The 454,847-nt window shown below is 42.3% G+C and overlaps 1 protein-coding gene and 2 pseudogenes across 7 annotated transcripts; 1 reads left to right on the top strand and 2 right to left on the bottom strand.

The window, feature by feature from the left end:
• The first annotated feature begins 35,686 nt into the window (after positions 1-35,686).
• On the top strand, positions 35,687-443,192 carry ARHGAP26 (Rho GTPase activating protein 26). Of its 5 annotated transcripts, XM_084884973.1 has the most exons (24): positions 35,698-36,341; positions 137,362-137,457; positions 139,050-139,111; positions 143,498-143,569; positions 148,990-149,091; positions 155,196-155,306; positions 162,643-162,747; positions 164,243-164,372; positions 167,919-168,019; positions 171,525-171,619; positions 186,607-186,685; positions 242,268-242,304; positions 263,364-263,429; positions 267,409-267,483; positions 283,254-283,341; positions 284,966-285,024; positions 286,500-286,605; positions 337,484-337,643; positions 352,546-352,684; positions 364,998-365,151; positions 423,095-423,205; positions 423,341-423,370; positions 429,803-429,894; positions 437,457-443,192. In XM_084884973.1, exons 1-24 carry the CDS (start codon positions 36,188-36,190, stop codon positions 437,543-437,545), a joined length of 2,313 nt encoding a protein of 770 aa, XP_084741099.1. In that variant the 5' UTR covers positions 35,698-36,187; the 3' UTR covers positions 437,546-443,192. The 5 variants fall into 5 exon arrangements, with proteins under 5 accessions (XP_084741098.1, XP_084741101.1, XP_084741099.1 ...); XM_084884972.1 differs by having other exon boundaries at positions 35,687-36,341; positions 423,095-423,370; XM_084884974.1 differs by lacking the exon at positions 423,341-423,370 and having other exon boundaries at positions 35,703-36,341.
• LOC311622549 (WW domain-binding protein 11-like) lies at positions 70,153-71,921 on the bottom strand (annotated as a pseudogene). Its single transcript has one exon. The product of its transcript is annotated as a WW domain-binding protein 11-like (transcript).
• LOC311623170 (large ribosomal subunit protein uL11-like) lies at positions 292,631-293,128 on the bottom strand (annotated as a pseudogene). Its single transcript has one exon. The product of its transcript is annotated as a large ribosomal subunit protein uL11-like (transcript).
• Positions 443,193-454,847: the final 11,655 nt, after the last annotated feature.

Here is a 454,847-nt window from a genome sequence, read left to right as displayed (position 1 = left end):
CCCCCAGGATGATGGTTTTGAAGACTTTCCAAGGGGTGCACCAAGGATTCGTTTTAGAGATCACTGTCCAGGTTCTCAATTTCTATAGGGACTCTTCCCTCCAACTGGCTTGTCTGCGGATGTGTCTGGGTTCACACCCTTCACAGATCTTGCCAAGTTGCCATTGCACCAAATGTATAAATCTCCAGGTACAGGCCCCCAAACTAGAAGCTTCCTTTAAATATCTTAATTCGGCTCCCCTTAGTAATTATTTAAGGATTTTTTTAAATTTAACAAACTTGTTTATTCCATCCCTTGAACTTGAGGAACATTTTGTGAAGGCAAACGGTAGAAAATATTGGAAAGGATAATAAATTAATAGGTACATATAGAGAATGATGTCACAGTTTAATTTTTAAATCCCGATATTACACTATGCTGGAAGTTATCTTAAATATATATGGACTTAATGATGAACGTTTAACATATCAACTTGAAAATGTTGGTATAGGTAACATTGTTTTTCAAAATTCTTTTAAAAGGGAGCAAAAGTGGGAAAATATTGCTATACCCTAGTGCTGATTAATTATAGGGTATCATCCATCCGTCCATTCATCCATCCAACACACACCTAATATGTGTCAGGCACTAGATATAAAGATGGTGAACAAAAAAAAATTATAGGTAGCATACCAAATTCTAGGAAGTTGAGTGGGGGGAACACAGAATAATTTAATAATTACTGCAATAAATGTAAGAATTCACTTTGATAAGTACTTCCAAGGAGGGGTGTTTGGCAATTAGAGAATGCATAATGGGGATTTAGAGTGTACAATAGGGTTGACCTAACTCATGGAGGACGTGCCAGGTTGCCCCAGAGAAGTGAAATCTGGACCAAGAATAAGATATCCAGAAATCTCCGTGAAAATCCATGAAGAGAGGTCGTTTTAATGTGGGAGGATTGGGTAGAAATGGGATCAAACTCTGTAGTCGGTTGTTTTTAGAAAGGGCCTTTGCCCTTAGACAAATAAAACCCATATTATAAATCAGTGGTTCTCAACCAGGAGCAATGTTTCCTCAGGGGACCCTTGGAAGTTTCTGGAGACATTCTTATTGCTGTAACTGGGATTGTACCAGTGGCGCCTACTGGGTCAGGGCCAGAATGCTGCTAAACATTCTACAGCATACAAGACAGCCCCACAGAGAAGAATAGTCCAGCCCTAAAAGTCAGTAGAGTTAGGTTGAGAAAGCCTTTTACAGATGAGGGCAGGGCAGGCCCAACAAGTATCTACAGTGGATATGGATTCATTTGTTCATTGATTCATTCATTCATTAATTCATTCAACAAATCCTTATTCAGTGCCCACTGTGTTTAAGATACTGTTCTAGGCATAATCCAGCCATATGAGGCACCTCCTAAAATCGTGGCTTCAAATGGCCTGTCTTAGTTGTGTTTCTGTCACCAGCCTAAAATTTACACCATTAGAATAGGAGCAAAACTGGTTTTATTGTCTGTAGAAAGAAGACATTAAAATGTATTAGTATCATTCACAAAATGGTCACTGAAATATTGCTTGTACTAGTGAAAACAGCCTAAATGTCTGTTAACAGGGAATGGTTACTTAATTATGGTTCAGCTACACAATGACATACTAAACAGCCAATAAAAAGGAAAGAGGCGAATCTTTTTGAGATGCTGATGAAAATAACCATGAAGTACTATTAACTGGGAAAATTTCAGAATAACATATATCATTTAATTGATCTGATCTATGTTTGTAAAATTGGCTTATGTGTGTGTTTGCATGTACATGCATGCAGTTTCTGGAGAAATTCTCACCAAATTCTTAAGAACAGCTTCCTCTAGGGGGCAGAAGAAAACCCTATAACATGTTCATTAAGAATAGCTTTCTACCCAACTTCTTCCTTTCGCCTGATTAGATTCTTCCCAGCTCATCCTCTCCATCACTACCAATATTCATCCATCACCACTTTTAGAAATCCTTGAACTTGCCAAAACCGGTTTGGCTCAGTGGATAGAGCGTCGGCCTGCGGACTGAAAGGTCCCAGGTTCAATTCCGGTCAAGGGCATGTACATTGGTTGCTGGCACATCCCCAGTAGGGGGTGTGCAAGAGGTAGCTGATTGATTATTCTCTCATAGATGTTTCTAACTCTCTGTCCCTCTCTCTTCCTCTCTGTAAAAAATCAATAAAATATATATATTAAAAAAAAAGAAAGAATTCCTTGAGCTTTCTGCACAATATTGATGTCCTATTATTAAGTCCAAACTTGCCTCTAGCCAGTCTTCAGAGGCTCTTCGTGGGAGCTGCTCTCACTGCCCCAGTCCTATTTCCACCTCACCTCCCTGAAGCATAAGCCACAGTGAACTCACCAGAACTCTTCACTCTTTCACAGGGTCACCTCTGTGGCTGGAAAAAAGCCCTTCTCCTTTTGTACCAATATAGACAGGGTTATACTGTGGTTATAAATAATCCCCAAATGACAGTGAGTTAAAATAACAAAGGTTATTTGTTATTTCCAAATATTTATCACTCCCCATAAAGTGGGGAGTGATAAATATTTGGAAGAAGGTGAATTCTGTGATTGTTGGGTGCAATATTCTATATATGTCCAGGAGGTCAAGTTTGCTAATCTTGTTCTCATAATCTACATCCTTACTCAGTTGAGTGGCCACATGGTTTTTGTAGATCTTAGCTTCAGATTTCTAAAGCAGCCTTATAAGGTATGTACAATTGAACTTTTTATCATTATGTATCTCTCGTTAACTATAGTAATGCTTTTTGCCTTAAAATCAACTTTGATATTAACATGTACTACTAATATATTTCCCTCTATTTATTTACTTCCAACATTTTTAAAATTGTAGATGTTTCTTATAAAGAGTATATAGATTCTTTTACTCAGTTCAACACTTTTTGACTTTTAATTGAAGTATTTTGTTAACTTACATTTAATGTAATTACTGATATATTTGGATTTAAATCTACCAACTTGTTAAATGTTTTCATTTATCTCCCATGCCCTGCGTTCTTTTTATTCTACTTTCCTGCCTACTTTTGGAATAGCTGGATATTCTATTTTCCCCTCTATAATCTTAGAAGTTGTATCCTTTTTTTTTTACTATTCTTTTAAAGGTTATCCTAGATATCAAAATATGTACCTTTGATTTATCAAAATTTAATGCCAATTGGTATATTTATCTTCTTTTGTAGTAATACAAGGACCTTAGAACATTTTAATTTCATGTATCCCCCCGTTCCTGACTTATATGTACTTGTGTATATTTATATATTTTTTAACCGTGGGTGGACATGGTTATGTTGCTTTTTTACAGGCTAATGCTTTTGGATTCCCTTAAAACAACTTTTGCATTGCTCTTCCTTTCTTCCTGCATCTATACCCTATCATCTTAAATAATTTTCCTTCTGCTTAAAGAACACCCTGTAGTATTTATTTCTGGTAAACAATCCTGAACAGCCCTAACCGGTTTGGCTCAGTGGCTAGAGCATCAGCCTGTGGACTGAAAGGTCCCAGGTTGGATTACAGTCAAGGGCATGTATCTTGGTTGGGGACTCATCCCCAGAAGGAGGTGTGCAGGAGGCAGCTGATCAATGTTTAGTTTCTTAGTGGTCCTTCCAGAACCAGTAAATGTACTAAAGGGAAAAGAATCCCCAGTTGTTGGACTCACCTTCCTGAATGCCCATCTTTTTCCAGGTCTTGGTTTGGCAAGTTTTTCATTATATTTTTAACTTCTTGAGGCCTTCAAGCTGATTTTAATTTTCCCCCCAGCTTTTCTTACTGTCCTCAGCAGGAGAGCAAGCCCTAATTATCTTACCTGCCATTACCAGATGGCAGGAAATACAAATGCAGGAAGGCCAGATGTATGCGCAAGTGGACACCGTATGTGGGTGGTGGGTACGGGGTTAACTAGAGAGCACAAGCCTATTTTTGCCTTAAAAGAATGAGAGTCTTACGTTGCCAGATTTTTCATATTTTTTTTAGGAGAAGTAGAAAATTCAGGCTTTTAAAATGTGAAATCCCAATTTTCAATGGTGCCTTTTGAAAAAAATTTTCTCTCAATAAACCAAATAAGACATATCTGCTGTCTAACCAGCGGTCACCAACCTTTCAGACCTCACGGACTGCTGCAAAACCCAGCCCTCAGATACCAGCTTGAAATATCTGGCTACAGTCTGTGTTGGTGGGAGAAGAGGGTGAAGGTTGGTTCGCCGTCATCATGAACTTTAGCCTTCAGTAGTTTGGATGAGAGAGTAAATCCAGTCCCTCAGACAAAAAATGGCACTGAAACCAATTTATGTTTTTACTGAAATTTCCAAGATGCCAAGGGGAAGGGTGGATTCCATTCATAGCACCAGCAGCATTTCTGGAAAATCTCCCATATCCTCCTCAGCGGCTACTCCTATCCCCTTTAATTTATCTCTTGAATTTCCTGAAGTTCAACCCATCCCTGGCTCTGTCACCTTCTGATCTATTTTGCTTTAGTAGATAACGTCCTGCTTTTTTTTTTTTTTTTTTTTTTTGTGCACCCACCAAGCCATCCCACCCACGGCACTGCACAATTCAGAATCCCTTCCCACGTTTTCCTACATTCTGCACAGGAAAAGCTTCAGAAGTTAGCTGGCCAAGACGAAATCCTCCTTCACAGGAAGTGGGGGTGGGAGGAACAATGCTATAAAGACTCTGAAATATGTATTTTTTCCTGTCTCCTCAGCTCTGCCATCTGGGATGGGGCAAAGCCAGGACCGGACAAGTCCTCATTTGCAAAGGAGGCAGAGCCCATTTCTGGATGCTTTGGCACCAACGTGAGCTCTCAGATGGCTGAGGCTTACACTCTGTTGAAAGGACAGGGACCCCTGCCTAAACCACCACCCCTCCCACAAATGGGGGGTTAGGAGCCAGAAAGAAGAGAAATCAAATGTGAACTTTTCCTGACTTGTCTAAAAAAAAAACAACAACCAAGTAAGCAAAGCATGTCACAGAATCGAAAGCCTTTGATAAAAATAGCATCTGTTATGCTTGGGACTCAAGCTGGATGTTCTTCCTTGAGTATTTCCACACTAGTATCACAGTTATGTCTCTCTCATTAATGACAGAGCTTTAAAATGCTGCGTTTCTCCGACCAAAATATATTTCTTTCCAAGGTCTGATGGAAGAAGTGTCAGCACAAGGCTGAGAGTGCCCTCCACCCCAGCCCTGCTGGTGGTGGGTGTGGCTTCACCATCCTCACCTGCCCTTGACTTTGAGACAAGGTTTGGGCCCCTCTTACACCAGCTTGTGAAAGGAGAAACTGGGAGAAGGTTTTCTAAACAAGCCAGTGTTGCTGAGTCATGGGGCCTAATTAGTAATAAGTTTGCAATCTTATTGCTCTGTGGAGATGGGGCTCTAGTCCAGCAACCCTTAGGCAAAGCGTAAAGCAGGCAGAGGCTGCTGTCTCCCCTCCTTCCTCAAGCAGCTTCCAAAGCAGCTGGGGGGAGGGGGGAAAATTTCCTTCCTTCACCTTCTCCTCCTGCTACTGAGAAGCCAGCAGGGGGTCCCCTTTAGGTTAAGATGGGAGTCTAGGACCTGGCCTTTCTCAAAGCACAGCCTAGAGCCCAGGGGATCACTGTCCTCAGGACTGTCGTCTCTATCGCCCACTCTTCCAGATCCCAGCTCCTCGATTCCCTGCTCTCAGTTGAGCTTCCTTTACAGAAAAGCAAAGCTGAGCCAAACTAATCCTAGATGAGAACAAGTGACCAAGTGGCCCCTTTTAAATGGCGTAGGTTCTTTTTTTTTTTTTTTAATTGTTTTTTCTTTAAATCGTGGTAAGATACACACGACATAAAATTACCATTGTAGCCATTTTAAGTATAGAGTTCAATGGCATTAGGTACATTCACACTGTGCAACCGTCATCACCCTCCATCCACAGAACTCTTTCATTTTGCAAAACTGAGACTCTGTGCCCATTAGACAATAACTCCTCCTCTCAGCCCACACCTCCCCTCAGCCCTTGGCAACCACCATTCTACTTTCTGTCTCTCAGTTTGACTGCTCCAGCTACCTCATGTGGGTAGAATCAGACACTATTTGTATTTTTGTGACTGGCTTATTTCACTTAGCACAATGTCCTCGAGGTCCGTCCATGTTGTAGGAGGTATCAGAACTCCCTTCCATTTTAAGGCTGAATAACATGCCATTGCATGGCCATGCTGCCTTCTGTGCTTCCGCTCATCCAGCAGTGCACACTGGGGTGCTTCACCTTTTGGCCATTGTGAATATGCTGCTACGAGCACAGCAGCTCTTTTCAACGGCTTTGACCTGTTTGTATTTAACAGGGTGTTTCAGGAAGGTAATCTATATGGTGTGTGATTCCAGGGGCCTGAAGCAGGCTGGTGGGAGCTGTTTTAGGTGGAAACAGACTTAGTGTCCCTCGTATCAAACCATGCCACAATGCATATAGGGCTGCCCCACGATATGTGTTCTGGAATCATGTGTTTTGTATTTCCTCAATGAAAAAGGGTACAAAGTTATGCTCAGTAGGGAGAAAATGTTTCTGACTATAAACACATGGCCGGGGGAACTCTGACAGCAGAAGGTGATAGAGTGAAGCAGGTATAAGGCATTGGCATTAAACCTGGAAAACATGTTCCCCCCACATGGGCTTCAAATGCCTTCCTGTCCTGACTCTTTAGGGCCCTTGCTGATTCCATCTAACCCTTCCCCAAGCTCTCCTGTGTCTTCCACTGTCTCAGCTTTCCCTCCATCAGAACAACATTGTGAAGCAAAAGCATAGCCCATCCCTGATCCCTGGCTGACTCTCACTCCCACCTTCTCTCCCTTTCCTCTCCTGGAGGCTTGTCTTTACTCTCCGATTCTACACCCCCCTCCCACTCTGGCTTCTGCCCTCAGTTGACCTGGTCTGGGTTCTACTGTGACCTTGCTGGTTTGCTGGTGGGGGCTCCTGGTGGACCTGAGTTCAGCCCCTATTCAAGGCAAGAGTCTGGCATCCTGAGAGTGGAGACAGCTTGCTTCAGAGGCAGCTCCTAGAATACCAAGGATACAGAAATATTTCTTCCTCATTAAAAGAAAGCATGTGGTATTATCCTGGGGAAGGTGTATAATTTATGAAACCACATCCTTGAAAACATGTGCAAATCATCTTTCAGATAGTGGAACAGAGAGATTAGGAGATCAACTCTATTACCAGACCTCGATGCCATTCCCAGCTCTGCCGGTTGCTAGCTGGGAGACCTTGGGCATCTTACGTAAACTCTCTGTTCCGCCTCACCTCACCTTGCCTTTAAAACGGGCAGGTATAACAGCACCTACCTTATAGGACTGTTCGAAGAAACGAGTAAGATAACCTGTGCCAAGTGCTGAGCATGTGAACAGCTAAGAAGCAGTTTATAAGGAGTAGCTCTCATTTCTACTTTTCATTGGTGTAAGTTGACCTTAGTATCTAAGTCTTCCTTGATTTCCATAGTAATAAAACTTTAATGAGCAAATGTGGTAAGATGAAGGGGTTTATTGAAAATTCTCTAGAGATCATTGGTTTCCTAATCAGAAACGCATCATAGGGGCAGCATGAGGAGCTACAAGGAGAAACATGGCATGGAGGTAAAGAAAAGGCAGAATCCTCGAACGAGGATGAGCACTTGTGCATGTTGGAGGTAAACCGAAAGACACAGAGAGGATTAGATGTTTGCCTCGGTGGTGAGCCTCAGATGGGATGAGTGATCTCTGCTGGGCGAGGACATACACAGACTCTGGGAAGATAGCCCCAGGGAAATCTCTCGGAACTAAAATGAAATGGTAGTCCACAGTCTGGCCACCAGAGGAGGTGTCTGCTGTTTGATGAATCTGATAAAACTGTCGACCTCATTTTAAAATAAGCAGAACTATCCCAAGAACAGGTTGCAAAGGAGACGAGTAGGTATGCGGGTCTGATCAAAGGGCTGACATGTGGGCAGAAAGGGGAGGACACTGCAGTAGAGTTGGCACCTGCTGTTCCCACTCTAAAGGCAGCTGGGCAGAGGCAAAGTCTTGGCCTGTGCTATCCAGAGGGGAGCCCAGAGCGTGTGTGGCTCTGGAGCACCTGAAACGTGGCTACTGGAGCCTGAGATATGCTGTAAGTGTAAAATACAGATTTCAAAGACTGAGCGCAAAAAAAAAAAAAAAAAAAAAAAAGTAAATTATATCAGCAATTTTTAAAAAACCTCTTTCTACAGGAGGATGCCAGGTGCTAGAGACATTCTGCATATTGAGCTGGGTGTTGGCAACAGATGTGTTTATATTGATAAAGAACCATAAAGCTTTACACTTCAGATCTGGGTACTTTACAAGAAGTAAACATCAATTAGAAATGCAAAATATTTTTTTCCCACAAAGCAACCTTCAGACCCAGGTGGTTTCCTCTGATTTCTACCAGATATTTCAAAACTCACGCCAGCCTCCCACACCGTCTTCCAGAGCACACCCCGCTGCTCTCCCTGGACGGGGAGAACCTTGATGCCACCCCACAGCAGATACAACAGGAAAGGGAAACCACAGGTCAACCCCGTAAATGTCACCATCTGAAACCAAACGCGAGCAGCCTACATCCAGAGGTTTTAGAAAGGAGAGAAGCTTGGGTTTCATGGCAGGATTTCTGTGGGTTGATGTGCCACCAGAAGAGGCAGGGGAAGGGATGGTGTCATCGGGTAGGTGGGATACTAGTACACATCTGGTGACAGAGGTTAGAGGGTCTGGGTGACAGCAAGGGTTCTGGGTGGGGGTCACAGGCTGTGGGTAAGGGGGACATGCATCTATGAGGACATGCATCTCTGTCCCCTGCCGCTACAAGGTCTGGGAGGGATGAGGAGTTTGTAGACACCGGCATGTAGTAAGGGAGGAAGGAGTAGGGAAGGTGCCCGTTTAGAAATAGTGCAGCTACCGCCTGCTCTCAGCCAGGCCTTCGCCCCATCTGCTCAGGCAGGTGCCGCAGACCGTGGAGCACACCAGCCTCATCCATCAAACACCAAAGCACCAGCCCAGCAGCTCACCTTCCACATGAATTAGCACTAACTGCTCACAGGGCTTGTCACTGAAGGTCAAGCTAATCCATTTAGAGGACTGCCATGTGGACAGTTGTTATGTCAGCAATTTTTTAAATACTGATTACTTATTAAAATGCTAACAGTCCGAATATAAATGTTGGGTAGAATATTAAAATGTAAGTCTTTTCTATTTTTGCTTTTTTTATAATATGACTGCTAGATAATGTAAAATTACACACATGGCTCATATTGGTGGCTTGCTTTATATTTTTGTTGGGCTGCACAGGTCCAGACAGTCCTGCATTCCTCTTTCCCCACCCAGATCCAACAGGTTTTAACCATGACTATGGACAAGTGATTTCACCTGTCAAAGTCTCTGTTTCCTCATCAGCAAAAGAGTGATTGTGAGAATGAAAGTAATTAAAAAGCATTAATAGGGTACCTGGCATGTAGTAGGTTTTGAACAAATCTAAATGAGTTTTCCTGTTATTATTTAAACCCAGTGAGCCAGGAGATTACCATATGGCAGTAGCATGATGTACTTAAGGCGATGCTCAAGGAAGCCTTCAGCCCACTCAACGTGAGAGGGAAGTCTGCCCGTCTTTAAGAGCAGCGGTTCTTGGCCATGGGCAGTTTTGCCTTCCAGGGCCGCCTGGTGATTTTTGAGACATGTTTGCTTGTCCAAACCTGGGGGGAGACATTTGCTACTGGCACCTAGTGGGTGGAGGCCAGAGATGCTGCTGAACATCCTATAGCGTACAGGTGCCTGCACGGGCCTACATGTGCTATTTGAAGTGGAGCACCTCAGTAGCAGCATCAGCATCACCCAGGACATTGTTAGAAAAGCATATTCTCAGGCCCCACCCCAGTCCTGCTGAATCAGAGCCTCTAAGGGTGGAGCTCAGAAATCTGTGGTTTATCAAGCCTCCAGATAATTCCGAGGCACTCAAGTTTGAGAGGCCTGCTTAGCTGGCTGTTTCCTAGCTATCGATACAAACTCCTGCACATTCCAAGTCCAAGCAGTAGGTGGCAGCAAACCGTATGACATTATTGCAACACCCGCCAGAAGCTGAGAAGTTGTATTATAGGTTTGCTCCAAATCTATGGGCAACAAAATTGGGTGTGAGGGTGCTTTTGTACTAGAGCGCAGTTAATGCCAGCTTTCTAATGTCAGGATGGGGCGAGGGTGGTGGTGGTGGGCGGGGGGGAGATATGGTTTGAGTCATTCAAGGTTTCTTCTTGTCACCTGAGGGTTTTGAAATTGCTCAGTTGTAGCTTGTTACAAAGGTGTAGTCTCCAACAGGGGATTTACTGAATAATTCAGCTTGGATTATTTTTCTAAAAGATGTCTCACCCTATAAAGTCCAGTTCCCCAACGCATGAGAATAAATCATGTCTGCTGTCCCTAGGCACCTTTGACCTGAATGGCCCCTTGGCCCCTTGCCTGCATGTGGACCAAACCTGGTGAATGATGACATCTCAAGTTTCCTTGGATCTTCTGTCAGGCGGATACAATTAAATTACTTCTGCAAACCTTGCTAACGGTAAGCAAGTGTATTACAGTTCAGGTAATTTTGCATTCTAACCACAAGGGGGCATTCTCCATTACATCTTGGGCATCTATGGTCCAGTAAAGGCACTGAAAGATGAGTGATAGCTAAGGGTGGCTTGGAGGGGATTGTTACTCTCTCCTCCCCCCATTTAAAGTGGCTGAGTGATGTGGCTTTGCAGTTAGACCTCAGCCTTGAACTCTAGAATGGGGGTTCTGAAAGTGTGACCCCCATTCATCACCCGCAGCAACTCCTGGGAAGTTGTTAGAAAAGCAGGTTCTTGGACCTATCCCAGACCAGCTGCATTAGGACCTCTGGGATGGATCCCAGTGACCCCTAGTTTAACATGTGTCACCTCTTTAGGTGACGGTGACACAGGCTCAAGCTTGAGAACCACTGCTGTTTGGTCTAGCAGTGTTTCCCAAAGTGTGGTACGCGTACCCCCAGGGGTACGGGAAGAGTTTGGTGGGGGTACGCGTTGCACCAGAGTTTGGTGGGGATATGCACTGCACCGTGCTTAGCTGTGCCTAATTCTACGTTCTCATGAGTATGAGGGGTACTCAGCGTTATGAAAATTGTAGAAGGGGTACACATATGTCAAAAGTTTGGGAAACACTGGTCTAGAGCATTTTCCTGGTCAATGGCCCAGGACCGTGTTTGGCAAACCGCGGCTCTTTGGCCCCTTGAGTGTGGCTCTTCCACAAAAATACCATGGCCTGGGTGAGTCTATTTTGAAGAAGTGGTGTTAGAAGAAGTTTAAGTATAAAAAAAATTTGGCTCTCAAAAAAATTTCAATCCTTGTACTGTTTGAAATAATGAGTTTGCCAACCACTGGCCCAGGACACAAAACCACACTGCTATCTAATCTCATCACACTTCTGCTAAGAGGTGAAATCTAAGAGCCCACATTCTTGATGCCCAACATCTTATTCAGGTCACTTACCTGAGAACACCTGAGGACACTGAGGTCAGTCACTCTGCATGACCCTGTGCAGTTCCTGAGCCCTGAGGGACAGAGAGGAGCGCTCAGTAAGATGTCAGCCCTCTTGAGTCTCCAATCTCCTGCAGAAGGAGGCATTGCCCCAGGGGAACAAAGACCAAGAGGCCTGAATGGTATGGTTCTGACTGCAGTGGAAGCACACAGGCTGCAACTTCCCCTTCCTGTCCTTGCTCTTCCCGTCTCTCACCCAACTGCTCCAGGCCCTCCCTGCCTCCCTTCCGCTCAGCAACCGACCCTAGTTGCCCCTAGTTTCCTCATCCTTTCCCCTAACCTCCCATCTCTTATCCCATCCCCCACTACCTCATTCACAAAAGTCTAGTGATAGATCCAGCAAAAGCAAGGATGACAAACAGCAGGGGGGAAAGGACAGAACTGAGTGGGAAAGGACTGATTTCTGTTCAGGGGAAAGACTGAGAACACTCCACCGCACTTGAGTAATTGTTGCTCCTGTCCCCGGTGCTGTGCTAGTCTGGGGAGGGAGCAGTCTGTTGGGGGTGGGAGGTGTAATGGGTAGTCATGGGACGGGAGGCTGGATGGATCCCCAGACTGAGGAGGTGACAATTAAAGTCTGAGTTTGATGCTAGAAATACTAGGGAGATACAGTAGGTTCTTGAGCAGAGAATATAAGAATACATTATACCAGTATTGTAAAGGCATTTTCTATGGCAGGGGTCACACACTCAAACTCCTACAAGTGAGAAGCAGACCAGTTAGGAAGCAGTCATGTGGAGTGGCTGCAGTGAGTTGGAGAGCGTGTGTCCCCTTTAAAGTGGGTAGTTACCTCGGAAATTCGGACAGTTGTTATCATGGAGAAATAGAAGCCCAGAGCTGCCAAATCTTCCAGTTTCTCGAGAGAAGTCGGAACTCTGGGGTTCTTTCTTTTTAATCTGAAGTTTCTTCATTTTTATTTATAGCAGCTAATTTAAAATTTTTAAACATGGGCCTCGGGTTGATCACTTCTGACCTGCATTTTTTACATGACCAGGGGGTTGGTACCACACTCTCGAAACACTATTACTATGGTTTCTTCTTAGTTTGTTTCTCACTCTTCTCTATCAAATCCATTTATTATGAGCAGAAAATAAATATAACATTTACTGAACATTAACACTGTTTTAAACACTTCACATGGAGGATGCCACTTAACCCTCACACTACCCTGTAAGGTTAGTTACTTGCATGCTGGAGATAACAGAACTAAGGCTCAAGATCACAGTTATTAATAAGGGGGAGCCAGGACTCAAGCCCAGGTGGGCAGATTCCTGAGCCATGCATTTAACCTACATGTTATTTCCATTCCTATGTAATTCAGTTACCACATTTCAGTCATGCTTTCCCTCTTCTAAGCATGAGTGATATTCATGAGGTTGCATTTACCTTCTTGTGTTAAAATAACAGATTTGCTTTTTTTAATTTTTTTAGATTTTTAAATTTTTTTTTACTGCCCATGCCTTGGTATATGAGACTTGTGAGTTTGTTCCAGTCAGTTTGGCAAACCTTTATTGAATACCCACAATATGCCGTGCACTGTGCTGGGCACCAGAGGCCCTGCTTCATGAGACTGTCTTAATAGGGGATGCTGACAAAGAGAAATGCAAAATGTCAACCTATGATGGGATATCATGTTGGGATGAAGGGCATCGTCAGTGCAGTGAGATCCTACAGTGAAGACGTGACTGTGGGAGCAAAGTCATGGGGGCTAAGTGTCAAAGGTCTGTGAGGAACCTCAAGCTTCAAGAGGCTGACCACTGAAGGAACCAGAGGGTATAAGGAAGAGCAGGAGAGTGGTGACCATACAGGAAGGGGAGCCAGGGGACAGCAGGGATGATTCTACCTTTGAGGATGAATACATAGGAAGAAGGGCCAGTGCCCGAGGAGGCAGGGTTGATAGGCTGAGGGGTGGACCCCATGGAGAGAATAAAGGTCTGTGTGTAGAGAGTGGATAAGATTAATCAATTGAAAGGCAGAAAGAGGGCAGTGCCTCCGCTCAGCCTGGCACATGGACAGGACGGACCACCTTGCAGGCTGTGCCACCGCTCATTGACTCTAGGCAGGCTGCTTTGCCTCTTTGATCCTCGGTTTCCTCATCTGGAAGACAGAGTCTGTCACTCATGCCATTTGGTGAGTATTGCGTAAGGAATCTGGCCCAGGGCAATCACTCAGACAATGTGAGTTAGTATTGCAGGCATTTGGTAAATGTTTGTTGAATGAATGAATGAATGAATGAATGAGAGCAATGGTGTAAGCCATTCCCAGTGATACCCACTGGAGGTGAGCGATCAGGGAAAGAGCTTAAGTTTGAGACTGGCCCATGATTCCACTTGTCTCTTGAGCAGTGTTTCCCAACCTTCTCTCATGATGAGAATCACCTGGTGGAGTTGTTAAAACACAGATTCCTGAATCCCAACTAAGAAGTGCTAAACTAGAATTTTTGAGAACATATAGGTAAAATTGCATACCTAACTTAGTGCTCTGTATATAAAATCTGTCTTAGAGCACTAGTTAAGTATACAATTTTACCTATATGTTCCCAAAAATTCTAGTTTAGCACTTCTTAGTTGGGATTCAGGAATCTGTGTTTTAACAACTCCATCAGGTGATTCTCATCATGAGAGAAGGTTGGGAAACACTGCTCTTGAGGACTGGGGAATAAGGGTCCCATTGGTTTGAATGGACTTCAGCTGTATCATAAATTCCAAACGAATCCATCCGGTCCTCCTGAGAAGCAGCCAGCCCGACAGGCAAGTCTGATCAAAGATCCTGCTGTTTAATCAGCCATAAGTTGGCGCTGAGGCCGCTGATTTTCCCCAGAGGATTTGTCTGCACTCAGGTGAATCTACATTCCTTAGGTTTCATCACTCCCTGCAGGTGCAGACAGCCCCGCCGCCACCAAAGCCCTCCCCCCTGGCCAGCTGCAGCAACCTGGCACCTGGCACGGAGGAGCCCATCTGGTGGTGCTATGCAGCCGCAGACATTCGGGGTGCTGGCCAGCCAGGCTGGCTATGAAGATTGGTGGATACAGCTGCCTGCTCTTGCTCCCAAATCACATGGAGCAGGACTGTCTCCCAGCCAGGTGGGCAGTTCCAGGTGACCTTGGGGATTTCCACGGGACCCAGGAGAAGAGAGAAAGGCTCTGTAAAATGATTGCAATCATGCTTTCCATGTCTGTCATCATTTTTATTGAAGGATCTCAGCTACTGGGGGTACTTGTGAGTTTTTCTTCAGGGTTTCTGTGCCGGCAGCTGTGTGCCTTGATTTTCAGGGAGTGATGAGAATAAACCTGAAGGGAGGGACCACAAAAAAGAACGTCTGGATAAATACTTTTTAAAATGAAATAATTGCTATGGCAGTGGGTCCCAACATTAGCTGTGTGCTGGATTCCTCTGTGGAGTAGGACACACTCAGGGCTGCATGTTCTGAATCGGCGGATGTGTGGCCAGACCCAGACACCTGTATGGTTCAACAGCTCCTTGGGCCTGCCTCCAATCACCTGGGGCACTGGTTTAAAATTCAGGTTCTTCAGCCCCACCCCGACTCGCTAAATAGACAGCCCTAGGGTGTGACCAGCTTTCTTTGTAACCGGTTCCTCCCCGGTTCTTGAACACATTTATGTTTGAGAACAGTTGCATAAATGACTCTGACCTACCACACCTCTGCCCAACAACAATTAAGCTTGAATTTTTGTTTCCTGACCCAACTAGACTTCCCTCAGCAACCAAGCAAAGTGTTGGGCAACAGAACACAAAGAAGCAAAGAAAGTAGAAAAGTGATGTAATCTGAGGCCCTGATGAGTCTGAGGCCAGTGAATGCGATGGAAAAACACCAGGGCTCCTCACCTTGACTGCAGCAAAGCTTTGGAGGGTCAAAGGAGGTGTGTGAAAACCTGAAGACTGTCGACTGCTACACAGGTCTTTGGTGGAGGGACATTGTAGTGCCCGACCTCCTTCCAGAGGAGGAGCTGGCTGCTAAATGTGCATGGGTCTTTATTCCCCTGGCCTGGGAAACTTTTTGACCCCAGAGGTCCGACGCCCAGCCCTGGCCTCAGCCTGCAGGATCAGACCTCAAGGGAGCAGGGGGCTCAGTCCATGTGCCTGGGCAGTGTTGCCAGGTAGGCTCTGCTGCCAGCCTCACAGAGCCTTTGCCGTCCTGTGTCCTATGTCCCCTCTCCTGGTGGCCATTGGCCAGCGTGAACCGTGTGAGTCCCTGTGGGGCCAGTACACAGCCAAGTCTCTAGGAACCCAGCTGGTCAGACAATGGTCATTCTGTATTCACTGGCCCCCAGGCAGCTAACCCAGAAACTGCCCTGTGCCCTTTGGGGGCAGGCTAGTTTAAAACTCTCCTTTCAACTTTGACCCCATAACTCAGAGACTGAGAAGGTACACTTTTTTCCCCAAAGCACAGTTTTACCATACTCTTTGACCATGGCCTTCAAGAAGGTCTTTTTCTTTTCTTCCTCTGCTGCAGCTGATGATCCCTGGGCTCACAAAACTCTATAACTTGGTGGATCTGACAATGCAGCTCATAATAGGCAGTTGCAGACACATGATCACTTTGTACCCAATGGTCCAGCATTTCGTCTCTACTAGGGCCCAGTAACATATCAAGAATTGTTTTTTCTAAGGGTGCGTGGCCTTGAGCTAGAATCACAGGACTATGTCATGATTCTCCCACTGGGTCTTCCCAAAATTTGTCTTTTACTTGATAGGGGGTTATTCTGGTATATCTCTGAGTATTGGGCCCCTAAAAACTTTACAGTGGGCATAGCTAGTCCCTGAATCTTCAGAGCATTTGCATCCTACCCTATGTAATGCATTTACCAAAGCTTTTAGTGTTTGACCACCCTTTGCTTATCCTGTCAGGTCAGCCTTATTCCATCAATATAATGGATCAGTGTGATGTTCTGTGGAATGTCCTGGTGATCCAGCTCTCTTTGGACTACGTATGACAGAAGGTGAGGGAGTTAAAAGAACATGGAAGCCAAACTGGATATAAGTATTGTCGGTTTCATGGTCATGTGAACTATTTCTGATTCTCTTTTCCATTAAAAATATAAAATACATTCACTGAATAAAGAGCCACATACCATCTACCTTAGGCCTTCTTAATCCCTGACAGCAAAAATACCACAGCCAGCATGACAGCTGCAACAGGGCTACTGCTGGGTTGGGTTGTAGTCATCTACAGTCATTCTCCAGATCCATCTCATCTGGTCTCTGCAGGGGTCTGGCAGGCAAATTAAATTAAGATACAAAAGGACCACCACCTCTGCATCATTTAGAGTTTTAATGGCGACACTAATCTTTTCCATCCCTCTAGGTCCTAGAGTCTAGGAGGTAGGGTGCAGCTTCAGCATTTCCATTAGACCTTCTCCACTATGATAGCTCTTAGGCCAAAGGCTTCTTTCTGTTAAGGATCTACCTACTGCTTCAGTTAACAGAGTTTGGATTTGAAAATTTACTTCATCCAGGAACTCGGCGGGAGGGGCGGGGGGGGGGGGGGCATGACTTCCGATTGGGACAATTGCCTCCAGTCTCTTGCTCCTCCACTCTTGCTTTCTTGTTTGTTTGTTTGTCTTTTGTTATAAACATCAAACGTCACCCGTGATATGCTCATCTTTTTTGCTCCTAGGAATGCCATGCTCTATCATAATCTCCTGCAGGTTAGCCTCCCGTAGCTGCTCCTCTAAACTTGCCAGCTGGCTTCTGATGATTGACATTTGGCCTCTTGACACTTGAGAATGGAGGGTCATCCCCATGGATATTAACAAGCCCAGCTCTGTGGCCACCTCTCTGGACTACAGAGAAGAGCCAGCACTGATCTTCTTAGTGATACTAAGTTAATAAGGTCCTGAGGCCTTAGTTAATGGTGTGTCCTCTAGGCCGCTTCATGGAACAGGATCCTCAGGTCTCCTGTCCTTATATAATGTATAAATATCCCAACCTTCTCACTTCTTTCACCCCTTTATTCTTCCCTCTACTGTCTTTCAGAGCAAAGCACTTTGTCCGGCGTGGGCCGTCACTTTCTCCAGGTTTCACAGAGCTGTTGGGTTTGCTGTCTATTGCTGTGGAACAAATTCCCTCAGAACCTGGTTGCTAAAACAGCATACATTATCTCACAGAAGTGACATCCCACCACGTCTGCCATATTCTACTTGATAGAGGTGAGTCCATGGCCCAGCCCATACTCAAGGGGAAGGATGACACAAGAGCATTAATGCCAGGAGGCAGGGGTTATTAGGGGCCATTTTGGAGGCTGCCTACCATAGCTAACCTAGCAACAAGTGTGCCTCTTGGGGTCCTTGACAGGGTTTTAAATCCCATGTCTCAAGGAAGTACATCCAAGTCAAAATTTTTGAGTCTTATGCTCTTGATCAAGAACCATCAAATCTAGACCCTGAGATCCTTCTCTGGCTCCTGCTGACATACTCTAGCTAATCCTTACAGCTGTCATTATACAGTCTCTTTCCTCCCTCATCAGGCCCAGCAGGTCCTGGAATTTAATCCTAGTTATCAGAAGGTGCGGGCAGTTTTTTAGAGACCTTGTTGCAACCTGTCATTACATTTATTTACTTACTTATTCAAGAACTGTGCTGTGTAGGGTGCCATTCTAGTCCCTGAGAGTCATTAGTGAATAGTCCCCTCTCTCCAGAGGCTCACGGCCTAGTGACAGGAGTCAGATGTTAACTGCATGAACAATCATGGGATATTTGGCCTCATGTTAAAGTGCTAGAAAGAGAATAAAGGAAAGCAGAGAAATAGAGACTGGGGAGGGAGAGTTCATAGTTGATGTATGAATTGAGACCCTGGCCATGAAAGACGTGGTCAGAAGTGGTTGAGGCGGAGGAAACAGCCTTGGTGCGGGGGACAGCTTGGCCTGCTCTGTAATCATGAGCGAGGTGGTGGTGCAGAGGACGGCCAGAGAAGTAATCAGGGACCAGATCCTGACCTTTCATGCTGTGGCCCAATCCCATTAAAAGGGTTTGAAGTAGAGCATTAACAATCTGACTTATATTTTTAAAATTTAACTTTGTCCGAAACCGGTTTGGCTCAGTGGATAGAGCATTGGCATGCAGAGCTCAGAGTCCCAGGTTTGATCCCTGTCAAGGGCATGTACCTTGGTTGCAGGCTCTTCCTTGGCATCTAGGGCAGTGTCTGCTTTTTTTATTAAATGTTAAAAAAATTTTAAATTACCATTGACATTCACTAGTATATTAGTTTCAGATGTACAGCATAACAGTTAGACATTTTTATAAATTACAAAGGTAGTGTTTTGATTTTGCCAGCAAAAGCACCAACACCTCCTTCCCCCTTCCAGTAGTCCTTTAAATTATACTCTTTCTTAGTTCCCTTTTTATTTGGGATTAAACATATTCAGTTCCCCACTAAGTTATTTTAAATGCTATGCTCCATCACAGTCAAATTACTTTGTGTTTATCAGTACAAGCATGTTCTTAAAATGAGTTCTTAGTCTTTTTCCATTTTCTGTTCCTGTTTGGCATTTCAGAACCTTAGTCATTCTTCCCCCTTCTCTCTTTTTTTATCTTCTTGTATGGCTTGGACTTGCTCAAATCATGTCGCCATTTTTATGTGAATTTCTTTTCATACTGTAAAAACATAAACTGGGGCATATTAAAATTTTAAGAATTTATCTAAGCAAAAATCAACTCAAGCCAGGTAGCACTAAACCAGAAATATTGAGGGGCAAGTATGGAAGCAAAGAAAGGGAGCTTTGTGTGTGTGTGTGTGTGTGTGTGGTTTTTTTTTTTTTTTTTTTTTTTAATATATTTTATCGATTTTTTTACAAAGAGAAAGGGAGAGGAATAGAGAGCTAGAAAAATCAATCAGCTGCCTCCTGCACACCTCCTACTGGGGATATGCCCACAACCAAGGTACATGCCCTTGACCGGAATGGAACCTGGGATCCTTCAGTCCGCAGGATGATGTACACTGAGCCAAACTAGTTTCAGTGAAAGGGGTTTTTTTTGTTTGTTTTTTTTTGATTGGCTATAGCTTAAAGCCTTGTTGGCAATTTGTGATTAGTTATCTGTAGGTTTCAACTTGGTATCCTTGAGGCATAGATTTTGGTTTGCATAAGTAGGTCTCCAGGACATTAAAGCCACCTCATTCTAACGGCCTCCTTGTTTAGTTAGTTTAACAATAAGTTTGCTTTGTTGTTCTGCAACAAGGAAGGGCATAAAGGCTGAGCAAAGTTTGCCACAATTGAAATCAGTCACACTTAGTCATGATCATGTACTTCTTACACATGTATCAGAATCAAGCTAATTTTGCCTCATTTAATTTTTATGACAATCCTAGGAAGTGGCCAGCGATTTCTGTTGCCCCTGTTTTAAAGAAGAAGAGAAGCTCTGTGAAGCTAGGCAAATTTCCCTAGGTGATATGCTTGAGTGAGTATTTTAAGGTTGGATAACCCAGTTTGAAGTCAGAAGGATGTGGAGCTATGTTCTATTCTCTGAACGTAAGTGAAGTAAACAGCATGCAAATTTAAGTTCTAATGCAAATAAGCACTTATTTTCTGAGGCAGCCATTTAGGCATTTTCTGTAGCAGGCTCTGAGGGTAAGCCTAGGCCTTGATTGAATGTGATGTTGCTGTCAGTCCAGATTTGTGCTTACAGATGTGTGATGGTCCCTGAAGGCTGCAGAACACTTAGATGTAGCCCAGCAATGGTTTCTGCCCATTGTACCTCCACTCCGAGGACACAGAGTGGTTTAGCTGCTAAGTCCTTCCTTGTCTAATGACCCTTCATTTACATGCCTGCCATTGTTAATGACAATCACACACACACACACACACACACACACACACACACACACACAATGGAATTAGGATGTACTGGGAAATCTTCCTTCTGTAAAGGAAGCTGAACATCCAAAAATTGCCACCTGGATATTTTATGTCTTTTTTATGTGTGTGTGTGGTTATTGTTACTGTTGTGTGTGTGTGTTTTTTACACAATAAGACAGCCTCTCAAGATGGCACATTTTGGGGCAGGTTGGCAGTGTCATCTGCAGCTAATTTCCTCTCCATCCTTCCTGCTCCCAGCTGCTGAGTCCAGCTCAGTTGCCTGAGTGGAGGGGGAAGTGGGTCAGTGGATGAAGTATCTAAGGCTGTGCCTGCCTTGTTCTCTGACTGTGGCCGCTGACAGGCCAGGCCCCTTCTCTCTGTCTTTGCTCATGCTACCATGAAGATTTCTTTTCCATAGTTTGAAACCATCATGCAACCTCTTCTAGTGCAGCCTGACCCTCACTCTCTGCATAAACAGAGAATGTACTTTATGAAGGTTGGAACAGCTTCCCAGAGGAAGGCAAATGAGGAGCTGGTCAGCATAAGATTTCACCAAATAGTACCATTACTCTTACTATTAGTACTACCACTACTGTTCCTGGCACCGTTGCTATTGCCACTGCTACTGCTAGCACTACTGGTAAAATCCTAATGCAAGGTTCACGCCTTCTTAGTCTCTTATGTTCATGAAGAGTGCTAAGAACACAATAGACACTTATTAAACACAAAATTTGAGTTTCACTACCTGTACAACACCTACCAATGTTTCCCAAACTTCAGTCATTTCCCCATTACTTTTGCTGTACCTCTGTATAATTATAGTATTTTTCATTATTTTTAAATGCACTAATCACCTTTGTTTTATTTGATTTCTTCTATAATTCTATCTATTAAAGAGGGAATATGCCAATTGACCCGCACACCATTGCAAAGATGGCGGTGCCTACAGCCAATAAGAAGGGAATATGCAAATTGACTGCCTCAGCCTCAAAGATGGCGGCACCCACAGCCAATAAAGAGGTAATATGCTAATTGATTGTTATGCCCTCAAATATGGCAGTGCCCACAGTCACAAGATAGCAGTGCCCCATCTCCTCAGCCCCGCTAGGGCAGCAAGCGTGTGGCACAGCCAAGGCCACCCCTGGGTGGGCCTGGCTGCTCCATGCACCTGCCTCTGGAGTCCCCCAGTCCCCTCAGCACCTCAGCCGCCCAGGGCTGGCCTGAGGCACAGGCAAGCATTGGATGGTGGCTTCCCAGCCACTCAGGGCCGCCTGAGGTTCAGGTAAGCAGGGCCGGCCAAAGCTTGTGCTGCCAGCAGTGGCAGCAGCAGAGATGTGATGGGGCATTGCCTTCCCCTGATCGCTGGGTCACCTCCTTCCCCTGAGGGTTCCCAGACTGTGAGAGGGGCAGGCCATGCTAAGGGACCCCACCTCCAGTGCATGAATTTTCATGCATCAGACCTCTAGTCTAGCTATAATAATAAAAGTATAATATGCTAATTAGAAAAGACAGCTGAACGATCTTCCGGATGCCATTCCGGACAAAACCACAGCAGTGGGGGCTGAGGTAGGGGAGGTTAGGGGCAATCAGGCAGGCAGGCGAGCAGTTAGGGGTGATCAGGCAGGTAGGCAGAGTGGTTAGGGGCTATAAGGCAGAGAGGAAGGCGAGCAGTTAGGAGCCAGCAGACACACAGTGCGATTGGGCCTAAACTGGCAGTCAGACATCCCCCAATGGGTCCCAAATTGTGAGAGGGTGCAGGCCAGGCTGAGGAATCTCTTCTGTCCGTGCAAGAATTTTGTGCACCAGGCCTCTAGTTTGTTATAACACTTACACAAATGGAAAACCAGTGCCTTATACATTAAGTATAGAAAACCAGCATCTTATACATTAAGTAGAAGAGAAATGTAAACCTCATTTTTAAGTAGTTTTTTAAAAGTTTGTCCATGTGCCATCTAAAGCGTTCTCCTATGTGACCTATAAAATAGAACATTAATGTCAGAGCTTTACTTGAAAGGCACTGGGGCAGAGGCTTTCCTACTAATGCTCTTGATCCTTCTCACTGCCAGGATCTGCACCTTTGTATCAGAGAACTTTTTTCAGAAGGCCCCTCTGCCTTGCTCTACAAGCTACCAGCGAATTCCCATCTTTGAGAGTAGCCTCAACCACTGACTGATGGGAATTGGTGTGAAAGTACCCAGCTGCCTCATCTGAGGTGTGACTTTTACATAATTTCCCAGTTCCTCTGTAGAGTTCAGTTCCAGTCACTTGCTCTAGTTGCTGGCTTACTAACACACCCCTGTAGGCTGACTTTTCTTCTGTTCACCTCCCAACCCTTTACCAGTGTCCCTGTACCTCCCACTTAAGCTGGCTGCTCTCAAATATTTGTTTCCAGGTCTGCTTCTGGGGAAGCCCAAACAAAGTCAGGGGCTGCCTGCAAATCAGGGGACGATGGTCATTTAGACACTTTCCATTTGAGATTTGCATGATATGTGCTCTATTCAACTGTACACTGACTATGCAGATTTATCAAATCATGAGCAGGAACAAGTTCAAACACACTCAGCAAATATTATTTTCTAGGTCATGTTTTTCTTCTGAAGTGAGAATTTGAAATATTTTTCAGAAAAAAAAGTTGAAGTAAATCTAAACAGTTTCCTATAGTAATGGCTCTTTCCAATGTACACAAATGAACATGAGACCAAGGTTTTATTTGGATATGACCTTCAGTGGAGGACAATCAACCTGCTTAATTTAGTCCTGGGAGTTATTAAGCAGGGAAATTGGTTATAAATGCAAATAATTACCTTGAGGCAATAGTTGAAGAAGATATTCACCACATAGTATTATTATTACAATAGTGATCATGGTTAAGAATTACAAAATCCTCACAATTTTATGACACATGCTCTCACTTAATTGAACCTTCTCTATAAAAGCTAGGTCATTGCCTCTGGCAAAAACCCAGTCCTGGGAATAAAAACAACAACAACAGAAACTACTTGGATTAAAAGGGCAAGTTTATTCTGCTTCTTGATCTAGATGTTTGATTTATTTTCTACTTTGTCTTTTCAGAAATTCCAACACAAGCGTAGTTCCTTTGAAAGACTCCTACTTGCTTACTTGACATTCAGACCGTTCTTTCAGCTCTTGGTGGGGCTGCTGCCCAGTGGAATTCATTGGTCACCACGGTAATTGTGCAGATTTGTAGGTGCTGGGAATATGGCAATGAGCAAAGGAGAACAAGACCTAGACTTTATGGAGCTTACTAGTATAAACTAGTAAGAAGTTTAAGCCATTAGTCAAACAAACAAATAATTATCTTACCTAAAAACAGACAAACATGTGCATTGACCATACCTCTGTTACACCCACACCCAATCAGGAGTGAGTATGCAAATTAACCCAACAAAGATGGTGGGTTAGTTTGCATATGTAGGTGCTGAGTGATCAGGCAGGGCGGGATGCCTACTATGAGGGGGAGTGAAGCCAGGGGAATATCATGCAACAGGCCTCTAGTAAAGTATAAGTGCTGTGAAAGAAGAGAGAAATCAAGGAAGTACTTATTTGTATGAGGATTATCAATTGGAGGTGATGTTTAGTTAGGAGTAACAGAAACTTGATGAGCTCAAATAACTTAGGGTTTGTTTCTTCTCCTAGGGCAGGGAGTGGCAAACGTATGGCCCGAGGACCATATAAGGCCCCAAAAATCATTTGGTCTGACTCTGCCAACGCATTAGTGGTGAGTTAATTAAATACTTGACCAAATATAGCAGGCTGATTTTTAGGTTGATAATTTTGTATGGCCCACGAATGATGTTACAAATATCCAAATGGCCCTTGGCAGAAAAAAGGTTCCCCATCCCTGCAGGGGGATGAGAAGACTAGAAGTAAGCAAGCCAGGGTTGGTATTACAGCTCCTCTTCAATAACATCAGAGCCTTAGGTTCCTTCTAACTTTCTGTTCTGTCATCATTAGAGTATGGTTCCTGATCTCATGCCCAGTAGAAGTCTGTGAGAGTACTAGGCCATTATGACTGAGGTCCAGACACAGGCAAGGAAGGAGGGCCAAATACAAACAGGTCTAGCTTGCCAGTTGAATTGGCCCCCCTTTAAGGGAAATTTTCTGGAAGTATAATCTAACAGTGTTTGCTCACACCTTATTGGCTTGAACAGTGTCACATGGCCACCCCAGTTGTGAGGGAAACTGGGAAATGTAGTGTTTTAAGGAGCACTTCATCATCAACACAATCAGAATACCATTGGTAAGACAAATAGAAAGAAAGAAAAAAGAAAAAAAGAAAAGAAAAGAAGGGAGAGTGGATCCTGAATAGGTATCTAGCAATCTCTACCACAGAATAAAGATGGGAAAAATCCTCTGTTATCAACCTTCTGGATCAGGGGTCCAAACCAAGGTCCTCCTGCCCAGTGCCTTTTGTGAAAATAGAAAGAGACTGAGTTTGGTAAAGCAGAGCAGAAACTTTATTCTTTGATCAAGGAATGGAGTAGGGTCAGCTCATACTCGGTACTTTCTTCCCACCTGGGGAGAAGCCTTCTGTATTTATAGGCTATGGTGTAAAGTGATTAAGTCCTTTTAGGCATGTAGAGTTGTTTTTCTGTTGCACTTGGCCCTTTTGCACACGTTCTTTTTTGCACACGGTGCTCCATCACCATCTTGGTTTTTGCACTTGGCACCTTGGCCTTTGCAGTCAGTACCTTGGTCTTGTGGTCAGGAATCTTTTTCAGTTCCTGTAGGCAAGCACAGCTTGTGACAGTTTAGGTCTTGAGAAATGTTAGGGTCCTTTGCATGACAATCCAGTGACACTCCTTTGGGGACGTGAGATCTAAGCTAAGACCTCAAAATGAAGAAGACTTACCTAGGCTGATAGCAATGGAGAGGCATTCTAGGAAGAGAGACCAGCAATATATGAAAGAGGGAAAGAAGGGGAAGTGGAAGAGCTTAACTTTCCAGGTGGAGCATCCCACGAGGAGCAAGGTAAGAGTATTCTAGCCCTTCTTGGTTTCCCATTGAAAGGCACGAGGTATACAGTTAAGTAATAAAAGAATTCTGAGCAGGACTATTAAATGACTGTTCTCAGAAAGAGAACATTCTATATCACCGTTTCTCTATGACTCATCCCTTCGCAAATACCTTCACTTTTGAGCACTTAGTACTTTTTCCACTGAAAGAATGAAATGGTGGTCCCTCTTCCTGCCAAACACCTGATTAGCTTTGTTCTGGATTTTGGAAAAAAAAGAAATCCTGTTTCCTGCCCTTGTTTCCTGGCTGCAGCCTCTGGTTCCGCCCACTTCTTGGTCTCACAGTGTCTATTTCCGCCTCAAACTCTCAACCAAGCCCATAGATCACTTTTCTCATCCACAGTTACTAGTGAGTCATTCAGATGTATCAGAGTGGAAAATAATTTCCTTTCTTTCTTGGGTCACTTTTTTCTTTTTTTTGCCTCTTGGATTACTTTGTTTGTTTTTTTCTTAAGTTAATTTTTCAGACTCTTCCTTGTAAGGACAGAAAGAACCTAAGCAGGTGTTGAGGGCTTGGTTCTCCTGGGGAATATACTGGAGTAATGTTGGTTCAAGACCAGAAATGATGTAATCAGGTCACTGGCAACAAAAGGAAGCCAAGGAAAATGCCAGGGTTTTCTATCTTGGGTGTGGAGATTGAGATATAACATAAATGGCCTGGAGGGGAAGTAAAAAGTGCCTCATCAAAGAAGACAGCTTCTGGGTTTGCATAAATTCTCCCGCTTCTAGGCTGGCTGATCTTAAGCCAGTTATTTGATTGCTTTACACTTTTTTTTTTAAGTTTATTTTTATTTTTTAATTTCTAGGAAAGGAAATAATAGTGCCTAGCTAATCAAGTTATGTGAGGATTAAATAAAATGATAACCATAAAATGCTTGTCATCGTGCTACAGAGCAAGCACTCAGCAAATGATCATCATTACTATTATCTGGATTTAGACAATGTGTGTTTTTTAATTAAAATATTCCAGCCTTGAGAAATATATATATATATATATATATATATATATATATATATATATATATATATGGAAGACCACTGATTTCTTCCTTGAGAGACCGCTTGGGGATAGATGACATGTGTAAGATTGGCATCCACCTTGGGATCTTCCTCCATGGAGATCTGAGGGACAGATTATAAGCTTTTTAGAGTGAGGCTATGTGGAATAATGATATATCTCCAAAGTGTTCTCAATTTTGAGGTCAGCCCTTGCTATCCCATTCACATGAGAAGTGCCTAAGAAACAGCCAGCTCTGGATTCTCCCCACGGTATCAGTGGGTTAGTCTCTCAGCAAATGAGGAGAATCCCAGCTGGGAATACAGATTTGGGAATGGTGTTCTCACTCTCTTGATGGCACAGAGGAATAGCTCTTTGAATCATTCTATTGGTCTATTAAAATGGTTCTGAGGTTGACTGTAATTCAGAGGTTCCTTCCTCTATTCCACTAAACCACTAGCTTTTAGAAATTATTGTTGGCACCATGAGTATGTCTGTTACACATGACAACTGCATTTATATCTTTGTTTTATCAAGTCAGGATAGGCTAATTTATGTTGTAGAAACCAACAGCCCTAAAATCTCAGTGGCTGAAAACAACAAAAGGTTATTTTCTTCACACTGCACATCCAGATCCATGTCAACTGTCCCTGGCAGGGAGAAGGAGGGCACATAAAATCATATTCTGATTCTTACAGGCTACTGCCTCATTCCAATTGCTCAAGCAGGTCCTGTAGCCATGCCTAACTTTAACAAAGTCATATTAGGATTTATCATGTTAGAATTTTTCCCATTCAATGGGCTTACCTGTAGTCAGTATGATCTGAGGGTGTCTTGAACCTTTGAAATCACCTGGCTTGAAATTGTAGAGGACTGACCAGTAATCCAATAAAAATGGGGCAAGATGGAGAGTCTGCTAAAATTCTCTTTTGGAAAAAAAAAAAAGTCATGTTTTATATAATTAAAATCCAATTTGTTCTATGTCTTACATTTGAACTTTAATATAGAAACAAAATTTGGGCCATAAAACAGTCAAGGTATGTGCAATAGCAATGGTGATTTTCCTTAACAAATTGTCTAAATAATCTTTGTAATAATAACAGATTTAGTTTATTGAATCTTTTCCAAGGAAGAGCTTAGGACAAATGTGTCATAATAAATAAGTCTTTATAGCTTCATTGCCTTATTCCCAATTAATTCTGCATATACTTTAGACTAGGGGTGTCGAACTCAATCAGAGAAGGGGCCAAAATCTAAAATCCAGCCTAAATTGCGGGCCGAATGGTTTACTGAACAGTCATAAACTGACAATGTCATAAACTGACAGCGGAGTGCAGTGATGACAGCGCGGTGCGGGCCACATTGCAAGGCCTGGCGGGCTGGATTTGGCCCGCGGGCCTTGTGTTTGACACATGTGCTTTAGACATTGAGAAAGTAATCTATGTGGTTGAGGATTACTTCAAATGATACTTGTTGCTTTAAAACACCAATAACGACCTGGATTTTTGACTGTTTTGAATAAAATGTGTAAGTAAAGCCAGTAGAGATATCTTTGTAACTATGCTACAGTTTACTGCCTGCCCCTCACCTGCCTGGCACTGGACTAAGCATTCTGTACACATTATCACATTCTTCAATTTTCCTAACAATAGGCTGAGGCTTTGAGGGGTCACAGTGTTCTGCCTATAGTCACTTGGCTGATACATGACACAGCCAAAGCCTGATTCTAGGTTTGCCTGAATCCGGAGGCCACCCCTTAAAAAGAAAAAATTATTCTTTTGAATAATTAAAGAACAGGTCTTTTCTTAAATTTAGAGTGGGATACAGCTGAAGAGGAGATGGTCTAAACTGAACTCAAAACTCTTTCCCATTTTCTCTTATCTTTTTCTTTTCTGGGGTCCAGAGCAATAAACATTTAGAGAAAGAATGTTTACCCAAAGGCTGTTTCTATTTAAAATGTTTCACCAAGACAGTGAGTAATCTCTTATCCTATTGAGGAATTTTCACTGTTACTACTGAAACCAAGATGTCATTATTAAAATAAACTATTGGTTTTCCATAAAGTGGTCATTTATAATGACTTTCCAAGAATGGAAGCTATGATATCTTTATCATATAGAGCACAATCAAAGATCACAATTCTAAGAATCGGAATTCTTTAAAAAAAAAAAAAATATTTTATTGATTTTTTACCAAGAGAAGGAGAGAGGGATAGAGAGCTAGAAATGTTGATGAGAGAGAAACATCCACCAGCTGCCTCCTGCACACCCCCCACCGGGGATGTGCCCGCAACCAATGTACATGCCCTTGACCGGAATTGAACCTGGGACCTTTCAGTCCACAGACTGACGCTCTATCCACTGAGCCAAACCGGTTTCGGCAGAATCAGAATTCTTTGATGGCAAGCAACAGACCCAACACTGTCTTAAGCAAAAGAAAAAATTTATGAGAAGGCTGTGGATTTTCTCACAATCCCAAGGAAAAACTGAACACTAGATTTCAGAAAACATGTGAATCGGGATCACTCAGGGAGCAGGAACTAACAGACAGGTGTTTGAGATCTACCTTACCAGATGAATCAACTTCATTTATTTGCCATCTCTGCTTCACTTGTTTCAAGATGTAATTTTCTGAGAGAGAAAATATTTTCCAAACTTGCATCTTGATCCATTGGTCAGCCAGGATGCATCAGAGCCAATGCCTTGTTCGTATTCCAACTAAGCCTATCTGCAATGGGAGAGGAGTAGTTAGTTTCTAGAGAAAACCAGGGTGCTGCCACCATAAAGGGAACTAGCAAATTGGAAGACAGCAAGAATTGTATACTACAGAGAGCTTCTAGGGTAGAGATATAATGGAAGAATCATCACCATGCTCCTTAATGGGGAAACTGAGGTACTGAATAAAAGTAGTTTGCCCGAGGGGTTACATTTACTGCCAGAAATAAAACTTTCTGACTTATACCCACCCATTGGAAATTCTTTTCTTTATTCTGCCCAGTTTGCTAAAGCAGTGATGCAGAGACCCAGCATGCATCAGAATTACCTGTGGAACTTGTTAAAAATAGAGGAGCTGGGTTTGGCATGGGGCTGGTGCATCTGTATTTTTAATAAGCTTCTCAACTGATTCTATTTACAACCTACTTGGAGGCTCACAACACCAAGTTTCCATATAGGAAAAGAACATTGTAAAACTAAAAATGGGATAAAGTGAATTTAGGGAAAAGATATAGGTTTGGTGATAAAAAAATGTTTTTGAGGCCCAATTAGTGTTAGCTGTCTTCATGGTTTGGGGGTTAAGGACAGGGAGAACTCTTTCCTGGTTATAACCAGCCTGGGCCAAGTGGATCAGGAGGGTTAGGCTGTTGACCTAGGAAACCCTTGGAGGTGCATGTTGCAGGAAACAGGATTGGGGCCTCTGAAGGGCTGCCCTGACCACCCAAGGTGCCGAAGGGGAGGGATCAGATTACGTGGATAGATTGCCCAAGCGTGAAGATCTGGAACACAGAAAAGGGTTAGGAAACAGGCCTGAGCTGGCACAGACAGGAAAGGAATCTGTTACCTTTATCTTTTTGCCTCATCACAACTGGTGACAGGCCACTGTAAGTGTCTTAAACAACTTGGAACATGGAGAAAGAAGACTGCTATTCTTCTGCTGGGGAGACACATTCCTCCACTTTTATCCATCATTTAGGTCTTTGCCTAGACATCACCTCTTTAGGGAGGCCTTCCTATCCCCCCAGCAAGGCCCCTGCTGTTCTCTTGTGGACACCTGTTCTTTCCCAGGGTCAGTTTCATGAGCTTGCAACCTGTGCAATTGCATAGGGTCCTGTGTTTGGACTCCATGCTTGGTTTACTGCTCTGCTGTTGACATCTTGAAAATTTTAATAATTTTTGAATAAGGGGCTCTCCATTTTCATTTTGCACTGAGTTCTGCAGATTATATATCTGGACCTGTTTTTTCCCTTCTTAAACTTCTTTTTTTATTTTTTTTATTGATTTTTTACAGAGAGGAAGAGAGGGAGAGCTAGAAACATCGATGAAAGAGAGACATCGATCAGCTGCCTCCTGCACACCCCCTACTGGGGATGTGCCCGCAACCAATGTACATGCCCTTGACCGGAATCGAACCTGGGACCTTTCAGTCTGCAGGCCGACACTCTATCCATTGAGCTAAACCGGTTTCAGTCCTTCTTAAACTTCATCACTTACTTGCAGTAGCCCTAACATCTAGCTGCAGAATGGCTTACTTTGCCTGTTTGGAGGCAGGAATGGGGGGAAACAACCTTATTTGGAGAGGGAGAGCTTCTTTGTGATAGCAGTGAAATTGTATTTGTAAGCTCTGGACCATTAAGATGTGATTTCCCAGAAATTCCCAATGTCTTTGAAGAGAAATGGCAAAGGTCCTGGATAGCATGGCAACGATAGAGATGACAGAGATAACATCAGGCTGAACTTGTCATCAGGAGGGAGGGAGGCAAAAGCAGCAGCAGGTACAACAGTTGGAACAAGGAGGCTTACGCTTGAACAGAGTGTACCGGTGGTGCTGGGTGGTGGCCAGAGTGTAACCATTTGGCATTGGGCTTTCCAAGCCCAGGGACAGAAGTGGCTTCCATCCAGTCCTGCTTCTAGTTATTAAAACAAACACGTCGGCAGGGAAGAAATAGCCCGCTGTAGGTGAATATAATAAACAGGAAGTGTCCATGGGAAGCAGTGAGGAACACAGCCTAGAGGACCTTGGAAGTTAGAAGTTTGTGAGTTCACTGAGTTCAGGTGAGGACTAGAGCTTGGGACAGAGAGAGCACCACATAGAAACAGAGTGAGGCTGATACGAAAGGTGAGCAGAGGCCGACCTGAAAATGCTGAGCACAGATGCTGAGCATAGTGTGGATTGTATTCATAGGCTAGCTTGGCTAAGTAGTGACTATGACTTTTGTCCACTGGTGTTGGCCAATTCAGTGCTAACAAGAACCCCCAATTTGGGGTGTGGTGAAGAAGGAAAGTTTATTTGATGTGAAACAGTTCAATTGTGATACAGCTGGCCGTGTGACAGCTGACCTGTAATTCAGAGTGGCTGTGAAAACAGCATGGCTGTGAGGCAACCCTGGAATCTGGTCCCTTTCTGGCTGGATAGCTCTGTTCTGTGGCAGTCTACTCTGCACTGCTCCGCTCTGTTCTGGTCAGATGTTCAGTCAGCCAAGGAGACACAGTCTTCCATCTTCAGTGGGAGGGAAAGTGTTCTCAGAGCTAGAGGGGAGCTGGTTTATATACACAGAAGTCCCCACCCCTAGTTCATGGTTGGTTGGTCCTCATGCAAATAAGGGTTCCAAATCCTCACAGTTTGATTTGTCCAAAAGGCACTGTCTTGACTGGTCAGAATAGCACTGCTGTGGTTGTTGGGAGCTGCACAGATCTATTTGGATAGGGAAAGCCTCAGTCCTATTGGTTGAAATAGGGTTCCAGGAACTCCTTTATAAGGGCTGGCTCAGATGGTAGAATTAGTGCAGAGGCAGGCAGTTCAGTGCAGGTCTCTCCCTGAAGTACAGTTTGTGTGAGAGATCCCTGTTTGTATGAGAGGCTGCTAGGCTCTGATTTTCTAATTCTCATCTGATAATGTTTTTGTTTTTAAATTTTAAATAGAGAATGAGAGAGAGAGAGAGAGAGAGAGAGAGAGAGAGAGAGAGAGAGAGAGAGAGAGACTCCTATAGTGGGATTGAACCTGCAACCTTTTGGTATATGAGACAATGCTCAAGTCTAGCTGAGCCACCCAGCCAGGGTGTAGGCTCTGGTTTTTGTTTTTTGTTTTTTTAAATTTGAGCCCAGTTAGTCACCAGGAACCTTTCTTAGTAGTGTCTTCTTTCTCAGGGTTCACACTTTAGACAATTGATTCTCTGTTGGTGGATGAAGCAGAAAGAATAGAGATGGAATTATGTCTCTTATCTGTGGAAAAGCTAACAAAATGTGCCCAAAACTTAAAAGGGGGAATTTATTGGCTCAAATAATTGAGAAGTATAATAATATGCTATTTTTAGGTATGGCTAGGTCTGATTCTCAAAAAATGTCTTTAATATTTGGTCTCTCTCCTTGTTTCTTAATTTCTCAGCTCTTGTTTCCTCTGCATTAGCTTCATTCTCAGATAGGCTCTCCCTGTTATATAATGGCTCCTGATATATATATATATCTCCATCCTGCTTTAAGTTTAACAAAGAGTACCTTTGGCCTAGTTGCTCTAATTACTGCCTCTTTCTTACTGCCTCTAATCGTGTGATGTGTCTGGTCCCTTTTGAAAGGTGAGATGCATATTTGGATATAAAGGTAGTATTCATCAGCCAAATGGGTATACCTACTTGGAGTTCAGAATAGAGGTCAAAGCTAGGATAGATATTCGTAGGTTGTTAGTGTACAGATGGCATTTGCAGACATGAGGCAGGTTGAAGTAATCTATGACATGTGTTTGAACAGAGGTGGGATAGTCTAGTGTTCAGAGATTGGGAAAGAGAGGAGGAATCAGCAAAGGAAACTGAGCAGGAGGGGCCAGTGAGAAAGGTAGTGTGTGGATGGTGACCCAGAAGCCAACCAGTTCCTAGAAAGATTATTGTACCTTATGTAAGAAACAACCTACCAATTTCTAACATTTACCCCAGGTCTCAGTGGATAGTGTATTTCCATGTGTATATTTATGCTGTGTGTGTGTGTAAAAATTTTTGACCTGAGCTATCATATATTCACTTTGTTCCTCCCTTAATAATGCTGAGTCCATGCAGTCTAGAACTTCAGTTCTGGGTTTGTGGTTACAAACTTTACTAGTTCTCTTTTCTTCTGCAAGATCACTTCACTTTCCTTTATATACTTCTAAGGAAAGCCTGAAGCATTGGCCATCTGCCAAGGCTGCCCATCCATCCATCCATCCATCCATCCATCCATCCATCCATCCATCCAAGGGATAGTTACTGGGAATTTACAATGTATAGGCACCATTCTAGGCACTGGGGATACAGCCATGGACCACATAGTACAAGCACTATCCTTGCCACCAGGGAGCTTGCACTCCAGTGGAGGTTTTTGTTTTTTGTTTTGGGGAGAAGGAGACAATGTAATTGCAGGGCCAACAAACTAAATTAACATTGTTATGCACACAGTGATATTATAAAAACAATCAGGGATCTAATATAGCGTTCGGCAAACTCATTAGTCAACAGAGCCAAATATCAACAGGACAACGATTGAAAATTTTTTTGAGAGCCAATTTTTTTTAAACTTAAATTTCTTCTAACGCCACTTCTTCAAAATAGATTCGCCCAGGATGTGGTATTTTGTGGCCACACTCAAGGGGCCAAAGAGCCGCATGTGGCTTGTGAGCCACAGTTTTCTGACCACTGGTCTAAAATGTAGAACAACAATGGAGACTAATAGTTGAAAGGGCAGGGAAGGAGTTAGATCCTGATGTCGCCAAAGTAACCAGCAAATCTCTTCCTTTTTGAATTGAATCTGTGTTCCAGTTCCTAGAAACCCCCAGGCTCTTGGTTTCCTCCTCACTTACCAGAACGATGGAGGAAACCTACCTCCAGTTCTATCTTCATGTGAGCACCTATTTCGACAATTTACAATATTAATTTAAATAATCAGTCTTTCAACAATTTCATCTAACATCTGCCAGAAAAAGCAAAAGATTATAAAAAGGGAATTTATCAAAGTTCATCTTCCAACAACATTTAATTTGACTAACATTTTATTTTTTGGAGGGAACGACTATTACAGTGCAGACAGTGGTTTAAATAAGCATTTATGTGCATCCTATTATTTAATCTTCTCAAATGCCCTGTGAGGTAGGTATTATTATCATCCCTATTTTCCACTTAAAAAAGCCCAAGGCTTGGACAGGTTAATGGTCCAAGGTCACACAGCTAGCTCGTGGCGGAGCTGAGGTTAATATCCATGCCTGAGCTATTAAGTCTATATGTGTAGATACAACCAGCAAATATATCACATCCATTCATTTATGCATTCAATCAATTACTTTCTCAACAAGATGCCTTCTCTGTCCTCCTGAGTTAGCAACCCCCTCATGTTCCCAAAGACCCTGGCCTTCTCCTATCCTAACTTATCATGCACTTTGCTATCGCTTGTTGCTTCTTTCTCTCCCACTGACCAGCAGCGGTCAAGTTTCTTGTTATTCATCATTGTATCCCTAGCATCTAGCCTAGTGCCTGAACGCAACAGACTTATTTAAAAAGCAAACACCAAACAAACAAACAAACAAAAACTGAAAGAGGGCAGCTAGATCCTGGACATACAAATAATTTATTCAAGTACCGCACCTATTCTCTCTAGGAGGCCACAATTCAGCACAAAACACTGGGATCCAGCCTGGCAAGTGCACTGAATGAGCTACCAGAATCGATTTCTATTGTGGAACACAGGGACGACAGGGCGAGGCAGTGGGTGTGGGAGGTGGAGAGGGACACCTGAGAGGATCCATTCATTTATTCCACAAATATTTCTCAATTACCGTAGCATACACAGCACATGGTAAGCACTCAGCATCTTATTAGATGCCAGCCACTGGTCTAGGTGTTGGGGATGCCACAGCGCAGCAGAAAACTGCGGCGGCCCTTCTTCCCTCGAGAAGCTCACCGTGTACCGAAGGACTACAGGCTGTGGGCGTAATTATGTAAAATTGTGTTAGAAGCCGAGCAAGAAAACAACAGGCGGCTGAAATTCTAAGGCTATTAGATCCTTCAGCTGGGGGCAGCCGTGGGCGGGTTTTGAGCTGGAGTAGCTGTGATGGGGACCAACTACAGGGGGCGGGAAGACTGCAGGCAAGAAGAGCTGGTAATTTTAAGATGCAAATATTTTCAGCCTGCCGGGAAGAAGGAGCGTGTGTCTAGGGTCGACAGGTCGCTCCGTGCTCTCGGGGTTCTCCCCGGGCAGATCGGGGCTGCATTTTGAATGCAAACTTGAATGCCTAGCAATGCAGGGCGGACAGAAAGGGAACTGCAGCCCTCATTCCCAGGATATTCGAACTAGGCACATCTAAGGCTCCTCCGTTTCCCAGACTTGCAGATGCACCATCTCAGACTAGGACCCGGACCGCAACAAGCGGGCAAGATTCTGGGTGGCGGGCCCCGGGCACTGAAGCAATTACCACCTAGGTTCGGGTCCGCAGCACGGCGAGGGCGGGAGGGGGCGGGGCTTGCGCTGCAGCCTCAGGCGGTACCGTGGCCCGCCCTCTGCCTCAGGCCCCGCCTTCAGATCCCGATGATTGGGCCAAGGCCGCGGAAGGGCGGGGCGTTCGCGGGAGGCCGGGGGGGTCAGGCTGAGGCGGGCTTTCTGATTGGTCCGGCTGGGATTAGGTCATCGCTAGCAGGTTCGAGCGGCCCGAAGCGGCGGCCGGGGCGGCTGAGGCTGCTGTGAGAGGGCGCTCGAGGCTGCTGGAGAGCGAACCAGCCGAGGAGGCGGGGAGGCGGCTCCCGCACTCACTCCGGCTCGCTTGCCTCCCGGCGCCGCCGCTGCTAGTCCGCCGCAGCGCTTCCTGCTCGCCTGCCGCTCCGTTACCCGCCGTACTAGCAGCCGGGTCCGGGCTGGGCTCGGGAGTCGTGCTCGCGGGCGGACATCGCGCGCGGAAGGCGAGCCGCGGCCACACCTGTGGAGCCGGCGGCCGCCCGGGTGCCTGTCCGGGGTCTCCCCGCGTGCGTGCTCGGGGCTGCGGGCCGCGAGGGCTCCCGGGGAGGCAGTCCCCCCACCCCCCGGCTGGGCGCCCCCCTGGCACCATGGGGCTCCCGGCGCTGGAATTCAGCGACTGCTGCCTGGACAGCCCGCACTTCCGAGAGACGCTCAAGTCGCACGAAGCGGAGCTGGACAAGACCAACAAATTCATCAAGGAGCTCATCAAGGACGGGAAGTCCCTCATCAGCGCGCTCAAGAGTGAGTGCCCCCGAGCCCGGCGGGGGACGCAGCCCGGGGCGGGAGGGGCCGGCGGGCTCGCTCACCCCTGGCTGGGTGTCTGGGCACCGGGCGCCCGGCTGGTTTTCTCTCCCCGGGGCGCTGAGGGGCAGGCGTAGATGCTTGTAAGGGCGGCGGGAAGGGGTTCCTAAAATGGGTGAGCCAGCGACTGACTATCCGGCGAGGAGAGAGACCCGGCGCCCAGTCCTTTGCGTTCTGGAACGGTCGGGAGGTGGCGGGTCGGGAGGTGGCCGGGTGGGAGGTGGCCGGTCGGGAGATGGCCGGTCGGGAGATGGCCGAGCGCTAGCGGTGCTCCCGGCTCCTGGTGGGTGTGCGCGGCTCACAGGTGTCCCGGAAGTGGGACGGGGTGCCCGGGGCGCCGCAGCCGGTGGGAACCCCCTCGCGCCTCTGGCTCAGACTCCCTTGGGGACGAGGTGCTCACCCTTGGGCGCCCAGCGTGGGAATGGAGCATCCCCTGTCCAGGGGGCGCTGCCTCCCCTCAGGAAGAGGCGGCTTGGGGCTGCTGGGCTCCCTGCACGCAGCTCCAGTCTGCGGGGGCCGCCGGCTTCTCCGAAAGGCATGCGAGAAGGTCTGGGTGGAACGGTTGCTCAGCCCAGGATTCTTTGGAGTATTGGCAGCCGATCAGCCCCAAATGTAGAATCGGGAACCTTAGGTACCAATGCAGGTCCTGATTCTTGTGTTTCACAGGAGGTGATAGGGGTGGGGCTCCAGAACCCCAGTGTTCCTTTACTCTAAACCGTGGGCGAGTGTTTAAAAATAGAAGGAACATATCCTGACTCTTCCCCCCTTCCGCTTCCTTGCTCTCCTTTTTACTTCTGTCTTTGAGAAGAAAAAAAAAAACCAAACCACTCAAAGGTCTGAGAAGGAATGTCCTCGGTTCTCGATCAGAAAAGAGAAGTTTAAACGTATTCCCCAAGATTCTGGAACCTTTTGTAAAATCATTTTTTCCCCCCATTTGGTGGGGGGAAGAAATGAAATTTGCGTTCTGCATATGATTTTCTCTTGACCTTTTTTTTTTTTTTTTCTTTTTTCTTTTCTTTTCTTTTTTTTTTTTTTGCAGAGCCTGAGAGTTAGTTGCTCCTTCCGGCGAACGAGAGTGGCCTGGGGATGAGCATCTCAGGTTGTGAGATCCTTATCCAGGCCCCATCCATTTAAATAGAGTTCAGTACATCTTTTAGTTTTGAGAATCAGGAATAACGTGAAGGCAGAGAGTGGAATTGCGTTTCGCTTCACTTTTCCTGTCTCTGGGATAGATTTCTTCGTAGGTGATAGATACCTTTCAGCTGAGAAAGGTTGCGTTGGCAGATTAAGGTCCTAACTGTGAGAATTTCCCCAGCCACACCAAAGGAGATTTACAGAAGACAGGTGTCTGAGGTGTCATTTTGCGAGCCGTTTATTTCTAAAAATGCAGGGCAGAAGGTGCCAATCTTTTGGGGTGAAATAAACGTAGAACTGTGCGGTGAGGAGGCTCCTCAGAGGCTGGAGACTGTGACCTGAAGCACCTTAAACGGACTTTTCCTTTAGACCATCCTGGGTTCAGGGAATACTTGACCCCTGGGTTGGAGTAAGTTAGGAGCCCAGGTATAGATTGGCCCCACCAATTTTGATTGAATGTCAGGCCTTCTTTAATCAGGCCTCTGCTTTATCCGGTGAACACGTCAATGCTGTGCCTGCTGCGTGCTGGGTACTGCCCTGGGCATGGAGGTGTAGCAGTGAATATTCTGCCCCTGGGGCTACAGGGACTCAGTAGAATTATCTCTTGTGCTGTTCTTTTTACAAATGAGAAAACAGGCTTGGGGGGATTCACTAGTCCAGGGCCACACTAGCAGCAGGGCTTAGTTTGGAAACCCCACTTGGTCTGAGCTGGAGATGAAGTTCTTGCTGGTGTAGAGCTCTTAATCCTGCCCCATCCCACTTGCCCAGAATGGACCCTATGGACCAAGCCTTCTGGAATTAGGACTTGGATTTTGTATCTGGCCTTGAATCTGAAGAGGGTGCAAGTGTGTGGCTGGTAGTTTATTTGGCTGCTATAATTGTGTGTGTGTGTGTGTGTGTGTGTGTGTGTGTGTGTGTATGTGCGTGTAAGAATTCTTTGGGTAGGAGGAAATAATGCAGTGATAGGGTTTAAGAGTTATTGAAGTTGTGTAATGGAATTGACCACCCGTGTAACTTGGAGGAAAGTCTTACATGGAACTAAGTGTTCTAATCTCTGAATATGTAGATCTACTACTATTACTGCTGCTGCTGCTACTATTACTACTACCTACCTACTACTACTACTACTACTACTACTACTACTACTTGGGCAGGTCATGTGACCTCTTAAATTAAAGAGGATAAAATCCCAGACTTCAGGCATTCCGTTATCATTAGGTGCTTGCTACATTGTATATACTACTATTGTATTAGTTTTTGTGTATTGTGTTCCTTTGGGTGATACCTATCACTACTGTAAATGTAAAGGCAGTATTTTAAAAAATAAGTACATAATTTATAAATAACAGTGATTTGGATGATTTACAGTCTCTTCCAGCTCTAAAATTTTATGGCTTTATTTTATAATTAGTATTTATAGGTCTTTAGATTTAATTTTTATTGGTGTGTTTATATGGGGCAATAAAACTGGCCTTTAGGGATTGCCAAGGTTCAGCTAGATCATTATTATTTCTGCTTCCACTTTATGAGTGAGGAAACTGAAGATCAGAGAGATCAGTAACCTGCCCTAGCCAACACAGCAAATAAGTATATTTAAACCAAGTTGTCTGATTCCAAAGCCTGTGCACTTAATCCTGAATCAAAACTGCCCACTAGGTCAGTTTTCTCTTGAGTCCCCTTGAAAATCTGATAAACAAACACATGGACTTCATAAAATGAACTTGAAGTCTTTCCCAGGAGTCCAAACTTCTGGTCAGGACACATAGAAGATAAGCAATAAGATGATTTGGGACCTACATTTTAAAAAATCCTGGTTTTGGAGATATGCAGAATGCCTTTGAGGCTCCCAGTCACCTTTTCTATGCTGATTTGTCTAGGCCTTTTCTGTGGGCACTTATTCATCTGCCCAGGTCCCTTTCCTTGACCTAATTAATCAGTGTCTCAGTGAAGAGGATTCTCTCCTCCTATAGAGACAGTAGAGGGTCAATATGAATTTGGGAGTTAAGAATTAAGAAATTTAGGATTTCCTGGGTTTGAATCTTGACCCAATCACAGCAGCCCTTGTTTATTGAGCACTTACCAGGTACCCAGCTCTATGCTAAGTGCACATTGTCTCATTAAGCCTATCACACATCCTGTGAGAGGAACACTCTTATTTTTCTGCATCTTATAGTTGGGGTAACTTGTTTAAGGTCACACAGCTAGGAAGTTGTACAACCAAGTTTTGAACCTAGCGACGGACCTACAGGACCTTCTCTTGAACATGACTCTTTGATGCTTCAGTAAACATGCTGGCAATGAAGATGCAAATTTTTTATAAATCTAGATCTTAGAAAGGAGAAACATACAGCAGGTGCTAGATTAAGTGAGAACATTGGCTCACCCCAGATTCTGAGCCCTAGGTATCAAAGAACAATTGATACTTAGACTTTGTATTGCGCTCTGAAGTTTTGTGTTTCTCTCTCCATTATTGGGTTGAAGACCCATTGTAGGAGGGGCAAATGAGGGTTTCTGACTATCTCTTGGCTTTATAAAACAATAATTTCTCTTTTATAGCATTAATGTCTTTTTAATTAAAAATTGTTTTGTGATATAATTAACATCATATTAGTTTTAGGTATACAACATAATGATTTGATATTTGTATATATTGATAAGTATGTTTCCAGTAACAATTTTTTTCTTTTGATGAGACTTTTAAGATTTACTCTTTTAGCAACTTTCAAATATTCACTACAGTATTATTATTAACTATGCTATAATTCTATCCCCATTACTAATTTATTTTATGACTGGAAGTCATTATATTTTAATTGGGTAAAAAAAAAGCATTGAACAGGGAAGCCAAAAATCCTATTCCTGATTTGGTAAGCAATGGTTCATCCTCTTTGTTTATTAAAACGAGTGAAAAATTGACACGAAGAGTTGTGTGCTTTAAAGCATATCATCTTTTTGTACTTTTTAAGGATTTGTTTTTGCAATAGTGAGATAAACCTTTATTGAGTGGCATAAACTCTCAAAGGATGTTCAGTGCCAACCAGCTTTGTTTAGGAGTAATTATATTACTCACAAAATCCTAAAGGAACAAATGGGTATTGAGTTAGAAAAACATTTTTCCCCAGTTCCTTTGCTTTGCTTTACCACCTTGCAAATAAAAGGGGGGAAAACGATTTTCTGATTATTTGTAAATGATAATATTTTGCAATACTGACATTTGGAGTGTTATGCATACAAATATAAACAATAGCAAATTAAATCCAAATAAGGTTTTGCAGTTTTTATATAATACTGGCTTAAAAAAAAAAAGTCCTCCCACTGCAATTCATTCTGCTCTCGATTGGATTGAATAAATTGCATCTAATCTGTAGTTCTCAACCCACTGACTTGAGACTTAAGCTCTCCTCCTTCCTGCTTTTAAAACTAATTAATAGACTTTATTTTTAGAGCAGTTTTAGGTTTCTAGAACAATTGAGTGGAAAGTATAGAGAGTTCCCATATAGTCTCTCACACCTATTCCTTCCTATCATTAACATCTTGAAGTAGTGAGGTACATTTGTTACTGTGGTGACATAATGTTATTAACTAAAGTCCATAGATTACATTAGGGTTCACTCTTTGTGTTATGCATTCTGTGGGTTGGGACAAATGTATAATAACAGGTATTGGCCATGATAGTATTATACAGAATAGTTTCATTGCCCTAAAATCCATGCTTCACTCCTGTGCCCCATCCTTGACAACCACTAAACTTTTTGTTTCCCCAGTGTTGCCTCTTCCAAAATGTCATATAGTTGGAATCATACAATATGTAGCCTTTTCACATTGGCTTCTTTCACTTAGCAATATGCACTTAAAGTTCCTCCATTTGTTTTGCGACATGATAGTTCATTTCTTTTTATCACTGACCAATTTGCCATTGTCCATATGTACCACGTGAATGTATCCATTCATCTATAGAAGGACATCTTGGTTGCTTCCAAGTTTTGGCAATTATGAATAAAGCAGTTTCAGGGTGCGGACATGAGTTTTCAACTCATTTGGGTAAATGCCAAGGAGTGCAATTGCTGGATCATGGTATGGTAAGAGAATATCTAGTTTTGTAAGAAATTGCCAAACTATCTTCCAAAATGGCTGCACCATTTTACATTCTCACCAACAGTGAATGAGAGTTCCTGTTGCTGCACATCCTCAGCCACATTTTGTGTTCTCTGTATTTTCGATTCAGGGTGTAACGAACAATCCTATATTTTTCCAGAACTTTTTTCATCATTCAGATCTGAAACTCTATATCCACTGAACAACAACTCCCCATTATTTCCTCCCCCTGTACCTGATACACCTCTATTCTACTTTCTCCATGAATTTGAGTATTCTAAGTACCTCATTTTAGTAGAATAATCCAGTATTTGTCCTTTTGTGTCAGGTTTATTTCACTTAGCCTAATGTTTACAAGGTACATCCATGTTGTAGCATGTTTCAGACTTTCATTCCTTTTTAGAGTTGAATATCTTATTTGTTGAGTTTTAATTGCCAACAACTATCATTAAGAAAGACTATTCTTCCCTGGATGGTGTGGCTCAGTTGTCGGCAAACTCATTAGTCAACAGAGCCAAATATCAACAGTACAACGATTAAAATTTCTTTTGAGAGCTAAATTTTTTTAAACTTAAACTTCTAACGCCACTTCTTCAAAATAGACTCACCCAGGCTGTGGTATTTTGCGGAAGAGCCACATTCAAGGTGCCAAAGAGCCGCATGTGGCTCACGAACCACAGTTTGCCGACCAAGGGGTTAGAGTTTTGTCCCATGCACCAAAGTGTTGTAGGTTCGATTTCCGGTCAGGGCAGTACCCAGATTGCAGGTTCCATCCCCAGTGGGTGTGACTACAGTAGGCAACTGATAGATGTTTCTCACATTGATATTTCTCTCTCCCTCTCTTTGCCTCTCACTCTCTTCCCCTCCCTCTCCCTTTCTCTAGAATTAATGAAAAACATGTCCTTGGATGAAAATTAAGAAAACAAAAGAAAAAAAAGACTATTCTTTCTCTTAAATTTATAAATAGGTATTTTCCCTCCTCTCCTCTTTTATCCCCCCCCCCCCCCTTCAGAATGACCATTAACACTCTGAATTAACGTATTGATTTATCAAGGGTATGTATCTTAAGAACAGTAAGTTTATGGTTATTCTTTTCAAAGTAGTCATTTGTTTTAGGTCTTCATATTTTTAGGGAGTTTTTTTTTCAATGCTTTATTGAATTATTTCACCAGTTTTTATTTTAAAAAAAAATATATTTTATTGATTTTTTACAGAGAGGAAGAGAGAGGGATAGAGAGTTAGAAACATCGATGAGAGAGAATCATTGATCAGCTGCCTCTTGCATACCCCCTACTGGGGATGTGCCCGCAACCAAGGTACATGCCCTTGCCCGGAATCGAACCCAGGACCTTTCAGTCCGCAGGCTGATGCTCTATCCACTTAGCCAAACCGGTTTCGGCTATTTCACCAGTTTTAATTGTACAATTCAGAGTTCTGCAACCAGCACCCCAACCCAATTTTAGAACATTTGCATCACCCCCCCAAAAAAGCTCTCTCCATTCTTACCTCAAGCCTCAGACAACCATTTATTTATTATTATTTTTATTTTTTGAAGCATGACACAACATGGATTTATTACTCCCGGTTTTACAGGTCAGAAATCCAGGCATGGAGGGATTGACTGAGTTTTCTGCGCTGGGTCTCAAGAAGCTGAAATCATGGTGTCAGCTTTTACCTGGAGGTTCTGGGGGAGAATCTTCCATCCACTTCATTTCAGGTGTCCAGGATTCATTTCCAGGTGGCTGTCTGCGGTCCCCATTCTCTTGCTGACTGTCAGCAGGAGCTACTCCCTATTCTTAAGAGACAGCCACACTCCTTCTCTGTGGCTCCTCCATCTTCAAAGCCAGCAAGAGCCTTCTTAGTCCTCAGAATGCCCGCTGAAACTCTGATTTTCTCTTTTGCCACGGGCCAGGGAACACTCCCAGATTTTAAAGGGTTTCTGTGATTAGATTAGGCCCACCTGGATAATCGCCTTTTTGATGACCCGAGAAGTCAATTGATGAATTCCTTGTGCTGTATAATGTAACAGAACCACAGGAGTGATAGCTCATCAAATTCACAGGCTCCCCCACAGCACGTCTGGCAATACTGTCACTTTTTTATTCCTTGGACAGGGCAAACTCTTTCTTACCCCTTGTGAGCCAAGTGCAGCTTTTTGGCCCCTTGATTGTGGCTCTTCCACAAAATACCATAGCCTGGGTGAGACTATTTTGAAGAAGTTGAAGTTTAAAAAATTTGGCTCTCAAAAGAAAGTTCGATCGTTGTACTGTTGACATTTGGCTCTGTGGACTAATGAATGAGTTTGCCGACCACTGCCCCAAGGCATTTGCACTTGCTCTTCTCTCCACTGGGAAGATTCAGCTCTAGACTTTTTGCACAGTTGGCAGCTTCTAGTCATTTCAGCTTCCATCAGAGGTGTCCTCAGGCAGGCTGAATCCCTACCCACTCAGCTGGTCAATGTCAACTATACCTTCCATTCGTATCGTATTTTCTTCATGTATATATCAACAGCTGAGGTTATTTTGCTGACTTATATTGTTGGCTTATTTTTGTCTGGCTCTCCTAGCTTGATGTAAACCCCCTGAGAGCCTTTCTCTAAGTATCTTATCTCCCCCTGGCCTGGCAGAGCCCCTAGCACTTGGCTGGTGCTCAATAAGTAATGTTTGAATAAATAAATGAATGAGTAGTACCGTGGATTAAGTCTAACCTCAGGGGATCCTGAGAGGGAATACTTCAAAGAGCTAGACAGCTAAATATCTCTGTAGGTTTGTCTTTTCCGAAAATTTAAGCTAAATTGAATTGTATGTGGTCTATTGCATCTTTATTTAGCATAGAATAATGTTTTTAGATTCGTCTATGATGTAGGATGTATCAGTGGTTTGTTTCTTTTTATTACCAAAGAGTATTCTATTTTGTAAGTCCTGTTTTGTTTATCCATTCACCAGCTAATTAACATTTGGGTTCTTTCTAGTTTTTGGCTCTTATGAATGTTACAATGAACATTTGTATATATGTCTTTGCGTAGACATATGTTTTCATTTCTTCACTTTTTACTAGGAGTATAACTGCTAGGTTGTATAATTAATGTATGTTTAATCTAAAACAAAAAAACAAACAAAAAACCCCAAACACCTGCCAAACTGTTTTCCATAGCAGAAGCATCATTTTAAATTCCCACCAGCAATGTACTAGGGTTGTAATTTCTCCAGGTCATCTCCAACACTTGTTAGACTGTCTTTTTGATTGCAGCAATCCTAATGGTTGTGAAGTACTATCTCATTGTGGTTTTAATTTGTGTTTTCCTGATGACTAACAATCTTGAGCATGTTTTCATCTGCTTATTGGCTATTGGTGCATTTTCTTTGCTGAAATGTCTTCAGATATTTTTGTTGGGCCGTATTTTATATCTTACAAACCCTCTCCCTTTTACTTTGTTTCATAAAACTTTTGATGGTTAAGTGAACAGCATTCAGTAGTGTTCTTCATTAGCCCTCATTTGGGGACTTTTTCATTCCCTTTACTTCAACCCTCAGATGCATTTGATGGGCCAGTTTCGGGATCCCAGGGCTTAGGAACTAAGGTGGTTCTGAGGAAGCTGACATTCAAGTGTTTGCTCTGGATAAGCCAGTCAGCATCTCTCTGGGCATAGGCTGCAGGCTGGCTGTCCTAATTCTGGCCAGTGTAAGCTAATGATCACAAACCCCATGACTTGACAAAGTGAGGATGGATCAGGGAGGAACCTATCACCACTGAGCTATTGGGGAAAGCGGCCCATGAAGGCCACTGCATTTCTAAAAGTTAACCTAAGGAGGAGTGCCCATATAAAGCTAACAGTTAAAGTGGTTTTCTAAGTTTACATATCTGACTGACCCTCTTTTTAACTTTATAATCCAGGATATTTCAAATTAGTATTTCTTGCCATCAAAAGAAGGCTTTCACTAACCCACATGGAGCCCTGCTCTGCTCTACCATGTCCTCGAAGCCCTAGACTACAGTAAGGGTTTTTAGGATGGCAGCAGTAGGTGCAGAAGTCACAAGGAGGGTCAGAGCATGGAGTGCTTAAGGACTGGCAGGGAGACCAGTGTGGTTGGAGCAGAGTGATGGCAAATGAACAGGGAGGGAGTCCAAGAGTCAGGTTATGGCGGTCATGGGACCCAGAAAGGACTATGGGTTTCATTCTAAGTGTGATAGGCAGCCATGGGAGGTAGTGACATGGTTCTCCTTGTGTTTTTAAGAGATCTTAGGATTACTCAGTGGAGAATAGGTATAGTGGGGGCAGGAACGGAGGCAAGGAGACCAGTTAGGAAGTTGTTCTAATAGGTCAGGTAAGAGGCAATGACACTGGGGCTAGAGTGGCAGCATCAGAGATAGTGATCAGATCCTGGGTGTTTTTGGAAGTAGAGTCCACAGGATTTTCTGTTTGATTAGATTTGGGTTATGAGAAAAAAGAGAGAAGTCAAGAATGATTTAAATGCTTTTGGCTGGAGCAATTATGTGAATGATGGTGCTATTTTATGAAATAAGACTTGGGAGTAGTATTAGGTTTGAGGGGAAAATGAACAGTTTGAATGAATGACCTAATCTTATCATGCAAAGAAAAGAAAATTATATGGTTTATGAGTACATTCTTATAAAGCAAAAGAGAATATGGAAATAATACAGAGTAAAGCCCCCTTCCTAGTTAACTATTGTCACCAGCTCAGCATACTTTTTTTCTTGTCTTCTTTTCTGTGCATATTTGTCTTTTTATAAATGGGATTATACTATATGAATTATTCTGTTTTGTTTTTCTAACTAATATTATGTAACCTTCCCTGTCAGTACATGTACGTAGTGCATTCTATTTAGTGACTGCAGAAAGTTCTGTCATGTGCAAATACAGCCTATGTACCTAGCCTCCTGTTGCAGGATGTTTGGATTGTCACAGTTTTCACTACAGAGGAAGTGCTGCAGGGATTACTCAGTGATTACTTGCACACCCACCTTTGTGTGCAAGTCCCAGTATTTCCATTAGCTACAAGAGTCTCAGAATCCTCGAAGATTCCTCCAAGTGGAATTGTTGCAAAACTCCAATTTTTACAAGCTTTTTGACATCTATTGTTTAGGTCCTTTGCATCACTATAGCCTGTTGATGTCTGCCTAGTGCTCTTTTGAGTGTGTTTAGATTATGTTTGTTTTTTTTTTAATATATTTTTATTAATTTTTTACAGAGAGGAAGAGAGAGGGATAGAGACTTAGAAGCATCGATGAGAGAGAAACATCGACCAGCTGCCTCCTGGGGATGTGCCGGCAACCAAGGTACATGCCCTTGACCGGAATCGAACCCGGGGACCCTTCAGTCCGCAGGTCGACTCCCTATCCACTGAGCCAAACCGGTTTCGGCCAGATTATGTTTTTAAAGCTTAATTAGCTTTTTGCTTAAATTGGAAGCATCCTTTCTGTTAGGCACTGATATGGATTCTAAACCAGGGGATAGAAAAAAAAAAAAGTGTAAGCGTGTGTGCCTGTGTGTGTGGGCATATGTGGACGTGTGTGTGTGTGTGTGTGTGTGTGTGTGTGTGTGTGTGAGAGAGAGAGAGGGGGGGGGGAAGAGGGAGAGGGGGGAGAGAGAGAGAGAGAGAGAGACAGAGAGGGAGATTACAATTAATTAGCTGTGTCCTTGGGCCTATCTGGTATCTTTTCTGAGCTGCAGGTGCTTACAGATAAAATGAGTGATGGAATGGGGCTTTGCCCAAATCTAATGGGATATTTCAACATTAAATTTCAGGGACTGAGAAGGAAATCTCATTTGTTAGGGTGAGAAAACATCATTAGTGGCCAGAGGAATGTTTACAAATTTGAGTCACTGGGGTTTACACATTTTTGTAGAAACCCAGTGTGGAGAAAGAGAGGAAATAGTAAGGAAAACAGCTCCTCAGTGTGTGCCAGAAGCTGTCATGGCATGTTTACATCTGGCTCATTTCACCTTGGTTGGAAGGCACAGAATGCTGCAGAGCGTGAGCTTGGAGGCTGGGCAGTGGCCTACTATATTTAGAAAGAGGAGATTCCTGGGTTAGAGTGGTCTGTGTGCGTGCCTGTGTTTTCTTTGCCAGAAGAACAAAGGTTTGAGGGGCTTGGGAGTTCTGGACCAAACCTCGTAAACCGGCTGGCTTCTCTGGGCCACTCCAGTAGCTACGCTTTGACTCCTGCTGCTGCCTCAAAGGAAATGCCAAAATCAACCCCATTTCACATGGTTTGTAAAGACACCACAGGTAGATTTCAAAGCTCATCTGATCTTGCTATCAGATGTGCTTTCAAAGCCACTGCGAACACTGAAAATATGAACTGGCTCCTCCTGTTCTTTAGGTAGACTTCAGATAGATTTCCAGGCAGATCGAGTGGAACCTTGGCAGTTTCTGTGCCCCTGAGACGTCAAGCAGATACAACTAAAACCTTAACAGATTCCTGACTGCGTATTTCATTATTACTCTTGCGGGTCAGCTGTCGGAAATAATGATCAGTTGAGCAAATAAAATTAAAAAGGCATTTTTTTAACTTAAATTCATACATACCTGTGTTTCCTTTAAAAAAGTTTAAGTAAGTAACATTTAAAAGGGACAAAAAAGAATGTATCCTTTCAATTCCTCCTGTCTCCTGATCCCTAGTTCTACTGGAGGCAAATTTTATGGGTTCTAATATATATTTCATACATAATTTATGCATATGCCAGAAAACATATTTATGTATTTGTTTAGTAGCACGCCATATGCAGTGCTTTGCATATATTTGCAGGGTTATACTATTTTGTTATATTTTAGATAATATTCTACATTGGTACATGCAGAGCTAACTTAGTTTTAGCATTGCATTGGCATTGTAGTCCACCATATGGATATAACACGGTTTATGTAACCAGCGCCCCTACTAATAGACATTTAGATAATTTCCAGTCTTTTACGATTACAAGCATTGCTGCTGTGAGCATCCTGGTGTTACCTGTCACAAGCACACAAGCGAGCAGATCTGTAGGACGACTTCCTAGAAATGGAACTTCTGTGTCAAAGAGTAGGCACTTTTTCCATTTTGATAAAAAACCTCATAGGAGTGCTTCTGAAAAGTTCCGCATGCACTGGATTCTATAAATTGTGATTTTTTTTAAAGTAGGAAGGAAGCTCATTATTTAGTTTATGACAAAGTGGCCTCTGTCGTAAAACAATGCTTAGCGTTTTCTCCATTTCCTACTCCCCAGTCTCTGTATGCATTGTTGATTCTGGAATTAAAAGCCACAACAAAATGATTCCCTAAAATGACACACAGTGTACCAGGAGTCTAACTTACAGCCCCAGGGAACTTGTTTGTGTTCCTAGTGAGGGTGCTGTGGAGTTTTATCTTGGTGTAGCATGTGCATTATTCAGGAAGTGTGGCTCTTGAAGGCAGGCAGGCTCTTGAAGGCAGGCACCCATACCTTTGGTGACTGGAGGTCATGACTTTGGGTCGGTAGGCACACCTTGTCTACCTGTGAAGCTTCTGGGGAGTGTTGAGGGAACAGAGAGTTTTGTCTGACATCTCTCTTCTGGCTGCCTCTTCTGCAGAGTTTAGCACTACTCCTGTGGAGGACAGGATATGTCACCTGTCCTCTGTGGTCTCTAGTCCGGTCCCTGTGACAGCTCACATTGGCGTGGAAGGCTCCTGGTGGTGGATTTCTGGAACCAGGCAGGCACAGTTCCTGTCTTCTAGGAGCTCAGTGCCTTGACAGGTAGGGTAGGCATAGACAGTCCACAGATAAGTACAACAGGATGATTATTAGCAGTTTGAAAGGGTCTGTGGGAGAGGGAGCAGAGAACTCTGGGAAAGGCAGGTGAAGGCTTATCAAGTCCAATGAGGCAGTGTTCCAAATCTCAGGCATTTAAAACCACCTCGGTCATTTTTGTCCACTTTACTACTGTTTATTTACTTTGAAAAACTGTACTTGTTAAAAAGGGAACTTTATGACATTCTGAAATCATAGGTTTGATGTGGTTAACAATATCCCCCCTCCCCCACATGTCTTGAAATAATCATTAAATTGACAATATGTTTCTCTAGGTGATTCTAATGTGTAGTGGTTCTCAGCCATAGCTGCCCATTGAAATCACCTAAGGAGCCTGGGACTTGTCTCTGGAGATTCTGATGTAATTTGTTTTGGTTGCAACGTCATCAATGTATTAAGTAAAATAATCCCATATCTTATCAGTGATTTGAGCTTTACTCAGCGTAACACTGTGCTAAGGCAGGAGCATGCAGGAGAATGGAACATCTGGCCGTCATGCTGGGGAGGGGAGGGAAGGGGTTGGCTGTACTTCTCAGACTAGGGTACAGGTGTTGGAGTAGGTGGCAGTGTGCCAAGAGTATACAAAGTGAGTGGTAGTAAGTATACTTTAAAATCTGTCTTAATGGGATTATTGTTTGGATATTCAGTCAAACGCTGATATATTATAGAGGAGAATGCAGGCTTCCATTGCGTTTTTGAGATGTGCTGGGTGAAGAGAACATGTAGTCTACCATGGACAGAGGAGGTAGGAGTCCTGGGGCGATGGCTGAACTGTGTTCCGCAGGAGAAGAACCGTGTGTCTGATGGGGAGATGGAGGTAAGTTCGCTTGTCCTTGCTGAGTTGTTCCTGGGAGACATGCAGGTGGAGACACCTGCAAGGTGGTGGGAACACAGGTCTGGAGAAGATGGGGTAGGTACTGGTGTAGGTTTGGGTCTCACCAGGTGCTGTTTGAGATCCAGGCGGTGATTCTCAGCCACAGCTGCCCATTGAAATCACCTAAGGAGCCTACTCATCTCTGGAGACTCTGATGTGGTTTGTCTTGGTTGCAACTTGGGCATGGGGACTTTTAAAAGTGTCCCAGGTGATTCTAATGGATAGCAAAAGTGAAGAACCACTGGGATGGAGTGAGAGAAGAATGGAGGCAGAAATCCTGGGGAATATGGACATGCAGCAGAATTGGAGAGACCTTTGCTCTATGACTGGGTGCTTCATCCTGGCCAGTTAGGGGAGGGCATGTCCAGAGGCCTTTGGATTTGACCTTTGGAGGTGAAACTGGAGAAGGCACCTTTGTACTTATACTGCCTTATAAGTACAAAGGTGATAAATATACACCTTATAATATTATTGTGAAGAATACATGAGATAACTGTAGGTGTTGCGCTTAGCAGGGTAAACAGATGCATAGTAAGTGCCCTATAATCGGAACATGCCGTTATTGTCATTTCTAGGTTATCCGTGTTGTAAGGTAGTGGATCTTAGATGTGAATGCGTGTAACTGTAGCTTCCCAGGCTCCCACAGGAAATTCTGATGGATGAGCTCTAGGATGAGGTCTGGAAATCTGCATTCCTTACAGGTGATTTGTCTGGAGGGGGTCCTTGGGCCATAGAGATCCTACATAAGCCTTGTCTGAAATTCTTTGCCTCTCCCCGCCACCCCTGCAACATGCATAGCTGTGCTGGCTAGCCTCATGTTAGGGCATCTCAGGTATTTGGAAGGAGCCCTGTGGCAGGTCAAGGAACCATAGGGGAATGGTTCAAAAGAGTACAGATCTACTCACGTCAGGATAATTGGCCCGTGGCTCCACACCTGCGATCCAGTTGTCCCAAGAGTTTGGCCTGTGAGCTGGGACCCTTCTGCGCAGCTCCTGAAGGGAATGTTCCTACCGTGTTTCTCTGAAAATAAGACATCCTCTGAAAATAAGACTTAGCGCATGGAAAGATAAGACATCTCCTGAAAATAAGACCTACCGCAACTTTGGGAAAAAAAATTAATATAAGACACTGTCTTATTTTCGGGGAAACAGGGTAGTATGCTCATGGGCTATCACAGGGCAAACGTTTTCCTACAGTAAACGTTTGGTGCCCTTGTCAAGTTTAAAGTCATTTGGGTTCAAAGCCTATGATTTTGTTGCACATTTGCACACATACCCCTCAACCCCCCTAACATTCAGGAAGCATAGTGAGCTGGCTGAACTGTTGCACAGCTAGAGGGTATGTGGTGTTTGGGGGAGAGTAGGAGAGAGACTGGCTGATGGCTCCAGAGGGTGAGATGCCCCAAACCCAAAGAGAGCTGATTTGATCTGGCCTAGAAAGTGCCCTCAGGCAACTAATTTCTGCTACAGCTCCTCCTTATCTCTGTTCTGATCTTAGCTGGTTCTTGGCCATCTGAGAAGGGCTGCATGAGAGGGTAGACACAGCTGGTAGGATCCCAGGGTGTGGGATCCCCCGGGTATGGCTACCAGGAGACCAGCGTTGCTTTCCCCCTATTGCTTGTTAAAAAATTCTGTGAGCTGCTCTTCCAAGGACCAGGGTTTCTGGTGTTTGTATCTGACTAGTGCATTGAGATGTTTGACACAAAGCCCGCCCTGGGCCGCTTAGCCAGGAGATCATCAGCCTCATGATTCCCACAGGGCAGTATGGAGGCCAGGCAGGCCCTGGGGATGTGGGCGCCTCTGCATCTGTAGCTCGCCCAGCTCTGGCCGCGCCTTGCCGCCTCTGGGCTGCTGGCCAGGCCTTGGAGACTTCAGACAACTTTGCTTCTCTGCCCTCCTGGCCCTCTGACCTATGCCTCCCTGAGCTCAGTGTGCAAGGTCAGCAAGCTACTATGTTGCCAGCTTCGTTTAGAGCAGCAAGATGGTTCTCTTTGTGGAAAGAAATCCTGTTTCCTTTTTACATAGCCAGCAGGTTTGTAATCAGTTCCCCAGCGGGGAAGCTCTGCTCCATTGCAGAGAAAATTGGAGTGGAACTGAGAGCTTTTGGCCTCGGTGTCTTTTGGGATATGACTTTGGCTTGCTTCTCATCTTCCCCACCTCTTCTGGCCAGCATAATTCCACACCGTCCGTACTGCAGTGAAAAGACAACACAACAGGGCTTGGGGTTTTGTGCTGGGATCAGCACAGAGTTCAAGCATGAAGATGATCACCACCTGAAGATAACTTAAAATTTACTTGTTTTCACAAGTCTGGGCTCTGAAGGCTCCGGTCTTATCTTCCCTCTTCCCTGCAATCTGGAGAACTGAGTCTTTTAAAGAAAGAAGATTGAACTTTTTTCTTTCTTTCTTATGGTAATCTTCAATGAGAAACCTGTGAAATGTTATGCAGGAAAAGGATGACTCACGTCTCTTAATTTAACACCTCTAGAAGTTATATCACCGAGCTCCCCAAATGTGCCAATATCGGATTAGGCAGTGGTTTGGTGGATACCTTGGAGGTCCTTCCTTAGGATTCTTCTAAAATAGCTTAATGAGATGTAATTCACATACCACACAATTTACTCATTGGTAATGTATACTTCACGACCTTTTGTATATTCACATAATTTTTCTTCCATCTCCTCAATTAATTTAAAACATTTTTTTATCGTTCTCCAAGGAGACTGATGCCTTAGCCATCATCCTGCATCCTTCCCATCCCCCAGCCCTAAGCAGCCACTTCCTCGGGATTTTTAACCCATGGCTCAACGTGTGGTGTACTCCAGTCTGCTTTGTTCCTTAATCTTGCCAAACTACATATCCTTTTCCTTCGCTGTTTTCAAACAGTTTGCAGCTCCCCAGATTTCAGTGCAAGGATGTGTGGATCTGGCACTCAATTTTTCTTTGTTCTGTTCACCTTTTGACAGATTTGCTAGTGCAACAGGACTTAGTCACACTCATTCCTGAGAGCATGTATGTCTCAGCTTAGGACTTCTTTACTCTTCTCTCTCCCTCTGGGTTCTGATCTGGGTTGGGAGAGAGTAACTTCCTGGTGACAGTGGGAGGAAGAACTCAACTTCCAGTAGGTAGACACATTATTTGGAGCAAAATAAAGGAACTTAAGTTTCTCCAGAGGAAAAAAAATTCCAATAATATTCTGATTTGGGTAGGTACATTTTGAGGGTTTCATCTTTAGCCATTTTTGGAATTATTGGTAAAGAATATACTTTTCTTATTTGGGAGTGCCTAAGGTTTTAACATGAAAGTTTTTTCTTACTGAAGGCCTGGTGCTGTTCTACAAAATTCCAGCCCAGTGTAGATAATATGTTCTCTACCATTTATGTTTTTTCTTCCTCTCTTTTCTTTTTAAAATATATATATATATATTTTAGAGAGGAAATAAGAGGGATAGAGAGTTAGAAACATCGATGAGAGAGAAACATGGATCAGTTGCCTCCTGCACATCCCCTATTGGGGATGTGCTCGCAACCAAGGTACATGCCCTTGACTGGATCAATCCTGGGACCCTTCAGTCCGCAGGCTGACACTCTGTCCACTGAGCCAAACCAGTCAGGGATCTTCCTCTCATTTTCTTCCCTCCTTTCTTTTCCCCCTCTCATTCCTTCACTGTGTCTGCCCTTCCCCCATCACCATCTTGCCTTGCCAAAAAGCCAAAGAAGTGACTGATCTCTGACCTCTTGATTATATGGGAAAAACAAAGCCTTTTAGTAATGGGAATGACCTGAAACTGATTTCCAGAGTTTTCGGATGATATCTAAAAAGACACCCAGATTTGAGGGGACTGTAAATCTGCAGAAGTCTGGGCTCTGAGTGGTCCCATCTTGTAAAACCTGCTATCTTGGGTCCCCTTTCCGGTTACACATCCTGTGCTATGTTTTTGAGGTGAAAGGATATGCTCAGAAGCAGGGTGGGTACAGAGTGTCCTGCTCCCTGGTTAGTGGCTTTGAGGGTGAACTCTAGGTGCTTATTTCCTTCTTCTCTAATGGGACCTGATGCAAGCCTCACGTTTCCATTTTTATTATTGGGGTAGGGGGTGCTATTAAAATTGTCTTTGACAAAGTAGGTCAGTGATCTATATTTCAAGAAGATAAATTTGGGATATGAATGAGAGCGTGTTATGTGGGTCACTTGAACAGTTCCAGGTGTATTTATAATGCCATTTAGGGACCTAGAAACCTATTTGGGATAGGCCAGGGAACTGGGTATGAAATCTGAATCTTTGCAGGTATTTCCTCTATACTCTGCAGAAATAATATATTTTGGACATATTTAAGTGAGACTGGGATAAAATGGCTTACATCTCCCTCCCTCAAGCTGCCAACCCTATGGTTCATAAATCCATTTACAGTAAAATAGCAGGATGTTCCTCTACCTCCTTCTGAGGCATATCTTACGCAGTGTTTCTTGTCACATAGGCTGGTCATTCAACAACAACAACAACAACAACAACAACAACAAAACAATCCCAAAACAAACTTGTGTTATTTTGATTATATAGGTCATACGTGTTCATTAGAGAAAATTTAGAAATTATAGATGAATAAAAGAAGAACACGCAAAATAATATTTCAGGTATGCTGTGCCAATACTTCTTTTGAACTAATGACCTACTTTTGGACAGGTAGGTTGTTTCTCCCTCTCTCTCTTTTCACGCTCAATAAGCAATCCATAATGATAGTCTTTATAGACATGCCCTTGTCTCTGTCAGCTAAATTTACAAAGGCTGCTCTTACAGTTCTTTCCATAGCTGTAAGGTTCAGCTCCTGCCTCTCTGCTTGTTCTCTTCTTTTTCTTGCTGGTTGAACAGAACCTTAGGGACAAAGAGTAGATGCCTTTTCAGAATGCCACAGAACAAAGAGTCCCATGTGTTGACAGCATTGTTTAATTTATTTGAACCAAAATAGTAATAGAATATCTACCGCCATTTAACCATTTTTGTGTCAGACTTTTGTTGTGTTTTACAAACTTTATTTCATTGAAACTTCACAATAATCTTAGGCAATAGATACTAGTCTCCCCAATTACTGATTAGGAAACTGAGGCACAGAAAGTGAAAGTAACTCATACAACTCAAAAGAGTTGCAGTCAGGATTTTAACCTTGGTCCCATGCTCGTAACCAGTGCTATGCTATTGAGTATATAATTTTTATACAATGGGAATAATAATGTTCACTTAAGAGCATTGTAAGGATTACATGACTTAGTGTGTGTAAAGCAGCTGGCACAAAATTACAGCATATAGTACTGCTCTAACGACTAATTATTTTCATCTTTTGGAAGATAGGAATACTATAAAGATTGTTTTTGTGCTATCTCTATATCTGAATGTCTGGCTTTCTCATTTGAGATGAATTCTTGTATTAGGAATTGTCTCTAGTAATTAGACTTCATTAGTCTGGTCAAAAATTATTTAGTAGACTCCATTAATGTTCTAGGCATTGTTCTGAGTACAAGTATTAGGTGCATAGCTCCAAACAAGACAAAGTTCTGACTTATATGGAGCTTATATTTTACTGGGCAAAGAAAGCAAGTGAACAGGACACTGTCAGATAGTGAGAAATACCACGATGACTGCGATGAAAATAAGATCAAGAGTGATGGGTGGTGGGGGCAACTTGAGATTATGTGGTCAGAGAGTGCTACTCTGAGAAACCAAATGACTTTATATTCTGGGCCTACGCTTGGTGACCTACACTTGTTGAAAATTGTAAGCTCTCATGTGATGGATAGATTGTGTTGGATCATATTTTCTTCCCTTTGTATTTCCTCTTCTGTTTTCATAGGCAGAACATTTTTTACTCATTGGAATCATGACCAGCCAGAACCATAGTGATCCTGGTAAGATAGAATTCATTTCTCACATGGTAGGCAGACAGATGATTTCAAAAACGTAGTCTCTCTTGCCCCAAATTTTCCATGTCACTCAGAAGACAATTTTAACTTCTTATTATGGCTTATGTGTGACAAGGCTTCTTAGTCTCCTCTTTGACTGTTCTCCCTCTGTGCTTAGGTTTCACTAATCTTAAAGTCCTCTACACACTGAGCACTTTCCAGCCACAGGGCTTTCCTTTGGGATGCCTTTGCTACAGATCTTCATGTGGTTGGCTACTTCTTCTCATCCTTCAGCTCTCAGTGAAAGGCCGTTCAGAGACTCCTCACCTGACCTAAAGTCTTAAGTAACATCCCTTCCCCCCTCTATACATTACTCTTTTTTTTTTTTTTTTTTTTTTTTAAACATGCTTTTATTGATTTCCAGAGAGAAAGGAAGGGAGAGGGATAGAGAGATAGAAACATTGATTTGCTGTCTCCCTCATGGCCTTCACTAGGAATCCAGCATGCAACCCTGGCATGTGCCCTGACCGGGAATCAAGCCTGTGCCCTTTTGGTTCATGGGTAGACAATCACTGAGCCACACCAACTGGGCATTACTCTGTTTTATAGTCTTTATAGTACTTCTCACCCTCTAACCTTCCCATTAACAGGTGAAATTTTGTCACATGTTCCTTCAAAGAGTCCTGCTTGACCACCTGACTGTGTTCTAAAAGCAACTCTCTCTGTTCCTGGCCTCAAGCATCCCTTGGTTTTCTTGAGATTTTATTTTGTTTTTGAGATTCCTCCTTGGACAGATCAGGTGTAACCTCTCTGATTGGAAGGTGATCCAGGCTGTGTTTGGGGTAGCAAAAGAAATGATGAGTTAAAAAAAAGCAAGAATCAGAGTAAGAGTTGATTAACGCTATCAGCAGCCTCTTCCTTGCTTCCCACCCCTTTGCCTTCGCTCACTCCTCTTCTTTCTTAGGTCTCTATTTCTTTATCTTTACTTTTATCAGGCAGAGAAAAGGAAAGAGAAATCTAACCAAGAGGAGGCCCAGGTCTCCTTGGTTGGGCCAGTTAACTGTGAATTGATTCCTTCAAGGTCTTCAAACCTAGAAGAAATGTACCTATAGCTGACTCTTAAATCAACAAGACTGTTAATGATTCTTAAAAAAGGGAGACTTTTGAATAGTAAAGTATATATTCTCCACCACACCCTCCTATTTAAAAGGTTTAGTTTTAATAGTCATTTTAGTTATTGTTCCACAGATGGGAAGGCACCCTTAATAAGCCTCACAATCAATTACAAAGGACGTTTTAATTTTCCTCTAAAAAGATTAAGAAAATACTCCTCCCTCTTTTGTTCACATCGCAGGCCTCTGTGTGCTGCTTGTTGATAGTGTTCCCAGGATGCTACCACATCTCTGCTCCTCCAGTGGATTCCCCCAAGTCATAGTTTCGGCACAAATTTTCTCTGAAACCCTGTACTAGTGACTTTTTATAAAATTTAATATCATTTTATTTGCATAGTTCCATGTGGACAAAGGGACTTAGCAGGAATTCTGCCAACAAACGACAGTGTTTCCCACACAGCCTCTAGCATTTAAGACTAGATTCTTGCTAAATAAGAATTTAAGCATGATGCTGAAACAGGTTTAGCCCAGTGGATAGAGCATCAGCCTGTGGACTGAAAGGTCCCAGGTTCGATTCTGGTCAAGGGCATGTACCTTGGTTGGGGGCACATCCCCAGTAGGGGGTGTGCAAGAGGCAGCTGATCAATGTTTCTCTCTCATTGATGTTTCTAACTCTTCATCCCTCTCTCTTCCTCTCTGTAAAAAAAAAAAAAAATCAATAAAATATATTAAAGAAAATAAAGAATTTAAGCATGAAAGCCAGTCTCTTGTCTCTCTCTGTCTCTTGGGCTGGGGTTTCTGTTATCTTTGGAAAACCAGTCATTTTTAGGTATTTAATTTAGGAGCAGGCAGGGAGAGAAAAGGAACAGGATCACGTCTCTGCCTTTCCGCACGCAGGTGTCCTATTTTGTGACATCTAAGCACTAGAGACTCGTTGACCCACATTTTTTCCTTCTGCTCCTGCAGTGTACTGACCACGCAGAGACCTGCTACCAGTTACTTTTGAAATGTGTTGCTAAATGCAGAGGTGTCTGTCTCTACTGACTTCTCAGATGCCTGAAATTAGTCCATGGCCTAGAGACAGAGCACCGTGGCTGTGCTTTCATTGCCGGAGTCCTTGGAGATGACTGTGGAGGGAGCAGGGTCATGAGTCTAAAATACGAGCTGGCCTGCTTTCCTGACCATGCATCATGCCTTTCACTCCCTACTGATTTCTACTCTCTTTAATACGTAATACAATTAAAGCTCGCTCTCTGTCAGAAATTTCCCTCTGTTTTTGAAGGTAATTTAAATCTGTTTTTGGGGGAACAGCCACCGTTTATCTTCATTGAAGGCAAAAGTTAGAGGCCTTTGGCCAGTGTGGGAGAGACAGAAACCCAAGGGGAGAGCCTCTGAGGACAGCAGGTTCCTTATGGCTGTTTTCTGCCAGCTTTGTAGAACAGCATGAACTCACCCCTGCCCTGAACAGGACATGTGGTGTGACCTGGAGGTCTGACATTCATTCCTCTGCTTGTCTATTAGAATAGCCAGGCTGAGGCTGGTTGCCAAGCAACCTGGACATAATAGAAGCAGGAGAACTTGCCCTATGACTGTTGTATTCCCTTTGCCTTTTTTTCTGTTTTCCCTTTGAAGATGGAGAGATACTAGCTTTGGGTGGGAGGAGGTAAAGTGGACTAATTTGAAATACTGATTGTGAGAATCTTACTATATAGTTTAGTCTCCCTGATCCCAGTTCTAATCTGATAACTCTGAGTTAAATTAGAAGGCTCTGACATCTTTCATAGAGCCCCTGTTCCTGCAGAGAGGTGAACTACCTTTGGTCTCAGCAGGGATGCAGGGTATCAGCCAGGAACTTGGCTGACAGTAGAAGCAGTTTGTACCACCACGTGTCGCTTGGTTTTAATAAGGCACAGTTGCAGACAGGCTGCTCTCTCTCATGAGGGAGGGAAGATCTAATCCAAGTTGCTTAAGCGGAAAGGGAACTTACTCTGGTCCATAGCTGGGAAGCCCAGGGATGTCCTGAGTTTGGTCTGTGGCTCACATGTCTGCAGGCCAGGTCTCCTGCATCTCTCAACCTTGTTTTCCTTTAGGCTGGCACCGTTCTCAGATGGCCTCTTCCTTCTCATTGGAAAGATGACTTGTGGCCAGGAGTTTGAACAGAAGCCCTGTGGTTCTCATTGGCTTTTTGTGAATCACGTGCTTATCCTTGAGATAATCCTTGAAGCTTGCTTAGCCAGAGCCCAGAGTAGAGTCAGCACCATATGAAATAAATATTCCAAGAGTCAGGGAGGGAGGGTTTCCCAGAGGAATATTAGGGTGCTATAAATACAGAAGAAGGGGGGATAGCTGCCAGGCGGCCAAGGCAACAAAATTCCTCCACACTGGCCCTAGTAAATTGAACGAGTGCCATCCAGGGAAGAGAAAGGGCTGTGCCTCCTAAATATCTCGTTTTTTTTCCACATATGGATAAGTTAGTTTGGGCTATCTGGCTGTTTTAGTAATGTAATCCTGGAAATTCAGATTTGGAGGGGGAGAAACAAAAGATAGATTTGAAGTATTGGGGACCTGGATTGGGCAGACTGGGCAGGCTGAAAATAGTGTTTAAGAGCCAAGTGCCTAGTGAGTAGGGGATGGGGTGTGAGGTGCATACGAGAGAGAGAGAGAGAGAGAGAGAGAGAGAGAGAGAGAGAGAGAGAGAGAGAGAGAGAGAGAGAGAGAGAGAAAGAGAGGACTGCTCCTGCTGGTAAATATTAAAAGAGATAAAAGCAAAACTATATAGTTCTCACACAACATTTTGCTTTTATCTCTTTTACAGGAGAGTTCCAAAACCCACAGCCAGTGAATGACTGCTTTATAGCCTCGCTTATGACCACTAGCTCTCCATCTTTATGGTTTGGGAAACAAAATATAATCAGTAGTACTTGTTTACTACCTGCTGTTGGCTAGTGCAGTGGATTTGACTACTAGGGTCAGCAAACTTTCTGTATTGGGCCAGATAGTAAATATTCTAGGTTCTGTGGGTCACATAGGGCCTCTGTTGTATATTCTTTTCTGTCTTTGCTTTTATAACCTTTTAATAATGTAAAAACCATTTGTAGCTCCTGGGTTAGACATACAAAAAACAGTCCAAGGGCCAAAGTTTGCTGAGGTCCAAGTATCGTGGGGTCTGATAGACCTGGGTTCTAGTCCTGTCTGTGTTCCTTATGAACTGTATGGGCATTTTAACCTCTCAGAGACTCAGTTGTTCCAGTTTTCTCATCTGTAAAGTGGGTTTGGTAAAAGCACCCATCTTGTGGGGTTGCAGTGAGGACTGTTCAGAAAGTGGAATTATGGTGTTGATCCTTTGCCACTGCACAGCTTGCTTGGTGGTGGTGGGGTGAGTGGGGGGCAGGAGGGAGATGGGGCCCAGCCCTTTGTAGTTTCCATTGTTCTTCCTCTTTTGATGCCCTCTTTTTCTCAGTTCTGAGCAACTCTTCATCAGGTTTTGGGAACTTGGTGCCAATCTGAGTTTCATTTCTGGTGTCTTCAGGAAGTGACCCACATTTTAATCCTTATTTGGCAATAACTGAAATAATTGGCTTGGTTCATTATCGAAACACAGAATATGTACTCGTTCTTCTTCCAGCCTGAAATTTCTTCCTTGTCCAATTTTTTACTACATTCCAATTCATCAGTCTATTAAGGCCTCTTATCAAAGCCAGAAAGAGAGTTGCCCCTCCCCTCCCCCCATTTTATAAGTGAGGATGTTAAAATTGTGGATTTGTGTTTGTTGAACTCGGTGGATTCATGTCAGCAGTTAGGAAAAGGGCAGAATTTCTCCCAGAGTTTCAGCCCTATTACTTACACCTTGTGCAGGTGAGCTGTGATGGAATGGATAGCGATCACATGAGCTTTCCAAGTCTCAGTGTCCTGCAAGCACTCATCTTCTTTAAGTCACTTTCTCAGCCTCTTCCATCACGCTTCTCCCTTCTACTTTTTTTTTTTGTGAGCCACTGTTCTCATTCTCACATATGGTATAATTTATTTATTAAGGCTTCTTCTTTTGTCTGCATCTCCCTACTAGACTGAAAACTCTGCAAGGGCAAGGGTATTTATTTGTCTTTGTTTATTTCTGAATTCCCAGTGCTTAAATTGGCATCCTTAAAGAAATATTTGTTGAATGAATGAATGCTTTGATTCCTATATCAGAATGTTTACTACATCCCAGTTTCTTTGGCCTAGAAGTTTGAATATCGACTCTGCCACAAATTGCCTCTGTCTTTGAGCAAATCACTTAATCCCTCAGGACTGTAGTTTTCTTATCTTTAAAATAAGGGGTTAGAGTAAATGATTGCTAAAGTTTCTAGTAGGTCTTTGGTTCTGTGATTATAATCTTTGGTTAAAAGAGATGATGTATGGTTATAAAAACTGCCACAGTTATTTCCTAAAAACAGTTTGAATTTCATTGGTGGGCCAAGTGGAGTGGATTGAAAGAATTTCAAAAAAAGTTTCTGGAGGCTGCCTTCACTGTTGGAAGCTGCCCAAGGAGTCCAGAAGGCTGGTCAACCTTGAAGGCTCTGGCAAGGACCAGAGCCATTGCACACACTGTCTAGTTGAGAGGAAGGGAGCTGAAGCAACTTCCACCTTTTAGCCTTATGTACATCCTTGCTGATGGGCTATCATTGGAATTGCCTGCCCAAGGGCTATGGGTGGGTCCCAAATCTGAATAAAAGGGATTGCCAGGTCAGAGCAAAGTGTAGTCCTCTCTTGGGCTTCCGCCTGGCCCCCAATTCCCAAATTAATATTTTCTTGTCTAGTCTCTTTCATTTGTGTGCGGCCTCCTCCAGAAACTGAGCCCTGAACCTGAACCACACGGGATGTGGGGGGGACACTTGCACTTCACTACAGCAGTTCTCCAGTATTATAGTACTAGAGGCCTGGTGCATGAAATTTGTGCACAGGTGTATCCCTAGGCCTGGCCAGCAATTGAAGCACGAGCATCTGGTGTGGAAGGTCAGGTCCCAGCTGACCTCTGGGTCCCTGTGTGCCCCTCTCTGCCTGAGTCCCTGTTGCCTGAAACCCCATGCAGAGATTTAGTGGGCGCAGCTGGACGCTGCGGGCTGGGGCACAGCGTGGGCCTCTGGGCTGTCCAGTGGCACTGCACAGAAGCTGGGCAGGCAGTGTGCTCTCTCCTGGCCAGCCTCGCAGACTGGCTCCTGTGCAAACCCATGGTGAGCTCAACCGATCCCTGCGGTCCAAAAGAGGCTGCGCGGGTGTGGGGTGGGCTCCTTGCGGGGACCTGGCACCTGAGCACAGGGGGTGCAGTGCGTGAGCCCTGGTGTCCCAGGGGAGGATAGCAGGGAGAGTGAGAGCGAGCTCAGTGGACAGCCCCCACTCTCACCCCACCTCTGTCCCAGTCACCTCTGCCCACAGGTAGCCAGTGAGAGGTCACAGCCCCATGCCTGGGCACTGTGGGAGGTTGTTGCCACCCCACCCCCAGTTCCCAGTCCCAGCCTGAGGCTGGAGCCTGGCCCTGATCAGGCGATCAGGGCCTGCCGGCTGCTGCTTGCCATCTACAGGGTGATTGGTCGGGGCCGGGCCCCCTGCCCAACTCCCTCAGAGCCGGGAGGGAGCTGTCACTGCTGGTTGCCATCTGCAGGGCAATCAGCGGGGTGATCAGGTCCTTGCTCACACTTGCCTTTGGCCTGGCGCCTTCTGCTCACCTGCTCCGCCAAAGTCCTACTCTTGTTGGTGCCCAACGGGCTGGCAGTGCCTCCACTGCAGCCCGCTGCCAGTGCCTCATTGCCGAAGCCCGCCATGTTCCTTGACGCCCCCTGTGGTCAGTGCACATCATAGCGAGCGGTTGGACTAGCAAATTTGCATATTAGGTTTTTATTATATAGAGTGGTTGCCTTCAAGAACATTCCCACTAGTCCTTTAAGGATAAAGTCCAGATGTCTGGTTATGGCTTTTGGAGCCCTGTGTATTCTGGCCCCTGGCCACTCCCTCAGCCAAACTCTGCCTACGTGTCTATGCTCTGTGCTCCTGTCCTTGTGATTTGTTTCGGTTTCTCCAGTGGATGATGGATTTCCCAGCTTCAGTCCATTGAGTATTTCTGTTCCTTCTACCTGGTGTCCCTGTGCCTTTCCTGACTCCCTTTGGTGAGCATCAATTAGTCAGTGCCTACTCTTACTTTAGGTTTCAACAAACAGGACATGTGAATATAGGGAGGGATTGGCTGGAGCATTTATTTATGCAAAAAGAATGCAAGTGTTTTGGGATTAGATTGTGGGAGGCTCAGGTGCCACATTGAAGAGTCCATATCTTCTTTCAGCTGCTACTGAGAAGCCACTGTAAGTTTTCTGAGTAGCATAGTGACATAATCAAAGCTTTATGAATTAAATGGCACAGATAAGCATCAAAGAGCAATGAAAACATTATTTCCCTAATCCCTAAAGCATTCCTGGGGGCATAAATGCTAGGGTTCCTGTTTTGTAGATGGGAAAAAACTGGGACACATAATGATTAAAGGTCTTAGTTTAGGCGTCACAGAAAAGCAGTGATTAAGGCAGCAAGTGTTTTTATGGCTTGATAGAACTGTGATCTGCAAGATTGATGAATGCTGCAAACAACTTTGCTCATTTTCCAGTGGGTGGCAAGGTGAATAGTGCTGAGTATTGAGGGGCTGACTCATGGATGCTTCTGAAAACTTTGCCAGCAACTTGGATTCTGCTTAGGATAGTTGGGAGGATGGATACAGCATGTTTCTTTGTTAGCAAGGACCTAGCCAACCTGTGTGGTTGTTATAGTCATGGTTTTAGCAGGATCAAGGAGCAAGTAGATGCTAGTTTCCCTCTTGGCGGGCAGAGGATGAGTTCTTTCACGGCAAGCCTTGTGTGTGATTCCATTTTACTTAAACTGTAGGGCAGGTATTTGGCTTTTGCAGCTTCATTGCAGACTGTGTTTAAAGCTGGGCTTGAAAATGAGGGACTTCAGTGGCATAATTGATGCTCACCAAAGGCTGGTACCCCCTCTGCCTAGGTGCCTCTCAAACTTTATTGTGCATTTGAATTGCCTGGGGACCTTGTTAAAACTCATGTTTCTGAGCTGGAGCTTGAGATTCTGCATGTCTTACAAGCTCCTAGTTGATGTTGGTGCTGCTTAGGATATTTTGGGGGATGGATACAGGGTGTTTCCGTCCACCTGAGCCTTCTCCCTTCTTCTCTGCCCTGTGTTTCTCTTGCTTGGTGTCTCAGACACTTGTTTCCATTGAGTGGATGCTAGTTTTCACCATTGGGACTCATTGGTCACTCTGTAACCACACTGGTCTTTTCAAAATGAAAGTCTGATTATGTTACCTTATCGCCTAAAACCCGTTAGTGGCCCCTGATTGCAACCATATCATGGTCTCGCCCACCTGTAGTTCTATCTTGCACCATCTTTGCATTTTCGAGCCACATGCCCCTGTTCTGCTCCCTTAGAAGCTCATGTGCCTACCATGACAGGGCATTGCCACACTGAGTTCCCCCTGTGTAGCACTCCTCTGCCTTCCTTCCTGTAACTGCTCGGCCATCACATCTCAGCTCAAGTGTTTCTTCCCCTGGAAGCCACCCTGGGCAGACCTACTTAATGACCTTCTGCTATTGCTGGGTCTCTGATCCAAAGCAGGGAAACGGGGGGTTGTTTGGGGCCCTGCTGGGTATTGTGCTTTAGTTTGCCTCCTTCAGTGGAGCATTATACATCGTTTTAGGAAGTTGTAGATTGCCCAAGAGCTGCCTTTCAAAAGATACTGTTCCTGGAATGGTGGTGATGGCGAAAGTGCACTTCATGGTGCATAGGAGGAAGAGGAAGAGCAAAGAATTTCCGGTGGGAGCTGAATCATATCACCTAAAGCTGGCTTTGGGAACTGCTGTTTGTTTATGTGTACACAATCCGTGATCGGGTCATCTACCCCCCTTTCTCTACCCCATGCTTCTCCTTTTTCTATTTTTCTTCCAGTTTTATGAAAGCAGAAACTATACCCCAAAAGGAAGGAATTGACTAGTGTGGGGCTGTAGCACATTTGGCTGAGCTGAGTAGATAATCCAGGTCTGATGGCAATGTGGGCCTCTTCACCCACTGCCGTGCTGTCTGCATGTGAGCGGGTCTCCCTGAAGCCCAGCAGCCTTGGAGCAGTTTCCTGAACTGGGAACAGCCCTATTTAGGTGACACTGTTCCTTCCCAAATTAGAATTCCTTGAAGAGATGCCCTGAATATATTCTGCAGCAGACCTAACAACCTCACAAATTCGGTCACCTTTCCTGCTGTGGTCACAGCTCTGGCAGCAGTGAATACTATCAGGAATGACAACTGTGAGTTTTTAGAGGAAGCTTTAATGCCCTCCTCCCCCTTAGAGATGTATCTTCTGAATTTTAGGTCCAACTCATAATGTATTACAATGTAGACTGTAGGGTCTGTTTAGATTCAAAGCTTCATGAGGACAGCGTCTGTGGCTGTATCCTCAGTCACCTGCAGTGACTGACACAAAACGGCTGCTTCACAAATGGTTGTCAGGACAAACTTCTTAATTTGCAATATGGTGGGAAGTGTCTCCCCTTTCTCCCAGGGCCCCCCTTTCCCCCTCCCCTCCAGCCCTGTCTTTCAGCAGTCCTGGCAGTGATGCTTTGAGGCTGAGGGTGTTTGTTCCTTGCCTTCACAGCTGCTTATTCACTTGCTTGTGATTCATTGGGCCTATGCAGCGAGATGCACATTGTTAAACAAAATGGCTTGATCCATCAGGACACATTTAAAAGTGGTACCTTGTTATCCTTCTATTATCCTTGAATGTGAGCTCCAAGAGGAGCCATGCTTATCTTCCCATTGTCTGGCATGGTTATCCAGGAAGTATTTACTGCAGAATAAATAACTGAAAAAACCCAGACTAAGCAGATGGATGACAAATACATTCACTCAATGTAAAGGTTGGGGTGCAGAACTGGGAGGACCATAGAGACATAGATTACTCGTTTCTGCTCTTTATGACTCACTGGAGTCCATTCCCTCCCTCCATCCCTTCTCCTTTATTTGGGCTTTTCTTACATTAAACTGCCGTCAGAATCCCAGGCTCTTTTTCTTGTCCCATTATTTGTGCTTCTTGTGATGTTCAGTAATTTCCGGACTTTCCATGGATCTTCTTGGAAATCAGCAGCGTGTTCTCATGTGCTCACATATGCTTGGAAACTCCTAGTTATATGTCTGCTATCTGTAAGCTGCAAGGTCTTAGCATGTGGGTGGGAGGAAAGCAAGGCTGTGGCAGCGAGAGATGGAAGCGATGCCTGATGCCAGGTTCATTCTTCGTTCCAGCCTGAAGCAAGTGTCCAGACCTTTATATCGAATGGGTCCTGATCTTCCCTGATGAGGATCATCAGGTCACTGATGGGCAGGGTGTGAGAGAAAGTGTGTGTCTTTGTGTAGGATTCAGTCATCAGCTCACTGCAGGTGCCATTTCCTGTTCTTAAGGCATCTTTTTTTTAAAAAAAAAAAAATTGATTTTAGAGAGAGAGAAGAAGGGGGAGAAGAAAGGAGAGAGGGAGGGGAGGAGGAACAAGGGGGGAAGGAGAAAGAGAGAGAGAGAGAGAGAGAGAGGAGAGAGAGGAGAGAGAGAGAGAGAGAGAGAGAGAGAGAGAGAGAGAGAGAGAGAGAGAGAACGAACAGCATTTTGTTGCTCCACTTATTTATGCATTCATAGGTTGATTCTGACACCAGGGATCAAACCCACAATCATGGTGCATCTGGATGAGGCTTTAATTTAGCTATCTGGCCAGGGCCTTAAGGCATCTTTAATCACATGGGCAATGGATGTGTGGGTTAGTTGGTTGGGGTACAGGGCTGACTGCTTTTTCTTTCTTTTAAAAATTGTTTTCTCGGCATAGCTTTGATTCTTTGATCTTGAGCTGTGGAATTAATTCTGTAGGAGCCTTTCGAATTGTGTTTTACAATCATCCAGTTCTCCCTCCTGTCATCCCCTAGTTAATATCCACAGTTCTAGTGCTGTACTGGGGAATAGTGACAGTCATAGCTACTATCTGTTGATGATGCCGAGTGTGCCAAGACCTTTTGTAAATCCCGTATACGCTCTCACTGAATCCGAAAAACAACCCTATAAGGCAGCGATTTTCAACCTGTTTGCCACAAGAATTTTTAAAACATTCAGTACCTGACTGTTTAGTCAGGGACACTGACCTCTTTTCCCTTAGATTGTCAAATAGAAAAGTGACAGTAGCCAACACAGCAATAGCCATCTGGGGTGAGTGAATCAAAATTATACCTATTTTTTTTCTGTAAAATTGGCAAAATATATAATGTGTTTTTTGGTGTCCTGCAGAATTTTAGTAATTAGCTTATCTGTGCCATGAGATGAAAAAGGTTGAAAATCACTGTTATAAGGTAGTGGTTCTATCGCTATTAGCACCATCTCCATTTTATAGATGAGGAAGCCACGGGATCAATTTGGAAAGACATTAAATGCCCATTTTTAATAAAGACAAACAAGACGAAAATCCTAAGCATCCCTTTGAGAAAAAGGAATGGTTCCTTGCATGAATAACAGCCTGCTAAGGTGTAAGATTTAGTAGAGGTTTGTTTTTTCTTTTCCCTTCCCCCCACTTTTCTTTTTTAGAACTGTTACCAAGGAGATATATTGCCTTCCAAAGGCAAATATGCTGAAGAATTCCTCCTGCTTTTGGCTACTCTTGTGTCTGAACCCAACCGTTTTCCTTATGAGAAATAAGGATGAGGAATAAGGATGAAAATGCCTTATTTTGAACTCTCATGGTTAGAGTAGCCCACCCTTTTGGGGAAACATTGCATTGTTTAAAAATGCATTAAATCAGTGCCATTCATGCTCATCTGTAATGCCAGCCATTGGTTAGAGCAGTGGTCGGCAAACTCATTAGTCAACAGAACCAAATATCAACAGTACAACGATTGAACTTTCTTTCGAGATCCAATTTTTTTAAACTTAAACTTCTTCTAACACCACTTCTTCAAGATAGACTCGCCCAGGCTGTGGTATTTTGTGGAAGAACCACACTCAAGGGGCCAAAGAGCCGCATGTGGCTCGTGAGCTGCAGCTTGCCGACCACGGGGTTAGAGTATCCATACAAACAGTTGCCATCTGTCTGGGGCAACTAGAGTGGGTGTAGGTCAGGTTCAGTAACCTTGTGGAAGGTGGATAAAAACTGAATGAAAAGAGCATCAAAGAGGATCTGTTCCCTCTTAAGTCCCTGGCAGCTCCAGAGGCTGTGAGCGTTGAGATGAGAACAACTGTTCTGTGGTACCTTCTATATGAATGAAGCATTTGTTTACAACTGATGCCTAGGAAATACTCTTTTTTTTTTTTTTTTTTTTTTTTTTTTTTTTTTTTTTTTTACAGCAATGGCTACAGTTTTCTCATTTGTAGCCCAGCTCCATTCTCATTGGTGATGAAGGCTATAAGTGGATGTGTTGAAATTGACATTTTTCAAATTTCATTTTGGTTTTAGTCTTATTTCTAAAGCATCGTTTAACAGAGTTGTACCCAGTCACCAAGATTTAACTCATTTAAAATTTGGTTGCCTTCATTTTTTTCTGTCCTTAATTTTAGTGGAAAGGCTCATGAAAGGTGAAGTTGCTGAGATCTGGCAGTAGAATGGCAGGGAGAAAAAGCAATTATAATCACCAACCAAAGTGGTTTTAGTGGTTTTGTGGATTGAAGTTTCTCAGTTTTATTGATAGAGAAGTGGGCATTGAAAAGCATTTTAAACAGCTTTATTGAAATATAATTAATATACTGCAGATTTAGAATTAGCTCAGGGACACCTGAGTCTGGCGAGTGGACCCTAGACTTAACATTTTGGTTTAGATTGGGAGGCCGAAACCTGAGTTTGATTCCACCCTCTCTAAGCCTGTTTGCTCCTCTGTGAAAGAGAGATAAAAGAACATGAGCCTACCTTATGGGGGCTACTTTGAGGATTCAGTGAGCTAATAGTACATATTAAATGCTTAGCACATTGCTGGCACACCCTCATAAATGGTGGCTAGTTTAGGTCCATTAATCCAGCTTTATATATAGACTCCCACTATATTAGAGAACCTTATCTTTCTATATATGTTAAAGAATAGTTAATTGAATTGAAAATGGATTTTCATATATTAGGGAAAGAAAATAGTTATCTGTGGTATTGATTTAATCCAGAGTTGACAGATAGAATAAAGGATGCCCACTTAAATATGAATTTCAGAGAAGCAATGAAAAGTTTGAAGTGTAAGTCAGACCTCAAATATTTGTTTGATTTTACCTGGCTGTTTTGTGTTTTTATTTTTTATTTTCAGGTCAGTAGGAAGTAATTTTAATCAAATAATTGTGCATTTTCTTTCCATACATCTCACTTTTGTATTAGGAAATGATGTTGTGATTCATTTCATTATAGTATTATAAAATATTTATAAGAAAATATTAAAAATAAACACTGAAGGCAAGATGGGGCAAAATAACCCTCTCCTTCCCCACCAAAATCTCTACTCCAGTGCCCACAGCACTTAAGAGAATCAAAACAAATAGGTAACAAAGATTCCCCTGATCACAGGTTCGCAATTGGAGAGGGATAGAGATGGGATGGAAATGGGGGTATGAAAGGGAATGGAAGTTAGTAAAACTGCTTCAATAACCAACTGATTGTGAATGAAATGCCCTCTCTTATTATATGCAAGGAATTCACAAACAAGGATAAGATATTACCTTAAATGAAATTAGAAAATATCATGACAGTGAAAGTAGTTCTTTTGCCTAAGTTTCCTAAGAACCTCTTTCTCCATGAACCAATGATGTGAACAAAAGTATGTTCAGGCATCAAAAGTTGTCACAGCAGTCTTTCCATCTGTTTCATAAGAGCTTCATACACATCATCCTTAGTTTGTACTGAGATGGGACCAGATGGGCCAGATCTGGGGGCTGCTTCTGCAAGAGGCACAGCAGGATCATGTTCTTACTTTCTTTGGGCAGCAGCAGTAGCCTCTCTCTTTTCCTGAGGGACCCTCAGTATGGTGGGCATGAGTCGAATAATCACTGCCTTGGGATTAATGATTTGTGGCTCGGCATTGACGGTGCTGTGGTTTTCTTCTCAATGGTGGTTGCACTCGTGTCACCCACCTTGGGTCGCTGATTGAAGTTGGGTGGAGCACTTAAAACTCCTGAGTTTGGCAAGGAAGCTGGTGGGAAAAGCACAGGTGGGGCAGGTCCAAGTGGAGGCACCAACGGTGGGCGCATCATGCCACAGGGAGGTTGCCTTGGTGGGGGTCCCTGAGAAGGAGGGTCAGGAGGCAGACCTGGAGGTAGACCTGGGGGAGGGCCAGGAGGTCGGCCTGGTGGTAGTCCTGGAGTTTAAAGTCAGGGTAAAGGTTCTTCCTTGGAGTCCTGGGATTCCAAGTGTTCCCCAAAATGGAAGAGCTTCTGGAGGTGGTCCAGGGGGTGTTCCTGGCATGGGAGGTGCTTGTATCTGAGAAGGCGGAGCCTGTTGCTGTGAAGAAGCAGATGTGCCATCAGAAATATTCTTCTTTATGTTGTTTTTGTATTGCTTTTCTGCTTCAGAGTCGCCTTCATCATCGTCCTCTGAAAATTCCTCTACTTCTCATCCCTCCTCAGGGATTTCCTGACCTGCCATTCAAAGCATCATGGCTTGAAAAAGAGTCCGCTCTTTAATGTTCTTCTTTTTCTTCCTTGATTTCCCAGGCATATCTTCAAATCGTACACTCAGACCTGATTTTTTTTTCTTCATTGTTGTCTCTCATTATCATCATGATGTACAAATTTACCCCCTTCACTTTCTCCATCTGATCTGTCCGTGTAGCTGACATCAGTTCTGTCATCATGCTTATCTTGATCCATGTTCTCAGGATAGCCATAATCTTAACTGGCGCTGGAAACATCATCATCATAACCCTGTTGAGCAAGTTCAGGACTATATAACATGTCTTCATCTCCTGATGAGGGGGAAGAGTCTCAGGCAAAGTCCTCTTTAAGGCCATATATTTGCAAGACTTGAGGAGGAGGTGGGCAAGGGAACAGACTTAGAGTTTTCTGCTAGGGGGCAAACATGGAACAAAACACCCTGCCCAAGAAGAGGAAGAATAGAAACTCCCTGAGTTGGAGGTCCATAGGCTGAAGTCTTAAGGATGGAGAATGGCTGGGCACCAGGAAGTAGAATGTCCTGGATCAAGATGTTGGAAGGAATGAACACGCCATGTATCTGGCAAAGGAATACTCTCCATTTCCACATGCTGAGCATTCTTGACAGCATTAAAACATTGGCTAAGTGGAGCCCTCCTCTGTTCATATTCTACTAGCTTTCTCTCTTCTCTGTAAATATCTGGATTCTCTTTTTCAGAGTTGTATAATACGTTCAAAGGTTTCACGCAGCTTTTTTATGCTTGTCTTCCAGCACCCTCATTTACCTGTGGCTGTTGTACTGGGTTAAAACTCCATTTCATGCACTTTATCTCCATTATCTGGGATAATTTGTTTGGGATTCTTCATCTTCAAAACCTCAGCTGATACCATCATGCACTGTTTTTCTTTCCTTTTAATTCTCTCTTCCGGCCTTCTTTTTTTGGTTTGGCCTGTGGGGTTCATAACTTTTCCACTTTTGGTAGATTGTAGATCTTCGTCCCTTGTTGACAATCTGTGTGGTTCACTTGTTCATTTAAAAAAACCACACGAGTATCAACAGAAGAATGTCCAAACACTTCTGCTGAACTCGGGCTTTGAGAAGCTGGGAGGGGCTGATTCTCAGCCTCTTTTACTTCATGGGGCCTTCATCTCTGCTCCTGGTCAGCTATCCTGCAACGCACATCTTGAAACCTCACCCATTGTTTTTGACTTTTATTTGTGAAATCTGTCAACTCTAATTTGATCTCATTGATTCTCCTGTTAGGAATCTTTGGCTGCCTTTATGATCACTACAAATGAGTTGAAGAATTTTGAACAGGATGCAGGGATGTGATGTTATTTGCAGCTCCTCTGTGGCCCCCAGACTTTGGTTGTTGCTAGTAGAAACTCAAGCCTTTCACAACTAGCCCTATCATCCATTTAACACTGGTTGCATAGCAGCCAAACATCTTTGCTGAGAAATGAGGCAGAAGGAAATCTCTCTGATGGCACTTCCTCCTCTTCATGGTATTGTTGAGCTTGTGGTAAAGAGGAGGTCAATAATGGAATCATCAGAGCTCTGCAACCATGTTCACAGTTCACGTTGGAGAAGTTGGGGGTCCATAGGCAGGGACTCTGGTGGCGTGTTGGCATCTGTGTTCTAAGGTTTCAGGGGCCATTTGGAAGCCTTACCTGTGCAGGACTCCAGCAATGCGCATCTCTTGTCTGCAGGTCTAGAGAACACAGGAATACAAAAGAAATAAAAATATTGGTTCTTGATAACTGAGGACTGTATAGTTTATAGAGACAGGACCAAGAGGTGTCACTAACTGCTGTACTTATTTAGCACTTCCTTTGTGACTTTGCCTCAACACTGGTAGGTGCTTTCTGTATATTGTTGTGGTAATCCTCACAGTAGCCCTATGAGCAAGATTCTGTGATTATCCCCATTTTCCACATGAGGCAATTGAAACTTAGATATGCTTTCATTTCTCTTAGGAAGGTAACTAGGAGTGAAATTGCTGGATCATATGTTACATTTATGTTTAAATTGAGCAGATTTTTGAGGACTGTAAAGGGGAGGGTAAAAAGATGTGTTAATAGGAAGTCTTAAATGTGGGAATGATGCTTGGATTAGCTAGTAAAGCAGCAGTAACCTGGAGTAAAGTACTGGGACCCAGCAAGGTGAGCTGGACAGATTTTAAATTGAAAAAGTTAAGAAGGGCAGCTGGGGTTAGCCAGAGAGATCCTGTTCCTGGAGGCTAATGCTGCTTCTTTTGTCATATTTGTCAGTGTAGGCAGAAGGCTTCTCTTTCCATTGCTGTTTCTGGTCATGTATTCTGGGATGTATTTTATCCTCTTCCAGCACTAATAGATGGTCCTTAATGGGAAAGGAGCAATACCTCCTCATGGAACATCAGTTCTTAAATGCTGAGTCCCACAGTTTTTGCTGAGAAAACATGGGCAATATAATATGAGCTGTTTATAAAACTGAATTTATATAAACCAGAGGTTTGTGTCCCATTCTGTGAGTGTGTCTTTCTTACTATTTTTGGAATAGCCAAGAATATTTAAATATATATATTTAAATGGTTATGCTTGCTTGACATAATAAAATATTGCAACAGTATGTGTCTGTGGGTCTGTGTCTCTGTATTTAGTTCAAGTTGGTTGTTGAAATTCTCAAATCTGGGAACCACTGCTTCAAAGTGTTTTGTCTCCTTTCTCATTTTTTATATAATTGTGCATATGGACAACTGGAGTGATACCTGGATGAGACCAAAATGAAAGGTTAGTGACACCAGGAAAGGACGATCCCAGCATGTAATTCCATTACTTGATACCTGACTCTGTGTAAATGCAGGCAGCTGATGGGCACATGCCATCTTTAGTCGCTTTGGTAGTGTAAGGAAGCCAGAACCAAGTGCAGGTTGGATTTCTTCTGCAGGTTTGGGGCAAGCTGACAGTTGGTTCTGTTCAGGGCATGCGCCTTTTGTTGTGTGTGTGTTGGGGGGCGGGGTGGGTTTTCTGTTGAGGCTGGAGGTCCTGCAGAAACAGGACACTGGTGAGATCTGTGGGACAGAACAGCAGCCCTTGCCCAAGGGTGAAGGTAGCACTAGAGTGCCTCTCAGGCTTGGAGTTAGGGAGTTTCTGTACCATAATCTTGAAGTACACACGGCCTCTTTTCTTAGTGAATAATAACAATAGTGATGATGCTCTGTGTGACGTTCATAAGAGTGAAATGCATTGAGCTGAACACTGCAACGTGCTTTCAGGCATGATGTAATTTGACCCTACCAACAGTTGTGCTGGAAAGATATCGTTACTTCATGTTTGTGTGAAGCAACTTAAGGTCAGGAATGTTTAGCAAGTTGTTCACTTAACCTGCCACTGGATGAGAGATGCAGAGCCACTAAGGAGCCTGCTAGAATTCACATGCAATCTGTTTTTTTTTTTTTTTTTCCAAATCTAAGCCTCTTAATTCAGCAATTTCTACTTCAGATCTCATTCCCAGAGGTGTAGCACATCAGTCCAGCTTTATTGTGGAAGACTTGTGCGTGGAAGGGGAATGGGGCAGGGAGTTCCTGGGCCATGCTTAGCAGAGACTCCCTGAGGCGGCCATACAGCCTGGTGTGGCTAATACACTTTATTATTTGCTGCCCCTCTGTCTACAGACAGCTCTATTGATTCAGTCTTGGGAAGTCTTTGACCTGGCTGTCCTCCTCACCTCCTTTTTTGTTGATACAAGGCCAGATGTTCAAGTTCACACCCACATTGCAACCCCAGCTTCCGGGGGGTGGCGTGGGAGGACTGAGGACAGGGTGGGGGCACCAGCCAGGACAGAGGGTTCTGTTGGACCATGTGCAGATGGCTTCCCCCTTGCTTGCCTTGGAAACTGGGGGTTTATTGTTTGCTATCTTCATGCAGTTCTCACCGGCCATACTTTAAAAGCTTTGCTATTTCCTAGTGAGGAAGGTGGATGGAAAATGAGAACTTGGAAGTTCTGTCCATCTCTTTTATTTTTAAGTTTAAGAATGTTGTGTTTTAGGAGAATGTCGGACTGTACAATAGTTGAATCTTGTCCTGCCTAAATTTCAGCCATAGTTAGAGGTGGTGAAATTCCATTCATCTAACTTAGGGGTGTCGAACTCAATCAGAGAAGGGGCCAAAATCTAAAATCCAGCCTAAATCGCGGGCCGAATGGTTTACTGAACAGTCATAAACTGACAATGTCATAAACTGACAGCGGAGTGCAGTGATGACAGCGCGGTGCGGGCCACATTGCAAGGCCTGGCGGGCTGGATTTGGCCCGCTGGCCTTGTGTTTGACACATGTGATCTAACTAGTATCAAACTTTATTTAGTGGTACTTAATTTTTACCCTCTCTCCCTTACACAGTTTAACATTTGATTTGTTTTTATCCTCAGAAAACCGGTGAGATATGGCTGCTGTTACTAATTTCTCATAAAATGGAGTCTTTAAGGCACGAAGTGGTTGAATTGTGCAGGATCTGGCTAGAATTGGATCTAGAGAAGTCAGGTCTTCCAATCACTAGCCCAGCTGCTTTCCTTGTTATTGCTTTGTGGAATGGGACTGGCCATTGATAATGAAATCCCAGGACTGGGCAGAAATGGAGGCCCTCTTAGCTGGTGGTTGAGCTACTTAGGGCTTGGTCCATCTGTTTGAGACTAGAGTTGGGCTCCAAGATGAACCAATCAACCCCACAAAAAAGAAAAGCTCTTCTCTTATTGCAGATGGTACTTGGCCCCTGTCAGCTGCTGTGGAAGCTTCTGCCACCGGAAGAGAGATGCAGAGCAGCTTTTCTTATCACGGGTGAACTCTGAACATATGTTTTACCCATATATGGTGTATTGCTTAGTAAGCTTGTGTTTTTTTACTTACTTAATTCTCTGGCACCTTGCCCATCAGTTAGTTGCCCCTTTTATAAGTGCCTATGTGGCTGGGTGTTCTGGTTTTAAGTCATGAGTTTTGACTTTTATCAGAAATTTACAGCTTGCTTTTCAAAGGACTTAGCTGAATCCAATTGCATGGAATGACAGTGTTAAATTTTGTAATTTGAAAATGTTAAAATGGAACATCAATGTGCGCTTTCAGGGTCTGTTTTGAATGGTCTTATTCGTGTGTCTTATCAGTCTATGTTAGACATCTTTATTGCTCAAGTAACCTATGTTCATGTAGAATGGTTAGAAAATTCAGATAAGCAAACAGAAAAAGAAGGAAAGAACAACAACAACATATGCACTCTATAAGAGTCCCTCAAGGGAAGCCAGGATGTGAAGGAATTCAAATGTCTTAGAAGGGATCTAGTCAGTCAGTGTAGCTCATTATCATTGCCTGAACGGCTCACCTCTTCCTTTTACTGATGATAGAGATCAAGATACAGGTTGGGATATCTGAGCATGATCTGGAGAGTCAAGGCATTTGGTTTGGTGCAATCTGCTATGAGCCTAGATGGCTCAGGGGTCAAAAAAGTTCTGCTGTTAATGCACCACCTGCTAGGAGTGGCTGTGAAAAGGGAAAATTAGTCCTTTGGGGTCTCCTTTTAAAACAGTTGCTAGTTCTCAAGCAAAAAGGGATAAAATAACCTTACAGTCATACCTCCTCTTCACTTACTCTTCCCAGCCCTGCTGGAGCCATTTACCCATCCATCCATTCACCCACCCACTCATTCATTCATTCATTCATTCATCACCTATTCATTCGTCTGTTCATTCTATAGGTGTTTACTATGTACCTACTTAGCATCAGACATTGTTTGCATATGGCTGTGAGAATACAGATGTTTAAGGCAAGTCCTTGCGCTCATGGGGCTTATGTTGGATTGGTGCAGGTTGTGGTACCATCGCTTCCTTTCAGCTTTTCCTTTTCTAGCCATGGAGGTGCTCTTATCTCCTCTGGAGCTGACCACACCCCTAGGTTCTGTCCTGGAGCTCAGCTCACTCTAGGCCCACAGCCTGCCTGAAATTTGATCATCCCCAATGGGGAAGGTAAGGAGGAGAAGGCAGCATTTGGCTGGCTGAACTCTTCTCAGAATGGGACTTTACTTTTGTCTGGGAGGAGTAGGGGAGCCGATCACAGAGGGAGGGGCGCCTGGCTTTATCAGAGAGAGAAGGCCTCATTGTGTGTTTTTGTTGGAACAGGTCCCAGAGACCTCAGCACAATGCTTTGGACAGGGCTGAGCTAAGCTACCATGTCATAAAATCATAGCCGAAAGAATCAGTGTGGAATTTAGCATCAAAGGGAGCTCTGTGTTACAGCTCTCCCCAGGCAGAGGGCAGGACTTCAGCCCAGGTCAATCCCTGTTGTTAACTTCATAATATCTTTATGAACATGCCTTTTGTGTCCGTGTGTTTGCTGTCTGTGTCTATCAGTCTCTCTGCCTCTATCAATCTCTATCAATCTGTCTCTCTCCCAGGTCTGGTCATTTATTAAGAGATTTTGATGGAAAATTTAAAATGTATTCTCTGTAAATTATCTCCCTTTTAATCTATGGCATATCTGGGTGGATGAGAGAATTGCAGGGATGGGAACATATGACACATAGACCTTAGAAAGTTCCAGGAAACCATATTTCCCAAACTGCAGTCACTCATGTGTTTCTATCATGATTTTCTGCCACATTGACGTAACATCTATTCTATTGTTCACCTAATATTTTTCTTCAAATGGGTGTACTTGTTCTTTTTGAAAGGACACTCTTTGTTTTACAAGATTGTTTTATAACTTGGCCATAAATAAAACACCAGTATGATTTGCCCCAAACCAAAGTAACCTTAGAAATCAATCTATCAACTCTAATGTTTATTTACATGCCACCTAAAATGATTTTGTACACTGCAAAGGTGGGCTTATTACCACACTTTGGGAAGTTCCTTTGTAGATTGAACCAGCTGTAGCCAACAGATTTCTGGCGAGTCAGATGAATAAATCTCCAATAACATTTCCTCCCTCTCCCCCCTCCCAAACTACAGTGACTCATTGGGTACAACACAAGTTGTGTGTGAAGCGTCAGGGAGTGTGACAGGTATATGGGAAGGGAGCATTCTTGGCTGTCCTTTTCCGTGATCATCTATGGGCACTGGTCCCTTGAATAATTGCTCAGTACTCTGGGTGCAGAGTAACGTTGCCAGTGCTGAAGAGCAGATGGCGTAGATACTGTGAAACGTGCCATGGACCAAACTGTCTTATGTGCTAGGAGTCCCTCCCCTCCCCAACCATCATCTCTTTAGCAATCTATTCCCCCCCCTCCCCCACTCCCGTGTCATAGAGCAAGAAGCTGAGAGTGTGGGCTCTGGAGGCTGACAGCTTGGGTTCTAATCTGGGGCCTGCTCCTTCTGTGACATTGTCAAGTAACCTCTTTCTTCATTTATTCCACAAATAAACATTGTGTGCCTGCTATAAGCCAGCCACTGCTGTATGCTCTAGGGGGTATATTAACCAACAAAATGGGGGGGAGGGGTGCTTTCATTGAGCTCATATTCTTCTAGCCTTATTTTAAGCTGTTAAATGGGAGTAATAGTAGCCTTCCCTGCCATGGTTATTGTGAACTGGCGTAACGGAAGAGTTTTTAGCACAGGGCCTGGCTCAGTGGTTGCTTAATAAATGCTAGCTGTTTAATTATGATAGTTAGGTGCCCAGTATTGTTCTAGACCCCCTCCTGCTGCTTTAGCTTCAGCAGCACCCAGCTGAAATATTCTTTCCTTGCTTCTTAGTCTGTAAGTAATTCTTGAAGCCCCATAACCTTTAGGAATCTTGCATGGCTTGAAGCCTCATACCCTAATCATAGGACTCTAAAAACTCCTGGTCACCCTTGAAATAAGCTTACACAACACCTAACTACATGATAAATTGACATTCTCATACTCTGGATGATGTTTTGCAGAAGAGATTTTTTTTGTCCTTTTGTTAACTGAGAAAGGCTCCCCTCTCTTCTGCTTTTCCTTCCCAGGATCCCCTCCTCTCTTCCTGTAGTATTGAGGGTGTTTGGGCAGAAACCCTGGCCTTGCAGAGTGCTGCTGTAATGATCTGTTTAGTACAGTTCTTTATTACTGCTACAGGAAAAGCTTAGTTGGTCCAGAACAGAGGTATTTGTGCTGAGCCTAGACATCTGTCTTTGGATGGGTTTGACTCAATTTTAATTCTATTCATTTCTAAAAAGAAAAATTCTATTTATCAATTCTGTAACTAACAAAACAGACATAAGGTTTTGTCCTGGGTCCGCCCGATCCCCCAGCAGTCCCTGAAAGACAGAAGTCTTTATTGTCTCAAGCACTCAGTGGACTGTCTAATCGTGACTTTTGTGCTCAGTGGCCATACTGTATATGCTGATTGCTTCAGAAAGGATACCAGCCTGCCTGTGCCCTGCACAGAGAGGCAGGGGAATTAAGAGTTTGGAACAACTTGAACAGGGTGCATTTCTGTTTGCTAGGGCTGCCATAATGAAGTACAGCATACTGGAAGGTTTAAACAACAAAAAATTATTTTCTCACAGTTTTAGTGCCTAGATGTCTGAGATCTAGGGATTGGCAAGTTGGTTTCTTCTGATGCCTCTTTCCTTGGCTTATAGATGGCTGCCTTCTCCCTGTGTTTTCATATGGTCTTCCCCCTGCTATTATCTGAATCCTAATCTCTTCTTTATATATATATTTTATTGATTTTTTACAGAGAGGAAGAGAGAGGGATAGAGAGTTAGAAACATTGATGAGAGGGAATCATTGATCAGCTGCCTCTTGCACACCCCCTACTGGGATGTGCCCGCAACCACTGTACATGCCCTTGACGGGGATCGAACCTGGGACCTTTCAGTCCGCAGGCCAACGCTCTATCCATTGAGCCAAACCGGCTTTGGCCCTAATCTCTTCTTATAAGGACACCAGTATTATTGAATTAGGGCCCACCAGTATGACCTCTTTTAACCTTAATTATCTCTTTGAAGGCCATATCTCCAAATACAGTCACATTCTCAGGTATTGGGGCCTAGGACTTCAACATATACATTTTAGGAGGACACGGTTCAGCTTGGTTCAGGAATACAGTTCCAAAACACACTTGTATTACCTATGCCTTGAGTTGCTCAGATGAGTTTTTGAGGGTAGTAGGAGTTCTAGAAAGTGAGCCAGCTTCAGGTTTGGGCACTGACTCTGTGGTGGCCACCATTACTATTGTAGTTTAATGAGTTCTTGGTGGTGACCTAGGCTGGTTGGCTGATCCTAGAAGGGCTACAAGTAGATGCACAATTTCACCTGCCCCGTGCCTTGGCTACTTACAGACAGGATTTGAGACAGAAGGATAGAGATAGTTTGGGGAAGGATTTGTTGAGAGGGAAAGTGTGATATTGTCCTTCCGACAAAACTCAGAACTTTGTGAAGAGTTAGGAAAACCACGGCTAGAGTTTTCCAGTAATCTGAAACCCCCCCTCTTCCGGTTACATGTTCTGTAAACAGCGACTGCCTATAAGAGGGGTTTGGAGTCTGTTGACTTTGGCTGAGATGTAGCCCGAGAAGATTCATCAGTTTCCAATTCCTGTTCTCTCAGGATATTAAGTAGTGCAATGAACTGGGAAACTTTTCTTTATTAAAATTGGAGGAAGAGTTGGGCGTTTTGAGGGAGACCTGGAACAGGAAGGGAGCTGACACCAGAAGTTTCATGGCATTCCTTCAGAGATCATGTTATCTTTTTTTGCTTTGTCAGTGGTTAGTAGCTTAAGTATGCAGTGCAACAAGGGGAGGTAAAAAATGAAAATGCTTCCAGAAGTGCTGACAGTATAGCTAGTTTGTGCAGCAGTGTGTATGGTGGTTAAAGGTACAGGCTCTGGAGTCCCATTGACCTGGTTCAGATCCTGGCCTTACTGTTCCTTCACCTGTGTGACATTGGGCTGGCTATTAATCTCTCAGCTTCAGTTGTCTTATCTGTAGAATGGGAATGATAATTTGTACCTGCATCATTTTGTGAAGATCAAATGAGATAATGCATGTAACAGCTTTAGTTAATGCTCAATCGTTGTGAGCCTCTGCTCTTAGTATGAGTGCAGGATCATTGACAGTTTGTTTCCCAGTTTGGTGTCCAGCTTCTAATTAAGAATAAAACAGCATTGCATTTTTTATCAGATTCTGATCTCATGTACTTATTCATTTCTAGTTAGGAGAAGTTACTTAATTTTTTTTTTTTGTGTGTGTGTGTTTGGTGGGGCGGATTGCACTTACATTTAAGGAGGAAATTCTTTCAAATGAAAAATAAATATTTTAAAATCATATTTGTTATTCTGTTAAAGATTTAAGGTTAGTTTTATTGGCTAAAAAAGGCATGTTAATCAGATGAAAGTCATCCTATCTAATAAAGAGGGATTATGCTAATTGACTGCCACACCTTCAAAGATGACAGCGCCCACAGCCACAAGATGGCGTGCCCAGTCCCCCACCTGCCTCCGGAGTCCTCCAGTCCCTCAACCCCCCAGACACCCAGGGCCAGCCTGAGGCGCAGGCAAACCTCGGATGGTGGCTGCCTATTCGCCCAGGGCTGGCCCAAGGAGCAGGCAAGCCTTGGGTGGCGGCTGCCCAGCTGCCCAGGGCTGCCCGAGGCTTGCACTGCTGGCAGTGGCAGTAGCAGCGGTGTGATGGGGACATCACCTTCCCCTCCTGATTGCTGGGTCAACTCCCACCCCTGAGGGCTCCTAAACTGTGAGAGGGGCAGGCCGGGCTGAGGGACTACCCCCTCCAGTGCATGAATTTTCATGCACTGGGCCTCTAGTGTATTTATATTTACTCTATACATTTATTGAGATGACCCTTTCACCTTCTTGCATCCTTCCCCCACATACTTTGTAGTCTTCGGTCATATTGGCCCCCACTCCTACCCACCACAGGACCTTTGCATGACTTTTTGCTGGACCTGGAATATTTTGGCCACTTCCTATTTTCACCACTCATCCCTCAGTCTCATTTCAGCTTCATTCTTCTGGTTGTCCTTGCTTGTCATTTGTGCTTCTTCTATAGGACCCTGGTTCTTTAATTCTGCAGCATAGAGTTGATGCTAACTATACTCATTTGAGTAAGATTTGACTAATAAAGCTTGTCACTTCAGTAGATGGGAAGTTTGTAAGGGTGGGAACATGTCCTTTTTGTTCATGACTGTATACCGAGCATTCTATAACACTTTTGGCATAGTAGACACTGAGTAAATGTGTTGAATGAGTGAATTGATATTGTTTTGCTAAAAAGAGCTATACTAGGTATTCTGGGAGCTGCAGAGATAAGCCTATCCAGTCCCTGCTCCAAAGGGGCATTCAGTCTCAGAGGAGAACACCATTGAATAGTGCCATAGGCAGAGTGAACCAGTGAAGCCAGACTTCACATGAGGGGGATGCTACATGGGAGGAATAAGCAAAGGCATCTTGTAGGAGATGCCATGTCCACACTGGGCCTTGGAGGAAGAGTTGGGCCTGAAGAAATGGGAGAAAAAGGCCTCTCTAGAAGGAGAGAGCTATGTAAGCACAGGCTTGGAAAGTATAGCCTGCCTCAGGGATGGGAGTCAGGTGGTTTGGCTGGAGCCCAGCAGGCTTGCAAGAAAGCATTGGACAGGTTTGTGAGTTGGAAGGTTTGTGAGAACCAGGCAAGGCACTTTTGGTTGGTGTGAAGGAAAAGGGATGTGCCTTAAAAGGTCCTGAGCAGAGGGGTGATGTGACCATCCATGGGCTCTAAGATGGTAGTTTCTAAGAAGGTGCACTTGGAGGAAAGACGGAGTGGGAGGCCAGGTAGGGAGAAACTCAGAGAGTGGGAAGAAGAGGGCTTAAGTGAAGGTCAAATAATGAGAAAGAATATTGATGGGGCCTTGCCACGCCACTGGTTAGAGGTGGGAGACAGACAATGATGGGATTGTACAATCTTGGGCACCCAAGACTAATGATTCTTTTAAATATAGAACATGGAAAGCACCCATCACAGTGCCTGGCAGGTGTTGGAAGTTCAGTAAATGTTAGTTCTCTTCCCTGTGCCAGAATGAGGAACTCAGGTGAAGAAACAAGTGGGAGGGAGGTGCCAGCACCAGTATTCAGGTGATGAAGCTTGGCAGGTGGAAAAGTAGGAGTGGAGTTGGCAAGGGAAAAGAGTTATTGTTAAAACTAAGGCAGTAACAGAGTGCCACAGCCTGGGTGGCTTTTAAACAACAGACATTTATTTCTCACAGTTCTGATGCCTGGAAGTCTTAGATACCAGTGCCACTATGGTCAGTTTTGGTGAGAACCCTCTTCTGGGTAGCAGACTTGTCATTGTATCCTTTTGTGGCAGAGAGCAGAGAGAGGAAGCAAGCTCTCTCCTGATTTATAAGGGCACTAATCTCATCCTGGGGGCTCCACCTTCATGACCTCATCTAATCCTAATTCCCTGCTAAAGGCCCTACATCCTAATATCAATAATTTGGGGAGTAGGGTTTCAATAGGTGAATTTTGGGGATACACAAATACTCAGATTATAGCAGGAGGTTTGGGTAGAACTTGGGGGACCATCTTCTTCTGAGTGTAAGGGGAGGGAGCAGGAAGCCAAGTGAATAAAGAGTAGGAGGTGCAGGCGGAGAAACCCCAAGAGGATTGTGCCTTGAAAGCTTTGGATCATAAGCTGTGTTTCCTTGCTGTAGACATGATGAAGGCTAAGTATACCTTAGGTGGCCTGTGGACGGGATTGGATCTTGGGTTGACTGCCTTTTCAGCCAGCCATCTTTGTCATTCCCATTCCCTAACCATAAACTGCATCCCCCACCCTGGGCAGCCATCTAGGAAGTACCCATCTCTCAGGAGCTGGTGTGGATAGATCCGCACAACTGCAGTGCTTGGCTCACTGCCTCTCCCAAACCAGTCATTCAGAGTTGTTGGATTACACTGTTCACCCCTCCTGCAGAGACGGTGGAAAGTGGATCCATCAGCATAGTGTTAAAAGGAAAATCAGCCACACGAACAGGGAAAAGTTAGGTGTCCTGTTCAAAATTCCTCACCAGACTTGGATCTACTACTAGTACTTGGAGTCTGGATAATCGTAGTTTTAGTTGTTGCCTGGTGAATGTTGACAGGTTAATTGCCTGCTCTGGGCTTTAGGTTTTAGGAATGAGATATGAATAATAGGGACATCAGAATGGGCTTTGGGGTTGTAATTAAGGTCCTGCTTTCTCTCCCTTAGCACGACACTCTCTCCCAAGCCTGCAAATGTGGTTTTTCTTCCAGTGTTTGTTAGGTGTACTGATGGCTCTTGGCAGGTTTCTTTAGATCTTCCTGGCCTGGTAGTGTATCTTCTCTGCCATCCCATGTGGGACCACAAAAGACAATGCCTCATACCAATTACTATTTAAAAATAAAATCACTCTACTTTAATCATCTCTGTCTGTGACCTGGACCAAAGCCAGGTCAGCCAAGCTGTGCTCCAGCCAGGTGGCACAGCTTCTCTCAGCTTCTTGCCTTTGTACATCCTATTTTCTTGGTGCTGTGCCCATAGGTGTGGTATTGCTGGCTGGGGTCAGAGACTGGCACAGGAGGCAGGGCTTCTGGAGGGAGGATCTTTTGTTGGCTGCACCTAATGCTATCACTTAGATACTAGCTGTATTTGGAGTCTCTGTACTGTCCTTTCATTTCATAAAGCAACACACAGCATGATGGGTAAGAGCTCAGACTCTGGGGTTTGGATCCTCTCTTTATTAGCTTATTACCTTGGCAATCACTTAATTTTTTCTGAGTCTTGGTTTCCATCTTCATTGGGCGTTCAGGAAGAATAAATGAGATCATCATTGTAAAAAGCCTAGCTCATATGCTAATACACTCAGTCAATGTGAGCTGTGTTTGTTATCATTCTTATTCTTTCCCCACAATCTGCAGGAAGGAAGAGCCACTTATAACCTTGTATCAGCTCCTCCTTGTGCCACCTGTCACCTGAAGTGATGTTAGGGACCCTCAATTACAACCCCCTTTTCCGTCCCTATGAGAAGGTTCCAGCCCCCTCTCTCTTGGGGTGTATCTGGAAGGATGCCCACCCTGACTCCTGGCTCCTGGCCTTCAGCTCCACCTGGCCATCTGAGTCAGGGCCGTGCAGCACAGGGAGTCTCTGTTTAGTGGTGATTGGATTGGGAGGAGCAGCTGCCTGCTCAAACCAGCTGAAGCCAAGAGGAGAAATTCGTTGCTGAGATACTGGGATATCCCATGGAACCTGAAGGCAGGAAGTATCGCTGGCCGGGAACCAGAAATTGGGAAGTCAGGAACCGGGCTGTGTGCACTTTCTCTCTGGGGCTGCTGGGTCCACTATCACTTGCCTCCACAGACCAGCATCTGGCTTCAGCGTGCACACAGAAGGAAGAGGCCTCCCTAACCCAATTATGAAAAATTCCTCAGTGTGAATATCTAGCATTCTGGCATCAGTGAGCAAGCTCTTCCGTGGACTAAGTATAAATTCCCCGGACAGAAGCAGGTTGGCCCACCTCTTGTCCATGCAGCAAGGAAGCAGGTCTGGGGTGGGGTGGGATGGCTCACCTCATTGATGGGATCAGGCAGGTCACAAAAGGGCATAGGGAGAGGTAAGTCACCTCCATACCTGTCATATCTCCTGATCTTCTAGAAGGAGGAAAAGCCCCCTTTTATTCTCCCATAGCCAGCATTGTCAGGTGTATGCAGACTGAGGCTGTTAGAATGTTCATACATTCTGGCCTGGGATTGCCAGAATAGGCACCTTCCACATCATAGTCCATTAATGCTTCATAAAATCCTCTGGTGATCCCAGATTCCTTGATTGTATGAACCAGTGTTTCTCAAATAGGAGTAATTCTTATGTATAGGTGACAAGAGAGATGGTTTTTGGTGATATAATAACAAAAAATTTTGTATTGATAATTATATATTTCACTTGGAAAACTTGTAACTAAGGCTCAAACCCACAATTTCACAACTGTTACATATAACATTTCCTTTTATATTACATGTCAATAAAAAAGTTTATGTAAAACTTTTAAATACAATGGATTTAGAAGGAAAAAAAAAGTGGAGGTGGTATGTGACTGAGTGAAGTTAGGAAACAGTGAGTGGTGGAGCAGGGTTTTTTTTTCTGAAAGCCCAGGAACATTTTTAGGAGGTCTGTGAATTCCTTAATATTGTAGGCAAATTTTTGAGTGTATTTACTTTTATTTATTTATTTATTTTCCTAGAGGGGTTTTAGCTTAGTTTAAAAATTTAGTGTGTATTGGAACTTTCTCAGTGGTTATTTCTTGAAAATGCAGTTTCCTTCTCCAGAAATTTTGATGTATCAGTTGCAATGGAAGCCATTCCATACTGGGAAATGTGTTATTTTCACCAGCATGTAGGTGACAAAAGCAGGTGATTCTTGGGCTTTGCATTGAGGAATACTGCTTAGAGAGGGTAGAGTGGTCCTTGGCTTCCATTGTATTTTATGGGCCATCTATCACCCCAAACAGATGCCTCACTGCAAGGGAGATGTTCATCTCTGGACTGTGACTGGTAGGTCCAGGTCCTTTTTTTTTTTTTTTTTTTTTTTTTTTTTTTTTTTTTCAAATTATGGTTCTTGGACCACAGCATCAGCCTTGTGTGGAAATTTGTTACACATGCAAGATCCTGGCCCTGCCTAGTATCTACAGAATTGGAATTAACATTTTAACAAGATATCCAGGTAATTGGTAATTGGTATGAACATTAACATTTGAGAAACACTGGGTAATGTTATTCATCTGTTAAGTCAATTTCCAGTGCTTGGAGGACTTTTTATGAAAAGACATATTTATGTATATAAAAGCCTAAACAACCATCATGACTGTATGACTGAAACTACCATTTGACCATTTGCTATGACACGTGCTGTCCATCAGAGGGCATACGCTCAACACAGGAGCTTCCCCTTGATGGTGAGTGTGCTCCCACAGTGGGAGCGCCACTGAGCCAGAAGCCAGGCTCATGGCTGGTGAGCACAACTGCGGGGGCGGAAGCCTCTACTGACTCTGCAGCAGTGCTACCACTACCGAATGGTGGCGGCAAGCACAGTGGGCCAGGATGAATGGGAGCAGTATGGCTCCTGGCCCTGGCTCGGGCTCCTCTCTAGTCGCCTGCCACTTGGTGCACTGCTACATCCCCTAAGGGATCCTGGGTTGCAAGAGGGCACAGACCAGGCTGAGGGACTCCACCTCCCCACCCCACACTCTTCATTCTATGCACGAATCTGTGCACAGGGCCTCTAGTTTTCTTATGACCTGTTTAGAAAATAGGTTGCCTCTCAGTGCAATATTTTTCATCTTTGCCCTTTACTTATTGGGTGCTCAGCTTGGTGTATATTGCCCTTTGATTATGAGTTGAGTCAAATGTAGATAAAGGATTTGTGATGTACATTTAGTAATTCACATGAGCTTTTAGGTTGGCCATAAAGTGGCATATGACCCAACCCTTTGAAGGAAATAAAGAGTTGGAGGAGATCAATGATTAATTTACTAACCAACTCCATTCCTCATAAGGACTTCCTCCAAAGAGTATCATCTTGGGCTTAAAGGAAAAGATTGCATTGACTTCGCAGCTTGTTTTGATTATCTTGCAGAGGCCTTTGGTAGTCCATTTTCTTCCCTTTCTTACCTTTTACCCAGAGTTGGCTCACTCTTCACCTTTATATTGAATTGTCAGCAATAGGCCAGTGTAGTCTTACATTTGTCCTGAGAGTTAGTTTGCCTGACGACTCACATTCACAGTTCATAAGTGTAGCCAGCTAGATGTCCATGCATCTTCAGTTTTGTCTGTGTGTGTTTTCTGGTGTTATCACACTGGAATCTGTTTATCTCTAAAGGCTGTCTTCATCCTAGTGTCTATTGATTGATCTGGCAGCAACTCCTGTCAGTGCTGAACTTTAGCCCACTGTTGAACATTAACTCTTTGGGTGTGTTGGCGAAAACAGTGCAGAGTTGAATCTTAATATAATTCCTTTATAGGGAACAGATATAATATGGTGCTTGCTATTATATAGTTTTTGACCCATGTCACAATTAAAATTCATCCTAAATTATAATAAGACATTTGGACTGTTTCATTATGTGCACTTTTTTTAATTTTTTAAAATTTTTTGGTCCTTTTTTGCGAGGGAGATGGGTTATTTATTGAAAATGCAGTTTCCAGAACCTTAACACTATTGGTTATGTGACTATCTTCCAGCCCACTGGAGTTGTTGAAGTTTGAGCCTCACATTAGTCACCACTGTACGTCTAACCTTTCTCATGGTGCCTGGCACATGGAGTGAGCAGTCAATCAATATTTGCTGAATGACTGGTGGATTAACCAGCTTTGCTGTTATGGTTCACAGCTGAACCCCCATTTATTGAAATGCTGCTGATGTTGATAATAGCAGCTGCCATTACTGAGTATTCTCCATGAGGCAGGAACTGTGCTAAGCTTTTAAATACATTCTGTCATTTAAGTCTCTTAACAACCTCACAAGACTGGGGATATTACTATTCCCACTTTACAGCTCAGGCAACTTATAAAGTAACTAGGTTAGCACCATTTAGCTGATGAAGGCAGAGCAGGGAATGGGCCCAGGCCATCTGTCTTGAAGCTTGTGCTGAACACATGAGCATTTAACTCTGTTCAGGTGAGGGCACTGACCAACAGGAAATGATGGGGTATAATGTGCCACGGCCTCTGTTTGTCTCCTTTAAAGTGATAAGCAGATGCAGATAGAACATGTTAGCTGCCCCAGTGCATGGTGAAAGTCAGCACTCCGAGCTCGGCTCCCCTTCCATGTGTTCCTCCTCTTTCTCCTGCAGAAGGAAAACCCCAGACTGCTGAGTGAGACCCAGTTCTCTCATTGTGCATCCTAAAGCCTGGCTATAGGGTCTCTGTGATCTTAGACACACACACTCTCTTAGATTTTAGAATAAATTGTCACCCTGCTGTGATCTAATGTTAGTGGCAAACCAATCTCAAAGCACTGGTGATAAGCAAGTATTGTTATTAAAAAAAATTTCTATTTTCCTTCTCAAGGCAGGACTTAGAGCAAGATTTGAAACACTTTTTTAGATTATCCTATAAATCCATGCTCTGCTGTTTTTAATGTGAATGGTAGACTATAGAGTGCCTATTAATCAGTATTTGACAACAGTAGTTGCTTGTGACAGCTTATAGCTTGCTGATGGTTATTTAACTGCTGATTACTGTGTCTCCTTAGGTTACTTCCCTCTTCCACTGCTTTTGGGCAAAATGATTTATTTTTTTGTAAGGTCCATCAGGGCAGAATTTTCAGTTTTTAAAAGTGGGCATCTTATTTGTAACCTTGAAAAGATCTTTCAATGATTTCCAGATAAGTAGCAAAAAGATGAATGAGTATTAGAAATAATTTGTGGACCATTTAACTTATTTTCCTGTGGTTCTAGGCTGAGTGTGACTCAGAAATTTTAGGACAAGCTCCACAGTTAGTTTCATACCAATATTTGGTTGTTACTTGTGTAGATTTCAAAGTGCTTTTGGTATACGTTCGCTGCAGTTTGCTCCTTGTGTTTTATAAGTACCTCGCGCTAATTGATTGTGCCACTGGAGCTCCGATGCTCCCTGTGTTTTACAGGTGTGTTTTGGGCTGTTCCTATGATCCAGGTTCCTGAGAGTATGTGTTGCTTCTTGAGCAGGGCTCTGTTTTATTTGTTTGTTTGTTTGTTTGTTTTGCATTTGGCAAAATAAGGATAGTTAAAAGTTCCCAAGAAAGTAGGCATGGCATAGGAGGCACAGTCTCTGAGGATGGCCTCATATCAAACACCTCACCTTGATTTTCTTTGGCAGGAGAGAGCTGGAAAGGAGGCCCTGGTACCTGCTGTTTAGCTGACACCCTGCAGGGCTGTAGCCTTAGCATCAGCAGCTATATAAGTGCCAGGGTGGGTGTCCTGGCAGGAGAGCCAGACAGCTGATTTGTTAAATTATTACCCAGGTGCAGCTTCTGGTCTCTGGTGCCAGGCAGTGTGGAGCTCGGCAGGATTAAAGGGAGGCTGATTACATAGCCAGCAAAGAAGGGAGTGAGACTGCTGGCTGCCACCATGCTTAACTGTCCAGACATCCACAGAAAGTGGTCCTCGCAGCTGTGTCTCTGCGAGACTTCAGAGCATGTAACAACAGAGAGAGGCAAGCACAATGCATTGACTATAGAGTTGTCTTTTGAACAAGGAAGAGGCTAAGGGTACTGAACCCTGTGCAGTCAAAAATCTGCATGTAACTTTTGACTCCTCCCAAATGTACTTGTCCCTCAGTATGTGAAGGGGGTTGGTTCCAAGATCCATGCATATAACAAAATCCATGAAAGCTCAAGTCCCTTGTATAAGATCAATGCATACAGTCAACCCTCCACATCTGCTGACTCAACCATGACTTGAAAACAATATGGGTATTTATTGAAAAAATATGTATGTAAGTGGATCCATATAGTTCAAACCTTATTGTTCAAGGGCTGCATGTGATAGGATTTCCCAGGAGGTCTTATTAATAGGATAAGACACCAAGAGAGCCATAGTAGGGGTAGGCTTCCAACAAAATACTTAGGAGAAGCGGGGTAAGCGTCTGGCATAATTTAGCCTGAAAATAAAGTGCTTATAAAAATATCTAGCACACAGTACATACTCTGTATTAGTAAGAACTCTGCTTTATTATTAATATTACTAGAGGCCTGGTGCACGAAATTCATGCACAGGTGGGATCTCTAGGCCTGGCCGATGATCAGGGCTTAATGGGTCTGTCTCACCCAGTTCTGATTGGGCTCTGCCAGATGGGGCCTGCCAGACGGGGCCTGCCTGACGGGGAGAGGGACGGTGAGAGGTTGGCTGGCCCTGGGAGTTGGCTGTGGGGGCACACTGATCACCAAGGGCAGCTCCTGCATTGAGTGCCTGCCCCCTGATGGTCAGTGTGCATTATAGCGACTTGTTGACTGGTTGTTCCAGTTGTTTGGTCATAACCGTCGCTTAGGCTTTTATCTATATAGATTACTATGACTACCATTGTCATTGAGTAAGGAGGGAGTAACCCAGGAGAAATATAGGTGATTGGGAGCTCTCTTCCATTCGTGGCTGGATGGGTGTGGGGTCTCAGTCAGTGCCCCTCCTGCTGGAGGTGGACATGGGGATAGGGATATGGAGACTTGGAGGGAGAACCCTGAAAGCTGGTCCCGCCAAATCGCTCAGCCTAGGAGGTGGCCTAGGTCAACAGCCTCTTCCTGGAGACTGGGCATCTCTGTCCAAACAGCATGGGCTCCTTTGATTGAATCTCTCCCCTGCCCACAGAACACCCAAAGTTCAAAGGGTTCTATTTTTCTATTTTAATTCCTTAGAGGGATGATAAATTCCTTCTGGGACATTCAGGACATTTTTTTCTTTTCCTTTCTTTTTTTTTTGTTTTTTTTTCTTGAGAAGCTAAATTGGCAACACTGACTGAAGGGTAAAGCAAGAAGTAGTTAGGAGCCAATATTCAAAAAAGGCCTTTCTGTCCTGCAGAGATTCCAGAGTAGACAGGAGGAAACCTCTTGAGCCAGAAAGTGTCAGTTGAAGGTGTCCTTGATGCAATCAGTACTCAGAACACAGTTTTAAAATCTGCTTGTGACAGTGTTGCTTTTTCTCCTGCAGTTGATTGGCTTGGAATTTGTGGAATTATATACAGGTTGCCTGGAGTATTCAGTTTCCAGTGACCACGCAGAGGTAATGACAAGGAAGCAGAGTCAGAAGACCTAGAGTTTGTTATTGATTTGTTAGTTAATCCAGGGGAATTTATGGTTTTGTTCCACGGTTTCATTTCTAAATTAGAATGGCTTTCTAGCTCCTAAAGTTATTAAGGACCAGTGAGACAGTGTTGGATTTGGGGATTATTCATAGAGGAAGGGGGTAGATATTGCTCAAATTGTAGTTCATGTATTTGACAGGTCTGTCCATTATTGTAGGGGGATGGGGGAATGCTTCCTAGATTTGATTTCCAGATAACTGAAGGTTAGCTGTACAGTTGATCACAGTAAGGCTTGTATCTAAGCCCTGAGTATTTCACTTAATTCTCACCACAATTCCATAATGTAGGGATTGTTATACTTGTTTTGCAGAGCAGGAAATTGGAGGGATGGAGGGAAGAAGAACTTACTCAAAGTTGCATGGTTTACTCATTCATTGAATAACCATTTATTGGATTTCCTGTGTGCCAGGCACAAGGACTATCACAGTGAGCACCAGACACAGGGACACAGGTTGTCAGAGGGATGGACACTCAGGGTTCACACCAGCATTGTCTGGCTGCAAGGCACATGTCTTGTTACCACACCACATTCCTTCTCACTGAATTCTAGTGGTGGAAGGGACAGAGAGCCTACTCCTTAGGGAGGCCCCTGAGGTGCCCTGATTTCCCTGGGTCCCTGGCCTCACAGCCTGGTATTCTGTAGCTCCCAGACACTGAAGCCCAGGGCCGTCCATTATTCTTTATGCCTGTTTCCAGCAAATCCCTTTGCCACTTACTATTTCAAATGCCAAGACTTGAAAAATTTTAAATACCTGATTAAAAACCTGGCTTACATGTTGGGCATTTCTCTGCTTTTAAGTACATAAGCAGATTTTTTTTTTTTCTTGATGACTCAGGCCTGTCATTATGCTCTTCATTGATGTACCATATAATTTTGAGTCTGCACTTTCAGTTTTTCATTTTCTTCCCCTCAGTGTCAGTTGTCATCTCACCTGTCTTCACTGAGATTGTGACTAACTGCCTTTTACTTCCTTTGGTTTGTTTTTTTCTAATCTGCTGAGCTTCTGGTTTTTTTTTTTTTTAAACTGTGTGTGTGTGTGTGTGTGTGTGTGTGTGTGTGTGTGTGTGATATGTAGAAAACAGGAAATTGCTGGGTAAGACCCAAAGAATAAGAGTCAGAGACTTTGTGACAGCCATGTCTGGAATTGGTCTGTGGTTGGTTGGAGTGTGGTCATGTGGTCATATGGTCATGGTTTTGCTAAACCCTGGCCTCTGATGTAGGGAGTGAGCTTTCAGACTCTGGAGTGCAACGGACTTAGCTCGAATCCTGGCTTCACTACGTTAGTTAGGGGTCTGAGTCACCTTAACATTTGTAAGCCAAAGTTTTCTTACCCTGGCACAGCAAGCCCTCCATAGATGATGCCCCTTATTATTAATGGCTATAGTGGGGTTTTTGATGTTGGTGGTGGAGATTGGGCCGCATGACCAGTGATAGTGTTCAGGTAACCTTGTAGATGTGTAGAGGATGAGTTAAGAGCATGAGTTTTAGGACCAGGAAGACCTGGGGTTCAGTCCTTCCCATTCACTAGCTGTATGATCAACATATATATATACTAGAGTCAGTAGCTTGGGCTCCTGAATTTATGTGGAGGGGTCCATTCTGGATCTGCCACTCAATTTTTGGGTGATCCAAGTCTACCACCTCCTTCAGGTTTCTCATCTCCAAAATGATAGTGGTAGTAGGACCTACTTTTCATACTTGTTGGGGAATTAGCTTAATGCATATTTAACTGCTTCAAACAGTGCCTGGCACATGTAAGTGCTCAATAAATGTCAGCTGTTACCAGCTGGCTTCCAAGAAGTGTTGATACTATGTTGATACTGCTTTTATTTCTTGAATGTTATGGTTTATATGATAGTCTCCTTCCCAGCACCATAATTAATTTCAAGATCACTCTTCCTGGTCTTTGTTCCCTTGGCTTTCCTCAAAGAAGTTTCTCAAGGGCTGAAATATGATTAATAGATGGTTTATTCTGGGAACAATTACACAAACCGTATTCTGGAGGAATAGGTGCTTTTGCTTGGTAATGTTCCTTCATGGGTAAGAATTGTCTCCTTGTAGGATCCTTGGCCTGGAACACCCTGGACGCACCTGACAGGCTGCATGAAATGTTGGAGGTGCTCAGCAGACAAGTACCTGTTAGAATGGAAAGTGTTGTCCTCTTTGACTTTGCCACCTTTTCTTAAGGAAACAATTTTGAGTGTATTTTAGTGGAGGAATTGTCCCTGCATTATGTACTATTTCAGTTTTACCCATTTACTTTTTCTTCTCTAGTTACACTTTTTTCTTGTTTTATTTTTGTTTTTTGTAGGATATGTACTATAAAATGAGTGGCTATGAATTAAGATTATTTTACTCTCTCTCTCTCTCTCTCTTTCTTTCTTTTAAACCTATATGTAAACTAGGGTGGTAAACTCTGATCCTTCCTGGCCAATTCTAAAAAGGCCGGGAAAATAAAACTATAAAGGAAAGGCATTGAGAAGGAAATGAACATCTATATATTATTCTTTTTTCCCCAACTGATGATTGGCAGCTACCATGAGACTGGGATGGTTTGATTTCACAATGACTTGTCATGTGGGGGATTATCTCTGTGTTTCTGTGGGTTGGCGATACCCTGGCACCCTCAGGGAGATCTGCCACCTGGCTCTAGTGTGCAGTTGCCCAAATCTGGTCTTTGCCTTGCCCCCCAAGACTCGGACTGGTGTGCTAGGTGACCATGACAGACAGCAGGTGCCTCTCATTCCTCCACCAGCCTTCCTCATCCGCAGCCCAGACCAGCTAGCATGACTGCACTTCTGCTTTACTTACCTAAGTGTTTCTGTGCGAATGATCCCCACTATTGGGGTGTTACTGGAAGTTGGCCAGTGTGTTCAAGAGAAGAACAAACTTTGATTATACAGGGTAGTAAGTGTTGGTTAGACATGTGCTTTTGTTGAGTCAGAGAAAGGCTGGTCATGATAAGGCGGGGAGGAGGCTTTGAGGTTACTCTAACCTTTCTGTCCTCTAGATTTCCTTGGTTGGAACCCAGTAAGAGGGAGAAAGAAGGCTGTAGTCCTGCCTGTGTCACACCTGCTGTCTCAACATGATTACTAATAACTAGAGGCCCGACGCACAGAATTCGTGCAAGGGCTTGGCCCTAGCAGCCCTGCTTTGTCTGGAAGTGGTTCATCTGTCTAGTCTAATTAGCATACTATGCTTTTTATTACTATAGATGCCCCCTTTCTCAAAACTGCCCCAGTGTGGATATGGTCACCCTATGTATAAATCACATCCGTTTTCTTTGACATTTTTGTCAGTAAGAATGAACATCAGCTTCCAGGGGTGTTTTTCTCCAGTAGTAAGTGTGGGGTTGCCTCCTTCTCCACCCACATCAGCAAGAAAGGATAGTTCTATACAGTTGTCACAAGTTCCACCCTTACTAACTTAAAAACACTACAGATCTGCAGAGGAGAGGACACTGTAGATCACCATTGTGGGAGTGAGGTGTGATATGATGTAATTGGTATGTGTCTTTGGCTTCTTGCCACAGCAATTAAAAAAGCAAAGCTTCAAGGCTAAAATCCAGAGTATATAATCTAAAGGAAATGAATGATGAACTTAACCAATGTCACCTAGCCAAGGAAGGACTTTAGAGTGGGTCCCAGGTGTGTCTGGCTCTCTCCACTGCCGCTTGCTGTCTGCCATATTGGCCTAGTGTTTGCATTCATGGCTCTTGTATGATTTTATTCCCACCACGCAGGGGATGAAACTGATTCAGAGTGTGAGCCACTCACTGTTTCCAATATCTGCAGGTAGAAAGTGGCAGAGGCGACATTCAAACTCTGGGCTTCATACCACTGTTTCCTTGTAGAGAGATGAGTGATGATGTTTTTGGCCCAGTGAGCAATTGATATTAGGATATATTGGTGCAGGGTGAGCCGTTAAAGCCTATCTGTGAGTTAAGTCATTTCCCTAGGATGTTGGCCAACCTTCAGGGTCACAGCATGTGGGGATGTTGTTCATGTTCAATAAATGTCAAACAGCATGCACAGATTTATGGGGTTGTTAATCCAAAGAAGCTGCTATTATTAGGGTTTCCTGCAAGCCCAAAATTGCTTGCAATTTTTTTATGAACAATTCTAATAAAACAGCTCATTACTATCAAGTATGGTTTAAATACCTGCCTGAGAAAAGCAAGAAGATTTTTTTGTGACTATGGCAATGATGAAAAATTATTTCATCATTAAATTATGGTAGAGGGCGGAAGGGAAGGTGAAGGATTTCTAAAACTCCAAATTTTCCCATTTGTGTTAATTTTCCACAGGTTTGAGATGTTTCTGAAAGTGTGTTAAAGCAGTCACTCTATTTTTTCATAATTGTGGTAACCTGTGAGTCAAGGCCTGATTTTTTTTTTTTCTATTTCTGTAATGATCTGGTGAACTCAGACTTTTAAATTAATATAGCTGTTCAGGTGGATAAAAATATTAGACTTCAGCCCTAGCTGTTTTGGCTTGGTGGATAGAACATTGGCCTGCGGACTGAAGGATCCCAGGTTTGATTCCAGTGAAAGGCACATGCCTGGGTTTCAGGCTCAATCTCCAGTGGGGGGCGTGCAAGAGGCAGCCAATCATTGATTTCCCTCTCATCATTGATGTTTCTATCTCCCCCTCTTTCTTCCTCTCTGAAATCAATAAAAATATATTTTTAAAAAATTAGCCTTCAAAAATGTTGTTAATAATACAAGTTGGCACTGGGGCTAATTGACTAGACCAGTGTGGTTTGTATGTTTTTTCTCCCCAGCAGTTTCTGTGGGAGCCAGAGATTGACACACACACACACACACACACACACACACACATCACTGAGCCACTCGGAATCAAATCCATTTGCCATCATAAACATTTTGACCATATGATTAGTCACCCAGCCAGACCACTCCATGCTTTACCCCTCCTAGTTTGTATCATTTTCCTTGATACCTGTTTCCATCTACATGCCTGTCCTCATATTTCCATAGCTACATCAAAATATGTATGAGAGGTTTGTTTTTTCAGACAGGCAAATGTGACCTTGTGGTTAGGTTCCTTTCATTATGAAGTTGTACGCAAATTGCTCTGACTACAAACTTAAAAGCACCTACCTTGAAGGGGGCTGATTGTGAAGATTGAAGATGATAATCCACATGACATTCTTGTCACTTTGCCTGGCCCACATATAGGTAGCCCTCTGGTTACTTCTCTTTCTTTCTGGCTTTCTGTGGCTCTGGCTTTCTGTGGCTCCTCTCTCTCATGGGAACTTCTGATCACATCGGATCCAGATCCAAATGCTCTGTCTCAGCCAGTTGATGTCTCTGTGCTCCTGCTGCTATTGAATACTCCATATGACCTGGAAACATTGCTTTTCTGGCTTTCTTGGCATTGTGTTACCCTGATTCTCCTCCTATCTCGCTGGCCTTTCCTCGTTTCTCTTATTTTGTTCCTTGGCCTCTTTCTGTTGTCCAAAGAAGATGGTTTCTGAGTTTCTGTGCTGTTTTTTTTAGCCATCTCATTTACTTCTGTGGTTGATGTTCATGTATCCACCTGACTTCTGTCCTAAGGTTCAATGCATCCAACTGCCTGACTAGCATCTCTGCCTGGGTATCTCCTGGCAATTGAGATTCAATGTAGACCCTCCCTTTAATGTGGACCCTCCCTTTCTTCCTGCAAGTCACAACCACTTTCTCCTCCTATCCTGAATCTTTGGATGGTATAGACCACCTCCCCCCTTTACCTTAACATGATCTTTGCTGCCTTTTTCTTCTCTGTGTCTCTCATTATCCATTCGATAACAATCTCTGGTGTATCTGACCCTGGTGATGCCCTTGTTTCTGCTCTTTTTCCCATCTCCCTACTACTAATGGCATAGTTGTTCCTACTATCAGCACTCAACTGACTCTTGCAATGACTTCTAATAGTAGTTCTCACCTCCTATGTTTGTACATCTGAATCCAGACTTGTTGCTTCTGATTAATTCCCCTAAAGCACATCTATGCCCAAATTCTTGTCTCCCTGTTGTGCAGCAAATTATGAAGATATACCAAAAGCTTACCCCTGTCCTTTGGTGTACCCTATCAGTTAACACAGGGATGAAGTTTATCAGGGTATTATTCTGATGGTCATAGATAATACCTAATCTATTTTGGGGGTCACCTCAGTGGTCCACTAGTGAGGTGAAATGTCAGTTTTTATTTAATAATGATTTGGTCCACATTGTGCCCTTTACCCCCAAATATACATGTTAAAGCTATATTTCCCAGTACAACTATATTTGAGTGGGTAGTTTAGGTTAAATGAGATCATAAAGGTGGGATTAGACGTGATTAATGTACTTATAAGAAGAGATTCCAGAGAGTTCCCTCTCTCTGCTCCTTTGTACATGCCCAAAGAAGAGGTCATATCTTGCGCACTTCTTGCATGTTGAGCATACAGAAAGAAGACAGCTGTCTGCAAGCCAGGAAGAGAGTCCTCCCCAGAACCCAACTCTGCTGGCTCACTGATTTCAGACCTCTAGTCAGCAGCACTGTAAGAAATAAGTATCTGTTGTTTAAGACACACAGTCTATGGTATTTTGTTATGGCAGCCTGAGCTCACAAACACAACAACAAATACTTATTTAGATCTTTTGTGTGCTATACATGGGGCATGTAGGGAAATATGGTCCTTGTTGCCATGTAGTTTAGGTAAATCCTCTTGTCCTTAACCTACATCCAACAACTTTTAGTCAAACTATATTGAGCACCTATTAAGAGCAAGACACTGTGCTGAACATTGGGTTTACAAAGATAATGAAGAGCCCAGAATCTAGAGGAAAAGAAAGATTAATGTGACTCAGTGGGAGTTGGGTCTGGTGACATGTTCAAGAGATGTATATAGCTGAAGTGATACTTCCAGTCAAAGAATGTAAGTAATGGATAAAGTCATGAACAGACACTAAAAGAGAAATCAATTATAATGTTAATCATTTCAGCAAATTATGTGCAGCAAATTATGAAGATATACCAAAAGCTTACCCCTGTCCTTTGGTGTACCCTATCAGTTAACACAGGGATGAAGTTTATCAGGGTATTATTCTGATGGTCATAGATAATACCTAATCTATTTTGGGGGTCACCTCAGTGGTCCACTAGTGAGGTGAAATGTCAGTTTTTATTTAATAATGATTTGGTCCACATTGTGCCCTTTACCCCCAAATATACTTGTTAAAGCTATATTTCCCAGTACAACTATATTTGTGGACCAAATCAACACATTTTTCTAGTTTTTTGTTTCTTCTGATTTTTATAAAAATCCAAAGTGATAAACACCCCTACTTTGTAGAAAATTTGGGAAGTACAGAAAATTACAAAGAAGTAGGAAGAAACGTACTCATAATCCTACCACAAAGAGAATATCTGTTATCTTCTTTAGTATAATTTTAAGTATCTGTACGATTTCTGCTTTATAGATATAATAGTTTCCTTATCTGATCTCCTAACTTTAAACCTTTGGAGTATTACCATTCTTCTTTGTTGTTGATGTTGTTATTTTAAAGAACTTGATGGTTAATTCCATGCATAAATCTTTGTCTCCATTTAAAATCATTAACTTTGAACAAACTCCTTGAAGAGGAATTGCTTAGTCAAATGATATAAACATTGTTCAGGGCTTTGGGGTCTTCCTACCAACCAGGCATTTGTGGAGTCTTTTCTGTGTGAACAGGTGACACTTTGTTTGGCTTTTGTATAGGCTGCTGGGGCTGGGAGACCCTGAGATGAGGATGAGATGTGGTCTTATGGAGTATGTGTGGTTGACCTGTGCCATGGAAGTGTCAAAGACCTGGTATTTTGTAGGTGGTTGACACTTTCTGAAATGACACGAAAATTTTAAACCAGCTCTTGAAAATATCTTGACCCAGGCATTACAAAGCTTTAGACTCATAAATAGCTCATTTTTTGGCAAGAAAGAAACAAACGAATAAGTAACAAGTGACATTCAGTTTTTAAAACTGAACTTGTGTGTGTTTTAAGTTTCTCTGAGGAAATTGATCAATGGACAAAAAATTGTGAGCATGATAATTTGTTTCCTTTAGCCACATACTCCTGTTTCTCAAAGAGATTTTTGCCAAGAAGGGTTTCTTTTAAACTATTTAAAATGCAAGTTTAGTATCTATGTATATAAAAGGCTATTATGCTAAGTGTCCATCCAGATGATAATGTCATGTAGCAATGGCCAGCTTCCTCTCCATAGTGACTAGACTTTTTGCAGTTTCTTCAGCCCAGGAACACAACTTGCTTTATAGCCAGGTGGAAACATTTTACAATTTAAACAGATGTCTGTGAAACATTTTTTCTGTGTCTCATCTCATTTTATCCTCACAGAAGGCCTGGAGTAGGTAGATAATAGACTTGGTGGAATCCTATTTTCTTTTTATTATCAGGAAAACAGAGATTTAGAAAGCTTAGAAACTTGACCTGACTGAAAAGAAGTAAGAAATGGTGGACCTTGAAAATGACTTAGGTTTTCTCACTGTTCAGAATATAGTCAAACACTGCAGCAGTTAAATATTTTACCCTTTGTTCTCTCTTCATGATCTATAATAATGATCTGCTTCATGTTGATATTTACTGCTGTGTTGCTGACAATTACCTGAAAGAGAAGTTGGGGTGCTTCACTGGGCTGGGAAAAATTTAGCTAAATCAGAAAACAAGTCTAATTAAACAAGTTTATTCTATATCTATAAAAGGCTAAGTTGACAATTGCATGCGTGTGTTTCGATCTGTCATTATTGTTAGTGAATTTGGTTGACACTTCTATTATAGAGAAAGGGTGAATAGTGATATTAAAATATTTCTTCTAATTAATTTCCTTTCAATGTGCATGAATTTATGCACTGGGCCATTAGTACATCCAGTTCAGAGTGCATAACTTGATAATTTTCACCAAGTGAACATATCCAAGTAATCACTACTCAGGGCAAGAAATAAAAGTTATCAGCATCCCATAAAACTCCCTTCTTATCTCTACCCATCCCTCCGGCTCCTAAGATAACTACTATTCAGCAATAGATTTTTAGCTGTTGTTGAGTTTGAGAAGTATTGGATTATTTTGGAAAACTATTTTTAAATAAAATAAAATAAGTTGCAGCTAAACTACCTGGCTGGGTGCTTCCTTTGGCCTTGTGGGCTCACAAATGCAGCTCATTCAGGCTGGGGTCCAGGGCCTCTGCCCATGTGGTCTTTCTTCCTGGGTTTCTTTATGGAGTGGCAGGTGCAGGACTCTGTATCCAAAGGGCAAAGGTGGAAGCCTCAGGCCCTCTTATGGCCCAGACTTTGGAATTCACACGGTTTCAGTGTGGGCACATTCTGCTGGCCAAAGCAAGTCACATGGCCAGCCCAGACTCAAGGGATTGAAGAATCAATGGCTAAAGAAATATACTCTGCCTCTGGATGGGAGAAATGGCAAAGTCACATTGTACAGGAGCTCACATGAAAGATTTGTGGCCGTTAAGCAATAGCATGGAAAGAGTGCCTCTTGTTATTTCTCCCAGGAATGGAATCTTCCCATTCTTTGAGGTGATGTCTGGATTATTAGAGAGCAAAGGCAGGATATCTGACCCTGTTCCATGGGCTCCTCCCTCCTCTATTATTTAAGTCCAGGGCCAGGCACCCTCCGTGGTGGTGAAGTCACAGGGCCTCTGGAACTGTTTGTGCCAAGTTGCTGCCTTATGCAGTTAATGATCTCTCTGGCATTTTGGCTCCTCACTGAATCTAGGGTTTATTCTCCCCCCTCTGAAGACGGGAGCTGGCTTCCTTAAAGCCTGACAGTTCTTTCCTCTGTTATGACCCAGTCCTATAAATCATTTACTACTTGAAAGAAAATTTCCTTTCATTCAGTGTTGGCATTTAATAAAATCTCTAAAGCTTTAGCTAAATGCCCTGACTTGAGTATGTTTATTAGGCCATCTTTTCTCTTTTCTCTGCTTTGGGCTTCAGATGATAATGAGCTTCTTAGCTATGAAACATATGCAATTGCTCTGGTTTTCCTTGGCCTTAGTGGGTATTTCTGATTAATTCTCCTGCCTCCCTCTTTGACTTATAAGGACTCCTCCCCGCCATGCACTTTCTCACTTTAAAGTTTTTGCATAACTTAATTATTAGTGGGTATTATGGACATATCTTGAAGGCAAGACTTTATGGCTATTTTTTTGTTCACCTCTTTCCTAATTTAGAAAGACTTCGGTCAGGTACCATATTAGGCATCTCTAATACATTATTTATTCTTTAAAAAGGTCTTTGATGTTAGTATCATTGTCCCCATTCTATAGATGTGGAAAATGGAGGGAAATTATGGAACTCGGTTCAGGTCAGGTAGTGGAGCTGGGGTTAGAGCTCAGGAATTTCTGACCCCATGTGACTTACTCCATGCAATTGTCCTTCAGACACCCTTTAAATCTCTTGTAGGTCAGATTTGGAAACCAAGACAGTGTTGTATGAAGTCTATTATCTGGAACTTGCTGTAGTCAGTGCTCTTACTCACCCTTCTCGTCATTTTCCCTTTGAGTTTCTGAGATGAAGTAATGAATTTTGGAGGCGAGAAGGCCGGGTTCTCTTTAAGTTATTTGGCAAGATAAAATAAAAGAATAGACCACCATGAGAAACTTTCCCATTTTATCTCTAAGCTCCTGGAAGATACTCTATTGGAAAGTTCAGTTCTTCCCATGAGAGGAATTAAGAAAGGGAGAAAAGGTCTTGGTGAAATTGTTTGTTTGCCTTTTCCTGCTGACCAACCTCAGTGCTTTGTGTTCATTTCTACCCTCTCTTCCTCTACCACCTATCTTGCCATTGCTCATACGGAAGGCATGACATCTTGTTCCTCTTAGTTGTCACTTGACCTTCACTTTGGGGATGATCAGAAGACCCATGTTTTAGGTTGCAGTGCCTGTCTGTGCTCACTTTTCTCCCCTTTTGCCCTGGTCTTGCTCTCTGGTACTGTGTGGGCTCAGGTACTTAGGAATGAGCTTTCATTATCTCTAACTCTCAATTTGACAAAAATAAAGAAATGTAAGGAAAATGAATTTTGTAGTGAAGTGGCTAAAGATATAATGGTGTGGGGACACAGGTTTTGGGCTAGGTAAATTTGGAATAAAATGAAGTCTCTGCCACTGACTGGCTAGGCCACTTCAGGCAAGTTATTGAACCTTTCTGAGTTGGTTTTCTGTCTTGTATACACTTTAAGATGGTTGGGAGCATTAGAAATAATTAAATGAATTAAGCATCCTGGACAGTGTCTCCCACATACTGGGGGTTTAATAGATGATGGTTGTTAATACAGTTGCTACAAAGCACAAAACAAAGTGATCTGAGGGACTAGCAACTGGCAGAGTTAGTATTCAAATTTAGTGTGAGCCTAATGTTGAAACCTATGTGAGATAGTAGACACATTCATGTTAAATATTTTTGCAGTAAATACTGAAATTTAAATGATTTTTCTCATTAGAAGAATATTCCTCCATGTTTGGTTGATGTAGTCTGCTGAGACAGACCTAAGAGAGACCTCACACAGGAAAATAATCCCTGTTTTGACTTATTCAAAACAAAAACATTCTGGAGTGAGGCATTCCTGTAGGTGAACAAACTGGTAAAAAGAATTTGTTCAAAAGGAAAGTGTTTTCACTTTCCTGTCTCTGTTTGTGCAAGTGTAATGGACAGCAAAGGGAGAAAGTGGCATGGAAGAAGAGCCAGACTCAGGTTCTTCAAGTCCAAAGAGCTTTAAGACTGGAGGACTTGGAAAAGCTTTGTGTGTTATGCAGTTTTGTATTTTTTCTGCTTTTTGCTTTATGACATTCCTTGACTCTGAAATTTTGGGGTTGTATATATAGAACCCCACCTGCTGCACATGGACTGATGCTACTCCCCATCTCCACCTACCCTTCTATAGGACATGGTACTGAGACCTATAGATGAGTGACTCTAATTACTGATGTTATACATTGTACCAGCTACTGTTGCTGGAAAACAAACTACCCTCAACCTTGGTGGTTTTAAAACAATATTTATTTCACTCTCTAATCTGCAATGTAGACGAGGCTCATCAGGGACAGCTTATTTCTGCTCCACTTGGTATTAGGTGGGATGATTTTAGGGTTGCAGGCTGGATTATCTGAATCCTCTGCTCACTCACATGTCTGGCATCTGAGCTCAGAGGACTAGAGCAGCTGGGGGTGGGAGCAACTGGTCATCTCTTTATGTTGTCTCACTGTGTGGTTACTCCAGCCTGGTGGCTTCACCTCTATAAGATAGCTATGGGCTCCAAAGTGAGTTGCCCATTGAGAGAAGAGAGAGGAGAGATGAGAGAGTGCAGAGGCAGTGCACACCTCTGAAGTCCTGCAGTTTCACGTCTGCCTTGTTTTTTTGGTTTAAGTCAGTGCAGTGGTCCACCGGGTTCAAGGGGAGGGAAATAGGCCCATGGCTTGATGGAGAAGTGTATGTCTTATTCATTGTAAGAATGGCATGTGGGTTGGGCTTTCCTGGTATGACCATCTATGGAAAATACAATCTGCCATATATGTGTTTATTTTGCCCCTGCTAAATAGGCTCATCCAAGGCCTGGGGAGTTTATTGAGTCCTTTTATCCTCATACTTAGTGTGATTTATGAATATGCAGATGTTAAACAGGCTAAATTTAAATAGTTTTCTGAAACCTGAACTGAATTTACTCAGATCCTGTGTATATATGATGCGGAATTTCTGGTAAAGCCTTAGCTCATCATGGAGGAAGAATCCATACATTATCTTTTTTATTTTAGGAGGAAACTGACCCTTAGTCTTTGTCCAGAAGCCTGGGAAATCTCACAGAGCACATATGGGTAGTTACTGTAAGTTCTTTTGACAGTTGTTTATTGGGGGCTAAAGTGTTCAAGGAGCTTATGGATAAGGCAGACATGGTTCTACTCTTATGAAACTTAGATTCAGGCAGAAAAGACAGACAGCAAACAAACAAGTAAGTGGATAAGAATTTCATATAGTTATAAGGTTCTTAAATAGACAGATGAGGAGAGCCCAGGATCAGTAGTAGTTGCCATGATGTTATTTGCGCCTCGTTAGTTGGCTATCAGAGTCATCAGAAAAGATATCCCAGGAGTTTCACTTAGTCATCTTATTGGGGTTCCCGTGTATATACTCCATTTGTAAGCTGAGACAAAATTGTCAAGGAATGGCTAAGTGAGCATGGGCTTGTTCATAAAATCTTGGAATAATAGTTGGTTGAGCCATACCTTCAGTATCTATTCTACAGTTTTATTTCTCCCTTTTCCCTCTTCAAAGCAAGGTTCAGTAGGGGAAATGGGAACATAAAAAAAGAAATACTACTTTTACACAGTAGGTCACAAACACATGTAATTCATTTATTTTCCCTGAGACCGAAAGTATAAAAAGACAAAAGAAGAGATTTGTATAAATTGATGAGAACTGGATCTGTAATGATTTATTTAGGAAAATTAGTAATGTTAGGGTGTGTCACTCATCACTTAAGGACCTACAAGAGCCTCTACGTGATGTCTCTTCCACTGCCTTATCCCATCCATGCAATAAATATTGATGTGTACCTTCTTTGTGTCAGTGTCTGGGGATTGAAGCTAAAACATTAATCAGGCTCCCTATGTTCATGAAGGTAGTCAGAAAAGAAAGCAACCAGACAAAGAAGTGTTAAGTCATAAAAATATCCAGGAAATAAACAAATCATGGGTGATAGGGAGAGAATGACTACAGTTGAGGTGTCAAGGAATGTCTCTCAGGAGATCACCACAGGTGTCAGTTATGATGCTAAGCCAGCTGCCTAAACTGGACCATGTAATTGGGCCAAATTCCGGGTTAACCATACTTACACTGTAATTGAAGAAAGATTGGATGAGACTTGAGGGATTGCTGTGGTTCCTGTATTCAGTCTTATAACCTTGGAGTTAAATAAGAACCCTTTACCCTGACTGGAGTGACCCAGAGTGACTACTCTGTGACACTGAGGGGGGCACCTCTACAGAGCTCCTCAAGCTTTGAAACCAGGTCTGATGGAAACTGTAGATTTCTTGGCTTTGCTTGAAGCTTGTCCTATGAATGCTAGGGAGCAAAAGATGTCAAAAGCCTGATGTCATCCTGGCTTTTATTTTTGTTGGAGAATAGTTGCTAAGTGACAGATCCCTCTGGCTGAAGATGGCCAATTGAAAAGGGTGGAGGCAAGTAGAGTAGTGTCTGAGTCCTATTGAAGGATGACTTCTAGGAATAAAAATCCTGAGTTTCATTTCCAGAGGGAGGTCTTGTTGAAAAATTTCCCACATTCATTATGTCTACCTCTCCCCACCTCTCTTGTGATCTCTGCTCTGGGTTTGGGGGTTCAGACGTTTGCTCACTTGGCCGTGCAAACTTTGGGGCCTGGTGGTAATCATTGGAGCAAGGTGGTCTGGTGTGTGAGAGTGCATTAATCCTTGTAGAACATTGTTCAACACTTCAAGGGGGAAAGGGCTATAAATGGGAACATTTGGTTTAGATTATTTTGATTTGTGTTAATGGGTTGGTTCCAAAGTTATGACTTGCTTTGGTAAATCCAAGGAGAACACTTGCAGGGTGTTATGTATTTGCTTTTTTAAGTGATATTTCCCTATATTCTTCTGTGGTCACCTTTCCTTATTCTACAGACACTCCTCTACCATTTCAAGAATTTTGTTGTCATTGAAAAGTGATCTTTTCTTGAAATTGTTCTTGAAAAGAGAGGATTGTGTAGTGTTTGGGTATGTCAGTATGTAGGACAGAAGGTTTGTGGTCACATCCCCTTTTCCTTTACCTGTTCATATCCTCACCTCGAACATACTTTGTGTCATTTATGCCATGTCTGTGTGCTTCTGAGCATAGCTGATTCTTGGGTTAGTGTAGTTTATTCAGTTCAATAGCCAACAAATCTTTTGGGTTAGGGTAGAGTGGAATAAATTAGCTCCTATGTTTCTGGAAGGACTGGGAGAAAATGAAGTCTAGAAGCCCATGGTTAGAAACCAGTGTTTTATCTGAAAACATAATAGTTGAGAGTATGGGATTTAGAATTCTGTCTTAGTTGCTTACCAGCCCTATCACCTTGGTACATGACACTGAGGCCAATTTTTCATCTATTCAATGGGGATTGCAATTTTCCTCAAAATTCCATTTTGAGTATTAAATTAGATAATATATGTAAAGGGCTTTAATACATAGTATAATTGTTTAATAAATGGCAGCTATTAACTGTTAATGATTATTTTTCCTTTGTGGAGAGTTTATAGATTATGTTGGAGATTATATATCCTGGCTGTGAATAGTGGGACAGACAAACGGATAAAAATGATTTTCCTTCAAGAATCACATCAGTTACATGAATTTCTTGAAGAGACAAAGGGGCTATGAGTCAAAGGTCCCCCAAAACCTTTGTTCTCCAAAAAACCTGGTCTACCAAATCCTGGCTTTTTCATCCATTGGCATATCTATGTCAGATGTGGATCTTCCCTATCTTTGATAACTTCTTATACTTATTTTCTGGGTTTCTTCCTGTGTCTGGAGAAGCTTGCCATGAATATTCCTTACCTCCTGTAATCACCCTGAAGGTTTCCAAGACCTCTCGGCACCTTGGATGATGTCGGATAGTTGGCTTTGGGGCCCAGGCTTGCTCCCAAGTTTTTCTGGCTGTTGCTGCTGGCTTCCCGAGCATGCAGCTGGGGGAGAGTGTGATGACTCCTGGGAGCCAAATTGAGGCCTCTCTCTCACTGGCACCTGAGTGAAGTTCAGGGATACAGGGAGATAGGCAGATGGCACCTTTGATCCATAGGACATGCTGTTTCACTAAATTATAATAATTCCAATTATGCCTACTGCTAATTGAATACTTATTACATGTCAGATATGTGTGGGGTAGTAATTTATAATCCCCACTTTCCAAGCAAAGTAATTGTGGTGTTTGGTACTTATCTATCTATCTATCTATCTATCTATCTATCTATCTATGTATCTATCTTTCCTAAGACTTATTTTTTCCCCCTGATATCTAGAAAATTTCTTAGTATTAAATTTAGTATAAAAATTTCTTAATGTGTGAAAACATGGGCAGGATGGTGTAGTGGAAAGAGCTCCCTGGAGCTTGGCCTGGAGAAGGTGACACTATAATGTAGTGATTAAGATCCTGGGCTTTCATCAGCAGGTGAGTGGATTAGAAAACTATGGTACATCTACACAATGGAACACTACACTGCTATAAAAAAGAAGGAATTCTTACCATTTGCAGCAGCATGGATGGAACTGGAGAGCATAATGCTAAGTGAAATAAGCCAGTCAGTGAAAGAAAAATACCACATGATCTCACTCATTTATGGATAATAAAGAACATTATAACCTGATGATAAAAAATATAGATACAGAGGCAGAGAAGCATTGAACAGACTGTCAAATTACAGCAGGAAGGCTGGAGAAGGGTGTGGGGGCGGGGTTAAGAAATCAATTGAAGGACTTGTATGCATGCATATAAGGATAACTAATGGATACACGATACTGGGGGTGGGGGGAGGGGGGTAAGGGCATGTGCGGGGTGGGGTGGGGGGGATGGGGGAGGCCAGGGGAAGGTCAATGGAGGAAAAAAAGGAGACATGTGTACTGCTATTTGTAATACCTTAAACAAAACAAAGCAAAACAAAACATCCTGGGTTGAGTCCTGGCTCTGCCACTTTCCACTAAGGTATCTTGGGAAGGGACAACCTTTTCTGAGTCTCAGTTTCCTTATCTGGGGTTGATAACTTCTTCTTTCATTATTGTGAGGACCAATTGAGGTCACACATGGTAATCCACTTGGTAAGTGGAGTTACATGTGCACTAAGAATTAGAGATAGTTTTATGTTATTCTTTCTTTCTCAGACATTGTTTTTTTTAAATTTTATTTTAAAAAATATTTTTATTGATTTCAGAGAGGAAGGAAGAGGGAGAGAGATAGCAACATCAATTATGAGAGAGAATTATTGATTGGCTGACTCCTGTATGTCCCCTACCAGGGATCGAGCTCACAACCTGGGCATGTGCCCTTGACTGAAACAAAACCAGGCCCCTTCAATCGCTCAAGCAAATGCTCTATCCAATGAGCCAAACCAGCTAGGGCTCCCTCAGACATTCTTGTTTGCCCTATATGAGTTGATGGTTTTAAAACATTTTTATTTTTTATTTTTGAGGGGAGCATCACAGACTTTGCTGAGAATTTAATGAATAGTTTGGATTCTTTCCTAAGAAAATGCACACTCATCCAAAATCATATTTAATTTCAGAGGGTTCAAGACCTTCTACAGCTCCAAAAGGAGACTCTTTTAGACCATTGTAGTTTCCTTTCCACAGGACCCTTTGTTATCTTCCCACAGATTCCTGCTGACCCCTGGCTGGGGCCAGATCAGGCAGAAGAGCCCTCCATGAGGACCCAAGCGCCGGTGTCTCCTTTATTTCCTCTGCTCCATTCATGAACTAGTAGCCTCCTAATTGCCACCCAGAACATGCACCAGGAATGTCCTTCAGGAGCTGCAGCTCTTGAGGGAGCTGCCAGGGAGCAGGGAAAATCAGTGCTTGTCTTCTTTGGCTGGGTTATTGCAGGGATGAGAGGGAGACAAATGGGGAGAGAGCAGCACAGATGCTGGGGTCCCAGGAATAAGAAAGCTACTGTGTATTGATGGCCTGCTCTGTGCCAGGAACTATCCTTGGTGCTTTAAGTCATCACTTCCGATCTTTTCAAGAATCCTACAAGGTGGATACTGTTATCACTCCTACTTTACAGATGAGGAAACTGAGGCTGAGAGAAGTTAAGTGATAGTATCAAGTGGCTGAGGAGTAGGTCAGGTCCCGTCTGTCTCAATCACGGAGCTCATCGATGCCATGCTGTTTCACAGGCAGAGTCAGCTTCCAGGTGAAGGGTAACTTCACGCCCTTTGCTGCTGATAAAGGAAATACTTTTCCTCCTGGTGGCCAGACATCCGAGAATGCTGGCTTTGTTACGTGCTCTAGATGGCCTTTTCAGTGCAGAAATGCAGACGTGTATTTTTAGAAAAGGAAGAGTCTTTTGTGCCTACTACTGTTTATTATAGTCAGTTGAAGCAGCAGAGTCTTAGCCCTGGTGGATGTTGCATGCTGGTCGCCTGGTCTTCTGGCTGGTTATTTGCTGGGGTGGCTTGAAGGACAGGACTGATCCTTGTGTCTCATTTCTTTTTTATTGTTTACAGTATACAGATGTCTCTCAGTTTCCCCCTCCCACTTTGCCTCCCTCCACCCGGCCCCCGGTCCCCCCAGGCCTTTACCACACCATTATATAGTCCATGAGCTATGCATGTATGCATATAAGTCCTTTGGTTAATCTCTTCCTGTCCTCCTATGACCCTCCCCTCTGAGATCTGTCACTCTGTTCCTTGCATCCATGCCCTCACTTATTTTGTTTATCAGTTTATTTTGTTCATTATGATTAATATTTAACAAAGGAGGCAAGAGCATACAATGGAGTAGAGAGAATCTCTTCAATAAATGATGCTGGGAAAATTGGACAGGTATATGCAAAAAATGTAACTAGATACCAATTACATACACAAAAATAATATCCAAATGCATAAAATACTTAAATGTAAGCTGCAAAACCATAAAAATCCTAGCAGAAAACATAGTAAAATCTCAGACATCCTTGATATATCTAGGGCAAGAGAAACAAAGGGAAAAAAATAAACAAATTGGGTCTCATTTCTATATAGACTTAGCGCTGAGTCCTCATAGGGAGGATCTTTTTATTTTCCCCGAGTCTGGGCTTGCCACCAGCACAGCTCTTGGCTTTTCTGCAGCTGGTCAGGGAACGTCCCTTTCTTTACTTTCATTTCCCTGCTTGCCTTTTTCCTTTTTTTTGTCTTCCTACCCCGAAACCTCCCCTCCTCCTCAAGACCAAGTGAATTTTGAGTTTTTGTTGTTATTGTCAAAGAGGTATAGCGCGTGTGCACACTAAAATTGCCTGCCTAAGGGGCTGATGTATAAAACCATGCACTGGTTGCTTGGAGTTTACAGGGCCAGGCAGCTGCACACGAAGGCAAGGGCAGGCAAAGCAGTGCACAGAAACAGATTCCCATTGCATGTCCACATTTTTAGCTGACACACACTGAGTGCTCATTACATGCCAGGCACTGGCTCTGTGGATTATCAGTCCACTCCTCCCACCAGCTCTGTGAGGGTAGCTCTGGTATTATCTGTATTGTCCAGATGGGAAGACTGAGGTTTGGATGGACCTGTGACCTGCCCAGGGTCACATGGCTAGGGTAGTGCTAGTGCTCAGGCTGAAGCTGGGGGTGTATGTATGCGGTAAGGACAAGTCAGCACAGACAGGAGGGAGAGGGGTGTGCCACCTTGATTCCCATCGGTTTGCTCCCCAGAGGCTGTCCTTTGGGGTGGCACAGGCAAGCCAGAATTTCAGGTCCTCTGGAGGATTAGTATCTCTGACCTTCTCCGCTCTGGCAAAGAGGATTTGGATGGGATTTCCTTGCAGTGGGGATTTTGTCTTAGTGAGGGTTGCAGAACTGGGCCTGCTGCTTCTGGGATGTGCTGTGTCGTTCCTGCTCATTCCACTGCTGTGACTTCCCCCTCACCCCTGCCTCTTTGTACCTGGAGTGAAGACTATCAGAAAGTCATTGGGGAGAAAATGATTATATTTTTTACTGTCTTGTGAGGATCTATATATAGGATGTTAAGTAACCACTTGTGAGATACTTTCTTGTCCTATTTTAGTAGTTTAGCAAATGTCCTTTATTCTTTTCATCTCATCTCATTCATTCATTCACTCATTCATTTATTCTCTGTTGATGAATATGATTAAACTATTGGTATACGTCAATAGCTCTCCCTTAAAGGACTTTACAATGGGACCCAGTGCCATCCAGTGTGCTAAGGATTTTTCATGTGTAATTTCAGAACAACCCTGTGAGGCAGGTAGGAAACTGAAGACAGGGGGCAGGAGAATAGTGATTAAGAGAGGGCCAGGGTATCGGACTGCTGCAGTGAGAGTCTCAGCTAGGTTGCTTGCTGACTGTGGCCCTTTGGCAAATTGCTCAGCCTCTCTGACCTTCTGTTTTCTCATCTGTGAAATGGGGACACCAGTGTCTTTCTCATAGGATTCTCAGGATTAAATGAGACAGTGTTTGTAAATTCCACAGTATTTCTCTGGTACATATAGTAAAACCTCATTAAAAGGTGGCTATGTTTCCTTTTATTATTAGGTATTATCTCCCTTGGGGAGGCTCTTCTGGTCCAGACCACACAGTGAATACAGCAAAGGAGAGAAGGGTAACACATTAAGGGCCATTAAATGGCACAGTGCCACGAAGAGGTTCGAGGGAGGGAAGTGGCACCTGTTTTCTGTGGGTGAAGGGAGATGCTGCAGGCAGGCTGGCATGGAATTTAAGGGAGGATTTCATAGAAGACATAGCATTTGAAGGACCAGCCCGTGTGGACGAGTGGAGATGGAGAAGCTGTACATTGCTGGTGGAGGGAAGAGCAAGGGCACAGGCTCACTGATGAGAATCGGGTGGCGTATGAGCTCAGGAACCCTTTGATTCAGAGCAGAATCAGGGCTAATTCCCAGGAGGGTGGGGCCTGGGCCGTGTTTGTTCTGACCTAGAATAATGCTGCCACCTGGGAAGCTCTATAAGTAGTTGTTCAGTCCAACTACATGGCAGTGTCTGGAGGTGGTAAAGCTTTAGTTGGTGAAGGGGAGTGACCTGGGAGAAAGGAATTTTGAACTTCATTTGGGGAAGTTGATTTCTGCCCACAGTGAGACCTGGGACTAGTTATTTCTGCTATAAAATGGCCAGCCCTCTCAGCTGCCTTACTTAAACTGTAAGTCACTCGAGACACCAGTGTTGTTTTTTCTTGGACTGTGAATCAGATACTCCCTGAGCTATTTTTCAGCATTCTGATGGTAATAGGAGATTATAGGACAGGGTGGCCACCTCTCTCCCTGGGGTTGTTTGACTTGGAGACCAGAGAACCTTGAATGAAGCAAAAGATTCTTTGAAGTAAATATTGTGTGTGGCCCTGTGATTTTCCCAATCATGTTTTCCTCCGTTACTCTGTTCCTATTTTTCCGTATTTCATGTGGTCAAATTCTCACGTATGGTGGTTCTCAAGCCTCTCACTTCATCTACTGTGTGTGTTCGGGAAAAAATTGTGTGCAAATCTCTGTTGAGTAGATAGATGGTGTGGATGCTGCCAAGCTGAGCACCATGTGAAGGAAACCTGCCTACAGCGAGTCCTTTGCAAGTCAAAGAATGACTTTAGTTTTGAACACCTGTGTCCTAATGTATACTTCTTTGTGAGGTTTTCATACACTGGACTTTCCTAGAGTAGCTTACAAGATTGGAAGCTTCTCATAATAGGGACCCACTGTCTCAGTGTTTACAATCAGCCAAGACTTGTGGCAATTAACCAATGGGTTTCTGATTTACAGGCCAGGCAGTCCTTCCCTCCCTCCTGTTTGGTTCCTTGGCCTGACAGAGTCACAGCTGTCAGAGGATGCATGGCAGAGAGTTGGGCATCCCAGGAGCAATTAGTTATCTGTGCACTGAATTGCTTTTACACTGGAGGTAATGATCTGGATCATCATTTACTGACAGTCTTTGCTGTGCTGTTGTTGGTTCCATGGCAAAACTCCAACTTGATCTGAAAAATGGATTTATTATTTTCTCTGAGCCACAGATACTTTAAAAGGGGGGAAAGGGGTGGGAATGAAGATATGTAGTTTTGAAAAGTGTTTTGAGAAATGGACAGGATAATTTTCATCTTAGCTAAGGCTAATTCAAGTAGGTTTTCATGGGGAAGTAGGTGTGGACTCTGTCGTCTGTCTAGTTTCCTCATCCTTGGGTGTGACACATTCCCACGTGACCCCTCCAAACACACACACACACACACACACACACACACACACACACACACGAAAAACCACAAGACTTCAGAGAAGGTGAAGCAATTCAACCACCTCTTTTGTCTGTCTCCTCCCAAAGCACTCATAGTTGTATTTGACTTATCTTTCAAAAAGATAAATGGCTTTTCGGGAAGTGTGTGTGTTTGTTTTCAAATATTACCTGCTGTGTGGTTTTTGAATAGCGTGTGCTGAATGGCTGGAGAGAAAAAGGAGCTCTCCCCTGACACAGTTCATCAGTTGCCCTCCTTTCCAGGGCTAACCTACCAATGCTCGCCCTCTTCCTTGCAAATCCTCCTGCCTGCCCCAGAGTGCCCTCACTCCCAGTGTGGCATTAGATTCTCCTTCCTTTTTAGTGGCAGGATTTTCTTTGTGAAGTCTTTATGATCTTTAAAATGAGGGGGGAATGTGCCAATCCCAACAAAACTTCCCTTTGTACTTCCCTTGCTATGTACCACCCTGTGCTGCTGCTGCGTTCACAGCTGGACTGCTTGAAAGAGTATTCCGTATTTGCTGCCTCTGTTGCTTTACCACCAAAAAGCCTTGAAGTCTGGTGCTTGCCCCTAGTTCTCTTATGAACCTGCCTTCTCAAAGGTCCAGGGACCAATCACTAATTAAACCAGTAATCGTTTTTTTGGTCTTCTTTCTTAGACTCTCCTCCTTTGCCCTCATTGACATTATGCTCTCCTGAGCATGCCTCATTGGCTCACCTTCCTGTCCTGCGGGGTCCCAGGAATCCTGGTCTTCTTTACTTCCTGGACCAGAGGGTCTGACTCTCTGTTGCTATCTATCCAGTCTCTGGCTATAGGCATCACCGATATAGACATGATTTCCAGCCTTCTCTCCAGCAGCCCCAGTCCCTCTCTTGGTCTTAGTCAGACTGAGGTCCAGAGAGGTGAGGAGACTTACTTGAGTCATAGCAGATTGTTCCTCTAGTCTGTATGTTTCTAAAGTCCATTCTATGTAGGCACACATTCCCTTTCCAGCCTTGGAAAGATGGTTCACTTTGGCCAGAAAGAAATGAAACTGTACTCTAGCAGTAGAATATGGTTGTACTCATTTTTCCAGAGCTTGATAACATAATGCTAAGCACTGAGCTAGAGAGTTCTGTAGGTTTTCTGTGAAGGGGCAGGTAACACCATGCAGACAATTGTTCCTGAGAAAAGAAAGGTTCTTGTGAGTGAGGTAAGCAGTAGTCAAACCTTCTAGGGCTGATTTACCAGGTAGGGGCTCTGAACAGTCTGAGGTAGTTTGGAGGAGGAAGGTCTCAGAGGAGAGTCATCTAGCCTTTGAAGCATTGTGGGGTGTTCACAGGTGCTATTAGTGAGTATTGAGGAGGAGACCTGCCAGGCTTCTCTTTATTAATGTGTCTGCCAGCCAAGGTAAAAGACTTTCTTGGGAAAGAAAGTCAGTGTGACAGGATTTGGATTCTTAAAGCCATCCTTGTCTTTCTTATGAAATTCAGAAACTTTGATTTCTTTATGGAAGCTGTTTTGGAGCAGATTTATGTATTTTCTTTTTTTCTAAATGAATCTAATTATAGGATTCATGTGATTAATACAGATGCTTATGGCTTGCAGCCACAGGATTTTTATCTGCTTCTCACATGCGTTCTTACCTGTTGATACATTCTGACTCCGTGCTGCCTGTGGTTTGACTGCCAGCAGTTGGACTGCTTTTACGTGATCTGGGGCAGGCAGTGGTGGAAAGGTTCTTTGATCCAGAGGAGGTCTCTGTGTTACCCTGGACTTGCTGTCATCATTACAACCATGATTTCACCCCCAATAAGTTGTGTCTTACTTGTGTCTCAAAAGAGCAACAAAACAAAAGCTTACCAGCCAGAAGCACTGGGTGCCACTCTGCCTGTAGCCAGGGAATCAAGCTGATGTCTTTACTTGTCCCACTGAAATATCATGACATTGAGCCCTTCCTTTGGCACACAGAGATGTCTGAGTCAGTCTCTCTGCTGCTTTGACACCTTTGACCTCCTTCACTCTTCAAACTTGCCTTTGTCAAGGTCCAGAGCTGGTGGAAGTACAAGGGGCGGGGTCAGAGAATCTGCTCAGCAAAGTTTGGAGGAATCAATTCAACTATGTAGTGACTTCCTGGGGATAATATATGGGCAACTTAGCCGTATGTTAGTGAAGTTTAGAATTTAACATTCTATAAGCCCAGGAGTCTGTAGCCAGGCTCTTGGGCTTATATGTTGGCTTTATCACTTATTGTTAATTTTTCCATTTGTACAGTGGATTTTTAAGTAATAGTACCTACTTCAGAGGGATTTTGGGAGAATTAAATGACATAACACAGGTGCCCCCCGATTTGTGAAAGTTTGCTTTATGCCACTTGGCTTTTCGGGAAGAACTATATTCGTACCTGTTTTCACTGACCCAAAGAAATCTGAAGGGGATTTTCACTTTTACAAAGGAAAAAAAAAAAAAGGCCAAAAGTAGAATAGTGTTCAGCATTTGTTTTGCAGCCGCTGTTACAGAGGCAGCGCTCACCTTGTGCAGCAAGAGTGGCTCCACTGAGCTCCTTACCGGGAACCACACTCAGCATCTCAGCATCAAGCTGCCAGAGCTTTGACCTGTGTCTGTGAGCATCTGTGCTTCATCTCAATTTAGTTTGTGTATCTGTTAGCAAAATGTATCCTAAGATAATTGCTTCTTTGCTTTACTCCATTATGGTTTATGAAAGGGTTCATAGGAACACTCTACTTTCAGACAGCAGGGGGAATCTGTATCTTTACAGCACTTGGGAGCTGGACACATAGATGGTAAGCTTTCAATCAATTGTTGTCCATCATGATGTTGAAACTCCTTGCGAGCAGCCCTCACTGTGTATTCTGTGAGTGCCACAAGTCTCTCTCACATGTGCACAGCGACATCTTTCCTACTTGGGTGTGCCTTGGTAGGAAGCGCCAAGCTCCAGAGTACCTGGCCTGTGGTAGGTATTTAATAAGTCTTTGTCGAGTGAATAAATAAAGCTGTGAGCAGACCAAGAACAAAACTGCGACTAGGGTGGTGTGTTTAGTGTAGCTGGGTCATTTTTGTAGGTTTGGGGATACAGAACCTTCATCATTTGGAGATCATGAGAATGGGTAGGTAGCAAATTATTGGGCATCTCTCTCTTTTTTTTTTTTTTTAAAAAAAAACACCCTAGCTTCGTTGGCATATAAAAGGCTGCACATGTTAAAATTGTACAATTTGATAAATTCTGACATCTCTATACACCTAAGAAGCCATCACCACAAATTAGGGGAATTCTTAATGACCGTCTCCAAGTCTTTTTATTTCTATGTGGTTGATAAAACCACTTCCCACTTGGCCTTGCGTGTGGCTGGCTCTCTCCCTCCTCAGGTAGGGAGAACAAGAGGGTTCACACTATTTCTTTCTAGACTTCATCTGCATTTCTATGTTCCTGTCTCTGAAACTGCAGATGGTTGTAGTGTGTTTGTTTTCACTAGGTTGCAGGTGGGGACCGTAAGGATCATATCGGTTTTGTTCAGGGCTTTATCCTCACTTCCCTCATCCTCACAGCCCCCAACACAAAGGAGGTGCTCAGTGGAGAGTTAAATAGTGAATGATTGATCCTATTGCTAGAATAGCTATATGGCACTGTTGGGACTGAATTGGGAGCAAAGAAAGCTGAGTTCTCAGACTCTCAAAGTTATTTCAGTAGGGGGAAGTCAAAGGGAAGAAAGAGCATCCTAGATCTGAATTTTTTTTAACTTGGTGACTGATTTGAGACTAAGGAGACCCTGGAAATGCAGGGAATCTAACATGGCACAAGCCAGATCCACAGATGAGGTGCGTGGAGCTACCTTGGGTCATTCTGAGACCCAGCTGTTCCGGGAAAGGTTAAACATCCATGTTGGGGCTCTGTGAGTTCGTGTTTTTATTGAAAACGGATTCTCTTCTATAAGCTGCCATAGAAAGGGTCTTTACCTGGCTGTGCTGTTAGCAGGATCCCCAGATTCCTTTGTTTCTCTGCAGCTTGTGGTATTCCCCCCACCCTCTGCCAGACATAAATGACAACAAAGTTTTTAGTCAGCTCTGTTTCCCTCCGAGAGAAGTCTCTCTTAGGCGCTAAAGAAAGAATCAAAAACAGTCATTAAAAATGACACAGCCAGGTAATGGTGTGTGGCATGCATTTTGGCAAGAGTCAACAGTTTAGAACAGTAAATACTCTCCATTGTGGGGAAAGAACAGGCCAAACAGGCTTTGAGAATTTCATTCTAGAAGGAAAGGGGAAGGATGGGAAATAAGAGAGACCATGTCAATCCTGTACTCCATCATAGCCTGAAGCTAATTTGTTGGTGAAGCTAATTTCCTACTGAATGTTTGCAGAAGAGGTGGATACCAGATTTATTTAGAATTACTGTTTCTTTCAGATTCTAGGAGTCAGCTGATTGGTCTGAGATGAAGTGAGGTGGTTCTAAAGGTACCACTTAAGAGGGCTTTGGCAGCTTTTGCACTTTTAAGCTGTATTTTGTGCATGCTTCATCTCAGCTGCTTTGCTCTTGATATCCATCTATCCTTCCTTCAGTCCATCATTATTGCCTGAAAAAAATAATACACACCCACAGTTTCCCCTCCTTCCTTCCTTTCCCTCCTTTCTTCTTCCCACCTTGCTTCCACCCATCCTCAATCTATTTGTTTTCCACCACCTACCATTATTGATTGCCTCTTATGTGCCACACAGTATTCTGCACCCTGGAAACCCAGAATGGGAAATAATTTAGCAGAGGAGACAGGCTCATGAACAAGATTGTCTTAATTGTTTTTTAGCTTTGATGTGAGGTTATTAATAACTGACTTATACCTCACCTAGCCAATTTCTAATGCTATAAAAACACAGGCAGTGTGTATCTTCTTTTTGCTTATCTCTTCAGTGACTAGTATAGTGGGCAGAGAGGTATTCAATACATAGTGTTTTGAATGAAAAGCAGAATAAATGAGTGATCTGTACAGTGTGGGACACACTTTGACAGGAACATAACCACAACTGTGAGAAGTTGCATGGAAGATAGAATTACTAACATGGCCCCCGTATCTGGGTCAAGTAATGAAGAATGAGGGTGTTTGTGCATGCCCTTTGCTCATGCACTCCATGACATTTCTGAGCTGCTCCCGTGTACGGAGCTATGGCGAACAGCAGGCTATGATGGAGTACAGGACTGACATGGTCTCTGCCCTCCCAGAGCTGCACATATTGAGCAAGTGTGGGAAGTGCTCAGAGGGGGAAATTCAAGTGCATGGGCACACAATGGGGTCAGCCTGGGCCAGCAGTGTGTGTGTTCGAAGCTTGCCTGGAGGGAGCCAGGTGCTGGTGGTGTGGGGAGTGGCAGAGGAGGGCCTGTGAGGGCACTGGTCTGGGAAGGAAGCTGGGGTGGTCAGAGTGTGGAGATCTGCTCTCACTGTGACCAGGGCCAGGCCATTTACAGTAACTGAGGAGCAGACATTCCTTTTTATATTGTTGCAAAATCCCTAGGTTTTGGTAGCAATGTGACTTAAAGGCTCATGCTTCCTAAAAAAGAGGCTGTATTAGCTTCCTGTGACTGCTTTAACAAATGACCACAAACTGGGTGGCTTAAAACAACAGAAGTTTGTTCTTTCAGTGTTCTGGAGGCCAGGAATCCGAAATCAAGGTTTTGACAGGGTTAGGCTCCCTCTGAAGGCTCCAGGGGAGGGATCTTTTCTTCTTTCTTCTCAGCTACTGTGGCACCTTGGCTTGTAGCTGCCATCTCTCTAATCTCTGCCTTCTCCTTCTCTCTCTGTTTTCTTCTCTTTTTATAAGTACACTAGTTCTTTGATTTAGAGCCATTTCTAATGCAGCATGGCATTATGTTAACTAATTCTATCTGCAAAGACTCTGTCTCTAAATAGAGTCCTATTCTGAGGTTCCAGGTGGGTATGCATTTTGGCTACAGGAGGGGATGTTGAAATTGGGGGAGCAGTGCTGGGAGCCTTTCTTTGTGTCTTCTCTATTCTTCAAGGTTTCTGGGTTGACAGGAGGCAGGGAGAATTGGTTGTGGGAAAGGCGGGCCAGTGGTGGTTGGATGAGAGTCTTGGTGAGAGTTCCTGGGTGCAGGATTCTTCTCAGATGCCTAAGGAGGCTGGGAGACTGCAAGAGGTGGCCCTGTTCATGCAGTTCCCAGGCTCACATTCACCCCGTTCTTCCTGGAACTGGGGGAGATGTCAGAGTTTCCTGCTGACCGTCCTTGGAGCACCTTGAGATAGGAGGAAGTGTTCATAAGTGTAAACTAGCCAGAATAATTAATGACCCTGGTCAACTACGGCCTTGGGTTTTTCCATGGTCCTTCTCTTCTCTGGGAATAGTTTCCTGCTGCTTTCTTGGCTGCGTGTTGCCAGGGACTTTCCGGGCCTACAGGACATTGCTTTCCTTTTCTTTCTGGTTTCTCTGCTTTCTCAGGTTCAGTGCTAGTAGCTTCTCCCAGTTCTCTGGTGCTTACAGAAATCACTCAACAGTGTCTTCTTATAACAGTGGTTCTTAAATACCCAGATTTGCTTTCCAGTTGGAAAATTTTATTCCCAAACCTGATTTCAGATTCAGTATGTTGGATGATTTGATTTAGGTGAACTTCAAAACCCAAATCAAGAAACCCTTCTCCAAAGGGTATGTGTTTCCTTAAGTGATACCTGATGTATTAGACAGATGGCTTCTGCATTTACATGATGCTAATGGAAACAATATATTTCAAACTCTGACCTAGATATGCTGTCTAGACACACAAATACAAATCCTATAATTTGCCTGTAGGCAAAGTGATAAAATAGAATTAGTGGTACCTTGAAAACATTAGAGGCCTACTGTTGAATGAGGAAGAGAGTGAGTGGGGAATGTGGGCTTTCTGACCTCAGTGCTAAGCCTAGGAAATGGGGTTCCCATTAGTTTGTTGTATGTGTGTGTAATGAGGTGAATAATGACATAGCTGTTTTGTCTTCATTTTTTGTGACTCAGCTTTCTCTTTCTGTAAAACGGTGTTTGCAGAGTACTTTCTATCCTGATTGAACTCTTAGAGAGTCTCATTCTTATTTGTGCATCCCTTTACTTACTTAAAAGCATTATTGGGACCTACTGTATGCTAGAACTGCAATGTCTGCCCTTTTCTGAATACAGCAGAGATGGGTACTCCTGCCTGGTGTTTATAATGTCATCAGGCTGGTACACATTAAACAGTTAACAAAATCAAAGGAAATGACCGATCATGTAAATGGATGGGAAGGGAATTCTAGGGAGCTTTGGGAGTGGGTGTGGGATGAGAGGATGCTACTTCTCTGAAGAAGTGACCTTTCAGGCAGAGTGTGAAGGGGAAAGGTGCAGTAACTACGTGGATGGGGCTGGGGAACACTGTGGGCAAAGGGAACACTACATGCCTAGCTTTGTGGCTAGAGCGGTCCCAGCACATTCCAGCATCTGAGTTGGCCAATGGGGCTGGAGCTCTGAGCGAGGGTGAGGCTGGCAAGGTGTGCAGATGAGGCAGGTTTTGTATACCTTGGTCAGACGTGTTATTTTGAGATGAAAGGGAAGAGTGATATAATTGGGGAGGATGTAGAAGGAGCAGTGACAAGATCAGCTCTGCTTTTCCAGCAGGTCATCCTGGGTAGCTGAGTGACAAATGGTCAGGAGGGGAGTTGGGAGGAAGGGAGGAGGTCAGAGGTGATGCTGGCCTGGTCTCAGTGATGCAGCAGGATTGAGGTCTTTCTTGAGACATTGGCTGCAGGAAAGGAGAAAGGAAACGGGGTGCACAAGCAATTTCAGGTGTTCCTGTGCCCAGACCTGGCTACCTAATCTGTGGGACCCTTGTTCACAAAGCAGAAATAAGTGCTGTTAAAGGTATTAAAGTGGAAAGCTTTTTCTTTCCTTTATTGATCTCTTTCTCGACTGTGGTGCTTTTCATTTGCTATTTAATGTTGTTCTAAATAAAGAAAAATTAAAATTTTAAAGTATTGTTGTGACTTTTACTGTTCCCCTTTATTTTGGGCAATGACAATTTTAAATGTAAGTATAAGATCAACTGACTTATCTTCAGAATCATTGAAATTACACAATTCACATTACAAAGCTTGTATGCATATTAATTTTGTTCTTATCAGAACCATTGAAGCACTGCACAGATTAACTCAACTGAATATATATATTCAGAGAGGAAGGGAGAGGGAGAGAGATAGAAGCATCAATGATGCAAGAGAATCATTGATTGTCTGCCTCCTGCCCCCCCCCCTTCCCCCCCCTTACTGATGATTGAGCCTGAAATCAGGTATGTGCCTTTGACCAGAATAGAACCCAGGACCCTTCAGTCCTCAGGCCAGTGTTCTGTCCATGAGCTAAACCAGCTAGGGCTCTACTGTTTTTATTTCACTTGGTTTGCGCACAATATACCAATGTTCTGTCTTTGACTTTCAGACCTTAATGGGGAAGGACTGAAAGGATGAGGGCTATGGATTGCTTGATCTTATCAATGATTCTGTGTCTTCATGGTCAGCATAAGATGTTGGCTTATCCAGAGAAATAACATGAGTAGAAAAGACAATGACAGGGTTTTTTGACCCTTTGTGTTTCTTAACACGAAATTGCCTTCTTTTTTGTGTGTGTTTGGCTAGTTCTGGTTGAAATGGAAAGCGTGGCCTCTCAGGACTGTCAGTGTTCGCCCTACTGTAGACATAACATGCTTACATTGCACTCACTTTGTCTTATTCAGTGCCCACACATTTTGGGTCCTCCAGAGTCCTGTGCTTACGAGACATTCAAACACCATATGTACATGGGCCCATAAGGCACCCTTTCAGGCATACATACACTCATGTTGGAGGTCTCCTCTGCTCACATCCACGTTCCCCTGTCCCATCAGATTTCACTTACAAAACACAAGTTCAAAGATAAAGTTTTAAAAGATTTCTAGATAATGACAGGTTAGCATTAAACCAAGCAGGCTCTTCTGAGCATGGGTCCCTGTGCAAATGCATAGGTTGCAGGCCCAGAAAGCTGCCTGCCTGTGCCTCAGTACTCTCTATCTCAGCAGCCCTGGGGGGCTGTCCTGTATTCACTTGAGTCTGTGGCAGGTTCACTATTTGTAGGCTCAGAGAAAAACTGGGCAGAACCTGGATTGGCAGCCCCTTACGCCTGCTTCCCCTATCCCCCCCCCCCCCCCCCCCACCACTGGCCTGTGGTTCAGGAGTGCTTGGCTCCCCAGGAGTGAAGGAGCTGCCACTGCTTTGGGAAGCCTGATGGTTTCTAGGCCGTCAGCCCCAGCACCATTCATCAGCTCCAGGTGCCTGAGCAGAGTCCGTACAAATCAGGCCCTAAACAGAGCTGCTCTCCAGTTGCTTGCGCGGGCTTCCGAATATGAGACGTGACTGGGAACATTTTTGGAAAAAGGCTCAGGGTTCTGAATTTGTGAGTTTTCAATTGAATTGTGGTGTTTCCTCCTCCCACCTACAATGTCACCTATATAGATTTCTTTCACTCTGAGCTTTCATGGCCTGCTTCAGGAGCATTTGTGACTCTATCAGGAATGAGAAGTTCCGGCTTGTTCCCGTAGAGGTTCCATTATTGGGACCTGGCACTGGATGTTCTGAGGATCCAGATGAGAGCGGTTCTCAGATTTCAGCTTGCATTCATCTGCTTCAGGTAGCTGGGGTGGGCTCCTTGGGAGAGTCTATCAAAGTAGTCTTCAACTGTATTTTGAGAAACACTAATCTTCAGCCTCTGAAATTTTGTAATGGTGTGGAGTGAGGGGGCGGGGGGGTACTCCGAGAACTAGTTGAAACATGATTTCTTATTTGATTGGCAGCCAGAACTGGGGAGGAGACAGTGTTGGGTAAGAGGCCTTACGGCTGGGAGTCTGTGGGGACGAAGGATTTTGTCCACCTGGACCTCTCTGCTTGGTCCCACTAGCACAGCCTCCCTTGAAGTGCAGGGAACTGGCTCATTACACAGGGGAGAAAAGAAAGTGACTAGCCCAGCCTTTGTGGCTTTGTTGAGTGTTGACCCATGCACCAAGAGGTCACTGGTTAGATACCTGGTCAAGGCACATGCCCGGGTTGCAGGCTCCATCCCCAGTAGAAAGTATGCAGGAGACAGCCGATCAATGTTTCTCTTTCATGGATGTTTCTCTCTCTTGCTCCCTCTTCCTCCATCTCTCTCTCAAATCAATAAAAACATATTAAAACAAAAAAGAAAGTGAACTGAATTTCTGAGAATGTATGAGGTGTGGCTATACTCAAAATTGCTAGGCACTTCCTCCCCCCCTCCCCCCCCTTTCCTTTAGGAGATGTTAATTTAATCCAGGATAGCCGGGAAGGTTTTCCTTTTTTAATTGAACTTAGTCTGGCGCTGAGGAGCAGCTTCCTTGCTTCCAGTACTTTTAGTGGGGAGGAGGGTCTGAGCGATGCCCAGGGACTAGGCCGATTCCATTTAGATCACAATGGTGGGAGGGCTGCAGGGTGGAGAGGCCTAAAGTGGGCGGGAGGAGGCCGAGTGGCTTGGCTGTCCTCATCTTTGCACAGAAATAAATGAGCATGATGTTCAATTTATTATGCTATTTGGTACAACTGTGTATTAGCACCCATTGTCTATTCAAGTAGGGGTGTCGAACTCAATCAGAGAAGGGGCCAAAATCTAAAATCCAGCCTAAATCGAGGGCCGAATGGTTTACTGAACAGTCATAAACTGACAATGTCATAAACTGACAGCAGAGTGCAGTGATGACAGCACGGTGCGGGCCACATTGCAAGGCCTGGCGGGCTGGATTTGGCCCGCAGGCCTTGTGTTTGACACATGTGGTATTGGGTGCTTGCTTGCAGCCAGGTCCTGGGCTAAGCACTTCAGGCGTCATTATCCCTGGAGGCAGGTGCCCTTTTTTCTCCATTTCATGCAGGTGAAAATGAGTACAGGGACCTTGTAGGTGCCTGAGGTGGGATTCTGAACCCTGTGCCTTCCCAAAGCCCCAGCACTTGCCCATGGTTCTAGGCTTATTTGCCTCTATTTTATTCCCCAGGCCTTGTCTTGCCTGACACCCTCAAATTTATCTTAGTTGTTGATAAAAACAACTACTGGAGTGTTACCTGATTTTGTGTATTATCTCTAGGTTCTGCTGTCTGTGACTTTCTGAGTTAGTAACAATTGAGTGCAAATTAAGCCCATTCTTTGGTTTGCTTTTTTCCCCTTTCTTTCTTTTTGTCCTCTGATAGGAAAGATTCAGGAGTAACACCCTTAAAAAGGGTGACAAGCCTTGTTTTCCCCTTTTTCTGCTTTTCAAGTGAGGGTCTTGTTTGTCCAAACTTGTTTAGAGCAAATATGATTGTGAGGTGGGAGGAGGCAGGCCTGAGGGTGTGCTATAGATGCCGAATTTTTCTTTCACAAATCCAACTCTAAACTCTTTCTTTCACAATTCACTACTGTGAAGACCTGGGCACAGAAAGTTCTGCACCTGGGGTGACCTGTTGAGATCAACCCTAACTTAATGTTCTGCAATTCTCCTCTGCTTCATTTAAAAGCTTTACAATTGTTTTGGTAAATCTCCCTGCACTCTTTTTCCGAAGTAGCATTATTTGCTTTTCTTCCACTGCATGGAGAAAGGCACAGAAAGAGGAAGAAATGGCAGTTGCTTGAACACTCTCTGGAAGAAGTGGTGACACTCAGATCTGTACCAATAAAAGCACGTTCTGGGTTTCTGTCTGGTGCAGGGCCCTGTCCTTGTGTACCTGGGACAGGCAGGGCTGCCCTGCTCCAGTTCTGCATCCACTCAGTGTTCCTGGCTTCCTGTCCCTTCTTCACTTTATTGGCCAGGCTTTTCTTTCACTTACAAACCTCTTCTAAGAATGTCTGGCTTTCGCTCTTCAGTTTACCACCGTAAATTCTGAGGTGGTACACGTCACCCTCTTAACCTAATTGAGCCAGCACATCCTTGTGAAGACATCATTTTATTTTGGGGGTATTAGTTGCTGTGGTTCTTTGCTGAGACTAACAGAGTCTGTGTTCTCTCAATTAGATTTTTGGAAACTGTTCTCTGAGAATGACAGAGGTGTGTCTCCCATAGGAGTATACAGTATATAGCCTCATCATTGCAGGGTTAAGAAAAAAAAAAAAAACAAACACAGAGAAGATACTTCGTGTGGAATTTTAGAGCTAGAAGGACCTTAAAGATGAAGTGGTTCAGCCTCCTGGTTTTCAGATGAGCCCCTAAGACTGAGCTTTCTGAAGTTCATTAAGAACTTGTTAAGAAAGTGTTAAGTAATTTTCCCCAGGTTCACATCCATAGTTGGTTGGTGAGCAAGGACATAGCCTGTTTCTGGTTCTTACTCTAGGTTCTATTCTATTCCTTCTGCAACAGAAGTCCTCTCAAGGAATCCATTCCTCCAGTAGACACTGAGGGCCTCTGTGCTCTGGGCACTGGCCTGGAAGGATAAAGACACCATGACCTCCTGTGCGTCAGGGTCTTGGGTGGGAATCTTAACCCTTGCCTGGGTGAGTGTGGGTGCCTGGACCAGCAGCATTGACCATCACCTGGAAACTTGTTAGAAATGCAGAAGCTCTGGCTTCTGGGCCTACTAATTAGAATATACATTTTGATAAGGTCCTTGGTTGTTAGGGTTCAGAGAAGCTCTGCTCTAAGAAGGTAGGACATTCCAGAAGCAAAAGCCATGTCTTAAGGCCCACTTGAGGCCCCAGCCAGGGCTAATCACCTATCCCCCCTGATCTGTTCCTCTGGTTGGTGTTGGGTTTGATAGTGATGCTGTGTGGTGTTCCCTCCTAAAATGTGCGTATTTTAGGGGCAAAGCACAAATACCACCTTCTCAGGAAAGTAGACACTTCAGGCCCCAAACCCTGTAAATCCCATTTATCTTGGATGTCACCTTAGCATGCTCATTCTTTTATCTGTTTCACCCGGGGCTGGCTGCCTTCCCCAGGAAATGGGCAAAAAGGATTTGATGATACCATTCTTTCCCCAGGCATTTAAAAGGCATATAAGTACAACCAATGGACACAAAACTCTGGGGAGGGAGCGCATGTATGGGGAGGGGGGGCAATGTTAAAATATGTACACAGATAATAATTTAATGAAAAAATATTTTTAAAAAAGTTACAATTATAGCTTCAAAAATAAAAAAATAAAAAAATAAATAAAAGGCACCACTTGAGCTGAGACCAGTTTGGCTCAGTGGATTGAGCGTCAGCCTGTGGACTGGAAAGGTCCCAGGTTCGATTCCGGTCAAGGGTATGTACCTTGGTTGCGGGCACATCCCCAGTAGGGGGTGTGCAAAGGCAGCTGATTGATGTTTCTCTCTCATTGATGTTTCTAACTCTCTATCCCTCTCTTCCCCTCTGTAAAAAATCAATAAAATATATTTAAAAAAATAAGAATAAAAATAAAAGGCACCACTTGAGTTTAATAAACTTCTCACGAGGAAACCCATACTTCTTTGCATTGTAGTTCAGTTAAAAATTAGTGTTTTCTGTTTTTCCTTTTATCTGCAAGGGGTGAAAGGAAGTTTAAAAATCTATAGATGAGTTAGGTTTTTCTAAGCATCTGAGGAAAACCCTTAAGGACACAAATATGTTTTTGGTAGTTCACTAGAATGAGGTTATTTGAGTAGTTTGGTGAAATCAAAGAGATAAAAATTTCTAATTTTTATGCTAATTAAGACTTTCCTTTTGTTGATTCTCTTCCACTCTGCCTGTGCTTGTGGGAAGGAAGAAAAATCAGTGCCCAAGGGCTACCCTATGCTCTGGTCTTTCATAACGGAGGTCCCCCATTTTTAATTCTCACCATAACCTTGTGGGGTGTATTGTTCTCAGTTACAGGAACACTTGGAAGGATTGAATATTTTGTCCAAAGCCTACAGCTAGTAATTGGCAGATCCACGGTTTGAAACTAGGTTTGCAGAGTTCATGAACTGCATACTCCTGAATTGCCCTTAACTGGCTCTGTGCGTGTGGACTTAACCAGCCTGGAAATACCCTTTCTTTTCACTTCTTCACTTGCCTAGACCCTCTCCAAATGGGTTTCTTTGTTTTAACCAAGGAACTCACCACTGTTTTTCCTGAGGGAGTTTTTCCTGCACTGACCTGCTGTCTTACAAGGTCCCAGTGCATCATGGGAATGTTGATGTTCTGAATGCAGTGCCTCAGTTCTCTGTGTCCCTGTTCTGCTTTGTGCCGGGGCTGAGTGATTCAGTTTTGGGGCTGGGCTCTTTAGGGTTTGCGTTTTGGTCATAGATCTGATACTGACTAAAGCACTTAACATAATTGTCATTGATTGGCAAATGTTTATTAAGCACCTACTGTGTGACAAACACTTAAGTTAGTCCTTATTTTCTTCATCAAGTGCTATCATGTAAACTCTCAATGTTGTTATGAGGAAAAGTTAAATAGCACTTTGGAAATACAAATATCTTTGTATACATCATTTATACATATTTATATATAGATAGTGATGATGCTACTGATCACTCTTAATTGGACGTGAACTTGGAGTTTTCAGTAGGGAACAGAGTTTCTTTGAATCCCTCATACTCTCCTTGTCTCCTGCTCAACTAGTGGACTGTGTACCCGTGTCCAGATTGAGAGGTGTCATTTGATCATTTCTCAGGGAGCAAGCCCTTGACACGTGGCTGCATGATCCTGCAGTGAAGTAGGATGGGAAGTCAGAGTAGAAGTCCCAAACCGAGTTCAGAGCCAGCTCTTTAGTGAAAAGTTAATCAGCATTCAAGTTGATCTAGTCTCTCCTCTATATAAAAACCCGGTTCCCATTTCCTTAGGGGTGAAATCCTTTTGTGTGGCACTTAAGTCCTACCATAGTTTGATTCTAACCTCTCTTCCCAGTCTTGCCTCCTGTCCATCAAACTTAACTTTCTGCCATTTCTAGGAGGTCCTCTGCTTTGGCATCTCTTTGCTTTCTATTCTTACTTCTAGAATACCTCCCCAGGCCCATCTCCCCTGCCTTGCACCTCCTCCCATTTCTACACATCCAACAAGTTCTGAACTTTTAAGGCTCAGGTCAAATTCCACTTTATTCTTTTTTTTTTTTTCCCCCTGGGAGGCCGCCTCCACTGGCTTCAGCTGGAATAATATCTAGCTTGCACTTCTGTAGTTATTATTATTTTTTTTTCTATTCTCTGATTGCCTTAGCATGCTCTACCTTAATTTATAAATTCACATACATAGATTAGGCCCTTCTAAATCGTATCCTTCTCAAGGATATGCAATATATGCATATTTTTAAAATTTCTTTGAATACATTGATACCAGATTCTCAAATATTTGAGTAAATTAGGCAATATAGTATAGTAGTTAAGACCTTTGGAGTCAGAGGGACCAGGTTTCTTATACTTCCACTCATTATCTATGTGACTGTGACAGGTTCTTTCACCTCTCTGAGTCTGTTTCCTCTTTGGCAAAATGGGAGTAGTAATACATACTCAGTAGATGGTGGTGGAGATGAAATAGTTTAAAATACTTAGTAGGGACATGTTACATAGTAAACACCTGATAAATTAATGCATAATATATTTTGGATATATATTCAGGTGGGTTTGTGTTCCTATATTGTTCTTGAAGGGGTTTTCTATGTAAAATAGAGGCCCAGTGCATGAAATTTGTGCACTGGGGAAGGGGGGGGCCCTCAGCCCAGCCTGTGCCCTCTTGCAGTCTGGGACCCCTCGCTTCTTTTTTCTTTACTTAAAACACACACACACACACACACACACACACACACACACATATATATATATATATATATATATATATATATATATATATATAATTGATTTTTTTACAGAGAGGAAGGGAGAGAGATAGAGAGCTAGAAACATCGATGAGAGACAAACATCGACCAGCCGCCTCCTGCATAGCCCCCACCAGGAATGTGCCCGCAACCAAGGTACATGCCCTTGACTGGAATCAAACCTGGGACCCTTCAGTCCCCAGGCCAATGCTCTATTCACTGAGCCAAACTGGTTTCGGCGATCCCTCGCTTCTTATTGCCTACCTACTCGCTGCTCCTTAGTGCTTGGCTCACTGCTCCTTAGCGCTGCTGCCGAGGCAGGAGAGTCTCCCTCTACTTCCGCTGCACTTGCCATCTGTGAGCTCAGCATCTGGTTGAACGACACTTCCCCTGTGAAAGTATATTGATGACCAGGGGGGCAGCTCCTGCATTGAGTGTCTGCCCCTGATGGTCAGTGCACATCATTGTGACTGGTCATTCAGGTTGTTCTGGTCAGTTAGGCTTTTATTATATAGACTAGAGACCCGGCACACAAAATTCATGTGTGTATGTGTGTGTGTGTGTGTGTGTGTGTGTGTGTGTGTGTCTCAGCCCAGTCTGTACCCTCTCCAATCTGGGACATCCCTCTCACAATCCAGGACTGCTGGCTCCCAACCGCTTGCTCTCCTGCCTGTCTGATTGCCCCCAATCGCTTCTGCCTGCCAGCCCGATCACCCCTAACCATTCCTCTGTCAGTCTGATTGATGCCTAACTGCTCCACTACCAGCCTGATTGCCCTTAACTGCTCTCCCCTGCCAGCCTGGTCTCTCCCAACTGCCCTCTCCTGCTGGCCTGGTCACCCCTAATTGCCCTCCCCTCCTGGCCTGGTTCCCCCAACTGTCCTCCCCTGTAGGCCTGGATACCCCCCAACTGTCCTCTCCTGTAGGCCTGGTCACCCCTAACTTACCCTCCCCTTCTGGCTCGGACACTCCTAACTGCCCTCTCCTGCTGGCTTGGTTCCCTCCAATTGTCCTCCCCTGTAGGCCTGGTTACCCCTAACTGCCCTCCCTTGCCAGCCTGGTCCCGCCCAATTGCCCTTCCCTACAGGCCTGGTTCCTCACAACTGCCCTCCCCTGATCGCCTGATCGCCCACAACTGCCCTGTTCTGCCAGCCATCTTGTGGCGGCCATCTTGTGTCCACATGGGGGTGGACATGTTGTGTGTTGGAGTGATATTACCTCTTTATTATATAGTATAGAATTGGAAACCACTCATCTGGAAAAAGGTGACACACCTTTCTTTGTTCTGTGTGATTTAGCTTTTAAAGTAAACTAAAAAAAATTCATTAGCTGTAGTGCTGTGGTTGAAAAACAATTTCTCTAGTCAGTGCTGGCTGTGGCCTCATTTAGGAAATAACAGTTTTAGGGAAATGGACTCAGAAAAAGCATGCAGATGTAGATTCAGAATGTACACTATATAGCATGCCCTGGTTGATAAGGGAGGTGGGCATAGCATCCTGTGCTGAGAGGAGAGGGTTTCTGAGTCTGCTCCAGCCAGATTTCAAATAATGTGAGACGTGGTGGTGATGACTTCATCCCTCTAGCCAGCCCTTCCTCTCTGTGTCTCAGGATTGAATAGATAAGATAAACAAAGGTCCTCTGAATGTATTTGGGCAATTCTTCCCTCAAGGGCCCCTCCCTGGGTTGTTGATTGAACACCCACTGGAAATTTATCCTCTCCAGTGGATGTCCTTACCAACTGGACAGGTTCTATCCCCAGCACTGCATTTTAGGCTGGCCCTATCATTTCTCCTTGAGTCTTAGTTCACCTCTCTGTCTGATACAGTTGATCACTACCTAGTGGCCACAGGTAAGACCGTGCATCACAGAAACTAAAACACACACACACACACACACACACACACACACACACACAAACACAAACAAACAAACAAACAAACAAACAAAAAAACCTATAGGGGCGTTTTGTTCTATTGTAAGATTTGAACGTGGTGTGTTTCTTGTTTGCTTATATAATGCAGGGGTTCATGCTATAGGGTGGCATTTAACAAAGGAATGTCACTTGCTTTTGTTACAGTTACGCAATGGGACTAGGTTTAAAATGCCATATGCAGACTTGGGAAATGGTGAGTAAGGGGAACGAATGCCTGTTCCCAGACACAGTTCCTGCTAGGATGTGTTCTCAGCTTGCCCAGATACAGGGAAAGAGAAAAGGAGGGTTCTCTGGGAACTCTCCCTTCATCTGGAGACATGCTGGGGCTGAAACGGGATATGTGGTTGTGGCATATAGTTGCCGTTTTTGTTGCTCATTTCTCCTGGTCCCTTGGTGTAGAGAAAGTTTTGCTTTCTGTGCTTGCTGGCAGCTCTCCCTGCATCTCTGTGGGAACCTTCCTCAATAGACAGAGCCAGGGGAGATGATTTTATGTTTAACAGCAAGCACATAACTACCTATACTAGCTCCCACCAGACCTACATAAATTGGAACGTTTCTCCTAATTTACCTAATCTGCTTTTTTTTTTCTTTTCACTTGTCAAGCATAAAATCACCTTTGAAGAGTGTAATGAATTAGTGGAATGCCACCTCCCCCCACTCCCTTTGTTCTTTCGGTGACACCTGTTCTCTGCAGGCCTTGTGCCTGGTTCTGAGAATACACTGGTGAGCATGAAGAGACGTGTTCCTCACTCTTATGGAACTTCCTAGTTGGGGAGATATTAATCAAAGAAATACCCAAACAATATGAAATTGCTGTGAAAAGGAGTTGCATAGGACTCAGGATGTGAAAATAGAATAGGGTTTGGACTGGTTAGAGAAATCAGGGAAGGCTTCTTGGAGAAAGGGACTTTTATGCTGAGGGCTGCAGGTAGGGATAGGGCACATTCCAGGAACTGGCAGAGCCAGGGTTTCTGGAGCTCAGAGAGGGAAGTGGGGGCCTAAACTCTGCAGGGCCTCTCTGGCCTGGGGAGGGACTTTGTTCATTGTTCTTAGAGCTCTGGGAAACCACACAGGGTTTGCTGCTGAGGCTGACATGACCAGGTGGAATCCTGACTGGAGGGACAAAGTGGATGTGGGGAGACCAGAGAGGAGGCAGTTGCGGTATCCAGGCAGGGCTGGGTATTTGGTTTAGGGGTTGCTGACAGGGTTGGAGATGAGTGAGCAGAACTGAGATGCATAGGAGGCAGACTTGGGAAGGACTGTTCTGTGAAGGGCGATAGGTGGGGGTCTGACTCTGACTTGTGTGGCAGGATGCATGATGATGCCCTCCACTGACTGGAGACACAGGAAGAGTCCTTAGTTGGCTACCTTGGGAGAGGGTAGGGGAAGAGAGATAATTTGTTTTTTTAGCATGTTGAGTTTTACCTGGGAATGGGGTTGTGGGGGAAAGCTGTAGTCTCCTGGCGGCTAGTGTCCATCTCTCAGCTCCCACCATGGGAATCTTCTTTCCTCTGGGGAATCTCAGACCCTCCACTTGTAAGTCAGCCTGTATTGCTGGGCCTGGTCAGATCAGTGCACCAGGTTTTGAGGGCCACTTTGTGCAGCCCTGTCCTAGGCACTCACACATTATGCCATGAGACTACTCATGAATCATTGATCACGCAAGATGATGGGGCATAGAGGCTCTGGTACGTGTAATTGGCCTTCAGAGAAGGGAGACATGAGCTTGGGGACTTGAGGATCCTTGTGCTGTAAGCAGCCAAGATGCCATTCTTGTTGCAAGTACTTACCTTGGCAGTTGGTCTTTATTAACTAATTAGTTTCTGAGACCAGGGAGATGTGACAGAATAGCAAATATTTTTAAGGGTAGTTGTAGACAATTTTGGTAACTTTGGAGGTCAGGGAAAGGTATTAGATACAATGAAAATAAATATAGTTGAAAGGCTACCTAGACTCCGTCATTATGTGGGTGTCCATATGCATGTATTATATGTTTGTGTGTATGTTAAGTTGTGCAAAAACAGGAAATGGCCCAACTTGTATTATTGGTAAAACTTGTGTAAATTAAGAACAAAAAGGGAATGGCTTGACTTGCAGTTCAATAGTACAACTTGTATAAAATTAAGGTAGATTCTAACTTTAAAAAAATTGTGATAAACCTTGTCTTTCTGTAAAAAAAGAAAAAAAGAAAAAAGAAAGATTATTCTTGGCTTAAATTCTCTTAAGCTCTGTGCAGATGAGTGTCTGCTGTGGGAGGGCATGGTGCCTCCAGGAAGGGAGGGGTGCTCTCCTCTGGTCCCCTGGGGAGCAGACAGCTTTGGGAGCAGCCTCCTAAGGCCAGGCTTTTAGCTGCTTCCATATCCTTACCCACCTGGTCTCCTCACTCAGAGGCAGAGACTACTTACTCTGTAAAGCAGATACTTGTCCTCCCCGGAGGCTGCCAGACGTGTCTTCTCTCACTCTGGCCAGCATTCTGCCTTCTAGCAACAGTAAATATTATCACTCTGCTTGGCTCTTAGCTATGTCCTGCACTGCCTGAACACCAAACAGTGGGGTTATATGAGCAGGGTGCCACGACACTTGGCATGCATCCAGCACCAGCACCAGCCTCCCCCTCTACCCTCCTCTTACTGGAATGAACATGCTGGATTCCCGTGTGCATCAGAGGGAAGGCTTCAGAAATAGGTCTCTGTGCAGCTGCATATCCAAGGTGATCACTCAATAGGATGCTGTTTGTGTTGAAGTAGACAAGAAGCACTGCCTTTTTAATTCCCTCTTCATTGTCCCAAGTAACAGAGAATTTATCTTTTAAATTCTAAAAAAAACACAGCAACTTGAACTTTTAAAATGATTTTAGAGTGAGAGAAAGAAAGGGGGAGAAGAAAGAGAGAGAGAGAGAGAGAGAGAGAGAGAGAGAGAGAGAGAGAGAGAGAGAGAGAGATGGAGCGATTTGTTATTCCACGTATTTATGCATTCATTGGTTGCTTCTTTTATGTGCCCTGACCAGGGATCAAACCTGCAACTTTGGTGTATAATTACAGGTAGTGATGATTACCTTCCCTGGATCCTGTTATTGTGGGATTTATATATCAGGGAAGAAAAGCCCAGCTTTGCCTAGAACTCAAGCTTACAGAACAGAGTGCTTATACTAGTACAATGTGTCTCACTGGATCTCCTGGCAGCCGGTGGGTAAGGTAGGGCTGACAACTGTCAGATGAAATGATTGAGACTTTATGAGTAATCCTGGGTTAGTTACATATCTGGTACATGATGTAGTTGAAACTTGAACTCAGGAGACAGTGGAGGTTGGGGTGAGGGCTAGGGGTTGGGGAAGGGATTGTTCGGCATATAATCAGAACCCCGTGATGTGCAAGTAGAGAAGGGAGGTCCTTCAAAGCAATGAGATGCTGTCCCAGAGTCAGGGGAGCAGATGCCAAACAAGCAAAACAACAGGTGCCCACTGCACCTTTAAAAAATATTTCTCTCCGAAGCGTGAGTCATTCAAGCCCATGGTGAGTTCCCTTTCAGTTTCCAATAATTGGGATTCTCATTCTACCCAGCTGTCCTCACTGGCCTACAGCCCAGTATTGACTCCATACTCATTACCTAATCTTCCATCAGGGGGACCGGCCTCGTTATCAGCTTTGTGGGGCCCACCTTGCTTCTCAGGTTTGTGCTGTGGCGCGGTGTGCTGTGTGCCCCGGACAATGAAATCAAGGTTACCTTCTGGTCATAAGCTAACAGGCCCTGCTCCTGGCCCTCCTGAGAAAGGCCCCACAAAGGCCCCGTTGTGCAGAACCAGCCACTCCTTGATCCTCATTGGCAGCTGCCCCTGGCAGCCCTGCTCTTCAGGTGCGTGCTGGGAGCTTTCCCCAGCGTGGCTTGCATTTCGCCTTTTTTCCACTTTGATGAGAAGATTGTCCAGCTTGAGTCTTTCTTGCCCTACTGGTGGGAGGCGCAGGAGGATTTTTAGTGTGTGTTCTGATCCGGAGGGCCTTGTCTTCCACTCTGAAAGGTTATAGTTCCCTTTTCTCATCTTGCCTGTCTGCGGCCCACTCTGTCCTTCTTCGCACAGGGTTCTGACTTTCAGCTAGTCTTCCTTGCCAGGGAGTGATTTATGTTCTCGGAGATCTCCTCAGCCTGGGTTGGCCAGTTTTAAGAGATGCCTGACTCTCCTGCCAGCATCTTTAGACTTTTTTGCCAAAGGACCATTCCATTAAAGTGACTGAACCAAGGAGAGATGGGAGACTGTTGGCTGTTATCTACCTGTTCTCCTTCTCCACTCCGAGTGCCTTCCTCGCTGTATAGAGCAGAGGACCTTGCACGAGCCACAGCGAGCTTGGGACCTGTGCCATCTGAGCCGCTGAGAGGGCACTCTCGGAGCAGGAGCTGCTGGTGTCCAATGTGGTACCCAAGCCGCACACCCGAGAGTGGGCTGGCCCAGCCTGGCTCTTCCACTGGTAGCCATTGCTTGGAATGAGCACTTAGATTGACGAACTGAATGTTGGGGGTTGGATTTGTATAGAGCCCCTCCATCCCCCCCCCCCCCCCCCATATTAAACAGCACAACCAGAGCACTGCCAGGTATGTTGGAGAGGAAACAAACAAGCAAAATCAAAAGATGGGAAAAAACCTAACCACCAACCTCAAGGGCCAAATCTGGGAACTAAAAAAGAGAAGTGCTGAGGAATATGGGTGCTTTTATTTCAGTGGGTTTTGTTGATCTGTGAAGCTAGAATTCCCCACCCCCAATCCCAATATCTTATTAAAGCCAGGCCTTGCCGCCAGTTATGCCTCATATTTCCCTCCTCTGGGAATTTGAACATAATGCCATTTCCCCTTCAATGAGGGGAACATGGACCAGGGTAATTTGAGTGATTAGCCTAATCTGCAGGAAGGCTGCACATGGAATTAAGTTAAGCACATTTGTACTGAGCAGCCGTGTCTGTCAGGCCACTGTAAGGTACCTTGGTGGTTTTATGCCATTAGCAGAAGTTGAGGGTTCATAGAAGGATCATTGGCTTTTATTACTGACTTAAATGAAAGCTTATTGTTTACATTTGACAAGGGCCTCTGAGAGCTTTCTTTATAGATACCACGTGTGGGGTTATACTATGTGTGGGGTTACTCCAACCCCAAACATTGCCAGGGCTTTGTTCTCATGGTAGTAGGCGGGGCGTGGTGACCCAGGGAAATGGTTCCGCAGATGTTTGTCAGGCTGGCCGTCCCCTCTGCTCCTCAAGCGGGCGGGCTCTGAGAACTCAGGCCTCACGTGTACTTGAATTGGAAGAGGAAGTCCAGGTCCTCCTGTGCCATGGAAACAGGGCAGTTCTCAGCACTCTGTCCCAGCAGTTTGTGGTATAAGCTGGACTGGGGCAGTGGTCAGCAAACTCATAAGTCAACAGAGCCAAATATCAACAGTACAATGATTGAAATTTCTTTTGCGAGCCAATTTTTTTTAAGCTTAAACTTCTTCTAACGCCACTTCTTCAAAATAGACTTGCCCAGGCCATGGTATTTTGTGTCTCATGTGGCTTGCGAGCCATAGTTTGCCAACCATGGGACGAGGCGAAGGTGTTGTTGCGTCTGGCATGGGGTAGCTTTACTGACCACGTGGAGGTTCAGTGACTGAGCTGACCTGCAGGGCTGTAGATGCTAAAGCCGCACCTCCTCCCAGACCTCCTAGGCAAGTGGATTTTCCCGTGTCAAATGGAGAAGGATGACTTGCTGTATAGCTGGAGGAATTAGGGATAGGGCCAGAATTGTTAAAGCAAATGCAGCAAACATACTAACTTCTAAAGCAAATCAGCATGTCATGTTATAAACAAATGTTTACTGTTTTGAATTTATGTTCTTTTGTGCTTTGAAACGGATTCGGGAAGATATCTGCTAGTTGCTACAGTACTGGAAGGACTAAAAAGTGCAGCAAATAAGAAAGCCAGTTCATGTCAGTAATTTACATTTCTTACTCTTTTTCTTACTAGATTTGTCTTCAGCGAAGAGGAAATTTGCAGATTCCTTAAATGAATTTAAGTTTCAGTGCATAGGAGATGCAGAAACAGATGATGAAATGTGTATAGGTAAGTCATAACTGTGCTGTTTATCACAACTTTCATTGTACTTGCTGAGCCTTTTTCCTGGGATAAGAATCTAAGTGTCATAAATTACAATTACAGTGGAGGGGGTAGAGTTGAGTGAACATCAGGAATTGGGGCTATTCTGGGCTTCTCGGAGCTCTGGGATTGCCTCTCTCACCCTCTGCCTGCAGGAGAAAGCTCGAAGGTTTGTAGTGGGGCTTTCCTCTCCCCTCCCTTTAGTGTTCAGCTCTGGCTGCTCTTGTGCCATTCTTCTCCACAGCCACAGTGCTAACAACTTTGAGCAAAAGCAGAACACAGGTGGATGAGGGAAGAATTAGATCAGAGGTTTCAAATGCTAGCTCATGGGTTGAGATCAGAATGCTGCCATATTTTCTTTGGCACTCATTTATTTAATTGAATTACCATATAGATTGAATTTATCCTGAAGTTTCCGTTCCCTAGCTTCTTTGAACATTGGAGAATCTGATCATCTGGCCCCACATTCTGCCTGGCTACAGTCGGCTGGAGCTATATAACTGCTGTTGTATTCAAATGGGGAGAGGCGCTCAGTGTGTAGTTCGCAATGCTCCCCACCTCTCTCTTATGTTTCTTTAACAAGAGGCTGATGGTGGGGTTACCATGTATCACCTCATTGTGCTGCTTCACTCTTCACCATCACCTGTCTGCCTTTTGTAGGCAACACCGGGCACTGAGGATTTGCAATGCTGGGACACCTTTCTTTGCCAGGGCCTAGTCATTGCACTTTATTATTCTTGCATTTGCATCTTGGTTGACTCCATGAAGTGAGCAAGAATTGAGAATGTTATATTGAATCAATTAAGTCATCAAATGCTGATTGAGTTCCTGTTGCCTTGCCATGCACCAGGATCTGGGGATGAGCACAGACAGTTGGGAAACATCTGAGAGCCGTGAAAATCTATCATTGTTGTAAATCCTGAATACTTGGATGCTTTCCCCAACATTATACAGATGTTCCACATATCCTCAGGGCTATTGCACTTCATGCCTGTTGCCTTTGGGAGTAATTGTAGCACAAGAGATTCTCCCCATCTGACCAGCATGTTGCAAGCTGTATTGCATTTATAAGTGGCTTGAGGATGCAGGAGGAACCCAAGGAGAAGCCAGGGATGTGGCTTCCAGTGGCAGCAGCACTGTTTGTTTAGTTCTAGTGCCAAAGAAAAGGTTGTGTTCTGACGCAGGCCCACAACAAAGGTTGAGGAGGTCGAATCCTGGGCAGGAAATCCTTGGACTTTTAAGCGGAACTCTGCCCCTTCTTGCCTGGGGTCTGGGATCCAGCCAGCATCTCATCAGTCCTGGGTATTCTCAGGAACTGGCCAGTCTTTTCCTTGAAGGAAATCCTTCCCTAGCTGAAGTGCCAGGTGGCATTAACATGCATTTCTGGGGCATCCTTAATGGTTAATGATTAAAAGATAAGGGGAGCCTTGGGAAACAATTGATTTTAGGCTTCTGCTTGTGCCAAGGGACTTCAGTCCATAACATGATAGGTGTATCTGGAAAGGCTCCCGAAGGTCCATTAGTCAACTTCCATCTCATGGCCCCTTTCTCTTTTCCAGCAAGGTCTTTGCAGGAGTTTGCCAGTGTTCTCAGGAATCTTGAAGATGAACGGATACGGATGGTGAGTATTGCTGGGCTACTCTTGGTTCTAGATAGTGTGGTGACATGTAGGAAGCATAGAATTTGTTATCAGAAGAACTGGGTTTGGGTTAAGGCTCTGCTACTTCTGTGCCTTGAGCTCTTGGGAAAGCCTTCTCATCTTTGCAGGATTTGAAGCCTTCTGTAAAAGATAGGATATATATACTTGGATAACTTGAGAATGACTTCCTTGCCCTTCTAAAAATTCACTGTAATGTGTATATATAAGGTATATGACTTCCAGGTATATCTTTACAATGACTTAACTCTTTGGGGACTTGGATTTTTCTAATGGCAGAATGGGAACCCACTCTCCAAATCCCCATACCCCCTTATTAAATTTATCCAAGAGGTCTTGGAGGGCAGGGTCACTCCTTTACTTCTAATTCTGGAGCTCCTAACACAGTGCCTGTCATGTAGAAGGCACCTAGTAAACGGGAACTTAGAAGTAATGGTAGCTCTAAAAAGTTCTTCAAAGAGAGGCACTGTGAAGTTCAAGGACCAAAGGCTGACCTTCAGGCTCTTAAGAGATCTCTTTAGCATTAGAATTTATTCTGATGTGGTTCAGCATTAATAGGTTGAGGGATTCCATATCCACAGGGTATCATATCCCTAAGATATCAGATCTGAGGCCTGGTTTGAAACCCTTGTGGGCTGCATGCTGATTTGTCCTCAGGAGGGCTTCTCTCTGGAAAGTAGTGCTCCAGAGGCCTGCGGAAGAGTCTACTAATGAACATTTTCCTTCTCTTCCCATGCTAATAACTGAAATAGTTTGACACTAAATTTCCTGTCTTGGTCAGCTTGGGCTGCCAAAATACCATAGACTGGGTTGCTTAAACAGCAAAGATTTATTTCTCACAGTTCTGGAGAATGGGAAATCCAAGATCAAGGGGCTGACTGATGTGGTTCTGGGTGAGGGCTCTCTTCCTGGCTTGCAGATGGCAGCCTTTCTATTGTTTCCTCACTGGGCAGAGAAAGGGTGGGGATGCTCTCTGGTCTCTTTTTATAAGGGCACTAATCCCATCAGAGGGACTCCACCCTCAAGACCTAGTTATCTTCCAAGAGGCCCCATATTCAAGTGCTATCACATAGTGGGTATTAAAAGATAAACTAAAGCATATTAAATTTTTAAGAGCTTATGTGAGCAAAAATCAATTCAAATTGGATAGCACCAGCCTGGAAGTAGTGGGAGTGCTCTAGCTACAGGAGCCTGGGGAAAGAGTTTATAAAGAAATGCAGAAACAAAGAAATTATTTAATTGGCTATCGCTTAAATGGTTGCCTTATTTAGGCAAGTCTGGTTATTTGTGATTACTTATTCTTAGGCTTTGATTTCTTAACCTTGAGGTATTCACAGGCTTAGGTTTTGGGTTGCTGATGTAGGCCACTAAGCATTAGAGCCACATTGGTCCAATGGCCACTTGTTTAATTAATTTGCCGGGGTAAGGGCTTCAATACATGAATTGGGGTGAGGATGGAACAGGAATGCAAGTTAGTCCTTAGCACCCACCAAGACATTATGTAGCCATATGTTTTCCATTTCAGTCCTCATGATGACTCTGGGAGGTGGTGCCTGTGTCCTTATTGTCTGGATGAAGGTGTTGAGGTTTACAGAGGTTATGCAACATGCCCAGGGTCACACAGTGGCGTGGTCCAGATTCAAACTCAAGCATGTGTTAGGCCAAAGAATGTGGGAGTTTCTTGAAAACTCCAAACAGAGCAGAAGCCTCTCTCACCTTCTGCCCTGCTGTTCTGACACTGTTTTCCTTGAGTGCTCATTGCTGGGCGCCTGAGCCAGAATCAGGTGGGGGTGGCAGCAGCAGCAGGGTTGCTGGTGGGTGGAGGCCAGGAAAGCTGTGTTTGTGCACGTGCTAGTGTCTGAGAAAGGGAAATGATTCTTTGGAGTCTGATTCTTGGCCGAGCCAGTATTTGGGAGTGGGTGGTGTGGTGAGCAAATCATGATAATACCCCACAGATTGCCATGGCCTGCAGCAAGGGAACAATGACTGGATTATTATATTTTTCAGCTTGCCTCTGCACTTTTATTATTTATGTCAGTGAGTTGAGTTTCTACTGTCTGCATCTGAGTCTTTGGCCATCGCAAGCCCCTTCCCTACCTACTCGCCCTATGACAATCTCATCACCAATTCAGCTCAGCTTAGCAAAGTTGCATCTTCTTTGGAAAGCCTTCCCTAATGTTCTGGGATATTTGTATTTTCTTAATATCTACTTCATGCCTCTAATTCTGCATTCAGCACATTTTTTCTGATGATTGCTTGTGTCCCATAGTAAATAGGAGTCCTTGAAGGGCAGAGAGTGGGCTACTGTGTTCCTGCTATTAATACAGTGCGTGGAACTGAGTGAAAATTACACAATCATAGAATCATAGACCCAGGTGAACCTTATTTTTCACCTCTGCAGTCCCTCATTGGACAGGTTAGAAAGTTGAGGTCTTACGAAGGCCCAGTGGAAGGACCAGGGCAAGGACTTGGGCATCCTGAGTCCCAGGTGATCAGCTACTGCTTTTCTATATTTAGCATTTACTTAGGGCTGGATTGTCAATCATGGATGCCCTTTCGAACAACTTGAGTTTAAGCCATACTGATGCCTGGGATGAAGTATAGAATTTTGATTTAATTGTTTTGGAGTGTGGCCTGGACGTAGAAATATTTAAAAGCTCCCCAGGTGAACCTAATATGCAATTGAAGCTGAGAACCCCTGACTTAGGGGCTCAGACACCATTGTGGGCTTTAGGGACTTATACTTGATTTGTGGAAAAGACTTAAACTGGTGAGCCAACTACAATAAATCACATCAAATAACAATAAAAATCAAACAAGTTAAATGACACAAAAATTCTAGCATTGCTCTCTACTAAAACAAGTGGCCTCAAAATTGAGAAAAAGGCAAATGGCAATAAATTTGGAGATCTGCCACCTTCTATCCTTCACTTTGTCCAGTTAGGTCTCTCTGTGTCCATGTGTGCTTCTGGTATGTGCTCTGTTGGTTTCATTGCAATGGATATGCATGTGATTTAGAAAAATAAAGCTTTGTTCCAATGAGATTCTTGAAATAATTAGTTGAGCAACGAATAAGCAGTGAATGACTTAAGAGGAAAAATTATGAAATATTGTACTGATTTAGAAAAGACCATGGAATCTTAGAGCTGGAACAATCAAGCCCAATTATTTGTAGGCGAGGAAATTGGAGCCCAAAGAGGTTAAATGTTTTGTCCATGGTCATGTAGTTGGCAGCCAACCAAGAAATCATTAATTCATTCATTGAGCCATTGAAACATATTTGAGTGTTCCTTTGTTTTAGGATTCTTCTGTGTTTTGGGGATGGTGGTGGATAAGTGAGCATTTACATGAGGGTGTGTATGTATATGCATACGTGCGTTTCTCTCTCTCTGTGTGTGTGTGTGTGTGTGTGTGTGTGTGTGTGTGTATGTGTGTTGTGTAGTGGTGAACAGAAAACTTTAGCTGGCTTTTGCCTTCTGAAGAAAACCGTTGGTGGGCAGTTTCTTTGGATTCTGTTGGTGGTCATGGAAAGTCTCCCTAATGAGGTGACCTTGGGACTGAAACTTGAATTGCAGTACTTGAAACTGACAGCATGTCAAGTCAAAGTCTAGTCATCAGTTCAAAACATGGAGTTATTCCCAGGCAGGATTAAAATTGATTGTCCTCATGGGGATTTAAGGATAGAGCATCTGAGTTAAGAGCAAAATGCAAAGAGCTAGAAGTGGGACAGGGGTTTGCTACATTTGAGGTACCTTCCGGTGATGGTATAGTTGGAGTGCAGGACCTGAGGAGGTGAGGCTGTGAGATGAAATTGAGAGGCAGCCAGGGGCCAGCAGACACTACAAGCATTCTGATCATAGTCCAGTGGTGGTATAGGTCTATGCAAAGTCCAGCTGGCAGGGTTTTATGCCACCAGATATCAGGTGCCCTATTTGTTTATAATCCAGACTCAATGTTGATCTGCTTTAAATATATCTGCTTAAATATAACTTGGGTGAATAAGCATTTCCAAGATGTCATTGGAAGCTTGAAATTTAGATCCTACCGTGTCACTAGTTTCCCTCCACCTTCAATTGGTTGCTTACATTTTTATAGGTCCTAATTTTTCTTTCTAAACAATCCATTTTAATCCTGCCTGGGAATAACACCATGTTTTGAACTGATGACTAGACTTTGACTTGACATTCTGTCAGTTTCAAGTATTGTGAACAGTTACCACGTGCATGGTGTTGCTCACCCAAATTTTAGGTGGAGACATGGGAGGCATTTTGTGCCAGAACTGCTCTGATTCTTTACTGATTATGCTCTTGTGTCCCCTCCCACACCCTCACTCCCCTCTGTCCTCATCAGATTGAGAATGCCAGTGACGTGCTCATTACACCCTTGGAGAAGTTTCGGAAGGAGCAGATTGGGGCTGCCAAGGTGAGAAATTTCCAATTCTCCTTGGATTTTAGGGCAGGAGGTCTGGGAAAACACACCTTCTTCAGAAAATCTTGGGCAGATAAGCCTGGAACCTAGTTCTTCACAAGCGTCTGAAGACAGCCTGTGTGCTCATCCCCAGAGCAGTCATTCTAGTATTTTATTATCTAATCACCCTGCACTAGTTCATAAATTGTCCAAAGGTAGAAACCATGCCTCCTCTGTGTTAGCAGCTTGATACCGAGTGCTTGGACAGCGGAGGATTGTATTTATTGTGAGGTCCAGGACTCAGAGCCTGGAACATGGGTGACAGATTGGGCCTTGTGGTTGTGGCACGCTGCTCTTCGCTTACTTTTGCTGTGTGTGCAAGTGAGTTCTCTCCCTAGACCTTAAAAAATTTCAAGAGAAACTGAAAAGTCAGAGTTTTATATGAAATAGCCTGGTTTCCAAAAAAAATGTTGGCAAATAATTAAAAATATATATTACACATTGTGCAGGTCAAAAAGTGGGATTGCTATAGCTCAGAGGCCACCATTTGTTGTCACTGGCTCGGTGGGACTGTAGCCCACACTTGGCTGACTCTGTTGCGTTACTGAAAGACTGCAAAGGGAGCCTTGTTCATTTTTAAGAGGTGGATTCTCCCAGGTTCCCCGCCCTGTGAGAAATCACTAGAAGCCATAGCTAGTTTGACCTTCAATAGAGTGGTAGAGACCACCTGCAGGGAAGATGTTTTCATTGGAATCAATGAAAGTAGGAAGATTTTCCGATTCTTGCTTTTCCAAACTGTGTCCTTTAGCCGCAGTCCCTTGCGCCACCTGCAGGGTGTTTTGGGCAGTGTCGCACTCTGACCTGTTTTATGGATGTGACTCAGTTGTCAAATGGTCTTGAGAGGTGCCTGTAGGTGGGAAATAGCTGAAATGTAAGAAGTGGGGTCTTCTCCCCTTTTCCCCAACCTCAAAGTGCATCTGCTTCCTAAAAATGAATATATCAAGGCCTGAGATGATGCTCAGTTCGGTCATTCCTTGAAGGAGGAACCATGGCAAATATTTTTCTCCCAATTCTACAGCAATTTTCTACCAACTTTACAGTTTACATTTATGAATAAATTGGAGGTTATTGGTTTTGTATCAGAGATTAAGGAATGTCTAACTTAAAGGGGATGTCTGTTTCATTAGGATTTTGTCCAAGACATTGAGCAAACCCAGTGTTCCTGGGGAGTGTTCCTCCTATGTCCTCGCTGACGCAGGCCCAGTGAGCAACTTCTCTTTAGTGTCTTTGGGGCCTGTGCCTCCCACTCCTGAAAACACGTGGCAGCGGCTCCGGAGGCTCTGAAGAGCTTTGCGGCGGAGGCAGAGCGGACCTGTGCACTGAGTCATCTTTCCAATAGTCACTTCTCGCTCTGAGCACAGAAGCCTCTCACTCTGGCCTCTCCCCCCTCGGCGCTGGTTTGCACGGGGGAGGAGCGGAAGCCTGTGTGGAGCTCCCCTTGGGTTAATGGCATTGCTCAGAATGACAGCATCAGGTACTTTTCCAGGTTGGGTGGTGAGGGCGGGGGCTTTAATGGTGAGAAATACGAGAATTAAAGATTTTAAGAAAAATGGGTGCTCACCAGAACACGTTTCTGTGCATACACATTCTATTCTCTCATTCCTGATGAAGAATAATGTGATGATGTTGAGGATGATTGCTCATCGCTCCTCCTGTGTCATTTCTTTCTTTCAGTATGCCTGTTCCTCTCAACCCCTCCATGCATTTCAGAGACAGCGAAGAAACAACAAACCCTGTACCAGGCGATCTAGGGAGCAGGTTTAAGAACAGTTAAGATCTAGCGAAGGCTGTTTAGTGGCTAAGTTCAAGTTTCTGAACTCTGCCTGTGTGATGTTAAAACTACCCCTCCTCCTCTTGTCCCCTCTGGTGCTGCTTCTGTTGCTGTAACAAGCTGTTGCTACTTGCAAGACATTGCAGTTAGAGTGTGGGGTGCGAAGGCTGCTAGGGAGGTGGGCTCCTGGGCTTTCTTGTGCCAGTGTGGCTTCTCAGGTAGGTGTCACCTTGCAGCTCGGTGTGACCATGGCCCTACGACATTTAGAGATCTGAGTTTGGGGGAGCTTATTTTCCCTGCAGCCCTAGCTTGCTCGCCAGTGAAAGTAGCATAGACATAGGTGAGCAGTGGTTAGGTGTGGACACTCGAGCTAGGTTGCTTGAGTCCAACTCTCATCCTGCCATTTGTATGTAAACTTGAGGAGGTTACTGCTCCATGCCCATGTCTTGAGCTATTACAATAGTACTTACCTCACAGAGTTATTACAAGGGAGAAAAGTGGGAACTCATATAAAGTGCTTAGAACAGGGTCTGTCACATAGTTATTGATGTTAGTTATTATATTTCATATACACAGTTGATTCATTAAAGAAATGAGAGAAAGCCTGCCCTGTGCCTGGCCCTGCGCTATACACTGGCGTCTGGTAGAGAAGAAGCACAGGCATGGTTCTGTGCTTGTGGTGTGCCTGGGGAGAAGGACACCAGGCACAGAGATATGAGTAAGCAGCCTCCAAGTGTGCTATGAAGGGTTACCATCCTGGGACATGGAAAGCAGATAGCGTTCCCCATAAGAAGGAGATAGGTTTAGATGCTGGACCTCACCATTGCCATCACCGCCCCTGCAGCATCTTTGTCAGCATCACTGACATTTAGTACTCACTTTGCATGTGCCTGGTACCCTGCTAAGCATTGTACAGGGTTTATCTCATTTAGTCCTAACAGTCCGATGAGGAGGTGGGTGTCCTTATCCATATTTTATTGGCCAGTTTTTGAACTGAACAAGGAACTTGAGGAATTAGCTCATGTAGTCACCCTCAGTGTACAGATAATATCTAGTATACTACGTCCTGCGGAGGGGCAGTGGTTTGTGGCAGTGGTTTGTTTAGAGTCCGTTCATACAGAGCTGGGACTGTAGGATCCTACTCTGTCCTTCATCCCCTTAGCCACTGCCGTGGATGCCCTGGAAGGTGAACGCCGTCTTGTCCCTGAGTAACTGAGTAATACCACTCTCCCATCTTAAGAGCATTACGTAAATCTTAGTGTTAATTTCCCCAGAGGTCTTGTTGTTGTGGCTTGGACAGCACCGTGTCTCTTTCTCTTTCGCTTTGGCTGTCCTCTTGAACATGGAATGTGGAGGCTCAGGTTGCCAGAAAGTCACGGGATTCCAGTGACTCATGTTCCCAGCCTTTTCTCACCTCTGGTTACTGCACTATCCTGGCACAGGGTTCTCCCGTCTGGGAGATCTGGCAGGGCTGGTGGAGTGGCTAAGTGGGCATTAACCGGGACAGGGAGCTGCAGCTCAGAGTCCCTGGTTTCTAAGGAGAAGAGTTGCTTACGTCAGTGTCTTGCCTGTACCTCTCACATTTGAAGGAGTAATGTCTCCTCGGGCCTTTCTTCATTTGCTTCTGCATGTTTCAATTTTCTTTTAAGCACAATTCAGATTTGTAAAAATGGGTACGTGTCAGCTAAAAGTGAATAGATGATCATTCTGCTCCCTTTGTGAGGCCTAGAGGTTTGTTGTTCACCAGATAAATGGTGTCTGACATCACAGGAGCTTGTTGGGGCTTCTGGTGACAGCTTCTTGGTGATTTTTGTGCCGCTTTGGCTGTGTTCTGTCCGGAGCACTTACTGCTCTTCTGCTCTAGAAGCCTCCACTTGGCCCCTCACTGTATCAGCAGGTCTCAGCTTCTACCACCCCTCTGCACTGGGGCCCCTTTTGAGCACCCTACCTGCAGAATCTCTGTGACTGGACCCTGTTTAGTTCCTTCCCAGCACTATGGCAGTCCATGATTATGCTGTTTACTTGTTCAGTGGCTGTGTTTCTTCTCCTGGAGCATCCTCACCATGAGGATAGAGACTGCTGCTGTCTTGTATTTCAGTGCCTAAAAGAGCCCAACACAGAGTGGTTTCCTGTCATATTGTTATTAAATGAATAGAGATGTCTCTGAGTTTTCTTATTTGGCTGCGAAAATTTTTCATCTGTTAGAGGCCTTAGAATTGCAGAAAAATCCTCTGTGGGCTCCACATACGTAAAAAACAGGAGTAATGCACTGAGATGTAAATTTGATCCTGGTGAGCAGGCCGGTGCCAGCCTTCTCCCACCCCCTTTCCCACCCATCCCCAGTGAGTGGGACATAGAAGGAAGAGACACCTGTGACAGTGTGTCTCAAATGTGGTTGAAACGTGGGCTTTGGAGGCAGCTTGTCCTGGGCTCGAATCCCAGCTCTGTCACTCTCTGCAGCTTGTTACAAGTTAATGTCCCTGGGTCTAAGTTTTTCTCATCTGTAAATGGGAGATAAATATAGAACCTCACTGACTCAAGGATATAGTGGGATAGCAAGGATCATTGTGTATTATGGTATTTATATTATTTTTTATTTTAAAAGCAATTAAGATAGACAAAAAAAATATCCTGAATGGAGGGCCAAAAGCACACATTATCCCATTGCCTTAACTCAAGTTTTATCCCATCTATCAAGTATCTTCCCATCTAATCTTTGTCTGTAGATATATATATATATATATATATATATATATATATTCAATATAGGATGTACCAAAGTTATATCATGCTATTATTATTTTTCATTGTGTGGTGAGAAATTTTCCATATTACTGCCTTGTCTTCCCAGTTGTACATGTTGGATGTTCTTTCCCAGTTCTATATGTTGGATGTTCTATACTTGAATTATAGCAAATCCTAACCTTGGGCAGCAATGTTACTGCCACTGTTGCGCTCTCTCTCTCTCTCGCGCTCGCGCTCGCTCTCTCTCTCTCTCTCTCTCTCTCTCTCTCTCTCTCTCTCTCTCCTGTGATTAATGATGCTGCAGTGGACACATTCGTGGAGATAACGTCTTCTTGGTTTTGGCTTATTCCTTAGAATACATACCTGATTGTGATATTATTGCATCAAGGGATATTTGGGTTTCTACAATAAGTACTTTTTGAACACTATTAAAGCTGGATCTCCGTAAGTCTAGACTTGTCCCATTTAAGCTGTAAATAGATCTTCTACTCTGAGATTATCTTCATAGGTAACTTCCCTCCTTCATTTGGCTTTGAACCTCCTTGTGAGTTAGAAACTAGAAATTTCTGTTTCACAATTGAAGTTCTTAGACCGTGGAGTCCTGGCTTTGTCTCTATGAAATACTGGTGTTTACCTTGTTTCTGGCATTGTGGCATTGCCTCAATGATAGACACTCAAAGCTGTCTGGCTGTTGATGGGCGATTGCTTGAGTTAATGGGTACTATTTGAAGAGGAGGAGCAGGGTTGTCTGCTGTTGTTCTGTGTTTGAGGGAATAATGAAGCCATGAAGATGAGCAGAAAGATTGACCCAGCTTGCTTTTGTTCATGCAACATTTTAATCTTTTTCTCTTCCTACCAGGAAGCCAAAAAGAAGTATGACAAGGAGACAGAGAAGTATTGTGGAATCTTAGAAAAACACTTGAATTTGTCTTCCAAAAAGAAAGAATCTCAGCTTCAGGAGGTAAGAAATTTTACTAGTATTCTGAATAAACTGTTTAATTTTACATGGTGCTGTGGATATGTACTGGTTACTCTTTGCCAGAAAGTCCTAGGTTTGGAAGAGACCTCAGAAACCGATGCCTTGTTGGCCTTTATGTCATCCCACCCACACACTCCCTTGGTGGCTGTCCCGCCTGTCAGGGCCAGAGGAACATGCTGCTGGTCAAGATCACCCTCTTCCTTGTTGGGGAGCTCTACTCACTAGAATGTGCTTCTGCTTAAACTGAAGTCTCTTTCTTGTTTCCCCCTTGACCTTGATTCTATACTCTATTACGTCACCTTTGACTTTTTGCCTTATATTAGTGATTTGAAATGTTAAAGCATCTGAATTGCTTTGGTCATCCTTCCATAATATTAATATTAATTTAAAAAAATCTATTTCAATGAGTACTTTTCTTTTGTTCTTTCTTTCTTTCTTTTATATTTTCTTTCTTCCTAGCACTTCTTTATTACTACTCGTTTGGTTTGTGGATGGTAACCTTGTTTGAAAAAAGTCAGTTCTCTGACCTGCCCCTAGACTTTTTGGATTCGCATGGGGTCTTTTAAAAAAATAATTGACTTGGAAAGAAAAGCCAGTTTGCAGCCCTGGCACAGTGACCATGTTTATTTTGTTCATGGAGGTTTACGTGGCAGGGGAGTTTGCATTTCTGGGAGATAGTCATAGTGAAACTCCAAATCTGGCTACATGAATGTCATTTTATTTATTTAACTCTTAACAATTTGCTGACCCTTCTCAAGTAACCTAAAGAGTAGCTATGGTTTTCAAGGTAGCCCTCTTTCTTAAATTTCCTTTTTTTTTTTTTTTTTTTTTTTTTTTTTTTAGTAAATAGCATGCCAGTACTTTTTTGAAGTGAAAGTTCATATGAAGATGGTAGGGTCAAAAGTTGAAAGATGAAGACCAACTCAGGAGACACTGGAGTCTGATCCACTCCCAACCAGGATTTGTTAGACATCTTTGGTTAGGAATGTGTGGTTTGCAGGACTCCTTGCTTGGGTATTTAAACCAATTGTTTGAATAACAATGAGAACTCAGCACCATCTCCAGCCACTGGTGTTTATAGTAGACTTTGAAGACCAGTTCTGGCCAGCCAACCAATACCAACCGAGTAATTGTTGCAAACTGTAAAAGCAAATGAATGAGGAGGTGATTCTTTTTTTTTTTTTTTTTTAATATGCATTTTATTGATTTTTTTTTTTTTTTCCAGAGAGGAAGGGAGAGGGATAGAGAGATAGAAACATCGTTGAGAGAGAAACATTGATCAGCTGCCTCCTGTACAAAATCAGCTGCCTCTTGCACACCCCATACTGGGAATGTGCCCACAACCAACGTACATGCCCTTGACCAGAATCGAACCTGGGATGTTTCAGTCTGCAGGCCGACGCTCTCTCCACTGAGCCAAACAGGTTAGGGTGAGGAGGTAATTCTTAAATAGCACATCTATTTGACAGAGAAAGCTAAAGAAATGCTTATTTTCATTGCGTGTTATATAAATGCTATTCACAACTCCACGTGGGGATATGGGCACTTATACCCTAAGACAGTGGTCGGCAAACTCATTCATTAGTCAACAGAGCCAAATATCAACAATACAATGACTAAAAAAAATTTTGAGAGCCAAATTTTTTAAACTTAAACTTCTTCTAACATCACTTCTTTAAAATAGACTCGCCCAGGCTGTGGTATTTTGTGGAAGAGCCACACTCAAAGGGCTAAAGAGCTGCATGTGGCTCATGAGCCATAGTTTGCTGGCCACGGCCCTAGATAAGTGATTATACAGGATAAATATATATTAGTTCCACTTAGGTTCTGTCCTGGAATAAGTACTCATCTCTGAGCTGTAGTCCCTTTGTAAAATACTCATAGAATACCTATCCTGCCTACTTCATGCATGAGAAGACAAATTATAGCTGCTACACAAATACAGAGAATTATCTCTATGACTGACCTGTTTTTCATCTCCCTTTCCCAAATTGAATGCTAATTTCTTTTTAAATTTTTAAAAAAATTGATTTTAGAGAAGGAAGAAGAAGCGAGGTTGGGGGTAGAGATACATTGATCAATTGCCTCCTTTATGCTCCCTGACTAGGGATTGAAACCTGCAACCTAGGTATGTGCCGTGACCTGGAATTGAACCTTCAACCTTCTGGTGCATAGGATGACCATCCAACCAACTGAGTCACACTGGTCAGGCTGGATGGTGCTCCACTTGACTGCCCTCATCTATTAGAGCTGCTATAACAGAATACCATGGCCTGGATGGCTTTTAAGCAACATAAATTTGTTTCTCTCCATTCGGGAGGTTGGGAAGTCCAAGATTATGGTTCTGGCAGATTTGGTGTCTGGGAGGCCTGCTTCCTGGTTTACAGAAAGCTGTTTTCCTGCTATGGCCTTACATGGTACGAAGGGGTAAGGGAGTTCTCCAGGTCTCTCTAAAAAAAAAAAAAAAAAAATTATTGATTTTTTACAGAGAGGAAGGGAGAGGGATAGAGACTTAGAAACATCAATGAGAGAGAAACATGGACCAGTTGCCTCCTGCACACCCCCCCACCGGGGATGTGCCCTTGACCGGTATCGAACTTGGGACCCTTCAGTCTGCAGGCCGACGCTCTATCCACTAAACCTAACGGATTTCAGCTCCAGGTCTCTTTTTTAAGGGCAGTAATCTCATTCATGAGGACTTCACCGCATGACATAGTCACCCTAAAAGCTCCACCTCCAGATGCCATCACATTGGGATTAGGTTTCACATATGAATTGATGGGGAAGGACACCAGCACTCAGTCTATAGCACAGGCTTTGCCAGTATATATCTTCATGGATATTTTTTCATTATGCTCTTTGTTACTATTGTTTGTGTTCTTGTCTGTTACCCTTTCATACCTCCTGAGTAAACTGAGGGCAAGGGGTGAGCTAAAGATCTTGTGAGCCCTGACCAAGGCAAATGTTGAATGCATATTCATGTATCAGGTACTGTGTTGAGCATTTTACATGGACTCTTTTCAACTCCTCACAGCCACCCTATGTGGTACGGATTTTTTCCCATTATTTTACATGTAACAAAATGGAGGTGGTGAGATGTTTACTAGTCTGCCCGTAGTTGGTCAGCGAGGACTTGAACCCTGGCTCCTGACTGTGGAGCCCTTTACCTTAACCCAGTAAGCTCTTCTGCATCTCTCTCTGTCTTAGAAGAGAGGAATGGTGCTCTGTTGCCTACCTGCCATGGTCATTAACATGTGTCAAGCATCTAGAACTGGCCAAATGGAGGGACCTTGATGGTCATCTGGTTGAGCCTCCTGAACTTACCTTTGAAGGAACTGAGCTTCTTGTAGAAGTCAAGTAGTTTGCTCAAGGTCTTCCAGCTATTTAGTGATACTAAATGTTTATTTAAAAATCAATTTTTAGGATCATTATTAAACACCTAATACACATTTGATTATCCAGAACTGTTCCCTGATTACAAGGCTCTGAAACCGATACTTATAAATGCTAGCCCATCCCTAGCCCTGGTAGGTGAAATTATAGGGCAGCAATGTGGAATGACACTGCTGCCATCTAGTGGATGACTTTTAAAAAAAAAATCAGTGTATTCTTTAGTGGTTCAGAAGCTACTTCAAAGACAATATTTGTTCAATAGATATTCATTGCACACTTCTGTGAAAAAGTCTATTCAGGCATTGGGTATATTGTGGCATTGAAATTTGCGACCTGCCTTCATGGAACTTACGTTCTAGAAGAATGTCTCTTTTCCAGGAAGCACAGAATGGTTTGGTGGGTCTCAGACAAACTGGTAGATTTAGTTTCTCAAGCAGCAGGGAAGTCTTGAGTGGCTTGCTGGGTGGGTTGGAATTCTGGCTTATGATTCCATTGCAGGGGGAGCTAAGGATGTGGTGAATTCTTTGACTCAGATGAGTGGGGGCATTCGCAGGAAACAAATACCATTCCATTTAGGATTTTTCTTCCTTTTCCTTTGGAATCACATTCAGTTACCTGTCTGTTCTGAGAGTGGGGTCCTGAGGGCCACATAGAGATCAATTCAGTCATTCCTCAAGTGTCTGCTAAATGCTTTACTATGGGTCAGGCACCCTCAGAGGACTGGGACAGAAAAGTAGAAAAATGAGACAAGGTCTTTGCTCTTATGACTTTATATTCCAGTAATCAGTAGTACACAAGGAAAGAGGAATAAATAATAATGTTACATAATAATAAGGAAATAAAATGGGAGAGAAGATGGAGGCTCCCTGAGGAACCCATCTAAAATAATGTCCTCAACAAAGGCTGCTCTGAATAGGTAACACTTGAATGGAGACCAGAAGGATGAGAAGGAGTGAGCTAAGGGAAAAGTTGGGGTAGTAGTCCATAATAGTGAAACCTGAATGACTGGGTCATAAAATAAAGTAGAGTAGGCTGGGACAGAATGAAAAATATGGAAGTATTTTGTATTTAATTATAAATGTACTAGAGGCCCTATGCATGAAATTTGTACAAGAGTAGGCCTTCCTTCCCCTGGCTGCCGGCACTGGCTTCTCTCTGGCACCCAGGACCTGGGCTTCCCTCTGGCTGCCAGTAGGCACCTGGGACCCGGGCTTCTCTTGTAGCCTGGGTTTGTCTGGAAGGTCATCCGGAAGGATGTCTGGTCTAATTAGCATATTATGCTTTTATTATTATAGGTATTTATTAGCTATAATGCCAAAGGTATTTCTTATTGTGCACTGTAGTTAAAAAAAAAAAAGGATATTTATCTAGGGGAAGAGCTTTTCAGGTAGAAGGGACACCAAGTGCAAAAGTTTTGAGACAAGACTGAAATTTGGAGTGCTGGAGGACAGCGAGGAGCCCAGAGTGGTTGGGGTGGGAGGAGGTGAAGTGGGACGGGTGGGCAGGTCACACTGGGTCTTGCAGACCATGGTGGAGGCTAGAGGAAGGCATTGAAGGGACTGTGAGAACATCTGATTAGATTTTAGGGAAGGTATTCTGGATTGGAAGAGGAGGGAAGGATTGAGAATGAAAACAGGGAGAGCAGTTAGGAGAGGAATGTAACTGCCTGAGATCATGTGGCTGGTTTAAGGTAGGAGCAGGGATAGAAACCCATCTATTCTGATGTCCCTGCTGATAATACCATAACAGAACTCCTTCCTGGTTTTCAAATTGTTTGCATCCTTTAGCTCATTTTATCTTTGAAATGGCTCTGCTCAGAGCAAGGGCAGATATTTTCATTTCCACCCTCTCGGTGTGGGGAAAAAACCCGGAGAGCAACGGACTTGAGCCGGTCTCACCAGCTAGAAAAGGATAGAGCTGCAGCTCCAACCCAGGCGTTTGCTCTGCCAGCTCTCTGCCTGATGCTGGGCGCTGCTGTTTTTCTCAGAGGACTTTTCTTCTGGCTCCTTCATCCTGCCTGCCTGCAGGAGGCACTTGGCCGATTGTCGGAATGACCCTTTTCACAGTTGCAGTCTCAGTTGGCCGAGAGGACAGCAGGGAAGTCAGTGTAGGGAGGCAGTACTGTCTAGTGTAGGGGTGTCGAACTCAATCAGAGAAGGGGCCAAAATCTAAAATCCAGCCTAAATCGCGGGCCGAATGGTTTACTGAACAGTCATAAACTGACAATGTCATAAACTGACAGCGGAGTGCAGTGATGACAGCGCGGTGCGGGCCACATTGCAAGGCCTGGCGGGCTGGATTTGGCCCGCGGGCCTTGTGTTTGACACATGTGGTCTAGTGGTTCAAAGACAATCAAGAGCCTTGGAGGCATATCAACCAGGACAGAAGTTCCAGCTCTGCCCTGTACTTCATTTTCCTCTTGTAAATTAGAGGAAAATGATAGCATCATCTTTTTAGGAATTTCATGAGTATTAAATAACTATAATTAATGAGGTTTGAATAAGGTAACATATGTATAGGTATGGGCACAGCGCCTGGCACAAAGTTAAGTGCTCAGCTAACCATTACCATTACTCTTATTTCTGTTTGATTTGTTTTTAAAAGCTATCCTCAGAGATTTTTCTGGCCTGCTTGTTGAATGTTCTCCTTAGGAGGTGACTTGATTTTTCTCCGAAATTCCACCCTATTTGTAGGCAGACAGTCAAGTGGACCTGGTCCGGCAGCATTTCTATGAAGTATCCCTGGAGTATGTCTTCAAGGTTCAGGAAGTCCAAGAGAGGAAGATGTTTGAGTTCGTGGAGCCTGTAAGTAGATGCTTTCATCCCCATCCCTTATTCCAACTACTTTGGTGGCAAACGATCTAAGCTATTGATGAAGAAGTTGCCCAAGCCCCGATGCTGGGCCTTCTGGTAAAGAACAGAGCTTTCTCAGTCTGGCCTCCCCGGGTTTTTCCTGTGGTCATTCCAATACAACCCCAGGTACGGTGGTAGTGCATTCTTCTAGTTGCCCTGACTGGTTTGCCAGTGGAATTAGTGACAATAAGGGAGGAGTGGAGTTTTCATCTTGCCAATCAATAGTGATTACATTTTCCTCCTCCCTCCCCCTTTCCTGTTTCCCTCAAATAATCCAAAGGTAGTAGTAACCCACGAAATGGGAGAATGTACAGACCTTTCTCTTTTCCCTCCTGAGTTCAAAGCACCTCTTCATCCCACTGATACATTAAATGATGCTTTATAGTGTGATTTCGCACTCTATTTGTTATAACCAGAGTCACTGGGTGCACTGTGATGGGATTTACACTTGGGCAGTGTCTCCGTGGCCATGAAAGGTTGTAGTGTGGGAACAAGTCTGGCTCTGGTTTAGGCCACCCCATCATGGTTGTAGTTATATGTATGAAGCTGCCCCACCCCACTCTGGCACTGTTCAGAAGGCTTCATAGAAACACCAGAAGATCATAAGGGTTTCAACTCAAAACTCTTTCAGATCTTGCATTTTTCATTCAAAATGCAACTTCTCATTTAGACCCAAGCCTGGGATCTCTATCCACATAAGATTCTTATCGACCTAGAGTTAAGAAAGAGTAATTCTCTTAAGCAAATAAGAATAAAACGATAAGAAATGGAAAGAAAATGACTATTTTTTTTTTTTTAAAGTAAAGAGTGTTTTGTACCCCGTGTCTAATTTATAAACTTTTGGGATGCTTTTTGGCATGTAGACTTGCTGATAGTTTTTTCAAGGCTCCAGATGGCTTTGGAATTTGATGCTGACATCTTTTACTATACTGGAATTTCACTCGTGGCCACCATGTCGGGCAAAGTTTTAAAAATCCTTAATTACTTCAATCTTCTTATCTGAATATTGGAAACTTTAGAGCCAGCTTCCTATCTACTGTATTTCCCTGAAAATAAGACATTCTCCGAAAATAAGACCTAGCGCAACTTTGGGAGAAAGAATTAATATAAGACACTATCTTATTTTCGGGGAAACAGGGTAGCAGTGGTCTCTGCCACAGTGGGGTGTGCCAGGTGGGAGAAGCCATCTGTCAGAGAAAGCGAGCTTGTTGGTTTCCCTGCTTAGGGCACAGAGGTGTGAAAGCCAGGCTTTCAATCGGTGGTTTCCCCGAAGACGGTTTCCTGTGGTTGTTTCCTGTGGTCTGCAGGAATGAAAATGCTGTCTCAGAATTTTCCTTTGGCATTTTTCTTTGCTTTTACTAGAATTTCTAGTGGGGGAGGGGAAAGTATGTTATGTATACTATGCTGATTAATATTACTTTATAATTGCCTAATTTGGATAAGTTGCATTTTAATTGGCCCATCCTACATTTTTGAGCTTAGTGTTTATGTCCACTTTTGTCTTGCAATAGGTATTCCTAGTGAATCAGATATTGTATCTTTTAGCAACTGCTGTTTGATAAATAACCACAGAAACCTCATATAAGAATAGGCATTTATTTTTATATCTCTGTAGAGTTCATCCAGTCTAGGCTAGGCTCAGCTGGGTGAATCTGTTGATTTAGGTGGGCTTTCCTCCTCTTCCTCCTTCTTCTCCTTCTCGTCCTCCTTTTCCTGTTTGTCTCTCCCTCCCCCAAGAAATCTATAAGGTTTCATCCTCCTATGTACTGGCATTCTGCTGTAGTATGCCAGTTCTTGAGTCTTTTGAGAGGCAGTATAGCATCATTGTTAAGCGCTCTAGAGCCAGACTGCCTAGATTTAAATTCCAACTCAGCCATTTTCTAGCTGTGTCTTCTTCTGGGAAGTTATTTATTCCTCTGAGCCTCAGTTCTCTTATCTGCAAAATGGGTAAATGATACCACCTTAATCATATAAAGATGTTATGAGGATTAACTGAGGTTGTCCATGTAAGATGCTTAGAACAGCCGAAACTGGTTTGGCTCAGTGGATAGAGTGTCGGTCTGTGGACTGAAAGGTCCCAGGTTCAATTTCGGTCAAGGGCATGTACATTGGTTGCAGGCACATTCCCGGTGGGGGTGTGTGTAGGAGGCAGCTGGTTGATGTTTCTCTCTCATCGATGTTTCTAGCTCTCTATCCCTCTCTCTTCCTCTCTGTAAAAGATCAATAAAATATGTTTTTAAAAAAGATGATTAGAACAGAGCTAACCTAATTAGCACACAATTTTATATATTTATTGCATAATTGTTAATTAGCATATCATTAATTATTTATTTTTATTTTAAAAAATAAATTTTAATTTCAAACAGGAAGGAAAAGGGAGAGAGAGATGGGAATATCAATGATGAGAATCATTGATTAGCTGCCTCCTGCATGCCCCCTACTGAGGATTGAGCCTGCCAACCGGATATGTACTCTTGACTGGAATTGAAACCGGAACCCTTTAGTCCGCAGGCCGATGCTCTACCACTTAGCCAAATCAGCGAGGGCATTATTAGGTCATTGTTTTTTAGTAAATCTAAAAGCATTTACTTATTGATTACCATAGAAAATGCTGAAGACCCAGCAGCTGTATGTGAAGAGCTCTCAGCCTCACTGGGGAAACAAGATGCATACAGAAGAGGGATTGCCAAGGCAGCAGGCAGTTTAGTGCCAGGTTGGACAGGATGGATGGTAGAGAAGTGCCAGAACAGTTGAAAGAGTAGAAAACCATTGTGATTTGCAGATGTTCCTTAAGTCGTAAAGGTGAGGCACCTGGAAACCTAATGGGAAAAAAAATAATTTTGGTCTCATGTTAGATTGAAGAGACTTGCCCACATTAAATTAAATGGGTCAGTTGAGAGGCTGGGCATAGGATGCAGACGTTGACCATCACTTTTCTACAGGAGTTCCCGTTTGTGAGTACACCAGCTTCCAGACAGGCCAGTGGTTTCAGGAGCTGCGGAGAAGAGGGGGAAAAGACTCATGGAAGGAAAATGCCACTGGCAAGATTAGTGGTCCTTAGAGTCTTAGAAATACAAATTCTCAGGCTCCACCCAAGCCCCAAATTGGCAGGTGGGGCTCAATAATCTGTATTTTAGTAAGAACTTTAGGTGATTCTGCTGCATATTAAAGTTTGAGCCACTGGCCTACATTGTACAAAAAAACACGAAATAACAATTGATACTGGCTGAAACTGGGTGTCCTGTGCCGGTATGACATACATTACCTACATTGGCATCCAGTCCTTATAATATCTGGGAGGGTAGGTGCTATTTTTATATCTGTCTTCAGATGAAGGAATGGAAGCACATTTATTTACTTCTTCAAGGTCACAGTTAGTAAATGGGTTGGTATTTATAGTTTGATTGGTTGCAATAAAAGGACTCTTTTAACCACTCAAGGAGCTCCCTTGCCCATTGACTATGCTCATTTGTTTCTTAGATAGTAATTTCACGTACCAGAATGTTATTGACCTTCAGAAAACAGAAAAATAATTTTAGTGTTCCAAGGAAGAAAAATCAGACTTTTGGGGTCTGAACTATACGCATATCTTTTTGTGTGTGTGCACCCTGGACGCCTTCATTTTCTTGTTGAGGTACTAAATGTTCTGGACATTTGGATCACAGATTATGATGTACTGACCTTATGAAGGTGAAGCCCTGCTCTGTCTGTTCCCCAAGTTTTCATAATTGAAGGTTACCCAGTGCCACAGAGAACTCATTCTCACATGTCAGATGCTGCCTCCTCTTGAGTTCCACCTCCTGAGTGTTCTCGTATTGTGTCTTCTATCGTTTCTCATTGCTCCTGCCTCTTGGCAGGTCTTTGTTCTTTTTCTTTGGTCTGTGGCATCCTGTCCTGTTCCCTCTTCTCCAGTCCGGCCTGGAGGCTGTTAGCACAGTGCATCTTCTAACACATCAGTGTGATTATCTCTCTTGCTGAACAGCTCCTGCTGGCACTCATGTGCTAATCTAAGCCCATTTCATAGATAATCTCAATGTGTACACAGCCCAGTGTAGGTAGCATTATTGTTCTCCTGTAAAAGATGAGCTAAAGACAGTTATATGACCTACCCAGCCCAGCTTTTTATCATACTACTGTCTGTCCTTTGTTGTATGAATGAATGCTTCTTGGCAGCTATAGTAGTTTGCTGGGTTTCCTGTAGACAGGTACTACAACCAGGTATCTTAGAGCAACAGAAATGCAATGCCTCATAGCATAAAAGGCAAGAAGTGTAAGGTCAAGGTGTTGATAGGGCATGTTCCCTCTGAGACCTGCAGGGAAATGATCCTTGCTTTCCTCTTCCCAGTTTCTGGTGGTTTGCTGGCAGTATTCGTCATTCCTCAAATTGAAGATGCATCTGTCCTATCCCTCATCTTCCCTGTGAGTTTCTGTGTCCAATTTCTCTGTGTCCCTTTTGTAAGGATACCAGTCCTTTTAGATTAAGGCCCAATGGCTTCATTTTAACTTGATTACCTCTGTAAGGACCCCGTTTCTAAATGAAATCACATTTTGAGGTATGGCACTTAGGACTTAAACATATCTTTTGGCTGGAGGGGCAGGGTTGTAGGGGGTGGGGACTCAATTTAACCCATCACAGTAGCTCTATTCTATGAATGGAAACAGCCTAAAGTTATCAGATAGTCCAGCATGATGCAGCCCACTAAAATGAAGGAGTTAAATTTTTGCTTACTTAAAAATAAATAAATTAGATCAATGTTGTCAGCTAGGAATGTTTTGTTTTTTTTAAACAGGTATTTCCTGAGGAACACAACAATGGAGGTGCAGGCAAAGGGAGGTGGGAAGGTCTTGGTTGTGCTGTGACTATTCAGGGAGGGGCCTCGGTGGTCGTACTGGCTTCTTTTGTCTGACAAGCAGGTGAGGCTGCAGCAAGGTCTTCCTCTGTATGTTTGAGTAGAAACATTTCTTTGAGTCAGACAGATCCTTCCATCTCTGGAGTCCTTCTCCGGGCCTCGCCTGGCACCTCCAGGAGTGGACTTTCATTTCTCACTGGGTAACAGGTTCAAGATTCATACAGTTTGTGGGAAGGGTATGTCAGCAGGTTGGGTAAAGAGAAAAGATGCTTCATGGGGGAGAAGGAAGGGAAAATGGGCCAAAGGTAGCAGTGTCTAAGGAATCACTTTCCATAGAAAAATGGATGACCAGGCATGATACCAAAGGAAGTGAAAACCAAAATAAATATAGGTAACTCTGCCTTTGGAGCACTTTTGTGTGTGCCCAGGTGGCATCTTAGTGAGCTGTTTGAGATATTTAATTGCTCTGCACAAGAGAGGCTTTGTTGACTTAAGGGAAGGATAAATCAGAGCTAATGGGAGGAATGACCTTAGAACTAGCTGCTTATCTTCTGTTTATTCTCCTGTCGGGAATAGTTCAGTGCTTTGGAAAAGTGATGGGCACAGCATTCAAGGACAGCAGGGAGGGAAGAGCTAGAACAGTTTTCATTGTGAAAACCAACCCTAGGTTTGTCATCTGAGCCCCTTCTTGTATATTACTGGAGCCATCTAGAAGGAGAAGTATGGGCCTTCTCAAAAAAGTATTCTATATAGAGTAAGTCCAAAGGCTAGGCCATCCTCGAAGCAAGCGTTTATCATTAGTCTTTGGTGACTCCATGTACCTTACCGCCCATTCATTGACTTAGGTTAGGGATCTGTCTGTGGTGCCACTAGATGATTTTTTTCCTGCAGCCAGAGGATCCAGCAATGCCTGCTCCCCCTGCTTCCATGAGGATCTCAGGGGATGGGTGATGCAGGGGCAGTGGCAGTGGAGAGTCAAGGTACCACATCGTTGTAAGCTGGATTTTGTCTGACTTCTTGTACAGAGATCTTTGTAAACTGGGCTGGGCCTGTGGCTCAGCCCAAAGACAGGTCTTTCCTCTGATCTCAGTTAGCGTTGCACATACCTTGGTGCTTTCCATTTCTGTCACAAGCATGGTGGGAGAGTAGTAGTGTGGAATGAGTCCCCCCATTATTAGGGCTGACTCTCAGAAAAGGAGACTTAGGTGAACATAAGTGAGACCGCAGTTAATAGGTAAAGGTATCTTCATTTAGGGACAGAAAAACTAAACACAACATAAAGTAAAGCAGCTGTGTCTGATGTAACGTGGTAGAGGCAGATCAGAGAGGTCAGAGTGGACCATTTAGAACATGTGAGTCGGCATTGAAGTTCTAGTTAGAACAGGTATGGTCCCTAAATTCAGTAAAACTGAGCCTAGGATAGAGTGAAGTTCTGGATCTTCTAAACCTTGTTCAAGCTCTGACTGTAATCCTTTTTCAGATTGAGATTTGGAACTGAGGCCAGATGCGTGGAACTCGGGGAGGGCCCAGGGCAGCCTTGAGGCTTGCACCTAGGCCCAGAGAAAAGACTGAAGGGACGTTTATTCCACTGGAGAAGGGAAGGCTGGCAGGGGCATTAATGTCCAGGCAAGGGCATTAATAGTTTTTTAAGTATATGAAGGTCTCTTATAAGAATTTTAGTGGACAAATGTTTGCACTCTTCACTAAAGACAAGATTAAACAAAGAATGGGTTTACCTTTAGCCCAAGGCAAATTTAAATGAGAATTTCGGGAAACCTTCATACCTGAAAATGTGGGAACATGGGAGTATTTTAATAAAGGAATCCATAGTGCTTACTTTTGAATAGTTGAGGGAAAGCTGAAAAGCACACTTGAGCTAAAGTCTGACCTGGATGATTTCTTTTGATTTGACTTTGCCTGTTAGACTTCAGACTCAGAATATACCAACTTCCTTTTCTTTCTTTCTTGTTGGTTATCAATGTAACCATATACTTCTGCACAGTTACCTGATATTATAAACATATTAGAAGACTAACTTGGAGCTCTGGTCTTCACTTTTCTGACGAAATGTTTATCTTAAAAAGTGGTGAGGCTCACAGGGTAAGAGCTTGGGTGTTGGTGTCAAGGAGATCTGGCTTCAGATTCTGGCTGCCATTTACTGTGTGTTTTGGGGCAAGTTACTTGACCTCTCTGAGTCTACCTCCTCATTATGAAAATGAAGACAACAGTGGTATGTACCTAATAGGTTGCTGTGAGTGCTCCGTGAGACAGTGCATATAAAGTTACTGTTTCTGGAGTACAAATAGTGGTCAGTAAGTGATAGCCATTTTATTACTTTATTCTAGATTTTCAACCAGGGTTGGGAACTCAGATACAACTGCATAATAACCTCTTTTGCCTACATATATGGTGAACTCTGCCTTTCTACCTCATTGCAGCTACTGGCATTCTTGCAAGGACTTTTCACTTTCTATCACCACGGTTATGAACTGGCCAAGGATTTCAGCGACTTCAAGATGCAGCTGACCATTAGCATACAGAATGTGAGTGGGCAAAGGGACAGACTTCCCTTCCTTGGTTAAGGAAAGGAAAAAACACATTATGGTTCTGGTTGCATAGAGAGCACTTATCTGGGATGGAATGCAGGTAAGGGGGAGGGGGTGGGTCTTGCTTGGTTCAAAGGGCAGATGGGGGCAAGTTTTTCTAGGGTCTTGGTGGCCACAGATTAGAACATCATCCTATTCTCTATTATTTCAAAGCACTATTTATGTTTTCGGAAGTGCTGCTGCTGATTATGTTTTAAATCTGTAGCACCAGGGTCAGGATTTCCTTTGGCAGTGGAAGGCCCAGCCCAGCCCAGCCCAGCCCAACCCAGCCCTGCCAAGCCCCCTTCTGTGCATCTAGCTGCCTGGCCACAGAGTGTGTGTGTGTGTGTGTGTGTGTGTGTGTGTGTGTGTAGGAGTGGGGGTGGAGCACACATACTGACCTCCAGCTCAAAGGATGTGCTCTTGTTCAACTCTTAGTAATGCTGAGAGGAAATCCAAGTCAGTGTGGTTTACACAGTGGGGCCTCTTGGTGCTCAGAATCCTGCCCAAGGCTCTTTGGTTAGCAGTTCCTGGGGCCCGAGCCCCCTTCTTAATTATGTCTGGCCATGTTAGTATCTACGTTATCTTTGTCTCTAGAGGATCCTATGGAGAAAAGAAACCAAATGCATCCATGTGGGTTGTATTGCATGGCTTTTGGAAGCCTTCAGCTCACTCTGACAGGAAGTTGCAGAGTCTGGGAAAAGGTTTCACAAAGCATGGCTTCCCCTTTGGCTGGCTTCCTCAGAGGGCCAACGGAAGTGGAGATTTACACGTAGCAGGTTTACAGGGAGCAGTGTTGGCAGAAATACTTGTGAGGGAGTGAAGTTCCTGCAGGAGAGGTTGAGCTGAGATGCAGTTGAGGCAGAGGCCTCAGTCTGTGCCCTTGGTGCCCTGGAGTAGGGATGGCCTTTGGAGCCGTGAGAATAGAAGCAAGAGGATCTTCCCTTTTTGTCCCCAGACTAGTCATTGGGTGGGTACAGGCTGCCCTGGGAAAGGGAGTATCCCTCTGAGGCAGCTCCCTTTGGAGGAGGGAACCATCTGAGATATCAGCCACCAACATTGGCTGCAGCTGGAGGATGAGCCCCTCAGGCCTGAGGGGAGCTGGGGGCAGGCCCTCCTGTGGAGCAGAATCACCTTGGATGCTCATTTCAAATTCACATATCTGGGTCCACAGGTACTCATTTCATCTTTAGGAGTGAGGCCTGGGCATTTACATTTACTCCAAGTTCCTTACGTGATTTTGATGGTCCTTACAGTTTGAGAGACAATCTGGTAGAGGACCTTGCGGCTAAAGCATACTTCTTGAATATTTGCCTAATTCTTAGATGGCTGACTTTAGAACTAAATCATCTGATTTTTAGATATAAGAATTCTATTGGTAGAGGTTCTGAATTGCTAGAGGTGGGGTTAGGGTTTTATTTTTTTGACTTGAATATAATTCCTTTCATCCTAGACAAGAAATCGCTTTGAAGGCACCAGGTCAGAAGTGGAATCACTGATGAAAAAAATGAAAGAGAATCCCCTTGAGCACAAGACCATCAGTCCCTACACCATGGAAGGGTACCTCTACGTTCAGGAGAAACGTGAGTGCCTGTGGCGACCAACAGCTTGGGGTGTGCTCATGGTTTTTGCCCACAAGGTGAAGGGTGTGTCCGGTGGTGCCTGGCCAAAAGTTTTGAAAACACAGGTTTGGGTGAATGAGAGTATTTTCCTAGTTCAGTTTCCTAGGGGAAGGGTGGTGTGTACAGCCAAGGGACATGTTCTGTTTTCTTTGTAACTGGAATGCAGTGAGGTTCCACCGTGCTTCTTTTCTCCCTCATGTCTCTCGACTCTTGAGGTGCCTGTCCCCTTAGTTTAGCTTTAAACACCATACCTTTGGCATGGAGGACTTGGGAAAATCTTGCCTGGTAGACCTAACTGTCCATTAGCAATCATATCCTTTGGTGGACTTACAATTTAGTGATTTTGTTTTCATTTGAAACTTGTTTCAGCAAGGCCCAAACAACCATGGGGCTTTCCCTCTTCTCCTCAAGTCATCCCAACACTTACATTTTATGATAAATAGAAACAAGAGCTCATTCCCAGAGCCAGGAAGAAGACTCATCATTGCTTTACTGGTGTGATGCCAGGAAAGAAATGCCAGGTGCTGGGACATGGAGTTTTCAGTAATGACTCTCAAATTCATGCCCTAGGCCTAGGGGAAGGCTTTATGACTGAAGGGGCTGTGCACTCCCAGGCTTGATTCATGCAAGCAATACTAGGGGGAAATTGTTTAGCAGATTGTTTTCTTTGAAGAATAGCTTTTCTCATAGTCTTCTACTCCTGCTTTCTTGGCTGGGCACATTACTTCTCCCAGATTTTTCCCGGTTTTGTGCTTTTATGTCCTCCTGTTGATTTTGGGTTAGACAAACATCTTCATCCTGGAAGCTTCCCGATGGAGCAGAAGTAGAACACTTGGTTTTAGTGATTATTCTGTTCAGTGATTACTAAACATTTGCATGAGCTTAAAATTGTTCCCTGTGGACAATAGGGGGAGTAGTGTGGTTGGAAGTTGGAGCATTGGTTGTGATTAGAACTTCATGTCCCTTATTCTTATAGGGCCGAGCTAGTTGAGGTTTGTAGGAAACAAGCTACTTTAGTTCTGTGTTTCATATATACCTGATGTAAGGGGATGCCTTGTTTGCCCAGTGAGATCTATTCCCCCCGAATTTAAGGTGAACTTGAAAATATAAATTCTTAGGACTGCAAAAATACAGTCCAATTTCTTATAATGCTTAATTTATTAATATTATTCACTTACATAGGTAAAATTAGTATTGAATTTTGCACGCTCACAGTACATTGTACAGTTTTATTCAAACACTTCACGTGCTCTTTCAGCATTAATGTCTTGATTATCATTGGTTCCACGTTTTATTTCTCTAACACAGTAGCCCAGAACATATCATTGGGATACATCTTTATTTTTTCTTAGAAAGTTTTTGTAACATTATTTGAAATAATGCAAAACTTAAAAAAGGTTTCAAGAGTACTGTAGAGAACAACTGTATGACCTTTACCCTGAAGCATGAATTTTTATCATTTTCCCGTATATAGCATTCTTTCTCTGTAAGGGTGTGTGTGCACATTATTGTCACAGGTACATACACAATTTTAGTTTTTTCTGAACCATTTGAGAACAGGTTGCATATACCATGTTCTTTTACTTCAGTGTATGTTTTCTAAAAATTAGGATATTCTTTTATGTAACCATAGTTATCATATGCAGGAAATTTAACATTGATAAGATAGTTAATATAAATGACACTGTCTATTCTAATTTGTCAGTTGTCCCCATATAAATACCCTTACACAGCATTTGTTTTTCTCCAGGGCAGGAGCTCATACTGTGGGTAGTTGTTATGACTTTAGTCTCCTTTATCTGTAAAACTTCCTCAGCTTTTCTTTGTCTTTTATGGCATGACATTTTTGAAGACTATATGTAATTCTTCAGTGTGGGTTCAGCTAATGTTTCCTCAAGATTAGATTCAGATTATGTGTCCCTGGTTATCTCCTACACAGGTAACACTGTGTTCTCCTCTGTGGCCATTTGCCCCTCAGTGGTGATGTAAATTTTGATCACCTATTCGAGGTACTGTCTGGTTTCTTCCCTGTACAGTCACTATTTTTCCCTTGTAACTAATTAGCAATCTGTGGAGAAATAGTTTAATATCCCCACCCCTGTCCCCCATAGACTCAGCTTCCACTGAAAATTCTGCCTGAACTGATCTTTACTATAATGGTTGCAAAATGGTGATTTCTCAGCTCTCCCACTCATCCACATTTATCAGTTGCCATTTAGTATATTGTAAGGAAGTGACTTCACTTTGCCTGCCTCTCTCTCTCTCTCTTTCTCTCCCCTCCCCCCCTCCTTCCTTTCGTCTTTCCCTCCCCCCTTCCTCCTTTTCATCTTTACTATCTATCCACCCACCCATGCACCCACCCACCCATCCATCCATCCATCCACCTATCCATCTGCCCATTCACCCCTCTATCTTCCTGTTATCAGTATGGACTCATGGATTCCCATTTTATTTATAGGCTAAATTCATTACTGTCCTTATTTGTTTTGATGTTCAAATTGTCCAAGATACAAGCAACTTTGGAATCTTGGTGTTGTGCTATCACTGAATTTTTTTTTTCTCTTGAAGCTACAAAAGGAGACATTAGAATGGTTGGTGTTTTCATTTGACGCTGATGTTCTAATGCAGACACTTATCATAATGCTTTTTAAATTTACTAAGTAATCTCCAACACTTATAATGGTCAGTCACACCCTGAAAAATAATGATTAAATGTCTGCAGAATCTCTATTCATATTATAATTATTTTTCACAACTTCTGCTATGTGATTCTGTAAACATCTAAGACCAGTATTGGCTGAGGTCCTTGTAGGCTAAAAAAAAATAATAAGCACTGGGTAAAATCAGAGACTTAAACTTTGAAGGGGGTGGGCACCTCCATCTTTCCTGAGGGATAATTTTGAGGGAGAGTCCTTAGTTTACATTTGGGCACTTACAGTTATTCCATTCTGTATCTCTGAGGTCTCTGTATTTTCTTTCTGCTTCTCAGTCTTCTTGAGTTCTGCTAAAGTGGAAATTAGGGGCTTGGAAGTAGGTCAGAATCTCCTGTCTGTCTGTGCACATAGTCGCAGAGCAGCTGTGTGGGAAACATGAAGTCATTGCAGCAGATGGGAGCAGTGACAAGCTCTTTGAGGAGCCTTTCTGTGTTCTTTCCAGAATCATCTTACTGCTGTCAGGGGAGAGACAGAAAACTTCAAGTGGAGATTGATGATGGGAAAGTGAATTAATTTCCCCAGGGAACCTCTACTTCCCTTACATTTTTAAGACCCATTGGTTGTAACATTTAGTGGGAAACAGTCTTCCTTGGTCTCTGAGGAAAGCCTGTCTAAGCTCCATTTCCAGCCCGTGGGATCAGATTTCTGCCTGTTCCAGTCTAGCTGGTGTGGGGAATATAGTGCACCCAAAAACAAGTTAAGGGTAGGTGAGCATTGTGGGTTACGGGTTGTATGTCTCCCCGGCACACAGTGGACATATGTAGTTTTTTTTATGGAAAATATTACTTTGCAGGTCACTTTGGAACTTCTTGGGTGAAGCACTACTGTACATATCAGCGGGATTCCAAACAGATCACCATGGTACCATTTGACCAAAAGTCAGGAGGAAAGGGGGTGAGTTAATTTTTTTTTTAATTTCACACTTGATTTGCTTGACTAACAAATAATGACAATGCTTGTATAAAGTAGAACCTCCAATATTCCACTCTAATTTTCTTAGTTTTTATACAGTAGTTCCAGGAGGCATAGTACCCTAAACAGTAACTTATACAAAATTAGTCTTAGCTCCAAGTTATATTAGAAATTACAACCAAGAAAGATTCTTGGATTTCACATATATGCAGGATTAAGTGTGTCAAATGTGTTTAGAGGCTAGAAATTCTTGGATGACCTCACCCTGTGAAACGGATTTACATCATTCTCACTTGATACTCACAGGGCTGCCATTTGGCAGCTTAGATGTTCCAGTTATCTGTTGCTGTGTAACGTTCACCTCCAAACTGAGCAACTTTTAAAACAACACCAGTCTTCTTGGCATTTTTCACAGTTTCTGTGGGTCAGGAATTTGCTGAGCATTTGGTTGGGTGGTTTGGGCTCAGGATTTTTCTTGGCGCTCCAATCAGATGGTGACTCCAGCTAGAACAATAAACACCTGAAGCAGCTCAAGGCCGGGGAGAATAAGGGAGAATAGCCCCCCCCCCCCCCCACCTCCTTCTTCTCTTCCCTCTCTTTCTCTGGAGTCTCAGGGCCTGTCTATCTGATCTCTCTATGTGGCATAGTTTGGGCTTCCTCACAGCATGGTGGCCACTAGGAAGCTAAATGTTTAAAGAGTGAATATTCCAGTAATGAAAACATAGACTGCATTGCTTTTAAATGACCTACTCTTAGAAGTCATATTACCTTACTTTTGTCCTATGTTTGTTTGTTTTAAAAATATATTTTTATTGATTTCAGAGAGGAAGGAAGAGGGAGAGAGAGATAGAAACATCAGTGATGAAAGAGTCATTGATTGGTTGTCTTCTGCATGACCCCACTGGGAATTGAGCCCATAACCTGGGCATGTGCCCTTGACTGGAATCGAACCTGGGACCCTTTAGTCCGCAGGCTGATGCTCTATCCATTGAGCCAAATTGGGTAGGGCTGTCCTATGTTTTGTTTTGTTTTGTTTTTAAGCAGTCACAAAGCCCACCCAATCCACCCAAAATCAGTGGGAGAGGATGCAGACACTGCCTTTCAGTGGGAGAAGGAGTATCAGAGTCACACTATATGAAGAGTGGGTGGGCTGGAGGATGTTCCTGCGGCCACATTTGGAACTCAGGCTGCAGCAGGCTCCTTGGTTGGGAGTTCCTTGCTGTGCTCCAAGGGCTCTCCTTTCCTCGGTAATCACATTTCCCTTTTATGTGATCTGTCTTTTATCTCTGGTGAGAGAGACTTCCCTGCATCCTGCAGTGTGAGAGGAGGTTCCTTTCTGCAGGAGGTGTGCAGCAGCCCAAAGCTAACCTTATTCCTTCCCTCATTTGACATATTTCATTATTTCCCCACAGCGCTCAGCATACAGACCACAATCTGCCTGATCTTTCGGCTGCATTCCTCAAACTCTTTCTCATTCCACTTTTCCTCTTGCTCTGGAATTCTAGCCATACTAGCTTCCCTCAGTTCTTTTAGGGAGCTAAGGACTGAACACAGGTTTTTTCCCACTTGCTCTTCTTCATCCCCAAGGCTGGTCTTATCGCATGAATCCTTCAAGTCCAAGCCTAGGAAAACCTTTGCTGACCTTCTTGACCAGGTCAAATCTCTTTAATTTAGGCTTTTGTAACACAACTTAGTTTTTGTCACTTCTAACTTTTCATTTATCTGTTTAAGTGATTATTGTCTGCATCCCCCACTTTTTTAAACCATGGGCAGTTGAACAGATTGTCTTTATATATTTTTCTTGATATGATATATAGCCATCTTTGGAACAGAATCTTCTGTTTTCTTATATTTGACAATATTTTATATTTTCCTTGTTCCCTCCCATTTACCAGGGACATTTCTCTATAAGCTTTCAAAGTAGAAGCTGTTCCATGTTCATTCAATTTGAAGTATAGTCAGACATCAACATGGTCAGAATCCCTTGTGTTTGGGCGTTTACACTCATACATTTACACAGTGTTGAAGGAGCAGTTCTCAATCTGAGAACTTAATCTTAGCTATTCAGTAAAACCCAATAGATGTAAGGCTGTGAATATAAACTATCTCTTCCAAGGTCTTCTGTGTTTTGTGTACTTTTGGATATTAGTGCGAGATTAGTTTTACCATATGCAGTCACATTTCCTATTATTTCAACAAACTAGGCAAGTTTACTAACTTCCTCCCTAGTTTAGAACAAGAAAGATTGGGACATGCAGGAGAAACAGGATCTTTAACAAATTCCTGCATGAGAGAAAGAGAAGATATTAGTGCTATATGATAAAACCATAGCATTTCATTTGTGCAATGGAGTACTACTCAGCAATAAAAATAAATAAACTCTTGGTTTGCACAACATGAAAGAGTTGCAAAAGGATCATGCTGAGTGAAAGAAGTCAGACATAAAAGGGCATTCCATTTCTGTAAAGTTGTAGAATACTAGAGGCCCTATGAACAAAATTCGTAAAAGGGGGTTGGCCCTTGCAGCCACATTTGCCTCAGCCTTCACAGCCCCAGCTGCCTCAGCCCTTATAGCTTCGGCTACATCTGGAAGTTCGTCTGGACGGTTGTTCGGCTGTTCGGTTTAATTAGCATATTAGCTCTTTATTATATAGGATGCAAACTTGCCTATAGTGACAGAAAGCACATTCAATGTTTTTGGGGTACAGAGGTGGATTACAAAGGAACAGCAGGAGTCTTTTGAGGATGATGGGTATATTCATTAGCTTGATTGTGGTTATGATTTCACAGATGTATACAGGCATCAAAACTCATAAAACTGATCACATTAAATGTGTGCAGTTTATCACACATTAGTTATATCTCAATGTATCTGTTAAAACATTTGTTGAGTGCCTATTCTAGTCCAAGGCCTGTTTAGGCTCTGGGGGTACAAGAGTAAGCAAAAGCAGACACAGTCCCTTTCCTCAGGAAGCTTAGAGTCCAATGAAGAGAGATATGTCATTTGAGTCATTGCTTGTATCCATGGGAAATTTCAGCTGTGATCAGTGCTCTGAGGGAGGGAGAGGCACACAGTGCTGTGTGAACTGGTGAAAGGGTATTTGACTTTCCCGAGAAGTGACAACTGAACCAAGACCCAAGAAGTTCAGAGTTGGGAGGAAACCTCAAGGTCATTTTGTTTCAACTCATGTCAAATCTACAGGTTAAGCCTACTTAAAATAATATCAACAAGAATTTAATGTAACATGAGTTGATGCTGGACTATCATGATCTACCAGTACTAAAGACATTTGTCTCCAAGTAGAAGATGGTTGACAAATTTTAGCCGCCTGAGAAGGTTTATGATCAACTGTTTACCTCCTGTGTTCATGCACATTCAGGTTTGAGAAGAGGAAATGATCAGTCCTGTCCATGGGGCATGTTTGTTCTGGAGGGAAGCAGAGCCCATAATCTGGCCTCATTGTGATAGTCTGTGTGTTCCTAACAGGGAGAAGACGAGTCGATCATTCTCAAATCCTGCATCCGGCGGAAAACAGACTCTATTGAGAAGAGGTTTTGCTTTGACGTAGAAGCAGTAGACAGGTGAGTAGCTGTCACACTTTTCCCAGGAACAAATGCTACTGAATTTGGATATCGTATCTTTTTCCATTCAGTCAAAACTTCCTGTTTTCCTTCTCCACCTTTTAATATTCTTTGGGAATAGACTCCGGCTTGTTGCTGATTTTTAAGGATTCGTGTTACCTCCTCAAATTTTTTGGTTCAGCACTGAGCTGTTGGTTGGTTGGTTTTATTTTAGTGTGAAGGTTCCTTGTCTTAGTAGGAATGTGTGTTTTGTCTCAGGAGGTTGAATAGATGTTTAAATAAAACTGACGCTTTAACATGACTGTATCAGCTATTGAGATTTGTTTACTTTAAAGAAATGTTTACTTTTTTAAATTCAATAAAATGATTCAAAAGGAATTGCATAAAGGGAAGGGCGGGGAGACATTTTCCTCAATTAAAAAGAAAGTCAGCTTTTAGTTACAGCTTTTCACCTACCCCTGTGTGAGGGTGTGTGTGTGTGCGCTTGTGCTTGCCCACCCAGGGACAATAGCAACCCACTTGTGAAATCACAGTCTTTGGAGAGAGAACTTTGTGTTTTATTCCTCAAGATTTATAGTGTCTCATTAAGTCGTACCATTTCATGGTGTTAAGCTAGTTTGACAACATTCCAATTTTTAGAGACACTTTCCTTGGCAACAGGTTAATTCTTTCAAAGAAAGCCATGTGCTCAGCTTATTTGAGCTATCTGTTTAAGATTAGCAGTGCTATCAGGAAGATCCTTAAATCCCGGTATGATTCTCCTATAATGCCACTTGATTTCTCCCCTTTATTAAATGAAAAAGCCACACCATTTTTGATAAGCCAGTACTTTCCCCCTCCTTGAGACGTTCCCTATGGCCACTTAGCTCCAGCTCTAGAGGATCCAGAAATGAAGTACCACCTGGGGTGTGCCCCTCTGCGTGTGGCAGGTGTGGGACCCCTTCTGGTACCAGGATGTGTGTCTGCACTGTGGCTGCTGGAGGCTGCTGGAGCTCCCAGGCAGAGAACATGCCCTTTTGGCCTAAGTGAGAAGTTCATGGAAATAACTGCCTCTTTAGCAGTTTAGTCATTACAACTATGGCTCTCTAGTCCAGCAACCTGGATCTAAATTTTGACTTTGTTCAGCAGCCAGGTGACCTTGGGCAAGTTACTTAATCTTTCTGGGGCCTTAATTTCCTTATCTGGAAAATTAAGATGAAATAGTACCTAGTTCCTAGAATTGTAAGGATTTAGGAAGAAAATGCATATAAAAATACTTAGCAGAATGGTAAATAATAAATGCTCAACAAGTATTAGCTGTTATCATTATTACTAGAGGCCCAGTGAATGGGTAGGGTCCCTAGGTCTAGCCTATGATCATGGCGATCTTCCGCCTGCTTTCTACTCCCCAGTCCTGCCCCACTGCCGCTCACCCCAGTTCCCAGTGGTTCCCTGTTCACCATGATCCGAGCCTATGGGCCTGGGGAGGGACCAAGAGGTCTGCCTTCCGCCTGCTTGCCAGTCCTCAGCCCCATCTCACCACCACCCTGGTTCCCCTTAGTTCTCCATTGGCCATCCAGTGATCAGAGCCTGCAGGCTGCAGGGAGGGACCAAGAGGTGGTCAATACACCTCATAGCGACTGGTCGATAGGTTGTTCCGATCATTATGCTTCTTATGGTCCCTGGTCTTTTATATAGGATTATTATTAATCCTTCCCCGAGGATATTTTTCCATTAATTTTTAAAGAGAGTGCAAGGGAGGGGGGGAGAGGGAGACAGAGGGAGAGAGAGGGAGAGAGAGAGAGGGTGAGAAACATCAATGTGTGAGAGAGATACATCAGTTGGTTGCACTGGGACTAGCAGTCAAACCCTCCACCTTTGGCACTGAGGTCAATGCTCTAACCATTTAGCACCACTCACTGGCCGGGGTAACTGTTATTATTTATTGTTAAGTAACTAGACTCTAAATGCAAGAGAAATATATACAATTTGTAGAGAAAAGAAAGTTCCCTAGCCTTTCACCATGCTTGGTATATGAGAGGGAAAGGTAGTGGAGAAGGGTTGTATGGAGGGGTACCTTAAGTTGGGGTAGCCAGGGGGATTGTAAAAAGTGCGTGTCAAGTTAAAATTGGTTATTCTTGATTTTAAATAAATCTTAAATCAAGTTGCTTTAAGCACTTGTAGACATCTTTCTTCTCGGTTCTAAAGCGGGGGATTCATATTGTTGACCTCCATGAAAGAAGTTAAGACAATGTGTCTGTTTGGAAGTGGGGCCAGTTGTTTGGTGCTGGTCAGATGTATAGTTCCTAGAGATGGTCGTTTCTCTGCATGGCTGTTTGGGAGAGGACATGCCTTGCATTGTAGCTCTCTGTGAGACAGAGTGCAAACTCAGTGATGTTTTTTGACGCTGAATTGTTTTCTGTGTTTTCTCCTTCAGATGTTTTCTAGAAGTTGTTGACTGTTGCTTTTTAGGCAGTTAAAACTCTCCATTTCTACCCTTGTCGACATTTCATACCACCTCCCCCTTTACTATGCCCACAAAAGCTTTGCAAATCCCAATTATAATCGGGGAGCAGACGTGTCACATTCAGCATTCTGAGTGGATTTGGGAAGTTGATTTCTTCTACGTTGCTGCCTCTTTTCCTTTGGCATGAATTGAGGGGTACAGAATGAGGCTGCTAAATCTCCTCTTAATAAGCAGGATGTGTGTACATGGTTCTGTTGTAGTACTTGTAATTTTTATTTTCCATATAGTTTGGTGTTTTGACACCTTAAATACCTTTCTGAATAGGGAGAGACTGCCCCTTCCAGGGCTAGCACTTCTAATAGGTAGCAAGGGGCATTTCAAGATTTATATTTTTATATTGGCTAATTGAATAAAGACTAAATTTATCATTTTTTCCCCCTGAAAGTATCTCAGCTCTTTTGGAGAGAGGTTAGTGTAAAATTCCTGAATGAAAAGGAGACTTCATCTGTGGGGGGGACCACTTCGCAAATTATATGATTGTCTAACCACTTTGCTATACACCTGAAACTAATATAAAATAATATTTAATGTCAACTGTAATTGAAAAATAAAAATTAGAAAATGGGCTTCGTGGAAAGGTAGCATGTGAATTAGTGGTAGTGGCCTGTGAATTGCTAATACTTGGCAGCATCTGTCTTCAGTCACTTTAAATGATTAACTTTCCCATGCAGCATCTCATGGATATTAATGAGCAAATGTAAGGAAAATATTTAAGCTAAAGGATCCTGGTGGTAGTCATCTCCAAGTATTCCTGGATTGGTTTATTTTTAAGAGATTTCTCACAGATGTTAAGTAACACATGGTTGTTTTCTCCCAGATGTTTTCCAGGAGGGGTCACTAAACTGTTTGGAAAATAATAGGAAAAAAGCCTTATTTTTTGAGGCACTGAATCAATGTAGCTTCTAAGGGGCTGTGTTTATACTTGCGGAAAGGAAACGATTGGAATGCTTTCTTGTTTACAGGACTAGTTACCTCCAATGGTCCATACATTTGGAGATATTATTTGGAGTGTTCAAGGCTCCTTCCCCAGCATTGGCACTCCAGAAGTGGCAGCAAAGGTACTTGGAGTCTTAGAGGGGACCTAGGTACTTGGTGCTAGGGGTGTAATGGAGACCAAGACAAGCATAGTCCTTGCCTTCAGGAAATTTACCTCTGAGAATAGAATGCACATACACACACTCATGTAATTAAAGGCATATACTCTGTGTGTGTGTGTGTGTGTGTATAAATATATATATATATATATATATATATATATATATATATATATATATATATATATATATATATATAGAGAGAGAGAGAGAGAGAGAGAGAGAGAGAGTTGAGTATTCCAGCAAAATTGGAGGGCCAGAATGCTATGGGGAAAATGCAACAGAGGGACCTTACCTTTCATTCTTACAGAGAATGATGGCATGACTGGAATACCCTGAGTTCATTTCCTCTCTTTCCCTCCTTCCCTCATTTATTTAGCATCATTATATGCCAGAGACTTTACCAACAATGAAAATGTAAAGTTTAATGAAGCACTATGAATCTATTGGACTTTGTTTCTTAAAAGTCATCATCTGATTTTTCTTTCAAATCAAATATGAAGTCTTCCTTTTGCAAGCTTTCCACTAATATAGGGACAGCTGTCCTCTGGACCAGTCCTAGTGAGGCATGCCATACCCACTGTCACCTCATTTCTTATCTTCCCACCATGTCCTGTGTTTGCATAGTGTGCGAACTTTTCTTTGTTTTCATAGTATGCAAACTTTTCTTTTCAGTTGGTTGGCTGGTTGTATAATTAGGCATGTTTTATATACCTCTGTTCATTTTTGAATATCTGTTTCCAGTAATTTGCTTCCAGAGACAGAGTAACATCATGTTATACAGCTTTAATACAGCATGGTGTGCATGTGACTATTTAATTTATTTTTCTAAGGTAATGCAATGTTTGAGTTACATTATTTTCCCGTTGGGACTTCAGTGAACTGTTGTGAAAGAGACTACAGGAGCTTAATCATGTTAGTTGCTATTTAAACTAAAACTTCAGCAAATACACATATGGTCTGCATGTTTGTATAGCACAAACTCCCCCAGGAAAATGGAAGATTGGTTACAATAAGGATAGTGGAGGATAGAAAGATTATGGAGGATCTGAAAAACCTATTTAAACCTTCTAATATGTCACCACCTTTATTTCAAGTATGTTTTTATAGCAGGTTGCATGATGCAGGTAAAAGATTGAAGAAGCTCTGAATTTGAATTTGGGATCATCCCCTTACTATGTGAATTTGGGCAGGTGGTTAAATCATATCAACATCTTAGAAGGGGCTTATCATACCTATCTTGCAGACTTGTTCTAAAGATGGAATGCATTAATATTTACTCCAGATACAGTTTTGTTTTGGAAAAGATTGTGCCTTTGGATTTTTTTCTCTCCCCTAAAACCTGGGACTTCATTGTCCTTATGGTGGACCTTAGCTTTTGTGGGTATATCTTTGAGTCCATTTTTTTTTCTATCCTGATGGTATCCTTTTCTTATAGTGCCATTAATTTTCTATTCACCTGTAAGTTGAGAGAAAATACAGGTGTATTAAATGTACAAAGGGGCTAGCTACTACAGGAAGATTCCATTTTTTAAAATATGTATGTGACAACTTGTTATTTACAGATATATTTCCTGCACAAGATAAAGTCTTATGCTCTTTCCAATGTCTGATCTCAAAAGGAAACCATACTAGTTTTGAAGTTAAAATAATGCTATTACTTTCAGTTTGGTATGTGGTGTGTACGCATGCACTTGCTTGTGTGTCTTTGTGAGATTGTGTGCGTGTGAGATTGTGTTTTCCAAAAAGAAGCATCTTATGTAACACACTTTGTTTCAGTCCTCAACCACTAGATGGCAGTTTTGTATGTGTATTAGTTACCACCAGGCTTCCAGCTGAAAATTAGCTAAACTTCATACATTGACAGGAGTCAGAGCAGTGTGTGTGTGTGTGTGTGTGTGTGTGTGTGTGTGTGTGTGTGTGTGTAGATTTCTGTAGAAGAAATCATCAGGTGACTATTACTTCTCAAGACAAAGGTATTCTGAGTGACTCATTCTTTCCCTAGAAATCCTTTCTTCCCACCCATTCATGATGAATCATTTTATACCCATTTTCCTGCAAAAGCAAGCACGCATAGTTAATCTAGTCTCTGTGCAAACATTACATTTTGCCTGATTTCTGAAGTGTCAGGCTCTTGGTTGCAGTGTCTGTGTACTGAGGATGGTGAAGAAAACAGCGGAGTGATTTCGGCTGTTCCGTGTGATGAGAACCAGGCAATCCTCCTGGTCCTCGTGTGCAATGCGCCTTTATCTTTTGCAACAGATGAATCCATTTTTCCTGGTTTTAAACTTCCCCTCCCCTCCCCTTCTCACCCCTTGTTTGAAATAATATTTGATTTTGCCTTCCTGCTGGTTGGATTAGAGCACTGGTCTCAATGCCAATGACATTTCAGAGAGGAAATGGCTTTTTCCTTCCTCAGAGGGTGTTATACTGCTCTGACTTCCATGACTTGGGTGGGGGCAGAGCCAGGGAGAAACATCATACTTTCTGGATTGCTTTTTAGCTGTTCTTTAAAGTAATTTAGTTGAGAAGTTCTGGGAATTTTTATCATTTGAACTTGTCATTTACATTTATTTTTATTTATTTTTTAAAAATATATTTTGTTGATTTTTTACAGAGAGGAAGGGAGATGGATAGAGAGTTAGAAACACTGATGAGAGAGAAACATCAATCAGCTGCCTCCTGCACAACCCCCACTGGGGATGTGGCTGCAACCAAGGTACATGCCCTTGACCGGAATCGAACCTGGGACCCTTCAGTTCGCAGGCTGACGCTCTATCCACTGAGCCAAACTAGTCAGGGCTTTACATTTATTTTTAATAATTAGAGAGTACTTGCTGTTTGATTATGTTTTAAATAAGAATGTCATGTGGGCCGAAGCCGGTTTGGCTCAGTGGTAGAGCGTTGGTCTGCGGACTGAAAGGTCCCGGGTTTGATTCTGGTCAAGGGCATGTACATTGGTTGCGGGCCCATCCCCGGTGAGGGGTGTGCAGGAAGCAGCTGGTCGATGTTTCTCTCTCATCGACGTTTCTGGCTCTCTATCTCTCTCTCTTCCTCTCTGTAAAAAATCAATAAAATATATTTAAAAAAAAAAGAAAAGAAGAAGAATGGCATCTGGTTGTTAGTGGACTGTGGTATGAAACCAATCAACCTTATTTTGATGCTTTAGTCTGCAGAGTGAAATTTGTGGTGGTACTGATTTGGTATACCAGTTTGTTTTCCAATTTCTGTATATAAAGTGTTTAATTTAAGCAAATCTAAACCAAAATTTTTCTGTTATGTAAATATGAAGAGAAGAGACAATTCAATTAGTAAATTCTAGTTATGTGGATTTCTATTTATCACGAGATAGAATAGTAATAATGAAAAAAAAAAATTCCTAAATGAACTAGAAGAGTTCTTGAATTAGAATATTTTATCATTGTTAGTTATGAACAATAGTAACAAGTGCTTGCATTCTTCCCGAGTCTTACTCATCTCAGTAATTAATAATGTTTTTTCCTGGTGTGGTGTGTTAAAATGTGCTTACTCCTGTGTCCCCAGTGCCTAGCATTATGGCTGGCATGTGATAGGTTCTCAATCGATAGCTGGTATGTGGAAGAACCATGCAACTTAATGCACAAAGATTTTTTTCATCTGGGCTTTCTGGCGGTTTGTGACTTCACTCTACTTTAAAATAAAGATGTAGGGAATTATCTGATGTGATTGGCCATACTTAATCTATAACAATTTATAGAACCTTTCCTCAGGCATGAGATGACTTGATTACTGCTATTGTAATAACCGTAGGATCTTTTCTCCCAGGAGGTCAGTGCTATAGGCTATAGGTTATGAGGCATTCTTTCATTTAGGATGAGGTCCTTCCTAAATAATTAATTAGAAGTCTGCTTCTATTCTAAAAACTATGTGTGTGTGTGTGTGTGTGTGTGTGTGTGTGTGTGTGTGTGAGAGAGAGAGAGAGAGAGAGAGAGAGAGGGGTGGAGGGAGAGGTGCTTCTTTCCTCCTAAGGAGCTGTAGCCCTGGATCTCGGACATACACTGCATGCACTTGGGGGCAGTACAGCATTGTGGTTAAGTTGTGGGCATTCTTTTAAAGTCAGGCAGACTGGGTTCAAGTGGAGGCTTTGCCACCTACTTGTGGTGTGCCATTGTGCAAATGATTTCTGAGTATCAGTTTTTTAAAAGAGGTATAGTGATGGTAGTTACTTCATGTAGTTATTGTGACAAATAAGTGATAATCCTCATAAAATCCTTAGCACAGTGCTTGCCCATAAGAAACATTCAATAGATCTTAGCTACATTATGTGGGCCACCAGTTTGCAACTTCCAGTTTCTCTCTCACTTTTTTTCTCGCACCTGGAACCCACCCAGGTTCTCATGGCATGTTATATATTCTTCTCGTGTACAAAGTTCTATAATGGACAGGGACTTTCCATTATTTCAGAATATGCATAGTTTGTGCAGAGTCATAACTTTTTATCTCCAAAGAGTAGATTAATGTTGTCCTTTAGTGATGACAGTAGGTCCTGAGTGTTGAGAAAGAGGGGAAAGTAGCCCAGGTTCCTCCTTTGTTGATGAACTGGAGATACTTTGCTGTGTCTGACTTTTAGGTTAACCAAGAACACACGCATGCATCATTATTGGTCCTTATGCATGAGATGACTTTATAACATGCCATGATATCCTGGAGTGGAGCTCAAGTAGAGAGCAGCAAAGAAAGACAGACACAGCCACCAGAAGTTACAAACTGGTGGGCCAGAGATGTTTGGTTTGGCTTGAGTAGTGTTTGAGGCAACATCTTAAAATTGAAAATATCTGTAAATGCTGATCTTGCCATCCCATGTATCAGCTATTTGTAGAGTTGAATGATGAAGTTTCTGCTAGGTGGGGTTTGGCCTTTTCACTTGGCTATAGTCCCCACCATTCCCTGTTGTTCTCCACCATGACGACAGGTGACAGTTGTCACTTTGCCTTGTCTTTCCACTGTTGTTTTTCTCATGGAACTACTCCTTTGTCCCCATGTCTCTATCAAAAAGTAAGAGTGCAAAATAATAAAAACAAAAGACTGCATGTTTTAATGAAAATGAGACCAAACCCAGTTTTGTTTGGACAGTGAAGAACTTCTTACCCAGTTTCTCTCATTTTGCTTTCTTGCCTGGTCTCTATCGACATTTGAGCCTACAGTCTCTTAGGCAGACATGGAAGAGATGTCATTCTTCAAGTTTATTCTGCATGGATTTGGCCCTATTTTATGTGAACGAATTTCTGCCATATGTTTGTGAAAATGAAGATTTATTGAGCTTTGAGCTCTCATCCAGGATCTGTTAGAAATCAGTTTCCCAGGAGCATTTCAGAGGCAAGGACCACTTCTCCCTGTTACTCGCACAGCCCTTTCACCTGTGCATGGCAGCCCCATTCTCCAAGTTTTTATCATTTTCCTCTTCCTAAATAAACACAGCGAGGCAGGTTTCAAACACAGGCTGTGAGAACATGTGTTTCTGTGGGTGTCACCATCCTCCTTTTACGCTGAACTTGACCCTTAAATTACTGTAGTGTGGATGGAATCTGGGAACAAGCTCTTGCCAATATAAGATTTATAGTCTTATGAATGAGTAAATCCTAGCTCTTTGGAGGTTTATTTAGAAAGAACAGTACTGTTAGATTCTGAGTGTGTTTGTTTCAGTGGGGTGGAGTTAGTAATAGCATTTCCTTGTCCAGTAGGAAGTGGGTAAATTGCCAAGCCACTGAGATCACTATTGTTGACTCAGATTCAGGAATAAGATATGAGTAGGAAAGCTGTCGAGTAACCCTGGAGTCAGGGCTGGTTGTGATTCTGCTTGTTCTTGGCTGATGAAAAGGCTCTGAGCTGACATCAGTGGTCCCGGCTCTTAGATGTGTTGCTAAACCAAGTATAGCTTTCTGTGGGCTGTTTCTGGAGGCCAGGGTTGGAGGAGAGATGGTGGTGGGTAGCACTTTACCCTGTGGTAGATGAATAACTGTTTTCTGCATCGCCCCTGTGTGATAGGCAGGTACCAGCTAAGAGAAAATTGCAGATCCTTGATCATGATCCTCAAGCTGATCCAGATAGAGCAGTAAGCAAAGACTGATTCTGAGCAAAAATAAAGTGCTGTCTCCTAAGTAGGACCTTGGGCTTGAGCTCTAGAAAGGATTGTATGTCCCTTGTTCCTTTTCTCACCTAGTGGGTAGAGGGAGCTCCTTGGCAGATTTTCTAGAATTGGCTCAAGGCACCTTTGTCCTTATAAATTATCAGGAAAAAGAGAACTTTGATGCTTCACTCAGGAGGAAATGGTTGCAATGGCAGAGTCTGCATGCCACTTCAGCACTTGGCCTGGTTTGCTTTCTGGTAGGGGTGTGATTTTCAGGGCTCTCTGTGGGTGAGGGCTTTGGGGGTGGGGTCATGAGAATCAGAAGTGCCTGTGGTTCTTTTCTTTTCCTTTTTAAACGAACACACATGTCCATGTCCCTCCATAATTTTGATCCTACCCCACACTTGCCACCCTGCCTCCTCCCTCCCACCTCATGTGTCCCTGTGATAACTAATTTTGGGAGCATATAATGTGTGTCTGACCCTTTGAAATGCCTTATACATCTCTCATTTAACCCCATGAGGTAGGTATTCTTAAAATTTGCATTTTAAAGAAGAATAGCATAGTTCAGTTACTAGTCCACTAGGCTTACACAACAAGGAAGCACTAGACTTAGAATAACTGGTGAGCCCAAGTTACTTAAAAACACTTTTTATTTTTTAAATATATTTTTATTGTTGATAGTATTTAAAAAACATTTTTAATTAAGGTGTAATCACAACAAGATGCCTAAAACCTTAAGTCTGTATCCTAATCACCGACCCCTTGCCTCCCTGTTCCCCATCCCCCCCCCCCCCACACACACACCTTCTGCCTGTGTAACACCCAGATCAAGTTTCTGTTGCCCAGCATGTATCCTTGTGTCCACACCCCATTCATTGCCCATATCCCTTCCCCAAAACGAAATTACTGTTCTGATGTCTGTCAGTGTTTGAACATCATAGAAGTGGAAACATACCCTCTATAGTCTTTTGTGTCCAGCTTCTTTCCCTCATTATTATGCCTATGAGATTCATTCTTGATGTTGTGTATAGCAATATTTGATTCTATTTTATTGTTGTGTGATATTCCATTGTTTAAATATACAACGATTTATTTTCTTATTGATGGATATTAGTTTTTTTGTTGTTGAAAATTTTGGCCATAATGCATAAAACTGTGAGCATTCCTGAATGTGTCTTTTGGTGGACATATGCACTCATTTCACATGGGTATATGTCTAGAGGTAGAATTGCTAGGTCATAGAGTGGGTCCATGTTTACTTTTGTTTGGTTTTATCAATTTAATCTCCTACCAGCATGTATGAGAGTTCCAGTGGCTCTACGTTCTTGTCAGGAGTTGGTATGGATGGTCTTTGAATGAGCTCCATTCAGGAGAGAGTTTGTTATGGTTCATTGTGATTTTCATTGTATTTCCCTGGTGAGTCATCATGTTGAGTCCAATTTCTTGTGCTCCTTGGCCATTTGTTTGTCTTCCTTTATGGTCTATTCAAGTCTTTTATGCATTTTGTTAATTGGGTTGTTCATTTTTTATTTATTGGTTGGCATTCTTTACATCTTCTGGGTAATATGAGCCTTATTGGAGATATAAATTACAAATATCTTGCCTTACTCTGTAGTTAGTCTTTTTACTCTCTTAATGCTATCTTTTGATGAATGGAAGTACAATTTATCCATATTTTTTTTGTTATAGTTAGTGCTTTTTGTGTTCTTAAAAAACCCCGAAACTCATTGCCTTTCCATCTCTTGGGCATTTTGAGGTAGAAAAAAGTGGAGGGCTATTGCTGTAGAAAAAAAGCCACAGTCAAACTGGACACTATTGGATTCTTGCTTTTTTTGGATTAGTCTAGAGTGGTGTTCTGAGCCCTTGTACTTATGATACACTCTTGGTTTTACAGAGCTTATTACCGTTCAATCTCATTTGACCCCTTGAAGGAGTTCATTAAGGCACTTGCAGGAGGTACTTGAACATTTTGTTTACTTCTCCACTACATGTGCAAAAGAACTTGTGTTTTGATATTTCTTCTTGAAATGAAAACAAATCCTCTTGCCCTAGCCAGTTTGGGTAGAGCACTGATCTGTGGACTCAAGGGTCCTGGGTTTGATTCGGTTACGGGCACATTCCTGGTTTGCAGGCTCAATCTCTAGTAGGAAGCGTGCAGGAAGCAGCCAGTCAATGGTTCGCTCTCATCATTGATGTTTCTATCTCTCTCTCCTCTCCCTTCCTCTCCGAAATCAATAAAAATATATTTTAAAAAACAAAAAACAAATCTTCTTAAGTTTTCTGGTTACTAAGGCTAAGTGGCTCACCCTTCAATCTCAGATTTTGTCTGAACTTCCTCTTTGCAGCCCTGAGTGGAAATTTCACACTGTGTGCCATGAAGTTGATGTGACATTTGCAAGGTCCCTAAGATCTTGGTATGCTAGGCATTGTGGTCTCACTGTTTGCTGGTGAGCACCGAGCAGGAAGTTACTTGGAGAATACTGTCTACGTGACTCCAGTGTGGAGAAGAGGGTGGCTTTGCTCTCCAGGGCAGGGAGAACAGGAAGGAAAAGGCGGGGGTGGGTGGGAAGCCCATGGCATTGGGCCTCAGACTGTACATCAGGATCACCTGGGTAGTTGGTTAAAATCCAAGTTCATAGGCCCAGTCCAGAAGTTCAGATTCAGGAAGGTGGGGTTCGGCTGGGAATCTCTGTTTGAAGGGAATGCCCTATTCTGAAATCACTGGGCCAGTAACACTTTAACACTGGAAGATCAGGTCCAGGGACTTGAGAGTTCTACAGTGGACAGTTGCTTTGTAGTCTTTTAATTTCAAAACCTTAATGCTTTGTACTTAGCTGTTTGAAAGATGGAAGGGTATAAGCAATTCACTATGTCCCCAAACTGTAGGGTTATCTCTGTGGAATGGTGGCTGCCAGCTCTGCAGACACCCAGTGCATCTGGCACACTGAATGGGCCCTTAGTTCTGAGAATGAGAATTTCTGAGAAGTGGAGGGAGACCCCTGACAGGTGCTGGTGGAGAGAGAAGTTATATCTTCAGAGTCATGCTTGTGTTAGGGTGCCAGTACCCACTGTAGCCATCATAATGATGGGGAAAATGAGACATTTTTAGGGGGCTAGCAATTTGAATCTGCACCATTAACCTAATGCACATTCTTATTAGCCTATAGTCCAGCCAGTGCCCCTTTAATTGCCTGGTCCTGCAAGATCTGTTTACTACCAATTTAGAAAGGCCATAAACCATCCCCAGACAGAGTTATAATATCAGTGCTGGTGCCAGGCCAGGCCTTTAGTTGTGGTCTCAAGGCTCCAGTAATGGGGCTCCTTAAGAATTTGTAAGTGAGACTGGAAAACCCTTATTTGGGAGACAAAGGGCTAGAAAGATATAAAAAGGGAATGCTTCCTCCATGTTTTTGCTCAGGATTTAGAGAGAAACATTCTCCTGACTCCTGTGCTGGTACATGTGAAATGTCTAGAAATAAATGTTTTTTTCCTGCATATTTTTTTCAGTGGCCTGGTAAATTCTGTAACAATAAGAATGACCGCCCTCTTGGGAATGAGTGTCTGTCCTATCATCTGCCTCTCATGCTCAGTGTACCATTTCATCCATCCGCTTCCCACCCTCTCGCCCACCCCCACCCCGCCATCCATCTCTCTCTCTCTCTCTCTCTCTCTCTCACACACACACACACACACACACACACACACACGCACACACGCACACTCATTAACGAACTCATACATTGACACCCTCACACCAGTGCTCCTCAAATCCCCAACCCATCTGTACCTAAATATATCTTTGAAAACTTATTTTTCTTGGGGGACATTGAGGAATGATCAATGAGAGAAGGGTATGTGATATTTAAAATATCTTCAACATAAATAGGTCTAGCATATTCATTGGAACCATGGAAATAAGCCAGGAGCAGTGATTGTTGGTGGGTTAAATGAACAGACTTTGGTGCTTGTGGGGCCTGGGCTGGTGGTGCTCAGGGCATGGCAGAGCCCCATGTGTCTCACTATTGTGCTGCTCTGTGATCCTCAGCAGTGCTGTGGACTCAGAGGGTAGCAGGATCTAATTCTTCTACAGTGTACCTCTTCCTCCCGTTTAGGCTTTCTCAAACTTTCAAGATGAGAGTTTATAAAAGCAATTCTTAACTTTATGGGTTGCTGTCCTCTTTGACAATCTGATAGTTGGAATTGCTTTTACAGAAAAATATGTAGACATTTAGAGGGGGAAAGGTGGTTTATGGACTCTCTGGGACCCATCTGTGGATCCTAAGTAAATAACTGCTTTAATGAGCGTAGGTTTCTCCCAGGTTCATTTGTATGGCACAGGCTTCTTCTCCTGGAGTGCCATCGGTAGTTGGAACTCCACAAACACCATTGATATTGTGTGTATGCTTTCTGGAGGGTTTGTGCTCAATTTGAAAGAGCAAGCAGATTTCACTGAGAGGGTGAAAGAGCAAATGCATGTAAAACTTTACCATCTGACATAGCAAGTATTCACTTAAAAAATACTATCCTTTTGCCTTGGTCATTGTTGCTAAATGGTTAGAGCATCAGTCAGCACAGCACACCAAAGGGTCTCAGGTTCAGTTCCCAGTCTACTACGGCATGTACCTGAGTTGCAGGTTCCATTCCCGGTCTAGGTTGGGACACTTGTGGGAAGCAACCGGTTGATCTCTCCCACATTGATGCTTCTTTCTTTCTCTTTCCCTCCCTCTTTTCCTTATACCCTCTCTACAAAAATCAGTGGAAAAAATATCCTCTGGTGAGGTGAGGATGAACAAAAACAACACAAATACTATAGTCTTACTATAAGCATAATTACAAAGCCGATTACCTCCATAAAAGTTCTCCATGTCAAAAGCAGTTTAGAAGCATTGAACTATTAGGAGACACCCACATTTCTCCAGCTTGGATGTTTCCCCCTAGTCACTCTGTGAAGCATTTTGGAGAACAGGAATAAATAAGATCTCAAGGAACAAACAAGGCCTAAAAGCATCTCTTTACTTCTCTGTGTCCTTCTCTGAGTAGAGTCATGTCTTCTGTGTTTCTTCCTACCTCCCTGGGCACATGGGCTTATAGAGAGGAATTTAGGACCAGGCCTTTGCTCTCTGAGACTGGAAGATGGCTCAGAAAAGCCAAGAGGTGTGCCTCTCTTCCTTGTTATCTCTAGGGATCTCTCCTTCTGTGGCGGTGGGTGTTTCTTTAAGTTCACCTTCGTCAGGATCTCTCTACCTGGCTTCATATCCTTGTCTTTCTATCTCCACAGGCCGGGGATTATCACCATGCAGGCTCTGTCGGAGGAGGATCGGAGGCTCTGGATGGAAGCCATGGATGGCCGGGAGCCGGTAAGTACAATTCAGGGAAATAGAGCTGGATTAAAGGTCCTGAGTTGTTTGCTGCTTCTCTAGTACAGTGTGATTGTTGCTGGTGCTCCAGTGCCTTGGGGGGTCTCGAGACTCATGTACTGGAGGGAGTTTTTCATTCCTGGGCTGATGTTTGTATATGTAGATCTTGCTTCTGTTTGGGTGCAGGCCCTGAGCTGTGGCCTCTCTCTCTCTGTGGCGTGGGTTCTGCATGACATTTACCCTTCACTGAGACAGTTGTCGCACCCTTAAGGCTCTTAGAGAAGGCAGAGTCCAGTTTAGCTTACTGAATATTTATTGATAACCTCCATGAAGTAGGATGCAAAGCATTATTTCAATCCCATTTTAATAGATAAATGATCCTAAGAGTGTATATAGATTGTGCAGTATCTTTTCTCACTCCATTTTGGTTCAGCCTCCTTTTGCCATAGTAGCCAACATCCCGTTATACACAGTGGAGTTATCAGGGTCCATGGAAGGGGTTAAGTTTGGTAATATGATCCATGCTCCCATTTTAGAGATGCTGGCCTCTGCTGGGTGGTGTAATCTTGTGGTTTTCCTGCATCTTATGACATATGAGACCCACGCAAAAGCCCTGGGGAAGTCCCTAGAGTCAGGGTAATCTTCTGATCTTGATGCCAAAGATAACAACCCCAGCGTTTAGCAAGTGGCAAGGTTGCAGAAATCCTAAGAGGGCAGTTTAACCATGGCCTACCAGTAAAAGATAGAAAGAGTCCACACTCTCAGAGGGCCAGTAATTATTACTTGCAAAAGCACTATCCAGAGGAGGTAAAATGTATGCAGGGGACATCATGCCATGGCCTTCACTGACTATAGAACTCTCTGTGTCAAGCTGGGTATCTGGTGTGGGTGATTCCAGTTCATTTGTGTGTCTCTTTTTCAGCCTACCCTGGTTATCTGATCTATATTGATTAATTGACCTTTCTGCTCAGCTATTTTTTTTATATAAATACTGGAGGCCTGGTGCATGAAATTTGTGCACAGGGGTGGGTGTTTCCCTCAGCCCGAGCTGCACCCTCTCCAATCCTGGAGCCCTCGGAGGATGTCCAACTGCTAGTTTAGGCTTGGGATTGGGCCTAAACTGGCAGTTGGACATCTCTCTCGCAATCCGGAACCTCTGGCTCCTAACCACTCTGCCTGCCTACCTGCCTGATCCCCCTAACTGCCATCCCCTACTGGCCTGGTCACCCCTATTAAATTTTAAAAAATCTTATCCCCTTCACACACACAATTGTTTTTGACTTCCTTATTGGCTGCTCCCTCTCACACAGTTTTTCTCTCTCCTTTATGTCACACTTTTTCCTACTGATTTATCATTTATAAACTTTTCTTTCTTCCTTATTTCATACCTCTATTCCATCATCCTTCTTCCCATCTTTCTCCTACCCTCTCTCCCTCCCCATATTCCTTCTTTTCTTTATCTTTATCCCTTCCCTCCCCTTTTCCTTCCTTCCCACCTTAATTTTTTTCTTCACTTGGTCCCTTGGACCTGCTTTGCTCCCTCCCCCCCCCCCCCCCCCCATTTCTTCTTTCTTCCCATTTTCCTTTTAAGCTCTACCAGCTCTCCTTTAAAACTTTTCTTCCTTCCTTCTTTCTCTCATCCTACCTTTCCCATACATTCTTCTCTACTTAATTCTACTGTTTTAATATCTATCTACCTATCTGCCTAATTATTCACTATCATTTATCTTTTTTTTCTGACTCCTTTTTAAAAATCTGTCCCCAGTTCACAACTATACTTGATTTTCATTATAGCTCCTACAGTTCATTGATACATGTCTTTCCTTCTTTAACTCTGCTCTCTACTGACTCCTTTATAAAGTTCTTCCTTCCCTCCCTCCCTTCTTAAAGCTTCCATTGGGGGGAGGGCGGGTTTGCTAACTCCCAGCCCAGGGCTCAGCCTCAGCCAGGTGTTTGCTGCTTCCCCTTCCCCCGCCTCCCTGGTCCTGCTCCCATTCGCTGCCCAGGACACCCAACCTAGCGAGTGTGGCTGAGGCCTGCAAGGCCTGGTGCTGCTGCTGCCACCACGAAGCAGGAGTGCCTCGTCCAGAAGGCCTCTAACTGTCCACCACTCTATCCTGGACCCATAAGCGCCTCCCTGCCAATGACTTGCGCTGGGGGCTACCACCCTGCCTCTCTCTGGGCACACCTGCTCTCCTCCTCCCCCAAGGTCACCACTCTCTCCGGATGCAGCCCCGAGTTTCCTTCCCTTTTCCATTCCTGCATTTTTTTTCTTGTTCCCTTTCTGTATTTCTGTTTCTCCTCTCAGCCTGTGTACAGGCCTGCCCTCCTTTCCCTCTCCTTTCATATCCTCTCAGATTGTATCCTATCCTAGATTGTATCCTATCCTACCCCAGGCCTTGCAGCTGCCTGGGCAGAGGGGCAGGGATGCAGCCTGCTGATCCAGTCATGACATGACGTTGTAACAGATAATTTGCATGTTTATTATTAGTATAGATTATTAGTATAGATGGAACTCAGTCCAATCAAGTAAACATAAACAAATAACTAGTATTTGCATAATATCCACTAATAGCATGATTTAAGAATTATTTAAAAATTTTGGCACAGTGCTAAACTCTAATCAAACATCATTTAACTTGAATTCTTTTCCTGGGATAAAATGTAAAATATTCCTGATTTTTCCCTCATTATGTTATTACTAATAGAAACTCAAAAGCAGATACACGTTTCTGCCTTTAGGGCTTTGTGGGCACAGTAGCTGCTTGATTTCAAAGGCCTTTGAAAGCAGTTTCCTAACTAGTCCTTCATCTTTGCTATTGTCATCTACCATTACATGAGCACTTTTGTGTGGGTGTAAGGCACATATTTGGCACATCTCTTAATCCATTTATTTATCTTAGTGCCTTACAAAATAAATATTGTGATTCTATTTCACAGATGAGGAAACTGAGGTTAAATCACTTTCCCCAAGTGGTATAGATATAATTAGCTATTTTAGTAGGATACAGGATAGGTTGCTATAACAAAGAGACTTTGAAGTACAGGGGCTTAAATAAGATAAAAGTTTATTTTACCTTCATTGCTCAGAAGTGAGCAGTCCATGCTTACAGGGTTGTTCTGCCATCCTCAACCATGGCTTCCCAGGTTGTTCCAGTCATTGCCATTTTCCAGCCAGATAATGGAGATGAAAATATCCCAGACTGAGAAGGTGCACATATCACTTCCATTGGTCCATATATAATTGTAGGGCCAAATCAATCTGCAAAGAAGGATGGGAAATCCAAGCTGTGCATAAGCAGCTATGGGCCCACCCAGTCCCCAGGGCATCTTATCACTTCAAGGAAAAAGAGCAAAAATACAGTGGACTGGTGAAAAGTCTCTGTCAAAGTAGCAAAGCTAGAATTTGAATCCATGTCTAGTCCTAAGCATATTTGTTTTTCATTTTAATCGAGAGAAATTTTCTCCTAAGAAACCTAAAGTTCATTTTTATAATACTTTCTTTGACTCTCGTGAATCATAGGGGAGGAAATACCCAGGAAGAAAAATCCTGTCAAGGCATACTATTCTTAGCATGGCTGGAAAGCCCACTATTATTGATGGGATTTATTGTTTGTTTGCCACCAACTCCGTTTTAAGCCTCTCTCTCCTCCCTTTTCCCACCAGTTGATATTAGTTCTCCGTGTATAATTGGTCTTATTAATCACTTCAGTTTTCCCATAGATTAACATCTGGCTTCTGCAGATGGAAAGCTGTGCTGTTAAAACATCTCCTTGCTTCAGAATGTACACATTAAAACAAGTTTAAATACAAAATAATTCTGTTTATAAACATAATATAAAATTATTTTTCTCAGAGGAGCATATAGCTTGCATTTGAAACCATACCACTATGTGTTTTATAGTTCTCTAAAGAGAGAGAGATAACTACAGGCAAATGATGATTGTGTAATTGGCGGGAATATTAGGCTTAATTTTGTCTCCCATTGCTGAGAGCCTGTAGGGAACATTACTGGTGACATACACTCAGTAGACAATTAGAAACTTATTAGAAAGTTTTAATCACCATCTCCCCAATTAGTTACTAGTAAATCTGTTCTCTTGGGAGTTTTGGTTTTGGTAAGGGAAAAAACACCTTTTTCCTAGTTGGTTTCAGAGTGTTTCCCTTGTTTAATTCAGGGAGATGTCAATTGTGACACCTCTCTTTCATTTTTATATTTATATCCCAGTTGACCTATGTTTGATTATTTAGTGTTAGGCTTGGGAGAAGGGATCAATTAGGTTTTCCATTCTTTTTGTTTTATCATTGTTCAAGAACAACTCAAGATGGCTGGTTAAAAAACAAACAAACCCTCAAATCAGTTGATTTCATCATGTTTTAGCTAATCATTATATAAAGTATAGGTTTTAGCACTCAGTGATATTCTAGTCTAAAGAAATGTCGAATGTCTTTATGCTATTGATGTATAGATAATGGAGGAAGAAATCAGAGTTGTGTTCCTACAGTGAGCATTATGTAATGTCAATTTGAATTCAAATGATGGAAACCCAATTCAGACTTGCCTGGGAAAAAGCTGGATTGATAGGCTTATATAACTGAAAAATATTGGAGCCTAACAGTTCTGGCCCATCTGAATTTGAAAACTTTCATAATATTTGGAGTTAGTTTTTTCTTTTGTGTTGACTTCATTTCCATTGGGTTCTTTCCATGTACTGGTGATACTCTTCCTAACTATTCCAGGTGTACATCTTATTATTAAGAACAAGGGTTAGGAAACTCTTTCTGTAAGGGGCCAGATAGTAAATATTTTTGGTTTTACAACTAATTAACTTTGTTGTAACTCAAAAGCAATCTTGTATGTAAATGAATGGGTGTGGCTCTGTTTTAATAAAACTTTATTTACAAAAACAGAGAGTCAGATTTCAGTCATGGGCCATTGTTGTTGATCCCTGATGTATAAGTCCAGTGGAAAGAGAGGTTATGTAATTACAAAGAAGTCTCATATTTGAATTTTATTGAATTAAATTCTTGGACTTGAGGATGAGATAGATGGATTACATACCTTACTTACTTGCTCACTGCACTAGAACTGCATAATGATGGAGAAAGGTTGATTTCCCCTGTGGGAAAACCAAAACATTGTTATAGGAGGAAGGAGTTTACATTGGGTGGGCAAAAATGACACAGTTTCCCCTTATTCTGATATCTAAATTTTATTACATTTCATATTCAAAGAGCTTGCCCTTTAATACTTGGCCAAGAGCAAAAGTTATGCAAGTTTACATGAACATCATACTTAATGGTGAAAAATGAAATGCTTTTCCCCTAAGAATAGGACTAAGGCAAGGATGTTCATTTAACTCTTATTCCTCATAGTACTGGAAGTCTAGCCAATGCAGGTAAAATAATAAAATAATAAAATTAAATAATACATACAGATTTGAATCTGCCACAACAAAAACCTCAACAAGCTTCCAAGCTACCTAATCAGAGTTTTGAAAGGATTCTGGTGGAGTTTCTTTACTTTCTATTAAATCTGGATTGACAAGCTATGGAATCGCCATTGTAGCCTCATAAGATTTCGTTTTAATCTTCTGTGGCCATTATCACAGGCTTGGGACTAGATGACTTTCCATATTAAATTGGACATGGAAACCTTAATTTAAGGTGCATAAATACTATATGCAGTATAGCTGAGAGAAATTTTAGAGATATCCAATTTTCTCTTGTCAGTTCCCAATAACTAAATTACCTTTTCCCCCCCTCTTTGCATATTGCTAGTAAGCATGTTTGCTAAAAGAAAGCAGATTAGAATCCTTACCAGCTCCCTGTCATTGCCAAGTCATACACACCCAACCCAAAGTATTCTCCCTCACACATTGCATTTCGTTGTCATATCTCTTTAGTTTCATTTAAACTGGGACAGGTTAGAGGTTTGGCTTATTAAAGGAACATTACCATCAGCAGATGTCCAGATAGACCAAATCCCCCATCAGGACAGCACCCCTATCTCTGTCTCCACGTTTGGGTGTATTTGGGGACTGTTGTCCGTATCCTCCCTCCACCTGGGTAATAATTCATATCTTTCTGCAATCAAATCACATGTTTCTATCTTCTTCCAAAGGTGCTGTGATATATACTTAATCTCATGTTTGTAGATTTTCTTTTTCTTTCTTTTTTTTTTTAATCTTCACCCGAGGATATATTTTTATTGATTTGAGAGGAAAAAAAATTGATGTGAGCAAAAAACATCTATTAGTTGCCTCCTGTGTGTACCACAATGGGATCACATACCACGACCTAGGTATGTGGCCTGACCTGGAATTGAATCCACTACCTTTGGTGTACGTGTCGAACTTCAACTAACGGAGGCACCTGGCCAGGGTTATAGGTTTTCTTAGAATACATCTATTTCTTTTGCACATTTTGTCTTCTAACCTATCTACTCAACATCATATATTCTTTCTTGCATAATTAATTGTGTTTATTATCGATATTATAGTTGTTGGTTTAAAGATATTTGATGGCTATAATATGACCTTAATAGACATTCTGCAGTGTGACGGCCCATCTCTAGAAACAGCACCAATTACTGTTGGCCTTTTCTCAGATATGGCAGTGATTCATGGGAGTGGAGATTATATGGTTGGATTAGCTTTAGTCTCTCCCCTCCTCCCATGGGAAAAGCAGTTGATAAAGAAAGATCTTTTCTGGAATGACTTTGTTCATTTGATTGAATGATTGAACTGGCTCTTACATCCATTGCTACAGCTTTCTTTTCCACTCTAAAAGCCATAAAATGGTGATATTTGTTAGTGGTCAAATTAATGATATCATTTAGAAAAATACATGAACAGAGGAGCTGGAGGCATTTTGAATATTAGGAAGTCTATGAATTAGGTGGTGTTCTTTCTGCTGAGGTGTGGAACAAGATAAGCATTTCTGAAAAATTATCCTTGGGTTTGCTAAATCAGTCTCAAATGTGGTTCATGATGCCAGTGTGACCTCATTTTTTTTTTTTTTTAGGTGTGTTCCCAAAAACCCTGCCCATCATCCTGGAAAAAAACCATGCGAACAAGTAAACACATCCTAAAAGCAAAATCATTTTCAGCATGGTTTTAAAAATCTTCCTTTTTGGTCATTGGAAAAATAGTATAGGCATGCAGTATAGTGGTTACAGCCAAAGGCCACGCTGAAGGAGCATAGCCCTGGCTAGTCCCAGAGAGCTGCCATTGCTCCTGTGTGTTGTGTGGTCTTGACTCAAAGCCCAGAAAAGTGAGATTCTCCCCCCCGCTCCCACCTTTACCTCTTTATTTTTAAGAGAGAGAGAAAGAAAGAGAGAGATGTGAATGGAATCAGAAACTGAACTAAGATTCCTTTGATAGGTTAGAAATATGCCCTCTTATAATTAATCATTGCTAATACTTTTGCTTACCCCATAAATCTAAAAAGAACTTTATTTTAGTCAGACTAAGGAAGTCATCAACATGTTTGGGGTAAAGTGACATGGATTTTTTATTTTATTTTACTTTTTTTGGCAGAGGGTAGGGGATGCCTAGTGTTGAAATATATTGGAATACTTTAAATTTTCTTTCTTAGAACTACTTTGCAGAAATGAATGCCATCTTTCTCCTAGTAGTTGTTGACTATCCCAGACATGTGAATGGACAATGATTCAGGCAATTAATTTGTCCATCTAATTTATACCTCTGTGTGTTCTCATCCCAGGAAGATGATTTACTGTGGGCAGGGATTAATCATATCCTTTTGCCTTTAATAATTAGTGGAGTTCTGTGAAACATAATAAGCACACATTACTCATTGAATTAACTTTGAGGCAATGACTTGAATTGGGTTCTGCTTTGTAATCTGTCGCTGAACTTATTTGCTCACTGATTTGGATCCTGGTAATTTTGGGGGCACTCTAAACAGAAATCCATGAAGGCAAGGACCTTGACTTTTGTATTTTACTACATCTCCTACACCTAGGAAGACCAGTTTTGTTAACTTTCTGTCAATATGGTTACATTAAGCAAGCATACAGGAAGTAAGCATAGAAATGTCCTAGTGAGGTTTTATAGTTTAACTAGAGGCCCAGTGTATGAAATCCATGCATGGTTAGGGTCCCCTACACCTGGCTGATGATCAGGGATGATCAGGTGTCCCCACCGCCCCCACTCTCCCCCTGCCCTTGCACACTGGCACCACGATGTGGTCCCCCCCGCCCCCCCCTCCGCCAGTTTCCCTGACTCTTCCTTCCTTCATTCAGCTCCCCACTGCAGCTGCTGATCACCTGCTATGTTCTGCATCATCCCCTAGTGGTCAGCACACATCATAGCGAGCAATCCAACTCCTGGTCACTTTGCATATTAGCCTTTTATATACTAGTATATAGATTTCCAGAGAGAGTTGAAGTATGTTGGCAGATGGGATTCTGGGCCTATTTAGGTTGTGCTATTATCCAATCTGTTGCAAAGGGTTCAGAGACCAAGTGATGAATATGCCCTTTCTATGAATAGTTTTAGGACCAGATTGTTTCACTCACCAGTTCCAATAAGCTTTAATTTTTGCCACTATCATTTCTTTAGCCCTAAAATCTGATAGTAATGAGTAGAGTGCTTCTGTTCTGTGGTTGGAGCCAGTACTACCTCCATCAGAGCCAGTTTTTAGAGATTAAGATAAATTTTACCTAGAACACATGTGTCAAACACAATCCAGCCCGCCAGGCCTTGCAATGTGGCCCGCACCGCGCTGTCATCACTGCACTCCTCTGTCAGTTTATGACATTGTCAGTTTATGACTGTTCAGTAAACCATTCGGCCCGCGATTTAGGCTGGATTTTAGATTTTGGCCCCTTCTCTGATTGAGTTCGACACCCCTAACCTAGAATGTGGCCTATTTATTTGGGCAAATTGGTCTATTAATTGATATTCTTACTGGGCCCAAGACTGTTCAGTAGATGGTTCTAAATTCCAACTACCATGTAGTTGACTTGGTTTGTGTATTCAACACCATCAAAGGAGGATTGATGTTCACAGAGGAATTAGACACAAACATCAAGTTTGAAGGGCTAGGAAGGACAGGGAGATAGCTGAAACTTGAATGTGTACCACTGATTTGATGAACAAGTGATTCTCACTCTGCAATGCAAGGATGGATTTGGGGTGGGGCATTATGGTACAGCCTGTGACTCCTCTGCCAGATGTTTGCATATGGCTGTGCTAAGAAGAAAAGCCCATAGCATTTATTAGTTTTTCAGAAGGTTCTGTGGCCCACTGTCACCTGGTGTTTTATGCAGACCTGGTTGTTTCATGAGAATATTTGGGGGAAGGCTCTCTGTTCTTAATACCCAGTAGAGTCATGACATTTGTTTCTTCTGGGCCTACTTGTGAGTTGAAGAGGGATGTGGAAGGCTTCACTGCTAAGTGCATTTGTCTGCATTTTGAATCTGCCCAGAGAGAAATACAACCTAACTTCTTTCATAGATAAGTTATACAGAGTTCAGACTTTGAAGAGAAAGGGAATGGGGAGGAAGGCAACAATAACCAAATGAGAGAATGCTTTTGTTGCTGGCTGAAATCAAGAATTAACACAACTTTAAAACATAAAGAGGCCATCAAGAGTGCTAATGATGCTAAAAATGTGAAAGAAACAATGGTCACAGGCCATTGAAAAGGTAGGAAAACTGTTGTTGATTTGCATAAATGAAAAGCAGTTAGCCATGACAGCATTTTGGAGGCAGTGATTCCTGAAAAAGGGAAGAGGCTGCATGCTGACCTGAAAGACCCCTGGAACAAGTGCTAAAAGTGATTCCTTTAAGTTTAGAAGGGGGGCAATTTGATAAATTTAAGAAAAGAAGTGTTTGTTTATAGATTAAACAGTACATTAGACATGTATAAAAGAAAGGTTAAAACAGGGAATCATTTGGGGGGTCTGGAACAGATTACTTCAATTTACCTTATTTCTACTGGGAGAAAATGATTTGATTTTTGAACAAATCACTTCTTGAACAAATTAAGTTAGAGAACTGAAGTTCCACTGTTCTCAATCCTGTTTTAGTGTTTGCCTGGAGATGGGCTTCTCATTTTCTTTAAAAAACACACAAAACAAAACAAAACAAAACAAAACACCATATATATATATATATATATATATATATATATATATATATATATATATATATATCTGTTTTTTTACAGAGAGGAAGGGAGAGGGATAGAGAGTTAGAAATATTGATGAGAGAGAAACATCTATCAGCTGCCTCCTGCACACTCCCTACTGGGTATGTGCCTGCAACCAAGGTACATGCCCTTGATCGAAATCAAACTTGGGACCTTGAGTCCACAGGCCGATCTCCTATTCTCTGAACCAAACGGTTAGGGCAGGCTTCTCATTTTCTTTCAACATTCCCTGTGTAGACATTTTAGACTGGCATTCAGACTTTAGGGATATTAAAGACCACTAGTCAGTAGTTATGATCTGTTAATCCCATCCTTCCTATGAAATTGAAGAATTATAGGTCCCATAAATGGGATGTTTCTGAAGACTTATTGAAATACTAGTGGCCTGGTGCACAAAATTCTTGCAAAGAGGGGTTGGTTCCCTCAGCCCAGTTGGGGACCCCTTGGGGGATGTCTGACTGCCAGTCCCGATCGGGCCTAAGACATCCCTCTCATAATCTGGGATCACTAGCTCCTAACCTCTCACCTGCCTGCCTGCCTGTTCGCCTCTTATTGCCCTCCCTTGCCAGCCTGGTCTCGCCCCCAGCTTCCCTCTCCTTCCAGCCTGATCTCACCCCCAACGGCCCTCCCTTGCTGACCTCATCTTGCCCCCAATGGCCCTCCTCTGCTGGCCAATTTGGTTCTAATTAGTCGGTTTCTATGCTAGTCAGTGTCAAAAGCTCTGCCTTCTAGGCAGCAATTGGCTCCTCACAGTTGACCCAGATTTGGTTCAGATTGACCAGTTTCTATGCCAGTCAGCATCTCTGGGCCTATCAACAGGGCCTGATCAGAAAGGCAGGGGTGATCAACAGCCCCGGTGGAGGCTCGAAGAGAAATGGAGGCAAAGCTGCTGGCCAGGTTCTGAGGGAAAGAGAGAGGCAAGTGCTGGTCAAAAGCTGACACAGATGCTACAGATCGGCCCCTGCTTCTCTCTTCAGGTCTCTTTCCAGGCCTGATTCAAAGCCCCCTCAGCAGTCACTGCTGGGTCACTGGGCCTGCAGCCTTAGTGGTCATCGTTGGGTCCCCTTCTGGTTGATCAGCCTTTGGTTGTGATTGGTCATTACACCCTAGCTCTTTATTATAGAGATTCATCTATTTTAGAGCCCAGATCAGGCTATGTTTTCTTTCTCTGCTCCTATTGCCATAGTCTTGGCTGAGCTTAGATCTACTCCATTAGTAAAGTTCGTTTGTTCTTATAGTTGAAAATGTCCAAGGTTACCTCTCTTATGTCTTACAAGTATGTTTTCTAATCTGTTGATTGATCACCTTCTCCACTTAACCCCAGCCCTCTGGAGTAATTTGTTGCTCCTTTTTCGCTCAGGCTCTCTTTTCTTTCTGTCCTAAAACACTTAGCTTCCTGTTAGTACAGACTACTTGTGTTCTTTTGGTGTCTTTACACCTTCCCTTTTGGGAACTTGCCAAGTCCTCCTGCCTAGATCAGTAATTTTTCGCAGTTAGCACAGTATGTGGCACATCATCCACATAGGACATGTTGAGAAAGCAGGTGAAATGTGACTAGTGGCCAGAGGTGCTAGCACATAACCAGAAAATCTGTTTCTGGTGTTTTGATACACCCACTCGGTGTCCTCATGGGGACATTGAAGTATCTTAGGTTTTTTGTTTGTTTAAGAACATGAAGTTTGCTTATTTATAAATACTGATATTATTTAGCATAGGGCTAATTCCTGTGCTTCTTAAATTGTTGTCATTTCAAAAGCACATTATCAATTTAATAATCACTTCTGAGAGTCAAGAAGGAGACATTCTATTAATTATAAACAAGGATTATATGATGCATTTCGAATCCAGAAAAAAAGGTGTTTTAGAATCAAGGAAGTATGTATGTATCAACTCCTAGTGATATATTATGATGGCCTGGAGGAAAATTAATGCAGACAGGAGACTTTTTGGGGCAGGGAGATCAGAGACTCTTAAATATCCAATGACTGCCGAAACCGGTTTGGCTCAGTGGATAGAGCGTCGGCCTGCGGACTGAGGGGTCCCAGGTTCGATTCCGGTCAAGGGCATGTGCCTTAGTTGCAGGCACATCCCCAGTAGGGAGTGTGCAGGAGGCAGCTGATCGATGATTCTCTCTTATCGATGTTTCTAACTCTGTATCCCTTTCTCTTCCTCTCTGTAAAAAATAAAAAATATTAAAAAAAATCCAATGACTACTATAGATGGTGTAAAAAACTGCAAGCACCTGAAAAAGAAATTTTGGCATAGCATCTTTGGAGGGCTTGGTCCTTTGAATCCACCCAGGTTACAAATCTCTGGCATCAAACATTGTAGGATAGTGTGTCCTTGTTTGACACTGTTAGGAAAGCTCTCCAGGGAATGACTGAAGAAATCTTGCAGTGTTTTACATCAGGAACCTTGTTTAGGTTATTAACACTAAAAGACTCTCTCGGCCTCTAATAGGGAAAATGGAAGTAGACATTGACCAGTTCCAGATGTGCGTCTTCTTGTAGCCTCTCTCTTTGGCCAGCACTGCCTCGCTATTCCCATGCAACATGTAGCACACTTGGAGAGAATTGCATAAAGCTTGCTGCTGACTTGGCCTTGCTTGCTCGGAATGCCAGACTCCTGGCTGCGGTGGTGAGTGGAGTTACAGATTGTTTCTTTAGAACAATCTTTGGAAGGCTCCTTTTACAGAGGATTTGCAGAGAATGCTTAATCCCACACTCTGTACTGAAGCCATGCATAGTTTTAAGCATAATTATGAGGGAGGGGTCCATGTTTATCTGTGTTTTCATTATCCGAGACTCGAAGTAGTGAGCTTATCTAGGGAAGCAGAAATTATGATTAATTGAAAACGTGAACTGATGACAGACCACTTATAAAATTAGTCGCAGCTTAACCAGTTCTCCTCTTTGTTCAATATTTTCATTTATGTTAGGACACCTTGTCTGTGTCTTGATCTTTCTCTGAAGGGCAGGATTCAAAAAACTGTAAAAAAAAAAAAAACACCAAAAAACCCACTGAGGAATTTTATGAAGCCCATGGAAGTGGTATTGGAGACCTTGAATCATGTGCATGGTCATGGGCAAAGGAGGACCTGAGGGTGTGAGACCAGTTAGCAATTGATGAAGAGAAAACTAGTGAGGATCACACGCCAATAGACACCTGAGAGGATAATGAGTTGAATCAAAGGATTAAGAATGGACCCTTGGAAATTGGTAAGGCCCTCAGATGCAAAATAGAACAGCTTTTGTAGCGCGCTGTTCAAGTTGAACTTAGATACTATCTTATAGCATTATCACTAAATCTTGTAGGAAATTTTTATTTTCCATCAACACATATAGTTTGTCAAGATTTTGTGCGTAGGGGAAATAAAAACTTAAAGCTTATTGAAAGGAACTTTATTTTGATTATTTGCTATTTAGTTTTTCTAGATAAAGTTTCGATTGGTCCTCCCTACCATTTGACTATAAAATGTTGGTTCTCCTGTTATGGATATTGATTTTGTGGCTTTGTCTTTGTATCAGTTATACAGTGGTAACAAGATGGTCTTTCCCAAACATGCTACATGCATACACTGATGTATATATAGGAGGTACTGGGGTTTGGTACAGATTTCTAGGTCCTCCTCACTAAGAAGAATCTTGTTTCTGGTTTGATCTAGATTTTTGTACCTCATTGTTCTTATTCCCTGCTGCCCTGTATTGGGGAATCTTTTCTTTTATTGCAGTGTTCCCTGCTTTTTATAGAAAGTGCTCCAGCACTCTTATGCTACAACTCAGAGTTCAGCTTTAAGTACAGAGAATTTAGCAATTGAACTGCTAAAGAAACTTGTGCCTATAAAAATGCTGCAAACCTCTCTCTCCCCCTCTTACCCTCCCTCCTGCTCTACCCCCAAATCCTGTCAGTTTTACATCTGATCTTTTGCACATGCTCAAATTTTCTATCTTAAACTGCAGCAATAAGCTCCACATAGCTTTCCTGAAGATATTTTTAGTTAATAATATTCAATTAAACATGACTTGCAACTTTAACATGACATGAGCACATTTGAAATAACAGAGGGGAATGTATGTAATGGCTCTTCTCTCTGTTTGAAAATAAAAATCAATAGTGAAACATTCAAAAGCTAGATATTAAAGTTTTGACCCACACCCCCAAGCATGTATGGTCATGTTTTATTCAATGAACATTTTTTTCCAGTCTTGAAATCATGTATTTAGGTATCTTTCCCCTCCCCTTTCCCTAACCCCTTAGATGGTACCCAGATTATATTTTAAGTCAGATTGTGCTGACTCAGCTTTTATGCAAAGTTAAGCTCTGTAAAAATGCCTCAGAGTTTTTAGTTAACTGTAAGATTGAAAAGCTTCTGAGGCACTGTTATAACCAGGACTAAAAATAAATGCAGCAATCATATATTGAATAGATTTAAATTAGCAGTTGTTGTTCTACAAGCTTCCTTAAATATTGTAACTTTGAGCTGCAGTTGTGCTAATATGCAGGAAAAGATGGATATCATTTGAAAAGTAAATATATAGAGGAAAATGTGCATTTGTTTTTAGTTTACTTCCTGATATAATAAGGAGTGATTAATCTCAGACTGTCAGAGCTGTAAGTGACCTTAACATTTTCCTCAATTATAGAAGAAGAAAGGTATAAAGAAGGAAAATGAATCCTTGGAGAATTACATAAGTACTTATCTGCAGAGTTAATACTAGAACCTATGGCTGCTGACTCCTGATTTTTATTTATTATTTTTAATACTCACCTGAGGATGTTTTTCTATTGCTTTTTAGAGAGAGTGGAAGGCTGAAGAGAGAGAGAGAGAGAGAGAGAGAGAGAGAGAGAGAGAGAGGGAGAGGGAGAGGGAGATAAAGAGAGATAAAGTAGATATGAGATAGACACAGCAATTGGTTGCCTCCCACACATGCCCTGCCCCAGAGTCCTTGACTGGGAATTGAACCTGCAGACCCTGTGGTCTGCTGGCTGACACTCTAACCACTAGGAAAAACTAGCTAGGGCCTGACTTCTAATTTTTTGCTCTTTTTATTATGCCATCCTATTAATGAAAATTTGTAAGAATGGTGTAGTAATAATAGCTCATTTATTTATTCATTTTGTCATTAATTTGGCAAACTGAATACCCACTTCACCCTGTATATTAATTTTCTATTACTGTGTAACAAATCAACACAAACTGAGTGGCTTAAAACAACTTCCATTTATTAGCTCTAGTTCTGAAGCTCAGAAATTCAACATGGTGTGTTTGGGTTCTCTGCTCAGCTGATAGCAAAGTATGGGCTGGCTGTGTTCTCATCGGGATTCATTGTTCTCTTCCAAACTCATTCTGGTAATGGAAAGAATTCACTTTCTGTGTTTGGAGGACTTGAGTCTACAATTCCTCGCTTGCCATCAGCTGGGGCTTGCTTTAGCATCTAGAGGCAGCTGCCACGTTCTACACTATGTGGTCTTCATTTAAAAAAATATGTTTTAGAGATAGAAACATTGATTAGAGAGAAACATTGATCTGCCACCTCCTACATGCTTCCTACTGGGGATCAAGCCTACAACTCAGGCATGTGCCCATCAGGGAATTGATAGAGACCTCTTAGTACATGGAACAATGCTCAGCCAACTGAGCCACACCAGCAGGGTGCCTTTTCCATTTTTAACCCATTATCAGAAGGTGGACTCCTTATTATACTTCAGTTCTCTTTGACTTTTTCTTTTGCTACCAGCCTGAGAAAACTCTGTTTTTAAAGGACTCCTGTGATTAGATGAGGTCCATCCAATAACTCTGTATCTTAAGAACAAATGATTTGGAATTTGAATTACATCTGTAAAACTCCTTCATATTAGTACCTAGATTAGTGTTTTTCAATAACCACTGGACAGAAATCTTAGGGGAAGCTGTCTTTTGAATTCTACCTACCACATCTAACTTAGCTGGTGGCCAATTTTTGAACATACCCTACCATCTGTGACATTTTTGTGTGAAGCTTGAAATACAGGCAACTGTATGGGTTTGATCTGTTTTTTGTATTCCAAGGGCCTGGTGGTGGAAATGGCTGCTAAGTAGCAATAACTGTTATAAAATCTATGAACTTGATTGCATAGAAAAGGCAGAGTCATGTGTGGCCTGATGGTCATAGCTGAAGCTGTTTCCAAATTAAGCAGCTGGGATAATCTGATGAAGCAAGTGATTTTTGCAGAGGAACACAAAGCAAATATATATGCCTAATATGCAAATATATATGCCTAATATGCAAATTGTCCCCAGGGAATTCGACCAGACTGATCACTTGCTATGACTGACATACGCTGACCACCAGGGTGTGGCACAGAATGAAGGGAAGCTCTGGCTGGCAACCAGAAGGCCCTGTTGGGCCCTGATCCCTGGCTAGGCCTAGGGACCCTACCCGTGCATGTATTTCATGCATCGGGCCTCTGGTTAGATTATAAAAGCACAGTGATCTTAATTCAAACACAAAATAGTCATGGATGATAGCACCAAATAGTAATACTGAGATCAAGTGAATAAGAAAGAGTTAAACTCCATATGCTCATTTTAAGAAGAAAAGAAAAATATATGATATAATATGAAAGAAATTTATTTCAAAAAATAGTTTAACATTTTGGCACCTAAAAAGGCTAAGCTTAACTTAAAAGTAGTTGCTTTAGTGACACCCCAGTGGCTTCCATTCACTTAAAATAAAACACAAACCTCTGGTATGGCCAGAAAGGTCAGCCTCATTGGCTTTCTATTCCCCAGCACACCAAGCTCTTTCCCACCTCAGGACCTTTGTACATGACATTCTGTCTATTTGCAGTGTTCTTTCAGTTTTTCACATGCCTTTTTACATAGCTCACTCTTCTTCAGATCTCAGCCTAAATTGCACATCTCAGTTTCATAATTGCCCTGTTTATAGCATTACTATCTTGCCTTTTCCTAACTTCTGGTACCTTCTTTCACATCATTCTATGTGTCTGCTCTACTTGTTTATGATTTGTCTCTTACCTGTAGAGTGGCAGGAGGGGCAGTCCTGGAATTGAACTTGCTAACTCACCCTTGTCTCCCCTATATCTAGATTAGAGCCCACCATGCAGTAGACACTCAGTCACTGTTTGTTAAATGTTAGAGTTGCAGAGGTTAAACGTTTCATTGTCACAAAGGGAAATCATGACATAACAGAGATAGCACTCAGTTTTAGGGAATTCTAGCCTGTCACTTGACCTATTGCTATTCCTGATTATCAATTTGGCATTTTTTTTTTTGTTCATTTGTGTTTTCAATTTGGCATTTGGAATAAAAATGGCTTAATGAATAGGCTGAGGTCCTTCAGTTAATCTTAGTAAGGGCTAAGATTAGCCTCCCTAACACTTGATAGTTTCAGTTTCCTAGTATCACAAGGAACTAGTCTGTATTAAAAATATTCAACTTTTAGAGTTCTTGCCTTTCTTAAAATTAAATAAATGATAGTTTTCTAATGTCCCATTTGAAATGTTTCATTTCATTCTTTTTACTCATATATATTTTTTCCTGCTTGTAAGTTAATTCTCTTTGAAATTTATTTATTTTTGTTATTTTCAATATCTGTTAAACAAAAATGATGACAGATTCATCTCCTGGTGGAAGTTTTTAGCTGAAAGGGACTGGGGCCAAGGTGGATTTGCTCCAACACAGTGTGAAATGTGTGGGTTCTTGACTTTGTGCAGGAAATATTTCGTAAGATAAGAGTCCAGGTGATTTTGAGAGTATATTTATTAAAGCTGGGGACAGTGAGACAAAGGAAGGACTTAAGATAGAAGATGCAAGATCAGAGGCTGCTTTGGCCCTTTAGAAAGAAAGTCACAGTGGCAGAAGAAGCTGGGCTGTGTGGACTCAGGAGACAAGTTACAGAGGCAAAAGGAAGAGCCAATGAAGACAGGTTCAGAGGGTTGGCCCGGGATGAGCTGCTGCTTCCTGCTACTCTCCTAGTTGAAAGTCTCCTGAGAATCTTTAGAGCTTAGGAGAAAAAAAGCAAAAATACATGTTTGAGGAAAGAAGGGGAGCATGGGGAGAAGGCATCAGCCTGCTCAAGAGAGAAAGTGGGCACAATATTCATCAGCTTTCCAGGTGTGTTTTTTAATATGTGGATGCTCAAAATAAGAGTGTAGTCGGGTCAGGGTCATTCTCCGGTCAGTTTTACCTTCAAGGAATGTAACCAAAGCCGGACCAGGACCAAGGCGGGTCTGCCCAGCACTGTCTAGAATGTGTAAACCATTTGTTCCTTAGTGTCCTTGGTTAGGGAAGATAAGACTTTAGGATTCATTATCTGGCTATAAATGACTTGCCATTTAACTATCTGTCTCAGTTTCCCCATTCCACTTGCCAAGGAATTCTCGTAACTTCTTAACCATCCTGTCTCAGAAATGACACCTTTGAACTCTGGCCAATGTTCCTAACTCTCAGCACTTCTGGCTTTGTTAAAAATCTCATTTACCCTTTGAGATACTTCTGTGGTTAGTATCAAGACCGAATTAATGAGAAACTTGAAAGGTTCAATCAAAGCAAGAGAGATGCAAGTGGCAGAAAAGTACTCGTAAATTATTTTCAAAATAAAAGACTCTGTACTTATCTTCTACATATTATGCCAGATAGTTCATTATCTATTGAATTTTAACTGTGACCCATCATTTAGGCAATTCCATCTGAATTTTACCCTGAGAAATATGAAACTGAGCTTTTGGGTTTTTGTTTGTTTTGCCTTTTTGCATCCCTTGACCCCCCTCACTCAACTCTCCCTTCTGGAGTCTTCTTGAATAAACAGGAATTCACAATGTATTGTATGGGTGGGGTTGCTTTTGGCTCTTAATTGTATAAAAGAATAGGGCGGGGGGGGGGGGGGAGGAAGAATAGTAAAAGCTAAGACCTTTATGCCAAGTTTCTAGATCATCTGTATTGTTTGTTGGGCAGTTATGTGATGACTTAAGTTGGATATCTTTATAGTCTTATTTTCACAGTTTATAGGCTGCTGCCAGAATATATATGTGAAAGTTATCCTTGTTTGATTAACAAGACTGAATGGGGGCAGTTTTTCTTCCGGATTCTTTTTTTTTTTTTAAAATCTCCAATTGATAAAGCTCTTTATGGTATATGCAAAGTTTTGCTTCTACTTGAGTGGTAAGAGAAGCAACACAAACCCCCAAAAAGGCAAACCAGATGAACTTTGAGTAGAACAATATGGGCTCAACCTTTGACATAACTGCAGAGAGTGCTTACCTTTTAACACCTGGATATCTGACTTGCCAACTGATAAATTAAGGGGCAAAGTAACTTAAATGTCAAAAGGAGTCCACAGCCAAAACCGGTTTAGCTCAGTGGATAGAGCGTCGACCTGTGGATTAAAAGGTCCCAGATTCGATTCTGGTCAAGGGCATGTACCGTGGTTGTGGGCATATCCCAAGTGGGGGGTGTGCAGGAGGCAGCTGATTGATGTTTCTCTCTCATTGATGTTTCTAACTCTCTATTCCTCTCTCTTCCTCTCTGTATAAAAATCAATAAAATATATTTAAAAAGGAGTCCACATATTCATGTATTTATAAAGAGTTCAGCGTTCCTGTTTCATTAGAATATCTGCAATATTCATACAGGTCATCAAATAATTAACAGAGGGGAAAACTGAAAGCTGAAATGTTCAAAATCATTAATGATTAAAAAGCAATCAGAAGTCAAGATAAAGGAAAGTTATTTATGATTATTGTTTTTAAATGGACATTAGGATCAATGAGAAATCAAGAGAAAGCAAGCTTGAAATTATAATATTTTTGATGGACTTACTATGTGTAGTTTGCATTTTTTTTTGGTTTTGTTTTAACTGACAGAAATTGAAATGCTAGCCTATCTGCTTCTTTATAAGATACCTGGCAACTGAAATAAGACATATAATATTAAAATATAGCTCTTTATCTTTAGGGGTATAAATGATGTTGAGGGGGATCACGAATATAACAGTTTTGTTGAAGAGATCAAGGTATACAAAAGATGACAAGTATAAAATGTAAATAGGCTTAATTCAGTTGCCCAATTTTCAGTTTTTTTCTACAACCTTCTTCATTTTGATCATATTTCCATAATAGGTGTTCTCTTTACTTAATACCTGTCTTTGATTCATTTTACTTTATTTACAAAATTTTCTTTAAAAAAATAAATATAATTCTGATTCCCTAAACCAGTATCACTTACTGGGTAAAGGAACCCTACCAATAAATAACATAGAAATAAAATTATACTGATATATTTACAATTAAATACTTGTACTTGCTTAAATATCTGAGCTGGTGCCCATCTTTTCTCTCAGTTAAAAAGAAATAAAAAGATGTTAGCAAATGTTATGTTGAAGCCATGTTAATATCAAGTAGAAATTTGTTTAGATGCTGTCACAAAACCTAAAAGCAACTAGGTGGGAAATATTATGAACTTGTAACATTGATTTTCAAGAATGAGTCCCTGAGCCAACTGAAATCATTTGGGTCAAAGCAGGCCCTGTAGGATGCTGCTAAAATCCAGTGATGACTGTGTTGGTCTTGTGTGCACTGGGAGCAGAGTCAAGCTAAATAGGTGAAGCACAGTGACTTAAGGGGCTCGCAAGAGTTTACAGTGTAGTTTAATCTCTAGTAGACAGTTGTAATATATGACTTTTGTTTTCTCTCTCCCAGCTCTTTTCCTCTTGCAATTTGGACATTTTGGCTTTTGTTTTTAGAGATTTGCTTTGCAGTGTGCAGAATGGCAGTTATTCTGTACAGCTGGGGTGGTTGGAAAGGAAGAGAACAAGAGAGTCAAATATTGACGCACATTTCCCTGTCTCTGTTCGAGGACTCAGGACCAAGTAGAGTCACAAATAGGAAAACGGTTCCATTTGCATGCACAGCATACTGTAGGAGAGGGCACACATACCCACACAGGCAGCTCTCACGTCTCTGTGGGTGGAGGACTCTTGGCCTATTTGGAATTCCATGAGTGACGTCTCCCTGCTCCCCAGCAGGGCTCAAATTTGAATCAGTCTTCTAATTTTTCCGAGTACTTTCACATACCTGATTTCATTTTCTCTACATGCCTTCTGTTGGCATGTGAAGTGTAATTAAGAAGATAAATACTCGGTGAAAGTATGTGCAAATATTTGGCCTCCCAATTGCAAACAGAAATAACAGGTTATGCTCAATTCTGCTTCCTTCCATTAGGGTGGATAAATAAGTATTGATTATTTGTTAAAACTCTTTAGGAAAGCCAAATGGGTATTAAAAGCCTTCCTTTTTTTTTTTTTCTTAAATAATTTTTGGTTTGATAATCCTATTGCTGGAAAATTTATTCCAGGTTCATGATTGAAAAGAAGAAAATTCAGCCCTAGCTGGTTTGGCTCAGTGGATAGAGTGATAGCCTGTGGACTTAAGGGTCCCAGGTTCAATTCCAGTCAAGGGCACATTCTCGGCTTTCGGGCTCAATTCCCAATAGGGGGTGAGTGGGAGGCAGCCAATCAGTGGTCTCCTCTCATCATTGATGTTTCTATCACTCTCTCCCTTCCTATCTGAAGTAAATAAAAATATATATTTTTAAAAATTCATTAATGAGCTATCTTTTATTTTTTTTAATTGATTTATTTTTTAATCCTCACCCAAAGATTTTTTTTTTAGTTTTTTTTTAAAATTGATTTTAGAGAGAGAGGAAGGGAAAGATAGAGAAACATCATTGTGAGAGAGAAACATCAATCGATTGCCTCCTGTATGCACCTCTATTGGGGCTCGACTCCGTAGCCTAGGTATGTGCCCTGATCTGGAATCAAACCCACAACCTTTTGGAGTATAGGCCTATGCTCTAACCAACTGAGCCACTCAGCCAGGGCTAATGAGTTAGCTTTTAAAATGGAAATAACTTGTGTTTTCACCAATAGAGCAATAGGTAAGTAAACTATGGTATGACAACTCTTTGAATATTTATATTGATAGTAAGATCATAAATATTGAGTACAGCAAAATGTTCACTCAGTAGCTAAAAATATATATGAGAGTATATGCATGTTGTGATTACAACTGTGAAAATTCACGCACATATAAAAATTCAGAAGACACAAGAAAATAAAATGGCTATGTTAGAGTGATGGATTTTAAAAACACACTCTTCTTAATGCTCTTTTAGTGTTGTAATAATTTTGTTGGGAATAAAATTCAGGAGTAGAAAAAAGAAAGACAAAAATTAACCTCATATGAATAAAAACAACTGGCAAAGCCAAATAAATATGAATTTTAATAGAGCCTTTAAACTTGAAGATTGTTAAAAGGTGTGTATAGGATTAATTTAACTTTTGATTGTGTGACTTACTTCCCAGGTCAAACACCACCCTGGCTTAACAACCATCACAATGCTTGGCTTGTAATTGTCTCCTTTAAAGGGCATATGATGGATGGGTTGGTGGATGGATAGATGGATGGATGGATGGTTTTTTAAGAACATAAATCTATGTCAGTTTAAAGTTGAAGTGGTAAGGAAGAAGAATATGCTTCAAACGTCAGTGTATTTCAAAGACCAATCCAGGCACAGAGACAAATAGAGTAGAGTAATAGTATGGGATGGGACAAACTAATTAGAATCAGAAGGTCTACTTGGATAAGGCTTACTGAGCACCATAAAGGGAAGGGAACAGAGGGCTTTCAAGGATAGAGAAGTAACATTCTTGTGGAAATAGAGGTTGGAGAGGGTGGTCTATGGATGTGGAGTATCGTAGCTGGGAGCTGGGTAAAATGATGGGGTGAAGGGCCAGATTGAGAACCTATGCACCCAGGGGATCTGTGCCCTCTGTTTACCTTGCCTTCCTGTCATAGTCATTCTGCTCTTTCGTGTGATGGTGCTTCAGTGACTCTGCTATGGAAACTTGGTGGCTTAAAAAAATTATTGTTGTTCTTGATATGTTTGAAGTTGGGGTGTACAGAGAGCATTAACAAATGATTGCTTTTTGGTAGTCAAAAAGGAAGAATGAAGCATTTTATTTTCCATCAGTGTGTATAAATACCCCCTAATAAGATGCCTTTTGTGGATACTGTTGCTAAAGTTAAACTAATGAACAGAGTGCATATGAAGCATTTTGAATAGGAGAGTTGGTTATAGGAAAATTCCCACAAGCACGGTGCTGCCATGCATATTGAGCATCTTGAGCCAGGCTTTCTGCTAATTAGGGGATAGAGAGACATTAAAATATGGTTTTTGCCCCTCAAGGGCTTATGATCTAGTACAGGAAGGTAAACATGTGAATAAACAAATGGAGCAAAGTTGTATTTGTAAGCATGGTTTGTTTAGGCTCAAGGCAAATTTTTTGCGTCATCTATATGACAATTCCAGGAGTAGACTTTGTCTATTTCTTTTTTTTTCTCTGTTGGCTTTGCCCTCAGGTTGGATCTCTGCATGTGTGACCTATCAGCCATCCACTCCTGGTGGATCCAAGCTTTCATCATCTTTATAGCTAGCAGTCCTAGTGAGAAGACCTGATTTTTCCACCTATCCTATATAATAAAACCCTAATATGCAAATTGACCAAATGACAGAAAAACCGGTTGCTGTGACATGCACTCACCACTAGGGGGCAGATACTCAATGCATGAGCTTCCCCCGACTTGCATTGAGCATCTGCCCCCTGAGAGGAAGGTGACCGGTGGTGGGGCGTCGGGGTTGGAGCCAGCCAATTGGCTGTTCTAGGCCACCAGCCTAGGTGGGTGCCAGTACCCCTCTCTCCCCCATCACCCCACCTGCTGGTCATCCCACAGATGTCCCTGGTCGCTGGCCAGGCCTAGGGACCCTATCCCATATATTGGGAACAGTCTCTTAGATTTAAAAATTATAACCTGGCAAGGCTACTCTAACACTGAAAAAAACAGGTTGATGCAGCAATGACATGCATGGTCTCTGGCTTGCACATTTTGTGGTCAGCCCTTGTTCTGACACTTATTACTGTGTGACAAAACCAATTATTTAACTTCTCTCTGCTTCAGTTTTCCCACCCATAAGATGGGGGAAATGTTACTATTGCCATAGAAGTATTATGGTATGTACTACTTTTTAAAATCAGGGCAAAACATGTAGCTGCCCATACAACAGCAAAATGCCTTTCACCTGTATGAAAAGTATGGCCACTGGTGCATATAGTGTCCCAGATTGCGAGAAGGTGTCTGACTGCTGGTTTAGACCCAATATCCCCTGAGGGGTCTCAGATTGCAAAAGGACACAGGCCGGGCTAAGGCCTCCCCCCTGCACAAATTTTGTGCACCAAGCCTCTGGTAGTTCCAATAAAGGTTGCGAGTTGGGTCACACGCCCATCCCTGAGCCAATCACTGTGGCCTGGAATGGGGAAGATAGAATATGTTGACTGACCAGGTATCTGGGTCACATGGTTAGGAAGAGAGGCAACTGCTTGGACTGACATTTGAGGAGGACTGGTTTCCCAAAGGCGAATGAGGTGCTATTGCCAGGAGTGAGAATGGATGGGGGAAGGGGGCAAGTTAAAACAAGGACCACCACAGCATTAATCTACTGATAGAAGTTACCATGAGTTATGGGTGGGCAAGGGAGAGAATGTGCCATTCATTCTGAAAAGTCTTTTTGGAGAATGTGGTGCTTAACTAAGTCTGGAATGAGTAAATGGATGGATGAATGAATGAAGTGGAGAAATGAATGAATGAATCAAAGACTAAATTTGACATCTTTTAAGACATGTATTCTCTTATGTGAAACTTTTAAAAGTATGATTCATCTCAATCCTATTTTGGCAATATTCACGTTTCTATAAGGTGGCATTCAAGTTTTGAATTTAAATGAATTTGAGGATTGAAGTATAGACTTAAAAACTATTTTTGTCAGAGGTGTGCATTATGACGGGCAATGATACTTGGTGTGATGGGTCTGTGTATTTGGTACGTATTCTATGGAGGAAAATAGCCTAAGTTATAACTGTTTTTCCTTTAACGTTTGTAAGGGGCCATGTGAGGTACTGTACTGTAAAATCTTGACTAGTTGTGGGGTTGCGTAACTCTCGTAAATAAAAATAAAATAAAAATAGCATGCTTGTGAAAAAAATGAAATGGTAGAGGAAGGAATGCATCTATATTTTAGATGGTGACAATAGACAGTGTCACATACTATCTTCTGCACCATTGAGAACACCCCTCCCCCTTTCTCCTCAGATGTGTCTCTGCCTCATTGCAGGACTGATCACCGCTACTTCCTAGGCTGGGGAGGCCCCAGGGTATAACTAGTTATCTGTAATCTGGGAAGCTTGAGTAGATTTAATCATATCTCTGAGTAAAAAAAAAAAACACGATTCCCTCTGGTAGCCTGAGGTATAACACTCTTTTTTGTGTGTGCCTGCTCAATTTTTAACTGAGGCTGCTGCTGATGTAGTTGCTGACACATTTTGAGCATTTACTGTGTACCGTTCTCTCTGTTAATACTGTCTCATGGTCCCTCGAGGTAAGTACAATTGTATTCCCGGTTTCCGGTTTGCATTTGAAGAAACTGAAGCTTAGAGAAGCCATTATCCTGAAACCTTTTAATTCACACCAAGATAATCTGGTGGGAGTTTGAGGGAGCTGGTATTAAGGAGGAGGTTAATTTCATTTCCTGACTGTGTGATACCTGAGGTTTAAGATACTAAGTGGTGATAATTGGCTGAGAGGCCTCTTGGGGAGAAGAAGGAAAGTCAGAGGCAATGAGGGGCCCACTGGCTGACTAACCCTAGGTCATGGAAGGCCTCATCTCCATCATCCTCTTTTGCTAAACCATTTTTGAGAGAGTTTGCTCAGAGACAAGCTACTGTCCATAGGCTTTCTTCTAACCTTTGCAGAAAATAAAACTCATCTTAATAGGGGATTTAGAGACAACAGTAGGGGACTGCTTTAAAAGACTGCTCCTTCCTCCCTTCTTACCTCCCTCCTTCCCTCCCTCCCTCCCTTCTCATGAAGGTGTGATTCCAAACCTTTCAATTATATTGCTTGTGTTTTATCTGCAATGTTTTTAAAGTGGCAAATAGTTCTTTATAGTTAGACAAAAGGATATCCAAGTAAATTTTTATTCCATTTTCACTGTATTTTAGTAAGTTTATACTGTTATTAAGGATCGATGAGGGGTTCTTTTAGAGTAGTTAACTCCCCCAGCCCTTTTAATGTAGTTCACTGAGTTAACAGCAGGATAAAAACAAATGCTTGCAGCTCAGAGCTGGTTCAAATGAATGCCAGGCCTGCAGATGAGGATGCCTATTGCAACATAGCTGAGAAAGTGAATTAAGGTAGATAAATCAGATTTGTCAATTGATAAGTTGATGGATAGGTAGACAGACAAAAAAGGGCTTCCTCAAACTGCCTTACTAACATGGGTTCATTTTATGTTTCTAAGGAGTTAGGTCTGTTGCATATTCTAAAACACAGGACCTTTCTTTGCTTTGCTTTCCCTTCTCCCAGGTTTTTTGCAACTATACTTTTTATTCTGTGGATGTTCAAAAGTAGGTCAGCAACACAACCCAAAAAAGGCTCTGGTTTGGTGTTTGGAGTGGTGATGGGGAGAGCACTAGCAAAGGATGTGAAGTTAACTTCCTTGATCTTCTTTTGCTTTTTATGTTTGTTGCTGGGTTTTATTCATTTTCCTCCCCCTTTCTACATACATTTTTGAAGAGATTATTTTAAACCAAACACTTTCCTTACTTTTTACCTTCTATATTTTTACAGCATGTTTTCTCTTTGATGAGATACATTTAATTTTATATGTAGTGTTTCATTCTCACCCTGACGGCTTCTGGTATATAGTGTGTGGATCACTCCCTTGATACCCTGTTCTGGTCATTGTGTACCTCTGTATCTTAGTATTGCTTTTAAAAAAATATATATTTTATTGATTTTTTACAGAGAGGAAGGGAGAGAGATAGAGAGCTAGAAATGTCGATGAGAGAGAAACACCGACCAGCTGCCTCTTGCATATCCCCTACCGGGGATGTGCCCACAACCAATGTACATGCCCTTGACTGGAATCGAACCTAGGACCTTTCAGTCCGCAGACCGACGCTCTACCACTGAGCCAAACCGGCTTCGGCAGTATTGCTGTTTGAATATCTGGACAATTCAGTGTCTGACCCAAAGGACCATGAGCTTTACTTGATTCCCCAGGTAGGAAGGGCTCTGGTTCTACATGCCAACTTGCCTTGCTGACATCTAAATCTTGGCAGGATAATACCTACAAATTCCTTGTTAACGTATGAGAATTGGAGGCAAGAGCCCTTTTGACATTGGTTTTTCATGGGAATAAATTCATATCCAGTGGTTGCTTACTGCTTTATTTTTTAAAGGCAATATAATGATTTGATGTTTACAAAGTATTTTTTCTATTTTTAAAAATCGATTAGAGAGTGAAGCTTATTGTTCCACTTATTTATGCATTCATTGATTGATTTCTGTATGTGCCCTGACCAGGGATTGAACCCACAACCTTGGTGTATACCAGGACGATGCTTTAACCAAGTGAGCTACTGGCCAGGGCCACAAAGCATTTTTCTTAAACATTAGCTCATTTAATATCTTAGTAGTTATAATTGCTGTCATTTGTTGGGGATGAGGAAGCAGGAAGCAGAGCCTCCCCTGGGGATCCTGCTCTGACTACAGGGTCCCAGGCCTGTGCTTTTTTCTCTCCTGGATAGTATTAAGAAAGGATAATAAAATTAATCAAGGTGTGCATTTATCTAAAAAAGAATTCAACTGTAAGCATCCTGCAAGCAGTGTAAATACAATGTGGCCTCTGAACCCAGGCAACTGCTTTTTTGCTCAGCAGAAAGAACCATGATAAGGTCGAAAACCTCTCTGTGGAACTTAATGACAGGTCCTGAAAGTGCAGTTTAAACAAAGCAAAGAACATTATGCTGTATGCATGGCTTAAGGGCTTTTCAAGAGAAATTCTCACTATCTCTGGGTTTTGCCCTAAATATTCACTTTAGAACCTTATACCCAAGTGAGATGTGATATCACCATATGTTTTTGTGTGTTTTTTTTTTCCACTTCTTTGGACTTCCTTTCTTATGAAGGGTTCTGCAGATTTGTATCACATGGTGATGATTTCATAATTCTGCTTTGCTCCTTCACAGCATTTTTGAAAATCCTTTTGAAATAGGAGTATCATTTAAAAAGCACCACCTTTAAAGAAATTATAAGTTTATAAAGTAAGGAAGTGTACTGATGTCATGCTAAGAGCAGTCTGTGTAGGACCCCTACTACTTCCGAAAGATGGAGCATGGTACTGAGGAAAGGCTAAATCCTCTTGGTCTCTCCTTTTGATGACCTGACAGTAGCCCATGGATAAGGTCTCTGAAGTGCTAGGGCTAAGGGTCAGACTCAACAGACCGGGGTGAGTGGGAGTGGTATGGCTCCCGGCCCAGGCTCGGCCTCAGCCTCGGCCTCGGCCTTGGGCTCCTCCCCAGCTGCCTGCCTCTTCATGCACTACTACCCTGTATCCCCGAAAATAAGACAGTGCCTTATATTAATTTTTGCTCCCAAAGATGCGCTAGGTCTTATTTTCAGGGGATGTCTTATTTTTCCATGAAGAAGAATATGGTACACATTTATTGTTAAATGAAAATAAAGGAAATTTATTACCTGTATACGGTACGGTAGTACGGTAGTTGTCAACACAAACCAGACAAACTGTGAATTGTACAGTATCAAGAATTTACTCATTTATTCAATGGCAATCATGTCATCATCTTCTGGAACATCATCATAACATCCAATTCCTGAATTTCCTGGTGAATTTCTTTTGACTCCATTTCTTTCAGAATCAGTGGACCAGATCTCTCATGTTTAGCAATAGCATTCTGAGACAGAGCCTGGGGGGTGGGGGTGGGGCTTATTTTTGGGGGGATGCCTTATATTTCACTCAGAAGGAAACCTGTAAGTAGGTCTTATTTTTGGAGGATGTTTTATTTTCAGGGAAACATGGTACATTCCTTGGGGGATGTCAGACTGCTGGTTTCAGCTCATTCCCTGGAGGCCTGATCTAGACAGGAGGGAGCCCAATCCTGTTCATTTAGAGTCTGTCCCCTCGTGGTCAGTGTGTGTAATAGTGACCTGTCCTTCCATTCAGCATAAATTCAGCCAAGGAATAAAAGCACGTAGTAAGACTATAATATTGTAAAATGTGGGAAAATGTATTTTTGACATGCCAAAATATAAATTGAGAACTTACTACATTAGATTGGAAAGACAATTCTGTGTAGACATCTGGATCCCTGTAGTGGAATTTCGACTCTTAAAAGCAAGCTCCCAACTTAAGTAGGGTGTGAACTACAGAGAATTTACATTCTGAACCTATTGGCTCGAGATTTTCTTTGGCATCATTCTTAGGTAGAAGTGTCTCAGATGGGCCTCTGTAAACCAGCAGCTCTTGGTTTACTCCCTACTCACTTAGCAACCTCAGCACAGAAGAGCTTGCCTCTTTCCTAAGGGTTCCAGCAAAGTCCATTGGCTGGGTCAGGTCTTATGTCCATCCCTTAAGTAGCTGCTGTGACTGATGGGCCAGATCTGAGTCGTACGCTAGCCCTGGGGTTGACTCCATCCAAACATAGAGATGAGGGAAAGTGTAGTTCTCCAAAGGGCAATTGAGAAGAAGTAAGGGTACTGCGTGAGCAATTGAAAGAGGTCAGATAAATGAGCTTCAGAGAGGGCCTCTTGGTGGTGAAGGGTAAAGAAAGTTGTGTAAAAGTAACACCTCAGTCGTGAAGATTATGCTTTTGCTTGATTCATGACCTGTGCCTTTTATTTTGTAGCGTTTCTAGGCCAATAAAAAAAAAACAAAAAAACAAAAAACAAAAAAACTTTAAGCAGATAGTCAACACCTTGTTATTGATTCACAGAGAGTCATCAATTAACTTGATTTTGCAAAGAATCCTGTTTTGATTTCTTGATTTGTTTCAAAAGCACATAGAAAGTTGGCACATTTTTGTTGGATTGACTTGACTGAAGGTCAATGGGGCTGCTATAGGTCAGCTCAAGTAGGTCATTTTTTTCTCAGCATGATGCTGATCTTTGGGCATTTGCCTTAGGTCTTTGTGCTGAACTCTGCAGTTTCCTGGGTAAGGGTCAATCTTTGTGTGTTGGACTTTGTCCACTTGGCAGAGTCTGATACAGCCGCCTCCAGAAGTCCCCAGCCACCTTCCTGTTAGGAAAGAAAGTGGAAGGTGGTAGGGAAAGGAAGCAAAAACATTTCACACTTTGCCTCCCCCAAGACAGATCTGATATCCTCCCTTAACCACAAAAATTCACTGAGGAAGTCAGTGAGTTATAGATGTACCAGGGTAGATAGATGTCAATAGCACAGCTCAGATAGTCTTTGGCATCTTGTATTTTTCTGATTTTACCAGTACTGTTTTCCTTCCAGGGCAAGTTCACCAGTTCAAAGAAACATGGGCAGTAGCTTGAAAGGTTTCATCAGCCCATGGCCAGGGTGGTTGATAAATCGCCCACAGAGATATGGGAAGATGTCCCAGTTCCTCTTGACCATTCTGACTTTATTTTCAATGACTGACATCTGGACAATATTTTCCATTTCATTCCTGGGCTCTTGAAGGCTCTTAGTCTTAACCTTTTCCTCCTGCATTAATTGTAATGGGGTCAAGTTTTCATCATCTTAGGTTTAAGCTATATTCAGAGGGGCTTTGTGACACTACCGAGACCTTAAGGTCATCAGTGGTACATCCTGGTCAATGGATACCTCTTCCTTCAACAGCAGGGCCACCCCAAATTTGTTTTTCCATTTGTTCACCTATCCTGTGATGAGGAGATATGAAATAATGTCAGAGAAATCTTTGGTTCTCTTTGGAGAAAGGTGAACTGTCATCTATTTGTATCCCTGTCTACTGGCCAGGGTTAGCCAGTGGGTCACTCCCAACGTTAAACTATTCAAACTCAAACACCAGTAGAGAATGGTGGTTTCAGACAACCTGGGGTTGAATCCAGGCCTAATCACTTACTGTTTGAATAACCTTATATCCCAGATTCTTATCTTTTAAGTGGGGTAACTTTAACACTGACCTCCTAGAGTTCTTGCTATATAGTTAAATGTGATAATCCTTTAGAATCACATGGCATAATACTTAGCACATCATCAGAACACTGTAAGTGTTGTTATTGTTGGAGCTTTGTGTCAAGAAGGAAGTTTGCACTTTTTATAAGAGTTGAAATTGGGGAGAAAATACAAAGAGGCATAAAGCATGGTCTAATGGCCAACCATGTCTCACCAGTCAGCTTTATCAAAACACAATCCTTTACCACATTTTTGGGGACTGGTAAAAAAAGAATTAAAGCATGCCAGATTAAAGTTTCCCAATAAAGCAAGGCTATGGTAAAAGAAAAGGGAGGGAGACTGTTTAAAACAAAAGTGACTTCAGACACTTAACCAAATGCAATGTGTGGGTCTGGGTTGGACCCCGATTTGAACAAACCAATAATCAGGACTTTTTGGAGGCCGTTATAGAAATTTCTGTGTGGCCTACCTATCAGATGATATTAAAGAATTATCATAAATTTTGTTAGGTACCATAATAGCATAGTGATTATTTATGAAAATAAATAAAATAATTAGTTTAAAGAAGATGGGGACATATTAGAAAGAACTTTCCTTCTAATATTTCCTCCCATTTTAAGAAATCACAGTTACGTTGGCAATTTCAACTAAATGTTGCTTCTCCTCTCTCCCTCTCCTCTCTCAAGTCTGCTCAGTCCTGGGTCCCAGCTGGTGTCTGGGTTTTCCTCCGCCTTGGCTTGATCTGTGTTTCCAGCTGGATGAGTCTGCTCAGAAAGCAGATTCCTTCCTGCAGGGAACTGTGGTGCATCCGGAAGGTACTGGGCACGTTGCCTCGGACTCAGTGCTTTCCTTTAGGATTTCACCAACATAGAAGCTCTTGCAGACGAGCAATGCCACTGATGGGCCGAAGCAAACCCAAATCTGCAGGGGCAGACAGATTGACAGCCTCTGACGTATTGTAATGTTTCTTCCATACAAACTCAAAAGGAAAAGGAACATTCAGGGGCAGAGTCCTCACTTTTGTACTTGGGCTGCATTATTTATGTCCAGGGCTTGTGTGTGAGAATGAAGGGAACCCCCCCCCCCCCCCCCCCCATGAGCCCAATCCCAGGAGATAGCACCTATGAAGGTTACTCTCTGTGGTCACTGTTACTGCTCTTCTGCTTCTCCCTGTTTTAACATCTCTCCCTGAAGCATCTTGGGCCACACTCACAAAGTATTAACAACCCCCATGCCCCAAACAAAGTCTAAACGTTTTAGTCGACTTTCTTTAGTTCTGCGTACAACTTCCCTGCCTCCCTACTCCCTCCCAGAAGAGATGAGGCTGTGAGCTACCTTGGAGATTAGATTTCCTAAATGAATAAGGTTGGCTTTATAAGGTAGGGTGCATGTAAACGAAAGTTCTTTGAAGGGCTGAGTGTGTTCCCGATAATCATTATTATTACAAGCAGCAGGTTGGCTACGCTTCTGAAGAGCGAAATTATCTTCAGTCTAGCCATCTTTCTATATACTTTCTACTTAAGAGGACTAATTGCTTCCTGCCCCTCTCCTCCCCCCTTTACTTCTCCAGAACTACTGACCGAAATCAAACTAGAGTTGCCTTTGTTCTTCCAGTGGGGAGAAGGTACTTCACTTACCCAACCTGTCTCAGTCATTTAGCACCTCCCCCAACCTCTTTATTTTTAACCTCAGTGAAAAGTTCCCATCTTTCTATTGTCTGTTGCAGTTATGCATCTGCCTGCATTTTACTCTAGTCTAGCCGGTTGACTCAGAAGAGGAACTTGTGGAGGCTTTCAGTGCATTTATCTACTCTCGAATCTATCCTCCGATCCATTTGACCTCAAGCCACTTTTGGGCCGTTGCTGCTTATAAACTAGCCTAATCTGGTTCACCTTATGGTGCTTTTCGAAGGCTAAAAAAGCCCTGTGACCAAATGTTTAGCAGGCTTCTCAGACGTGGTGAATTGACAGCTAGATCAGATCCTATTTCCTGCCTTACATACACACCCCCATCCTCCAAGCCAAAGGTGGAAATCCAGCAAGTTACATAAGTTGTTGGAGCAGTGCAGATGGCTGGCTGTTGGCCCAGGCAAGCTCAGGGTTGGAGCACTTAGGAATGCCTGCTCTGGCCATAAAATATGGGCTCCTTTTTAATCAGAACAATCATTTCGTTTGCCTTTGTGAATCATAATAGTGGAGCAAAATGAGCGCTGTGGTTCCCTCAACATGGCTGCTGACTTTGCTCTGGGGCTGGAGAGAGGTGTCTGGGGCATGTGGGGGTGGGGAGTCTGTCTCTATTGTTCAAACTTTACTAAACAGGGAAGAGTGGGTAGGACAGCAGGACAGGAATTATATTCAGATGCAGCCTGGAAGTCCTTTCTAGGACTGGAAGGAAGGAAACTGAAAAGGAAGGAAAGGAGCTCAGCACCAGTGCCCCCAATTCCAGCCTTATTACTCCGTGTGCCCAGTGTCTGACCTTTCCTTTTTTCTGTCTACCTTTCATTTTGAAAAGTTTTGAAAGAAAAGGCTGAAACACAGCGTGGCTACACCTAAACTGGCTCCAAATTCCAAGTTTGGTTTGTTGAGCTGCCTCTCTTAGGAAGAAGATAGACCAGAGATTTTAGAGGGGCCCCTGGACCTTTTGTCCAGGTGGCCAGGGAGGCCAACCCTGAGTCTGACCTCGTGGGCATTGCATGCATGTGACCCAGAAGCAGTTGTTCAAGTTGCCTGCCCATGTACGATGCCATATGCAGGCCTTGTATCAGGGGAGTGATGACTATTTGTCCAGGTGACCTGAGAGCTTCCTGGGGCTGCTGTGCCTCTCCAGAGAGCTTATTGGCAGGTGGGGTAGAACAGGAATAGATCACCTGACTGTCTGCTACTCAAGTTCATCTGACAGAGAGACAATTGTGTATGTCTTTGATATCTGAGGTTGAACCTCTCTGCTATTCCACAGTGAATTACACTTACAGTGCTAATCCTTTGTTTTGTTGTTTTAAAATGGGAAAATTACCAAAAGCATAAGGAGGATCAAATATGGGAAACTTACCAAAAGCATAAGGAGGAAAATGAATGTCAGTCATATCATTCATAGAAAATAGTGGTTTATTTTTCATGTTTACATTTTCAAATATTTCTCTCTCTCTCTCTCTCTCTCTCTCTCTCTCTCTCTCTCTCTCTCTCTCTCTCTCTCTCTCTCTCTCCACACACACACACACACACACACACACACACACACACACAATGGATTACTTTATATTGTATTATAAGGAACATTTTCATTTTATTTATTATATTTTACTCATGTACAGTTTAACCATGAGTTTTGCTGTTAACAAGTGGAAATTCAACATATGGTGGCTTAAATGAAAAAATGTGGGACATTTAGGATGTATAATAGGCAGTCTGGGACAAATGGGGTTGCTCTGTGAAGCCTTCAAGGGCCCAGTTCTTTCCATCTTTCTGCTACTCCAGTCTTAAGGAAAAGTCTTTTCCCCCCCTCATCATCTCATGATTGTAAGCTGGTTGTTGCACGTCCTAGTCTCATGTTTGTGGTTCAGGCAGAGAGCAGGAAGGAGGGAAGCAGAGTGCTGTGTGTACGCCAGAGGAACAGAAGTTTCCCAGAAATCCCCAGGTACATCTGCTTGTGTTGCATTGGCAGACTTGAGTCACGTTCCCACCTGAGAGGATTGCAGTGTTTTCAACTGGATAAAACTTTTGCTTATTTATAATTAGTAAGTCTGCTTTAAGGAAGAAGGGAAGAATGGGCATTTTACAGACAACTAGCAGTGTCTTGTTTCTAAATGTTAATCCACAACCAGAAATTCTTGGGTTACTTAGAAAGTCCATTGATGATATCAAGAACATTGTATGCATTCTCAGAAAAATGTATACTAGTAAATACATAACACTTTACATATAATAGCAGGGAAATTTATGTATTCACAGAAAACCTTCTGTGGGCTGCTATCTGTAATTCTCTCCTTGGCATAAATTCATAGAAGTACTGTGTAAACATACTGATTTAATTTTGAAGCTTACCCTCCTGGAAGACTATGCCAGTTTATACAGTACTTTTATAAATCATATATGGAGTGTCCATTTCCCTGAGTTCGTACCTACTGTGACCATTTTTTAAAATTCTTAATTTTTTTCAAAAGGTAAGAAATAGTATCATTGTTACAGTTTGAATTTCTTTGTTTTCTTAATTTCATTGTTTTCTTTTGAAATAGAATATTCCCCATGTTTATTGAATACTTGTTCTCCTTTTGCAAATAGTTTATCATTTGTCACTTATTTTTATATTGTTATATTTACCTTTTTCTCATTGATTGTATATATTAAGGCTTTGAGTTACTTTATGTATTTTATTTTTGCTTGAATGCATCCCCATTCTAAGATAAATATTTATCTGAGATTTGTTTTGGCATTGCAAGTATAAGATGGAGATCTACCTTGAACTGCTTCCTCCAAATGATTATTATCTTAACACTAGAGGCCTGGTGCATGAGTAGGGTCTCCAGGCCTGGCTGGCAATCAGGACCAATCTGTGAGGTGACCAGCGGAGCAACTGAGGGGTCCTGCTGGCACCCACCTTGGCCAGCCTGGTGCTGGTCCTACCTCCACCCCTATCCCCCCACTGCCACCACCACCACCACCACCACCACCACCGCCAGTCACCTCCTTCTGTGAGGCAACTGGCAGGGCCATTGTAGGTGGTCAGGGGAGAGGGGAGAGAAAACCACTGGCAGGTTCCGGCTGGGGGCAGCTCCTGCATCAAGCGTCTGCCCTCTGGTGGTCAATGCACATCATAGTGACCAGTTGTTCCACTGGTTTTTCTGCCTTTGGTCGTTTTGCATATTAGGCTTTTATTATATAGGATCATTATTTCTGAACTGATTGGAAATATTCCAAGATGATTTAAGAACTATAGCAGTGATTTTTTAAGTACATGGAGTAAAAGTTGGCTGTCATAGACGAAGCCACATGAGTTGTCATGCTTTAAGAGACTGTGTTATATTTATAACTGGAAGTGAGGAAATTTGGATCTGTGTCTTGCCCTGATGCTTAACCTTTTTGGTGTGGACAAAGCTGTAAGTGATTCAATTTAATACCTAAAATGCTGATAGAATTCAATTTGTTCTTCCCAGCTTTGAAGAGCTCTCTAAATCTTAACTTCATGTTTAACACATAACCCCTTTGAGTGATTGGATTGACACTTAAGTTAATGTAAACCCGGTGTAGGATGTGCATTGACAGCACTCTACACATCCTTGGTTCATAATGCCATTCATCATATGCTTATTACATGCCATATATGCACAAGACTCTCTGGTGTCTGTGGGGATAGACCTGTCACCTTACTATTATTTCAGAGTGGAAGTAATGAACATGAGGTTTAAACAGAGTGCTTATTAAATGGGAGAGATAATTTTAGACGGAGAGAGTTGAAGAAAGCTTCGTAGAGGAGGCACATATAAGTAGGCCTTTGAAGGAGATGCATAGGCAGAGATTGGTGGGTCGAAGGTGTTTCATGGCAAGTAGTATGGGAATAGGAATTATTAGACAGGACAGCACGGGCCAGGTGTAGGAAATAGCCAGTTGTTGCATGTAGCTGGGGCATGAGGTTTGGGGGAGAACCTGGGAAATAAGATAGGAAATGTTGGGGTCAGCTTATCAGAGGCCTCACATAGAAATTTGGACATTATGTTGTAAGGAATGAAGAATCCATAAAGGATTTTAGAGTTGATGTAATTTCAGAGCTAGGGCTGTATGTGAAGGATGTCTTGGCAAGGGGAGGGCAGAAGTTAAAGCTGTCTGATGGCACTTCAAACAAGAGGAGGCATGCCACTGAAAAGGAAGGAATGGGAATATAATTAATTTGAAAATAAATTGGTTATTGTTACCTGATTAGATGTGGGAGTAAAAAAGAGAGGACCCCATGATTTCAAATCCAAGTTGCTTGGAAAAAGTGATGCCATTAACCAAGGTAGTGATTATTAACTGCCGTTTACTGAGTATTTACTGTGTGCCAGGCACTGAAGCAGCGGCTTTACTGTTGATTTTTTTACCCTTTAGATTAGGTGGAATGAGTCCATTTCATAGATTAGGGTAATGGGGCACAGAAGTGTTTCAGCTAAAAAGGAGTAGAGTTACTATGTGAAAATAGGTCTGTGTATCCCCCCCCCCCCCCTATTAAATGGCCTTGTTTCAATACATTAAAAACAACTCCTTATTTAGCTTGCTTTTTGACAAGTTTTAAGGTGTTATCCCTCTCATCGTTTCAAGAAATCCTTCTTGGTGGCAATAGGAGGAGCAGACTCTGGTTTAGGGTTCAGGGAAATTCCCAGGTAGACATAACCAGTAAGTAGTTGTTTCTCCTCAGGAAGCTGGAGGGACATCAGGGTTGCAGGTCTAGTGGTGGGGTGCTATGTGCATAGAGGCATTTGTTGAAGCCATAGGAATGGGTGAAATTTCAGTGTTGTGTGTAGAAAGAGAATGCAATAAGGAAAAAGAGCAAGGAATGTGTTTGGGAATTTTAAAGAGTAAACTACGAACTCTCAAAAGTGTATGGTGCTGATGCAATATAGACTGGTAAATCTGCCCAAAAACTAATAAAGCTGAGCCTCAATGTATCTTACAGTGGTCTCTGTTGGAACTACTCAGCTCTGCTCTTGTAGTACAAAAGCAGCCATGGACAATATGTGAATGATTGAGCATAACTGCTTTCACAAATACTTACAAAACACAGGCACACTAGCTGTGGACTGCAGGTGGTAGTTTGTTGACTTGCCCCAGAGAACTCACAGATGTACAAAAGGAGACAAGGAAGAGGCTGTTCCCTGCAGTTTGCTTTGTAATAGGAAAAAATTGGGAATAGTTTATATTGTTCATCTGTATAAAAATTCACACTAAATGAACTCTGGCTTATTCATTTAATGGAATACTTTACAGTGGATAAAACGAACAAACTTAAAGTGCATTTGCCAATATAGATAAAATCTCAGGAACATAATAGTAAGTGAAAAAGCAAGCTGCAAGATTAGGTACATATATGTATTATGCCATTCATATACATTTTTAAAACAAAAATAATATGTTGTTTATGGAAACACACATAGTAGAAGTGTTAAAATACGATAGGAAAGATACACACAGTATTTGGGGTAGCAGAAGAAAGGGACAGAGATAGCTTTAAGGGACTGAGATGTTTAATTCCTTAGAGGGAGATCCCAATTGGAAAGATTTAGAAAACTGCTAGTATGTGTTCAATGTGCATATCATGGATGACCTCTTAAATGCTTGTTGTTGTTTATTGTATTTTTATATAAGCTTTTGTGTGTGTGTGTGTGTGTGTGTGTGTGTGTGTACACACACAGTTGATCTGTGGATTTTATAAATGTGAATCCATCTACTTGTTGACATTTGTTTGCAACCCTCCTCCCCCTAAATCAATACTTGTGGTGCTTTTGCAATTATTCTCAGATATGCACAGAGCAGAGACACATTTTAATTGCCTAATACACACTCTTGTTTCCAGCTGTGGTTGAATGAGGTGACTCTCTGCCTTCTTGTTTCAGTTCTCACATGGTAAATGTGTCTTTTTTTGCTATTTAGTGCCACATGTGTGCACTGTGTGCTTTTTGTTAATGATTTCTGTTTAAAATGCCCACAAGCCTGGTCCTGAAGTGCTGGCTAATATTCCCATGCATAAGAAGGCTGGCTGTGATGGGCCTTATGGAAAAAACGCATGCTCGGTGAGCTTTCTCAGGCATCAGTTACTGTGCTGTTAGCTGTGAGCTCAACACTAGGGAATCAACAGTCTATATGGGATGAGGTGTGTTTAAACAGAAACACACTTAGAACAAGGTGATGTGTTGATCAGTCAATGAAAATGCGACCCGAAGCTTCTGGGAATCTAACCCTGTACTTCCCCCAGGAGCATTGGTTCAGTATTTGCTAGTTCGTTATTCATGGTAACTTGAAAGGGCATCACTACTGTGAATAATGAGAATCAATTGTGTATATATATTTTATATTTGTAATATTATAGTTACAATTATTTTGTATTCATATATAATGAGTATTATATTAATATATAATTGATATACATCTACACATATTTTTTCCAAATTAAAAAAGATTGGTGCAGGACTGAGGGACCTGCAGAGGTGCCTGTGAAGCAGGGCTGGGTAGGGTTCAGGGAGGTGAACATTTAAAAGACACAGGGTAAGCAACGGTATCAGGTGCAGTAGGAAGGGGCCTAGAAGGGGCCTTTGGGTTTGTGTGTGTTTCTGTCATGTTCTCAAGTTCAGGTCAAACCGGTTTCGGCTAGGAATTCATTTTTGATGGTGGGATATTAACATGTTAGGCAGAAAGGGAATCTGGAATTCTAAAGCAAATCTGTTTCAGGTCATTCCCCCTCCCCCCTTTAAAGATAGATAATTTTATTAAGAAACCAAAGTAATGAGACAAAGTAAAATATTGGCCCCTCTTTTGATGGATTAGGAAATTCAGATCCAGAGAGAGGGAGAAGCTTGATCAGAAGTCAGTGGCTGGTCAGGCTACCAGGGCTCCCCGTCCATTCTGATAGTAGCTTTTGGTAGTCATGCGGTTAGCTATGTACCCCCAAAATTAGCCTTAATGATTGTATATAGGGATGGGCAAAAATAGATTTACAATTGTGAGTACATGAAACACAGAATTTATTCTTGCATTACTTATTAATTATTGTATCCTTTATTTGCATTACAACTGTAAACCTACTTTTGCCAAGCCCTGTATGTATAGGTCTTTATAAATTTCAGCATACTTACCCCCTTGTCTTGTCAGCTGAGTGGGTAAGGAGCAAATACTAGTTTTGTTAACATTGCAAGGACCCCTGAAGGTTATTTGGATTGATTCCATACGACATTGTTCAAGGGGGTGGAAGAAGAGAGCAAGATAGGTTAGTGCTTCTTTTATATTTGAACCAGTGAGTTACAAATCTGGGCTGTGACTCAGAAGCAACTGTAAATTATGTTTATAAACTAAGAGAACTAGAGGAATTAACTTAAGCTGGCTCATAAACTTAAACATAAAAAAACTGTAAGGCTTGCAGAAGGAAACACAGGACAAAAAGCTTTGCAATCTGGAGTTAGCAGAGGTTTTGTAATAGGATACAGAATGCAATAGCTCTACTAAAAAAAAAAATTGATTTATTAAAATTAAAATCTTATACTATCAAAGGCACCATTAAATTTAAAGACAAGCCACAAGTAAGAGAAAATATTTGCGAAACATACAATTTGTGTATCTGACAAAGGATTTATATCCAGAAGGAATAGCAAGCTCATAAAACTCAGGAATGGAAAGAACAACTTGATTTAAAGAATTGAACAGTCACCTTGCAAGACTTAAATGTTCAATAAGCACTTGAAATAGTATTCCCATCATTAATCATCAGGGAAATGCAAATTAAAACCATGAGACACTATGACATATCTATCAAAATGGCTAAAATTAAATGATTGACAATACTATGTGTTGGTAATTATGTGTTGTAACCTGAACTTTCATGCTATTGGTGAGAATGTAAAATGGTCCAGCCACTTTGGAAAAGAACTTAGCAATTTCTTATGAAGTAAGAAAATTAAAATAAAACCTACCTGTAATTCCACTGCTAGATATTTAGACAAGAGAAATGAAAATAGAGGTCCTCATAAAGATATATAAAAACATTTGGAGCAGGAGACAGCCAAAGTGTCCATGTACAGGAGAATCAATAAACAGCTTGTGATATATTCAAACAGTAAAGCACTACTCAGCAATAAAACCAAAGTACTATTATAATTCATGCCACAATATGAAATTTTATGGTTAGTGAGACAAGGCAGGCATAAAGGAGTTTATTCTATATGGTGCCATTTGAATGATATTCTAGAACAGGTAAAACTAAGGCTGGGAACAAAATAGAATGGGGTGTGTGTGTGTGTGTGTGTGTGTGTGTGTGTGTGTTGAGATGGAAGGGGCAGAGATAATTGAGGTGATGGAAAAGTTCCTATCTTGATAGAGGGTTTTAAGTTATGTAGATATGTATGAAACTAGAGGCCCGGTACATGGAATTTGTGCATGGAGTAGGGGTGGGGGGGTGGAGGTAGGGAGGGGGTGTCCCTTAGTCCAGCCCAAACCCTCTCTAATCTGGGACCCCTCGAGGGATGTCCAACTGCCCATTTAAGCCTGATCCTACCAGACATCCCTCTCACCATTCAGGACTGCTGGCTCCCAATTGCTCGTCTGCCTGCCTGCCTGCCTGCCTGCCTGCCTGACTTCCTGCGTGATTGCCCCTAACCACTTCTGCCTGTCAGCCTGATCACCCCCTAACCACTCCCCTGATTGATGTCTAAATGCTCCCCTGCCAGCCTGTTTGCCCCCAACTTCCCTCCTCTGACGGCCTGGTCACCCCTAACTGCCCTTCCCTGCAGACCTGGTCACCCCTAACTGCCATCCCCTGCAGGATTGATCACCCCCAACTGTCCTCCCTTGCAGGTCTGGTCACTCCCAACTGCCCTCCCCTGCTGTCCATCTTGTGATGGCCATCTTGTGTCCACATGGGGGCAGCCATCTTGTGTATTGGAGTGACGGTCAATTTGCACATTATTCTTTTATTAGATAGGATTGTCACAGCTCATGATTGGTACACTTAAGAATTGTGCATTTCATTGTAGGCAAATTTTACCTTTAAAAGATTAATAAACAAATTGTGAACTAACTTTAGCAAATTATATGCATACTGAAGTATTTAGTGAAACACTGATATCTCAAGTTATTTTCAACTTTATTAAAAAAATCAGATGGACTGATGGATGCTATATGCTAGATATGTGATAAGGCAAATGTAGCAACATATTACCAATCATGGAATGGAGGTGATGGGCGGGGGGTGTTCACTGTCAGTTCTTTAATCTTTTCTTTATGTTGGAAAATTTTTATTATAAACTAGAGGCCTAATGCATGAAATTTGTGCAAGGGTAGGCCCTCACAGCCCTGGCTGCCTCGGCCCTCGCAGCTTTGCTTCCAGACCTCCTCCCCTCTTCTCCCCCCTTCTCCCCCCATCCACTGGTTGTTCCGGAAGGTTGTCTGGTCTAATTAGCATACTACCTCTTTATTATATAGGATTTTGGAGTAGTAGGTGGATATATTGTTCCGGCTGGCCTGGCCTAAACCACACTGTCGGGTCTTGCCCCCAGAGTCAGAAATGTGAACTCTGCCTGTGTTGGAGAGGTGTGAACCCCTAAAGGGAAGCAGGTGAAGTTGCCTAAACAAGAATGAATGAATGCTGGGTAGTCAGAGAACAAATAGTTATTCCCTAAGGGCTCTGATGGTCTCAACCTTATCCTTTTCCCCAGTCATTGTGTGGGAAATCCTGGGAAATCTTAATAAACTTCCTCCCTAACAACCTGATGAAATCACAATAATTTTAGAATCTATCCTTCCCTTTTGTAAGCCCCATTCTGCTCCTTGGTGGTTATAGAAAAACATAAGGTATTTCTTATGGCCCAGGGACCCCCTCCCCACCAGCTCACAACAGGGAAATCAGACCCTTCACTGCAAATGCTTCTTGGTGTCAGGATTATTCCTGGACTTAGGGTAAGACCTGTATCTTTGGAAAATTTTGAGTCATCTGTCTAAAAGTTAGTCCTCTGACCTCACCTTTGTTGGACAGTCACCTCTTGCCTCTCTAAGGGGCATTGTGGAAATTCATGAGATTGGTATAAATGCTACTTGCCTTAAATCCTATGGAGGAAGGGTGACTGGAATTCCAAGGGAATGGGTTTTGTGCAGAAACTCACCCTCTGGACATCGCTCCTGGACAGCAGAACCAACTGCACAAGCCTCGAGTTTGGGATCATGTATACTGTGCCACGGCATTTCTTATTTGCAGTTTCCAGAGCATAGGGCTGTCTTCTGCTGACAGAGATGTGTCACTGTTTCCAAAAACAAGGGATTGGGGAGGAGGGAAAGAGAGAAACACAGGCAGACATTCTGTTTAAGACTTTAGTTTTTTTGTCTGGGAGATGGGGAGGTGGTCTTTCCTCTCCCATGGGAACACCATGCTGATGTGCTAGTGTGTTCACACCCATTTTTTAATGTTACATCAGCCTGAGGCCGGAATTGTGAAAGCCAGCAGGCTGCTTGCACTGTGAGCTGGCCACATCCTACATTCATGTCAGCTCACACGCCGTCTGCTTAACTGTCATGCATTTGATAACGAGTCGGCCTGTGCCCTTTCTGCTGCCTTTAAATTTTTCCTAAAATACCTTTCTGACATTACTTGGAGTTCTCTTTTCTTGCATCTAGTGTTTATTTACATTGCCTGTGACTCTGATCTTGGGTTGAAAGCTAGGGAAGTTGCTTATAGGGGTTTTTAGGATTTCTGACTCTGAAATGCAAGGAAATTGCATAATGTTGCAGCATTTCCTCTTCTTGTTGCTTGCGTGTTACCCAAAATACAGTAGTTCCTTCTAGAAGCCTGCAGGAATTTGGCAGGTCCTACCCTCTGATGGTTAATTGTAGTCTTAAGGGTCAGTGTTATCCTGATTTGAGGTTGAATTTTTCTTAAAGTCAAATAACAAGGCTTCCTGAATTATAACTATGGCAACAGTGTTTATATAACACATAAAGTCTAACTGGAGAAAGAGAGCACCCACAACAACCAGTGTTAGTAACCCCAGAAACATTTTCTTCATGCTGCATTGAACAGGAAAAAAAACTAAGTTAAAATACATGGCCTTACCGCTTCTCAGGATATCTGGGTGTAATTTACAACTGACAGGCTCCAGGAGGAGCTGTTTCCTTTTTTCCATTGAAATGATGCCAGCTTTATTTGAGATTGCTCACAGGGAAGCGCAGTAAGTGCCAGCAACACTCAAAGTGTGAATGCATCACTGTAAGGATCAAGATAACTTAGTCATCAAGGTCATTATGGCTTTTGACCCACTGACAGAGACTGAGACTAAGGAATGTGTATCTTTTGTCTTAAGCTTTTTTCTCAATCAATAGCAATTTCTTGGACTGTTCAATGCCCCATAGAAGTGTAAGAACTAATCACCAGGAATTTATTTGGAGATTAGAAATGATGGAAAATGTAGAATGAAAAATTATATTCTGAAGTATTAAATTCTATAGATCATCGTGTTAGAGCAGTGAGCAGTCAAAGAAGGGGGAGACATTAGTGTAGTCTACAGCCATCAAGTAAGTCAAGAAATCTTTATGGAGGTAGAGGAAATAGAAGTGACATTTTCAAGTACTTTCAGGCACTGTTAGGCTATTTCTAATTCTCCCATTGCCCTCATGAAGTATTGTTATTTAGCTCTACTTTGTGAGGTGAGAACACTCAGAAATGTTAAATCACCATCTGAAGTGGTTGAACCAACCCTGAATGCCAGGTCTCCAGAGGCCACAGTACACGATGCATTTCCCACTGTTCTGGCATCTGCTTGTGTAGGTGAAAGGTCAGGTTAACAATTATTAAACCTCAAATGAAGTTGACTTTGTCAGCCCAGGAATGCTCAGGGCCACTTTCTAGATGAGATGGATTTAGAATGACATTCATCCAAGAATCTTCCCTGCTTGAGTGGACCACATGGAGCTCTTAACACATTGCAGACAGATCACGAGAATTCTCGCTTCATATTACACAGTGTTTTACAAAGTATCTTACTTTAAAAAGATATTAGCTTATAAGAACACATAATACGTAACTTCAAAATGCAATGGGTATTTAATTTTAAAGCGTGCCTTTAATATTTATGAAAAATGTTTTTTTGTACTCGTTCAATAGAAACTTATCTGGCCATTGGGTAAAGCTAGCAATAAAACTACTGGTCTGCAATGTATTAAGTGTAGTTATTTGTATCCAGCTGGAATATGCCTTCTTCCACCTCCACTTTCATCTCCATTCAGGATAGTAAGTCTTCTCCTTCCTCATGACAGCTCTGCAAGCGTTTGAAGACTGATATTGTGACATCTTAAAGGTTCCTTTTCTCCAGCCAGAGCTGTGGTTCAGGAAGCACATCTTGCAGGAGCAATGTGTATGACAGATGGAGCAGAGGGAAAGAGGGGAGCCAGCAAGACCAGGGAGAAAGCCAAGTTAGGATCCAGATGAGAGGACAACACCTGACTTAGGGCAGTAGAAAAAAGAAATGGGGACGAGGAATAGATTTAAGATATATAAAAATGATAGAATTGATCAGTCTTCAAACTGACTGGATATGTGAGGTAGAAGAAAGGGGAACACAGGAGGGACATGAATATACTATTTTCTTTCCCACTCTACTTTGTGGCATATTTTTCTTTGTTCTTCATTCTGGAGTTCCCTATGAAGCTTAATTAGGCTTTTTTTCTCATTAGCTCTTTTGTATTTGCTACTACTCTTGGCTGAAAGCAACAGAAACACAACTTTTTTTTTTTTTAAAGGATGTTATTGGTTCACTCATGGAAAGAGCAGGGAGGAACCTCAGATGCATTGAGATAAAAGAGCTCAAACAATGCCATTGAAATGCAGTCTCCCTATCAGGGATCCACTTTCCTTTGACCTGTTTTACTCGGACTTTGTGTAGCTGGTGGCAGAGTTGGCCACAGAAATTCCAGGTATGTATCCCATTCTCCCCTCAACACAGAAAGGCCTCATTTTCAGCAGTTGTAATAAAAAGTATTAAAAGTAAGTATTATGTTGACTGGCCTGGGGTGGATCACTTGCTTAGTTGGATGCAATATCTGGATTACATGTCCAAACCTGAAGATGGAATTGGGGCCACCCTCCTCACCCCACTGAACAGCATGGATGGTGGTGGTGGTGGTGGTGGTGGTGGTGGGGTGGCTACCCAGGGAAAATTAGGGTGGTATCCCTGGGAAAAGAGGAACATGGGTGCTGAGCAGGGAGTAGTAGCAGGTGTCCAGAGCACTTTGTCTCCCCTCCCCCCCCAGTATTATTAAGGAATTAAACAAGAGATTAGCCCTTTATATCCTTAGATACAAATTAACAGGCAATGTCTGAACTCCTGGAAAAAAAAGGTTTCTTTTCCTGCCCACCATCATTGCCATAATCATATTGAACAGCAAGCAGTCATTTTTATGTGCGGGCATGCTGGTGTGCTCCTATGCAAGCAGGCTTCAGCACTGTCATAGACGCTCTCCAATTGGCTTTAGGAGCATAGCCATTTGGTCACATTTGGCTGGGCCATTCTCCAAGAGACCCTGAATCCTAAGGCACCTCTGTTGCAGGATGTCTACTAACCCATCCTTCAGTCTCATTTCAGAACACCTGGTGACACTTGGCCTCTGAATTCATTAGCAGCGTTTGTTGTCACTTAGGTGCAGAGCTGACATTCAGCAGCGTACCAGAGAAACAAATGGCTACATGAGGGATTTAGATAGCCTTGAGTTGAGCCAAATAAGATAAATCTGTATTATATGGTATCATAAAAGGTTAGAATTGTATATTTCCGTTCCTCTTCAGGTAGGGATTCCAAGAGAAATTTGCCAGATGTTTGGAAGAGTGAGATACAGTCACCTGGAAATGATAGATCTGGGTCACCAATTCATTGTCCCCATCTACTCCAACTTGGAGATTTAAAAGAAATTTCAGTCTCTCTTTTACTCATCTACTCAAAACTGTCCATTCAAACCATACTTACTGAATGGCCTGCTATATGCCATTACCGAACCCTCTTTACATGTAATCCTACAGGGCAAGGGCAAGGTCTTCATATTTGTTCAAGAACCGGTCACCAGGAGGAGCCATCAGATAGATATATTTTTATTGGCTTCACTTTTGAGAGCTCCTCCCTAAGACAGCAAATGCAATACCAATAATAGTAGAAAGGCAAGCCAGAGGGAATGTTGCTAGGTGAGAAATGGAAAAGCAACCATTTTGTTTCCCTTCTCCCCAGCACATATTTTCATTTTCACTCAGGCTGTGACAGTAAGAGGCACATTTCTCTTGTGGGGAGGAGAAACCAATGCCTAGCTCCCAAGTTGAGACACACCCTTATTTACTATAAACGATTCACACTGGCTTTATACCCGCATGCTTACGTTTCAAAATTTCTTTCTCAAAAAGCTTTTCCAAGTGTGACCTGTGGCCCCCACTACCAGAAGAGAGGTTCCCCTGGATCCAAAAACTCATGCTTATTATTGGGTTATGTTCAACAGACCAAGGGTGTCTTACTAGTAACTTCTCAGGGGTGTTACTAAAAGTTCTTAAATTTACCCTGTTAATGGAGTTGTTGAGTATTTGAATGTGATGTGCAACTAAGAATTCTGTCTGCCACACAGTCCTTGATAGTACTGGTCAGCTCATGCTTATGTGGTCATAGTTTTGAGGAAGGACGTTTTTTAGGCATCTTGAAGTCACTCCATCTCTAACTGGTTGTGGTTTTGAATGACTGCTATACTTTATTAATTGGAAGTTTGTAGAATTGCTGTTATGTTCAAATTGGATAGAAATATTGTTCTTACACAATGGCTGCATTGTTGCCGTTTTAATTTCTGCTTAGCTTCTTTTGAGTTCTTTGTTAATTGCCAAGCTCTCTTTCCCATGGAGAGTGGGACAGGGTAGGGAAGTTTGGTTGAGTATAGACTCTAGTCTAGAGGGCTTTGCCACTTGCTAGCTTTGTGACCTTAGAACCATATTTCACCTACATGATGCTATGAGATATAGGCAGTGGTAGTACCTGATAGGCTTGAGGATAAAATAAAACAATTCATGTGCATGTTTATTATGGTACCTAGCACTTTTTATTTATTTTAATTTTTAATTCTTTATTGATTAAGATACCACATATTTGTCCTCATCCCCCCATTCCCATCCCAAACCCCTCCCCACACATGCCCCCACTCCCCTGTTGTCCATAACCACTGGTTAGGCTTATAAGCATGCATACAAGTCCTTTGGTTGGTCTCTCCCTCTTACCCCTACCCTCCTCTACTTCCCTCTGAAGTTTGACAGTCTGATCAATGCTTCCCTGTCTCTGGGTCTGTTTTTGTTCATCAGTTTATATTGTTCATTATTTCCCCTAGATGAATGAGATCATGTAATACTAGAAATACACTTATAGAACCAACAATGAGACAAGCAATCATGGTTATGCTGGGAGGCAAATGAATCAGTTTGTAGTGAGTTTCTTTCTGGGCCAAAAGTTCTTTTGAGTCTCAATTTCAATGTCAAACAACTACTTATGTATATGTGTCAGCAATGATATTTCAGTTCTGGAAGATAGACAAATGGTGGTAATGCAGGTCTGACCCTCTCTGGTTTAGTCCTGGGCATCCTGTAATGACGCACAGCTGCTGACTGCTAGTATGGCAAGGCATCGTCAGTGTCTTCCATTTCTGCACTGTTTCTCTTCTCTCTTCATGGCTGGAGCAGTCCTGTCAATTCCTCTCTGTTGCAGGAATCCACATGCTCTTGGAATTGTTTTCTGAAAATATACAAACATATTCTTGACCTGAAGTTAATAAAGGATTTTTTTCTATAAATTTGACTTGGGATCCTTTTTCATTATTTGCTCAAACCATTTTCCTTTGGCTTGCTTTGATACCATGTGTGTGCTTCATGGGTGTCTTTCTGTTAGTATTATAAATGAAAGTTAATTTTCTAAAGTAAAATTTTTCTAGATGTAATTTACTTACAGGATATATTTCCTTACATCATTATACCCTCTCCCTTTTATTTAAATATTAGGAGGCTTTTGGAAATTTTATAATGTAGTCTTGATAGCTTTTAAATTTTATTTTTTTTTCACTAAAATATGACTACTTTAGGTTCATTATATGTTACACAATTTTACCATGAGATGAACTACCAATAACATTTTTTAGTTAACATTTTAGGAATAGCTTTGTGTCCAGTACTATTAATTTTTCTAAAATATTCACTTATTTCAATTACCGAATTTTCTGGCATATAAGACGACCCCCTAATTTTACAGTTAAAACATAGGTTTAGGCCTGTGTTCGCTGTATAAGACTACCCCCTACTTCCAAGGCAGCACCAGTTCTTTTTTTTTTTTTTTTTTTTTTTTTAAATATGTTTTATTGATTTTTCACAGAGAGGAAGAGAGATGAGAGAATCATCGACCAGCTGCCTCTTGCACACCCCCTACTGGAGATGTGCCTGCAACCAAGGTACATGCCCTTGACCGGAATTGAACCCGGGACCTTTCAGTCCACAGGCCGACGCTCTATCCACTGAGCCAAACCGGTGCCGGCGACCAGTTCTTTTTTTAAAAGACCGCCTCTCTGACTCTGGCCAATCTAAGCAGGCTTTTTACTAGAACACAGTGTAGCTTCAGGTACAGAACATGTATAATTTGCATGCATTAAAAGCCTGCTTGGATTGGCTGAGTTAGAGAGGAGGTCTATTAAAAAAAGAACTGGTGTTGCCTTGGAAGTGGGGGGTAGTCTTATACAGCGAATATAGGCCTAAACCTATATATTTAACTGTAAAATTAGGGGGTCATCTTCTATGCCGGAAAATACAGTAGCCAATTTAAATTAGTCTGAAAACTTGATTACCATTTTACTGTCAAATTTAATACTCTAACAACAATCTTATTTTACCCTGTAAATATTAGTGGGGCCCCGGCACTGATCACATATTTTGGGGAACTCAGGTTTCTTCTCCAGGGAGGGCCCAGCTCACCCCACTGGGTGAGAGACAGATCCATGGTACCAGCCACCAGGAGGCTTCAACAGGAGGCGAGAACAGAAAGCTCAGGCAACAGTTGTGGGCAATTGGATTGTGAGAAGAGGGTCCCTGTTGGCCAAAAGGGCAAGAGGGGCCAATATAGAATGCTCAGGTGCCTTCCCAGGGAGCCCTCTACACAGTGGAAGGAATTAAATCCTTTCATGTCCTTTTAAAATTGCTGCCAGACCTTCAAAGAATTAGTTTTGGTACCTATCACTTAATCAGTAGTGAAAGGTGATTGGTGGTGGGTGGTTACTTTTACATTTGACTTTTTTTAAAAAACATATTTTATTTTAAAGAGAGGAAGGGAGAGGGATAGGAAGTTAGAAACATTGATGAGAGAGAAACATCGATCAGCTGCTTCTTGCATACCCCACACTGGGGATGTCCCCGCAACCAAAGTACATGCCCTTGACGGGAATCGAACCCAGAACCCTTCAGTCCGCAGGCTGGCACTCTATTCACTGAGCCAAACCATTTTCAGCTATATTTGACTTTTGTTAAAACAAAAACAAGACTGAGAACCCATTGATGTAAAAGTTTTATTTAATTTATAATTAGTTTCAGTTGGTTAATTTCCAATGCTAATGAGATCTGTGTCACTGACTTCCTCAAGCTACATTCTCATGTTTAGCCGATTATCTCAGAGGGGAAGGAGGAGGGTGACAGTGTCAGTAATGAAAGTTAATCTTTATAGAATGCTCATTGGGCCATAACATTTGTATTCTGTGCTCTGTGTTAAATGCTCTGTGTCCATCATCTCATTTAGTTTCACAACTACCCTAAGAGGTAGGAAATATTAGTATTCCTGTTTTACAGGAGGCAGGACTGAGATTTAATGATATTAAGTGATTAGAATGTATAGCCAATAATGGTAGAGCTGGACTTTGAACCTAAGCTGCAGATTACTATAAATCAGTCACAACTGACAGAGAAACAGTTCAAAAAGGGAAGGCCTCATGGTGGTCGGTCCCTTGTCACACAGAGAGAAGGGACATAGCTGATGCTGCAGAAGTGACTAGTGCAGTATTTCAAGTTCTTGGCATGTAGTTCTGTTTTGTGTGTTTCCACATTGTCATATCACGGAAACAACCAGGGGGGAGAGGTTGAGATATTCCAGGACACTCAGGGAATTAGAGAGCTTAGAGGTGAGTTCAAGTGCACTTTAGATAGGAGCAGCAGTTTTAAATAAATCTGCTTATGAATTTATTTTGTGCAGGTTTTGACCCAAATACTTAGGCAGCTATGTATTAGAGGGGGAAAGTGAGATAATTTTGTCTAATTATTGCTTTATTTATGTCTTTAATTTATAAGTTAAAAGAAATTCTTCTTTGTGCTTTATCAATAAGGCCTGGGTAATTGTCATAAAGGTCACCCATTAAAAAAATTCTGGGAATCCAAGTGTTTCTGTAGTCTTTCTAATTCTCTAGGGACATATAAATTGAATTGACTCAGCAGTGAACAGAATGTGAATTGCAAATCACATTTTAGTGCAGAGGAAGCATATGAAGGCTTTCCTCACCCTCCCTTGATTTATTAAATTGCACTCCCATTGTAGCTTCTGGGTGAGGACTTATAGAATTGCTGTGCCCTGTGATTTGTATCAAAGACCCACTTTCCTGCCTGGTGTTTATCTTCAGGATCAAGCTCTGTGGTTCAGAGAGAACATGAAGTGTTCCTTCCATGTTAGATGCCAGCTTGTTGCATAGGTTGGTAGTGATCGCTTCAGGCTGGAATCAGAAGGCCTCTCCCAGTTTCATTTTATCTCTTACTCTTGGCAGATCCTTTCCTCCAGTGACTCATTTTCCCTAGCTGCCCAGAACATCTCATTACCTTTGTCCTCGTCATTATCATCATCATCCACAATGTCTTACTTATCATGTGGTTAGCGGTTAAGAACCTGGGCTCTGGAGACAGACTATAGGAGTTCCTGTCTGGGTTCTGGCTTATTCCAGCTGTCTAACTTTGGGCAAGTGACCTAACCTCTCAAATTCCTCAGTTTGTTCATCTATATGATGGGAATTATTAGGTTGGTATAAGGACTGTACATGATAGTATATATAGAGCACTTGCATGGTGTCTGATACATAACTAGGCTTTTGTTATCATCATTTTTATTAATTTACTATTACTGTTGCAGTTATAACATAATGACACTCATATGGACCCTAATAAGGTGAACATGTTTCTGTTCTCTAGAAGCACCCACTTGAAAACAAACATGCATTGACCTAGATATTTAATAAATCTTGATGTTCAGCAGAAGCTAGATCATACCTACATCAAAGTATATAAAGACAGAAAGCTAAGAAACTTTAGTGTGGCCAGATCTCAGAGCACTCTGGCTAATCAGGACAGGTAGACTATAGCTTCTGTTGGGTTGTTGAGATCAGGCTTGTTTAGTGATTCATGTCCCCTTGAATTGATCCTGTAGAGTTGGGTGTATCCTTTTAAGACAATGGGTCTGGAGGTGCTTCCTTGAAAGTATATAATCTGAGATAGCTCTGCTAATCATGAGCCAGGCCCACTGCTAGAGACCTTTCATTTTAGGAAAGTGACCTTGCCTTTGAACTTCAGTCTGGGCAACCGTGATTCCTATAGAAGAAGATTTTCCCAGAACAGACTGACTTTTTCTAAAGGTAAATTGTGAACCCTTTGCCTCTGCCAGTATGGAAGGTATTTATGGGGAGGCTTGGTAGTTGTGAGCATTTGCAACTGCCTGGGAATTAAAATAAGACTGGAGTATCCCTATAGAGGCGAGATAGAATAGTGTGCCACCTCCCAGTTCTGTGTCCTTGGACAAACTGTAACTTCTCTGGGCCTCAAGGTCCATCCACATCTATAGACTGGGAATAGCACTAGTACCTAACTCATAAGGTGGTTTCAAGGATTAGATGATGTCATATGTGGTACTTGGTAAATGTTGAGTAATAAAGACATCCCCTGTTAACCTGGTTAGTTTTTTTTAGTGCATAGGAAACATATGAAAGCTTTCCTTACCCTCCTCACTTTCCTTGAGATAAGAGGATACAACCCTCTTACCTTGCCATTATCTGGCCTTTGTGAGGGCAAGGCTCCTCCCAGACCCCGGGCCTTCCTGGTTGGGCCATGTAGTCACACACTCCTGGTGGGCACAGTTTATTAGCTTCATTTCAGAACTCATTCTCTTTGGCTCATTTACTAAACTAGACAGAGATTAATGTCCTGGCCTCAGAGGATCAGGCAGCACATGTTTCTGGTGCCTTTGGCTCACTGATCACACCTCTCCACTTTGGGTAGTGCTTGGTTGTTCCAGACAGTGGTCTCCTGAGACCAAGAAACCTGTTTGGTGTAAACTCACCTAATTAAGGAGGGCTGAAAGCCTTGCATTTTGCTATTTATAAACAGGAGCAAGTGTCTCTGGGATAAAATGTTTGAATTTAATGGGAAGGAGGGCTGGAAAAACACACACCAAAACTTGCCAAAATATGGTCTCTTTCCCTGCAGTTCCCTTACCCAACTTCCCAAGGTTAGTGAATGCCATCCACCATGGATCACTGGTCTTAGCTATTATGAGGTCTCTCATTTCCCTGACAGGTCACAAGGCCTATGAGATTGCATCACTGCCCCTCTGCCCATTCTTAGTTCTTACCTTACACTGATTGCCAACCATACTGGCCTTCCTCAGTCCAAAGGACCATGCCTTTCCCATCTCAAGACCTGCACTTGCTGTTGGCACTGGCCCCCAGGTCTTTCCAAGGAGGTCCTCTCATAATTCAGGTCTCATGCAAATGTCATCTTTTCCCCACCTCAGGTTCACAGTAGACTTTTATTTTCTCCATTCTACTTATTCAATATTTGAATATCATATTTGTATTTCTGTCTATTTCTGTTCAGTTCCCTAGAAGGCTAGTTCCAGGAAGCAGAGGTCATAGCTGTTATGTTCATTTGTATCATTATAAGCACCTAATAAATACTTGTTAGATGCATGAATGAATAAGCAAATTAATGAGTTACACGTAACTCTTCAGATTTTTCCTAGACAGTACCCCCTTATTTGATAGTCACATGAATAAAGCGAGGGAAGGAGGACATTTGGATACTTAGAGTCTTAGCTTCTCTCCCACCCTTCTGGCAGTCCTACTGCAGGGGCTGCGGGGTTCAATTTGAAAAGCATGATCTAGTCTAAATTCTTCACTTATATTGATCTTCACAGGTACTGCTGAGGGAGACTGGGCAACCATGTTACCCCAGTACAGAAAGAATATCTTTTCCAAAGAGTAGAAGTCTTTGAAATACAGATCTATTAATCAGAAGAATGGAATATTTTTTAGAGGGAGAATAATACTTAGCTTACTTAAGGTTCAAAGTTAGTATTTCCTATCATCAAATCAATTGCAAATGTTCATCTGTAGTTACTAGGGTTAGCTCATAGCTATCCAAAAGCAGGTGGTGAGCTGGATTTGGCCTGTGGGCTATAGTTTGCCAATACATGACATGCTGACATTTATTACATAATATAAAGCCTATAATTTAGAAAGATGATATAGTGCCCAAATCTGGTGATTATGATTCTGGAGGTGTGAAAGAGCATAGGGTGAAGCCGGCCATCAAAACCTAAAAAACAACAGCAGCATAGTCCAAGTGAGTCTGATGGCCACTCTTGTTGGAGAACCATTTATTTAACCCTTAGAGGAACTGAGCCATGAAATGAGAGCCATGAAACCCCTAAAAGGGATGTTTACCTGCTAGGAATGTTATACCTCCATTTTGAAAAAAAATTTATATTTTGAATTCTGTGAACAAAACAATTTGTGGAAATTTGTTTTCTCTCTTGTTACACAAGTACCTACATGATATCATTTATTTTGCCTCCTGGCCCACTGTGCCTAAAATATTTAATTCTGTCTGGTCCTTTATAAAAAATATTTCCCAACTCTTGCAATATGTCACTGTCTGTTTTATGTGGGGGCACTTTCCCTTTCATGATTCCTGTAAATCATTTAGGGGTTTCTATTGTAAAAGTAATATATTTTCCTTATAAAATTCAAATTTACAAAAAGGTAAAAAATGATTGGTCTCTTTCCCCAGTGTTAACACTTAATGGTTTGTAATGTATCTTTGTCACGAATTTGCCACTTACTAGCTGTGAGGTCTTAGTTAACAGTCTCTAACGCTCAATTCTCCATTTGTAAAACAGTGGTAATAACAGTTCCTACCCAACAGAATTGTTTTGTGGATAATTTGAGGTAATTTATGTGAATTGCTACCACATTGCCTGGTGCACAGTTAATGCTTAATGATTTATAACTAATTTTAAATGTTTTTCCTTTTTAACTTTACATATACACACAGGCTGTTTTTAAAAGAAAGAATATGATTTTTTAAAAACAATAAAGTTCCACAGATGATTCTAATGTATAGCCACTTAAAAATAATTGAAGTAAGTCCTGGGAACTAGATAATTATAGAGAGGATTCATATTTGGGGGCTAGCTAGAAATTGCCTTCTATTTTACAGCCCAAACTAGGAAAAGGGGGAAGGTATTGGTATCTTTCAGTGAACCTGTAGAGTGGTATAAAATGCACATAAGTGAATGTTTATTTCTATTTTCCAGGTCTACAACTCGAACAAAGACAATCAGAATGAAGGAAGTGAGTACTGTGGTTGATAATTTTCTGTGGTTGGGGTTGGGATTGGGCTTTGAGAAGTTGCGACTCCACAGAAGAGCCACCAGGAGGTGCTGTGGACATGTTGGGTCTGGCCCATTCCCACCCAGTGCAGCCTGACAGGCTTCCACCCTGACGCATTGGTTGACTCCAGGATATTCAGTGAGCCTAACTGACAAGACTATAACAACACTTTGCATTATATAACCCTTCACACTATATAGAACATTTTCATGTACGTTAGTTATCTCAGTTAATCCTAGGTCGTCTGAAGACCCTCGCTCCAATCATCACTTAAAAGTCACTTAAATCCAATCATACTCAGCTCCCAAAGAACCCTGCCTATGAGAAAGCCAGAATTGACTTTGCCTCCCACACTGTCTTGCTCAGAGGACTGGAGAGGCAATAACTATCTCAGTGGTCATGTAGTGTTCTTTGTTGCCTCTGGAGAGGAGGAGTGGAGATAGCCAGCTCTGTAATAATATTTCTCTTTGATGAGAGTGACCCTGGGCAACCTCCGTAGAATATACAGGACATTCTCCCTGCTGCTGGCTCTGAGCACTCTGGTTAATTATGATTTCCAAGGGCCCCTGCAGCTTTATAACGACAAGGGGATTAAAACAAAACTGCTGCTGCTAGAGTGTTTGGCTGATTATCTCCTTGGTGCACAGGAGAAAAAACACATTCCTTCCAGGTTGCTACAAGAGTACAAAAGAAATTCTGTCCCCTTGCCTCAAATTTGCTTTGTAAAATTTACTTGGGGAAAATTTTTTTTTCAAAGGTAGCCCTACCATGAATTCCAGTCATGTCAGACAAAATCAGTAAAAACAGTACCTGCCCATGTGGACAAAAGGATGAGCTATTTTGCATGTGTGAAATCCATTATAGGACAGAGATTTTCACTCTTTCAAAAAAACAAAAAAACAAAAACCCAACAAAACAAATTGTACCAGGAGTTTTTTGTTTGTTTTTTAATCCTCACCTGAGAAACTTTTAAATTGATTTTAGAGAGGGAGGGAGTGGGGGGAAGGAAGAGAGAGAGAGAGAGAGAGAGAGAGAGAGAGAGAGAGAGAGATATTGATTGCCTCCTGTTCCCATATGCATTCCTACTGGGGATGGAACCTGCAACCTGGGTATGTGCCCTGACTAGGAATTGAACCGTAACTTTTCAGTGGATGGGACAATGCTCCAATGGACTGAGCCACACCAGCCAGGGCTTTCCCAGGAGTTTTACATGAGATATTAAGTAATTTGGAATGGTGGCTTTTGGTAGGATGAGACCTTTAGGACAGGAAACAATGTTTCTTTGTTTTGTTTAAACTCAATAATTGAACAAGGAAAAAGTTTTTCAAGTAAATATTCAAGGAAACAAGTCATTTTTTCTTTCCTTCTTTATCAGGTGGGATTGTTTTACTATGTTTGAAATAAACTCTGGGTAACTTGGGCTAAAATAACAATAGCAAGAGCAATAGTAATAATCATGTAGGAATATGGAAGGCTGTAGGGTAACTCACAGTAAAGTAGGAAGAACTGAAGAACCGGGATCCATCTCTGGGGACCCAGGAACTAATGAGAAAGGGCCTCCTCAGTGATATTTTCAGGATGATACAACTCTAAACTGTTTTTGGTTTTTGCCTCTTCTGAGAATTCAGATCCCCCAGGAAAGGCAGCATCAAGCTGGTCTAGCTTGGGTCCAGCCAGGGGAAAACAAGACACCTTGATTGACTGTTTCTGCATAAAATGGGAGCAGAGTTTTTGCCAGAGGGAAATCAGGGAACCCACTACAAGAGAGCCAAGTAACAAGCAAGCCAAAGTAACAGATGACCATACCATATCCCTGAGACATACTCCTTGTAAGGACCCAAGTATTGAGGGGGGTGAGAAGCATAGAAATGGAGACCCCCAACCTGAAGTTTCCTTGTAACTATGGTCTTAAGAACTTGCTTCTCTCTGCTTTAGATAGATACTAATAGATTTGAAAGATGACCCTGATTCCATTGGTTAGCATTATCAGCTCATTCTACCATTGCAGTAATTTGCATTTTTACCCTACACCACACCTAGTGCTACTTGCCCAGGGTCTGAATTTTGCTATTCTTTTTCTGTCTATACCACAATGAAAACTATTTTAAAGTTAAGAAGTCAATCTGATATAAATTTAAGAGTGAAGTATTGCTCTTTTTACCTTCAATAACCAAACTTCAAATGTCTAGCATTCTCTTTCTAAAAAATATTTTGGTGGGAATTTGAATGCCAGCATTTTATCACAGACCCAGAATGGGCAGGTAGCAAAAGGAAATTTCTCTGGAACACTTCTGAATTTGTTTTTGTTTTTCATTTTGAAATTCCTCTCAGGGCCTACAGCACCCATGGGTTATAAGACATGCCATAAATAATGTCTGTCAACTGCTGGTATTTTCCAAATAGCCCAGTTGCCAGAGAGTGAATGGCAGCAGATAAATATATGTGCAGAGCCTTTATCCTCTCCTTTCTATTCTCTATTTTGATCTCAGGTATAGAGGGATTGAATTAAACATACTCCTCCATTGGTGGCACATTATCATCACAGGGCCCTCCATTCATTTTCATTCTTTTCTCAATTCATATTCTTTTCCTCTCCTATAGGCCGCCATTCTAATGTGTTCTTTTAATATGTATTCTCGGACAATATATATATATTTTTATCTACCTGTGTTTTTAAGTGACACAAGTGGTAATATGTATTGATCGGTTTACTTTGCTCCCTCAGCATGGTCTTAGAAGCCATCCATATTCCTCTGTCTGCTTCTAGAGCCTGGCTTCTATCTGCTGCACTCTCCATGGTGTAGGACTCTGTCATCTGTTTCTGCAGAGATGTCCTCTACCTCCTCATGCCTCCAACTCCTCATCACTGCTAACAACACCAACATCTCTTACCTGTTTCCCTGTGTGGCACTTCTTTGGGTTATATGCATGAGAATTTCTGGTCTGTTAAAGGGGTGCATAAACAGAGTTTTAGGGAGGACTCTCATGTCCTTCTCCAGAGCAGTTGGTTCACAGTCCCACCCACCCTCCTTGAGGATTTCTCCATTCCTGCCAGCTCTTGCCATTATTCAGCTACCTGAATAATGTTTTTTGTCAGTCTTAGAAAATGATAGCTCATTGTTTTAGTTTATTTAGCTCATTTCTCTGATAACTAGTGAGCTTGAGCATCCCTGTATTTGCCTGTTTACTGGGTTTCCTCTTCTGTTTTTTGCCTGGTTATGTTCTTTGCCCATTTTATATGGCAGGTACCAATTTTTCTTGTTGATTTGTGAAATTCTTTCTGTATTCTAGATATTAATCCCTTGGTAGGTGTAGACATTTTAAGCAGACAGAGGAATATGGATGGCTCCTAAGATATTTTAAATATTTCTTCCTATCTTATCATCTGTCTGTTAATATTATGTGTGATATCCTCCCTTGAGTATAAAGCCTTACTCTTTTAATATTCAAATTCATCTCATTTTTTTTTTTTTTTTTTTTTTTGCATTCTGGTTTATGATTTCCAAGTTGTGTTTTAAAGAAGGCCTTTCTGACCCATGTCACCAAGATTTGCACCTACATTTTCTTTTATTGGCTTCATGATTTTATTTTTCACATTTGAGCTTCTAATCTGATCTCTACCATCATATATGGTGTTTCATGAAGATCCAGTTTTGTTTTTTGTCTATATGAGGAGTCCGTTTTTCCACCACCATCTACTAAACTGCATTCTCTCCCCCTTTGACCTCTGCTGCCAGCTTTCTTATACATTAGGTTTGCTTATGTGAGGTCTGTTATGAGCTTTCAGCTCTTTATCTCCTTGGTTTATTTGTTCTTGTGCTCAGATCTCTCTTTTTTAATAGGATGACTCTGAGGCCGGACTTAATATCTGATAGTTTAAATCTCCGGTCTTAACTCTCCATTTACGGGTTGGCTCAGCTACTTGTGGAACTTTATCCTTCTATATAAATTCTGGAATATATGTGATAAGTTCCTGAGAAACTTAACATTTTCATTTGGGATTGCATTGAGCAACATTGATTAATTTGGGGATATCAACACTTTCATATTAACTTACCTTCTCTAAGAGCTTGGAATGCCTTCCATTTATTCAGACCACCTTTGTCATTTATTAGAGTTTTAGTTCTCTGCCTACAGATCTTGTGCATTTTTTGTTTGGTTAACCCCTAAATACTAAATTCAGAAACCACTCTGCTGTTTTGACAATCTTAAGGACCTTTCATCCCGTGGATTTTGCAGACATCAAGGATCCTTCCCTGGGTACCTAGAGAGTATCAGGAATATACACCAGTGACACCGAGTTTTCTCTCTTGGCCACAATCTTACCTGGTAGAGAAGAGAAGGGAAAAGATGGGCATAAGGGTAGTAGAGAGGAAGTAGGGTTTATTGCTCCCTAGGCTTCTATACTGAGGGTGTCATGTTACAGTGTCAATAATCTGGACAACTGATACCTGGCACTTGATTTGCCCCCTTTCTTATTACAAACAATGGGACTCTGCATTGGGCCAGAATCCCTCCTCCTGTCCCAACCTCTGTGGCCGCCTTTGCCATCTTCATGTATATCTGCTGCGCCTACATATCCTGTTGCTTGCCCTGCTTTTGGCTATAGCTGTGAGAATTGGTTTATTCTCTTTTGAATTGAGCTCAGGTCAGAAGCAGGAAGAAAAGCCAGGAAATGGCCTGTCCTCAGCCCAGGCAGCTGTTGTCCTGTGGTCCCACCTGAGGAACAGTTAGAAAGCCTAAGAACTTGGCCAGGGTAAGAGCAAGGGAAAGACAGGCTTTTCTAGTGAGAGCTGGTATTTTCCAAGGTTGACGTTTTAAATGAGAATGCCACTGCCTATTAGCTGTAAAAAGATTAGCTTGTTTACAGAAGTGCTGCTGTTCCGTTGTTCCTCCAGCTGTTTGAAGGCTGAAGGCTGACAGATTGAGACAGAGAGGGCTTCTTCTCCTAATCTTGATTTCATAGTGCCACTTCTGTTAATGTGCATGTTAACTCAAATTCCTGAGGTTAATCGGATTACATTCAAAGGGACGTGCCATCTCATGCACCTGAGGGCCCAGCTCAACCCTGACTGTCTGGCTTTCCAAGAGGACATCGCTGTGGCTTACTCTGCTTCCCACTCTTGTTTTACATTTTCCTGGTTGTTCCTGAAGCTTTACTAGATTTAACTTCAGGAGTTCAGGTTTCCTGTAGCTCATCATTTGATCAAAACCTATCAGAGCTCTTAAAGGGCCCGTGGTCCTAGGAGACCTGAGCACTGAGGAATAAAGGGTATTCACAAATAGAATGTGCATCTCTGTCTTTATGGAGTATATCCTCTGCTGTTAAAGCTCACACCACTGGGAGACAATAGACAAATGTGTAGGTGTGGGTGACATTCAGATGTCTGCGGATGTTACCAGTGCCCAGAGCTGATTGGTTTGAGATAGGCTGCCATCTAGGCTAGAGAAACTTAAAAAATGGAAACTTCCCAGCTACCCTCCTCCCAGAAAAATGAAATATAACATCTCTGCTGTGCTTCCAAGTCATAGTCCTTTTATTCCCAGTTTGTTTTTAATCTACAATAGTACTCTCACAAGAATCATTTGTATTTGTATAATGCTCACTGTACTTTGTCAAGTTATCATTCATACTGGGATGTGGTGGCAGAGCAGTGACTGGAGAAAGAATGACAAGTTGGAGTTAGGATTTAGTCACATAGGATATAGACATCGATTCTAAACTTCACTTCTAAGCAAGTTGAAAACATGTATGTTCACTTCCTATAAAAATAATATGAAATCATTGTAGAATATGAAGAAAATATAGCAGTGAATCTAGAAAAAAACACAATGTAAATAATCTATAATACCACCCTCCAGAAATGCTTACTTCTTGCCTTTTTTTATGATGTCTTATATATATTTTGTCAATGTCAATATGTATTTTGACTTCATTGGCATTATACTGAATATACTTGTTTCCAGGCATCTTCTCATGTCTCAAAAATTATTTATAAATACCATTTGTAATGATTGTTTATTGTTCCATTGTACAGTTAAATCCCAATTTGTTGAACCAGTTGTTATCATTGGACTTGAATGTTCTTTCCAGACTTTTGACATCATGAGTAACATCAGCCTGAGCATCTTTGTTCCTCATTTTTACATTTCACAGATAATTTCCTATGGGTGGGTCCTGCCATGTGGACGGGAGAGAGCTGTTTCTTCAGAGGGTCCTGTGTACATGGTGTGGATTAGCATGCTGACACACTGGCTGTGGAAGCCTCGATCAGAGTGGACCTCTCTATGCTTCCATTTCCTTTTCTGTAAAATGTTGTGAGGATTAAAGTTCAGCACAGTATCTGACATGTTAGCTAGTGAGTGCCTAATTCTTATTGCTTCTTGCTGTTCTCATTATCTGGCCATGCCAGTTACTCCCTCACATGAGCAGAGAAAGCTCACCTGATTGGCAGCGCACTGCTCCTGAGGGGAGCATGGGGGAGAACCAAGGCAGCTGCCAAACTGCTGCTGTCGTTGGGTTGGTGCCTGATGAGTGTGAGTTCATTCAGTCCTCATGAGTGCATTTCTCAAAGTGGGCAATACACACTGCTGGTGGTACCCCAGATCCCTTTAGGTGTCCCAGACACACACTTTAAATTACCACTTAGATTTGGGGGAAGGGAATGTGTACAGGGAAGCCCAAGTTTTAAATGTTATTGTTTAGCACAGGGGATCAGCTTTTTCAGTTAAGAGCAGTGATTTTGAACTCTACTGTTGTAGCATGAAAGCAGGCATAGACAACAAACATGGCAACAAATGAGTGTGGTGTTTATTAGTAAAACTTTATTTACAAGCCAGGCAATGGTGAATTTGTCCCTCAGCTTTATACAAGATTACATTTTTAAAAATTATTCTATGATGGCAGGAAGTTATGGCAGGAAGCATGAAAATGGTATGTGAATGGTTGCTATTTGCAGAAATGCTGTTCACAGCTGAGTTTACAATTGCACTAACAGGCTTAAGAGGAGCAGTGTGGCTGGCTGTCAAACCGGAGTCTGCCTGATGGCCCAAGCCATCCTCTTCTCCCTCCCTTTCTCAATATGTGTAAGATCTTGGCTCTGTTCTGCCATCCTGTTATTATGTAGCCAACCCACAGAGGCTGGAAGGAGCTATGTCATCAGCCTCCAACACCTAAACCACTTGGCTCTTTGTAGTTGAGTGGCCATCCCATATTTCACCCAGGGAGCCTCGTCATTTCAACTATCGGTGGCTCCTCACACACCAGGCCGGGCCCTGGAAAAAATTCACATGCTTCAGTGACTTTCCAGCTTCCCTGGTACAGAACCATGACATGGCCCTCTGCCCTCCTGGAGGCATTCGGCAACTCAACCAAAGCTGCTTCATATGTTGTTTCTGTTACGTGTGCTCACCTCTCTTGAGGTGCTCAGTCAGATCAAACTCCCAACAGTGTTCTAGCAAGGCTTTTCTGGTTTCATGAGGATGCGTACGAGATGGAGAACCAGGAGAGGAGACAGGAAGCTCTGTGGGCTCGCTGCCCTGACTCTGATATGTACATTCTCTCCATCTCTGTGCCTCAGTGTCCCTTGATCTGCAACAAAAAAAGATAATCCATCTTGGAGACTGCAGGGAAAGGTGTGATGGAATTGCATGGGTCACTGTGTTCTTTCAAAGGTTCTAAAGCCCCAGCCGTTACTAAAAGCCCAACAGTCTCATGAAAGCGGCAGAGGATCAAAAAAGAGGATTTTCTTTTTCCTTTCGCTTCCAGTCAACCTTCGGCCTTTTGCTGTTGGAACATCCACAGCTGAGAGACTGGAGGAGGCAGTCACTGGTAACCAGGATCCCTGTGGGATCAGAGCCATCCAGTGGCTGCCAGGTCTCCACTGGTCGGTGGCTTATAAATAGAACATTTCCCCTTTTAAACCTGAGAAGGATGGATGGCATGATGGGCATGGTGACCTGGCCTCCTGTGTGCTGGCCCACGAGGCAGTCAGCTGAGGGCACCTTCCCCTCCAGCTTTCCATCCTGGCTGCCAGGCCTGGGCCGAGAAGACAGGCACGCACTCCCTGCCCTGCCTGCACTCCCTCCCAGTTGTCCTGCTCCCCGCTTGGCCTTTTCCTTTCTCCTTTCCCCTCCCTCTATTGCATGGCAGGCTTCTGTGGCCACCACTTTCACACCTGAGCCATCCATCATCAGGCGAGACATAAGTGCTGACTCTCTGCACCTCACACCTCACTTTTCGTTGTGACTTGTGTGTGCAACACAGTTGCTGTGGCTCACATTGAGCTCAAATTATATCTAGTTGAACAGTAATACCCAACTCGAGAATAGCCCCGACTGAGGGGTTGGGGCTAGTGAGAGAAGAAGAAGATGGAGCAGGTTGTTTTCTCAGAGATTTTATTATTGGGGTTTCCAGCCCCAACAATATGACTGGCAGTGGTGCTCTTTGGACTTGCTTGGACCATCAGAAGCCTTGCTGCTTGTCTTAAATGACACTTCACAAATCCATCCTCTCTTGGAGCCAACTTTAGACTGACAGATGCAGCCAATGTGTGACTGTGCTGTGGCCTAATATTCTCCTTTTCCTTGGCAGTGTGGGCTCTGTCCGGACAGCCTGGCAGGTGTGAGCCGCCCCTTGGCAACCCCAGTCTGGGCTTTAGCCAAGCAACAGTCCCTGGTTGCATCTTTAACTCCTAAACCTCAGTGCAAAGGTTCTTGAGGCACAGACAGAAAGATTTTCTCCAATGCCACCAGGGGCAGGCTCTGCATTAATGTCTATTGAGCACAGACAATGTACTGGGCAATGTGCTCAGCATTTGACATACATTATGCCATTTGATCCTTATAAAGTAGATAGCATTGTTGACCCACTTACAGATTAAAAAAAAAATTGGCTTCATTCTGAGTGCAAGTGTGTGGTTACTTAAGATCATGCCTTTCCACCCTAATCAGAGTGTTCAGAGAACGTAGCTTACATTCAGCATGCAGTTGCAGCAAAAGCTGTCTCGAGCTGCTGCTCACAGTGTGGACAGTGTTGAGTGGTGTTTGTTATTACACAACAGGGATGGGTTCCCAGGCTAACAGCTTACTGAGTGTGTGGCCTTGAGAACTTAATTTCGCCAGGCCTCAGTTTATCTGTAAGATGAGGATAGCTTTGCTGAAACCGGTTTGGCTCAGTGGATAGAGCACCAGCCTGCAGAATGAAAGGTCCCAGGTTCGATTCCTGTCAAACCTTGCGGGCACATCTCCAGTAGGGGGTGTGCAGGAGGCAGCTGATAGATGTTTCTCTCTCATTGATGTTTCTAACTCTCTATCCCTTTTCCTTCCTCTCTTTAAAAAATCAATAAAATATATATTTAAAAAAAAACGATGAGGATAGCTTTGGCACCTCTATGTCATTGGTTTATTGAGAGGATTAAATGGGATTAAGATGGGAATCTTTAGTTCAGGGGTCTGGTATTCTAGGCAATTATTAAATGTTGTCCTCTACTGTTATTATTGTCAATGATATTGTCCAAAACCAGAGGCTATTTATGTAGAATCATGACACGAGGCAGTCTCTATAGAGTTCCTTGGAGTGCCTTCACAGACATTGTCCTATTTGATTCTCACAAGGCCTGATCTTACCTAGATGGAGAAAGGTCACAGAGTGCAGAGCTGAAGGATGCCTGTGTCACACAGCCGCTCAATGGGGACTTCAGGTGCCAATGTTAGGCCTCTGATCTTGAATGTCTTCTCTTCCCTTGCCCTTTGCTACCTCAATATTTATTGTGACAAAAAAAAAAAATTAAATCATTCCTATGCCAGATGGAGGTCAGGGGACAGGGAGGTGAAGGCAGGAAAGGGACCTAGATGGTCAGAGGCAATTGGTTCTCAGCTTGACACTCTTCTACTCTCAGAAAGCTGGAGTTCTCTTTTTGGTTGAGAAACCAGAGCACAGCCACCCAGGCCTCAAGGCAGAAAGGAATCGAGGCCACTAGACTGTAATTTATTCTCGAGATGTCCAGATCTCAGTTCGGGAGACAAATGGCCCTGATTAGTAAGCTCTTTGGTGGGCATTAAGTATTGCTCCTTCCCGGCTCTCCTGATTCAGAATTTTACGGTGGACTGGGAGGCTGCAGGTGTAAAAGCATACCAGGACACACTTCGTACCCTGCAAGCTGATCTATCTGCAGCCCTCAGCGTGTACTGCGTAAGAACCCAGACACTGGCCACGCTGGCTGCCTGTGTCTTGCCAAGAACTGTAACACTTTACAGCTGTCCTAGAGCCTCCGTTGACTCAGACTGAGAGCTGGCAGGTTTGTTCCTGGCCCAGCAGGAATTTCATCTCTTTTCCTGCTACCTATTTTACTTTGTCTACTCTGTCCCTCTCGGCTTATTTCTCTCTCTCTCTCTCTCTCTCTGTGTGTGTGTGTGTGTGTGTGTGTGTGTGTGTGTGTGTGTGTAAAAAACAGATAGCTGCCTGTGTGTGTGGTAGGCTAGGGAAGAAAATTCTGATCGTCAGTGTTCATGCTTAGAGGCCCCGGGATGAATGAGATCCCTGCCAGTCCTGTTTGTCTTGTGCTTCTCACCGCAGGGCGCCATGCAGCCAGCTGCTCCCCATCCAAGGCTCCTGCAGTGTGGGGACTTCTTTACCTATTGGTTTCTCGTGTCTCAGCTGGTGAAAATGTAGACTGTATTTGTTCCTTCACTCAGGAAATATTTATTGAGACTATAATAATGAACAAGGCAAATAAAGTCCCTGCTGTCATGGAGTTATACTATTGAGAAAAACTGACAACAAGCAGTAGCATGTAAACAAAGGTTATACTTTCAGATGGAGAGAAGTGCAATAAAGGATGAAGAGCAAAGTGATAGAGGGTGAGAGGGAAGGACTACCTGGAACAGAGAAGGTCTTCCTGAAGAGGTGACATTTGAGGAGAAATCTTAGCAAAGGAACAGGAGGGAGGCATGTCAGGAGCTGCTAGATGAGCATTACTAGTAGAGGGACCAGCACGTACAAAGGCCCTGAGGGGGAGGGAATGAAATAGCTGTGTTATAGAAATATCAGAGAGGACCATTGTGACTGAATTGGAGGAGACCAGAGGGACAGCGGTCAAGTAGGCTAGGACTAGACCCTGTGAGGCCATGGTCAAGAGATAATATTGTGTTCTGAATGTCATGAGAAATCCCTAGAGAGTTGTGATCAGGCAAGTGACACGAGCCAATGTATATTTTTGAAAGATGATTCTGACTGCTGATAGAGAATTAACTGTTGGGGGCAAACGTCGAAACAATTGAGAGGCTATTTATTGTAGGACTCCGCGGGTGATGGTGATTTGGATCAAGGTATCAGCAATGGAGGTGGAGAGAAGTAGTTGGATTCTAGATGTGTTTTTAAGTTATTATTGATGGGACTGGCTAGTGGATTGGATGCAGGATGTTGAGAAAGCAAGAAGTCAAGGGTGTCTGCATTGAAATAGGACAGCTTGCTGGTAGTACCCTCATGCCTTATCTTCTCATCCAGGTTGAATATAGTGCCTGGTCTGGGACAAGTTAGGACAGGAGCTCCCAAATTATTGATGTATCATCTTTATGATTTTTTTTTACATATACTACCTGTATTATTACTTACTATTTTTCTTTATATCAGTTCACTTTTTAAGCCTAAATTTATTTTAAAAGAAATATATCATGCTATGTGTGATGAACCAGTAAGTTTCCAATATTCATTAAAGTAAGTGTACAACTATTATAAATATTTCTTTGTGAACCACTTAGAACCATTTGATATAATACCAGTGGCACAAGCCAACATAATGAGATAATAGCACTGGTGAATTGTTATTAGATGGAGAATGTAATATAGATATTGGTAACCGATTAATCATTTCTGTTTATCTTCAGTGATAACATTTTAATTGCTTTGTATATAGTACAGTGCTACGTGAAGTGTGATTCTCACACTTACTGAAGCATAACACCTGGGAGAACACTCAGAATGTGCTGTGCAGTAAGCATGCCCCCTCTTTCTCTGGTCTGCTGGATCTGAGGACTGCTACTGGAGTTGAAAGTGCAGGATCCAGAAAACGTGATCCCAGCCCCTGTCCTTTACTGAGCAGCCATCTTAACTTTGGCGGAAAAGTAAGGGAGTAGAAGAGGATGAGCTAAGAAGTCAGCAGGAGTTAGAATCTTAGTCCCACCACTCTCTAATGCCATAATGTTGCAGAAGGTACTTAACCTTGTTGGAGGTGAGGTTTCCTGCCTACAAAATAGGGATGGGGGAGAGTAGGGTACATTTAAGTGCTTAGCCTAGAGCAGCACAGCCTGCTTACTGAGTCATCATTGTTGTTACCATTTAACATCATAGATCTGGCTTTTCTCATTATCTAAACCTAAGAGATATATTGGGAAAATCAAATAAACTATAATTTATTATATAAATGGTAATGTATTATCTTTCATTATACTTATTAGTGTAGAAACACAGCAAGAAGTTATTAGTAAGAATGGTAACAATATTTACCCTCTGGGATTATTGTAAGGATAACATGGATTTGAATATGACAAGTATTTTATCAACTGGACAGTTCAACTCAAGTATTAGAAAGTAGTAACATATTGGTAATAAATGGTAATGGCCATTTATTAAAAACCAAATAAGTCACAGTTGCTGTCTATTTCATTTGACCCTTTGCAACGACTAGATGGGTTATCCCCACTATCCAGGTGAGGAAGGGAGTCTCTGGGAGGTGAAGCACCTTGCCTAAGATCACACCCAGTCTGAGAGTAGCAGAGACAGGATACTTATCTTTAAAACTTACTGTTCTCTTTCCAAGACATACCATTTGTGTCTGTGTGATTTCAGTTAATATTAACCTGTGTTCATATCCCCAAATACATACTGGTCTGAGAGCACAGTATGTAGGCATTGGAGTTGGATGGAGCTGATCCTGGATTAAAAATCAGCTATGTGGTATCCCCAAAGTAGAGAATTCACACCTGGACGATGAAGAACCAATCGGCCAACTTTCCTGAGCTCCACTGGAAATTTCTGAGAGCTGCATACAGTTTCTAGGGGCCCTGGTCAGAGAGTCCTAGCAACTCTGAGGTTCCACATAATTGAGAATGTGCCCTCTGGGTGTGTGAGCCAATGGAAATCTGTTCTCCAGGTGGATTTCATATTTATTTCAATGTGGGTGTTTTTCTTCATGGCTTTTAATGGCACTGAAATTGATTAAATTCAGAAGGAGCAAGGCAGGCCAGACTCTAAAGAATAAATCACATTGGGAAATTGAACAAATTTCTGTGGTAAGAACATGCCCCTGGAGCTGTCCATAAAATGTCCATATAATGGTGGCCTGCTCATAGTAACTCTAGACAATCTCTTATATCCATCCCCGTCAACTATAGGGTAGCAACTACTTTTACCTCTCAGTTCTCATGTTTTTATGCAAATATGCAGCACTTCCAGCAAATTCCATTTCTCCCATAAAAATTTTTTTAAGAATATATATTTTTCTTAATCAAAGGAAAGTTGAATAAGTTTTTTGGGAAAAAATTCAGGCTGGGAAAAATTTGTTGAATACCAGCTTCAGGAAAGTGGTAATCCATTTTACTGGGTGTTGAGACTGATTCAGTCAATGAACACCTCTGCTTTGGAAAGGATTTGTCTCCTGAAGGTCTGTTTGAATTCCCAGTGGGCCTGTAACCTTGGGGTGTGTCCACAGACCATGTGTCCATCAGTCAGCCTATGGTATGGAAAGCCCCCTTCTATTCAAACTTGATTTGGCCACTTCTTGCCTAATTTCTTGGCATTCTGAGTACTGAGGATTAGGGTAGGGCAGTGGTCGGCAAACTCATTAGTCAACAGAACCAAATATCAACAGTACAATGATTGAAATTTCTTTTGAGAGTCAAATTCTTTAAACTTAAACTATATAGGTAGGTACATTGTTACTAACTTAATTAGGGTACGTGGTATTTTTTGGAAGAGCCACACTCAACGGGCCAAAGAGCCGCATGTGGCTCAAGAGCCATGGTTTGCCGACCACTGGGTAGGGCAACAGTAGGTCAACAGTTTTCAGAAAAGGGGCTCCTGGACCTGAAGAGTGAGATCTGTTGGGTAGACTAAGCTCTGGAGGAGAATGGCCTTGATTTCTAGGGCATTTCTCAACCTTTAGGGCCATCTGACTAATTAGATGGCCCTGCTACTGTGATGAGGAGGAACCCCCTCCCTCTGCCCCTCACCAGTCCAAGGTTTATACCACCAAATACAACTTGGTGATGATAATGCCTCGATGAACAAGCAGAGAATTTTTAAAAGTTCCAGGAAAACCTAAACTTGGTTTTATCTCTTCTGTCTCATGTCTTGGCTTGCACAGTTTTTGCTTTTCCTTTCTCTTGAACTCATTTTTGGGGCTGTACTGCTCGGTGGTAGTACCTCTTTGTATTGATACCGGAAGGAAGGAAGGAAGGAAGGAAGGAAAGAAGGAAGGAAGGAAGGAAGGAAGGAAGGAAGGGAGGGAGGGAGGGAGGGAGGGAGGAAGGAAATGGTTAGATCAGACCATTCATTTCTTTATTTAATCATAGCTTCCACACAAAAGATGAAAAAGCTGAGGGTCAAACTTCAATAACTCACCTACTCTCAGAGGTTGATATCAGTTGAAATCTGAAAGATTGTTTTTGACTACACCACACTGCCCCTCAGCATCTTTCCCCACCACCAGTCACCATTTGCCTGTCTATGCACCCGAATGAAAAATTATATAAAATGAAAAATTGAATGCTGCTTCTTCCTGTCCAACAATGTAGTAAACCGTGAAAAGGATATAGTACCGAATAAAATAAAGATGTACACTGACCATTGCCTTCCTGGATGCATATCTTGTTTGGTAGACATCTTTTGTAGGATTAGACAACTCAATGTAAGCCTGCAATTGTGCTCTATACTTAGATGAACATGTTGATGGTGCTATATCCTAGTATGTGATAGGGGCATTAACCTAGATAGAGAGGTCAGGGAGGCTTTTTTGAGGAATTGATACTTAGGGGAGACCTGAGGATTCAGAGTTAATTGGGCCAAAGGGATTCCAGGTGAAATTCACAGCTTGTGCTGGGGAGAAAGTGTGGCAAGTTGGATGCTCTGGACATAAGTCAGTGAGGTTGGGATGCTGTGATCTAGAGGAGAGGCATCAGACAAGGCTGGAGAGGCAAACTGGGGCTAGATTATAAAGGTTCTAAGAGTCATGTTAAGGATTTGGGTTATCCTCCCGAGAGTGAGGTTCTACAGAGAGATTTTAAACAGGGAAGTGCCATGGTCTGATTTTGTCAAGATCCCGGGTGCTACAATGTGGAGGACAGAGTGGAGGAAGCCAGTCAGAAGGTTATTGAAGCTGTCCTGGTAACAGATACTGGAAGCCAGGACCAGAGTGGTGGTGGTGAAGATGGAAAGAACTAGACAAAATTGAGAGACATTCAGATAAAATTGAGGGTCTTGGTAGTTATTGAATATGAGGGGTAACAAAGATGGTGGTGCTAAGGGTTATGCTCATGGTTTTACTGTAGTTCTCTCCCTCTACTGTCACCTACATGCCTCTTTTTTTTAAATCCTCACCTGAGGACATTTCCCCCCCCATTGATTTCTAGAGAGAATGGAAGAGAGGGAAGAGAGAGAGATGTGATGGGGGGGTGGGGGGAAGAGAGAGAAATATCAGTGTGAGAGAGACATATTGATTGGTTGCCTCCTGGGCACCTAGGAGGCGCTGGGGATGGAACCTGCCACCCAGGTACATGCCTTTAACTGGGAATCGAACCTGAGACACTCTGATGCTCAGGGCAATGCTCTAACCACTAAGAACACTAGCCAGGGCCACACCTCGTTTTTTTTTTTTTTTTTTTTTTTTTTTTTTTTAAAGGTATAAAGAGCCAGGGAAAGTGTCTCAAATGATGTACAATGAGGTACTAGAAGCTGCAGAACATGGTGGTGGTTATGCTAAAAGCCATGTCTGTCTACCTGGCCCACCAGCCTCCTTCCTTTAGACAAGGAAATAACTTGAGTTTTTGTAAACAGCAAAATAGTCAATTTCTGGATCTAACCTGCCTCTCTAATCTCAGAGTTCTTATCCTAGACACGATAGCATAAACCCCAGCAGTCTGCCCGGCACCCTCCTCCCGCTTGTGTTCTAAGATTCTCCTGTTGACTGAGGGTCAGCCCACCTCCCCAGGGTTCTCATTTCTCCGTAGAACTTTGGAAAATAGGTTTGTGTGACCTGTGCCCTTTCCTTTCTTTAAAAGGAGACAAAGAAGCGAGGCTTCAAAAGTTGAAATGAAAGTTAAGAGGATGACACGCTTCTAACTTGGCAGGTCAATCTGGGTATTTGGTGCAAGCTCTCTGAATAGTCATTATATGGCAACTGTTTGGGCTGCCCTGTGTGTAACCCTAGGCAGAGCTGACCTGAGGCTGAGGAAAGTAGATAAGCTTTGGCCTGCAAGACAGTGAATGTCTGGCGGGCATAGGAGTCACAGTTCCTGCAACAACTCATCGCAAGTCAAATTAAGGGAATAATGCAAGCCTAGTATATATTTAATGAGAGATTATTTCTAGAGATTATAAAGATACAGAAATTGCAAATAAATCCCTGACCTTTCCTGAGCCTTGGCTCAGTGAAAGAGCTGAATCACCTGCTTGAGGGGATTAAGAAGAACCGCTTCCATCTGTCGGGCCGCTCAGACTTTTTCTGACATTAGCAACTGTTCGGCGGTGATCCTGTCCTAAACCTTTTAGTGGGAACTCGATTTTCAGAGTTAGGAGGTCTCAATTAACTTAGATTAGGAACCTGCTAGGCAGAGATCAGGACAAATGATTGGCTAATGTATGCACGGTAGTCCCTATCATATTAGTGGTACTCAGGACACATTAAATAAAGCAGTTTTTAATCATTTGTAACCTAATCATGACATAAGCAGGAAACTCAGGTTGATGAGAGTAGAAGTCAAACCTGTGAGAGAGTAATAGGCACAGATGGAGAGACAGAGCTGCAGGGAAGTGTGGGGCCGCAGGTAGCGATGTACCTTATAGCTGTTTCAGTTTAGAGAGCTACAGCAACGGTGACACAATTGTACTTCATGAGTTTCTTGTTGGACACAGTGGTCTGACATGCATCTCATTTCTTAACACAGTTTTATCTGTTTATAACTGCAATAATTATCATCATTATGTAACATAACAGGCCAGCAGTTACCTAGAGCTCTTAATATTTGACTTTGCAATATGTAAGCAACATATACATTTGAACTAATACATACTAATGAGTACTACCTTACCTGCGTTATGAGTAAGGTCTTTATGTGTAATATCTGTGTAAGATTTATTTAAAGAAGGTGTTTGCTGGCTTAGGACAAATTGGAGAACTTCTGATGCTGGGAAAATCAAAGGATGAGCATTTACTCAGATTTCAGTGGGAGCCGGGGGGGGGGGGGGGCGGGGGGCGGGAGGGGGGGGTTGTGCTTTGCTGATTTCCAAAAGTAGTAATTTAGTTAATGTAGGTTAGTGGAATTTAATTTTTTGGCAATGTACTTAGAAGGTTCTGCTGTATTCTTTTCTATTACCTGTTTCTTACTGAGGACAGGATCTTGCTTCCCACAGTTCCACATGAAAAGACTGAGTTCCCTCTCTAAGACTGTCTGGCTCTGTCATTTCTTTAGCTACTTGTGCTAATGGATTTTTGAGTATGTATCTTCCTGCGACTGGGCGCATCACTGTCAGCTGCCAGGCTATTTCTAATTTTCAAAACTTTAGTCAGTGTTCACAGGGTAAGGAAGCAAAATAGTAATTTTTTTGAGCAGAAGTTCATTGATGCTGTGTTCACAAACCTACTCTTAAAACATCCAAGTTTGGAATCAGCCCTGGCTGCTCACAGAACACTATACAAAATGACAGTTCTCTCTTAGACATCTATGACTCTCATCCCTATGCAAGGATCCTCTTAAGAACCTCTCAAAGGAAGAACTAAAAGGCTTCCACTGACTGTTGAGTCAGTTATGAACATTTTGGAAACCTTAAGTATAAAAAGTAATTTCCCCTCTGACAAATACATTCTAGTAGGCTCTATATAAACTGTGAAAAAGGAAGAAAACCCTCCTCTGTGCCCGAAAAGATACCCAAGATCCTTAGTCATCAGGGAAATGAAGTCAGAGCCACAATGAGATACCACTTCACACCCACTAGAATGGCTATAATAAAAAAGACAATAACAAATGTTGGCAAGGATATGGAGAAATTAGAACCCTCATTCATTGCCGGTGGGATTGTAAAATGGTGCAGTGCTTTAGAAAGCAGTTTGGCAGTTTCTCAAAAAAGTTAAGCATAGAGTCGCCATGTAACCCAGCAATTTTATTCCTAGGCATATATTGAAGAGAAATGAAAGTATGCCCACACAGAGACTTGTACACAGATGTTCTTAGCAGCATTTATTCATAATAGCCCAAAGGAGGAAGCAGCAGCTGATGAGTAGATTCAGGAAATGTGGGCTATCTAGAAAATAGAATGGTATCTATAATAATAAAAGTGTAATATGCTAATTAGACCAGATATCCTTATGGACACCCTTCCTTCAGGACAAAGCTGCAGTGGGGGAGGGGTTGGCAGAGGTGCCAGAGGCTTCTGGCCAAGGGGGCAGTGAGCAGGGGCCAGGGCTGAGGCAGAGGTGGCAGAGGGCCCTGGCTGCGGTGGTGGTGGTGGCGGCAGCAGGAGCAGTGGTAGCAGGGGCCGAGGCCAAGGCCCTTGCACGAATTTTGTGCATTGAGCTTCTAGTTTCATCATAAAAGAATGATGTATTGATGTTAACAGCAGAGAAGAATCTTGAAAATATTATGCTAAATGAAAGAAGCTAGACACAGAAGACCACATGTCGTATGATTCCAGTTACATGAAATGTTCAGAATAGGAAAATCTACAGAGGCAGAAAATATATTAGTGGTTTCTAGAGGCAGGAATAAGGGGGAAATAGAGTGACTGCTAATGTGTATGAGTTTTTTGAAGGGGGAAATGAAAATGCTATAGAATTTGATAGTGGTAATTAATTGATAACTTTGTTAATATGCTAGAAATTAATGAATTGTGGGTGAACTCTGTGATATGTGAATTATATTTCAATGAAGCTATTTTAAAAAATCTTTTCCTCGTTTCCAATAGTTATTTGGCCTGTGTATTATAATTTGTTATTAAGTTTAGGAGATATCTATGGCATGAGTTAATTGAGTTTCACTTGGAAAAATAATTTTGATTTGGCTTCAGCTTCCAGTCAGAAAGCCCAATATAACACAATTTGCAAAGTAAATACTTGGTTCATACTAGAAAAAGCAAGGGATTGATTTATTAGGCTTTTTACAGCTATAAGGGAATATAAGAGCAATGTTTTGTATAGCAGTTGGTTTCCAGGTAGAAAAGCACTCTTTTCCTCCTTTTCTAGTACTTTACTTATTATCCTAGAGACCAAGTGGTTTATAATAAGTACCACTAAGAACTAAGCTTGCATGCAAGAACAAGAGTTATTTCCCTTTGGGAAGAGAAGTTTTGGGAAATTAGCATTCCTTTCTAGTTTGATTTGGATAATTGTCAGTGATTTTTTAAAAAGGGTTTTTATCTTCACTGGATCTAAGTTTACTCATAGACATTAAGAATTGGAGAAAGATTCCATTTGGATTAGATCCAAGAGGAGTTCCAGTTCTGCTCAGTGCTCAGAGTGTGCAAGTTTATTTCTTGCCCTGGGATGATGACAAATCACTTATAATACTCATCTTCCTACCTTTTGCCATTTCCCTCTCTACTCTGAACATTCATTTGTAGAATGTTTTTTCCTGATATCCCAAGGAGGTCAAAGATGAACCCATTCTTAAAGATGACCACACAGATCTTACTACTGGCTAACAGAGTGTGGGGATGAATTTTGGAGGGTTTCCAGCTTCGTTGTCAGGGTGGGAATTAGTTCTGCGCTGTGGAAAATGCTACTACTGTTGATCTTCTGTTTTCTGAGTGACATTAGTGGGTTTGGGAGCTGATGGAAAATATGGTCACCACCTGCTGAGTTACCACAGAGAGCACACAGAGGCTGACTCTACTTCCTGCCTTAGTTCCTCTGCCTCAGGTAGCTTCTCTGTTTAATTTTCTTCTGGGTCTTTTCTTCTTCTTCTTCTTCTTCTTCTTCTTCTTCTTCTTCTTCTTCTTCCTTCTTCCTTCTTCCTTCTTCCTTCTCCCTTCTCCCTTCTCCCTTCTCCCTTCTCCCTTCTCCCTTCTCCCTTCTCCCTTCTCCCTTCTCCCTTCTCCCTTCTCCCTTCTCCCTTCTCCCTTCTCCCTTCTCCCTTCTCCCTTCTCCCTTCTCCCTTCTCCCTTCTTCCTTCTTCTTCCTTTCTTCTTTTCTTCTTCCCTGAGCAGGAGTTTATTTCTCTCTTTAATCCAGAGTCACATTTAAGGCAGTTGGTTAAACGGGTTCTGGGGTGAGTCTCCCATATATTAGACCTGCAACTTTGGTCAAGATACCTAGCTTTGCCAAATCTCAGTTTCCTCATCTTTAATATGAAGCCAATGATAGGATCAGCCTAGAGGACTTGTTTAGGAAAAAATGAAATAATCTATGTCAATAACTTCTCCAACATTTATACTTTTTGAAGGCGACCAACAAACAGTTAGTCTTCCAGCTTCTGATATTAACCAAACAATTTAAAGGATGCCTAGTTATTCTTTTGGTATGGTGCTCATCACTGTATGCTACAGTTTCTTTAACTATACATTGATGATAAGCTTGCAGAGTTACTGTGAAAATTAAATGAGATAATATACACAAAACACTTATAACTGTACCCAGCATGTGGTAAGCTCTTAGTGAATAATAGCTAAAAAATTATTCCCATGCCCTTTTTGGGAAAAATTAAAAGGATATGTGGCTACACCATAGGACTGAGTCATCTTGGGTTGGTCATGCCTTGTCCCAAGGTTGGTTTGTGCTGCCAGAAACTTGAACTCTATACTCTCCCTCTTTCAGCTGCACAGTTGGACAGCATTGGCTTCAGCATAATCAAGAAATGCATCCACGCTGTGGAAACCAGAGGTACGTAGTTCAACAGATGACATTGTTCTCAGCAAAGGCCACACATTTGGACAGGTGTCAGACCTGAGACCTGCTACCTGCTGATTTCCGATTTTAAGTGACTCATGAACCCCCAAGTCCCATGGCCAGTGTGTTTCTATGAGTTGTGTTGCAGAGGCTCTCAACCAATTTGGTGTCATTGACCGCTTTGATCTGAAGAAAGCCTTAAATGCATACATATCAAATACTTGGGATTAAAAGGAAACCAATTACTAAAGTTCAGTTATTAAAGTACTAATAATATATGTTGTGATGCAGTAATATGTGTTTCTTTGTTAACACTTTAAATAAGTGGTGGTTGATAAGTTGCTCCATTCAGAAATATTTCAAGGTGTCTGTAACAGTTGTAATATGTTATGAAAACACCCGTGACTTCTGACCAAGTTGCAGGCACTGCTGAATCTACTGTGATTTGTTGCTTATATTGTAATGGAAGGGAAATGCTTAATTTTCATTTAGAAGTTAGTGAAAATAAAGCTGTAATTGTGTTCCTCAGTTCATAGACACCCTGAATTCTGTAGTGGACCTCTTAATGACCATGGACCCTAGGTGAAGAACCTGCTCTGGGAGCTTGTTGCTTGGGACCATCCAGGCAGAAAGAAATGTCCAGGCCCCTAGTTTCCTGCAGTGACCCTGTGGTCAGCCCTGTCTGTCACACATTGACCTTTCCTGGGTCCAGAGGAGCAGGGCTTTGATATCAGGGAAGTTGTTTCATCCCAATGGTCTCCATCCCCTCTTCTGAGGCGACCACAAAGGCGATTCTTCGGTTCTAATAGTTTGGAGCTTTGAGTGAATTGGTCTGTTGAGTCCCTTACAAAAGCTGGTAACTGTCTTCCACTAGGCTTGATATGAATCATTGTCAAAGTTGTGCATCTTACTTTTTCTACCACCTCTCAACCCACCAGCCCTTTTTATTTGTTTGGAAGAAGTTCTACCACTTAAAGGAGAATCCATAACTCTTGCCAGTTGAGAAATATAGGCATCTTTATAAAGGCTATAAAGCATTGAGGAGAGGGAGAGGAAAAAAAAAGTTAATCTTAAAAGCCTGTACTTTTATGTATCCAGTCAAAAATCTTTTATCCAACTTAGTTATTTTAATATGTACTAACATTTTAAAATGTTTGCTTATGTCTCATAAACCATTTTTCAATAAAGAGTTAAGGCAGTTTGCAAAGATAATGCAAAATGTAACCAGAGACTATAAAGTGACATTTCTGGGAGTGGATCTTTGAGGAAATAAGGACATGGGCCAGGTTGAGTTATAAGGATGATTACATAAAGGTGTTATTAAGGTTAAAAATCAGAAACTAGCCAAATGTCTCAAATTTTGGTTAAATCAACAGTGCTACATTCATGCAGTAAAAAAACAACAACTCTGAATCACTAAAAATGCAGTGGAAATATACTTATTGACACCCAAGATTTTGATTATATATAGTAAGTGAAAAGTGCAAGTTCTAAAACAGCCTGCCAAGCATGAAACCATTCTGGGGTAGAGGGGAGGCAGGGAGATTCATGCCTGCACAGCTATCTTAGTGTTGTCAGGGGGGTCTCTGCTGTTTTTACCTTCTTCCTTTGATTTATCTGTTTTCCATAACTGCAGTTCCTAAGTTTTTAGAAGTAGGTATAACTAAGATAATTTTTCAACAGGCATTTTGAAATCTTTTTATTTAACCCGTTAATTGCCACAATATTTTGAATTTAATTAAAAAAGGTCTGCCGCTTATGTCTATAAACACCTATGGCATACAAATGGTTAAAAATAAAAGAATCAGATAGAAGAGCTCCAGGGTTAACAAAAGTAGAGGCATAAATGTAGAGCCAAAAGTGAGTTCAAAACAGAACCCCCCTCCTCTCTGCTCCCCAGGCACCTTCATATACTTGCCTGAGGTGGGCCACCTGTCTGCCGCTCAGTTTTCAGGAGCCAAAACAAAGAGAGAAACCTAATCATTTAAAACCCTTCACAGAGAGTGTGATAAATGCATGCCCATAGCTCAGGAGGACGACTCTTTCTGATATGAAGCCAGAAAATATACAGAATAAGTGATGAGGAAGAGGAGGGTCACCAACTGGATTGGTCTCTTAGCTTCTGCTTCCAAAAATGACGTTTTAACTTCTGAGAAAGTTTTCATTTAGACAGTGAGTTAAAAAACATTTTTACATAAAGGCATGAAGGAAGTGGCTATTTCCCTACTACAGTGCATGTATGTACATACATATTTGTGGTGACCAGAAATGACCAGACCTCCCATGCTCTCTGGGGCTCATTAATCATTGCCCAAAAGCCGGGATTGTGTCCCAATTCCAGGAAAGCTCAAGGACAGAAGAAAGAAATTGACACTTCAGAAAGGAAAAGCCCTTCAAGCCACCTCATCACTGAATAATGGTTCTGCTACTGAGTAACTTGGGGCCCGTTCCTTAGTTTTTGACTGGGGTCTCCTAGCCATGAACCATGCGGAATCATGCCATGCTTTTATAGATCTGTTTTAGCTGTGGAAGCCCCTCATTCCAAACCACTTGCTTTTATTCATGAGTACCATTTCTAGATAGGTGGTGTAGAATCATCCTTTTCCCACATTTCTTCCAGGAAATTTTGTTTTGACCCCGAAGTAGTGGCTCTGATGGAGTATAACTCACTGTATTATTCACTCTATTCTATCACATATCATATACTAATCTGGATGCTGGGGATACAATGGTGAGGAAGACAGAATCACTGTATTATGAGTTTACATTGTAGCTAAGGGGAGAAAGATAGACAAGAAACCCAATAAAGATAATTTTAGATATTAATTGCTATAAAGAAATGAAAACAGGGCTAGGTACTGGCCAATAGTGTTGGCCATGGGATGCATTAAAGAGGTTGTATTTAAGCTGAGACCTGAATGATGGAAAGATCTAAGAAAGGAGGGTTTCAGGTGGAGGAAAGGCTGTGATTGGGGACCTGAGCTTGATTTGCTGGAGTAACAGGAAGGCCAGTGTGTCTGGAGTGGAGTGGAATAGTTGATGCTAGGGTCAGGGGTAGGCCTGAGCTCAATCATGTAGGATCTTTTAGGCACAGTGAGGTTTGATTGTGATATAAGTACAATGGAAAGCTACTGGAAGGTTTTTAAGAAAAGAGGTTGTTTGAACTGATTTATGTTTTGAGAACTTCTCTTTGACTAGTGTTTGTAAAATGGACCTCGGGATAAAAAAGGAAGTGGGAGAAAGGTATTAGATATGATTGGCCTAGGACTAACAAAAGAAAAGTCATTTTACATCACTTCATCTGTATCGTCCCTTTTGGTAAATGACACAGTGGTCATCTCATCTTTGTATTTACATGAACAAAGTGCTGAGGTGGGTTAGTTTGGGTTGTCAGTTTGGGTGTTTGAAGGTAAACCCCCTCTAGTTCAGTTGCACTTTCCTTGGGTTGAATGAAGGTGGTCCTTTTTTTAAAAATTATATAATGAATATTTATATTACAAATGAATGGGTTTTCTAATTTCTCAGTCTTGGCAAACATTCTCCAAAATTAAAAATGTCTTTGCCTTACAGTTCAATATTTTTATTCTCTCTGTGAAAATTGTGAAGTATGAATTTTTGTCATGTCATTTTTGGCTTTCTAAATTAAAAAACTGGTTAACTATGATCTATTAAAAGTATATATTTTACATCTTTCAAAACTCTTCAGAATCTGCTTTTGGCAACAGAAGTAAAAGGTTCCTTTCTTCTCTGATGACTGAACTAACATGAGGGCTGAAGTGTGCAGCACACCCGTGAAATCCTAGACAGCTGTACCAATCTCACTCCTTTGCGAAGAGCAGAGCTGAGTGACAGGCGACTTTAATTAGAGTGGCTTTTAGAAGGAATGAGAAAATGAAAACTGCCTTTGGCTGGGGTTGGCTTGACTTGTGTTTTGATGTACCTTTAATTAAATCATCACTATTTCTCTTCTCAGGTATTAATGAGCAAGGGCTGTACCGAATCGTGGGGGTCAATTCCAGAGTGCAGAAGTTGCTGAGTGTCCTGATGGGTGAGTGCAGCTCTGGCTCTGCCAGACAGGCCCCTGAGAAGTCACCAGGTTCCTAAATATGTTCAGCACATAGGGAAGGAATCAGGTTGTTCTAAGAGGTAACTCCCAGGAATAAGCTGCCTCACTCACCATTGCCATGACTGCTGGGATCATTGGAAGAGGTACTGAGTAGGACTAGATGAAAAAAAAAAATGGCAGGTCCAACACACCACACCCTCTCTGCTTGTAGACTTGGCCCTGCCAGTCCCAATGATGCTAGGTGGTTCATGTGACCACCACACCCTACTCTGTCTTTAATAGCTCATGACTCCCTTGGTCCTGTTTGGAGACAGGCATTTAGTGGGGCACACCCAGGGCCTGAGAAAGATTTCTTTCTACCCTACAGAGGACCTCTGGTCTCATGTTCCCTGTGAAAGAGAAGGGGTCATGTGATGCCCAGATAAAATGTATATAAGCAGATAGTTCTTCTGATTCTCTTTGCTTGTAGATTTCAGCCTAGTCTCTCATTTGAGCAGCAGAACCTCTTTTGCAGCTGGCCCATCTTATATAATAAAGATGTAATACGCAAATGGTCATTATGCCGTGAAGCATAACGACCAACCCGGTAGCGACCAGATCACGGGTCAGCAGAAGGGTGGGGCAACAAGCTATAAGTGGGCAGTGAAGAGCTACAGGAGGGGGCAGGGCAGCAAGCTATGATGGGGGGCAAGAGGGAGCTACAGGATGGTGGGGCAGCAGGCGGGGAGCTATTGGAGGGTTGCGGCAAGCTACTGGCGCTCAGTTTCATGCGCAGGGCTACTAGTATAAATATAAAACCATCTCCAAATGTACAGTGTTCGAATCAAAAACCCATGAGCCAATGAGCCAAATTTGCCTAGGCTGCAGATTTCCTGTATTTTTAGATATGAATGCACCAGCCTCAGTGAGTCATGGATCTAAATGGCAAACAGATCAGATTGCACCCATCAGTGGCTCTTTTTCATCCCATGGAGACCCAGCCATGCACTTGGAGAGTTGGACTGTCACTCAGGGGCCCTGCTCAGGGTTCTGGGCAGGGGCACTTCTCTTGTTTGTATTTGACATTTCATTTGCCATTCCAGTTTCCGAAAATAGTTTTCATATGTAAAGAATTCTCCTCTCTCATGTTGATGAGAACAACTCTCTACCTCTTTTCCAGAGAGTTCCTTGCTTCTTGTAGGCAAAACTCTACTGTATTGCTAGCCACAATGAGATCTTTTGCTTGAAACTATGATTATTTTAAGGTACTTCTTGGGAATCTGTTTTGGTTTAGATTTGGGATATGGTTAGTTTATTTTTAAAAATTAACTGTTTATTTTGAGATAATTATAGATTCGCATGCAGTTGTAAGAAATAACTTAGAGAAACCCTATGTGCCTTTGCCCACTTTCCTCCAATAGTAACATCTTTCAGGGCTTTTAGTGCAGTATCACAACCAGGATATTGATCCAGTTGAGATGCAGAGCAGTTCCATCACCATGAGGGACTGTTGCGATGCCCTTTCATGGCAATACCCATCTGCCTCGCCTTCATCTCACCCCCATGCTTAACACCTGGCAACCACTGATCTGCTCTCCATTTCTGTAACTGTGTCATTTCACGATAATCATATATATTATTTTATATATGGGGTGGGCAATGGTAAGATATGTACGCAGATAATATTTTAATAAAGATAATCATATAAATGGAATTATATAATATGTAATCTTTTGGATTTGGCTTTTTTTTTCAATCAGCATAATTCCTTTCAGATTTATATCAATAGGTTTTTTTAAATTGCTGAGTAGTATTCCATTATATAGATACACCACAGTTTATTTAACCATTCACTTGATGAAAGACATCTGGGTTGTTTCACATCTGGGGAAATGACAAATAAAGCTGCTATAAAACATTCATATACAGGTTTTTATATGAACATTAATTTGTTTCAGTGGGATAAATACCCAAGAAGACAATTACTAGGTTGTATGGTGATATGGTTAATTTTCAAAAAATTCTAATGTAAGGCAGAATTAAGTGTCTAATAGGTCTCAGTTTTCAGTCTTTCATTTCTAAGCAGTGCTTCAAACATTTGTGGAGCTTCTGCTCTTGGAAGCAGATGGTCCAGTGCTAGGGATGAAACTTGAGAAAGAGTCATTCCTTGTCTGCAAAGTGTCCAGCAGGAGAGAGATATGCAGCCATGTGAGAACTATGGTGTAAAATACGATCCTGGTGCCTAATATGAGCTGGGTCTGGAGGACTCAGTAGTGAAGGAGAGGATAGAAGAATAATTCAGGTTCAGGAAGCATGAGCAATGGCATGGGGGCAGAAATCAGGGTCTGTGGTGGCTATACATGAGAGTACTGATTTTATTATTTTAATATTTGAAAGTACTCAGGCTGCGACAGGAATGTTAAAGCTGAAAAGCTGAGATGGCCCCTTTTGCTGAAGAACTTGAATATTTTGCTAAGAGGTTTGCTTGTTTTTCTCTGTAGGAAGTGAGATGTTGTTAAAAGTTTCTAGGTAAGTGGAACTGTGTGTGTTGGGACTTTATCACACACAAAAGTGTCAAGAAGGCAATTCAGAATAGTTTAAAGGGAAAATAAAAGGCATTTATTTGCTCACATAGTTGGTAAGGCCAATATGGCAGTAGGGTCTGGTGGTTCCAGTGACATCTTTACGTTTGTGGGAGCCCTTCCTACTCATTTCTCTGGCTTTCATTATCTGTGACCTCTGCTTGTCTTGGTATTGGCTGTTTTCATCATTGGAATGTTCCAGATAGTCCTGTCTCAGCAGTCCTTGGAGCTTGCATCACTGAGAAGGGAGTGTCTTTTTTGACAGTTTTGGCAGAAGATCTCAGGGCAGACTTTGATTGATCAGTATAGGGCCAGTCAATCACGTGATTAATTTCACAGTCTCATACCAGTCACATGACCTGCAGCAGATGGATCCAGATGGCCTGGATCCTGTGCCTGTCTCTGGTGGTCCTCAGTTACCTCTGTGAGGGTGGTAGAGGCATAGGTTGTGGGGGGGTGTTAGTCCACAGGACCTCGTGGACCACGCAGGGTTATTAACAATGATGGAGGAGTGCTTTCCTGAAATGGCTGGTGGGTAATAGCAAAGGTGTTAACTAGATCAGATGCTGATTTGAAGAGTGTAACACTGGCAGCTTTGTGGAGCATGCATTTGATCACGGAAAGACCTGGAGGAAGAAGACAGTTGCAACATAGTAGGAAGAGCATGTCCCATCAAGGGCTGAACCAAACAGCTGCTCTGAGGTCAGGAAGAAAGGACAGGCTCAAAATGATTGGAGAGAGAGAATCAACACGATTTTTTAACCAGCTGGATACAGGCGAGGAGGAGGGGCTGAGATATTTCAAAGATGACAGACTTTTCTGTCGGGCAACACTAATGAAAAGAATTATGACATTTTAGATGGGTTTGCTAATCTAAAAGAGAGGCACTTTAGCTCAGTTGTGTGCTAAGCAAAGAGTAGTGGAAAAGATCTTGTTTTTATCATTTCTATTTGTGGCTCTCAAGCAAGATATTTGTCCTTTTTTCTTCCTTAGTTTTCCCAGGGACAGACAAAATGATCATGGACATCTGAGAATTGTCATGAAAAACTAATAACTAGCAGCTGAAAGTCATGAGGCCTGCTGTCTCTGCCAGGAGGACATTGCAGATAGACTAGAATCCAAACTGAGGTTCAAGCAGAGCTGAGAAATGAACCCAGTGCAAGATCCAATCAAAAGTATAAGACTGAATATAAACAGAAATTAAACAATAAAATAAAAATTTTAAAAAGTGGAGCCCTGGCCAGATGGCCCAGCTTGTTAGAGCATCATCCTGTACACCAAAAAAGGTTGTGGGTTCAATTACCGGTCAGGGCACATACCTAAGTTGCTCATTTGATTCCTAGTTGTGGTATGTATGGGAAGCAACCAGTCGATGTTTCCCTCTTTCTCTTTCGCTCCCTTCATCTCTCTCTAAAATCAATAAAAACTTATCTTCAGGTGATGATTTAAAAACAAACAAACAAACAAACAAACAAACAAACAAACAAGTGGAGAATGGTATCTGTGATTCTTACTCCCCTTTAGTGTGGCTTTAAACTTGAGAAATCACCCAGTTGGCAAGCGAGACTCCAGACCTAAGGCCAAGCCCTGCCTTCCCTCCCTTCTGTGAACAGGCTCGTCATTAATTCTTGGCATTGATACTAGAGTTGGTTAGCCAAGGGTATAATATAAATATGGCTCCTATACTCCCAAACCCCTCCCTGCAATAGCTGGGCCAAGTATAAACCCCTTCATTCACTATTCCTTTCACCCATATTCACTGGATGCCTATTACATCTCAGGCACTGTGTAAGATTTGGATTATTTGTCAGAGTCTCTCAAAAGTGGAATAATATATTTTTATTATTTAAAGTATGGTTTATGGAGCAGCGGCTGCCAGGCTGGGAGCGGCCAGGCCCGGAGCAGCCGGGTCTGGTGCGGCCAGGCCCGGAGCAGTGGCTGCCAGGCTGGGAGCGGCCAGGCCCGGAGCAGCAGCTGCCAGGCTGGGAGCGGCCAGGCCCGGAGCAGCCGGGTTGGGTGCGGCCAGGCCTGGAGCAGCGGCTGCCAGGCTAGGAGCGGCCAGGCCCGGAGCAGCAGCTGCCAGGCTGGGAGCGGCCAGGCCCGGAGCAGCCGGGTCTGGTGCGGCCAGGCCCGGAGCAGCGGCTGACAGGCTGGGAGCGGCCAGGCCCGGAGCGGCCGGGACCGGAGCAACCGGGCCCAGAGCAGCCGGGTCGGGTGCGGCCAGGCCTGTAGCAGCAACAGCCAAGTCCAGAGCAACTAGGTCGGGAGCGGCAGTGACCAGACCCGGAGCAGCTGGTTGTGGAACGAACCAGAGCAACAGAGGACAGGCCCGGAGCAGCCAGGCCCAAAACAGCTCGCTCCTCGCCTGTACCTGCCCACGGCTGCCTCTCAGACATGGCTGGAAACTTTTGCGGGAACTTGAGGGTCTGCTGAATCAAGTGATGAAGGCTTAGATCTGGATGTGTTGAGTTAGTATAGCGCTGGGGTGTTGATCTGTGAGTGCCTTGGGTGGGGCCTGGATGAGGCTGGTTGACCTATTTGAAAATGTCTTTTGTGTGAAGTGTATCATTGGGCATGTGGAGGTATTATTGATATGAGAAAATGCTAAGTAACAGATTTACTATCTGAAAAGGGATTTAATATCGGGGAAAGGGAGGGAGGAAGAGACTGAACATAAACTGTGCACCTATGGATGAGGACAATGGGGGATGGGGAGGGGGCAGAGGGTGGGGTGGGAACCTGGTGGAGGGGGGAAGAAATGAGGAACCTTTGTAATAATATGAACAATAAAGATTGATTAAAAAAAATAATAAAGTATGGTTTAACATTAAAGACTAACTTCGATCACTTTGAATTTACTGTGTGTACTTCTAATACATTAAGGGACTTTAAGTGGGAAGTGGAAGATGGCTAGTGCTTGGAGAACATCTCCTTTTTACTGGTTGAGATTCCTTAAGAAAGCTTGCTAGAGTGTCTCACAGCAAATGCAGCGGAGCCTCATGCTCATATCATGCCAAGAGCTATCCTTGACCCCTCCCGGATAGCAAGGAGTCATTAGTCTTTGAAGGGTGAAAAGGATTCAGGAAGGCTTGCATATTCCTAGAAAAGGAGTAACTTCTGTGTATGTAGTGTCTGGTGTTTTTTCCCTTGAATGCCAAGTGAAGATTAATCTTTCCAAATTTTAGCTTAACATTTTAAAAATATAAATCAGCTATATGCTTGTTCAGGGCATGCATGAATCTCTTTCTGTATATATTTTAAGTAACTTATTTTTGGATTAAAAGTTATAAGTGGTCACAATAGGAAAGTTGGAGATATACAAGAAGTAGAAAGAAGAAAATAACAGTCTTGCAGATCAGAGATAATCTTTTACTGACCATTATGATACCACTATCATCTTTTAAAAATAATATCCTATAACAGAAAAAAAATGTTTTCAAATTTGCAGTGACGCTGCATATTTACTGCTTTTTAACAGGCTTTTCATGTAATAGTACCGGGTGTCTATTTTCTAATGTTATTTAGGCTGAGATAGGAATGTTAAAGCCGAAAAGCTGAGATGGGAGTGTGACTTTTTTGGCTGTATATTGGGTAGATAGACTTTTTAATCAGACCCCTATTCTTGGATACATAGACGGATTGCAATTCTTTATCATTCTAGAACATATGCAGGTGAACATTTCCACAGGGGCAGGAGAAAGAGCAGGGGTAAAGAGCATACATTTTGGAGTTAGACAGATTGCAATTCCACTGCCTATCTGTTTGACTTTGCACAAGTTATTTAAACCTGTCTGGTCTTCTATCTCATTATCTGTAATAATAGCTGCTGACTCTATAACAATGTGAGGATTACATGAAGAGATTCATGTTCGTTGGCGAGTCTAGATCCTCCACGTTCAATTAATGTTAGCTGTTACTGTTTTTAATTTTCATATGTATATTTAGTAATTTCCTTAGGGCACATTGTAAGATGGTGACTTGCTGGGTCAAGATATAATATGTACATATGTTTAAGGCCCTTCATTGATCTTCCCAAATTTTCCTTGCTATCTCTATTATTTTTTTGCACATAAATTATAAATATATTTTTAAAATTAATCTCATTTTTATTGAAGCCTATCTGTAAATCTGGGTGACTTTGAACACTTCCCCACATGTTTCTTGCTGCATTACAGCTCTCCTTTTATGAATTGCCTATTAGTGTTCTTAGCGTATTTTCCCACTGATGTAGTCACCTTGGGGTGTTCAGACCTATTTATATTTGGAGGCTATGTTACCTATATTTTTTTCCAGGTTATCATTTATCTTGAACTTTAATTATGGTACTTTTGTTTTTGTTTTGTGAATATTATATTTTTATGAAGTCCCATCTTTTTTTTTTTTTAAATATATTTTATTGATTTTTTACAGAGAGGAAAGGAGAGGGATAGAGAGCTAGAAACATCGATGAGAGAGAAACATCGACCAGCTGCCTCCTGCCCACAACCAATGTACATGCCCCTGACCTGAATCGAACCTGGGACTTTTCAATCCACAGACTGACGCTCTATCCACTGAGCCAAACCAGTTTCGGCTGAAGTCCCATCTTTTATGAAGTCTGTCTTTTTTTTAAGATGGATTATTCCTTAAAAGACTTTTCCCCTTCCAGGATTACCAAACCTTTTTGTGTTCCTTATAATCTATCTGTGATTTATTTATTCAAAATGGCAGCTAACTTGCCTTTTCCTCAAATACTTATTTGATTGATCAATAACTATATAAGGAGAAATGTTCCCCCCTTTTCAATTCTTTTACATATCACCAGTCATTCTTTTGCACATATTAGGGTCTGATGAAGGAGTTCTTACATATATTTTTCTAGAGAAAAGTAAACTTTTTGTTTGTTATTATGCAATTCTCAAGTTTAAAAAAATATATTGTCCTTTTCACCTTTTTAATGTTTGTTTTTCTTCCAGTTCTCTGCATTTTAGCAAAAATTATCAAACGTGTGCCCCATGTTCATGCCATTCATTTAAATTTCTTTTGGTTGATTTTGTTACTATTTATAATGCACATTTTTAATTTTGTAATTATATTTTCAGCATCTTTGCTAACTTTACTTATTTAGCTGTTTTAATTTCTACCTTTCAGCTGTTGCCTTTGTTATTTCAGTCTGTTTCTTTTTTTATTTGATGTCTTATTTCACAGCATCCATGTTTTTTCTGAATTTTATTTAGAGTACAGAGCAGGTGTTTCTGAATTTTTGTAGAGTGCTTTTTTCCTGTATCCATATTTTATGCCAACAAGTATTTTGTAAACTTTTTAATTTTCTGTTTAACCATACCTGACTCAGAGAAGTTTATAAATCTTTGTAGTTAAATTCACTGTGGATAGAGCTTGTCCTTGTTCTGCTACTCTTTTGCTGAACGCTGATAGTCATTCTCTTATGAAACTGGATAGTGTTGTACATGATTCCATGCAACTTTCTGGCATTCTTAAATTTTTTATTTCGTGTGGACCTGTATGCCCAAATAGATTTCTCCTGGTTCTACTATTTGATCCTGATTATGGGAGAAGTGGAGTTTATTCCTAGTTAATCTGAAGTATGCTGAGGTTTTTCCCTTGTCCCTGTCATGTTTCTTTTAGGATTTTCTCCCTTCTGAATTCACTTCCCTTGGTATAAAGGGCCATCCTCCACTTCTGTCCCCAGTCTAATTTCATGATGATTCTGGCCATTCAGAAAGCAGCTTCCTCCAGCGTGTGTGCTGGGGTGGGGTGGGGCCATGCAGCCTGGTGTCCATATCCAGCGAGGCTTGGGCTATCCTGTAAGGTAGGCAGAGGGCCCTGCCTACCTCATTGTTCCTCCAAGTGGGTTCTCCTCATGCTTTCACCTGAGCGTTGCCTGATGGATATTCTTCTGGTAACTGTAAGCCTAATGTTCTGTGCTGTTGAAACTTTATGTCCCTCCCCTTTTTTACCACCCCTCCACCCCAACACATACACAAACATCTTTATTAGCATTTCATCTTGGTGGTGAAGGAAGGCAAATTCAGTGTGGCTACTTTTTCTTATCTTATTCTATAACTTTTTCCTTATTTTTAAACCAACATTTAAAGCCAGATTGGTGCTACAGAGAACATGCAGAAAAAATTAAATTGCTCTGCTTTAAAGCACTACTAGTAGATCATAGCAACTGACCTCTGATCCAGCCATGAACTATATTTCCTTACAACTGTGGGACCCTGAATGTCTGTGTTTGTTTTTTCTGTGCCCTTCATTTTTATACCCTTTCACAGAGTAGCATAAATAAAAGCAAGTAAGGACTTCTTTCAGAAGAAATCCTGACACAATAGACATTCTTCATGACTAGAGGCTTGCCTAGTTATGAGTGGGAAAGCCCTAGGCTTTTGAAGACTGTAGCCTTATAGAGGCAGCAGAGCCAGGCAAGGAGTGAATTTCTAATTTTACCCAACTATAAAGGGAGCGGAGAAATCATGGCCCGAACTGGGAAATAATAGGCTGTTTGGATGGGGATTGATCCTTCTGGGAGGTAGTAAGGTTACTACTAACCACCACCTGGAGTTCCCAGAGGATAAAGACCTTATATAGAAACTCAACCTTCCTCTCTGCTCCTCCCACCTTCACCTCTGCTTATTGGGATGCTTCAGGCAGGTTCTCTAATACAGGGACTTGAGGCTGTAGGAGGTTTTTGATTTCAGAACAGAAGTGGCTGTAGGATTCTTGGGCACAAAATATAGGAAGTGAATAAAGTTTTTAAGATGTATGACTTTTATAATCAGAAAATAACGTGATAGAGTTAAACAAATATAATTTTGTATTGCTAAGCATTAAATCTTGTCTTGAAAGAATTATCTGTAAGATAAATGAAAATAAGTCTTATTTACATAGAGCAGCGTTTCCCAAAGTGTGGTACGCGTACCCCCAGTGGTACGGGTAGAGTTTGGTGGGGGTACGCGTGGCACCAGAGTTTGGTGGGCATATGCACTGCACCGTGCTTAGCTGCATCTAATTCTATGTTCTCATGAGTATGAGGGATACTCACTCAGCGTTACGAAAATTATAGAAGGGGTACACATATGTCAAAAGTTTGGGAAACACTGACATAGAGGATAGTATACTTACATAAACTGCTTCCTCAAAGATGTGATAGAGATGGAGAATGTTAAATGCAGGAAAGCAAGATCATATGGTGTTTCCTAAGGAATGACATATAAATCAATAGAACAGACAAGAGAAACCAAAAATAGAACGTACGGTTAATTGATATTTGATAATGGTACAATAGGGAAAGGACAGTCATTTCAACCAATGGGGAAAAAATTAATTTAACCCTTATCTTAAACTATATACAAAAATTAACTCAAAATGCATCATATCCCTAAACCTAAGAGCTAAGACTATAAAAATTCTAGAAGAAAACAAAGGAGAAAATCTTTATGACCTTGGTTTAGAGAAGATTTCTGGATGAAACACAAAAGCAGAAACTATAATAGAAAAATCTGATTAACTAAATTCCATAATAATACGACTGAAGCTGGACCAGACTATAAGTCAGTGTTGGGTTGCCATGGCTTCCTCTGCAGACTGTGAAGCAGGGCCAGAGAGAGGCCTGAAGAGAGAAGCAGGGACTGATCTGTTGCCTCTGTGGCAGTTTTTAACCAGCACTTGCCTTTCTCTTTCCCAGTCTGACCTCCCTCCAGGACTCCACCAGGGATGCTGATCAGCCCCGCCTTTCTGATCAGGCCCTGTTGATAGGCTCAGAGATGCTGACTGGCGTAGAAACTGACCAATCAGAACCAAATATGGGGGCTTAGAGGTGTTTGGGGTGGATCCTGAGGCAGGCCCCAGTAGTGGTCTTCACAAATCTACAGAAAGTGCTCATCAGAGACAGCCTGGAACCTTGTTGCCAGAAGATCCTGCAAGGTGGGGGGCTGCGGGTGGTGGAGAAGCAGAATCTGAGCAGCGGACTGATAGCTGAGCTGCAGGACGGCGAAGGCCTTATCCTCTGCTCAGACACCAAGGTGACCGCAGATATCAACACAGCAGAGAAGCTCCAGGTCATGGGCAGGGCTGGCACTGGCATGGACAACGTGGATCTGGAGTCCACCACGAGGAAGGGCATCCTGGCCATGAACACTCCCAATGGGAACAGACTTAGTGCTGCCAAGCTCACCTGTGGGATGATCATGTGTCTGGTCAGGCAGATTCCCCAGGCTATGGCTTCAATGAAGGATAGCAAATGGGAGGAGCTTTTGACTCTGGCATAGAAACCAACCAATCAGAATCAAATTGGCTGGCAGAGGAGGGCAGTTGAGGGCAACTATGCTGTCAGGGGAGGGCAGTTAGGGGCAATCAGAAGGCAGACACAGGCAGTTAGGGGCAATCAGGCAGGCAGGAAGGTGAGCGATTAGGAGCCAGTTGTCCCAGATTGTGAGAGGGATGTCTGACTGCCAGTTTAGGCCCAATCCTATAGGTACATCCCCCAAGGGATCCCTGATTAGAGAGGGTGCAAGCTGGGCTGAGGGAACCCCCATCCCATGCACAAATTTTGTGCCCCAGGCCACTAGTTTTATTTAAATAAAAAGCTCCAGTTCTTTAAAAGATACTAAGAAAAAAGAAAATGCAAACTACAGACCAGGAGAAAGTATTTGCAAAATATGTCTGATAAATGATTTTTATCCACAATATATTAAAAATAACTCTTGCAACTCAGTAATAAGAACACAACAACTGATTTTTTTAAAATGGACAAAAGATGTGAATAAACAGTTCACCAAAGAAAATATACAAATGGCCAAAAAGCATGAAACAATGGCCAATGCCATTAATCACTAAAGAAAACCAAATTTAAAAAACAAGTTATGTACTAGAATAACTAAAATTTCCAAACTAAATCTATGAAAATATCATGTGTTGACAAAGATGTGAAGCAACTCTCAAATTGTTGATGGCACTGCAAATGGCCCCACTATTTTGTAAAAACAATTTGGCAGTTTCTGATAAAGTTCAACATTCTTATTCTAATGACACACTTTTACTCAGTTATATTGCTAGGTATTTATCCAAGAGATGAAAATGTAGTCCATGTAAAAACTGTATTCAAATATTTATAGAAGCTTTATTCATATGGCCAATAATTGAAAACAACATAAATGCCCATCAACTGGTGAATAGATGAACAAATTATGGCATATCAGTGAAATTGGGTACTACTCAGTAATAAAAGGATTGTACACATAACAACTTGAATGGATTTCAGAAATACTGTGTATGAAATTGGATGCCAGCAGCTGGAGTTAGAGGGAGGGAAATAACTATAAAAGGGGCACAGGCTGATTTGGGGGGAGGGTGATGGAAATGATTAATATTTTGTGGTGATGGTTACGTGATTACTTACATTTACCAAAAATTATCGAACTAGCAGTAACCGGTTTGGCTCAGTGGATAGAGCTTCTGCCTGCATACTGAAGTGTACCAGATTCGATTCTAGTCAAGGGCATGCATGTACCTTGGTTGTAGGTACATCCCCAGTAGGGGGTGTTCAGGAGGCAGCTGGTCGAAGTTTCTCTCTCATCCATGTTTCTCACTCTCTATCCCTCTCCCTTCCTCTCTGTAAAAAATAAATAAATAAATAAATATATATATATATATATATATATATATATACACACATTATATATATATATATATATATATATATATATATATATTAAAAAATTATAGAACTGTTGCCCAGCCAGTGTGTCTTTCCATGCACCAGGAAGTCATAGGTTCTATTGCCAGTCAGGGCACATGCCCAGGTTGCAGGTTCAGTCCCTGGTCAGGGTTCATATGCGAGATATTTCTCTCTCACTCTCTCTTCCTTTCTCTCTAAAATCAATAAAAACATATTTTTTAAAAAGCTGTATGTATTCCTGTTTTGTTTATGCACTGTTAGAGAGAGCATAGCATACAAAACTGATATTAGGAGTTGTCTTTAGCATAGGAAAGGCTTAACCTTTTAATGTATATCTATTTGTTTTGCTTGACTATTTTTTTTTTAACCAGGTGCATATATTACCTTCTCAATTAAAGGAAAAAGTTTTAATTTGCACACATTCAATGTATTATCAGGAAATGTAGCAATACATAGATGATTGCACTTCTATTTCTTCCATATGGTTCCTCTAGTTTTTGTCAGCACAATAGTGGGTCTTGAGACTGACCCGGTGTGACGGTCCTAGGGCCACCTGCCTCTGTAAACACTGTTTTCAGTCTGTGTCTCTTGTTTTTCCAAATCATGTGGGAGTAGGTCAAGGAAGAATTCCACTCATTTTGCTTTGCCCACATGATGCCTTTTTTGTCCTTTGCACTGCTCCTCTGGCTTAGGGCAGTTTTACTAAGCCCTTTAATTGTCAAGAGACATAGTGGGGAGACAAGCCCTGAGTTCTGAAGAAAATTTTGCATCTTATCTCTGCCTCTTGTTTAGAGGCTACCAGAAAGCTTCTGTGAGTGAGTGGAGCATTGGTAGGGAGGTGTGGAAATCGGTGGTGCTTTCTGAAAATGAGCTAGCTTGGGAGGCTGTCTTCAATTTAGTTGGGATATTAAATGAATTAAAATGGACGTGCTCAAGTTATGAGCCTTGCCTCATCAGTGCTATAAAAAGCCCTTTAGCCGGGTTGTAATGTGACTCTTCTCTCTGTAATGTTACACAATATTCCTTTGGTTACAGAGCCCGAAGAAGTGGAAGCTAATCATTAGTTTGCTAAATGTGGTTCATGGAACAGTTCACAGCTCCCAGACCTGCCAACTGCTGCTTATTTAGTGTCATGTTCACTCTTCTAGGGTAGAAGTCGGCTTGTTCCTCAGAAAAATGTACAGTAACATTTGTCTCACATCCAGAACCCACGCAGTGTGGCAGCTCTCCATGTGTCTTGGTCACGGGGAGGGTAAAAGGTCATGCTAAGCAAAGTGTTTTGGTACATACACTTACGCAGGAAGAAACCATGAAGGGAATGTGAGATGACAGAGCAAAGAAAGAAAGCTGCAGAGGTTTTAGATACTTGGAGAAAAGTGAACATGTTGGCTGTAGTAAAACTCTATGGAGTACCCGTTGTGTAGGGCTTAGAGATGAAATCATACCTTTTGGGTTCTTCCTTCCTTGTGACAGGATAGACTTCATTATTGCCCGGTCACCTACAAACACATAGATGTGCTGCCTTTAGGAGCCATACGGCTGGATTTGTGCTTTCACCTGAGGATTAGCCTGAATCCTTAAGCCACTCCTGACTGTTTGGCCTCCTCCTACTAGGACGAAGGCAGATTCTTTCCCGGTGCCCACTTAAGACTCATTCCCCTTTCTAGCTGGAAGCCTCTTTGTCCCTTTCTTCTTAGAGACTATCCAGAAAGAGACAATCCAGTGGCTGTCTCTATTTGCCTACTGTGTCGTTTAGGTCTCTTTGGATTATAAAACAAAACAAAGCAAAGCAAAACAAAACAAAAACAGAACACCTGACCTCAACTGGCTTCAGGAAACAAGGCATTTATTGGCTCCAATGATTAAAAAGCATGGTGAGATAACAAGGGCTCAAACCATGTCATTCACTTTTTCTGCTTCTCTCATCACTGGTTTTGTCATTTCTACTCACTCTCAAGCTCCAAGTATTGGTATTTTGAGCAATTACAAATTCTCCCAGGTGCAAGCCCAGCAGGAAATATAGCAGATATTCTTTCTGCTAGCTCCTAAAAAAACCTGACATTCACTCTCACTCAACTGACTTGGGTTTTGGGCCATCCCTGAACCAGTTCTGGGGTCCTTACAGATGCTACACTTGATTGGTCTGTTCTGAATCTCAGTCCCCACCCCAGGAAGGGTGGAGCCTCACCTGAGCAGGTGGAGTAGTTGTGAGAAAAGGGTAGCATTCCAACTGAAAGCGGTGCTGTGCAGAAAGGAAAAGGAATGGGAGCTGGAGGCAGATCTCTAGGCTTTAGTATGAGGAAGCTGGATCCTCCCTATGATGTGTTGAAAATCTCCACTTCAACCACCTGAGCAGCGGGAAGATGGGGTTTCCTGATTTGTGGAGCAGGTCATATCTCCCAACCTCTGCTTCTTCTTCTCACCTGCCTGTATGCAGCTCAGGAAGACTACATGAATTTTTTTTTTTAATTTTATTATTATTTTTTAATCAGAGAGGAAGGAAGAGGGAGAGAGATAGAAACATCAATGACGAGAGAATCATCGATTGGCTCCCTCCTGCATGTCCCCTACTGGGGATTGAGCCTGCAACCTGGGCATGTGCCCTTGACCAGAATTGAACCCTGGACCTTTCAGTCCTTAGGCCAATGTTCTATCCACTGAGCCAAACTGGCTAGGGCAAGAATTATCTTTTTAAAAATAGTACACACTTACTTAAAATACACCCATTTGTTTAAAAGTCCATGCAAAAGGAGAAAATACATGTTCAGGAACCGAAACAATTATGGTTGCTCTCATTGCATTTCTTGACTTAAGGCAAATTTTTAAAAAATATATAAAAGTAATGGAATCAAGACATAGTTTAGAAAAAATAAAAATCATAATTCTACCACTCAGGCCAACCACTATTTTAATTTCAGAGCATTTCCATTCAGCTTTTGTTCATATGAACTTCTCGCAAACTTTTAAATTGTGATATTTTTGCTACATATTTTTTTATTGCCTGGTAATCCAATCATTTTTCATATTGCTTGGGAGCCATCATTATCATGCAAAAGCAACATAATATTCTATTAAGTAGATCTACTATAATTGACTTAATCATTTTTCTATTGTTGGACATTTAGGTGTGTTAAACATTTTGAGGGTATTTTGTAACTTCTCTCACACCTTATCTTATTTTCTAAGAATAGATTGTGTGAAGTGGGATTACCACTTCAATCAATACCAACTTTTTTTATAATTCTTGCTAACTATTGCCAAATTAATTTTCAAATGCTGCATTAATTTCTACTGCCTTCAGCAGGTTATGAGAGGACCAGTTTCACGGCATTCTTGCCTGCAATAGACATTTGGATTTTTAAACATTTTCCTAATTTATTTGGCAAAAAAGTAGATGTCATTTTGTTTTAACTTGGATTTCTTTGGTTAGTACTGAGGCCGAATGTCTTTATGTGTGCCTGTTTCTTAGTCGTATTTTCTGCCCTGCTTTACACATTGTCTTTTCTTTGTTTTAGACCCCAAAACAGCTTCTGAAACAGAAACGGATATCTGTGCGGAATGGGAGATCAAGACCATCACTAGTGCTTTGAAGACCTACCTAAGGTAGGGACTTTCCATTTGCAGGGCAGGGTGCCAGCTTGTTATCAGGCCTTCAGGAAGAAAGCATTTTTATTTTCAGCCTCCGGAGAGCTGTTGGGTGGGTGTTTGAGATGTGAAAACAGCGTAGGTGTGGGTGCAGTCAGCTCAGCTGGTCACTCCGATTGTAAATCATCCATAGTTGATGGGTTGCCATTGTGCAATTGTACCACAAGTGATTTAGGAAGCTTTGTTTTTTTATGAAAAACTACTATGATAATTAGCCTTTAAGAACCTAAAATACGATATTTCCTGAAATCCCTGAAGATCTATTAAGAACAGAAGGAGTCCCATCCTATTCTGTTGTGAATGCATGATTACATGCCCTCTGTATTTTGATAGATTTGTGCACTGCGGATTGAATAAGTTGCTGACATCAATCTTTAAAAATGAGAACTTAATGGTACTCCTTTTTAACTCCTTCAGTTGGTACTGGAAGATATCACTGTATTGGGGAAGAGACTATTTTCCTGTAATATATGTGGTGTTATTGCTACCTTCCTACAACTCCCTCACTTATTAAGGGAGAGGGTGACTGACTAGTTGCCCGAATCTCAATTTTAGGACTAGATTGAAATTTATGCTGCTCTTGAAGGGTAGGCATATTCTAGTTAATCACTGTAATACTTACATAGAAAGGTGGGGGGAGGGGCAGGAGAGGGAGGTGTCCAGGTTATATAAAGGTGCCCTTGTCTCAAAAGCAAAAGAGGATAGGAACTGGTATTTTTGGCTATTGAGGAATGGATAGAAGGATCCTGATGTCAAGAATAAAATATAATGCAAGTGATGACTAATAGTTGAATTAGGAGATGCAATGAGAATAAAATAAAATCTGAGCCAAGAATAATGTATAGTCTGTTGAGAAGCTTGTTATTTGGACTATTAGAAAAAACTTCAAGTTTACAGTTTAACATAGTCATTAAATATTCATACCCTCAATACTGCCATTGTAGTTTATACAAAACCATTGTGTAGAGGTTTGCATTTAGCACTTCTTTTTACATGTTGATAGTGATTTATTAATGGACAGTTAGCATAAAACATATTTTCAAAACGTAGGTAAAATGTGATTGTTTCATACCTCATGTTAGGGGTTCTATCTCTTTGGCATTCTCTAGCAGAACTCCACAGTGAATTTGCCACAAAAATACCTACAAAGTCCCTCATAGTATTTACAGATGAGCTGATTGTAATAACAAGGTGCTGGGGAGATGAGAGTTTAAGTACAGGTTTTTGCAAATGTTTAGCCAGTTGCCTGTTTCTCAAGCATGTTTTAAAATGCTTTTGTTGATGGGTGAGTCACTGACTGAAAAGGAAATCTCTTGGTTTGTGCTAGGATTTTGCACTAGTACTTTTCTAGTTGTGTCTATGAGACAGTTGTATCCTTTCCATAAAAAGGAAAGAGAATGAAAATTTCAGGTAAAATCTCAGGACCTTTTAGAAGGGAAACTAAATTAGACTCAGATGAGTTGCTGTTGCTTCCCCATAATCTTTGTCTTTGAGAACAGATTGGCAGTGTTCTGGCTGCTATTTAGAGAGAACAATTTGATTGTTTTGATTGAACTAACTAATATATAACCTTTTATTCCAGAATGCTTCCAGGGCCACTCATGATGTACCAGTTTCAAAGAAGTTTCATCAAAGCAGCAAGTAAGTTTTCTTTTTGTCAGTTTTAAGGGGAAGAGAATATATTTTTCTACTTTAAAAACAGTCAGTATCTCAAAATAAATATTATCTAACTCTTTGTAGTCTGCATGTAAACTACCCACATACACACTCATGAGTTTGACACAGAAATAAAAATGAAACCAAATCGGGATTGCTAAGGGCCTTGATGCTATGCTGAATTTACATTAGAGGAGAGTAACTTCCAAAGTGTGTTTTTAGGGTTGGGGAAAGTTGAGAAAAGCAGGTTTGCCTTTCTAATTTTGATGATTGGAGTTCTGACTCCTTGGGTTTTTCCCAGCCCTTGAGAAGCATTTTGCAAAATGAATCATACTTCGCACCTTACCTACTTTGAACATTGGAAGTGTTTCCCTGAATGAGAGACACCATTGATATAACTCTCCAATCTGCTTTCTGTCATGGCTCCTATTGACAGCTTCTTCAGCCATATCATCCAGGTTCCTGGCATCATACTACTGGTATTAAAATACATAGGGATTAGATGCAAGCTACCCTAGGTACACTGGAATCTCTCTATGTGAGGCAGGCCTCCATAGGGGCAGGAAGATTCTCTGTCAGATTTAAATCTGGCATGAAACCCCACAATGCTATGACAACAATAGCCCCTGTCTGTCCCTGCTTCCTTTAAGCTGTCACTGTTTGTTACCATGGTAGCTACTACTGGCCTAATTTATTGGTAGTAGCATCTAATGTTTTGATGGCCTTATCTAGTCATACTTTCCCCCCCTCAAATATGGTGGGAAGAAGGCAGGGGAGAAAGCTAGAAGTAAAGATAGTGTTTATGTGATTTCTTTCTCAGAGAAGTTCCAAACCCATAGAACCCATTCTCTAATTAAACCTCCCAGGGAAGTGGAGCCCCTTATTCAAGTTCAACCAAGAGAACTTAGACGGCCATGATTTAGGTTACAGGTTGGCAGGAAGATTCACATATTGGTGTGCCATTTCTTTCTTCTGTACCAGGCTGGCTGTCACACATGGTGCGGGGATAACTGGATATTTCCTTTGATTTCTCTGATGCTACATTGAGGTGTTATTTTGATATTTGAGACATTTGCAATATTGTTCATGATTTGTTTACCGCTTGCCGAGTGCATAAAGTTCCTTCTTTCCTTGAAATGAAACCAACACTCTAAGAAGTCAGCTGCTCCACAGTTTGTTCCTGCTCAGAGTATTCAGCTGACTGGCTCCATTTCATCACGTCATCATTTTGGCTTGATTTTTCTGATGGCCATTTTTTAAATGAACTCTGTTACAGAAAACACCATTAAAAACCCGTATAGATATAGTCATTGTAGCCATGAGGGCACAGAACAGGATCTTAATCTTTTAAGAAATCCTCAGTCTGTCAGTACCCAACCTTTGTCTTCCTTTGATTTTTGTCTTGTAAACTGATTTAGTTGTGACACTGATCAAATGTTACCTCCTTCCTACTTTTGTAGAGCTGGAGAATCAGGAGTCTCGGGTGTCTGAAATCCACAGCCTTGTTCATCGGCTCCCAGAGAAAAACCGCCAGATGTTACAGCTGCTCATGAACCACTTGGCAAAGTAGGTTTGAGGCTGATTGTTGGCTCTTTTCTCACCTCTAGAAAGTTCTTATCTTAGCCCTAAAACTGGTCTCAGTTCTGCTTATGTTTGCCTCTTCCACTATTGCATCAGGTATGCTAGAGGCTTAGGAAAGAAATGTGTGAAATGTTAACTGCAGCGGATAACAACAGCAAGTGCCAGATGGTCTTTGCAAAAGTAGACTGGGGCAGGGCCCCATGCAACCTGACCTCCAGACAGAGTTTTCAGGGGGTTTAACTCTTGTGATGGCTAAGGGCATCTTCCATGATAAGCTCACCAAGCAGAGTTTTCAGGAGTTACATGTTCTTTGACTATCAAGGATGAACAGGAATATGTTATGGGTTTATAGACCTTGGGTTTGAAGTAAAGAGGCCTGGAAGGTAGAATTGATTCTGTTTTTAACAAGCTATTAACCAGCCCTAGACCTACCAGTGACCTCTCTATTCCTAATTTCTTCATCTGTCAAATATAGCTGGTAGGTTCCCTTTTATCTACAATGTTATTGATTTTTAAAATTACATGTATTAAAGTCTTGGAAGAAGTACAGATCATAAAGGACTTATCTTTGGCAAATGTCCATTTGCCCTCTGAGATAATCAAAGAATTCCATAGGGGCTTGGTTTTCCTGGTAGGAATATTTTTACTCTTGGAATGGTTATTTTGTGTTTACTATTACTTGACTCTTCAGAATGGCCTTACTGCCTTCCCTTGTTTTTATTTTTTTATTTTTTTTATTTTTTAAAATCTTTATTGTTTATATTATTACAGATGTTCCTCTTTCTCCCCGCCCCCCCCTCCCCAATGCTCCCCTCCACCAGGTTCCCTGCATTCCCTTGTTGTGTCAGTTATTGCACATGTATATGTTCTAACCATCCATTGACTTTGATGAATGTTCTTGATAGGAGATTGGAGCATAAGAAAAGACAGAATCTAACAGTTAAGCTAAATATTTAAATCCTACATTCTACTGAACTGAGTGTTGTAAATTGGGCCCTTTCCTACTCTTGTTCATGCCATTAAGTCATTTTTAGGGAAGGGGGTGTAAGTTGATACTTTGCTGGGGGAGATTATGATGATCTGTTTTCATATTTATACCTAACAGTTGATATTACCTTTTGGAGAGAGAGTATATGTTACCAAAAGATTTCCACAGGTCTAAGTATGAAGAAACAAGAGTGAGAAGTTACTGGGCAAGCAAGGGTTGCTCTATTACTGGTCAAATGTTTTTCTTGCCATGCAATCTGAACTGCATTGCAATATTGTGGTTTATAAGAAATATATATTTGGCCATTAATATAACCAGAATATATTTCTGATAGTAATATATTTAGTCTCAATGCACAACTCCTGGCTCACAGCTTTCTGAAGCCTTGTGTAAAAAAGACTAAAATACCAAGAGGATTGGGTTCAGAGAAATTGCAGGTTGTGAGCTTGTGGAGATGCTGGGAGAGTGGCGCCCTAGGGAGGGCATGGAAGCTCTGCACTCCTTCCCCCTTATACCTTGCTGCATGCATCTCTTCCATCTGGCAGCTCCTGAGTTACACCCTTTTAAAATAAACCAGTGATCCAGTAACATGTATCTCCGGGTTCTGTGAGCTTTTCTAGCAAAATAATAGAACCCAAGGAGGCTGTTATGGGAACTTCTGATATATGTATGTGAGTTAAAAGTAGAGGTGAATACCTGGATTTGGGATTGGCATTCTGAGTTGAAGGGGGTCGTTGGAACCTCCAATCAGTTCCTGGTCATTCAAAAGCACAGGTAAACTGGGTTTGTGTCCTGGCGTTGTGTCCAGCGTCTGAATGCATGTGTGCGTGTGTGTGTGTGTATTGGGGTGAGGGGCAGGTCTTATGGAATCTGATGCTATCTGCATGTAAACAGTGTCAGAATTGAGTTGAATTCTTGAGTACCTTGCTGGTGGGGTGGGTCTGGGAACCCAATTTATCCATGTTTAGAAACAAAGCAAAGCAGAGAACATGCAAGTTTGCAAGGAGAATGCCCCGAAAATGTCAAAGAAAATAATGGGAGCTGGGCTTTAACAAGTAACATCAGATGCTCTGAGATGCCTGTTCCATATAACCGGTCAGGTATTTGTTAACGGAAAAGCCCGTTTAGATCTTAAGGCCTGCACCCAAACAGAGGAAGTTCCAGGTATATACTCAGTCAACCATGGGTAGGATGCTAGAATCAGCTGAAGATTAGGAACTAGCTGAAAGCAATGGGATTTCTAAGCTGTGCCGATGTGATGAGATCTTAATTACATTGAGAGAGACCAAGAGTAAGGGATGATCCAGCAGAGCCAGTACTGAATTTTCCCATGTTTAAAATGCCCTGATGATTGTTAGGAATCTTTAAAGAAAAAGAGAACACCCTAAGGTCAGTTTTGAAGAGTTGAGCCTGTTCATCTCCTGTTGGATGGTTCACTATCTCCCTCATGCTCCACTCTCTGCTCTCCCAACACCATTCAATTCAGTCCATCTTTGTCCCTAATCCAGGAATCCTACACCTGAAATATCCAGGTTACCTCTGCAATCTTGACTTTTTACCTTCTAAGGAATTTAAACCAATTTTGTTAGCATTATTTTATAGCAATTCTGGAGCATTATTTGTAGTCTTTGATACTTAACAGAATTTCTCTGAGGTTCTTTCTATGAGGTTATATGGCATTGCTTTGTTAATTTATCCATTGACAAATTACCTATAGGTGAGCTCTCCTGCCTATAACTTGGGTCTCTCAGCGCTGACCTTAGAACACACAGACGCAGATTCTTAGAGTGCTGTGTGCTTCGCCTCTGGAGCACCCAGGTTTGAAATGTCTTGGTGTAAATGAGCCCTGCTGGATCCAGTAAAGAGTGTGTATTTAGATCTGAAAAGATTTTTTGGCACCCAGCCGAGTTCCAAATTCCACTTAAACTCTATAGCTCATTTACAGCACTGTCCTATTAAAATAAAGCGGTAAGGGAAAGTTAACTTGGGACAAGGGGTAGGTTTATCTATTTCATTCTAGTTTTCTCAGGTTCAGACTTACCCTAGGACAGTGGTCAGCAAACCCATTAGTCAACAGAGCCAAGTATCAACAGTACAACGATTGAAATTTCTTTTGAAAGCCAATTTTTTTAAACTTAAACTTCTTCTAACACCACTTCTTCAAAATAGACTCGCCCAGGCTGTGGTATTTTGTGGAAGAGCCACACTCGAGGGGCCAAAGAGCCGCATGTGGCTCCTGAGCCACAGTTTGCGGACCACGGCCCTAGGATATGCCTGAGCTATTGTTACGGTGGTCCACTTTCTTAATGTTCAGCTTCCTTCCTAAGTTTTTGGTTTCAGGGCTGGTTCTGCTGGAAAACCCAGTGTTTACTTCTCTCATTACCTACTGTGTTTGCCATGTGCATCAAAGGCTTTTGGTTCAAGGGGAATGTGTTTTGTATTGTATATTTTTTAAAGTGCTCTTCTGAAACATTTTCCAAAATTGGTTTCCTTTAGCTGTGAAGGGAGAGTTAAGACATTTTAGATTTAATTCCAAGTAGAAATGCATTCAGAGGGGAAAAAGTCTTAAAGGGGGAGAAATAAAACTTTAAACTTCCAAGCAAATATGATTCCAGAGCATATCCAAATCACAGACCTCTTGGGTTTGTTTCAGACCTCAGAAAGAACGTTAAAAATCACAGGCAACTATGCACATATTTTTGTTTCTCCAGCTCAAATTTCCTGATAATTAGATATTTTCTATTTGGGTTCTGGAATCTAGTATACAGTCCAGAGTCGCATGCCTCCAAGCACAGTTAGACTCACCTGGCCTGCTTCTTTGCATTAATGTTGCTGGGTCCCTCCCCTGGTTTGCTTAATCAGACTCTGCCTGGGATCTGCATTGTTGGTTTATTTCCCAGGCCTTTAGGATACAGTCTTTTGAGAACCACAAGCTTAAAGAATGGACCATAGGCAGGAATGGGATTTTCTAGGAGAGAAAAATGCTATTGAGAGGAATGGATTGGAATTTAGGAGGTATTAGAACTAGTAAGAAGAAGCTCAAAGCAGTGAGTTCAAAAATATTTTCTTTTCATAATTAAACTCCTAAAAACACCCAGTTTTGATTTCCCATGTCTTTGCAATCTGACTTTGCATTAAATTTAGTGTTTATCAAATGACTGTTTTAAAATCAAGTATAAAACATTTTTATTAATAAAGAAAATTCTCCCCAACTAGCGGCAAGACCTTGTGGAGATCATTCAACCTCATTGAGCCTCAGTTTCCTGAGTTCCCTTTTAATCATATGATTCTTCGTTTTCATCAAGTGGGGAGAGAAAATACTTCCTGGTCCTATAATTGCAGTAAGAGTAGATGAGTAATAAAGACTAATTTTATGGTAGTTTCCTGGTGTTTACATATCAGATGACTCCAAGTATGTTGTATATCCCCACACATATCGTTCACAGTGGCTCATCATAACTTTATTACAGTGTTTATGCTATGTGGGAGGATTTCAAAAGACTCTCCATATATCAGGAATGGCTATTAAAAATACCTTTTCTCAGCTGGTTTCCCCCAAACACATATTAAGAAATAAATCTTAGTCTCTTTTCTATTTTGAAGCCACTGTTCTTTTGTTGCTATGGTGTTGCTGGAGAAGCAGAGCCTTTTTTTTTTGTTTGTTTGTATTTTTTTTTTTTTGCTTGTCCAAAGAGGCTTTGGGCTCTAAGAAAAAGAAAATCCACTTCAAAATAATGTAAACAATGAGGATATCTCTTGTCTTATTGCACAAAGTCAGTGCTGGGCTGGTTAATTTCTCTGTTCATGAAGTACTCAGGTTATTTGCATGGCCCTGCTTACAGCTAGCCCCCTTGTGTTGCTGTGTCTCCTCAGATGTTGCATTGCATCCTTCCATGTAAATGGTTGTCCAGAGACAGAAAAGACATTATTTCTTCTTTGAGTCTTTTTTTAAGACCTATGACAGGGGTCTTCAAACTACGGCCCGCAGGCCACATGCGGCCCGCAGAGGAGTCTGATCTGGCCTGCCAGGTTTTTTGGGCAGTGAGCGCAGCCGAGGTGTTACAGTAGGAATTAGTAGTTCATATAGTCTGGCCCTCCAGCTCTCTGAGGGACCGTGATCTGGCCCCCACTAAAAAAGTTTGAGGACCCCTGACCTATGATAATACTTTTCCCAGAAGTTTTCCAACAGATTTCCCATTGCATTTCATTGGTTTGAAGCAATCTCCAGCAGGAGGAATGTAACTACCATGAATTTTTATACCAAACTAGAGGCCTAGTGCACAAAATCCATGCACGGGGACTGGGGGGTGGGGGTGCATTGTCCCTCAGCCTAGCCTGTACCCTCTCTGATTTGGGATCCCTCTCACAATCCAGGACTTCTGGCTCCCAACCGCTCACCTGCCTGCCTGCTTGATTGCCCCTAACCGCTTCTACCTGCCAGTCTGATCACCCCCTAACCACTCCCATGCCAGCCTGAACAATGCCTAACTGCTCTCTTGCTGGTCTAGTTGCCCCCAACTGCCCTCCCATGCAGGCCTGTTTCCCCTCACCCCCCAATTTCCCTCCCCTGCAGGCCTGGTTCCCTCCCCCCCACAACAGCCCTTCCCTGCAGGCCTGGTCTCCCCCAACTGCCCTCCCCTGTAGGCCTGGTTCCCCCCAACTGCCCTCCCTTGCTGGCCTGATCAACCACAACTGCCCTCCCTTGCCGGCCATCTTGTAGCACCCATCTTGTGTCCACATGGGGGTGGCCATCTTTGACCACATGGCGGTGGCCATCTTGTGTGTTGGAGTGATGGTCAATTTGCATATTGCCTTTTTATTAGGATAGGATCTAGCTGGGCCACCTGTGGGAAATATAGATTTCAATATAGAAGTAAAGGTGTGAGTAGGCAGCCCACAGTGCCTATTGCACATAATCTTGGTAAAATAGCATTTTATAGAGAGCGGTAAGTCTGTTAAATGATCTCAGCATGGCATTTTCCCCCCAATAATCTTTAATTGAAACATTTTCCTTTGTAGTTCTTAACTAGCTGGACATTCTACTGCACTACTGTTGATATCATCTATGATGTCATGAGAGGGTGGTCATCAACATAGCACCCCACAGACTGGGAAGTCCCCAGGATCTCTTTAATGGTTCCAGAGAGTTCTGTAGCTTAAGATCAGTGCTGCATCTATCAGGCAATGCTGACAATCTCATCAAAAATGATATTTCCACTGTGTTTAATGATTTTTTTGTTGTTGTTGCTTCTTTCTCTCTCTTGGTGGTTCTTTGAGGGATTTGATGATCAGGGCAGAGGCAGAAGGCACTACTTCAATCTGGGCCTGTCTGTTCTTGAATGGTCAGTTTCACTGTAGTCCTCAGACCCTTCCAATCACTGGTTGCTTTGGTGATATCATCACCAACCTTTTTTGGAGACAGGCCCAGGGGGCTGATCTTGTGGGGCAGGGCACACTTCTCTACCAATGTACCTAAGGTAATATGACTTTGATTTCGTTGGGGTTGAACTTTGGTGGCATGGTGCAGGCAGCTGGTATCTGATGAACTCGGTTAGGGACGACTGAAAAAAGTTGCATCTGAGCCTCCTCCGATCCAAAAGCTGAAAGGATGGAAGCTTGGCATGGCATTTTGACTTAATCAAGACATACAGAATAAAAAGGCCAGTTTGGTAGAGGGGATGAATACTTCTACTGTGTGGGTACAATCTACACCAGGGGTCCTCAAACTTTTTAAAGTGGGGGCCAGATCACGGTCCCTCAGAGAGCTGGAGGGCCGGACTATATGAACTACTAATTCCTACTGTAACACCTCGGCTGCGCTCACTGCCCAAAAAACCTGGCGGGCCGGATCAGACTCCTCGGGCTGTAGTTTGAAGACCCCTGAAAAAGAGAAGGATCCAAATTAACCATACCTTTGCGATGCCCACCAGCCAATCAGGACAAATTAACCCAACAAAGATGGCAGGTTAATTTGCATATGCAGACTCCCTGCAGCGTGGGGCAGGACGTTTGCATCCTCACCATGGCGATGATGCAGGCGTTCTGCACCGCCCCAGCCACTCGGCCTCTGAGCAGCATGGGAAGGCGGAAAGGCAGCTCTGGGCCAGAGCAAAGGCGGAGCCAGCTGCCAGGGGAAGGAAGGCCCATTCTTGCACAAATCATCGTGCATTGGACCTCTAGTATATACTATCATTCTATTGATTTTTGAGAGTAAAGAAAGGGGAGAAAAAATAAAGAGGGCAAAATCAACTTTTGTTTCATTGCTGCTTACTTGTTCCTTATTATTCTTTTCGTTACCCTATTAGCTAATGCTTATTTGGATGATCTCTTACAGGTTGTACCTTTCCGAAAAGGACAAAATTCTGTAGATTGCAGGGATCAAGAAGGAATATTGTGGGGGTAAATGCTTGGCATACAATTGAGATCTTATCAAAATACAGGGTGGTGCAAAAGTAGGTTTACGGTTGTATGGGAAACAGAATTTATTTTTGTATTATTATTATTATTTATTGCATTATTTTCCATATGAACAACTGTAAGCCTACTTTTGTCACACCCTGTAGGAGAATCCATCTTCACAAGTTATCAAGGGTTGAGCACCTCATGCCTTGGGTATTTTCTCCTTCCTGTCACTGGAGTCTCAGTATTCCCAGGCATTCCTGCAAATCAAGAAGGATGCATTCATATTTCCTCAGTGATCTAGAAGCAGAGTGAATTAGGTTCATGTGCAAATGCCTGTGGTTAAGAAGAAAATCACTGCTAGGCCTTTGGCACCACGGAGGATAGGCCCTGGTGGTTAACTAGCATTCCTTGGAGAAGTTCTTAAGAAAGGGTCAAAATAAATGGAAATTGACAAGGATACTTGACATTAACATGTGTCTTATAGACACTCTAGTATTCCTTCTTACTCCATTCCAAGTCTAGAGGATAAGATTTAGCTTAATAAAGAACTGTAGAACACATGAAAAGAGCTAGTTATTTCTTTGCCTTCAAGACTAGTCCAAACAAAATAGCTGTGGAATTTTACAAAACACATTGAAAACAGTACTTTTGAGATGATGGCTTTCTAAGATGGATAGCTCCTGTGAGCTTTTCTGGCAGCCTTCTCTCAGCCATACTCCCTGGCTACTGAACTTTTCTTTTCTCTAGTAACCGCTGGACTCCCATTGCTGCCGGGACAGAATTGTGTGCCTGCTGGGCCACTGGTGGTGTGGACTCATACCCTCACAGAGTTGTGTTGACCACATTCTCTGGTTCCATTTGACTTCTGCCCACCCACTCCTACACTGAACTGATAGTTTTGGTGATTTTAACCCCTAACTTGCTCTTGAATCCATCCACTTCTCTCCATCTCCATCAGTACCCCTTAGTTCAAGCTGTCACCATCTCTTTTCCAGACTGCTTGCAAAAGCTTCCTCCTGGCTTGTTCTGGCTGGTGGAGCTCTGGCTGCTTTCCAGTCTGCAGAATGCATGCTCTGCAGCCGGGGAACTTGGAAATCAGCAAATCTCAACAGTGATTCCTCTGCTTATAAAAAAAAAAAAAAAAAAAAAAAAGACTTCAAAGGCAGCTTTCTCATCACTCTTATGCTCAAACTTTGGATATGGCCTCCAAGGCCTGCTCTGAAGTAGGCCCTTCTCGATCTTGCAACTTCATCTGGTATCCCTCATGATCACTGCATCCCCACTGGGTGGCTCATAGGGGGCACTTATATTTGTTGAGTAGAAGCATGGTAGTCCCTTGACCATTTCTCAAACATTCCCTTTCCTACTCCCTCTTTTTGCCTTGAGCAGCTCATTTTCTTTTTGTCTGGAATGGTCCCTCTCTAGCCTCTGCTGCCAGAATCTATTTTAATTCTTCAGCCTTAGCTTAAAAGTCTGCCTACAGTAATCTTTTCTGCCTCTACTGTCCTCTCACTTTCTTGAACTCCCATAGCCTTTGCTTATTCTTCCCTTTTAGCATGTATCACATTCCACCTCATTGGACACATTACCCGGAGGTGTAGCTTCTCACTTCTACTGGGTCATAAGCTCCCAGGGGGCAGGCAGTCTGTGTTCTTTTATCTGTTTCTTACAATGAGGCTGCAAACCAGGGCCACTAGCCAGAGCAGCCCACACATGTGTTCTGTTTGGTATTGTTGTCTCACACATTGCTGTTTTTAAAATTTGGACAGGTTGGTAATTGGGGTAATTTTGCTTGAAAAAAAAAAAAATCAAATCTCCTTGCTAACAATTGTCTGAAAGCGAATAGAGGCCACACCTCATACCCCTGGCCTGCCTTCTGCAGTTCCTGACTAGTTCCTTTTGTCTCTTATGCCCAGGCCACTTCTTTCATGCCTGCTACCTGGTTGACCCTGGCATAGGCATTTGGGTTTCAGTCTCTGGCCTATTTGCCAATCCCAAAAGAGAGGCTCAATATTTGATGATTACACAAGTGAATAAGCAGAATAGGTCTGGGAGAATTACTTCCCTGACCAGCTAGCTGTTTTTCTCTTGAAATATTTATTATTTATGATAGATGGGAGGTCTCGGAAGAAGTGGGAGACACTGCTACCAAGCCTGTTGATGTGTATGGGGTGGGGAGGAGAGTGTTTGTTTTTTCTTTGTTGTTGTTGTGTGTTTTTTAAGACTAAGAATGGGATTCTCAGAGGACCTTCTCTAGCTATTTTTGGCAGAGCCAAAGGAAAATCTATTTAACGGGACACTGTAAAGAGGACCATCACATATTTTAGAGCAAACAGGCAACTTAGCACTTTAAATTAATGGAAATGTAGAAGAAGAAATCAGCTCAACCCTTATTTAGCCTCTTTGCCACACCTTCACTTACTTTCAACCCAGGAATTTCTGTTCTGTGGCCTTCCGACCTTTAGGGTTAGGAGAAGGAAAGACAGAAGTTCAGATTAAATTTTTTGCTTAAAGAAAAGAAAAAAAAAAAGAAAAAAAAAGAAATCAATAATGTTTCTGAATTCAAGGAACTAAATCTTTCACATGACAAGAAACGCCCGCCCATTCTGAAAGGGGAAATGCTTGGCTTCAAGCTGTTACAGCCCAGCAGTCTTAAGGCTCCTTTGATTTGTGTCTCTTGTTTGTTTTGAGTTGTTCCACTCAGTTTGAGTTCATTTTTTTTCAATGACTTTTCTGTTTTCTGATGCACCTCTTCCTCTTCTGGACCCAGGGAACCACCCATTGAGCTCCCTCTCAAATTCAGGGGGGAGCGGAGAGGAAGATGCTATCTTTTTTTTTTTTTTTTTTTTTTTTTTTTTCTGTGCAGCTACCAATTTATTCAAGGGATTATAAAAGCCACTGTAAGCAGAGCCAGATTTCTTTTTCTTTTTCTTTCTTTCTTTTTTTTTAGTCCTTACCCAAAGATATGTTTTTATTGATTTTTAGAGAGTGAGAAACATGAATGTGAGAGATAAACATCAGTCAGTTGCCTCCACCATGTGCCTCCACTGGCAATCGAACCCACAGACTTTTGGTGTATAGAACAATGCTCCAACCAACTCAGCACCCTGCGAGGGCTCTCTGTTTTTTTAATGATTATTTCTGATTTTATTTTAGTCTGTCCTTTCTCTTAGTGAGTGTAGCTAAAGTTTCGTTGATTTGGTTTGTCTTTTCAAAAAACCAGCTCTCAATTTATTGATCTTTTCTACTGGTTTTTAGTCTTTATTTATTTATTTTCTTCTCAAATGAGCCAGAATTCTTATGTATTGGCCCTGGAAGTAGTATCATTAAACCTCTGGGGGCATTTTTTGTTTGTTTTTTTGGATGAGCAACAGTTCCTAACTGATTCTAACACACACTGCTTGGGGCACGGAACCCCTCTCTGCATTCTCCTTTTCTTGATTGGTAAACATGATCTGTAGCACTTATGTTATTATACTGACTGGTTTCCCAGCCAGTTCTTCACAACCGGTAGTGTTCAAATGTGGCAGTGGCGGCTTGGCAGCTGGCAGACTTCTAGGTGGTTGCAGTTCATCTGTAGGGGCTGAGAGCAGAGTGGTTCAGAGGGAACATAGCAGAGCCAGACTGCCTGGTTTTGCTCTTGTCATTTCTGAAACTTACATAAATTACTCACTTCTCTTTTCCCAAGTTTCCTCATTTGAAAAAGGAGATATAATAATTGTATCAGAAACTTGTAAATGAACACATCAGATTTTCTTGACTTCTCTGCGTATTTCAGCCACCACTGACTGCAGTGACTAGTTTTGTCTTCTCCAATTCACTTGAGGTAGTTGCAGCCTGATGGCTTGTAGCCTTGTGCTTGTACCACGTGCCTCCTGCTTCTTACCTACCGCAGAACACAAATGCTGTCTGCACATGTACAGCCTGGAAGCAAGAGGGCATTTAAAATATCCAAAGGGAAACCTTTGACTAATGGGAGGTGAAAGCTGACATCCTGAACAGCAGTTATTAGACAGCTTTGTGGATGATGAGCTCAATAGATTGAGCCAGTATTGGTCCTTGAAGCAGGCAGTAGCTAGCTCCTATCCCTCATTCCTCTGAGAACTGCATGGTAAAGCAGTATCATAGAAGCCTTTACTTCACTCTCTTCTTCCTGGGAAACCTAAAGACAATAATAACACCTATTCAAGTTGTTATGAGGATTAAATTAATCCACATAAAGATCTGAGAAGAGTATCTGGCATGTAGTATACCCTCCATCAATGTAAATTTTTACATCTGTTTGAGAAAATTTCAAGGGATCGGGGTAGGAGGATCAGGGAGCTGTGCCTTCAGGTGAGGGAAGGTGGGAGAGTTCTTCAGACGTTTAAACTGAAACAATCATTCTTACTGATGGGATGGGGCTTTCTTTACAGTTCTGTTATTGGCAAGCAAAACCTTTAGGGCTGGATGCTGAACACATAGCATGCACAGTCATCCACTTGGGAGATTTTTCTGTGTGCATGTATTTATTTTTGCTTTGCTTTTGTTTTCTTGGCAGTTTGTGTGTGTATTTGGCCCAGGGGACTGAGCATCCATTTCACCCTTCCTAACAAAGGAAGGGCCAGCACAGGGTCAGCTGAGGAAAGAGCCATTGAGATCAGCTCTCAGGTCAGACCCTATACCAAGCCTCACACTTCCCCATGAGTATTCAGGTGCTTAGAGAGTCAGATGCCCCCAGAGCAATGCACCTGTTTGAAAGCACAAGCTGTGTGGGACTGGTCTCCATGGGCAGTTCGCAGCTACTTACCCTTACCCTCACCCTCCTGCTTCTTGGTGTTGCAAGGCTGATTTCATCTCAGAAGCAGCTGTCTCTGCTGCAGTTCAATAACTCTTTTAATTTCCTGGAGGGAGAAGGACACGTTATATCATGAAAACTCATCTTAGTCTACATGGTCTGGAAATTTCCACTCATCTCTGTGATCTTCAAAATGTTTCTCTTCGTAGGAGAGTCTGACTTTCCTTCTTTCTTACTCAGTTTGTCTGCCTTCTCAGATGCCATTCTCAGAAAAAACATCCCCTTCGAAAACAGTTCCTCGTGTCTCTAGTTTATCCCGTCACTCAATGTCCATGTGGATTTCCCTCCCTAAGTTACTGCAGTCTGTATGACGTATTAATCTGTACTCGAAGGAAAGTTGTATCTGTATTCATCTTCATCCTGTCTTGGTAGACACTTTTGTGGTTTAACTCAAGGGAAGGTTTGAAGAAACATTCAGGCGATTTGAATTTTGGATCAGTCCTTTCTGCTTTCTCACATGTGTAGAAGTGTTTTTCTTCAAGCAGTTTAGCATACCAATTTAGTGTTTTTAATTTGGTATTCTAAATGTAAATAATTATTTCTTGGTTCTGTGCCATAGGTGGTAGAGGATCCCAAAATGTTTGGCTTGTTGGTAAACTGCAAGCATGTCTTTTTATACACTTGGAGGTGCATAGGATGATAGAATAAGATCACTATTTTATTAAAGTCAGACATTCAGTGAGAAAATGGGGAATCGTTGGCCTCAGAAAGGATTGGTACATTATGTCTTTGGTTGTAAGCAACAGTAGTCAACTGTGGCTATTTTTTTATTTCCCCCCTAATATATATACATACATACACACACACACACACACACACACACACACACACACACACATATATATATATAATTGATTTCAGAGAGGAAGGGAGAGGAAGAGAGAGAAACATCAATAATGAGAGAGAAGTATTGTTCAGCTGCCTCCTGCACACCCTCTACTAGGGATCAAGCCCACAATCTAGGCATATGGATTGCCCTGACTGGGAATCAAACCATGACCTCCTGGGTTCATAGGTTGAAGCTCAACCACTGGACCAAACCAGCCAAGCAGCAATGTTTAATTTTTCCCCCATACCACATATTGCCATCTAATTTAAATATTTGACTTAATTTGTTTTCCTCTTACTGAAATGTAAGCTCCATGAGGCCAGAGACTTCTGTCTATGTCAAAACTGCTGTATGCCTAGTACCTAGAACAGTGCTTTGTTAGGAGGCACTCAATAAATATTTGTTGGATAACGAATGGAATAAAAGGTGGGAGCACTGCCTTTGGAATGTTTCACCCCTCACCAGCTTTGTTCTCTTGTGATTTCACTGCAGGTTAACATTTCTAGTAAAGAGAGTTGTAATGGCCTCTCTTGGGTAATACACCCACTTCTTTGATGAGGCAGTAGTGGGGTACTCAACTGATATTCTTGGTAGGACAGTGAAGGTGAAGGCTGCTTCACTCATCCTCTGAACTGAAACATTTAAACACATTTGCTTAAGTCACCAAGCAAATGGGGGTTTCTCATTTCAAGCATGTCTCTCAGTCTAGCTGGCTAGTTAGGTTTTCTTTTTCTCTATACTGAAAGATAACTTTGACATTTTGCTTCTTTAAGAACTATACTTCTCTCTAGAACTGCCACTTAAACTGCTTTGCATGCCACTTAGATATGAGTTTCTCTTCTAAAATTGTTGCTTGTCTCACTGGGTTGTTCTCCCTGGCCGTAGACAGATGGTTAATGAACAGAGAACGCTAGCAAAACCATAGTTTATCCTTTCCTTGTCACATTATTAATGTGTCGTGATTCTTGGCATGAATACCACCAGAAATTGTTTTAGTCATAGTTAAGTCTGATCTTAATTGAAACTTAAGGCATACCGTATGCAAATGTCTTGATGCTTTCAGCTCCTTCTAATCTTCCCCCCTTAGGGGATGGGGCAAATCCAAAAATGAATTCCTAATAAACTAATCCACAAAGACCCAGAATAATGCTTCATTTTACTGCAAAGCAAAAAAAAAAAAAAAAGCTTCAAAGTGAAGCACTTTTAGTAGAAAAAGTTCTAAGTTACATAGCAGTTACTATAAAAGGAGGCTGTCTCCCTATGCTCTTTGGGATTTGGCAGCCTGTTAAAAATTATCTTCTTTGGGATTATTCATAATCAGGAACATCTCTGATGAAGCTGGCTTGGACAGAGCTGGACTGAGAGAAAGAATTGCGACAGCCCATTTGGCATCATTTATGTCCGTATATGTTAATTTATTGAGCACCTGCTGTGGACAAGTACTAACTCATCCAAGATGTTAAACTTGAATTTTTACAAGTTTAAAAATTCAGGTTCTAAACTTGAATTTTTACAAACTCCTTTTATGAATAATCTTGAGTAAGTTTTTACCAGGCCTTAGGTTTCTTCACCTACAAAAGAGGAGTTATTTTTTTGTGTGTGTTAAAAAAGCATGCACATACAGATAGATACACAAACACAGACATATACATGCACTGTAGTTAAGGAAGACAGTCTAGAAGGGTAACCACCAATATCTTAACTGTTGTTATCTCTAGTTATTTTTATTGAGTGGCGTAGACTGTCACTCTGAGTTCTCTTTAACTTTGAAGACATCTATGATTTTATGCACGAACAGGGTAGGTCAGGACAGGACAGTCAATCCTTGGGTATTCTGAGACAGAATCCCTTTTGTCTGCTTTTGCTCCCCATTTTTTGTCTGCTTCTCTGTTCATTTTTATTTCTACTGGAGAGTGGGCCACAGAAAGAGTATTTTAGCAATGCTGGGGTTAGTGGTAAACTTTTAATCTGAAAAGATTTTGGGTTATTCTCTCCAACCTAGTGGCTTTTAACTAAACCAATTTTTTTCTCACTTATTTCCTTAACAATTAGTTAATAGAATTTGAGCTCTACTATTATGGTAGAACTGGTTTAAAATAAAAGAAAAATAACAATAATAAAAATTGCCTTCTTTTGTCTCTATATTTTCTTTTTGTCCTATTTTCAGGTACTGTGAGACTCCATTGACTTTTCTTCCACCATAGAACACATTTTTTCTCTTCTTTTACTTGGCCTATTCAAGCCTGTCTATATGCTGGGCTTTTCCTCTCCTGTCTCTCTGCCCCTGTCTGCTCAGAGCAGGGAACACTGCTGTTGGTTTTTGTATGGCCCACAAGCTCAGAATGGTGGTTTATATTTTAAAGAGTTGGAGAAGAATCAAAGGAAGAATAATATTTGACAGCACATGAAAATTATATGAAATTCTTCAGTGTTCATAAAGCTTTATTGGAACAGAGCCACCTGTATTATTTATATGTATGGCAGCCTCTAGGTTACACTGGCTGGTTGAGAAGCTGCAAGCGAAACCATTTGGCCCTCACAGCCTGAAATATTTACTGTCTGGTTCTTTAGAGAACAGGTCTGCCAACTCTGTGCTAGAGACTCCTTTTTCATTGGATATCTTTCAGCTAAGACCTGTTCAGACGTGCTAACTCATTCAAGAGATATTTATCAGGGGCTAGACACAGGTATTGAAGATGAACACGATGCCTTCCCTGTTAGGAGGGACCCACAGCCTAGAGGGGAGCATGGCATGTCCACTGGTAACTGCAGCGTAGATCTGTGTGCTAATGCCCAAGTGTGAGTGTGGGGCTGTGGGAACTCAGAGAGGGAGCCTTGACTTTCTTGGGGAGGCAGGAAGAAAGGAGGCCACCATTAGGTAATGGAAAACAAAGCTTTTGCTAGCTTAAAACTGCATTGTTCTGCATGGGTGACTTTTAATTAGAACATAAGAATTGTTCCATTAAAGCTAATAGTTACCTAGAACAAGAGTTGTCATAATTTTAACAAGGTAATATTTCAGTTGTACATAAAAATGATTGCTCTATTATAGGATCAATATTTTATAGAACTATGTTAACTTTAGTATATCATCATCTACACATAAAATTAACTTCTGGGCAAAGGGGAATAGACGTTTACATTAAAATTGCAATTTTCATTTGTTTTAAGTTTTATATTTTAAAATGTTTCTCAGTATATTTTAAAAGGCTTAACTCTACTCATCTAAGGATTGTTTTTATTTTGTTTGTTTTGATAAAAAGGAGATCACTGGGCTCCATCCAAGGTCTCCTGGATCCTAATGTTGGGGGTTTGAGTGGAAAGGCAGGGACTTCTATTTTTAATAAGCTCCAAAGTGATTTCCATCTACACTAAAGTCTTGGGACTACTACTAAGGAAACTGTTGATTAAAGATGCATTTCTAAAAGTTATTTTTTACACTTTTTTTTTCTTTCCTATCTTCTGTTATTAGCTCCTAAACTATACAGAGCTTTTTAACATTCCCCAAGGCAATGTGAAGGAAGCCCCTGACTTCCCCAGAACATCTCCTTTTCCCCTCTACTCTTCCTTTCTTCTTTGAACAAAACATTAGAGCAATATGTACAAAAAGTCATTTGGAACATATATATATGGAATATATATTTTTTAGATTTTGCTGTAATTTTTCATGTATAGGGTGGGGCAAAAGTAGGTTTACAGTTGTGAATACCCAAAACCCAGAGTTTATTCTTGTATTATTATTTTTTATTATTATATTATTTACCATACGAACAACTTATAAAGCTATTTTTGACCCACCCTGTATATATGTGTGTGTATCTATATGTGTATATGTATAAATATGACAGATAACATTTATCCTATTCATTCTTTATCTCCTCTCCTCACTCTCTCTCATGCTAACTCTGAAATCCTCTATTTACTCCTTCCCAGTTCCATTTCCTTTGCCTTCCAGTGGAAAATTAACATGAATTTTAATGTGTATCCTTTTGAATTATGTTTTTATATTTTAAAATTAATGTTTTGTGGCCAAATATAGACATCTGGTATTTGTGTGTATGTGTTGTAATTTCACAAATGGTATCAGAGTGTACTCTCACTTTTCAGCTTGCATTTTTCACTCAGTTTTCGTTTTTGAGATAAATGCTAGTTCATCCCTCTAAATGCTGTATAAACATGGCACATACTATTTATCCTTTTTTCCTATTGCTAGGCAGAGTTCTAACTTTTCACCCTTGTAAACAATGCTGCAGTGAACATCCTTGTAGAAATTTTTTTCCCCCCCAAAATGTGAGTTTTGGCAAGAATTATACCTATCAGTGGAATTGCAGGGATATATACAGCTTCATTTTTCTTTTTTTTAAGATACTGCCAAATTATTCTCCACGATGACTGAATTGGCTTCTGGGCCTGACATAGTTTTCCTTTGGAGAGATAGATCACTATAGATGCAGCATGCCTCATGTGGCATGTCTTATGTCCTAGTGCTAGGCAGTGCTTTGATTGCTTTACCTGTGTAGGTGCTGGTACATTACCATGTAACCTGTCTAGCCTGAAATGTAAAAGATTCAAGCATAAGTTAGGTGGGTTATAAAGGTTGAAGTGGAGGTGGTAGAATATCATGGAAGAAAAGGAAACCCAGGAACCAAACAGACGAAACCCTTCATAGGATTATGGACATATTGAACCACCCAGAGAGATCTGACATAGAAACACCCCAACACCTGAACTTCCCATTGTCCTCATTGGGGCTTTGGCAGGTCTTGTTCATTCTAAAATGTAAAGGTTTCTAACCTGTGTCACAGCCTCCAAAAAATATCTCTGACACCCCAGAAGCCAAGCAGCTGTGGACATAACTCATAGAGCCTAACTGCAGACGGCTGGGCTCCAGGGGCTCCTAGTTTAAATAGGTCAATATGGCTGTGGAGAGCCAAATTTCTGGCTTGGAAAAAAAAAAAAAAAAGATAATGCCCTCCTGCCAGTGTCTTTGCTAAGTCTTTTTGGAGGGTGAGTCTGAAATTCCCAAGTGGTATGAGGAATCTGTAAAAGCAAACTGTGTAGAGAGAAGTCTGTCTTTGGGTCTACATAGTCATCTGGACCACCCAGCAGGTCTAAGGCTGGACCCTCACTGCTCTGCAGCTTCCCAGTGATGGAGGAAGGGGCTGCTAGCTGCTGGTGCCTGGGCTCTCGTCTTCTGGGGTGCAGACTGAGCATCTCTCTCCTCTAACCCTGTTGTCAGGAATATCCTTAAGCCCCTGACCGCTTCTCATCTATGCTGCCAGCCTCTAGGTTATGTAATCTGTGCATGCCCTCCCATGTGTTTTATTACCATCGAAGTGAATCAACACATAACTACTATTATGTTCCTACTTCCTGTGAATGGGCAGGAAGTAGATGGAAGGAAGGAAGGGAGGGAGGGGCCTAATGAAGAGAGAAACATCTTAACAAAGATTAGGTTCCAGCATTATCCAGCCTTTATGTTAATAACTCAATAAAAATGTTTACCTGCGCCGGGACCGGTTTGGCTCAATGGATAGAGCTTCGGCTTGGGGACTGAAAGGTCCTGGGTTCGATTCCGGTCAAGGGCATGTACCTTGGTTGCGGGCATATCCCCAGTAGGGGGTGTGCAAAAGGCAGCTGATCGATGACTCTCTCTCATCGATGTTTCTAACTCTCTATCTCTCTCCCTTCCTCTCTGTATAAAATCAACAAAAAAATATATTAAAAAATAAAAAATTTAAAAAAATAAAAAGTAAAATGTTTACCTGCAAGTCAAGTAGGTCAGGACATCAGGATGATGTGTAGCGGACCTGGGACTAGCCTGAGGTGCAAATTGACCTGCCCAGCAAGCCTCCTTAAACTTGTTACCCCAGGTATCTTTCTTGCCTCACTCTAACCTGGCTGAGTTTAAATTTCCATTTGTGGTGTGTTTTTTTTTTTTTTGTCAACATGTACATCCTTTCTCTCATTTCCTTTAGTTGTGGACAGTGATTGACAGGTCTGGATAGATTTGGGTTCAGTCTGTCTTAGTTGTTTTGTGTTTTTTGTTTAGTTTTTATTTTTTTACCTCATATTACATCTGGAGTTTTATGGCAGTCATGGGGAAAAGGAGTTTCAGATACAGATTTTTGGTTTAGAGACTTTTTCTGGAATGTGTCTTTTGCAGGTTTGCATGGATAATTGAAAATTGCCCCCCTGCCATTAACATTAATAATCAAAAGCTGGTTCTGTGTCCTACTATAGCAAAGTAAAACAGGTGGGTTTGATTTGCCTTAGGGACTGGAGAAGCAACTTGAGAGACTTTTACAACTTCTGAGCTCCTTGGATTTCTTAAGAACTTTGTCCATGGTTGGCTGGTGAAACAGGTGGTGGTGATGGTGGTGGAGCCTTGTAAGTGAATCAGCAATAATAGAATAAATGGAATTTACATGGCATTTTTGTTTCAAGGAACCAATCCTCTAGTTATGCACATTATTTCCTTTTTAGACTGCAAATTTGGACCCCAAAGGTAAAGTCCAGCTGAATTGGGCAAGAATAATAATGGACATAGATAAGATTTTTTTTATCTTATTAGAGATTTAGCTTTTCCTTTGGTTTCTCCCTCCCAGTCCATAGGAGACCATCCCTCTCCCAGTCCATAGGAGACCATCCCTCCCTCCTTCAGCTTATGCTCTCTTGGGAGTACTAAGAACCTTGTCCTTGTCTGAGTGCAAAGTTAGCTTGTGAGGAGTAAAGAGATGGGAGGTTCCCTGAATCTCCAGACCCACAGCTTTTTATTTACTAGAATATACATTTTCCCTTTAGCAAAGTAAACACGCATCTCAAAGGTAAGGTTTGGTAAATAGTAAAAGATTATCAGGTTAGGGGGTTGCCTAGAGCCACCATTGTCTTGACAGAACAATCCATGCATAGCTTTTAGCCCTTGCTAAAGCCCAAGGTCCATCAGCCTTCTGTGCTCCCTGCTGCACTTTCATGCAGGGGTCTTCAAACTATGGCCCGCGGGCCACATGCAGCCCCCAGGGAAGTCTGATCCTGCCCGCCAGGTTTTTTGGGCAGTGAGCGCAGCCAAGGTGTTACAGTAGGAATTATTGATAGTAGTTCATATAGTCCGGCCTCCAGCTCTCTGAGGGACTGTGATCTGGCTCCCACTTTAAAAAGTTTGAGGACCCCTGGTAGAGAATGGGTAGCTTCCAGGATGGGATAAACCTAATTCCTTTTGAGACTGCTAGAGCAGAAACTCACCTCCCACCCCCTTCTCTTTTTTCTCTATGTTTGCCCCTGCACGCCTGTAAGCAACTCTACCTGCCAGCCTTCACTTAATCTTTGCTACCAGGCCAAGGTTCTTCCGTCTTTGCACTTTGCATGGGAGAAAGGCAGATGGGGAGATCACCTAGGAAGCTTAGTTTGCCGTTTCAGAGTTAAACGTGCTGTGCAGCTAATTTGATTATCATGTTTAACTGAAAACACCTGCAGGGTCTGCCAGTTCCAGTACAGTCTGCCTGGTAGTGTGGGCCCCAAACAAACCCTTTTCACTGTCTGACTGGATTAAATGGATGCCTTGTTTAAACCTCAGAGCAAGTACTTACTTCAATTATAATAGATAGCTCCTTGGAATAGAAGTAGGATGCAAAGAACACTTATTTTGCCTTTGGACTCATGTTCCTGTAGTGTTAGCATGGTAGTGTTTATGGAAATTGATCCCAGATACAACATGTTGAGGGGAAATGAGCTTGTCTGATGCAGGCTATGCAGGGCCTGCATGGAATGTAGAGATAGAAGATAAGACACACAATTGTCTTGGTGCCCAAAACAGTATGAGGAGGCTCATACTGCCTCACATTGTCTTTTTCCATTTTGAATCACTAATCCAGCTGTCACCTAGCTTTAGAACATTTGGATGGAGAAGATCCAGTGTGAAGCCCCAGGAGTGTGACCTGGCTCTTGCATATGGAGCACTTTGAATTATTCCAAAATGAGTTCTGATGGCCTTTCCAGTAAGGGAGTGCCTGTTGTTCTGTTGCCTGCATGGTGGGAGTTGCCTGATCCATATAGAACTGCTGGGATGACTTCCCTTATTCAGTCTTCAAATATTGGGGTGCCTTTTATATGCCAAGAGCTATTTTAGGTATGGGGATATAGGTGACCAAGATATATAAATCCCCCATTCTCCTGGAACCTAAATTTTAATTGAGGAGAAAGATATTTGCAAATATTCATTGAGCACCTACTCAATAGTATGTCTTGTGAATATAGCAGTAAATTTAAAAAATATGGAATACAAATACAGACTAAATCTATTAAAAAGATAATTTCCAGGAAGTGTTGAGTGCTCTCAGGGAAGGGTATATAATTAGAATAATGGGAGTGGACAAGGGACTATTAGTTCAGGTGGTCAGAGGAGGTGACATTTAAGTCACAATGTGAATGAAGTACAAGAGCAAGGCCATGTAAAGAATGTCCTTCCAGGCAGAGGGATTAGTAAGTACAAATGACCTGAAGAAGGAGCCTGCTTGGCATGGAAACATACTTGGCCTATCTAAGGGACAATAAAGTCAGTATGGCATAAGGTGAATTTGGGGAGCTAAGCAGAGGCCAGATCAAGTAGGATTGGGGGTGAGGGGATATGGGAGGAAGTTTGAATTCTGTTGTAATAGGAAGCCACTGTAGAGTTCTTAGGGGTTGAGTGACTTGATCTGTTTTATCCAAGATTGCTCTGTTGCTCTCTGGAGAATGAGCTGAATGGGAATAGGAATGGGGTCAGAGAGACCAACAGGAAGGCAATTGCAGTAGTCCAGACAAGACATTGGAGGCCTGCACTAAGTTTCAGGCCTTCTGCAGGGAAGACAGGAAAGTCTAGTTGTGTTGTATCAGTGTGGTGGGCTGGGCAGGTGTCAGGGATAAACATATCAAGAGTTCTATTGAGAGCTCTCAGCATATAGATGGTTTTTCTTTTGTGTATATCAGTGTGGGACTGATAAGATCACTGAGGACAGGTCTGTAGACAGGGTCCTCAGGACTACAACATGTAGTGCCCCAGGCATGTCCTAGTTAGGACACACACCTTATAAAATGAACCAGAATTGAACTCTGAAAAACAAAGCCTTCTGTTTGAAGAAGAAATTACTTGCTTATTTAAGGTAATCACCATGTGATTAGTTTTCCATTGATATCTTTGGAAATGGCACATCATTTAAGAGTAGAAGTCACCCGAGTTCAAATTCTAGTTATGCCACTTACAGGGGGGGGTGAGGGGTCTTCCTATACTTATCTGACATCTTAGCCTCTGTATCCTCATCTATAAAATGGGGAGAACAGTGAGACCTACCTCATAGCAGTGTTGTTAAGGTTGAGTTGTTGCATACAAAGTGAGTGTCTCCATTTTTGGCGTGTAGTAAGGGCTCAAAAATGGCAGCTTCCACCCCATTAAGTCTTAGAGTCTTTTGCTGAGAATGTTTAATACTTTGTGGGATACTGCATTTTCTGCATTTTATTCTTGGGTCTTCATTTTCTATTTAGGACTGCTGTTTGGTATTAGTTGCTGGTTCTCAACTTGGTAATAACGCTCCAGTTGCTTCAGCCTTGACACTAACCCCAATTCCCCAAGATAATAATTATGTCACCCTGGAAGTGTTTGGAAAAATTCCTTCAGGGCCAATGAATTGAGTATTCTGAGTGGACTGTCAAGAATATGGAGCTATGTCTACTCTTCATCCAGGAAGGAAATTTCCCACTTGTCCCTGATCAACATTCAAGAAAGATAAGAAAGTATGCTCAAAAACTTATGAACATAAAAAATTGAATATACAATCACTTTGCATTTGTTGAAGACCTACTACCGTGTTTCCCCCAAAATAAGACATCCTCCGAAAATAAGACCTAGCGCAACTTTGGGAGAAAAAAATTAGTATAAGACACTGTCTTATTTTCGGGGAAACAGGGTATGTGTCAAATGCTTTCAATATCTATTATCTACTTCATCACAAAAATTCCTAAAAACAAATACTGGATTCTTTTAATTTATAGAGGAGAACACAGAGATTCAAAGGGTCGCATACTTGCCTAAAGTCACACTGCTACCAAGTTTCAAAGTCAGTATTTATACTCATGTTCCTATCTGAGTCTAGAGGCTGTTTTTCTCTCCTGACTCTACCTCCACATAAGTATTAATTATAGACCTGAAACCAAAATTGTGGTTATAGCTGACTTTAAGCAGACCCTTCTTTTAATGTACTCAAGTCCTTTTGAATTTCATAAAACAAGATGATTTCTTTTCAAATTCTAAAACCCTAAGTGATTTAGTTTTCCCTGGAGTTGCTATGTAAATTATTTTTCTTTTTCTATAGAACATTACACATTTTTTATGAGTTTTAAAATGTAGGGAAAAGGTTCATGTTGCTTATCATTATTTTGGCATTATAGCTAAATATTTTATTGTATTTCTTAAACGGTCATCACTGTTGAGTGTGCATTTTTCCAAACCACACTACTAAGTTCTAGTTATTAAGATCTCAGCAGAGCATATTCACCAGCTGAGCTTAATGCACTTTGGGAACAGAGAGGTAGAGGTTTGTTCCCCGCCCCGCTTAGTCACAGCTACATTGTCTTCCTAAATAGGGTCAAGTTTTCACTGTTAGTGATTTAAGCTATTTAGAAACACTTCTAAAATGCTGGCTTCATTTTTGCTTCAAGTGCACACTCCAATAATTGCTCCACTGATCAGTTTTACTCTAGCCAGATTTATCTTTGTCTCCCCTTTTCTCCTTCTTTTCACTCCAGTGTTCCTTGTGGGGTGGGAGATCAAGACTTCATTGTCTGAATACCCCTAGCATCTAGTCTGTTGGCTGCATCTCAGGTGCTCAGTAAATATTTTTTGAATACATACTCAGATCCAGCATGTTTTTATCCTGTCTTGTATTGTGGTTCTTATTTCTCTCATAAGAAGGCCTTGAGATACTTCATTTGCAGGGGACCAATTTTAAATCATTACACATGGTAAAATTATAGCATGATTTTGGAGCAAAATAATATTCTCCAAGACAAAACCCTCCAGCACTTTCCATGTCCCCTTTATTTGAAGGTATCTGGGTAAGATCCAGCTATCCATGTTGTTTATATCATGCCATAGCCCAGTCCACCGGGATCCGTTCAAAATATAGTAAAAAACTATAATTGAGAGGGAATTCAACTGCCTGAAAAAGACTCTGCTTTTAATGACCTGACTAAGGGTTGCATTTCCAAGTAGATTTGGGATCACAGTATTTCCTGACGCTTAATTCACTTTTAAAAGTAAAAAATAAAAAGTTTCTTTATCATATGTCATTGAAATAGGAAAAGAAAAAATTAGAATGAGACCAGTTTGGCTGCCTGTGCCCAGCCATGGGTGCCGGATTCTCAGCTCCCTGTGCTGATTGATTTGTGATGTCTCCTGAAATGATTTTGGAATGCATAGAGGAGCTGCTCCCTGCTTTTTGCTCCCTTGAGTGGAGCGCATGGAGTGCTTATGGGAAATTTGGCAGGAGAACAGGGGGAGGATGATGACCTGAATTTCCACAGATTTGGAGGGAGGCATGTTTGTAACCAAAAGGGAGCCCTGCCCTTTTCACTGCCCTACTTAGAGCTAAAGTCTGTACTCTCCAGCGTGACAAACTAAGGCATGCTGGATCTGGAAACTGCTTTCCCTCTAGCCTCGCCTCTTTCCACTCCATGTCAGAGGCCTGATGCTCTGGGAATAACGAGTTGCACACAGTGCCCAGAGACTTCTGTACCTCTCTTACTCTGCGTATGCCTGTATCTCCATCTGAAATATTTTTCTGCACCAGTAGACTTCACTGCCCTCCCCACCCCTACTCCGTACATTGTGTATACTGTAGTCACAGGCTCCGAAACATTTGATTAACCAGTTTTTCTTCCTCTTTGTTATAGGACAGGCCCAGTGTCTGCCTCATCATTGGCCCTTCTCTGCCTGGCCTGCAATAGGTGCTTTCCAGAGGGTATCCTCTGGTCAGGAGAGAGTGGAAGACTTCACCAGATAGTCACATACAAACATGTAATTTACAAACTGCTGCAGACTGCAGGGACTGTCCCTAATTGGGAGCGGTGCATGACATAAGAGCTAAAGGGTTAGTAGAAGTTAGTTGGGTGAAGCAAAAGGACACAAGGGAAGAGGTCTCATATAATGGCATGAGTGAAGGTGAGCAGTGTACTTGGAGTACAGAGAAGAGGAGGCCAAGGTGGAGATGAGCTTAGGAGAAGTTGCAGGGTTAATAATATAATTACATACAATGACTAATTTCTAAGTGAGGTCATTAGTCTGTGAATTTTGTAACTGAATAGGCAGCACTGAAAGCCAGACTTTGAGGTTGGTAGTGGCAGAACCAGAGTGCTCCAAAGCATTTGGCCAGCTAAACCAAGTGTGTGTCCCTTTCAGTTGAATTTGAGTGGGTGCCCAAAGTTAGCTGAGAAGTCTCAGCCCTGAATTGGTTTGTGGGTACAAGGGAGGAAGCAGACCTCCTTAACCAAAAGAGTGCCCTGGAATTCAAACTCATTGGATACCATCTTGGTTGCTGATATTGTCTCTTACTTTCTATTTTAACGGTTTCTTATACTATTTAAGTAATTTGGGCTGTATTTGCCCCTGTTATGTAAAGAAACGTCCAACCTCTCAGGGCTAATAGATTGCTCATCAATGATTTTCACGAAGAGACAAGACACAGCTCTTATTTTTTTATCCTAGTATGTGATCCTCAGAGCTTGCCATTTGAAGTTCCATATAGTGATTTCTACTGACTGTAAAAGACTGGAAAGTTGATCATATCTTTATTGAAAGAATATTTTTCTCTTCCAGTCCCCTCTGACATTGCTAACATACACAAACCCATTGTCTCTCATTTATGTAGTATTTTGACTATTAGGGAAATGAACTTTGGCTTCCATCTTTAGTTTTTGTTGATCATATAGGCAACTTTTGTCAATACACTCAATCTCTGAAGTGATGAGGAAGTAAGAAATTACCTCAGAGAGCCATAAATGCTAATTCTAAATATGTGTAAGAAATCATATTAACATCTTCATTCTTTAATCTGGACATTGCCCTCAGATTTATTAGCTGGGGTCGAAGCTGTTTTCCTTGTACTAATCAAAATATTTCCTTGCCTTTCTAGAGCTATAGTTTGCTGCTGCTGAGAAGCTTCCAGTGTAAATTATCTTCTCCCACCCAAGTCCATGTCATGATTCTTCCCCTTCACTGAGGGGTTTTCATAACACAGAACTCGCTTCCTCAATACATATGGGGGCTGCTGGACATAAGTTGTTTCTCCCATGCTCACACATCCATGCATGACTGAAGCCACAGTAGAACTCCAGGTCCTACTCTCTCCCTCAAATATTTATTGATATAATCTTTTCTGCTGCAGCTTCCACGGTGCTATCTGCTGAGTTTTATAGACTTCCTGGGTCAGGTTCCATTTAGTTTCCCAAGCTTTAAGTAAATGAATTGTTCACCAGAGTCTGTGGCTTGTAACCCATTTTTTTTTTTAATAAAGGGGCTTAAATATACTATACCTTAAGATTTGTGCAGAATGCAGAGCACAATCACTGCCTCTTTGGAGTTGAGAACTTCCTGACCACCAGGGCCCTCTGAGGCATGAAGATGTTAATATGATTTCTTACACATATTCATATTGAGGTGTTGGCAAGGCCACCCTGTTGTTTCACTGGGAAACCAGAGCTGTTATCACTTGTGCTGTAAGAACTTGATTCTATCATTGGAATTAAAGGAATTTGCCTTCAACTATAAAAGGATGAGTATCTAACTGTTGTGTTTGTTTTGAAAGTGGTTTAGTGCCAAAAAGGTGTGCCTGATAGAGTTCAGGAGAATACAGTTCCTTCTAACCCCCTATTTACTCATGACCTGATTCAGAATGTGCCAGCCCAGCATCTGCTGCCCTCTGCTTCCCACACTCTCCCCACACCAGACATAGCAGTTTTCTTTGAGTTCAGACATGCCCCTCACTCTCTGAGCATAGGCCCTTGGTCTTTTATCTCTGTCAGAATACTTCTCCTTCGTCTAATTAACCTCTACCCATTCTTGAGAACAGTGGGTGCTTCTTAAACACCTGGGACGCTGGTTAAAATGCAGGTTCTTCTTCAGTAAATCTGGAAGGAACTTGGGACTGGGCCTTTCTGACAAGCTCCCAGGTGCAGCTGGTGCTGTAGTCCTCGGAAACTCCTCTGGTCTTCAGTGTATTCAAGGTCCCCTATTTTCATGCTTCCGACATTGTACACTTTTCCTTCACAGAGCACTCTTCACAACAGTATCGTTTCTGTAACTTGTGCCATTTCCTGATTAATGTTTATCTTTCCACTAAACTATGAGCCCTGTAAGTGCAGGGACAACCTGTGACTTTTTACTCACTTTTTGTTCCCAGGACCTATCATAGGACAGCATACAGCATGCACTGTATTCATGGGACGTGCAGATAAGTAGTTGACTGTTGAATTGGCCGTTAATGGAATGGTTACATATATTGCTCTGAGATGACACTGAAATTATAAAACCCAGGGGTTTAGGCCAAATCATAAAAACTTTGTAATAATCTTCATTATTATCAAAGCAGGGCCTCCTGAAATGTTTTAGTTTTCATGTCAAGCATAAAGAACCTAAGATAATTATAGACTGAGGTTATCTCATGGTGAGTAAGTAGTACATGGCTTCTGGTCTTCATTCTGTGAAAGGGGACTATGCCATATCAGCCAGACTCTTGTCTATGATTCCAAAGTACTATATTCTATTTTTTATAACATTTAAAAAAAATATATTTTATTGATTTTTTTGCAGAGAGGAAGAGAGAGAGATAGAGAGTTAGAAACATCGATGAGAGAAAGACATCGATCAGCTGCCTCCTGCACACCCCCCACCGGAATCGAACCTGGGACCCCTCAGTCCTCAGGCTGACACTCTATTCACTAAGCCAAACTGGTTTTGGCTATAACATTTTTTCATTGAGGTAAAATTCATAGAACAAAAATTAACAATTTTTAAAGCAGACAATTCAGTGGCATTTAGTCCACTGACCATGGTACAACTAACATAGCCATTACTCTATTTCCAAAACATTTTCATTGCCCCCCATGTAAACCCTGTCCAAGGTACTATCTTCTGAGCTCAGCACTTCTAAAACTTCGTGGTCTCAGCACCTTTTTGCACTCATAAAAATTGTTAAGGGCTCTGATAGCCTTTATCTATATGGATTATATTTATCTCTGTTGACAGCACTATAAATTAGAACTGAAAAATTTTAAAGATTTTTTTGTGAATTCATTGAATGGCATTATTTTACTTTTTTTGTAAACCTCTTTAATGTCTTGACTTAATATAAGATAACCAGATAATATCTTCTTCATTCAGTTTATTACCAAGTGTTTTGTTATTGAAAGATATGGGGGAAAAAATCAGACCACACACACACACACACACACACACACACACACATATGGAAAAAATATTTTAAATCACCTTGACATGTAATTTTGAATAAGTTTTTTATTAATACACTGATACTTAACAAGTGCAATTTCTTAAAGCTGTGTTGCAGCGTGGAAAATGAAATAATACCAGTGAACTTTTCACACATGGTTGCATTAAAACATATTGTTCTTACACTTTGAATGAATTTTTTACTCATGCGTGATTTTTGAAAATGTACATCGGTCATTTAGAAAATATTGTTTCAGGAAGTTACATATACCCTTCAATGTGGACATTTCATCATACCATACTTTTTAAAAATCACATTTGTTATCACCACTAATCTCATTTTTAAAAATCACTAATAATTGGAAAGCTTGTCAAGCTCATGGTGTCAAGTCCAAGTTTTTAAAAATTGTACTTTTTAAATTGAAAGAATGAATTTGATCACTGCAACAAATACTGTCGGTTTTTTACTTTGAAGTGTCAGGCTCACTTGGTTCATTTTTTAGAAATGTCTGCTAAATACTGAAACATGAGTAACCAGAGTTGGTCAGTTTTAAATTTCAAGTTGTTCTTTCAAGTTGAAATTGTGTTTCATGAAAAAAGAGGTTAGTTTAGTTGTATCTCAAACAATTGCACAACTGCTTTCCCATAAGTCAATTTTGGTATATATTGGAAGTACTTTCTGCTTATTTTCTATTTCATTCCAATATATAAAACATGTGCTAAAAGGTCAAATTTTAATAAAATTAATATTTTTTATTGTTTTATCAGGTGTGGTTTTTAAGTAAAACATTTTGAATTGTCTACCTTCAAAAGCTAACGTGATTTTAATCTACATTAGAAAAGGGAAAGAACAATTTCCTGCAATATTAACACCAATGGGTAGATGTTTTAGGAAAAAAATATTCAGCTCAATATATTATGAAGAGAAAAAGAGTATGAGGATTGGATTGATTCATAGCTCAGTAACTTCTTACCTAGGTAACCTTGAACCAATTACTCAATTTTTCTGAGCCTCAGTTTCCTCATCTGTCAAATTGAAATAACCCCTCCCTCATGGAAGTTGCATTTAATAGTATAGCATATATAAAGAAGCTAACACATTGCTTTAAACTTGATAGATCCTTAATAAGTAGAGTTAATGTTAACGTATACTTTTAAATTTTTTTCTTAAAAATGACCTTTGTAAAAGTGTAGAATAAGCACATGTCAGAGATTTATGAGGTTACCAGTAGAAATATGAAGCTAGTTAAAAGGGGATAGGAGATACTTATTTATATGATTAATGAAATAAAGAACACTGAAAATAAGCTTACTATGTTAGATTTAGAAGTGGGTAATGTTCTATAAGGCAATAATACTTTAACTCTTGACTTTATCTTTTCTGCTAGACAGAAAATATTTGCATCATCTACCAGACAAAACTAATTTACAAACTTATCAATTTCAACTCGAGTTGAAATTCATCTTCACAGAGTCTGATTTCTCTTCTGTACTAAATAATAAGTCAGCAAAAATTTCATTTCTATACAATATTAATTGATAAAGTCCTACTGACAATGTAGCTGTCCCAATCAAGATGGGGAAGGTGGGGATAGAGATATATAAAGCCATTAGTGTCAGTTAACTTGGGTTTTAAAATCATGTGGAAATGAAATGACATTGAGGGTGGAAAGACTTAAACTGAGACCCTTATCTTAATCATGGATCTTTGACAGGCTTCACCCGCATTTAAAACAAAGACTAGATTTAAAAAAACCAAAACACACAAAATTATTTTCTAGCACAGGGATACAATAGGGAATTTATTGCTCTATCTTAGCCTGGGATCTCCAAGGAATTTTATAACCACATTCAAATATACTCTACAAATATAACTCAGTGATACTCCTTAAATACGGGCTGAAGCATATTTACTCAACCTATGGTGCCTAGAATTTCCATAAACAAAGCTCTTTTGCAAATAAGTTCAAAGTTATAAACACACAGGAAATAATCCACTATCAATTAGAGTCAGTGGAAGCAATGTATGGGAATACCAAAACCCATGAACTTCAAATAATAAATCAATAATAGAAAAATCCCAGAGACCATACAATAATTGCATTTAAAATTGGGGAAAACATAAAGAATGGATTACAAGCAAAAGAACAGGAGGAGTTAGGAAAAAAAACAAAAAACCTTATTTTAAAAGTCATTAAAATTAAAAACTTGGACTCAACAAGGCTGATGAGTGATTCAGTAAACAGGAAGCTAGATCTTAAAAATTTGTCAGAATGCAGTCCAGAGAAATAAAGAAATGGAACACATTTGAAGAGCTATAGAAGACAGAATGAGAAGGTATAAAATATGTGTAGAAGGAGGAGTTCTAAAAGACGAGCTAAAGAGAATGGGAAGATGTTATAATTGAAGAGACATAACAGCTGAGAATTTTCTTAAATTGAGAGACATAAAGAAGCCTCAGATTCAGTAATCACACCAACTCCAGAAAGGAGAAATCAAACAAAGTCTGCACAAACCACATTCTAGAGAAGATGCAGCACACTCTAGACAAAGAGAGAAAATCTCTAAAGAAGATTTATTGAATAGCGCACAAGAGCCAAACAGCCATTGCCTACATTGCATTAGACAGTAGTGAATGAACTTCCTTTTATTAGCCTTGCCCTTAGCATCTTAAATCTTAGTACAACACTAGCAAGTTGAATGTTGCAGTCTTTCTTCTCTTTGAACTCCTCTGTTGCAAACACAGTTTTAGATTGATATCTTAGGTATGGCCTTTCTGACCGAACAAAGAGACATTTGTTTCACTTACCACCTTTAATTTTAGTCTTAATCACTTCTGGTGGTCTGAGTTGGGGGCACAGAACCAGAATAGTCAGTATCTGCTTGGCAGTCACCATAAGGACTTCATTGGCTTTGGGAGTAGAAAGTGAAATCTCTCCATCTTTTCTGTGGGCTTGACTTTCCTAATCTCCTTTGCTTCTCTTTTCTATGTATCTCCATCTTCTGGGCTTATATAGAGGTCTGAAGCTATGCCTATTTGAAAGCATCCCTGAGAGGGAGTCACATGCCAGGACTCCTCACTCATGGACAATCACAACAAAGTTATAAGAATGAAAATGAGTGCTAGCAGGAGGATGCATTATTAGAGATAAGTATAATACAGATAACTGCTACAATCTTGCTATAACATTCTTCATTTTTTTCTCATGATTTTTCATTTTGTGTCCAATAAAGTTCCATTATATAGGGTTTACACTTCTGTACCACCCTCAGTTTCTCTCCAGCGGAGCAATCCTTACATGTGTCTTTGACTAGGCCTTCAGACAGTTCTCCCTCCTTCCTTTGGTTTCCTTTAACAAAAAGGAATGGTTTTCTTAGCTCTTTGGGAACTCTTTCTCATCAGCCATCACCATTCCTGCTTTTCTTCCCTCTCCTTTCCTCACATCTGACCAGACAGTGCTTTGGTGGTTGTCAGACCTAATGTCCTTCAGAGAATGTCTGTGTTTAATTACTCCCCCCCCCCCAACGTGTGAAAACACACACACACACACACACACACACACACACACACACACACACTGTTGCTTTAAATAGTTGTTTCCTAGCTCCCTCTGTCTGGATGATTAATTTTTTTGGCCATTGCTATAATTGAAATTCCCACATTTCAATTTCTGCTGGGTGTGCTATCAAGCATTTAACTGGGCAGGACAAAGAGAGGAGATGGAGGGGAGGTGATCATGAAGCATAAAAGCTTTTTCTTTTCATAATGGCTTGGTGTGTGCCCTTTCTAAGAGAGGGGAAAACAGCTACCATGGCAACAGGTTCTACCTTGGGGTAACTCTAGTGGCACTGGTAGTACAGGAGTCTGTAGGGTGGGGAACAATAACCAGGAGCAGCAGTAGCCTCCAGCAGGCTTCCTTCTAGTGATTACAGCCATTTTTCATAATTGAGACTGTATTTCATATATAGATGGGTAGTTTGGTGGTACATTTGCTTCTGAGTGGCATAGAGAGCTGTGAGACAACAGAACCAGGAGTCAAGGACACAGCAGCCTCTAAGCCAGTGGTTCTCAACCTTCCTAATGCCGTGGCCCTTTAATACAGCTCCTCATGTTGTGATAACCCCCAACCATAAAATTATTTTTGTTGCTACTTCATAACTGTAATTTTGCTACTGTTAATGAATCGTAATGTAAATATATGTGTTTTCCGATGGTCTTAGGTGACTCTGCTAGCCAGCCCTTGCCAGCTTTCATCTTCCCCCTCCTCTTTCCTTCCCCTACCTCAGGCCTGGTGCTCCCTTCTGCTAAAGGCCAGTCTGCTGGTTAAGAATTATCAGAGTATGAATTATCTCCAGTTAGGTCTTTCCAAAAATGCCATCTCAGTCACTTGCAGAGAGTCACCTACTCTGAACCTCAGCATTAGTCCCCAAACATGCAGGAAAAGTATACGTCTTTGAACTGTTTTTTTGAGCAAGTACTATCACAGGGATTTATTTGCTCTCTCAACTCAGAATGCTGATCCTAACAAAGCTTGTATGCTTACTTCTGCTCACCACCTACTTCCTGCAGGACTTAAATGGCAAGATCTGCAACGTCAGTTCAGTAGTCACAGCAGATTCCAAAAGGAGAAAAGAACAAAACAAAACAAAAAAAACACAAAGTCCACACAAGAGCACATCCCAGAGAGGCTGCAGAACACTGTAGACAGAGAGAAAAATCTATGAGGAAGAGCTCTTGGACAATAAATAAGAGCCTAACACTCATGGCCCACAATTCAAAATTTGTCTTCAGGACCTGGTGGCCTGGTTACTGTCTGTGCCTTTTGTATCGCCCACCCGGGCTCCAGGGAAACATGGTTTTAGTGCACAGCTAATGGAATGCCAAGGCAGAAAGCTTCATTTCTCAGCAAGGCCTGCTTCACTGATAGCATTCTCTGTGTGTACCCATCAATCTGCCTCTTGGAGGCTTCTCGTCAATTCCTTCTCCTGCTCCTCATCCCACTTTGCACAGCATTGAATTGTTTCCAGAATTTTTTCACCCTTCCTCACTTTGTCCTCACACCCTCCTGATGAAGTAGATCATGAAGGTACTATGATCCTTTTTTGCCTCTGTGGCAGCCACAAACATTGATGTGATGCCACAGTCACTGGGATAAGTGGGAAATACTGAGCTCAGAGAAGCTATTATCCTGAGACTCAAATCCTTTCATGTACTTCGGTCTTCAACCTGAAAATAACCCTAACACATATTTAGTGAGCATCTTTCCTTCTGGTGCTGGGCATGCAGTAGTGAACAGGGCTTACAGACCAGATGAGGAGGATATGAGAATCATTTCCCTCCCAGCCATCCTTATCTGTGGATTTAGGTAGACACCAGTGCACTCCTGTACCAAATGCTGAGTCAGGGAACTTCATTCACCCTTACCCAGCTTCATAGAGAGGGATTTGATTATTTCAACAATATTGTTCTTCCCATTAGATTTCACGAAAGATATATGGATTTATAAATGCATAGGAATACTTAAATAGATGTAGAGCTGTACTTATTTTTTAAAATATAGAATTTAGGTGTCATCCTTGTCTGGCATTTCTTATTACTTACCTGTTACTTTTGATCTGCTTTACTGGAAACTAATTTTTCTGCCTGGGTCCTTAATAAAGTCATTGGACCAATAAACAGTTGGGAAAAGTTCAGTATCATTACTAATCTAAGAAGTGCAACTTCAGATGAGAGAAGCACAATATTTTTAATAGTTACTAAAATTTTCAAAGTAATAAAACCTTAGGGCTCAGAGAAACAGGCATGCTAAAACATCCCAGGTGGTATAAAAATTGATATAGTTCTCCTAGGTAACAATTTGATAATGTGTATTAAAAGTATTTATATCATTTCATCCAGAAATTCCATTTCTATCAATTCTAGAAAATGAAAAATGTACAAAAGCATTTATGTACATGTAAGTTCATTTAAATGTTATTGAAAACAATCTGAATGTTCAGTAATTTTTGATTTCTTAAGTAAAGGAATATTCATGGAGTAAAATCGTATATAAACTTAAATATATTGAATAAAACAATGGGTGTTTGAAAAGTTCATATAAGGTAGTAAAAACAGGATATAAAACTAGGGACATGCGGTATGATTACCAAGTATATCTTAAAACATTGGATAAAATTTAGTTATTTATGATTAGTGAAATTATGGGTAATTTTTATTTTCTTTGTGCTTTTCTTTTTCAATTACCACAATAGATGCTTTTCATTTATACTACAAGAAGATAAAACAAAACATATTTTAGTGTTTTTTTCTAATAATAGCACCAAAAGAAATAATAAAGGATAACAATTTAGACATAGTCACTATTCTAAGGATCAAACTGACATATGATGACATTTACTGAGTCTGTCATAAGAAAGATAGATTTTGTTTTATTTTGGCACACAATCTGTGTGTGCTGGGGCCAGAGGTGTCATATGTGGGTATGTATATGTTTAAGGGAATGTACACTCAGGTGTGTGTGTGCATGCTCACACTTGTGTCATAGCCTGGCAGTGTTGGTCCTTGTGGGAGTTGCAAAAATCTGCATATGTAAAGATGCTGTCTGTGCTTGGCTGACCAGTATGGTTCCCACTCCAGCCTCTTTCATCCAATGCTCTAAGTACAACTGCAGGTTTCTTGTCTTCAGTGGGTCAGAGGTCTGAAGAATTTTCAGCTGTACTAGGGTTATATGAAACAGTAAATTAAAGAAATGGTGCACTAATGATTTCTTGAAGCTATTTATTATTTGTTGTTTTTTAAACACCAGTTTTTCACCTTTGAATGCCAATTCATGGAGAAGACTCATTTTTGTGAGTACAGGTAGAAGTAATTTTCTGACATTTTTATAGTGAACTCTATGAAGCCTGACCTTTTATGGAGTAGCATGACTCCCTGAACCTTGCTTTTTCTTTCTCCCCTCAAGTTTTCCAAACACAAGCAATCTGTTTTGCAAGGGCTACTCTCTTGTTTGTTTCCCACCCTTTTTTAATGATTACTTAGCTTTTTACATAACCCAACCAAATGCTGACACATGTCGACAGGATTGTGGTGTGGTTATCTCCTTCCTTCTATGTGCATTTCTGGAAGGCGGCCTTCTCTTTGCAAGACTGAGCAGTGGATCCATTAGTGAATGACATATTTTCTGGAGGAGCCACTTCCTAGCTGGATTGAGGCCACAGAGATGGATGGGATGGGGGCAGCAGCCAGAAGCTAAAGGGCGTTCTTCTCATTGTGTGAGAAACTAGAGGAGTGGCAAGGATTCCAGCGTTTCCAATTGTATTAAACAGCTGTTGACACAGACTTCAGAATTCCTGTGGAAAAGGAAGTGAACTCTGGACTGTAACTTTAAAAAAAGGCTCGGGCAGGCATCACTTATGTTTGTGGTTGAAGATACCACTTCTTATTGCCTATGTGTTTGTGTGAGTGATCCCATCTTCTCCTGATTTGTAGACTTTTAGCCTATATCCTTTCATGAGTGGGCTCAGCTCACATGTCACCTCCTTAGAGAGGCCTTCCCAACCTACCTACGATGGCCCTCCTTACTAGTTTTTATCACATGCCTCTGTTTTATTTTTTGTTGCTACTTCCATAGTCTGACATTCTTACTGATGTATTTGTGCATTATCAGTCTTCCCGACTAGAACATGATGCCAATATGTTGCAAGTGGGGATCTTGCCAGTTGGCTTCACTGCTGCACCCCAGTGCTTAGTAGGGGGCATTGTGTCTTGTGGCTGTTGAATTGGTGTTGGGTATGAGCAGACATGGTATTTTAGGAGCATGTAGCAGAAGGCGAGGGTAGTGGGAGCTGTGAGTGAGGGCAGAATGGCATGATAGGAAGATGGAGAGGTAGGCAGGGTCTGCTCATGGGAGCCAGGGTGAGGAGTTTGTAGTAATTTAAGGATCTGATGTTCATTATGTTGTTTTGTCTCTGCGTTTCATTGCTATCCAGTTTGGTTTGCTAAAGTTGGTTATTGATGGCTTTCCTATTGGGAATCAGGCACCATTTTGTCTATGAAGGGCTTTTTCAGCCTACCTTACATTTCTCTTCCCCTTCTCCGCTGCTCTCAGCTCGGCACTCTTTACCTGCCTTACCTGAAGAGCAAGCAAAGCAAGATAACCATAGCTGCCATGTCAGGCTTTGATGACTGCACAATTGACAGCATTCCAGAGCTTTGTCATGAAATACTTTGACTTCTCCATTGAAAAGTATTGGGTTTGGGTTTTGTGAATGGCTTTCCCTGAGAGCCTGAATGGCAGGTGGATCAGAAGCCTAGATCTTAACTTCACTGTTTTGAATCATTTGGTGTCTCTCTTACTAGACACTATCTGTTGTTCCCTGCCTAATGTTACGTTGGTTTTTTCACATTGGCCCTCTAGTTCCTGTTAGTTGACACTGTTCTTTGTTTTTATAATTTGCTTCCAAGGTATCAGAATTCTAGTTTCCAGTTCTGCTCTTCCTATGAGGAGAAAAATCAGGATTTGCTTTGCATATGTTGAAATAGTAGCTGTATTGGCATAATTCCCTGGTGAATCTATTTTTGTGACTAAGGCAATAAATACTATTACAGAAGGATGTATATGTTTTCTAACATGGACCACTTCATATAAACACAGTTATTTTATATGTACAAACAAGTAAGATGAGCCTTTTTTTTTTCACTTGGGCTTGAACTCACATTGAAAATTTAGGAGAGAATTGAATGCATCAAAGAGCTAGGGGATGTTAGCATAGAACCTCAACAGTACGGAAATATGTTAAGGTATAATTCACTCAGGTTTTTTTTTTTTTTTTCTTTTTCTAATTTCTATAGGCTGTGAAAAGTGTGTTGTCTTTTTAAAAGAATTCTATTCTTTAGCACCAGACATATAAACACCTAGGATGTTGATGTGCTATTCAAATAATTCTTGGATGTTAGAGATCTAGAATTTCATATTTCATTGTTAGTACTGGTTGGTCTCCAGAACTTGTCCGTCAGGTGTCAGCTCCTGAACATGAGAGCCATGACTTTTTCAGGGCACCTTAAGATAATTCTTTTTCCCCATTAAAAGACTATCCACATATAATTCAAAATTTCTGTGTTATCACATTCAGGCTTGTAAATGCTCATCATTGGCCCATGAATTAAAGTTAGTTTTCTTTTTTCAACCTCAGCTTCTCAATTTGTTTTAGACTCATGGAAAGGAATATAATTTTCTGTGTTTCTCTTTTAGGGTGAAAGTACACAACTTTTAAAAAATATGCCAGTCAACTGGGTTATTTTCCTTATTTAAAAACAAAAATCTCTATGAAAGGAGAAGATTACCCAGGCAGGTTACATGAGTCTCTGTATCTAACAATGGGTGAATCTCTCTCGGTAACATTTCCCATAATCCTGACTGTGGATTTGGAATCTTGATTCTCCATCCAGAAAGGATTATGGCCATTTCCATTTAAGCAGAAATGAGGTTATTTGCATTTCATGGGAAGTGAGGATCTCTGACTGCTCAATCTCAGAGCCTCTTTTCTTGTTTGAGCTAAGCCACATGGCAAAGGGCCAATTCCTTAACCTCGATTCAGCTCCTTTTGTCTTTCTTTCATCTGTAAAATGGAACGAGTCTCTGGATCTCGCTTCCAGTACACTGCTATTTATTTTAACTAATGAAAGGTTGTTAATATGATGGAATTCAAGGGGCTCTATCAATGTTTACTTGATGTGTTTAATATTGGCACTGTTGGTAGGTAACTGATAACCGGCACCTAGAGGCTGTTAGTGTAGTCTCCAATTCAGCTTTGGCTAAGCATTCTGTCCTTCCATCGAGCTTCCCAGTGGAGGTCAGCATGATGACTAAGGGGAAAATGAGGAACAATTTCAGAGACTTGCCGTGTTATCGCACACATAGGTAAAAAGGCATGGTGCCCTTCACCTTTTAGTGCTAAAATCAACATGAACAGTGCTGTATTCTGGTTTTTACATGTCTTGGATTCTCTCAATGTGTTTTATGTAGATTGTTAAGTTCTTATATCTCTCTTTGAAAGTTAAGGAATGCATGAATTTGATCACTTAAGTCCTAGTAGCTGAAACCTTGCTGAGTCTACAAAGAGGGGTAACTAATATTATGTCATCCTTCTGATTAGAATTTTCTCATTGGTTTTCATCTCATTCAGTAGAGAATGAAGCTCCCACAATCCTACCTATTACCTGTCTGACTTTTGATACTTTCTGCTTGCTCACCCTGAGACAGGTACTGGTACATTGGCTTTCATTGGGTGTTGCCAACATGCCATAGATGTTCCTGTTCTTCTGTAGCTCTTTCCCAGAGATAAACATGGCTGGCTTCCTTCCCTCCTACAAATAGTTAGTACATGCCTCAGTAATACCTTCCCTCACCACCCTGTGTTCCCTTTCCACCATATATTTAATTTGCTTACTGTCTGTCCTACCCCAAAAGGATATAGGCTTCCTAAAACAGGGAGTTCCTGGGGTGTCTCTTTTGTTCATTGCTATGTCCCCAGAATTTAAATCAGTCCCTGGCACATAAAAAGGTACTCACATATTTGGTCATTGAAAAATAGATGCTGTGCAATTGGCCTTTGTGTTGGGTCACCTTGCATGTCCTTCCTTAGGTAGAAAGTCATCAGGCAACTTCTCCACACCTGCTTTTTTTACGGTGTTAGCCTAAAGGTGTTAGGCTGAGCCAATGAAGGAAGTGCAGCGCTTGGTGACATCAGGTTGGCATACTCATATGCAACATTTAAACCTCCTCTAGTTGTGCTCTGACCACTGTCTAGGTTTGAGAACATAAACTTCATAATAAGTAAATCAGTGATAACTTACCATCACCAATAAACCTATATAATAAAAGAGCAATATGCAAATTGACCATACCCCCACTACACCCACAAGCCACACCTGTCAGCCAATCAGGAGTGAGTAAGCAAATTAACCTAACCAAGATGGCTGTGGCTATGGAGACTTGGGTTTCCTCAGCAATGGAGGAAGTCAAGCTTTCCGCACACCCTGGCTGGCCCAGGCCTCCACTCAAGGCTACAGTTTCAATTATAGAAGATAAATAAATCCCAACAAAAATGGCTGTGGCCACAGAGCAAGCAGGAGGCTTGGCTTTGCTCAAGGCTACAAAGTTTTAATTATAGAAGATAAATAAATCCCAGATATCAGGGCTTCCACTTGGGTCTCTGGGTGGGGGGAGGTAGGGGGGCGTGGCCAGCCTGCAAACCACCACAGGACCCTCGCCCGGGCTGTCCCATGCCCCAAGGGAACTTTCACCCTGATCCAGGACACCCTTCAGGGCAAACTAGCTGGCCCCCACCCATGCACCAGGCCTCTATCATATTTAATAAAAGGGTAATATGCAAATTTACCATCACTCCAACACACAAGATAGCCAGCAGGGGAGGGCAATTGGGAGGGACCAGGTCTGCAAGGGAGGGCAGTTAGGGGTGACCAGGCCTGCAGGGGAGGGCAGTTAGGGGTAAACAGGTTGGCAGGGGAGCTGTTAGGCATCAATCAGGCTGGCAGGGGAGTTGTTAGGGGGCAATCAGGCTGGCAGGCAGGAAGATGAGCAGTTGGGAGCCAGTAGTCCTGGATTGTGAGAGGGATGTTCGACTGCCCATTTAGGTCCGATCCACCACCACTGCAGGCTGGGCTGAGGGACACCCCCACCCCGTGCATGAAATTTTGTGCACTGGGCCTCTAGTGAATCTATAAAAGGACTTTTAACAGACTTTTAAAACTGTAAATGTTTTTAAGAATGATGATTGGTCTTCAGATGGTTTGTTACATAATCTGAAATGGTTGAGTCCTTTTCTAGGAAGAAGGTTCCCTGGGCCACTTCTCTGCATTTCTTTTGTATGTGAGTTCTGTTTTTCCTCAGCCAGGCTGGTGAATTGGGTCCAAGAATACAGCTACAGGCTAGAACCTGAGCTTACCAGGACCAGGGCTGGGAGAGCTAATTAATTTACACCTGGATCGAATGGATGTGCCATCCATGTGCACAAGTCAATTCAAATAACAAGTAATCGAGACAGTGGAGGACAAATAGAATTCAGGTGAGCTTGGTGTTAGTCTCTAAGTGACTGTGACTAATTTAGGAAAAGTAGGCAGCTTAGCAGCAAAAGTATAATTCTCTGTGTTAATGAAACCTGGCCTTTTCCGGAGGGGTTCCAATAATTCCCATGACACAGATTAGTTTTCCACCAGCACAACAGCTTTGTACTGTTAGTGGTCAGAGATGAACCCAATATCTTTGTTTGCTTCCAAAACATCCTTTTAAAAATAATCAGGTTCTCCTTTTACTCATGATCTCTTTAAAAAGGTTAGACTAAATAGAGAAGAAGAGAGACAACTGAGAAAAATGGCAGGATATATACTGTATACATTATATCTCGTGTGTGTGTGTGTGTGTGTGTGTGTATGCCCAAACACACTGCGTTGAATCAGAGCATTTAAGAGCAGCAACTGTGGAGTCAGGTGGCAAACTGCCTGGCTTTATATTCCAGCTCGACTACTCATTCAGTATGTGACCCTGGACAAATTTCTGAATTTCCTGAGCCTTGGCTCCTTCAGTGGCATAGTAATGAAACTTACATCATAGGGTTATTTTAAAGATCAAATGAGATAATCGATTGGAGTGCTTACTGCCTGACTCACAGTAAGTGCTCGGTAGATGTCAGTTACTGTTATTAGTGGTGACAATCTTAATAATAATCAAAGGCAGGCAGGAAATAAAGAGATTTCAGAAAGGGATAAGAAAAAAAATATAGACATGGGAGACACTACCCTTGAAGGTTTCAGTATTTTGGAAGGAGATATGTATAATATTGTGATCTTAGGCTATATTGTGTAACGTTTACTAGTTAATGCTTGTAATGATGATAATCAGACTGTAAATATTTTATGGCTTTTGTACCTTCCAGATTAGCATTGTGGCCAAGGAGAGCCACCTGGTTTGTTATATGTCATCAGTGTCTCCAGTTTGGCAAAGGCTCTAAGACACCAGTAGGTTCCATGAACCTTTAAATCAGGCATTTAGTGGCAGCTGAGCCTTGGTACCCTTAGAGCAGGGGTGGGGAACATTCAGTCCACGGGCCATATAAGACCCAAGAAATCATTTAGCTTGGCCTTGCCAAGGCATTAGGGGTGAGTTCATTAAATGTTTGAGCAAATATAGCTAAGCATTCAAGGCTAATTTTTAAGTTGATAATTTTGTATGGTTCATGAACGATATTATGAATATCCAAATGGCTCTTGGCAGGAAAAAGGTTCCCCTGCCTTAGAGGAAGGTGCACATGTTCTGATAAGGACAAAACTCTGCCAGGCATTGGGGATGGGGCAGGGAGGGAGGCTAACACCATCCATGTCCTCTCAGAACTTCTGTAATAAGTGGGCAAGACTGGCAGTGACAGTGCCATGAGTAAAAGCATAATTCAATAAGTGCCAGGAAAGAGAATGGGGAATTGGAATTATACTGAGAGTCTTGACCTAGGGGAGGTGGTGTGTTGAGAATAACCTCTCTGAAGAAGTGAGAGTGATAAGTAAGAGTGACCCAGAGAAAGGGGCTGCAGTGCTTCCCCAGTGGGAAGGTGAGGGCAAGGGGATCGACATTTTGAAGGGAGGCACACAGCTTAAAGAGACTTTTACTTAAAAGTCAGAAATCAGCAAGTAAAGGGAGGCATGGTGGAGCAGGGTCTGAAGAGGTCAGCTGGATCATGCAGGATCTTGTTGGCCATGTCAAGAGTTTTCAATGTGAATTTAGAAACAGTCAGAAGCTTTTGATGGGCTTTAAAGAGGTAGTGTCCTTGGGTTGGAAATAGAGCAGGGTGTACACTCATATTTTAGAGCATTCTCTGCTTTAGACCTTAAGCATTGTACAGACATATCTTGACTTTGCTGCATTCACCCAAATTATTTTTTCTCCTCCTTCTCCTTTTTCTCCTCCTCCTCCTCCTCTCCTCCTCCTTTTTTTTTTTTTTTTTTCTTCTTCTTCTGGCATGGTTTTCATTTGGTCCCTCTTGTTTTCTTTTAATTTGCTATTTTCTCTTGATATTATAGTGTTCACTTTTTCATTATTAAGCAGCTCTCTGGCCATGCCAGCCAAGTACAAATGAAATGTCATCATATTTGAGGAGCATTTAATCATGTTCATGATTCTGTCATTTTCCAGCCGTTTTTACTGCAGGGAGGGAGAAGAAATGGCATTTAGTCTAGTGTCACTCTCATAGGCATGCTTTCTCCTCTTCTCTCTCTGTTTTTCTTTCTTTCTTCCAATTTAGTGATTTGGGCAGTGAATGAGGCAGCAGCATGTTTTTTTGTGTTTTTTTTTTTCCTGTTAAAAACTACCATTCCCCCCCCCACCCCCCCACCCCCAACACTAATCTGGAAAGTACATGCTCGACATGTTACTGTTTTGTCTATTCGTGTTTGAGAAAAAAGAAGGACTCTGTAGCCTAGGCTGAACCAACACTTCATCACCAGTGAACTGCAGAGCTCCAGGGTGGTCTGGGCTCTGCAGCCCTGCCCCATTCCCCTCCTGCCTCTGCTCTTCATTAGCTATGTGACCTCCTGCAAATTACTTACTGTCTCACTGCTCAACTGTAAAATGGAGTCTTCCCTGCCTGTCTTAAAGGGTTCTCTTGAACATTTCACTATGTAAAGGTATCCTTCATAAGATTCAGACCTTCAGGTCTGGCTTCTCCCTGGATAACCATTCCCAGAAGGATGTTGAATGGTTGGTGAGCGTGACCCCAGTCTGTACACAGCACAGTTTATTTTAAACTCTCATTCTTATGCCAGCCATTGGGGCAGCCCAGCAAGGCTATCTCTATGACTCTGATGGTTTTCCTTGGCAGAGGCCTCCTGCCTCACCAAGTGCAGATGGTGTCCAGGCAAAACACTCTCTGTCTCTCTGCCCCCCACCCCCACTTCTCTCTCTCTCTCTCTCTCTCTCTCTCTCTCTCTCTCTCTCTCTCTCTCTCTCTCTCTCTCTCTTTCTCTCTCTCTCTCTCTCTCTCTCTCTCTTTCTCTCTCTCTCTCTCTCTCTCTCTCTCTCTCTCTCTCTCTCTCTCTCACACACACACACACACACACACGCACACACTTATTAGAAATCACACATGTAGTGGTGGTGGGATTCCCCCTGTCACTCCCCATTAAATACTGAGGATGCATTTGAAGATGGTGAAAGTAACCACATTAGCAACCCAGGAAACTAAACTTGCCCGGTTACCCACAAAAAAAAAGTATAGGTCCAGCAGCAGCATTTCCAGGTAATCCTTCTGAGCCCTAGAGCTTGGAGCTTCTCTACCCCCGAGAGGGTAGTAGAGAGCAGAGAGCGTATTTACTGCAGCTGTGTGCCCACTCACTCAAGCGCTTTCAGAATTGGTCACCTGGAGCCTACCCAGGACTTGCCTGCGTGCTGCAGAGGATGCATTCCCGGTCCATGGTCCTGAGAATGGATCAGTCGGTGTAGAAATGCCCTCATACAGTTGATTCTGAACATAATCATGTAGAGGGGAGAGCAGTGTGCCAAAAGAGTGTGTGGAGCTGGGATTTGCAGAGAGGTGGGCTTTGGATGGTGAGGGGAGGACTTGCTGGCAGTTGGTGCCCTGAAGGCAGAGTTAGTGTGGTGGGTTTGCTGTAGCTTCTTGTGAGGCCTTCAGCCTGTCCTGGGAGAGGTGATTATAAGGAAGTGATAATGGAAAATAAATAATACTAAGTTTAATTTTTTTTAAAAATATATAGATTTGGAGTATTTCATAAATTTAGAAAAGAAAGAATACCAAGAAGCAAAGTACAGATAGGTAAGGTAATGGAAGCCCTTCACATATAATTGGAGGAGGTTGGCTTCCTTGCCCAAGGCAGAAGCAGGACACTAGAGGTTTCTGGACAGGATATTAATGACATCACCAACTAACAGGTTTGCTTTAAGTTGGCACTTGCTGCCTTGTTGCTACTTCTATCACTATCATTACCACTATGTTGACCAACACTGTGAACAATAGTTGTCATTTGTAACCAGGCCAGCATGACTCAGTGGTTGACTGTTTACCTATGAACCAGGAGGTCATGGTTCAATTGCCGATCAGGGCACATGCCCAGTATGGGGTTTTCTCTCATCATTAATATTTCTCTCTCTCCCTCTTTCTTCCTCTCTGAAATCAATAAAGATATGTTTTTAGAAAAATAGCTGTCATTTATTAAGCCATTGTTTCATGCCAAAAAAGTTTACTCACCTAATCTTACTTAACACTTGTAAATCAGGAGCCGGTAGTTAATACTGCTCCTGACTTACAAGTGAAGAAATGGGGTTAGAGATGCCAAGTGACTTAACTACTCTTGTTACTCAGCTGGGAATATCTATTTAATTCTAACCACTATGTTATACTACATCTTCTTAGCTCCTTCTCCTCTCCCCTACTCTAACCCCCCACACATTCGCAAATAATTTGGAGATAATCTTTGTGTTCTGTACACCTAGAATAGTGCTTTTCTAATTAGTGGGTTGTGAAATCCATTTATTAGGTTAAAAAAGGGTAAAAAAAATATCAGAATTTATCACACTTACTGTTCCTAAAACTTTTGTGTGAGGTGTGTGTGTATGTGTGTGTTGTGTGTGTGTGTGTGTGTGTGTGTGTGTGTGTGTACTAGTATATTACATGGGAAAATAATTTCTGACCATGAGTCATTGTCAGAAAATTTGAGAGCATCTGTTCTAGAGTTTTTTAAAGGTCAAATAAATGTAAAATATTGTTGCAAAGCTCCTTGTAAACTCTAAAATACCCTAGAAGTCTAACTTATTATTCTTATTTAACACTGGGAACTGAGGCAAACAGATCAGGGATGGCAGATAAAAGTGTTGCTGTTCCTCCACCCATTTCATTCATTGCACATAGTGCTAATCTGTTACAACACCTGTGTTCAGTGGAACCAGGACTCACCTTTGACATACCTCAACAAAGCACATGAAAAGTATTTGTAAACCCAGCAATAGGCTTATGCATTGTTGGAGAACATCAGGATCAGGCTGTGGCTATGAAGTACTGCTTACAATGAACCCAGCTCTGGCTCTCATTTAATGCTAGGAAAACAGATGCCAGTTCTATGACAGCATGGGAAGGGGGGAGGGTCTCTGCATTACAAGCCCAGAAGGGTTTGGCTACTGTCTACTCCCCTGATAACACTCTCCAGCATCATCCAGCAGCATCATCTGACAGTGACTTACCTCCCTTTGCCTCTCAAAGGGTATCAGTTACATCCAGAATCCTCATCCATTTTCCCTTGAAACAAAGGTGGCAAGAGGCCCTTCTTGCCAAAGCCATTTTCTTGGGACCCACTTTTTCCTCATTAATTGCAATTCCTGAGAGAATTGCAGGGACCATGGGGTGCAAATTCCCCAAGGGCCCTGAAGGCATACCCCTCACAAAAGGAGCTGGGTTTCCCCCAGGTTAAAACAGAATGGAAACTATTTCTCAGCAACCTGCAAAGGAAGCCTATAGCATTGGCAGCTCTCTCAGAAGGCACCACAAGGAATCCATGTGGGCCTAGGGACCTAAAAGACAAGTCAAAGACTCCTTCGTGCAAGGCACAAGAAACTTTTACATGTGGATTTTAGGTCAAGACTCAACATGACATTCTCGACTGTGGGAGAAAGTACTCAAGCAGCTCAATTACCAGCCCAGAAAGCAGGCTCTCGGTATTTTATAGACCTTGCTAATGAATGAGTCCCGTGGCCTCTGCTGGACTGGACTTCTCAGTCCTCTGCCAGCCTGCCTCCCACACCTCTGCACATTTGTCAAGCTGTAATGGATGGATGGCTGGTGCCAACAGAGGCTGAGGTCTAGGCCTTTCTGTCTGGGATACATAGAGATCTCATTCCATCAGTAATTCAATCTGGATTAATGAACATAGCCATACCAATTTGTGAGTAGTAATAATCAAGTGACAGATCAATTCATTATGTCACTGTATCAAAAGATATGCTAGTTATAGAAAGTACAGCTTCCCTCCTCCCCAAAGTTTCATAAAACTTAGATCAATGTGTTTTTAAGTTCTAAAATAAAATGGATCATTAAAAAGGAAATGAATTATGTTGGGTAGCCTCAAGCCTATTTATATTCAGACTTGCTTTTCCAGAATTACTGGCCTTTCCAAATGCCTTTGGGCATTGAGGCCTGCATATCTGAATAATTGTTCCTTATTAATTAAACCTGAGAAATGGAACACAGCTCCAGGCTTTGAAAGGGGAGGCTGGAGGTTGGGTTGAAATACATTCTCCCCAAAATCATCAATAATAATTTGAGGTTTTATGAGTAAGTAGCTGCCTTGAGAATAATTGTCTTGTGTCTACTGAGAAACTTCCATCATCTTTTAACACCTCAGTGAACATTGTTGTGCTTCTCCTGGGCCAGGCAACATGTAATAAATACAGGATTGGAACAACACTTCTGCCTTCATTGAGGGGTGAAAGATTAAGGAAATACTAGACAGAGACTGCATCAACAAATAAAATAAAATACCTAGGAATACATTTAACCAAGGATGTAAAAGACCTGTACTCTGAAAATTATAAGACATTGAAGGAAAAAAATGGAAGAAAATACAAATAACTGAAACATATGCCGCTTCCTGGATATGAGGAATTAACATCATTAACATGTCCATACCCAAAGCAATCTATTGAGTCAGTGCAATTCCTATCAAGATATCAAAGGTGTATTTCACAGAATAGGACAAATATTCCAAAAATTTATATGGAACCACATAGCCACAGCAATCTTGAGAAAGAAGAACATAGTTGGAGGAATCATACTACCTGATATCAAACTATACTACAAGGCAATAGGAATAGAAATATCATGGTACTGGCATAAAAATAGACATATGATCATTGAAACAGAGTAGAGAGTCTAGAAATAAACCAATGCCTTTATCTTCAATTAGTATTTGACAAAGATGGCAAAAGCATATAATGGGTATAAAGATAACCTATTCAACAAGTGGTGTTGGGAAAATTGGACAGATCCATGCAAACAAAATGAAACAAGATCACCTTCTTGGACCATACACAAGAATACATTAACAATGGATTAAATATTTAAATCTTAGATTCAAAATTATAAAAATCCTAGAAGAAAACAAGGGCAGTAAAATCTTGGACATTACTTGTAGCATTGTTTTTTGTTTGTTTTTTTCTGATATATAGCCTGGGGAGAGAAACAAAAGAAAAAAAACAAATGGTACTATATCAAACAAAAGTTTTTACACAGCAAAGGAAACCATTAACAAAATGAAAAGACAACCTACTGAATGGGAGAACATATTTGCCAATGATACATCTGATAAATGTATCTAAAATTTATAAATAACTTATACAATTCAACACAAAAAAAAAACCCGTAAACAATCCAGTTTAAAAATGGATAAAGGACCTGCATAACCACTTCTCCAAATAGGACATACAGATGGCCATAGACATAGACATATGAAAAGATGCTCGATGTCAGTAAACATCAGAGAGATGCAAATAAGACCACCTGAGATATCACCTCACACCTGTTAGAAGGGCTGTCATCAATGCATCAACAAACAAATGCTGGCCCGGATGTGGAGAAAAGGGAACCTTTATGCACTACTGGTGGAAATATAGATTAGCACAGCCGCTAAGGAAAGCAGTATGGAGTTACTTTAAAAAATTAAAAATTGTACTGCCTATGACCCAGCACTTCCACTTGGAAATATATTTGAAGAAACCTGAAACATGAATTTGAAAGAATATATGCTCACCTGTTTTCATTGCAGCATTATTTACAATAGTCCAAATGTCCATTATAAATAAGCTGTGGTACCTTTACACAATGGAATACTACTCGGCCATAAAAAAAAAAAAAAAAAAAGAAGGGAACTTACCCTTTGTGACAGCATGGATAGACCTGGAGAGCATTATGCTAAATGAAATAATGCCAGTCTGAGAAAGACAAGTATCCATGTGAATTCACTCATGTGGAATCAAGTAAACAAAATAAACTAACAAACCAAATAGAAGCAGACTTGTAGATAGGTAAGAGATTGACAGCTGTCAGAGGGAAGAGGAGTTGTGGTGCCAGATGAAAAAGATGAAGGCATTAAACCAAATCGAAAAAACCTAACCCATGGGCACAAACAACAGTATGGTGATTACCAGAGGGAAATGGGATTGAGAGATGGTAAAAGAGGGTATGGGGAGATAAATGGTGATGGAAGGAGTCTTGACTTTGGGTGGTGAAGAATGATCATCATCCAAACCATGTATTTTTATATTGGTCTGCAATTTAAAAGTGCCTTTATACATATATAACTTGTTGATTCATTTGCCCAAAGGACTTTTGTGACAAGAGGGGTAAGTCTATTGACTTAACTCATTTGGGAGGGGAACTATAAGGGCATGGAATTCACTTCTGCACACAGGAGCTGATATTGAAAGCAATGGTGGTTACTGCAGCTTTTAAATATGCATACTTGCTGATGAACTAAGGAACAGAAGCAAAGTCTTTTTCCCCCTTGCCAGGTAAAAACTTGACCATCTGCATTAAGGCTTTCAGACTAGAAATGTGATACAGTTCTGAGTAGAACTGAAAACTCCAGGAATACAAAGAATGTTTGTAAAATATTCTTATGTGGACCAGGATAAGATTGGCAAATCTTCTTGCTGCAGGTGTTGCTTAGCAATCAAAAAGCAGATTGTATTTCTAATTGAGTTGTTCATAGACTTGACCCCTCCCCCTCATGACCCTTTCAGAGGTGGAAGTTTTTAGGAAATTACTTTCAGCCCTAGAAAAGTATAGCAAAGTACTCATCTGCTGATAAAATTGGTTAAGATACTGTTTCAGTAAAGGCTCAGTTTCAAAACCAACACTTAGGTCAGTAGAACATTTTTTTTCTCCCACAAAGTAGAAGTATACAAGCGAAACAGTGCCGGCATTTACAGAATTGTGTTAAAAAAGCACTCACTATAAATAGCCCTGAATGCTAGGGAGGTTTGTCTGTGCAAACTGACTTCTCTGCCCAATTTCCCTCTAGTTTCTCATAATGAATAGTTTCCTTCTTCTAACAGGTGATTTAGAGAAGCCCCTAGTACGTTCTTAACAATACTGAATGGCTTTAACTTTTGACTTACTTGTGGCTAATAGGTAATTTTTATATTTTTATACTCAAGGCTAGCAAATGGACAATTAAGTTTTATGGCTAGGTAATGGTGGCCTAGTTGTGGAGTTCAGATATATGTTTTGTGTAGCTGCTTATCCAAAAACTAGTAGCCCTGCGCACAAATCCATGCACCAGTAGCTCTCCGTAGGGCCTGGCTGCTCCATGCCCGCTGCCCAGAGGCTTTTCATGGCCCAGAGGCCCATCCGCGGCTGGGCACAGAACGCTTGCCTCTTGGCCAGGGTGACAAAGCAGGCATTCTGCCAGGCCACTCATGCTGCCTGCTCTCAGCAGCCATCCCCCCTCAACACCCCAGGGACTGGGGGACTCCAGCAGGTCTGAGAGTACTGGGTGCTGCCATCTTGTGGCTATGGGTGCTGCCATCTTTGTGATGGAGTGATGGTTAATTTGGATATGCATATGTGTTTAGCAAATTACTTGGACCCAGCTACTGTTGACCCTGTGTATTCCTTATCCTTTGAGTATAAATGACAATATTAACATAGCCATATACATAGATCTACAGTAGGGTTTTTTATTCTGTTTGTGCCACATGTTTCATTTAATATAAGCCACATTTTTCATGTGATCGGACTTTGATACTCTGAGCCTAAAGTGCTTAATTTTCTATCTTCTTTTTGAGTATCCAGAGCTACCCATTTTGAAAATTAGGCCTATTTTGTGTCTATGTTTGCAAATGTATTGAAGCCAAGAGTTTTTAAATTTCAGCTACAGAAAATGCTACTGATCACAGAGGTTTAAATAGCAGCCAAGTATAGAAATTGTAACTGAGCAGGTACATGGATTTGCAGAATAGGGATTCAGATGTACAAAGGTTCATATTTTGGAAGGCAGCTGCTTTGGTCAGTTCGTTGTTTAGGCAAAATGGAAATGATAATATGAAATTGCTAAATAGTGTGGATACTGAAGATTTCTGAAGTTCTGATAGATGAAACTATGAGTAGAAAAGTCTGTCTTTGAATTCCAAGGATATCAGAAGGTATCCCAAGATCTGATTTCTTCTAGATGAGTTGAAAAATAGAAAAGGTAGAGGGAAGTCAGCTGTTTATTTGTATACCATTTCTCTCATCTGTGCCTTATCTTTTCCTTTTTCCCAGTGTTGCTAACAACCACAAGCAAAATTTGATGACAGTGGCGAACCTTGGCGTGGTGTTTGGACCCACCCTGCTTAGGCCTCAGGAAGAAACAGTAGCTGCCATCATGGATATCAAATTTCAGAACATTGTTATTGAGATCCTGATCGAAAACCATGATAAGGTAATATAAGTATAATTAGGCACTGAAGAATTTGCCTTGGGGGTGGTTGAGTTGGAACTGGCATTCAGGGTTGACTGGTGTTCACATTGCTAATGAAAACTGTGATGATGATGAAGTAGCTGTGATAACACCCGTAGTTATGGTGGGACAGCATTTATTCTATAGTGGGAACTGTGCTAAGTCCTTTACATATGTTGCCTTTTTATCCTCACAACAATCCAATGAAGAAGATGCTAGTCTAAGTTTCATTTTGAAGATTTCCTTTGCCCATCTTGGTTGTCCTCATATGAATTTATAATAGTTAATATGAGGGACATTAAACTATTTTCATTTGTGTTGCAAATATTTTTCCTAATCTGAAGTTTGCATTTCAGTTATATAAGTGGTGTATTCTTTCTGTGTGTATGTGTTTGCATGCGTGTGTGTGGTCTATCTTTTTCTTTAGGACATTTTGTTCTTTCTTAAGAAGGCCTCCCTCACTCCACATATTGACGTATGTTAACAGAGATATCCTCATAACACTGAGGTAGGGGCAGGATGCTTCACTCATTTGTTCCACCCCAGCTCCACATGGCAGATCCCTAGGAAGCTCCTCAGAAGCTGCAGGGTCCCCTTGAGCACCATTTGACAGCCACAGCTCTGGTGTCAAATAAAAAATGTGCTCCTCCTAAGTAAACCTTTACCTAGAATGGTGAATTAATTTTGCTATCGGGTATAGTAATAATTAATGTCGTTTTTAAACATTCGTTTAAAATCTTGCTTGGCGTTGACTTGTATTGACATAACCTTCAAACACGTGGTATCTACAGAACGTGTGAAGTGCAATTAACAAGTTTTGCTTGAAAAAGTTTGTATTTGGTTTGGTTTTTGTTGCAAAACTAGGGCTAAGAAGATGGCGGATGAAGAGCATATTTGGCACTGCATGCTTTACGAGTTCCAATTAGGAAGAAAAGCAAGTGAGGCTGCAAAAAACATCTGTAGTGCTCTTGGTCAAGATGCAGTTAGCGCCAGAAAATGCCAGCATTGGTTTGAGAAATTTCGCGAGGGAAATTTTTCGTTAGATGACAAGAGTGGTCGAGGCCGTGTGTCCAATTTTGATCAAGAAGCTCTTCAAGCTCTTTTGGTGCAAAATCCTCAAATTACCCAACAAGAGCTTGCGACAACTTTAAATTGTTCACAAAAAACAATTTCCAATCAATTGCGTGCACTTGGCAAAGTCCAAAAGTTTGGAAAATGGGTTCCTCATGAGTTGACCGACAACAACCGTAATCAAAGAGTCATAATTTGCAGTTCGCTCCTCTCTCGTCAAAACCGTTTGCCGTTTTTAGAGCAAATTGTTACTGGAGATGGAGAGTGGGTGCTGTATGTTAATTTGAAAAGGCGGCCTCAATGGTTGGACAAAAATGAGGCTCCGCAGCCCACGCCAAAACCTGACTTGCATGCGAAAAAAAGTGATGTTGTGTGTTTGGTGGAATTTTAAAGGAATTCTTCATTATGAACTTTTACCATCTAACCAAACCATTACAAGTGCAGTGTATAGTGCCCAATTGGAAAGGTTAGCCCAAGCTTTAAGAGAAAAAGAACCCGCGCTGATTAATCGGAAGGGCGTAATTCTTCACCACGATAACGCACGACCGCATACTGCAAGAATCACTGCTGAAAAACTGCGCCAGTTGGAATGGGAAGTTCTCCCTCAACCTGCATATTCTCCTGATATTGCCCCTTCCGATTACCATTTGTTTCGTTCTTTGCAAAACTTTCTTCTTGGAAAAAAATTTAATAATGAAGAATGCCTCAAAAATGCATTGACCGAATTTTTTGCATCAAAATCACAAGAATTTTACAACAGAGGGATTAAAATGCTTCCTGAGCGTTGGGCACAAGTAGTAGAAAACAACGGCAACTATATTGTTGATTAAATTTTGTTGTATTGTTTAAATAAATTCGATTTAAAAAAAGTATTAGAAAACGACATTAAGTATTACTAGACCTAATAGATAACATGCCAAATAATCAAGACCACTTACCACCACCTACACTAATAACACTCTATTGTTAGCTAACATCTTCTCTTATCTGGATTTTTATTAGAGCCTTTTTGTTTGCTTCCCTGCTCCCACTGTTGGCTTGTCTATTCTGATATCAAATTTAAATCAAATCAAATCAGTTGTCTGCTAAGAACCTTTCAGGGGCTTTCCATGTCACTGAGTGAAAGCTAGAGCCCTTGCAAGAGTCTGGAAGGTCCCACATGGTCTCTACTTTCCCCTCTGTTACTGTCTCATCTCATTTCCTACCTGGGCTGCCTTGCTGTTCCCCACACCCGGCACCCCCTCCTCCCTCAAGGCCTTTGCAGTTGCTGTTTCCAGGCCCGAAATACTCTTCCTTCATCTAACTACCGGGCTTGTCTCCTCACCTCTTCCAAGCCTTCTGAGTCCCATTTATATTTCCGCATTTGAAATTGCAAGCAGTCTCAGCTTCATCCACTCCCCCTCCCCTTGAACCTGATTTCTCTTTCTCCATAGCACTTACCACTTCCTAGCAGTCTATATAATTTACTTACAGATCTGATCTTGTTGCCTTTGCGACCTCCACGAGAATGTATGCTTCACAAAAGCAGAGACTATTGTCAGTTTTATTCACTTCTTGGTTCTTAGGTTCTCAGTAGGCACCCAGAACATATACTGTGAATGGGCTCTTGTGGTAGTTGGCCTCTAAATGCTTCTCAGGGACCCTTGTCTCCTGATATTCACTCCATTGTGTAGTTCCCTCCAAGGGGAATAAGAGATTCCAATATTAATCCCAGTGTGATCAACAGGAATAGTGACCCCAATGTGATCGGTAGGGTTTTGCAAAAGTAATGGAGTGTGACTTTGGAGGCTAGTCATAAAAGATCTTATAACATTTGCCTTGGTTTCTGCATGGGCTCACTGAGCAGGAAGCAAGCTGCCGTGTTATAAAGGCAGTCCCACAGCCCTGTGGGGAGGAAGCCAGCTTCCTGCCAGCAACCAGACCAACTTGCCAGACACGTGAGTGAGCTGCTTCAGAAGTGAATGCTGCAGCCCTGATCAAGCCTTCAGATGATGCAGCCCTGGCTGATATCTTCAGGGCAACTTTGTTAGAGACTCTGAGTCAGAACCACCGTGCTAAGCCTCTCCTGAGTTCCCAACCCATAGAAGCAGGGAATGAGTATGTTTTTAGCCACTAAGTTTTGGCCATAAGTTGTTATAGAGCATTAATAACTACTAAAGGACCGCTGAGTATAAACTTTCACAAGTAGCAGGGGTATTCGGCTAGGTTGTGTAAGTAGCATGGCCTCCCTCTCCCAAGGTTAATAAAGAGATATAGAAATCAAATTATTTTTTTGAAGAGATTATCTTCTTTTTAATACAAACTTTGGGCCTCCTTCCAACCACCTTCTTCAAATATAGTACATCAGGTATGGGAGAAGTTTGTTATGTCTGATAAAAATGAACTTGTCTAGAGGGCAGATAGTCGAACCGCAGTTAATAATATGGTTTCTAAAGACAAACCACTTGGATTAAAATATGCCACCTGTTACTCGCCGTGTGACTTGAACAAATATGCTTCCTCTTACTTGCTGTGCTTAACCTCTCTAGGCTTATTTTTAAAAATACTTTCAGTATAGTCTAACTGCTGTAACAAACAGGCCCAAAATATCAAGTGACTGAGGACAGTAAAAATTGATCTCTTGCTCACATAGCAGTTCACTGCAGGCCTCTTGTATAGTGAGTGATTTAGTAACCTAGGTTCTCCCATCATGTAGCCCTGCCTCTGCTCTGCAGATCTCTGCAATAGACAACTGGGGGAAGCAATGAGAGAACATAGGAGATTGGATAAGTTTATATGGGCCAAGCCGAGATGATGCTTTCCTTATTTTCTTCTACATTCCATTGGCCAGAATTCACATGGCCCCATCTAACTGCAAGGGGGGGCTGAGAAAGTAACCCAACCATATACTCAGAGAAGAGGGAAATTATCATTTGGCCAGTGTGCCACAGTCATTCCATTGGTTTGTTCTGAGGCTTAAATAAGGTGATTTGTGTAAAGGATTTAACCAAGAATCTAGGGGGTAGTAAGGTCCAGTGAGTATAAACCATTGTTTTTAGCAGTCCCAATAAAATTCTCTGAAAATAGAGCTCAGCTCCATCCCTGAATGTCACATGTGCCCTTCTCCCAAAATAGTACATTTTAGAACTTAATCTTTTCTTAAATAAAAGAATATTAAATGGTAAGGAGTAAGCAATTTGATTATGTTTCATGCTCCTGAAAGAACAAATTTGACCTTATAGCGGGTAGTATCTAGTGGTGTTTGAACTGTCGCTGTTTTATTGGGTCCTTGGGTGTTCAAGCCAGAAAACATATTTGAAAGTAGCACGACAGAAAAAAGAACCGGATACTGCTAATAACAGTATTGAAACTTGTGTAGACAAGCAGCTATCTTGCCTTGGGCACAAAATCTAGAAATAGAAATGAAATGTGAAATGCATGGCCAGGCCTGCAATTATATGGGCAAGAACTGATGAGGAGACTCATCTAGTTGGCTGAATTGTACATTTCGTGACTCTCTGCTGTGGACTTGTGAGGTGCATTTTAAGAGTTTCGTAGTGCTTAGTTCTATGTTCTTTTGCATTAGTCTGTGCCAGAGAGCGGGATGAATCACAGTGAGTCCATGTTCCTGTGGGAGCTGATAAAGGAGTAAGGAGTGTGAGGGAGAACACCAGAGTATATGTCCCCAGTCCTGAAGGAGCTAAAATACACTCTTAATAGAGGTTTTTACTCTCGGGCCTATGATGTATATGTGCCTTATTCCAGGGAGAACATCTTTAATATTCATCAGGCTAGCTTACTGGTAAAAACAACTTAGAATAAGGCAGCTTGAGTCCTTTTTAAATGTAGCCTCTGGCCAGGTATGGTATAAAGTGATCAGCTGCTGCCTCAGCCTCTTTTGGAAGCCTGTGATGTTTACCTCAGAGGAATCCTAAGCATCCATGGCCATATTCTGGCCTTTGACTTTCTGGAGACAAGGCTTTAAATCTTCTGCCAAGAAAACTGAACTTCAGCCATCAAATCCAGACCATTTTTATGTCCTTCCATGAGCATTGTCAGAGACTTAATTTGTAAAATCCATACCATTGAGATCTTAAGTAACAATACTTAATGAGATTCCCTTGGCCTTGGCTATAACATACATTCACAAAGGTCCTGGAGTGACTAATTTTCCAACTGTAGTGTCAGAAGTTGGCCAGTCCTGAAACCAAACTTGAAGAAATGCTTTTCAACAGCATTTTTTCATTCCTTTCCCCAACAAGAAGTGTATGATAGCATATGCCCTCTTGCTTGAAATAAGTCCTAATACAGATATTAAGTGATGCCCACCATAGTTACTGGCATAATAGTCTTTCATTTAGTAAGAATATTTTACATATGGTATTTGCTTTGTGCCTTGGAATAAAATTGGGAGGGATCCAGGAATAAGTAGAAAACAATCGCGAAAGAGGATGTAGAAAACCAGGCATTTAGGCATGGGAGAGGGAGAGGGAGAGGGAGATAGAGAGGGAGAGATGGAGGGGGAGAGGGAATTATAAGATGCCTATTTCAGTTGTCCATCGCTACATTACAAATCAAGTCCAAAACTGTGACTTAAAACAGCAGTGATCACCCCCCACCCCCCCGACAATTCTGGGAGGGCTTAGGTGTGCCCATGTGGTATCAGCCGGGATCGTTTGACTGAGACTAGAGGGTCCAGGACAGCCTTACTCTACATGTCCAGGACCTTGGTGTTGGCTGTTGGCTGGGACATCTTGATCCTCCTCCACAGAGCCTCTCTTCTCCCAGTGTGATCTCTCATTGTGCAGTAGTCAAGAGAGCAAGCAAACACAGAAGTGGTAAGGCTTATCAAGCCCTAAGCCTAGAACAGGGTGTTACTTTAGTCACTTTGACATTTTAAAAAGAGGGCCCGGGATACGTGCTAACTAGAAAATTCAGATTATTTACTAGCTAAAATATTTTTGAAGGGAAGGAAAGGGGCTTGTATTTTAACAACTAAAGCATATAGTATTCTCTTTGCCTCCCTCCATCCCTCCTTCCCACTTCACTCTTACCTTGTTTACTAAGGACTAACACTGGACATTCAGCTCCAAGGGTTAGAAATGAGGATGTGCCTAGGATGAGTTATGTTGTCACTGGCACATCCTATACACCCTCCAGACAGCACATGCTCTCTGTCCAGAAACATCTCCTGCTGAGCATGTCTTTTTCACAGAGAACCCACCTGCATCTCCTTCCTTAGAACCTTATTGATGTGTTTTGCACAGACCTTCAGTTAGGTCACATTAAGCACACTAACCACATACCCTGTCAGCAGTGCTCCAAAAATCATCCTTCACCTCCCCAAGGGACCAGGGAAGAATGTATGGAACAATTGTAGGAAATAAATGCCCCAATATAAGCGGAGGCACAGAGGAAAAAGGCAGGAGATAGGATATTATATTTGGGGCTCATGATGCTTTTTCTTTTTGCATGTTTTACTTGCTTAGTTGAAGGTAATGGATATTTTTAATATACACAGACTAGAAGTAATACTATTCATGATAGTAATTGCTAACTTTTACTGATAGCTTATTTATTCTCAAGGTATTGTGCCTATGCAGTTTTACATCTATACCATTTCATTTTCATAGCAACACTATAAAATCAATATTTTTATCTCTATTTTACAAATTGTGAACCTGAAGTACGGAGAGTTTATAAAACAGCTTGTTAGGAGAGGAACAAGGAACTGCTTTCACTGGCAAGCTATTAAAATCTAATTTATAATAGTTCATCTCTACTTAATACAATAAATGTTTATTGAGCATCCATTATTGGTCAAATGTAAATTAGATGAAACCTTTTTCTCCAAGGGTCTCCTGTTTTATCAGGGTATAACTAGCCATAATACAGGGTGCTAAGTGACATTCAGTAAGATAAATAAAGTGTATGGCACCCTGAGGAGAAATATTTAATTCTGCTTGTGTGGACTCTGACACATAAATAGACATTTTCTAGGCAGAGAAAGAATGGTGACAGGAACCTTCCTGGGGAACATTAATCAGTTGGTCAACATGCATCTGTTTGTGTGTATTAAAACGATGTGGCTATGAAAGGATTGTAAGTTATATGTTAACAAGGAGTGGGAGATAATAATGCCAGGCAGCTGGATTTAGCCCATTTGTCAAGGATCTTGAAAGCTAGGAAGTGGGAGCCTGAAAGCCAGAAAAATGAGAGCTGTCAGAGGTTTCTAAGTAGAGGATAAGATGATTACATCAGCATTTTAGAAAGACATCGTAGGAATCTGAACAAATTGACTCTGATCCTTGATCAAAATCACTCCTTGACTAAATAAATAGCAAACAATAGAGTTGACCATACCATTGTAAACTTGTGGCTATATATAAAACGTCTTACTCAGAGAATGTAACCTTTGACCTATAGCCTTTACTAATTTAGGGCAGAGATAGTTCCAAATGGTTCTCCTGACCAGACTTCCTAAAGGGAAATACCTAGTCACGGCATCATTTCCCATCAGTGACTCCTGTCCCGGACTGTACTTGGATTATATGAGAGCTTTATACTGGTGGTCAGGATTCAGAGTTGAAAGTTCAAAGTGCAAAGATTTTGGCTGTTTCCATGCTTATTTTAAGGTAATGATTAATCATTGAAAATTTCTCTTTCTGTATGGACAACTCTGTCTTAAAAAATCAAGTAGGCCAACTACTTAGGCTTATCTTGGAAGTTATCAATATTTACATTCTTCTAGTTAAGATTTTTAAAAACTGTTGAATGCCATATTGCCCAATATACTCAAAGCCCAGAAATGCTGCTATTTCTTAAAACCTTTTCCTTTTATAATAGTTATCTTGCCAGTGATTCTGAAAAATTTAGATGTCTAGGAAGAACAACCCTGTCAAGAAAACAAATGGCCTCTTTTCATAGTTTTGGTGAGACTTGAAATCTCAGGTTAATATGTGTGTGTATATCTCATACATCTTCCTGTTAAATTCCACCATATCAGTACAGTTGGACCCACTTTTTTTTTTTTATAACAGTTCACAATACTTCTTTTAGCCATGGTACACAAAAGGGTTTCTGCACATGAAGCAAGAAGTGGTGTTCTTATGTGCCAACATACCACATGCTTCTATCAGTAAGGTCCCTTTTAATGCCTATTGGTGTTTTACAAAATAAATTATGATCTTTTCCCAGTCCATCCCTTTGCTTTGGAAGGGCTAGGAATGTTTATCTTTGAGCTGTTAATTCTTAGAAATGCCCCAAGATCAGTGCCCCTTTAAAATATATGTTAACTTTTGCTCTTATATATCAAGAAAACCTACCAACTATGGAACACCCACTCAACACCTAGGATAAGCACCAAATCCTAAACAACCTTGCATTCCCTGTCAAATTGTAGTATCTTTCAATGCAGTTGTTATGATAGAGTTGATTTGGGCCCACCAGACTTCCTTGATCTATTGGCGGCACTGAAATCCATTCCACAGTGCTATAGCTTATGTACAAAATGTATATCAATTAATAAAATTCAATTCATTTGAACAATTTCTGGCAACCCTGACTGGGAATGACACCCACCTTTTGGTGTACGGGACCATCATCCAATCAGCTGATCCACACCAGCAAGGGCTTTACTTTTTTGGGGAGTTTATTGCCTTTTCTTCCATTGGTTTCTGAGTGAACTTTTTTTGGTCCTCTCCATGTTAGGTTTAAAGGTAATCTAGATTTACTTGTATGCTTGGCTAGAATGCTTCTGTCCTAGGCCTGTTTCTTCTTTTAAGTGTCAAGTGCAGTGTAAGTTGCTCTTCATGAATGTGATATGACTGTGCACTGAGCATGTATGTTCCCTTTAATAGGCCCTAGATAACAGATCATTGTTTGAACTGTGAAGCTCCTTTAATGTTACTCAAATAAGGATGGAGTTTTGTTGTATTTTATCCTATTCTCTGTCAATAAAGATGACAGAGAATAGGATAAAAAAATAGAAGCCTTCTGGTGCTAGGGACAATCACAGCATCCCATGGATTACCCAGGCCATTAACCAAATGGCACTGGTTCCTTCTGAGGGATTTTTAATAAAACTCCATCAAATTGTCGATCCTTCTGCCAAAATGCTGGTATCAACAGGATATTGAACTTCCAACTCTCCTTAAAAACCCTCTGTGTTGCTGCAGCTTCTGCACTTGGCTTCTTAACTGTAGCAATAAATGAGCCCTGCTGAGACTGTTTTAGCTTCCAGGAGAAAGACACTGGGGTTGTGGCTCTTGTGCCTTACAAAGTTTCCCTCCACAATCTGTCATGAGAAAGAGCAGTGTGTGAGCCCTGCTCAGTAGGCCTAGCCCTTCACTCCCAAAGCAGACACACGTCAGGTGAAACAAGCCCATACCCATTATTACTTGGGACCCTGATGAATTAGTGTCTCAAGAAAATGCTTCTTCTCTTCTCTCAGAGAAGCCTTCCTGTTTTGCTCTTTAATCCCATGCCCCTGTCGCTGATTTATTGCCTCAGAACTACTTTAGTTATAGACCAAGAACTCTTCATCATGACCTAATTTTCCTCCCATAAAAATCACAGCACATAATAATGAGTATGCCTCACACATTATAAGGAGGTTCTCATCCTTGTAAATTACAGAGGCACGTGACAGATGGGATTAGAAGAGGTGTAAAATGTGTATGAGACATGTGGAGAACAAATTCCACAAATGTCAGTGGTCTACAATGTCAAGATGGGCTTGAGGGGGAGGCCTGTGAAATTTGAATTTTGTAGGCAACACAAGGGAAAAAGAACATCAAATTCTAACATTGCTGTAAGCAATTACGATCGATGTTTTGCAAAGAGCAGTAATTAAATTTGCACTTATAAATTAAATCCTCATGTCCCGACTGCAAATAATTCATTGTTGAGTCTCCAGTTATTTCCCTTTTTATACTTTTTTATTGAATGCAATAATGTCTTTTGAACACTGAGCATCAAATTGTGTTAGGTGCTTCAGTCCTCACCACAGTTCTGGGTTTTTATAGGTGAGGCATCTGAAGGTCAGTTATGTAACTTCTTCAAAGTCACAGAGCTAGAAAATGAGATCCATCAGACTCTAAAATCATGTGATCTTTTTCATTTTGTCTTCTATCTCTCAAAATAATAGTCGATATAAAGACCACTAGTAATTAAGATACACAAAGTCAAGCTAAGTCCAGTCAGCTGTACTCATCTGTGTGATCTTGGACTGATCAGTTACTCTCACTGAGTCTCAGTTTCCTCACCTACCAGATGGCAAGAATAATAGTACCTCCCTTGTAGGGTTGTTGTGAGTAAAATAATAAGATAACCCATGTAAATAACTTAAGACGACAAGCACTCAAATGATCTTGGTTCTTTCTATTATCTTTTATACCACCCCCCCACCTCCTGTTGATCTCTGCCAGTTCTGTGCTAAGCATTTTATGTGCATTATCATTTCAAATGCTCTGCAGGGCAGGTGTTAGGTCCATTTGCAAGAGGGAAATAGATCAGGAGTTCCAAAGCTTGTCTAGCTCGAAAGCCTGTTTGCCTTCTACCCATAAAATGACTGCAGCTTCCTGGTCTATATTTTTTGTGGTGATATGACAGTGATGGTGAGGTCATTGTAGCTGTGGTTGTTGCCCCCAGAGTAGCAGAACCAGGACTCAGCCAGAGTCAGTCTGACTGCAGAGGCCCAGCCACCCTTGACCACTCTGCTGCAAGGCTTGAAATTTATGGTTCTGCTAATTCCATATATAGGAAGCTTGAAATGGGGATACTTGGAAGAGTTATCCAGAGTTATATTTTTATTTTACAGTCTTATTCCCCAGTAGCTTCCAGAAGGTTTATGGTCTTCCTAATAACTTATTTCTAAGGCATTCCCGAGTAAGTCATAATTAGTAAATTTTGGCAGAATTAACAAGGGCCTTATGGCACAGCACAAGTCTCCCTCCTCTTTTGTGTTAATCTGGAAAGGCCCTGTGAAAGTATCTCTTCCAAACAAAATAGGATTGGAATAACCAACAAAATTGTGAATAAGTCAGTTTCCCGTCAGAATTCCAACTGGAGCTTTTAGTACAGAGGCCACACTCTTGACCTGGCTAAAAGGTGGCCAGACAAGGAGCAGCTTTTAAGTGACTTCATGTATTCAAGTTTCAGGGTTAAATGAACAGTAATTTGAGGAATGATTTCTCAAACTCTTTGATGAAGGTTCATGTCATCTGCTCTGATGTAGTCTGATTTACAAAATGCCCTTGTACTTGGGAAAACTTGTTACGGCGGTGGTGATAGTCTGATGTCTGGCTCTTTACACTCTGCAGCGCACTTACTTGCACACCATTGCACTTGAGCCTGAATATGGCCCTATCGTCTGAGGCTAGGGCCTAGTTCACGGTGAAGAGAACTGACCTTCAGAATGCTAATACTCCCCTCAGTGAACATCTCCTTCTAGAGTGTATTCTAATATGCTCTTAGACCAGGGGTGGGGAACGTCTGGCCTGAGGGCCATTTAAGGCCCAAGAAATCATTTGGTCTGGCCCTGCCAAGCCATTAGGGGTGAGTTAATTAAATGTTTGACCAAATATAACAGGCTAAATTTTAAGTTGATAATTTTGTATGGCCCACAGAATGATATTATAAATTTCCAAATGGTCCTTGGCAAAAAAAAGGCCATGACTCCTGACTTAGAAGAAACAGCCAATGAAATATTATGTTCTCCTGTTTTCCTGCTTGGATGTGTTTAAGCACAATTTTTCAGGCATCTATCTAAATCCACAGTTCTTCCTTACAGCTTACTCTTCTTTGTTTCTCTAGCAATTAGTACAGTTTTTAGGAAAAGGCAAGTGCTCACATTTTTTGTTAAGTTGAAATTAAACTGTTCCCATGGTAGTTGGTGGGGTTCTCATTCTCAGTAATTTGTTAAGAAAAGGAGAGACAAAACCTGTGGGACACTAGGCATAACAGGGCAGAGGCCTATCACTAAGTTTGAATTCATTTAAAATGTTTTTAGGTAGGGATTGCTGAATGTGTTGTACTTGCTGCCAGAGGCAGAAGGGTTCTAAGAGACGCCATTATTTGTTGAAATGCATCCTTGGGGTTTGGAGCCTCCTGCCTCTATAGTCAGGATTGGCTAGAAAAGCTAAGCTGAATGAATTATGACTGCTGAGGACATGGAAAGTGTAGGTATTAGTTATTTCAGCCCCAGGTTCCTGCCCTGGCCTCTCCTCTGCTTAGCTGTGCTGGTCAGGAAATCTCTCATTGTGGAATGCTCAGCTTGTTTGTTGTGTTGAGTTGACCAGGCAGATGTGAACACTCATCTAAAGGAACAGTGTTTTATATGTCAGTGGTAATAGTGCATAGGCAGGTTGTCACCGAGGAGCAGCCATGGTTCAGCTTATTTTGGGGATCAAAGTAAAGGGGAGAGTCAGCTTCTTAGAGGTTGGGGTCCTTGAGTTCAACAACAATTATAGTTTCTCTTTTCTTTTCCTGCAGACACCCTAAAAGAGACTGGGGACATGTATAGCACTGGTACTTATTTTTAGGGATGCCAACTCCTCTGGAAGCCAAATGATCTCAGTTGTTTTTGTGTAAAGTCCCCTTCTCCCCTTACTCTCTTGCCCCAGTTGAACTCAGCTATGTTGTGATTCGGTTTATTTTGTTGAAAATTCATCCCCTGGGGAAAATATGAAAATGCTGTTTTCAGACAGCTGTGTTTGGTAATGAGATGGACTGAACCAGCTGGCTGGCATCATTGGAGCCCAAGGACCTGCCAACCCATGGAGAGCAGCTGTTTGGGCTGAAATTCTTATCATCCTTATGACTTTGCTTCCTATAGTATCAGCTTCTGAGTTCTTTTCAATGCACACACGAAGGAGAGAAAGCCAGGAGAAAGACTCTGATATGTTTAGGGCCACCCATAGTTTAAGGAAGTGGGCTGCCACCATCATCCTCTCATTATATTCATGACTGTCGGAATAGAGAAAATCCAGAAGGAGGCTGTCTCTAAAGAGGAAGCGACAATAATGAGTGGATCAGTAAATATTGGTTTAATATAGTGGGGGTGTTAGAAGATTATTTAATGAAGGAGGAAATGTCACAATGTAATGTTGAGTGTAATGTATAGGATACCAAACTATATACAGAATATAATCATCATTATGGAAAAGTATTCTTTAACATTAAGCGAGATAACCAATACAAAACATTTAACCTGGTGCCTGGCATGGTGAAGACTCAACAAATCGCAGCTACTGGATGCAAATTCTAACCACAGGGAACATACTCAAAAGATCTTTCTTGATTGCATGAATTAGTGCCGCTGTCATTATTTTATTCATTGAAAATGAATCTGAAAAATCTAAGAACATGGGTTTCTATGTTATCATCTGTAGTTACATCTGTGATTGTGGTAGCTTAACCTCTCTGCCTCAGTTCTTCATTATAAATGGTGAGGAGAGTACTTATTGCTCAGGTCACTGAGAACTGAATGAGCCACCTGTGAAACACATGCAGTGGCCAGTCCCTAGGGAACCAACATTGAAGAGTGGCTACTATAATCATGGTAACTAACCGTATAAGTGGTATATACTATAACTAGAGGCCCAGTGCATGACATTTCTGCGGGGGCGGGGGGAGAGGGGGATATGTCCCTCAGCCTGACCTGCACCCTTTCCAATCCAGGAGCCATCAGGGGATGTTCTACTGACAGCTTAGATCCACTCCCCGTGGTTCTCTGCTCTCTGTGGGACCGCCACTGCGCAAACGAAGCCACCATGCCCCACTGTCTGCTTTCTGTCTGCCAGGCCTGGGGGCTTCACCCTTGCCAGAGGGATGAAGCCCCACATCCCTCTGTTCACTCTCAGTGGGGGCCTGAAAGGACTAGGGCACTCCAGTGGGGCTGAGGGGACTGGGTGCCGCCATCTTGTGCCTATGGGAACCGCCATCTTTGTGATGGTGTGAGGGTCAATTTGCATATTCCCTCTTTATTAGATAGGATAATTCTGCTGGCCTTGTGTCTGTAGGAAAAAAGATGAGAGTTGTCATGATTTTGTCTAACATTTTCTTCTCATTTTTTACCTTGGGCTTTAAAAAGAAATTTAAACATTTACAAGAAAATAAAACTCAAAAGCTAATAGTGGTTATCCTAGAATTGGGAGAGTATTTCTGTTTTCTTCTTGATGCCTTTTCCCAAATGCCTGTAGTATTTATACATTTCTTTTATTATCGCAAAGAAAAACAACAAGTCTTCCCCCACCCCCCATTTATAAATAAGGGGAAAAAATTGCTCAGCATCAAATATAACACTAGAAAGGATGCCCTCCTGAATATGACTGAGGGCGGATGAGGAAATGGTGCCCTGCACTGGAGTTCTGTTTGGAGTGTTATATAAAATGCATATTTCACACTCTGAGAAAGTTGTGAAGCAGTAATTGAGAACTGGAAAAGAGAACCAGAGAAGTAAAAATATTTTGACTAATTGATTCTTCACAAAGGTGGTCACAAAACTTGAAGCCTTGTTAATAGCCAATGGCTTAGATTTAGCACAGATTTTTCCCATGTCCCCTGGAGAAAAGAACAAAAAGAAGATCAGTGGAAGAATAGGAGAAGGGGTTAGAGATGGAAGTACATGGTTACTAAGGTCTGGGGTACACTTCCCAACAAGAAGGTTTCACCCAGTTCCTCGAGATGATTACAATGAAGTCCTGAGCAAACACTGGTGGTCTTCTCAAGGTCTGCTGCTGATTCTTAGACATCACTACCCACCTTTGTACTGGTTCTGCTTTCTTCCCAGTTCACGGCAGCCTGTAACTGTCCTATGCAATTTTACTTGCAGATATTTAACACCGTGCCTGAAACACCTCTCACCAATGCCCAGCTGCACTTGTCTCGGAAGAAGAGCAGTGACTCCAAGCCCCCGTCCTGCAGTGAGAGGCCCCTGACGCTCTTCCATGCCACGCAGTCGACAGAGAAACGTGAGTCCTGTGCTCAGGGCTAGCGTGATACCCCAGAGACATCTCTTGCCACCTCTGCCTCCGGCTGCTCAGGGGCCACACCTCTGTCCTCTCTGTGGGCCTCTGCCGTTTGCATCCTTGAGGACTGTGTTGCACTGTGCCCTCCAAGGTGCCACGGCTGTGTAACCCTAACAGGAGAGAAGCCTGTATTGCTGAGAATGAAAGGCCAGAGCCATGCTGTCCAGATTCTCTTTTCAGATCTCCTGTGGTCAAACAGCTGAGCCTCTCTCCCTCCTGCTACACGATAAGAGCTCAGCTCAGGCCTTGCATCTTTGGGCCCCCTTTTGTTAGCAGCTCCCAAAGGACAGTTTCCCTCCCTTTTCTCAGTCTGTAATTAGATGCTTATTAGGGTGAGTCATATGCCCTACTAGTTTGTGATTCTGTGAGGGCGGACCTTCTTTTGCTCTTCCTTCTACTCCACCTCTCACAGGGCCTAGCGTGGAGTGGACACATAATAAATATGTGACATTAATTAAGGAATTCATTAGGGAATAACACCATTCTTGTTCCACAGCAAAGTGTAAGCACTACGATTGTTTCAAAACTTGTTTCCATCTCAGGATTTCTGAGTTTTTTGCAGTCACCTGGTGACTGCTCCCTAAAATGCTCCCAGTCTTGTTTAGCATTTAGAAGGAGAGAGTTGAGTATAGACCTGTGTTCCTGTGCCGGCAGCAACACACGGACAAGCATTTTGCCTTCTCTCAAACTCAGTTTGCTCATCCGTAAAGTAGGGATCACAGTACTAACCTCATAGGGAAGTTATGAGGTTTAAATGAAGTTCATGCATTAAGCACCTGGCACAAGGCCTGGGCTGACAGCTGAGAGCCATGACTATTATTATTAGTTATTGTTGAATCATATGCAGATACCAAGGCTGGTTCATTCACACAGCCAACATTTACATGATTGTCTGCCAGGGGATGGAAATATAAAAGTACGGCCTGTCTTTAAAGAGCTCATAACCGAGGAAGGGAAGCGGACAAGTGAACAGATAATGGCAAGTCTGCACATACTGCTCTCGTAGAAATATGTGCCTTCAGGGAGTCAGTAGGATATCTGTTTGAAAGACATGGCATCACCCTAGTCACTGTGGTTCAATTGATTGAGTGTTGTCCTGTGCACCAAAGGGTCTCAGGTTTGATTCCCAGTCAGAGTGTGTGGGGGAAGTAACGAATTGATGTTTCTCTCTCTCTCTCTCTCCCTCCTTCCCCCTCCTTCCTTCCCCTCTAAAATCAGTGAAAACATAAAGATAGATAGATAGATAGATAGATAGATAGATAGATAGATAGATAAAATAAGACACATGGCGCCAGCCACATTGCCTTGGTGAGCTGGGTGAGAGTTCTACCTCTACTGCTCATTGATCAGACAGTTGTTCATCCTTCACAGGGTTGTTGTGAGGATTAAAGCACTTCGAACTGTGCCTGGTGCAGAGTACATGCTCAGTAAATGTTGTGGATGGCTGTTATTATTATCACTACAACAAGGACAAAACACAAAGTGGAACAATGACCTGATTTACCTTGAAGAGAAGAGGTTCCTTATCAGGATTGGCATCTTTCTCTTCCTTTGTTACAAAAATGAGTTTTAGTAGCCCCTCACATTTTAAAAGTGATGGCTTTCCTTATAATTCCTGAAAACAAATCTTCAACACCCCAAATATCATACATTTAAAGGTATCACAGTATACCACAACACAGCTGCACCTTGGTGTATTTAGTACCATTTGGATGATTCATATATTTTTGCATTTATGAATAAAGCTACTGTTATGATCTTTGTAGCTAAATCTATTCATACTCATGATCATTTCCTTAAGATAAATTCCTGGAAATATTTCTAGGTCAATGGGCTTTGACCCTGTACCTGGATTGGCTTCCCTTCCAATGATAATCTGTGTTCCTCTTGACTGTCTAGCTTGGCGCATTCTCACTGTGGTGTCCACATGGCCTGGGCTCCTCCACATGTACCAGCAAACAGTTGGAAAAGGCCTGGCTACACCCACATCTGCCACGAACAAGACTGTGAGGTGATGTGCTTCTCAGGTTTCCAGGAGAGCCATGGTCACCTCATGTTTTGTACAAACGTGTACAGTGCAGTTGGGGACAGATCAGATAGTGCTGGTAAATGCTGCTAAGCTTTCCATAGTGCCGAGGTCATGATGAGACTGAAGCAGAGGCAGCTCTGGGACAGGCCTAGAAGCATAGTCTGGGAGCATGTAGGAAAGAAAATGGAGATCAGGAGAAAATCAATTAGATCCTTGCCCGTGATTAATTTTATCACAAGGCAAGGGATGAAAGTTAAGGATGTGTGAAATCAGACCTGCCTAAGCTGCAAAGCCAACTGCTGGCCCTGTCTGCAGATGGCGGACGGAGGGGTGAGAGATGGGAAGAGGGTAAAGCAATACCTCTTTCCTCCAGATGTTAGTAAATGCTGTCTGAAAACAACACCAAAATCTCCATATGCTTGAATATTTGTGGAGTGCTTAGCTTCTCCCCCATTTCTCAGAGAAGAAACATTTTCATTGAAAAGTATATAGATGTGTGTAGGTGAATATTATTTTTAATAATATGTTTAATAATCTTTTTTTTTTTTATGGGAAACTAGAATGATATTTCTGCTGGTTTAAAGAGAACAATAGGAGTTGGGTGAGTTGATGCTGAAGAAGACTGTTCTACTGGCACTCGCCTCTCCTAGGTTGTAATCTGGTCACCCATCAGGGTTAAATGAACAAGTAACAATGCACAGTAAAGTCTTCACACACCGTATGTTTCCCTAAAGACAGAAGACTGCTTTATCAAAGCTCTTTTCTGAGTTTACTCTTTGGAATTCAAATATAAAGATCTGGCAGCTGATTTGTAGGAGAAATTGCATTTCCATAATGTGTATTCCATAATAATAATTGCATATTTAGTGATCACAATGTTACAATGTTTTTCATTGTGATGCCTTTTTCTATACCTAGCTCCCTACTTCCCAAACCTGAATCATTTTCATAAACCTTCATTCATTCTTTGTTCCACAACCACATAACTCATTCACTGATGTTTGTTTAATACATGTCTTTGCTTCAACTTTAAATCAACTCACTTCTTTACATGGCCTATTCCTATTCAGTTAAAGCTCCAAAAACGTGAGTTTGATGGTCTCACTGTTCTGTTCTCTAATATACAGGAAAATAAATATGTAACCATTAAGATAAAGAATGTTCATCCATATCCAATCCCAGAATCGTTTTGTGTTCTGCCCATGGAGTATATACCACAGTTTGGAGTCCACAGACTTTGCTCTAGAATTTTGACAGATTCAGATCCTTCATGTAACTTAAATATAAAAATTTTTCTTTTGTCCGCTTGACTAGAATTGGGTTCAGATATTAGTTGGTTGTTTATATCACTGCAGACACTCAGTGATATAGACATGCTGTGCGTAGTTTCATAATGTGACACCTGTCCAGGTGTGATGTAACCTTACCTTTCTTCAGATTCTTGCCACAGAGCAAATATCTTGTTAAAGAGATCATGTTAGTGTGGACACACACATACACACAGGACCTCTCCTCTACCTTCAAACTTGGCATATGATATTTTTCAGAATCTCATTTCCCCTTATGTCTGCATATCTGCCTCTTTTGAACCCAGTAATGCCTTTCTCCTCAGTGATGTACTTGCAGTTTATTATCTCCTTAGTCTTTCATGGGTCAGCCATCTCTTCAGTCCCTGAAACTCCCAGAGTAGTTTGCTTGGTGCTTCCATTTGAGAGGCTCCAATGTTCCCCATCAGCACACGTTTCCCCCCACCTCTCCGCAGGGCCCCTGCTCTGTACAGAAGTTGGAGCCCATCCTTTTCTCTCAGAAGTGACTCTGTGCTAACACTTCTGGACTCAGATTGTCAGCTGCTTTCCTCTTCCTGTAGAGGAGGCTCCTGGGGGTCATCTTGCCAGGTTTTTCAACTGTGCTGACAGTCAAATGGTAGCAAAGGATATTAGTGTTTAATATCTATGTTTCCATGCAGATACACCACACAACAGACATTGCACTGGGATATCAAAGTTAAAGGCACTGATAAGCAAACTGTACTTTTAGTTTTCTGAACAAATGTAGAAAGTAGAACCCGGGATTAGAGGAAACAAGCAACCAGCTCTTGTACCTTTTAGATTTCTTCTAAGAAGTTGCAAGGTGACATTTATCACTTATGTTGTCCCAGATTTTTAGTATATCCACCAAGGTGTGGAAATGTATTGATTGGAATACCAGTTCTTATTCTTGGGTGCACATTTGAGTCATGTAAGGAGCTTGTTAGAGATACAGGTGGCTGGTTTCCTCTCTGGTACATTCTGAATCACGTCTTGGCTCTGCAGCTCAGGCATTTGTATTTTAAAAGCTCCCGAGCAGTGCTGAAGACAGCTAAGTAAAGAAGCACTGGCTTGGGAGAGGGGGCACCATCTAGGTTTCTTGTCTTCTGTCATTACCAGAACATCTCTTTGTCTTTCAGGATTGGGGGCGGCCTGGCGTGGTGATTGAAAGTAGGAGCTCTGTGCCTCCCAGCACTGTTTCTGTGCCATCTTGACTCGGAGACCTGGAGTACATTACTTTTCCTTGTCCGAACCTCCATTTTTCTCATCTGTAAAATCTATCACTAGTAATAGCTTTCTTGGAAGGAAATTACTGTGATTAAGTGAAACAGTGCATGCACAGTACTTGACATTGGGCCTAGAATATAGTAAGCACCTAATAAACATTAGCTACAATTATGATGATTATCATCAAGCTATAGCTTTCCTTTACATTTGACTAAATATCTCTCCCCACATCCGAGGCTGCACATTCCCCAGGAGAGGCCCCTGCAGAAGGGTTATGCAGTCTCCCTGGCTCAGCCAGAGCCCGTTTGATGCTTGAGTGCAAATACATCAGCAGTTTGGGATGAGTTGTACAGTGTTGATGGGGGTGGGAATGGATTCTTGGGATTTGCTTTACAGGGATCATGTTAACCAGCTGCTGGGATTATAGTTCTGATTAATTCTTTTAGTTCAGTTAATTCTTCCTGGACCCTGTCCCAGACAGGCCCAGTGAGAGGTGGAGAACTTAGCTCATGTACTTCTCATGTGTGTCTTCCTTGTTGAAAAATCACTGGGAATTCATACTATTCAAAGTCTTACATAATGCCTTTCTCCAAGCAGGCAGGGCTGCCTCCGGTGCCTTTTCTCAGGCTGCCTCTGCAGGTGATGCGCATTCTGGACACACCTGCTTGTCTTGGCAGGTGACGACGTGCTTATCTGCATGGGTTCCTATTGTCACATGGGCTGTAAGGTGTAATGTGGCTCTTGGCTTAATTATAATATGTGTGGTTATCATGTGTGACTGAAAACCACATAGTTGATGCATCCATTACAAAATGATGCTGTGGAAAACCCTTGGCAGGGAAGAAGTTCAAGATCAGTAAATGGAAAAAAAGCACATAATAGGCTCAGATCTCTGGCATTATCACTAAGTGAACAAAGTAGATAGCACGTCAGTAGATATGATTTTATCCCACTTCGTTAAAAGAAAAAAAGTATGTTTGTGTGTGTGTGTGTGTGTGTGTGTGTATGTTTCTACATATAGAAAACCAACTGGATATTGACACACCAAAATACTGGTAGGGTATTTGTATTTCCTGACTTTGTAAATTGAAACAGAAGCATATTTATTATGCATTGATTCATTTTACCTTATTCAAAACAAAACCTCCTAATTATACATTTTAGTTACCATCTCAAACCCATTTTGCAATGTGTCATGCTATTAAAATATGTAAATATATAATTGTCTTCTTTCTGGAGCACAATAATGTAAGTCTATATGTGGACTCCCTTAGATAGTGAGGGACCATAGATTAAAGGAACAGTGTCTTCACTCAAAAGTAAGTTCTCAGGCAGAAAAGGGGCTAAGTTATGAGTGGGAGAGTATCCATTTAACTCATTTTTCAACTCCTTGTTAAGCATTGATTAGAGGCTCATTCGTACACCTTAGTTTTTGAAATGTTCTTGTTTCAAGTCCTGGTATCCCCATTGTGCCTCATTGTCCCACTGCCTGAACCATTCAGTCCTGGGTCAGCCACAATGACTTCCCTATTTTTTCTTGTGTTATTGCTATCCTTTCCCTTTGCAAAGTAAAGCGTTGTTCTGAGCGCCATGGGGAGAGAATAATTCAATCCACAGAGGACTAAAATCAGTGGTGGTTTTTGCTGAAGACAACGTGCCACAGGTTGTAGCATCATGATCTGTGTCCTGTGGTCAAAACAATTGACCATGATTTTCATGCATCAACTCATTGTTTAGCCCAGTCACAGCCCACACTACATTTTAAGATTATTTTTTAAAATATTGCCCAAATAGTTTACATGTGTACCAACACACTGCCCACATTGCTTTTAAAGATTATTTTTATCATAGGGACTGAGGCTGGGTCAGCGTGAAATCAGACCACCTCAGAAGAAGTGTGGCTTGGCACGCCACCAGTATCTAAAACAAAGTTACAGGGAAACAAAATTACTTCAAAAAGTGATTCCAAGCTTCCAGTGAACTTGGGTGTTTCCCAGAGGTGGTAAACTCTGAAATTGCAGTACACTCATCATTTTTTATTGCAAAATTCATTAAGCTGCCATGCTATTATCATCCTATCTTGTCAAGATGACACATTGCAGACCTCATTGCAAAACTTTAACAAGCCAGGAGAAAGTATACCTCTCTCCCCACCACACATAGGAAAGCCACTGGGTATTTTCCTTTTGCCTTAATATATTTTGCATAAACCCCTGGGTCTCTACAGAACTTCCCCCTGTCTGGCAACTCCCTTTCCTCCCTGTTTGATCATGTGGAGTGTTAGCCTCTTCCGGCTCTGCGAGGCATCATGAGCTGCTGTTAAAAAAAAAGAAAAAAAGAAAAAGAAAAAGCTTCTCCCTCCTCTTTGCCAGTGAGGCTTGGACATCCAGAAAGATGAGATGCTAGCCTGTATTCTGAAAGACCTCCATGCATGTTGGGAAATCTCCCCAAAGTGACCTCAAAGGTCTGTGTTTCATATTCTTCAGTGGGCCAGACGTGTTCAGGCCTGCCGAGACGTGTGAATTTAGCTTGGCACCGCATGTGCGTTCCTGGCTTCGCCTCTGGGTTCTGTGGTAAACAGAGACCCTGACTCTCGTATGTGGTGGGGTTGTCATTTAGAGCAAGCAGGAGACACTTAGTAAATATGGAAAGTGAAGTAGCTTAGCTCCCAGATTTCCATGGCAACCCCCAGAACAAGTACAATATCACCAAAATTACTCTGTGGCTTTCTTTTTTTAGTTGCAGTGATTTGGTTACATACTCATGTTTTTCCGCTCCTGATTTGTACAAAAAAAACATTGCCCTCTGTAACCAGGACTTTGTTTTTAAGGACATTAGCGGTCCCAGTGTGGACACACCTGAAAAACCCAATCATACAGAACTGCCTTTTTCTGTGCTAGGAGAACACATTTTGATTGTTTATTGTGGCCTTATATTTATTATTTAGCTTACACTTATTCATGGAGCTTTAGCAGATACTATGCACAGACTAAGCAGGAATGGATGAGCCGATGCTGACCTCAAAAGTCACTGACGGATGCCTGATGTTTTCTGCTTGGGCAGATGTGTCCCAGCCCTAGAGTAGTCTGTATTTTTAAGGACCAGCTCCTCATCCAGTTTGTCACTCCTTGTTGAACATATGTTCCTGAAAGCATCCAATACATTACTCATAGATGTTTACAATTGTTTGAAGATTGCGTCTATCATTTCCTTATTTCTGGGCTCTTGTTTTCAGTGATTACTACGAAGAGAGATACTTGTTGACAAACATATTTGAGGAAAGCAAGCATTTTCATTGAATTTCCCTGGTTTAGAATTACTCCTGACTTGTGAGCATTCTTTCTCTCTTGGTCATTTAAATGGTTCTCTGTGATCCTGTTGATTTGACTCATACCCGGTTGTTGTTTTTCTTTTTCAGTCCAGTAGTTTATAATTTTTTCCTTCAGTAATGTAATTGCCATCAGTCCTTCTAATACCTTCTTATGAAGATGCCGAGCTGGTGTGAATCATCAGTAACTCCAAGTCCAGCTGTCTCTCGTATTTGAATTACTTGATTTATTTTATTTTTACTTTTTAGGCTGCCTATTCTCATTATGTTTTCCTGTCAGGAGAACATAAAATCTTCCTGTTTTGAGTGACATTACTGTATCACTTTCTCTTTATTTTTTTTAATTCATTTCAAATGCCCTAGAATTGGTCTCCCTAGAGCAGTCGCCAAACTTTCAGACCTCATGGACCACTGGTTGGCAACCACTGCTCTAGAGTTTGCAACAACTAAGAAAATATTTGATTTGCTGTTGATCTTTCCCACTCCCCCATCTCAGGAATAATATTCAACTTCTTGCTCACCTTCAGTAAGACTTGTCAGCATTTCATTGAGAAGTATCCACTGGGAGTTCCCAGTCTTACTAGCTGAGGTCTTGCATCCAATGAAACTGTAATGGCTGGGTAGTCAGAAAATGCCAGGTTCCCAGTTTTCCTTATCACGTGGCTAACCCAGGTAGGCCAATAAAGAGGATGCCTTTTAGGGTGCATAGTTGGCTGTCTTGGCTACAAAACTATGAAATCTGATTAATTATATATTTTTCCTCTTCTTGAACAATTAACTCCTTTCCCTGACCTTTTGCTTTTGTTGTTGTATTGTTGTTGTTTTTTAGGTTATGACATATATAAAAGATTCTATATATTTTAATATAAGCCCAAATAAAACCTCAAAAAGAATTTATCTCTTAAAAAAAGAATTCTAATGTCCTCCAGTAAATGGAATGCTAGAAATCCCCAAGTTCAATTTGGGTGTAGCCACCTATTTTATTCCATTGACTTTCCTAGCCCAGGGAGGGTCACGTTCTTGTTTCCCACCCCATCCTCACTCCTTTTGTGAGTTTTATTCAAATACCATCTTTCAAATGCTATAGGCTCTCTCGTTAGGTCATGAAGAACCCCAGTCTATACAATGGTAATAGGAGATATGTTCTTAAAATCTTTATCTAAGTCTAGTTTTCAGAATCAAATCTTTTTATGAGCACTAGGATTCTGATAAAATGTTTTATTTTATAACGCAAAATATCTTTATGTAATGTTTTTTTCCATTGTGATTTAAAAGTGTTATCTGACAGATATCCAATCTTAGGTTGCTCATAGTCTACTAAATAAGGTTAGCATATGGTTAAGTAAATATAATGCAAGTTAACAAATATACCAGTAGGCATCTGAATAAAATACCAAGGAATAAATTTAAGAATCTGCTAACTGGGTGCTGTATTTGCTACTCAGTAGATACTCATTAAACATTCATTGAATAAATAAAAATTGAAGAAGGTTTCATTTCACATACTCTTTTTCTAATGTATTATATAGTAAGGCAGAAAAAAAAATCCTGATAATATTTTAGAAAAACAAATATACTTTTAGCAAGATACTGTTTTTTAATTTACAGAATTACAACCTTCTCATGGATAAGTAAATAAAATCACAAGAAAAATATGAGCTACAGCTATATTCTTCTGTTTCCTATGAATTCAAAGAATTATGTCATCCAAACTTGGCCTCAAATTAAAATTTATAAAACTATTAATCTCTCCTTCTGTATAAAGCAGAAAGTATCTCTATTGAACTCCAAAGAGGTATAGTATTCCCCTTTTTTTATATGGTGATCTTGGGCTCCTCATAGTCTTGCAGAAATCTTGATATGAGTACTTTGTGCAAAGGAAATTTTTACTTATACTGAATCATACTGATAAGTGGCATAACCATTCCTTAGATGATCCCCTAATTATGTCATTTTAGAGTTGTTTTTCTCAGTAGCGGGTTCCCATTCAAAGGCCCTATTAGTCTGCCTACATCTTGGTTCAATGTAGCTCTTTTGGTTTCTCTTTCTTCATTGTTGCTTCCGTTTGGAATTTAAGCTCTTAAAATATGAACTGGTCTAAATCTCTGGAATCAACTTAATAATATACTTTTTTCAAAATCTACTTAAAAGTTACACAGTCTCCCAATAGCCTTACGGTGTTTTTAACTCATCTGTAGGGTTTTAAATATGACATTGAAAATTTGCGAAGCTATTAGGGATCATTGTGTAGTGTGTGTGTGTGTGTGTGTGTGTGTGTGTGAGTGTGTGTGTGTAATGTGAATATTAATCTAACATCATTTAATAAGTATAATATATTTTTACTGACATGACTAGTATAAGGGAAGAAATATTTTTTACCATGACATCACCCCCTTTATTGGCTAAAGACACCATAGTTCAAATGTCCACCTCTTAACTACCATGTCAGTGAGCCTCGTCTTTCTCCTTAGGGATATGGTATACATCTGGCTCATTTCAAAACAGTCCAGTGAAGATTAACTCAGATATATTTCTTTTATATATATATATATATATATATATATATATATATATATATATATATATATATTTAATTGATTTTCCACAGAGAAGAAGGGAGAGGGATAGAGAGCTAGAAACGTCGATGAGAGAGAAATACTGACCAGCTGCCACCTACACACCCCGCAACCAATGTACATGCCCTTGACCGGAATCAAACCTGGGACCTTTCAGTCTGCAGACTGACGCTCTATCCACTGAGCCAAACTGGTTTCGGCCAGATATATTTCTTGATGAGTGAATCGATTGCTCAAAATATCAGTTGATTTCAATATGGCATATCTGTTGGTAACATGGGATAAGAATGACATTCTAAATCCCCAATGTTTTGCTATAGCAGTGGTGCCTGTGTCATTTAGCTAAATCACAGCAAAAAATGTTTTCTTCAGGTAGTGGTTCCAAGTTTTTAAAGAGGGGAAGAAACAGAATGTTCTTTTCTCGCTCAGTGGTGAGAGCATCGGCCTGGGGACTAAAGGGTTCTAAGTTCAATTCTGGTCAAAGGCAGTACCTCAGTTGCAGACTTGATTCCAAACCCTAGTCTGGACACATGAGGGAAGCAACTAATTGTTGTGTTTCTCTCACATCAGTGTTTCTCTTTCTCTCCTCCTCTCCTTTCCACTCTCTCTAAAAATCAATGGAAACAATATACTTGGGTGAGGATTAACAAAAAAGAAAGTTCTTTTCTTTAAGCAATGTCTGATGTTTACAAAACACATTCTTGCAAATGATCTCACTTAATCCTCTGGACAGCTCATTCTCCCCATTGTATAGATGAATTAGCCAAAAAACAGAGTGTGAGTGAAAATTGCCTGAGGCCATACTACCAGTCAAGGGTGGAATCTTGAAATCAACTCAGGTTTCTCCCTCCTGGTCTGGTAATATACTCCAAACACTAATATGACTGCTTGGACCCTGGACTCAGTTTTTTTATATGCAAACTACTTTGTAGCCCTTACACATCTTTTAATCAAAGAACTAACTTGAGCCGAAACGGTTTGGCTCAGTGGATAGAGCGTCAGCCTGTGGACTGAAAGGTCTCAGGTTCGATTCCCGTCAAGGGCATGTACCTTGGTTGCTGAGCACATCCCCAGTAGGAGGTGTGCAGGAGGCAGTTGATCGATGTTTCTCTCTCATCGATGTTTCTAACTCTCTATCCCTCTCCCTTCCTCTCTGTAAAAAAATCAATAAAATATACAAAGAACTAACTTGAAGCTAAACATCAATTGGCTAGAGCTACAGCAACCCAGAGGATATATGTAGGGAGCATCAGGAATTTAGATTACAGAGTCATAAGAAAGTAGATGACCAACTAGTAGACGTTGATGGTTACTTGCGATAGAATCAGAGGTAGGATGTGGCCTGTGCAATTTAGACAACATGGGGGCAGGAGTGTTTGAATAAAAGGTGAATGGCACAGAAACCAGGTGGATCTGGTTGAACACAAAGGGCTATGGAGGTTGTTCTCTGCTCTGACCATCTGCCAGTCAAAATAAGATACAACTTATGGAACAGTGGTAGGGCTACTCTTAGGAAAAAGGCTGGTCAAATTAAAAGGGTGGGGGCTTGGGGAGGAGGTATGTCCTATCAAACTAAGGAGGGGCTTTACTCTAAAATTTCAGGTGACCTATTCCTCTTTGATTTCCTTTCTCACTTGTCATTCATATCCTTTCTTATGTCCCATTTTTTAGCTTCACTGGCCCAGAGATCTCAATCTAATTTCAATATTTGTAAATTTTTATATATGTGGGAATAGACTACCCCTATGGAGTAATAATATGGGGCTTGTGTCCTTTTGTTTTTCCCCAGAAGAACAAAGAAACAGCATCATTAACTCCAGTTTGGAATCTGTCGTCTCATCAAATGCAAACAGCATCCTTAATTCTAGCAGCAGCTTACAGCCCAACATGAACTCCAGTGACCCAGACCTGGATGTGCTCAAACCCACCCGGCCCAACTCACTGTAAGTATGTTTGCTTGCCTGCTACGGCAGGCCCTCTGTCAGCAATTCTGCTGAGAATTTGCTCTCAGGCCCAATCTGACTTTGAGCATCGCCCTATGAACGTTATTTAAGTTTCCCTAAACTTGGAGCTTGGCTAGTTTGTTACGGGTTAATCATTATTCACAACATACCGCTTCTTGGCCTTGGTGATCTATGATTTGCCATCCTGCTGAGATGCTTTGGTGATGGCTATTGCTATTGCCTGTGCTGGCTGCTGGGCATGAAAAGCAATTTGTTTTGGTTTTATGAACATCCAGGCACTGTAGTAGCTCAGTAGATCACAAGCCAGGTCTGTTTCTTTCATACATGTTGTCTTGGTTTCCCTCCTCCCTGACTGTGTTGACAATGTTCAGTTCCAGAAAAAAAAAAGAGCTCCCAGTAGCCCTTTGGGCCTTCAGCCCTTCCAACCTTAGTGTGACCGTGATCACATACAAAGGCTAAAAAAGAGGAGCACCATTGTTGCTTCATTCTTGGGTTTCAAGCACCCATAGCCAAGACAGGCAGTTTTGGGGCTGCTTGTCCAAACCTCCACGGAAATTGGATGTACTCTGTTAGAGCCAGAAAGTCCTCCCTTGTGGTTTCATCCCACATTGCTTAGCATGCTTCCTCAGACCACCCCATAAATCGTGTCAACCAGAGCCTTTGCGGAAAGAATGTGAGGCCATGACCAGCACAGCTGGACTTTGAGGCTGCAGTTGTATAAGACTCGGGAAAAGCAGAGTTGACTTTGCTTTTCTCTAGTGAAAATAGTTTGCGGTTCAGCCACAGATTGCTCTCAGGCAGTTGTTTTACATGGTGAGGCATTGGGATAACAGAGCCTTTTCCTGCCCCTCTCTAGGCTAAGGTGTGTGAATGAATGCACCTTAGCATTCTATCTCATTAAGATGGTTACAGATGTGCAAAATGGGTCCAGCAATTTTTGCCTTAGTAGGGTCTAAGGTACATTAAGGTTTGGGAGGAAAAATGACTCTAAAGTCAACTTAAGAGGTAATTATATAGAGAATACAACAACAGTATAGGATGAAATCATACATTGAGAAAGTCAGGTCTCATTTTAGTTATTGGCTTTAAATCCTACCTTGATATTCAGGAAGTTAAATGACTTACTTATTTTTTGGTTAATACGTTTCTTCACCAAGAAGTGGACCAGTGCCTTAAGAGCTCAAAATAATTTAACAAGTTCTGGTTATGGGCAGTGAGTTTCTCTGACTCCCCATGGCCAGACTGAATGTCCCAGGTGCTCCTAAGCCATTAAAGAGATTCTTGTTCTCCACCCCACCCCCATTTTGTTTAATCTCTGTACCTACCAGTTGCTGAGGTTATTTGTTGCTCAGCATGAGCAAAGATGAATTTCTAGTCCAGGCTGCTTTATATCTTCTGATTCTAGCTGTCGTACCAACTAGTTTTCTTTAATCTTTGTTTTCAGCAGCTAAGGGCTGGGAGCCCCCTGAGTCACTGCTCAGTACAGTTTGTCCAAAGAGGCTGCTTGAACAGCTAAGTAGAAAGGGGGGGGGGGGGTCTTTTAAACAGGTCCTGGAAGAGGGGGCTTAGGCTTTTTATTTTCTGATTGTCTTGTGATTTGTTTTACATAAATACTGTGGAGTGACTCAGTCTATTCCACACCATATGGGGGGGGGGGGGTCCCTGAATGCTGCAGATTTGGGGGGAAGGGCTTTCCCAGGGAAGGGAGGGTGATACCAGGAACAGTTCTACCTTTATTCTTAGGAGGAGGATTAGAGGTAGATATGTGGTGCTGCTGAGCTCGGGGAAGGTCTGCCTGACACCTGTGAGTCTTGAGCTCAAGGCAGACTGTTCTTGAGACTGGAGTGCTGATCCCAGCACAGACACCAGAGTTTTCCATGCCCCAAACACAGGCCAAGCACACAGGTCCTGCAGGCTCTCCAGGAGGTTCAATGACCATTTCTGTTACTCAGGGCAGTGGGATGCTGTGACTCCCATTGTTTTCTGTGTGGAATTTGCCTGAGTGGACATAGATACAGGCGGGGTAGTCCTGGCAAACAGAAGTCACAGTATGTTCTCTAAGAAAATTGATTCTGTGAAGTCTGTCAGCACACTGTGCCATGGTGACTGGGCTCAGTTGAAGCCAACTGGGACCAGTGGGTCTTAGCCTCCATTCTGGATCCTTTCATTCCCTTCAATACTGTTCACTTTGAAGTGCACAGAAAGCCTTGAATGGGAACACTTAATGAATGATGCAGATGAAAACAAAACACAGAATCAATGGTGGTGGATTACCATTAGCTTGTTTGACTATTAATTGAGCATAAGGTAGGGAACTAGTCACCAGAAAACGGTCTGTTCTTTTTATTTTATTCATTTGTTTTTCATTATTTTTATAATGACTGGAACGATCACTGTGACTGTGTAACAATCAAAATGAAAGAAACACATTGTGACTCAGCACCCTTTGGTACTTCAGAGACTACATTTTGCTGTCTCATTGGTAAATTGGTGCTAATTCTCCAAGGAGATCAGGCCCCTTTTGTCTGTATGGGCATAGTGCTAAGTCACGCATCACAATTCGAGATGCCACCATTCTAGCCATGCCAGGGCAAGACTGCAGGGTTTAAATCTTTGGCAGGTCCTCCTGAAGACCAAAGGATATGTGGTAAGCCAGGACAAAAGTCCATCTAGCCTGAAATTGTCAGCAAGTATTCTCTCCTATTTTGTGACCAAACCTATGCTAAGCTATCTTGGGTAAATGAGAAAAAAGAGTTTAAAGCCTGGCTAAGGAGGAAAGACAGTGGTATATGGCAGTGCTAATTGGGACTTGTAGCTTATAAGTGTGTTTAGAGTTCAGCAACTATTAACTGAATATCTGATGAGTACATGCACCAGTCAGAGTATTGGAGAAGGTAGGGTAGACAAAATGTGAGGTAGGCCTTAGATACGATTTTATTTGTGGATGAAGTACATTCCAGCCCAGACTGTGTGGGTCAACCCATGAACCAGGAGATCACATGCATAGGTTGTGGGCTCCATACCCAATGGGGGGCATGCAGGAGGCAGCCAAAAGACGATTCTCATAATTCATGTTTCTGTATCTCTCTCCTCCCTTCCTATCTCTGAAATCAATAAAAAAAAAAAAAAATGAAAAGTAAAGAAAGAAAGCATTTGAGATAAGGTATATGACAGAAGCAGAGATGATCCAAGATGGAAAAATAGCCTATAGTCATGTGATGAGGGAAGGGCAACTTACTAGTTCCTTCCCTAGCACTACCAGTATATGTCTATCAAATCTTTAAAATCAAGACACTTCTTACAAAAATCCAGATTTCATAGACATCCACTGAAAAAAAAAAAAAAAAAGAATCTAGACCTAGACCTTATACCTCTCATAAAAATTAACTCAAATTAGATCCTAGACCTAAATATAAAACAATAAAATTTCTAGGAGACAGCATAAAAGAATGTCTAGGTGACTTTAGGTTTGACAATGACTAATTAGATACAATACCAAAAGCATAGTTTATTACATTAAAAATTGGTCAATTGGGCTTACTGTAGGTTAAAAACTTCTGCTCTGCAAAAGACACTATTAAGACAATGAAAAGCCAAGCCACAGACTAGGAGAAAATATTTGCAGAAAAGAAAATAAGTAAACACAGAACAAAATAGAAATAGAGGCATAGATACTTGGAACAGACAGACAGCTGTCAGAGGGGGAGCAAAGTTGGGGCGGAGGAGGGGGGGAGGGGCTGAACTAAAGAAGGTGAAGGGATTAAGCAAAAACACACATATATAACACACACACACATACGCACATACATCATAGACACAGAAAACAGCGTGGTGATAGACAGAGGGAAAGGGGGATGGGGAGTAGATGGAGGTGGGCAAACTGGGGAAAATTGGGATGGAAAGAGATTTGGCTTGGGATGTTGGACACATGATATACTGTGCAGATGATGTTTTGTTGACTTGTAGACTTGAAACCTGTATGATTTTGTGAACCAATGTTATCCAAGAAATTCAATTATTATAAAAATCAATAAAATAAAAAATAAATGACTCTAAACAAATTTGATAAAGGACCAGTATCCAGAATACACAAAGTGCTCTTAAAATTCAACAATAAGTAAACAAACAACACAATTAAAAACTGGGGAAAATATCTAGATAGATACCTAACAAAAGAAGACATACAGATGCAAATAAGCACATGAAAAGATGCTTAACATCTTGTGTCATTAAGGAATTCCAAGTTAAAACAATGATATATCACTACACACATATTAGAGTGGCTAAAACCCAAAACACTGACATCAAATGCCAGTGAGGATGTGGAGAAACAAGAACTCTCATGTGTTGCAGATGGGAATGCAGAATGAGACAGCCATGTGGAAAGATAATTTGGCAGTTTCATACAAAACTAAACATAGACTTATCACATGACCAATCTAGGAATCACACTCTTAGGTGTTTACCCGAATAAGGTGAAAATTGATGTCCACATAAACACCTGCCCACAAATGTTTAAAGCAGCTTTATTCAGAATTGCCAAAGCTTGGAAGCAACCAAGATGTCCTTTATTAAGTAAATAGATAAACAAGTTGTGGTACAATGGAATATTATTTAGTAATTAGAGAACTGAGCTATCAAGTCATGAGAAGACATGGATGAATCTTAAATTTATATTACCAAATGAAAGAAGCCACTGTAAAAAGCTGGTATGATGCCAACTATATAACATTCAGGAAAAGCAAAACTATAGAGTCAGTAAAATGATTCTGGATAGTAGATACAAAACATTATGCATTTATCAAAACTCATAAAACCTGTACAACCCAAGGAGCAAATCCCCAGGTTGTAAACTATGAACTTTAATGAATAATAATGTATCAATGTTGGTTCATCAGTTTTAATAAATGTACCACACTAATGAAAGATGTTAATAATATTTAGGCAGTGGGTAGAGGAAAATGGAAACTCTGTTATTTTGAGCAGTTTTTCTGTAAACCTAAAACTGCTTGAAAAAATAAAATCTATTTATATACTTTTTTAAATCTAGATTTCTAGCTTATTTTCAAAAATTATAAAATATGACCACATTGAATCCATATGTTACTTGGTATTAGATGATGTTCTTCGGTCTCTATCTTCTCACATTTGGCCTTTTATATATTTTGCCTGTTGGCCTGAGATAGATTAAATATGGCCAAAGAATCCTAGCAGCCCCTCCCACTAGAAGGAAGAGTCTTTGAATCTAGGCTGGCCTTTACACTTAGATTTATTTGGCCAATAGATTATGGTAGAAGTAACATCATGTGACTTACATGCCCAGGCCACAAGGCTTTCTTTTTGGTACACAGCTGTCATGTAAAAGAGCTCTGTCTAGCCTCCAAGAGAAAATCCCAGCTGCCCCAGCCTAGCCTACACACATGACAACAATCAGTTGAAAGAAGCCACATGAGTGAGTCTTGGAAAGACCAACAGAAAATATCCCCAGTCAACCCAGAGATCCATGAAAAATAACACATTGTGGCTGTGTTAAATCACTGAATTTGGACCAATTTAATTCAGTAATAATTAACGACACAACCCTGTGAGTTTGTGACCATGGAGTCAAGGGCAACTAACTACCTTGGCATGGGGCTGGGTTACCTGGGTAAGTTAGAAAAGGATAGAAGGTTCTTACTGTAGAGTAGTGGCAGCGTGAGGACAATTTTTAGGATCTTCTTTGAAAGAAAATGACTCATAAATGAGATTCTAAGAAGTTAAGAAACAAAACAAAACTCATAGGTAATGGTTGAAGCAATGAGAAAGACAGCTCAAGCACTGGCATGGAAAGCAGGAAATGCTGGGTAATTTTGGCACTAACATCAACGAGCCAGTGCCAGCCCTTGGTCATGAACGTTCCCCTCTCCTCACTCCCTGTGGAAGAATGGGGTTGACCTGATATATTGGATAGTGATTTACCTCCTATATCCATTAGAATATAATAGCAATGAAAAAAGAAACCCTAATTTTTAAAAATCACTGTGTCTTTAGCACTCAGACTAATGTCTGGCACACTGTATCTTCAGCACTCAGACTAATGTCTGACCTGTCCAAGAACAGAGCTTGTTCAATGGACTGCAGGAGGAAAAGTCACTCTCTCCTCTCACAATGAATAATAGAGTTGGCGTTGTTCCACTACCTTCTGGAAGACAGTGATTTTTAAGGAGGAAATAAACAAAAGTCAGGGCCCATCCCACTGCCTAAGATACTGCAGTCATCCTCCAAATTAAAAATGATTAGGTGAATGCTTTAGACCAGCGGTCACCAACCTTTTGGACCTTATGGACCACAAGTGGTCCAAGAACCACCAGTTGGCGACCGCTGCTTTAGATCACTGGGGTAAATATGGAGGGGCTTGTTAAGATGGAAAGAAGATTAGAAGATGGAGGAATAAGTACAGCAAAGTGGGCGGGGGGTTGAAGTTCTCTCTTCCTAAGAGGTCCCTACTCCAAAAAAATAACTACTACCCAGTAGCCCCATCAATGAAATGAATTTTTCTCTTCTTTTCCACTTAGCATACACATACATGCATTTCCAAGTTATTTCTGGTGACTTAAAAGATGTGTGCATGCCAAGCACCTTCAAATTCTGCCAGAGTCAACCGTCCTCTCCCATCTTAGTGGCCAGTGAGAGGCGGGAGCACAGCCCCTGGAATTCAGAGGATAAACAAGGCTGCTTCCAGGCAGACTTGTTTCTCTGAGGCGCTGTTGGTCTCTGAAGCGCTATTGGCTCCTCCTGATTTTGATGCAATTGCTCTTGGATGAAATCTGGGGGAAACTTGCCTTCAGAGATATCTCTGAAATTTTACTTATGTTTTACTTAAAATTCTGTCGTTATTCATTTAACAAATATTATTTAAACACCTACTGTGTGCCAGACATCAGTTTGAGGGCTAAAGATACAGTGATTTCTAAAAATCAGGGTTTCTTTTTTCATTGATATTATATTCTAATGCAGGGGTCTTCAAACTACGGCCCGCGGGCCACATGCGGCCCACAGAGGAGTCTGATCCGGCCTGCCAGGTTTTTTGGGCAGTGAGCGCAGCCGAGGTGTTACAGTAGGAATTAGTAGTTCATATAGTCCGGCCCTCCAGCTCTGTGAGGGACCGTGATCTGGCCCCCACTTTAAAAAGTTTGAAGACCCCTGCAGAAGATATAGGAGGTAAATCACTATATAATATATCAGAGCTGTTACATTCTTAAGGAAAAACTAATGTAGAGTTAAGGAGGTATGGATTTGAAGGGGAAGGAAGCAAATTTCTTTAGTTCTTTGTGGCTTAGTTTCCTCATCTGTAAAATAGGGTAATCGTACCCTCCTCAAAAAGGTGTGATGGTTAAATGAGATCATTCTTTATCTCATTTACATTTTTATCACCATGAATGTCAGTCAATATTATTTAGGAGGGCCTCCCTACAGTACCCTTTCTCTCTTTCTACTTTCTCAGCCCTGGTGTGTATTTTTTGTGTGTAGACAGATGTCCTCACCTGTCCCCACTACTTCCCACCATGAATCTGAGACCCGAGCAGTCAGTCCAGCCCTTGAGTTATCAGAGAAAAGAAGGAAGAGGCAGGTGCTGCCCCACTTTAAATAAAGACCAGGCTGGGTAGGCACACCTATTCCTGAAAACTTTGGAAACCTCCAGATCCCATGGATACTTGGTGAACTTTATGCATAGCTGTTACTTATTGAGGCCAAATGAATCACAAAGTAAATAATATGCATTACACAAGTGATAATTCGTGGCATATTTTTAAACTGATTTTGCCATCTAAGTGCCACTTTATGCCAATACAGTTACACCCAAGAAGGCGGCTCTAATTTTACTACAGTGATCTTTCTTTGTCATCTTTGGAATGCCCGGATTTGAGAGAGGAAGCTTCCCTCTTTGTTTGAATCAATGTTCTGTGGAGGAGGCTCTTTCCTGTTGAGTTGAGGATTCTGTTTCTCACCAGCCTCCAAGTAGAAAAGATTTCTTCCCACTTTTCCCAGAAAACTTGGTGGCATTCCCCACCTTGGGAAATAACTTGAGAGCATAACCATATTCACAAGGAGTCAGTGGCCTTTTCTTGTTCCTCCTCTGCCTGTTCCTCCTGTGATGGTTCCAGCCTGCTCATTCACAGTCCTTTCGTGGACAAGCCTCCAAACACCCCTTTGACACCCAGGGTTCCTGGAGCCGCCACCGCCACACAGCATCTCCAAGTACCAGGGCACGTTCCCATTTTTTTAGAGGTGGCCACTGGTGTGAGCCATATTCTTGTTTTCTGAGTGGCTTTCTGTCAGCTTTTCCGGTTCCCCAGCCAAGGTCTCCCTCTCCAGTCAGGAGTCCAGCTGGCTTCCTTGGTTGAGGGTGGGGATTCCTGCCTGGTGACCCATCCGATTTTTTTTGGATAAATGTATTCGGTCACTAGCGGTTCTTTTTCACATAGAAATTGCTTGAGGCAGCCCACACACTTTAATAACCCAGCAGGATTTTGTTCCCAAGCACCAGGGCTGCCAGTGGCGCTTGGATCTGTACAGCCTGTCAGCAGAGGGGGTGTGGGAGGAGGCGGGATGGGACACAGTTCCGGCGCTTAGCCACATCCCTGTTTTCCAGCACAGCAAAATCACAAATGGAAGAATGTGTGTGTGTTTTTTTCACATGCATTATTTTCTTTCCCCCTTTGCAAGCTAAAATCCCATAAAGAGGCTGTGTATTTTTTCAAATAAATTAATCTTGCTGATATTATACAATTTCCAAAATTTGCCAGGGCACACACACACACACACACACACTAGATGCTAAAAGCCTTGGAATTGAATTAAACAAATGAATAAATTTCATCCTGAATTTAGCTGCCCCCAACTGCCGCATGGCACTGCATTGTATGTGTATAGGTGGGTGTTAGGCATTTTAAATCTTGATTTTTTAGTAGAGTCTTTGGGGGAAGGAAAGAGGCTTAAGATTGTTGTGTGGCTTTTGGTACAATTATGCCTGCAAGGAGACTTGGAGGGAACTCTAAAATGCCATTTTTCTCACTTAGGGTTAGATTTAAAGTTGTTTCTTTCTCTCTGTATAAAAATTGGGGGAATCTTATTGGTAATTCAGACCCTAAATTGGGTAACTGAAAATCATATTAGAGTTAAAGTACTGTCTTTTAAACCTTTTTAGTCAGTCTGGAGAGCAGATGCTTACTCAGCTGAGAACACATTTCTAGTTAGAAAAGGCATCGGGATCTTATTTTTAACCCCTCCTCTGCTTTAAGAATCTAAAAAACGAAGCAGCATCTACTGCCAACTTCATTGGTCTCAGACTCTGGGCAGAGTCTCAGCCCAGGGCAGTGCTTCTCAGGGGGTGTGCTCCTGGAACCAGAGTCGATGGCATCACCTGGGAGCCTGCTAGGTATACACATTCTCAGGCTCCACTCCAGACTTACAGTTCAACGGCTGCTCCGGAGGAGGAGCCCAGCACTGTTTTAACAAGCCCTGATTCTGACAGGTGTTAAAGTCTACGGTCCTAGTGCAGTGGTCAGCAAACTCATTAGTCAACAGAGCCAAATATCCACAGTACAACCATTGAAATTTCTTTTGAGAGCCAAATTTTTTAAACTTAAACTTTTTCTAATGCCAATTCTTCAAAATAAACTCGCCCAGGCTGTAGTGTTTTGTGGAAGAGCCACACTCAAGGGGCCAAAGAGCCGTTTGTGCTCACGAGCCACAGTTTGCTGATCACTGTCCTAGTGCATTAGGGTGATTGACTTCTAGGAGAACAAAGTCAGGATTTGTCTCATTGTAAAGCCACTGGCACTCTGATTGTGCCTGCAGTGATGACAGTAGTGTGGCTCAAGAACAGCCTGCTCTTAGCCTTTGAGATTTGTCAAAACTTATTGAGCTAAGGACTGATGGGTTTGCTACTCAGGGAAACCCAGTTAGCTCACTGGTGCTGCACTTTCCAGCTTCCCAGGGAAGCCAGCCAGCTGCTTTGCAAATGCATGCATTGTGGTCACAAATAAGAAGGTTGGTGCATCAGTTAAGCAAGCCAACAGATTTTTTAAAATGTGCACCTACTATGTATAACATGAGAAAATCAAGAGCTTTGGCTTGAAAGGAAACCAGCTTTTGGGGTATGTGATATGAGGAAAGGGGTAGGCTCACATCAGCATGTTCGAGAGAGGAGACTTCTGAGTCAGCATTCCCCATTCTGTGCCGGGAGTGGGGACGGGTGGAAGGGCAAGGACTGACTTGGATAAAGTTCAGCAGATTCCTGACTAAGAGGGATGTCCATTATGAATCTCCCTAAGGGCATGTGTTATGCCACATTTCCACAGTTCAGGAAATTCTATTCTAAATCAATACTCCTCTTTTGAGAGGGAAAATGTATTTCTCATAATGTTTGGCATTATTATGGCAGAGATCCTTCAGGAGAATGGAGATTTAGTTCATGTATAAATTTACTGCCACAAATAGCTAACTGAAGGACACAATAGGGTCAATCGTGCACAGAAAGGTGTGGGATCTGGTGTAGGAAAAACCCATGAAGGCCGTAGTGCATCCTATTTTCTGACTGTGTCAACTTGGGCAAGTGATTTGCCTTCTCTGAGCTAAACCTATTCTGTGCAATGATAATAATAGTAAAAAAAAAAAAAAAAAAAAAAAAAAAAAAAAAAGGAATAGTAAGACCCACCTTCAAGGTTGCTGTGAGTGTCAGATGGAATGATGCCTGTATACCACTTACTAAATCGCCTGGTTCGTAATAAGTGGTTAATAAAAATTGGTTGCTACTATTGTTTTTTATTTCCTTATCAGTATTTGCTCTTAGGCTGCCCTCTTACTAATGAACAGTCCCCTAGGGTTGATTTCTCCTAGTGGTGGCAGTAGATATTCAGTGTTTGCTTTTGTTTGTTTGATCCTGGTGTGAAACAAACCAACCCTGATTAAAATTATTGAGACAATCACTTTAAAACAAATTAAAACACCTCACCTTAAATTAACTACCAATAAAAAATACACTGAAGTCAATAGAAGTGCTCCTCTTAGGAGACAGGGTTCAAGCTGTTTGCTCCAAGTCAGCAGGCTTAGTGTTTGCTCAGGAGAGCTTTGTTAAGCCGTCTGCCCTATTGTATCTCTATTGGATGGACCAACTGGACCCATACTAATTAGGCTAGAACCTAATTGCAATCCTGAGTTTCCACTGGGGGATAATTGATCCTCAGGAATTCCTTTGCAGCCTGTGACTCTGTGAATTGGACTGTCATTGTGGCAAAAAGAAACACCATTTCTGGAAGGAATTATTCTGAAATTCTGACCTTAGTCATTCCCTGCATTTGCTCTGTCAGGTTCTCTTCCAGTGCCTGTCAGTTTCCTTCTCAAGCAAGCAGTGGGACTGTTCCTGGCTGTTGTCAAAATGCTCAGAAAAGGGATAAAATTGTGGCTACAAGGACCACCTCATTGCCTTATGTGAAGGAACCATATCTTTGGAGATAACCGAGATGATATTTTCTACAAAGAAATAAAAGCAAAGATGTCTATCCGGGGAAGCAGTTAGAATCCTAAGAAACTTTAGCACATTGAAAATAGCATAATTCAAGGAGGGTTTGTTACAAAGGAGTGGGGGCAGGAGTAGTGGCACACAAATAATTACTATCCTTAGGCTGAATGGCTGAGTAGGAAGTGTTTATCAGAACTCAGAAGAGGAGAGAGTTCTATAGAGTTGACACCTCAAAAGGACCTTTGGTCAGTCGAGGGACCCAGCCAGGTGGAAGCAACCTATCAGAAAAGAAGACAGGAATAAGTACCCTGTCGCTCTCCTTCCTCCTGCTAATCTCCTGTCAGAGCTCCCCCTGGGTGAACCCAACAGGAATCCAGAGGGTGCGGGGAAACTCTGTTGATGGATTCCATGCTGGTTACTCCCCGAGGATAGGATGGAGAGTCCAGCATAGACTTATATTGCATGCCATTTATAAAAACCAAGGATTGCGTCGGAGCTCCAGTGGTGCAATTGGTTATCACGCAGTACTTATAAAAGCCAAGGATTGGGACCACAAACGATTATAAAGCACTGCCTCAATAAATTATAGAGAGGAGCACTATCCAGGACAGCAGAGGAATGAGGTAAATCTGTATGCACTGGTATGAAGCAATCTTCACAGGTGCATTAAGGGCAAAAGCAAGGTTCAAGAGCCACTGTGGTTCTCAGAGCCCACTGTATAATACATTAGCATTGCCTGAGGAGCCTCATATAAAAAATACCAATACCTAGGCCTCTTCCTTGGAGCCTCAGAGTTCATTGATCTGGGGTGAGACCTGTCTTTGGATATATTTCTTTTTCTTTTCTTTGTTTTAAATGTATTTTTATTGATTTCAGAGAGGAAGAGAGAGATAGAAACATCAATGATGAGAGGGAATCACTGATTGGCTGCCTCCTGCATGCCTCCCTACAGCGGACTGAGCCCGCAACCCAGGCATGCGCCCTTCACTGGAATCGAACCTGGGACCCTTGAGTCTGCAGACCGATGCTCTATATACTGAGCCAAAATGGCTAGGGTTGGGTATGTTTCTTAAACTTCTGGAAGTGATTTAGATACATAGCTAGATTTAAAAACCATTAGTGAGCATTGCATGGTCCTACTTATATAAGAATCCAGGGCATATACACAGATATGTGTACATGTATGCAATATTTCTGGAAAGATGCAGGGGAATGAATCTGTGGATGTCTCTGATGAAGTCCGATGGGACAGTAGCCTGTGGTAGAAGCAACACTGGCTTCTTCTTTTAGTGATCATGGTATCTCCCCTGCCAGGTAAGTATGGCTTCTTTTTTTTCAACAATACTCTTTTGTAGAATTGGAATTCTTTTACATGTGCATGCATTGATTGTTCTGGTTTGAAACCTCGAATAAACATAGATTTCCCCAGTTTTGAAATCACCATTTCTTTTATTGTCTCCTGAAAGTTGTGGGGTGCATCTTTGTGAGAAGGAATTTATTAATACATGTGCTTTTATTTTTCTCTAGTTTTATTGAACAACAGTTGACCTACATCACTCTATATGTTTAAGGCATACAGCATGATGACTTGATTTTAAAAGTAGGAACACTTCATGAATTTGCCTGGCATCCTTGCACAGGGGCCATGCTGTATCATTAAGTTTTGAGTATATGTGCTGCCAAAGGGAGCAAAGGAATTTTCTTTAACCTTTAAAGGTTATTATAGTCTCAAAGCTAGGGATTTGCATAAGGAGATGCTGTTTGATTGAAGAATAGGCCCGATACCAAGAAGGTGTTGGTTTTGGTGTAAGATAATAAAATTAAGTCTGTTTGCATTATTTAATAGACACATGTCTCCTCCACATCAGGCTGGCTTGTCCAAGGCTCCAGTTGGTAACCCTGGGGACGGCAGAGGAAATTTGTCTAGGGAGCTAAGTAGAGTGGGTCCTGTTAGACCCTTACATCTGGACTGATATCAGATTTCTTATTAATTTGGGAAGCCCTAACTTAGGAAACCAGAAAGTCATATTTTACATAGAGCAGCTAGCGACTTGTGAACTCTTCTTCTAGCCCCTCAGCTGACATAGTGAAATTTAAGCAGTTCAGTTTTTCTTGAGCTATATATAGTTCTTTCACCTGATCTCCATCTGTCATCTTCCATCTTCTGCCCACCCAATTTCCTTTGAAAGCCGCATTTTAAATGAGTATAATGGAAAAACCTTAATTCCTGACCTTTGTGGAGATACATTAGAGTTACTCAATAATAATTAGCAGTTGCCCTGGTAACCCTAGATGCACTGCTGAAATCACCTCTATTCGTCACTGTCACCTGCCTTCTAGGCAGTATGATCACCTGCTTCCTGCTAATGAAAAACGGGACAATTTAGTATTTTCATGATCCTTTTCAGCTTCTACTTTAATAGAAGAAATACTGTTTGTGATTAGACACAGTAAAAAGAAGTGTTTTTGTTTTGTTTATTTAGTGACTAAAGCAGAGAATCATCCTGGGTTTTAGGCAAGTTGAAAAATCCTGTTCAGCTTCATTGTGTTCACCACTGCACTCAAAACCTTAGAAGATTTAGCAGGTGAAACTTTCAGATTAGAATTTAGAATAGCACTCGGATGGAATGGGAGAAAGACTGGCAAGGCCCTCATTATGTCCTCTCAGACATCTAAGTCAAGGATGATGAGAGCCCATTAACATCAGCGCTTTGACCGGAAGAAGACTGCTTGAAAGTTGGAAAAGTCAATCTTGAAGCATAAGAGAGGTTTCTTCAAAGAAATGTTGACTTTGACTCTTGTTTCAGAAGAAGCCTATATTCTTGCTTAACCTCCATACACCATGCCTCAATGTACGGACCTCATGGTAGGAATGCCATATAACTCTCCATTCCCTCTGGGGAGAAAGCCCACACCCTTTCACACACACAGTGCATCCTCTTTCCCTTTCTTCCTTTGATCCTTTGTGTGAAAGTGGAATTAGAGGAAATATGCCTTTAGTCATCCCATGGCATCACTTACACTATGCAATTGTCTCAGTGAAAATAAACTGGCAGGAAATCAGGAGTCAAGAATTGAGTCATGGGAGACCTGGACACGTTCACCCAGTAGAGACAAGATCTACACGTTAATGACCAACATGGCCGTGGGGTCATCCCAATAGCAGTCAGACACAGCACTGTCCAAGGGACAACTGCAGTGAAGTCACTTTTTGCAGAAAAATACCCACCAACTGCTCTTGTACGATATTCTACCCTTTCTTAAATCTCAAAGGAATGCAGACTTATTTTAATCTTATGTGCCTCTGTGGAATATGGCACCACCAGTTGAATATTTGCTGCTGTACCAAGGAGCCCTCACGGATGTCAGCATTCAAAATTGGCTACATCTGACAGATAGTCCCTTCCTAGTCAATAGCAAACACTTACTAAATCCTTCTGTTAAGGACACTGTTCCAGAAATAGAAAAGAAATAGCCTTCCTTCAAATCTCTTGCAGCCCAGATCGGGGAAGTCAGATCTGCATATGTAACAGCATTGCTGTTAATACGAGACAGATTTTCAGTAGTAAGTGAGTGGCCTGGTCATTCACTCAAATTAATTTATGTTTGAATCTATTTTGTCTTTTCTGTTTACATTGTGTGAGCAGGTTTTCAGTAATCTGCCTACTTCATCTTCTAAATCTACACTGACGTTTATACTTTCCTTGCCTGCCTTGGTCTAGCTGACTGAGAGAGATGAAAGGGGGAGTTCTAGTTTTGTGATCCAACTCTTTCTATCCTGTTGGCCAGAAACCTTCCTATGTCTCAGACTCTGCAGCTTGTCAAGCACTGGGTTTATAAAAGAAAAGTTGGTGAAATGTCCCAAGTGCATGTGGATGTGTTTTTTTTTCTGAAGAGGTTTCCATGGACCTAACATTTTAGATGCCAAAAAAGAAATTAAAATTTGGACCCTAAGAAAGATATAGAGAGAAAAAAGATTGAAAATTTGGAATTTGATCATTTGAATATGTTGCTTTTTTGACCCTTTGTATACTATAAACGCCTATCAATGCAAGCTGCAGACCTTCCTCACACACCACAGGCATCTTTAGCTGCAAACCTCACATATGAACTCTGATCGCCAAATTTTAAAATTAGACTTGTTAGTGACATCTCTGGGTTTATAAAGAAAATTGTGGTAACTTAAATTCATAAATATTCCAGCATATATGGAAGAAATGGGAATGGTTTCTGTTTTGGACGGGTGGCAGTTAATTGGTTGAAGTCTCCCCCACTATCACTACAGAATTTCTCATTCGGACAGTTCTCCATCGGGAAAGTACTTTTCCCCTCCTCCCAAACAATACTTGAGTCAAAAATCTGTAACACTTTTTAATATTGTATAAGCCCTACACCAAATATCCTGTTAAATTAGAATTTAATTCATACCTTGAAGGATGGCTTTCTGGCCTTATATGGAAAAAGAAAGTTCTTGAGAATTAGTTCTTTAAACTCTGAGTCAGACTAGCCAGGAAAAAAAATAAAAAAATAAATAAAAAATAAGTGAAAAGGGACCGAGCCTTGCCATGGGTCAAGAAAACTTTTGCTGGTAAGTTTTATTGCAACACCTAGATTTCTGTGTAGGGTGAGGGCTCTTTTTTTCTGATTCTCAATCTATAAGGAAATTCTGAATCATAGACCAACGCCCCTCTTCCTCACAAGCCAGCTATTAAGTTCTGCCTTTAATTTCAGCACAAGTCAATGGGTCCTGTGCCCACAAGCAGGCACCCTGCTTCATCATTGCAAAGAAACTCTTCCTGCTGTAATTTTCTTTGCATACATGGCTGTTTTATCCAGGCTCTTCTTTTACTTCCAGAAATGTCAGCTCAGGAGTTTATTCCTACCAAGGTACAATTCAGTATCCTGTCCCAGAGGTGGTATAAAGGGAGGCTTACTAGAACCTGAGTGGAGGTCTACCCAGTTTGGTTCAGTGTTAGAATGTGGGCCTGAAGACTGAAGGGTCCCAGCTTCTATTCTGGTCAAGGCTCCAGTCAGGGCGTGTGAGGGAGGCAACCAATTGGTGTGTCTCTTTTGCTCTCCTCCTCCCTTCCACTCTCTCTAAAAATCAATAGAACAAAAATATCTTCCAGTAAAGATTAACAACAACAAAAAGAGCCTAAGTTGAGTTGATATTTTGAATACTGCTTGCCCTGAATCGGGCCACGGGGAGCTCTATTAGCCATATCCTCGGTGCTCCTGTTGGCAGAGCCATCTTCCAGTCTTATTCCTTAATTTTGGTGTGTCTCGTAAACAAATTCATTAAATGTGGCACTTCAGGAAGAATTAGGTCTCTATATACAAAAGGTTTAGCTGAAACCTAAGACCCTTTAGAGTATGATTATGTAATCAGTGTGTCAAGCCCCCAAAATAGGAGAGCAATGTGGTTTTGGGTAGAATCCTGTTTGTGTGCTGCCATAAGCTTAGCTTTATTTCAGATTCATCTAGGAAAAAAAATTGTAGAAAAGCGAAAGAAATTGTCATCTCTGCTCAAGTGAGCTGATTTGTGTTTTGCCACTGTATAGAGATATCAGCTTTCTCTGAAAAGGACAGGATAACTCTGACCTTGCACATTATGGAGGGCTGCCTTGGCTCCGTGTGGTGCTGGGGCTGTGTGGTGCTGTGCCAAGCTGGGGGTAGAATCAGGACTCCTAAGGATCATGCTTTGGCTTCACCAAGTGGGGCATATTGGTTGAGATTTTTGGAGGCAGGGTATAGAGATGAGGGGGTTGTCAGTTGGGGAGGAACTTTAGGAAACAAAGCTCTATAAAAGGAATTTTTTATGGAGTTTATCCCATGTGGTGTGTGATATAAATCCTCTCCCATGTCACCTCATAAAGTCTTTGGTAAAAATCAGGTTTTCATTATTTGGTCTGTCACAGTGTGAAGAGTGTAGGTTCTGGGGAAGACTCACTTGAGTGCATAGCCCAACTTCACTGCTTATTAACTTTATTGCCGTGAAGTTATTTGATCTCTGTAAGCCTCATCTGGTTAGTAAGTACTTTTTGGGGTGATTGTGCAGATATAATGAAGTAGTTCCCATAAAGCATTTAGCATTGTTTCTAGCACATAATAAATGCTCAATAAAAGTTGCCTGCCATAAATATTGTCAAATATTGTTATTTTAAAAATAACTGAGCATGGGAATGCCCTAGAAGGGTTATACTGAAGTGCTGATCCTTACAGGCTGAGAAAGGGATTTAGTCAGATCCGAGTTACAGTGTAATACAACCCCTCCCCCAATGAGTCTAGAACAATCCCAATTATACACCAGGTAGTGAGCATCAGAGTAGTTCTGAGTACTCTGAACTGGAAGAGCCCACACCTTCTGGTTCCTAACCTGGTTGGATACACTGAGGTTACCTTGGGATGGGGAGAGTGGGGGCAGAATCACAGGCCAGGAACCCAGGAGAGGCTGGAAAGAGCTGGAACTATAGGGGTATGGGGTCTTTTGGAAGAAGGCCAGCCCCAGAATGAAGTGGAGCATCACCACACTCCAGCGCTTTGAGTTGTTGGCCCTTTCAGCATCCAACTCCACCCCCCTCCCGCACTCCCACTGTGGGTGCTACCCCACCAGGCTTTATCTTTACCACTATTCAGGATAGGCATCTTTTTCCCCTTATGGCTTCTGAGTCCATGGCTTTGGATTGTCCTGACCTCATGGCTTCACTCTCCACAGAATTGAATTCTGTGCTTCCCAGCCCTAATTCTTGAGAGAACGAATCTGACTGACTGAGTTAGCTTTCTGCTGGGCCCCATCCTTGGCTGGTCGCCAGCCTCTGGACCAGAGGCCCTGAGGCAGGTGCTTCTACAGTTTAATCATCTGTTCCCAGAAGGGGCTAAATTATAGAACTTTCCAGCAAGAACTGGGGTGAGAACAGGTTCTAAGATTGTCCATGTTCAAGACATACCTTATTTTGCACACAATAACAAGCTTGGCTCCTAGATTTTATGTCATTCAACACTTTGGAATACTCCACTCTGTTAATTCACACAACAGACAGGTAATACAGTTGACCCTTGAACAACACGGTTTAGACTGTGTTCAATCACTTATATGATTTTTTTTCAATAAATGTATAGTCAGTGCTTCCTAGTCTCAGGTTTTGCATCAGTGGATTCAACCAACCAAAATCAAAAACAGTATTTTCAATATTAGGTTGGGAGTCCACGGATACAGAGACTGTATGCATTGTTCTCTTTATGTCATTTTATGTAAGAGGTTTTGATGTCTATAGGGGTTCCTGGAACCAATCCCCACAGGTACAGGGAGCTGTAGTTAAGTTTGGGGGAGTCAAAGTTATTCATTGATTTTCGCCTGCACAGGGGTTGGCACCTCTAACCCTTGTGTTGTTTAAGAGTCACTTAAATTGCTGATGAGGCATGGTACAGAACTTAAAAATAAAAAAGAACTGAGATAATACAGAATCTGGATAAAGAGCAAGCCACTCTTTATACCCCACAGAACCTTGGGTCACAAATTATGTAACAACACAAGATAGTAATTCATTTAAAGTAGTTTTTTAAGGTAAAAAGTGTTCTGTATCTTAGATTTCTATTGGTTAAAATAAAACCTGGGTGCTTAAATAATTAAGTGTGACTTATTTGTAGATTTACAAGAGGGAAAATTCCCTTCACTGATAAAGATTTTGTAGCACAATTCTGGTTTTAGTTTGGGGAAATGAGGGGAGGACCTAATCAAGCCAGGCTGACCACAATATTTCCATGGGTTGTTGTTGTTTTTTTATTTGTTTGTTTGTTTGGGTTTTTTTGTGTTTTTTTTTAAACTGGAGCTGGGTTAAGATTCTGTCTTGCCCTCTGGAATGGTGAGCAGCCATGCTCCCCGCCACAGTGAGAAAGCCCAGTTGCTGTCATTCCAATCTGCAGAGAGAAGCAGAAAGGACACAGTGGGAGCAGCACTAGAGAGGTGGCTTCCTGTACTCCTTTTTCCTTACTTGAGTTCAGGGCATTTCCATTTTTTGCAACTAAGTGTTCCTCACTCAACAGGAATTAATGTCCTCACTGTGACATTAATGATGAATTAGATGGCAATAGTGTCCTTAGTAATGAGAGATAATGGAAATAGAAAACATATTAATATATGAAATAAATTTCATATAACCAATACGTGCTATAGGACAAAGTGTTGCTGAAATTCCCCAACAGGAGAAATGACTGAGCTGGAATGGTCGAGTTTGTGATCAAACTGGCATTTGAACTTGGGTCTTGAAAGATGGGTTGGATTTAGACAGAGGGGGCTTGGAGTATTCTGGGCAAGGGGAACTGTAAGGAAAGACTCAGAGGCAGGAACATATAGGGCATGTGCTGCTCGTAATTGATTTTGTCTGAACATATGCTTTTCATCTATTATGTTACAATTGTTTTGTTTCTTATGTCAATATGATTCTTCTTTAGGCGCTAAAGCTGGGAAAGCCTAATAATGTTGTCTTCCCATTCCAAAATTCCATGCTAGCTGGATCCCAATGGAACATCTTCTATCGATTTATCTTGTGTAATTAACTTGCCTGAAACAATTCCTAGTTTCATCACAGTTTTGCTTCACAGTCAAATAGGCTTCACCATCTGGAACTCCTCTATTTTTTTTATTGTTGACAATATTACACATGTCCCCCATTTTCTCCTCCCCGCCCCACCCCGGCTTTCCCCACACTGTTGTTTGTGTCCATGGGTTATGCACATATGCATATATGTTGGAACTCCTCTATTTTTTTTTTAGCCCAAATTCTTCCACAAAGGGTCTGATTACATTTCTAAGTGTTACACAAGACCCTACAATATTCTTCTTATCCTCTTTGCTTTGAGTTTTTTACTGTAAAAAACTAACAATGTAGGTTTGAAAATAAGCTATATTCCTCCTGTCTGTGTTACAATCCAAGAACAAGTGCATCCGGCACATTCTGACATCTTCAGGTTTCAGCAAGGGCTGTCTACCTTGGAGTCAGGCTGTACCTCTAAGAGATTACCTCTGAATTTGTAATGGATAGAACTGTAGAGGGCCGCCTGAGATGGCACATGGACATCCTTTAATTGTCAGCTGAGCCCGAGACACTGGCAGAGTCCATGTCCCAGTTACACCCCCCCAAGAGGGCTGGGGGTGTTATTTAGTTTCTGACTTACCTTTGTCCAGGTGTCAGCAGGGGCGGGTCTAGATATGTAAATCCAGTAATGCTAGGGCCTAGTTAAGAATGCAAATAAGCTCCTTTGACCCTATAAAATAAACCTGCTGCGTGGCTCAGTGCTTGCTGCCTCTCCATCAGAGGGGATGGCACCCACCTAGCACCCAGGTTGATGAATCTATTTCTGCCTCTTGGTCTCTTTCTTTCTTTAATTTCTTAATCCCCAGCTCCTCCACTCAGGAACCTGACTGTTTCCTTTTCCATGATGGAGATGGACACGGAAAATAGAGAAACAGCCTCCTGCATAGAGCAACTCAGAGACAATTGGGACAGGCCAGATTCATAGTGGGCTCAATAAGGACAGAGTATAAATAGCGATCACATAGCCTTACAGAAAATTCCTGTTTATTTTTACTCCTTAGAGTTGCTATGTTTAGCTTTCAGTTACTGTGCTAAATCTGATAAAGTGAGTCTGGTATTTATTTTCATTTGGATCAGTAACATCCATTGTCTTTCTCAAATTATAAGTGAATTATAGAAACTGCACCCCTAGTTGACACATTGTCACTAAGCACCGTGCACTGTTGAAGTGACTGCCAGACATTTCTGTTAGGAATGTTTGCCTTTCTCTCAGACCCGAGCCTTTCTGGTCTCTAATAAGAGCTGGCTATTCCTGTCCTTCTCACATGTTTCGGGGCACCGCTAATACAGACATCCCTAATAGAAACATTTTTTTTTAATGTACTGGTAGTTGTTATATATGAGACCACCTGTTAGGCCTCGGCAAACTTAACAATCAGGCTTCTCAGTTACAAGTAACAGAGAACTCAGCCCAAGGAACTCAGGCTGAAATGGAACTTAGTAGAGTCATCAATGTTATTACAGTATTATTGCTATAGTCCCTATGGTGTGCATTACATCCCTATGACTTATTTCTTTTATAACTGAAAGTTTGCAATTCCTAATTTATTTCACCCATCCCCCAATCTTCTTCTCTTTGGCAACCATCACTTTGTTCTTTATCTATGAATGTACTCTATGAATGTTTGTTTTGCTTTTTTTAGATTCTATATGTAAGTGAAATCATATGGTATTTGTCTTTCTCTGAGTTATTTCACTTGGCAAAATACCCTTTAGGTCCAATCATGTCACAAATGGCAGGATTCCATTCTCTCTCTCTCTCTTTTTTTTTTTTTTTTGTGGCTGAGGAATAAATATTCCATTGTATATATGTACTATATCTTCTTTGTCCATTTGTCTGTTATTGGACACTTAGATTACTTTCATATCTTAACTGTTATAAATAATGCTGCAATGAATATAGGGGCACATATATCTTTTTGAATTAGTTTTTCATTTTCCTTGGATAAATATCCAGAAGTCAAATTGCTACATCATATGGTAGTTCTATTTTTAGTTTTTTGAGGAGCCTCTATACTGTTTTTCATAGTGATTGCACCAGTTTGCAATCCTACTGATGGTGTTCAGGGGTTCCTTTTCTCCTCATCCTCACCAATACTTATTTACTGACTTTTTGATAATAGACATTCTGACAGGTTTGAGGTGATATTTCACTATATATACACAATGTCTTCAAAACTAAGGAATACTGCTGCCAGTTCTATAATGCAGGGTATATATAATGGACCTGTTTTTGTCTCTCCCTTCCTGGTTCTGACATTAGCATCCAGCTTCTTCTGCTTCCTATGGATAATAGTTCCTGTCCTGCTCCCTATTCCATGTGGTTCTAGTAGGACTGCCAATCACAGAATCTTGCTTCATCCCCCTGGCTTCAGTCCCACTAGTTTCTTACACGTTCTCTGAAAATGTCCCATTTTGGAGTCCAAATGGTTATTGCAGATTTTCCTATTTTATTCTTAGTTAACTGACTGGCTCCTTTGAGAGCAACATATTTTTTTTTTATAGTTTTAAACATGAAGAAAATGTCATCTTCTTTGTAGCTCTGGACAGAGTTGAATCCTTTAAAAACCGAATTTCTGGGAAAAGGCTTTTATCAGTGCCCATTACAGACCATTAGAGGCCATATGGCAAACACTGGTGTGCCGGGGCTTGGCTTCCGTTAGGTTTAATGACAGTGTTGTAAGAAGTGCATCCTGGGATGTGATTAACCAGAGGAGAGGAATCTTAAAGAGAGCCATGAACGCGCACAAACCATGTGTCTCCTGGCCCTGCAGCTCTGGCGGCTTCTCAGGCACCGGCCGCTGGGTGGTGGCACCTTCTGGTGGTCTGTCAGACTGGGCAGGGCAGAAACAGCCAACTCATGAGCTCTGCGCAAGTCTCCAACTGGTGGTGATATTGCCCGAAAGCTATGAGTGTGGATAAGAATGGATGCTCTGCCAGCACCACATTGAGCGGCTAAAAAATTCCACCTTAGTTTGATCCTCCAGGGCCTGATGCATATTCCTGAGGACACATTTTGCTCTCAAAGGTGGAAAAAGCAGGGTGAGACAAATGTAGGACTACACTTGTTCGTGTAGAAAATAATGGAGTAATTAATAATAATACAAGAATAAAGTATGTTTCACTTTCTCACAGCTGTAAACCTACTTTTGCTGCACCCTGGGTATTTGTGGCATGTTACATCCCCATGAAACCTGGTGGTGGCGGCAGCTAACATCCATTGGGCACTAAGTGCCAGGCACTGTACAGGTCCTTACTTAGTTAATCATCATAGTGCACAAGGTGCTGTTACAACTCGCAATTTACAGATGACGAAAGAGACTGCAACAGTTCTATCATGTTCTCTGTAACCCTTCATCCCTAAGTATGACTCAAGTTTAGATGCTGGGCAAGTTTTGAGAGCTCAGAAGACCGTGGGAGAAAAGGGAGCAGTGATTGAGTACCTTACACTCAAACAGGCCGAACTATAAGAGAAAGAAAGGGGGAGAGCAAGAAATAGTTGGAATAAGTGATAACAAAGGACAGAGAATGTAAAGGATGAAAATAGGGGGTTTCAGGGAAGAAGAGTGGGATGGAGGTTTAGTGTCCATCTACTGTTGCCATCTGGTCTTGAGGGTTTACATGCATTATCTTCCTCAAGTTCACAGAGCTGGGAGGCAGCAGGACTGGAATTTGGAAGAGGCCAGTATAAGCCCCCAGGCCAGCAAGTCTTTCATCATCTTGAGGACCAGTCCCTCATTCCTAGCCATGGTTAGCAGCCAGGGACATGAGCCATGCCTTCATCCTGAGAGTTGACTGATACTCAGAGATAATACTGACACAGCCCTTCCTTTGCTGGGAGGCAACTCCTGTTCTCTCCCATCACAGAAAGGGAAGGGGGAGGGAACGCAGCTTTGCAGCACCCCTCTCTCCAGGCTTTCAGGGCCAATTCTTCAGGCCTCAATTATGTTGGCAGAGGTGCGAATCTCTCCATAAGCATTCCAGAGCCCTCTAATCTCAGGCAAGCAGTGTTTCTTTCTTTAGACTAGGGAGATTTCCCTGCATTTGCTCATTTCTGCCATTAAAAAAAACAACACAAAAACAACTGACAGTTTTCCCTCCAAAGCTGACCATCTGGTTGTCTCTACACTTCCCTCCAAATAGAAGAGGCAACAGCAGGATGTTTGCAAGTCCGGCCTTATTGACTGACACAGTCCCAGGGTTGACTGACTGCAGTTCCAATTGCTATTAGGTTTGTGATTTGGTAATTGAACTTCCTCTTCATATTTTTCCCTTTCCTTCCTTTTATTGCTTGGCATCCAGGTATAATCATTCCCCCTCAGGCTGAACCAATCTCAATGCATTTATTAAAGGATGACTTTATAGCTTGGGAAGCATATCCATCTCAGGATCTATGCAGGCAACTGTCACACACACACTGGTCTCCTGCTGCCAGTGAAATCTAGGCCAGCATTTTCAAGATTTTCAAGCCTTTACTAAGAGCAGGCATTTGTTTTTTGTTTCAAGTCTTTGTGTGCTGACAAGCTCTGTACGGGTGTGTGTGTGTTTAGAGCACAGTTGGGGGACAGTGCAAGCAAATGTGTTACATGTGCCAGGTATTCGGTGACAACTGTTCTCTGAGCATTGTTAATAACCAAACAAAAACATGAGGCTCATTACTCTTTTTCACAATGCACACACAGCCGAGTACAATTGGAATAAAAGATAACAGCAAAGGCTGAGAGAAGAGAGTACTTCAGCATCTCACTTCCCTGAGCTACCCAGCAGCCATGACAAAGGAGAGGAAGTATGTGCAGTTCAGTTGTCTAATCAAGGAAAGCATGGCAACCCATCACAGTTTACAACATGTGGGACCAAGCTGTTTCTCAAAAGAAAGAAAATGTGGCTTTGACTTTTTTTTATTAACAAAGGTTAACATTTTCTTGAGCCCTGTCTAAGATCCGGCACTTTGATTAGCAGTTTGCATTATTTCACTTACCTCACCATCACCCTCTGAGGTAGGTGTTACTTTTCCTCCTTTTACAGAGAGGAAACTGAGCCATGGAGAGGTTCACTAATTCACCCACAGGCCAGGCAGGCCAGGCTGCACACGCTTTTCACCACCTCACTGGGAAAAAATTTTTTTGTCCAAGGACTGTGCAAGTCCTAAATCAGAGCCCCAACAGAGTTAGAGGTCTGCATGGAAGGGAGGAATGACCTTGACCTATATTCCGCACTAGGCTTCCCTCGCCTGAAAGATTTGCCCTACAGAGCACTGTTGTTGGTGGAAGCCGCCTAGATACTAAGGCTGGTCCACCCAGCATGATGAATTGAGTTCTGGCTGAGCTAAGAGGCTCCTCTTCCCAGGATTCAGCTGCTGTGTGTGGGCCACACCTAAACCTCATCATCTTTAGAATCCAGTCATTAGTTCTAGAAGAGAGAGAGCTTTTGTCTTCTGGTGTGTTGGAACAGGAAGGCTAACATCAATGTCTTCCAAATAGAGGCTCTCCATGTTGTTTAGAATCAGTATTTTTTTAAAAGAATGATGGTACTAGGTAGGACTAACTTAATAATTATACAGTGCATTTTCTTCTCTTACTCCAGCTCTGAGATTCTGTCCCATTCAAAAGCAAAAGATAGGAAGCAACCTTTGTTGGTAAGGATCTGGTTGAGTAAGCTGTTGAACGTCTCCACAGTGGAATGCTGTGTAGCCACTAAAAAGAACCCAGGGAACAACTTGGCCTGCTGAGGAAGCAGTCTCCAAGATATATTGAGGAAAGCAAGCACTGCTCAGAACAATGCGAATAACTTGCTACTATTTGTTTTTAAAGAAAGGGAAACAACACACATACACGTACACACTAGTATGTTCATGTCATATCTCTAGATAGAAGGAGATATAAGAAATTAACAACATTGGCTACTTCCGGGGGGTGGGTCAATGGAAAGGGAGACTTATCTTTTTCTATCTACCTTGTATACTGGTACCTTTTTTATACTGTCTGGAAATTTTATCTACTGTTACCCATCCAAAGCAGTAGATTAACAAATAAATTAAAGAGCAAAACTTCCCTATTCCTCCCAAAAGTTGAAGGGTATTCGTATATTTTATTTAGAGATAGAGACATATACCTCCATTCTCTGGCTGTGAATTATCCATCATAAGAGTATTTTCAATCTGTAGTTTATAACCAGGCAAACCTGTAGCAATATAGGATTACCTGGGATCATAAGTAATTGGAGCCCTCATTCAAGTACTTGCTGATACCGTATATCTGAGCTTCTAAACAAGCAAGCAAGAAAGTCCTATATTGAACTTCTAAGCCTCATACCCGTCAGGGACTGATAAGTACACATGGGCATGTTCTTTGATATGTGTCCAAGTCCATTGTCAGATGTAAGCAAGCTTAAGTGTAAACCTGTGATTTAACTACATTTCAAGGACGATACGGAGCTGCAGGAAGGATGCCAGAGAGCCTGTGTGCTCAGAATACATATGTTGCTGTAACTTCTTACAAATCTCTTCTTTCCTATGTAAAAGGAGCCCAAAAGGTCTGTCCCCTGTTTAAGGCTGTTTAGGCGGCATAGGGGCTAACTCTTACTTTTTTGCTGTTTCACGGGTGATTGATTAGTGTAGTACTATTTTAGCAGTAAAAATTCAGGCAGCCAGGGTTGTGCTTGCAGCCAGTGGAATTTATAAACAGATGGTGATCAAAGGGATTGGTAAATATGAAAGGCAGCTCATGGGAAGTGTAAACAAAATGCTGAGGGGGGCCTGAGATGTGGGGTTGTAGGCTGGGACACTGAGCGACATGCTGGAAATCATCTGGTCCTGAAGAAAGAATGCCTGCCATGAATGTTTGGCATATTTGTCTTTTCAAAGTATATATTTTCAGAAAAAATTACACACACACACCCTAATTTTTTTATTATTATTTTTTTTTTTTGGGGGGGGGAGGCTGGTGAGCGCCTCGGGAGATGGGAGAGGTGGAGACAAGCCGGGAGGAGGGGGGACAGGGGAGCTGAATTGTTTTTACCCAACTTGGACTTTTCTCCTTTATTTTTTAAGTTTCTCATCTGAAATGTGGCATGCGAAATGAGAGGAAATCATATTTATAAAATTTGTGTCTTCTTCTTTAAGCCAAAGTTTCGCTAAACATTTGTCCTTAAAACAGATGAGCAGCCATGTCCCCTGTGTAAGGCATTTGCCACGCAGACCTGGGGAGACGACTCCTGGAGCCTAGTTCCGGGTTCATGAACAGAAGCTCACTTCTTAGGTGGTGGGAGCTCATCCAATGGCACTTTACTTTGAAAGTCAATTCCATGTGGGAAATTACCCTCAGGTTTGGCAGGGAGAGTGACTTAATGGATGTCTCCGAGAGGTTTTTCTTTCTTTTTCCAGTTCATCTTACCAGGAGGATAAAACTATCACCTCCTTGCTCATGCACATTACAGTGGAAGTCCTTTTTACCATTGAATAGAAAGAGCCAGTCTAAAAATGAGAAATTAATTTGGATTTGCCTTAGGGTAGCTTGGAGAATGCTTTTAAATGCTGATATTAAGAAACACTTGGAAAGACGGTTCATTTGGAGCCTGAGGAGGAAATTCCTGCAGATGGCTGTTTAACATAACCGTAAGTGGCAGGCGCTAAGGCAGCAGTGTAGGGAGGATGGAAACTTACATTTCAATCCTAAAATGTGAATTTTGGCCATAAAAAAAGGCTTAGGTATCTGATCACTGTTCTTATGCAATTTTCAGCTCATAATCTCAGAATCCACAAATGCCTTTAGGGTCTAACGTGCAAAAAAAAATTCTATATTGCTAGAGACCATGAAAAGGAAATAACCAGTTTCATGGAAAGCAGAAATGTGAGTTACATTAAACCGGGCACAGTGTCAATATGCTTTGCTGGCACTCATTTGGCACTGCTTTAAGCAAAATTTTGACATCTGTATTCTATGTAGGGACCGTATAACTTGGTTCACCTATTAATAATATCTGTAGCCCAGGTGTAAATTTAGTAGTGTCTCCCTCCTTCACTACCCTGGTTTGGGCGATAAATTTTATTTTATTTTTTTAGTAATAATAATTCTTTATTATTGAAAGTATTACATATGTTCCTTCCCCCTCTGCCCCCCTTAACCCCCTCCAGCCCACCTCTGCACTCTTCTAATTCCCACCCCAGGTCTTCAGCACCTTATTGTGTGTGTCCTTGGGTTATACATATATGTATACAAGGTCTTTGGTTGATTAACTCCCACCCTCCCATCCTCCCCGCACCTTCCCTCTGAGATTCCGTACCTCTGTTGCATGCTTCGAGTTTCTGGATCCACTCCGTTCATCAGTTTATTTTGTTACTTAGATTGGGTGATAAATTTTATGATCACTCCAATTATATGCAGTACAGCATTCATCATAGCACTTCATCATATTGGTGCCTTGGTGTCTTTTCCACTAAACTGATCATCTTTAACCAGGGGCCATCATGTTTGTCTCTATAGCCTGGCCTCCCAGGATAGTGTGTGGCTGGTGCTTGCCACGTAATACACACTGAATGAAGGAATTGACATCTCGGGCAGCATCACACCAGCCTGGCGGGTTTGGACCCATGAAATGTATGTGAAGTTACGAACCACAATGCTCCCCAATGCAGGCCTTATTGAATGCCAAGGTACTCTGTTGTAGTTGATTACCAGACCCCAGAGAACCTGGCAGGGACACCGTATATATCACAGACATACACACGTACTTGATAGACACATTGACCCAGAGTTACCTTGTAAACAAGATACCGTCCACAGACCAGCAGGCCAGAAGTTTGAAAAAAGTCCTGGGAGATTGAGAACCTGGCTAGCACTATTGTTAAGAATAATAACATTACAAAATATATGTTTAAAGTGCTTCCCAGTTTTTGGAGCCAATTCATACAGATATTTTATTTGATTGTCGCATTAACGCCAGTCATAGCATTTTGCACACTGACTGGATCATGGTTGCCCATTTACATCTCTGATTCCTGCACTAAGCTGTCACATACCTCAAACCCATGTCCATTTCTTGTTCACAGTGGTTTCCTCAGCACATGGCAGTGGTATTTGTAGGCATTTCATAAATATGGACTGACAAATGAGAAGTTTGGGCAGCTAGTGCCTACATTTTGTGATGAAAGCAACTGAGGCTGCGAGTGGCTTGAGTCTTAAGTTGCTCTGAGGTTGCCATTCAAGTCTAGACTTTCTGATTCTAAGTCCTGTGCTCTTCCTGTTGAATCAGCACCCAGAAAAGACAGCATGGTATCCATTGTATGGAATTAACAGCTTTGCAAGAAAGGTAGAAAAATGGGAGATTGCAGTTCCCTCTGCCTGGTGTTTCCTCCCTCTTTCTGCCCTTGTTAATGTCTGTTGTCCCTTTGAAGATGCATTTGAGCTCCTCCAGGAAGCCTTCCCTGACCCACTTGCCCTTGACTACACCATGGCCCACTTTTCAAAAAATGCCATCCCAATAGCCAGTGCTTATTTCTGTCATTGTACTTCACAACAGCTGCTGCCACCCATCAGAGGCTCCCTTGGAGTCAGACACTGAGCTGAGAGCGTCACATTCACTCACAGTTATCCAGGAGGGATAGTGTTAATGACCTCATTTTTCAGGTGGGGAAACCAAGGCTCAGAAAGCACAAGGTCACACCATTTGTTGTGGCAGACTGAAAAATCCATCACATGATTCTACTCTCCTAAACCCACCACACAGCACTTAACTGAATGCGTAATATGTTTCTGTTTAGGTCCCAAGCTTCTCCACTGGACAGTGAGCTCCTTAAGGGCTGAGAGTGGGTCTTGTTTCTCTTTGGCATCCACTACCTTTCCTGGCATCAAGGTGGCTTTCACTAAATAGTTCTTGGGTGGAGGAGCCAGAGAGGCAGTGAGGGGAGAGCTGTGGGACCCCAAATGGAAACAGTAACCATGTCAGCTTCTTGGACCAGCCCATGACCGCCTGTGAGGTGTAGCTTTTCCTGACTGTGGTTTTCTGGTCTGCTGGCTGTGATCTCCTCTGCTGAATGCTGCCCTTGCTGCTCAGGATGGACACAGTGAGCTGTGCCTGACATCCAGCACTCCAGAATTATCTTCCCTGAATCAGGGCTTGGCTTACCCAGAGTGCATTAGAGTCATTGGCACCACACTATTGGGTGACCACTGCAGGAGGCATTTGGAAGGAGAAATCTTGGGAGGATTTCTTTGACTTTTTTCTTTTCTGTTTTTGCCTGAGGTAATTTTCTCCAAAATGGTCCTTTTATTTCCCATTTTAAAAATATGGAGTTATATCCCGTGTTTGGAAAATCCACATTTAATTTGTAATGTGGAGAAAGTCCTGTGATACATTTTTTTAAATATATATTTTATTGATTTTGTACAGAGAGGAAGGGAGAGAGATAGAGAGATAGAAACATCGATGAGAGAGAGTCATCGATCAGTTGCGTCTTGCACACCCCCTACTGGAGATATGCCCGCAACCAAGGTACATGCCCTTGACCGGAATCAAACCCGGGTCTCTTCAGTCCCCAAGCCGACGCTCTATCCATTGAGCTAAACCGGTTTCGGCCCTGTGATACATTTTTTTCACCCTACTCTTGAGACTAAATATAGGCCTTCCTTTTCCCGACCTCCCCACAGCCTGGATTTTGTCCCCAACGACCCTGTGGCACTGCTCTCACCAAGGTCACCAGTCACCTCCCTGTCAAAGCTCACAGACACCTCTCAGCCTCGTCTTACTTGATTTCTGGCAATGTTGGACATGGTCAAGAGCCCCTCTGTTTAAAGCCCTCTCTTTGCTTGTTTTGGGTGACACCAGTTTCTTTGATTTTCTTACTCTCTCTGCCTGTCTCCTCCAAGGGCTCCTTTCCCATTAAACGTTCTTATTTCTTAGGGTCTGGTTTTAAATCTTTCCTAACTCTTCTACTGGGCACATCCCTTTCTATGGTTCCAATCACCAGGTGACTGTCTTGTGTGAATGCTTCCTCTCTCTGCCCTGCACTCCCACCTGTTCCTCATCCTGTGCTTTCTGTTTCCATGAATTCTACCATCTCCCAGAAACCTAGCCAGCTTCCTTTACTCTCCTTTTTACTTATCACTGGCTTCTCCCCAGTGATCAAGACATGTCAAGTCTGCCTCTCTCACATCAGCCACTTGTCTCCCTTCCTGCTCCCTCACCCAAGCCTACCCATCTTGTCCTCCTGACCCTTGACTATCCCCCTTCCCCCAGCTCACGCTCTGTACTGCAGCCCTCAGGGTTGTTCTAATGTGCAAACTTGAACACAGCACTCCCTCTGCCCACTTCAAGGTCTTTGATGGTTTCCACAGATACCATAGACTCTAGAATCTTTTTATTGGAGAGACCTGGATAGCCCACCCCTGCTTGATACCACAGTCTCTGTTTAACTCTTCACTTGGGCCCTACTGAGCCTATTTCATTTCCTAATCTTGCCCTGTCTTCTCACCTACAGTAAGATGAGAAGTTGTTATTAAACATCACTTCTTTCAGAAAACCTCTTTAGATCCTTCCTCCTCTACTGGATGGGGTAACCCTGCACATTAGGAAAGCATTTACCACCCCCCTCCCAGTTCAGCATTGTCACAGTGTGTTGTCACCACCCAGGTATTTGTGTCATTCTCTGTTGGCCAATGATGTTCTCTCTACTGCGTCTCCTTAGCACCCAGCACAGTGCCTAGAACTTAGTAATAAAAATTTGTTTCTTACATGAGTAAGTAAACACATAAAATACATTGAAAAGGATTTTTTGGCAATCAGTTTTTCAAAAAGTGGAATTTATCCACCCACCCCAACCCCCAGGAAATTACACTATCTTTGAGATTTTTAAGGAATTTTGTTTTATGTTTTTTAAATCTATAAACACATCAGAGGTTTAGCAGTGCCTCAGATTCAGGAAGTTGTTTCAACCCTCCAGTGTTTTTCAGTTGCGCCTAGAGATCTAACCTCTTTCTCCTGAGTAACATGGCCTTGCTTGCCTTACCTAACCTCCCAACCCCTCTTCAATGCCTGTGCCCCTACCGCCCCCCCCCCCCCCAACGCTTCATATGCCTGCCCCCCTTGCTTGCCATGCTCCTGTGCTTATTCTGTTCCTTGTACAAACCAAGTTCATTCTTGCTACAGGGCCTGCTGCCTTAGAAGGTTCTTCCCTGATCCTCACATGCCCCAGCCTACTCTTAACCCTGCCCATTACTGTTCACCACATCACCCGTTTTATTACCTCCATGGCACTTTGCCTCTAAAATCGTCTTGCCTGATAATTTACCTGCCCTTTCTCCTCAAGATGCTTAGGCCCCATGAGAGTAAGGACCATCCTACCTTGTGCCTCACAGGATTCCTAGAGCCTACCACGGCCTGGCTCAGAGTTGATACTTCATAACTATTCATTAAAGGAATCCATTTTAGTTTTTTTTAAAAAACAAAATGAAACTTGGTTTGTTGATGAGCTCCGAATTCCTTTATCTGAAACCTGTCATTAACACAGAAGATGCACAAGATAAGCTCTTGTCGACTGTAAGTAAATCGCCTAAGAAATAATTCACATGTAGTGGAGTTTATTTACTTATCACTAAATGTTGGACTGGTATGTCCTGAAGTTTCCTAGAAATATAAACAAACCTTTTGCACTCTCTGTATGGTGGCCTGGCCATGCCAGTTCTTAACTCATTGTACACCATAAGCCTCTGTAGACGCCAACAGTGGACCTTCCCCACACACCATGTGTGTCTATTAAAAAAGTGTTTTTCCTAAGTGGCAGCCCTGACCAACTTTAAAATGATTTTTTTTTTGTAAGACTTTTCAGCTCAATTGTAATATATTTATTTTTTAAATATTCGTTGCAAATTGATTTAAAAAAAATTAAATCCAAAATATTGTGGCATGGCGGGGGGGCGGGGGGGGGGTTTCCATTTTGGACGCATGGCATTTCACTGATAAGTAAATAGTCACTCTATCTTTAGCCACTTCGTTCTCAAATTCAGATTCTGTGTAAGTAGTAGCTTTGATAAATCACGTCAAGAAAACTTTCTGATCATAGTCCATCTGACCCTTATATCACAGGTTCTTTGGCAGATTGATGCTACCCGTTGCTAAGAGCCCTGGTCATCTAGTTTTGTTGACTCCATCTGAACCACACGTTGGCAGCAGATTGACGACTTTGGTTTTAGAGTTATTCTCTTTATGCTTCATGCAATTTAAAAGTGGCAAATAAGCTAGTTTCTCTTCCTAGATAAGGCCTGTAGGGGAATTTGGACTGTTCCTGGTGGCAACATAACCACGCAAAAACATGTGTAAACAGAGTACTTGGCCAAGTCCTTGCAAGGTGAAGGGCAGGAAATGGGTTGGTGAAGGCAAAGCGTAATATATCCTGGAAGGTTTTGTGTGATTTTCCAGAACACATAATATATGTAGGGACTGAGGAGATCCTGATAGCAAAGCACCCTGTGGTCTGCCTTGTAATGAGCCCTCAGTAAATGTTCACCTTGACTACTATTAACTCACCTCAGCTCCTGTTCTAGAAGGACACACAGCTCTGGGTTTTGGCACTAACCTGAGCGGTTGCAAAACTCACCCATAGTTCGTCATCAGCTGAGGAGCAACTTGCAGAATGAGCTGGCTCCAGACAATGCATGAGCTCTTCCCTGCCCACACATATATGTGTCACCCAGAAACAGCAGCAGCATCCACAGTGGAAATTCCCCCCAGTGCCTCTGGTTTGGGCAGAGGCATACCAGGGGCAGGTCTTTTTCCCCCCACTCCTAGGTGTCCAGCAGAGGCCTGCAAATACCATGCAAGCCCAAGGATCCGCAGAGTGACCCTGCTCCTCACAGATATCAGAACAAGCCTCTTTCTGCAGTGCTTGTAAGCAGGCACAAAGTTTGGGAGGTGGTAGAAAGGATTTGGGAAGGACTCATTTTCTTAATTTCAGTAGGATTTTGGATGAGCTGTAGTTCTTCAAGATTCTCTTTCTTTGGTAAGTCACATCTTCTGAAGTTCCCTTTGCCCCTGGTCTGAAACTCTGACTCTCAAATAAGTGGGTAGGACATTCAGATTCTGAAAGTTCAATGGAGGGAAAAGGGTTAAAGGACAGCCGCTCTTGTATGTGTGCACACACTGACGGACTGAATATTACATTATCTGTTTCAACAAATAAACCTTAGACCGGACCGTCTGTCAAATACAGAGACAACATTGATCTTTCAGGAGGAATTTGCCAGCTCCAAAATGCCAGCTGTCCCTTCCTGTTCATTGGGGGGTGGAGAATGCCGCTTTTTAATGAGCTGAAGTGGAAATGCCCATTACAAATAGGTTAGTCTCCAACCCAAATTAATTTATTATTGCATATTCTTTTCTCTCCCCTTAAAAAAAAAAAAAAAAAAAAAAGAATGAGCAAGGATCATTCCCCTTGATTTCATGAGGGTTACGAAAGGGCATTTTACCTGCCAGAATGTCTCCAGCATCGCAGCTGGAGGTGTGATGGGTGTGTGTGCGTGTGTGTTTGTGCTCAGCATGTGGGTCCCTACCACATATAAACTCATTCATCCCCTTGCTGTAATCCAGTGTTGAGACTCAGCCTGCTGATTGATGGACTGGGGGGAGCCAGTCATTCACAATTCAGGAGAAGAAGCTATGGGGGAACAAGCCTACCCTCCTTTCTCTCACCAATTCCCTTGTTCTAAAACATGGCAGTGATTCAGAGCAGCTTCATTTATTTTGGAGGAATGATGTAAACCTAGATTATATCAGCCCCATTTTTGTACTAGTAGTCACAATTGGCTCATTGGACGAAAGCAACGAAGTCCATATACCCAAGAGACCAAAGAGGGTGGGGATAGAAGGAACATGTGTGAGGTCAAATAGCCCCGCTGTGGATATAATTATAAAGCCACATGTCCTTTCTTGGAAACAGTATGGAAAGTCAGAGGCCTTGAGATGGGCTTACGCTTTTAAATATATATATTTTTATTGATTTTTTTTTTTAAAGAGAGACAGGAAGGGAGAGGGAGAGAGAAAAAGAAACATTGATTGGCTACCTCCTGCACATCTTCCACTGGGGATGGAGTCTGTAACCCAGGCATGTGCCCTCACCAGGAATCAAAACGGAATGATGCCCAACCAACTGAGTCACACCGGCCAGGGCACCTTACCCTTTGACTCAGCAGTTTTACTCCTAGTATTATGATAAGGAAATAATTACAGGTATATACAAGGGTAGATGGACTTTTCTACAAGTATTATTTATAATAGAAAAAAAATAATTGAAATGTCCAGCAATGGTGATGATTTGGTAATTATCACATAGCCATGTTTAATGCAACTGTTAAGCATTTTGTTGCTAATAACTTTTATTGTCACAGGAGTATTTTTAGAATGAACTGCTTTGTGGGATGGGGGAGAAGAATAAAAAATTATATAAAATGTATCATCTTAATGCACAAAACATAATGCATATGGGTGCGTATATCCACGTAAAGCAGGGGTCTTCAAACTACGGCCCTCGGGCCACATGCGGCCCGCAGAGGAGTCTGATCCGGCCCGCCAGGTTTTTTGGGCAGTGAGCGCAGCCGAGGTGTTACAGTAGGAATTAGTAGTTCATATAGTCCGGCCCGCCAGCTCTCTGAGGGACCGTGATCTGGCCCCCACTTTAAAAAGTTTGAGGACCCCTGACGTAAAAGTTCTAGAACAGTCACTAACATGTTAACAGTGGTACCTTATGACAGGAGTATTGAGTTTTGTTTAGTTTTTTTGTGTTGTTTTATTGAGGTATAATTGGACATACAACATTATATTAGTTTTGGGTATACAACATAATGGTTCAGTATTTGTATATACAGGGAGAGGCAGAAATGGGTTTACATTTCTGAGTATGTGAAACAATTTATTCTTCTTTATTACTAATGATTTATTGTATTATTTTCCATGCAAACAACAGTAAACCTATGTTTATCCCACCCTGTATTGTGAAATGATCACAGCAATGTAATTAACATCTGTCACCATACATAGTTATAAAAAAATAATGATGAAATGTTTTGGAGGTCTATTCTCTTAGTAAAAACTATGCAATACAGTTACCATATTATACATTATATTGTTTCCCTGACTTATTTATTTTATACCTGGAAGTTTGTATCTTTTCACCCACTCATTTTCCCCATCCCCCACCTCTGGCAATCACCATACTATATTTATAAGATCAGGTTCCTTCCTTCCTTACCTTCCTTCCTTCCTTCCTTCCTTCTTTCCGTCCTTCCTTCCTTCCTAATTCTTTTTAGCTTCCACATATAAGTGTGATCTCTCTGACTCACTCCACTTAGCATAATGCCCTCAAGGTCCATCCATTTTATATATACACTAGAGGCCTGGTGCACGAAATTTGTGCACGGGGGGCTGGGGTGGGGATATGTCCCTCAGCTCAGCCTGCACCCAATCCAACCTGGGACCTAAACAGGCAGTCAGACATCTCTCTTACAGTCCAGGACTGCTGGCTCCCAACTGCTTCCTGATTGCCTCTAACTGCTTCTGCCTGCCAGCCTGATCACCCCCTAGCCACTCCTCTGCCAGCCTGTTTGATGCCTAACTGCTCCCCTGCCAGCCTGTTTGCCCCTAACTGCCCTCCCCTGCAGACCTGGACACCCCCCAACTGCTCTTCCCTGCAGGCCTGATTGTCCCCAACTTCCCTCTTCTGCCGGCCTGGTCACCCCTAACTGCCATCCCCTGCAAGCTTGATCATCCCCAACTGCCCTCCCTTGCAGACCTGGTCCCTCCCAGCTGCCCTCCCATGCTGGCCATCTTGTGTTCACCTGGGGGCAGCCATCTTGTGTGTTGGAGTGATGATCAATCTGCATATTACTCTTTTATTAGATAGGATATATATATCACATTTTCTATATCCATTTATCTGTTGTTGGACACTTAGGTTGTTTCCATGTCTTGGCTCTTGTAAATAATGCTGCAATGAACGTGGGAGTTCATATTGTTTCAAGTTAGTGTTTTTCGTTTTCTTTGGATAAAAACCCAAAAGTGGAATTGCTAGATCATATAGGAGTTCTATTTTTTAAATTTTGGAGGCTTTGTTTAGTTTGGGATTTTGCCTATTATTGTTTCTTTGTTTTCTACATTGAGTACAAATTGCTTTTCTAGCTAGAGACAGAAACAAATAATTTTATTCCTGTATTTTAAAAATAAATATACATTAAAAATATAGTAGGGTTATCCCTCTTTTTGTGTTTGTTTGTTTGTTTGTTTTACCAAAAACAAGGTGGGGAGCAAAAAGAAGAGAAAATAGGCTGATTTGAATATTTGGATTAAACAGAGCCCTGGCATCCTTCCTGATTAGTTTTGCTTAGCTATTTATTCCTCTCCTATCAAATTCAGTAAGCATCAATACTAATATTAAGTCAAGGGCACTCTCTATGTGCAGGAGGCGGTGCCCAGCCCTGTATGTACACCGATGCAGTCCTCACAAAGGCCCTTTGGGTAACCTTTAGATGAGGAGAAGAGATGGAGTCAAGGATTCTCACCCTCACTCCACCTGCCTCCATGCCCTTGCTCTTTTCTCACACCCTATGTTCCCTGCAGGAAGTTTCCCAATGAGTCTTCTCTATGCCTGTCTTCCTAAGGGAGCCCCGCTGTTTAAAGAACCCATATGAGTGTATTGGCAGAGGTGAGGGCACCAGGAGAAGGGGAAATTCTATGTAGGCAGGCCCATGGCGTAGAAGGAAAAGGAGAGAGGGAAACAGCTACCATGGCCCACCTGCACCCCAAGAAATGCAGCCATTCATTGCCTCCTAATGTCCAAGTATCCATTCTGTCCTCCCTTGTCCACTTACTGGTAGTGCTGACAGCTCATTGCTGCCTACTTCACAGGATTTTAGAAGAAGGAGCAGCCCCATCCCTGACAGCATTTGTCTGAAACCTGCACCATAATGCTTTGGAGAGTGTGGAGTTGGCCCTGAGGGGAAGCCCATGCCACAGAGAAAGTATTGTCCTACGACTATGCCCCCCTCACCCCCAACCTGCCCTCTCCATGTGGGCTTCTCAGGAAACTGTCCACAGCGCCCTGGAATTCCGATCCTCTCCACCGACACCCCGCAGATTGAACTTAGGCTGGTGGGTAGTGCCCGTCCTCCCATCTTTCCAGGCCCATGTTCTGCACCATCCAACCTTCCAGCTTTTATCTGAGTGAGCCAGTGGAAAAGCAGAGGTCTCCTGTCAGCCTGCCCTGAACAGAGACTGAGCCTTAATTAAGGTCCAGAGCTGGCATTGACACCTCCATCTGAACATGAAATGCTGGGCTTTGGGCACAGGTTATATGATACTGCAAACCTACCAGCCAGGGGTAACACAACCCGAGCGCCTGTGAACTTGCCTCTGTGTTTTCCGCTGGGAGCTTTGCTGTGCAGACACCAGTAACAGGGCTATGCTAAGAGGGGAAATCATCCTAGGATGAAAGCCCCAGAACCTGAGGCCTATTACTTTGTCTCCCTTTCAGTTAAGTGATCTGACATTTTCTCTTCATTTTCACTTCTGTTTGGATCTTAAGTTTCATAAATGGTACAGGTCCTTAAGGCCCGTTTTCATTTAAAAATAGAACCATTTTTCTTTTTAGAACAAGTAACACCTATACTAATCATAACACTTACCACTTACTGAACTCTTACTGTATACCAACCTTTTGTATACTAAGTATATTAGTATACTATATGTCTTATCCCCTTTAATTTTCAGCAATTCTCTGAGGGTTGGTTATTATTAATCATCCCTATTTTAAGCAGGAGAGGAACACAGAAATTAAGTGGCCCACAGACACAGAACCAATAAGTGGCAGAACCACTATTCAAACCAGTATTGGAGGGTTCTGTCAGACCCCAGGCTTCTACACTTAACTGTTAATTCACTATTCTTAATAATATTGTTTTCATTTAGAAGCCTCTTTATGAATTATGGTAGGTGTTCCCTGAAAACAGACAGCCGATGAAAGCACTGAGAAGCTTCCAAACCATTTTCTTCATTTTCTCTTTAACGTGATTTATGATATCTTGGAACTGGGTTTTCACCTGTTTCAACAGGTTTTAAGGCAATTCAGGCAAATTCTCATTAAGTCAGCTTGTTTTTCCTGCCTGAGGCCCAGCTGGCCCCTTCTGTCCACCTGTGAAGTATGTGAAACATGCCTGTTGGACCTTGTTAGGGAGCCGCAGAGGGAAGGCCCAGAGGACAGCAGTGGGCATGGGCGGGCATTCAGAAGAGCCCAAGGTTTGGAGTCAGGGTACCTTGGTTCAGTTCTAGCACCGCCACTTTCTGATTCTAAGAAAATTACTCAGCTTTTCCAGTGTGCCGCTCAACTCTGCAAAATCAGGCCAGCTCTTGCAGGGTTACTGGGACAAGTCAGTGACAAAAAAAATGCTCGGCCCAGAGCCTGGCATGTCGTAAGCACTGTGTACTAGAGGGAGCTGCTTCTTCAGGGGCTAGGGGTGGTTTTGTCCCTGCATCTTGTCTCAGTGGAATGGGGGCTCCTTTTGCCCCAACAATGACTCTCCTTGCCCGTCTGTGAGCATGCCCACGGCCCCTCAGTTCCAAAATGGAAAATGGGAACATTCCAACTCACGGGGAACTTTGCCAATCCTGCAGCTTAAACCGATCTCTCTGTTCTCAGAACTCCTTTGGTTCCTTTGACCAAATTATAGGTTAACACTGAGAGTTTATTAATCATTGGCTAAAACGTTGACACATGTTAGCCAAGCCAAAATAATAAGGAAATCCACACAAATAAATCAAATTTTTGAAGGAACAAAATAATCACAGACATGTTTTGCTAGTGAGCACCTGGTGTGTTCACATTCCAAAGCGATGTGGAACCTACATAAAATAAGGATCATGGTTCCCGCCTCTGCTTGCTTGTCAGAACCACGTGGCTGGGCTAAGGGCTAGTGAGGAGATCATTTAAAAAATACAGATTTTTAGGCCCCAACCCAGACTGACTCCTTTCATTAGTTGAGGGTGTGATGCCTTTTCATTGTGGAAAATTCATTTTATTTCCTTCCATGTTTGTAATTTACTAAATTATGATTTGCAATATTTTTCCCTCGGGAAGATTCTTTTTTTCCTTCCCACAGCTTCCTGGGAGAACAACAGGAAGATTAAATATGTGCAAAATAGCATTTTGCCACTGGAAGCCTGGGTGGCAATAAGAAGGAAGAGCCAACAGAGACTGGTGTGGGCATTGGGGGATGGGACTTGGAGAAGGCTTATCCTTGCAGTGCAGGTGGGTGTGTTTGAAAACATAGACTGGTGATTTCTGAATGGGCTTGTAATACTGAAAACCTTTGTAAGCAAATGGACATAAACGTATTGATAAAAAGTGAGTAGAACGTCAGAAATGTTGTACCTCGGGGTAGTGGAAGTCACAATGACCTAGAAAAAAGGATGTGTAATAACTAGGATATTTAATCATGGACATGGTCTGTAGAAACCTGGAGATGTGGCAGCTCACACAAAGGAAGAGAAGTCTCCAGGCTGATGGTTTGTGGCTTATATAGTTCCTTTCTTCCAAGGAGGAACAAGCAACATACTTTCTTTTTTAAAATATATTTTTAAATTGATTTCAGAGAGGAAGGGAGAGGGAGATAGAGATAGAGACATCAATGATGAGAGAAAAATCATTGATCGGCTGCTTTTTGCACACCCCAAACTGGGGATCGAGCACACAACCTGGGCATGTGCCCTTGACTGGAATCAAACAGGGGACCCTTCAGTCCACAGGCCAGTGATCTGTTCACTGAGCCAAACCAGTTAGGGCTAAGCAACATACTTTTTAAGGACTCCTGGAGATGTCATTGAAAAGCAAACCTTTGTGTCCCCAAACAGGATGAGTTTTTTGCTTTACCAGGAAACAATTTCTTGTAGGAAATGAATGTTGAGCGGTCACCAGCCACTACTGGGAATTCTGCTATCACCAGGCCAACAGTTATGACTGATTTTCTTTCAGTACTTCTTTCCTTCCAAATAGGACCCTTTCCATTAAGTTCCCATGGTATTCTAGGAAAAAGCCCAGTGATTCAGCAAAAAAGACTGGGAGGAAGCGTAGGAGGAAATGGGCCTTGGTTTTGGTTTTAGTCACAAATGGTTAAAGTAAAAAGATGTAGGGAGAGTTTAGGAATATGAACCCTGAGCAGTCTAGTTTGTTGAAGTCCCAGCTCAGAGGGTACTCCGAAGGAAGCGGGGCCCATCCACGGAAGCCAGATCACCTCCAGCTACCTTCTCCACCCAGGCACTCTCTTTCACACCATCCCGCTTCTTAGCTCTTAATTCTTCATAGTTCCTTGTGTCATCTAAAATGATCTTATTTGTTTACTTATCTATGACTGTTACAAGCACAAACAAAAACAAAACAACAACAAAAAACACAAAACAAAAAAAGTGTTTCCTAAACCATTTGATCACTAAAATGACCAAAATACCGTGTTTCCCCAAAAATAAGACATCCTCCAAAAATAAGACCTACTTACAGGTTTCCTTCTGAGTGAAATATAAGGCATCCCCTGAAAATAAGGCCCCCCCCTAGGCTAAACATGAGAGATTTGGTCCACTGATTCTGAAAGAAATGGAGTCACAAGAAATTCACCAGGATATTCAGGAATTGGATTGTTATGATGATGTTCCAGAAGATGATGACATGATTGTCATTGAATAAATGAGTAAATTCTTGATACTGTAGGACAGTGTTTTTCAACCTTTTTTGGGCAAAGGCACACTTGTTTCATGAAAAAAATCACGAGGCACACCACCATTAGAAAATGTTAAAAAATTTAACTCTGTGCCTATATTGACTATATATAAAGTAATTCTCTTGAATAGGAATCAAATAAACACAAAGAAAGTATTTTATAATTACTTTATTATGAAATATTAAGTAAACAAAATAGTGAAAAATTATAAAATTCTTGTCTTGTCTGCACCTACGGCACACCAGGCAACATCTCGCGGCACACAGCGGTTGAAAAACGCTGCTGTAGGATTCAGTTTGTCTGGTTTGTGTTGACAACTACTGTACTACCGTACCGTATACAGGTAATAAATTTCCTTTATTTTCATTTAACAATAAATGTGTACCGTATTCTTCTTCATGGAAAAATAAGACATCCCCTGAAAATAAGACCTAGCGCATCTTTGGGAGCAAAAATTAATATAAAACACTGTCTTATTTTCGGGGAGACAGGGTATTAGCAGAAAACAATATTTGGGACATATATCTCTAATATGTGTTTCTTGCTTTTATTGACTTATTTATCAAATACATACTAACCTTACTAATTGACATATTACATGCATCAGAAAACACAGGTAAAATATAAGTCTTACAGCCAAAACCGGTTTGGCTCAGTGGATAGAGCATCGGCCTGCAGACTGAAAGGTCCCGGGTTCGATTCTGGTCAAGGGCATGTACCTTGGTTGCGGGCACATCCCCAGTGGGGGGTGTGCAGGAGGCAGCTGATCGATGACTCTCTCTCATCGATGTCTCTAACTCTCTATCCCTCTCTCTTCCTCTCTGTAAAAAATCAGTAAAATATATTTTTTTAAAATATTAAAAAAAAAAAAAAAAAATACAAGTCTTGCAAGGAGCAGACCGCAAAGGAAGAAGTTTTTCCTCCCGCGGCCTGTGCTCTCGCACTCTGCCCTGCAGTTCGGGGCACTGGATCAGAAGCTGATTGAGAGCGGAAGCCTCCCTGCACCTCTTCCTGCTTTGCTCCCCGTGCCTGCACCTGCACATGCCATGGACCAGTGCACAGCCAACATTGTTCAGTAAATACGTGTCGTCCAGTAACAAACAAAGCTAAGCTACCACTCACTCTGCCAGGCTCCGAAGAGCTGAAGTTTTACTGCGTCTTCCCAGGTTGAGAGGAGAATAAACCCTTTTAAGGCTCAGAATGCCTTTCTAATACAAGATGTGCTGAGTAAAGGATTTACTGTAATGATTCAAATCCTTCACCAAAGAGGTAATTACAATTTCCTTGATAAGAGCAGAGCTCAGGCAGGCAGACAGGTGGTTTCCAGTTTCCCTTATAACAGATGGTACAAATGGACCAGCTTCTGAGGCGTTAGAGGAAATTTAATTTGCTCATAAACAGCCTCACTTGTGTCTGTTAGTCCACAGAGTCGAAAACACTTACTGAGTGGTCCTTTAAGAGAAATTTTGCTGACATAGAGAGCACTGAGGGCGTGAAGACAAGTTCTGTGTTCACGAAGAGCATTGGGGCCATGTTGTGAAAGACCTTGAAATGACAAAAACTCAACTAGCTCCAGGAAAAAGTGGAAGTTGGAAACTTACAGTTTTGGGAACTCTCAGGGTGGATCTAACCTCGAACACAATTGAATCTGGAGCCCAAATTATTATTTTATTTGGCTCTTCTTCCCTGCTTTTTTTTTTTTTTTTTTTTTTTTTTTTAACTTGCATACAGATGTTTACCATGTAGTGGGAGAAAGAGCTCTGGTCGCCCTAAGTCAGTACATTTAGGGTCTGTATCCAGAAGGAAGAACGTTCATATACTAGACCCCATGAATGAACTGTGATCAATTACACGTTCATCCTTGGCCCTGTCACTGTGGCCAGGGGGAAAGGGTACTCTGAGTGGCCAGCCTGGATCACATGCCTGCTCTGCAGTGAAATTGATGGGATGCTGTATCACTTGGAGTGGAAAAGAACTTCTGCAAATGAACCAGAAAGGAAGTGGCAAAACCACTAACTACATATTCTACTATACTAGTAGGAAATGTGTTCTACATTCAGTAGGTAATGGGGAGTTTATGAGGAGGAAATTGATATTCATTCAACACCTATTTATTAAGCTATGTGTTTAGGAGGTGCATGTGGTTATGAGGTGCACTAGCATGGATTGGATTGCTAAAAGGCAAAGAAACCAGGATAGAGATTCTTAGGTTAGTCTGGAAGGCCTTGGTCTTCATTCTAGGAATGAGGTGGAGGAGGGAGGGAGGTGCATTGAAATGTTTACAATCATATTTGCCTGGTCATTTGAAATTACCATGAAAAATGGTCCTCGTAACTTAAAGCATTATGTTGAAAACCTTATTTGCAGTGTAATTTTTCCTAGTAATGTGAAGATTGCCCAAAGTAATTTGGATCTACCTCAGATTTGGGAAACAATAGAAATTTTAATTTTGTGAGATCAGAATTAATGGTGTTTGGTTGTGTCAATTTTCATTGACTTCACAGTGGGGGTTTGGTTTTGGAGTGCAAGAATAAAGCAGCATATAAAAATCCCTTTCCTTTGGTGTGTTTTTATTCACAGATGTTAGACATCTTTTTTTCCACTGGAAAGGGAGACTTTGCTGGAAAATCATTTCAAGTTTTGTGTTGTTGTTTTTTTCCAGTTGAGTCAATAGGCTCCTCAGAACCAAATGAGCAAGGGGTGAAACTCACCATGGAGCCTAGTGAGGTTGCATTCCTTCAGTGCATGCAGCCTGAGCCAGCACTTTAGAAGGAGCATGGTCATGGGCGCATGCGGATTCTGTGTATGGTCACACGATGGAACAAGGCCAAGCATGGAACATACAAATGGAGTAGAGAAGCCAAAACCGGTTTGGCTCAGTGGATAGAGCGACGGCCTGCAGACTGAAAGGTCCCAGGTTCGATTCCGGTCAAGGGCATGTACATTGGTTGCGGGCACATCCCCAGTAGGGGGTGTGCAGGAGGCAGCTGGTCAGTTTCTCTCTCCTCGATGTTTCTAGCTCTCTCTTTCCCTTCCTCTCTGTAAAAAAATCAATAAAATATATATTTTTTTAAATGGAGTAGAGAAGAGGTTTGTGTAGGTCAAAGTAGGTCAGAAACAGTTTCCCATATGTTTAGACTGTTGAATAAGCACTAGAATTAGAGGGAAGACTGCTATTTGTTTGGAATGGGGTAGAATCAGAGACTGTGGCCTTTCCATCAAAGTTCATCTTTCCTTATCTGTCTGCCTTATATGCCTTTCATGGTATTCAGCCCAAGTTTTTTAGGGTTATGGGACTTTAACTTAATTAACCTGGATATGATTGTTAGCGGGAGTGCTTTCTTCTATTGCTGAGAGTTCTTAACGCAGTGAAATATTTTAGGTTTTTATTCAAGGAACCCCCTTCCCCCAGGGTTATTTTTAAGCTGACGTATCTTGGGCCGCCACTGCTAATTTTAGATACTCCTTTGTTTTCAGCAGTGGTCATTTAGATTCTTATTGAATCCTTTTCCCTCTTCTCCCTGCCCCCTCCCTCCCCAAGTCCAAACAGGAAATATCCCCTGAAAGCAGACCGTATAGAAAAGTATGCCAGATGGCCAGTGACTTTCAGCCAATGTTGTTAACACATTGTCCAGCTTACTCAGTGTGACATCGGAGATGTCCTCCTCAACTTCCCCTTGCACAGGGGGAAAGGAAGGCACCATTGATTTACTGTAATAACTTTACCAAAATAAAAAGTCTCTAGAAGCGCCAACCTTATTTTTCAGTGAGGGGAGAGGGATGAAAAACTTAGTTGAGCCTGTGGAAGGTGCTCAATAAGTTTTTGCTGATTGCATTTGCCTGAAAAAGAAGAGAAACAGTACAAACAATGGGGAGCTGCCAAACTGTATTATGCAACTTAAACCACAGATTAGGGCAACAAACACTGAACTGTCATTTGGCCCATTAAACACCCCTCCTCTAGGGAATAAAAGTAGCCTTTGTATGTAGGGAGATTATTTTTTCTATTAAGACTTACTCTTTGTTGTTGTTATAAATGTAACCTATTAACTGCAGAAAATGTAGAAAATATTTTAAAAGCACAAAGAATAAAAATTACTTTTAATCTTATCACTCAGATAATGCTGTTGGTGTGTTGGTATTCTGACTGTCCATAAATAAGTTTTAAGATACATTTGCAGATATTTTTTGTTATATAAAAAAGACATGAAATATAAATATACAGCTTACATTTAATAAATAAAATAAATTATCATTTAGCAAACACCCACATAACCACCAAAAAGGTTAAGAAATACAGCCTTTGCCACAATCCCAGAAGTGTAAACATTTTTTGCTTTCTCCTTTCCTATTGTAATCCCTTCCCTTCTCCCACATACCACTAATGTGATATTTACAGTAATCAGTTCCTTGTTTTTATTTATATTTTTTACCTCTTAAATACAGATATTCATTATGTGCAGTGGTTATGTTCAGTGAAGTCACTGCAGACACAGGATACAGCTCCTAGGGGAAATGTAGGGTGAGGTTCCTGTGAGCCTTCCGTCACAACATTTTTGTCAACTGATCAATACATAACCTTGTTTTATGTGTGTGTCTGTTTAAAGACAGCTTATTTGATGTTATTAACAGTGATGTTATGACGAGCAGCATTAGAATTCATGCTTGAATGAAGCTCATTTAGCACGTTGTCTCCATAAGGCACAGCACACACAGCCTCTTGCAATTAGAAACAAGAAGGCAGAGCATCCCTCTGATTGCCTCAGTGGAAATGTGGGCATCAGGTGACTCAGAGTGACTTGAGTGTTTCACTGCTGTACATGTGTCTGCAAGGAACTATGAAAGCACTGTAAGTGTTGTTTCTGGGGTTACAAATAAAATTTAGCAAGTAGATGAATTCGCAAACATAGAATCCTAAATGATAAAAGGCTAATATACAAATCGACCAAAGGCGAATGTGCACTGACCACCAGGGGGAAGATGCTCAATGCAAGAGCTGCCCCTTGGTGGTCAGTGTGCTCCCAGTGTGTTCCCAGAGAGGGAGTGCTGCTCAGCCAGAAGCTGGGCTCACAGCTGGCAAGGGCAGTGGTGGTGGCAGGAGCCTCTCCCACCTCCATGGCAGCGTTAATGATATCTGACTGACATCCACAGGAAGCAGGCCTAAACCGCCAGTCAGACATCCCCCGAGGGCTCTGGACTGCAAGAGGGGTTGAGGGCCACACCCCCACACCCCAAGTGCATGAATTTTGTGCACCGGGCCTCTGGTCTACAACTGATGATGATCATCCTTGGAAGACATTATTTTGTTTTATTATTTTGAGTCTGTTTTCCTATGCTCAATGATTTTAAGTCATTAATGTACCTGTAGTTTCTTTATTTTCATTGTAGTAGAGTGGACTGTTATGTTAAAATACTAAAATTGTTTCTCCATTCTACTTTTGCTGAACTTCTAGGTTGTTTTCAGTTCTTGCTTTTACAAATAACTTGATTATATGTTTTCATATGTCTTCTGGTGCACACCTATACATTGTGCTCTGGAGTGTATGTTTGGAAATGGAACTGCTGGGTCATAGAGAATGAATGTTATCTTCATCATCGCTAGATAATGCCAAACTGTTGTCCAAAGTGGGTGTAGCAACTTACATCTCTCCTCCAGCAAAGTACAAGAGTTCTAGGTGTTCTATATCATGTACACACTTGGTATTTTCAGCAGTTAGATGTTAGCCAGGGAGTCATTTTGGTAGATGTGCAGGATCATCTCACTGAGGTTTTAATCTATATTTCCAACCTTACAAAAAGGTTGAAGAACTTTTCTTTTGCATTTTTGTCTTCTAAAGTTCCTGTTCAAGTTTCTTGCTCATTTCCCACTTGGTTATCATTCTTTATCTTGCTGATCAGAAGGTGTTCTTTGTATAGTTGGGTTATGAGGGCTTTGTGTACTTAAATGTTGTAGGCTATCTTTTACTCTCTCTTAACATTTTTTAATAAAAGTTCTTAATTTTAATGTAGTTAAGCAAATCAATATTTATTTTTATGATTAGTGCTTTTTATGCCCTATTGGGTTAGTTTCCACAGTAATTCTCTTCTAAAACCTTTGTTGTTTGCCTTTGGCATTTAGATCGATAATCCACCTGGAAATTATTTGTTAGTTCTGATATCAGATAGAGGATCAAGTGTCACTTTTTCCACACAGATGTCCAATTTTCCTAGCACTATTAAAGAAGAGTGCTTTCCACTATTATTATCCTAATAAAGTCCTATCTAAAAAAAGAGGGAATATGCTAATTGATCCTCACCATTGCAAATATGGTGGTGCTCACAGCCAATAAGGAGGGAATATGCTAATTGACTACCATGCCCTCAGAGATGACAGCACCCACAGCCACAAGATGGCTGCGCCCAGTCCCTTCAGCCCCACCGGGGCTGCAGGTGCAGCAAGGTCTGGGGATCGGCCCCAGCTGCTCCACGCACCTGTCTCCAGACTCCCCAGTTTCCTCAGTCCCCCAGGTGCCCAGGGCCTGCCCAAGGTGCAGACAAGCCTCGGATGTTAACTGCCCAGTCGCCCAGGGGCACCCAAGACTCAAGTAACCAAGGCTGGCTGAGGCTTGTGCTTCCGGCAGTGGCAGCAGCAGAGGAGTGATGGGGAGTCATCTTCTCCTGATCACCGGGTCACCTCCCGCCACTGAGGGCTCCCAGACTGTGAGAGGGGGCAGGCCGGGTTGAGGGACGCCCCCTCCAGTGCATGAATTTTTATGCATTGGGCCTCTAGTAAAATAATATAAGCTCATGGTTTTTTAAAATCCAAACAGTATAAAAGTAAAAACTGAAAGTCTATTGCATACCTGTGCACCAAGTCCCTATTCTCAACCCCCTGAAGCAGGAACAGTTCCTTGCTTGCAGATTTTATTTTAAGAATAGTGTTTAAACATTCCTAGCATTCGAACAGTAGAAAATTAAATCTGGAGATCTGTTGCTTTCCTTTTAAGTTACAGTGAATTGATTTGTTTTTGCAATATCTCCATTACATAGAGAACAACAGTTGTACTGCACTCAGTTTACGATAGTAAGGCTGTATTGGGATTTCTCAGTAACCATTCAAATCTTTTGAAGTAGCATATCTTATCATTAGATTCGCTATAATAGCCCCAAAATGCTTCAGTGTTTCCTTACAAATAACTTCATAATTTGTTAGTTGAAAGAGAGTAAATACATTTTAAGGACCCATTCCAATGTATCTGAAATGTGGTGAAAAAGACTGAGGGCCTATATTCAGATTTAGCAGGAAAGAATATTAGGCTCAGCGTGTATTGTGCACCATGGAGCACGAGAGAGGCATGTGTCCCATTTAACCTCCCTCCTGGTCCTTTCCCTTGGGGTTGTTTCCTAGGCAATGAGTGGTTGAACTGGAACCCTTGTCCAGGTATCTTTCATTCCAATTCGGAGTTTCTCCTTCTACCTCATATTTCTGTATTAGGCTACATGAAGATGTTTGCATGACTGACTTGGGGAACCTTCACAGTGACAGAGGCCCTATCTTGAATTTCGGATTTTTACTTAAATCATGGAATTATTTGCCATTCCCACCACACTTTGTCTGAAATTTAATTTTATTTGAAACTTGTACGTCAGAACAATTTTTTTAAGCTGGGAAACAGAATCACTGCACTTAAGAGTAGTCGAACTATTTTTAAAGCAAATAATTTAAAAACTATTTTAAAAGTAATTGTGTGTAATTGCTAAGGCCTTAGGGGGAATTTCACCAGCTCTTCTCATTAAAATAAACATCACGACTCTGTCATTGTCTGAATAAAATGCATATGAAATTATGCTAGATGAGGGGAAAGAATCTGTAAGTACCGTGCACACTGGTAAGAGTCAGAAAAGAACACAGAACAGGGCAACCTGGGGGTGCGTGGGTTTTCGATTGTAAAGTTGACAGGCACATACTGAACACTAGGCAGGTTGGGATCTGTATAGGATTTTTGTGTGGTAAAAGCTTCAGTGGACACATGTAAAGAATATATGTGTTCAAATTTGCAACAAATAAAAGCCAGTTTGGGGGTAATATGCTCTGATTCACCACTATCCAGTTAACCAGTATTTCTTTTGGCTGTCTCCCTGGCTGAAGTTTGAGGTTCCTTCTCTTTTTATGGTACTTTAAGTCAAAACGTAAAGGGCTATTTTCCAAAGCAGAAGAATTCACTAATTTTGGATTAGATTAGACAAGTGTTCATGGAATTTTCTTTTTTCTCATTATAGGGGGAAAGAAAAAAAAATACAAGCAGTCCTTGAATTTAATAGCAGCATTCATGGCCCAGGTCTAATTGGGAAGGAGGACTGAGAGAGTATTTAGGTCATCCCTGGACCAGCAATCCCACAGCCCAGCCCAGGCCTGAGGCCCATGACTGGAACCTGGGCTGCAGATCACAGTTTACTGCCTGGCAGAGAGATATAAATACTAGTTTTGTGACTTCTCCACAGTATGCTGCTGGCACAAGACTCTTTGGCTCCGCCTGAGTACATCATCCCTTTTATTTAGTTCAATCTTTGAGAGTCCGAGACTAAGCTAACCATCCACCACTCCCAGTTCCTCTTGGAGCAGCCATACCAATATTTGACCAGGTCTCACATCCCTAGTTGTGTTTGTCTGTCTTTCTATCCATCCTCCTGTCTCCTTCCCCACACTACCTCATTGGCAGAATGCCCTTTGGAAAATTACCATTGCCTCCAGATGGAAACAGAACACAGGAAGGGAATTATATTCATTTTTATATCATTGGAAATGCTAGGAAGAGAAAAACCTAGGTAACCTTTGTGACCTGGAATTAAACAAAGTCCCATTTGATTTTTTAAAAATGATAATGCTCCGTGCTGGTGGGGCCATGGTGAGAGAGAAGAGGCAGTCCCCACACTGTTGTGGGAAGGCAGTTCAGTAGAACCTTCGGAAAAGCTACTTGCTAGGATGTACCAGGACCCTTTAAAAAAAGCCTCCTAGGCTTTGACCCACTAATTTAACGTCCAGGAATTTATGCTAAGAAAACAATTGGAGACACAGACAATGATCCTCAGCAAGGAAGTGGGTTGCAGCATTATTTATAACAGTTGAAGGGGGATAATAATCGGAGTGTACACAAAAAGAGAATGGTTACATAAATCAATGTATACCCCATAACCAAATACCCTGTTGCCATTTTAAAACCATGATATCAAGGTTATTTACTGACATAAGAAAATGCTTACTTGGATAAAAAAGGCTATAGATATGTACAGGGTGAGGCAAAGGTAGGTGGGCCTTTGTGAGTGTGTGAAACAGTTTACTCTTAATCATTATTTATTAATTATTGTATTTTCCGATATGAAAAACTGTAAACCTACTTTTGCCTCACCCTATATGTAGTATTATCACTTCCCCCCCGCCCTCCAAAAAAAAAGAGGAAATATGTCAAGATAGTAACAGGCATTATCAGGGGTACAAATTAGATATGATTTTATTACTTGTTTTTTGGTATTTTTCAATTTTCTACAATGCCATCTGTAATTTTGAGTTTCAAAATAAAATTAAAAAAAGAGAATAGTTTTTTTTCTTCAAGGTCAGCTTACTGCTCAGCCTCTAGCTAGCAGCTCAAGTTTTAACTTTTAACTACTGTGGGATAGAGACCAGAGAGGGGGCTGCCCCAGCCATGGTCAGATTGGGAGCTGCTGGGCAGCCCCATCCACGGTATAGCAAGCAAGCTCTGGCCTGTGCAGCAGACATGCCATTGTTCCAGTGAGTCACCACAGAAGGGTGTCAAGCTCATGATACTGCAGGAACTATCAGCCACAACCCAGCATGCTGCCAGGCCTTTGAGCCTTATCTTCCTAAACCGTTATTTCTTCACTGTCCAGTGAATGTCAAAGGGATTGACTGGGACTTTTGAGGACACTGTAGACCAGCAAACTAGAGCTGATGCAAGCCTTCCTCTTGAATCCAAATCAAACGGGCAAGTGTTCCTTCCATGCTAACATTTAAGCTGTTGCTGTTACAGTTGAGCCTTGATATGGGGGCCTGGCAGAACCTCAGGAATATTTAGAATAAGAAGTATGCTGGGGTGTTTAGCTCAGAGATTTCCTTCCAGCTGGTCTTGAGGGCCGCAGAGAAGCCTTGGGGGGTCATCTGCTAAGATTGTAGTTATAAAATTATCTTTTCCTAACCTGTTATCTTTGGCCTCATTAGTGGAAAAAGAGTTTGAGAATTTAATATTGTAGGTGTCAGAGCCAATAGGAAAGCTGATCTTTTTTTTTTTATTATTTGTTTTGTTTTGGGCATTTGGGGTGCTCTTGTCAGTTGTAAGTAACGTCTAGTCAGACACTTCTGGTGTGAAAGATGATACCAAGAGCCTCGGGCCATTCTCCTCCTTGTGCACCTTATTTCCCCCTTTTGTGTTTTCTGAGTTGCATCAAAACTAAAATGTAACGTGCTGCTTGGAGCATTTTATATGTTTACAGTCATTCTTCCACTACAGACATCAATCATGTGGTACATAAAAATGTTTAATGGTATTGGTGACAGTGTTTTCTTGATGTGGCTCTGAAGCACAAATAAACAGTAGTTTAAAAAATCATAGAAGAACTGTGGTGTTTTATTGTTATATTAAAACAGAGTGGTCATAAATTTAAATTGTGGTCATTTGATAGCACATAGTATTATTGCTATAACTAAACACAAATTAAATTCTGTTAGTTGGTAAAAATTACAGTTAATATTGTGGCAGTTGACATGGGGATTGAGTACATTCCTATAGTTTTATGAAAAACACCTGCATTCCAGCTGCACCCCCAGATAATCTCAGCCATGTGCGTCTAGCCAAAACCCACTGAGATATCCAAGGACATGAGAAAACATTTCAAACCCAGTTATGTTCATTGACTATGTTGCCAACCATGCCTTTAGCCAAAGGCATCATTCTCGATATAGATGAGGTAGGAAACTGGGGGTGTTTCCTACTTATATAAGCCACTAAAAAGGGAAAACATTTCTCAAAAACAGTCCTAAGGACTTTTTAATTGTCCTATGTTGACCACTGCCCAGAGGACCAGATGAGTCCCAGCCTCTGGGCCTGGGCTGCACTCTTGACCCTCCAAGTTTGTCCTGATCAGTACTCAGGTTCCTGGGCCAGGCTGCAGTTGGGAAGTCATCACCAGGTCATTGGTGCCTGCTGGGTCATTATCTAGTGAGGTGGGTTGTGGTGAGAGGACTGAGAAAGTTATGCCTTTCTTACCAGCGGCAGCCATGGAAGAAACTGAGGACTGCACATAGAAACGAGGCTGCACTTTCTCCTAGGACTAGAGACTAGGTCAAGTGGGAACAGGTATTAATAATAGAGCAATGAATCCACTATCTTATACAACAGTTTTTGGTTTTTTTCTGTGTGTTATTTCTGTTTGTTTTCTAAAAGAGGGGTGGTTTTATTTATTTTAAATTGAATGTATTGGGTTGACATTGGTTCACAAAAGTATACAGGTTCAGGTGTACAATTCCATAATACATCATCTGTGTATTGTATTGTGTGCTCACCACTAGCAGCCAAGTCTCCTGCTATCACCACTTATCCCCCTATACCCTCTTCCCACCCCCTTTCCCTCTGGTAATCACCATGCTATTGTCTGTATCTATGAGTTGTTTGTTTGTTTTTTCTTGATCCCTTCACCTTTATTTTCACCCAGCCCCCTAACTCCCCTCCCCTCAGATAGTGGTCAGTTTGTTCTCTATGAGTTGGTTTCTATTTTGTTTGTTAGTTTATTTGGTTCATTAGATTCTACACATGAGAGAAGTCATTCTTTCTCTGACTGGCTTATTTCACTCAGCATAATGCTCTCCAGGTCCATCCATGCTGTTACAAAGAGTAATATTTCTTCCTCCTCCTCCTCCTCCTCCTCCTCCTCCTCCTCCTCCTCCTCCTCCTCTTCCTCCTCCTCCTCCTCCTCCTCTTCCTCCTCCTCCTCCTCCTCCTCCTCCTCCTACTCTTCCTCCTCCTCCTCCTCCTCCTCCTCCTCCTCCTCCTCCTCCTCCTCCTCCTCCTTCTCCTTCTCCTCCTCCTTTTCTCAGCCAAACAGTATTCCATTGTGTAAATGCCACAGCTTTTTAATTCACTAATCTACTGGTGGTCACTTGGGCTACTTCCAAATCTTGCCTATTGAAAATAATGCTGCAATAAACATAGGATGCCTATAATCTTTTGAATTAGTTTCCCAGCTTTTTGGAGATATTCCCAGTTTTGTTTTTAATTTTTTAAGATAACTTCATACCACTTTTCATAGTGGCTGCATCAATCTGCATTCCCACCAGCAGTGCACAAAGGTCTACATCTTGCCAACACTTTTTTGTGGACTTATTGATTATAGCCTTTCTAATGGTGTGAGGTGATAGCTCATTGATGTCTAATTGTGGTTTAATTTGCATTTCTCTGATGATTAGTGACGTTGAACATCTTTTCTTGTCTATTGACATCTGTACGTCCTCTTTGGACAGGTGTCTGTTCAGGTCCTTTGCCTATTTTTTAACTGGGTTGTTTGCTTATTTTCTGTTGAGTTGTATAAGTTCTTTATAAATTTTGGATATTAACCCCTTAGCAGATGTAACATTGGCGAATATGTCCTCCTATTCAGTGGGCTGTCTTTTGATTTTGTTTATGGTTTCTTTGCTGTGCAAAACCTTTTTAGTTTGATATAATTTTATTTGTTTATTTTTGTTGTTGTTTCTCTTTCCTGAGGAGATATATCAGGAAAAAATATTGCTACGAGAAATATACAAGATTTTACTACTTATGTTTACTCCTGGGATTTTTATGGTTTCGAGTCTAATGTTTAAGTATTTAATCCATTTTGAGTTTATTCTTGTGTATGGTCTAAGAAGGTGATATATGTTCACTTTTTGCACATATCTGTCCAATTTCTCCAACACCATTTATTGAATATACTATCTTTATTCTATTGTACGTTTTATGTTTTATCTCCTTTGTCAAATATTAATTGATCATATAGGTGTGGGTTCATTTCTGGATTCTCTGTTCTGTTCCATTGATCTACTGTTTTATGCTGTTTTGATTACTATGGCCTTGTAGTATGGTTTGATATCAGATAGTATGATTCCTCCAACTTCGTTCTTCTTCTCAAGAATGCTATGCTATTCGAGGTGTTTTGTGGTTCTATATAAATTTTTGGAATATTTGTTTTAGTTCTGTGAAATATGTCATTGGTATTTTTATAGGAATTGCATTGAATCTATACTATATTGCTTTAAGTAATGTGGACATTTTAATGATATTACATCTTCCTACCCATAAAGTGGTATATGCTTTACTTGTTTGTATCATCTTGCCTTTCTTCATTTTAATTTTCCAAGTACATGTCTTTTACATCCTTGGCTAAATTTATTCTAAGTATTTTATTTTCTGATGCAACTGTAAATGGGATTGTTTTCTTAGTTACCCTTTCTGATAGCTTGTTTTTAGTATATAAAAATGCAACTGGTTTCTGGATATTTATTTAGTATTCTGCTACTTTATTGAATTCAATTATCAGTACTAGTAGTTTCTTGATGATCTTTAGGGCTCTCTATATACAGTATCATACCATCTGCAAATAATGACAGTTTTACTTCTTCCTTTACAATTTGGATGCCTTTCATTTCTTCTTGTCTGCTGTGGCTAGGACTTCCAGTACTATGTTGGATAAGAGTAGTAAAGAGGACATCTCTATCTTGTTCCTGGTCTTAAGGGAAATGCTTATAGTATTTACCAATTGTGTATGATGTTGGCTGTGGGTTTGTCATATATAACCTTTATTATGTTGAGATAGGTTCCTTCTATTACCTCTTTGCTGCGAGTTTTTATAATAAATGTTTTCTGGGTTTTATCAGGTGCTTTTTCTACATCTGCCAATATGATCAATGGTTTTTATCCTTCATTTTGTTTGTGTGGTGTATCACATTTATTGATTTGCTGTTGAACCAGCCTTGCATCGCAGGAATAAATTCCACTGGATCATGGTGTATGGGTTTTTGTTTTGTTTTGTTTTGTTTTTTAATGTATTGCTGGATCCGTTTACTAATATTTTGTTGAGGATTTTAGCACCTGCAATTGTTTTTAAATCTGTGCCATCTTGTCAAATACATCATAAGCTCTTGAAGTTAGAAACCTTGGCAAATACTAACTCGTATTCCACTTTTTTTGTCTTGATCATACTAAATTTTCCCTTAACTAGTCTTTGCTGAATTAATGGGAGAAAAGGGTATCCTCTTCTACTTTAATCTCTTATATTTTATGGATTCCATCTGCTGGATGAATCTAGCAGACAGAAGTCTGGAGGCAGGATTGGGGATTTTGTTGGAATTACAATTTGTTGAGTCTTATTGAGTCTGTTACTGCATTCCCAATTTCCCTTGCAAATATGGTTGGCATCTAACGGAAAGTCATAAATCAGTGATTCAGAAGGCTTCTAGTTCTATGGCTGAGTCTGTGAAGACACTTGGCATAGCATCGAGGAATGCAGCGAGTCTTGTTATACCAGAGGCTTGGAGTCAGGCATTGGGGTATGAACCTCTCCTAACTTAACAGGCTAAGCATCTTCGGACAAGCCTCAAAATGGCCCAGGTTTCCATAACTGTGTAGCATGAATTACAGTAGTGCCTTTTGACTTGTTGGGTGGGCTAAACAAGATTCACTAATTCACTTAGTAATTATTTATTGAATACTTCAGGCACTATTTTATTTATTGAATACTTCAGGCACTCTGGAGATATAGCTGTAAACAAAATGGACAAAAATCCTCACCTCGTAGCATTTATATTCTAGAAATGTAATACACATGATAGCATTTCATAATGTTTCATTCATTTAGTATGAGGTTATCTGATGAACTCACACAATGGGTTTTTACTGCATATTGCCATAGGAATTTATGTTGCAACTCCAGGTAATTAGAGCCATAATTAAGTCTCCTGTTGGAATTGGGTATGTCCCATTAAGTAGTATATTTATATGTTCTTGCTAATCCCCACTATGTTAAGAAAGTCTGTTCCCTACATGAGAGTGCTGTCATTTTTGCTCTACAAAGTGCTTGAACCAAACAGTCCAGCATTGGCTGAGGTCCAGGAGCTGCAGGTGGTGGTGTGGCCAGGTGGTCCCCACATTGTTTTCTCAGTCATTGGTGTTCGCACTATCTGGGATTGCATGCAGTTTTACAGAGTTGCTGAAATGTTTGTTTGTTTGTTTGTGGAAAGAAGACGAAGGACTAGCATGACCAATTAAAATCAAACCATATTTTAGTGAGTAATTTCAACCTTTCCTCTCCAAACTTCTGATCAGCCAGACACCAAAGAACAAGATGACAGATTTGAGGTTTCCATTCCTCTTTTTTTTACTGCCTCCCCTCTGGCATTTTTCTTTGAGCATCAAAATGCCCAGAACCTATGAAAAGAGAAAGAACAGACATGGAAAGCAAACCTCAGAGAAACAGCTCACTGCCCATAACTATAAGGTGTGTGTCCTTTCCAGACACATCCTCCATCCACTGCCATTTTTCAAACACGGTACTTCTCCGGGTCTCCAAATGGCAGGCAGCCCATTTAGTTAAAAATGTAAACAGGAAATTGTTTTCTGGCTCAATAGCCTGTGTGGCCTGGAAAAAATGGTCATTTTTGCTGAGACAGGACTTTAAAAACACTCATGCAGTAGGGGAAGCTGAAGGCTGATTATAAGTTAGCCCTGCCCCAGACATAGGCCTGGGATAGGGTATGGATGTGGGAACTCCCATATGTGGGTTCAGAGCATTTATCACCTATGGACAAAGGCACAATGGACACAACTGGTGAAGCTCCTGTCACGAGAAAGCAGCTATCGTGCAGGGCAAGGAGGCATGGTAATGCTCCCAGGATTACCGGACAAGCTTTAGCTGGAAGAACTGACTGGCACTGGTGACATGTCTGGGTTCAGTGCTTCTCTAGTTGCTCCAGCTCCCCATCATGTGGCCTTCCATGGACCTCCTGTGCTCCCACTGTGGTTTCCCTGTGTGCTGATGAGTTTTCTGGTTGTTATGTCTTGCAGCCCCCCGAATCCAAGCCCAACTTCACCCCTCTCGCCATCTTGGCCCATGTTCTCGGCGCCATCCAGCCCTATGCCCACCTCATCCACGTCCAGCGACTCATCCCCCATCAGGTCTGTGGCAGGGTTTGTTTGGTTTTCTGTTGCTGCCGTTGTTCTCTCATTGGCTTGGTCCTCTCTTCATGCAGTGTTCAGCCTCCTCGTCAACTTTGTTCCCTGCCATCCAAATCTGCACTTGCTTTTTGACAGGCCAGAAGAAGCAGTTTGTGAAGACTCCAGGTAAAGTCACGGATCATGGCCAATCCAGTTCGTTTATCCAGAGGCAGTCAGAGACGGCGGGTGGCCAGCCTCTGCACCCCCATTCCCCCAATTCCAGCCTAAGAGCCAAAGTTGGGAGGGACCATTCTCATGAACCAGCCTGGCATTTTCCACACCCTTCTGAACCTTCCTTCTGTTTGAATTAATAATCTGTGATAGTTGTCCTGCCGGTGTGCTCAGTGGTTAACTGTTGATCTATGAACCACAAGGTCACAGTTCGATTCCTGGTCAGATCACATGTTCAAGCAGGGGGCTCAATCTCCAGTGTGGGGCATCCAGGAAGCAGCTGATCAATGATGTTTCTTATCTCTCCCTCTCCCTTCCTCTCTGAAATCAATAAAAATATATTTAAAAAAATAATCTGTGATGCTTGAAGTTTGGGGAAAGAGTGCCTCCTGAATGGGTTTCTGTTTGGCTCACTCTGAGTCATGGAGCTGTTTGTGCTTTGGTATTAGATGATTTGAGAGGGAACAGTACTAAGACATGTGCTGGCTTTTTCTTCCCTCATTTTTATTAGGTAGCGTCAGGCAACTTTTTTTTTTTTTTTTTTGTGGTCACTGAGTACTGACACCTAATTGCTGAGACCAGACCACTGGGAGAGAGATGAATATAAACCAGAATAAGGAACCCAAATATGAAGTGATTTCTCTTCAAATTGTTCATGGCCAGCTCCTTCCCTCCATGCACTCCCAGGAATCGTCAGTGCTCCCAGCATACGCCTGTCTCCATGTGCAATGAACTGTTAGCTCTCATGGGAGCAGCCAACACCTCTTTCTGAGGATTGACTTAGTTCCTCTCCCCAAGGCCCATGCTATAGTTTTCCTCACTTTGGTCAGGTCCAGACTTAATTCTCTGCACTTGAGTTCTTTGGAGAAAAGAAGCTATTTAATTGCAGGAAAATAATTAACTAATGAGAACCCTGAAGGATCCCTCTACTATACAGGTCCTTGGCTATGTGTTTCTCAAACTTAGTCTCTGCTGTCCCACAGTCAAAATGTAGAGCCCAATTATAAGCCTCATAAGCATTTTGGGCCTTGGCAGTATTTTCTCATCCAACTTTTTCTCCTAGCTGATTTTTTCCTAAGGGGCAGGTCCAACAGAGAGGCTTAAATAATTTATAAAGATGAGTCTCACTTAGAAAAACAACAACTCCATGCTCTTTATACACAGATGTGTATATATTACTTTATTGTCCTCCACATACTTTTATATCTATCATTTCATTCTATCCTTGTATGAGAATGAGAGGAGAAATGCCTTGAACCCTATGACAGGGAGAGAAAAGTAAGGCACAAAGAGGTGATTTGTACAGTCACGTGGCTAAACTAGAGCCAATCCAGAATTCAGGACTACTGCCCTTAGCCCCGCAATTTTTCTGTCAAACATATGGGTGGTCCCAAGTTCAAGGTTCTGTGAAACTTTCAGCCCCAGAGCCTGTCCTGGTCTTGGAGGGTTTCTACCTAGCTTTGTCCCAGAATGAGAAAGATAACTTTTCAGTATATCCTTTTATCTTCACCCAGGAATGAGGTAAATATTCAAATCATATTTTCCTGACACTCAAATTATTTCCTAATTATTTCTTAGACACATTCTGGGCACTTTGGGAAATGTCAACTTTCTAGGACACTAGATATGGTAGATATGGCATTAATGCATCTGATTAGATCACTGATTATCCATGAGGACCTGAACCAGAGCAAACCACAGCAACCAGAGACAGTTACCTTCCAAACGCCTCCCTCACTCATAACAGAGACTTGGTCATTTTGATAAAAAAGGAGTAAAAATTCAAGACACTGGCTCCTTGGACAGGATAAATTAGAAGACTCAGGAGAGTAGAATCATTCAGCTAAAAAGCTGAAATATACTCTCTGCTTTGAGATTATTCACTTTTTTTGTGTGTGTGTGTCTCTGAGCTTTGGCAGAGGACTGAGCAATAGAAGCTTCTCAATGCTGTGTTTGGGGTCATGGTTACTCAGCACTGCTTTTACGGGCCATGGTTAGAGCAGCACCATTTGAAGATACTGTTCCGCAACCCTGTAGGAAGCTACCATTTTGATATATGCAAGGCTGAGTACGGCTTACAGTTAGCTTTCACTGAGCTAATATGTACTGGTATGCCAAGGTGAGCACGGATATGGACAGTAGTAGGGAGCTAGCACATCAGAGCTTGCCAACAAAGAGGGGTAAAATCTCATAACTGCCGTAGCAATATAGAACCAAGAACTGGGGTGTATACCTATTATTCAGGTCCAATGGGGCCTTCCCCCAAATCTACTTCCAGAATGTGAACTTCAGATTTCCTTTCCTAGGAGAGAAGATAAAAATAAGTACTTTATTACACCTAATTAATGGTCTCCTAAATGTCTACATAGTCTCGCCTAGAAGTGGCTTCCTCTCCCCTCTTCAAAGCAACTTTAGTGCTTGTTAGTTCAAGCTCAGAAAGGTGGCTGCCTTTCATTCGCAACCCCAGAAAAGCACCCAGCCCCAAACCCATAACTTGCATTTGCACAGGGGCCTCTGGAAATGGTACCTAAGTGATTAAGCCATTGTATCCTGCCAATCTATCAGGCCCCACCTCCCTGTCATGCCATACCATGGAGAGTGGGTCTTCATTTTGATAGGCTTGCAAGGGCATTTGAGGAAAACTCCTCTGAGTGCTTTCCTGGCCTGGTGCCATGCTCAGAGGCAAAAATGAAAAATAAACTGGCAAAGGGTTCCAAACTTGTTCATGCCCTTGAAGGCCCAGCTAAGATCTGAAGGGCGCTGTTACAGGAGCAGCCGAAGGCACCCCAGGCTCTCTATGTTCAGTGCTGAGAGGCACAGTGAAGAAGAGGGAGCCAAAGAACCAGAGATGCTTGCTGGGGATTTTTTATTTTTTTGCTCAGAGCCAAATCCTGCAAACAGGAGCTGTTTGGGTAGGAACCCTACCTAAAGCAAACTGCTCAAGGCTTTTGCAGGGAATATAGCATGGGACACTGGACTTGCTGAGCTGACACACTTTTAAAAACGATAAGACTCTTTTCTGGGTAAAGTTGCCAGATTCAGCCAATAAAATGAATACCCAGTTACATTTGGATTGTATTTAGATAAACAACAAAAGATTTTTTGATTTTTTGTTTGTTTGTTTGTTTGTGGGATTTTTTTTGGTGGTTGTTGTTTGTTTTTTTTTAGTGTAAGTATGTCTCCTGAAATATTTGGGATATACTTATACTAGAAAGTATCTCTTATTTATCTGAAATCCAAAGTTGTCTAGGTATCTTATATTTTACTTGGCAGCCCTTGTCCTGGAGAATGGAGGTGGTCTCCTTCTGCCATTCCTCCCATCTCTGTGCATGTCCCAAGGGGGGCGGGATAAGTCACAGGGGAAGAGAACTTCTCACAGACCATCAGTCACCTATTAATTTGAAGGAAAAGCAAGGCCCTTTCCTGACCTTTGTTTTTATTTATTTATTTATTTATTTATTTATTTATTTTTACGATTATTTTTTTTAATTCTCACCTGAGGAGGGCCCGCTCATTGATGTTTAGAGAGAGAGAGAGAAGCATCGATGTGAAAGAGAAACATGGATAGGTTGCCTCTGAATGTACCCTGACCGGGGATCGAACCTGCAACCTAGGTATGTGCCCTGATTGGGAATCAAACCTGACACCTTTCTTTCATTTCTTAGGACAACACTCCAACCGACTGATTCACACCGGCCAGAGCTGTATTTATTTTTATTGTTCTATTATATTTCATTGTCACTTCACTATTCAATTCCAAAAGCCTAATAGTTGGGCACTTTACCCTCAGCTTTCCTCCTACCAGATATCCCAGTTGGTTTCCCGGGCTTGCCCCTATTTGTTCCCATTCCCTTTATTTAATGAGATTAATAAGTAACCACTATGAAAATTCAGCTGAAGGGGCCTGGCCTCAGCTGATCTTTCCCTCACCTTTCATTTCCCTGTTCTCAGTCTCTTGGGGCTCTCCTCCCCCGCTCTGCCCTGTCCTCAGGGTGCAGTGACCTGGCTAATGTCCACTGAGCTCTCCTTCCACCTTCCATGTCACCGAGGGCTCTACTTGTCAGTATAGGGATTAGGTGATTTAGCACTTTTCACAGCCAGGTGACTTCTCTCTGCTCCCCACTCCCAGAAAGGGAGGAAGGAAGGAGGGAGGAGGGAAGGAAGGAAGAAGGGAAGGAGGGAAGGAAGGAAGGAGGGAAGGAAGGAAGGAAGGGAGGGAATGAGGGAAGAAGGAAGGAGGGAAGAGAAAAAAAAAACAAAAAACTATTTTTTCTTCCTGGAAAGTTGCACGTGGGATAGTTGGCCCTTGATGGTCAATACACTGACTGGGTTTGGTTATCTCACAGAATGTGCCCCTCGTTCTGAACTTTATTCTGGTTAATGATAATTACCCAGAAGAACTCTTTTCCATTGGAGCTGATGAATTCTAAAGGCTGTTCTTTCCCTCATTCCCAGAGGTCCCACTTCCTTTTTTTCCTGAATTTCCCTATTTTCTCCCACCTGGCCATCATCTCATGGCCACTAGAAGACCAGAGAGAATGCAGTAAACTGCACCGTGGCAACAAATTCTGGAGAGTCATTTACTCTTCTCATTCTGCCCAGTAGACCTTTTCAGCCTTCTTTCCTTCTGTTTTCAAGGAGGCCAGACTAGAAGTTCCAGATGCCTGGCCCTGGGATGGGTGTCCAACCATCCAGGGCTTCTCTTTCCCAAAGGGAAGCTGTCTTGGTGATTCCAGGAAATAACAATTCCGGAATGACCCACCATGCCCCACCCCTTCGGAGTCTGTCTGGATTTACCGGACACCAACCATTCCTCAGCTAAATCTCATTTGGTCCCTAGAAATTGGTGCATCATGGGAGGCTTAGCACTACTGGCTCCTTGCGGCTGCCCATGAATCACATGAAGATAAAATAATACTGTATATACCTCCAGGAATTGTCTCACCCAGAGCACCTATGTCTGGTTTGCTATTCTGCTCTGGAACTCCTACATGAGCTTCCTCAGAGGGCTTGGAGGGAGGAGGAAATTGCTTTTATTAAATAAAGAGCCAACTTGGCTGTTAAATGTAATTTTTCTTATGACCCTGAGAATTCCATAGATCATTTGGAACTAGTTGGATGTCAAAGCAGAATTTTATAGAACTTAATAGGATTTACCTGTTTTCACGGTTTACTCTCTGGAACACGAGTTCGCATTCTGTGGTCCGTGGGTGCAATCTGGCCCACCACCTGTTTTTTGTAGTCAGCGTTTGATGAAGCCCAGCCACACATACTTGCTTACAGGCTGTCTATGGCTGCTTCTGGGCTACAATGCAGAGTTGAGTAATTATACCAGAGACCATATGGCCCACAAAGCCTAAAACATTTCCTGTCTGGCCCTTTACAGAAAAAGTTTTCCCACCCCAACTCTAGAACAGTGGTTCTCAGCCCTGTTGCACACCAGAGTCCCTTGGAGACCTTTTTAAAATCCTGATGCCTCTCTATTCATATCTGCAAGCCAGGCTAGAACCCAGCCATCTGCAGTTTTTTAAAAGCTCCCCAGGTGGTTTTGAGACACTATGAGAGCGGTTGTCAACATTCATTGGACATGAGAAGTGGGGGGAAATGCATTGTGCCCCCCCTCCCTTCTTTCCACACATGCTCACGTGTGTAACCACTCACAGGCATACCTTGTCTATTCCCTGCCCTCCCTGGCGGTCAGGGAGTTCCAGCTCTGGAATCCTGCTCCACCAGCCCCATGAGAAATCAGTAACATTTGGAGAAGCTGATGTCAGCCTGTGGCCCAGAGTGGAAACCTGGCTTTGCTGGAATTTCTCCTTTTTGACTGAGCACTGCCCGCTCTCAGCAGGCTTTGCTGGGAGTGTTCTCTGTGCACTCTGGAAGTCCTCTCCGCCCTTCCTCCCTCCTCTCCAGCCTGCCCTCCCACTGTTCCGCTGCTGTAACTGCTGGGTCAAGTTTTAACTTGGCACAAGGTCACCCCACAAGAAGTGCAGTTTCTCAGGATTCATGGCTTTTCTCTGAATATTTCTCTCTTCTCTTCTCTTCTCTTCTCTTCTCTTCTCTTCTCTTCTCTTCTCTTCTCTTCTCTTCTCTTCTCTTCTCTTCTCTTCTCTCCTTCTCCCTCTCCCTCTCCCTCTCTCTCTCTCTCTCTCTCTCTCTCTCTCTCTCTCTCTCTCTCTCTCTCTCTCTCTCTTCTCTTTTTCTTTTTTTTCCCTGGTGACCTTTGCAACTTTTCCACCTCATGTTGTACCCACTGGTTACCTGGTTAGGCTCTTCCCACCCCAGAGGACCAGGTGGCTCCCAGTGAAGGGGAAGAAGCGAGGAGAAGTATCTGGACCTTTCAGAGGGTTTTTAAACATTGCTAACTAAACACCTGTCTTCACACAGCACCCCATTCCGGAAGGCAAAAGCCTTGTATGCCTGCAAAGCTGAGCACGACTCAGAGCTCTCGTTCATCGCAGGCACGGTCTTCGATAATGGTGAGTTTTCTTGTCCCTCACAAAGATGGGGGCAGCAAATAAGTAACTGGAGTTTTCTAAGTCCCTGCCTAAGGAAAATCTCAGTTGAATAGATAAGACTGAAAATGAGTGTGTTTGTGTGTCCTTTCCCAAAATGAGTGTAGCAGTGGACCTTCAGACTGAAGGGTCCCTGGTTCGATTCTGGTCAGGGCACATGCCTGGATTGCAGGCTTGATCCCCAGTGGGGATAGGGGGAGGTGCAGGAGGCAGCAATCAATTATTCTTTCTCATCATTGATATATATATATATATATATATCCCTCTCACCTCCTCACTGAAATCAATAAAAATATATTTAAAAAAAACATGTGGTCAGCCCATATGGGCAATCTCGGCACAGGGTCACGGACCATCCCTCCTACTGCCTGCCTGAGACCCAGAAGTACATACAGGGCAGCCAAGGCTCACAGGTAACACTGGAGAACAGGAACTCTAGATTCAGGCCACTCCAGCTCAAGTCCTGGCTATGTGACCTCAAGCAGAGAACAGAGGATTGTGAGAAAATTGAGATATGCACATCACATATGTAAAATAGGTCTCAACACATACTCAGTATTCAATACATTATTATTGTGATTATTGTCATCATTCATCCATCTTAGACAAGACCCTGATGCTGTCATAGTTCTTGGTGACGGTCTTTCCTTTACAGCTGGTAGGACCCAGGCCTGGATCTCGCTGGGTAGGAGGTAATCACCTTGACTCCTGGGCCCTGGCTCTGTGTTAGGGCCTCCAGGTCCAAGCCAGATCAGAGATGGGCTCCTGGGACCAGCCTTGACTGCATCTGTATGCCAAGGGGCTGCCTTGGGTGCATGGTCCCTGCGCTCATCATGGCAGGGATTCTGAGCAGGCACAGGTGGAAATGATGGATCACAGGGCGCCTGGGAGTTCCCAGCTCACGCCTAACGCTGGACCTTCTCAGCCAGCAGGGCTCGGTGTGAGCCCATAACTGCACATGGCCTGTAGGGCTTGTGTCCTCTTTGATGGTCCTCAGAGCTCCGAAAGCACTGTCCTTAAACCTTTGCTCCATTTTCATGGGCCTTTTGCAAGTCAGAGCGCACAGCCAGCACCCCCATGAGCAGCTGGGGCTTTCAGGCCCCAAAAGACCTGCAGGAGAGTGGGTCCACAGAGGGCTGTCCAAAGCCATGTTGTTGGTGAGTGTTCCCTGAACAGGCCCACATGGCCGAGTCACAGCCCAGCCATCACGCAACACAGCTGCCACAGCAGACAAACCAGAGTAGTCTGCATACAGGATTCTGTGTCCTGCTTTGTCTGCAGGGGAGGGGCTGCCCATAGATTCCCAGGATTGGAGAGAGCCCCACCTTCACCGGTGAATTGAGTTTCAAGATCTGTCCTCTAAACCCTAATTCACTGTTCCCCTGGGCAAGGGACTTGCCATGGTCTTACCAGCTATTCACTCTGACAACACAGAGGACCCCTGAGTGCAGGGACAGAATTGGTCTAAGCTCCCAAATGGGTGTGTGTGTGTGTGTGTGTGTGTGTGTGTGATTTGTGACTCCTTTTCTCGAGTGTAAGCCTTCTTCCATTTTTTAAAACTTTGATGTTGAGATATTCACAATCCATAAAAGATACCCATGTAAAATGTACAACTCAGTGGTTTGTTTGTTTTTTAATATATATATATTCAGAGTTGTGCAACCCACTGTCTAATTCCAGAATATATTCATTACCCCCAAAAGAAATCCTGTACACTTTAGCAGTCAAGCCCCAGGTACCTCTAACCCTACCCCGTCCAGCCTAGGTAACCACTATTCTTTCTGTCACCATAAATTTGCCTGCTTGGATAATTCATATAAATGGAATTACACAGTATGCAGCCTTTCTAGTTGGCTTTTTTCACTTAGCATCTTTTCAAGGTTCATCCATGTTGTATCATGTGTCAGAACTTCATTCCTTCTTATTGCTGAATAATGTTCAAGTGTATGAATATATCACATTTGATTAATCCCTTTGTCAATGGATGGACATTTTTATTATTTCCACTTTTGGCTGCTATAAATATTCATGTACAAGTCTTTGTGTGGGCATGTATTTTCCATTTTGGTGATATACCCAGGAATGGGATTGCTGAGTCTTACAGTAACTATGTTTAACTGGTTAAGAAGCTGCCAAACTGTTTTACAAAAGGGATGCAGCATTTTACATTCCTACCATTTGTTTTTAAGTCTTCTGTTTGAAGTAGTTTAAGGAGCTAACCACAAAAAGAAAAAGGAAAGATAAGTAGGTAATTTTAACTGCCAGGTCCTTTCCTCCCCATCCGGGTGCTCTGCCTCGCAGCCCTGGGATTCTCCCACCCCACACGCGTAGTCGTCACAGACCCGTCCTGCCAAATGAGCACGAGGGAGGCCTGGTTTAAGAAGCAGCATTGCCCAAGCCTCCGGGGCCTCTGGGAGTCATGGCAGAGGTCACTGACACGCGTTTGTTTTTAATCAGCAATGCCAGTGACCTTTCCAATTCCCTGAAGAGCAAAAGTCCAGATTCAGCCCAGAAGACACCTTTCAGTGTTTAGTTCGAGCTGCAGTGGAAGGATCTGACTAAATGTTGCTCCACTGGTTTGGCTGATAGCATTTTATTATGTCTGATTTTGGGGAAATGCTACATATCCTCTGTTTTCCCCTTCCCTTCACAGGCAGTAGAGGAGGAAAACCCTATTTACACGTCAGGCAGGGAGATTTCTTTGTTTGTTCTGTCTCGTTAATTTAGTGCTGGAGATACAGGCAAGGACTGTTTGTGTAGAGTGCTCTGCAGCTGTCAGATGAAGTTATCAGTCCAATTCGAAGAAAGTTTCCTAATGACAGGGTTGGAGTCCGTGAGTGTGTGTGTTTTCAGGACCAAGAAGAATAAATAAGGAGGGGAAGAGGGGACAGTCTGGTGTTTCATAGTGACTCATCTCCAAGGCTGGATTCCAGGGGCCCGTGCTGTGCAATCAGTGCCTGGACTTTGTGCAACTGGGAGTGGATGTGCAATACTCGGAAATAACTCCATGGCAGCCCTTGCCATCTACCCGGAAACTGCCCACTTCCCCAGGAGCCCGCACCTCCAACAGTAACTGGAAAGAGAAACAACTCGTGTTCTCAGGAACATTATTCACCTTGAAGCTACATGATTAACAATACCTGGAAAAGTCACATGGTGTTCACTAAAATTGAATTCTTTTCAAGATTGGAGATTGACTGGATCCATTTGTCTCCAGAGTCCAGGGTGCAATGTGAGTGTAGGCAGGGCTGCCCCAGGTCCCCTTGGCTGGTGGGGAACTTCCCCAGGGCCGCGAGCCCTCAGGCAGTAGGGTTGCAGGGGGTTCCTCTATGGAGTCTCCAGCCTCCCAGCCCTTTCTGCTACCAAACCCAAGCTGCCTCTCTCTCTCTCTCTCTCTTGCCTGGTGTTTCCACCGGCTGCCTAACTGGCCTCAACACGTCCACTCTTGCCCTCATTCCATTCTCCACCCAGCAGCCAGGGTGACCTTTGGAAAATGGAAATCACATCATATTATTCTCCTGCTTAAAATACTCCAGGGGCCTCCCGTTGCTCTGAGAATCATTGACAAGGCCCTCCACAGTCCAGGGCCTGCCCCTCAGGCCTCCTGACCTTCCTTCCATATACACTACAGCCTCATAAGCCTTTATGTTCTCAGGTGGGGTCAGCCAACTGTAATCTGCCAGTCAAACCCAACCCACTGCCTGTTTTTGTAAATAAGACTTTACTTGAACACAGCTACCCACATCTCTTTCTTATTTATTATAGACTAGAGGCACCATACACTTGGGGAGATAATGGGGGGGTTCCTCAGCTCGGCCTACACCCTCCTGCAGTCTGGGAGCCCTTAGGAGATGTCCAACTGCCACGGAGGCAGGAGAGGCTCCTGCTACTGCTGCTGCGCTCACCAGCCATGAGCCCGGCTTCTGGCTGAGCAGCACTCCCCCTGTGGAAGTGCACTGACCACCGGGGCCAGCTCCTACATTGAGTGTTTGCCCCTGGTAGTCAGTGTGTATCATAGTGACTGCTCGTTCTGCTGTTCGGTCGATTTGCAAATTATGCCTCCCCCAAGAGCAGAATCTTGTCTGCTTGCTCTGTAATATGTGAACTGTCTGGCACTGGTAGGTGCTTAACAAACACTTGTTAAATGAGTAAATGCATCCAAACTCCACAGTGCCTCTTCCAGTCGGTGCTGCTTCTCCATGGAGCAGCTGGCCATTAAGGGTCTTAGTCACACACTTGCACCTTGTCCACTGTGAGCGAAGGAGGGGAGAGAACATGAGCTGTATATACAGGGGTGTGTGGTGTTATATGGATAGAGCTGAGAGAAAGTGGTTGGCAGGAAGTGCACCCATGTCAGCAGCAGCGTATATTTATTATATGCTTGCTGGGCTGGAGTACTGCCCAGGCAGCTCTCCACAGCATCGTGTGTGTTTACATAGCGCATTGGACACTTGTGCAATTCAGAAGGCTGGACACTGGCATATAGTTCAGCCCAACAAGTACTTATGAGCATCTTTGAGGTCCAAAGCATTGGGTTGAGCCAGAGTGGTCGTGGTTAAGACCACAGACTCTGGGGTCACACATTCTAGCTTTAGATCCACCTCCATCATCTACCAGCTGTGTAATTTGGTGCAAGATGCTTAACCTCTCTGAACCTCAGTTTCTTATCAGTAAAATGAGGATAATAATAGAACCGTCTCTGTAGTCATTCTGAAAATGAAAGTGGGTGATGCTGGCCAAGCACTTAGAAAAAGACCCTCCACTTCGTACACTCATGTCAAACTCACAGCTGGAGCACATGCTTGACTTTGTATGTGCTCCACATATGTACCATCATTCTCATCCTCAAGAACTACATTCTCTGGTAGAATATAGGCATGCCATTGTAGAACAGGCTTAGGCTCTGGAGTCAAACAAGCTGGGTTCAAATTCTGGCTCTACCATTATGACCCTGCACAAGTTCACTTACTTCTCTTAGCCTTCATTTCCTCATCTGTTAAGTAGGGATATTTTAGGTCAAATGAGTCAATAGATACCTAAAGCTTTGAGCCCATGGCTGTTTCCCAGTCACCATTTCTGGGTGGTAGCTTCTATCATTTTAAATTCATCAGGCACAAAGGAGGAATGACAAATGTTGAATGATATAATACTAGTTAGGGAAGCAGAGGTGGGGTGGGGATCTGGTGCAGTCTCTCTCCTCAGTGACTTAATGAAAATTTGCATTTCAGTTCTTATTGCCACCCTCATTACAGAGGCAGTGTGGTACAGAAAAGCTATAACCCTTAACTTTCTTTGAATTTGTTAAAATAAAGGTTTCTAGTCCCCACTCCTTAGATTCTGCTTGAACTGATGCACCATGGGGCCTAGGGACCTGCAATCTTAATAAGCATCGAGGTGGGTTTCCCCCCTTTAATCAAACCTGTTTTGAAGACTCCAGTGAGGCAGCAGCCTGACCCAAAGGCTGAATTGTTCCCTGCAGCCCCCTGTAGCACCCCTCTTGTTCTCCAATTTGGAGGACCTCCTTTGTCCCCTGATTCTTCCCTTGCTCTGCAAATTCCATGCCTAATGTTTACAGACACTGCCACCTCAGCACCTGAGCTGTGTTTGCACAGCTGACAGACCTGGAAACTGTCTGAAAGACACAGACTCATGCTTCCAGTGGAGTAGCAACTCACTGGGAGCTCTGCTACAAAGTGGGAGGGGCGTCTTTCTCGTATTTTTCTTCTGTTTGGTTGGTTGGTTGGTTGGTTATTCTTTCTAGGTCTTTTATTTGGGGGAGTGAGTTTGATTTGTTTGTTTGGGGATCTAAGCATTTGAGGTTTCCCAAAGCTTAGGTGGGTGTTTACACCAGTTTTCACCAGGAGAGATGCTTACTGTCCGGTCCAGGTGGCTGGCAGGATGACACAGGGCCCCTACTGACTAACCCATACTGAGCATTTCCTGTGTCCTGATTCTGTGGAGTGCTTTCTCCATGTTGAACCCTCACAAGAGCCAACTGAGGGGAGAAAGTTTTATTATTACCACTTAATAAGTGCAGAAACAGAAACGGTCCTGGCAACATCAGCTGGATGGATAGGTGGAAGGCAGGGATGCTGGTATTCTAGGGGCAGATGAAAGAGGTTGGCCATTGGAGTGGCTAGTAAGTTGATTTTCAGCTGTGTTATGTTCTTCCTAGACATTGCCCTCCCAGATTTTTTCCTCATGTGGGGTTCATGAATCCACAAAGTACCCTTGTTACTTTTCGTTTATTCCTGAAGCCCAATGAGAGGAAATGATGTATGCATTTTGAAGGCCACCTCATAGATATTTGGCCTTGTCTTTTCCTGCAGGAACGTTCATGATCTAGACAAGGTTGACCATGCTCTGTAAGCCTCAGTGTGCGACCTTCTGCTTCCCCATTTACTCCCCTTACTGCTTCTTTCCCTACAGGCTGAAGCTAGATTTGTATAGTGGCATTGGCAGTAATGCTTTTCTAAAACAAGCACAGGAAGTCACTTAATTAGCCTAGGAAGGGAATCGGGGGAAATTTATTCTCTCCAAACAATCTCGGAAAATTGAAGTTTTCCTAGTCCATTAATAGCAGATGCCCTGCCTCACCCACGTGGTTTGTATATTCCCAGCTCATAAGCATGAACACCCCCCACCCCCACCAAGTCCCACAGTTCCTTCTTTCTCTCTTCCTACTTACTTTGTAGACTCAGCTGGATTTTATATAATCTTTGAAATACCACAGTAGTTTCCATGGAGATGGATTATAATGTCACAGAAGTGGATATATATTCTTTGGATATTGAAACACCAGAGAGACATTTTGAAAGTTGTCAGAGAGAGGAAGAGGACCACTTTCAGACTTGTTTACAGAAGGGACGAACATTCTAGAGAACAGGAAAGAAAGCTAAGAAAGGGTATGGGTGGAACAGAGAGAAGGCTATTGAAAGACTATAAAATACAAAGACAAACAAAAAGACTGCAGAGGGAATTTGCAAGGAAATTAGAAGCAGAAGGCAAGGGTCAAATGTATGATTAGAAGCTAGTTATCTTTATAGGCTAGTTCTTAGCAATCCTTTACTAGATGGCCACTCTTTGGCACATGATCAAAACTAGGTAGCTAGATAAGTACATGGATGGATGGGTGGATGGATGGACAGATGGACGAATACATAAATGAATATACAGATGGAGCATCATAACTGTGATTTCTAACCTAACATTTGTCCCCTTTTTTTTTTTTTTAACTTCAAACCAGGACCTTCAGGAAGTCTATGAAACCCTTAAAATTATATGCAGAATATGTAATGTCTGTCTCTGTTCCATTTTATTGTTGTGAAAGAAGTCCAGAATAGCCATCATCAGAAGGCTTATGTCCTACAAAAGGTTCAGAAGCTCTGGTTTAAGCAAGTCCCTGGATTATGTAACTTACTGAGCAAACTTCCTTCACCCTCACATCCGCAGAGAAACAGCACACATCCCCCTCCCGCCCTATCTGTAACGTCATGTCTTCTTGCTCTCTCCCCTTCCTGTTACAGTTCACCCGTCTCAAGAGCCAGGCTGGTTGGAGGGGACTCTGAATGGAAAGACGGGCCTCATTCCCGAGAACTATGTGGAGTTCCTCTAACCGTGGGCCCAGCAGAACTGCTGAGCTTTCCATGGTATCCATGACAACTGCTGAGTCCAGTGTTGCAGGCCATTTTTCTGCTGCCGAGAAGTGCAGGGTGACTGACTCTGCTGCTCCCTGTCAACACCAGTGTTTGTGTGAACTTTGGTGTCATCCATTCCCACGATCATCTCAGCTGACCTGTGGTGTCGTTGCAAGAAACAGAAGTAAATCAGCAGGGGAGGCCATTTGATTTTGAAAACCAAGAGGAAGGCTGGCCCAGCCATCTCTCTCATTCAGCCCCCAAATGGGGAGCACTCCTTTTGTCTCAACAGTCACCCAAATTCCCAGCCTTCTGAAAGTGGAAGATCCTTTAGAGCATGTAGGGCTGGGTTAGGGCTACGAGATCTAGGCTAGGCCATTGCTCTTGTTTACAGCAGACGCTCTCACCCACCTCTCTATCCTCGAGACCCACAGGGCTCCAGCAGCTGGGGCTATTTGTTTGCATGCAGGATGGAGAGGGCTTACAGCACTGTTTACATAAGATCCAATCTCTCACCATCTCTAAACTAGCCTTGGCCCAACATCAGCAGAATTCAGTCCAGTCCTCTCATGCAAGGGAGCACACACACCCCACATTCCCCTCCTCCCATGCTAGGGACTTCTCTGCCACTGAGGGCTGCCATCGCCTCGTAACCATGGCAACCCAATCTACTCTAAACCAAACCAAAAAAATAACACAATCTCTTTGCATCACATATTTTTTTTTTCTTCCCCCTTTTGTGTGGTTTTTTTGAATGATTTTCCAATAACCTGGTGCAAAAGATCAAGAAATGAGCATGGTCTGCTGAAGGCAGACAGAAGGAATAGCAACTGGGAACTGTTTCCTTTCTGATTTATTTTAGCAGCATCAGGATATATTTGGAGTAAACTCTAGTAACCTCTTGAGATTAAATTACATCTAGGCTTAATATTTCTGTTCTTCCATGCAACTGGTGTTTGCTTCCTAGAGGGCAATATGCCGCCTCCCCATGGGTGACACCCTCCCTTTCCTGCCTCAGTCCCTAATGGCCTCCCGTTTACCTGTCCTTGCCCCTGCCCTCGTCTGGCCTCTATCCCGTCACTGACCATCCCTGGCAGTTTTCAGATGCCCTGGTGGTTTACAGGGCTGGTTTCTAGGCTAGCCCTATGGTCTATTGTTTAAAAGGACATATATGTTCACTGCCTCTCAGAAAAAGGGAATTATTTCTCAGGCTTTTGAGGCATGAGACTAATGTCATGAGCCATTGTGATTCAGGAGGACACCAAAAGCTTGAGGCATAGAAAGTGGGCATTTCCTGGTCCCCAAGGGGCTGGATGTTGGGTGGGGAAGTTCGGCCTGGACACTCAGATTCACTTGGCCTCCAAAGGACAGAGTCCCCAGGATCTTCCACACTTGAATATCCTTGCAAGCATGGCTGTGGGCAGACAAACTCTAGACTGACGGACTGTCATGCTCCTGGACCTCTCCGAAGGCAGCCACGTTTCAGAGTGTGCCCTGCTCCTGGAATTCCTTTTTAGGGAAGTTGAAAGAAGAAAAGAAAAACTTGAATTGTGTTGGATTACTGTATCTTTTACATTTTTTTGGAAAAGATAAAACTGTAAATAGAGTGATTTGAAATACTATATGGCAAAGTTTTATATTTGATATTCTTGAAGCTAGTTGCCCCACACATTTTAAGCTTTAATTGCTGAACAAGTGTGTATAATAAGGAAAATTAGTCTTGTCGAAGGGAGTCAAGGTCATCCCTCCCTGGCCTTGAGGAAGGAAAAAGTATTTCTGTACACACTCTGCTGGCTCTTGTCAGTGGACATAACACATCGATGTTATGCCCACCAGTCTTCTTTATCCAGAGGTGGTTTTGAGCATTTCTTGGGCTTTGAGTTTGGCGATGGAAAGAGCATCTTCAGGCAAAGAATCTTGCCAAGAACTCCTGCTCCTACTCAGCTTAGGGGGCCAGGGCTTAGATTGTTTTTTTCATTTTTCTTCTCAGGTGTGTTTCTTGGTACCCCAGGATATCAGGACAGAAGGATATAGGATAATTGCGTACACCTTTTTCTGCACATCTTCTAAGACTTTATGAGTGAAGCCAAGCGAATTTGTAAATGTTGTGTGTGTCCAAGTTCTGAGGAAAACTGGCTTCTTAGGATCTTTTGTTCTCATTATACTGTGGCTTCCCCTTTCCCTGGACATGTTCATGCCCTTCCTGTTCATCTCAGATTTCCTGTAACCCCAAGCAAAGGGAAAAACTCCAAAGAGGATTGGAGAATGTGCGGTTAGAGGTTTGTAACTGGTTTCCAACTTACTGGGAGTTTGCCATCATGACTCAGTTTGTGGGTTCAGGGTAACCCAGCGACCACCCAGGAGCTCCCCCAGCAGCAGTTGGGACACTACGACAGGTCAGGGAGCAAGGAATAAGACTGGGAAAAATCCAGATAGGACTCGGCAAAGCTGTCACTGAAAACCCAAGAAAGAAATTTATGAACAGACTCCTCCTGCTCCCTGTAGACTTGGAATAGCCTAGGGACCTGTTCCAAGGGCCTGAGAAGACAAGCACACTATTCTGCTGTGCTTCCCATAGGAGGAGTGCAATGTGATGCCTTTAACACATTTTATACTGTCACCAGCCCGTGGAACCTTGACTAGGACGAACATGGAGGAAAAAGGTGCAGGCCCTGGCTGGGAGTCCTCACTGGAGCGTATCAGTGGACACTTGGGCCCGGCTTGACCACTTGGAAACATGTCCTTCCCTCCTCAGTTGGCCCTGATTTGAAGCCAGGGGGAAATAGAGCTGCTGCTAATGAGAATTTTTAGGTAGATCCCTTCCCAGCATCCCTGTGGCCATGCTGGACCGGTGGCAGATGGCTGCTCCATCTCTTGGCCCAGCCACGCTTGCCCCTCCCCAGAACTGGAGAAATGCATAAGAAAGGAGCTGACAAATAGGAAGTGTTCTGGAGACTAAAACTAGATTTCCCATCTCCACTGTCTCTGCCTCTCTCCCCACTCTTTCCCCCTGCCCCAACCCTTTATTGGTTCTGCTTGAATGGAGAACTTTAGGACAGATTAGGGGTGTGGACCAGGCATTAGAGTGGAAGATTGTTGATCAAGGTCCCTGAGCTTCCCCAGGGGGCCTAGTTTCTTTTGTAAGGCCCTCTGATCTGCTGGGCTAACAGAGCCTGAGCCTTTTTTGGGTAATAAGATCAGTCTCTCACCCCCTTCAGGTACTCACAGAAGTCTACAGAATGCCATGTCCTAACTAGTTTTAAACCCCTGCCCCCAGGCAAGTAGATTCCTGATTCACTCAAGATTGGTGGTATTCTCTTCTCTTTTCAAAAACAAACTTATAGGGGTAGACCCAGTATAAGCCTCCTTCCTTGGTATCCTTAATTGGAGCCAGTTTTTAGCTTACTGTTTTAGTATTTCAACGGCCAATGTGTTTTCTTGTCAGACCAAATGTCTTATTCAGGCCCATTCAAATTTATCCACTCTTGCTGAGGATTTTGTATTAACAGAGGCAGAGAAAGAGATCAAGACAGTCAAGTTCCTAGTGACAAGGTCTCTCAGGTACTGGTCAGGACCCCATCGTTGTGTGTGCCATATCTGGCTTGAAAGGAAGTCCTTCTATCAACTGCATTTGTGTCTCCTGAAAACAGCAATCCCAGTTTCACCAAAAGTTTAGTCCTGACTCCAGAGACATCCATGATTAAGCGATAGGGAGACAAATAATTGACTGATGATAACTTGACCACCTATTTGTGATTGACTATTGGCACCTTTCATCCACTGGCTTCTCTTTCCAAAAACAAGTCTGGACCACCCATCTTTGTAGACGCAGGACTGCCAGGTACAACAGTGGCCATCATGGCACCTGCAGTTTCCCTAGTATTGAATGTCTGATGAGCCACCGCATCACCCAAGTGGGTCGCCAGCACTGAAGAAACCAAACAGCCTCTTAGCTGCCTGGCTTTCAAAGGAGTGTCCTAGGTGTTCCGTCCCAGGAGTTATCTGTCATCTCTGGCAAACTCGACAGTAACCAATTACCTAGACAACCCTGCCCCACATCTCTTTAAGCTAGCTGGGTGTCCTCTCACACACCCTGTACTGGTGTTTAAAAAATTTATCTCATGCTCAAATGTGTTTGGCAGCCATGCTGATCTGCCAGGCGCAGAACTACTCTGTAATTGTAGTGTCAAAGTGACAACAGCGGCAGCGCAGTGCCCTGTGCACAATTCCACAGCAGAACCCCACAGGTTATCTAACTAAAGAGCTCCCCAAAGCAGAGGGAGAGACCTTAGAGAGTGCAGACTTCATTCAGAGCCAGTCTTTGCTGAATTGTGGTCTTCTAGTGGAAGCACACGGATTCTTGGGAAAGTATTGGGTGTAAAGCAACAATAGGAGCAGAGAGAAAGAAAAAGGCGAACCAGACTGAAGAACTTCGAATTTTTTTTAAGAGGTATAAATATAGTTCTTAATACAGGAAGGAAAAAAAATCTATCACAAAAGAAGTTCACCACTGATATCTTTTACAAAAGTTGTACAGGACCCGACGAGATAGAAACATCTTTGAAGGTGGAATGGTTTAGAGAGCAAAGGCTTGGCATTGCCCTAAACCCCATATAAGGGTAGCAGTTACTATCAGGTCAAAATTCTCTTGAGTGTAGTAAGAACCAGAGTACTGGTCATCAAGATGTCTGAATAACCTGGAGAGATCAAGACTTCCTACGCCATTCTGCATGGACCATCCCTACAAAGTTGTTCAGACACCTATGAGCGCCTCCTTGGAGATCCAGATGCCAGAGTCAACCTTGTACCTGTGAAAGTAGTTCATCTGATGATTCTAAAGTATACATGTATCAGTATGTGTCTGTGGATGTATGTATGGTGCACATTTGCACATGTAAAGATACTCATAGAAACTCACATAAACTGGCAGTCACTGAGCCTTTGCAGCCTTTAAGAGTTAAAGGCTGAGAATTCAAGAAACAAGAGAAGCTGTTGACTATCAAAATGACCAGACATGTAAATGAAGTGCCATTTTAAAACTTTGTCCATATTAAATGATTACTATCTACAGCTATATTCCATATTAAATTATTAAAAGTCATCTTGAAAAAAAGATCAAATGCATACGTGTTTAGTAGTTAATGCTAGACTAGTGTTCCGAAGCACTCTAAAAGACATCTGGACCATATTTCAGAGAAGAAAATATCTGCATGTTTAATTCATAATTTAGGCTACCTTTGAGTATGTTATAAAAGTGCAGTGTGGTATAATATCAATAAAGTACTCAAAAAATGGCACTTTAATGTTTTTATAAATCATAAATAATGCACTGTTTTAAACTTCAGTTCAGTATTGAATATTGACTGGTGTATAGAATCCAATTCAGTAATTACAAAGTAATTTGTGACTAGAATAGAACTTTTCTCCTGTTATTAATGAAACAGTTTTGCCATGTTCAAGCTTTAAAATAATGTGCTTTTGCATCACAAAGCATATCTATAAAGAAGTACAATTTCTGTTGAGTGGCCTTGAAACTTGGCCTTCTTACAATTGTTTGGTTTATGTGACAATCCCAATAAAACAAATGGAAGTATGATTTTTGAATTAAATGACTTTTCCATTTGATGGTCTGTTTTTTTCTTATGCTTCTGATAACATTTTGACATGTATATTATAATATATCTTCAAATCAGTAAGGACCATGATCAAAAGTCACCCACCTGGCTCTAGGCGGGTTAGCTCAGTGGATAGCGTGTCGGCCGGTGGACCAAAGGGTCCTGGGTTCAATTCTGTTTAAGGACACGCACAGAAGTAGTTGCAGGCTCCTCCTGCCCAGGCCCTGGTTGGGGCTCATGCAGGAGACAACCAATCGATGTGTTTCTCTCACATCGACGTTTCTGTCTTTCCCTCTCTTGCACTGTTCCTGAAAATCATTAGAAAAGTATCCTTGGCCGAAGCCGGTTTGGCTCAGTGGATAGAGCGTTGGCCTGTGGACCGAAAGGTCCTGGGTTCGATTCCGGTCAAGGGCATGTACCTTGGTTGCGGGCACATCCCCAGGAGGGGGTGTGCAAGAGGCAGCTGATCAATGATTCTCTCTCATTGATGTTTCTAACTCTCTATCCCTCTCTCTTCCTCTCTGTAAAAAATCAATAAAATATATTTTTAAAAAACGAAAAGAAAAAAAAAGAAAAGTATTCTTGGATGAGGATTAACAACAACAAAAGTCACCCATCTGGGCTCTTGTGGGTCTGGTAACAACTTGTTCTGATGTCTGGCACGCTCTGAGCTTCAATTTCCTTTAGGAAGAAGTCAAATGCCGGTGCCCTTGAGGAAGAGCAATCAGGCATGTTAAACAGTTCAGCCCCAAAGAATCATATTGCAATAAACATTTCTGACTTTCTCTCCTTGAGCACATATTGGGGCTTTTCTTCCTAAATTTGATTTTCTAATCAACCATTTTCTGGAACTTCAGAAAAGTTCCAGAAAACTGGAAAAAACTGGTGTGGAAAAATCAAAGAGCCAGAACTCAGGTAGTCCCACCAATAGCGGCCCACAGGTTTGCAACTCAGTTACTTGCAACATGAATCCCAGGTCACTCGTATTATTCAGGCTTTTTATTCATCATATGCCTTCCAGGCACATACTGAGTGGGAGCCTGGAGGCCGGGTTTACAGGGTGCACCTGGCTTCTGCAGGGGGAGCCTGGGCTGGAGGACCAGGGGTGAAGTTTCTGGTTCCAGAAGCTTGCCCTGGGGAAACAGAAGCTCTAGGCTCCCCTGGTGCCTGGTTCTGAGGGGTGGCCATTTGAATGTGCAGTGATGCATGAATTTATACGGTTCTCATTTGTCACTTAACAAGGCACTGGCTTACCCCTCTGAACAGCCCAGACTCGGTACCTGCTGCCTTCACTGAGCTTGCCCCTAGCCTGGAAAATTCCCCCAGCATCTGAAGCCGCATACATATGTGAGGTCACCAGGTACCTCTACAAGGCCCATGTATCTGATGCCCACCACTCAGGGAACAAAGAATACGGTATGTATTTGTGTCTTTTTTTAATGCTTTGATCTTTCCAACAGATTTTCCAATCACTTCAACGTTCATGTCTTTTTAACAGAAAAGGGTTTGTTTGTTTGTTTGTTTGTTTTTCTTATGCTTTTTTCGCTTTGCTTTTAGCAGCCACTGAAGACCAGAGCTCAACTTGTGTCACGTCTCATGGCTTGTTTGGTGTTTTTCACCTGTTTGTTCTGGTTTATGGTTTGTCATAAGAGCACCTTGGTTAGAAATGGATTTGACTGACACTTGAAAGGAGGTAAATAAAAGATATTCTTAGACCCCAAACATGTTTGCTCTCTTGAGAATTAAGTCAGGGATTTAATTCTGTCTTTTCTCAGTTCTTTTTCAAACTCCACTCAAATGCACATCTCTCCTACCCAATGTGTCACTGTCATTGGTTTGCCCTGCTTTTAGTAGCACTCAGCTAAGCTGCAGCTAATTAACTCTGCTGAGTGAGTCAGGATGGGCTGAGTTCAGGCTACACATCAACCAAGGGAGCCTCTAACCGAGGCAGTTAACTGCTCAGGGTGCATGAGGCTCCTTGCATAGGAGAGGGAGGAGCATGCCTCAATGGGGCTCCATCCTCCAGAATGCCACCCTGCACTACCCAGAGCAAAGCAGGAAGGTTTTAGGTTGAAATGATCAAAACCTTGACCACTGTATCTCTCAGCACTTAGCCACTCCTCTCACATCTGTACCTGTGTTTGTGTCATTAACCCCAGGAGGCCAGTCCCAGACTTGATTTGCTAAAACCCAGGTAGCTCATAGGCTTTCCCAAGGCCAACTAGTGAATTAGGACTTGAATTCACGGGACCTTTCTCAGGTAACAAATCACATTTTAACCTCCAGGCTTTGTGCCCACACTACTAGGATGGGAAGGCTTGTTTCACCTGTGTTAAATGAGGCGAAGGAATGGCAGTAAAGAATAGCAGTCTCTCTTTTCCCACCTTTTCTCCTAATCACATCATTTTGCCCCTTTGTAGTACTTTCTACCTATAATTTATTATTTGTCATAAAATGTTTGGGGCCTGTTTTTTTCTCCTAATAAACAGCTCAGCTAGGACAGAGACCAGGCCTTAATGACCCATTGCTGCCCAGCACCCAGCTCAGGCCTGGCACACAGCAGGTGCCCAATAGCAAGTGAAAGAACTCAGGTAAAGCGCTACTGTCAGCTCTCATCCCTCCTTCCTGCTTTACTAGAAAGTTCTGGGGGCAAGAAAGAAATTGGGTGTCATTAGACTTGGGTGCTTGAATGCAAGGTGACTTCATTACCCTTGGCAGGCTACTCCACTGGCTCTCGTCCTGGGATTTGAGTGGTGGGCAGAGACTTCCCACCCTCCATTCAGGCACACACAGCCACATTCTTTCCCAGCTTCCTCACTAGCGCTTGGGGCAGGGAATCATCTGGAGAACTAATTGACCAAAAGCCAAAGACCCTTTGCTGTCACCTGAATTACATATGGTTTATTTTACCAACTTCATACCAGGCTGGGGAACCTGCCTTCAAGCAAACCCACATCAGAATTACTCCCCCCCAAAAAAATAAAAAGTATTCATTTTTTTAAGAACCCTTAAAGAAAATTCCATACTGTCCCATGGGAATTTGGTCTGGGATCTAACATTCTCATGAAGGGAATTCTTTGAGTCTAACTGAAGTTCCCAGGGTGCAGCTTGAGTACATTTACTTTCTGTTTTTCCTTAGAGTGGAGAACACCTGGCCATCACCTTTTTAGAGCCATCACCCACCATTTTCATGTTTCCATTCAGCCAACACTTCTTGACCATCTCTTGTGCCAGGAGCTGCTGAAACCAGGAGGCATAGATACCATCTCTGCCTCAGGGAACTCACCGTTGGCCTCGGTGATAGGCAAGTCTGCACGAGACTGCATTAGCCATGTGCTGGCAGGTAGTCTTGGGCTCCGAGGAAGAGTGATCCTTTCTTTCTATTTGGGAGGTAGATACCAGAGGAAGTGTCACTGAAGAAGTGACATTGGAGGTGGTTCTGGAAAGAATGAGATGTGTTTGCAAATGGACGAGTGTCCCATGCACAAGGATCAAGATATGCAGGAGAGAAGGGGAGAGGTGAGTTCCCTATGAGCAGAGCATGAGGGTTTCTGGGGAACAGTCAACTATTCACCCTCTCCCACCCTCCACCCTAGCCTTTTCTCTCAATGGCCAACAATACCAGCCAACATGTTTTACTGTTTTACTAGGTACCAGACACTACGTGCGTTAACTCATTCTTGAAAACACGAATGAAGTCCTGAAATTACCCTCATTTTATAGATGAGGAAATGGAAGATCAGGGAGGTCACACAAGCTAGAAAGTGGTGGAACTACAATTCCAACATAGGTCTGCTTGTATAGCCTCCACGCTCTTAACATCTTTAAAATTTATGTATAGTTATATGCATGATTTTACATCAATGCATAAACACTTTTTAATCGGATGGAAGTTTTTCCTTCCGTTTTTGACTTGGTTCCTCCATCCTCCACGCCAGCCTCCTTCTTTTCATAACCAATGTCAAGAAACCCATGATCCCATTCAGCCGCGAGCCCTCCAGAAAGCATAGTCTCTGGCAAGCACTCAGCTTTGGCTGTGCAGTGGCTGGAATAAGAGCAGAGCGCATTTTGATTGAAATCTTTCCTTCTAAGAGCCCTGTGCTCTCTCATCTTGGGTGAATAGCTCCCCATTTATGGAGCTCCATGCAGACACTCCTGGTTTTCTGGGCAGTGCCAGGGACCACAGCTGCAGTCTTTGGCCAGTCCCACTGCTCCTGAGGACCCAGCCAGGAGGCAGCTCCTACAGCCCATCTTTGCTCGCTGGAAATGTGTAATGTGCAAAAGTGGGGTTTTTTTTGTTTTTGTTTTTTTAATGTAACAACTTAAAGACAGCCTGCCTCCTCACATTGATCAGTTGCCAGTGGCAAACCTTTAGGGGATTGCCAGGGAAATCCCATGAGGCTGTGTCTCCCTCTGAGACAGGACCTGTTTCCAGCCTAACCTGCCAAGGATTTTAACCCCCTCTTGATTTGAAAAAAGAGCCAGAGGAGAGAGCATGAGAAATCAAAGCAAGCGACGGGCAAGTAATTTCAGGGCAACAGAGAGCATCTGCCTTCTACTCGGGACTCTTCCAAAGTGAGACTCTCCCCAGTGTCCCACAGCGATGGCCTGCCCTGTGGCTGGTGACAGTGGTGAGTAAGCCTCTTTTATGAAGCACTTGCATTGTCCTAAATGCTTTACATGCATCATCTCATTTAATTTCCAAATCAACCCTATGGGTAGATACTGTTGTTACCTTTCTACAGATGAGGAAGCCAAGTATTAGATTGAGTAATTTGTGCAAAGTCACTGGGCTAATAAGTAACAGAACAGAGATTCAACCCCAGCAGGCTGACACCAGAGCTTACATTCTTAACTCCCATACTCCCCTGCTCTGGGGAAGGTCTCAGATGCTCCAACCCTCAAATACTTTTCCCTTCCCTCACCCAAAGGAATACTTGTTGTCTTTGCCTGTTTGCGATCCAGTATCCCTTTTTCTGGAAACAACATCTCAGTTTTTCTTTGGGGAGCCCCCTTCCTACTCTCAGGTTCTCAGGTTCCATGAGTTGGGGGTTGGGGGCGGGGGAGGGGGAAAGACTGATATAAACCCCTGATCCAGTGATGATGAGCCTGTGGCCCTTCTCTGCCCTGTGAGATCAAGTCTCCCGGCTCAAAGGGATTGGTTGGCTCAGGAATGGGCATAGGACCTCATTAGGTCCACAGTGCAGGGCCTCGTCCCAGAGCAGCTATGCAGGACACAGCAGGGAAGTCAAGCTCTCACCCTTAAAGGACTTCCTAGCAAGAGCTCTGTCTGCCACTTGTCTTCGTTCAAGGGCCCTCATACCTTATGCTGAGCATTTCTGTGTTGAGATTGTAATAGTTTACCTCTTGGAAAAGTTGCTTCAGAGAGCAAACAGAGATATTAATTACAACATCAAATGGACAAACACAGCGTGGTCAATCCTGGAATGAATTCACCCAAAGAGAAGCTTGATGCCTGAACTCAGCATACACAGCTTGTTTCTAAAACTCTGGCGTTAGTTCTCCAGTTTGGACCAGAAGGAGCCATGGCAGGATCTCATAAGACTGTGCCGTTCAGGGACCACTGTGCATGCCTTCCAACCCCAGGTGACTATGTTGTCCCTCTGTGAGGCAGCCCATCCCAGGGCTGCATTCGTGCTGAGACACTCCATCCTGGAATCCTCACGAAGGACCCCCCCCCCTCCCCCAATCCGATGTCACAAAGAAAGGCAATAAATCATGCTTAATCAAGATGTGCGACTGGGTGGCAGAAAGCACTCCTCAGTAAAGAAAGGTGTTTACACACCTGGGGGGGCCGCACCCAGACCTGTTCAACCATCCCCACAAGTGTGAGCTGAGAAACTCATGTCACCAAGTTCATCTTCACCTTCCTTTGGGTGGGGCCGCATAGCTGGAGGCCAGGAGGGGGTGGGTGTATCGAGTCAGAGTATCACACTTCCCTGGGGACCTGTGCACAGTTTTCTTGTCTCAAGGACTTCCTCAGAAAGGGATTCCAACTCTCACAGGAAACCCTGCAGAGGCGGGCAGCCCTCGGGGTAAATTTCTCAGCATAAGTATGTCACTTTAAAATTCTCAAGTTTTTTTCTCTTCCATAATTTTGACCATGGAAGGACCCTGATCCAAAAGCTTTCAGGAGCTCCCGTGGCCTGCAGAGCACCACGCCAGTGTGGCCCGTCTTTCCTCCTTTATGCATGCTAAGCCCCAGAGGCACCAACTCTTCTTCTGTCCACAGCAACCAGAAGGAACATGCATTCATTCAGTCATTTGTCAATATTTATTGCGCACCTACTACCAGTATGTCCACGCCCAAGTGCTAGGTGCTGTCTCTTACTTGGGCCCCTGAGTTTAACTCAGGCTCAAATGCCCTTCATTTTCCCCACCCCATGGGGAATAGCTGTTGTTTTTGCCTGTTTAGCCACCATTACCCCTTCTTCTGATAACAGCAGCTCAGGTTTTTTGGGGGGACCTCCTCGCAGATCTCGTGAGTCTGGGTGGACTGCCATCAGCCCTGGATGCAAGGGTGAGCCTGTGACCCAGCCAAGCCTATGAGAGCTTCGGGTCTCCCAGCTGTGATTGGTTTATTCAGGAGTGGGCCGAGGACTAATTAAGTCTCAGGAGAACTAATTTCTGGATTTCCAGGAGTGCTTGCTGAGAGACTTTCTGGATTTGAAGCCACAAGTACTGGTGGTCATCTCTCCCAGCACGGGAAGCTGCCTACAAACCAGGAATCCTTAACATGGTGCCAAGAGAGACAAGGAATGGTGGGTGTCCTTGGCCGGTCTCCCGAGCTTCTCCGTTGCATACACCAATAAATTCTCATTTTGCTCAGAACAGTGTGAGTTGGATTCTTTCATTTACTGCTGAAGTCCTGAGCTCCAGATGCAGCCCCCCTACCTTGGATCCTTTGCCAGGAGGAAAGAATAAACACTGGACTTGGAGTCAGAAGACCTAGCATGAGGTCTGGTCCTGCCCTTTCCCAACTGTGGGACCTGGAGGTATCACGCATCTTCTCAGAGTCTCGGTTTCCTCATCTTGCAAATGGACCAAAGGATGCTGACCTTCTAGGTTGTTTCGATTAAATGAAATAACAGTGCACGTTATAAAATTTGCTGTCCTCAAAAATCAATGATATAGTGAGACCATATGGATTTCTTGAATACCTTGCAGAGCTGGACACCTCTAGATGTTTGTTACCTGGGATTCGTAGCCATTAGTGTGGCCAACCTACCAGTCCTGGAGGGACTCTGACCATCCCCCCACATGCCCTGTACTTCCCTCCACAGGCTTCCCCAGTCATGACCAAGAGGACTGCGCATGGGCAGACTTCTAAAGCCAAAGGTTATCAGAATGCAGCGTCCTGAGACTTGGGTGTCTGGGCTTAGCACATGCCATAGGCCAATCAGATTCCATGCCAGTCAGTTTGACCCCCCAGGAAAGTTGCCCTTGGAGATGCGTGCATGAGAGAGAGCTCCTGATGCCAGCCTGTGACTGGTGGCCTTACTGTGCTTGGGCACAAGTTTAAAGACACAAGGAGCCCGTCTTCAGGGGAAGGATATTGGGACAGAAAGAAAGAAGGGCTGTCTCCACTTGAACAGCGTTGTATTTTCCTGGCACACCTGGGGGTACTGCATGCCCTCTTCTGGAATCCCACGTGATTCCTGCGTTCTTTCAGTCGGTGCCTGGCTGTGTTGGGGCCTTTGGAACAGCTTTCCGCTCCCTGCAACAGCAGGGCGCTCCTTAGGACCCAGGGAGTCCCAACTGCAATGGGGAGCCAGGGGCTCCAGCCGCTAAGTGAGTGGCCCTCATCACCTAGTGATCTGAGCTGTGGCCAGCCGCTGGGCTCTCACTGGCTTGCAGCTGTTGGACTAGGGGACCCTCTGAGGTTTCTCTACACCAGGAGTGAGGGCAGTGTGTGCCACCTCCTTTCCAGCCCGTTAGGAAGGATGGCCTTAGAAACTGGCGTGCGTTGGGCTGACCACTAATTTCACAGCCTTACTTAACCTCTTTGTATTGTTAACATTATCCATTGCCCTTGAAACGCATGCACCACAGAGGTGCAGGGAGAGCCAAGAGGAAGTGACTGCTTTCTACTTCCTCTGCCTACTTGACCCGCGACCTGCTTCCCATTGGTGTGACATGGGTGGTTCTCCCTAAAGGCAAACCGGAGCACCCCGAGGCCTGAGAAACCTCCCGCCCTCCTCCATGTCCCTGTGCTCAGACACAGGGGAGAAAGGTGGGAATCTGAGGCAGGACAGGGATCTCCTCTTCTGGGCTGTTGATTCACAATGCAGAGCACTGCCCGGTGCATCCTCTGTGCTGCAGAGTGAGTAACCCCTCCTCCCCACCCTGCACAGGCCGGATCCCTCTTATTCTTACTACCGTGCAAGTTCACAGAGCTAATTGCTAAATATGCAGCAATAGCCAAAACCGGTTTGGCTCAATGGATAGAGCGTCAACCTACGGAGTGAAAGGTCCCGGGTTCGATTCCTGTGAAGGGCATGTACCTACTGGGGATGTGCAAGAGGTAGCTGATCAATGATTCTCTCTCATTGATGTTTCTAACTTTCTATCCCTCTCTCTTCCTCTCTGTAAAAAATCAATAAAAATATATTTAAATATGCAGCAATATTGATCAGTTGTTAAGCTGCCGGGAGCTTAAAACTGGCCACGGGGGGAGTATTGACAGCAAGGAAATAAACAAGTGCTACCAAATCCACCCTCCCCCAAAGGGCTGGTGGTGGGATCTCACCAGCACACACTGCCTAATCTCCTTTGGAACCGACGTGCTAAGTGACCAATGCACTTGGTTTGGTTCACAGCCTCGACTGTTTCTCGCTGGTGCAGGTTGGGGGCACAGAGCTGGCGGGAGGCTGCAGACACCCCACCTGGAGTTACGCGGGTCCCTGCACAGTGATCTCGGTCAGGGGATAAAGGCGGCGTTCCTAAGCACAGGCAGCGCTCTGCTTTGTGGATCGACAGCTGGTTTTTGTTATTTGCACTGGTTTTAACCAGAGCCCAGAGAGAGGTTTGGCTCACCACTCCCACCCCTTCAAAGCAGCTTCTCAGAACTGCTCAGGACTTCCAAGAACTATATACAGATTCTGTGCATTGAATACTTGGGAGATGATGAATTCCCTCTGCTGCTCATTCCCGGGGGAGGGAGGAGAGGGGAGATCGCCCAGGTTCGTTCCCCAAGGGCAGTGGAACAGGCACATTCCACATCTCCCTCCCTGCCCCCCGCCCCATGGCCCCGTGGTGATCGCTGTGGGAGGCAAGGCAAAGGTCAAGTGGGCTAAAGGCTGACGTGGCTGGCACGGGACCAGCATTGTTGTGAGCCCAGAGGCTCCGAGCTTGGTCCCAGGCCCAGCCCGGCCATTTCCATGTTAGTGAGCATCAGGAGCCTCTGGGAAGTAGGGTAAAACTGAAGGATTCAGGTTTGGTCAGTTTGGGACAAGGCCCCAGACTCTATGCTTATAATGGGCACCTGCGTGATTGTAAGGCCCTGCTCAAAGCTAGACATGATGGATGCTTTCATACACACATTTCCTTTTCAATGGAATGCCAAAATATTCTGGGTTCTCCATGTAGTTACTAGAGGCCCAGTGCACAAAATTCATGCAAGGGGCTCGGCCCTCACAGCCCCTGCTTCATCCGGAAGGTCGTCTGGAAGGACATCCAGAGGTCGTTTGGCTGTCTGGTCTCAATAGCATATTATGCTTTTATTAATATAGATTGGCCACTTTCCTGGGCTCACAAATTCATGAATAATTTCCTCACTGTTCCATGATTAACATGAGCATAGTAATAGCAACATCCTTATTTCCATAAACCAATTAGAGATGACCCTATTATAATAAAAGACCTCACCAAAGTTTGCCTTTAAATACTAGAATGAACGCATTCACTTTAGGAGATTAAATCCTCATTGACTCTTTTGCCATAAACTCTTTCTTTTTTTTTCTTTTTTTTAAAATATATTTTATTGACTTTTCACAGAGAGGAAGGGAGAGGAATAGAGAGCTAGAGACATTGATGAGAGAGATACATCAATCAGCTGCCTCCTGCACACCCCCTACCGGGGATATGCCCGCAACCAATGTACATGCCCTTGACCCGAATGGAACCTGGGACCTAGCAGTCCACAGACCGACGCTCTATCCACTGAACCAAACCGGTTTTGGCGCCATAAACTCTTTCAAGAACACCAAGGATTTTGGCAAGATCTGGTTTGCCACCACTTCCTAGCTTGAGTGCGGATTAGAATCAGGATAGCTCTCAGCCAAAGCAGAAACTGCTACAAATACAGGCTATCCAGAAAAGAAAAGAAAAGAAAAAAAGAAGAAAAGAAAAAAAAAAAAGCCAGTTTCTCCTTTTATCTCCTTTGTCCTAAATAGAATTGAATGAATGGCGAAAAGACAGGTGCTTAAGTATGCCATCTATAAAAGGAAAGTCATCTTAAAGGGGCCTTGCAATCTGATGAGAACAACATGGCATTTCCAATAAGTCTCTGGATTCCCAGCACAGCCTTTGCAAATGGTTACTTCCTTCACCTCTCTGAGCCCATTTTCTCGTCTTAAAATAGGAGGGGTGGGGAAGATTACACCTCTATGGCAGAGGCATCGGGAGGTTGGGGGTGGAATATATATACATTGTATGTACATAGATATCAAACATTCAGCACAAGAAGTTTGGATATTCCACCAGTGAAATATAAAGGTTAATCTCTGAGCTGCAGCTTTCTCTGCAGAACAATAACGCCCATCATAGGGAGTTGTTTTGATATTTAAATGAAATAATTTGCATAGAGTACCTGGCACTATCTGGGACAATTTGATTATCAAAATAAATATGAGCCCTAGCCGGTTAGAGCGGTTAGAGCGTCGGCTGGCAGACTGAAGGCTCCGGGTTCAATTTCAGTGGAGGGCAACACTCCAGTCTTATTTTTTGATATGCATCTGTCCAGCTTTCCCATCATAACTTGTTGAAGAGGCTATTGTTTCTCCATTGTCTATTCTTGCTGCCTTTGTCTTAGATTCATTGATTATGTAAGTGAGGGCTTATTTCTGGGCTCTTTATTCTGCTCCATTGATCTATGTGTCTGTTTTGGGGCCAGTACCATACTGTTTGGATGTCATAGCTTAGATAGTAGGATATGAAGGCAGAGAACATGACTCAGCCAAGTTTGTTCTTCCTTCCTGAGACTATTTGTAGTCTTTTGAGGGGCTGGGTGTGTAGGCAGGCTTTTTGGAAATATCTAACAAGTTTGGTCATTTCAACAATATTGATCCTTCCCAGCATGTACCTTCTATGAGGCAAAGGGAGGAACTCTTCATGCCCTCTGTGGCACCCCTAAAAAGTGCATAACTTAAATCGCTTCATGAGAAGGACAAACCAAGCTCAGGGTGTGCTATAAAATCAACCGGGCTGTTAGTTTAAAGTCAGTGCCATCAAACAGCAAGAGTTCCGGAACCGCCCCAGATGTGCAGAGACACAACCCGTGAATGCAGTGCATAGCCATGGGTTTCCTTTGGCTAGAAAAGACTTTATAGGACAGCTGGAAAAATCAGAGTGAGGTTTATAGGTGTATCCATGTCACATCCATGTTAATATCATGATTTAGATTGTCGCCTTGTGGTTTTTGAGA

The sequence above is a fragment of the Pipistrellus hanaki genome, assembly GCF_964339955.1.
Source record: "Pipistrellus hanaki genome assembly, chromosome: 5".
NCBI lineage: Eukaryota > Metazoa > Chordata > Mammalia > Chiroptera > Vespertilionidae > Pipistrellus > Pipistrellus hanaki.
Note: the sequence above shows the minus strand (reverse complement) of the source record. Positions and strands in the feature narration are given on the sequence as shown.

Coding starts and splice junctions, on each gene's coding strand:
- ARHGAP26 (XM_084884972.1), top strand. CDS start 36,188: ATGGGGCTCCCGGCGCTGGAATTCAGCGACTGCTGCCTGGACAGCCCG. Junction 137,458..139,049: donor AGATGATGAAATGTGTATAG/GTAAGTCATAAC, acceptor TCTCTTTTCCAG/CAAGGTCTTTGCAGGAGTTT. Junction 186,686..242,267: donor CCATGGATGGCCGGGAGCCG/GTAAGTACAATT, acceptor TCTATTTTCCAG/GTCTACAACTCGAACAAAGA.